Source organism: Chanodichthys erythropterus, chromosome 5 (genome assembly GCF_024489055.1).
Source record: "Chanodichthys erythropterus isolate Z2021 chromosome 5, ASM2448905v1, whole genome shotgun sequence".
NCBI classification, from domain to species: Eukaryota; Metazoa; Chordata; class Actinopteri; order Cypriniformes; family Xenocyprididae; genus Chanodichthys; species Chanodichthys erythropterus.
The window spans coordinates 1,220,360-1,797,075 of NC_090225.1; the positions used below are offsets into that span (position 1 = coordinate 1,220,360).

The 576,716-nt window shown below is 36.4% G+C and overlaps 13 protein-coding genes and 1 long non-coding RNA gene across 25 annotated transcripts in view; 5 read left to right on the forward strand and 9 right to left on the reverse strand.

Moving 5' to 3' along the window:
- acoxl (acyl-CoA oxidase-like) overlaps positions 1 to 138,810 on the reverse strand; it is a 145,984-nt gene extending 7,174 nt beyond the window's left edge. The window contains exons 1-20 of one of the 7 annotated variants that reach the window (XM_067385597.1): positions 138,624 to 138,657; positions 138,411 to 138,507; positions 137,809 to 137,859; positions 137,310 to 137,396; positions 137,024 to 137,110; positions 136,731 to 136,829; positions 133,021 to 133,135; positions 132,506 to 132,592; positions 132,344 to 132,416; positions 131,438 to 131,570; positions 131,025 to 131,059; positions 123,392 to 123,508; positions 118,943 to 119,096; positions 109,873 to 109,962; positions 100,443 to 100,552; positions 98,504 to 98,615; positions 95,686 to 95,773; positions 91,846 to 91,916; positions 80,339 to 80,440; positions 66,378 to 68,536 (exon numbers count right to left, since the gene is read on the reverse strand). In XM_067385597.1, coding sequence (XP_067241698.1) covers positions 68,360 to 68,536; positions 80,339 to 80,440; positions 91,846 to 91,916; positions 95,686 to 95,773; positions 98,504 to 98,615; positions 100,443 to 100,552; positions 109,873 to 109,962; positions 118,943 to 119,096; positions 123,392 to 123,508; positions 131,025 to 131,059; positions 131,438 to 131,570; positions 132,344 to 132,416; positions 132,506 to 132,592; positions 133,021 to 133,135; positions 136,731 to 136,829; positions 137,024 to 137,110; positions 137,310 to 137,327 — 1,668 coding nt within the window. In that variant the 5' untranslated portion in view covers positions 137,328 to 137,396; positions 137,809 to 137,859; positions 138,411 to 138,507; positions 138,624 to 138,657 and the 3' untranslated portion in view covers positions 66,378 to 68,359. Of the gene's footprint in view, positions 1 to 66,377; positions 68,537 to 80,338; positions 80,441 to 91,845; positions 91,917 to 95,685; positions 95,774 to 98,503; positions 98,616 to 100,442; positions 100,553 to 109,872; positions 109,963 to 118,942; positions 119,097 to 123,391; positions 123,509 to 131,024; positions 131,060 to 131,437; positions 131,571 to 132,343; positions 132,417 to 132,505; positions 132,593 to 133,020; positions 133,136 to 136,730; positions 136,830 to 137,023; positions 137,111 to 137,309; positions 137,397 to 137,808; positions 138,508 to 138,623 lie in introns of those variants that run through there. The other 6 variants (XR_010895179.1, XM_067385594.1, XM_067385593.1 and 3 more) reach the window with 6 other exon arrangements.
- On the reverse strand, positions 39,309 to 66,068 carry bcl2l11 (BCL2 like 11). Its single transcript, XM_067385600.1, has 4 exons — positions 65,751 to 66,068; positions 63,868 to 64,145; positions 59,578 to 59,711; positions 39,309 to 44,553 (listed from the first exon to the last, which is right to left on the reverse strand). The coding sequence occupies exons 1-4, from the start codon at positions 65,765 to 65,767 to the stop codon at positions 44,437 to 44,439; spliced, it is 546 nt and encodes a 181-aa protein (XP_067241701.1). The 5' UTR covers positions 65,768 to 66,068; the 3' UTR covers positions 39,309 to 44,436.
- Positions 138,811 to 145,758: 6,948 nt separating the features above from the next.
- Positions 145,759 to 166,612, forward strand: lhcgr (luteinizing hormone/choriogonadotropin receptor). Its single transcript, XM_067385602.1, has 11 exons — positions 145,759 to 145,913; positions 152,611 to 152,682; positions 155,272 to 155,346; positions 155,532 to 155,606; positions 156,194 to 156,268; positions 156,567 to 156,644; positions 158,277 to 158,345; positions 159,180 to 159,254; positions 161,283 to 161,468; positions 161,661 to 161,726; positions 164,104 to 166,612. The coding sequence occupies exons 1-11, from the start codon at positions 145,759 to 145,761 to the stop codon at positions 165,320 to 165,322; spliced, it is 2,145 nt and encodes a 714-aa protein (XP_067241703.1). The 3' UTR covers positions 165,323 to 166,612.
- Positions 166,613 to 168,548: 1,936 nt separating this feature from the next.
- mertka (c-mer proto-oncogene tyrosine kinase a) lies at positions 168,549 to 215,342 on the forward strand. The gene is made up of 19 exons (XM_067385601.1): positions 168,549 to 168,786; positions 178,522 to 178,879; positions 179,288 to 179,388; positions 179,475 to 179,645; positions 190,396 to 190,482; positions 192,198 to 192,313; positions 192,515 to 192,698; positions 193,854 to 193,999; positions 201,597 to 201,732; positions 203,229 to 203,370; positions 207,043 to 207,131; positions 207,211 to 207,306; positions 207,379 to 207,459; positions 208,674 to 208,766; positions 208,903 to 209,021; positions 209,120 to 209,229; positions 209,550 to 209,709; positions 209,838 to 209,974; positions 211,816 to 215,342. Exons 1-19 carry the CDS (start codon positions 168,687 to 168,689, stop codon positions 212,240 to 212,242), a joined length of 2,853 nt encoding a protein of 950 aa, XP_067241702.1. The 5' UTR covers positions 168,549 to 168,686; the 3' UTR covers positions 212,243 to 215,342.
- A 2,047-nt stretch (positions 215,343 to 217,389) lies between these two features.
- tmem87b (transmembrane protein 87B) lies at positions 217,390 to 234,743 on the forward strand. The gene is made up of 20 exons (XM_067385060.1): positions 217,390 to 217,543; positions 218,266 to 218,326; positions 219,555 to 219,646; positions 219,728 to 219,862; positions 220,736 to 220,792; positions 220,935 to 220,979; positions 221,082 to 221,175; positions 221,281 to 221,342; positions 223,980 to 224,163; positions 224,285 to 224,384; positions 224,459 to 224,552; positions 226,327 to 226,398; positions 229,729 to 229,837; positions 229,913 to 229,971; positions 230,056 to 230,159; positions 230,243 to 230,316; positions 230,427 to 230,497; positions 232,260 to 232,312; positions 232,420 to 232,450; positions 233,113 to 234,743. Exons 1-20 carry the CDS (start codon positions 217,406 to 217,408, stop codon positions 233,152 to 233,154), a joined length of 1,677 nt encoding a protein of 558 aa, XP_067241161.1. The 5' UTR covers positions 217,390 to 217,405; the 3' UTR covers positions 233,155 to 234,743.
- A 6,197-nt stretch (positions 234,744 to 240,940) lies between these two features.
- Positions 240,941 to 276,420, reverse strand: LOC137020296 (fibulin-7). The gene is made up of 8 exons (XM_067385605.1): positions 276,234 to 276,420; positions 274,271 to 274,433; positions 265,814 to 265,990; positions 256,159 to 256,284; positions 255,382 to 255,519; positions 251,720 to 251,857; positions 248,506 to 248,644; positions 240,941 to 244,220 (listed from the first exon to the last, which is right to left on the reverse strand). The coding sequence occupies exons 1-8, from the start codon at positions 276,303 to 276,305 to the stop codon at positions 243,845 to 243,847; spliced, it is 1,329 nt and encodes a 442-aa protein (XP_067241706.1). The 5' UTR covers positions 276,306 to 276,420; the 3' UTR covers positions 240,941 to 243,844.
- A 2,166-nt stretch (positions 276,421 to 278,586) lies between these two features.
- On the reverse strand, positions 278,587 to 281,456 carry zmp:0000001138 (uncharacterized protein LOC100002901 homolog). Its single transcript, XM_067385607.1, has 4 exons — positions 281,260 to 281,456; positions 279,262 to 279,537; positions 278,905 to 279,186; positions 278,587 to 278,819 (listed from the first exon to the last, which is right to left on the reverse strand). The coding sequence occupies exons 1-4, from the start codon at positions 281,339 to 281,341 to the stop codon at positions 278,698 to 278,700; spliced, it is 762 nt and encodes a 253-aa protein (XP_067241708.1). The 5' UTR covers positions 281,342 to 281,456; the 3' UTR covers positions 278,587 to 278,697.
- Positions 281,395 to 285,785, forward strand: zmp:0000001006 (uncharacterized protein LOC100002840 homolog). The gene is made up of 4 exons (XM_067385606.1): positions 281,395 to 281,596; positions 282,041 to 282,310; positions 283,730 to 284,002; positions 284,080 to 285,785. The coding sequence occupies exons 1-4, from the start codon at positions 281,545 to 281,547 to the stop codon at positions 284,271 to 284,273; spliced, it is 789 nt and encodes a 262-aa protein (XP_067241707.1). The 5' UTR covers positions 281,395 to 281,544; the 3' UTR covers positions 284,274 to 285,785.
- Positions 285,781 to 296,437, forward strand: LOC137020295 (zinc finger CCCH domain-containing protein 6). 2 transcript variants are annotated; one of them, XM_067385603.1, is made up of 12 exons: positions 285,781 to 286,194; positions 289,287 to 289,503; positions 289,596 to 289,718; positions 289,789 to 290,023; positions 290,142 to 290,275; positions 290,358 to 290,489; positions 290,601 to 290,714; positions 290,838 to 290,948; positions 291,566 to 291,783; positions 292,080 to 292,507; positions 292,614 to 292,787; positions 293,507 to 296,437. In XM_067385603.1, exons 1-12 carry the CDS (start codon positions 286,109 to 286,111, stop codon positions 294,967 to 294,969), a joined length of 3,435 nt encoding a protein of 1,144 aa, XP_067241704.1. In that variant the 5' UTR covers positions 285,781 to 286,108; the 3' UTR covers positions 294,970 to 296,437. The 2 variants fall into 2 exon arrangements, with proteins under 2 accessions (XP_067241704.1, XP_067241705.1); XM_067385604.1 differs by having other exon boundaries at positions 290,361 to 290,489.
- A 245-nt stretch (positions 296,438 to 296,682) lies between these two features.
- LOC137019915 (uncharacterized) lies at positions 296,683 to 297,448 on the reverse strand. Its single transcript, XR_010895132.1, has 3 exons — positions 297,304 to 297,448; positions 297,003 to 297,141; positions 296,683 to 296,859 (listed from the first exon to the last, which is right to left on the reverse strand). It is a non-coding gene; the product is annotated as an uncharacterized lncRNA (long non-coding RNA).
- Positions 297,449 to 305,203: 7,755 nt separating this feature from the next.
- On the reverse strand, positions 305,204 to 419,189 carry itga9 (integrin, alpha 9). The gene is made up of 28 exons (XM_067385608.1): positions 418,805 to 419,189; positions 416,220 to 416,347; positions 405,081 to 405,187; positions 399,321 to 399,444; positions 394,762 to 394,829; positions 391,265 to 391,394; positions 391,098 to 391,183; positions 390,948 to 391,010; positions 389,167 to 389,304; positions 388,667 to 388,772; positions 386,514 to 386,608; positions 383,060 to 383,150; positions 380,522 to 380,567; positions 380,242 to 380,396; positions 376,066 to 376,226; positions 334,023 to 334,175; positions 332,853 to 332,929; positions 331,322 to 331,469; positions 324,310 to 324,396; positions 324,134 to 324,213; positions 322,177 to 322,266; positions 321,093 to 321,201; positions 320,648 to 320,755; positions 315,529 to 315,654; positions 315,162 to 315,281; positions 314,973 to 315,068; positions 312,188 to 312,307; positions 305,204 to 308,183 (listed from the first exon to the last, which is right to left on the reverse strand). Exons 1-28 carry the CDS (start codon positions 418,990 to 418,992, stop codon positions 308,085 to 308,087), a joined length of 3,099 nt encoding a protein of 1,032 aa, XP_067241709.1. The 5' UTR covers positions 418,993 to 419,189; the 3' UTR covers positions 305,204 to 308,084.
- Positions 419,190 to 421,532: 2,343 nt separating this feature from the next.
- LOC137020444 (uncharacterized) lies at positions 421,533 to 424,367 on the reverse strand. The gene is made up of 5 exons (XM_067386033.1): positions 424,007 to 424,367; positions 423,612 to 423,908; positions 422,627 to 423,499; positions 422,275 to 422,520; positions 421,533 to 422,050 (listed from the first exon to the last, which is right to left on the reverse strand). The coding sequence occupies exons 1-5, from the start codon at positions 424,365 to 424,367 to the stop codon at positions 421,533 to 421,535; spliced, it is 2,295 nt and encodes a 764-aa protein (XP_067242134.1).
- A 240-nt stretch (positions 424,368 to 424,607) lies between these two features.
- golga4 (golgin A4) lies at positions 424,608 to 477,221 on the reverse strand. Of its 5 annotated transcripts, none has more exons than XM_067385610.1 (25): positions 477,034 to 477,221; positions 472,818 to 472,892; positions 469,447 to 469,548; positions 465,251 to 465,319; positions 463,126 to 463,440; positions 459,624 to 459,671; positions 459,414 to 459,470; positions 456,751 to 456,849; positions 456,541 to 456,682; positions 456,255 to 456,448; positions 452,764 to 452,847; positions 450,298 to 450,445; positions 450,037 to 450,215; positions 448,838 to 448,936; positions 448,568 to 448,723; positions 444,180 to 448,390; positions 443,926 to 444,047; positions 443,243 to 443,373; positions 442,702 to 442,788; positions 441,289 to 441,306; positions 440,750 to 440,818; positions 438,446 to 438,521; positions 433,475 to 433,572; positions 430,440 to 430,526; positions 424,608 to 429,584 (listed from the first exon to the last, which is right to left on the reverse strand). In XM_067385610.1, the coding sequence occupies exons 1-25, from the start codon at positions 477,100 to 477,102 to the stop codon at positions 429,570 to 429,572; spliced, it is 6,750 nt and encodes a 2,249-aa protein (XP_067241711.1). In that variant the 5' UTR covers positions 477,103 to 477,221; the 3' UTR covers positions 424,608 to 429,569. The 5 variants fall into 5 exon arrangements, with proteins under 5 accessions (XP_067241711.1, XP_067241710.1, XP_067241712.1 ...); XM_067385609.1 differs by having other exon boundaries at positions 456,255 to 456,451; XM_067385611.1 differs by lacking the exon at positions 459,414 to 459,470 and having other exon boundaries at positions 456,255 to 456,451.
- Positions 477,222 to 532,616: 55,395 nt separating this feature from the next.
- On the reverse strand, positions 532,617 to 574,977 carry kcnk12 (potassium channel, subfamily K, member 12). The gene is made up of 2 exons (XM_067385062.1): positions 574,638 to 574,977; positions 532,617 to 533,509 (listed from the first exon to the last, which is right to left on the reverse strand). Exons 1-2 carry the CDS (start codon positions 574,975 to 574,977, stop codon positions 532,617 to 532,619), a joined length of 1,233 nt encoding a protein of 410 aa, XP_067241163.1.
- Positions 574,978 to 576,716: the final 1,739 nt, after the last annotated feature.

Sequence of the window (576,716 nt, forward strand, 5' to 3'; positions counted from 1 at the left end):
GTGAAGCAAAGTAACTAAATCTCTCTTAACTATTTGATAAATTCATGTTTTCTCTTGATCATACGCATGTCCCGAAACATCAACCGCTATAAAACATGGAAAATGTTGTAATATTTTAAAAACTTGTACTAAATATAAAATGTTTGATTGTTCTTTTGTTAGATATCAGCCTGTTAGCATTGATTGAAAATATCTTCATTCAGTAAAAACGAATTTTTGTTTAAACTAAATGACTTTTTTGCTGACAAATTTTGTAATAAATGTCAAAATCAGTGTTAATTGATTATAAAAACCACATAATCTCATTGTTAACACTTAATAAAACTTCAAAATTAATTATATCTCCATAATGTTTTTAAAAACCTTATTCATCAATGACCCTAATGCAGGGTATTTTTATTATTTTATATCTTAGTATATTAATTTTATTTTTCAGCTCATTTGATGAAAAAGAAAACATTTAATGAGCTAAATCTATAGTTTTAGTATTAATTTGTATATATGCAACAGCCGATACTAATCAGCTTATTTAGAGAATCAATTCTGTGAGCAAAATTTCTGTCACAGCTCTACTTCATCCTTCTAATGGAAATGTTCCAGTTTACATAAAGGAAAGCCGTTTGAAAGCATTGTCATAATGAAAACGTTAAGTCATGGAGGGGTATTTACACGCTCCCTGCTGGTGCTAAACTCTGTTTGTGTTTCATGGTTGCATGAGGGACAGTTTGTTTGCGTTTCTACTTAATGAAACCGTTTGTACATCGGACTGTACAGTACCTGACTAACTGATATCAGCATTCGCACATAAGGTTATAATCGCCCCCAATTACCCCAGTGCAGATCTGGGCTTTTATTAGTCGGCGTTGTGGTCATTATCATGAGACGGCAGTCTGCCGTTTGTTTATTCTCACGTAGTTATGACACAAACGCAGTGACAGAGAGAGGAGTTTCTTGTCTGGGCCCTGATTGTGCCGCGGGCCAAAGGCTCCTTAGTGTTGCGCAGACGAGGGACACGCCCTGACATGTCGCTTCACCATAACTCTCCCAGCCCGCCGTTCTTTGTCCAGAGCTGTGTAAACAAAGCCTTGGAATCAGGTGCTGCTTCGCTGAGATTAAACCCGACGCGGATAAAACCTGTCGCCTTTGGCGCACTCGTCATATCGAGCACGTTTAACTTTATCCTGCTGCGTCACACGACAGAAAAATCACTTGTGTTTCTCCTAGGCATTAAATGGAGAGCTAATTTTGCCCCTTTTGTGAGGAAAAAAGGCCCAGTAATCTCACATGTGTCTCCTCTATGCTATTGGTTTAAGTAATTTAAAGGATTAGTTCACTTCAGAATTCAAATTTCCTGATAATTTCCTGATAACATAAGATGTTCATGTCTTTCTTTCTTCAGTTGAAAAGAAATGAAGGTTTTTGAGGAAATCATTCCAGGATTTTTCTCCATATAGGAGAAAAATCCAATGTCAAAGGTCCAAATGTCAGTTTCAGTGCAGCTTCAAAGAGCTCTACATGATCCCAGACGAGGAATAAGAGTCTAATCTAGAGAAACCATCAGACATTATCTAAAAAAAAATAAACATTTATATACTTTTTAACCACAAATGCTCATCTTGCACAACGTTGTGGTGTGTCACGCATTACGTAATCATGCTGGAAAGGTCACGCGTGACGTACGCTGAAAAAATCTAATTTTCTCCTCCAACTTATTTTTTTTTTTTTTTTTTTTTTTTTGAAAATGACTGATTGTTTCTCTAGATAAAACCCTTGAGTAAATTGTCAGGAAATTTTAATTCTGAAGTGAACTAATCCTTTAAGAAAAAATGCTATTTAAACTTAAATCAAGCTGACAATGTACACCAAACAGTTTTAGTTTTAGTTAGCGATAGAGAAGATGTGCTCAGATTTGCCAACACTTTCATCAAAGTCTCAATGAAAAGTCATAAATTTCTAAATGTACTCATAACATTTCTCATTCAATTGAAGATGAAAGCTGAAATGATTCACACTCTATTGATATCGAGCACTTTTTAAATTCCACCACAACATCAGCCTGCTGCAATACAGGACAGAAAAATCACAAACAAGAGCTCTTTAATGTGTTGAATAAAGACTTTAAATAGGACACTTTTGCCTCCTTTGTCTGTAATCTCACACCTCCTCTAGTTTCAAAAGAGATCTCAATCAAAAAGTCGACACGCCAATATGAAAAGACGTTCAAGATGAGTCAAATTCCAGGCCATGTGAAAGTAGTATTACTAATGAGATCTCTAAGTGTTTCTCCAGGGCAAATGGACACTTCTCTCAATCAAAAGGTCAACACTGAAGACTGAAGTCTCATTTTTAACCCAGAGAGACACTAACATCTCAGTTGTTTCTCCTGGATAGCAATGAGATTAAACCAAGAACATCCAGTTCTGATTCTTTCCCAAGAAAACGTCTTCTATGTGTTTTCGGAGAGATCTCAGTGTCTCCAACTGTGCTCAGATTTGCCAAGACATCAAAGTCTCAATGAAAAATCAGACATGATTAACTTCACCCAGCTGTCTGACAGGACAGAAACATCTCAAATGAGATCTCTTTTACGTCTCAATAGGGCATTAAATAGAGAGTGAAATGCCCTTTTGCCCTTTTTTTCTCATGCAAAAAAAGTCCCATCACACATATCTCCTCTAGTTTCAGAAGAAAATTCAATCAAATCAAATTTCAAGGCACATGAAAGCAAAATTACAAAAGAGGCCATGCTAATATCTCAAATAATAAAAATGAAAGCAATTGGTTCAGTCTCTCACTGTGTTTCAGGAGAGATATCTCAAACTGTGCCAAGATTTTAACGCTTCGTTTTTTCTTGGAATCCTCCCAAGACAAAATGATTCACATTTAAACCACATTCTGCACTTAATTTCATAAATATTGACTCGTTTTCATTTTAGGTTAAGTTCCTCATCCTCATCATGAGTCAGCCATTTACGTACAACAGCGATCACAGCGAGATTTCTTCCAAGCAGGACGTGTTCTTGGATCAACATCTTTTTGTTGGTCCTAGAACAACATTTGTGTCAAACAAAAAGTCTAAAGCCTGCTGATTTCACTATCAAAGAAATTTGATTGGCTGAAAAAAAAAATGCATTTTTATGTTGGTCTAATCAAAAGTCAGAGTTAAACCTGTTTTGTTCAGTTTGTCTAAAAGCAAATAATCCTCCCCATAGAAAAAAATTTAAATAAAAGAAAATTTAGCTAGACACCAGTGTTATTATCATTGAGATGCTGTAGTTGTTAATATTTTGATTAAATTCAACTGAATATTAGATAGAGTTTTAGTAAATATGTTGTATGTTTTTGTAACTTTAGTAGTATATGTCTATATAGTTTTTAATGTTTATTTCAGTTTTAGTTTGTTATTTTAGTACAAGTTAAACTAAACTAAAATGAAAAAGTTTCCTTTGCAACTAGCTGAAATAAAAACAAAGTTTTTACTGGCTGCAGAAATTACTAATTTTTCCAATGATTTTTTTTGATAGTACTGTACATTACAGAAGATAAGATGAATATTTTTAAAAGACTTCACAATTAACATTTTGAAGTTGTCTTCATTTATAGAAAGTGAACTAAATTATACGTTGACTAACAAAAATAGTTTTATCTTAAGCGAAAATTCTACTTATAGCTAATTTAGCTTTTGTTTATGGTGAAATTAAGTTGTAAAAGGGAATATATATATAACTTATTCTTGAGATAAAGGACAAAACATGTTTTAGAAGTTAGTTTTTATTATTTTATAATACATTATTTTGAAACTGATATATTTGTGGACAAAGTTCTCAGTTAATGAATCACATAAGGGAACAGGTTTTTCTGAAAATGTACATTTATTCACTTAGGAATTTAATATGTGTCCACTCCATCAGACGCATGAAAGCATGATATTTTAATTTGATCCATATCCATCCAACATCAGTGTAAAGTCTTCAATTATGTAATAATGGTGTTCAGTAAAGGAGCTAACATTGTTGACAAATACTGACAGAGTTGACAAATGCTGACAGTGTTGACACATACTGATGGTGTTGAAACATACTGACGGTGTTGACAAATGCTGACAGAGTTGACACATACTGACGGAGTTGAAACATACTGACGGTGTTGACAAATACTGACGGTGTTGAAACATACTGATGGTTTTGACAAATACTGACGGAGTTGACACATACTGACGGTGTTGAAACATACTGATGGTTTTGACAAATACTGACGGAGTTGAAACATACTGACAGAGTTGACAAATACTGACGGAGTTGAAACATACTGATGGTGTTGAAACATACTGACGGTGTTGACAAATGCTGACAGAGTTGACAAATACTGACGGTTTTGACAAATACTGACGGAGTTGAAACATACTGACGGAGTTGAAACATACTGACGGTTTTGACAAATACTGACGGATTTGAAACATACTGACGGTGTTGAAACATACTGACGGTGTTGACAAATGCTGACGGTGTTGACACATACTGATGGTGTTGACAAATACTGACGGAGTTGAAACATACTGACGGTGTTGACAAATGCTGACAGAGTTGACAAATACTGACGGTGTTGACAAATACTGACGGTGTTGACAAATGCTGACAGAGTTGACAAATACTGACGGTTTTGACAAATACTGACGGAGTTGAAACATACTGACGGAGTTGAAACATACTGACGGTGTTGAAACATACTGACAGTGTTGACAAATACTGACAGTGTTGACAAATACTGACGGTGTTGACACATACTGACGGTGTTGACACATACTGACGGTGTTGAAACATACTGACGGTTTTGACAAACACTGACGGAGTTGAAACATACTGACGGTGTTGACAAATGCTGACAGAGTTTACAAATACTGACAGAGTTGACAAATACTGACGGAGTTGAAACATACTGACGGTGTTGACAAATGCTGACAGAGTTGACAAATACTGACGGTGTTGACACATACTGATGGTGTTGAAACATACTGACGGTGTTGACAAATGCTGACAGAGTTGACAAATACTGACGGTTTTGACAAATACTGACGGAGTTGAAACATACTGACGGTTTTGACAAATACTGACGGAGTTGAAACATACTGACAGTGTTGAAACATACTGACGGTGTTGACAAATACTGACAGAGTTGACAAATACTGACGTGTTGACACATACTGACGGTGTTGAAACATACTGACGGTGTTGACAAATGCTGACAGAGTTTACAAATACTGACAGAGTTGACAAATACTGACGGAATTGACAAATACTGACAGAGTTGACAAATACTGACGGAGTTGAAACATACTGACGGTGTTGACAAATACTGGCGGAGTTGAAACATACTGACGGTGTTGACAAATGCTGACAGAGTTGACAAATACTGACGGTGTTGACACATACTGACGGTGTTAACATACTGACGGTTTTGACAAATACTGACGGAGTTGAAACATACTGACGGTGTTGACAAATACTGACAGAGTTGACAAATACTGACGGAGTTGAAACATACTGACGGTGTTGACACATACTGATGGTGTTGAAACATACTGATGGTGTTGACAAATACTGACGGAGTTGAAACATACTGACGGTGTTGACACATACTGATGGTGTTGAAACATACTGACGGTGTTGACAAATACTGACGGTTTTGACAAATACTGACGGAGTTGAAACATACTGACGGTTTTGACAAATACTGACGGAGTTGAAACATACTGACGGTGTTGAAACATACTGACGGTGTTGACAAATACTGACAGAGTTGACAAATACTGACGGTGTTGACACATACTGACGGTGTTGAAACATACTGACGGTGTTGACAAATACTGACGGTGTTGACACATACTGACGGTGTTGAAACATACTGACGGTTTTGACAAATACTGACGGAGTTGAAACATACTGACGGTGTTGACAAATGCTGACAGAGTTGACAAATACTGATGGAGTTGACACACACTGACAGAGTTGACACATACTGACGGTGTTGACAAATACTGACGGAGTTGACAAATACTGACGGTGTTGAAACATACTGACGGTGTTGACAAATACTGACGGAGTTGACAAATACTGACGGTGTTGAAACATACTGACGGTGTTGACAAATACTGACGGAGTTGACAAATACTGACGGAGTTGACAAATACTGACGGAGTTGAAACATACTGACGGTGTTGACAAATGCTGACAGAGTTGACAAATACTGACGGTGTTAACATACTGACGGTTTTGACAAATACTGACGGAGTTGAAACATACTGACGGTGTTGACAAATACTGACAGAGTTGACAAATACTGACGGAGTTGAAACATACTGACGGTGTTGACACATACTGATGGTGTTGAAACATACTGATGGTGTTGACAAATACTGACGGAGTTGAAACATACTGACGGTGTTGACACATACTGATGGTGTTGAAACATACTGACGGTGTTGACAAATACTGACGGTTTTGACAAATACTGACGGAGTTGAAACATACTGACGGTTTTGACAAATACTGACGGAGTTGAAACATACTGACGGTGTTGAAACATACTGACGGTGTTGACAAATACTGACAGAGTTGACAAATACTGACGGTGTTGACACATACTGACGGTGTTGAAACATACTGACGGTGTTGACAAATACTGACGGTGTTGACACATACTGACGGTGTTGAAACATACTGACGGTTTTGACAAATACTGACGGAGTTGAAACATACTGACGGTGTTGACAAATGCTGACAGAGTTGACAAATACTGATGGAGTTGACACACACTGACAGAGTTGACACATACTGACGGTGTTGACAAATACTGACGGAGTTGACAAATACTGACGGTGTTGAAACATACTGACGGTGTTGACAAATACTGACGGAGTTGACAAATACTGACGGTGTTGAAACATACTGACGGTGTTGACAAATACTGACGGAGTTGACAAATACTGACGGAGTTGAAACATACTGACGGTGTTGACAAATGCTGACAGAGTTGACAAATACTGATGGAGTTGACACACACTGACAGAGTTGACACATACTGACGGTGTTGACAAATACTGACGGAGTTGACAAACACTGACGGTGTTGAAACATACTGATGGTGTTGACAAATACTGACGGAGTTGACAAATACTGACAGAGTTGACACATACTGACGGTGTTGACAAATACTGAGGGAGTTGACAAATACTGACAGTTGACATACTGACGGAGTTGACAAATACTGACGGAGTTGACACATACTGACGGTGTTGACACATACTGACAGAGTTGACACATACTGACGGTGTTGACACATACTGACGGAGTTGACACATACTGACGGTGTTGACACATACTGACGGAGTTGACACATACTGACGGTGTTGACACATACTGACGGTGTTGACACATACTGACGGAGTTGACACATACTGACGGTGTTGACACATACTGACGGAGTTGACACATACTGACGGTGTTGACACATACTGACAGAGTTGACACATACTGACAGAGTTGACACATACTGACGGTGTTGACACATACTGACGGAGTTGACACATACTGACGGTGTTGACACATACTGACAGAGTTGACACATACTGACGGTGTTGACACATACTGACAGAGTTGACACACTGAGGGAGTTGACAAATACTGAGGGAGTTGACAAATACTGACGGAGTTGACAAATACTGACGGTGTTGAAACATACTGACGGTGTTGACAAATACTGACGGAGTTGACACATACTGACGGAGTTGACACATACTGACGGTGTTGACACATACTGACAGAGTTGACACATACTGACGGTGTTGACACATACTGACAGAGTTGACACATACTGACGGAGTTGACACATACTGACGGAGTTGACACATACTGACGGTGTTGACAAATACTGACGGTGTTGAAACATACTGACGGTGTTGACAAATACTGACGGAGTTGACAAATACTGACAGAGTTGACACATACTGAGGGAGTTGACACATACTGAGGGAGTTGACAAATACTGACGGAGTTGACAAATACTGACGGTGTTGAAACATACTGACGGTGTTGACAAATACTGACGGAGTTGACAAATACTGACAGAGTTGACACATACTGACGGTGTTGACAAATACTGATGGAGTTGACAAATACTGAGGGAGTTGACACATACTGAGGGAGTTGACAAATACTGACGGAGTTGACAAATACTGACGGTGTTGAAACATACTGACGGTGTTGACAAATACTGACGGAGTTGACAAATACTGACAGAGTTGACACATACTGACGGTGTTGACAAATACTGATGGAGTTGACAAATACTGACGGTGTTGACAAATACTGACAGTTGACATACTGACGGAGTTGACAAATACTAACGGAGTTGACAAATACTGACAGAGTTGACACATACTGACGGTGTTGACAAATACTGATGGAGTTGACAAATACTGACGGTGTTGACAAATACTGACAGTTGACATACTGACGGAGTTGACAAATACTAACGGAGTTGACACATACTGACGGTGTTGACAAATACTGATGGAGTTGACAAATACTGACGGTGTTGACAAATACTGACAGTTGACATACTGACGGTGTTGACAAATACTGACAGTTGACATACTGACGGAGTTGACAAATACTAACGGAGTTGACACATACTAACGGAGTTGACAAATACTGACGGAGTTGACACATACTAACGGAGTTGACACATACTGACGGAGTTGACAAATACTGACGGAGTTGACAATACCAAAAATACAGTATATGTAAATAGAATCATGAAACAACATCAGAAGAATTCCCCATATGCAAAAAACATATTAAATCACATTATATAGACTTCATGAGAGCACTTGTCAACCATCAGAGGAGTTGACGTCTGGCAGAGTTGACAAAACTGAATATTTTCCCACCTTGACCACAACTTTGCATTTTTTATGGAAAATATAATTCAAGACTTACTTTTTGTATTGTTTCATATCTTACAGATCTCTCTTTCAATTTACATAAATATTTTTGAATTTGTTGCAATTTTACATTGTGACCTCATGCTGAGGACAGGCTAAATTACAAGTATAGAGCATGCATTTAAATAATACTAACAAAATTATATAAAAATATTTATTTATTTTTAATGTGTGTGTAGGATATGTTTTGTCCCTCATCTCAAGAATCAGTGATATATAAATATATCGGCTTGTGAATATAGGAAATATATTGGTTAAGTTGGTCTTTATAATAAATGATCATTCTTCTGGCTTATGTATCGCCATCTCGACCCTGTTACTTCATTTTAATCTTGATTTCACTGTCTAATCATTGTTAGTGCTCATATCTGATTGCGCCAGATGATGTTTTGCTGTACTTTTGTTGTGCCTCGTCATCCTTCCACAGGCCCAGAGATTGTGTTGAGATCCAAAGGCCTGTAGGAGGAAGCCCGTGTTGCAGTGAACGGTTGGATCGTGACGATTGGGAGATATGCGATGCAGGCAGTCGAGTAAGGGAAGGGTTACTGATGCTGGTTTGGAAAAATAGTGCGTGATGTTCAGTTTCTGTTTTGTTCCAGACTGGTTGCGATGAGTCTAAAGGTGCAGCCTCCATCCATTGTTTTCCTAAGAACCGACGGGTCGTGAACAACAATCTCAGATCTGCACCAGACTGGAACAGCTGCACTCTCACTTCAGCTTTATCAGTACAGTATCACTGAATCAGTGATCGTAACATCCAGTGCAATTTTTATGTTACCAGTTCCCGAAGCTGTGACTTTAGTGTTGAGAGCAACAAGCTTTACCCGTATTTACTTGTTCGGGATTTTTAAAATAATAAAATAAAAATCAAGTCTTTCTTCAGAATTACATGAAAAAAAAGACTGTGTATTTGTTTTTGTCTTTTTTATTTTGTCTGTGCCTTTATGTGATTAAATGACCATGTCAGGGTATTTGTTTTTCAAAATCATGACATTGCTGGTGTCAGGCTCTACCCATATTTATCAAAAAATTATATATATAAATATATAATATCTTTAACCCCTAAACTGTGTCTATTAGGGGACAAGTCTCACATACCTAACGTTTCAAAGCGGGTATTTTCTGTTATTATGGTATGTATTACAACGGCAAGATTATTTTGAGACACTGGAAGACAGTGAAAGTCCCAGAATTGAAAGAGTGTTACAGAAAGGTCTCAAAATGAATAGACAGTCATTTTGTGTTTTGTCTTGTACTGTGTTTTATTTCATGATCAAAATGTGTCTGTAGATACCTGTAACCCTATATATATATATATATATATATATATATATATATATATATATATATATATATATATATATATATATATAAACAAACAAATATATACAAACATACATTTTTCATGTTTTTAAAAGAAGTCTCTTCTGCTCACCAAGGCTTCATTTATTTGATCTAAAATACAGCAAAAATTGAAATATTGTGAAATATTTTTAAAATTTAAAATAACTGTTTTTTATTTGAATATATTTTAAAATATAATTTATATCCAGTGATCAAAGCTGAATTTTCAGCATCATTACTCCAGTCTTCAGTGTCACATGATCCTTCAGAAATCATTCTAATATGATGATTTGATGCTCAAAAAACATTTATGATTATTTTCAATGTTGAAAACAGTTGTGTAAAACAAATTTCAGGATAATTTGATGAATAGAAAGTTCAAGAGAACAGCATTTATCTGAAATATAATGCTTTTGCAACATTATAAATGTCTTTACTGTCACTTTTGATCAATTTAATGTATCCTTGCTGAATAAAAGTATTCATTTCTTTCCAAAAAAATAAAATAAATAAATATTACCAACCCAAAACTTTTGAACTGTAGTGTATAATGTTACAAAAGCTTTCTATTTCAGATAAATGCTGTTCTTTTAAATTCTCTATTCATCAAATAATCCTGAAAAATAATTGTTTTCAACATTGATAATAATCAGAAATATTTCTTGAGCAGCAAATCATCATATTAGAATGATTTCTGAAGGATCATGTGAGTAATGATACATTACATTTTAATGTTTAATGTCTAAATTGTAAAAATATTACAGTTTTTGCTGTATTTTGGATCAAATAAATGGAGCCTTGGTGAGCAGAAGAGCATTAAAAACATTAAAAAATCATACCATCCAAAAAACTTTTGACCGGTACCGGTAAAATGACAGCGTTACAAGTTCCTACAGCTTTTTTAATCCTTCACACTATATTCAAGTGTTGCATTATATTTATACATTTCTTTCTCAGCACAACATAGTTTACGATTGCTCGATTTTTTTAAAAGGAGAAGCGAAATGTCAAAGTGTTGAAACATGGCGGCTCCTGTGAAATCAACCTGCTAACAGATTATGATGACTCACGCTACAGGACACTCGGACGGCGCCTGCCGGCATTTTACTAGTTTTACTTTACTGGCTCTAACATAATGCAGCCTACATTCACATGCACTGACCTTCTGTATATGAATTCCTCAAACTAGTGCTTGATCTTAACATTGTTCAATTCAAGATTAAAGACAAAATAACTGCATTAATGTCATTGCATCTTAATTTTAAACAGTATATTTGATTGTTTTTAGAACTAATTAGTGTGACGTAAGTGTCCTGATATTTTTTTGGGTCACTGTATAATCCTTTATTTCATGATAAACACTGAGAAATGTTTTTATTTATAACAGGCAGTGAAAGAGGAAGATTTGAGTTCATTGTGAACGAAGGCACGTCAGTAAAGGCACACGGTTCTCTCTCTGTCAGTAAGGGAGACATACGGAATATTCCGTAGAGATCTGACGGGAGAAGCTTCCTCTCTTACTGTGAGTTTCACCTGAGCTCTCTTTATACCTGCTTAAAATAACTCCGTCCAGCTCAGCCACACCTCATGACTCACCCGCGCGTGAGCCGCTCAATCCATGTATTTACATGTGCTGCAGTTTTTTGTGTTTGTTCTGATGGTTTATTCAGAGTCATAAAGCTTTTTTTAAAGTTAAATATTCAACAGTTCAATGACGTAACGGGGCATTTTTTTGTTCAAAGGCCTTAATAATAATAATAAAAAACAAATATATGACATCCAAAGTATGTAAGGCAGTGCAACTAGATCTCTTTTATTGAATCCAAAAGGTTTTAATTATATTTTCCTTCATATAAAGGTTTTTTGAAATGTCAAAAGGTCATTCGGTTTAATCGTTCATTAGTGATTAAAATATCTTAAAATGTAATAAATGTATGTATTTTTTATTCTGGCATGATTTTATATCATCATATATCAACATAGTGCAAAATGATATTAAAATTATGTGTAGAAGTCGTTGCTTTGTTATGAGAAAGAATGTCCGGAATTTCGTTGATGTCATTCGGAGTAACCAATATAAAGGGACCATTTTGGATCAATATCATGTGACAGGATGTGACATCATTCAGACACCTGCAAAGGACCACATGGTCGTGAAGCAAAGTAACTAAATCTCTCTTAACTATTTGATAAATTCATGTTTCAGGGTTCCTACACATTTTCCATTTCAAAATTCCATATTCAAATTTCCTCTTCTCTCTCCTTTTCTATGTTTTCTCTGCTTCATGTTTGATGGCTGTGATTTTTAAATTAGTGTTTGATTGTTGAAATAAAGTTTTGTATTTAGTATTCACGTCTCGGCCCTTCTCTTCTTAAAACCACGTACCTGTGTGACTTTTGTTGGGGATTAATCTACAAGTACTAATATATTCCCTGTTTAACAGGGTGGCATAGTGATTTAGTTTGTTTTCCTTTCTGACCATACCACTCGCTATATAGACGTAAATATTTAACGGTGCCCTAGAATCAAAAATTGAATTTACCTTGGCATAGTTGAATAACAAGAGTTCAGTACATGGAAAAGACATCAAATGTAATCAAATGTAAACATCCAAATAAATACTTTACTCACATGATCCGATCCATGCATGCAGTATGCATGACGAACATCTTGTAAAGATCCATTTGAGGGTTATATTAGCTGTGTAAACTTTGTTTATGCACTGTAATATAGTTGAGAGCTCGTGTGGCAGGGAGCGAGAGATTTAAAGGGGCCGCAGCCTGAATCGGTGCATATTTAATGATGCCCCAAAATAGGCAGTTAAAAAAGTAATTTAAAAAAATCTATGGGGTATTTTGAGCTGAAACTTCACAGACACATTCAGGGGACACCTTAGACTTATATTACATCTTGTAAAAACCTTTAATTTGTCTATTCATTCAATAAATTTACTTTATAGACATCCTTCTGTGATTTATCCATTCTGGTCAGTGTTTGCTCTGTTGTCGGTATTGGTTGTTGGTATCGAAGCATTTCTATACAGTAGCCTACGAGTACGAGTAGCCTACACAAGCGTGGTATTTTAGAAATTCATAACTTTATAAACATATCTGCAAAGTCAAGAGAGGTGAAAAAGGTGACGTGTAGGAACTAAATAGTTGTAGAGGGGTATGTTAACAAGCATTCTGAGCATTGACAAATTTCACAATTGAATGTGATTTTTATTCAGAAGCTTGCGATTTGATTTTGATTTGACTATCTTTGATTCAGTATTGATTAATTTGGGTACAATACATGGCAAATTTCCTCAAAGAAAAAAAATCTCTGTAAACTATACCGGGAACCACAGCTGGGTTAAAATTGATTTGTAATTACAATACATATCTTTAAAGGCAAAAATCTCAACTTCAACATACCAAACTTTACATTTTTAGTCTTATCTCTGGTTTTTACAGCATTTTATTCCTGAAAACATGATTTTTGTTTCTGGCTGTTGACTACTTTCTGATTAATGGAGTGATTTGTAAGCTACTTACACATTGGCTAAATTACACAAAAGGAAGTTTTTATAGTAACATTATGATAAATTTTTAATGACAATTAATTTTCTACTCTTTTTATTTAGGCCTACAAATTGAAATGGTGGCTGTCATAAATCAGATTTATACATTTAATATCGAAGCACATGTTTAGTATAAATACAGTGAATATAGCCTATAGAGCATATATTTAACAAAATGCTCCTCTCAAAGTTCATTTTTGTAGCTGAATAATGAATTTTTGAACATTGAACGGCTTTTCTGAGGTAGGCTAAATGTGACATTTATACAACCTTTCTGCGCTTGAAACACTGATTGATCGATTGCATGTGATACAGATTTCTGTAAGTTGTACTGTATCTTTCAACATACCTTCGGATGTTCAATTATGTTTATTTTGTTTAACTAGTAAAGCGGAAGAGATGGTTGGTTCACTTTTCCAGGCCTGGAAAATACTCAAATCAAATTCCATACTTTTCCATCTTGTAAAAAATGATAAAAGCAGTGTTAATTGATTATAAAAACCACATAATCTCATTGTCAACACTTAATAAAACTTCAAAATTAATTATATCTCCATTATGTTATTTTACACTTTTACAAACCTTATGTATAAATAAGATAAAACAAACAAATATGGCTAAAAAAATTAAAATAAATTAAAATAAAAAAATAACAAGTGCAAAAATAGTGCATTAAGATTTGCGAATTAATTTTAATGCTTGTATTTTAATACATATCTACTGGATAAATGCCTACTAAAAGTATTTAAAGTTATCTATTATATTTTCACTTAAGATTCTTTTGAAAATTCAGATGAATTTAATCACATTTTCATCACACTTTAATATATGTATGGACTTCCTACTAATAAATTAATGCATATTTAGATTTTGTAATGTGCATTTTTGTTGTGTTGGTTTTTGTGGGGTTGCATTTTGGTGTAAAAATCCTGTTATTTTAAATATTATTTTAAATCTTGTTATTTTAAATATGTTTTGATGTGTTTTCTGCAGCAATACTGTAAACACAATTTCAGGTTACCTGTTATGTTTTCTTCTTGAATTTAATTCATTTTTATAGCACTTTTTTATATTTTTTTTTTTTACAGGCATCTTATCTAGATTTTGTTCAATGTTCATTTCTGTTGTGGTGATTTTTGGGGTTGCATTAACTAGGACTGCAAAAAATAAATAAATATATATGTCAGCTAAACATCTTTAAATGTGGGCCAGCCTTAAGCACAACAATAAACAACCCACTTTACTAGCGAAAGGCAAGAGTAGTACGTTTAAACACCTTTTTCTCAGGGAGAAACCCTAAAAACCTTCTCTGCATTATAGCGTGTGCTCGCGCTGCTGCAGTAAATGGTAAAGAAGATGGTGTTGTGTGTAAATGTCCTCGGGCACGCTACTTCCTGAAGGGGATTTTTCAGGAGGGGTTGAGCTCAAGCGGGTGAAAAGGCCTATAGGATGACTAACTCACCCTGGAAAGTACACAGAACTCCTGGAGGCTGAGGGCCGGAACACAGGTGTGGCAGGAGGCGAACGTGCCGAGATGAGGAATGGGTTAGGATGGTGTTTACCCAATGAAGATACAGCTGGGGGAAAAAAGAGAGAGAAAAAAATCAGTGCATGGCACATGTGGACGCCTTTGGACAACTTCCTGAACTTTTATGAGGTTACACAGTTAGTTTTTGGTCAGCATGTATTATTAAAGGGTTCGTTCGGCCAAAAATGAAAATGATGGCAACAATTACTCACTCTCATGTCATTGCAAAACTGCATGATTTACTTTATTCTTACGGCAAGACACTAAAGGCAGAGAGTTGTTTTTTTTTTCATGCATGATTTTGGGCTATTTGGCTTTTCATAATTGGTTTAGACTAGTGAAAATAAAACATCCAAAATACACTTTTAAGTGTTTATTTTAAAGGACTGTAGATTTCAATTACAATACATATCTTTAAAGGCTGTCTTGCAAAATGAGTTTTGAAATCTCAACTTCAACATACCTAACTTTACATTATTAGTCTTATCTCCATTTTTACAGAGAGTTTTTACAGCATTTTATTCCTGAAAACATGCTTGCTGAAGCTCAAACGTGCTGCGTAACACGAGAATGAACCTCACTGGTTCTTGCTGAAGCTCAAACGTGATGCGTAACACGAGAATGAACCTCATTGGTTCTTGCTGAAGCTCAAACGTGCTGCGTAACACGAGAATGAACCTCACTGGTTCTTGCAGAAGCTCAAACGTGCTGCATAACATGAGAATGAACCTCATTGGTTCTTGTTGAAGCTCAAACGTGCTGCGTAACACCAGAATGAACCTCATTGGTTCTTGTTGAAGCTCAAACGTGCTGCGTAACACGAGAATGAACCTCATTGGTTCTTGTTGAAGCTCAAACGTGCTGCGTAACACGAGAATGAACCTCATTGGTTCTTGCTGAAGCTCAAACATGCCGCGTAACACAAGAATGAACCTCACTGGTTCTTGTTGAAGCTCAAACGTGCTGCGTAACACCAGAATGAACCTCATTGGTTCTTGCTGAAGCTCAAACGTGCTGTGTAACACGAGAATGAACCTCATTGGTTCTTGTTGAAGCTCAAACGTGCTGCGTAACACGAGAATGAACCTCATTGGTTCTTGCTGAAGCTCAAACGTGCTGCGTAACACGAGAATGAACCTCATTGGTTCTTGCTGAAGCTCAAACATGCCGCGTAACACAAGAATGAACCTCACTGGTTCTTGTTGAAGCTCAAACGTGATGCGTAACACGAGAATGAACCTCATTGGTTCTTGCAGAAGCTCAAACGTGCTGCGTAACACGAGAATGAACCTCATTGGTTCTTGTGAAGCTCAAACGTGCTGCGTAACACGAGAATGAACCTCATTGGTTCTTGTTGAAGCTCAAACGTGCTGCGTAACACGAGAATGAACCTCATTGGTTCTTGCTGAAGCTCAAACATGCCGCGTAACACAAGAATGAACCTCACTGGTTCTTGTTGAAGCTCAAACGTGATGCGTAACACGAGAATGAACCTCATTGGTTCTTGCAGAAGCTCAAACGTGCTGCGTAACACGAGAATGAACCTCATTGGTTCTTGTGAAGCTCAAACGTGATGCGTAACACGAGAATGAACCTCATTGGTTCTTGTTGAAGCTCAAACGTGCTGCGTAACACGAGAATGAACCTCATTGGTTCTTGCTGAAGCTCAAACATGCCGCGTAACACAAGAATGAACCTCACTGGTTCTTGTTGAAGCTCAAACGTGATGCGTAACACGAGAATGAACCTCATTGGTTCTTGCAGAAGCTCAAACGTGCTGCGTAACACGAGAATGAACCTCATTGGTTCTTGTGAAGCTCAAACGTGCTGCGTAACACGAGAATGAACCTCATTGGTTCTTGTTGAAGCTCAAACGTGATGCGTAACACGAGAATGAACCTCATTGGTTCTTGTTGAAGCTCAAACGTGCTGCGTAACACGAGAATGAACCTCATTGGTTCTTGTGAAGCTCAAACGTGCTGCGTAACACGAGAATGAACCTCATTGGTTCTTGTTGAAGCTCAAACGTGATGCGTAACACGAGAATGAACCTCATTGGTTCTTGCAGAAGCTCAAACGTGCTGCGTAACACGAGAATGAACCTCATTGGTTCTTGTGAAGCTCAAACGTGCTGCGTAACACGAGAATGAACCTCATTGGTTCTTGTGAAGCTCAAACGTGCTGCGTAACACAAGAATGAACCTCACTGGTTCTTGTTGAAGCTCAAACGTGATGCGTAACACGAGAATGAACCTCATTGGTTCTTGCAGAAGCTCAAACGTGCTGCGTAACACGAGAATGAACCTCATTGGTTCTTGTGAAGCTCAAACGTGCTGCGTAACATGAGAATGAACCTCATTGGTTCTTGCTGAAGCTCAAACATGCCGCGTAACACAAGAATGAACCTCACTGGTTCTTGTTGAAGCTCAAACGTGATGCGTAACACGAGAATGAACCTCATTGGTTCTTGCAGAAGCTCAAACGTGCTGCGTAACACGAGAATGAACCTCATTGGTTCTTGTTGAAGCTCAAACGTGCTGCGTAACACGAGAATGAACCTCACTGGTTCTTGCAGAAGCTCAAACGTGCTGCGTAACACGAGAATGAACCTCACTGGTTCTTGCAGAAGCTCAAACGTGATGCGTAACACGAGAATGAACCTCACTGGTTCTTGCAGAAGCTCAAACGTGATGCGTAACACGAGAATGAACCTCACTGGTTCTTGCAGAAGCTCAAACGTGCTGCGTAACACGAGAATGAACCTCACTGGTTCTTGCAGAAGCTCAAACGTGATGCGTAACACGAGAATGAACCTCATTGGTTCTTGTTGAAGCTCAAACGTGCTGCGTAACACCAGAATGAACCTCATTGGTTCTTGTTGAAGCTCAAACGTGCTGCGTAACACGAGAATGAACCTCACTGGTTCTTGCAGAAGCTCAAACGTGCTGCGTAACACGAGAATGAACCTCACTGGTTCTTGCAGAAGCTCAAACGTGCTGCGTAACACGAGAATGAACCTCACTGGTTCTTGCAGAAGCTCAAACGTGATGCGTAACACCAGAATGAACCTCACTGGTTCTTGCAGAAGCTCAAACGTGCTGCGTAACACGAGAATGAACCTCACTGGTTCTTGCTGAAGGTCAAATGTGATGCGTAACACGAGAATGAACCTCATTGGTTCTTGCTGAAGGTCAAATGTGATGCGTAACACGAGAATGAACCTCATTGGTTCTTGTGAAGCTCAAACGTGATGCATTACACCAGAATGAATCTCATTGGTTCTTTTGAAGCTCAAACGTGCTGCGTAACACGAGAATGAACCTCATTGGTTCTTGCTGAAGGTCAAATGTGATGCGTAACACGAGAATGAACCTCATTGGTTCTTGTGAAGCTCAAACGTGATGCGTTACACCAGAATGAATCTCATTGGTTCTTTTGAAGCTCAAACGTGCTGCGTAACACGAGAATGAACCTCATTGGTTCTTGCTGAAGGTCAAATGTGATGCGTAACACGAGAATGAACCTCATTGGTTCTTGCTGAAGGTCAAATGTGATGCGTAACACGAGAATGAATCTCATTGGTTCTTGCTGAAGGTCAAATGTGATGCGTAACACGAGAATGAACCTCATTGGTTCTTGCTGAAGGTCAAATGTGATGCGTAACACGAGAATGAATCTCATTGGTTCTTGCTGAAGGTCAAATGTGATGCGTAACACGAGAATGAACCTCATTGGTTCTTGTGAAACTCAAACGTGATGCGTTACACCAGAATGAATCTCATTGGTTCTTGTGAAGCTCAAACGTGCTGCGTAACACAAGAATGAACCTCATTGGTTCTTGCTGAAGGTCAAATGTGATGCGTAACACAAGAATGAACCTCATTGGTTCTTGCTGAAGGTCAAATGTGATGCGTAACACGAGAATGAACCTCATTGGTTCTTGCTGAAGGTCAAATGTGATGCGTAACACGAGAATGAACCTCATTGGTTCTTGCTGAAGGTCAAATGTGATGCGTAACACGAGAATGAACCTCACTGGTTCTTGTGAAGCTCAAACGTGCTGCGTAACACGAGAATGAATCTCATTGGTTCTTGCTGAAGGTCAAATGTGATGCGTAACACGAGAATGAACCTCATTGGTTCTTGTGAAGCTCAAACGTGCTGCGTAACACGAGAATGAATCTCATTGGTTCTTGCTTAAGGTCAAATGTGATGCGTAACACGAGAATGAATCTCATTGGTTCTTGCTGAAGGTCAAATGTGATGCGTAACACGAGAATGAACCTCACTGGTTCTTGCAGAAGCTCAAACGTGCTGCGTAACACGAGAATGAACCTCATTGGTTCTTGCTGAAGGTCAAATGTGATGCGTAACACGAGAATGAATCTCATTGGTTCTTGCTGAAGGTCAAATGTGATGCGTAACACGAGAATGAACCTCATTGGTTCTTGTGAAACTCAAACGTGATGCGTTACACCAGAATGAATCTCATTGGTTCTTGTGAAGCTCAAACGTGCTGCGTAACACGAGAATGAATCTCACTGGTTCTTGCTGAAGGTCAAATGTGATGCGTAACACAAGAATGAACCTCATTGGTTCTTGCTGAAGGTCAAATGTGATGCGTAACACAAGAATGAACCTCATTGGTTCTTGCTGAAGGTCAGATGTGATGCGTAACACGAGAATGAACCTCATTGGTTCTTGCTGAAGGTCAAATGTGATGCGTAACACGAGAATGAACCTCATTGGTTCTTGCTGAAGGTCAAATGTGATGCGTAACACGAGAATGAACCTCATTGGTTCTTGCTGAAGGTCAAATGTGATGCGTAACACGAGAATGAATCTCATTGGTTCTTGCTGAAGGTCAAATGTGATGCGTAACACGAGAATGAACTTCATTGGTTCTTGTGAAGCTCAAACGTGCTGCGTAACACCAGAATGAACCTCACTGGTTCTTGCAGAAGCTCAAACGTGCTGCGTAACACGAGAATGAATCTCATTGGTTCTTGCTGAAGGTCAAATGTGATGCGTTACACCAGAATGAATCTCATTGGTTCTTGTGAAGCTCAAACGTGCTGCGTAACACGAGAATGAACCTCATTGGTTCTTGCTGAAGGTCAAATGTGATGCGTAACACGAGAATGAACCTCATTGGTTCTTGCAGAAGCTCAAACGTGCTGCGTAACACGAGAATGAATCTCATTGGTTCTTGCTGAAGGTCAAATGTGATGCGTTACACCAGAATGAATCTCATTGGTTCTTGTGAAGCTCAAACGTGCTGCGTAACACGAGAATGAACCTCACTGGTTCTTGCTGAAGCTCAAATGTGATGCGTAACACGAGAATGAACCTCATTGGTTCTTGTGAAGCTCAAACGTGATGCCTAACACGAGAATGAACCTCATTGGTTCTTGTGAAGCTCAAACGTGATGCGTTACACCAGAATGAATCTCATTGGTTCTTGTGAAGCTCAAACGTGCTGCGTAACACGAGAATGAACCTCATTGGTTCTTGTGAAGCTCAAACGTGATGCCTAACACGAGAATGAACCTCATTGGTTCTTGTGAAGCTCAAACGTGATGCGTTACACCAGAATGAATCTCATTGGTTCTTGTGAAGCTCAAACGTGCTGTGTAACACGAGAATGAACCTCATTGGTTCTTGTGAAGCTCAAACGTGATGCGTAACACGAGAATGAACTTCATTGGTTCTTGTTGAAGCTCAAACGTGCTGCGTAACACCAGAATGAACCTCATTGATTCTTGTTGAAGGTCAAACGTGATGCATAACACGAGAATGAACCTCATTGGTTCTTGTTGAAGCTCAAACGTGCTGCGTAACACGAGAATGAACCTCATTGGTTCTTGTTGAAGGTCAAACGTGATGCGTAACACAAGAATGAATCTCATTGGTTCTTGTGAAGCTCAAACATGATGCGTAACACCAGAATGAATCTCATTGGTTCTTGTGAAGCTCAAACGTTATGCGTTACACCAGAATGAATCTCATTGGTTCTTGTGAAGCTCAAACATGATGCGTAACACCAGAATGAATCTCATTGGTTCTTGTGAAGCTCAAACATGATGCGTAACACCAGAATGAATCTCATTGATTCTTGTTGAAGGTCAAACATGATGTGTAACACCAGAATGATCCTCACTGATTCTTGTTGAAGGTCAAGCGTGATGCGTAACACGAGAATGAACCTCATTGGTTCTTGTGAAGCTCAAACGTGATGCGTTACACCAGAATGAACCTCATTGGTTCTTGTTGAAGCTCAAACGTGATGCGTAACACGAGAATGAACCTCACTGGTTCTTGAAGAAGGTCAACTTGATGCGTAACACGAGAATGAACCTCACTGGTTCTTGAAGAAGGTCAACTTGATGCGTAACACAGGTGTGGAACAACATGAGGGTGAGTAATTAATGACAGAATTTTCTTTTTTGTGGGTGAACTATCCCTTTAAGACAACAAAAGGAAAATGAATGCTCACTATTAATTGCCATGCAATATGAAATGAGTTGGTTTCAAGCTCAAAAAAGCACTGTACATGTATCTAAAGTGATACATTTTTGGGGTAAACTAATCTTCTGTTATATTTTTAGCAGAAGCTCCTACAGGTGGCATCTTGCAAACCGGCTGCAGAGCAAGATTTTCGGGGTAAAGAAGTCCAATAATGGTGATCAAAGCTGGGTGTTTATTCTTCTGAAGGAATTGGGTGACACACATTTTCCATGACTCTGGTGGCCAGCTCATGTGTTTGTCCTCCTTGCCCTCTATAGAGACACTCAGAAAGAGTCACTGCTGCCCCGGACCCCCCTTCCTGGAAACAGCTGCATGCTGAGAGAAAGACGGAGAAAAAAAAAGGGAAGGCAATAAAGTAGAGGGCTGGATGTATTTATTTGCTTGGTCTGGATTACCAGCAGCGCTAAGTTTCTCTTCCCACTAACACTTTACCACGAGAAGTCCCCGGTCAGAGTTAAGCTCGAGCGCACTACGGTAAATGCAACACTTCTTTGTGGCCCAATCGCATTCTACATTCAAACACTGATGCATGTAGTGTGTGCGTATTTATTTGTCCCATCTGTCTCTACACAAGGAAGTAAAACTGCAGAATATACTGCAGTGCTTCTGTTTGACTTTTTCAACGGCAGATACGGTCAGAGATATGGTGTGTTTATTCCATCAAACAACTAAATGAATCCCAGAGCAGACCTGCGAGTGCAGCTGCTTCATGAATTAAAGGTTGTTGTTTTTTTCAGATGTAAGCGTGTGAGGAAAGATAGATCAGAAGAAAAAAGAGACAGAGAAAAAAAGTGCTTTGCAATGCAGCGGTGCCTGATATTTTGGGGACTTTTGACATTTCGTATTCAAATGAAAAGATCAAAAAGATCAACATACAGTGGCCCCAAAAGCATTAGATGAAAAAATGTCAATGCATCTGTTTTGTTTACCTTGAACTTCACTTTTCTTCTTCGTTTTTGCTTAGTGATTTTTAATCAGCTGGCGTTTTGATTATTTTAGTAGACTTGTCTTTAACACAGCTGTCGTTGAGATACACAGCATTTAAACCATATTTTTGTTTGTTTTTGTTTTTTACTTAAAACTGAATGATTGTTTTTTTGTATGTAAAGTGTCATCTTTCTTGTAAGTAAACGCCATTTGTCTAAAATGATTTTAAATGTAACCAACTTTTGCTATTATGTTATAACAACCTCAAAATTATTTTGATTCATCCCTATCTTTTAAATATAAGCAAAAAAGCAGTTACACTAAAGCACTTTGAACAGAAGTAAATTGGGCAACATAAATGTTAAAATGCACACATTGAAAGTATAGCCACAAGACTTAAATGTTATGCATGTTAAACTGAGACTACAGTTATTAAGAATAAAGTGTAGTATTATGGCCAATATTTCCTCCTAATATTTCAGATCCTGTCATGAACACTTACAGCTGGGAAACCACAGTCACTTTCATATGATATGCACAAGGATACAAGAGAAGAACATTTTCATGGAAAATCTTCCCACAGGAATGACATCTGTGATGCATGACTAACAGTTGATGTTCCAACACTAAAAGGACAATTTAAGACACCTTACAGCCCAAATCCTGAAATCCGAAAAAAAAAATATGAGCTTCAAATTTATGCTTTTTAAACCTGTGAATTGAAAGACCCATTTAATTTTATTGTAAGTTCTGTAACTTATGTGATAGTTCACCCAAAAATGAAAATTTCGCCATCAATTACTCATCTTCACGTCATTCCAAAGCCATGAGACTTTTGTTCATCTTTGGAACACAACTGAAGATATTTTTAATGAAACCTGAGAGACTGAAAGTCTTCACTGAAAGTCTGTTCACCCAAAATTCTAATTCTTCAAAACATCCATAAAGAGATTATAAAATAAATCCATAGTCGAGCAGTTTAATCCAAGTCTTCTGCAGAGGCACAATCGCTTTATTTGACGCCCAGATTTAACAGACTTTTATTCACATTTTGGCAAACAGAAGCTCAAGCATGTTTGTTTGATCTAGCACATCAAGTGTGTACTGTTGAGCTTCTGTTTATGTTTGCTGATAAATATTTATATGTGAATAAAAGCCTATTCATTTTTGAGTGGACTGTCACTTTAAGCTGAGTTTTTGCTATTAAAAAAAACAAGAACTGAGTCAAAATTGTGTGTGGTATGGACATTTATGCTTTAAATGCTGTCAACAGCTTAATATGTATTAAATCAGAAACATTTCTCTACGCTAGATGATTTTAGGATGTAGATCAGCCTTAAGGCCCCAATATACTTCAAACGAAGAATGAACTTATGTGACGTCATTTCGCTACGAAGCTTGTTTCCACCAAGAAATAAAAATTAAAAAAAAGGATTCTCACTACATTTCTCGCAACTGCGAGTTATAAAATAGTCAGAATTGTGAGATATTGTCACAATTCTGACTTTATAACTCGTAATTCTGACTTTATATCATGCAATTCTGACTTTATATCTCGCAATTCTGACTTTATATCACACAATTCTGACTTTATATCTCGCAATTCTGACTTTATATCACGCAATTCTGACTTTATATCTCGCAATTCTGACTTTATATCACGCAATTCTGACTTTATATCTCGCAATTCTGACTTTATATCACGCAATTCTGACTTTATATCTCGCAATTCCGACTTTATATCATGCAATTCTGACTTTATATCTCGCAATTCCGACTTTATATCACACAATTCTGACTTTATATCTCGCAATTCTGACTTTATATCACGCAATTCTGACTTTATATCTCGCAATTCTGACTTTATATCACGCAATTCTGACTTTATATCTCACAATTCTGACTTTATATCTCGCAATTCCGACTTTATATCATGCAATTCTGACTTTATATCACGCAATTCTGACTTTATATCTCGCAATTCCGACTTTATATCACACAATTCTGACTTTATATCTCGCAATTCTGACTTTATATCACGCAATTCTGACTTTATAACACGCAATTCTGACTTTCTATCGTGCAATTCTGACTTTATATCTCTCAATTCTGACTTTATATCACACAATTCTGACTTTATATCTCGCAATTCTGACTTTATATCACGCAATTCTGACTTTATATCACGCAATTCTGACTTTATATCACACAATTCTGACTTTATATCTCGCAATTCTGACTTTATATCACGCAATTCTGACTTTATATCTCGCAATTCTGACTTTATATCTCGCAATTCTGACTTTATTTTACGCAATTCTGACTTTATATCTCGCAATTCTGACTTTATATCACGCAATTCTGACTTTATATCACGCAATTCCGACTTTATATCTCGCAATTCCGACTTTACATCACGCAATTCCGACTTTACATCTCGCAATTCTGACTTTATATCTCGCAATTCCGACTTTATATCTTGCAATTCCGACTTTATAACTCACAATTCTGACTTTATAACTCGCAATTCTGACTTTATAACTTGCAATGATGACTTTATAACACGCAATTCCGACTTTATAACATGCAATTCTGACTTTATATCTCGCAATTCCGTCTTTATATCTCGCAATTCCGACTTTATATCTGGCAATTCCGACTTTATAACTCGCAATTCTGACTTTATAACTCGAAATTCCGACTTTATATCTCGCAATTCCAACTTTATATCTTGCAATTCTGACTTTATATCTCGCAATTCTGACTTTATAACAAGCAATTCCGACTTTATAACTCGCAATTCTGACTTTATAACTCGCAATTCTGACTTTATAACTTGCAATTATGACTTTATAACACGCAATTCTGACTTTATAACATGCAATTCTGACTTTATAACTCGCAATTATGACTTTATAACTCGCCATTCCGACTTTATAACTCAGAATTCTGACTTTATATCTCGCAATTCCGACTTTATAACTCACAATTCTGACTTTATAACTTGCAATTATGACTTTATAACTCGCCATTCCGACTTTATATCTCGCAATTCCAACTTTATATCTTGCAATTCTGACTTTATAACACGCAATTCTGACTTTATATCTCGCAATTCCGACTTTATAACTCACAATTCTGACTTTATAACTTGCAATATCTTTGAAAAACTTTGATTTGATTGATTGCAATTGTGAGTTTATATCTCGCAATTACAAGAAAAAAAAGCTTTTTATTTTTTATTCCATGGCAGAAACAAGCTTCCATAGAAAACGCTCAGCACATATTTACATATTCGTATTCAATAATTTTTGGTTTGACTGTACATGTACTTTAACCATTAGTCCATCATCACCCTGATTAATGAATATCGTACAGCAAGTAGAACTAGTACAGCTGCATATTTATCCGATGAGCTGACACTTTCTCTTTCAGTCACACTTTCATTGTGAACACAATTACTCTGCTTTTATGACTTCTGCCCACTATCAAGGAAAATTCCTCATTTATCATTGGTTTAGGACCAGATGAATGTCAGTTTCTTTGTCTTAAGTCTACGTGACATGGAGGCTTACATGTAGATATTCACATTTGGAAGGTCTTTCAGAAGCTGCACTAATGCAACACCTTCTGCAAGTGACCTGTGACCTACTTCACTTCTCATAAAGCATAAAGATAGAGAACATGATGAACAACATACATGGAATGTCCTCACACAAACACTTCAGAATTCCCCCAACGTACCTCACATTTCCTTGTAACTCATTATTTGGATTTGTTTTACATAATCTATTTCAAAGATCTGTGCAGTGTATATTTATGTGCCCATCATATATATCTTAATTCACAAGATAAAGTATGAAACTAAATTCTTTTAAAAATGGAAATCACATTCGTTTTCCTTTCTCTCAGTAGCACAATTAAGTAAATGCATGGGTGAATTTGAAATAATTTCACTACTTTCATTTCTGTAATTTCTGTCTCAGTGTGCTGCACTTGTTTGTCATTTCAAAGAACTATTACAGGTGTTTCTCTCCATTTTTTTTCCTAATCAATATGTTTCAAATAGGGGGATATTGTCTAAATTTGTAATCGGTTCATATAGTTGTTTCCTGCACTGTAAAAACATATTTTCATGACTTGTTATCACAACATCAAATCAACTTAGAAATTAATGTGGTTCAGATAACATAATATTTTGTGTTTCTGTTGATTAAACTAATCGCTTTCATTATATTAACTCAAAATTGTAATTTCAATGAACTCAAAATTTTGAAAAACAATTCTACAGTGTGTCTTAATATAACTTTTCATCTTGTTTTGTAAAAATGTCCTTTAACAAAAGCCACTTCCTTAATGACCGTCCTCCAGGAAGTTACATTATTATGGAGGGGAAACAACACCAGTAAACAAAAGCAATGGATTTGATGAATTCTGTGATGTTTGTGGTATTATAAACCATTTAAAATATACTTGGAAAAAATGTGAACTTTAAAATTAATGTTCATTTAAAAAAAAAAAAAAAAAAGTCAGAATTTAAAAAAATACTTGTAATCCATTTTTTTGCATGCTTGTTTGTTTTAATTGTGTAAATAAAGCATAGAATATATCAAAGTAAGTAAAGAATAAAATAAAGCATAAGTGCCTATCTGATATACTTCCTTAAATATTCTCTTTATACAATCACACAAGCATATTAATATTTTAAAAAAGTTACAGAAGACCCGCCAGTGTCACAGTAATGGTTTTGAACTTGTTTTCGGTTCATACATTAACAAACGAATCACTATGCAGCATGTCACCCCTTAAAACCCGTACTGGCTGCTGCAAATCTGATGCAACTCCATCGCACGGCAGAGATGTTCGGCGCAGACCTCGAGGTGATTCAACCGCTGGCAACAAGTCAACAGAAACTCTTTATTATAAGCTCATAATGTCTCACTGTTTAACAGCACAGCATGCTCTGATTATTTACCACCAGAACAATAGTGCTCCAGAACACAGCATGCTCAGCATGTTCACCAGAGTCCAGTGACGTACAAGCTGGAGAAGATGCATGCCTGAATAGGTGTTTCTCTTCAACAATCACTTGCACATACCCAAGATTAATATTAGAAACGTCTGCTGGGACTCTGGTCTGGTGCGTCTCACAACTCTGGTTTTCACATTAGAAACCTGAGAGATGCTGGACTGGAAGTTTCTGACATTCGTTCATTTATTTTTGCTTTAGAATTCTCTGTTTAAGGACTACAGCAAATGGCTGGTAGGGACTACAACGAGTTTCTTCCCGGGTTTGTGACATCAATAAACCTAAAATTTACATAAACTCCGCCCTCAAGAACACACAACAAAGGGGGCGGGGCCATGTTGGGCTGCTTTAGAGAAGAGGAAGAGTTGTTGTAGTCGAGTGTTGTTGTCATGCCGTCATTTTACACCAAACGAGGGTCAATTCAACACAAAAGATGAACATGACGACACATGCTAGTGGATGAGTTGAATCAACTCCACAGCAACTACATCAATTTATCCACTAACCATTCAGAAACGTCTAAAAGTTGTAACTTCTTGAACAATGTAAGGCTGAATACTTTCCTCATTTTGGCTGCGTGAGATTCTCCAGCTTTGTTGTTGTTGAGCTGTTAAAGCTCCGCCCTCTTCTGGAAAGGGGGCGGGAGCAGCAGCTCATTTGCATTTAAAGGGACACACACAAAAGCGGTGTGTTTTTTTCTCACACCCAAATATGGGCAAATTTGACAAGCTATAATAAATGATCTGTGGGGGATTTTGAGCTGAAACTTCACAGACACATTCTGGAGACAACAGAGACTGATATTACATCTTACGTTACATACATCCCCCGTTGCCTGTTAGCATTTAAGCTCCACACTTTCACCACAATGGTAACCCCCCAAAACACTAACATAACTGAAACTTTTAAATAAATGTTTAAATAACATTAAACATTAACAAGTCTCTCAATTTTCTCATCTTGCTAAAAAATGCTTCATATAACATAATTTAGCCCCTTTGCAAAGCATGATGGGAATTGAAAGACCTGTTTAATTGATTGAAACGTGTTATTTCAAAATGAAAATATCAAGTTAAGTCACCGTTTAATATAAAGCAATCACATCTGAACTAGAAACCTATGAAAATAAATTGTTTAAATAAAGCGAACAGTATCAGAAAATCATTTTTTGAGTGTATGTTTGCTCTATGAGTTGGTGACTGGAAAGATTAGATTACTTATGAGCGCTGTTTAAAGCGGAAGGGTGTCATTTCTTCACCACTGGCATCAAGAAGCAGAACAGCACATTTTGTAAATGATTCTGCAGCAGTTCTTAATGTCACAAATTGTATGCTGTGAAATCTCTCCGACAGTAAGGAATACAGATGGAACAAAACAATATGCCGTTTAAATTTTTATCCGTTTTTTGCTCTGATGATGAATTTATTTCCACATCCTGACTGTGCTCTGATACTGGAGCACGTGCTTTTCCACCCGCATGCGGCCTGATGCAAACTCCTCCGGTGCAGAGCGCCGGTAATGGAAACTGCGACACAGGCTGCCACTTCAAACACATGCCAAGATAAAAGCCCTGACAGAAGAGCATCTTGGCTCAGTGTGTTTCTATATCTCATTCAGAACTATTGCAACAATCTCTCTCTCTCACACCAGATCCTCCTCAACCCTCACCACAATCTTCACGTAGATCACAGTCGCTTGATCAAACTTCAAAGTCAACAACTGAAACAACATCCCATTTCAGCTGACATCATCATGACGGCATGGGCGGGGAAAATAACCAAACACATTTCAACCACTTCCCTTCGTCCGAGCGGTGACCGCCACATGAAACGGAGATGGTGTAAAAACAGTGATGTTTTTCCTCCCATAACCCCATATTCCCAAATTAGCCTGGTTGGCACTTTAAAATAGGCACTTTGAGGAATATCAGAGAAGTTGCCGATGTGTTTGAGAAATTTGACTTCTGAAATGGTTCAAAAACTTGAGGAAACACATAATGTGGTTTGCTGAAGCTGTCGACATTAAATCAAAATTAAACAATGAAAAAAAAAGAAAGAAAATTCTTATTTTTTATGGAATATTGAAGTATTTATTCTAAATTATTTATATATTTTTTATTTATTTATTGGCAACACTTTAGTATAGGGAACACATATAAACTATTAACTATGACTTAACTCTCAATAAACTCCCAATTTACTGCTTTTTAATAATTAGTAAAGTAGTTATTAAGTTCAGGGTATGATTAAAAATGCAGAATAAGTTATTAATATGAGCTTTATAAGTACTAATAAATAGCCAATATGCATGCTAATAAGCAAGACGCTAAAATAAAGTGTTACCAATTCATTTTTGCGATCTTGAATCAGAATATCTTCCCCTCCCTCTTGCAGCATCTCTTCTCTGATGACGAGGGCGGAGCAACCTGTCACTCACATGAGATCCACCAATAGCAAACCACAACCATCCAATCAATTCCTCACATACAAAATCAAGCCCCGCCCTACATTTGTTCTTGTTTGAGAAGCCGTTGACTCGGATATACATCACAATAGAGAAGAAAAGACATATTTTGGTGGTATATCACTGAATATGTTGACGTGAAAGCAGACGCTGGAGATTAATGTTTTGTAAATAAAATGGTAAATTATGTTGTTTTCACTTCATAACATTGAGGTTAAAGGATTAGTTCACTTTCAAATGAAAATTAGCACTAGATTTACTCACCCTCAAGCCATCCTAGGTGTATCTGAAGAGTTTGGATCCAAAACGCAATAACTCCATTTTAATTATTTTGAGTAAAAAGGCATTTTCTTTACCAAGAAAGCGGCAAGATGAAAATCACTATTTTCTGTTTCAAACTTTCACATAGCATCTTTTGGATATAAAAACATTAAAAATTCAAATCTACATTTTGATTTTAAAAAGTTTATTATAAAAACGTATTATTTTTTCCCCAAAATGCAATACATTTTTTTTTCAAATTGCAATTAATCCATCAATATAAAGTTATTTTTCAAATTGAAAATGCACAAAGTAAGTTGATTCACATATATGACAGAGACTAAAATTTTCCAATATTTTACTAAAAATACATTCAGCCGTCGCTTCCAAAATGGTCATCTTGTTAATTTTATGAATTATTTGTCATTACCGATTAAAGAGTATCTGGCATCACCGCACGGTTAAATAAACACATTTGCCGAGTACATTGGTATTAAAAACAGCTTTTAAAAAAGCCTTTAATGTTTACAGTGCGTGGAATGGAGCGCTGTGATTGGTTGAGTGGATATATCGCGTTCTGCAGAAAAAGCAGTCGTGTTTTGGGAAGAAAGGGAGAAAACATGACAGAATAACAAGACAGATAAAAATTTAAATGAATTAATAAAATAAAATAAATTAATTAATAAACGACTTTTCAATACTGTCCAGATACAATACTGATTTTGGCGGAAACTACATTTTTTGAAAATGGCGTTTATCGCGTTTTGGAACCAAACTCTTCATATGTCTTTCTTCTTTCTGATGAACATAATCGAAGAAATATTAATAAATATCCTGACGCATCTGAGCTTTTTAATGGCAGTGAACGGGACCCATGAGTATGAGCTGAAAGTGCTTCCATCCACATACATCCATAATAAACATACTCCACACGGCTCCGGAGGGTTAATTAAAAAAAATCCTTAATTTCTTTTCCAATGAAGAAAGAAAGAGAAACATATTAGATGACATGGGGGAGAGTAAATGATCAGGAAATTTTCATTCTGAAGTGAACTAATCCTCAGGTGAGTCACATGATTACTTTAAAGCTGTCAAACCGTGTAAATTATTATTGTTAGAATTTGTTCTCAAATTGTTAATGTTAACAACATCAACATTGTGTGACTATGTATTTAGTGTGTATGTAGATTTCAATTTCTGTAGCCACTCCACAGCCCAACGTCTTTTGCTTTTGACTATGGCTGAATCTGTAGTTGTCACTGATGATTGTCATTTGGACCTTTCTGCATTACAATCTGCCATCAAAATGATAAGTTTAATTATCTCAGCTGCTGTGAGAAAAGGCTATAAATAATCTGTAGCCATATAGTCTACTAGCTGGGACTCCTTCTTTCTGTTTACAGACGTGATATAATGACGCAAAGACGAACAGTTGCATGCTCGAATTTCCCGCGGAAACCCACCAGTACCGATTTTATTATAAAACATTATTATAAGCTTACCATTGTAAATCGGGCTAAGGTAAGGAGACTGGTCATGTAATTGATTTTGGATCATTTTTAACCAAAAAAACAAAATAAGTTACGGACTGCAGCTTTAATGTTTTGTAAATAAAGTGATAAATTATGTTTTTTTGCACTAACAAAGCACTCGCGTCCCTTCATGGAATTAAGGTTAATCCACTAAAGTCACATGGTTTACTTTAATTGCTATCTTTCTGGGGCTTGAAAATGGTAGTTGCATAGCTATCAATGGAGGGACAGAAAGCTTTTTTCATTAAAAAGATTTTCATTTGTGTTAAAGGTGCCGTAGAATGTCTTTTTAAAAGATGTAATATAAGTCTAAGGTGTCCCCTAAATGTGTCTGTGAAGTTTCAGCTCAAAATACCCCATAGATTTTTTTTTTTTATTCATTTTTTTAACTGCCTATTTTGAGGCATCATTAACTATGCACTGATTCATGCTGCGGCCCCTTTAAATGCTCACGCTCCCCGCCCACGGAGCTCGCGACTATAAAACAGTGCATAAACAAAGTTCACACAGCTAATATAACCCTCAAAATGGATCTTTACAAAGTGTTCGTCATGCAGCATGTCAAATCGCATAAGTATGGTATTTATTTTGATGTTTACATTTGATTCTGAATGAGCTTGATAGTGCTCCATGGCTAAAGCTAACATTACTCACTGTTGGAGAGATTTATAAAGAATGAAGTTGTGTTTATGAATTATACAGACTGCAAGTGTTTAAAAATGAAAATTGCGACGGCTCTTGTCTCCGTGAATACAGTAATAAACGATGGTAACTTTAACCACATTTAACAGTACATTAGCAACATGCTAATAAAACATTTAGAAAGACAATTTACAAATATCACTAAAAATATCATGTTATCATGGATCATGTCAGTTATTATTGCTCCGTCTGCCATTTTTCGCTGTTGTTTTTGCTTGCTTACCTAGTCTGATGATTCAGCTGTGCACAGATCCAGACGTTAATACTGACTGCCCTTGTGTAATGCCTTGAACATGGGCTGGCATATGCAAATATTGGGGGCGTACATATTAATGATCCCGACTGTTACGTAACAGTCGTGTTATGTTGAGATTCACCTGTTCTTCTGAGGTCTTTTAAACAAATGAGATTTATATAAGGAGGAGGAAACAATGGAGTTTGAGACTCACTGTATGTCATTTCCATGTACTGAACTCTTGTTATTCAACTATGCCAAGGTAAATTCAATTTTTAATTCTAGGGCACCTTTAATTAAGTTTCTTGCAAAGCAATGCTGTGTAACATCAACAGCAAAAATCATTTTCAAGTACTTTATAGGTTCACATTTACTCAAAATAATTTAATAATTATATAAATTAGTAGATAATCTAGTAGTTAATCTATTTAAATTATGAAGAAAGTTTAATGCCTTGCAGTTCAAAACGCTTACTCTACATCTTACGTCTTCCGTATTCAATTTACGAAACAAGCGTAACTGACGCAACGCCAGTTCCGTTTTTTTCATAAGTTGAATATGGAAGGCGGTCTTGCAGAAGCTAGATATTTGACTTTATAACTTGTTAAATATGGATACACAAACGCATCACGTCGCTTCAGAAGGCCTTTGGAGTGGAGTACATTTATGATGGATGGATGCACTTTCTTGAGTTTCAAACAGGTGGTTTCTGTGCACTGCCATTATAAAGCTTAGGAGCAATAAATGTTTAATTTAACTCTGATTGTATTTATCTGAAAGAAGAAAGCCATGTACACCTATAGGATGGCTTGAGGGTGAGTAAATCATGGGGGAAAAAAGGCAGAATTGTTATTAATAAAAATGTAATTCTGAATTTTTCCTCAGAATTGTGACAGTTTATATGTGAATAAAAGCCTAAATTAAATCTGTTCTTTTCAGAAAATTTGTACCGCTAATATGGTTTAGTTTTACAATCTCTTTATAAACATTTTGAAGAAACAAAGTGATAGTTGTGTAGCTGTCATTGTCATCAAAAGTTGTTGTACCATGATATTAATGAAGTCGTCCTAAATAAAATGCTGCTGTTCGAGCATTTGCTGAATAAATTCTATATTTATTTATATTAAATACTACATTTTCTTTAAATAATCTTGTGGTTGTTTCGTGCCGTGGTCTCCATCAGATCAGGCTATATTGTAGACACTAAACACAATGTACCGAAGACAAAGATTTCTCCCAGGTGAGCTGATAAACATGCTGAGGTGATCGCACGATGGAAATTCTCAGTGTGAATGGAGTCAATAGAGGAAGACATTTGTCTGGGGTCTAAACCACAATATCCTGAATGTACAGCCCCTGTTTTGCACAAGGTTTAGCTGCGTACAGTCAAATACCAATAACACACAACACCTGTGAGTGTGTGCGCCCTTCCAGTAAAGTCTGTAAATTTCCTGAAAGACGTGGTTTCACATTGAAGGGAAACCAGCAATGAACAGCGGCTTGTTTGAGAACCGTGTAATGGTGATGAATTGAGTTTAAAACAGGGATACATGTCAAAGCAAACAGAATTTGCATTTGTTTGTATTGAGTTACATCACATTTGACAGATCAGACGGCCGCTAACAATGCAGATGAGTTCTCTGACATTCAAATGAAATGAAGTGTGGGACGTAATGTGAGTTTAAGAATTTGTTCTCAAACCCTGCTACAGTAAGTACTTCCTCATGCCGAAAGCATTAACAAAAAAATTAATAATAATTTAAAAAAAAAAAAACATTCATTCAATGTTTTGAGTTGGGAAAACACCTATTTAGTACATTTTTTATGTACTAAATTTTATACATTTTTTTAAAGCTAACTTAACATAAAACCAACAAAATGAAGTTGAAATTTCAGTATGTTTAATTGTTTGCATTTCTGAAACAATATGTTGAACGCCAAAGATGTAACCTTCCTAAACAGAGCGTTTGTTGAGGAAAATTAAATAAAAACTAAATAAGAATGAGTAAATGTCACTGAAACTAATGAACATTTTAGTTAAAAGCTTCTTGACATGGTAGTTTTTCTGCAATGTCGACCATGTTAGGCCATTAGAGACTACAGGTGGAAAGATTTATATGATTAAACATCCTCTGGTACGTATCAGAGAAGGATTTGGTGTGCTTGTACAGTGTTCCTATCAAATAAACTCGAAAATTAAGATAAACTAAACCAGATGCGTAATATTACATTGAAATTACACCAGTTTATACTTCAGATTTAACTTAAATTCAGTGCCTTGTGGTGGGGTTAGTTAAAACACTGGCTCAATTTACCCCACAACATTTGGCTCACTTTGCCCCATAGCTGCCATTTTAGGAAAAGCTAGCTAGCTTACAAATTCAGGATAATATTTAGCTAAATGACTTGCATGGTTTTATACGTTGCTAAATCACCAATATGCATCATAAATAGTTTTAGACCTGGACAAATTTGCTTACATCTGTTATGTTAAAATTTTACTTTTTACAGTAAATAAGCGACTTCCACTCCTCCCATGTGCTTCTCCTTTTCACAGACTGGCAGAAATGATGGGTGGTTTTAAAATATATGGTCACGTGACAATAAAATAGTACGGTTGTCAAATTACAGGGGGTGGGTCAACTTACCCACTGGCTCATCTTACCCCACTCTCCCCTAAAGGCAAAACAAAATGACTACCCATGGCTCCTGACCATACATTGAGGTCTTATGAAGTGAAACGATCAATCTGTGCAAGAAACTGAACATTATCAAAGTCCCTTTAAGACAAGTCATTTCACTCTGCGGCCATCTTTGAAACGCCTCTTGGGCATCCTGGGCAATGGGCATCATGCAATCTCTTTGAATGGGGAAACATCAAATTCTCCAAAACTGTTCGCCAACCTTACGATTACATTTCATATTTGAAATCACCAATGAAATCTAACAACAACCGGCTCATAAATTTAGTTTCTAAACGCTCGAATCATGACAAAAAAAACTATTTTTCAGGCTGGATCGAGCTAATGCGCATGCGCAGACCTAAATACGTGTCTCTTCTGAGGCGCGCGTCTGACTGTTTCTATAGAAACCGGTGATTCTAACGGCCGCTGAAGTGACTCGATGACTTTACCAGTCGGCGATTGGCTCTTATTTAGAAGGCGGGACGTATTCCGCCATATTGCGCGTTACACTTTCTCCCATTCAAAACAATACGAGTGACACGTCCTGTGTTATTCTATAGTCTTTGACATTATTTACAACATTACCTGTAATCCACAGCCTTGGCCAATGGTCATCGAGCGCGTTCACGAGCGAGCGCGAGCTTCCTGTCGCGTTATGACATATGTGCGCGAGAAAGAGATGTGTTTGTTAATATTTTTCGTCTGTAACGTGGAAATAAAACACTAGCAGGCTAAACTACTCTAGTGCTGAATGTGAGATAATATCTCTGTAAACAAACACAGCAGCTCACGTGTGAGTTTTCTCCCGCGCAAATGCGTCAGGAAGCTCGCGCTCCAGACTGTCGTGAACGCGCTCAGGACCGTTTACAGAGGCTGTGGATTAATTTGCAGGTAATAATGTTGTAAATAATGTTCAGTTCCTTGCACAGACCGATCGTTTCACTTCAGAAGACCTCATTGTATCGTAACTGGTATTAATTTTGTTTTGCCTGTATATGTTTTTTGACTCCCAAAGTACGTAGCCATTAATATCATGGTTTTAGTTAAAAAAAATCTTCTTTACTGAGGAAAAAAAAAAAAAAAGTCGCCTACATCTTGGATGTCCTGAGGGTGAGTAAATTAGCAGCAAATTTTCAATTTTGTGCGAAAATTGGAGAAATGTAATAATAATGTAATGTAATAATAATAATTATTATTTTGTATATTATTGAGCCATTCCACCGAATGGGTGCCATTTCTGTCCCCAGGACATTGTATGTATAAATATGCATGAAAATTAACTCTAAAATACATTTTATTATTAAGCAAAATGTCCTGAACATTACTTTAACTGCAAATTTAAAATATATCAATTAAAACATTATACTCAGAACACTAAAAATGTCCCCGCTATCTAAACCTAAACTTTATCATGAAATATAATCATTAAAATCTTTCAGAAATCGTATTATTTTTGCATTGTTGTGTGACTCCATATACCATCTATGCTAAACAAAAATAAATTTCATGAGAAATCCATAATATATTATATAAAATAGGTGAATACAAAGGAATTAATTAACATGCTTTTAAACATGCTTTTTTTATGGCACATGAGTTTTGGTAACAGGACTGAGAAAACATGCATTCATCTTCTGCTTAGAAACCTTGTAAAAAATTAAATAAATTTGCCTGAGATTGACCAGTACACATTTTGAATAGTTAAATATGTATAATATTGGATTCAGTGTTGAAAAAATATAAAAAATAAAGTTTAATTTTGAATAGTTTTAACAAGCAAATTTCACCCATTCGGTGGAATGGCCCATATTATAATTATATTGCTGATTATTATTTGTTTTAGGGCTGTCAAGTTAAATGTTGACATTATAATGTACATCTGATGATAAGCTGTGTCATTTTTTAATCTCATTTGCATAGGAATTTTCCCTCAAATCAAAGATCAATAAAGCGCAGCTTTTTATCAATCAATCTGTGCTGCAATATGTTTTGAACTTGCACATTTTGATTGGTTGGAAGTAACAAATGCAAAATGAATATATGACAAAATATATCATATTATGACATTAATGAGCCGTTTTATTCCCCCAGACTTTAGATCATGCCACAGCATGGCTAACTGAGTCATCATGGTAAGTTAGATGCAACTGTTAAACACTAAATAAATCCTTCCTCCTTAGGGCGCATGCAGTCATGTGACCACAACCTTAGAGGTGATTGGCTGAAACTATGGAATTATGTCAGAGTTTGTGCCAAGTTGTGGAAGGTACCGTACTTTCCATGTCCTGCTGAAGAGCATTGATAGGCTACTCATTTGGAGGAAGAGAGAGTTTCCAGATCTCACACAAACAAATAAAGGCTTTGTAAAATGTGTCGCAACTTTGACCAAGAGTTTTTCATGCATTTTTCATACCTAATCTGACCTGTAAATGACTTTCAATGATGTAACTCATTGAATGATGTCAGGTTTAATTGATGAATATTTGAAAATTACAATCGATTTGACAATTCATGACAAATTTCTTTGGCAAAACATTTTTACAGTGTACAGTAACAGTTAGAAGCATGCGCGTATTTTAAAATGAAAAAACTCAAATGTTGTCTATATATAATGAAAAATGCAGTTTTTGTTTTAAATAAGGAATCACCTTATATTGTCTGTGTTTTAATACTAAAGTTATATGTTTTTTCTTTACAGTATTCTAGATCTGTTTATTCATGTACATACAGATTCATTTATCATAGCATTACTGACTTAATTTTCCATTTCATTTAAAGTGTATTTATCTACTTATTTTGCTCTGCAAGAAGTGTATGGAAAATTTCAGTTTCTTGCATGTTTATAATGGATTCATTTTAGTTTGTTCTAAAATGACCTTATTTTCTCTCCCTGTGATTTACGTTTAATGTTGATCCATCTATATTTCTTGCAGGGCATCAATAAAATACTTTAAAATAAAATTGATGCTTATTAAAGGGGACCTTTAATGCCGCTTTCACAAAATGTAATATAAGATCCCCAGAATGTGTGTGAAGTTTCAGCTCAAAATCCCCCACAGATCATTTATTATAGCTTGTCAAATTTGCCCCTATTTGGGTGTGAGCAAAAACACGCCGTTTTTGTGTGTGTCCCTTTAAATGCAAATGAGCTGCTGCTCCCGCCCCCTTTCCAGAAGAGGGCGGAGCTTTAACAGCTCAACAACAACAAAGCTGGAGAATCTCACGCAGCCAAAATTTATGTAAATGGTTTTATGTAAATTGTAGGGTAAGTTATGTCACCAACCCGTGAAGAAGCTCGTTGTAGTCGCTACCAGCCGTTTGTTGTAGTCCTTAAAAAGTGATTTCTGTAAAAGAAAATATCTCCCTTTGCATTGAACTTTTGAGCGCGTAACTTTGCAGATGTTGTTTATGATCAGACAGCAACATCACACACTAAATAAAGTTGAAAATCATAATCAATCATCCCTTTAAAAAAGACTGAGTCTGTATTTAGAAAGTTGAAAAAAGCGGCTTTTATTTACAGCAGTATTGCACAAATTAGCACATAGAAAGTTCAGTGCAAAATACAAAAAGATGCATTTAACAGACAAAACAAACAAAAACAAAAATTGTCATTGTGCTACAAATGTACTGGGTCCTGGGTGGCGTCAGATCGGGTGATGCGGGTGTTCAGTGCAACAGGACTGAAAAGACTCAGTCAGAGGTCCAGTGGGAAATACACAGGTTGGCCTGAAATTCATGGATTTCCCTCAGAAAAAAAGGTTTGTTCTGGAATCAAAGGGTAAGCTGCTAGAGTCCTTCAGCAAAGGCAGAGAACGAAAACATGGAGCATGACACAACGCACAATGCCAGTAGCATTGAAAAACGAGGTCTTTGGTTTGAGTGGTAAACCTGGAACGGTAGACAATTGTCATTTTGGCAAAGAGAATCTATAAAACCGACATACAAACAAATGCATATGATAACACAGGGCCATGCGTCTTCCACACGTGGAATCTCTAACCGACGGATCTTATATATTTACTTCTTAAACTTTCAGCAATACCATTCAAGGTAGGTAGTCAACACATCAGTTCATATTTACTCAATTCTTTGCAATTATAAAACACAGTATTAAACCAACATACTTGACGACTCGTCCTGAGCCTTGTGCATTGTTTACTGGAATACTGGGACAATGGTGATAAAAGCAAAGCCAGGAAGAGAACCAATACACCGAAGTAAAGATGGAAGACTGGTTTGTTCAAGAAATCTACACAGGCGTATTTCCCTTAGTCCCTGAGGCTGGTTAAAGGTCAATTAGTCAAGCCAGTTTGTTAGAAGGGGGGTAAGGCTGGTGTTGAACAGTGTGCACTACTAGTGGACAAGGGCAGTTAACTATAAGGGTTGCAAATTCATTCCCAAGTTTGGTGTAATAAAAAAAAAAAAAAAACCTGCTCTATTGAGCAAGGCACTTTATTGCAGGTTTTTTCACATGTATGATCACTTTGGGATAAAGCTGTTTCCAACAGCAACTAACTAAATGATAAAATCCACATAAAACCCCTTGACCTAAACTAGATTCACAAAACTAGGCATAAGCACAATCTGTTGGAACATTAATGGAATCATTAAAATTTCACTTATGCTCTCATTTCCCATCTCTAATAAAGATCAAACAAGGATCAAACAAACCGAAATACCAAATGTTGAATATTTATGATGTTAAAATAACAAAGACGTCCATATTAGTTACACATACTCACTACCTGTGCCTGTCCAATGTGATTAATTTTTACTGGTATTCACTTACAAAAAATAATTCATATACTGTTCTAGTACCTGAAGGTGTTCGTAAGACCTTTTCACATGACTCTAAACAATGCCACACTTAACTTTGCATGAAAAGCATTGCAGACAAAGCACTGGCGAAGAGGAATAAAGTGAAAGTAAACAAGAGGTTTGACGTGCATTTGAGCCTATAATCGGAAAATGACAAGTAAAACGAATATTCACTGCTCAGTATGTTGTGTTGTATATGACACGAGATGATGAGAGCGGAAATTATTTGAAATTTGAATGTTTCATTATTGGTAAGGACTATGGAGCCCCACACATGACATGCAAGAAAAAAAAAGTAAATCGTGCACACAATTTAGCAAATCGCAGGAAGTAAATCGTGCACAGAATTTAGCAAATCGCGGGAATTAAATATTAAATCGTGCACAGAATTTAGCAAATCGTGGGAATGAAATAGTAAATCGTGCACAGAATTTAGCAAATCGCGGGAATTAACTAGAAAATCGTGCACACAATTTAGCAAATCGCAGGAAGTAAATCGTGCACACAATTTAGCAAATCGCGGGAATTAAATAGAAAATCGTGCACACAATTTAGCAAATCGCGGGAATTAAATATTAAATCGTGCACAGAATTTAGCAAATCGCGGGAATTAAATAGTAAATCGTGCACAGAATTTAGCAAATCGCGGGAATTAAATAGTAAATCGTGCACAGAATTTAGCAAATCGCGGGAATTAAATAGTAAATCGTGCACAGAATTTAGCAAATCGTGGGAATGAAATAGTAAATCGTGCACAGAATTTAGCAAATCGCGGGAATTAAATAGTAAATCGTGCACAGAATTTAGCAAATCGCGGGAATTAAATAGAAAATCGTGCACAGAATTTAGCAAATCGCGGGAATTAAATATTAAATCGTGCACAGAATTTAGCAAATCGTGGGAATGAAATAGTAAATCGTGCACAGAATTTAGCAAATCGCGGGAATTAACTAGAAAATCGTGCACACAATTTAGCAAATCGCAGGAAGTAAATCGTGCACACAATTTAGCAAATCGCGGGAATTAAATAGAAAATCGTGCACACAATTTAGCAAATCGCGGGAATTAAATAGTAAATCGTGCACAGAATTTAGCAAATCGTGGGAATGAAATAGTAAATTGTGCACAGAATTTAGCAAATCGTGGGAATGAAATAGTAAATCGTGCACAGAATTTAGCAAATCGCGGGAATTAATTAGTAAATCGTGCACAGAATTTAGCAAATCGCGGGAATTAAATAGAAAATGGTGCACAGAATTTAGCAAATCGCGGGAATTAAATAGTAAATCGTGCACAGAATTTAGCAAATCGTGGGAATGAAATAGTAAATCGTGCACAGAATTTAGCAAATCGTGGGAATGAAATAGTAAATCGTGCACAGAATTTAGCAAATCGCGGGAATTAACTAGAAAATCGTGCACACAATTTAGCAAATCGCAGGAAGTAAATCGTGCACACAATTTAGCAAATCGCGGGAATTAAATAGAAAATCGTGCACACAATTTAGCAAATCGCGGGAATTAAATATTAAATCGTGCACAGAATTTAGCAAATCGCGGGAATTAAATAGTAAATCGTGCACAGAATTTAGCAAATCGCGGGAATTAAATAGTAAATCGTGCACAGAATTTAGCAAATCGCGGGAATTAAATAGTAAATCGTGCACAGAATTTAGCAAATCGCGGGAATGAAATAGTAAATCGTGCACAGAATTTAGCAAATCGTGGGAATGAAATAGTAAATCGTGCACAGAATTTAGCAAATCGCGGGAATTAAATAGTAAATCGTGCACAGAATTTAGCAAATCGCGGGAATTAAATAGAAAATCGTGCACAGAATTTAGCAAATCGCGGGAATTAAATATTAAATCGTGCACAGAATTTAGCAAATCGTGGGAATGAAATAGTAAATCGTGCACAGAATTTAGCAAATCGCGGGAATTAACTAGAAAATCGTGCACACAATTTAGCAAATCGCAGGAAGTAAATCGTGCACACAATTTAGCAAATCGCGGGAATTAAATAGAAAATCGTGCACACAATTTAGCAAATCGCGGGAATTAAATAGTAAATCGTGCACAGAATTTAGCAAATCGTGGGAATGAAATAGTAAATTGTGCACAGAATTTAGCAAATCGTGGGAATGAAATAGTAAATCGTGCACAGAATTTAGCAAATCGCGGGAATTAATTAGTAAATCGTGCACAGAATTTAGCAAATCGCGGGAATTAAATAGAAAATGGTGCACAGAATTTAGCAAATCGCGGGAATTAAATAGAAAATGGTGCACAGAATTTAGCAAATCGCGGGAATTAAATAGAAAATGGTGCACAGAATTTAGCAAATCGCGGGAATTAAATAGTAAATCGTGCACAGAATTTAGCAAATCGTGGGAATGAAATAGTAAATCGTGCACACAATTTAGCAAATTGTAGGAATGAAATAGTAAATTGCACGCACAATTTAGCCAATCGTGGGAATGAAATACTAAATCATGTGCACAATTTTGCAAATCGAAGAAACAAAATTGTAAATTGTGTGCACAATTTAGAATATCGAGGGATTTTTTTTCCTACATGTCATGTGCTGAGCTCTGTAAGGACATATCAACAGGTATAACTCTATAGGTGCGGTTACATTAGCAAAATTTTGCAGGCAAAAAAGGTTTATTGTCTATTGTTAATAGTGTTGCTTACAGAGAAGTCACTTTCAGACCAAGCAGCTTTCTGTCAGTCGAAGCAGAGAATTTGCATGACTAACTTGAACATGAATGAAATCTGCACAGGTTTTCCGCTATCACACGAAACTCCCGAACATGTATTGAAATGACTGGATTTTGCCTGCGTAATTTTGTAGAGCAACGGTAAATGTAGCCGCACTTTAAGGTTGCGATCTCTTGGAAAATATTCATTATTTTTCTTTGTCATTTTTACTTGGCAGCCAAATTACAACTTATACTAGTGCTTTGTACTAGTTTTACATTTTATAATGTCCCCAAAGTTACAATGCTTGACCTGCGTTCAAGCTTTTTAAGAGTTCAGTTTTTTGTGAGATGTTGACATGAGTCATGTGAAAAGGCCTTTCATTATTTGGCTTGTATTTCCAACTCAGAAGCCAATGAAAGACTGGTGAAAGTTCATTCACCATGCAAACAGTTTTTGAAAGAACAGGTAAAATCTCTGTATATTGTTGATGTTTTTGGTCTCAAATCAACTTCATTTTCTGTCATGGGATTGTTATATTTCATCCAATCTGTATAGACTACACAAACCAAACGCAAGTGCAAACTTGGAGCCAATAAAAACACGCGAGGGACAGGCAGAACCAATAATGTCATCGCTTGACCGACTAACGTCCACGTTCATGAAATTATACACAAGATGTACAAATTAAATACAGTGGAAAATAAATATAAAAGCCATGAAGAAAAAAGACAGATAGGTGAAGACAAGAAAGGAGAGGCATGTCAAGGGCAAACAGGCAATGAAGAAGGCACGGTTTCCACACTCCGCATGGGGATCATACGGTGCAACGAAAACCTCCACAATTTTCACGTCAACACAGCATCTAATGGCTCAGCTTTCCATGTGAACGCAGGAAACTCTGCTGTGAGTCAGTCTATGGATGGCCGAGGGTTCCCAATCAATATATCCGTCCAGATCTGCACACATCCCGACAGGTCCAAAACTGTACGCCGAAACCCGGAGAGGTTGCGGATGAGCAGCACTGCTGTTTTCCCTTATTTATGTACAAATATACAGTCAAGAGAGGAGGATGCTACATGTTTGCTACACGTCTGCTGGGCATTCAATGTGTCAATCATCTTCTTCGCAGGAAAAACTGTACTAGACGTGCAATCACGTCATTCACCCACACGACGATGGGATGTTCGTTGGGAGCGTGCAGCTGGGCCGCGTTGTTCCCGCCTGGACCAGCCTGTTAGGATGAAAGAGAAACAAGGCATTTAAGTGAGAATCAGAGGTGTAATACATGTTTTCACAAAGAGACAAATTGCAAATCTATTATCTTATAATTTACTCATCCCCCATGTCATCCAAAATGTTCATGTCTTTCTTTCTTCAGTGGAAAAGAAATGAAGGCTTTTGAGGAAAACATTCCAGAAGGTCAAAATGTCAGTTTCAGTGCAGCTTCAAAGAGCTCTACATGATCCCAGACGAGGAATAAGAGTCTTATCTAGAGAAACCATCGGACATTTTCTAGAAAAAAAATAATAAAAAATAATAAAAAAAATTCTATACTTTTTAACCACAAATGCTTGTTCTTGCACTGCGGTGCAAAAAATGGCAGATGGTTTCTCTAGATAAGACTCTTATTCCTCGTCTGGGATCATGTAGAGCTCTTTGAAGCTGCACTGAAACTGACATTTGGACCTTCAACCCGTTGAACCCCAGTGAAGTCCACTATATGGAGAAAAATCCTGGAATGTTTTCCTCAGAAACCTTCATTTCTTTTCAACTGAAGAAAGAAAGACATGAGCATCTTGGATGACATGGGGCTGAGTAAACTATCAGGAAATTTTAATTCTAACATGAACTAATCCTTAAAAATTAATAAAAGTTGCTCAATTGTAAAGAGCAACACGTGTAAAAATCAAAGAGCTTATTTTCTGCAACAATCCAAAAGCCAATGGAAAAATCCTATTGGGTTTTTGTCGAGAAAACCAGGGTGAAGCAAACTGGGTTGGAAACTGTAGCACTCTATTGCATTTGTTGGTGCTTTGATGTTGCTTAAATGGCACAGATTTACAGATGCAACTCTAAATTTAGGTTTTAGCATGCTGGAAGCACAGTATACTAACTCTTAATGGTGCATCTATCCTGTAAATTCAACACATTTGGTAAATGCTAAAGGGGTTGAATTTAGATCTAAATGCTCACCGTTTACCTGACTAACTGACCCGTGCCCAACGTATAGTTACAGACACATGCATATTAGTGCACGTACACACATGTTGAAATCGTTCTGACTCATATCTGCTAATCTTTACAGTTAAGAGCCGCCCAGGTAAGTCCTTCAGCTTATACCGTGACACTGTGCACCATGTTGACACATAAAATACCATGTTGAGACCTTGATGCTTTGAGGGATTTACAGTATCTTTACAGTGGTGAGATCTACAACAAATGCAATACAGGAACTAGCAGCTGCCAGGTTATCCGGTGAGCTCCGTGTCTGTGAGATTTGGCAGCGGTCGACCTGAACCAGGTGGCCTCTTTTTGGCCTGCAGCTCTGCGCTTGCGTTCAGCCAGCGTGCTGAATGACTGCGATAAGCAGCAGGGGCATTTCCCCCAGGAGACTGGCAGGAACTCGTGAGGAAACACACTCTACAAGCCAGAAAAAAAGACGAGAAAAAAGCCTTTCCTGTAGAGAATGAAAAAAGGATGAAAAACAGCAGGCCTGGGCGTCCCCCTCACCTCCAGGATAAGAATCTACAGACCCATACTCTGAGATGGCAACAATCAACAGGCTGGGAGAATGTCCGTCATATTTCACCCCATAATCCCAAAGAAAAACATTCCAAATAAGTAAATTATTTGTATAAATACTGTATTATATTATTTGTATTATAATTATTAAACTTAAATTATTTATATAATATTGAAAAAATTTAAAATAAATTGTGTTCTAAATACAATAATATGTACAATAAGAAAGAATTCACAGAGTGATTTAAATACAAATTTAAAAAAAATGTATACATTAACATATTCAATTATATAAATCATATATATAATGCATTTAATATTAATATAAACTAACAAATTTTATTAATATCTTAATATTATTAAGGGATGCACCGATTGGCTGATACCGATAACCGATAATTCTTTATATTTGAAAGCTGATAACCGATATATTGGCCCATAAATTAAAATCAACATTTTTATATAACTTTTTGAGAGCCTGATTACAAAAACAAAAGTCTCACCATTAAAAGTCATGTCCGATACCGAGAAGCGATAATTCTTTATATCGGCCAAATTTTCTTATCGGGCCGATAATGATATTAAAATATGAACACATATCAACCAATACCGATATGGTGGCCGATATATTGTACATCCCTAATATTACTTTAAATATTTTATATATTTATTTTTAGAGATGCACAATAGAGATCAATATCGGTATCGGCCGATATTATTGTTCATTTTTAATGTCGTTTTTGGCCCGATAAGAAACTTTGGCCGATATATTAAAGCCGATAAATATGTGCACTGTTCACTATGATGGTTTTGAATTGCTTGAAATATGATTGAAAATTATTTCAAAAAGGGAAATACAGTAAGTGCAAGTCTGTAATATAAGCTACATAATATGATAATGAGAACTTTATAATTGTGTGTTTGTGACATGGCTTTTAATAGTGAGACTTCTGTTTTTGTAATTGGGCTTTCAAAAATTATACAAAAATTATGATTTAGATTTATAGGCCAATATATCGTTTATCGGCTTTCAAATTTAAAGAATTATCGGTTATCGGTATCGGCCAAAATTTACACATCAGTGCATCCCTATTTATTTTTATTATATTTATACAACAACATTTACAGTAATGGGAGTTAAGTGCTTTATTATTAATAAATAACTGTTAATATTTATGCATAATATTATTCCTTCTGGTTTTGTGATGAAATATGACCCGTGACATGTTTTTGACAGGTTTCATGAGATTCACTATCGCACACGCATACATTAAGCCGCTGGATCAAGGCAGGTGTGTGTTTATGAATACAATCAACCTGCAGCATGTGGTTTAAATCAGACCCTGTCATAAAACACTTTCTTTACAAACAAATGCAAAGACTAAAAAAAACACCTTTTAATTCAGTAAAAGCCCTGCCAAAAATCACAACGTGCCCAAGGAGGGATTGTGTATTCAGCCAGAGGAAACAGGTGAGGAGGAAGTGGACTGAAATGGAGGGAGATTTCACTCTGTGTCTATGTGTGTGTGGTTATACAAGAGAATCATGAGTCAGTGTGACTGTGGAGCTCAAACTCAATGTACTTCAAAGAGAAATGCTCGTTTCAAATGCTGCATATTTTCACATGACGTTCAACTTGAGCGTGACTCAATGCTAAACCATGTATCACTGCGATTCAATGACTTCCACAACAAAACAACTCCTGAGGTCACTGAGTTCAGTTGAAGCTAGTTGAAGGGGCATTTCAGAGAGGAAGCTGTACCGCATATTAAATCTGAAAGAATTTTAATCTGAAACACTACGCTTTCTGATAAGGGTTTTCTTAATGCCCATTGTCGATAAAGAGAGTAGAGCTGTCGTTGCACAATATAAGTTGTGCATATCAAGCGCACAGCTGTAGTGCGATTAACATGCATACTAGCTGAAAGAAGCCGAGCTACAATCCATCTACATTAATCTGGATACATTTTTTGTTTCAAAAGCTCTCTGTCCAAGTGCTGAAACATTGGAAAGCGCTTAAATCATCTTACTGTGCATACATAAAATATATTTAAAACTCACTGAGATACCAGACATAAAGTTCTAACGCTGTTCTTCTGGCACGTCATTTTATTAGCAAAATATCTCACCACTTACTGTTTGTATTTTCGAATACCTCCGGTTTCATTTGTATCCGCTTGGAAGAATATCTTTAAAAAGCTCAACTAAAATGGGATGAAAACACTGGATGGAAGGCCAAATGTGGGGAAAAGGATGCATTTTCAAATGTATCAATAAAAGCACTTACTTGACACTCAAAAATGACATATTACTGAATCAACCAATCAGAATTCAGAGTTACAACTTTCCATTTTAAAATTTGGAGGGTGATTTAATGCTTCTATTAACCCTTATGCTGCGTTCACACCGAACACGTCTGGGGCGTCTGATTTACATGTTAAGTCAATGTAAACGTGCGTCTAGACGTCCTGCGGCGCGAATTGAGCGTTCACGCGCCTGACGTGTCTGATGCGCGAATTGAGCGTCTGACGCACCGTGTTGAAAAATCTTAACTTAGGCGAAAATTCCCGGCGCGTTAACCAATCAGGGACTCTGTTTTGGTAGTAACGTGTTTATGACGTGTTCAGCGGTGGAGACCAGAGCAAAGATAACAGTCGCTGTGTGTGGCCACCCTGAGCTCTATGATGTGTCATCATATTTTTATCAGGACAGGAATAAAAAGGACCTTGACTGGAAGAGATTAAGCGAAGAAATTGGACAATCTGGTTTAGACATTGATACTAGCCTACCTGCTAGCTAGCAAAAGCCGGCCGGAATAACCGAGTTAAATTGCCACTACTGCTTTCCAACTGACGAGATGATGTGTTTATTCAGAGGATCTGTGCAGAAAGAGTTGGAAGCCCCTCGCATGACGCGAATTCTCGTCTGAACACACTTTGTTTAGATGCACGAATAGAGCGAATTTGATGCGCGTCTAAGGCGTTTAACTTCAAAATGTTCAAGCGTCCAACTAGCGTCTGACGCGAATTTGACGCCCAGATGCGTTCGGTGTGAATGCAGCATTAGACACGTAAAATCACACCAGCGTGATTAGAATGTTCAGTGCGTCACATGATCGACCGCTAAATTAAAATCAGCATTCACACTTCGGCTGGTGCAAAACCAGACTCAGACGTGTCTAAATTGTTCAGTTTTAAACAACAAAGTTTATTTTTCAGACATTAAAATTCAACCCAGTGACTGGGTTGTTTTGACCCAGCGGTTGGGTTAAATGTGGTCAAACTCAATGAATGGAGTTAAATGTGGACAAACCCAGTGAGTGGGTTGTTTTGACCAAGCGTTGGGTTAACAGTGGACAACCTCAGCAGTTGGGTTAAATGTGGACAAATCCAGTGAGTGGGTTATTTTAGCCCAGTGGTTGGGTTAAACTTGGACAAACCCAGTGATTGGGGTGTTTTGACCCCGTGTTTGGGTTTAATGTGGAAAAACCCAGTGAGTAGGTTGTTTTGACCCAGCGGTTGGGTTAAATTTCGACAAACCTAGTGATTGGGTTGTTTTAGCCCAGCGGTTGGGTTAAACTTGAAATAACCCAGCAATTGGGTTTTTTGACCCAGCAGTTGGGTTAAATGTGGACAAACCCAGTGAGAGGCTTGTTTTGACCCAGCGGTTGGGTTAAATTTGAACAAACCCAGCTGTTGGGTTAAATGTGGTCAAACTCAATGAATGGAGTTAAATGTGGACAAACCCAGTGAGTGGGTTGTTTTGACCAAGCATTGGGTTAACAGTGGACAACCCCAGCAGTTGGGTTAAATGTGGACAAACCCAGCAATTGGGTTGTCCTGACCCAGGGGTTAAATGATTGACCAACCTGCTGGGTAGTTTTATTTAACTCAACTATTGTTTAAAAATTACTATATGTCTGGCTTAAAATGAACCCCAAATATGTTAAAAATCAGACATTTATTAATAAACAATTTAATAAATGATTATTGTTTAATTATTATTAATTAATATTAATACATGTTAATTTATGAAACATATTAATAAATGTTAATTTCCAGCATACTTTTGGTTCATTTTAAGTAAGCAATACTGTAATTTTTAAACAATAGTTGAGTTAAATAAAACATTTAACCCAACCACTGGTTCAAATTGCTGGGTTTGTCCATTTTCAACCCAACTTGGGTTTCTTTAATCCAGCATTTTTTAGAGTGTATGTACTAGTGTTAGTATTTGTAAAATACTAATGTTGATGGAAGTGGCAATAATGATCCTTTCAAACATAATTTGACAATATGTTTTATTCAAATCAGATACACACTGTGCACACTGTCTGGGTTAAAAACAACCCAAGCTAGGTTAAATGTGGACAAACCCAGCAATTGGGTTGTTTTAACCCAGCAGTTGGGTTAAATGTTTGCCCAACCTGCTGGGTAGTTTTATTTAACCCAACTATTGTTTAAACATTATTATATTGCTCACTTAAAACTAACCCAAAGTATGTTGTTTGTTGTGACAAGCTTGATGTGTCAAAATGGAAACAACACAGTGATGTGTTCTAAAATAACACCTAAAATCTCACACCAATGGCTAGAACACTACAAACTTAAGTGTGAAAGGGTTAATTGGACACAGATATCGGAGGATATGATTATCTTAAAATAGCCAAATACCACCACGTTTATTGCTCTATCACTAGTTTACATAACCGTTCATGTGTTGTTATGAAAGAGCAGTTTTGCATGCATAACATGAGCGGGTCACGAAAAAGGCACTTGGTTGTGATGTGGTGAGTGCGTCTTCAAAACCAGCGTGACACTGAAGATCGAGTAAAATGACAGGGGCGCATCCCTCTAATCAAGCACAATTAGCTTATGCGCCGCTGCAGAAAAACACAGACTTATTTACTATTTCAACCTGGTTCGAGTCGACACAGATCAGCGCTCGTCTCCTCCATCTGGGATCAATTCATCACCGTTAGCTTTAATGACACAAAAGATGGTGTTTATCTAGTCTGCTATCTGTAGTGGGCGAACAGGGAGACCATACGAGAGTAAAAGAGTGGCATCCTTGACTCATCTCGCAGGGACAAAGGAGTCTGGCGTGGCAATAAACCCAGTGACCACATGCAAGAAAAACAGAGCTGCCACAACTCGACAAAGCCAGAGCGCAGCAAAACAATCCTCACAGACTGTAGCGAGCTGCTAATACACTCACAGATGGCTGGGCTGCTATAAAAACGAGTGTAATACAACACAAACGCATGTGCTTTCAGTTTACGTGGAGGAATAGCATGTGACAAACTCACGAAACAGAAAAACATGGAGAACAAAGAAACTACAACAAATTAGCTGCATGTCAGCCTGCAGTTTTACTGTCAAGTAGTATGATGGGATATATATATTTAGAAAATCAGCATATGCAATAAAAACAATAGGGAAAAGTGTAAACAGATGCAGAATCAATCACACCAATGACAATATTTAATAATATCTAATTAAAACTTTACAATAAGGTTCCATTTGTTAACAACATGAACAGCATTTATTTGATCTTAGTTCATGTTAATTTCAACATTTACTATTATATCTTTAAAATCAAACTTCTTTCTGTATTGACCTGAGATAACATGAACTAACAATGTATTTTTATTAACTAACTTTAACAAAGATTAATAAACACTGCAACAAATGTATTTCTCATTGTTAATTAAGAATGCACGATATATCGGCCACCATATCGGTATCGGCTGATATATGTTCATTTTTAATGTCATTATCGGCTTGATAAGAAAATTTGGCCAATGTATTAAAGCCGATAAATAATGTATTATTTGCTTCAGATGTGCACTGTTCACCATGATGGTTTTGAATTGCTTGAAATATGATTGAAAATCACTTCAGAAAGGAAAATACAGTGCAACCTACAACGCAAGTCTGTCATATAAGCTACATAAAATTATGATTTTGAGAACATTATAATTGTGTGTTTGGGACATGGCTTTTGTTTTTATAATCAGGCTCTCAAAAATTATATAAAAACTTTTTATATATCGGCCAATATATCAGTTTTAAAATATAAAGAATTATCGGTTATCGGTATCGGCCAAAATGTTCATATTGGTGCATCCCTATTGTTAATGTTAATTAACAATGTTAATTGCAAAATGTTACCAAATTTTATGATAAAAATCATATAAAAATGCATCTTCCTGGTCTTATTGTGATTGATTCCTCAGGGCACAATAATTCAAAGTGATTTTACATCATCCGAATTTCTAAAAATTGCATATAATTTGCATCCAAAAAAGTGTACTTTGGTGGTAAATTAAAAAATAAAACTCTGGAAAACAACATTTGCACAATATTTTTCATCCTCATCTAATTAAATATGATGTCAGTACCCCCAACAACGATAACTATAACAATAACTATAACTATATTAGCGTTCTGTTGCACTGCAGTTTTATCGTCTGCTGCTTTAAATGCTCGAGCTCTTTAAAATCAGGTGGATTATGATTGGCTTGGAAAGCTTGGCTTGGAAAAAGGGGCGGGGCAACCTGTCACTCACATGAGATCAACCAATAGCAAACCACAACTATACAATCAACTCCCCACAGACAAAATCAAGCTCCGCCCTACATTTGTTCTTGTTTGAGAAGTCGTTTCACTCAAATATGCGTCACAATAGAAAAGATTATCTCAACTTTTGTTCATGCCGAATTTAAGGGGTTAAGTTCACACAAAAATAAAAATTATCCCATGATTTACTCACCCTCAAGCCATCCTAGGTGTATATTACTATCTTCTTTCAAACGAACACAATCAAAGATATATAAAATATAAAAAATATTCTGGCTCTTCCAAGCTTTATAATGGGAGTGAATGGGGGCGAGATTTTGAAGCCCAAAAAAAATGCATCCATCCATCATAAATATAATCCAGGGGGTTAATAAAGACCTTCTGAAGAGAAGTGATGAGTTTTGGGAAGAAAAATATCCATATTTAAAACTTTATAAAGTAAAATAACTAGCTTCCGACAGACGACCGCATGCATACTGCTTGGTTCAAACAAATAAGGCTGGGTAACAAACTCAAGCTCCTCTTCTCTTATATCGAAATCCTGACATTTCTCTGTAAAACTTCTCGTTTTAGACTTCTAATTTGGTGTTTTGTTTTGCTCTATCCTCTGAGCTTCTGCGTTCATCATTACATCATGCATTGATTCAAGAGTTACTCTTCCATTGCAAATCGATGCGTACGGCCGTCTGCTGGAAGCTAGTTATTATAGTTAAGTTTTAAATATGGATATTTTTCTTACAAAAACCCATCGCTTCACTTCAGAAGGTCTTTATTAACCCCCTGGAGTCATATGAATTATATTTATGGTGCATTTTGTTTTGGCTTCAAAATCTCGCCCCACATTCACTCCCCTTATAAAGCTCGGAAGAGCCAGAATATTTTTAAATATATCTCTGATTGTGCCCATCTGAAAGAAGATAGTCATATACACCTAGAATGGCTTGAGGGTGAGTAAATCATGAGATAACTTTCATTTTTGTGTGAACTAACTCTTTAAGACCTTGGTGTGAGCAGGCTTTTTTTACCTCTACAATGATTCATTTCATGAGGGACGTTCGAGGTTCTGACTTACTGGTAGTCACTCAAACAGCAAGAACCCTCAGGGAGACAGTAAGTTTGCAGCATGCTCGGACATAAACGCATGCAATCATCTCCTGAGAGGTAGCCGCATGACTCAATAGAAACTTCATCAGCTACAATGCACTAGACTGTTCCATTTCTCCAGGGAAGAGGCCTGCAACAAAAGAGCATTGATGCAAAGAGCTGACAAAGGTCCGTCATGTGCGATTTTGCAGGGCGAGATGCAGACATTAGCAGGGCTGGAACAACAAGCGCGCTCTGTGGCCAGACATCTGCTCTGCATTAGAGCGGTGCTTACTAACAGAGTGCTAGCATGTCACACCAGCACTCCTCAATCGATGCTGGTGAACCGAGAGCCAACGCTGGAGAAGTGCTGAGGAGAGGGAGCGATCTGGAAACTGACTTTATAACACTGCACATCGAGGACAATTATAGGCTCTCCAACAAATCCCAGCTGAAGTTTCTGATTATGAGAGGAACGCTCATACGGGTTTCTTGCGCCGTTGCATTTAATAAACACGAATGCCAAAAGAGCTTTGATTGCTCACGTTTTCTTAATTTATTTTTTATTAGTGGCGTGCATCATTATTAATATTCCTCATACCTAGATTTGAATAAAGTCCTAACAGATAGTATTAGACCTCAAATCGTACTTCTTGAATAGAAAAGGTGTGATATTACTTTTCAAAGTGATTGACAAGACCTGTAAAATTAAATTAATACAACTTATATAACTCCATGGGCTGTTTACACTTGGTATTAAGATGCATTTTGATCACAAGTAGACGAGGGAGACATATTCCTGTTTAAATGCAAATGAGCTCCGCTTTCCAGAAGAGGGCGGAGCTTTAACAGCTCAACAACAACAAAGCTGGAGAATCTCACGCAGCCAAAATGAGGAAAGTGTTCAGCCTTACATTGTTCAAACCGGAGTCAACACTGATGGAGAGACTCAGGAAGAAGTTACAACTTTTAGACGTTTCTGAATGGTTAGTGGATAAATTGATGTAGTTGCTGTGGAGTTGATTCAACTCATCCACTAGCATGTGCCGTCATGTTCATCTTTTGTGTTGAATTGATCCTCGTTTGGTGTAAAATGACGGCATGACAACAACACTCGACTACAACAACTCTTCCTCTTCTCTAAAGCAGCCTGACATGGCCCCGCCCCCTTTGTTGTGTGTTCTCAGGGGCGGGGTTTATGTAAATTTGATTGTTTATGAGGTCACAAACCCAGAAAGAAGCTCGTTGTAGTCCTTAAAAAGCAATTTCTATAAAAGAAAATATCTCCCTTTGCATTGAACTTTGCGAGTCGTAACTTTGTAGATGTTGTTTATGATCAAACAGCAACATTACACACTAACTAAAGTTAAAAAAGTGAAATCATAATCAATGACCCTGCAATTTCCTTGAATCTAAAGTTTCAGAATATGGAAATACTGCAGTCATTCCAAAATCCGCTGTATAGAGGTCAAACAAAAACGCTCTAAATACACAAACAAACACACAGGAGCATCAAAACAAACTCCTGAAGTGACATCACAGACACATGAGAGGAGAAATAAACAAAAGCGTCGTGTCCAACCCCTCCATTTAGAGTGCTGGCAGGCCGGTTCCTCTCTGACCCTGACTGTGAGCGGCTCTCGCTAGGCCCGAGTGCGTCTCTATGGCGCTGAAGAGACTGACCCGCTGCATAATTAGAGCCCAGAGCTCAACCGCAGGGTAAACATAATGAAGCTGAGCTGTCCCAGACACATACAGCTCTGCCATGCAACCCTCCCTCTTTTTTCTTCTCTCTTTTCAGATGACCCCTCGGCCTATTAGAAACTCCACCAGGGCTATTAGTGTGAGTCTTAAACAGAAGTGGGCGGTTGTAGGGGGGGTTGGGATGAATTCTGCTCCTCCTGAGTCTTCTGAAACTCTGTTGTCACGCACATGGTCCTGTAATGTTAGGACTGCTTGTTGTGATTCATTAAATGCATCTCACATGCGAATGACCCTTTAATACTTTGCTTCAAGAGTTTGACATTCTTTTAACATCCAAAATTGCCAAAATCATCACCTGCTGTACTTCCAAGGCAACCTCAAGAGGACTTAAAATGCTTTAAAATAAGACAAACAAGCATTAAATGTGCTGTAAACAACTAAAAATCAAGACATTTCTTATTGATTCATTTTTTTCTTCTTTTAAGAACCTGAATTCATACTCTCTAAAAAAATGTTGGGTTAAAAACAACCCAAACTGGGTTGAAAATGGGTTGTTTTGACCCAGCGGTTGGGTTAAATGTTTGCCTAACGTGCTGGGTAGTTTTATTCAAAAATGACTATGTCTGGCTTAAAATGAACCCAAAATATGTTGGAAATTAAAAAATCCGACACATAATTACTAGAGGCAACAATAATAATCAAAAGGTGAACATTTATTATTAAGCAATTTAATAAATATTTATTGTTTTAATGAATTATTATTCATTAAATAATGTTCCTTTATTAAACATATTAATAAATGTTAATTTTTCCCAACATATTTTAAGTTCATTTTAAGCAAGCAAGATAGTAATTTTTAAACAAAAGTTGGGTTAAATAAAACATTTAACCCAACTACTGAGTTTGTCCATTTTCAACCCAACTTGGGTTGTTTTAACCCAGCATTTTTTAGAGTTTAGTAATTATGTGTCTGATTTTTAATTTCCAGTCTATTTTGGGCTCATTTTAAGCCAGACCATACAGTCATTTTTAAACAATAGTTGAGTTAAATAAAACTACCCAGCATGTTGGGCTAACATTTAACCCAACCACTGGGTCAAAACAACAAAAATCGCTGGGGTTATCCATTTTCAACCCAATTTGGGTTGTTCTTTTTCAGCCAAAATTAATTGTTTGCAAAATAATTTTTTTCAAGCCTAGAACCTCCTTTTTTGATAAAGGGCCTTCTAGGGTTCGACAACCTGATAAGGCAACAGGGTGTGTCTGGAGAGCCAGGCAAACATGACAAATCCAGCAACAATGAATCACTCCCGCACTTATGAATCAAGTGCACTTGTTTACAGTAAATGAGTCATTCTGCATTCTATAAGAACAGGCCTCTATCTCTCTGACGACATGAGATAGCTCTGGACTTCAAGTGAAGCTCGTTGTAGTTCCTACCAGCCGTTTGTTGTAGTCCTAAGAAAAGCAACTTCTGTAAAAGAAAATATCTCCCTTTGCATTGAACTTTGAGCATTTGAACATTGAAATCAAATCAACAACGCCTTTAAAAAAAAAAAAAAGTACCAACCCCAAACATTTGAATGGTATAGTGTATAAAAAAGTGGGTGTTGTTGCATACCTCTAAACAGCTAAAGCTTATTGTTAGACTTTTGTTCAAATGAAACCCAAAGTATGAGCAATAAATAGTTACTGTTGCCTTAACAAACACCACTAATAAATGTGGCGTTGAGCTGTTTATGAGCATGTCTGGACTCTTGCCTACAGGTATATCTTTCAAGAGCTCTCGCTCACTTAACAATGACTAAGGTAATTTTACGCAGCAATAATCACACAGTGATAGCCGGGGTAGATAAGGTTCTCTTTGCATACTGAGCTCACAGAGACGGCCTCAATCAAAACTCGACTACGAGAAGCTACTCATGCCAACTTAATATCCTCAAAGAAGTTTCAACAAGCCAAGTTGAGAGCATAAGGTCTGACTCAACATAATAAACACAAATACTACCAGACAGAACCTTGTCCAACTGGACGGCTGCCCAAACAGGAAGTATGACGCTGTATTGGAGTCAAAGAGGTGAAAGGCAATAACTCTCCAACGGAGGTATCAATTATCTCAGATTTATCCCCTACAAAAACACAATCTTATCAGAAGCAGTAACGTCACCAAACAGAGAAAACGTGTTTGCATGTTCATATAGATAATCAAAGGTGGACATTCTGTACTAGCGCGCCTATATTTGCATAAGGAATGCATAACACGACCTATAACATCGTAACATGAGTCAGCACTGTATAAACTTTAATGTCATATCTAACAAGGCCTTATCTATATTACCTCAGCAAATGTATTAATTGCTCATCAATGCATAGTAAACAAGGAAACTGTTTGCAATTTTTTCGTGTGCCGAATTTCAACAGGAATCTGTGCTTTTGAGAGTTTTGCGTGAGCGTGAAAGAGTTCCCCATGCAGATTTTACTCATGTTCAATTTGGTCATCCAAAATCGCCACGCTGACCAACAGAAAGCTACTTAATTTGAAGGTGACTTTTGTGTGAGCTGTGTAACGACAACAACAAAACAGGACAATCTCACGCACTGAAAGTCTGTTGTAGCGGACCACGTCTGAATGATAGACAAAACTTTACTGATGAAGTTTATTGTACATCACACAAAGGTTGAAGTGTCTGGAATATCACTGTAAGAGCTGAATAAAAACAAAGGGCGAATAAACTCTCTCTCTCCCTTGCATTATCAACAATATTTATATTTATATTAATCCAACAACAGAACACCAGGATTGCTTAAAAGACATTGTTGACGCTACTGCTCCTCGAGTGCGGAGAAAATGGCGGTACAACTCGCTGAGGGCGGAAACTATGGTAATGCAGGAATGTCAATCAGAGGCAGTGGGCGTGGCCTGAGCAGTGTGACATCACACTGCATGTCTAATGAGACTGCTTTGGTTTTAGTTTTGGTTACTGCTTTTTAAGACCAAGTAAAGAGCACTTATATATCAATCTGTTCTCTAAATGTAAATATCTAGGATTTGTATTAGCAATAGTTTGAAAATACAACTTCGAACAGATATCTACTGCATTTTAATTCATTTTACAAAAAAAGGAGCTTGAATACCACTAGATAGAATATGCACATATCTTTTATGGTACTTTCTGCAAAAAAAGTGCTGTTCTTCGTCAGTCTTTGTGTCTTGTTTTCCAGTGTAATTGTCTAAAGATTCTTAAATCAAGATGCATTTACTGGAGATGCAAAATGACATAAGATATGAAATCTTGAGTTCATGATTAAAACAAGAACAAATATTTGCCAATGGGCTCAGAAAAATCAGATATTTGTTCTTGTTTTAAGCATAAACTCACTTCATTTCAAGACTTCATTTTACATTTGCAAAGTAAATGGGTAACAGAGAACATGTATTCACTATTAACTACAACTTTTGCCTCAATTAACTAATTTACTGCTTATTAAGGTAGTTTTTGTAGCGTTTAAATGTAGGTATGGGGTAGGATTAAGGGATGTAGTCATGCAGAATAAGGCATTAATATGTGCTTTATAAGTACTAATAAACAACTAGCAACTAAAGTGAGAATTGAACCCTAAAATAAAGTGTTTCCAGTAAATGCATCAAAGAAGTTTAGATATTTGTATTGAAAACAGCAACATTTTATGCCATGACTATGAATTTACGACATTCTGCTCTGATTTAAGACCTTTTTAAGGCTTTAATTTGTGTAAGGGCAAATTAAGGCCCGCAGAAACCCAATGACATCAAAAAAAGACAAAGTGTGAACACCACATCACCCTTGATCCTCTACGAAGAACCTTGACTGGTGCTGGAGTGATGCAACATTAAGAAATAGAAGTTATTAAAGTAAAGCTCCCTTTACAGCGGTGGAGTAAACATTTCCCTCATTAAGGCCCTGACCTGCAGAGACTTGTGATACCGCTTTCGTATGCGCGCTCCTCTCAGCAACACCTGATTGAAACTCTGATATGAGAGGGGGCGGCTTCCAAACGCAAACTCAAACCGGCTCCCCTGGACAGCTGTTGCTCTAGCGAGTGAAAATATTTCATCATCGTCGCTTGATCCTATGGTGTCACACTATCACCTAAATGGTACTCACCCCATGACAGTACAGGCGGTTGAACTCGTCTCCGATGCGCCGCAGCTCCCGAGCGACTGCCATCTCTGGCCGCATGGCTCCAACAGGTGCTGCCATCTGCGCGTGCTGGTGGCTATGTCCGGCGAACCATACCTCTGAGAAAGACAACGAAAGTCGAGTTTAAGACACTCTAACAATACCAGAGCTCATTCAAACCTTAAATGAAAGGGATGGGCAATATATATGAACAAAAATTGATATTCAATATTCTCAATTTTTATATGTACACTAAAAAATGCAGGGTTAAAATCAACCCAAGTTGAGTTGAAAATGGACGAACCCAGTGATTGGGTTAAATGTTTGACCAACCTGCTGGGTAGTTTTACTTAACTCAACTATTGTTTAAAAAATACTATATGGCTGGGTTAAAATGAACCCAAAATTGGTTGGAAATGAACATTTATGAAGAAGTTTAAAGACAAAATGCTATAAACATCTAAAAATCAAGACATTTCTTATTTGAATTCAATTTTTTTTCTTCTTTCAAGAACCTGAATTCATACCCTCTAAAAAATGCTGGGTTAAAAACAACCCAAGCTGGGTTGAAAATGGTCAAACCCAGCAAATGGGTTGTTTTAACCCAGTGGTTGGGTTAAATGTTTGATCAACCTGCTGGGTAGTTTTACTTAACTCAATTATTGATTAAAAATTACTGTATTGCTTGCTTAAAATTAACCCAAAATGGAGGAAATGAACATTTAGTAATAAGTTTAAATAATACACATGTGTTAAATTGCTTATTAATAAATGTTCAACTTTTGATTATTATTGTTGCCTCTAGTAATTACGTGTCTGATTTTTCATTTCCAACTTATTTTGAGTTAATTTTAAGCCAGACATACAGTCATTTCTAAACAATAGTTGAGTAACATAAAACTACCCAGCAGGTTGATCTAACTGCTGGGTTAAAACAACCCAATCACTGGGTTTGTCCATTTTAAACCCAACTTTTTTTATTATTTAAAAATGATTTAAAAACTAAAACTAATAATGATAGGTCCCTTTTTTCTTAAAACAATGTCCAAAATAAAGCTAGGTCTAACACAGATGAATATGTTTTATTTTGTATTTAAAGTGATTTGCCATACAATAGGAATGATTTGCATCATGCAATTTCAAAGTAAGTACATTTAATTAAAGATTACAAAAACACAATTGAACTGTGCACAGAAGGTCACTTAAATAAGCTTAATTTCATGAACTGATTGCTTAGCATAGAGTAAATTCCACACCATGGAAAACGCAGCCAAACATCTCCTCTTGTACACTGCACGGCATCCTCTGATGCAAACAACCACCTCTGCAACCTCTGGTTTGGTTTTTCCACGGCTATTAGCATGATTTAATATTTACCAACGGTGTTAAATCGACACCTTCTGTCAGTGGTAAGACAGTAGCTGAGGTTATTATGAGGCTAAACACTAATATCACCCAAATTCTGCCTGAACTCAAATTGATCTCCCGCTATGACTCAAGCGAGAAGCTGTTTGACTGTTATTTCTCATGCTCAATCATATTAGGACCATTGGATACTCATTTCCTTTCACAACTCCGCTAGACCTGTTCGCGTTCAACCAGACAATATCTCAAATATCACTTTAAGTTTTAGTCAACACTTTCACCTCATTCTCTTGTGCCTTTACTACTCTCAAACAAGGACAAAATTTGATCTAATGTGGTCGAATGAAGGCATGCTCTGTTCTGGTTTTGTTTATCGACACATCTTTATGTATCTTTGGACCGAATATAACACGTCTGACCCACAGGAGGTCCATAAAAAAGGGCACAAAGTTCATAAGTGTAAATTCAAGACCTTGTGCCAACACAAGGTAGAGGAACTCTCCTGTCGAGCGAGCAACAGATGAGAGTCCTGATAAGTTATTGTTGTTTCTCTTCGCCATTAAGAGTGGCTACAGGAAGACAATTATCGCCATCTCATATCTCCTGGCTCTCAATAGGGAAAACAGAGATGGTTGGATCTCATGTCTAGCCTTCACAAAAGACAGGCTAGTCTATTTTGACTGCGTGCACTAAGGCTGATTCTCTGACTGGCTTCTTGAGGCCTCGCTGACAGTGAAGGTAAACAAGAAGACAACAGGCAAATCAGCTCACTCCATCAGAGGCATTATGAGAAGATGGGTCACACGCTGTGGTCATGTGTCTCAGGTGCATTGGGTTTGCAAGATGTTGTGAATGAACCGAGCAGGCCTCTTACAAACACATACACTCCTGGGCAAAATAATGGGCCAAGATTGTCTTAACCACAATTTATTGGTCAGGAAATTAGCAAAATTTAAGCAAATGCACTAGTGCTGTCTCAGAAAAACGTCAAAGACTGAATGAAGTTTTTGGCAGAATGGGGGAAGTTGTATTCTCTAAAAAACGCAGGGTTAAAAACAACCCAAGTTGGGTTGAAAATGGACAAACCCATGCAGCGAATGGGTTGTTTTGACCCGGCGGTTGGGTCAACATGCTGGGTAGTTTTATTTAACTTAACTATTGTTTAAAAATTACAGTATTACTTGCTTAATATGAACCCAAAATTGGTTGGAAATGAACATTTATGAAGAAGTTTGATGACAAACAGGCATTAAATATGCTAAAAATCAAGACATTTCTTATTTTAATTCAAATTTTTTCTTCTTTCAAGAACCTGAATTCATACCCTCTAAAAGACATAGGGTTAAAAACAACCCAAGTTGGGTTGAAAATGGACAAACCCATGCAGCGAATGGGTTGTTTTGACCCAGCGGTTGGGTCAACATGCTGGGTAGTTTTATTTAACTCAACTATTGTTTAAAAATGACTATATGTCTGGTTTAAAATGAACCTAAAATAGGTTGGAAATTAAAAATCAGACACATAATTACTAGAGGCAGCAATAATAATCAAAAGATTATTATTGTTTAATTATTATTTATTAAACTACACATTAATAACATATTAATAAATGTTCATTTCCAATCTATTTTGGGTTCATTTTAAGCGAGCAGTATAGTAATTTTTAAACAATAGTTGAGTTAAAATAAAACTGCCCAGCAGATTGGTCAAGCATTTAACCCAACTGATGGGTTTGTTCATTTTTAACCCAGCATTTTTAGAGTAAGAGCGGTTATAAAGACAACCAAGAAGTGGCTTAAGAACAAGTCCATGTTTTGGCCTTGGTTAGAGTCCAGATTTGAACTCTATAGCACATCTTTGGTCTCACATTAAACTCAGAAGTACTAGGAGACATTTTTCAACTACTAATGAAGCCAATAACACTGAGTGGAACAACAACACTGACTCTGTAAAAAGCTGTCTGCACGCTAGGGAAGCCTATGTGCTATCTTACTTTATCTACAGTATTTGTGCAATTCTTGCAATTTCCTGACCAGTGATTTGTGATTAAAATATTTGGCCCTTTTTTCACTCAGTAGTGTATAGACTTCACTTATTTACACTAACACACCCTCCTAATACAGTGAAAAATATGATCTTAACAGAAAGGAAATGCAGATTATTCCTTTTAAAGAAGCTGTCACAAAGATAAATTAGCCGACTTGGCTTCAGGCAGACATGTGCAGCTTCAAAATGAGAAGAACATGCTTCTGGAAGCGATTCTTAAGACAAGTGCACTGCCAAGCATCAAAACACTGCTTATCACTGTGCTAATGTAGAAAACTGAGAGCCAAGTTAAACACTTAAATGGATGAAATTCAAAAATAGTGAGTTGTGACCATATTAATATTTGTACGCACCTTCTTTACATACAATATCTGTGAGTGTTTATTGCAAGGGTTTTTCTTAAGCTTTACACCCACCACATTCAGACTTCCATCTTTTATTAACAAACATAAATAGTTTCTATGATGCTTTAACCAATTGAACTAATAAAGAAAATCTGATTTGTATAGGCTACCTATCCACAGGCCCCAAACCAAACAGCCCCTTGCCCTTGGGAATAAAGTCTTATTTTAGATGGCATTCAAATGATAATATTTCATAGTAATAATTGACTTTTCTAACTTCAAGCCCCATATATGATCAATAATCATAAATAATTAATAACTTCGTCAAAATATTAAAGACCGCGCGTGTATAAAGCTCAGTCACACCAGGGCGGGAAACTGAAAATTTGAAATAATCAAATTCCTAACGGACTAATCAACTGACTGAAAAAACCGTTATGATGGCTCGCTATATTCGTCGCGTCAGTGTTGTGTTTACACACCACAAAATTGTGCCTTTTTTTCGCCAGGGGGCTCTTACCATCATTTTGACCATCTTGCGCTTCGGAAATATTAGGCATTAGAGGGGAACCTGGCACAGAATCGCTGTCGACGGAAAAATAGCCACTAGAGGACCTGGAGAAAGTTCGGGACATCGGTGACCTCGACTGGTGACTATTCGACATGGAAATCCCTCCCCTTAACGGGTCCCCTTCGCTCGGCTGAGGGAAGGCGAAGTGCTCGGAGCCCGAGACACCTCCGCCACCGGTGCTCTCTTCGATTCCCTGCGAGGCCGGGCCATTGGCCAGCGTTTGCTCTCTGCAGAACAAACAAAACACTCGTTACAGTCTTTTGCAAGCGTTTCGAAGAGGAATTGTGTGGGTTGCTGTCAGGAGGGGGCTTGAATTTCCAGTCTATTTTCGTGGGGATTAACATGCGTTTGGAAACTCATCTGGCAGCGAACGCTTTAAAGTAACCCGGCGAAGTGCGTCACAAACGAGCTCCACTTTAACTTCCTATTTCTTCCTTATAGCAAAACAGCCTACATTTTGGGATAAAACTCTATAATGCGCGACGCGACCGCTTGAAATACACAATTGTTGCTACTTTCGAGCTCGCGCTGTAGCGGAATGTACACGCATTTCATCTTTCTTTGTTTCAAACTGGTCTAGAGAGGTTTATTATGACTGTCTTTTTAAAATGAAAACACATCCCTGTAGAGTTAACTCTGTAAACATTGTCAGTCACGCCGGCTTTGTACAAACAGCGAAGCAAGCAATGACAAAACAGCGACGAATAGCCTATAACAAAATACAAAACAAGCTAAAATAGCACAAATAATAGCCCTGTCATGCTGTTGTAGTGTCACCTACCGCTATATTTGTTCTCTCTGCACTTGTCAGTCACCTACCTTACAGTCTGTACAGTAGGCGCGCAGTTATAAACATGCGATCGCGATTTCATCGATTTTCGCTATTTCTTTCTTTGATTTCATTTGTCAGTGAGCTGCAAAGTCAGCATTTACTTACAGTAATGAATACTGTACAAGGTTTTTTTTTTTTTTAAGTTTCATTTGTCAGCGAGTCGCGATGCTCAATATTCAAGTAATCAGTATTGTACAAACGTGTTTTTTTCGCGATTTATATTTTTCGCGATTTCGGCGAAACAATATCGTGCGTATCAAAACAAAGTTTCCTATTAATAGGAGCGCGTCGACGCCTCCAAGTGTTCAGCCAAACAGACAATAGCTTGAACTTGTGCGACCGACAAGATTTACACGATCTTAAAAAAAAAAACAAAACAACAAAAAACAAAACGCGTTGCACGGCACGTTCCAAATCGCCATGGCTTCCAGCCGGGAACATTTCGAGTTCTATTTCGAAAGTAATGCGCGAATAAATATATATTTTACTCTCGAATGTAGGGTATCGAATATAAAGCTTCAACAACAACCGCGTGTTTCATCATATTTTGACTTATTTTAAATGGATAACGGCAAAGAAAACAGGTGCCTATCGTTATCCACTGCAAAACACATCTGAATTATTCACTCTGGTTAAATGTCAACACGGATAGTTCTCTGAGGGGAGTGGACTTCTCTACTACATCTCAACTTCTGTTGTTTTTGCGACATTGTTTAGCTGGACACTACGTAAATCGACCAGATAGCGCGCTTCTGAAGTTTAACTTTTTTTCCCTTCGCCGCCGCCGCGCGCAACTTAAGTGTTTTGCTTCGCTAGAACGCGAAGAATAATGATAAATAAACAAATTAATAACCTAATTTTACTTAACTATTTTTTGGCGTTTTAAATCACGGCCATAAAATGTTATATTATTAGCGTATAGTCCTTTAATGCAAAACAGCGCAAAAAAACGTTGCCTTAAAAAGCCGGCATACTGTACGATACTCCAGTATGAACTCACCTGGACGTGTCAGACATATCCGCTGAGGCATAAACGCGTTAGCGCATTATGTTAACGATGAAGACAACAAAACGAAGGGTCAATTTTCAAATATCCACAGATTTAAAAAAAAAAAAAAGTTGTAAAAAAAGAAAGAAGTACAATTCCAGTATCACACAATCGATGCCTCTAAAACTCTCGATGAATGTGCTTCCTTAGAGCAGCTGTCATGTCAGATCCTTGTCCACAGGATTGTTTTGGAGTGTGTCTTTTGTCTCTCTCGGTTCTTAAATGCACTTCCTCGCCGAGGCTCACTCTCGTGCGTCTCCTACGCAGATCAACTTGTTCTGATCTCTATTTACTGAAGTGAATACAACACAGTTGAGGCGGACTTAAAGCCACGCCCACCGGGGGAAGGGCTTGTAATGGTCAAGCCCATAGGGTTGAGATCTTTACAAAACCACACCATCTAGCTCCAAATGTACACAAACACTTTAGATTAAACTAGAACAAAAGCACTATAGTTCTTCTTTCACATGTGCTAGACTAGACTGTGGTATATCTCATGGTTGAATAATGTTTGATCACAAGTCACAAGAGAATCATGGTATTTTTCAAACAATGTAATATTGCATGCAATACGAGCTAGGTTTACTTAAGCCTTTGGTTTACATTTCATCCTGTTATTAATTTAACGATCCATTGTTTGACAATATTTCAACATGCAGCATTTACATAAAACACAAACAAAGACAACTAGGAAAACGATCCAGTGTTCCATCAGATTACATTGACAAGGAAACCTGGAAATGCAACAATTTATTTGCAAAACATGTTGCTCTGTGTGTGTGCAATGACTACATTAACGGATATGGACATTTATAAAATAATGACAGATTAAACATTAAAACTTGAATAAGATCATTTAGTTTGGACCAAACTACCAATTAACGGCAGTAGCATAAATAAATGAACATCCTTTTGAAGACTTATACCTAAACTAGAACCTTTTTTGGCTAAAATTGTAAACAAAGATAAAATTATGGCAGTTGATTATGGTATTAAAAACCACAGCAGCAGTAATATATTATCGTCTTTCTAATTAAACAAACATTTATTAATGTGTCCGACATTGTAGTGTGGTTTGCTCATTTGCATAAATATTCAATTACTGTGTGCCATGTGATGACTAATTACATTCAGAAAGTGTAAAACCGGCTCTTGGCACTGCTCACCTGTAAACTAAACCAGAATATTTCTTTATGCTCAGATCCAGACTATCAGAGCTACGCTGTAAGTGCAAGATGCTTTTGGGTTAAAAAACAACCCAAGCTGGGTTAAAAATGGATCAATCCAGCGATTGTGTTGTTTTGACCTAGCGGTTGGGATAAATTTGGACAAGCCCAGCAATTGTGTTAAATGTGAACAAACACAGTGAGTGGGTTGTTTAAGCCCAGCGATTGGGATGAATGTGGACAAACCCAGCGATTGAGTTGTTTTGGCCCAGCGGTTGGGATAAATTTGGACAAACCTAGCTATTGTGTTATATGTTAATAAACAGCGATTGGGTTAAATATGCACAAACCCAGTGATTGGGTTGTTTTGATCTAGCAGTTGAGTTAAATGGGGACAAACCCAGCGAATGGGTTGTTTTAGCCCAGCGGTTGGGTTAAATGTGGACAAACCCAGCAATGGGTTGTTTTAGCCCAGCGGTTGAGTTAAATGTGGACAAACCCAGCAATGGGTTGTTTTAGCCCAGCGGTTGAGTTAAATGTGGACAAACCCAGCAATGGGTTGTTTTAGCCCAGCGGTTGAGTTAAATGTGGACAAACCCAGTGGTTGGGTTAAATGTTTGCTCAACCTGCTGGGTAGTTTTATTTAAATATTAAAAATTACTATATTGCTCACATAAAATGAACCCAAAATATGTTGGAAATTAACATTTATAAATATGTTTAGTAAATATTTTTTTAGAAATAAGTTTAATAAATAATAATAAACATTTATTAAATTGCTTATTAATAAATGTTCACCTTTTGATTATTACTTTTGCCTCTAGTAATTATGTGTCTGATTTTTAATTTCCAACATATTTTGGGTTCATTTTAAACCAGACATACAGTCATTTTTAAACAAGAGTTGAGTTAAATAAAACTACCCAAGCAGATTGATCAAACATTTAACCCAACTGCTGGGTCAAAACAACCCAATCACTGAGTTTGTCCATACTTAACCCAACTTGGGTTGTTTTTAACCCAGCATTTTTAGAGTGTAGTTGTGATTCATATGTTTGGCTGGTGTTTATCCCTACTTTCCATTTTAAATAGAATACGCTAAAATCACAGAAGCATTTAAGAATTACAAAAACTGTATGAAAGACTCAATGTGCAACTCACATAACCGAAATTCCCTTCTTCATACACACACATTATTAAAAAGACAAGAAAAAGTAGTGTGGTAAAGGCCTTGGCCATTAGCAGAAAGTTCTACCATTCATCTTGGCACAAAGAATGATGAACTTTGCATTTGTCAGTCCTGTGCATTGACCAAAGCTGCTCCAAACCGACCCGCCCAGCTCCCTGAAATCACTCAATTGACTTCCACATCCTCATAAAGCCATGTTCACTCGCTCAGAGCTTCGACAGAGGCTGGGTGCTGCTGGGATACTGTGGCTTGGGGTAGAAGGCCCATTCTGCCCGAGGGTTCGCGACCCCAGCGATAGGAGCCTGGATGCAGCAGGACGGGATGTTGAAGTCATCGACCACCTTCAGCGCATCATCCTTCACTGATCTGCACAGCTCCAGAAGCTTCAAAACAAGCAGACCACAATCACATGAGTGTTAATGCAGCGATTACACAACAACATCATTATACAACTGGATGCTCTGACGAATGTGTGCGCCGCTTGCCCAATGAGAAACCGCCGACATAAAACGTAATAAATTGCACAATTTTTCATTCATATCTGTAAAACACAGACAGTGAGTGACATGTTGCAAAGGTTTGGGTTTGGGATTTGAACAAACCCCTTGTACCCTGAATATGATCAATAACAAACACAGCTACTGACATGTGACACCAGTGTAAACAAATAGAGAAAACTCTGAAGGTACCAGCAGAAAAATGACAAAAACTGTAAGACACTGCAAGTTATCATGGAACATTTAACCCTCACCATTACCCTCTCTATAACAGCGCCCTCTGGTGGATATTAATAATGCAGCACTGATAAACACACTTTTTAAAGGGATAGTTCACCCAAAAATGATCATTTACTCACACTCATGTTGTTCCAAACCTGTATGAATTTATTTCTTTTGTTGAACACAAAAGTCACAAAGTCACTGTCACTGTTTGGTTAAAAAAATTCTTCAAAATATCATCCTTTGAAAATAAGCAGATAAATAAAGGTTTGGTACAACTTGATGGGGGAGTAAATGATTATTTTTGGTTGAACAATCCCTTTAACTTCCATTTCCCATTGGCCATAAGCCACTACATCAGATGAGATTTGTATGTGGTACAGTATGAGTCATTCATGCGTGAGAACGCATTCAGACTGTCATGTCAGGGTCAAGAGGAACGAGCCGAGACTATTAAAAAAAATCACCCCAATGTGATAAAACAGAAATTACTCACTGTTTTGAGCAGAGCATGCTGGATCAGATGACAAACTGATGGTTCAAAACCAATGTGTTGCTGTGTTTACACTCTAAATGCTGGGTTAAAACAACCCAAGATGGGTTAGAGTTAGAGTTAAATGTTTGCCCAACCTGCTGGTCAGTTTTATTTAACTCAACTATTGATTAAAAACTACTATATGGTTGGCTTAAAATGAACCCAACATAATTACTAGAGACAACAATAGTAATCAGAAGGTGAACATTTATTAATAAGCAATTTAAAGGATTAGCTCACTTCAGAATGAACATTTCCTGATAATTTACTCATCCAAGATGTTCATGTCTTTCTTTCTTCAGAAGGTTTTTGAGGAAAACATTGCAGGATATTTCTCCATATAGTGGACTTCACTGGGGTTCAACGGGTTGAAGGTCCAAATGTCAGTTTCAGTGCAGCTTCAAAGAGCTCTACATGATCCCAGACGAGGAATAAGAGTCTTATCTAGAGAAACCATCGGACATTTTCTAAAAAATATATATATATACTTTTTAACCACAAATGCTCGTCTTGCACTGCTCTGTGAAGCTCCACGCATGACGTAATCATGTTGGAAAGATCACGCGTAGGTGGAAGTACCGTAGTAGGGCGAAAAACTCCATCTCATTTTCTCCTCCAACTTCAAAATCATCCAACATCATTTTACCTTTTTTTGTAAAGGGCGTATGACTTAGTCTTTGCACATTCTCTTTGTAAACATTGGATCGGTACTTCCGTGACCTTTCCAACATGATTACGTCATGCGTGGAGCATCACAGAGCAGTGCAAGATGAGCATTTGTGGTTAAAAAGTATATAATGTTTATTTTTTTAGATAATGAGCGATGGTTTCTCTAGATCAGACTCTTATTCCTCGTCTGGGATCATGTAGAGCTCTTTGAAACTGACATTTGGACCTTCAACCCGTTGAACCCCAGTGAAGTCCACTATATGGAGAAAAATCCTGGAATATTTTCCTCAAAAACCTTCATTTCTTTTCCACTGAAGAAAGAAAGATCTTGGAAGACATGGAGGTGAGTAAATTATTTGGAAAGTGAACTAATCCTTCAATAAATGTTTATTGTTGAATTATTATTCATTAAACATATTAATAAATATTGATTTCCAACATACTTTGGGTTCATTTTAAGCGAGCAATACAGTTATTTTTTAAAAATAGTTGAGTTAAATAAAACTACCCAGCAGGTTGGGTCAAACATTTAACCCAACCACTGGGTTTGTCCATTTTTAATGTTTTTTAACCCAGTATTTTTTTAAAAGAAGTCTCTTCTGCTTACAGAGGCTGCATTTATTTGATCAAAAATAGAGTAAAATCTGTTTTCCATGTGAATATATTGTAAAATGTAATTTATTCCTGTGATCAAAGCTGCATCATTACTCCAGTCTTCAGTGTCACATGATCACAAACTTTGTTTTTCATCATTATGATCTTTCAATTAAATAGTGTGATAAATAAAGAAATTATAAGTTACAATATCTAAAAATACAAACATTTCAACCTAGAATTTTGATGCAATAAAACTTTATCTGCAAACGGTCCATGTCATGATATCTCATTATTCAGAACAGAAGAATGATTCCGTTCCTTTCATTGCTTCATTCACGAGGTGTTGCACAGATATCCTGCGTGAGTCACAGAACCTGCTATTTTCTCCCACATCTCCTGACAAAGAGTTAATTTATCGTCCTGACATTTTGGCTCCTGATCAAGTCCTCCAGAGCTCAGATGAAAGACAAACGATCACAGCCTGTCAGTTTCCAGCAAAGCTCTACTTGTGTATTTTGACTTCTATAACCCTGTACTATGAAACCCCCTCATTGTTCTGTTTGAGAAACACTCGCTTATCTGTGCCACATTAACGCTTGAAATATGTTTGGACACGTCTTGCTCAATAGCCGTCTGTCCAAAGAGGAGTCTGAAACACGTCTGACCTCTCTCTTTCTCTCTTTCCAGCTCAGATGAAAAGAAAGTAGCTCTGTGAAGAGGTTACGTGCCCGACTGAAACAAACGGAGAGATAAGGAAAGTGTGTAAACAGAAAGAAAGGGAGACGAGTAAAGTTAAGTGCAATTTGATTGGCTTCTCAGCACACGGGATGAACAAAAATATATTTATTTTATAAGAGGACAGTTTTAAGTAATGAAGACCTGCGAATATTAACTTTATTCTTTGAAGATCTAAATAAAATTGATTTTGGCGTGAGATACACTACCGCAGAAAATGAAGATGTTCCGCCACTTTTCAAAAACAATGAGGGGCATGAGGGTACGGACGGAGGACAATAAACTCAGACGTGGCCTGGGGGAGATGTCATGTGTTAACACAACAAAATCAATGAGAGAGCTTGTGTCGAGATCAAGGTGATTAACCCTTGTGTGTCTATATGTTACATGTCATAAGAATTTGAAGCTTGGGTCTCATTTTCACCCTTGGCAGATTATTGTTGAAGTAAAAAAGTTTAAAAAGTGAAACCCAAAAAAAGTTATAGAGGTTTAAGTTTATAAAAATTATTTATGAACATTATTTTATATAAAATATATATTTTATGAAACATGGTGAACTCTCTGCTAGAAAATCAAAGCCATAAATCTAAATAAGGTTGATATCTCAAAAAATGAGCTTTCAGTAAGATTTTACCAAATTTTCCCCATTAGACGCCAGCAAAGCTCCGCTGGTACGCACAGTGGTTGGATTTGTGATTTGCATTAGTTTATCTCTCTCAAATATTACAAACACACACAATTTTTTATCACACACATATAAACCACACTCTGACATCCACACCAACACACCCACACAATTACAGCTGCATAATGGACTATATGCACGGGTTACTTCCTGGTTGTGGTTAAGCCAGCTCGGGCATTTCCGGTGAACTGTTCATTCTGTACATCGACACAAAATCATCAATGGTTGACTTTTTAATGTTGCATTCATATTTTAATGCAGTTATCACATTTTCCTAGTTTGCCAATAAACCAGTTTTATTGATTGCAATAAAGACGAAGCTATTGGGTCCGTTTAAAAACGCTGTGTCTGTAATTAAACATGTGCACATGCATTTTTTCCCCCAGCACTCCAAATGTTATTTTTAATGTGATGACCACAAATATTACTTGTTCATCCTTCTGAGACTGTCCTCATTGTAAAACCGGACATTTAAAAACTTAGGAAATTTAACAATTGATAGAAAACGCTTATTTAAAAATAAAAAAGACAATAATTACCACTTTAACCAGCAGGTGGCGGCAGAGGAGCATTTATTTGCGCATATATCAGCCATTTCCTCTAATCGTTTTTCACTTAGTTTTGGACTAAATATTAAATAACAGGTTTAAAAATAAATTTTTTCAATGTGAAGTATAAAATACTCACAAAATCTCATGAAAAACAAAAACTTTTCTTGTGAATGAATGACAGAAAGCGAGCGCCGCTCTCTCTTTATAATCACAGCAGCTGTCAATCAATGATTTCAGCACACTTGTGAAAACACACATTTTATTCAATTAATCTAAGTGCACAACAAATATATAATTTTTGAAGCTTTTTTTCCACATAAAAGTGTAAAACTGATGGTCGAATTGAATTTAGCTGAGGAGGAACACGTCTTTATTTATTTATTTTTAATGCTGTCTTATGTTTGAATAACTAAATTAATGCTATGGCTGACTATTTAAGTGACTATATTCTGATTATAAACTAAGTATTACACTACTGATGCTCAACACATCATGCATATAGTCCACCGTGCATATAGTCCAATTATCTCATTGGCTCTATAATATGCAGCAGCAGGAAACAAGAATAAAGCAAATATTTGCTTTATAGGCCAAATCTGAGAAAATGGCACCATCTGGTAAAAAATTGTAAATGTTTTAATTCTGAAGCAAACAGAATGAAAGCCTATTAACAAAGATCATTTTAATGTTAAATGGCCCTGGGGTTAAAAATTGCACATTTAATGGGTTTCATTTTTGTCCTTAAGGTCCTGAGAGGAACTATTTTGTGTCACTAGTGTAAAATAGATTTCTTAAAGGAAATGAGGGTGAAATAGTAAAATTCCTATAAAAATACACACATGTGCCAAAATGTATGCTGTTGGCATTAACACAGGTGAAATGATGAAAAGAAAAAAAACCCCGAAAAAGACAAAAATATCCACACAAGGGTTAAGGGGCCGTTTACAAGACACCTTTTAAACTAAAAACAGAAAACATTTTGTGTGTTTTGGATGTTCATTTACACGACAATGACATTTTGGGGGCCTGAAAATGTAAACTTTTGAAAATGGGTTTCAAAGTTAAAGTTTTTGAAAACGACACTGTTACCGTCTCTGTGTAAACAAGAATTTGTGAAAACGGTGACATCATGCACATACATGTATTCAGTCTATAGTGTTTCTTTACAAAGTGACATCGCCATCTACTGGCCTGGCAGCAGAATACAGCTTTTGTAATCTGCGGATCTGTGTGAACGGGGATCGTTTTGACAATGCTGTCGTCTGTGCGCGAAAAAAGTTTTCCACCTTTAGCACATCATTGTTGTGTAAAATAATCAGTGCGGAGCTAGGAAATCTCATGACTACAGTGTTACTTTAATGAAGCATGTGTAGGAACGGTTTTTGGTAACTCGTAAGGAAGTAAAATCACAAATGAAATCTTTTTAATGTCTCTGCTGTTTCTCCTAGACAGCAATGAGATTAAATGACAAGCAAATGGAGATTTTTTGCCTTTAAGTTTTCTGCTTTTCTCCTGAGAACAAGACCACAGTAATCTCACATGTGTCTCGTCTAGAGTTTTGGAAGTCTATAAAAGTCAGAGATCTCAATATGTACTCAAACATTTCTCATCACCCCGAATCATCTGAGCCAATTTGGTCAAGATCTTGTATTGTCATCCTGGAATATGGTCTTCCTACATGGTTGTTTAAGAAATAAAAAGTTACACACTCCATCAATTAGGGTTAGAAGAACTGTTGCCAAACATATAACATGCACATAATCACTGTAATAATGATCCAGTCATAGACTCTTAAAGACTCACTTTTTTAACTTTAGTTAGTGTGTTGCAGTTTGATCATAAAAAATATCTGCAAAGTTACGACACTCAAAGTTCAATGCAAAGGGAGATATTTTCTTTTACAGAAATCACTTTTTAAGAACTACAATGAGCTTCTTCCTGGGTTAGTGACATCACAAACCCTAAAATTTACATAAACCCCGCCTCTCGAGAACACACAACAAAGGGGGCGGGGCCATGTTGGGCTGCTTTAGAGAAGAGGAAGAGTTGTTGTAGTAGAGTGTTGTTGTCATGCCGTCATTTTACACCAAACGAGGGTCAATTCAACACAAAAGATGAACATGACGGCACATGCTAGTGGATGAGTTGAATCAACTCCACAGCAACTACATCAATTTATCCACTAACCATTCAGAAACGTCTAAAAGTTGTAACTTCTTCCTGAGTCTCTCCATCAGTGTCGGTTTGAACAATGTAAGGCTGAACACTTTCCTCATTTTGTCTGCGTGAGATTCTCCAGCTTTGTTGTTGTTGAGCTGTTAAAGCTCCGCCCTCTTCTGGAAAGGGGGCGGGAGCCGCAACTCATTTGCATTTAAAGGGACACACACAAAAACTGTGTTTTTGCTCACACCCAAATAGAGGCAAATTTGACAAGCTATAATAAATGATCTGTGGGGGATTTTGAGCTGAAACTTCACACACACATTCTGGGGATCTTATATTACATCTTGTGAAAGCGGCATTATATGTCCCCTTTAAGTATCTGCCTATTTAAATCCAAACAGCGACTTTTTTGTCAATGTTAAAAACAGTTGTGCCGCTTCATATTGTTGTGGAAACTTGAATGATGCACAATTTCTAACTTTATGAAGGAACAGCTTCTAAGCAACGACATTTACTAACTGATTAATATGGTCTTCACTTACTTTTTTGCACGTCCACAAAAATCCCCTCTAAACAGTTACCCATTACTCATAACACATTACATAAAGCTCACAATTAAAAATAAAACACAATCTCCAACACTGCCCCTCTGTGTTGGGGTGAATGTGTGTGTGTGTTTGTCTGTGCTCAGTGAAGCATGAGAGTCTGGCTCTAATGTTGACACATGTAATGATAGGAGAGTGTGTACAATAGGAGTCATTCTAAAGAGCTGGAGCCACACACAGAGAAATCACACGTACATGTGAGGATCTCATCCACAGATACTGTCCTCACAGCGCTCAGACCTCACACACACAGACTTACTCACTCAACAACACGCTCACGGACATTTCTTCTGCCTCACTCACTACCACACACACACAACTCACTAATTAGTGTCAAGTCAAGCACTATTACTGCTGCTCATACGCAGGTTAGTGACCTGAACAAACCCGTAACCTGAGTATTAAACTTCGGCACCAATTGCTGGCACCTCAAATCACTGTGAATTAAGTTGCACAAAATTGATCATATGAAATTGATTGGGACTCCAAAGTAAAGTGTCGTGAACATCTTTAGATCTGCAAGAGGCAATATTTTCTCTGAATAATGCGGCAGATAAAAGGGAGTCTCTCATGCACTGTCTTTGATGAAGAAGAAGACAAATTTCATATTGAGTGGCATTTTATCAGTATTTTAGGGGAAAAGTATCAAAAAGTTCAAAAGTTTGGGGTCAGCCAGATGTTTTAAAAAGAAATAATACTTATAGTCAATGAAGAAGCATTAAATTGATCAAAAGCAACAGTAAAGACAGTGTTGCAAAAAACAGGGGGGGGGGGGTGTATCACAGTTTCCACAAAAATATGAAACCGTTTTCAACATTGATAACAATCAGAAATGTTTCTTGAGCAGCAAGATTAGAATGATTTCTGAAGGATCATGTGACACTGAAGAATGGAGTAATGATGCTGAAAATTCAGCTTTGATCACAGGAATAAATTATATTTTAAAATATATTCAAATAGAAAACAGTTATTTTAAATTGTAATATTTCACAATTTTTACTGTAGTTTTGATCAAATAAATGCAGCCTTGATAAGCAGAAGAGTGTATATGTATAATGATTAATAATTGTAAATTGTAAAAAAGTAAATTTAGGATAAATTGCCTTTTGATTCAAGTACAACCTCATGTATAGTACTTTCTTTTTTATACATTCTAAAAAATCTTGGGTTGAACCTTTTGGATCATTATTTTTTTGTTAATTTTTCCAGTGTTTGGGTAGTTTTTGTGTTACTCAGATCCTGGGTCAGACGTAACAACCCAGTGTTTGGGTAGTTTTTGTGTTACTCAGATCCTGGGTCAGATGTAACAACCCAGTGTTTGGGTAGTTTTTGTGTTACTCAGATCCTGGGTCAGACGTAACAACCCAGTGTTTGGGTAGTTTTTGTGTTACTCAGATCCTGGGTCAGACGTAACAACCCAGTGTTTGGGTAGTTTTTGTGTTACTCAGATCCTGGGTCAGACGTAACAACCCAGTGTTTGGGTAGTTTTTGTGTTACTCAGATCCTGGGTCAGATGTAACAACCCAGTGTTTGGGTAGTTTTTGTGTTACTCAGATCCTGGGTCAGATGTAACAACCCAGTGTTTGGGTAGTTTTTGTGTTACTCAGATCCTGGGTCAGACGTAACAACCCAGCGTTTGGGTAGTTTTTGTGTTACTCAGATCCTGGGTCAGATGTAACAACCCAGTGTTTGGGTAGTTTTTGTGTTACTCAGATCCTGGGTCAGATGTAACAACCCAGTGTTTGGGTAGTTTTTGTGTTACTCAGATCCTGGGTCAGATGTAACAACCCAGTGTTTGGGTAGTTTTTGTGTTACTCAGATCCTGGGTCAGACGTAACAACCCAGTGTTTGGGTAGTTTTTGTGTTACTCAGATCCTGGGTCAGATGTAACAACCCAGTGTTTGGGTAGTTTTTGTGTTACTCAGATCCTGGGTCAGATGTAACAACCCAGTGTTTGGGTAGTTTTTGTGTTGCCCTGATCCTGGGTCAGATGTAACAACCCAGTGTTTGGGTAGTTTTTGTGTTACTCAGATCCTGGGTCAGACGTAACAACCCAGTGTTTGGGTAGTTTTTGTGTTACTCAGATCCTGGGTCAGATGTAACAACCCAGTGTTTGGGTAGTTTTTGTGTTACTCAGATCCTGGGTCAGATGTAACAACCCAGTGTTTGGGTAGTTTTTGTGTTACCCTGATCCTGGGTCAGACGTAACAACCCAGTGTTTGGGTAGTTTTTGTGTTGCCCTGATCCTGGGTCAGACGTAACAACCCAGTGTTTGGGTAGTTTTTGTGTTACCCTGATCCTGGGTCAGACGTAACAACCCAGCGTTTGGCTAGTTTTTGTGTTACTCAGATCCTGGGTCAGACGTAACAACCCAGTGTTTGTATTATAATAAAATGAATCAACCCATTATGATGGGTCAAATAAACAACCCAATTTGCTGGGTAAAATGAACCCAACATGTCTTCTGTCCTATATTGACCCAGCCCTTGGGTTGAAAACAACCCAAATTGGAATCCAATAACGTAATGAACAAGAAAAACCCCTTGAAACGATACAATCTTCAAAATACATTAAATTAACAGTGCTGTTTCTAAGGTAAGTACACTTTAAGTGCACGTACAATAAAATACAGTACAACCGATGTTATGGTTTGACTTCAGCAGCCATTGACTCTCAGATCAATAACAAAACGTAATGTCAATCAAAGCTCGCTGAGCCTGACATCATTTGCATGGCTTATTCCACGGCATGGAAAAAGAGACGATAGGCAAAGATGCTCACTCTTATCTGTCCAAAACATGTTTTCATCTAGTCTGAGGATAGATCCTTTCTTCAGCAACTCCCACTCAACTCACAATAGCGCAAATCTAAAGTGACTCCCAACACAGTCAACAAGTCACAAAGGAAAATGTTAATTGATGGTTGACGTAAGTTTGGAGTGCATTAACTATGTTAACAAATACAACATTTGATTTTAATGTGTAAGTAAATGTAGAAGTTAACATTAACTAAGATGCAGTACAAGTATTGTTCATTGTTAGCAACTAATAATGAAACGTTATTATAAAGTGTTACCGTATTTCTTGAGCACAACGTGTGACATTAAGATCTCAAATTCAAGAGGAGAGATGTGAGTGCTAAATTTGTGCAAAGTCTAGGAGAAGCTGCCGAAATCTCATTTGTGATTCCTATGTGCCTCCTTAAGAAAACCAGCAAACAGCAGCTAATTATAAACAAGCAATCGTGTTATTTTCGCCACGTCCGTCACATGATAAATTATCTTCAATAAGCCATTGAAAACATATAACAATAGTTCATATGAGCGCGCTGAAAGGAACCGTAAGCACATGCCTTCAGTCACGTGCGGCGGCCGCTGCAGTCGCTCCGGGAGAACAGAGGGGGTTGTTTGCACAGAGACAGCGGCTGTGTTGGGTTTGTTCGAGTGGTAAACATGCAGTAAAGCACCTGCTGACCGCATACTGACAGACCGGTGTCAACCTGTGTGGGAGAACCCGAATGAGGCCGCCTGGCTGTTTAATCACAGCTAATTGTGAACAACTGGTCACTTTATGTGTGTGTTTGAGGCGATCAATACCCCCGATGCTAATGTTCACATTCTGCCATTCTCTGTAAACACTGGCTGATGTGTAAAGGAGATCTAATCCGAAACAGCCTCAGATGGGCAGCAGAAAGCCTTTGCGCCTCTTAAACTGATTGATAGCCTGCTGATGCTCTCCTGATGTGGCTGATGGGCAACATTGTTCTTTTGAGAAATCAACTTTTTCTTGAGCTTTTGATATGTAAGAGGTCACTGAACTGAAAACTTCCTTGTTAAGTCTAATAAAAGCTTTTATTGACACCAACGAACGATTCGTCCACGAATGTGCCTATAGATAGGTGAAACTCCGCCTCCACAGAAGAAATCAACGCCTACTTCATCATTAGCCCCGCCCACTGGTGTGTTAGTGAGATGAGAAGAGCGATACAGGACTAAAATAGCATTACCTTTCAAAGCATCCTAATGCAGGAATATGATTATTTATTTTCAGTTGAGCTTTATTTATTTGTATTCGGTTCATTTCACTGTGGATTCTTTGGTAAATCAATCGCATTTCGGACTTTTACGATATGAACTCAACAGTAATGCAACAACATGTCAGTAACTGTGTTCATTCTAATGCCTGATCTGATATTAATGATTCATGTACAGTCACATGATCTTTGTCTGTGTGTCAGTAAATCAAACCAGTGACTGAACGCTCAACTTCACCTTGTTTCTCTTAGTGGGATGAAAATAATCTGCTATTTAAACAGTGATTAAATTATATATAGAAAACGATCAAAGAACGCTCCCTTAACAATCACTGGAGCTGTCAATCAAACAGAGCGAGTTTATTAGTGACTGAGTTCTGGACTCGCGCCAAAACTCACGTTTTATTCAACAAATCTCTTATTTACATGGCATTTGCACTGTTAGTTATGATGAAAGCATTCGTTAGTGTGCAGAAATTGATGATTTCACTGCTTTCATGAGCTCAACAACATGTCTGTGATCGACTACATGTTCATCACTGCAACCTTTCATGCCACAATCTCAATATAATCAACACTTTTCATGATTAGTTATCCTTGAGAGCTGTAATAGTAAAAACGTGCTAAAAGTTTTCGATGCAAAGATGTCAGCCAATCACAGCAGTGGGCGTTTACACTGAAGTCTCACAGAGACACGCCCCTTAAAACAGAGACTTCAAATCAGAGGATAAAATCAGTGCATATGATGACAATTTTTGATGTAAAAAGCATCCAAACATTATAAGTGCACCACAGGAAATGTTATAAAACAACGCAGTTCATGACTGCTCTAAGCAGCAAATCAGCATATTAGAATGATTTCTGAAGGATCATGTGACACTGAAGACTAAGTACCTGGTTGCGGATCTGTCGGCTGGTGCCGGGGGTCAGATAGTTGTGCTCCAGATACCACGCTCTCTCCTGGTACACCAGACTAGTGCCGTGAAGAAGGCAGAACTGTGAGAGAAACAGGAAGATATGCAATAGTGCAACAAAAAAAAGAGACATTAGTGACATCATTTAACACATAGACTTGATTTGCACATATATATCATGCATGTTTGGGTAACTCTTTACTTGAAGCTCTTGTATGTATAATGCATTATATCATTTCATAAATAAGTGTAACCAAAGTTAAAATGCATTACAATATTTGCATCTTTTATATTTCTGAAATTGTTTTTTTTTGTCATGTTTTAATGTATTATACTTTCTAAAGGTGTGACAATGAATAGATACGTATTATATCTGTGGTTACAATTATTCATGAGTTCTTACAATGCTTTATGTGCAATACAAGGAATTCTGGTAGGGACTACTATGAGCTTCTTCCCGGGTTAGTGACATCGCAAACCCTAACATTTACATAAACCCGCCCCCAAGAACACACAACAAAGGGGGCGGGGCCATGTTGGGCTGCTTTAGAGAAGAGGAAGAGTTGTTGTAGTCGAGTGTTGTTGTCATGCCGTCATTTTACACCAAACGAGGATCAATTCAACACAAAAGATGAACATGACGGCACATGCTAGTGGATGAGTTGAATCAACTCCACAGCAACTACATCAATTTATCCACTAACCATTCAGAAACGTCTAAAAGTTGTAACTTCTTCCTGAGTCTCTCCATCAGTGTCGACTCCGGTTTGAACAATGTAAGGCTGAACACTTTCCTCATTTTGGCTGCGTGAGATTCTCCATCTTTGTTGTTGTTGAGCTGTTAAAGCTCCGCCCTCTTCTGGAAAGGGGGCGGGGAGCAGCAGCTCATTTGCATTTAAAGGGACACACACAAAAATGTGTGTTTTTGCTCACACCCAAATAGGGGCAAATTTGACAAGCTATAATAAATGATCTGTGGGGGATTTTAAGCTGAAACTTCACAGACATAGTGGAGACACCAGAGACTTATATTACATTTTACATCTGGCAGAGAAACACTAGAAATGACAGAAAGAGCACATTTGAATGACATGAAAAGTGACCAACTACTGGCTAATTTATCTGCTCAAACAGTGAAATATGGTGCTTGGTTTGATTCCCAGGGAAAGCAACAAATGTGAACATTGAAATCAATGTAAGTTGCTTTAGATAAAAGCATCTGCCAAATGCATAAATGTATTGTAAACATTTTATAATTTCTAGAGGTACTTATAGGAGTAGTTCACCCAAAAATGAAAATTCATCATTTACTCACCCTCATGTCGTTCCAAACCTGTATGTCTGCTGAACACAAAAGAAGATATTTTGAAGAATGTGGGTAACCGAACAGTGAAGGGTGAGTAAATGTCATTTTTGTGTGAACTATCCCTTTAAATATAAAATCAAAAGCATATAATTCTGTTCTCAATATATAATTTACTTGCAACTAAGTGTGTCACACAAAACTCCTACACACGTTTCAAAAGCAGCTTTTCCACCGTCAGATCAAACCGTTGCTTAACCCTTCCATTCCATGACAATCCGGGGCTTATAATGGAGCTTTCTGGAATGTAATACATATGCATCAGTCTGGTTGGTAACGCAAGAGTAGATGGTATGAGATGTAAATAGTGTCTGCGTTATGGAGGATGCTCAGAATTTGTTATTTTTTAACTTGTGTTTGCTTCACTCAAACAGTGCACTCGGCAAGCTAAAGAGAGAAACTGGTAGCCAGGCAACAAACAAGTGACCAATCCAGAGTGGCGATATCACTACACGCATTCTTCCAGAATTCCTGGCCGAGAACTGTTTCCGAACTGAGCTCATGTGGAAATTTAACCCTTGTGCTGTGTTGAAAACCCTTGTCAAAAATGATGCAAATGCAAAAAAATTGCTTCTAAATCTCTCATTATACTACATAATCACCAAATATTGGATTCAATCTTTTTGTCAGCTTGTTTTCTTTCAATTTGGACAGATTTTTTTATTTATTTTTGGAACTGATTGATTTATCTGAGCTTATGTTCTTCAGTTTTTGAGTGAAAAAAAGCATTATTTGTGGATAATTTTGTCAGTTTTTACATAAAATATGAAATAAAAATTGCACTGTTTATCATACAAATGTGCTTTAATGTTTAACCAGGAAATTTGTTTTGAAATGCTTTTATTTTGTACAAAATGGCACAAATTCACACTTGTGGTTTTTTCTGACCGGCCTACAAAAATAACCTATCAATCACTCGTTACGCTATTTTATCACCAAATATCGGATTAAATCTTTTTGTCAACTTGTTTTCGTTCAGTTCAGACAGGTTTTGTATTTATTTTTTGAAAATGATTGATCATAAGCCTCATTGATCTGAGGATAAAGTTCATCTCTGTGAGAAAGAAAGCCTGTAATACTCAAAATAGTTCATGAACGTGTGTGTGTGTGTGTGTGTGTGTGTATCCACACATGCACAGATCCGAGGCCTTTCTTTTTGCTCGCCCACATGTACATATGTGAACATGAACATGATGAACGCTCCTGAACACTGACTGACTCCCTCATTCATCTTCAACAGATGGTCCTTTTTAACCAATATAAGCTCAGGCCTACAGTTTCAAAAATAAGTAGAAAACCTGTCCTAATTTAAAGAAAACAAGTTGACAAAAAGATTGAATCCTATATTTGGTGATAAAATAGCGTAACAAGTGATTTATAAGTTATTTTTCTGCAGATCGCTCATTTTTGACCATGAACACCAAGTGTGACTTTGTGCCATTTTGTAATAAATAAAAACAAAATAAAACCATTTCAAAATAAATTTTCTAGTTAAACACTAAAGCACATTTGTGTGATAAAAAGTCATCAAATATTTTTTGTACAATTTACAAATTTATCCACAAAAAACACTTTTTTCACTCAAAATCTGAGGTACATAAGCTCAGATAAAGGAGGTCTATGATTGATCAGTTTCAAAAATAAGTAGAAATCCTGTCCTAATTGAAAGAAAACAAGCTGACAAAAAGATTGAATCCTATATTTGGTGATAAAATAGCGTTAAGAGTGATTTATAAGTTATTTTTTGTAGGCTTTCTGTAGGCTGGTCATTATTAAATGTGATTTTGTGTAATTTTGTACAAAATAAAAGCATTTCAAAACAAATTTCCTGGTTAAACATTAAAGCACATTTGTGTGATAAACAGTGCAATTTATTATTTTCTTATTTTATGTAAAAATTGACAAAATTATCCACAAATGATGCTTTTTCTCACTCAAAAACTGAGGAACATAAGCTCAGATAAATCAATCAGTTCCAAAAATAAATACAAATCCTGTCCTAACTGAAAGAAAACAAGCTGACAAAAAGATTGAATCCAATATTTAGTGATTTATAAGTTATTTTTTGTAGGCTGGTCATTATTAAATGTGATTTTGTGTAATTTTGTACAAAATAAAAGCATTTCAAAACAAATTTCCTGGTTAAACATTAAAGCACACCAGTGTGATAAACATTGCAATTTTTAATTTTCATATTTTATGTAAAATTGACTAAATCATCCACAAATGATGCTTTTTCTCACTCAAAAACTGAGGAACATAAGCTCAGATAAATCAATCAGTTCCAAAAATAAATACAAATCCTGTCCTAACTGAAAGAAAACAAGCTGACAAAAAGATTGAATCCAATATTTAGTGATTTATAAGTTATTTTTTGTAGGCTGGTCATTATTAAATGTGATTTTGTGTAATTTTGTACAAAATAAAAGCATTTCAAAACAAATTTCCTGGTTAAACATTAAAGCACACCAGTGTGATAAACATTGCAATTTTTAATTTTCATATTTTATGTAAAATTGACTAAATCATCCACAAATGATGCTTTTTCTCACTCAAAAACTGAGGTACATAAGCTCAGATAAATCGATCAGTTCCAAAAATAATACAAATCCTGTCCTAACTGAAAGAAAACAAGCTGACAAAAAGATTGAATCCAATATTTGGTGATGATGTAGCATAATGACAGATTTAGAAGCAATTTTTTGTAAGCTGGTTGTTTTCGAGTGTTACAATGTACCCACAAAAAGTGATTGTTGTGAAGAAAAGTCAGTCAATTTGAGTCCAATGTGATGACATTTCAAGCTTTTTCGGGTACGGAAAAATCCTCTCCGGGTCAAAATAACCCGAGCACAGCATTCTTGCAACCATTAGGCCCGGTAACAGAGAAGCGATAATATAGTATGTTGTTGTGTGTAAAATTAGCCAATCACAATTTCAGCACGCTCTTACCATGCATCAGACCAGACAGTCCACGAGCGCTCTGTAGGCGTGCCGCCGTCTGAGAGCATTCAGAATTAGCACAATGCAAGGTCAAAAAATGTAAGTGGAAAGATGCTTGCTGACCCCTTTATGTTATTTATTTTCCATATCTAAAGGACCCTATAAGAGCTGTGGGCCTCTTCACAAGCGAGCAGCTTGAGTGAGTACAGGATGTCGTACAGAAGATGAAGGGGATGGAAAAACAGTAGTGGTACGAGCTAATATCTTCTCCTCAGAGGTGAGGTAGCAAGCAAACCACCCAGCTACTTCAAAGAGCTGGACAGGAAAAAACAGAGCATGCAAAGCAATCAGTACTGAAGCATGGACACTAAGAGGAATAATACAACCGAAAAGCAAACAGTGGTCAGCGTGTTTTTTGCACCGTACCATCTTAATGTCGGATCAAAGCAATATAGCAACAGTGGCGGCATTCGATGTCCCCTGTTCTGCTCTCTTCCTCATATGCAAACCAGAGAATCGATGGCTTATCGCAGAGCTATTAAGTTTCTTATCAGTCGATGCTGCTGAACAAGGGTTCGCCTGAGATGGAACTGCTTTGGGAACTGAAACCAAGCGCATCACGCACAATCATGAGACGACTGAATAGTATTTATTAAAAGACCCAAGAAATGATTTGACAGCGTAGTTTCCTTTCCTGTTTTCAAATAGGAAGTTGGGAGCAATAAATAGCCAATACTCTTTTAGTTACGTCACAGAAAAGGGCTCATGAATTGAGAAATTAACTTTTGATATGTGAGAGGTCATCGTACTATAAGAAGTTTCACAACTGAAAACTTCCTTGTTAGTCCAATAAAAGCTTTTATTGACACCAACGAATGGCTCGTCCACGAATGTGCCTATAGATAGGTGAAACTCCGCCCCCACAGAAGAAATCAACGCCTACTTCATCATTAGCCCCGCCCACTGGTGTGTTAGTGAGATGAGAAGAGCGATACAGGACTAAAATAACATTACCTTTCAAAGGATCCTAATGCAGGAATATGATTATTTATTTTCAGTTGAGTTTTATTTATTTGTATTCGGTTCATTTCACTGTGGATTCTTTGGTAAATCAATCGTATTTCGGACTTTTACGATATGAACTCGACAGTAATGCAACAACATGTCAGTAACTGTGTTCATTCTAATGCCTGATCTGATATTAATGATTCATGTACAGTCACATGATCTTTGTCTGTGTGTCAGTAAATCAAACCAGTGACTAAACGCTCAACTTCACCTTGTTTCTCTCAGTAGGATGAAAATAATCTGTTATTTAAACAGTGATTAAATTATATATAGAAAACGATCAAAGAACGCTCCCTTAACAATCGCTGGAGCTGTCAATCAAACAGAGCGAGTTTATTAGTGACTGAGTTCTGGACTCGCACCAAAACTCACGTTTTATTCAACAAATCTCTTATTTACATGGCATTTGCACTGTTAGTTATGATGAAAGCATTCGTTAGTGTGCAGAAATTGACGATTTCACTGCTTTCATGAGCTCAACAACATGTCTGTGATCGACTACATGTTCATCACTGCAACCTTTCATGCCACAATCTAAATATAATGATATAATGCAACATTTTATACCATTAGTAAACCTTGAGAGCTGTAATAGTAAAAACGTGCTAAAAGTTTTCGAGAGAGTAATATTTAGCTATTTCATATGCAAAGATGTCAGCCAATCACAGCAGTGGGCGTTTCCACTGAAGTCTCACAGAGACACGCCCCTTAAAACAGAGCGTTCAAATCAGAGGGCTAAGACGGTTTTATTTCTAAATTATGACCATTTTTTATGTAAAAAGCATACTAACATTATAAGTGCACACTGGAAAACATTAAAACGATTAATTAATTGGATCTAGATCTCTGGTAGTTGGAATGAATTAATTTTTCTGAGTAAATTTGTGTTTATGCTACAAATTATTATGATCCTCTAACTCAGTGTATCTCGTTGGTTGAACATAAATTCATTCAAAGTTGTCATAACTCAAAAAAATTAATGCAAACTGTTGCATTTTTTATGTTGTTGTTGAGCCAACACATTATGTGTGAGTGGGAAAAAGAGAATATGTGCTTTCTGTAGGTGATAAAACATCATTTTGTTGCAAAAAAACACTGAAATTATTTGTCGTTTTTGTTTACGTTGTTTCTTTTGCGATTGCCGGCTGTAAAGCCCTTTGAAATAATCATTGAGCGGAGTGATATGGACATTGTAATGCGGTCAAAACCTGCCTGGAACTACTTTAGCCAAACGTTTCCCTGAAAATAATTACACACCTTAGAACGCTCATCAACCAATCAGATTCAAGCATTCAACAGCCCCGTAGTGTAAGTTAAAATAATGCACACTGATGAAAAAACCTCACAGGAGCTCTGTCTTTAACAGTTTATAAGTGTAAATTTCCTTATGAAGAAAATGAATGAGGATTTTGCTCTTTAATCATTTGCACTCTTCCTAACAAAAGCTAGAGCAAACGCATTCGAGAAACACTGGATGTGAAATGCCAAAATGAGGTAGACTCACAGGTCCCATGACTGTGCTAATCGTAAGTTCAACAGAAGTCTGAAGAAACAGGTGGAAGTGAGGTTTTCCTGTTCCTCACTGGTGCGCTTTGTTTCTCGATCACAGGACTAGTGTGACAGCACACCTCATGACCTGCCAGGAACGAGGTCATTATCTGAGATTTATTAATGTTAGCTGCTCTCCAGAGGGCCTGACAGCTGCCGTCAGCAGGTCTCAGATCAGCGCGGTCGGTTCTGCTCCGGCGCTCAGCAGCTAATCTGATACTCATATGACTGCCGCACACATCCTGATAGCGCACGCCACATTTTTTAGCTGTGTCATATCAGTGCCAATTAAAGTTAAAGTGTGAATCTACTCAATGACTGATGTGATCTTTTAGCATTAAGCTTTGCCACAAAAACCTGAGATGACTAGTTCAAACAAAAATTACATTTCTGTCATCATTTACTCACCCTCATGTCACTGAAAACCTGCGTGACTGTGGAGCACATATGGAGAATGTTTATATACAAAGAAAGAGAGAGATTCAGGGTCCTTAAAGGGATAGTTCACACAAAAAAAAGTTTTTTTCCCATGATTTACTTGTATATGAGTACCTTCTTTCAGGCGAACACAATCAGAGATGTATTTAAAAATATCCAAGCTTTATAATGGGAGTGAATGGGGGGCGAGATTTTGAAGCCCAAAAAGATGTATCCATCCATCATAAATATAATCCATACGACTCCAGGGGGTTAATAAAGACCTTCTGAAGAGAAGTGATGGGTTTTTGTAAGAAAAATATCCATATTTATAACTTTTATTAACTATAATAAGGTCTTTTTATTAACTATCTATAAGGTCTTTATTAACCCTCTGGAGTCGTATGGATTATATTTATGATGAATAGATGCATTTTTTTGGGCTTCAAAATCCTCATTCATTTTCTTGATAAGGAAATTTACACTTATAAACTGTTAAAGACAGAGCTCCTGTGAGGTTTTTTCATCAGTGTGCATTATTTTAACTTACACTACGGGGCTGTTGAATGTTTGAATCTGATTGGTTGATGAGCGTTCTAAGGTGTGTAATTATTTTCAGGGAAACGTTTGACTAAAGTAGTTCCAGGCAGGTTTTGACCGCATTACAATGTCCATATCACTCCGCTCAATGATTATTTCAAAGGGCTTTACAGCCGGCAATCGCAAAAGAAACAACGACACTGACTAAGCAGATAAATATGGTAAACAAAAACGACAAATAATTTCCATGTTTTTTTGCAACAAAATTATGTTTTATTATGCACAGAAAGCACATATTCTCTTTCTCTCACTCATGCATATGCTCTAAAAAATAATTGTTTTTTATGTTTTTTAATTTTTTCAACAGTTTGCATTCATTTCTTTTGAGTTGAATGCATTTGAATTAATTTATGTTCAACCAACGAGCTACACTGAGTTAGAGGAACTTAATAATTTGTAGCATAAACACAAATTTTTAAGTTGATTGCTCTGAAACATTAAGTCACTCCAACTAGCATAGATCTAGGGCTGCAACTAACGATTATTTTGATAATCTATTAGTTGGCCGATTATTTCTCAGATTAATCCGAAAAAAAATCCTAATTTTAATCCTAACAATTAAAATCACAGTATCACATCCTACCCACTGTACTTCAAACACATGTGCCAGCTGAAAGCATACAGTGCTTAATTTATTACACTACCCGTCATAATTAAGAGAGAACACAAATATTTTAGGATTCTATCAAAACCTTGTTTGAAGCTAAAAATGGTATTGCCATTTATTAGGAAAATAACAAACCGAAATAGTTTCTAAATAATATTCACACATAATATATATATAAAAAACAACTTAATAACAATCTCTGTTCTTATTGACTGTAATTGGGCATCTGAAAAAAACAACTATGAAGTGTTTTACTTACTGTAAAACAGTAAAATCAAAAATTCATGGATAACAACAATAAATATATTGTAGCTTTAGAAGTACTGGTGGATTAACCATTAATTATTTTAGTAATCACCAATACTGAGAGTTTAGGACAGCTGTGGCACCTTACATTGGGTATCAGATGTCTAATAACTTTAGCACTGTAAATAGTGAATATCGTTTAAATCTCTACTCTACATTAAAAACGAAGTGAGTAATAAAGATGATTTTCATTATCGATTTCATCGAGTAGTTGTTGCAGACCTCCTCCATTCACTCCCATTATAAAGCTTGGAAGAGCCAGAATATTTTTAATACATCTCCGACTGTGTTCGTCTGAAAGAAGATAATCACCTAGATTGGCTTGAGGGTGAGTAAATCATGGGATAACTTTCATTTTTTGGGTGAACTTTCCCTTTAAAAGGACAAAAAACATGCAACTCATACAATATATTTCCTTTTCTGAAGCCGCATTATAGGTTTCTGTGAGAAACACATCAAATTTAACACATTATAAACTAACTCATACAAGTTTCCGACGTATATGGCAAAATTAAGACATTTTCATGTCACTTATTTGTAACAAATTTCACTCACATAATGCAACATTTGCAGGATATTCAATGAGAAAAGAGCTGTGAAGTTCACTGTGCACCTAAAACAGTTTCACAAGCAAAACCAGCGATTGTCTTTTTGTCTCTGTTTATGAAAACAATCTGCATTGAAGAACCCTTTTGCTTGCCCCTTTTTTCCACTTGCATCAAACAGTTTTCTTTTCTTTTTTGGATTCTGAAACTAACAGGGCATTGTTAGTTGGTTTCCGCGGGTGTTCTAAGTGGTTTCTGGGGCGTTGCTATGCCATTGCTAAGGTGTTGTAGGTCAGGGGTATTTAATTAAAGTTCCAAGAGGTCTGATCTCAAGATATTTCCTTCCCAGCGGATTTCTGGACAATACCTTTTAGGAATAGTTATATATTTCCATACAGTAGCACTTTGTAAAAGAACCAAAATAGTCATCAAAAAAAGCCAAAAAGAATTAATATTTCATCAGGTGAGCACAACTGGATATAAATATTAAAAGCTATTATTATGTTTACATTTAGATAACCATGTATGACATGTGGCTGATAAAAGGTTCAGGATTTTCCTTTTGGAGTCTGGACCATTTTGTTTAGAGGTGTGTAAATTTTAGCGGCATCTATTGGTGAGGTTTGCGAATTGCAACCAACGGCTCAGTTCGCCGCTCGCCCCTCCCTTTCGAAGCACAGAGAAGCTACGGTGGCTGACACAGGACAAAGACCGTCATCTGAGACAGCAGAGAGTAGATTGGCAATCAAACGTGCTCTGTAGAGCAGTTTGTCCATTTAGGGCTGCTGTAGAAACATGGCGGCGCAAAATGGCGACTTCGATGTAAGGGGATCCGCGGTTTATGTAGATAGAAATGACTCAATCTAAGGAAATAAAAACATAACGGTTCATTATGTACGGTCTTTATACATAGTTTTGGATCATATATTGCAATAGATCCTCCTAAATATTTAATCTTTAAAATAAGTATGTACTAAAATCAATCTAACAACATACATAATATTCAAAATGCTCTCATTATGAGCAAAAAACAAAGTTAACTCAAAGTTTTAATTGACTTTCCTTATATCTACAAATAATTTTCCCAATAATATTTATTATCAGGACGTTTTCTGAATAGGGAACGTTTTTGTTTTTTTTTTTCGATTAAAATTGGGTAAATGGTATTGTTTTGTAAAGGATTTAATTAATTAAAGGATTAAAAGCTATTTAAGGGAATGAAGAGAAGTAAAAGTAATTGTATTTGTCAACTAATCAAAAATATCTGCAAATAATATTTTATTTTAACGTATGCAAAACGTCTCTTGCATTGTCACATTCAGTTACGAACATGAATCATGCACAACAAACAGCGAAATCTGATTTAAAAACTTTTGTCTAGTATATCAAGAGTTGTCTAATATTAAACATTTACATGCTTATATTTTACCAGGCATTCTTTCACTTCTGATTGGCTGTTGCATTCAACAGAACATGTCTGTGATTGGCAAAAGCACGTTGTAAAAAGTAACCTTTGATGCAAAGGGTGAAAAAGCTGTAATATGTATGCACTTTTCACGATTAGGTAATTAAGCTCTATGAGAAAGACAAGGTAACAAAACATGCTGATTAATAATGTAGATGAAACAGAGGAAGCATGTTCTAGGGCGTTACCGTGTGGTTCCTAAGGTGTTCTAAGATGGTTGCAAAAAGTAAAAAGATGTGTGCGGGTTTAAGGGTGTGCTGTTTTGACCACCCAGAACACCAAAGGATTGTGCTGATGAGTTTTGCATGGGAAGCACCACTCACATTTTTTCTTGTAAAATATAAAATTACTTCATTATGCTGTCCCTTTCCACTAATTCACACAAACTGCATCAAAAGGGATGCAGCTTGTTCTGCAGCCTGCATTTTCCAAACACGTGGTCAAGAGCGGAATCCTCTGAAATCTCCCTGCGACGATGAAAAGCACAGCTTATTGTTTTTTGAGTGGGCACGAGGCTGTTGTTGCTTCTGAGAACTTTCCATTGGAACCGGCTGATGAGTCAAAAGATTAAAAAAAAAGAGTGTCATGTGCCGCGGCAGACAGAGCAGAGAGCGCGCTTCACACGTACCTTGGTGAGCAAGGCATGGTCCTCTTTGATATGGCACTCTTGAATGGCGAGAGCAAACTGCTCCAAGGTCACTGCAGAAACAAAATAAGATGTTATTAATGAGATGTATCAAAAAACTTTAAAGGGTTCCTTGAATATGATTTGACTTTTTTAACTTTAGTTAGTGTGTAATGTTGCTGTTTGATCATAAACAACATCTGCAAAGTTACGACGCTCAAAGTTCAATGCAAAGAGAGATATTTTCTTTTACAGAAATTTCTGCTTAAAGGATTAGTTCACTTTCAAATAAAATTTGCCTGATAATTTACTCTCCTCCATGTCATCCAAGATGTTCATGTCTTTCTTTCTTTTTTTTTGGTGGTTTTTGAGGAAATCATTCCAGGATTTTTCTCCATATAGTGGACTTCAATAGGCCCGAAACAGGTCCAAATGTCAGTTTCAATGCAGCTTCAAAGGACTTTAAACAACACCAGACGAGGAATAAGAGTCTTATCTAGCGAAATGATCGGCCAATTTCTAAAAAAAAAACATGTATACGGAAAAAACGAAACTGGTGCCGCGTTCGTTATGTAAGTTGAATAGGGAAGGCTTAGGACATACAGTGTAAGTGTTTTGAAGAATACGGAAAGCAGAAGCACGAGCAAGGAGATATTTTATCATATTTATTTATTTATTTTTATTAAATGTCCGATGGTTTCTCTAGATTAGACTCTTATTCCTCGTCTGGGATCATGTAGAGCTCTTTGAAGCTGCACTGAAACTGACATTTGGACCTTCAACCCGTTGAACCCCAGTGAAGTCCACTATATGGAGAAAAATCCTGGAATGATTTCCTTCATTTCTTTTCCACTGAAGAAAGAAAGACATGAACATCTTGGATGAGTAAATTATCAGGAAATTTTAATTTGAAAGTGGACTAATCCTTTAAGGACTACAATGAGCTTCTTCCCGTGTTAGTGACATCACAAACCCTGAAATTTACATAAACCCCGCCCCCGAGAACACGCAACAAAGGGGGCGGGGCCATGTTGGGCTGCTTTAGAGAATAGGAAGAGTTGTTGTAGTCGAGTGTTGTTGACATGCCGTCATTTTACACCAAACGAGGGTCAATTCAACACAAAAGATGAACATGACGGCACATGCTAGTGGATGAGTTGAATCAACTCCACAGCAACTACATCAATTTATCCACTAACCATTCAGAAACGTCTAAAAGTTGTAACTTCTTCCTGAGTCTCTCCATCAGTGTCGGTTTGAACAATGTAAGGCTGAACACTTTCCTCATTTTGGCTGCGTGAGATTCTCCGGCTTTGTTGTTGTTGAGCTGTTAAAGCTCCGCCCTCTTCTGGAAAGCGGGAGCAGCAGCTCATTTGCATTTAAAGGGACACACACAAAAACCAGGCCAAAAGAGGCAAATTTGACAAGCTATAATAAATGATCTGTGGGGGATTTTGAGCTGAAACTTCACACACATTCTGGGGATCTTATATTACATCTTGTCAAAGTGGCATTAAAGTGAAATTTAGTTTTTCAGACTATTTTTCACCGTCTGTGCCTTTAAGAAACACTCCTTTCACATGTGAAATGAGAAGCAGCGCTTTGATGCACCAAAGTCTGCTTTATATCCACTTGAAAGAGGAAAGATGAATATTTTAAATTCAGCTAATGTGAATTTTCCAACTAACAAACCGTACCAAAAAGGTGATGATAACTAAAAGGTGGGACTTTCAATCCTACAGCCACTTTATCGAGAATAAATGCTTATTCATCTGTTTGATCATTCATAATGGAGGAAGTCTTGAGTTTTGAAATTAACGGTACATCTCTTTTATCTCGAAATATGAAGTAAAATTTGATTGCTCATAATTTGAGCCGTTATATTTGCATGTTTTCTAATTGAAAGAGAATTGTTTTCCCCCCATGAATGGACGACAATGCTTGAATTTACAGCACATGTGACTCTTTATGTCTTTTTTCTGTGATCTGTGGCTGCTACTATGTGTTACAATCATATGTGTTAATTCAGTATTAATATCATAAATGAAAGCCCAGACTGAAACACTCGTATAAGGTGTGAATAAAAGCTGCTCATCTCAATGTTATCAGCCCCATCTGAGAGAAAATTAGCGCATGATCTCTCTGTGTGTATAAGTGTGTGGGAGGAGGGTGAGAGAATGGAAATTTGCTATCAGGGGAGGAAAATATATCTTGACACACACACACACACACACACACACACACACACAAACACACACACACACTGAGCATGTGGAAATACTCTAGAACATCAGACGCTCAGAATGCACAACACTTCTCTTGCTTATGAGTGTAAGAGTGAATCAGAAAGTCAAAGGGAAGTTGAACAGAGACTTTAATGATCAAAGACGTGTGGCGAGTTTATAATCTGCACGGGCACATGAATCAACTACTCTGAACCTCAAAATGTTTAAAAATGCACATGCACTGCACTGTTCTTGTTGTGTTTAAGACACATTTAAGTGTAAAATAATGAAAAATAGTGTTTGCAACAACATCCTCTCTGCAACAACAACAAAAAAGTTTTTTTTCTTAATGAGTTTTAAATTAGAAATTATTTTCCAGGACAAATATTTCAAAATACTTACATTTACGTCAAGCAACACTGCTTAAGATAAAAATGTGAGTTTGTTTATGTCTTATAAAATGTATTTGAATTAATTTAATAATTATATTTGTTTTAAAAAATACTATAAAAACATTGTTTTAATTAATTTAGAGAAATAGCTAGTCTCAAGGATTTTTAGACATTTCAACTGGAGAAAAAGACCAAAATACTCATTAAGAATAGGCTTTTTTGCAATGCTGGCATCCTAAGTTTATTAATGCATTTAGAAATGTCATTTAAGTTCAAGATAAAATCATCTGGCAGTTCCTGGCAAAGTTTTCTAAATATTTTTGAGGCTATGAACAAAATTACAGTAACCAAAGAGTGAAAAAAGGTATTTGGACACTTGAGTCACACTTAAAAATGTCATCTGCTAACCAATTTTCTCAGAACTAACTTCCCGTTTCTAAGCCATAACTAACTTTTCTGCAATGCTGGTCTTTTAGTCAAATGTTTAGCTTAATAAGTGTGCCTGAGCTGTTCTTCCTTGAAATAAATGATTCTTGGTTTCTTAACTAATGCAATGACATTCACACATTTGTTACTAGAGGATTAGTTCACTTCTGAAATAAAATTTCCTAATAATTTACTCACCCCCATGTCATCCAAGATGTTTATGGCTTTCTTTCTTCAGTGGAAAAGAAATTAAGGTTTTGAGGAAAAGGTTTTTCCTCCTAAGTCACACGTGACCTTTCCAACATGATTACGTCATGCGTGGAGCATCACAGAGCAGTGCAAGATGAGCATTTGTGGTTAAAAAGAATATAATTGTTTTTTTTTTTTTTATAAAATGGCCGATGGTTTCTCTAGATAAGACTCTTATTCCTCGTCTGGGATCATGTAGAGCTCTTTGAAACTAACATTTGGACCTTCAACCCGTTGAACCCCAGTGAAGTCCACTATATGGAGAAAAATCCTGGAATGTTTTCCTCAAAAACCTTCTGAAGAAAGAAAGACATGAACATCTTAGATGACATGGAGGTGAGTAAATTATCAGGAAATTTGAATTCAGAAGTGAACTAATCCTTTAAGTGTGGCTTCAGCATCCATGGGATCACTGTACACATGACATCCCGACATCTTTGAAAGTTTTTAATGAGATTGTGCATGTGAAAAAGTACATTCGCAGACATTCAAGCAAGCATAAGTAACGGATGAACTATAAATAATATAAATAAACTTCCCCTTTCTCTCACCTTTGTGTATGTGTGCCATTGCCAAAGTGGTCACGTGATGTAAACAAGAGTTCCAGGCCATAAAAAACTCATCTTTGTTTTTCTCTACCTGTTCAAGGGAATAAATAGCATTGAATACAATTTGTTACGATTTATAGTCTCTGGAAAACTAAGCAAATATATATATAGATGACTGGTGTTGCTTTTTAGTCCAATTAAATGCTCTCTAGAATAGCAAATAATGGCTGTGACGTATCAACTGTGTACTGACTAATTTATTTTCGCGGCCCAAAATGATTGAATTTGATTGAAAATGCATTTTTTGTGTTGATTTGCAGCAAAAAATTGGTGCTTAATTGCTGAAATCAGTTATAGTCTTGACCAATTAGAAATTCTCTTTCCTTTTAAAAAACTTTTCTATGTAACCTGATGTGTGTCGAAGTCCTGGTGCTCCATTCAGCAGGATCCTGGATGGATTTTGATTGGCTAATATAGCTTTTCCCCACTAAGGTTAACTGTTTTTGCCGAACAATTGCAGAGATAAAACAGAAATGCAAGATTTCACAAATAATGCATTCAATTCGCATTAATTCTTGCAATTGCAAGATTGTGAAATCCTGGAGGGTCTGTTTGAGGTGTCCGATTCAAACTTCCTGTTTCAAAAGAAAATAAGTCAACAAGTGTTTTTATAGGGTCTATAATATCAGGTATATTGAAGCGGTTTCTCAGAAATGATGATGACCCAGCTAAGAAGGTTCTGGAAAGGTTCTCTCAAAGTTATGAACAAACATTAGTTCACTTCAGAATTAAAATGTCCTGATAATTTACTCTCCTCCATGTCATCCAAGATGTTTTTATGTCTTCAGTGGAAAAGAAATGAAGGTTTTTGAGGAAATCATTCCAGGATGTTTCTCCATATAGTGGACTTCACTGGGGTTCAACGGGTTGAAGGTCCAAATGTCAGTTTCAGTGCAGCTTCAAAGAGCTCTACATGATCCCAGACGAGGAATAAGAGTCTCATCTAGAGAAACCATCGCTCATTTTCTAAAAATAAATAAACAATTATATACTTTTTAACCACAAATGCTCGTCTTGCACTGCTGAGATGCTCCACGCATGACGTAATCATGTTGGAAAGGTCACGTGACCTACACTCTAAAAAATGCTGGGTTAAAAACAACCCAAGTTGGGTTGAAAATGGACAAACCCAGCAATTGGGTTGTTTTAACCCAGCGGTTGGGTTAAAAGTTTGCCCGACCTGCTGGGTAGTTTTATTTAACTCAACTAATGTTTAAAAATTACTGTATTGCTTAATTAAAATTAACCCAAAATATGTTGGAAATGAACATTTATTAATGTTCAATGAATAATTATTAAACAATAAACATTTCTTAAAATGCTTACTAATAAATTTATATTAATAAACTATTATACTATTAAATTTATATTAATAAAATATTAAAGCTTATTAATAAACATTCACCTTTTGTCTATTATTGTTGTCTCTAATTGCATCTGGTTTTTAATTTCCCAACTATTTTGGGTTCATTTTAAGCTAGCCATATAGCAATTTTTAACCAATAGTTGGTTTAAATAAAACTACCCAGCAGGTTGGGCAAACATTTAACCCAACCGCTGGGTTAAAACAACCCAATTGCTGGGTTTGTCCATTTTCAACCCAACTTGGGTTGTTTTTAACCCAGCATTTTTTAGAGTGTAGGTGGAAGTACCACAGAAAAACTCATTTTCTCCTCCAACTTCAGACCATCCGACAACGTTGTTTTACCTTTTTTTTGCACGTTCGCTTTGTAAACATTGCATCGGTACTTCCACCTACATCACGCGTGACCTTTCCAACATGATTACGTCATGCGTGGAGCATCACAGAGCAGTGCAAAACGAGCATTTGTGGTTAAAAAGTATAGAATTTTATAAAATGGTCGATGGTTTCTCTAGATTAGACTCTTATTCCTCGTCTGGGATCATGTAGAGCTCTTTGAAGCTGCACTGAAACTGACATTTGGACCTTCACCATTCTGAAGTGAACTAATCCTTTAACTGAAACATTTTTAACGACTTCTTTATAGGGCTGGGACGATTCACCTATCTCTGATTCGATACTATCATGAAACTTGGGTGCCGATACGATATGTATTGCGATTTTTTTGTGTCTTTCTGAGTTTTATTTCAAAAGCAGTACTACATTCTCTTGAATAAATGATTCAATGACAAACACATTTGTCGCCACCTAGTGGCGAAAGAATGTAAACGATACAGTCGTTATTTGAAGCACCGTTTTCAAAAGGTGATAACTATTTTTACTGCTACCATAGACATCAGTGTTTATATCTGAACTATAAACATTTATCCCAGTACTTCTATGATCATTTGAACTATTGTATCACAGAAATAATGACCACCACAAATAAATAGCAATGTATGGGAAACACTTCAATTGACATTGCGATGCGTTTTGCTTTCTTTGAAGTGCTGGGTAGTCTCACATCGCTTTCTCTCGTCCGCTTGAACGGGATATTATGTCATGTGACGCGCATAGATAACGACAGGGTTGCCAGGTTTTTTACAACCAAACCCGCCCAATTGCTAAAATCACGTTTGGAACAATCGACAACAAAACAACAACAACAAAAGCAAAAAATATTGATTTAATTTATAATATTTATCATTCTATTGGCACTTAAAATATCTGTACTTCATAGCCAATAAATGTTTAATCAAAGCATTTCACAGCTACTCACAACTGCTATAGATCTCTTGTCACCCGCACTGCCTTAAAATAAGCAGCGGTTAAACACACGGAGGAAACAGAGCGACTGACCTTCGTGTAAAGTCGACTTGCTAGACTGCGCTGTAACACCCTTTCCCTGTAGCTCACCGCTTTCAGCAGGAACATTAGGTCTCCTACTTTGTCCATGCCGAAGCCAAGAACGCTAGATAAACAAGGAAATAGCCAACAGAAATACAGATTAACTCAGTCAAACAAAGAGATACTGTAAAAAATCACCAAACCACTATCAGAATCAGCTCTAGACAAATAAAAGCTGATTTTATTCAGCCTTTGACGGCTGACTGAAAATCTCTGCTTTGGTTAATATGTTATGAATAGCGGGCCTGAAAACCATTTTACACCTATCAAATTTTCCTCTTAGGTAAAATTGCTAAATTGGTGACCTAATTGTGAGTGTAAACACAACCGAGGGTAGACGGTTCCTTAGGGGTTAACCATCTGTGTGTGGCTTTTGATAGCTTTTTATATAAAAAATTTGCTTTTTTTCCAGGGTTTTTAAAAAAAAAAATATTATTAAACTGTGTTTTTATTAAAATGTGTCTGTCATTGTGTCCTAACCAGACCCGATGCCACGACATGAGATAAAAGGAATCTTTTTTTTATCCTAACTAGCCGCGATATGCGATTATATTTTAGAAAGTTTCAATTTTTCTGCGACGTCACAGTTGGAACAACAACACAAAGTATGATAATGATAATCTCAGGTGCTGTTTATGTGCTTTAGTTAATGTTAAAAGCATCTAATGTGAGTTTGAATATCATTTTGTGTGCCTTTTATAGCTGCACAATGGACAATCCACCTCAGATCTTCAAAATAAATGAAAGTAAACAAGAACGTTCAAACTGTCAAGTCATTGTGAACAAACAACTGACAAAGATTGTTTCAGTAACTCAATATGTATTTTAATAATGTCAAAATGGTGTAATATTCATGAATTTGATTATGTACTTATTCATCTTTGCAAGTGCCGGGAGCTTGCCGAGTGAGCCCGCCCACATGCTCTTCTGATTGGCCGTGATTTTTGATTGACTTTATCGTGTCTAATAGTCGCGTCCCGTCTGATGTAGACACTGGACAGACAAATTGCTTGTCACTGGAATCTTATCTCATCGCGTCTGGTTACGACACGGTGTAAAGATAAATAAAATCTATCTTAGCTAATGCTGTAATCTATATACAGGGAGCCCTTTTCTGTAAGGTTACAATTAACAACAGATCCCAAACTATTACATTCAGTTGCTATTTATTTTTAGTTATAATAATCAACACTCAAAAAACAAAAGAAAAAAAAAAAAAAAACATGTAAATTGCACATAAGGCAGGTTTTGCATTAACTTCTATAGCTAATTATACAAGACAGGTAACTTCATTTTTGAAATATAATAATGTAAACAGCGGCTTTCATAACTTGTTTTCATGACAAATTCAATTAAACATATATTAAATAATCAAGACATCACTAACAAGTAAATATAATGAATATATAAGCTGCATATATTGAGTGAAATGCTTCATTTCTCCAGTGAACTAACATGCTGTGGACACTAAATGACTTGCCTGAGGTAAATGTAATGCTATGCGAGATAATATTCTCAATCGGTTTTATTGATATCTTTCCACTGTTGAAACACTGGTTGAGAGATTACATGTAAACATACCAATCGATCATCTCTTCTTCTTCTGTGCTTTTTATGGTAGCAAACAACATTGCATTACTGCACGCCCCCTTCTGGATTGGAGTGTGGATCACCTGTGACCGACTGTATTCGCTGTGTGACTGCATGCACAGAATCATGATTTCCGTCTATCTATCTATCTATCTATCTATCTATCTATCTATCTATCTATCTATCTATCTATCTATCTATCTATCTATCTATCTATCTATCTATCTATCTATCTATCTATCTATCCATCCATCCATCCATCCATCCATCCATCCATCCATCCATCCATCGCACCTCTTACCTGGTTCTAAGGCTGTCTGACACTGAGCTGGTCCAGTTTCTAATCAGTCCCATCACCAAGTTGTTCCCCATCTGTTTGGTGTACTGGGTTAGCAGCTCTCGTACCACAACCTGCACACACACAACAACATAAGACTGAATTAAAGACAAGCTGAAGGGTAAAAAATCTGCTTAGGGATGTATAAGTAAAAAATATCACCCATGTGTCCTTGCAAAGTGCATTTAATTGGGCTTTTAACAGATGCATTAACACTAGCACTACCAGAATTCTATAACTACTAGAACTGCCAATAGCGGTCATTTTGACTGTTCATACCAGACAGCAGTGAATGTCATTTTTGTCATGTTATATTTACTTCAAAGCTTCTATGGTCATGTTTTATGAAAAATGTGGGGTAATTTAAGCATACATAATATAATATGTTTGTGATATTATTGTGTAAGAGCTACTAGACCTCCCACAAAAGTGCATGCCGCAATTTGCTTTCCGCAGTTTGCATCCGGCAAGCTGGAGATCAATGTTTTTCACCGCAGTTAAAATGTTGTTTTTGAAAGTCAAAATGTCAACAAATATAAAATGAAGCAGAATATTTCGTTAGATAAAAACATATTGTGAATTTTGGAAATGATTACATCTGTCTTTATTCAATACATTTTGACTTTTGGAGTTTACAATGCTTTAGCATTATCGGAAATGTTTGGACCACACGAATCGGAAACAATTTTATGCAGCCTCTAATGAAATCTAGAAAATCTTTTTTTACGAACCGGAATTATCTCTGAATCACTCTCAGAATCAGTGTCAGACGAACTGTCAAGAGACCAAGAGACATCGCTCTCTGCTCCTCCATCATCAATGTTCTCAAGCAAGGATAAAACCTCAGTGACAGTCATTTTCTTTCTTGTTGCCATTTTGACGGTAAAGCTAAGTTTTAGCTTAGCAAAAGCACACAAAACTGCCAGAGAAAGGTTGCTAGGCAACGGCTACGCACATCTTTAACGGCGGGAAAAAGCGCTGAGGAGATACAACGCCTGTAATATGTGCGGTCAAATTGACCGCTATGGCCATTCAAGGTAGAAATACTCAGAACTCTTTTGTGTTTTGTAATTTTAATAAAATAACAATGTTAAAATAAAATTTACATTAATTTAAGAAAAGTCATGGAACTGTAGTTATATGGGTTTTATTTCAACAAAGTTATTACATTGCAAATCTTTAAAACGGTCAAAATGACTGCCTTGGTAGTTCTAGTGTTAATATAATTTGTTTTTGCACTTAAGTATGTTCTTTTAAAGGGTACAAGATGTAATATAAGTCACCAGAATGTGTCTGTGAAGTTTCAGCTCCAAATCCCCCACAGATCATTTATTATAGCTTGTCAAATTCGCTCCTATTTGGGTGTGAGCAAAAACACATGCTTTGTGTGTGTCCCTTTAAATGCAAATGAGCTGCTGCTCCCCGCCCCCTTTCCAGAAGAGGGCGGAGCTTTAACAGCTCAACAACAACAAAGCTGGAGAATCTCACGCAGCCAAAATGAGGAAAGTGTTCAGCCTTACATTGTTCAAACCGGAGTCGACACTGATGGAGAGACTCAGGAAGAAGTTACAACTTTTAGAATGAAACTGGACGTTACTGTAACTCCTGTTGGCACCACCCGCTCTAAGTGGGACTTGAACCCGGGTCCACGACATGGGATGCTGGCACTCTAACAAGGAGGCTAAAGACCGCAGAGCTCTTATTATCTGGCCTCTGTTACATTATTCCACCCTGTCTTGAAAGGAGTCTCCTAAAGGTCAGAACGTCCCTACAGTCATTAGAGTTCCTCGAGGGATCCCACAATCAACAAAACATTGCTCTCTAAACAGCGTAAACTAAACGCATGACTCTAGAGAGTAAATGACTCATTGCGTCATAATCATTGTGTATGTTTCTGCCCTACATATGCCAAAACCTAAAATAACCTCATCTACTCCTACAGCATACTGTAAAACAATCTTCTCAAAGTAACTGAATTGGACACACTCTTTCAGGGCGCAGCCAAAACGTAACAGTGTGCCGGTCATGTGTATGAAATTTGGAGCTAAATGCTAATTTCCTTCATGACAGGTGACACTAAAATCTCTTAATAACTTCATTAGACTGAAGTCCTACGGAAAAGTCCCCACAACCGATCTGACAGCGGGAATGAGAAATAAAGAGAGGGTCTTGGTTTAAGTGGCTGGCAAAGCCTCTCACGGTTCTTGTGACTTTAGTTTAATCAATCCCAGCACCCTCTATTTTCACATGCCCCAATATGACCTTCAGCATTGGTTAATCATTTGTTGTTAGCCTAAAGCACTTAATCAAATCAGAGTCCTTACAAATTTAGTCAAAAACCTTTTGAATTATTCTTTGAAACAGCAAAACTGCATCATTACGATATTAAAGTAGTAGTCAAAGGCAGCAGGCTACATCTTAAAAAGAGAATTTAGTTATACATCCATGCTTTCTATGATTCAAAGTGGTCATATCATGAGGCATTTATTTGATTTGCAACATAAAAAGAGGTTGATGTACTTTGAATAATATACTGTAATTTTCACCGCTCAAAGCATGCGGTCCAAAAAAAGCATCTAGTGAAACTAAGCTGTGTAAATGTGCCATCAACTGCAACTTTCTGATTCAGATGCATTAACAAATGACTTCGCACATTTACGACATCTACTCTGTTCCTGGCTGTACATCACACTTATGTGATTTTTTTTTAACAATCACAACTTTGGCAAAGAGTGTCTCAAATAAAAAAAAAAACAACAGTCATGTCATTCTATACCTATGATTTTCTCTCAGATCGTAAAATACTAGCAATTCTGACTTTATGTCACGCAATTCCGACTTTATATCTCGCAATTCCGACTTTATATCTCGCAATTCCGACTTTATATCTCGCAATTCAGACTTTATATCTCGCAATTCCGACTTTATATCTCGCAATTCAGACTTTATATCTCGCAATTCAGACTTCATATCTCGCAATTCCGACAATTCCGACTTTATATCTCGCAATTCCGACTTTATATCTCGCAATTCCGACTTTATATCTCGCAATTCAGACTTTATATCTCGCAATTCCGACTTTATATCTCGCAATTCAGACTTTATATCTCGCAATTCCGACTTTATATCTCGCAATTCCGACTTTATATCTCGCAATTCAGACTTCATATCTCGCAATTCCGACAATTCCGACTTTATATCTCGCAATTCAGACTTTATATCTCGCAATTCCGACTTTATATCTCGCAATTCCGACTTTATATCTCGCAATTCAGACTTCATATCTCGCAATTCCGACAATTCCGACTTTATATCTCGCAATTCCGACTTTATATCTCGCAATTCCGACTTTATATCTCGCAATTCCGACTTTATATCTCGCAATTCAGACTTTATATCTCGCAATTCCGACTTTATATCTCGCAATTCCGACTTTATATCTCGCAATTCAGACTTCATATCTCGCAATTCCGACAATTCCGACTTTATATCTCGCAATTCCGACTTTATATCTCGCAATTCCGACTTTATATCTCGCAATTCCGACTTTATATCTCGCAATTCCGACTTTATATCTCGCAATTCCGACTTTATATCTCGCAATTCAGACTTTATATCTCGCAATTCCGACTTTATATCTCGCAATTCCGACTTTATATCTCGCAATTCCGACTTTATATCTCGCAATTCAGACTTCATATCTCGCAATTCCGACAATTCCGACTTTATATCTCGCAATTCCGACTTTATATCTCGCAATTCAGACTTCATATCTCGCAATTCCGACAATTCCGACTTTATATCTCGCAATTCTGACTTCATATCTCGCAATTCCGACAATTCCGACTTTATATCTCGCAATTCCGACTTTATATCTCGCAATTCCGACTTCATAACTCGCAATTCCGACTTTATATCTCGCAATTCCGACTTTATATCTCGCAATTCCGACTTTATATCTCGCAATTCCGACTTCATATCTCGCAATTCCGACTTCATAACTCGCAATTCCGACTTCATATCTCGCAATTCAGACTTCATATCTCGCAATTCAGACTTTATATCTCGCAATTCAGACTTTATATCTCGCAATTCAGACTTTATATCTCGCAATTCAGACTTTATATCTCGCAATTCAGACTTCATATCTCGCAATTCAGACTTTATATCTCGCAACTCAGACTTTATATCTCGCAATTCAGACTTTATATCTCGCAATTCAGACTTTATATCTCGCAATTCAGACTTTATATCTCGCAATTCAGACTTTATATCTCGCAATTCAGACTTTATATCTCGCAATTCAGACTTTATATCTCGCAATTCAGACTTCATATCTCGCAATTCAGACTTCATATCTCGCAATTCAGACTTTATATCTCGCAATTCAGACTTTATATCTCGCAATTCAGACTTTATATCTCGCAATTCAGACTTCATATCTCGCAATTCCGACAATTCCGACTTTATATCTCGCAATTCCGACTTTATATCTCGCAATTCCGACTTTATATCTCGCAATTCAGACTTTATATCTCGCAATTCCGACTTTATATCTCGCAATTCAGACTTTATATCTCGCAATTCCGACTTTATATCTCGCAATTCAGACTTTATATCTCGCAATTCAGACTTCATATCTCGCAATTCCGACAATTCCGACTTTATATCTCGCAATTCAGACTTTATATCTCGCAATTCCGACTTTATATCTCGCAATTCAGACTTCATATCTCGCAATTCCGACAATTCCGACTTTATATCTCGCAATTCCGACTTTATATCTCGCAATTCCGACTTTATATCTCGCAATTCCGACTTTATATCTCGCAATTCAGACTTTATATCTCGCAATTCCGACTTTATATCTCGCAATTCCGACTTTATATCTCGCAATTCAGACTTTATATCTCGCAATTCCGACTTTATATCTCGCAATTCAGACTTCATATCTCGCAATTCCAACAATTCCGACTTTATATCTCGCAATTCCGACTTTATATCTCGCAATTCAGACTTCATATCTCGCAATTCCGACAATTCCGACTTTATATCTCGCAATTCTGACTTCATATCTCGCAATTCCGACAATTCCGACTTTATATCTCGCAATTCCGACTTTATATCTCGCAATTCAGACTTCATATCTCGCAATTCCGACAATTCCGACTTTATATCTCGCAATTCTGACTTCATATCTCGCAATTCCGACAATTCCGACTTTATATCTCGCAATTCCGACTTTATATCTCGCAATTCCGACTTCATAACTCGCAATTCCGACTTTATATCTCGCAATTCCGACTTTATATCTCGCAATTCCGACTTTATATCTCGCAATTCCGACTTCATATCTCGCAATTCCGACTTCATAACTCGCAATTCCGACTTCATATCTCGCAATTCAGACTTCATATCTCGCAATTCAGACTTTATATCTCGCAATTCAGACTTTATATCTCGCAATTCAGACTTTATATCTCGCAATTCAGACTTCATATCTCGCAATTCAGACTTTATATCTCGCAACTCAGACTTTATATCTCGCAATTCAGACTTTATATCTCGCAATTCAGACTTTATATCTCGCAATTCAGACTTTATATCTCGCAATTCAGACTTTATATCTCGCAATTCAGACTTCATATCTCGCAATTCAGACTTCATATCTCGCAATTCAGACTTCATATCTCGCAATTCAGACTTCATATCTCGCAATTCAGACTTTATATCTCGCAATTCAGACTTTATATCTCGCAATTCAGACTTTATATCTCGCAATTCAGACTTTATATCTCGCAATTCAGACTTCATATCTCGCAATTCAGACTTTATATCTCGCAACTCAGACTTTATATCTCGCAATTCAGACTTTATATCTCGCAATTCAGACTTTATATCTCGCAATTCAGACTTTATATCTCGCAATTCAGACTTTATATCTCGCAATTCAGACTTTATATCTCGCAATTCAGACTTTATATCTCGCAATTCAGACTTCATATCTCGCAATTCAGACTTCATATCTCGCAATTCAGACTTTATATCTCGCAATTCAGACTTTATATCTCGCAATTCAGACTTTATATCTCGCAATTCAGACTTCATATCTCGCAATTCCGACAATTCCGACTTTATATCTCGCAATTCCGACTTTATATCTCGCAATTCCGACTTTATATCTCGCAATTCAGACTTTATATCTCGCAATTCCGACTTTATATCTCGCAATTCAGACTTTATATCTCGCAATTCCGACTTTATATCTCGCAATTCAGACTTTATATCTCGCAATTCAGACTTCATATCTCGCAATTCCGACAATTCCGACTTTATATCTCGCAATTCTGACTTCATATCTCGCAATTCCGACAATTCCGACTTTATATCTCGCAATTCCGACTTTATATCTCGCAATTCCGACTTCATAACTCGCAATTCCGACTTTATATCTCGCAATTCCGACTTTATATCTCGCAATTCCGACTTCATATCTCGCAATTCCGACTTCATATCTCGCAATTCCGACTTCATAACTCGCAATTCCGACTTCATATCTCGCAATTCAGACTTCATATCTCGCAATTCAGACTTTATATCTCGCAATTCAGACTTTATATCTCGCAATTCAGACTTTATATCTCGCAATTCAGACTTTATATCTCGCAATTCAGACTTCATATCTCGCAATTCAGACTTTATATCTCGCAACTCAGACTTTATATCTCGCAATTCAGACTTTATATCTCGCAATTCAGACTTTATATCTCGCAATTCAGACTTTATATCTCGCAATTCAGACTTTATATCTCGCAATTCAGACTTTATATCTCGCAATTCAGACTTCATATCTCGCAATTCAGACTTCATATCTCGCAATTCAGACTTCATATCTCGCAATTCAGACTTTATATCTCGCAATTCAGACTTTATATCTCGCAATTCAGACTTTATATCTCGCAATTCAGACTTCATATCTCGCAACTCTGACTTTATATCTCGCAATTCCGACTTTATATCTCGCAATTCCGACTTTATATCTCGCAACTCTGACTTTATATCTCGCAATTCAGACTTCATATCTCGTAATTCAGACTTCATATCTCGCAATTCAGACTTCATATCTCGCAACTCTGACTTTATATCTCGCAATTCAGACTTTATATCTCGCAACTCTGACTTTATATCTCGCAATTCTGACTTTATATCTCGCAATTCCGACTTTATATCTCGCAATTCCGACTTTATATCTCGCAATTCCGACTTCATATCTCGCAATTCCGACTTCATAACTCGCAATTCCGACTTCATATCTCGCAATTCAGACTTCATAACTCGCAATTCCGACTTTATATCTCGCAATTCCGACTTTATATCTCGCAATTCCGACTTTATATCTCGCAATTCCGACTTCATATCTCGCAATTCCGACTTCATAACTCGCAATTCCGACTTTATATCTCGCAATTCCGACTTTATATCTCGCAATTCCGACTTTATATCTCGCAATTCCGACTTCATATCTCGCAATTCCGACTTCATAACTCGCAATTCCGACTTCATATCTCGCAATTCAGACTTCATATCTCGCAATTCAGACTTTATATCTCGCAATTCAGACTTTATATCTCGCAATTCAGACTTTATATCTCGCAATTCAGACTTTATATCTCGCAATTCAGACTTCATATCTCGCAATTCAGACTTTATATCTCGCAACTCAGACTTTATATCTCGCAATTCAGACTTTATATCTCGCAATTCAGACTTTATATCTCGCAATTCAGACTTTATATCTCGCAATTCAGACTTTATATCTCGCAATTCAGACTTTATATCTCGCAATTCAGACTTCATATCTCGCAATTCAGACTTCATATCTCGCAATTCAGACTTCATATCTCGCAATTCAGACTTTATATCTCGCAATTCAGACTTTATATCTCGCAATTCAGACTTTATATCTCGCAATTCAGACTTCATATCTCGCAACTCTGACTTTATATCTCGCAATTCAGACTTTATATCTCGCAATTCCGACTTTATATCTCGCAACTCTGACTTTATATCTCGCAACTCTGACTTTATATCTCGCAATTCAGACTTCATATCTCGTAATTCAGACTTCATATCTCGCAATTCAGACTTCATATCTCGCAACTCTGACTTTATATCTCGCAATTCAGACTTTATATCTCGCAACTCTGACTTTATATCTCGCAATTCTGACTTTATATCTCGCAATTCTGACTTTATATCTCGCAATTCTGACTTTATATCTCGTAATTCTGACTTTATATCTCGTAATTCTGACTTTATATCTCGCAACTCTGACTATATCTCGCAATTCTGACTTTATATCTCGCAATTTTGACTTTATATCTGATAATTCTGACTTTATAACTCATAATTCTGACTTCATATTTTGCAATTCTGACTTATATCTCGTAATTTTGACTTTATAACTCGTAATTCTGACTTTATATTTTACAATTCAGACTTTATATCTCGCAACTCTGACTTTATATCTCGCAATTCAGACTTTATATCACACAATTAAAAGTTTATAACTTTTATTCAAAAAGTCTTTTTATTCAATGGTGGAAATACCAAGGATGTTATCAAGCAATTACAAACTAGGGGGACAAATGTGCATGGTAATAAACAAATTCTCAACTACTATTGTGAATATTATCCCTGGTTTTGACTCTAGTGTTGAAATGACAACATCATCAGCCTGTTTCCAAGGTTTCACTTGCATGACTTTATTTTGGTACTGAAGGGGATAATCTAATTTCAGCAGAAAATACATGTCTTTAGGCCTCGGCAAGCTGTGAATGCAGACGTTGTGAGTGAGTCTCTATGCATGTTATACGTGCATGTGTGTCATTTTATGTGTCTATAATCGATGTGGTGCTAATCAGAACCAGCATAAAATTAATCACAAAGCTGACTTAATTACCCCAGCAGTTATCTAATAACCAGCCCCCACACTACAGACACATTATTGCAGATTCGCATCAAAATGACCCCCTTTATTCTAATGCCTTCATAATCCACTTAATTCAATTTAGTTTGTGAGACACAGTTTATATTTTTAAAAGAATTGCCATTTGTCTAGTTTCCCCTCCAAGCGGTCATCGTGTAGATATCTCTGTGTTTTCTGTTTACACTGTCTTGTTTGTCTGAACATGGGTATTTAAATGTGATATTGCACTATATTAAGGGAATATCTTCAAAATAAGTAGGAAAACAAATAACAACCTTAAGGAAAAAGGCGGTAATAAACATGACCCTTGTGACCAAGTGTTTTGTCCCCTCAATACTTGCTGGCCAGTTCATTTCAGTGCATTTGTTGTGTGGTGTCATCTAGTTGCGTAGTGTTTATGAATACCTGAAGCATGACCATGTTGTCACCCTCAAATGTGACAAAGACGTCTGAATCACACTTCAAAGACGGAATACGGTTTTCCAACATAAAGCCCTGGGGAAAAATCAACCACAGTTTATGTTTAAATGTGGCTACAGGAAATAAAGCAAATCAAAATATACATAGATGTTATGACATACACTTAACATACCACCATACCACTTAAAGTTTTATATAATCATTGGAACAAAGTTTAGAGGGTTAAACACAGGGCTTAATCCAACAACTTTCAATGTACTTACTCAAACTCAAACCATAAAGGTGAATAGAAATTACTTTTTTTGCAGTCCCCCTTTTTTTTTTAATGACTGACACCTGAGAGTTATTAAAGGGATAGTTCACCCAAAAATGAAAATATTTTCATTAATTACTCACCCTCATGTCGTTCACTTTCGTTCATCTTCTGAGCACAAATGAAGATCTTTTTAATGAAATCTGAGAGCTTTCTGTCCCTCCATTGACAGTCTATGCAACTAACACTTTTTTTTTGTTCCAAAGATGAACGAAAGTCTCAAGGGTTTGAGGGTGAGTAATTAATGACAGAATTTTCATTTTTGGGTCAACTAACTTTCATTGGTGAAACAGACCAAAAACTATGGAAGCCTGTTTCTGCCATGAAATACAAAAGATAATTGCGACATTTTATCTCACAATTCTGACTTTTTTCTAAGAACTGTGAGATTTAAAGTAAGAATTGCAAAATATAAAGTCATAATTGCGTGAAATAAAGTCATAATTGCAAGTTATAAAGTCAGAATTGCGAGATATAAAGTCAGAATTGCGAGATATAAAGTCATAATTGCGTGAAATAAAGCCATAATTGCAAGTTATAAAGTCAGAATTGCGAGATATAAAGTCAGAATTGCGAGATATAAAGTAAGAATTACGAGATTTAAAGTCAGAATTACGAGATATGAAGTCAGAATTACAAGAAATAGTCAGAACTGCATGAAAAAGTCAGAATTGCTTGATATAAAGTCAGAATTGTAAAATATAAAGTCAGAATCATGAGTTATAAAGTCAGAATTGCAAGAAATAAAGTCAGAATTACGAGATATGAAGTCAGAATTGCAAAATATAAAGTCAGAATTGCAAAATATAAAGTCAGAATTATGAGTTATAGTCAAAATTGCGAGAAATAAAGTCAGAATTACATGAAAAAGTCAGAATTGTGAGTTATAAACTCAGAATTATCAGATATAAAGTCAAATTCCGAGTTATAAAGTCAGAGTTGCGAGATATAAAGTCAGAATTATGAAATGTAAAGTCAGAATTATGAGATATAAAGTCAGAATTATGAGATAAAGTCAGATTTGTGAGATATAAAGTCAAAATTGCGTGAAATAAAGTCAGAATTGTGTGATATAGTCAGAATTACGTGATATAAAGTCAAAATTCCGAGTTATAAAGTCAGAGTTGCGAGATATAAAGTCAGAATTGTGTGATATAAAGTCAGAATTGCAAAATATAGAGTCAGAATTACGAGATTTAAAGTCAGAATTGCGAGATATAAAGTCAGAATTGCGAGAAATAGTCAGAACTGCATGAAAAAGTCAGAATTGCTTGATATAAAGTCAGAATTGTAAAATATAAAGTCAGAATTATGAGTTATAAAGTCAGAATTACGAGATATAATGTCAGAATTGCAAAATATGAAGTCAGAATTGCGTGATATAAAGTCAGAATTGCAAAATATAAAATCAGAATTACGAGTTATAAAGTCAGAATTATCAGATATAAAGTCAAAATTGCGAGATATAAAGTCAGAGTTGTGAGATATAAAGTCAGAATTACGAGATATAAAGTCAGAATTACGAGATATAAAGTCAGAATTACGAGATATAAAGTCAGAGTTGTGAGATATAAAGTCAGAATTGTGAGATATAAAGTCAGAGTTGCGAGATATAAAGTCAGAGTTGCGAGATATAAAGTCAGAATTACGAAATATAAAGTCAGAATTACGAGATATAAAGTCAGAATTACGAGATATAAAGTCAGAATTACGAGATATAAAGTCAGAATTGTGAGATATAAAGTCAGAATTGCGAGATATAAAGTCAGAATTGCAAAATATGAAGTCAGAATTATGAGTTATAAAGTCAGAATTGCGAGATATAAAGTCAGAATTGTGAGATATAAAGTCAGAATTACGAGATATAAAGTCAGAATTGTGAGATATAAAGTCAGAATTGCGAGATATAAAGTCAGAATTACAAGATATAAAGTCAGAATCGCGAGATATAAAGTCAGAATCGTGCAATTTAAAGCCAGAATTGTGAGTTATAAACTTTTAATTGTGTGATATAAAGTCAGAATTGAGAGATATAAAGTCAGAATTACGAGTTATAAAGTCAGAATTGCAAAATATGAAGTCAGAATTGCAAAATATAAAGTCAGAATTATGAGTTATAAAGTCAGAATTGCGAGAAATAAAGTCAGAATTGCAAAATATAGAGTCAGAATTGTGAGAAATAAAGTCAGAATTACATGAAAAAGTCAGAATTGCGAGTTATAAAGTTAGAATTATCAAATATAAAGTCAAAATTGCGAGTTATAAAGTCAGAATTGCGAGATATAAAGTCAGAATTACGAGATATAAAGCAGGAATTGAGAGATATAAAGTCAGAGTTGCGAGATATAAAGTCAGAATTACAAGATATAAAGCAGGAATTGAGAGATATAAAGTCAGAGTTGCGAGATATAAAGTCAGAATGGCAAGAAATAAAGTCAGAATTACGAGTTATAAAGTCAGAATTACGAGATATAAAGTCAGAAATGCAAAATATGAAGTCAGAAATGCAAAATATAAAGTCAGAATTGCAAAATATAAAGTCGGAATTATGAGTTATAAAGTCAGAATTGCGAGAAATAAAGTCAGAATTACATGAAAAAGTCAGAATTGTGAGTTATAAAGTCAGAATTATCAGATATAAAGTCAGAATTGCAAAATATAAAGTCAGAATTGCAAAATATAAACTCAGAATTATGAGTTATAAAGTCAGAATTGCGTGATATAAAGTCAGAATCGTGCAATTTAAAGCCAGAATTGTGAGTTATAAAGTCAGAATTACGAGATATAAAGTCAGAATTGCGTGATATAAAGTCAGAATTACAAGATATAAAGTCAGAATTACAAGATTTAAAGTCAGAATTACGAGATATAAAGTCAGAATTACGAGCTTTAAAGTCAGAATTGCGAGAAATAGTCAGAACTGCATGAAAAAGTCAGAATTGCAAGATATACAGTCAGAATTGCATGAAAAAGTCAGAATTGCGTGATATAAAGTCAGAATTGCTTGATATAAAGTCAAAATTGTAAAATATAAGTCAGAATTATGAGTTACAAAGTCAGAATAGCAAGAAAAAAAGTCATAATTACGAGTTATAAAGTCAGAATTACGAGATATAAAGTCAGAATTGCAAAATATAAAGTCAGAATTACGAGATATAAAGTCAGAATTGCAAAATATAAAGTCAGAATTATGAGTTATAAAGTCAGAATTACATGAAAAAGTCAGAATTATCAGATATAAAGTCAGAATTGCGAGATATAAAGTCAGAATTGCGAGATATAAAGTCAGATTTACAAGATATAAAGTCAGAATCGCGAGATATAAAGTCAGAATCGCGTGATATAGTCAGAATTGCGAGATATAAAGTCAGAATTGTGCAATTTAAAGTCAGAATTACGAGATATAAAGTCAGAATTGCGAGATATAAAGTCAGAATTACAAGATATAAAGTCAAAATTGCGAGATATAAAGTCAGAATTACAAGATATAAAGTCATAATCGCGAGATATAAAGTCAGAATTGTGTGATATAAAATCAGAATCGCGTGATATAAAGTCAGAATTGTGCAATTTAAAGCCAGAATTGCGAGTTATAAACTTTTAATTGTGTGATGTAAAGTCAGAATTGCGAGATATAAAGTAAGAATTACGAGATATAAAGTCAGAATTGCGAGATATAAAGTCTGAATTGCGTGAAATAAAGTCAGAATTGTGTGATATAAAGTCAGAATTGTAAAATATAAAGTCAGAATTATGAGTTACAAAGTCAGAATTTCAAGAAATAAAGTCAGAATTACGAGTTATAAAGTCAGGATTATGAGATATAAAGTCAGAATTGCAAAATATGAAGTCAGAATTGCGTGATATAAAGTCAGAATTGCAAAATATAAAGTCAGAATTATGAGTTATAAAGTCAGAATTGCGAGAAATAAAGTCAGAATTACATGAAAAAGTCAGAATTGTAAAATATAAAGTCAGAATTATCAGATATAAAGTCAAAATTCCGAGTTATAAAGTCAGAGTTGCGAGATATAAAGTCAGAATTGCGAGATATAAAGTCAGAGTTGCGAGATATAGTCAGAATTACGAAATATAAAGTCAGAATTATGAGATATGAAGTCAGAATTACGAAATATAAAGTCAGAATTATGAGATATAAAGTCAGAGTTGTGAGATATAAAGTCAGAGTTGCTAGCCTTGGTGCCAGCCCGAACCCCGCCCACAACATTGTTTGGACGGGAAGTTCGGTCTGGACTCGATCCATTGTGGAGTAATTATGCTCTGCTTGCGCTTGGGGAGTTTGATTGACAAGCGATCTAACCAATCAGAACGCCGCATCTGCCATTTTGTCCAACAAAGCAGTCAGGAGTTAGAAGATTAACATCGGTGGAGTTAAACTTGAAAAATTGTGCACATTGACATCTTTCCGCGTTTGAAACAACATTCATTCTCATGTTCATTCATGTTTATTTGATGCTACAAATGGACTAGTATGAAGAGATGATCGGTTCACGAGCCTCTTGAGCTGAGGCGCTACAGCAATCTGTCACGATCATGGTCACAACACATTAAAGAGCCACAAAACGTTTTTTATTGTTTGAATTTTTTTATAACTACACAGTTTGAAAGCTGGGACTTTGTTTAATATCATAAGTAACCTGCTCTGTCTCGTCTGTCGATGTGTTGTCAGTTTCTTCTTTGCTCCGCGATGTGTTTTCCACTCTGTGTGGCGTGACAGCGCCACGGCATGTCGGACAAAGCAACAGTAACTAAGGGGGACGAGTCTTTGCAAAAAGTCAATTAGTTTACCACAATGATGGCTGTTGAAGAACTGAGATGTGTAGATTCCGCCATCGCGTCCGTTATAGAAGATATCCGCGATCAAGGCATTTGTCGATGGGAAAGATGTCTTTGCCGTCCTTCCTACGGGATTCGGCAAAAGTTTGATTTATCAGCTGGCCCCGATGGTCGCTAAGAAGAGTTCTGTTGACAACTATGCGTCGCTCAACATACGTCACTTACTCTGTAGCTCTGATTGGTTGTAGGTCTATCCAATTGAGGTCTTTCCTGGATCGGTTGAAATACGCCAATCAGAATTGCGAGTTATAAAGTCAGAATTGAGAGATATAAAGTCAGAATTGTGAGTTATAAAGTCAGAATTGAGAGATATAAAGTCAGAATTGTGAGTTATAAAGTCAGAATTGCGAGATATAAAGTCAGAGTTGCGAGATATAGTCAGAATTACGAAATATAAAGTCAGAATTATGAGATATAAAGTCAGAATTACGAGATATAAAGTCAGAATTACGAGATATAAAGTCAGAATTACGAGATAGAGGGCCCTATTTTAACGATCTAAACGCAAAGTGTAAAGCGCACGGCGCAGGTGCACTCAGGGCGTGTCCAAATCCACTTTTGCTATTTTAACGACGGAAAAACAGTCGGTGCGCCAGGCGCATTTTTGAAATGGGCTGTCCCTATTCTCTTAATGAGTAATGGGCGTAACGTTCAATAAACCAATCAGAGTGTCATCTCCCCTTCCCTTTAAGAGCGAGATGCACTCGCGCCATGGCGGATTGCTATTTACATGCCGGAATTTGTTGGCGGAAAAGCTGAACGCTTTTCAAGCGAAGAAACCGATCTGCTCGTGCGCAAAATCAAAGAGCGCTAGCAGATCATCTACGGGACAAGCAGGATATAACATTATATATATTATATAATTATATATTATATAACATATAACATTATAAAATACACTGACTTATTAAACACACCGATTCAACTGAGGAGTTCAACGAGTGATGTTTTGCTGAAATTACCTGTTAAGTGGTCAGTCAATCTTTCAGTCGTCTGCGTTGGATCTGCGCGCGATCAGTCAGTTAATATGTGTGTGTATTGGCAAGATTGTTCGATTAATTAGCCAGTTTCGTTCATCATTATAAGTAGTAATAGGCTGAATTGAAAATAGGTATCCTAATTCTAATACACACAATGACTATTCATCATTACATTTTTATATTTATGTAGCCTACACAATAATATTCTTTTACACTGTAATCCTTTTGTTTTTAACATTTGGCATATTTGTGTGATGCGTATCCCTGTGTGTAATAAGCAAAGTCAACGCGCACTGTGGACGCGCCCAGAGGTGCAGTTTCTACCAACGCGCTCTAACAAAAAATATTGCGCCATTGACTTTAGACTTTAGACCAGGTTTGAGTTGGTCTATGGCGCAGTCTATTTTCAGCTCCTTAAAATAGAAATGCGCCGGCAATGCTCCTGAACACACCTCTTTTTTAGACCAGCACACCCATGGGCGCACTAACTGGCGCGAATGCATTTACTAATTTAAGGACGTGGCGCTGAACGGGAAAACGCGACGCAAACTAGCAAACACACTTGCGCTGCGCCTTGCGTCGCATTGCGCCGGGTGTATTATAGGGCCCATAAAGTCAGAATTGCGTGATATAAAGTCAGAATTACAAGATATAAAGTCAGAATTACGAGATTTAAAGTCAGAATTACGAGAAATAGTCAGAACTGCATGAAAAAGTCAGAATTGCAAGATATAAAGTCAGAATTGCATGAAAAAGTCAGAATTGCATGATATAAAGTCAAAATTGCGTGATATAAAGTCAGAATTATGAGTTACAAAGTCAGAATTGCAAGAAATAAAGTCCTAATTACGAGTTATAAAGTCAGAATTACGAGATATAAAGTCCGAATTACGAGATATAAAGTCAGAATTGCAAAATATAAAGTCAGAATTATGAGTTAAAGTCAGAATTACATGAAAAAGTCAGAATTGTGAGTTATAAAGTCAGAATTATCAGATATAAAGTCAGAATTATGAGTTAAAGTCAGAATTACATGGAAAAGTCAGAATCGCGTGATATAAAGTCAGAATTGCAAGATATAAAGTCAGAATTGTGCAATTTAAAGCCAGAATTGCGAGTTATAATCTTTTTGTTTATAAAAATTTTGAGAAAAAAGTTAGAATTGTGAGATAAAAAGTCGCAATTACCTTTTTAATTTTTTTATTTAGTGGCAGAAACAAGTTTCCATAAAAAACAGACAAGATAGTGTATAAACTGCAAGTAATTTAATATTAACTTATTGTTTGTTAAACTGTTGTATAAAATGAAAATCATACAAGTGCTCATAGAGCACTAAAGTGTTCTAAATGGTTTTTAGGACATTAAAGGATTAGTTCACTTCAAAATTAAAATGGCCTGATAATTTACTCACCCCCATGTCATCCAAGATGTTTATGGGGATTTTTCTCCATATAGTGGACTTCACTGGGGTTCAACGGGTTGAAGGTCCAAATGTCAGTTTCAGTGCAGCTTCAAAGAGCTCTACATGATCCCAGACAAGGAATAAGAGTCTTATCTAGAGAAACCATTGGTTGCTTTCTAAAACAAATAATAATTATATACTTTTTAACCACAAATGCTCGTCTTGCACTGCTCTGTGATGCTCCACGCATGACGTAATCATGTTGGAAAGGTACCATGGTAGGGCGAAATCGTCTGACATAATTTATTTACCTTTATTTGTAAAGGGCGTTTGACTTAGTCTTTACACGTTCACTTTGTAAACACTGGATCGGTACTTCCGCCCACGTCACGCGTGACCTTTCCAACATGATTACGTCATATGTGGAGCATCTCAGAGCAGTGCAAGATAAGCATTTGTGGTTAAAAAGTATATAATGTTTATTTTTTAGAAAATGTCCGATGGTTTCTCTAGATGAGACTCTTATTCCTCGTCTGGGATCATGTAGAGCTCTTTGAAGCTGCACTGAAACTGACATTTGGACCTTCAACCCGTTGAACCCCAGTGAAGTCCACTATATGGAGAAAAATCCTGGAATGTTTTCCTCAGAAACCTTCATTTCTTTTTGACAGACATGAAGATCTTGGATGACATGGAGGAGAGTAAATTATCAGGAACTTTTAATTCAGAAGCGAACTAATCCTTTAATATGCAGTTGTTAGGGTGTTTTGGTGAGTTTCTTGAGCATTTCTAAGTGGACCCCAACTAGTCCAAAAGGTCTATAACCCCCTGCAAGGCAAAAATACTCTAGGGTTAACAGTGATGCTTACCTTAGTAAACACTAACTAATAAGGATGCAACTATTTGTATAGTGTCAATACAAAAAACATCTCATGTTTAACACAAGTTTTTTTACCTTGTGATTTGTGTTGCGTGAGATGAAAAATATATAAAGTCAAATGTGTGAAAAACAAAAAGGTACATTATCAGCTTGGTTAGTTATTATGGTACACCATCAGCCCTGTGGTTTCACACATTTTAAAAAGACATAAATGCTATTCACGCTACCTGCACGACAAACAGCACAGGCTGTTAAATCAATGAGATCTAACTGTGTGTTGATTACATCTGATATTTAAATTAATCATTTAAGAAAACAATACTTTATATAGAATACTTTTTGTCTTTACTAAGTCGTTTTAAATGGTCCTGTAATTGTCCAAGACTTCTAAATAATGTACATATAGTCATAATTATGAAAGCATAATGCATTTAAACATTTTATCACAGTATAGCATATGACACATGTCAGTGTGTTCTGCTCTAACACTGTCCACAAAACGTCAATGCAAGCAAGTTATTCTTTGACTCTTCAGGATGTTTGTATTTCACACCACAGGACAGTAGTATTTGTGTATATGTGTGTGTTTAGGTGCAAAGTGACACACACACACTCACACTCACCATGCCGCCAGTACACTCACGGCAGTCTTGCAGACACGTGAGGTTCTCCCACGTGCTGTAGGCTTTGAGTCCTGCGACGAGGGCTTGCAGAGCGCGATTGCTCTGAAGATCCTGACCCTGACACAACGCCTCATCCATCAAGCCTGCTGCGTATCTGAGAACAAACACAGGAAGAAATTAGTACTTTTATTCAGCAACGAAGCATTAAATTGATCAGTAAAGACATTTATAATGTTCTAAATCTTGATGTTCTTTTCTATTCTTCAAAGAATCCTGAAAATAAAATGTATCAGTTTTCAGTTTAATAAAAATGTTTCTTGAGCATCAAATCATCATATCAGAATGATTTCTGAAGGATCATGTGACACTGAAGACGCAGTAAAGATGCTGAAAATTTGATCACATGAATAAATTACACTTTACAGTATATTAAAGTTGACCTATTATACACTTTTCACAAGATGTAATATAAATCTCTGGTTTCCCCTAGAATGTGTCTGTGAAGTTTCAGCTTAAAATACCCCAACATACCTGCCTATTTTTGGGTGGGAGAAAAAAAACAGTTATTTGGTGTGTGTGCCTTTAAATGCAAATTAGCTCGTGATTAAAATACTACACTGAGACATAAACAATACAGGAAAAGCTCACACAGCAAATATAACTCTCAAAATGGATAATTTCAAACTGTTTGTGAAACTGTATATGAAACTAGATCATGAACAGAGATTTAGACATTCAGCTTCTGTGTTTTATAATAGAAAACAGTTATTTTAAATTACAATATTGCCGTTTTACTGTATTTTTGAACAAATAATTGCAGCCTTGATGAGCAGAAGTGACTTCTTTATCATTTTTCAATGATCAAAACATTGCAGAAATAGAATAGATATGTAATAGTCATTTAAAAGTCTCTTTCAGACTTTCACTGTACTGATTTTTTGACCATCAAATTTAGCTTTCTTTTATTTTCCAATAGAGAGCAGATGCGTCAGATAAATAATAATGAAATCTGCAGTGGTTTCTCAGAAGGAGGCATCTGAGTTCTTCTCTTCCTTTGATTCTTCTGCTGTGGTATTTCTCAGAATGTGCCACTGACCTGAATTACACAAAGACAGAGACCTCCAGTGGAGGCCAGTAAAACTGCTCTTTGTGCTGCCACTTTATGTTTATGTTTATGAACTGATAATATATGTACCTTCAGTGCAATGTAAATTTCCTTGGTATGCTGTACACAAAGGAAGATACTATCCCTTTAATGACCGTTTGCATTTAGATCCTCACCTTTTAAAAACCTTTAACACATCTTCATTGGTAATATTATTAGTTTCTTTACATTTATGCATTTAATAGACACTTTAATCCAAATTGTAAACATTCAACTATTTTGTCCAAAGATAGTTTAATTTTCCATTAACAGCTTTAATGTCACGAGAGGATCTTTGTAGTAGTATGCTGGAGTAAAGTTCATAAAATGTACATTGTTTCCCACTGGAATTTGCAAACATTTTGTTGCGTGTACCTCCTCCAGGGGGGAAATTTTGTACATTTTAAGGTTACTTTGAGAGCTCAAAACTGCGAATTTAAAGGGTTATTTCACCCAAGAATGAAACTAATGTCATTTATTACTCACCGTCATGCTGATTTCAAAACACTGCTTCAGGAAGCATCGGAGCGCTATCAATCAGTGTGTCGAATCAGCGGTTCAGAGTGCCAAAGTCGTGTGATTTCAGCGGTTTTGACGCGTGATCCGAATCATGATTCGACACAAAAGATTCATAACGCTCCGAAGCTTCCTGAAGCAGTGTTTTGAAATCGGCCATCACTAAATAAGTCGTAATTTTGTGTTTTTGGTGCACCAAAAATATTCTCATGGCTTTATAATATTAATATTAATTTCTTTACTTGCAAGAGATAAACCCTTGAGCTTTTATTTTGATCACCAGATCACCAGCTGATTGCATGTGCGCACTTCTCTTTAAAACACGCAGCACAAACAGACTTTATATATACTTAATCGCTGGAGGAGAATTTAATGCGGCAGCCACGCGCTGTTATCTGTGCGCGTAACCGTGCACACCTGAAACTTCACAAAGCGCGCAAACTCCGAATTAATATCTCTTTCGCGTCTCCTTGCACTTGCATGGACACATACACACAAAATGATGTTAAAATACCCATCTCTGCAGATATTCTTGTAAACACAGTCGGTTGTGTCTTAAGTGAATGCGGAGAGTTGAGAAAGTAATCGGATGCGTATCATTATTTTGGATCCGTGTGTGGGGTCTTAAAGTGACCGCAACTTATAAATAGCTGTTGTCTGTTATTGATGTTAAAGGGGTGGTTGATTATGATTTGACTTTTTTTACTTTAGTTAGTGTGTAATGTTGCTGTTTGATCATAAACAACATCTGTAAAGTTACGATGATCAAAGTTCAATGCAAAGAGAGATATTTTCTTTTACAGAAATCACTGTTTAAGGACTACAACGACCTTCTTTCTGGGTTGGTGACATCACAAACCCTAAAATTTACATAAACCCCACCCCCGAGAACACACAACAAAGGGGGCGGGGCCATGTTGGGCTGCTTTAGAGAAGAGGAAGAGTTGTTGTAGTCGAGTGTTGTTGTCATGCCGTCATTTTACACCAAACGAGGATCAATTCAACACAAAAGATGAACATGACGGCACATGCTAGTGGATGAGTTGAATCAACTCCACAGCAACTACATCAATTTATCCACTAACCATTCAGAAACGTCTAAAAGTTGTAACTTCTTCCTGAGTCTCTCCATCAGTGTCGGTTTGAACAATGTAAGGCTGAACACTTTCCTCATTTTGGCTGCGTGAGATTCTCCGGCTTTGTTGTTGTTGAGCTGTTAAAGCTCCGCCCTCTTCTGGAGCAGCAGCTCATTTGCATTTAAAGGGACACACACAAAAACGGCGTGTTTTTGCTCACACCCAAATAGGAGCGAATTTGACAAGCTATAATAAATGATCTGTGGGGGATTTTGAGCTGAAACTTCACACACACATTCTGGGGATCTTATATTAAATCTTGTGAAAGCGGCATTATAGGTCCCCTTTAATCAAACAACAAAACACAGCATTAACAAAGATTAATCTATTTTAAATTTTGAACATAGTGTTATTTTACATTTAAATCAATACTAAAAATCAATACTACAACATTTATAACTTTGTTATATTGTATTTACGCTTGTAATTAGTGTATTGACTGTTCACTGGCCTTTAATAATGTTTTAATTTATTAGTTAAGTTAGTAGTGTTTGCAGTGGTATCAGATTACTTAAAGTGAGTTTTAAATGGAAAGCAAAGTTACCTCCCAATTTACTTTTCTTGCTGATCTGAAAAATGATCCAATGATCCGTGACTCAAAAACCGTAATATGATCCAAACTGTGAGTTTTATGATCCGTTGAACCACTAATTCAAGGTACACATTTACATTTTATCAGTTCCTGCTTTTCCTGGGAAATGAACCCATGACCTCTACTGTTTGAGTATCAGGAAAGCTTCTTTAAAACAGGTCCTATTATGTTTTTCTTTCCATGTTCATATTTCTTTAGTGTGTAATGTTGCTGTTTGAGCATGAAAAAGGTCAGTGTCAGTGTCTCTGAACATCTTGAGTTTTCTTCACAATATTCCTCCTTTAAATAATTCATATGCAGAATAAAGGGGCGTGGCCTGGTTGAGTTAATTAGTAGTGTGTTGAAACTAACGGTTATGATAAGGGGCGGGACATTTCCCAAACACCAATCACAACACACTGCTCCAGCTGACCAATCAGAGCACATTGTGCTTTTCAGAAGGAGGGGCTTCATAGAGACAGGAGCGTTACTGACAGACTGGGAAAAGAGGAGCTGCAACAATGGAGAATATGAGGAAAATAATCAACATTCAAGCAGGAAATCCTGTTCTAGTACACAACAAAATGCTCAGATTACATTTGGTCCCTCTCTAAATAGTGTTAAAGCAACACTGAAGCAGACTTAAAGTTAATGAGATAATGAAATTATTAATTGTTATGATTGAACATTAGTGATGAACACCTGCTGTTAACAAGCAGAATCACTGAAGAGAAACACACATAACTACAACTGACTTCCAGCCACAGTCTCAGATGAAATCAACTGAAGATAAAAGACATTAAATCCTTCAGAATCTGATTAAACAAGTCCACAAACAGCATATTATCTCATTAACTTTAACTCTGCTTCAGTGTTATTTTAACTCTATGTAGAGAGGGATCATATGTTCTCTGAGCAGAGTTGATTTAACTCTGGGGATTTTGCTCTGTAGAGCCCAAAAACAACATCAAGACTTTAAAAAAGGGCATTATAGGTCCTCTTTAGAGTAAATTCCCTTTGAACAAAATCATGTGCTAAATTAATACTTAAAAAAGATCATATACAGTGGGAGGTAGATTAACCTTGTGGTGAAGGTGAGAGCGAGGGCAGCAGCCAGGTGTGGCATCAGTCTCAGATGCTGCGTCTGGTGCTCGATGATCTTCACCTCATCCTGGTCCTTCGGACCGAACTGTCTGCGACTGTGAAAGAGACATTACGCACATGTGATGGTGAAAAAGAGTTTCATTCTGCACACTTACACACATTACACAGCCAGAAACCTCTGACACACAATCACATACAAACCAAACCAGACACAGAGGGGTCGCAGCAAAGGGTCAGACATCCCACAACACACCTGGATGTCGGCAGAATCACCCGATAACCTTCCAGGTAACCCACTTCTCTAACCGCATGCTAATACTGAGCGCAGGCATTTGTGTGTGTGTGCAAGTGTGTCGACGAAGACATACTGTGGTGGACGTCTTGGTCTTGCGTCTGTATGTGTTTGTCTCTTTCTGCAGTACTGAAGTTGAGCTTTGTACACCTGTTACCCTTGAAGTACCACAAACTGTATCTCTACATCTAACATATGCAGGTGGCTTCCCCACAGAGCAGACGCGATGGGAGTGTGTGAGTGTGTGCGCGCGTATGTGTGGTTTTAAAGGTGAGAAGCCCACACAGAAATCCTATTGTGACTTGCATCATCTAAAGTTGAGTGCATTCTCTTATACAGGCCACTTTAAATTAAATAGACGCCTTTATGTACTTGTCCCCTGCTATGTAAAAGCAAATCCGGTTACTGATTCCATTGTAGAAACACTTGTCAGGTCAAATCAGATTATATAAAGCAGCTTCGGTGTAAAAGGGGTAGTTCACCTAAAAATGAAAATTCTGTCATCATTTCCTCTCCCTCAAGTTGTTCCAAACATGCATGAGAAGATATTTTAAATAATGTTTGTAACCAGACAGTTGACAGTCGACATTGACTTCCATAGTAGGAAAAAAATACTATGGAAGTCAATGGCTCAACCGTCAACTGTTAGATTACCAACGCTTTTGTGTTCAACAGAAGAAAGAAACTCATACAGGTTTGAAACAACATGAGGGGAGCAAATGATGACAGAATTTTTATTTCTGGGTGAACTATCCCTTTAATGTTGCAAAATCGACACAATTTTAGTGTAAAAGCATCTTTAAAAAGGCAATAGTGCCATTATTAAGCAATTTTGTTCAATTTTGGTTCAATTTAGCTTAAAGTTCTATAAATCAGTCAATAGTGTCATTATTCAGATGCTGCGAAGTTTGTCACCTTATGTATTCTGCAATCAAAAATGTCCAAAAGTAGGTAGTTATTAAGATCGAGTAATATCAAAGACTTTATATTTAGAAAGACGGTGCACTCGTATTATTATGAATGGGAGAAAGTGCAATATGCAATATGGTGGAATAAGACCCGCCTTCTAAAATAAGAGCCAATCGCCAATCTGTGAAGTCACTGCAGCGGCCGTTAGAAGCTCCGGTTCCTATAGAAACAGTCAGATACGCACAGGACTCCCCAAGAAAATGCAGATTTTTTCTCATGATTCGAGCGTTTAGAAACAAAATTTATGAGACAGTTGTTGTCAGATTTCATTGGTGATTTCAAATATGAAATTTAATTGAAAGCTTGCCCAACAGCTTAGGAGAATTTTCCCATTCAAAGAGATAAGCTGCACTTGAATGCATATTGTCTTTAGAATAGGGTGACCAGACGTCTCCACTTCCCGGTTTTTGGTGCTCCGTCCCTGACTGGAGCTGTCCCCGGAAATATCCCCATTTTACAACTCTTTAAAATTAACCCACAAATACATTGCAAAAAAGTCCGACCAGCATACAGCAGCCTGCTGGTTATATCGGAGCAATCGTGTAGTGATTATTTTCACCAACAGAGGGAGCTGTGCAGCCACACTAACTTGGTCGCGCATGCGCCACTACTTCATGAAAAACGTGAGAGCAGAGCGCCATTATCATCAGTTATCAAAAGAAGCATTGTTATCGTTTTTCAGCTTACAAGATAGTAACATACTAACTACTCATGTTAAATTAAAGTAACACTGTTATGTGTTTTATAACAGGGCCTCAACTGGGTGCGGGATTGTTTTGGACAACTGACCCTTCACAAAGACCCGACCCCTTAGTTACTGTGACAAATCGCTGTAGTGCCTCAGCTCAAGCGGCTCGTGAAACGATCATCTCTTCCTATTTGTTAATTAATAGCATCAAATAAACATGAATGAACATCAGAAGGAATGTTGTTTCAAACGCGGAAAGACGTCAGTACACACCATTTTTCAAGTTCAAGTCCACCGAGGTTAATCTACTAACTCCTGACTGCTTTGTCAGACAAAATGGCGGATTCGGCGTTATGATTGGTTAGATCGCTTGTCAATCAAACTCCCTGCAAAGGGTAAATTTTAAACGTCCACAGTCACAACGCAGCTATTTCCACACATGTTTTAACTAAATCACATGGTGGAGGTACACTCAGATATGAATAAATAAAAAAATAATAAAATAAAATAATAATAATACACTTGCAACTTACTTAGTGCTTAAAATGAGTCTAAAATGCAAAATAATAGTTAAAAATAGTAACAAGTTTAAAAAGTTGTAATGTGAAAATATTAAATTCATTAATAAATGTTAAAAATATTTGTTAAATGCTGTTTTATTTATATCATATTTATGTTGCTTTATTTTGTAATGTGATTTTTCAAAATAGTGTATAAATAGTTTTTTATTGTTGAATTGTATTACAACCAAAAATCGTAATAATAAAATTAAATCATAATAATTATTAATGTAAAATGTGGAACCCACATACAAAAATGTATTGTCCCTGTTTTTTAATTAATAGATAATAACAAATGAGATTTCTGTGATATTTTGACCACTTAAATAGGAAATGTCCCCAGTTTCTATTTCAGAAATCTGATCACCTTACTTTAGAACTAAACCCGTTTTTCACCAGAACACAGACCTTTACAGCAGCATCTCTGAACTATTTTGAACTACAATATTCTATAGTGTGACATATAGAAGACTGCGGAAGACACAGTGGAACCACATGAAGAAAAAGCACACTTGCATTTCCTGAAGACTTGATGAAATGCATAAGAGCGCCGTCTGCCATCTAAACAATTGTCCTTCATAACGATAAAGAGATAACAGCACTGTCTGTCAAAGCGTGAAATGCTACATATTTATAAGTCAGCATAATATGGCATTTACAACTCATTTTCCACATACTTCCTACTGGACATCCTGTTTTCAAATAGGATGTTATTCAGCAGAATCTTAATATAATTAAGTTATTTTAATATAATTATATAATCTGAATATAATTATTGATTAAAATTCTGCTGCATTACCTAAAAGCTATTTGCCTAATAAGCCGTATTTGTTATCGTTAACTATTATAATTTGAAATAAATATTAAATGAACACCTTAAACTAACTAAACTAAATATGTTTGAGTACTAAAATTACTAAAACTTAAATTTTTATATATATATTTATATAGATTTAATTTAACAAATAAAAATTACTAGAGATGCACTGATATATCGGCCAATAATCGGTATCGGCTAATAAAAGCAAATTTTCAGTTTATCGGGTATCGGCCTATAATAAAAACAGCCGATAATCAGGGCAAATATATCCTGTCAATCAACAGAGGGCAGGAAAATGCAATAAATTTGTGCTTTGTGTAAAGAAATCAGTTTGATATTCAATATTAATAGTAATTATCTTTACTAAAGTTAATAGTGTCATTACTAAATTATCTTCAGAATTTAGTTAATGTGTGTTAATATTAATTTGAGTAATGTGTTTATGTTTATAACTGATACCAGTTACTCTGAAACAAAGTGATGAAATGGAGAGAACAAAGATTTCATTAGCATTTCTTTAAAAATATAATGATAAATTATTAATTATAATGAAATTATTATTAATTTAAAAGAAAGTATGAAAGGCATAACTATCGGTATCGGCAGATATCACTCTGAATAATCGGATCGATCGGTATCGGTGGAGAAATTACTAATTAAAAATTAAAATGAATTATTTTAAAAATAAATTTAAGCTATATAGACATTTAAAAAAATAAATACAAAGACATGTACTAATGAATATTTCACAATAATACCGACCAGTCTAAATACTTTCATGTCACCTTTAAGAGACTGCATGTAGAAAGTACCAATCTCTGTAGAGCTGTTTCTCAAGTCTTATCTTTGTAGTTAACTTTCTGACTATTAAAAATAACCAATGGACAACCTGGTCTGCTTCTCCCAAACGAATCTACAAGCAACAGGAGTGTAGCTTGACCACCAGCTGTTTGATTGTTGTTGTTTCCCCTTCAGAAAGTGCAATGGTTTTGTGGCGTGTGTCGTAATAAAATAAACTCCAACCATGAAGAGGTGTGGTGGGCTGAGAGCTTCGAGCCTGATAACTGTGAGTGCGGTTTCTCTATCACACCTGGCGGGGCCTGAGCGCTTATACGTGTTTTGGTACCAAAGCCGTGGCTCTTTGTTCCTCCTCTGATATGTGTGCGTGTGCAGAGCTGTTTTGCAAATGGAAAACCTGCAACTATAGAAAGCAAACATTTCCTCTCTTTCTGTATTTTTTTCACTCTGGGGATGCCATCTTCAGAGACACCCTGCAGCCGCCCACGCAAACGCACGCTCACATGCACGCTCACACGCAGAAAGCCACATGTGAGGAAGACAGAGCTGCAGCAGCGGAGGCGCGGACCAGAGTATCCCTCTGAACTGGATGTTCTCTGTGGTGAGGAGAAACTCTCATGTTGTTTTCACTCATTTCTAGAGTTTGTTGTTTATTTGTCTCTCCCCCGAGACCACATAAATAGCTTCTGAAACTCATCGATGGAGTTTTGATGTCAGTTTTTGCGTTTGAAGGAGCGCTACACTAAAACACTGATAAATAATTACATGCACTCTAACCAAGTCCTGGGTTGAGCCTTTTAGGTCATTTTTCCAACGTTTGGGTAGTTTTTGAGTTACACAGATCCTGGGTCAGGCGTAACAACCCAGTGTTTGGGTAGCTTTTGTGTTACTCAGATCCTGGGTCAGGTGTAACAACCCAGTGTTTGGGTAGCTTTTGTGTTACTCAGATCCTGGGTCAGACGTAACAACCCAGTGTTTGGGTAGCTTTTGTGTTACTCAGATCCTGGGTCAGACGTAACAACCCAGTGTTTGGGTAGCTTTTGTGTTACTCAGATCCTGGGTCAGACGTAACAACCCAGTGTTTGGGTAGCTTTTGTGTTACTCAGATCCTGGGTCAGGTGTAACAACCCAGTGTTTGGGTAGCTTTTGTGTTACTCAGATCCTGGGTCAGGTGTAACAACCCAGTGTTTGGGTAGCTTTTGTGTTACACAGATCCTGGGTCAGACGTAACAACCCAGTGTTTGGGTAGTTTTTGTGTTACTCAGATCCTGGGTCAGGTGTAACAACCCAGTGTTTGGGTAGTTTTTGAGTTACACAGATCCTGGGTCAGATGTAACAACCCAGTGTTTGGGTAGCTTTTGTGTTACTCAGATCCTGGGTCAGACGTAACAACCCAGTGTTTGGGTAGCTTTTGTGTTACTCAGATCCTGGGTCAGGTGTAACAACCCAGTGTTTGGGTAGCTTTTGTGTTACACAGATCCTGGGTCAGACGTAACAACCCAGTGTTTGGGTAGCTTTTGTGTTACTCAGATCCTGGGTCAGACGTAACAACCCAGTGTTTGGGTAGCTTTTGTGTTACTCAGATCCTGGGTCAGACGTAACAACCCAGTGTTTGGGTAGCTTTTGTGTTACTCAGATCCTGGGTCAGACGTAACAACCCAGTATTTGGGTAGCTTTTGTGTTACTCAGATCCTGGGTCAGGTGTAACAACCCAGTGTTTGGGTAGTTTTTGTGTTACTCAGATCCTGGGTCAGGTGTAACAACCCAGTGTTTGGGTAGCTTTTGTGTTACACTGATCCTGGGTCAGACGTAACAACCCAGTGTTTGGGTAGCTTTTGTGTTACACAGATCCTGGGTCAGGTGTAACAACCCAGTGTTTGGGTAGTTTTTGTGTTATACAGATCCTGGGTCAGGTGTAACAACCCAGTGTTTGGGTAGTTTTTGTGTTACACAGATCCTGGGTCAGGTGTAACAACCCAGTGTTTGGGTAGTTGTTGTATTACTCAGATCCTGGGTCAGATGTAACAACCCAGTGTTTGGGTAGCTTTTGTGTTACTCAGATCCTGGGTCAGGTGTAACAACCCAGTGTTTGGGTAGCTTTTGTGTTACCCAGATCCTGGGTCAGGTGTAACAACCCAGTGTTTGGGTAGCTTTTGTGTTACCCAGACCATGGGTCAGACGTAACAACCCAGTGTTTGGGTAGCTTTTGTGTAACTCAGATCCTGGGTCAGACGTAACAACCCAGTGTTTGGGTAGCTTTTGTGTTACTCAGATCCTGGGTCAGGTGTAACAACCCAGTGTTTGGGTAGCTTTTGTGTTACACAGATCCTGGGTCAGGTGTAACAACCCAGTGTTTGGGTAGCTTTTGTGTTACACAGATCCTGGGTCAGGTGTAACAACCCAGTGTTTGGGTAGTTGTTGTATTACTCAGATCCTGGGTCAGATGTAACAACCCAGTGTTTGGGTAGTTTTTGTGTTAGTCAGATCCTGGGTCAGGTGTAACAACCCAGTGTTTGGGTAGTTTTTGTGTTACTCAGATCCTGGGTCAGGTGTAACAACCCAGTGTTTGAGTAGATTTTTGAGTTATTTATCACGGGTTTTTAGCACCCTCTTCAGGAGAGAGCAGTGCTGCTCCGTCCAATTGGTGAATGTCTTCGGTAAAATACAGGTTTGTGTACATTTTATTTTATCTAAAAAATGTTTTATTGCTCTGTATATCGATTAATTTTATGCAAAGCAACATACAGGGGTGCAATGTGAGTCACCTAAACGAGTGTCACGTCGGTCTTTTCACATGATGGAAATGCATAAAATTGTTTGATTTTATTCAAAAATATACAGAATATAAATACTTAAGATGTTAAATATGTTCTCAGAATTGTACACGGATTATTTATGGACAGGTTATGGAGTCAGTCACAGCATTTTTAGGCTACGAGTGAAACGCAGGAGTTGGTCTGAAGTTATCAGTTCCCCTGCCGAACGCGATTCATCTCCGGCACGAGATCCAGCGCCGTTACAGTGGAAAAAGGACAACAGAGACTGATCAATTACACTTGAATAACTTCTAAATGTTTATTTTTTACTCCTAATATTTGTTAAATGATCTTAAATGTAGGCAATATGTATTAAAAACTATATAAAATTTGATAAACTATAAAATATGATTGAAAATAAAGGAATTATCATGCAAACCACTGGTTGTGTGGAGTATTAAAAAAAGGTTTAGAGGATTTAAGTTAACCCATAAACATTAATTTATGTATGAAGTAAAAAAAATAAAAAAATCTACTATTTTAGTAAAAATGAATGAATCCATTATGCTGGGTTATATCAACAACCCAATTTGCTGGGTAAAATTACTCCAACATGTGTTCTGTCCTGTATTTATTCAGCCCTTGAGTTGAAAACAGGGAATTCTTTAAATCTACATTGCATTCACACACACACACACACACACACACACAGATTTTTAACATCCTACCTGTGACTGTAGCGAACTGCGATGACGAGCCCCAGCTGTACAGAAAACACAGATTTAGCACAATGTGTGAAGGTGATTTTTATGAAAACAAGTCAATAAGAAATGGTTGTGATAAGACAGTGATTTAAAATACTTTAAAATAAGACAAATCTTGCCTTGCAACTAACTGAAATAAATGTTGAAGTACTAAAAATAAAATTGAAAATATCAAAATAAAAGTGAATTAAAAATATGAATAAATGTTCAAAACAATATATAAATAGTACATTGTAGTATGCTTGAGAAATAATTGCATGTCTCCCTCTTGTGGTGAAGCTGAAGCATTACTGCCTCACACAGACAAGTTTGTGATGGTGCATGATATTCATGTTTACTGATGACAAACATGTCAGTTGTGTTAAATGTGAGAAAACCTTCATGGCTGCCATGGCCTGTACGGTGAGACCCAGGCGGGTGGGTGTCAGGGCAGCGAGCATTGCATTGAAGCGACTGCTTTTACTGAGGACAGGAGACGAGTACAAACCCTCAGCTGACACAGAACCAAACCTGCAAAACACAAATACAATAACCTGTGAGCTAATGAGATACACACATTCATTCAGTTCGAACTGTTGCAGACATTAAACACACACATGCATATTTATTTATTTTATTATTATTTTCATATATTCCTTGAGGTTCACTTATAGGGTCCTATCATTCACATGTGACGCCAGGCACGTGTTTTTTGCTAGTTTCAGCCTGATGCAGTTATCATTTTCACGTCCAACACCACGTTGTTTAAATAGCAAATGCACTCGTGCCCATCTGTTCACCCATGGGCATGCTGGTCTGAAAACGAGGTGTGTTCAGATGCACTGTTGGCGTGTTGCTATTTTGAGGAACTGAAAACGACTGCCAACAAAAACCTGCTCTAAAGTCAATGCCGCAGCATTTTTTTAATTATTATTTAAAGGGCGTGTTAGTAATATGTGCCTATAGGAAGGTGCACAATGTGTGTATACACACAGCACACAAACATGCCAAATATTACAAATAACTTGCAGGATGTTTTAATGCTACAAAGAACTCTTATATGTCAGATGATCAAGGCAAATTTGATTTCTCATGTCATGACCCCTTTAAATAAGCACTATTTGCATTATTCGATTTATATTGGCATCAAAGCATTTACATTATTTTTCCAGACATTCAGAATTAATGGATAAGGATTTTAAATAATTTTATGGCGATTATACTCATAACATTTGTGGACAATTAAATATTGCAGTTATATTTATGGTTCATGAAGCCTTATCTAATTCTGACCATTAACTCACTTTCCCAGCAGATTTTCCCGTGGTATCCGTACGTTATTAAATATCAAAATGCCATTGTCAACCCCATTCAGACCTGTGTAAAAACAAATATAAAGTAGAACAATCAAATCTGGAAAACATTATTCAGGAGGGCTGTACTGCAAAATAGCATCATTGTATTACCCTCCTTGTGCTTCATGTCGATGGTCGTCACCCCCGGCCACATGACTCCATTCAGATCACGGATCGGCACAATAAAACAGTGGGGACCTGAGACAGACACATGATTTGAAGTGTCATTCATATCCATAAAACAAAGTTTAATACTTAGTGAAAAGGGTTTGTTCAAATCACTAACTCTAAGTGATGCTTGCATAAGCAACTAATTATACAAACAGTTTGTTCTCATACTCACAGTTCATTTTCTTTATCAATACTGAAATTCAGGCTGATTCATTTTTAACACATCAACTGGTGCATACTTCATATCTCAACGGAACATTTTTATGCTCTTTCAAGCATTTTTAGATAACAAACAAACTGGTGAGCACCAAAATCTGCCACAAATGATTACAGACAAAGTTTAAATCAGTGTGGATGAATGTGTAAAAATAGACAAATGAATGTGCCAGACATTGTGTGGACAGGTTTATGATGATAATGTAATTGAGTATGATCAGTCATTGCATCGGTCTTACCCTGAGATTCTCCGTTTATAATGAGCTGAGCAAATACAGCAGCGTAGTTTCCTTTTAATGCGTTCCCGATGTACATTTTCTGAGCATCTTCGGAAGGTGTGTGAATAATAAACTCCTGCAAAATAACAATCAGAAACATTTAAAGGGGCTAGATGTAAGAATTTTCATGTACTGATCGCTTTTTTATTGCCAGTGTGTGAACAGCTTGTAATGAATCTTGGGCTTGGGATGTTTTACACAACAGCCTGTCTTCTGTTCTATGACACATTAAATAAATAATGTATAGTAATATTATATATGCTTTTTACCCTTTTTGGAGCTTGACGGTATAAATCGCCAGCCATATTTTATGACGCAAGTAGATGATGCCGCATTTTGGGTTAACTTTGCATTGCAATCACTATTGTACGGAAGCTTGTTTCTGCCACTCAATTACACTCACTTTTTATCTCACAATTTAAACTCGCAATTGTGAGTTGTAAAGTCAGAATTGAGAGAAAAAAGTCAGGATTGCAAGTTATAAAATCAGAATTGTGTTATATTTTTCTCGCAATTGCGAGTTTTTAATCACGTAATTCTGACTTTATATCGCACAATTCTGACTTTATAACTCACAATTCCGACTTTATAACTCTCAATTCCGACTTTATAACTCGCAATTCTGACTTTATAACTCGCAATTCTGACTTTATAACTCTCAATTATGACTTTATAACTCTCAATTCTGACTTTATAACTCTCAATTCTGACTTTATATCTCTCAATTCTGACTTTATAACTCTCAATTCTGACTTTATAACTCTCAATTCTGACTTTATAACTCTCAATTCTGACTTTATAACTCTCAATTCTGACTTTATAACTCTCAATTCTGACTTTATAACTCTCAATTCTGACTTTATATCTCTCAATTCTGACTTTATAACTCTCAATTCTGACTTTATAACTCTCAATTCTGACTTTATATCTCTCAATTCTGACTTTATAACTCACAATTCCGACTTTATAACTCTCAATTCTGACTTTATAACTCTCAATTCTGACTTTATATCTCTCAATTCTGACTTTATAACTCTCAATTCTGACTTTATAACTCTCAATTCTGACTTTATAACTCTCAATTCTGACTTTATATCTCTCAATTCTGACTTTATAACTCGCAATTCTGACTTTATAACTCTCAATTCTGACTTTATATCTCACAATTCTGACTTTATATCTCTCAATTCTGACTTTATAACTCTCAATTCTGACTTTATAACTCTCAATTCTGACTTTATATCTCTCAATTCTGACTTTATAACTCTCAATTCTGACTTTATAACTCTCAATTCTGACTTTATATCTCTCAATTCTGACTTTATAACTCTCAATTCTGACTTTATAACTCTCAATTCTGACTTTATATCTCTCAATTCTGACTTTATAACTCTCAATTCTGACTTTATATCTCTCAATTCTGACTTTATAACTCACAATTCCGACTTTATAACTCTCAATTCTGACTTTATAACTCTCAATTCTGACTTTATAACTCTCAATTCTGACTTTATATCTCTCAATTCTGACTTTATAACTCGCAATTCTGACTTTATAACTCTCAATTCTGACTTTATAACTCTCAATTCCGACTTTATATCTCTCAATTCTGACTTTATAACTCACAATTCCGACTTTATAACTCTCAATTCTGACTTTATAACTCTCAATTCTGACTTTATAACTCTCAATTCTGACTTTATAACTCTCAATTCTGACTTTATATCTCTCAATTCTGACTTTATATCTCTCAATTCTGACTTTATAACTCTCAATTCTGACTTTATAACTCTCAATTCTGACTTTATATCTCTCAATTCTGACTTTATAACTCTCAATTCCGACTTTATAACTCTCAATTCCGACTTTATAACTCTCAATTCCGACTTTATAACTCACAATTCCGACTTTATAACTCTCAATTCCGACTTTATAACTCTCAATTCTGACTTTATAACTCTCAATTCTGACTTTATAACTCTCAATTCTGACTTTATATCTCTCAATTCTGACTTTATATCTCTCAATTCTGACTTTATAACTCGCAATTCTGACTTTATAACTCGCAATTCCGACTTTATAACTCTCAATTCCGACTTTATAACTCTCAATTCTGACTTTATAACTCTCAATTCTGACTTTATATCTCTCAATTCTGACTTTATATCTCTCAATTCTGACTTTATAACTCACAATTCCGACTTTATAACTCTCAATTCTGACTTTATAACTCTCAATTCCGACTTTATAACTCGCAATTCTGACTTTATAACTCGCAATTCTGACTTTATAACTCGCAATTCTGACTTTATATCTCTCAATTCTGACTTTATAACTCGCAATTCTGACTTTATATCTCTCAATTCTGACTTTATATCTCTCAATTCCGACTTTATAACTCGCAATTCCGACTTTATAACTCTCAATTCCGACTTTATAACTCTCAATTCTGACTTTATAACTCTCAATTCTGACTTTATATCTCTCAATTCTGACTTTATATCTCTCAATTCTGACTTTATAACTCACAATTCCGACTTTATAACTCTCAATTCTGACTTTATAACTCTCAATTCCAACTTTATAACTCGCAATTCTGACTTTATAACTCGCAATTCTGACTTTATATCTAGCAATTCTGACTTTATAACTCGCAATTCTGACTTTATAACTCGCAATTCTGACTTTATATCTCTCAATTCTGACTTTATAACTCGCAATTCTGACTTTATATCTCTCAATTCTGACTTTATATCTCGCAATTCTGACTTTATATCTCTCAATTCTGACTTTATAACTCGCAATTCTGACTTTATAACTCGCAATTCTGACTTTATAACTCGCAATTCTGACTTTATATCTCTCAATTCTGACTTTATAACTCGCAATTCTGACTTTATAACTCGCAATTCTGACTTTATATCTCTCAATTCTGACTTTATATCTCACAATTCTGACTTTATATCTCGCAATTCTGACTTTATATCTCTCAATTCTGACTTTATATCTCTCAATTCTGACTTTATATCTCTCAATTCTGACTTTATAACTCGCAATTCTGACTTTGTATCTTGAAATTCCGACTTTATATCTCGCAATTCCGACTTTATATCTCACAATTCTGACTTTATAACTCACAATTCTGACTTTATATCTCTCAATTCCGACTTTATAACTCGCAGTTCTGACTTTATAACTCTCAATTCCGACTTTATAACTCACAATTCCGACTTTATATCTCGCAGTTCCAACTTTATAACTCACAATTCTGACTTTATATCGCAATTCTGACTTTATATCGCAATTCTGACTTTATATCTCGCAATCCCGACTTTATATCACGAAATTCCGACTTTATATCACGAAATTCCGACTTTATATCTCAATTCTGATTTTATAACTCGCAATCCTGACTTTATATCTCGCAATTCTGACTTTATATCGCAATTCTGACTTTATATCTCGCAATTCCGACTTTATAACTCGCAATTCTGACTTTATATTGCAATTCTGACTTTGTATCACGAAATTCTGACTTTATGTCACGCAATTCTTAGAAAAAAGTCAGAATTGTGAGATAAAAAGTCGTATTTCATTGCGGAAACAAGCTTCCATACTATTGAGCTCAGATCATCCTGTAGACAAAAGCATAAAGTAGACGTGGATATTACCTGTGTAGACTGATCGTATCGGGCCTCAGTGATAATGCCTCGAACGTTGCTACCGTGGCCCCTCTCAGTCATTGCAAACATCCCTGTAAACTGTAACTCCTGCAATTAAACAAAGAATCATATAGATGTTGCATTGACATTAAATCAATAACTACAGTCATTCTTGCAATAAACAAATAACACGTGCAAAACTGGGCCAAAAAGTGAGCAGGACTTTGACTCGCAAACATGTATGTATACATCTACTGAGCATGTTCAAAGTCTGGAGTGCACAGAATGTACTCATAACTTACTGATACGGGCAGATACCACTTCATCTTCTGCTCTGGACTGCCAAGATTATTGACAGCACCTCCGTACAGTCCACACACAACACCGAGCTGAGGGTTACAGCAAGCAGTGCGGTGTGACTATTCAAATGCACGACCATAGTGTGGAGTAAATGCAAATTTGTAGCATCATGCGTGCCAACACAACATGCAAATGTGCCTCAGAACAGCTAAAAACTGTCTAAACACCAAGCAAAGCTGTTAGAAATTGTGCAACTGGAATATAAGAATATAACACAAACTGACAAACCTTGACTCCGGTGGCCATGTCAGCAGAGCAGATGAGCTCAGTGATGCCAAAACTCTTGTTTATGAAGCCTATTTGATTCTCTTTTAGCTAAACAGAGGCAAATAAGATGCTTTTAAATGTGTGTCATTGACGAATAAGGTTTTTAAAAGTGTAAAAAAACATTATGGAGATATAATTAATTTTGAAGTTTTATTAAGTGTTAACAATGAGATTATGTGGTTTTTATAATCAATTAACACTGATTTTATCATTTTTTACAAGATGGACAAAATTTGTCACCCAAAAAGTCATTCTGTTTAACCAAAATTTCGTTTTTTCCGAATGACTCAATGCTAACAGGCTGATATCTATCAAAAGGACAATCAAACATTTTATATTTAGTACAAGTTTTTAAAATATTACAACATTTTCCATGTTTTATAGCGGTTGATGTTTCGGGACATGCGTATGATCAAGAGAAAACATGAATTTTTCAAATAGTTAAGAGAGAGTTAGTTACTTTGCTTCACGACCATGTGGTCCTTTGCAGGTGTCTGAATGATGTCACATCCTGTCACATGATATTGATCCAAAATGATCCCTTTATATTGGTTACTCCGAATGACATCAATGAAATTCATTTTTCCGGACATTCTTTCTCATGACAAAACAACGACTTCTACACATAATTTTAACACTATTTTGCACTATGATGATATATGATGATATAAAATCATGCCAGAATAAAAAATATATACATTTATTACATTTTAAGATATTTTAAATCACAAATGAACGAATGACCTTTTGACACTTCAAAATCTTTAAAATACCTTTATATGTAGCAAAATATAATGAAAACTTTTGGATTCAATAAAAGAGATCTACCTTACATACTTTGTATGTCATATCTTTGTTTTTTATTATTAATATTTAGGCCTTTAGACATGGTAGCATGGTAAAACCACATACTTTTACCATGGTAAATCCCTGTTTTAGGACATCTACCATGGTAACTAAAGAAGTTGAGCCTTTGAGTACAATGCAAAATGATTTTATATCATAGTACTATTGTTTTTACCAAATGACACGCTAACTTTACCATGGTAACACCAGGTGTACCTGATTCTGAAGGTGTTCTCTCATGAAAGGCAGTCTTAAGATGTGATAGAGTCTCTCTGCAGTCAGATCTCTGTTCTGATCCAGAGTCAGTTCATTACTGCATGAGAACATAACGAGCGCAAAAAGGATGTAAATCAACAAAATGTGCATAGCCTCCATCGGGCTGTGTTTCATTTTATTTACTCAAGCTAACTCCTGTGAATGAGTATTTACCTGCTGGACTGAAACAGTTCACACTTTGAAATCGCGTCCCGAAAAGCATCTTTAATCTCCCAGAATTCTCCGTCCAGATATCTGGCGAGGCTGCTGGTTTGTTTTTGATCCATGGATGATAACAACATGACTTGAGTTCCTCGTGTTTTTACTTTAACTGTAACTGTAACATTCCACTTCCGCGTTTGCATGATGTCACCGCGTTGCGCGGCAACCCAGCCAATACACTTTTTTATTATTAAAATATTAAAAGCATAACCCATAAAAATAAATAACTAAAGATGTGTAAGTAAGAGAAAGAGAAACGTTTATATAAAAGTGTATAACCTGACGAGCTCTTTTAGGGGACAAAGTATCGGTTATATATATTATATATATTAGTGGTGTTCTGAAATGAGGAGGCACATTTTTTTATTTATTTATGAAACGTTGACACATCTTCCTTGTTAAATGAACATTACTTTACATTACATCAAAAAATAAAAATAAAAAAACAAATACAATTCTATTTTGTAATTTCACAGTATTGTAATAAATGTTCTATTTATCAAAACCAAGTCAATCTCGTCAAGTTAGTGTTTTAAGCATTTCTACATTCCTTCCAAAATAATAACTGAAGGCAATAATAATTTAAACAATATATTGTTTGTGTGTATTGATGTTTTTCTTTTTAATAGTCAATTTAGGCTATTTTGAATCATCAGTCATGCTCCGTAAACACCATCTGTCATGGACACGAAGATGTATTTTTAATTTCAACATGCTGATTGCACTAAAAATCATGTTTTCAGTCTATTTCAAGTTTGATTTTGACGTGACATAAAGCAGTGATATCTAACTGTGTGATCTGTTTACTTACTTTTTAACCCTCAGGGGTCTGAGGTTTTTTGGGGCCCTGGAGAATTTTTGACATGCCCTGACATTTGTGCTTTTTTCAGTTGTTCATAAACATATTAATGGAAAAAAGTGTCATTACACTGTATTCAGCACAAATGTTCATATAAAACAATAGATAGATTAAAATTTTCTAAAACATCTTTGTTCAAGAAACACAGTATGTGTGGAGACATTAATCATCATGAATAATGGGTGATTCTAACCTGAGAAGACAAAAGAATCGCATAAAGAGCTCTAATGAGCTGCATAAATAATGAGCTCTTTCAGTCAGGTAGGCTGTGAAAAAATCATGTCTCAGCTCATCATGGTGTAAATCAAACATACAGAAAAAACTGCAATACTGTGAAATATTATTACAATTTAAAATAATGGTATTCTATTATATTCTTTAAAATGTAATGCATTTCTGTGATGCAAAGTGTCTGAACAGTTATGTTACCTCTATGGCATTTCATATAGGCTTTTAGCTTAAAAGCATGCGCATTTTGAGAAATATTGATGGATTTTCATATGTTTGTCATTTTTCTATACAGAGGAATAATATTTATTCAATATTTATTGTCTTCAGTATGAACACTGGATACTGTTTTCAATTCATACTTGCAGCCGGAGGGCGCTCTGTACACCTTTAGTCCACAAATCCATATAAAGAAGAAGAAGAACCAGGAACTAACTGCATGTCTTCTAGAGATCGCTAACCATGGCTTTAACATCCAGATAAACACTTTTCAAGACAATAAATACACGATTGAGACGATGAATGCATGCATTGCCTCAGAATTTGCCTCTGAATAGCGCTGGCTCCGTGGGCGTGGCCACATTAGCGGGTAATGAGCTGAATCTCGGACTTCTGATCATAAAGATTACTTAAACACAAAATGTTTGTTTTCGATTTGACTTACACAATTTAAAAACTGACATTTCAACGTTTTTTTTAGACATAAGTCTAATTTTTTTGTGATTAGTATTCACTAAGTTACAGTTCATTTTCTGAGAACTATCAGATTGGACTTCGTTCAGAGGCAGACGCGAGATCATGCATAATGTTTGTTTTCTTTATTTTGGAAAAAGCACAGCATTTTGTTTTTACTCTGAGTGTACACAAATAAAAGAAGATATTCCACAGATTAAAATGGTGTATAGCTCTTAATTGTATGTGCAACATTGACAGAGTATTTTGAGTCTCTTTCACACTGGTTAGAAAAAAAACGCAGTGGTCACGCCGGCGTCAAACTGACCTGCGGAACATGCACGTCAACAAGAGGTGGGATTTATCGCACAAACCAATCATATCCAATCATAACCAATTACATCCAATCATAGCGCGATGGAGACATTGCCTCCTCTCTCATGTGACTTTCCCCCATTCATTCTCAATTACCCCCCACAAAACCAACCGCACGCTGGGGGTCTGATGGTTTTCTATGAGAGCAAAGGGAGGCACGACTCCTGCTGTAACTTCGCCTGCGGGTGTCGCTGTTGGGCAGTGTTCTTTAAGAAAGACGAGTGACTTGCACTCTTTTTAATGTCATAATTCGTAATATTTGTGTTGTTTTATATGTAATATGGATTATTGTCTCATTCTGTTTTTTTTTGTTTTTTTGAGGAGGCACTGCCTCCCTTGCCTCCTCATAGGAAATGCCCATGATATCTATATATATATATATATATATATATATATATATATATATATATATATATATATATATATATATATATATATATATAATGTTTTTTATATAATAAACAAGTGGACAGTTAAACCATTTATATAGATTTTATTCATACAGTACAGCTCTACTGGATTTCATAACATCATCTCAAGGTTGGACTGCTCCTCACATCCTTATCAATGGAACAGCCAGGCGCCGGAGCAGACGCAGATAGACACAAGTAAACTATTGGCTGTTTAACACAGGTCATCATGGCCCTAGAAAATAACACTTACTGCATACAGTTTCTTTGGAGGTGATGACTTTCTGTCCAATTATAATCTCCAATATTCTTTCATACAGAATCAATCTATCTATCCATCTATCTATCTATCGATCAGCTCATTGATGCACGTGCGGAGCGAAGGCTGACCCGTGTGGTCCGATCCAACAGACGAGCTGCTGTAGCTCAAACTGCTCCAGAAGTTAATGCTGGTTCTGATAGAAAGGTGTCAGAATACACAGTGCATCATTTTGTTGCGTATGGAGCTGCAGACCAGTCAGGGTGATGCTGACCCCTGTCCACCGCTGAAAGAGCCAACAGTGGACATGTGAGCATCATGTTTTCTTTTACATCACATGGATGGCCGGGTGCATGTGCATCGCTTACAGGATGCACTATGGGAAGAAGGCAAGCCGCCGGAGGCAGTGTGATGCTTTGGGAATGTTCTGCAGGGAAACCTTGGGTTCTGCCATCCATGTGGATGTTACTTTGACACGTTCAGGAATAGTTTGAGGAGCACAACAACGAGTTTGAGGAGTTGACTTGTCCTCCAAATTCCCCAGATCTCAATCCAGTGGAGCATCTGTGGGATGTGCTGAACAAACAATTCCGATCCATGGAGGCTCCACCTCACAACTTACAGGACTTACAGGATCTGCTGCTAACATCTTGGTGCAGATCCCACAGCACACCTTCAGGGGTCTAGAGGAGTCCATACCTTGACAGATCAGGCTGTTTTGGCAGCAAAAGGGGACCAACACAATATTAGGAAGGTGGTTATAATGTTATGCCTGATCGAAGTATATCTGTCTGTCTGTCTCCTTTGACCAAACCCAAGTCCTTTGACCCTATGATTTTTATAACTGAACTCAACTGACTAAAGATGAAAATAAAATATCAAAGTGAAGCCCAAAAATGCAATCAGAAGATCGTGGAAGAAAGTGCTAAATTACCACAAAAAAAGGGTTTTAAAAATCACTGATGTTTCCATTTCCCGTTTGTAAGGTAGCCAAGACATCAAGCCTTGATTGTGTATTGTTAGGCTACTGTTAGCAGACGTGTACCGTTAGCTGAGACAAATATCTCAAATGTTTGGTCTTTGCTGAGACACATATTATTATTATTATTATTATTATTATTATTATTATTATTATTATTATTAGCCTATGCTCAAACATATTTACCCCATCGTCAGCTCTGCTAATGGTCAGCTACCGGCTAGCTTATAGCCAATAAGTAATTATTGTAAATACATCAATTTAGTTTAGGCCTATTTCATTTGATGCGAATGTGCGGCCGAAACAGCAATTTAAAATTCTAACTTTATGACACGCAATTGCGACTTTATATCATGCAGTTCTGGTTGTCAGAATTGGGAGATAAATTTTCAATTACTTTTTCTTTTCTTATTTTAATTAAGTGGCGGAAACAATTTCATATAGCGCCTCAGGCTCAGAATCAGGCATGAACCGATAATCTCTTCCTCTTTACTACTATTACAGCAGCACATAAACATGAATGAACATGGAGGAATGTTGAACGATAAAGAACAACTTGTGTCTCATGTAGCTAATGGATCAAGCATGTTTCAACCGGAAAGACGACAATAAAACAGCTTGAGCACGTCACGTAACCTCACATTTACCTCAGAAAAGCCCTGGATAGTTAGTTAGAAATAACCCTAGAAAATAGCATTTTGCTAAATATATGCAGCACTGTATATTCACTATATTTTGACTTAACCTGTTGGAGTTGTTTTTGTTAATGTTTTTAAATAAATCTGTCATGAAGTTATTACAGCCTGCAGTTTCGCTGCGAAATGTCCACTGAGCGGCGCTAAAAGCGTGTTCATTTTGTTATTTTTATTTTTGCCGGAGCAGATGGGTAAATGCGGTACGTTTTTATGACGTTGCTTTTTAGACGAATCGCCGCGGTTCTCGATTTGACATTTGCGCTCCGTTTCGTTTTAAAATAACGTCCCACGCTACGCCTAAACCTACCCGATGGCAAAAACAAAAGCGAACGTAACGTAAGAAGCATCCGCGATCGTGTACCGTTTTTCAGCTCGTTTAGATCTCTCTCTCTTTTTTCTTTTTTGTTTTGCCCCAGTCAGCCGCCTTTCACGGGATTCGTACCCAGGCAGGGGGGGGGGGGGGGGGGAAACGACTCCTCGTCCTAAGTCCAACTCCGTATCGGCCGATCTAACGAGCAAGTTTGGTTGCGGCCAAAAAAGCGAAACGCGTAGAGCCGGAAAGTCGTCAAAAACGTCTGTGAAACCGAGCCAAAGCGCTCATTGACGTTTTACCGGCCTCTAGCGTTCGTTTCTGTCGGAAACTGCAGCCAGACGTACGCGCCGGAACGTAATTTTGTGTCTCGCGAAAACTTGCCCACGGGTACGTCTCTCCCGTGAGACCAGGTTGACAATAAGGCTACCTATATTAAAATGTTTATAAAACTGCCTTTTGAAATGTTCTAGGCTGTTTTTTATTTTATTTGTTTTAAATGTTATGATTGTTGATTATTAAATACACTTTATTTAATAAATTGATTAACCAAATTTATTTTAGTTTTGCGTAAAGTTTTTGACTAAACTATTTTAATTTCTGTTTCTGTAAAACAAAAGGGGGGCAAGTATCGGTGTAACACTAACATTCATTAGCCTAAATTAATTAAGAAGTTTAATGTTAATACAATTACACACACACAAAAAAAATGTTATGTTCTAAAGGAACCTTGAAGAAATCTGCTATTGCTAAAAAAATTAAATCGGAGCAGAAGCACGTTTGGCTTCAAGTTCATAAAATTATTATTTTCCTTACAGGGGATTTACGATAACGAGAAACAGATGTGGTTTTAACGACATAATATAGAGTACAACGGGGCTAAAGGCACCTTTGGTATTATTTTCCTCTAAACCACTAGATGGCACAAAAGTTGTTTCCTAAACATCCGCTTTTCAATATGCATGTGCAAATTTGTCTGATCCTTGACGCGATCGCGGGCAGCAACGCAAAGTTGAGGTAGTTTGATCTAATATTTGATGTTTTTTTAAAATGTTGTTGATTTAAGTAGCAAATGAGAATCGATTACATTAATGTTTGTATTTTCGGACAAAGGTCTTCTTAATGATTTTCAGTTTTGTTCAAGGTAAATAAAGCAACAGTTTTTCAATAACGGAAGAATATGTAAAAGTATGGTATTTGGGGTAAAAAGCGCCGCTGATGTTGGGGCAAAAAGCACAATAATTAACATCATAATGAATAGCTGACTGACTTTTTAATTTTTTGACATTACATGGTTAGATTCACATAGAAAATATCTTATATCAAATTGGGTATACCCACATTTAATGAAACAACCATATTTAAAAATATTATATTTATCATATCATAATAAAATTTCATTCATTGTTACTACTTTAAATGATATTATGGTATCTCCTTCAATGCTTTCAGAATTTTACTTTTTAAAATAATTATGTTTCTGTATTTTTAAAATATATTTATATATATTAACATTTAATGACAGTATATTTATTGAACAAAAAATAATTATTTTATTTATCAAAATAAACAGAAAATAGTACAAACTTTGCTAATAGTTGATTCTTTCCAACAAGTATTAGCCTAGACATTATTAAAACATATAGCTAAAGTATTTGTATGAATACTGTTTCTTTTACCCCATGCGACCTCATACATTTATAAGATTTTTAAACAAAATTAACCACTTTTATGATTTATTTTCACTCAAAATCTGTTGCTTTATCAATGTTCAATACAAACATATATTTTTTCTGCAATCACTACACTTTGAGAGCACATTTTGTTCTTAAGGTGTGTCTTGTGCCCTATAGGCTATCTTGTTATAATCCCATAATTGAGTGGGAAAAAAATATTATGTATGTGGCAGCAATGCGCCACCGTAAATATTAAACATATATGTTGTAATGTTTATGTTTTTACGAGTTGTGTGTATATGTGTCATAGGTGTGTGTGTGTTTGATGAGCCTGACGGATACGCGCAGCTCGCTCATTGTTATTTCTGATATGACTCAAGAAGCGCAGATGTGAGCTCTTCTCCCAGACCAGACCCTGTGAAAGAACTGTGAACAAGTATATACTGACCTCTAAATCAATCGCTTTACGAACTCATTAAAAATGTAACCAACACGAGGAATCAGCAAAACGTTTATTTTCCTGTCCAGTCTCAAGCGCGCGCTCGATTTCCAGTCAGAAGATCTCGCGGCGAGAGGAAAGTGGATTTTTTACCAGTTTAAAGAAAGTGAAAACACTACGAGACAATGTGGAGACCTCTCCTGCTTCTCATCTGTCCTCTGCTGATGTCTTTCTGCGGTGGCGTTTGCTTCAAGTGTCCGGAGATCTGCAGATGTTCTGGGAAGAGCATCACCTGTAACAGCGCGACAGAGAGCATGAAGAGCAGAACTCACAGCAGACTGTAAGCTTCATCTCATCCTCTGATATACATGTTAAAGTGACACCAAACGGTCTGTTTGTCATTTGCATTAATTCACTAACTGGAGACCGAGATGGTAACCCATATGCGTGCATACAATTTCTAAATAAGTCTGGTTGGGGCAAGTTGTCACATATGCTTTTTTACAATTCATGAGCAAAAACAATGGATTCATATTTATGCACGGTTTACATTTTGCTGTTTCATGTGTTTTAAGTGTAATTGCATTTGTTTATTTTTTCATTCATTAGTTCATAAAGCATTCTAGATATGGATATGTTGAGGAAGACAGCTCTTTTACTTGAACATGAATTTATATCCCCAAAAAAGTCTCAAATCTGAATCAATAAAGAATGTTTTCATTATGACAACTTACCCCATAGTGTGACAACATGCCCCGTTGTGGTCAACATGTATTTAAATAAGCTATATATATATATATATATATATATATATATATATATATATATATATATATATATATATATATGCAAAAGCCTCTAAGTGCCTCTAAAAATGAGCATTTTTATCAAGCTTGTATGTTTATGTTCAGAAATTTCACTTTAATGGCAATGAAAAGGACCTATTATTTGCCATTAAAGTGAAATAACTGAACCTAAACATACAAGCTTGATAAAAATGCTCATTTTTAGAGGCACTTAGAGGCTTTTGCATCTGAAGTCTTCATATATATATATATATATATATATATATATATATATATATATATATATATATATATATATATATATAGTCAAGATTTTAAGATTTTAAGCCTCAGAAATGAACTTTGACATTCACTGTAGTAAAAAGCGTGACCCAATCAATCTCCCTTATTAACTAGAATTATTTATTATAATAAAAGCAGTGGCACATCAAGTACAGTGCATGATGTTCATTAGTATTCATTTAATTAATTAATTAATTATTATTCATACATGCTCTGATTAATAAGACTAATAGGGACTGTGTGAAATAGTCTGTCGGCGGTGATTCACTGTGAAAAACCTCTTGAATATCATGACCACATAAACCACACGCCACATCTCACACACCCAAATAGCTCAAGTTGCCAAGAAATCGCAATTATGTCATAATAATGTTTGCATTTTAGTACAGAATGTAATATAAGAAAAGAGGCCAACTCTAGAAAAACAAGCGCGGTATGTAGCCTAGCTAATTATGGCATCGCTCTTGAAGAGTAATTAGCTGATTTACTAATTGTAGGCTATTGTTAACGTAAGTTATCATGAGCATTGTAATGTTCAAAGCAGATGTATGTTGACCGGGAAGATTTTAAAACGAGTGTGTTCATTCATAAACCCTGTCGAAATACAAACCAGAAGATTCTGCATTCAATTTACTTTCTTCTTCTCATTGTCCATTTGGTGTTTGGACATCTAACAATTAACAAACAGCAACAGCCCATAATGTGCTTATCTGTGGCTCAGTTTCATAAATAACCATCCCAAATATAGTCTAAACACATATGTCCCATTCAGTTATCTGAATAGTAAATAATTACTTATCTATACCCATCTATTATCTGCAAAATGTACTAACAACAGCTCTGACTTTCAGTGTTTAGACATATTAGAGGGTTAGTTTAACCAAAAATGAAAATAATGTCATTAATTACTCTCCCTCATGCCGTTACACACCCGTAAGACCTTCGTTCATCTTCAGAACACAAATGAAGATATTTTTGATGAAATCCGATGGCTCAGTGAGGCCTGAGCAATGACATTTCCTCTCTCAAGATCCATTAATGTACTAAAAACATATTTAAATCAGGTCATGTGAGTACAGTGGTTCAATATTAATATTATAAAGAGACGAGAATATTTTTGGTGCGCCAAAAAAACAAAATAAGGACTTATTTAGTGATGTCCGATTTCAAAACACTTCTTCAGGAAGCTTCGGAGCGTTATGAATCAGCGGGTCGAATCAGCGGTTCAGAGTGCCAAAGTAACGCGATTTCAGCAGTTTTGACGCGCGATCCGAATCATGATTCGACACAAAAGATTCATAACGCTCCGAAGCTTCATGAAGCAGTGTTTTGAAATCGGACATCACTAAATAAAGCTTACAGGCTTCCATACGTCGACCACCCGCAGCGTCTTCTGGGAATTTTAATGGTTCGATTCTCTCAAGTCTGATTTGATCAAAGAATATCCACTAACAAGAAGCGACACTCAACAGAAGGTTCCATTGCAGCAGCAGCAGCCCTGCGTTTCCGCCATTCTGGGGTGAAAGCGAGTTGCAGTCCAGTGGTTTCTATAATATCAGCTGCTTTGTTAAAAGAAAAAAACATACATTAAAGCTGAAATCCAACCTGAATCATGACAACACAGAGTAAAATGCTATCACTAGTGATCATCAAATACTTTAACACACTTTGTGTTTAATTTTTTTCACAAAACCTTTGCTCTCTAGAAACCCAGTCAGTTTGGGTTAAAATTATTTAAAAGGCTTAAAAACACTGAATTATTACCAACATATGAAATTAAATTAAGGACATGCATCAGAAAAATTGGGGATGTTGGACAATATATATATATATATGAATATAACAGCTTGATTTTGCAGTGTTGTCTAATGTCAGTTAAAGCAAAAGTGTCTGTTAAAAGTGTGAATTATGGGATAGCGGACACAGCAATGCATCATGTATTATAAGATCATTATGTTTGTAGCGTGATCCATTAAAACGTACAAATATATATATTTCAATTCAGACCTATAGATATTATTATTATTACTCCACTAGGTCTGAAATATGGTTAGCTGCAAACATGATGATCTTAAATTTATTAATTATTAATTTACTATTAATGAATGTGCAAAGTTGCATAAAATGGAAATACTCATTAAAGTTACGTTACCTCAGATGGACGAATGGTTGGATTCCACAACTGCTAAAATAAAACCTATATAAGACAATACAACATTTACTGTAGGATTCATACAATTTACTGGTGACTTCATTTAAAAAACTGTTCTATTGCGCTTCTGATTTGGCAGTGAAATTCCCCGATTTTGGAAGAGTAAGATGTGAAGGATTCAATGGTCCAGTTAGTATTTTCACCCCATAATGGCGGCCGCGCTACCGGAGCGCCATCTAGTGGCTGTTACCCAAAAAAGTATCAGAAGTGTCGCCTCTTGGGTTCTATCCTCGATATCAAGAACACATCCGGATACTTTCATGCATCCTCTGTACTTGCGTTCTTGAGTATTGGAATTGAACTTCAATGGTTGATAATGACGTAGAATGAGAACACAAGGACGCAAGATCGCTGAAGAACGCATATTGAGAAACAGCCATAGTCTTCAATATTGTCCTTTCAGGACTGTCAAATACAGATGCAAGACATCATATCACTCTTATAAGTATCAGTGTGCTGATTATATGTCAATGGATAAGAAACTATATACTGTATATATATATATATATATATATATATATATATATATATATATATATATATATATATATATATACATTTTATTTAGTGCATTTTGAATAAACATTGAAAAACAGGTACAGCGCTGTCACTGGGGCAAAAATGAAAAGCTAATAAGTACGGGGTAAGTAAGTAGGATGTTTGGACTTGTAGGGTCATTTAAAACAATTATCCCCTTTGGCACTACTCTTTTGCAAATAATAAAACTATTTTCAGGCTGTTTCAGTGGATGCAAAATGACTCCTTTAATGGAAAGGTTCCTATTTCCGATTATTATTTAGAGTTGCAATTTCTCCCATTCAGTTTTGTAGCTCCAGCCAGCGTGTTAGAAAGATCACAATAACCTGTTGGTTTCTTTAGGCTCTGAATACCCTGTTAGCAGCTGTTAGTTCTGCTACGGAGCAGTTGTGATGCAATATTCGCTTCTCATTATAGTCCTGCTTACGCATGACACCAAAAAAGCAATGGGGGAGTTGTTGACATGTGACAAGCTTGAGAAAAGTCCTATTCGAAATAGACAGGTCAAGTAGTTTTGTCTGACTGACGGGTCTCTTGATTCGGCTTGCCATCGCGCCCGCTGAGCTGAGCGTGTTAAAAGAGTCTGGTGAATGTCCTTGAGGCCTTGAAATCATCTTCTTCCTCTACTGAAACCTTGAGCCCTGATAAGAGTGCAATCAAGGACATGAGATAAATGAATAATGTCCTTAAAAATAAGGAAAAGCATTCGGAACTGTAATCACCCTCCTACTTACGTACAAAAAAACTTTTTTTGTTAGTTGTTTATGTTTCTAAATCCACTTGTCCAGTTATGAGGCAAATATAAGTGACACAGTTTTGGATGCAACATCTGTAATTATTTGTACAGTGGATCCAAAGACACACACACACACACACACAAAAATGTCATTATACTAGTTAAAATAATCGAGATTTTCACATTTTAAAAAATAATAATATTTTATTTTTAGCTATAATATTAATTATTAATTAAAATTATTTTAATTAATTACAATAAGCCTGAAAATAATAATAATAATACTGCTGTGTTAAATGTTGGGTTAAATATGGACAATCCCAACAGTTGAGTTACATTTTTGACCAACTTGCTGATTTATTTAACTCAACTATTGTTTAAAAATGGGCAAAATAGGTTGGAAATTAAAAATCAGACACATAATTACTAGAAGCAACAATAATAATTAAAAGGTGAACATTTATTAATAAGCAATTTAATAAATGTTTATTTTTTGTGTTTTATTTTTTAGTTTGCCCAAAGTGGGTAACTCTTGTTTACAAATGACTGTATTGCTCGCTTAACCCAAAATATGTTGGAAATGAACATTTATTAATACGTTTAATGAATAATAATTAAACACTCTAAAAAATGCTGGGTTAAAAACAACCCAAGTTGGGTTGAAAATGGACAAACCCAGCGGTTGGGTTAAATGTTTGCCCAACCTGCTGGGTAGTTTTATTTAACTCAACTAATGTTTAAAAATTACTGTATTGCTTAATTAAAATTAACCCAAAATATGTTGGAAATGAACATTTATTAAATTGCTTATTAATAAATTTATATTAATAAACTATTAAACTATTAAATTTATATTAATAAAATATTAAAGCTTATTAATAAACATTCACCTTTTGTCTATTATTGTTGCCTCTAATTGCATCTGGTTTTTAATTTCCCAACTATTTTGGGTTCATTTTAAGCTAGCCATATAGCAATTTTTAAACAATAGTTGGTTTAAATAAAACTACCCAGCAGGTTGAGCAAATATTTAACCCAACCGCTGGGTTAAAACAACCCAATCGCTGGGTTTGTCCATTTTCAACCCAACTTGGGTTGTTTTTAACCCAGCATTTTTTAGAGTGAACATTTATTAAATTGCTTATTAATACATGTTCACTTTTTGATTGTTATTGTTGCCTCTAGTAATTATGTGTCTGATTTTTAATGCCCAACATATTTTGGGTTCATTTTAAGCCAGACATATAGTCATTTTTAAACAATAGTTGAGTTAAATAAAACTACCCAGCATGTTGGTCAAACATTTAACCCAATTGCTTTTCAACCCAACTTGGGTTGTTTTTAAACCAGCATTTTTAGAGTGTAGGGTAAGATCCTTCCTTTGAAAATACCATTAAATATCAAAACAAATAGCATTTAATGATAAGCATTCTTTTCAGGATATAAATAAATGTCATTACTTTTTTAGCATGCAAACATGCTTTGAGCCTTCTGTATGTACTAATTTCTAGTAGCTTACACAAGCCCACTTTGATAATCCATGACGTGAGCTCAGCACAACAGAGGCTAGGAAACACGACAGCCTCCACTCCAACCCACCGAGAGGCTTCACGAGCGCTAACAAGAGTCGGGCGGTTACTCCTCACATCATTAGACCTGCACTGTAAGAGATGAACCAAGCGGTACTTCACAATTACAAACTCTGAGAGCACTGTGACCTTCTCTCAAAAACAAAACTAAGTGATAATTATCCAAGTGCAAAGGTTCCAAAATCTTAAATTAAACACGGCCTGGGCATGTTAGACATAATGTGATGTAATTACTTGCAATTTGCATGGTCATTTTTAGCAGTGCATTGGAAAATTTGATTGCTGTTTTGACAACTAGGGTGAAATTAATCTTATTAGTTAAATATTTAATTGCTGCAAATACTGTCTGTCAGACAAGGACACAAAACCTTCTTATTCATATTTAAAAAGCCCATGAAATGGACTAACACAACTTGAATATGGAAAACTATTTTTTCTTTTTAAAGGGGATCTATAATGCTCCTTTCACAAGATGTAATATCAGTCTCTGATGTCTCCAGAATGTGTGTGTGAAGTTTCAGCTCAAAATCCCCCACAGATCATTTATTATAGCTTGTCAAATTTGCCTCTATTTGGGTGTGAGCAAAAACACGCCGTTTTTGTGTGTGTCCCTTTAAATGCAAATGAGCTCCGCTTTACAGAAGAGGGCGGAGCTTTAACAGCTCAACAACAACAAAGCTGGAGAATCTCACGCAAATCTGACGTAAATCTTCCTTATCAAACATTTTAAGCATTACAAGATATGCATCTGTTCAAGCTCCCTTTATTTTGTTTAGGATCAAGGGTTTATTCATATTTATTCACATTGTGACTTAGCGAACACCAATAATTAATGTGAAATTACTATTAATTCATCCTGTGCATCTCAATTTCAGAGTTCTGAACTACATCACACTGAGAACCATCAGCAGTCGCAGTTTCGATCGCCTGAAAGGAGTAAAAACAATGTGAGTAGTCATTGTTTTTAAAACTTGACATCAGATAACCAGATGTTTTGCATGGCTGCTGAAGAGAAACACCATCCATCATCACTCCCCTCCGAGCCAACAGGCTCATCTCCACATCATGTGATCTGGGAAGAAAATCTTTGATGTTCACTCCCTTTTTCAGAGTCAAAGGAGCTTTCAATGCCAATTTTTCCCTGTAGCTCTTTGAAAAAGCTCAGGACATCCACATTAGGAGGAACAGTCTGAACGCTTGCACAGAATAGATTATTCTTTGACCGAATAGCGAGCATTAAGAGGAGCAGTATTTTGTCAATGCCAGTTTTAATATCACACAATATCAAGAATCTTTCTCTGATTGAATTTCTGTGTCAAAAAGAAGCATTTCTTTCCATAGGAATGGCCTCAAAAAAGGTGTTGTGTTATATGACCATCTTTGAAACGCCTCTCGGGTATGCAAGTGCAGCTTCTATCTCTCTGAATGGGGAAACATCAGATTCTCCAAAGCTGTTCGCCAAGCTTTCGATTAAATTTCATATTTGAAATCACCAATGAAATCTGTCTCATAAATTATGTTTCTAAACGCTCAAATCATGACAAAAAATCAGCATTTTTCCGGCTGGATCAAGCTAATGCTATGTAAGCGTCTATAAGAAGCGCGCGTCTGACTGTTTCTATGGGAACCGGAGCTTCTAATGGCAGCTGTAGTGATGCAATGACTTTACCAATCAGCGATTGGCTTTTATTTAGAAAGTGGGACATGCTGCCTTCACGTGCTTTCAGAATTATTGTAAATACGAGTTTCATAGGTATAAATTGCACATGAACACCCTCCCATTTTGAAACTTGAATGCGATGAGCTCGTATTCACGACTTAAGAAGTGGGAATTATCAAATTTCCGATAGCATGTGAAGGCAGCATTATTCAGGGATATTGTGCGTTGCACTTTCTCCCATTCATAACAATACGAGTCCACCGTCTTTCTGTATATAAAGTTTTTGTGTGGGCTTTTTTGAAACACCCGGCATTTATTAGAGTGTACATAAAAAAAAAAACATATTGTAACTAACCTTTATAAATCTAAAATGTAAAACTTTACAATGAAAGCACAACATGAATTAGATTGTCGAATGCAAAAGATGCAATGCAATTAGATATGTTTAAATAAATTAACATAATAGAGATAATGAAAATGTAGATATTGCTTTTCGCAATTTATGTGAACATTTTATGAGCGTGAAATATGTCTAATAAATAACAGAATAGACGAGAATTCCAGACAATTAGCAGGAGGTTTTTGTTCTCTCATTCAAGACAATGCCATTTCATTAAAGGTGCCCTAGAACGCTCTTCCCAAGATGAAATATAAGTCTAATGTGTCTGTGAAGTTTCAGCTCAAAATACCCCATAGATTTTTAAAAAAGATTTAACTGCCTATTTTGGGGCATCATTAAATATGCACCGATTCAGGCTGCGGCCCCTTTAAATCTCGCGCTCCCTGCCCCCCTGAGCTCTCGACTATAATACAGTGCATAAACAAAGTTCACACAGCTAATATAACCCTCAAATGGATCTTTACAAAGTGTTCGTCATGCATACTGCATGCATGCGTCGGATCATGTGAGTAAAGTATTTATTTGGATGTTTACATTTGATTCTGAACGAGTTTGATAGCGCTCCATGGCTAAAGCTAACATTACACACTGTTGGAGAGATTTATAAAGAATGAAGTTGTGTTTATGAATTATACAGACTGCAAGTGTTTAATAATGAAAATAGCGACGGCTCTTGTCTCCGTGAATACAGTAAGAAACGATGGTAACTTTAACCACATTTAACAGTACATTAGCAACATGCTAATAAAACATTTAGAAAGACAATTTACAAATATCACTAAAAATATCATGATATCATGGATCATGTCAGTTATTATTGCTCCATCTGCCATTTTTCGCTGTTGTTCTTGCTTGCTTACCTAGTCTGATGATTCAGCTGTGCACAGATCCAGACGTTCTGCCCTTGTCTAATGCCTTGAACATGGGCAAATATTGGGGGCGTATATATTAATGATCCCGACTGTTACGTAACAGTCAGTGTTATGTTGAGATTCGCCTGTTCTTCAGAGGTCTTTTAAACAAATGAGATTTATATAAGAAGGATGAAACTCTTGTTATTCAACTATGCCAAGGTAAATTCAATTTTTGATTCTAGGGCACCTTTAAAATTCATAGATATTTGTACGTCAAACATGATTATGATTGTAATCTTGTTCAAAAGTTTGTCAGTATGATTTAAAAAAACAAAATTAATACTTTAATTCAGCAAGCATGCATTAAATTAATCAAATGTGACAGTAAAAACATTGTATAACATTAATACAACATTAATAATATTAAGAAATGTTGATATTGTAGGCTACGTTTCAAATTATATTAAAAAATGTGCATGTAGCCTACTTTACACCTTAGGCTTCATCCATCCAAGTTTCTGATTGTGCACGATTCAATTATTCGATTTTATGAGCACAAATAAATGCAATAAATGGTGTACTTTACCTCTCATTTTCATACACCTGTTGTTGTTTCACCCAGAGAAATCGCCCAGAGCATATCATTGGAAACCATAGAGACAGAAGCCTTCAACAGCCTTCTGAATGTATCAGAAATGTAAGAAACCACTCAAAAAACAATGATTCATGGGTAATTGACTTAATTTGCGTGTCTGTCTTAATGACTGTATTTAATTACTGTCCGTAATTATAACCGACTGGAACAGAATCTTCTCTGACAGAGTCTTTTCATAGTAATGTGTCATTTGTTTGTGATTTCTCATGCAAGAATTTGTGTCGCAGCTCAATCCAGAACACACGGAGTCTCGTTCACATCCACCTGCGGGCGTTCAACCACCTTCCCAAGCTGAGATATCTGTAAGCAGCACATTCATCTCTGTTTTCCTACAGCAATTACATTTTCACGCGTGACCTTTCCAACATGATTACGTAATGCGTGGAGCATCACAGAGCAGTGCAAGACAAGAATTTGTGGTTAAAAAGTATAGAATTTTTTATTTTTTTTTAGAAAGCAATCAATCATTTCTCCAGATTAGACTCTTATTCCTCGTCTGGGATCATGTAGAGCTCTTTGAAGCTGCACTGAAACTGACATTTGGACCTTCAACCCGTTGAACCCCAGTGAAGTCCACTATATGGAGAAAAATCCTGGAAAGTTTTCCTCGACCGAAGAAAGAAAGACATAAACAATTTTGATGAGTAAATTATCAGGAAATTTTAATTCTGAAGTGAACTAATCCTTCAATTTTAAAAGCTAATACTGTGAACTTATTCCATTTGCATCCACATAATATTAAATTAAACTATAAATGTACTTAGCGTATCTGAAACTTTATTAAATTGCATAACGAGGTCGGGAGCTGATTGAGACGCACCTGCGTTTTGTTGGTTACATATTCTTGCACAGGTCAAGACCCAATTCCTTTTGCTTTGTATTTCTACAGGAGCATTTCCAACACGGGCATAAGTGTATTCCCTGACCTGACCTCCATCTTCTCCCTGGAGCTCTATTTCATACTGTGAGTTTACCCTGCAGATTCATCTGTTTGAGAGATGGTGTGAGTGAGAAAAAATGATGGAAAGTAATAGTGAAGCTATAATGCGGGCACGCTACCATCCGTTATCCTTCTGAAGCTGACAGAAAATGTAGTGCTATGAAATAGACAGACTCTTTCAGAGACCTATGAGTCAGAACAGTGGATAAGAAAAGCACAGGTGGATTAAATTAGGTGACTAATGTGTTTTTGCCAAGAGTTTTGTTTTTACAGCAATGAGGCATATTGTTTAAAATACTAAAGTAATTTTGTTCTTTTTCAGGGATATTTGTGATAACCTCAACCTGCGTTCGGTCCCACCAAATGCTTTCAGTGGAATGATGAGTGAATTCACCACAATGTTAGTATCTCACACTATGGCATCTTGTGATTTTTCAGGGCTGTAAAAAATAAAATGGCTCTAACTTGTGAACGGAATGAGATATTTGCACCAAATTTGGCACAACTATGTAAGAGCTCATTCTGTGGTCGTGTGAAAAAGGATGTGGCGCCTGGCCACTTGGTGGCGCTATAACAGGAAAAAAAAACATGAAAACGGCTAGAACTACTTCATGTCATTGCCAATGAAGTTCGAGCACCTATTAGACAAGGTTAATAGAGGCCAATCGGAACGAAACTCTGCGGGCATATTCGACTCATGGTCTTAGAGGTCTGTGAGAATTTTGAAAGAAATCGGCCACTAGGTGGCGTTAGCAAGTTTTACGCCTCTGTAATCACATGGTGTTTCACACATACAAAATATTCACATCATTTGATAGATCTCTTCATACTGAACAACTTTGTCTCAAGAACCAGTGCTGTCAATCAAATGGCTCATTAAATATTCGCAATTATGTAAAAAACCTACTTTTGCTAACTAGTCTTGTTTTCGCTCAATCTGAATAAAACCAAATGCAGAACAATTCTCTTGACTCTCTAGGTTAATAGTTGTCAAAAAAAAAGTTGAACTTTATCCTTTGGGTAGCTATGACAGGGTAATTTAGAAAAGGGGCGTGGTCAAGTGCTCACAAAATTCTATAACTCCTAAACGAAAACTCAGAACTTCACGAAAATTGGTGAGAAGATGCAGCATATGACTCTAAAGAAGCAAGCCAACTTTTATGGAGATCGGAATATAGGTGGTGCTATAACTGTTAAAAAGCTTTAAAAACCATATATTTCCTATGGTAAACTGCCTGTATTTGCTGTAAATGGTCTTTTCCATCTATGATTGAGATGCTTACCGGCTTACTAAATGAAACATAACACCTTTATTGGCTTAAAGGCCTAAAAATGATTGAACCCTGATAATTGCTGCTCGCAGCTATATTTTATATAGTTATTGTCTCCTTTTCGTCAGTCGTTGACAAAAGCTAAGACAAAAATGATTCATCAACTATTTTCCACCTTCTATTTGACCCTAAGAAATAAAAGGTCTCTTTGCCTAGATGATTTAAAGCCACTGTCGCTGTGCAACTCTTATTTGTGAGCTTTTGGATCAAGTACGCTGTGTCATCTTTTAATCACAGCCACCCTTTTCATCACCATTGTGACAGATCCATAAAACAATCGCTCCTCAATCTATTAAGATCAGAATGAAACGATCAGGGATATGTTCTTGCTTGAAATGATCTTTTAGTTTCAATAAATGCTCTTTTTGGACGAACTCCCTTTATAACAAAACAAGGAATATTTTATTAATGCACAAAAGCAAGAAAGAGCTGAATCAGTTGTATGGGGTTACAGGCCTGATAGTCAGATGATAATGCTGTTAATCAGATCTTTGCTTAGTCTATGTAAGTGTACAAGACACGCAACCTTCAATCTCTGTATCTGTATGCAAACAAGATAGCACAGCCTTTAATCACAAACACTTCCTTTGTATATATAACCGGCAACCAAAAAAATTTGAAATAATATTCAATACATCTGAGGTAAATACCAAAGTATTTGTCTGCTAATAAACGTTTCTCTCTCTATTTTTTTTTTTCAGGAATCTCTTTAACAATGGATTTCAAGAAATAGAAAGCCATGCCTTTAATGGAACTATAATCGATAAACTGTAAATATTGACAAATTATTAACACACTAATCTCTATTCAATTCTGCCTTAAAGGGTTAGTTCACCCAAAAATGAAAATTCAGTCATTAATTTCTCACCCTCATTTCGTTCCACACCCGTAAGACCTTCGTTCATCTTCAGAACACAAATTAAGATAATTTTGATGAAATCCAATTTCCTCTCTCAAGATCCATTAATGTACTAAAAACATATTTAAATCAGTTCATGTGAGTACAGTGGTTCAATATTAATATTATAAAGCCACGAGAATATTTTTGGTGCGGCAAAAAAAAAACAAAATAGCGACTTATGTAGTGATGGCCGATTCCAAAACACTGCTTCAGGAAGCTTCGGAGCGTTATGAATCAGCGTGTCGAATCAGCAGTTCAGAGCACCAAAGTCATGTGATTTCAGCAGTTTGACACGCGGTCTGAATCATGATTCGACACAAAAGATTCATAACGCTCCGAAGCTTCCTGTTTTGAAATCGGCCATCACTAAATAAGTCGTTATTTTGTTTTTTTGGTGCTCCAAAAATATTCTTGTGGCTTTATAATATTAATATTGAACCACTGTACTCACATGAACTGATTTAAATATGTTTTTAGTACATTAATGGATCTTGAGAGAGGAAATGTCATTGCTCAGGCCTCACTGAGCCATCGGATTTCATCAAAAATATCTTCATTTGTGTTCTGAAGATGAATGAAGGTCTTACGGGTGTGGAACGACATGAGGGAGAGTAATAAATGACAGAATTTTCATTTTTGTGTGAACTAACCCTTCAATTATGTATCTGCTGTATAATTATGATGTAATCTGTTTGTTTTTCAGAGTATTAAAGAACAACAAAGATCTGCGTTTGATACATGAAGACGCTTTCAAAAATGCATTTGGCCCGACTTCGCTGTAAGTGATCACACAATGAAATACTGCTGCCTTTCTCGTGCAAATTCTGGCTCTTTATTTGACTGTGAATGGCTCATTTCACGGGTCATCTTCTCTGGACTGAGCGCTTTCTGTCGAGTCTTATCAGATGTCAGTGTGAATGACCAAAGCTGGGATGCATTAGACTAGAGCTTTACCACACCCGCCTAGCTTTAAAGAAAACTTGAAGACCTTGATTGGCAGGTTCAGGTGTGATTGATTGCAGTACGAACCTAAGACTTGAGGAGCACGATTGAGCACCTACCAGGGGTGTGTCCAATTCACAAAGTATGCACTCCGGGAGAGTACATAGGGTACTCAAAGTGTCATGACATGATAAAATCAAATTTGAGTTTCAGTCTGTCCTTGGTCTAGCTTTGTTTATGTTACGTGATGTTTGTCGTTTGCTTTCCTGGTGATTTTCTGTTTCTTGTTCAGATTACTCCATTAAAAGTTCTTGAAGATATCTCCTTCATCATGTGTTTGAATACTGCAACCCCAGCGTGACACATATAAGGGCATTTTCTGTTTTTATTCTGGATACATGTTGAATTTGTAACAGCATACTAGCATGCTACTCTTTATATTCCTGCCATAGAAAGATTTGGTGAAAATGGTGTGCGGTTCCAAATCCAGCAACACCCTCCATCCAAATGTACACACTATCCATCCTACACTGTATGTTAGATTAGCATAAGAGTAGTATGCTGAAAACAGTGTGCCAGAAATCCCTGGAAGATCTACTATTTATGGTAGATTTTCAAAGTGTGGATCCGCAGTTGATATTACCCACAACCCATTGTACTTTGGAGGATGATTGAGTTAAGAACTACAAACACAAATAAAAGGAACTACAAACATGGCAGATATTTGTTAGGCCGACGGTTATGATGAGACGCCGTTCGAGTTATTAATAATCAATATCTAACCTGATGAAATTTTTTTATTTAATGTTTTTTTTTTTATAGTAGATAGATATCTTAAGATCATAGATAGATAAATAGATAGATAGCATGATTTAATGTGTTGTTAGCATGATTAGCATGTTGCTAGCACGTTACCAACATGATTAGCACATTGCTAGCATGATTAGCATGACTTAACATTTTGCTAACATGATTTGCACAATGCTAGCATGTTGCTGACATGATTAACATGCTGCTAGCATTTTGCTAACATGATTACCACATTAATAACATTTTGGTAACATGCCGCATTTTACACATAGCTAGCATGTTGACAACATGATTAGCACATTACTAGCATGGTTAGCATGATTTAACATTCTGCTAGCATTTTGCTATCATGATTACCACATAAATCATATTAGCAAAATGTTATTAAACACGTTGGCATGTTGTCAACATGATTAGCATGTTGTTAGCATTATTTTGCCTGTTTTGCTAACATGATTATCACATTGCTAGCATGTTGGTAGCCACATTTTACACATTGTAGACACATTAGCCAACATGATTAGCACATTACTAGCATGGTTAACATGATTTCGCATTTTTTGCTAACATGATTTGCACAATGCTAGCATGTTGTTGACATGATCAGCACAATGTTAGCATTTGTTAGCATGAATTACCACATTGCTAGCATGATTTAGCACATTGCTAGCATCTTGTCAGCATTATTAGCTTGTTACTAGAATGCTTCTAATATGATTACCATGTTGCTAGCATTATTTAACATTATTAACATATTGCTAACATAAGCACATTGCATGTAGCATGTTGTTAGCATGATTAGCATTTTACTAGCATGATTTAGCCTGTTAACAATTGATAACATTTTGATAGCATAATTAAGATGTTTCTAGCATATATTGCTAACCATGTTGTTAGCATTATTAGCACACTGCTAACATGCCCCGCCCTACATTTGTTCTTTTTTCCGAAGCCGTTTCACTCAGATATACGTCACAATAGGGAAGAAAAGACAATTACAACTTCCGTTTCATGCTGACTTTAATGCAGCATTTCACCCTCTGTTGTTCACCAGGGATGTTTCGTCAACAGCACTGGAGACGCTGCCCTCTCATGGTCTGGAGTCTGTGTTGATGCTGGTGGCTCGTTCAGCGTTCGCTCTGAAGAGACTGCCTCCACTGAAGGGACTGAGGAGCCTGAGAGATGCACAGCTCACGTATCCCAGCCACTGCTGCGCTCTCCTTAGCTGGGACTCCTACAGGTCAACACATCAAACACACCAATCAGTTTATGTGCCATAGTCGAATAAAATATTCCTCTCATTATATTTATTGCCATTTTGAATAAGAGCATCACTAGCATTTCTCCCTCCAATAAGAGAACTTGACATTTATTTTTTGATATTATGATTCACTGCTTAATTCAATGCCTTTATTTTCTCGTTCTCATATAGGGAGGGTTCTGTTATTGCTGCCCTGAGGAATGGATCATACTGTGGTGACAACAGCCCTCTGGATAAGTACGTTTTGTTAGTCTGGTGTAGTATTGACACGTTTTGTTCTATTGTTGTACCTCTAAATGAATAAAAACTCCTAAGCTATTATACAAACTTAACCTTTCTAATTTTACTCTCATTGATATAATATCATAGTTTTTATTAATATTTAGATTTTTATTTTTATTTTAAAGTTTTAGTAATTATGTTTTGTTTTTGCCATTTTTAGTTTTTTTTTAAATGTCTGTATAGTTTTTATGCATCTTTAGTTTGAGTTATAATTATTTAGTTAATTATTTCATTTTTAGTTAGTTAAACTAAACAAAAATAAGACGTTTCTTTGGCATAAAGAATACAAAAAGCTTAAGCTTAATTTTATATATATAATATTTTTTCTTTTTTTCTTTTCAGTTCAGGTATATTTCAGTTCATGTTTTTTTGTATATATCAGTCAAAGCCATTTCAAGCTTTCTATTTTTGTTCGTTTGGCAGATACTTTGCCAAAGCAATGGAGCAAAACACAATGCTATTGATCTTTTCTGTTATTAAGAGAGGTATAAATATAATGTTTTTCAGTGTTGGGGAAAGTTACTTTTAAAGGTAATGCGGTACAATATTGTGTTACTCCCTAAAAAAGTAACTAACTGCGTTACAGTTACATTTGTTGAAAAGTACATTTTATGGAAAGTAATGCATTATATTGCTTTTGTGTAACTTTTTCTCACCTGGGCTGGGGTCGATTGTTGTTTTTTAACAACAACAACAACAAAAAATGTTTTTGTAGCATGTTGCTAGCATGTTCCTTATATGGTTACCATGTTGGTAACATGATTTAACACATTATTAGCATATGGTTAACATGATTAGCACAATGTTAACATGTCGCTAGCATGAATTAGCACATTGGTAACATGTTGCTAGCATTATTACCATATTAACATGATTAGCACAATGTTAGCATGTTGCTGGCGTGATTTTGCACATTGCTAGCATGTTGACAGTGTTATTAGCATGTTTGCTGGAATGTTGCTTTTATGATTACCATGTTGTTAACATGATTTAACACATTATTTGCATATTATTAACATGATTAGCACAATGATAACATGTTGCTAGCAAGAATTAGCATTTTTTGCTAGCATGTTGCTTGCATTTTGCTAATATGATTACCATGTTGTTACTATGACTTAACATTAACATATTGCTAACATGATTAGCACATTGTATGTAGCATGTTGTTATCATGATTAGCACATTGATAACATGTTGACAACATAATTTTGCATGTTGCTAACATTTTGCTAACATGGTAAACACAATGCTAGCATGTTGCTAGCATGAATAAGCACATTGCTAATGTGTTTTGCTAACATGATTAACATGTTGTTAGCATGATTAGCACGCTGCTAGCATTTTTTGCTAGCATGTCCCGCCCAACGTTTGTTCTTGTTCAAGAAGCCTTTTTCACTCCGATATACATCACAATAGGGAAGAAAATACTACAGCAACTTTTTTATTTAACAAAAAAAATTCTGTTTTTGGCAAATGTTAAGGCCCTTTCACACCAAAAGTGAAATGAATAATCCTCAGGCTGAAGGAAATGTGTATTTATGCATGTACAGTAGAGGGCGCAGCTCAAAGTTAATTATTTGAAAAAGTAACTTAGATATTTTGTTGTAAATTGAAAAAGTAATGCGTTACTTTACTAGTTATTTGAAAAAGTAATCCAATTAAGTTACCCCCAATACTGAAGTTTATTATATTCCATGTAACATTTTTAATGTTTTTCGTTGTCGTTAACGATAACCCCATGTATATATAACTATATGACTGTGACGAGCAGGGCGGGCGAGAGCTGTGAGGGAGCGGCGCGAGTGGTAACTAGCATCAGCTGTGCTTTGCACCGGTCTCGAATATCTCTCACGGAGGAGCTCCGGAAGCATAAAAGGGGAGTGACGACAGTGAAGGATGAGAGACGACCAGGCCTGGACTTTACTTTATGTTTTATTAGAAGGAGGCGGGAACCGGCAAACGTTAAACACACTTACATATAAAATATATATAAAAAATATATACAATATATAAAATAAACAAATGCAAAATGAAAATAAATGCTAGCAAACCCTCACGGACTTCTGCCTGTCACACAAACATAATAAAACATAAAGTAAAGTCCAGGCCTGGTCCTCTCTCGTCCTTCACTGTCATCGCTCCCCTTTTATGCTTCCGGAGATTCGAGACCGGTGCAGCTGACGCTCTTTACCACTCACGCGACCCGCCTTGCGCCGTTCCCTCACGGCTCTCGCCCGCCCTGCTTGTCACAATTACTTATGCAAAGCATTGTGTAATATTTTTCACAATACTGTGGTTTGAACAATTTTCTCCATGTGTCCTTTCTCAGTCCATCTGAGATGGATGATTCTCTAATACTGGATGGTCCTCTTGCTCCTGACATCGTTGGATCCACATCAGCCGAAGACCCTTTTGGAAGTGTGGTGGAGTTCCAATACCCAGAGCTAGACCTGTGTCAGCGCCAACCAGCCCTGCAGTGCAGCCCCAAGGCTGACGCGTTCAACCCCTGCGAGGACATCACCGGCTTCGGGTTCTTGCGGGTGGCCATTTGGTTCATCAACGTCTTTGCCATCGCCGGCAACCTGACGGTACTGCTTGTGATATTTACAAGCCGCTGCAAACTTACCGTCCCAAGATTCCTCATGTGCCACCTGGCCTTCGCCGACCTCTGCATCGGCTTGTATCTCCTTATGATCGCCACCGTGGACCTCAGGACACGCGGACACTATAGCGAGCATGCTATTGAGTGGCAAACGGGAGCGGGATGTGGCATTGCTGGGTTTCTGGCTGTATTCGGTGGCGAGTTGTCCATCTACACACTGTCCACTATCACCGTCGAGCGCTGGCACACGATCACACACGCTCTCCGGCTGGGACGCCGTCTGGGATTGAGCCACGCTTCTGCGATAATGGTCGCCGGATGGCTGCTCTGTCTCGCGCTGGCGCTGCTGCCCTTAATCGGCGTCAGCAGCTACAGCAAGGTCAGCATGTGTCTGCCGATGGACATCGAGACGCCTTTATCCCAAGCCTACATTATACTGCTGCTGCTTTTCAACGTTGGTGCTTTCCTGGTCATTTGCGGCTGTTACGTGTGCATCTACATGGCCGTCCGCAACCCAGAGTTCCCGGGACGCGCCGCCGACGCCAAGATCGCCAAGCGCATGGCCGTGCTGATCTTCACCGACTTCCTGTGCATGGCGCCCATCTCGTTTTTCGCCATCTCCGCCGCCTTCAAAGTCCCGCTCATCACGGTGACCAACTCAAAGATCCTCCTGGTGTTCTTCTACCCTATCAACTCGTGCGCCAACCCGTTCCTGTATGCCATCTTCACCAGGGCCTTCAGGAAAGATGCATGCATCCTGCTGAGCTCCATGGGCTGCTGTGAGAGCGAAGCCAACTTGTATCGAATGAAGACGTACTGCTCGGACAACATCAACCGAAGCAAAAGCAGCTCAGGCTCCAAAGCGAACTCCAAACCCCCTCGTGCCATCATGTGGATGTCCAGCTTTCCTCATCTAACACCTCGACCGCAGATGCAACGGGTCTAGGGAAACAGAGACATTCAGACTCGTCTAATTTCTTGGTGTTCTGCCCTTGAACTTTAATGAATCTTATCTAAGAGACTCTGGGAAGATGGTGCCATTGCAACTCATTTTCACTCTTATCTCTCAATGCATTGACTTATAGTTCAGAAGACGGTCTTTTGAGAGAGAATGTAGCACCCAATATGGCTATTGCTAATGGGTAAATGCACCAAAAAGCAGAAAGCCACTTTATGTCACAATTTCTACATGATCTTTCATTTTCACAGATATTGACTGTGAGGTGGGAACACTCTAAAAATGCTGGGTTAAAAACAACCCAAGTTGGGTTAAATATGGATAAACCTAGCGTTTGGGTTGTTTTGAGTTTTATTGATCTCAACTATTGTTTAAAAAACACTATATGGAACATATAATGAAAGTCTGACTTTTTCCGTGTGTAAAGTGCTATAATCGGGCCCTCGGTGCATCTGCCAAACCAGAAAACGTGAAAAAGGAAAACCCAGTAACTTTGTTTTGGCCTTTCTCTACAAGCATGTGAAAATACGAGCCGCTCAGATTTCGCTCCCCTTGTGACGTAGGAAGTGGATCTTATTATAATATCACCGCCCCTTAATCTGCACGTTTCCACCCACGGCGCTGCCATTTTGTTTTCGCAAGTGACATCGGTGTACCAGTTCTAACGCCATGGCAAAAGTTTGAACAAAGCATGTTAACTGTTCTGTCGTTGGCTGCAAAGACGAGCACCGAACGCTATTTAGAGTCTCGCTAGCTTGGATAGCCTGAAAGTTGACCCTGACAAGATCGATTGATAAAAAAGGAGCGTTTCTGTCCAATATTTTTGAAAAGATATTAGACCATTCACAGCATTTGATAGCAATTATAAACATTAGTCTGGTGTGTATGGCTCTGTTTGACAAACAGGTGGACTATGTATAGTGGGCGTCCATACGGGTTTTGCACAAAAGATGAACATGACGGCACATGCTAGTGGATGAGTTGAATCAACTCCACAGCAACTACATCAATTTATCCACTAACCATTCAGAAACGTCTAAAAGTTGTAACTTCTTCCTGAGTCTCTCCATCAGTGTCGACTCCGGTTTGAACAATGTAAGGCTGAACACTTTCCTCATTTTGGCTGCGTGAGATTCTCCAGCTTTGTTGTTGTTGAGCTGTTAAAGCTCCGCCCTCTTCTGGAAAGCAGAGCTCATTTGCATTTAAAGGGACAGCACAAATAGGGGCAAAATTTGACAAGCTATAATAAATGATCTGTGGGGGATTTTGAGCTGAAACTTCGCACACACATTCTGGAGACACCAGAGACTGATATTACATCTTGTGAAAGAGGCATTATAGATCCCCTTTAAAATATACCCAAAATAGTTTGGAAAAAATCAGACACATAATTACTAGAGGCAACAATAAAAATCAAAAGGTGAATATTTATTAATAAGCAATTTAATCAATGTTTTATTATTATTTAATTATTATTTATTTAACTTATTAATCAATGTTTATTAATTAAACATATTAATACATGTTAATTTCCAACCTATTTTGAGCAATATAGTAAATTTTAAACAATAGTTGAGTTAAATAAAATTACATTTATTAATATGTTTAATTAATAATAATAATTAAACAATAAACATTTATTAAATTGCTTATTAATAAATGTTCACCTTTTGATTGTTATTGTTGCCTCTAGTAATATGTGTCTGATTTTTAATTCCCAACATAATTTGGGTTCATTTTAAGCCAGACATACAGTCATTTTTAAAAAAATAGTTGAGTTAAATAAAACTGCTTTTAAATGGTTAAATGTTTGCCCAACCTGCTGGGTCAAAACAACCCAATTGCTGGGTTTGTCCTTTTTTAACCCAACTTGGTTTCCTTTCCAATGCTTGACTCTAATTTTTTTTTTTTTAGAGTGAAGCATCAGTCTTGTCATTTTCAATGCATTTTAGCCTTTTGGTGTCAGAATTCAACCTGATTACTGTTTTGCATAATTGCTGTAAAATAGTTTAATTTCTTAATGTAAGGCTTTTTAATGTGGAAAAGAGTTTCCTTATTTAATTTATATAACTTAAGTTTCTATCACTGATGTTTGAAGAACATATCCCAGAGCTGTTGTTTTACACAATGGAAGACCGCCACCTTGTGGACAAATCCAGTTATTGTTTTGAAAAGATTACAAATGAAGGTCGTTTTTTTTATTTTTATTATTATTATCATTACCATGTAGTATTTGAAGTCTAATAAAATTAAAGCAAAATTTAATTGCAGTCTTTTATTATGTACTTTAATTTCTAGTCGAACCCATATAGTAGCCTATATTTGACTCTAGTTTAGTAGGCTAGTCAAATTTGATAGTTTTTAGTTTTTCAGATTTTTATGTATATAGCGCACTGATTTTTTATATGGTTTCAAAGTAGTTTCACAGAAAATATATAATATATAACAAAAAATATGAATTTGTGAGAAGCTTTTTTTATTATTAAAATATTAACAAAAGTATTACAAATTTACAAAACAAAATGGCATACAATTTACATTCAAAGGCATCAATGTTAAGAGGGGCTTAGACTTAACAAAACTTAAATTTTAATCCATCTATATTAATAAATAAATATTAAATACAGGGGATAAATTAAAAACATTATAACAAATTATATATATTTTTTTCAATAAATCTAACAAAATTCCAGCTTTTTTATTTTTTGTTTTTAACAAGGTTTTTGAGTTTTGTCTAAAATAATAAACAGGGTTTACAGTATTTAAAAAAAAAAATGCTAACAAAAATGAGGTATTAATCAAAAAAACATATTTTTTACCATCTTCTTCATAGTTTCCATATTTAATATCTATAAAGGACAGGTTCAAATCAACCATATTTCCCTCTTTTAACCATAATTGCACTTTTTCCCAGAAGACACTAGAATATTTGCAAGCAAAACAAATATGCTCTGTATTATCTGGAGAAGAATTACAAAATTTACATAATATCATTTCAAAGTTAAATCTAAGCTTTATAAACTCCCCAGAAGGATAAATATCATATAAGATTTTAAAGTGAGTTTCTGTAATTTTGGGTTGAACTGGAAATTTTAAATAGGAGGTTCTGAATGAATTTGTGAGGAGCGCGCATCCCAACCTGCTGGTGTGACGTCATGCAAGGGACCGAGTTCCCTCATCGAGAGCGCGCGTGGAGTCAGCTGCATTCGTCACGGAGAGACGCACATTCCTTCGTGAGTTAAATGAACCCGAGAAAATAGAAAAGAAGATGTTATTTGATCTGCACATACTCTGCTTCGTGTGTGTATTCGCCTGACACATTTACACGAGAGGGAAAAGAAAAGAAAGCGTTATGGGGTTTCTTCTAGGCAGAAGTTTCTCAGCGATGTTGCGCTTTTTGGCTCCGCTGCTCGTCGGATTGTTTTCACAGTCACTCACAGTGACAACAACTGGTAAGATTTGTGCTTTCCTTAAAGTTACTGTGCAGGATCTAAAAGCAACTGATTCAACATCCCTAAAAAGGTTATTGTTCAGAAAGTCTTCATGAAACTTGTGCATGGGATGAGATTTGAAAAATGGTATTTTGCTTTGTTTGTGTCATATGGAATCGATTTACGCGCAGGATATTTAGGTGTAATAAAGTTTTAACACACAAAAAAGTGTTTTTCTACACCAAACCTTGTTTGTTGTAGTTGCTACGTATACAGAACCAAATTAAATATTGAAGCAAGTAATAATCTAAAACTTATTGACATTATTATTAATATGGCATATTTTCAGACATCTCAGACAGTGATATTCTTTCAAAACAGATATAAAATTTTTGGATTTTAGAGGATTACTGAACCACAGGAATTATTTCTGTAAGAGCTTGTTATACAGTATAGTTGAATTTTTTTCCCTTAAAATATCAAAAATAAAAACTTAATGACAAAACCAAAAGTTTATTTTATGAATAGGTTTGATAAACTGACAAACATTATCATTCATATACAACACTCTAAAAAATGCTGGGTTGAAAATGGACAAACACAGATGTTTTAACCCTGCGATTGGGTTGTTTTAACCCTGTGATTGGGTTGTTTTAACACAGTGATTGGGTTGTTTTAACACAGTGATTGGGTTGTTTTAACCCTGCGATTGGGTTGTTTTTAACACAGCGATTGGGTTGTTTTAATCCTGCGATTGGGTTGTTTTAATCCTGCGATTGGGTTGTTTTAATCCTGCGATTGGGTTGTTTTAACCCTGCGATTGGGTTGTTTTAACCCTGCGATTGGGTTGTTTTAACCCTGCGATTGGATTGTTTTAATGCAGTGATTGGGTTGTTTTAACACAGTGATTGGGTTGTTTTAACACAGTGATTGGGTTGTTTTAACCCTGCGATTGGGTTGTTTTAATCCTGCGATTGGGTTGTTTTAACCCTGCGATTGGGTTGTTTTAACGCAGCGATTGGGTTGTTTTAACGCAGCGATTGGGTTGTTTTAACGCAGCGATTGGGTTGTTTTAACACAGCGATTGGGTTGTTTTAACCCTGCGATTGGGTTGTTTTAACACAGTGATTGGGTTGTTTTAACACAGTGATTGGGTTGTGGGCAATTCCACGCAAAGGTCATCTTTACCATGAAAAAAAAAAGTTTTAACCAAAAGAACAAAACCCTTTTTAAATTGTCCATTTAGGTCTGTAATATACTGTATTAATGTGCTCTAACAGAAATTTTAAGAAAATTGCCTTGTTTATCCACAATATATGTGGTAAGCAACAATGCTTAAATTAAATTTTCAACCAACCATATTTCATGCTTTCAAAAAAGGGATCAAAGACCCCATTTTTTAAACTTTATTTTAGCAGTAAGCATTGTGTAGAAAGATGGAGGCATGCCTGAGAAATAAATACACTCATTTAGTCATAACAGCACTGCCTGATGAATTTATAAGAGCTAGAATAAAGAGGTCAGGACGCTTCAGAACTCTGTCACGTCCGTAACGTTTTAAAGATTAAGTTTATGTCATATAACAATTATAAATGCAAATAACTTGAAACTTTATATGCAAAGCTAAATTATGTTTATGCTTATTAGGATCAACAATTCATTTCACTACGTTGCTCTGAACAACCATAATAAGCGTTACGGACGTGACCGTTACGGACGCTTCATATTAAATCCTATGAGTTTGCTTCTTTATATTGCTATCATCTGTTTCAGGCTTACCATATCAGAACATATCCAATAATCGCAATACTCTTTGTGCTTTGTTAGTTTTAATATGAAAAAGGTTTAACTTTCAAATTCAGTCGATTTTATAACAAAATTTAAACAATAGATGTCGCTCTTTAATAGCCTACGGCGCGTGACAGATTAGCTACTGCAGCGCCTGTAAGCGGCGGATCAGGTGCACATGAACCGATCTTCTCTTCCTCTTGCCAGAGAACGAAATATGAACATCAAAAGGTAGGCCTATATGATACAGTACAACTTATAGAAGAGCATTGTGTCTCATAGGACACTTCCCTCGAGAATTGGGATGTCGCGTTACCGGTTGGTTAAAAATGAATAGCCTAGCCTATATTGATCACAATCCGCGCGATCAAGCTGACAAAATGAAAATAATAAGATTGCAATAATTTTGACTTGAAATAAAGTTTGATCATTTTGACTCAAGACTCCGCTTTAAACTCTGAAAACTAGACGAAAAACCGTGTGGTCATTTAGACACAAAACATAAAACTGACATGATTGCGATTGGCAATAGTGTCAATCGGTTCACCTGACTGTGGGGAAAACATGCGATTTTAAACTGCTTTATGATAAACATAAATATTTGTCAATGTATTTTAGCAAGCAGTTCTGTAAGAAGGAAAATCATGGTCTCTAAATTGATTCTTGAACAACGCACATGCTGGTCAACATGAGAAATAGGTCTAATCCATAACCTTTTGCACTACAGAGTATAACGTTACATTTGTATAAAGTTTAGTAAAAACTTGATAAATTGTGGAGTCTTACCATACTGGTATCCCAGATTTCAGTATTTGGTGGTTTAAATGCTTGCTTGAGGTCTCTGTGAAAGTTTTAAAGCAGTTTTAAACCAAGTCTTTTGTGCCGCTTTCAGACCGGTCACATCCGTAACGGAAAACTGTCACATCCGTAACATTGTTTTTTCCTCATTAATGCGAACATGAAAAATTAAATAAAATTATTATTTTATGCTCTGTGGAGAGCCAACCCTTCTTCATTCAGTGGGCAGTATTACTTTTGGTTTGCTCAATGTAATTCACAGAATTCTTAAAAAATATGTTGTCACCCAAATCTTAGTGACTTTTTTTGTCACGTCCGTAACGCTGTATATTTCCCTCATCTAAAATATAAAACAGTTGAATAGACTGACATTTTTCTAATGTCTGGACTCCTTTAGTAAGGGATTATGAATATATAAATAGACGGTTCAATATGTTACTATTAAATGCATTCTTTGAGCGTTTATATTTCAAGTTTTGACTCCAAATGTCACGTCCATAACGCTGGAATTGCCCTTGTTTTAACCCTGTGATTGGGTTGTTTTAACCCTGCGATTGGGTTGTTTTAACCCTGCGATTGGGTTGTTTTAACCCTGCGATTGGGTTGTTTTAACACAGTGATTGGGTTGTTTTAACCCTGCGATTGGGTTGTTTTAACGCAGTGATTGGGTTGTTTTAACGCAGTGATTGGGTTGTTTTAACGCATTGATTGGGTTGTTTTAACGCAGAGATTGGGTTGTTTTAACGCAGAGATTGGGTTGTTTTAACGCAGAGATTGGGTTGTTTTAACGCAGAGATTGGGTTGTTTTAACACAGTGATTGGGTTGTTTTAACCCTGCGATTGGGTTGTTTTTAACACAGCGATTGGGTTGTTTTTAACACAGCGATTGGGTTGTTTTAATCCTGCGATTGGGTTGTTTTAATCCTGCGATTGGGTTGTTTTAATCCTGCGATCGGGTTGTTTTAACCCTGCGATTGGGTTGTTTTAACCCTGCGATTGGGTTGTTTTAACCCTGCGATTGGATTGTTTTAATGCAGTGATTGGGTTGTTTTAACCCTGTGATTGGGTTGTTTTAATCCTGCGATTGGGTTGTTTTAACCCTGCGATTGGGTTGTTTTAATGCAGTGATTGGTTTGTTTTAACGCAGCGATTGGGTTGTTTTAACACAGCGATTGGGTTGTTTTAACACAGCGATTGGGTTGTTTTAACACAGCGATTGGGTTGTTTTAACACAGCGATTGGGTTGTTTTAACACAGCGATTGGGTTGTTTTAACCCTGCGATTGGGTTGTTTTAACTCTGCGATTGGGTTGTTTTAACCCTGCGATTGGGTTGTTTTAACCCTGCGATTGGGTTGTTTTAACCCTGCGATTGGGTTGTTTTAACCCTGCGATTGGGTTGTTTTAATGCAGTGATTGGGTTGTTTTAATCCTGCGATTGGGTTGTTTTAACGCAGCGATTGGGTTGTTTTAACCCTGCGATTGGGTTGTTTTAATGGAGCGAATGGGGTTGTTTTAACCCTGCGATTGGGTTGTTTTAACCCTGCGATTGGGTTGTTTTAACACAGCGATTGGGTTGTTTTAACCCTGCGATTGGGTTGTTTTAACCCTGCGATTGGGTTGTTTTAATGGAGCGAATGGGGTTGTTTTAACCCTGCGATTGGGTTGTTTTAACCCTGCGATTGGGTTGTTTTAACACAGCGATTGGGTTGTTTTAACCCTGCGATTGGGTTGTTTTAACCCTGCGATTGGGTTGTTTTAATCCTGTGATTGGGTTGTTTTAACACAGCGATTGGGTTGTTTTAACACAGCGATTGGGTTGTTTTAACCCTGCGATTGGGTTGTTTTAATGCAGTGATTGGGTTGTTTTAACGCAGTGATTGGGTTGTTTTAACGCAGCGATTGGGTTGTTTTAACGCAGCGATTGGGTTGTTTTAATCCTGCGATTGGGTTGTTTTAACCCTGCGATTGGGTTGTTTTAACCCTGCGATTGGGTTGTTTTAACCCTGCGATTGGGTTGTTTTAACCCTGCGATTGGGTTGTTTTAACGCAGTGATTGGGTTGTTTTAACGCATTGATTGGGTTGTTTTAACGCAGAGATTGGGTTGTTTTAACGCAGAGATTGGGTTGTTTTAACGCAGAGATTGGGTTGTTTTAACCCTGCGATTGGGTTGTTTTAACCCTGCGATTGGGTTGTTTTAACACAGCGAATGAGTTGTTTTAACCCTGCGATTGGGTTGTTTTAACCCTGCGATTGGGTTGTTTTAACCCTGCGATTGGGTTGTTTTAACACAGCGAATGAGTTGTTTTAACCCTGCGATTGGGTTGTTTTAACCCTGCGATTGGGTTGTTTTAATGCAGTGATTGGGTTGTTTTAATCCTGCGATTGGGTTGTTTTAACCCTGCGATTGGGTTGTTTTAACCCTGCGATTGGGTTGTTTTAATGCAGTGATTGGGTTGTTTTAATCCTGCGATTGGGTTGTTTTAACCCTGCGATTGGGTTGTTTTAACCCTGCGATTGGGTTGTTTTAATGCAGTGATTGGGTTGTTTTAATCCTGCGATTGGGTTGTTTTAACCCTGCGATTGGGTTGTTTTAATGCAGCGATTGGATTGTTTTAACACAGCGATTGGGTTGTTTTAGCCCTGCGATTGGGTTGTTTTAACCCTGCGATTGGGTTGTTTTAACACAGCGAATGGGGTTGTTTTAACCCTGCGATTGGGTTGTTTTAACACAGTGATTGGGTTGTTTTAACCCTGCGATTGGGTTGTTTTAACCCTGCGATTGGGTTGTTTTAACTCTGCGATTGGGTTGTTTTAATGCAGTGATTGGATTGTTTTAATGCAGTGATTGGGTTGTTTTAACCCTGCGATTGGGTTGTTTTAACACAGCGAATGAGTTGTTTTAACCCTGCGATTGGGTTGTTTTAACCCTGCGATTGGGTTGTTTTAATGCAGTGATTGGGTTGTTTTAATCCTGCGATTGGGTTGTTTTAACCCTGCGATTGGGTTGTTTTAATGCAGTGATTGGGTTGTTTTAATGCAGTGATTGGGTTGTTTTAATCCTGCGATTGGGTTGTTTTAACCCTGCGATTGGGTTGTTTTAACCCTGCGATTGGGTTGTTTTAATGCAGTGATTGGGTTGTTTTAATCCTGCGATTGGGTTGTTTTAACCCTGCGATTGGGTTGTTTTAATGCAGTGATTGGGTTGTTTTAATGCAGTGATTGGGTTGTTTTAACCCTGCGATTGGGTTGTTTTAACCCTGCGATTGGGTTGTTTTAACACAGCGAATGGGGTTGTTTTAACCCTGCGATTGGGTTGTTTTAACACAGTGATTGGGTTGTTTTAACCCTGCGATTGGGTTGTTTTAACCCTGCGATTGGGTTGTTTTAACCCTGCGATTGGGTTGTTTTAACTCTGCGATTGGGTTTTTTTAATGCAGTGATTGGATTGTTTTAATGCAGTGATTGGGTTGTTTTAACTCTGCGATTGGGTTGTTTTAATGCAGTGATTGGATTGTTTTAATGCAGTGATTGGATTGTTTTAATGCAGTGATTGGGTTGTTTTAACCCTGCGATTGGGTTGTTTTAACACAGCGAATGAGTTGTTTTAACCCTGCGATTGGGTTGTTTTAACCCTGCGATTGGGTTGTTTTAACCCTGCGATTGGGTTGTTTTAACCCTGCGATTGGGTTGTTTTAACCCTGCGATTGGGTTGTTTTAACACAGCGATTGGGTTGTTTTAACACAGCGATTGGGTTGTTTTAACACAGCGATTGGGTTGTTTTAACCCTGCGATTGGGTTGTTTTAACCCTGCGATTGGGTTGTTTTAACCCTGCGATTGGGTTGTTTTAACCCTGCGATTGGGTTGTTTTAACCCTGCGAATGGGTTGTTTTAACCCTGCGATTGGGTTGTTTTAACCCTGCGATTGGGTTGTTTTAACCCTGCGATTGGGTTGTTTTAACCCTGCGATTGGGTTGTTTTAACCCTGCGATTGGGTTGTTTTAACCCTGCGATTGGGTTGTTTTAACCCTGCGATTGGGTTGTTTTAACCCTGCGATTGGGTTGTTTTAACCCTGCGATTGGGTTGTTTTAACCCTGCGATTGGGTTGTTTTAACCCTGCGATTGGGTTGTTTTAACCCTGCGATTGGGTTGTTTTAACCCTGCGATTGGGTTGTTTTAACCCTGCGATTGGGTTGTTTTAACCCTGCGATTGGGTTGTTTTAACCCTGCGATTGGGTTGTTTTAACCCTGCGATTGGGTTGTTTTAACCCTGCGATTGGGTTGTTTTAACCCTGCGATTGGGTTGTTTTAACACAGCGAATGAGTTGTTTTAACACAGCGATTGGGTTGTTTTAACACAGCGAATGAGTTGTTTTAACCCTGCGATTGGGTTGTTTTAACACAGCGAATGGGTTGTTTTCACCCTGCGATTGGGTTGTTTTAACACAGCGAATGAGTTGTTTTCACCCTGCGATTGGGTTGTTTTAACACAGCGAATGAGTTGTTTTAACACAGCGATTGGGTTTTAACACAGCGATTGGGTTGTTTTAACCCTGCGATTGGGTTGTTTTAATGCAGCAAATGGGGTTGTTTTAACACAGCGAATGAGTTGTTTTAACCCTGCGATTGGGTTGTTTTAACACTGCGATTGGGTTGTTTTAACACAGCGAATGAGTTGTTTTAACCCTGTGATTGGGTTGTTTTAACACAGCAAATGAGTTGTTTTAACACAGCGATTGGGTTGTTTTAACCCTGCGATTGGGTTGTTTTAACCCTGCGATTGGGTTGTTTTAACACAGCGATTGGGTTGTTTTAACCCAGCGATTGGGTTGTTTTAACCCTGCGATTGGGTTGTTTTAACCCAGTTATTGGGTTAAATGTTTGCCCAACCTGCTGGGTAGTTTTATTTAACTCAGCTATTTAAAAATGACTGTATTGTGTGCTTAAAATGAACCCAAAGTATATTGGAAATTAACATTTATTAAGATATTTAATAAACAAACATTTATGAATAAGTTTAATGGATAATAATTAAATAATAAACATTTATTAAATTGCCTATAAATAAATGTTTACCTTTTGATTATTATTGTTGCCTCTAGTATAGTAATTATATGTCTGATAACATATAGTAACTATATATATATATATATATATATATATATATATATATATATATATATATATATATATATATATATATATATATATATATATATTAGTCATTAATCAATAGTTGGGTTAAATAAAACTGCCCAGCTGGTTGGGCAAACAGTTAACCCAACCGCTGGGTTTGTCCAGCATTTTTTAGAGTGAAACGGTAGCAGAACATTTGGGCATTTATTAAAAAGATTATAACACAGGCAAGTAAATGTAGTTTGAAGTATGATTTTTATAATATAGAAATCTATATTTATTAAAAAATAAACTTTTCATGCTTGATTATGTATCTGAAATCTCATCAGTTTGGAGAAATCCCATCAAGATTTGGAATTTCCTATAAAACCTGAACCAGTTTATAATATTCTCTAATAAACAAGTGGAAGTGCTTAGTGTTAAAATTTAATTACTAGTGCATTAGTTTCATTCTAGCTCTTGTAACTTGGCAGAGTTGAATGACAAACAAAATAGATTTCTATCACGAAAGCATTAGCTAATCTACACAGCAACCAATCATTTAATTGTGCACAGGAATTGTGCAATACAAGTTGAATGTAGTTTCATGAATCATGTTGTAATAGTATATATATGAGTCTCTCTCAATAAGAGCTGTGTACGTTTCCTTTGATAACAGATTCCTTTAGAGAAAGAATTTCCCTTTTGCTCCTGGAGAACCGGATGCTGGTTTCCCACTGCATTTCTGAAGCAGTGCCAGCTCTGAGTCACTCAATAGAATAAATGTAAATAACAAGGATTTTCCTTGCTGTACATCATATATCATGGAACTGAATGATTACATATGGGTCATTGACAAATAAGGTTTTTAAAAGTGTAAAAAAATAATGGAGATATTAATTTTTGAAGTTTTATTAAGTGTTAACAATGAGATTATGTGGTTTTTATAACCAATTAACACTGATTTTGACATTTTTTACAAGATGGACAAAATTTGTCACCCAAAAAGTCATTCGGTTTCACCAAAATTTCAGTTTTACCGAATGATGATATTTTCAATCAATGCTAACAGGCTGATATCTATCAAAAGAACAATCAAACATTTTATATTTAGTACAAGTTTTTAAAATATTACAACATTTTCCATGTTTTATAGCGGTTGATGTTTCGGGACATGCGTATGATCAAGAGAAAACATGAATTTATCAAATAGTTAAGAGAGAGTTAGTTACTTTGCTTCACGACCATGTGGTCCTTTGCAGGTGTCTGAATGATGTCACATCCTGTCACATGATATTGACCACATGACTTGATCCAAAATGGTCCCTTTATATTGGTTACTCTGAATGACATCAATGAAATTCATTTTTCCGGACATTCTTTCTCATAACAAAGCAACGACTTCTACACATAATTTTAATATCATTTTGCACTATGTTGATATATGATGATATAAAATCATGCCAGAATAAAAAATATATACATTTATTACATTTTAAGATATTTTAAATCACAAATGAACGGTTAAACTGACTTTTTGACACTTCAAAATCTTTAAAATATCTTTATATGAAGCAAAATATAATTAAAACCTTTTGGATTCAATAAAAGAGATCTAGTTGTACTACCTTACATACTTTGGATGTCATATCTTTGTTTTTTATTTTTATTATTAAGGCCTTTGGACAAAAAATGGCCCGTCATGTCATCGACCCATATACGTATTTGCTTTATAATTCAAAAGATGCGTGGTAATACCATGGTCAAGTCGCCTTTATTTAAACAGCACTTTATGCAATCTAGATTGTTTCAAAGCAGCTTTACAGTGATAAACAAGATCAAAACAGAATTCAAATAAATAAAAACAGCGGCAAGCGTCCTGCAAGCATTTGAACTAATAGAAAAATGTTAACTTTTATATATAGAAAAAATAGATTGCGCTAGATATAATATTAGAAGCTAGATTAATAAACAAAATATTTATTAATACATTTAAATATAAGCGTATTTAGTTTCAGTAAATATTGACGAAACCTCTGATCTCCTCAAACAGCTGCCAGTTGGAAACATCCTCTCGCTGTCGTCCACCATGGAGGTTCACCTCATTGGATGAGACAGGGCCGTTCTTTCCGTCCAACGCAAGCATCGGAGCCGGTGATTGTCCCAGCACGAGCCTCCAGTGTACACCTCTCACAGGAGGAGATCCAGAAGCTGCGCTTCAAACCCACAGTGGGCACAATCCAGCGGTCAGAGGGGTCAGAGGTCACATTTAATTGCTCAATAGACATCAATAATGTGAGCCAGGCTCAGGACCTGAATATTCTGTGGTATAAGAATGGTAAAGAAATCCCTGATGGCATGCAGACGCACATCTACATACTTCGGACTTACATGTTGCTGTCCAGTATTAGGTAAGATGACGTAGTTACAACTCAAAGTTACAACCAATATCTGTCTGATTATGTTTGGAGATAACTGGCATTGGCAGGTTAACAAATGTTCTTGAGTTAGTCAACTAATGGCTTTGTCTTTGGATAATTGTGAATTTGAATGTTGCATTGGTTATAATGTAATCTTTCAAATTAATACATGTAAATAAAGTCTTATTGTTTGTTTAAGTTCAGCAATATTATGCATGTCGCAATTGCAATAGCCTATGCATAAAATATCTGCACTATATTAGTTATCAGCCAGCTTTCTCTTTGGAAAAAGTCAACTACCAAGGGTAAAAATTCATGCAACACGTTTTTTTGGGACTCCAAAGCTGTCAATTTGTTTTGTAAAAAATGTATTTATTTCCTTTTGACATCATCTTTCAGCATTAAAAGTGTCCAGAGAGCAGATGCTGGAGAATATCACTGCAGGCTTAGTGTCAGTAACAAGATCATTGAGTCAAATCCCATCATTTTAGAGGTGGAAGGTAAGCAAACCTGCAACCCGGCGACACAGACATTTGCTTATGCATTTTAGACGTTTGATGTTTTTGCACATTCTACTCAAATCCAGGTCTGCCGACCTTCACGGTACACCCGAGCAACGTGAACATCACGAGAAACACTCCTTTCAGGTTGACCTGTGAGGCGGTCGGTCCCCCGAACCCTGTAACTATTAAGTGGCTTCGAAACGGCGAGAGATTCGAAGAAGGCAACGAGTCTTCCAGCACCATCACTGTTGAAGGTGAGAACATGTGGGCTTGTCCTCAGCACTGTTTCTTTAATTTAGCTGTACATTGAAATGCTTTAGTTTTTACAAAGGGGGGATATGTAGGAATTTTCATATATAAATATGTTTTTATTGCCAATGTGTAACAAAACTTAAAAAACGAGACCTTCCCTGACTTCCTTGGTCGTCTATGAAAGCATTTAGACTTATTTTTATGTGATGGATGTTATGGGACGTTTTTTCCAGGAAAATCAAAAAGATTATGCGCGTTTATGCGCGGTCCTTCGTTATAACAATAGCTTAGAGATGGAGTTCGCTAACGTAAACAAACACGCAGCACAAACTAAAATAAAAGTTTGATGTTTCACAGTAACAATGTTTATTTTAAACAATGTTTTGTTAATTTGGAACGATTCAACGAGGTCAACATCAATGACACATTAAATAAATGCTTATACAATGTTCGGGATAAAGCCGAAAGAGTCATTAATGTCATTGTGCCGTGCAAAGACAAGGGATTAATTAAAATTATAGTCTCACACAGACAGATCTATATAGTCTCAAATAGGGATTAATCGCGATTCATCGTTTGCAAAATAAAAGTCTGTGTTTACGTAATATATGTGTGTGTTCTGTGTATAATAATTATGTATATATAAATACACACACATACATGTATAAATTTCAGAAATATAAATATTTGTATATAATTTATATTACATATAAATATAAATATTTTATATATATAAATATAGCATTTTTCTTAAATAAATACATTTATGTGTCTGTAATTTATATGTACATAATTTTTATACACAGAACACACACATATATTACGTAAACACAGACTTTTATTTTGTAAACTCATCCCTAGTCTCAAATATATACTTTATAATCCAATTATCAGAATTTTACATACGTAACATAATTTAAATGACCTCTCTGTCAACATGTATTGCAGGGCTGGTGCAAACATATCCGCATCTCCGCTGTCATTTTTGTTGGGTTTATTTTGTTATTGAGAGGAAAGCGCGCAGCATATATTTACATAATCATCTAAACGTCGCTCTCATCAGAGTGGATGGTGTCCGAACATTCATTAACATTTATAATACCGCAACTGTATTTCAAACTTCTTTTTACTTCTAAGCGAAGAACGAAAAAGAACTTTGGTGTATCGAGTATCGAAATAAATGTGGCTGCAGTACACTTAACGGCCACTGGTGTCACTAATAACGACGGTTTCTGAATTCTACATGCAGCCCCTTTAACAGTTTGTTGTCAGTATACAGTAGCAGAGAATCAAAGGTGAAATCAAGCAGAAAAAAAACTGAATTCAGAAAGAATGGAAGGTTACAGTAACAGATTCACATGATTATGTTTTAGAGAATTGGAAGTTCTAACACAAGGTTGTACTTTCCTAAGTGCCTGTTGACTTTAAAAGATCTTTGATTAGGCCTTACAACAAAAACATGACAAACTGTTCCTCTGGTCAATCAGGACATCCTTATTACAAGAAAACACCACTGAAACTTTGAACAACAGGAAACAATAGAAACTAAACTTAGATTTCAATTGTTGAGTAAAGATTGACACATGTTGTTGGGGCAGAAAAATAAAAAGTCATTCTAAGGGTTGCCTTTTTTAAGCATCTTTAATGGCATTGCACAAAAAATAGATTTTGACTAAAGTATTTTAAGCTTAAGTTTATCTAATGAATGTTTTTTGTTTTAGTCAACAATAGCAACACTGCATTTATTTCAATAGCACTCTGCAGCACCAGTAATCTGAACTCTACAGCTCTTATCCACTTACTTTCCAAACTGTTGATGTCATAAAACTTCTTAAATCTATTTTTATCGCCTAGCTTTCTATAGTGATTGTAATTTCCAGTTTTCCTCTAAAGTAATCTGTTGCACATTCCAAGCCGGGTCAAGTCCCCTGGCTAAGATCATTTTCTGCAGTTATGGAAAAAGTGCATAAAACAGATATTGTGAAACTAACAGAGCTTGCAGCGAGCTGCTAAAAAGCTTGTAAGTTTAGTGTCTGCTAACAATTCTATGCATTTGGAATCATAAAAACTATTTAGAGGTGAACTTTGAGAGGGAAAAACTACATGCAAAATCTGTGTGTTTTTTACTGTAGGGCAGTAGGATAAAATCTACTGATGACACGGTGTTTACTCTGATAATTGAGCACTGATGAGAACCACATGACTGCAGTGATTTTCTTTTTTGATCATATCAAGTGGTATAATTGAATCTGTTCCAGTTTTGATTGAGTCACCTATAATTAGACCTCTGAATACTTTTTAACATGATTTTCATTGACTCATCCCACACCACCCAGAAGCTCTAGCATCACCCAGAATACCTTTATATTATACTCTAGGGTTCTTGACTCAATTTTTAAGAACTATTTATGCCATAAAGAGAAATGTCTTAAAGTCAAACTCTGGAGGAACACTGTCCAAAACAGCTGCCTGGAAGTTTCTAGCAAACCTGAAGACCTTGATTATCTGGTTCAGGACGGTGGCCCTCCAGGAACTGAGTTTGACACCCCTGCCTTAAATGATTGCAAAATATTTTCACGTTTAACTGGTTATTTACATTTTTTTTTTCTACTGATAAAGTATGTTTACGTGCTGTTTTATAAAAATAAATAAATTAAAAATGAGTTAAAACAAAGCTATTTCATTAAAACTGAATCTCCTAAAAGGTTCTATATATAAAGCGCCTGATGGGACTTTATTAAAGGGGACATAACATGAAAATCTGACTTTTTCCGTGTTTAAGTGCTATAATCGGGTGCATCTACCAACCCAGAAAACATGAAAAAGGACAACCCTGTAACTTTGTTTTGGCAAGCCTTTCTCTGCAAGCATGTGAAAAACGAGCACAGAACACTATTTAGAGTCTCGTTAGCTTGGATAGATGAACATGACGGCATATGCTAGTGGATGAGTTGAATCAACTCCACAGCAACTACATCAATTTATCCACTAACCATTCAGAAACGTCTAAAAGTTGTAACTTCTTCCTGAGTCTCTCCATCAGTGTCGACTCCGGTTTGAACAATGTAAGGATGAACACTTTCCTCATTTTGGCTGCGTGAGATTCTCCAGCTTTGTTGTTGTTGAGCTGTTAAAGCTCCGCCCTCTTCTGGAAAGCGGAGTTCATTTGCATTTAAAGGGACACACACAAAGCATGTGTTTTGCTCACACCCAAATAGGGGCAAATTTGACGAGCTATAATAAATGATCTGTGGGGGATTTTGAGCTGAAACTTCACACACACATTCTGGAGACTTATATTATATCTTGTGAAAGGGGCATTATAGGCTTTAAGGCTTTTTAAAGAACCTTTTCTTCTAATGGTTTAGCATGGCAGCAGTGAGTTTTGTAGGGAAAAACACCACTCATGGTTTCAGAAAATGCTTAAATGTTTTTGTGGTTAATCTCCTATGTAATCAGTTTCTTGGCAACAAGCGTAAACCTGAGTTATTGTGAAAGCAGGAGTTTTATGGTTAAAGTTTATTGTGCTATAGTGCTGATATTACACACACAAAAGCCTCATTCAGGGGCCCCGGCGTTCCCATAGGGAGCTTTGTAAAGGACGGACCGATCAAACTTTAGGTGGCTGGAGACGAGACATGTGCTCTTTAAAATAAAGACGTTTTAATGGTTATTTGCAGCACTATATGTTGTCTTATTTTAGTTGTACATACAGGTAATGTTATTTATGTTTTTTTTTTTAAGTTGTGATAGTCTTTTCTTCCATATTGTGACATATTTCCGGGTCAATCATGAACGATTCCTTCATTTTGAAGAAATCACAGTTTGTCTGAGGACTGATGATGTTGTGATTGACACAATGAACTGCACTGCTTGTTATTCATATGGAAAACATATAATGTAAAACATAGTTACATAGCTGGTAAAATATTTACACTAAATATAATATATATTTGAGCAATTGGCAGTGTTTTTGCAATTCAGTTGCAATTTCGGACCCTTAGTGTGGGACAGAAGGGCTGCTGTATATCTAGGTCATAAATAAGTTTAAAATGGCTTTTTATCTGGCTCTGAATCTGAAAGTTGATTCATTTCAATTCAGTTTGTAGATCTTGTTTGAAGATCAATTCAGTTTGAAGATCAGATCAGATACGCCCATTTCTTTGTTTAAAAAGTGCATGTTTTATCTCTCCTTTACAAGACAAAAAGACTCTAAGATTGCAGTAAAAATACATTGCGGTCCACTTCCTTCAAAGTGCATTATTACTGGAATTGATTCAAACAATGTGAACACAGAAACTCTCATTCTCTTTCCATGTTGAACTCGGGCTCACTGTCCTTCTCCACACAATGGATGCATTACGTAATGCGCACACAAACACTTTCTTTCTCTCTCTGGATGCTGTGATGTGCGTTTCCATTAAGAGGGAACTAGTTAGAGCTAGATATGACAGTTTCCCATGTGAGGACTAGCCAATAATTACTGCTCAATTTACAAAATGTCCACACAAATGCTGAGTTCGGTAAAGCCATTATGAAACTGCGAACGTGCTTAATCATTCAGAACATGTTATACACTGGCTACACTTGTGTTTAGATGCACTTGCATGCTCAATGCAAACTCAAAACTTGACATTTAAATATAAAAAAGATGCATCACTTCCTTCCAATAACAAATCAACTAGACAACAGATTTCATATACCAAACTTATCCCTGCCTATTCAAAAACTGAAATAAATGGATAGTTGCAAGGGTGTTGCTATTATATTTTGGGAGGATTAATGATTTTTAGAAGATGTAAATAAAATGAAGATGATTGGAATACGTTTTACAAAAACATGCTGTTTCACTCATATTAGTACTTATGAATTTCATATTTAAAGGCATATTATGTAAAATGTTCTCATTAAAATATCCAAGCACAGTTATATATTTTGTTCAGTTGTGTACTTGCATTATCCCAAAAATTGCAGCCTCTGCAATTCGATAATCTGATAAGCCATGATCCGATTACAGTTTGATTTTGATTAATTTAGCAGCCCTAGTTGCTGGGATGTTGTTCAGCAGTTTAAATAGATAATACCATGCTATTTACTTGGTTTTTCAAGCATAGTTGCCGATTTACATTTCTGCTGGTGGATGCCCACACACAAAACAAAATATGGAAGCTTGTTTCTGCCATGAAATAAAAAAACTTCTGACTTTTTTCTCACAATTGTGTGATATAAACTCACAACTGTAAGATATAAAGTCAGAATTGCGAGATATAAAGCCAGAATTTCGAGATATAAAGTCAGAATTGCGAGATATAAAGTCAGAATTGCCTGATATAAAGTCAGAATTGCCTGATATAAAGTCAGAATTGCCTGATATAAAGTCAGAATTGCAAGATTTAAAGTCAGAATTGCGAGATTTAAAGTCAGAATTGCAAGATTTAAAGTCAGAATTGCCTGATATAAAGTCAGAATTGCAAGATTTAAAGTCAGAATTGCGAGATATAAAGTCAGAATTGCCTGATATAAAGTCAGAATTGCCTGATATAAAGTCAGAATTGCAAGATTTAAAGTCAGAATTGTGAGATATAAAGCCAGAATTGCGAGATATAAAGCCAGAATTGCGAGATATAAAGTCAGAATTGCGAGATATAAAGCCAGAATGGCGAGATATAAAGCCAGAATTGTGAGATATAAAGCCAGAATTGCCTGATATAAAGTCAGAATTGCGAGTTATAAAGTCAGAATTGCGAGATATAAAGTCAGAATTGTGAGATATAAAGCCAGAATTGCGAGATATAAAGCCAGAATTGCGAGATATAAAGCCAGAATTGCGAGATATAAAGCCAGAATTGCGAGATATAAAGCCAGAATTGCGAGATATAAAGCCAGAATTGCGAGATATAAAGCCAGAATTGCGAGATATAAAGCCAGAATTGCGAGATATAAAGTCAGAATTGCCTGATATAAAGTCAGAATTGCGAGATATAAAGTCAGAATTGCGAGATATAAAGTCAGAATTGCCTGATATAAAGTCAGAATTGCAAGATTTAAAGTCAGAATTGCGAGATATAAAGTCAGAATTGCCTGATATAAAGTCAGAATTGCGAGATATAAAGTCAGAATTGCCTGATATAAAGTCAGAATTGCGAGATATAAAGTCAGAATTGCGAGATATAAAGTCAGAATTGCCTGATATAAAGTCAGAATTGCGAGATATAAAGCCAGAATTGAGAGATATAAAGTCAGAATTGCGAGATATAAAGTCAGAATTGCCTGATATAAAGTCAGAATTGCGAGATATAAAGTCAGAATTGCGAGATATAAAGTCAGAATTGCCTGATATAAAGTCAGAATTGCGAGATATAAAGTCAGAATTGCGAGATATAAAGTCAGAATTGCGAGATATAAAGTCAGAATTGCGAGATATAAAGTCAGAATTGCCTGATATAAAGTCAGAATTGTGAGATATAAAGTCAGAATTGCCTGATATAAAGTCAGAATTGCGAGATATAAAGTCAGAATTGCCTGATATAAAGTCAGAATTGCGAGATATAAAGTCAGAATTGCCTGATATAAAGTCAGAATTGCGAGATATAAAGTCAGAATTGCGAGATATAAAGTCAGAATTGCCTGATATAAAGTCAGAATTGCGAGATATAAAGTCAGAATTGAGAGATATAAAGTCAGAATTGAGAGATATAAAGTCAGAATTGCGAGATATAAAGTCAGAATTGCCTGATATAAAGTCAGAATTGCGAGATATAAAGTCAGAATTGCGAGATATAAAGTCAGAATTGCCTGATATAAAGTCAGAATTGCGAGATATAAAGTCAGAATTGCGAGATATAAAGTCAGAATTGCGAGATATAAAGTCAGAATTGCGAGATATAAAGTCAGAATTGCGAGATATAAAGCCAGAATTGCGAGATATAAAGTCAGAATTGCGAGATTTAAAGTCAGAATTACTTAATAAATTCAGAATTGCAATTCTGACTTTATTACTCTAAATTGTGAGAAAAAGTCAGAATTATAAGATAAAAAGTCGCAATAACCTTTTTTTATTTAGTGGCGGAAACAAGCTTCCATAACAAATGCCCATTCTCATAAATCAGTAATTAAAGGTGCAGTAGTGATCTGGGAAATGCTATCGTTAGCCTGCTAGCATTGAAAGCATACGATCCCACCCTTCCTGCAAATCGCCGTCCAAAGCCACGCCTCCTCCAAAACACCACACACATAATGCACTCTAGATATTTGTCATTAAAATAACGTTATAGAAACTGCCTCAATTGAACTATAAAACACTGCAATCCATTTATATAATATCTCGTATTTTTCCGTGGGTGCTCAACCATTTCAGTGGGAGCTCGAGGTACTTTGAATATGTTGGAATTACCATGGTACATGCCCAAAAAACTTCTTGTACTCTTTTGTTAGTGTTGTTGTAGTAGACCCTGTCGAGAGTGATCTCAGATTCTGCTGGATCCGAATGCAGAGCCTGCTAGCATGGCTGTTTTCCAAACCCAATAATTACAGGCCGTCAGAAATGTAGCGTATACTTTATGGCACCCGGACGACTTGCAATCTGTTCAGCCTACTTGCATGTCTTTTTTGTAACCAAAAGTCAGTTTCTTTTTAAAGCTATGACTTTTGCAAATGGCCTGAATTTAGTCAGTTAGATTTATGAAAAGAAGTTTGGAGAGACTCCATGTGTATACTTTATTCAGTCATTTTTCTGATGAACTAAAGCTAAAAATATGAACTTGACTTCACAAAATGTTTGTCCTCATATCTGGCATTTGATTTAGCTGACAATGAGTCCATTTGCTTTTCAAAAACATACTCATCGCAATTAGTTCGTTTCAAACATGTGGTTTGTACGTCACTTGGGCTTTTTTAAACTAAATCTTCTCTGGGTAAGATCAAGAAAAAGGTTAAACATCTGACTGTTTATTGTCTTCTTGAAAGAGGTCTACCTCAAAAATAATTAGTGCCAGTTGGTTTTAGCAAATTAGGTATAATTTAGGAATACTGGAGCATTTATATTCAAGAAACCTTGCTTTTCCAAGTCCAGAATGAACCCATAATCATACAGTGAATTAAATACTGACATCTATTATTTAAATTTGCATTTTTTTTTTTCCAGACGGGAATTTCAATAGCATAGTTCAGTCACTGTGGCGCTTGAAAACGGAGGCACGATCTGTCCCACTGACAGTCAGAGATAGACACGTTTGATACTAAGAAACATGTCAACAACAAAACAAGCAGCTTCCTGTCAGCTCCAATGGAGGAAGCAATGTGTCCTTTGTGACCGAGTCTCTGGGTATGGGCAGAAATGCACTCGCACAAAAGGGATATTATGGTTGGGCTTGTGTCAGAGTGGGACTGGAGTGTTGGCGTGGAGTGGCACTGAAAGACTCGTACTGTGAGGCGGTGAAAGTTACGCAGTCCTGCATGTGCTCAAACTCACGATTGATGCAAACCTTGGTGTTGATTGTATGTCACCTGGAGACTCACATCACTTTTATTTTTGTTTTGACCACCATTAGTGGCACCAAATGGATTTAATATGATCTGTTTAGCATTTTTGAAAAAAATAAATAAAAATAAATAATAATATAAAAAATATAAAAAATAAATTAAGTGATGCTTAATTGTGCAAAACTCACAGCCAAGATTATAGACTGCTGTGGATCGTTTCCAGATCAGTTTCTAAATTTGTTGAACGACATTTATAAGGTCTACATTCATGTAATTCGACGTCAACTAAGTCGCTGATGACGTCATTAATCAACAAATAAGCCTGAACCTCGAGCTGAGACTCGAATGGGGGTTGCCTTGTGCACAGCTATGGCATATGACAATGCTGCCCACTAGGCTATTGTCCTACATAACAGCTTATTTTTGATATGATATGAATGCATTATGGGGCGTTCACATCAGATGTGAGTTGCGTGAATAAATCGCGCTATTCGTGCGTAGTTGGACGCTTAAACATTTAGAGTTTACTTGCTTCATTTGCACATGAAATTCACTACACAACAGATGTGTCCCTCACACTCTTCCACTTCTTTCTGCACTCTTCCTCTGAATAAACACATTACCATCAGCGGGAAAGTAGTTTTAAAATATGGCGAATAAGCTCAATTTACTGGCTTGTAGTGTCAATATGTTTATATATATATATATATATATATATATATATATATATATATATATATATATATATATATATATATATATATATATATATATATAGCTCAAATTGAGTAAAAAGCATTTTTTACAACTTACTGCGTGAGATTCTACAGCTTTGTTGTTGTTGAGCAATTGTAGCGCGAGCTGTTATCGGGCGTTCACACCAGATGCGACTTGCGCGAATAAATTGCACATAGTTGGAGGCTTGAACATTTTGAGTTTACTCTCTTCATTCGCACGTGAAATTTAAATATGTGTCCCTCAGACTCTTCCACTTCTTTCTGCACACTTCCTCTGAATAAACACATCAACTCATCAGCAGGAAAGTAGTTGTAAAATACGGCGAATAAGCTCAATTTGCCGGCTTTAGCTAGCTTATAGTCTCAATATGTATATATATATAGCTCAAATTGAGTAAAGAGCTTTATTTTTACAACTTACCAGATTCTTCGACCTCCTTACTCACTTTCTTCCAAGCAAGATCCTTTTTATTCCTGTTTCTATAAAAGTATGAAGATGTATCGTACAGCTCTGGGTATCCACATACAGCTACGATGATTGTTTCGGATTTTCATTGTTGTTTCAGATTTCTGCCTCTGCTTGCTACGTCGTAATCAAGTCACTACTAGAGCAAGCTCCGGATTGGTTAACGCGGTGCGAATATTTGCCAAAGTTTGGATTTTTCAACTTGCGTGATTCACGCGTTACGCGCGTCAAGCGCCTGAAGCACTAAATTCACGCCGCCTCATTTGCACGAATCACGCCGCAGGATGTCTATCGCGTCTTTGCATTGATTTAACATGTAAATCACTCGCGCTTACCACTTCATTCGCGTCTGGTGTGGGTTTTAGTTACTAAGAAATATGCTAGAACTTTTCAGTTTCTATGCTATTTTATTGATAAATCACAGACAATACATTTCTGCGCTATGGAATGATTTGTGTGATGTGTGTTATACTGTCTGTATGTGTGTGCGTTACACTTCAGCATATATTCGTGTAGATGGGCGATTAACTAGCTGTTTAAAATGTGCATTCTCCCGATTAATTTTGAGCATCCAGATTGTATAATCAAACATATCTTGCATAGCGCTCTCGATATTTTACTGTTGGAAACATAGCGTAAAAGTAGACTTCAAAGATATCTTTACCTGTTGCGCCCTCTATAGGACATGACCAGCAGCTAGTCAATGTCAAGCTTAAAGCGTCATGGCAGTGTTAAAGTCGACTAGTCTGTGCAACCGCTAATTTCTATGTGTGTTATGTACAGTGTTGAGGATAATGCATTACTAGTAACTTGAGTTATGTAATCAGATTAATTCTTCAAGTAACTAGTAAAGTAACGCATTAATTTTTCAATTTGCAACAAAATATCTAAGTTACCTTTCCAAATAAATAACGCAATCGTACTGACCTCAAACATTTGATTATTGTACAATTCTTAAAACCATGAGTAGTAATAATAGTTAGTAAGCACCACTGATTGTCCCAAACAGGCTCCCATCTTCATATTAACATAAGAGTGAAAATGATAGAATTGTTTTCTTCTCTGCAGGTGTTGATGCTCCCACACAGTTCAGCTGTGAAGCTCACAACGAGAAGGGCCTCACAGTGTCCAGAGAAGCTCACATCAATATCAAAGGTAAAGCCAACAGGGTGCTGAACCCGAGAACAGGGTTATATTCATGTTAGGAATACTTGACAATGTGCCATTGAATTATTATAAAAACACTGCACACCTTGTGTAGGACTCATTTCTTACGCATCTCATCCCAAGTCTTCATTGATAATTCCAAAATTAGTAACGGAGGCTTTAGCTGTTGATAGCAGACTATAGCGAAACTGTAAGTTTATCTGCTTCAAGAACAGCAGCGTAATTACCTCGCTAGTGAGAAATGTCATGTTGCTAAACTCAAAAGTTGTTAAACTATTTTACTACTACAATCGCCAGAGCAGCGCTGACAACGTTTCTGTGCGAGTGCGTCGGTACTGTATGTGTGAGTGGGAGAAAAAGAGTATGTGCTTTCCGTACATAATACAATGTAATTTTGTGGCAAAAGCATGGAAATAATTTGTTGTTTTTATCCTATTGTTTACCATATTTATTTGATTGGTCAGTGTCGTTGCTGTTGTCGGACCTTTGAAATAACTTGAATAATTTGTGATATGGAACTGTAATGTGGTCAAGACCTGACTGGTTTTCCTTTAGAATGTTCGTCAACCAATCAGATTCAAGCATTCAGCAGCCCTGTAGTATAAATACTATTATAGTATAATTTATATGCTGTAGTATTTTTAGATTTTAGTGTTCATTTTAGTTACGTTTTAGGTATTTTGTAATGTGTTTATTCGTTTTTTTATGTTTTAGTTTTAGCTATTTCTTACTTCAACTTGAACTTATATTACTACAATAGTAGTAGGCAGCATTTTTTATTTTAATTTTTTAAGTTTAAGTTCTTCATCTAATATTTATATTTCATTGTATTTCAGCTTTATTTAAATTAACAGAAGTGATTTTTAATAGTTAACATTTAAGGATTAGTTCACTTGATAATTTACTCACTTCCATGTCATCCAAGATGTTCATGTCTTTCTTTCTTCAGTTGAAAAGAAATGACGTTTTTTGATGAAAACATTCCAGGATTTTTCTCCATATAGTGGACTTCACTGGGGTTCAATGGGTTGAAGGTCCAAATGTCAGTTTCAGTGCAAAAGAGCTCTACATGATCCCAGACGAGGAATAAGAGTCTAATCTAGAGAAACCATCTGACATTTTCTAAAAAATAACATTTATATACTTTTTAACCACAAATGTTCATCTTGCACTGCTCTGTGATGCTCCACGCATTACGTAATCATGTTGGAAAGGTCACACGTGACATAGGCAGAAGTACCGATCCAGTGTTTACAAAGCGAACGTGCAAAAAAAGGTAAAGAACAAAAAAAGGAAAAACGTTGTCGGACGGTTTGAAGTTGGAGGAGAAAGGTGACCTTTCCAACATGATTACGTCATGCGTGGAGCATCACAGAGCAGTGCAAGACGAGCATTTGTGGTTAAAAAGTATATAAATGTTATTTTTTAGTAAATGTCCGATGGTTTCTCTAGATAAGACTCTTATTCCTCGTCTGGGATCATGTAGAGCTCTTTGAAGCTGCACTGAAACTGACATTTGGACCTTCAACCCGTTGAACCCCAGTGAAGTCCACTATATGGAGAAAAATCCTGCAATGATTTCCTCAAAAACCTCCATTTCTTTCCACTGAAGAAAGAAAGACATGAACATCTTGGATGACATGGTGATATTTGTAATATTTTGTAATATGGCTCTAATTTTTGCTTGAATAATGTTTTTCCAGAGCTTCCTGACAAAGTGTCAAAGGTCACAGTAGTAAAACGCGAGGCCAACAAACTCCTCTTGAGCTGGACTCCGGGACACGATGGCTTCTCTCCTCTCAGCACGTGCTACATCACGGTAAGAGGGACAAAATGAATGAACATTATCAAGGTTATTGTGTTGAAATGAATCCTCTGAGGAACATAGTGTTCAGTTCAGTGTCATCTCTTTTTTTCTGTGATATTTTCCATCCATTTTAACTCACGCCAGGTTGAAATTTTAGTTCTGCTCACCGCTGAAAGCTTCGATTCAGAGGATGTTGTTCATCATCTGTTGTAGGTTCGAGAGCTCGGCCGTGAGCCGGGGAGTCCTACTGCCGTACAAAGTACACCAGTGCCTCCGTTCCAGTATGAAATCAGCAACCTCAAAGCCATGACCTGGTACAACATGAGTGTGTCCTGCACCAATGAGATCGGGCCGTCACCGCCCAGCGCTTGGGTCCAGAGCAACACCACAGAGGGCGGTGAGTCAGATCCCTGGAGCAACTTCCTGGATTATGTGTGAATGCAAAAACAGGATACACTACCGTTTGACAGACGGCAACTTCTTATGTGCACCATTTATTTGATCAATACAGTAAAAACTGTAATATTGTGAATTTGAAGTAACATTTACAATTTTAATATACTTATTCCTGTGATCAAAGCTGAATTTTCAGCATCACTGTCACATGATCCTTCAGAAATCATTCTAATATGATGATTTGCTGCTCAAGAAACATTTCAGATTTTTACTATTTTTACTGTCTTTACTGACCAATTTAATGTAGAGCTGCATGATTCTGGATGAATTGAGAATCACAAATTTTTGTTTAAAAGAGATCATGATTCTGAATACACAACTGTACAAAACACTATATTTATAAAATATTTAATATGAATTACTTTTTTAAAAATCGGATTGAGTGGATGATTCAATGACTCACTCATAAAGACTCCACTTGTTTCATTACTGGATGAATCAGCGCTTTATAATGCAGAATAATGAGCATATCTCACAATTCTGTTTTTCCTTCTAAGAATTGTGAGATAAAAACTTGGATTTGGGAGAAAAAAGTCAGAATTGTGGGATATAATCTCGAAATTAACTTTTGTTATTCTTTTATTCCGTGGCATAATATGTCCCCTTTAAAGATTGATATGCTACTTTGTACTTTCAATTTTTATTATTTTATTTTCAAATAACAAGTAAAAAATGGTGTTATAATCACATCTGTAATATTTCCAAGTAGTGCACACTGGAAAAAGATGATGTGGTTAAATGCCATATGAGGATACCATTTTGCTAATAAGAGAGAGACGAGAAGAGATTTCCTGTAGTATGTAATTCAGTCTTTCATATCCAAGGGTTTTCCAAATGGGAGTGACCTGTAAGTTAGAAATGCTTTTCCTGTGGGGTGTGTCCATAAAGGATTTCCTGTGTTCCTAAAAGATCAGTGAAGAATATTTTTAGTCGCTGATAAGCATTTGTTATACCGTACTGTAATACGATCTGAAATTGGTTTAATGCTTTTTTGTTGGATTCAAAGTAGTGCTTTTGTTTGTGTTTGGTCACAGTTTTGCATGTTGCTCAAGAGATGATTTATCTGAAATGAGTGTAATTTTATTTTTATTGTCAGTTCCATTGGAGGCCCCCCAAAACTTGACTGTTCATGTGAACAATTCCATGATGATGATCCGATGGGAAGCTCCGCCCCCTGACAAGTTGAATGGAATCTTGCAAAGATATGATGTCATTATTAAACACGGGACACATTCAAACAAGGTTAGTGATTGTCAATTGTTTTGTGTATTAACAAAACTGAATTTACTAAATTCTGTCAATGCCTCTGTTTTTATTTAGAACTCAGCTGAAATTCTCTATAATCCCAAAGAAACTGCTGAATTTGTTAAATGATTGTTTTAAGATTCTCTCAAAGAATATGTTTGATATTGAAACTTTTTTATTCACTGTAAATATTTTAGGTTTTAAACAGTAATGAGTATATAAAGGTAACTGGTCTATTTTTATTCACTTTTTGTGCAGTTCACTTAAAAAACATTTTTATTAGTATAAATGTTCATCTTAATATAAAACTGTATGCTTAATTATTCTTGCACAATAAGTATTGCTGTTTTACTAAAGATTTTCTTAGACTTTTAGCTGGTGAAAATATTCACATAATTTCTAATTTACTCTGTGTTTACTTTGCTACAACCAGGGTTATTAACATTAATTAACTAAAAACATAAAAAAAAAGACTTAAAATAAACATTAACTGAAATAAAGTAAATTTAATTTTTTTTTAATTTTATTTTATTTCAGGATTTCTCATTTTCATTTAGTTTAAGTTGAATTACTAAAATAAAACTAAATAAAATAACATTTTAAACGTAATAACTTTAGACATATTTACAAAAAATAAAAATGTTTTACAAAAATTAAAACAGAAAATATAAAAAATAATATTAATTACAAATATTAGCTATAATAGTATATCATTAATACTAAAATAACAACTGAGTTACAACTGAAGTAAACATCCACACATCTGTTCTGTTTAAAACCCCCTAAATACACTTTATGGCATCTTGATATCCTGTACATAACCAATTATTTTTAGTACTCAGTTTATCTACTTCCCCCAAGTTGCCCAGAGCGGCGTTTTGGTCCGTATTGCTCTGAAGACATGAAATTTTCACCAGCTGTGAGGAAATTGGCTAGAGCTGTTAAAATAAAACGGCTGTTCGTGTTTCTAAGATGAAAGTCTGAGATCATTCATTTTTAGTTTCCTTCAGCATGCCAGCCTGCTTGACTTCAGCTGTGTTATTGAATGCCCCTTAAGCGAATGTCTTCATTATGATGTTTCGCCTTTATCATTGCAGATCAGTTTGCAATGTGTGATATTTGCCAGTTTTAAAGTCGGCATGAAACAGTGAAACGCTTTGCAAACAAGAACAAATGTAGGGCGGGACTTGATTTTGTCTGGGGAATTGATTGGATGGTTGTGGTTTCCTATTGGTGGATCTCATGTGAGTGACGGGTTGCCCCGCCCTCATCATCAGAGAAGAGAAGAGATGTTGCAAGAGGGAGGAGAAGATATTCTGATTCAAGATTACGAAAAAAACATGTGCACTGATAAATCATTTATTATAAATAATGCGATATTCCATACAAAAATTAACAATGGCCAATTTTGATTTCATGGTGAGAATTCAAAGGAAGCTTGTTTCCGCCATAAAATAAAAAATGAAATAAAAAAGAATTGCGAGTTATAATGTTGGAATTGTAAGATATAAAGTCAGAAATGTGAGTTTTAAAGTCGAAAATGCGAGTTATAAAGTCGGAATTGCGAGTTATCAAGTTGGAATTGCGAGTTATAAAGTCGGAATTACGTAATATAAAGTCGGAATTGTAAGATATAAAGTCAGATTTGCGAGTTATCAAGTTGGAATTGCGAGTTATAAAGTCGTAATTACGTGATATAAAGTCGGAATTGTAAGATATAAAGTCAGATTTGCGAGTTATCAAGTTGGAATTGCGAGTTATAAAGTCGGAATTACGTAATATAAAGTTGGAATTGTAAGATATAAAGTCAGATTTGCGAGTTATCAAGTTGGAATTGCGAGTTATAAAGTCGTAATTACGTGATATAAAGTCAAAATTGTGAGTTATAAAGTCGAAATTGTGAGTTATAAAGTCAGAATTGTAAGATATAAAGTCAGAATTGCAAGTTATGAAGTTGGAATTGTAAGATAAAAAGTCAGAATTGTGAGTTATAAAGTCAGAATTGTAAGATATAAAGTCAGAATTGCGAGTTATCAAGTTGGAATTGCGAGTTATAAAGTCTTAATTACGTGATATAAAGTCAAAATTGTGAGTTATAAAGTGGGAATTGTGAGTTATAAAGTCAGAATTGTAAGATATAAAGTCAGAATTGCGAGTTATAAAGTTGGAATTGCAAGATAAAAAGTCAGAATTGCAAGTTATAAAGTCGGAATTGCGTGACAAAGTCAGAATTGCAAGTTATAAAGTTGGAATTGCGTGACAAAGTCAGAATTGTGAGTTATAAAGTTGGAATTGTGAGTTATAAAGTTGGAATTGTGAGTTATAAAGTTGGAATTGTGAGTTATAAAGTCGGAATTGTGAGATATAAAAACAGAAATGCGAGATATAAAGTCGGAATTGCGAGACGGTCAGAATTGAGAGATAAAAAGTTGCAATTACCTTTTTTATTATTATTATTTAGTATTATTTATTTAGAAACAAGCTTCCACAGAATTTACCGCATTTTAACAAAACATACTTTAAACACAAATTAGGATGCAAGTGCCACTAGAATAAATAGTTTTCGAAGTAAAGTGTGTAAAGTCAAGTATCATGTGTAAAGCACTGGCAATTTCATGCATTTCTTTCTTTGAAAATTGTATTTGTTCAACTGTTTATTTGCATCTTTGTTCTTATGTTTAATGACAAAGATAAACTAACAAAAATAACTATATTATATAGTATATAAAAGAATTGGAGGAAAGATGCATTGACAAACACTTTATAATCAAATCGTGATGGAATTGTGAGGCAAGTGAAGATTCGCACCTCTAATAGCTGCACTTGTTTAGTTGCGAAGTCATTAGTAAGTCTTGAGCATGATCACTGTTAAAATAACCTGAGGATGTTCCTGTAGTCTGTCACCTCTGAATGCCCTGTGTGGCCAGTGACTGATCATATGGGAGTGGTTTATAAACAGCATGGCATTTATTTCTCTTCTGGCATAATGGCGTACTTCCTTTTTCTGTGCAAGTCACAGGAAACTGACAGTGTGTGGAGAAGTCATTTGTTATTGTCTGTATGCCGTGACTCACAGTGGAATTCATGACGACACATCAATAGCTGCGATCAACAGTCTGTTGTATTCTATAGCCGTGACTGATCTCTGTGATCCATTACTGTGATCTGTGTGAAAACAACAGTAACTGGAAGTGAGTGTCATGCTTTTACACTCACAGCTGGCCTTGGACCGTCACCTGTTGCTCTCCCTCAACAAAATGACCTTGTAATTCATCGAGCAACAATTGCTCATGGACTAAAGTGAATTAAAAGGGTTTTTTTTGGCAAACACTTTATCACAGCACAAGTGTTTGATCACTAAAACCTGTCAAGAGCTTGGTGTTATTTTAGTATTATTTATATATTATTATAGTTTTTATTGATAGTTTGAATTTTTATAAATATAAACATTTTTTATTTTAATTTTAGTTCCTTTTTTATTTTGTTATTTTTATATATTTTTATTTTACTATTTAGGTTTAATTTATTTTTATTTAAGTTTTAGTTTTTATTTGTTTCCAGTTAGAAAATTTTGTGCTTCAGTGTATTTTAGGCAACAGTTATATATATAATATGAATAATATATATATATATATATATATATATATATATATATATATATATATATATATATATATATATATATATATATATATATATATATATATATATATATATATATAATATATGATTTTCATTTAGTTTAAGTTTTTCATTTCATATTTTTATTTTATTTTATTTTAGCTTTATTTCAATTAACAAAAATGTTTTTAATAGTTTTATTTTGGTGCAGGGTCATATTTCACACAAAAAATAAATAAATAAAAATAATAAAAAAATAAATAAAAATAAATAAAAAAAAAAAATTCATAATGACTATTTTTTACATTGTAACCATTATTTTCATACATTATATTTTAATTTATTTTATTTTTTATTTGAATTCATTTTTTCAATTTATTTTTAGAAGTTCCTTTAATGCCTTCATCATGACATTTATGCCTACTTCCATAAAATAATGTAGCTGGTGGCAATTCTTATGCAGATACTGTAATATTTAAATTAATATTTAAATAACAAAATCATTGCATCACAGGTAGATTTCCAAATATAGCTGCGAGCAGCAGTTATCAGGTTCAAGCTCTTTAAGGCTTATAAGCATGTGTAAAAGGTATAATGTTTTAATTAGCAAGCCTGTAACCAACTCAAACATAGATGGAAAAGACCATTTACAGCCAATACAGGCAATTTACCAAAGGAAATATATGGTTTTTAAAGCTTTTTAATGGTTATCAAGGTTGAGCCAAAAACCTTGGACTGGTTCGCCAAAGTTGGTTTTTGAAATGATCTCAAATATTTAGATTCGATGGACAGCGTTGGTCCTAGAGGCAAAGTTGCTCCGAAGGAGGAGTTGTTTCGAATTTCTCACAGGCCTCTAGGGCCGTGATTCAAACAAGCTCTTTCCAATCGGCCTCCGTTAACCTTATCTGATAGTTACTCAAAATTCATTGGCCGATGGTGGACATGTTTTTTGAGATACGTCAATGTCCTCGTAGACAATCAGACAAAGACACTGCATGCCAATTTTCAAGTCAATCAAACTAAAGGTGAAGTAGTTATAGCCATTTCCATGTTTTTTGTCCTGTTATAGCGCCACCAAGTGGCCAATCGCCACATCCTTTTTCACGCAACCACAATATGAGCTCTTACACAGGTGTGCCAAGTTTGATGAAAATACTTCATTCCATTATAGCCATGTTTGTGTGTTATAGCCATTTTAGTAACAGTGGCTCCAACCACTTCGAAAGTTTTGGCGACCCTTAGGGACCGTGAATGTAAATATCAACTTTTTTTTATAATTATTGACAGGCAGACTCTGGAAAATCTCACTGCACTGGTTTGGTTCAGATCAGGTCAAAAACTTAGGAATAGTTTGCAAAAGTAAGTTTTCCAAAAAATCCAAAATACCCCAAAATGTCGCTGATGAAGCAGTTATGAGCCATTTCGTGCTTTTCTCTGCTGTAGCTCCCCCGTCAGGCCAATTGGGGCGAGCATTGGTGACGTTGTAGACGGTGTGAGTACTACCAGCCCTCAATGTTTCAAGTCTCTACGACTTACGGTTTGGTCTGCAGGATCACTTTTAGTGGAGAATGCTGATCCTTGGAAATTTTAACAATTACAATAGAGTTTCAGAGCTACGCACTTGTCTTTAACCCCTAAAGATAGTAGCTGGGAATATGCATTGATTGTTAAACTCTTGAAGAAGTCCAAATAAATGCGCACTACAGATCTTTAGATGATTGAGAGGGTACTGTGTTGCAGGAGGTCAGTGTCTGGAGAGTGTGTAAGAATTAGAGTTGGCATGTTTGAGAAACATGTTGTTTTAAGCTTAGGTTGAATATAACTGCTGAGTTGGCTTTTCTGACCGTAATCCGAGGGTTCCTTCAACAAATGGAGGGCAAGGATTGAAAAACTTCAGGACCAGTAAAAAACAGGAAGCTATTATGTGAGCTAGACGAGCAGAAGTGGCTTATCACTGTGGCTGGGCAGGATTTGGGGTTTATTTTTCTTTCTAGCATGTGTTGATTCTCATGCAGGAATGGTTTAGGAGATAAACATGCAAGTATTACAATATTTAATAATTAAGATAATCAAGTTCATCCTAACACACCTGGAGGAGATGCAGATTTATGGTTTTAAAACCATAAACCACTTACATTCAGAAATGAATTACATGCACCCTAAATACCCTAAACTGGCCAAAAACTTCTCAGGGCCCCTAGAATGACTCACTTCTTGTTTCAAGAACAGCAGATGCAGTTTTTCACGAATGACACCATGTGAAGACTCACTGTCTCAGTTTAAGTGTAAGTGTCAGCATGTCTGATATATTGGAAACAGAAGTGACAACTTTACGCAACCAGCACATGGATGTCACATGCGTCTCTGTGTTAACCTGAACCTCCCTGTGTCCTCATGCTCACCACTCGTGAATCAACAAAAAACAGCTTCTCTCTTTGTTTTGACACTGTTGAGGTTTTTCTTTTTTGCAATGATAAACTATATTTCCATAATAATAAAAAAGAGGAAAGATTTGGGCTCTACTAGAATAGTTTCTCAAGCTTGAATATTCAATAAACATACTTCTCAGCCTGTCAGTAACGCTCTGTTGGCCCTGTCCCAAATGGCACACTTTATATGCACTTTCGGACTTGTGGACTTGTGTCCGTCAATTCCATGAGAACGACCCAGTTGTCATTTTAGGTTTCAGAAGGGTGCTCATGAGCGCCCCCTTTGCGGTCGATATGCGCCCACGATGCACTTTTGCCGAGCCCGCACTGAAGCGTGCTCCACAGCAGACTTCTTCCTGACAGTCATAGCGCCGTTATGTTAAGTGTTTAGTGTACCGTTTGGGACAGCGCCGTTTAGTTCCTGTTTCGATGAAGCCCCTCCTTCTGAAAAGCACAATGTGCTCTGATTGGTTGGCTGGACCAGTGAGTTGTGATTGGGAAATGTCCCGCCCCTTACCATAACCAATGTTGGGAAAAGTTACTTTTAAAAGTAATGCATTACAATATTGCGTTACTCCCTAAAAAAGTAACTAATTGCATTACTTAGTTACTTTTTATGGAAAGTAATGCGTTACATTTATTTTTTTTTTTGCTTTACTATTCCTTATCTGAGCTATTTGTTGGTGTTTTTTTTTTAATAACAACAAAAAAAAGTTCTATTTTTTCAAATGCTAAAGGTTTATTTCACCCAAAAATTATTTTTCAACCCAAAAAAGTAACTCAGATATTTTGTTGCAAATTTAAAATTAATGTTACTTGAAAAAAGTAATCTGATTACGTAACTCGCATTACTTGTTACTGACCAAAATCGCGAACAGGGTTGCCAGGTTTTCCCAACAAAACCCGCTCAATTTATACTCAAAACTAGCCCAATTGTATTACAGGGGGCCTTCCACAGTAAAATTCACATTTTTGGTAGGGTTCTCCTGGTAAAATTTGCATTCCAGAGGCTAAATATCATGTTATTTGGGGTCAATTCAACCGGCAGACATGAAAAACAACCTTGACAACAGTGTAAAAGTAGCCTAATTCTGCGGGAAAACTGCAGACTTGGCAACACTGACTGCGAGTTTCAGCACACTACTAACTAACTCAACCAGGCCCGCCCCCTTTTTTACATATACTTGGGCAGGAATTATTTAAATGAGTAATATTGTGATACGTTCATTCCTGGAAAAAACTCAAGACTACAGTGGAGTTGTTTTAAGGAGTTCAGAAACCGTGCGCACTGAAATAGAGAAGAACTCCCATTAGAGGGACTTTGGAAACCTTTTTTATGCTCAAACAGCAACATTACACATTAAAGAAAGATGAATATGTTAAAAAGCATAATAGGACCTGTTTAAGACCCATACTATACCTGCTTGGACCTGCATGGAGATTCAGACTTGTCTATGCTAAAGACTTTTGACAATACAATGATGTAAAAAAAAAATCTAATTTTGTTCTAATGGTAAATGTGTGTGAATATGTGTGTGTTTCAGATTCACAGTATCACCACAGAGGCCGCAGTGACCCTGCAGGTGTTCAACATCACATACAGTGTGGAGGTCGTGGCCTGCACGCAGAGCGGCTGTGGGACCAAAAGTTTGCGCCACTGGCTCTTTGTACCAGAAACTGGTGAGCAGATGCAAGAACATTCCTCTGGGTTTTACCATTAATGAAATATTGCAATGCTGTGGCACTGCAAGAATAAAAAAAGTTAGTGATGTTTACCTGTCTGTGAAGCATTTGGTCTTTTGCTTTGTTTTGTTTGTCTTGATGCTTTCGGGAATACTAGTCAAACCATTAATTAAGTGTCCCACGTAACAATCGTAACAGTCTTTTCAACCACTCGGTATCATTATTTCTGTTCGAATAATTCAAATTATCACAGAAGTACTGGGATAAATGTTTATAGTTTGAATATAAACACTGATTTCTACAGTAGCGATCAAGTAAAGATGTATTATTACATCGTTACACCAGTAGGTGGCGACAAGCGTGACTGTTAAAAATGTATTTGTCATTGAATCATTCACTCGAGATTCATTTAAAACCACTGATTCATTTATTAATGAAACAAGTGAGTCATTGAATCATTCATTCAAATAAATTATATTATAAAAATATTTTTTTAAATAGACTGCAGCAATTAAAATTTGTCAGAGCCTCGAGGTAATTACATGTTATTTTGTTAAGTTGTCCATTCAGAATCGGGGCAGGATCGTGATTTTTATTTTTAAAGAAAAATCTTGATTCTCATTTTATCCAGAATCATGCATGTTTATTTATTTATAATATATTATTTCAACTTAATTTCAATTGTATTTGATTTGTATAATATTTATTTGTTTATTTAGGAGGTCTTGTGAATGTAAAAAAAAAATACCAATTTTTTTATTATTATTATTATTTCTATTAAATTAATTTATTATATTTTAGTTTGATATTTTTTTTTATTTAATATTTTGTATTTTTAGGGGATTTTATGGTACTAAATTATATTTACGCTGTAGTTATAATCCATTTGTTCACTTTTTGAGCATAGAAAATGAAATTTCGAACATAAACTGTCATAAATGTTGAATGTGTTAGAGCACAAACTTAATTTTCATCTCTTCAAAGAGGACACTTGACAGATTATTGCTGAGGTGAAAAAAGTTTTTAAAAAGTTACCTTAAACAAGTTACAGAATTTTATGAAAAATGCACAAAAATACTATTTTCAATTTTTATATGAAATGTATATTTTCACACACATGTTTTACTGTAAAACTGCAAGAAAATCAAAGCCATAAATCTAAACAAGTTGTACTCCAATTTTGAGCTTGATATCTCAAAAAATGAGCTTTCAGTAAGATTTTGTTTGGCCGCAGTACCAAACGGTTCCACTAGATGAAATTCATCCTCCGTAAAATGTTTTGGTCAAAAATGACCGAAGAATACCAGAAGGTTAAGTACTTACCAGCCTATAAATGTAGTCCATGTCAATTCTAATGAAATCCCATTAGTGAGATAATATTAATACTAATATATTGTGTGTAACAATGAGGGTGTTTAGCATTCTTGAAAGTACATATGCCAGTGTTATTGTTTATGCTGTTGTTTATACACGCACATGTGTTTCGCTTTCAGAATCGCCCGAATCTCCATCCTCGACGCCAGTTTCCAACCGTTCCGACTCGGTGTACATTGTGCTTGGAGTGGTTTGCGGGTTCTGTCTGTTGATGATGGTCATATTTGGCATGGTGTGGTTGCGCAGTAACTCTTTTTTGCTGTAAGTTTCTTTTTTTGTCATTTCTTCTTTTTTTTCACAGTCAAAATGTATTCAAGTAAACCAGTGGGATTTTGATTTCAAGTTCCTGTTCCTCAATCATTACTGCATGTTTTTCCAAAGAAAAACAACTTTGCTTTTCATCTGACGTCATAATATTAGCATCATAATAAAGTACGGAAGCTTGTTTCTGTCATGGAATAAAACATAAAAAAGGTGACATAAAAAAAGCTCACAATTGTGAGTTTATGTCCCTCTCAAATTTCTGAGAAAAAAGTCAGAATTGTGAGGTATAAACTCGCATATTAAGGGTTTTTTTTTCTCTCAGAATTGCGAAAAGTCTCACCTTTTTTTCGATTTCTTTGGGTTGCAAATGTTATTTAATTTACTTCACTTTTCACTGTCCGAATGCATTGTTTTACTGAGGCATTTCACAATCATTTAGTACTTTGTCTCTGTATTTCATTGCTGTAATTGTTGTTAAATCTCAGTGATTTTCAGATGCCTTTTCATTCTAAGAATGAAAAACAAGAGCTATTTTAGGAACCAGAGTATGTTCATCTTAATGTACTTGGGACAAGAAATTGAAGGCTTCAGGATAGAAAAGTAGGGGGAAGGTTGCAGTGCTTGGTCTGTAAAAACAGCACGTCTTCTTAGTAAAACAAAATTAGGGAGTACAGAGTTGGCCAAAGCAGTGCTTCAAATTAGCTCTGGTTGCTTGCGAGTGAGACTAACAACAACATCCCGTTTTCATCATTATCTGGATTCCTTGAACAGCCTCTGGCTGACTTTACCTATATTGTGCTGTGGGGGTTGTGGAAGCTCTGGGTTAAAGATCCACAAAGTTACTAACCAGAAGTTAACAGTTCGAGGACCTTTTTCAGGACTCCAGACTGCATCTAAAATTATAATTATGGAAGCTTGTTTTTTTTTTTTAAATAAAAAAAGGTAATTGCAACTTTTTATCTCACAATTCTGACTTTTTTTTTTTTTCAGAATTGCAAATTATAAAGTTAGAATTGTGAGATATAAAGTCAGACCGAATAGGGGTAGCACACTTCTCCAAGAAGTAGGCATGTGACGGTATCAAATTTTCATGTTGCGATTAATTGCTGAAGCTTTTATCACGGTATACGTTATTATCACGATATTGAAATAAGTTGCAAAAAAAGTGTTGTCATAGTATAACTGGTTTAAGAACTTTTTTTGTAATAAAAATAACTCTGAATGTTTAAATACAATAATACAATACACAAAAAAATATATATAAAGTCAAATTTTCAAACAGATTAAAGTGCAAAAGAATTAGGCCATAAAGAACAACAGGAAACACTTTACAATGAGGTCTCATTATTTAATGCATTAACTAAAGATTGAGCAATAGCTACATTTGTTACAGAAAGTGTTATTTTTTGTTAATGTTAGTTTAGAAACACAACTGATCATTGTTAGTTTTATCTCAGGTCCATTAAATAAGTTCTTTTGATTTTAGTAATGTTATTAAACAGTAACTAAGAACTTAACATTAACTAAGAATAATTTGCTTTATAAGTATTTTTCATCGTCACTCCATGGATTAACATGTTATCTAATGAAGCTGCATGTCTTCAAGTTTTACTGAACAATAACAAATAATCAGAACATTTCTAATCATTCGGCATGTTGTAGTCCAGATTAAAATATATGTTTGAGGCATTTTAAAAACCTCACCAGCGCAGTTGCTTTGTTTCCGGGGTTTCTGGGGTAACCGCTGCATTTCTGCTGTTCCATCAGCGCCCTCTGCTGTCAGAGAGTGAACGCGCTCTTTCATTCAGCGCGTCTCCTTCACTCGTTCTGCCATGTGCTTCTCGTGCACGTTGGGCTTGTTTACATCTGACAACATCTCACTTCATTCGCGCGTGAAATTCACAACAGATGCGAATTCGCGTCATGGGAATAGTCAGCAGGAAATAAGTTGTAAAATACAGCGAATAAGCTCAATTTACCAGCTTTAGCTAGCTTATAGTCTCAATATGTATATATATATATAGCTCAAATTGAGTAAAGACCGTTTTTTACAACTTACCAGATTGTCCGACCTCCTCACTCACTTTCTTCCAAGCAAGATCCTTTTTATTCCGTTTCTATAAAAGTACGACGATGTATCGTACAGCGACGATGATTTTGTCCTCCATTGTTGTTTCGGATTTCTGCATCCGCTCGCTACGTCGTAATCGCGTCACTACTAGAGCAAGCTCCTGATTGGTTAACGCAGCACGAATATTTGCTAAAGTTCTGATTTTTCAACTCGCGTGATTTGCGTGAATCACGTTACGCGCATCAAACGCCCGAAATGCTCAATTTGCGCAAATCACGCCGCAGGATGTCTATCGCATCTTTGCATTGACTTAATGGGGCGTTCACACCAGACGCGACTTACGAAAATAAATCACGCTATTCGCGCATAGTTGGACGCTTGAACATTTTGAGTTTACTCGCTTCATTCACACATGAAATTCACTTCACAACAGACGCAAATTCACGTCATGAGAGGGGCTTCTGCCAGGCGGCTCCAGTCTCGTTTCTGCACACGTCATCTGAATAAACACATCAACTCGTCAGTGGGAAAGTAGTTGTTAAATACAGCGAATAAGCTCAATTTGCTGGCTTTAGCTAGCTTGTAGTCTCTATGTCTGTATGTATGTATGTATGTGTATATGTATGCGGCACAAATATTCGCCAAAGTTCAGATTTTTCAACTCGTGCGTTTCGCGCAAAATCACACGTTAAGCGCGTCAAACGTCCGAAACACTCCACTCACGCGAATCGCGTCATTTGCGCTGCTGGATGTCTATTCGCGTCTTTGCATCGACTTAACATGTAAATCACTCGCACTCAACGCTTCATTTGCATCTGGTGTGAACGCACCAGAGAACTCCAAAAGTGGGCAGTACCTCCAACAGGGGCGGAGTCTCCACATGCAAAGACCTTCGCTGATTTGCATTTCAAAATAAAAGTTCATAAATTAAACACAGTTTCTCCACTGAAACCTGACGAAGTGTCTGTCCCTGCAGCGCGAACTGGCCTGTACATGCAACGATTATAATTACATTTAGGCAATATTGCAATTAAACTTTACCTCACACAAACACAATATGTGATATAATAAGCTCTATAATTGCTGTAAAATGTGGCATATGCTGATTTTAAGTCGCAATAAACATTTTAATCGCATCTGTTCCACTCTGACCAAACGTCGTCAGTGTCTAGTTAAAGGTAAACATTCATAATTATGTTTTGTTGTAATAATTAATATTCTTCCCACTTCAGGGTATTTCTGTTTTTAAAAGGAGGTAAAATAATGAAACTAGGAAGAAATGCTTCAGTTTACCACTAAAGTGCATTTAATTTCTATTGCACTTTAGGACCCAGTGGCTTTCTAGTCATTTTTGCTACTCTTGCTGAAAAGACAGTACAGGAAGACCAAGGGGTTTCTGCTAGTCAGCTGTATCAACAGATTTAATGTCAGCTTTTCAGCCTAAAACTTCATGAAATCCTAAATATCGAGTATTACAGTTAGTAATATGTAATATGTTATGGGAAAATGTACAAATTGTAAGTAAATGAATGATTTTTGTTTGTGTTCTGTGTGGTCATCGTGTTTATGTATAAATATATCACTGGCGCCCTCTACAGGTGTTTGTTTGGTGCTGATGACAAAATCACTCCTAACGTCGAGTTTAGACCTCAGAGATCCTACAACCGCTCAGCCATTGAAATCACACGTATGTCATACATTATTAAAAAAAAAAATTCTTCCCCCTCAAAAATTATAGATCATAAAGCATTCCTTCTTTGTTTTAGTTGCCAGTCTGGGCATTAGCAGCGAGCTTCAGGCCAAACTCCAGGACGTGATGATCTTAAGGAACTTGCTGTCCATCGGTAAAGTCCTCGGAGAAGGTGAGGACGCGGCCTTGTCTTGTGTTGTAGCTCATGTCAGATGGGTTTAATGACCTAACGTCTCTTCTTTAGGTGAGTTTGGATCTGTGATGGAGGGGTATCTCAGACAGCCTGATGGAGCCTCTGAAAAAGTTGCTGTGAAGACCATGAAATGTAAGTTTTTAATTTCAAAATGTAAATTATTTTAGTTTGCATATTTTAGATTAAGATTATGAAGGTGGATTTTTAAGTATTTCATTTAAAATTAGTTATATTTTTTTTTAAAAAGCATTGCATTTACTTAGTATTATTATTATTATTATTATTATTAATACACATATTTATGTTTTACACATTTAAAGTTATTTTGGAAAAAAGTATACATTTTATTATTATTACTATGCTTATATTTCGATTTATTAAATTGTAAAACTATTTTTTCATGTATTAATTATTAATGTAATTATTTAAAACAGTTGTTAAATATTTTATTTTTATTTGAAAATGTATTGCATTTATAATTATAAGTATTTATTTATTTATTTATTTATTTATATTAAAGTTTTACATAACTTATTTAATTTTTTTTACATTTTTAATTATTATTTGAAAATTTGAAATTATTTGATTAATTATTAATTATTTGAAATTTTAAAAAGTATTGCATTATTATTATTATTATTATTAATAATAATAATAATAATAATTTAAATTATTTTGAAAAAGTATTGCATTTATAACATTTTTATTTATATATTTATTTTTATCCAATTATAAAAAGTATCAGATTTTTATTTATTGTTATTATTACAAATATTTAAGTTTAACATAATTTCTTTGAAATTATTTTGAAAACATATTACTTTATTTATTTATTATTATTTGAAAATATTTTGAAAAAGTATTGCATTTATAATTATTATTACTATTTATTTATTTTATTAAATTTTAAAAAGTATTATTTTTATTTGTTATTATTAAAAATATTTTTATTAAGTTTTACATGATTTATTTAAAATTATTTTGAAAAAGTATTACATTTATTATTAAAATAATAATCTTATTTTATTTTATTTATTAATTATTATTATTAATTTTTTTTTTTATTCCAGGAAAAAAAGTTTATATAGTTTATAAGTTTATAAGTAGTTTTATTTTATTATTGCATGTGTTAATTTTTTACTGTTTTCATTATTTCCATATTTGCACCCAAAGATTTTGTTTTTTAGTTTGTTTTTCATTTTTTTCCATTTTTAACTAATCTTACAGCTATAGATCTTTACAATGGTCTGCAAAAGCGTATGTTTTATGTGATATCTGTATAGACTGGCCAAGAAGTGAATATAATAAAATATATGAAATAAAGCATTAATTTCTGCATCTTTCAGTGGATAACTTCTCCCAGAGAGAGATTGAAGAGTTTCTGAATGAAGCTGCTTGCATGAAGGATTTTCACCATCCTAACGTCATCAGACTCTTGGGTAAGAAACATGCCTGACACCTGCATTACTGAACACACTAGAAATAATTAATAATTATAAGTGTGTTAAATCCATAATATGTTCAGGACAATGATCTCAAAGCATATCCCTCATTCATGTTGATTTGTTCACGCAGGTGTTTGTTTAGAAGTGGGCACGGGACACTTTCCTAAACCAATGGTCGTGCTCCCCTTCATGAAGTACGGAGATTTGCATAGTTTCCTCCTTCGCTCACGTCTCGGGGAAGATCCTGTGGTAAGATGCCAAATAAGCAGCATTACTATTTGTCTGCATGCATGAGCCAAACTGTGAGGTTATCACGGGTCTAACAGGAAGGTGTGTTGCATTTCCAGTTTCTCCCTACACAGATGCTCCTGAAGTTCATGATTGACATCGCTCTGGGAATGGAGTATCTCAGCAACAGAAACTTCCTACACCGGGACCTGGCAACACGCAACTGCATGTATGTGTCCTGAACATCAGAAATGTTTCTTGAGCAGCAAATCAGCATATTAGAATGATTTCTGACACTGAAGACTGGAGTAATGATGCTGAAAATTCAGCTTTGATCACAGGAATAAATTATAGTTTATTATATATTCACATAAAAAACACTTATTTTAAATTGTAAAAATATTTCACAATTTTTACTGTATTTTTTTAATTAAATTAAATTAATCTTATGTATTTGAATGGCAGTGTAAAAGGCTTGAATGGATTATATTACTGTTAATTTGAAGTCTCAATGTTTGTTTCAGTAAATTGACATTTTTATTTCATCAGGTTGCGTGACGACTTGAGCGTGTGTGTTGCTGATTTTGGCCTGTCGAAGAAAATCTACAGCGGTGACTATTACAGACAGGGCCGGATAGCCAAGATGCCTGTCAAATGGATCGCAGTCGAAAGCCTTGCTGACCGAGTCTTCACAGTGAAAAGTGATGTGGTAAGAACGATTCATCAGAGGTTTTCTGCTGTTCTTTGGTGCAGGATATGGCACTGACTTCATCATTGATGATCTTTAGACCATAGTCAGGGATTTTGGTGTTTATTATCTGTTATTGTCTTGTTTAGTGGGCATTTGGAGTGACCATGTGGGAAATAGCCACTCGAGGCATGACCCCATACCCTGGAGTACAAAACCATGAGATTTACGATTATCTCCTTGATGGAAACCGACTGAAACAACCGAACGACTGTCTTGATGAACTGTGAGTTTTAAAAATGTGTCTTTCAATATGTTTGCGTGTGGCCAAATCTTTTATCCAGTCCAAAATTGACCTTATTTACTTTTGTTTTAATATGCATTTCTTGCCGCACATCTTATTGTGTATAATTCATCAGTACATTGTTCTAAAAGACAATAAAAGTTGGTGATTTATCAAAATATAACAACTTTCTGCACCAGAAACAACTTTGCTTGCATTCTTTCTTTTATGCATTTTGCTTCTCTTTTATGCTTTTTCAGATATCACCTTTCATGCGGTGTGTAATATAGCTGTTTGTGAATGTAAAAGGTCTGCAAAGTTTTAAAGATCAAAGTGTACGACAACAAGTTATTGTCTCCTAATAGAAAGAAGCGAATCGTCAGTCACTGTAAGATGTAATATAAGATCCCCAGAATGTGTGTGTGAAGTTTCAGCTCAAAATCCCCCACAGATCATTTATTATAGCTTGTCAAATTTGCCCTTATTTGGGTGTGAGCAAAAACACGCTGCTTTTGTGTGTGTCCCTTTAAATGCAAATGAGCTGCTGCTCCCCGCCCCTTTCCAGAAGAAGGCGGAGCTTTAATGGTGCGTTCACACCAGACGTGAATGAAGCATTAAGCGCGAGTGATTTACATGTTAAGTCAATGCAAAGATGCAATAGACATCCTGCAGCGCGATTTGCGCTAATGACGCGACGCGAATCGGGCGTTTGACGCACGTAACGCTTGATTTGTGTGAAAAATCGGAACTTTGGCGAATATTTGCGTCGCGAATATTCGCCAATCGGAGCTTTCCCTACGTAGTAGTGACGTGATTACGACGCAGCGAGCGGAGGCAGAAATACAAAAACAGTAATGGAGGACAAAATCATTGTAGCTGTACGATACATCTTCGTACTTTATAGAAACAGGAATAATAAGGATCTTGCTGGAAGAAAGTGAGTGAGGAGGTCGAAGAATCTGTAAAAAATGCTCTTTACTCAATTTGAACTATATATATATATATATATACATATTGAGACTATAAGCTTGCTAAAGCCGGTAAATTGAGCTTATTCGCCGTATTTTACAACTACTTTCCTGCTGATGAGTTGGTGTGTTTATTCAGAGGAAGTGTGCAGAAAGAAGTGGAAGAGTCTGAAGCTCCTCCCATGACGCAAATTTGCATCTGTTGTGAATTTCACGTGCGAATGAAGCGAGTAAACGTTCAAAATGTTCAAGCGTCCAACTAAGCGCGAATAGCGTGATTTATTCGCGCAAAACGCCCCATAACAGCTCGAGCTTCGGTTGCTCAACAACAACAAAGCTGGAGAATCTCACGCAGCCAAAATGAGGAAAGTGTTCAGCCTTACATTGTTCAAACCGGAGTCGACACTGATGGAGAGACTCAGGAAGAAGTTACAACTTTTAGACGTTTCTGAATGGTTAGTGGATAAATTGATGTAGTTGCTGTGGAGTTGATTCAACTCATCCACTAGCATGTGCCGTCATGTTCATCTTTTGTGTTGAATTGACCCTCGTTTGGTGTAAAATGACGGCATGACAACAACACTCGACTACAACAACTCTTCCTCTTCTCTAAAGCAGCCCAACATGGCCCCGCCCCCTTTGTTGTGTGTCCTCGGGGGCGGGGTTTATGTAAAAAAAAAATGTTTTGTGATGTCACCAACACAGAAAGAAGCTCTGTAATTCCTGCCAGTGATTTCTGTAAAAGAAAATATCTCTCTTTGCATTGAACTTTGAGCGTCGTAACTTTGCAGATGTTGTTTATGATCAAACAGCAACATTACACACTAACTAAAGTTAAAAAAGTGAAACTAATTCTCATCACATGTGGTGTTTCAGGTACGATATCATGTTCAGCTGCTGGAGCGCAGATCCGGTGGACCGACCCGACTTCACACAGGTTAGGAAGAGGCTGGAGAATCTGGCAGGGAAACTTCCCGCGGTGTCCAACAGGAGAGACATCATCTACATAAACACCAGCTTCCCTGAGGAGGAAGAGCAGTTACCCGGCATGACGGCGGAGGGCCCCGTCCTGACATCCTCGCCCTCCTGCAGTCGCCAAACCACGGACACGTCAGTAGTGACGGCGGACGTTCACGAGAGCACAGACGCGGAGGACGACCGTTACGTTGTTGTCATATCCTCTGGGGACCATGGGGCGAGAACTGCTGTTGATACGCCACTATTGAGTCACGGACTCTTTGAACAGGACGGTGGCGAAACGGTGACGCAGCAAACATCTAGTGACACGACACGTTTGCTCTGATGGAGAGTTGCATGATGGGAATTTGACCATATACACTTACGCCAAACTCACACCATTGTTTGAGTAAATGTCATTGTGATGGACGCTCAAACATACAGATCAATGTTTTGAAAGCACCACAGAGACGCTGTTACACTTTACAGAGGAATCAACACATGAATGCTTTAATTAGAGTCTGTATTAGTGCTGTCAAACGATTGATCGCATCCAAAATAAGTTTGTTTATATGATATACAGTTGCAAGAAAAAGTATGTGAACCACTTGCAGAATCTGTGAAAATGTGCAAAATTTTAACAAAATAAGAGGGATCATAAAAAATGCATGTTATTTTTTGTTTAGTACTGTCCTGAGTAAGATATTTCACATAAAAGATGTTTACATTTAGTTCACAAGACAAAACAATAGCTGAATTTATTAAAATAACCCCATTCATAAGTGTGTGAAGCATTGATTCTCAATACTGTGTGTGGTCACCTGATGATCCACGACTGTTTGTGTGTTGTGTGATGGTTGTTCATGAGTCTCTTGTTTGTCCTGAGCAGTTAAACTGAGCTCTGTTCTTCAGAAAAACATCTTTTATGTAAAATATCTTACTCAGGACAGTACTAAATAAAAAAATAACATGCATTTTGTATTATCTCTCTTATTTTGTTAAAATTATTAACATTTTCACAGATTCGGCAAGTGGTTCACATACTTTTTCTTGCAACTGTATGTGTGTGTAGGGTGTATATGTATTATGTATATATAAATACAAACACATGCATGTATATATTTAACAAAAATATTACATTAAAACATTTATATTTATATATTATATAAATATACATGTAAATAGTTCTTAAATAAATACATGTATTTGATTGTATTTATATATGCATAATAAATATACACCGTACACACACACACACACACATGGATGCGATTAATCTTTTGACAGCACTAGTATTAAGTTACAAGAAAATATTTTGATTTCAAAAAAGTTACACACGTTACAGCAAAGCATGCAATAAATTGGATTTCTCTTTATACAAACCATCTCTAAACCACATCTGTATGATTTATATCCACCTTATTCCTGACGAGCCAACTGCGTTTTGAATTATGGGTGGCACTTCCGGTTTGGGGAACTTCCATTCAAAAAGACTGAAACGAATCATTTAAATTCATACATAAAGCTTAGTATCTGTCAGTTCGACAGATTGAGCATGTTTTATTTTCACACCCTTTTCACAGGTTTCTCGAAGCGGAAGTCGTCTTAGTTTGGTAAAATTCTATGGTGGTAAATGAGAGAATACTTTATATATTTTTTATATATTTTTAAGAAAAACCCAACAGTATTTTCGCAACTAATTTGAAAAGGCAATACAATAATATGTATAGTGTTATAAATGTACATAAAAAAAAATGAAAATATAAAAAACTTTACAAGCTTTACAATGTGGATGACCGTTAAAACGCGTCCATAAGGTACGATTGGTATTTAACGTGACGTCATAACAATAACTTTTCAGTCGCTGCAGTCTTTTCCTTGTGATTATTTTAATTTTTCCTTAGCGTTCCGCTGTAATAGTATGAAAAAGGACAACATATACTGCACATCTGTGGTCTGGATACATCCCATTAATAATTCTCTGGAATACACGAAGAATCTCTCGTTTTTCCCCTCAAATCCTCACGTCTCTTTCCAGGTTTGTTTTCACAGTTAAATACAACTTATTATCTGTCAAAATGCAGAAATCACTTTGAAGTAATGTCACGCAGTGCTGAAGTTGGAACATTTTTGGTAAAGGCAATGTAGGCTATGTTACATATAATACAGATTTATATTACTAACCAAATCTCTTTAAGACAAGTCATGAAAAATAAAATAAAAAAGACAAGTCATTTCATTCGGCGGCCACCTTAGAAACGCCTCTCGGACATCCCAAGTGCAGCTCCATCTCTGAATGGGGAAACATCAAATTCTCCAAAGCTGTTCGCCAAGTTTTCGATTAAAATTCATATTTGAAATCACCAATGAAATCTGACTGATTTGTACCCATTGTACCCATTTTTAAACGTATTTGTTTACAGCTTAACGGAAGTTACACCCATAATTCGCGCAAAGCGTCATTTTTGTCCTCTTTTTTTAATTAATACTTTTTTTCAGCAAGGAAACATTAAATTGATCAAAAGTGACAAAGACATTTATAATGTTATAAAAGATTTCTATTTCAAATAAATGTTGTTCTTTTGAACTTTCTATTCATGAAAGAATCCTGAAAAAATTTATGTTTTCAACACTGATAATAAATGTTTCTTGAGCATCATATAAGAAATGTTTCTGAAGGATCATGTGACACTGAAGACTGGAGTAATGATGCTGAAAATTCAGCTTTGATCACAGGAATAAATTACACTTTACTGTATATTAAATCGATAAACAGTTATTTTAAATTGAAATAATATTTCAGATTTTCTACTGTATTTTTGATCAAATCAATGCAGCCTTGGTGAGCAGAAGATTTATTTTTTTCAGAATCCTTAAAAAACATTTGAACAGTAGTGTACATTATGTCAGTAGCTATTGTAACCAATGTCCAATTTTGTCTCTTGCAAAATGACAAATTGAGTGCAGTGGACAAAGACAGTCTTTCACATTTCAATAGTGAAGAAAGCTACATGGTGTTGTCTTAGCCTTAATGCATGTTAATGCACAGACCTCAAAACTGTGATGCTACAAATGTTATATAAAAGTTGTGTATTTTTCAGAAGTGAAGACGAGACTGTTTTGTTTTGTAATGTATTTGTCTTCAAAAGTGTTATAAAATTAAGCTACATTGTGATTTTAAGCTTTTTGTGAACTTTTCTGCATAGAATCCTATTTGTATATTAGAAATGCATTTTGTAAATATGAAGGACAAGCTATATATGTAGTGGTTTTTTTTTTTACATTTTAACTTAGTTAAACTGACATGAAGAAAATCAATGGGAGAAATGTTCAAATGTTGTGTGAAGTCATTACTGTACCTTTAGATTGAGGTACAGTACAATATCTATGTTTATTTGAGATTGTGTGCAATTTATTACTGTCATTATGAACAATATCTTATTAAATACTGCTAACAAAATGACTTTTGCTTTGAGATTCTGTATGAATTTTTTTGGGCTATGTTTTTACTTCAATGAATAGTTTTTATGTAGCCATAAATGTTAAAGGAACGCTCCACTTTTTTTGAAAATAGGCTCATTTTCCAACTCCCCTAGAGTTAAACAGTTGAGTTTTACCGTTTTCGAATCCATTCAGCCGATCTCTGGGTCTGGCGGTACCACTTTTAGCATAGCTTAGCATAGTTCATTGAATCGGATTAGACCGTTAGCATCTAGCACAAAAATGATATTACGCAGCGGCTGTTTGCACTGGGAGCGTGCCTTGCAACCATGGAGACATTTGTGAGAGGCGCTGCATAATATCATTGCGCCTGCTGCATCCGTGGTACGCCAGCAAAGTTACTTGATTATTACGCTGGAATGAGAGTATAGTTCCTAGCCATATCGACCTTGAAAATCACAACTTTTCATTTTCCGTTGGTCTTAGTACACGATGTAACTACAGAAGAGTCAAGTTTGAAATAGGAAAAATATTGAAACTTTTTGGTTATTTTTGAGCGAGATGCTAACGGTCTAATCAGATTCAATGAACTATGCTAAGCTATGCTAAAAGTGGTACCGCCAAACCCGGAGATCGGCTGAATGGATTCGAAAACAGTAAAACTCAACTGTTTCACTCTAGGGGAGTTGGAAAATTAGCCTATTTTCAAAAAAATGGAGTGTTCCTTTAAGTAACTAATAGCAAAGACTATAGAATAACACAAGACTCATATTGTTTTGAATAGGAGAAAGTGCAATATGGTGGAATAAGTCCTGCCTTCTAAATAAGAGCCAATCGCCGACTGGTAAAGTCACACGTCACTGCAGCGGCCATTAGAAGCTCTTGTTCCTATAGAAACAGTCAGACGCGCGCCTCCGAAATATGAAATTCAATCGAAAGCTTGGCGAACAGCTTTAGAGAATTTAATGTTTCCCCATTCAAAGAGAGAATGCAGAGAGGCGTTTCAAAGATGGCCGCCAGGTGAAATGACTCTTATAGGGACTTTGCTAATAGTCTGAATGAGCCATTTAATAATATTTATCTACCATTAATATGAGTAGCTGTCACTCAGAAACGTTCACTTCTGAATTTCAGTGTGAATACCACTTAAAATCTGTTGTTTACTGTGAGTTTATCAATCAAAATGTTAGTATCACAAAAGATTAAAGTCCCCCTGTAGTCAATCATTTTATCCCTTAAAAGAACACCAAAATGACATTTAAACGTTTTTTTCCTGTGAAAAAAAGCTTGAACATAACTCTACACCGTTGCCTTATTTATTATACGCGGATATATGCATATGCAAATTAGCCCCGCCTCCACTCACTCACACGAGCTCAGACATCCACTCGGTCAACTTACTGAGCTAAAAGTTGCAATGTCGGACACATAACAATAATTAATATGATTAGCCTTTTGCTTGACTACGTTATCAAACAGCTAATAATGTGTTGTTAATTACACATAACCTTCTCTTGAGACTCCTGCTTCAGATCGGTCATAGTTAATGATATGCTAAAGCCCGGCCACACGTTGACGTGATTGGTTACAAGGTAGTTTGTGGTGTAAGAAACACCAGCGATCTTTAAATCACTGCAGTTTTAAAGAGAAAATACTCAGCAATGGTGTTGACTAATGAATTTGCACATGGTTTGTCTTAGCACATTAAAAACACCATATAGACATATAAACAACATTAAAAACTTGATTTTACTACCAATACATTGGTTAAACTATGGTTAATTTGTGGTTACCATACAATTTTTGTTTTATTTGTAGTAAATCCATGGTTAATTTTCGTAAGCGTTATTATTAATGTGTTAAAAATAGCTGAAATATTAATAAATGTAGGCGAACATGCAAAAAAGGGTTTATGAGAAGATTTGTATTTATTTATTTATCGGTTTATGAGAAGATTAAGGAAATTTAGTTTGTTTTGTGACGTTTGAATGAATCCGTGACGTGGCACGCGCACGCACAGGTGCGAGTGTCCGCGCGAGGGGGGCGCGAGCGTCTCTGGTCAGTAAACATGGCCGTCAGAAGCTGCCGGTGGATACGGAACAGAAGCCCTTTTCTCTATTTTATCCCATTTCTATTCATCACCGCATCATTAAATGGAGTTAACGCCGCTCCAGAGATGGGCATGTGGACTATTACAGTGCTTAATGTGAGAGTGGATAACATTTTTGGATTATAAATGGATGAGAATGAGCGAAGCGACCAATGCTAACAGCTAGTATTGGATAACGGGGCATCTTTAGTTTATGGATTATACAATGTTTTCACGTTACTGTTATTAAGACAACCCCTAGAAATTAGAATTAAACGTTATGAGACTGTCGGAGTCATTCAGATTATGAAATACTGCTAAATTGTTGAAGTATAAAGCTGCTGTGTTTATATAGAGAGTAACACTAGCTCAGTGATACATAACACAGATCTCCAAAACATGATATTGTGTCATTTTTTACTAATTTAATTGGCATTAATGGCCAATTTGAGAGATGATATTGAACAATGCTGTCATGATCATATGATTGTATTTGTTGGTTCTCATGTAGCTGCAATTATGTATGTATATATATATATATATATATATATATATATATATATATATATATATATATATATACAGTTATAAATAGAGCCTTTAACTGCAAACTGAGGTTTTTACTTTTTTAGTGTGACGCTGTCGCCTTTGATTGTCCATATGATCTGTGTAAAGTTTGTGACAAGGTTTTATCAAATATTTAAAGACATGTCTAATTTTTCCACGAAGGTTTCCAGTGGCTGCCACTGTAAGACAATGTCGCACCAGTTTAATTCACTTTCTCTGAAAGAAACTATATTTTGCACATTGCATGTTTGACTTAATATTCTCTCTTCTAGACATCAAGACCTTTACTGTTAAGAAAATCCATGTATAAGGACACTGACATTCAAATGAGAGGTATCTGATATGGTTATTTATTTGTTTTGAAGCTTAGTAAACCAAACATTAACGGTCTTCGTTTGTGGGCTACACAACAATATGTAATTTTGTAACAATATAATATATTTTTTGAAAACCAATGTAATTTTGCGCTGTTTATTAATGTTTTTACTTAAAGGGTTAGTTCATCCAAAAATGAAAATGTCATTAATTTCTCACCCTCATGCCGTTCCACACCCGTAAGAACTTCGTTAATCTTCATAACACAAATTAAGATATTTTTGATGAAATCTGATGGCTCAGTGAAGCCTGCATAGCCAGCAATGACATTTCCTCTCTCAAGATCCATTAATGTACTAAAAACATATTTAAATCAGTTCATGTGAGTACAGTGGTTCAATATTAATATTATAAAGCCATGAGAATATTTTTGGTGCGCCAAAAAACAAAATAACGACTTAGTGTAATTTAGTGATGGCCGATTTCAAAACACTGCTTCAGGAAGCTTTGGAGCGTTATGAATCAGTGTGTCAGTGTGTCAGAACTTTGACAAAGTAATTTTTATTGTCACAATTGTGATTTTATAATATTTAGATATGAATCCAGCTGAAAAAAACTTGTGAAAAGAGTCTTTCAGTGAGTCAAATAGCAAATAGCGGAGTTCTGCTGCCATCTACTGGACAAAGTGATCATTTTTTACTTTTAAAACTGCATTTTCCAAAAGAAGGGCAAAAATCCATTTCAATTTCTAAACCATGTCAATTTATCCATGTTATCCCCATGAATGAAAGTTAGAAATGTGGGTCTTATAAAGTTAATTTTACATAAAAAGCTGTTTTTGTATAAAAACCTATACAAAAAAGATGCAGTTATTTATTTATATAAATTTAAAAGATATAAACTCTCCAAAAAGTGCACAAATGTTAAGTGCAAACATTAATACACAGAGTAAAATTACATTTAAAAAACAACAACAATTTTTTTGTTACAAAATTAGATTTTGTTGCCTGGGGTCTCTGGAGACCCCAAAGACCATGAGTGCGACTTTTTTTTTTTTACACTAACATAAAAACAAGATATCATTCTTTTATTTGTAGATCTAAAAAGTGTACAAAGTCTCATGCCATTTGGACAAAGAAAACATTTTTTTTTATTTTAGCAAACATCATTTGCGGGTCAAAAAGACCCCGAAGACCATGATTGATATGAACTGCGCAGTGACTTAAGGTCTTTATTCTCCTTGCAGTGGCATCATTTGGTTGCCCAGAGGAAGTGACTTTCACCATTCAGTGGTTTTTAAAGCATTACCCATGTCACAACGAGTACAACAATATTGAAGTGAGTGGCACCTGTAAGTCCGTTCAGCAGCTGTGTGTGATGTTCTTCCTCTGTTGATCGTTCGTTTGTTTGCTCGCTCAGGAAATGTATGAGAAGACGCCGCTGAGTCGAGGGAAGAGTATGGACCCGAACCCTCTCGGACCCGGAGAGTACATTCAGCACAGATACAGGGAACTGTCCTGCCGCAGTGACATGCACATCTTCCCCATGTTCAATGTACGTTTGCAACACTTCTTTATATTTTCAGTTTTCATTTTAGTGATTTTGTCACTTATTTATTATTTTAAATATTTCTATATAGCTTCAATATATTTTTAATGTTAACGAACAATGATCAATACTTCTACAGCATTTATTAATGTTAATCTCAACATTTAATAACCCATTTTTAAAATCATTATTTAATGCACTGTGAACTAATATGAACATAAGAACATTTTTTTTTATCTAACATTAATAAATGCTGTAAAAATATATTGCTAATTATTTGTAAACAAATCTTAACACATTAGACATTGCAAACGATTATCATTTTTTTTTTCAGTTTTAGTAATTTTAGTACTTCAGGAAATATTTTTCATTTATATTTCTTTTTTATTTATTTTAATTTACAATTTTGATAGTTTTAGTTTTAGTTAGCAACAACAACACTGGTCTGAGACATATTTTACTATAAACATTTTTACACAAAAAGACATTTTTTTATTATGCATTGGTATTAATATGTTAGTATAAATAAACAGTGTGTATATATATATATATATATATAAATATATTTGCATTGTGACTATTTTCATGACAAGCACATTTTATAAGCACATAAAATACTACAATGTGATAGAAATCTCATTTTCACATTCGCAATATCCGGACACAGTGATAAAAAAATTAAAACCAGCATTAATTAAAGGCAGTTCAACAAATATGATGTAATAGCTCACAATAATGTCATATGAGTCTTGTTTACTATGTCTTTTAACTTCCTCATCCTGACAATCAGCTGACATTAATCTTTATTTCATAATTGCATGTTAAGAGATTAAATGTATCTTGCTTTTTTAATGTTGTCTATTACATATTTATCTGCAGAAATCAAAAGCAGAACCAAAAACAGTGAAACCGGCTGCGGTGGAAGGCGAGTTACAGGTACAGGTTTTGACCTGCTTCAAAAGCTTGATTGTACTCCAAACATCTAATATATATATTTATATATTATATATGTATATGTATACACACACACACACACACACACACATATATAATTTATTTATTTATTATTTAATATAAGGGAGGCAGTTTCACAAGTTCTCCTGTTGCTGAGGCTGAAGCAAAGGTAAGACATTCTTGGACAAAATATATGGAGTATTTGCCAATTTGGCAACAGTAAAAGATTGAGGATTTGTTACGTAATGGCACATAACTTCTTTGTTGAAAGGAAAATGTGATTGCTACGACCTGGAGGGATGGGCCGTACCTGCTGGTGGTGTCAATCCATCCAAGCAAACAAGATGTCAACTGGAATTTAACCTGTAGGCCTCATCTGCTCTTATCAGAGATGCCTGAATATTTAGCGGTTTAAAAAGGTGTTTGTGTGATCTTATCTCATTGCTTCTTATCTAAATTGTGTGTTTCAGTCAGTGTTATGATGAAGGGAACACACGGCTTTCTCTCCGTCACCGAATGGCCTCTCATGATCGTAAGTAGTTCAGTTGCTCATCGGCTTTGTGTCATTTGTTTATTTGTGCTACATGATCACTGTTATAATACAATATATAAAATATGCAGTATTATAATAAAATATAGACTAGTTTAAAAGTTTGAAGTTGATAAGATTTTTAAAATATTTTTGAAAGAAATCTCTTCTGCTCACCAAGACTGTATTTATTCAGCAATACAGTAAAAACAGTAATATTGTGAAAATATTATTGTAACTTAAAATATACCTGTTTTCTGAGCAAATATATTTTTAAATTTCCTATGATCAAAGCTGTATTTTCAGCATCGTTACTGCAGTCTTCAGTGTCACATGATCCTACAGAAATCATTCTGATATGATGATTTGCTGCTCAAGAAACATTTATGATTATTATCAATGTTGAAAACAGTTTCATATTTTTGTGGAAACTGATCCTTTTTTTTAAAGGTGCCCTCGAATGAAAAATTGAATTTACCTCGGCATAGTTGAATAACAAGAGTTCAGTACATGGAAATGACATACAGTGAGTCTCAAACTCCATTGTTTCCTCCTTCTTATATAAATCTCATTTGTTTAAAAGACCTCCAAAGAACAGGCGAATCTCAACATAACACCGACTGTTACGTAACAGTTGCGATCATTAATATGTACGCCCCCAATATTTGCATATGCCAGCCCATGATCCCAACATTATAAAAGGCATTAGACAAGGGCAGCCAGTATTAACGTCTGGATCTGTGCACAGCTGAATCATCAGACTAGGTAAGCAAGCAAGAACAACAGCGAAAAATGGCAGATGGAGCAATAATAACTGACATGATCCATGATTTCATGATATTTTTAGTCTTTCTAAATGTTTCATTAGCATGTTGCTAATGTACTGTTAAATGTGGTTAAAGTTACCATCGTTTCTTACTGTATTCACGGAGACAAGAGCTGTCGCTATTTTCATTTTTAAACACTTGCAGTCTGTATAATTCATAAACACAACTTCATTCTTTATAAATCTCTCCAACAGTGTAGCTTTAGCCGTTAGCCACGGAGCACAGCCTCAAATTCATTCTAAATCAAATATAAACAATACTCACATAATCCGACGCATGCATGACGAACACTTTGTAAAGATCCATTTGAGGGTTATATTAGCTGTATAAACTTTGTTTATGCACTGTTCAAGGCAAGCGCGAGCTCCGTGGGCGTGGAGCACGAGAATTAAAGGGCCAGTATCCCTGAATCAGCTCATTTATAATGATTCCCCAAAATAGGCAGTTAAAAAAATGAATTAAAAAAAATCTATGGGGTATTTTGATCTGAAACTTCACAAACACATTCAGGGGACACCTTAGACTTATATTACATCTTTTAAAAAAAAGTTCTAGGGCACCTTTTTATTATTCAGATTATTTGATTAATAGAATTTTTTTTATATATATATATATATATATATATATTTTATATTTTATATATATATATATATATATATATATATATATATATTTTATATTTTATATATATATATATATATATATATATATATATATATATATATACTGAAAATGTCTTTATTCTCCTCGCATCCTTGCTGAATAAAAGTCTTAATTTCTTAAAAAAAAAATCTTGCTGACCTCAAACATTTGAACAGCAATGTAATGTATTATTAAAAGTTAGTAAAACCCTAGAAAGCCCTATTAAACTTGTCCTGCCCTATTTGTGCTGTGAAAATGAGTGACACATTAAATCCTGTCTGGTTGAGAAGAGATGTGCTTTTACTTTTCTAAGTGGACACTTTTAATCTGTCAGATGTTAAAATCTTAATCTTAAGGTCTTAAAGGGGACCTTTAATGCCGCTTTCATAAGATGTAATGTAAGATCCCCAGAATGTGTGTGAAGTTTCAGCTCAAAATCCCCCACAGATCATTTATTATAGCTTGACAAATTTGCCCCTATTTGGGTGTGAGCAAAAACAAGCCGCTTTTGTGTGTGTCCCTTTAAATGCAAATGAGCTGCTGCTCCCGCCCCCTTTCCAGAAGAGGGCGGAGCTTTAACAGCTCAACAACAACAAAGCTGGAGAATCTCACGCAGCCAAAATGAGGAAAGTGTTCAGCCTTACATTGTTCAAACCGGAGTCGACACTGATGGAGAGACTCAGGAAGAAGTTACAACTTTTAGACGTTTCTGAATGGTTAGTGGATAAATTGATGTAGTTGCTGTGGAGTTGATTCAACTCATCCACTAGCATGTGCCGTCATGTTCATCTTTTGTGTTGAATTGACCCTCGTTTGGTGTAAAATGACGGCATGACAACAACACTCGACTACAACAACTCTTCCTCTTCTCTAAAGCAGCCCAACATGGCCCCACCCCCTTTGTTGCGTGTTCTCGGGGGCGGGGTTTATGTAAATGTTAGGGTTTGTGATGTCACTAACCCAGGAAGAAGCTCATTGTAGTCCTTGAACAATGATTTCTGTAAAAGAAAATATCTCTCTTTGCATTGAACTTTGAGCGTCGTAACTTTGCAGATGTTGTTTATGATCAAACAGCAACATTACACACTAACTAAAGTTAAAAAAGTCAAATCATAATCAACCACCCCTTTAAATTAATGAGGAATAACACATTTCTCTCTCTCTTCTTCAGTTCTACATGGTGATGTGTATGGTGTACATTTTGTACGCTCTGCTCTGGTTCTTCTGGTCGTCCTGCTACTGGAAAGACCTGCTGAGGATCCAGTTCTGGATTGCAGGAGTCATATTTTTGGGCATGATAGAGAAGGCCGTCTTCTGTGCTGAATATCAGAACACTAACAACGTGGGATCTGCATGTTAGTCAGAACACATGCTATTTTTCTTTCAAATCAATGACACCAAGATCGATATTTTTACTGAAAAACAGGCTTCTAGTTGAATGTCATTATAGTTAATATTATAAACTCTTCTCTCCAGCTCAGGGTCTGCTGATCTTTGCTGAGCTCATCTCCGCTCTGAAGAGGACTTTGGCCCGTTTGCTCGTCATCATCGTCAGTCTGGGCTACGGCATTGTCAAGTGAGTGATGAAAGCATTGATTGGCAGGTTTCAGGATGATTAAGTGGTTTAAGATGATATTTTTGTGTCCTCAGACCGCGTTTAGGCACCGTCATGCACAGAGTGGTGGGTCTGGGCGTGCTTTACTTCACATTCGCTGCAATTGAGGGCGTTCTGAGGATCACTGGGGTAAAGCTGACATCCTAAGGCATTTTAAACCATTCACAGTTCCCCATTTTATTCTTATGCAACTGCATAATTTAAACATTGAGACGTCATTAGAGCTTTAGAGATGTTTATTGTTGTGAATAATGAATGTTGATCTGTAAGGGTCGAGATAATGGACCAGCCCTCATCACTTACGTTATAGTAGCTGTGTTTGATTCTTCGGCCATCTGGTTCATATCCTTCCGATGGGCTTATCAAACCTGTTAGATTATGAAGACTTCATTTGATAACAGGGTAACACTTTACAGTGAGGTTTCATTTGTTAAAGGTATAGTTCACCCAAAAACTATTTACTCGCCCTCAAGACATTCTAGGTGACTATCTTCCTTCAGATGAACACAATCAGAGATATATTTAAAAATATTCTGGCTCTTCCAAGCTTTATAATGGAGGGCGAGATTTTGAAGCCCGAAAAAATGCATCATAAATATAATTCATACGACTCCAGGGGGTTAATAAAGGCCTTCTGAAGAGAAGCGATGGGTTTTTGTAAGAAAAATAAGAATTTTTAACCCCCTGGAGTCGTATGGATTATATTTATGATGGATGGATGCATTTTTTGGGCTTCAAAATCTCACCCCCCATTATAAAGCTTGGAAGAGCCTGAATATTTTTAAATATATCTCTGATTATGTTCATCTGAAGGAAGATAGTCACCTAGGATGTATTAAGTCTTGAGGGTGAGTAAATCATGGTATAATTTTCATTTTTGGGTGAACTATACCTTTAACATTAGTTCTGTACATTAGTTAACATGAACCAACAATAATTCTACGTGTCAAATTTGGTTATGTCATCTAACATGAACAATAAAAATTATATTTTTACTAACTAACATACATAAACAAAGATGAATAAGTGCTTTAAAAAAATATTTTGCTCATTGTTAGTTCACGTTAGCATATGCATTAACTAACATTAAAACTGAGACCTTATTGCAAAGTGTCACCGATAAGCTAATCGTGTTTTATATAACTTATTCTGTCATTATTTCTTACATACAATAATCATGTAGTTGACCAGGAGTATGTTAAAGGGTTAGTTCACCCAAAAATGAAAATAATGTCATTTATTACTCACCCTCATGTCGTTCTAAGACCTTCGTTCATCTTCAGAACACAAAATTAAGATATTTTTGATGAAATCCGATGACTCAGTGAGGCCTGAGCAATGACATTTCCTCTCTCAAGATCCATTAATGTACTAAAAACATATTTAAATCAGTTCATGTGAGTACAGTGGTTCAATATTAATATTATAAAGCCACGAGAATATTTTTGTGCGCCAAAAAAACAAAATAAAGACTTATTTAGTGATGGCCGATTTCAAAACACTGCTTCAGGAAGCTTCATAGCGTTATGAATCAGTGTATCGAATCATGATTCGGATCGCGTGTCAAACTGCTGAAATCACGTGACTTTGGCACTTAATATTGAACCACTGTACTCACATGAACTGATTTAAATATGTTTTTAGTACATTAATGGATCTTGAGAGAGGAAATGTCATTGCTCAGGCCTCACTGAGCCATCGGATTTCATCAAAAATATCTTAATTTGTGTTCTGAAGATTAATGAAGGTCTTACGGGTGTGGAACGACATGAGGGAGAGTAATAAATTACATTATTTTAATTTATGGGTGAACTAACCCTTTAATTTCAGTGTGATTTTAGTTTTCACGTTGTATTGACCCATTCCTACTGTTACCTGTTCCTCATTTTCCCGCCTCTCTCAGGCTAAAGACTCTGACCTGGCCCTGCTAGCCAACATTCCCCTGGCTCTGCTTGACTCCTCTCTGTGTTGGTGGATATCCTTTTGGGGAGCCGTGTTTGCGTTTTTGCCCCTGCACATCAATTACACCGTGTCCTAACCAGACGTGATGCGATACGATTGCAGCGACAAACACAGACGCGACGCGACTATGAGGCGTGACGATGTCAATCAATGTCAATCTTGTTTCCTTTCATTTATTTTGAAGATCTGAGGTGAATTGTCCATTGTCGCTTTCAGTACGGCTATAAAAGACACACAAAATGATATTCAAACTCACATTAGGCGCTTTTAACATCAAATAAAGCACATAAACAGCACCTGAGATTATCATTAGCATACTTTGTGTTGTTCTTCTAACTGCGACGTCACAGAAAAACAGAAATAGTTTCTAAAATAGTCATCGCTTGTCGCATCTGGTTAGGACACGGTGAGCTGTAGCGGCCATATTTATTCCTGCATGATGCCATATGCCTTTCTTACCAAACACAATGCTAAAAAGAATAATCTGTTTTATTTTCAGCATAATGTCTATTCATGTGTGGCATGCTTATGATACATGTCCATAATGGAAGCTGGTGTATTTTAGCACTGCAAAGTACTACAGTTCAGAAGTTTGGGGTCAGTTCGATTTACATTTCATTTTTTATAGAAATTAATACTTTTATTCAGCAAGGGTGCGTTAAATTGATCAGATGCGACGGTAAATAATGTTACAAAATATTTCAATTTCAAATAAATGTTGTTCTTTTGAACTTTCTATTCATCAAAGAATCCTGAAAAATGATCTTTCCGCAATTATGAATATAAGGCAGCCCTTCTGTTTTCAACACTGAGAATAATAAGAAATGTGTTTTATTAGTACATTTTGTAATATATTCAAATAGAACACTATGGAGCCCCTAAAGGGACCTTTGCAAAAATAAAAAATATACAGACTCTCATTTTCTTCATAATTTTAATCATTAGATCTTTATTAATTCATCCATACTGTAATTTCCTTCATAATTTTGAGCTTATAGATATTTATTAATTCATCCATACTGTAATTTTCTTCATAATTTTGAGCTTATAGATATTTATTAATTCATCCATACTGTAATTTTCTTCATAATTTTGAGCTTATAGATATTTATTAATTCATCCATACTGTAATTTTCTTCATAATTTTGAGCTTATAGATATTTATTAATTCATCCATACTGTAATTTTCTTCATAATTTTGAGCTTATAGATATTTATTAATTCATCCATACTGTAATTTTCTTCATAATTTTGAGCTTATAGATATTTATTAATTCATCCATACTGTAATTTTCTTCATAATTTTGAGCTTATAGATATTTATTAATTCATCCATACTGTAATTTTCTTCATAATTTCAATCATTAGATCTTTATTAATTCATCCATACTGTAATTTTCTTCATAATTTTGAGCTTATAGATATTTATTAATTCATCCATACTGTAATTTTCTTCATAATTTCAATCATTAGATCTTTATTAATTCATCCATACTGTAATTTTCTTCATAATTTTGAGCTTATAGATATTTATTAATTCATCCATACTGTAATTTTCTTCATAATTTCAATCATTAGATCTTTATTAATTCATCCATACTGTAATTTTCTTCATAATTTTGAGCTTATAGATATTTATTAATTCATCCATACTGTAATTTTCTTTATAATTTTAAGCTTATAGATATTTATTAATTCATCCATACTGTAATTTTCTTCATAATTTTGAGCTTATAGATATTTATTAATTCATCCATACTGTAATTTTCTTCATAATTTTAAGCTTATAGATATTTATTAATTCATCCATACTGTAATTTTCTTCATAATTTTAAGCTTATAGATATTTATTAATTCATCCATACTGTAATTTTCTTCATAATTTAAATCATTAGATCTTTATTAATTCATCCATACTGTAATTTTCTTCATAATTTTAAGCTTATAGATATTTATTAATTCATCCATACTGTAATTTTCTTTATAATTTTAAGCTTATAGATATTTATTAATTCATCCATACTGTAATTTTCTTTATAATTTTAAGCTTATAGATATTTATTAATTCATCCATACTGTAATTTTCTTCATAATTTTGAGCTTATAGATATTTATTAATTCATCCATACTGTAATTTTCTTCATAATTTCAATCATTAGATCTTTATTAATTCATCCATACTGTAATTTTCTTCATAATTTCAATCATTAGATCTTTATTAATTCATCCATACTGTAATTTTCTTCATAATTTTGAGCTTATAGATATTTATTAATTCATCCATACTGTAATTTTCTTCATAATTTTGAGCTTATAGATATTTATTAATTCATCCATACTGTAATTTTCTTGATAATTTTAAGCTTATAGATATTTATTAATTCATCCATACTGTAATTTTCTTCATAATTTCAATCATTAGATCTTTATTAATTCATCCATACTGTAATTTTCTTTATAATTTTGAGCTTATAGATATTTATTAATTCATCCATACTGTAATTTTCTTCATAATTTCAATCATTAGATCTTTATTAATTCATCCATACTGTAATTTTCTTCATAATTTTGAGCTTATAGATATTTATTAATTCATCCATACTGTAATTTTCTTCATAATTTTGAGCTTATAGATATTTATTAATTCATCCATACTGTAATTTTCTTCATAATTTTGAGCTTATAGATATTTATTAATTCATCCATACTGTAATTTTCTTCATAATTTTAAGCTTATAGATATTTATTAATTCATCCATACTGTAATTTTCTTCATAATTTTGAGCTTATAGATATTTATTAATTCATCCATACTGTAATTTTCTTCATAATTTTAATCATTAGATCTTTATTAATTCATCCATCCTGTAATTTTCTTCATAATTTTAATCAATAGATATTTATTCATTCATCCATACTCTCGCTTTCTTCACAGGCAGTGATGCATAAAAATGTTTTATGTCATGTTTTATGACCCCAAATATTTGAACGATAGTCTATCTTAATATTAAATAGTAAACCAAAACATAGTATTTAATTATTATTAAATGTATCATAAATAATATGCATATTATAATATAAAAAATAAATCCAATATAACACTTTTGTAGCCAGCAGAAGTGCTTGCATTCACTCAATTGTGTAGAGTATGTTTATGTGCATGTTATACTTATGAAACAGTTGCAATAACATTATTTTATTCTAGTGTATTGAGGTTACATGCTCATTTTTTTCCTCTGTGATAATTGACGGCATGCCACAAGTTATGCACAAAAATATAATATTTTTAATAACAACCTATTTTTTTGTTCCTGTAAGCCTCATTTCCTTGACTCTATCTCACATATTTGTCAGTCTGGCACAAACCATTAAGACTCTAAAACTCAGAAGAAACCCAGTGAAGTTGTCTTTGTACAGACACTTCACCAACACGCTCATCTTTGCTGTTCTCGGTGAGTATAAGGCATGATGCATCACTGAATAGAGCCAAAAAATAAGGGTGATTTATTATTTGTGGTGTGTTTCAGCCTCCATCATTTTCATGGTTTGGACAACAAAGAAGTTTCGGTTATCAGACTGCCAGGCGGTGAGTATCTGAACTACTCAGTATCTACTCAGATTGGAGCAGATCCAGAACACCTGACACTGTCTCTTGTGTGTTTATGAGCAGGACTGGATGGAGCTGTGGGTGGATGACGCTTTCTGGAGATTCCTCTTCTCCATCATTCTCCTAGTCATCATGTTTCTGTGGAGGCCGTCCGCCAACAACCAAAGGCAAGCGCACTGATATCGTCTTCCTGTTCCAAATCCAAGTCTTCTGCCTTGCTAAAAGCAGCATCCATGTGATCTGTGTGCAGGTATGCGTTCACGCCACTCATTGATGACTCGGATGATGAGGAGATTGAAGAGTTTCTGGTGTCTGCAAATATTGGTCAGTAAGACTTTTTTGTCTATATGTCTAGAGGTTTTCGCATTGCACTGTATGAAAATGGTGTTAAATGAAAAGTGTGGGTTAATTAATATGCGTTCTTTCATCTTCAGCTGATGGGATAAAGTTGAGGGCAGCTAAGACAGAATCCAATGGAACGGTGAAGCCTGCAACAGCTAATCCGGTCAGTGTTAATATGCAAATCAACTGTCCCATATAGTTATAACATATATATATATACACAAGGGCTGTCAATCAATTAAAAATTTTAATCTAATTAATTATATACTCTGTGATTAATTAATCTAAATTAATCGCATACATAATTTTTGCTGTGAAAGTGTTAAATATTTCAATTCAAATGAATCAATGCAGGGTTTTTCCTGGGTCAAAAATGGTCTTCGGTGGTGACACACATGGTCATCCACACAAACAGTAAAAAGTGCCCTACCCACGTGATCTGTGAGCCCGATACTGACAATAAAGTACCCGTCACTCTCACTGTAATTCTTTCTTGTGATTTTATAGCTTTGTAAGAGAAGAAGCTTTTTTGCTAAACTTGAAAAGTATTAAAAAGTAGCATTTAGAAGTTATATTAAAGGGATAGTTCACTCAAAAATGAAAATTTGATGTTTATCTGCTTACCCCCAGTGCATCCAAGATGTAGGTGACTTTTTTTCTTCAGTCGAACGCAAATTATGATTTTTAACTGCAACCGCTGCCGTCTGTCAGTCAAATAATAGCAGTAGATGGGAACTTCAACTATAACAGTAAATAAAACTTGCTTAGACAAATCAAAATTAAACCCTGCGGCTCGTGACGACACATTGATGTCCTAAGACACGAAACGATCGGTTTGTGCGAGAAACCGAACATTATTTATATAATTTTTACCTCTAATACACCACTATGTCCAACTTCGTTCAGCTTCCTGCTAGTGAGGTCAAAAAACGCGTTCTGGTGACGGAAGTGATGTCTCGCCCATATACTTCAATGAGCGCGATCTGACCTCACTAGCCGGAAGCTGAACGAAGTTGGACATAGTGGTGTATTAGAGGTAAAAAAATTATATAAATAATGTTCGGTTTCTCGCACAAACCGATCGTTTCGTGTCTTAGGACATCATTGTGCCGTCACGAGCCGCAGGGTTTAATTTGGATTTGTCTATGGAAGTTTTTTCGACTCTTATTGTTCAAGTTCCCATCTACTGCTATTATGTGACTGACAGACGGCAGCGGTTGCAGTTAAAAATCATAATTTGCGTTCAACTGAAGAAAAAAGTAATCTACATCTTGGATGCCCTGGGGGTAAGCAGATAAACATCACATTTTCATTTTTGGGTGAACTATCCCTTTAACTAATAATATAATTTTCTTCCATGTACAATTGAATGCATCAGCTAACAACAACTTGTTTTGTTCTGGTTTCACCTCAGTCCAGTCTAAACTAACTGATTTTATAGGTAGGCCTAATTTACTACACATTGTCATTTAAATAACCTGAAAATATTGTGGATTATTAAGGCTAATTTTACTAACCACTCTTGCTAAATGGGGTAAGCACACTTATGTTCTCATTTCAGAGTTGTTCGAGTAAATGATTCATTATAGACCGTGTGGACAGATCAGTTGTTGTCATGATTCATTAAAATGAATCTGTTCAAATGAGTCATTAGGTCGCGAATCGGACATCAGCGGACGTTGATGCGTTGCGTGCGAATCGCGTCTGTTATTAGGACATCGCAAAAGATTTGTCAACACAGAAAACACTGGATAGGATTTTCTTTTTGTTTACTGAAAGTGTGGTTTATGTCAGCTGTAAAAGCGCATATATATTATTTATTTGTTTATTATAGGTCATTTATATTTGAGACACATTTTTAGATACAATAATATATCATTTAAATATATAATAATGCAACATAATTAAATATTTGATTGTTTCAGGATGAAGACTTAAAGTGGGTGGAGGAGAATATTCCTACCTCTCTTTCTGATGTGTAAGTCATTTTGTGTTTTACAAACATACATACATACTTCATACGCCCTCTGCTGTCTTCAAGAAAAACAACTTCCTGTCAATTATTCATGTCTCTCTTAATTTCAGAGCTCTTCCTGTCCTTCTCGACTCAGATGAGGTATGTAAAGTCTTTTTGTGATAAGGGATAAAGTGGAGTAGACAAAATGAGTGCCATTACGATTGCAAATGCATATGTTAAGATTTGTTGCATTAATTTTCATTTAATGACACAGATCAGGTATTATTGATGGAAATTAATGCTATTGTACATTGAATAGAAATATCGGATGTGTGCATTAAAGGATTAGTTCACTTCAGAATTAAAATGTCCTGATTTGTCCTTTCTTCAGTGGAAAAGAAATGAAGGTTTTTGAGGAAAACATTTCAGGATTTTTCTCCATATAGTGGACTTCACTGGTACTTCCGCCTACGTCACGCGTGATCTTTCCAACATGATTACGTAATGCGTGGAGCATCACAGAGCAGTGCAAGATGAACATTTGTGGTTAAAAAGTATATAAATGTTATTTTTTATAGAAAATGGCCGATGGTTTCTCTAGATCAGACTCTTATTCCTCGTCTGGGATCATGTAGAGCTCTTTGAAGCTGCACTGAAACTGACATTTTGAACCCGTTGAACCCCAGTGAAGTCCACTATATGGAGAAAAATCCTGGAATGTTTTCCTCAAAAAACTTAATTTCTTTTCAACAGAAGAAAGAAAGACATTTGTGTCACATTTACATATAAATTTGATGAACTAATGCATGATTTTCACACAGGAGATCATGACCACCAAGTACGAGATGTCTAAAATGGAGTGAGGTTAAGAATGTAAACCTCCAGTTTATAAGAACCGCTGTTCCTATAACTGGCATCTGACCCTCTGAGCCACAGACTCCGACCGCTTTCTTCCTTTGGTCTGATTGGTTGGCGGATTTTGGGTGCATTGAAGGAATCGTGCTGAAGGGGTGGACGCATTCTAGATGATCTAGACGCCGTACTACCTGAACTTTATGTGAGGTGATACCTCGTTTTTGTCCTGAACTCTTCAAACGTCCAGAAGACTTTAAAGTCTGTATAAAGAGATCACGGTCTATGTTTCTAAACTGTCGTGACTGTCGACTAATCATATGCAGCGATAATGTGTTATTCTTGTTTTGTGTGAGCGTCATTTGATCGTGAAAAACATTGATAAGGAACTTCAAGCGTCTTCTGTTTCTTTGGCTGTATATAAAGTGTTATTTCAAAAATGTTGTCTTTAATTTCAGCACATGATGTGAATATTAGAATGTCTGTCAGTGTGTCGGATTTGTATTTGTGCAGGGAGTTATTTAAATGCGCAGAATGATTCTTCATTTTTCATAAATGTTCTGAATAATTTTATGAAGTTTATTGTTTATTGTTTATTAGTTTATTGTTTTGCACAGTGCCCAGTTCAACTTTTCACCCGGAAATCGAAATTCTTTTTATTCGCCCTCAAGTCGTTCCAAACCTACACACAAAAGAGGAAATTTTATGACTTGTGCATGATATACCAAGTCTTCTGAAATCACATGATAGCATTGTGTGAGGAACAAAGCAAAATTTACACAATTATAGGCCAAAAACCTCCGTCTTTGCCGCGTTCTCTTACAATCTTAATGCTTCTGTGAATAAGATTTGAAAGCAGTCAATAACATATTTTTGTCTGTTTCTCATACTAACTTTTGTATGAGTTGGAATATAGCACAAGAGTGTACTTTTTGCAGTTTTATGATGAATTTTTGCTGCAGAATTTGCATTTCATGAAAGAAATATTGGGTTTGAAAGAACATGAATTTGTCACTTTTGGGTGAAATATTTCATTTAAATGCATTCGTTTTTTCTTGTCTTATTTGAGGAAAAGCGTATGCCTCTTCGATCAATGTGTAGATGCTTACTGAAGCCTTAACACACTTCTGTTCTTGAGTTTTGTTCTGCAGTATCACGGTAAAATTGCCTTTATTCGGCCCTGGTCTCGGTTGGACTTTCTGTCTGCTGAACAGAACGTGCTTTACCTTGCTGATCAACGGGATGACTGTTAAACTGTCTTTTTATTTACTTTGTATGTCCTTGAGACGAAACGAAATATGTGAAATAACTTCTGAATTGTGTATATTATAAAGCGCACTTTAAGTGATGGTGTTTTGTTTTGGTCATGGGATGCGGTGATGCGCTTGATTTATCTGTATGATGCTGACCTTGTCCTTCATGTGCTACTGTTTTGTTTGCTTCATAAAATTGTTTGCTAACAATCAGGAGGCTCCTCAAATTATTCAAAGAGCACACTTGGAGTCCCGTAGAGCTCAGGTCCTGTCTGTTTTCTGTCTACATGCATGTTTATACATATTTCATACTGTACACGTTAAACAGGTTGAAATAAAGACACTTTATTACAGTCAAATCGTGAGTTCGGAGGCGTCGAGTTGTTTCATCATTATGATTTTTAAGATGATAGTTTCTATTCATTTTGTCTGTTCTATGAAAGATAAAAGGGTAAATAGAGGTCATTGGCCAAAAAAAATTTGCTATTTATAGCTTCTCAGAAAATGACCTCTGTCATTAATTACTCACCCTCATGTCGTTCCACACCTGTAAGACCTTTGTTAATCTTTGGAATGCAAATTAAGATATTTTTGATGAAATCTGATGGAGTGTTATGAATCAATGTGTCGAATCAGCGGTTCAGAGCGCCAAAGTCACCTGATTTCAGCAGTTTGACACGCGATCCGAATCATGATTCGACACACTGATTCATAACGCTCCGAAGCTTCCTGAAGCAGTGTTTTGAAATCAGCCATCAGTAAATAAGTCGGTTTTTTTTTGGCGCACCAAAAATATTCTCTTCTCTTTATAATATTAATATTGAACCACTGTACTCACATGAACTGATTTAAATATGTTTTAAGTACATTAATGGATCTTGAGAGAGGAAATGTCATTGCTCAGGCCTCACTGAGTCATCGGATTTCATCAAAAATATCTTAGTTCTGAAGATGAATGAAGGTCTTACGGGTGTGGAACGACATGAGGGAGAGTAATTAATGACAGAATTTTAACTTTTGGGTGAACTAACCCTTTAACAATGGCAGCAGAAAAAGACAATCATTTTTATGGTGCTTTTTTGTCATTTTTTCCCCCTATTCACTTTTATTATTTGAAAAGAGAAGCGTGAAGATCCTTATCCTTTTTCATTCGAAGAAATAAGTCATTGTTTTGGAACGACATTAAATGCAGGTGCGCATGCGTGGTAAAAATAAACGATGCGCAGCAGAAACCGAGGGAATTGCACTTTCGCGTGAAACATTTTTGAGGACAGGGACACATTTACTTACTGGAGTACGATTTTTCTCCATCTCTGGTAAGATAGCAATCAAATTTAATAAGTAGCAAATAAACATGAGAAGGAATGTTGTTTCAAACGCGGAAAGACGTAAACCATTTTTCTAGTTCAAGTCCACCGAGGTTGCTTTGTCAGACAAAATGACAGATTCAGCATTATGATTGGTTAGATCGCTTGTCAATCAAACTCCATTTTAAGTATTTATATTCTGTATATTTTTAAATAAAACCATAACATTTTATGCAGGCGTTTCCATCCAGTGCAAAAAACGACACGACACTCGTTTAGATCATAGACATATAATAAACACTAGACGCCCTATTGGCCGCTTTGGACTGTTGCTGCGATACGTCAACGAGTCCACCATATTGTGCGGGGCAAGACTGCGCTGTTAACAAACACAAGTAAACGGATGAGCTGCGTTTTTTCTGGATAAAAACAAAAATAACGTTTACATTTATCAACCAATTTCAGTGGTTTATAATGTACGTGGTGTACAAAAAGTTCTAGTTACTTAAGATCTCTATAGTTAGACATATAAAATATTTATTTTAATAAGAAATAGTCAAAGCTCAGGCTTGTCATGTATTTGACTGCTTTATTCTTGCATAAGAATTGTGAAAACGCCCATACTAAGATATAATTTAATTTTCACATTAAATTAAATAAAGTTTTCTTATTGTAAAAAAGGAATTTTCTGTCTTTAACGCAATTTTAGCTTTTTTTGAGCTTAGAATTGACCACCATTGATAAAATTAAACAAATCATCAAATACGAATCACACGGGCTGCTTTCTGTCTTTTTATAGCACTAAAATGATACAGATATTTACAGAAAGATACTCCAAAAACATACAACAACAAAGATATCTGATGGATCCTTTATGGTAATACATACGATGGTACAACTACAGTGCAATGCAAATAAAGAAATTGAGAATAGTAAATAGTTTGTTATACACAATAAGAAATAGTTTATGTAGTATATAATATTGTCAATAAACAAACAGTATACAGCAAATAAAATAGTAATGAATAGAACATTTATAAAATAGTATAAGTACAATAATATAATATCATAATAATATATTGATAATAGCATATAGTATAATAATACTATAATAATAGCAATATAATATGTAGTATCATTTACAGAATATAGACAATAATAACATCATAACTATAATAGATTGATAATAATAGTGGTATAATAATAATAATCGCAAATACAATGTAATATCAATTGCAGAATAATATAGACAATAATAAAAATAGTAAATTAAATAGTGACTACAATAATAATAATAATATAGTATTGGTATAATAATAATAATAACAAAAGGCTATATATTTTCCATCAGTCTCTTGGAAATGGTGAGAACAGTCCACTGACAGGCTCTCCTCAGCTTTCCTTGAGGCTATAGCCCTGGTTGCAATGGGCTGAAAAAGAAATAAAAATATAAACAAATCACCATTTAATGGCAAACTTTTAAATAATGTAGATGAGTCGGTAAACTTCCCTTCTAGCTACTTCTCAACTCGTTGTCTTTGTGAAACCTTAAATGTGTGAAAAGCTAACTAACCTAAGGGTTAGATTAAGATTAACAAAATATCAGTCACCTAGCCGTAACGAGTACTTGTCATAAAAGTCGGTTTTAATAAAATAGAGATGCATATTTAAACTTTAGTTTATAAAATAACATAAGCTAAAACTATATTAGAAATCATGTAAACTCACGTCTCAACTTTCACAGCTAACTAGTGACAACGCTAGCTATTTTAGTCTGACTGGCTCCGGTGGCCAGCTACTATCAATTATATAATGAAAATACAACCAGAAACAAATGTTAAGTCTTACCTGTGAAAGGTTATTCCCTGAGACCGGTTTTCAGTTGTGCAGCGATTTGTACAGCCCCAAGCAGCACACGAAGCAGGCATTTTTCTCAGTTCCAGTTATGAGCGTTATGGGAACGTTGCCCCGCACAACATGGCGGCGCCGTTGACGTACGGTCCAGCGGCCAATGGGGCGTCTAGTGTTTATTATATGTCTATGGTTTAGATGACTCACATCGCGACCGTGTATGTTGCTTTGCATAAAATTAAACAATATAAAAAAATAACGAATTTTTCGATAAAATAAAACATGCACAAACCTGTATTTTACCGAAGACATGCACCAATTTGACGGAGCTGCACTGTTCTCTCCTGAAGAGGGCGCTAAAATCCTGCGATAAATAACTCAAAAATATACCCAAACACTTTGTTATTACATCTGACCCAGGATCTGGGTAACACAAAAACAGCCCAAACACTGGAAACATAACCCCAAAATATGACTCAAAAGGCTCAACCCAGGACTTGGGTTAAAAAAAAAAAAAAAAAAAAAAAAGTGCAGGTGCTCCATTGAGAACCAGACCAAAAAAGTTATGTGCACCCCTAATTATATGTTTTAAATATAGCCTATTATTATCATCATCATCCTCATCTATATTTTCAGTGTAGCCACAAGGGGGCATCCTTAACCAAATAATATGTACAGCACTTCTTCATACATACACAATGGATTATAATACTGTTAATTTCTGTATGATTTAAATGTTCAAAACTGCCCCAAAACTTGTAATTTGAGGAATTTAAATCAATTTTCCCATAATGCTAGTAGCATAAGTATTTATAAATAGAATTATCTTTTCATTTTAATCCATTTGCTTATCTCAAATAGCATACTTCTATAAATGCAGCATTATATTTTTGTTGTTGTTTATTTAAAATTAAGGGTGAAACAGACATAAAGCTTTTTCTCCCCTAAGAACGACCACAATAAGAGTCTTTCAGCTAATCCGTGAACTTTGAGTCTTAAATCAAGCAACATGACAAACAAACATGACCAGAACTAAACATAGTAATGATAACCATCTACTTTTCCAATGGCAAACACATGTGGTTTTACTGAAGCATGACTTTTTCCTCCATTTATTTTGTATTCCAGTTCAAAATAATGACTAATTTACAAAAACACACATGCACAACTCAAACTCTCAAACACCTGAGCACCAGGTGGAATTACTGTCATATTATTATAGTTCATTGAGTTCCTCACACAAAGCTACTGTATCATATCAATTCAAAAGACTAAGTATATTATGCACAGGTCGTGTGGGTTGTTTTTACAGGGCCATAAAGCCTCTGGTCAATTTATGGAAAAAAACCCAGAATGAACGTTCCTCATCAGTTTTCCACAGAAGGAAGACGTTCATTCGGGTTTTGGAACGACACGAGGGTGAGTAAATGATTCCTTTCATTTAAATGTTTGCTTATCTCTTCTTCCCTCAAATTGTCCATGTTTATTGCTGCAGTGGAAGTTAAATTATGACTTTGGCTCTTCAGTTTTCTCCGGCAAATCTTTTTTGAAAGCTTCAGAGTGGGCCGTTCGACCGATAGTAGAGATGTTTCACAATAATTATGCCAGCATTTTACAGTTGAAGTGCATTGTCATTTAAAAACGGGGACCGGCCGCCCTGAACATGTGCTTCTGGAAGCTTGTGGTTCTTTTGATCTTCTTATTGCAAGTTAAAACACACACACACACACACACACACACACAGAAAGGGGTGGGTGACCACATGTGGTCAACATTACTTTCCTTTTCTCTTTCTAGCAAACACGTAATTGAAAAACACATCGAGGACTCTTTAATTTCCTGATTGTTATTGTCCCTGGCATTCCTCTAATTTTTAAGGTCATCTTATGGAATTTCATATTTTATTTCGGGGAGAATTACTAGCAAATTGGTCTTTTCGATATTCGTTTAAACCAAAATATGATATTGTTTCTATCCTGAAGTGAGTTTGGGGTCAGTAATTACATTTTTAATGTTTTTGAAAGAAGTCTTGTTTGTATTTATTTAATCAAAAATACAGTAAAATTGTGAAATATTATTTCAGTTTAAAATAAGTGTTTTCTATGTGAATATATAGTAAAGTGTAATTTATATCCAGTGATCAATGCTGAATTTACTTGATTAAAAATACAGTAAAAACAGTAAAAATGTGAAATATTATTTAGATTTAAAATAAGTATTTTCTATGTGAATATATAGTAAAGTGTAAAAACTGTTGAAAACAGTTGTGCTGCTTCATATTTTTATGGAAAACTGTGATAAATCTTATTTTAAGTATTATTTAATGAATAGAAAGCTCATGAGAACAGCATTTTTTTTTAAATAGAATCTTTTCTAACATTATAAATGTCTTCACTGCCACTTTTGATCAATTTAATGCATTCTTTCTGAATAAAAGTATTAATTTCTTTTAAAAAAAAGTAGTGACCCCAAATTAATTGTTAATTTGCAGATCGTTCTGTGGAAGAAACCAGAGAAAGACGTCAAAACACAGAAAAATGAATTTCTGACTTTAATTAAGAAACGTTCAACGTGTGCAAGACAGAGAAATAAAACACAATAATGTGTGAAATAGCCATTGATTTCAATATTAGATACCAATCTTGATATACACTAGCATGAGCAGCAATATATCATACTCGAATGCATAATTTTGAGATTTTGTTGATCTTATTATAAAACATCCAACAAACAAAAAGGAACAATTATTAAAAACAGGCAATTTTTCATGTAGGTAGATGCTAAGAAGTTCATTTCAGTCAGTTTAAACCTCATTGACTGACAGCAGTGGATATTTACAAGCTGAAATTAACTTTACTAAAGCCAAAGAAGGTAATTAAAACAAGTTCTGTTCATCAGGTTAGCTGATTTTGTGTCTGTCTTTAGACTTTCATTCTTTTCCTTACTGATTGATCTAACCAATCATAAAGCTCTTTCTTTTTCTTCTACATGTGTGTAATACACTTTACTGTGCTGTTTTTCCACTTTCATCAACCTTTATTTCTTAACACATAAAAACCCCTGTACACAGTAAAATCCCCAGAGTTAAATCAACTCATCTCAGAGTACATTTGGTCCCTCTAAATAGTGTTAAAGTAACACTGAAGCAGAGTTAATGAGATAATTAAGCAATTAATTAAGTGATGATTGAACATTAATGATGAACACCTGCTGTTAACAAGCAGAATCACTGAAGAAAAGAGAAACACAGTGATTCTGCTTGTTAACAGCAGGTGTTCATCATTAATGTTCAATCATCACTTAATTAATTGCTTAATTATCTCATTAACTCTGCTTCAGTGTTATTTCAACATTATGTCGAGAGGGACCAAATGTACTCTAAGTTTTATTTTTGCTGTGTACGTTTCATGTTTGGCCATTACTGTATTCTTGAATCATATGTGAAGTGTGTAATTTTTGTGAAAGAGTTTCTTTCTTCTGTTCAACACAAAAGTCGGCCTGTAGTCAACAATTCTATCCCTTAAAACTCATCTTTGATCACCAAAATTACCTCCTTTGAAAAAAATCTTAATGCCTTAAAATAGCTTGAATGTAAATCTACACCATAGACTGTAAAAAAAAAAAATATGGGCGTAGGTTTCTGAAGAGCATTTTTGAAGCCTGAAGTGGGCGGAGCTGGTCATCGCCATCTTGGCAGCGAGTGTCACTCCTGGATAACTGAAAATGGGCAAAGAGGCGGGTCGTGGGTGGAGCTAAGGTGCCTGGTTGCTGAAACCACGCCCACTTAGCGCAATGTGATCAAGTTAGCTCAGGTTTAGGAGCTATCTATCTTAGATACTATCTAAAATATTAATAAAGATAACAAATTATACATAATTTTAAAGGTTTTGGGCCCTATTTTAGCGATCTAAACGCAAAGTGTAAAGCGCACGGCGCAGGTGCACTCAGGGCGTGTCCAAATCCACTTTTGCTATTTTAAAGACGGAAAAACGGTCCGTGCGCCGGGGCGCATTTTTGAAATGGGTTGTCCCTATTCTCTTAATGAGTAATGGGTGTAACGTTCAATAAACCAATCAGAGTGTCATCTCCCATTCCCTTTAAGAGCGAGATGCACTCGCGCCATGGCGGATTGCTATTTACATGGTGGAATTTGTTGGCGGAAAAGCTGAACGCTTTTCAAGCGAAGAAACCGATCTGCTCGTGCGCAAAGTTAAACGTTTAGTTAGAAAGTAAACAAAGTTACATTTTTATATTTATGTAGCCTACACAATAATATTCTTTTACACTGTAATCCTTTTGTTTTTAATATTTGGCATGTTTATGTGATGCGCATCCCTGTGTGTAATAAGCAAAGTCGACGCGCCCAGAGGTGCAGTTGCCACTGACTTTAGACTTTAGACCAGGTTTGAGTTGGTCTATGGCGCAGTCTATTTTCAGCTCCTTAAAATAGAAATGCGCCGGCAATGCGGCTGAACACACCTCTTTTTTAGACCAGCACACCCATGGGCGCACTAACTGGCGCAAATGCATTTACTAATTTAAGGACGTGCCGCTGAACGGGAAAACGCAAACGGCGCCGGACGCAAACTAGCAAACACACTTGCGTCGCATTGCGCCGGGTGTATTATAGGGCCCTTACTGTCAATCTGCGGTGTCTGTTTTATAATATAGATGCTCCAGCAACAGTAATATTGTAATTTGTGTCGGGTGTGCAAAAGACAACATGCAAAATCAAAACGGGACTTCATTTGTAATGAAATATCGATCACTGGAAAAACATCCAACAGCACTTTTTGTCCACAAAAGCATTAAATCCATGAAATATTGATATATTATCCATTGTTTGCATCATATTTCTTCTAAACGATCTGCTCTCCATCATCGTTCTTCAAGAAATTATGCAATCTGAGCAGCGTTTATGCTGCAAAACTGATTGGACTCTCTCGACCATTAACCACACAGCAAGACATATTGTTTGATAATTGTATGAAATAATCCCGAAAAAGCACAAACACGGCAGAGATGCCAAGTTCAGCGGCTGGAATTAGCTGAGGCGACCGACAGCAGACAACGGCTAGTAGTGACAGAAGCGGCAATCCACCTGTCACTCAAGTGGCCACGCCCTTAATTATGCAAAACTTTAAGGCTTAAAATAATTTAAACGGATGAGTTTTAAAAAAATTCACCCTCCTCACAGTTGTCATGAAGGGCAAAATTAGCTATATAGACCAAAACCACTTTTTGTACCAGGCTGTAAACATGTTTTTTTCTGCTGTAAAGTTGGGCATTTTAACATGGGATTGACTCCCTTTTGGAGCCTGTCTCTAGCGGCCAGTCGATTAATTGCAGATTAAGTCACTTCCGTGTTGGATTTCAAGAGAGGTTATTGCTTGCTCTACACCCTTGCTTCATTTATTATATGCGGATCTATGAATATGCTAATTAGCCCCGCCTCCAATCACTCGCACAAGCTCAGAGATCCGCTCAGTCAACTTACTGAGGTAAATGCTGCACAACGCTATCGCTTTTACACATAACGTTAATTAATACGATTAGCCTTTTGCTTGGCTAAGTTATCAAACAGCTAATTGTGTTGCTAAAGTTCATCATAACGTCATAAGATACATCTATACTGCTAAATCTACGCGATTTTTCATATCAGCAGAAAAATATACTGGGATAACCTGACTCCCTGTTTCTGATCGGTCATAGTTAATCATATGCTAAACTCCGCCCCCACATTGACGTGATTGGTTACATGGTAGTTTGTGATGTCAGAAACACCAGCGATCAGGGTTTGAGAATGTGGTTCACTGCAGTTTTAAGCAGAAAATACTCAGCAATGATGAATTTCACACATGGTTCGTCTTAAAGCATATTAAAAACACCGGACAGACATATAAACGATATTAAAAACTTGATTTTCACCACAGGGAGATGTTGGTAATCAAACAGTTGACGGAAGTCATTGACGTCTTTAGTAGGAAAATAAATACTATGGATGTTAACATTCCTTAAAATATCTTCTTGTGTGTTCAACAGAAGACAGAAACTCATACAGGTTTGGAACAACATGAGAGGGAGTGAATGATGACAGGATTTTCATTTTTCTATAGTTATTAACTTAATTTCACTTCCATATGAGCGTGACTTTCCACTGCACTTTCCATCATTTTTGCGCCATCCCAACATCAAAACCCGGGCCGCCTCTGAGAACAACTCTATCATTCAGCTTTAGCAATATGGAAAACATTCTTTCCTCTTTAAGTCTAAACATTCATACAGCCTCTTCAGAACTCGTAGGGTGAGATCAGAAGGTGGACCCGTGCCAGGTGTTTGGCTTGGAAGGTGCGGTCGGCGTACTCGGACATCTCCACCTCCACGCTGAGCTCCTGTGGGCCTCGCATGGGCTGGACGAGGATCAGCTCTCCGGTCTGACGGTCCGAGCGCTGCATCACGAACATGCTCCGGGCGTCACCTCCGCCTGCGATGCCAAAGCGGAGGCTGTCCGGACCCGGCCGACCCGGAGCGGTTGCGGTGGCCATGCGGAACAGGGTGGCCGGGGTGCGCAGGTTGGACGGCAGAGACAGGTAGTGGTAAGAAATGGTCTTTGCTGCAAGCGGACAGGAGCGGCTCTCCATCGGACAGGGATTCCTTTCACACTGGCTGCGGTGGAGGGCAGAACACTTCACCTCATTAATCTTGTTTGAAATACTACAGATCTGTTCCAGAACCTGCTTTAGTGAGAACTGTACTAGCGAATATCTCATTTCACATTTTTAAGATGAAAAGTAAACCACATTTTAATATTTATATACTAATAATGATGAAAGACAAGTGATTTTATAATGAAATACAGTATTTGTGATTTATGTTGCTTGCAAAATAATCTGTCAAAATATATGTGCACTTTTAAATATGAAATCCCATTTCCACCACATAAGAAAATAAATCGTGCTTTAGTAAATCATAATTATGACAGAAATATTGACTTTTAGTTTTCAACTCATAATTCTGAGAAAAAACATGACATACTTAGTCATTGAGATAAAACTGAAATTGACAAAGTCAAAATTATTAGATAAAAAGTCAAAATTGGAATAATTACACCATAAAGACAAAATTATTACAAAACTGTCTGACTGTCAAAATTGTGACTTTTATCTCATGATTATAATTGAGATAAAAATTGAAATGCTAATTTTTATTTTTTTCAGTCTCATTGATGTCATAATTCTAAATTTTTCCTCATAATTATGACTTTATCTCATTATTATAACTTCGTATGTCATAATTATGATAAAATTGAAATATTAATTTTATTTTTGTCTCATAATTGATTATAATTTCAACTATTGATCATAATTGTAACTTTTCCTCATAATTATGACTTGGTATGTTATAATTTAAACTTTTATCTCATTATGACTTTATATGTCATAGTTATAGTTATGAGATAAAAATAGAAATGTAAATTTTTATTTTTGTCTCATAACTGACATCATCATTTTAACTTTTTCCTCATAATTATGACTTTTTATCTCATTATTATGACTTAGTATGTCAAAATTATAATTATGAGATAAAAATCAAAATGTTCATTTTATTTTGTCTCATTATTGATGTAATGATTTTAACTTTCTCCTCATAATTATGACTTTTTATCTCATTATTATGACTTAGTAATAGTATGACATAAATTTGACTTTTTATGTACTTTTCCTGAGAATATCGACTTTTTAATCTTATACGGAGCCCCAAAGGGGACATGGTGGTGGAAAAAAATATGAGATGGGAGGATAATATGTTGGTGCTTTGGCGTTCTCTCGCAAATGTTTTGTGTTCCCTCGCAAAAACAAAAAAGTTTATCAGGGGAACGCAAACATTTTGTGAATGAACGCAAAACATTTGCAAGAGAACGCAAAAGCATGGACAAATAATTTTTCCTCCCATCTCATATTTTTTTTTTTTTCACTATGTCCCTTTAAGGCCTCTGTATAATTATAATTTATGCATAATTGTTTTCTTATGTGACAAAAATAGAATGGAAATGGGAAAAAAACCTTCATGCTTTCAGATGGTGTAGTTACCAGTATCCACCAGCAGAGGCGAACTAGATCACGCTAAACCCTGCCTTTTTGAAAAAAATACTTCCAGTACCTGCTTAAAAGGTAGGCAGACCTATACCAGCAATCATCTGCTTGATATAGAGTTTCTTTTCAGTATTGATATATTAAAGATGGACAACATCTTAACATGAACTATGCCACAGTTATGACTGCAGATATTTCTGGTGCTGTTACTGAATAGCATGCATGCCTAAAAGCTTCAAGGTTTAGTGACTCACAGATCACAAAGGGCCCATTCACAGCTTAAAAAAAACATCTTACATAATAAACAAGCATAAAAGTGTCATGCAAGAAAAACAAATGATTGTAACCCACTTAAATTACACTTGCCACCGCAAGTGGCGAGTGATTTAGAGGAGGCATTAGTGGCCCCCAGTGCTGTGAGGGACTCCAGGAGTGTTTGCTATGGAAACACAAGCTCCCGTTTGGAACTAATTAATATTAACACTACAAATTACCATAAAATCATTCAATCTGAGGTGTAGCATAAAGATTACATAATAAAAATGTTGCATGTACTAAAACTCTCCGTCATTTATTTATTTTGCCAAACGACTGTAATTTTCTTCAAATCTGTGCCAGTTATCGAGGGTTTGGGGTAAGCGAGTCCACAACAGCGTTGGCACCTTCGCTCTGTTCTTATGCATCATCATCATTGTTCCGCGTTCTTATTGGTTGCTGAAAAATGGGGGATTTAACGTGCAGGGAAAGCTGTCCGCGAATTGCTGTTGCTGCCAGATCTCCATCATTGAAAATCACATTGTATTTGATACAAAACTAACTAGACTAAATCAAATGAAAAAGGGTATAACACTTTATTTTAAGGTGACATAGTTACACGTTACTGCATGTACTTACTATAGTAATAATATTGATTCCTTGGCTCGAAACCGTTCAATTGCAACATATGTCGCCATTTTCCGTCATGAAAATGTTCCTGCCAATTTCATTTTCCAAAAAACATACTTTTTTGAGCTCATCTTAGGCCGTTGTTCCAATTTTCACGAAAATTTAACTAGATCATCTTCAGACCATGGCGACGAAAAGTTATGGAATTCAAGTCGATTCGTCAAACCGTTTTCAAATAAATTGCGAACAAATTTTACGTAGAGCTTGCGAAAATAGACGTAAGGATGTATCTCTTCAATGCTTTATCATATTCAGACCAAACTTGGTCCATGTCATCACAAGCATGACCTGAGGAAATATGCAAGGTTTTGGCACAGCGCCACCTACTGGTCCGGAGATATGACAAATAGTTATTTTTGCTTATAACTTCTGAACGGTTTATCCAAAAAATCATGAAAAAAGGGCTATCGTTAGATTCAGGGTGGCATGCCGAGTCGAATGATATCCAATTTTCACATATCTGCAATTTTGAATTTTGTAGTAAAATTTTATGAACAGATTAGTGTATCGTTACGAAACTCAGTATGGACCATCAGCACGATGTCCTGAAGCAATCTGAGAAGTTTCAAACCAGCATCACCTAGTGGTAAAATCAAATATTATAACTTTGGGTGTGGTGAACTTATTTTCCCTTGTCGAGTCCAACGATACCAAACATGCTAGGTTTTGCTTTAAGGTTTGTGCGTGGTGATTTAGCGTTAAAACAACTTTCGCCAATATCTTCAAAACCGAGATGAAACCACTGTAGGAAATTCGGAAACATAGATCGTTGGCTATACGCTAATGGCCAAATGTCAAAATATTGATAGTTAGTGGCAAAAAAATGCTAACAAAGTTGTCCATTGGTCATTTTTTATGTACTCATAGATATAAATGTCTATAACTCCAAAACAAAATGAGATATTTTCACCAAATTTGACATTGACCATGACCAATTAAATCATTATTATTGACTGTATTTATGATTTTTCATCTATTTTGCCTAAAATGATCTTAACCTACTCTGAGGACACATAAAAAAAAATGGTGGGATTATGCCTCTTGGTGGCGCTATAGTAGAACAAAACATGAAATTGCCATTAACTAAAATAGAGTATTTTGATATAAAATGCTATACTTTACGAACGCATTAGTGTACCACCGTATGTGCCATTAGCACCATGCCCTGAAGGTACTCAAAACGTTTTGAGACAGCGCCACCTTGTGGTCAAAAGTTATAATTTCTTTAAAAGCATACTTTTTCTAACTCCTTCAAGACTGTTGGTCCAATTTTTACCAAAATCGAATTGTATCATCTTCAGACTGTGTTGGCAAAAAGTTATAAATTTCGTGTCGATAGACAAAGCCGTTTTCGTATACCACAGCAACGAAGTTGAGGCATGATGCCAAAATGACTCATGAGGCTGTATCTCTGCAATGCTTTGACATATTGACACCAAACTTTGCGAGTGTCATTTGTCTCCTCACTCTGACCATACCACAAAAACCAGTTAAACCAGTAAATCTTTATTAATGACTGTATTTATGATTTTTGATCTATTTTTGATCTCAATAGGTCTTTAATTGCTCATTGTTGCAGTTGGTCTGTTGCTCCCAGCCAAGTTGGCATGATTTGTTATGCCTTCTTTGTGCTTGGCCCCCGTAATTGCTGCTTGCAGCTATATTGTTAAACTTATTTTTTAATTCTTAATTAAAAAATACTTCTGTCATACAATAAAATCGACACCTGCCATGGTTTCTTATTTATCATCTCTGATATAGATCCGTGTCTTTGAGTGTGTCCTGAGCCAATACGCCACTTTAAAGAAGTCACCGCTCACCACTGGTTCCACTTGAGTTAGTATGCTTCAAAGTAGGCAGTGACAGTCAGGCAGCTCACTAGGTTGCTTTAGTGTGTGCATATGCTCACTCACAAAGGTGACGTCTTGACGTAGCTGACGTTGCCGTGCGAGCGCGGACACTCGGGGTTAACACACTGGAAACCTCCTCCGGTGTTGATACAGGTGGTGCCACGGCTACAGTTGTGCTGTTGTGTAAGACATTCATCCACATCTGGAGCACCCGGAGGGAAGGGAGACATTAGATTCAGAGAGGAATAATAGAGTGAAAGAGAGAAGAATTGAGGAAAATAGTGAGTTGGAAATGTTGGCTACATGCGGGACTGCAGGTTTGGACTGTAAATTTGATTTGCGTACAGTTCTGTGATCGCAGACTGTTCCTGGCAGGATTTCTGAGTGAAATCATCTTGTAACACAGCGTCACCCGTGTTGAAATACTAAAGCTACACGCCACTTGATATACATGATCCTTTCAATGACTTGTCTGGATTACAAAGAATCCTGAAAAAATCTGAAGCAGCACAACTGTTTTCAACATTGATAATAATCAGAAATTTTTTTTTTTTTTTTGAGCATCAAATCAGCATATTAGAATTATTTCTGAAGGATCATGTGACACTGAATGGAGCTTTGATCACAGGAATAAATTACATTTCATGTAGATTTTTTTATTTATATCTTCACATAGAAATCGAAAAGTTATTTTAAATTGTAATAATATTTCACAATATTACTTTTTTCTGTATTTTTATCACATAAATGCAGCTTTGGTGAGCAAAAAAGTGAATATTATAGTATATAGTGAATATTATAGAATGTTATAGTGAATATTATTTGTGTATATATATATAAGGGATAAGGGTCATTCTACAGAATAAGTCAGAGTTGAAAATAATGTAGTTTTCCACAAATTTTTTATGTATACAAATTGTATAATATCCAATGTAAGGCAGTTAATTCTCATATTGTATTTCCAGAAAGCTTTGGAATATTTTTCCTCTCCCCAAATTTGTCACTACCGAAACACAATAATAAATAATTAAATAAGAAGAATCACATTGACCTATTAAGATTATGTTTACATCTACCTTGTTAATACATTTTTTGCTTTTTTTTTTCACAGGTAAATCAATAATAATTACAATTTTAACAATATTTCAAGTGTAATTTATGAAATTTGTTGTATTTTGAATCCAATCATAAAGTTTATCACACTGATTTCAAAGTGAAGGATTCTTTAGTTTGAACCAAACACTATAATAACATCTTAGTTGATCATTCAGCTTTATCTTTGACAAAACATCCCATGTTTCGGTCGTGACAGTAATGTGTTGGTAGTGACACATCACATGACACAATTTAACTCACATACTAAAACATTAAAATACTACTGATTCGCAACTGTACTAAAATTGTGTTTATTTCCCCCAAATAAATGATTCTATGTTCCTTTTGTCACTACCGAAACAATGATGTCACTACCGAAACTTTACGTCATGTTTCGGTAGTGACAATTTTAGATATTTTTGAGCCGCTCAAAGATGATAATCAGCACATGGTTATCTAACAGAGTTCTGAACAGTTGTACACACATAAAAACTAAATTTAATCAAATAACACCCAAAAAAGGTTTGCTTAATTGCAGAAAAAAGGTGTTTGTAGTGACGTTCCTTAAAGCTCCACACAGATTTTCAGGCTTCTGAACACATTTAACTCTGCTGTTAATCTGCTGTGAAAGAGGAGTATTTCCTGATCAGAAATGTAGAAGTGTGTTAAAATCAGTCTCAAACACACACTGTTTCGGTAGTGACAAAAAAGTAAGAAAACTTAAAATTTCATGATTTACAAAAAAATATATAAAATACATTTTTTTAAAAAAGATCTTTTTAAAAACAATGATGGAAAAAATTGCAAAAATTATGTCAATATTTGGGGTTAGGGTTCGGGACAGCCACTTTCCAATTGAAAGTACCCAATAAATGATGATTTTATATATATTAATCTTACTGATATTTTAAATATTATTGTGGGATTCAATAGATAATAGAAGGATTTTCATTATTTTTTGTAAATATTTGAGTACAAACTCCTGTTATCAAACCAATGTTTTTGCTGGACAATGAAACGCTATGTTAGAAATATATTATGTTATATAAACCATCATTTATATAACATAAATTTGCACTAAATAAAATCCAAAATTGACTATTGAAGACAACTGCTTTATTCACTATTAAGTTGATATTTATATATATGATATTTTTAGCAGTGACACTGCTTCTGAAAAGTAGTTATTTATTCTTATTTATTTTCTCACTGCCGACACACTCTAAAAAATGCTGGGTTAAAAACAACCCAAGTTGGGTTGAAAATGGACAAACCCAGCAATTGGGTTGTTTTAACCCAGCGGTTGGGTTAAATGTTTGCCCAACCTGCTGGGTATTTTTATTTAACTCAACTGTTGTTTAAAAATGACTGTATTGCTTAATTAAAATTAACCCAAAGTATGTTGGAAATGAACATTTATTAATGTTCAATGAATAATTATTAAACAATAAACATTTATTAAATTGCTTATTAATACATTTATATTAATAAACTATTAAATGTATATTAATAAAATATTAAAGCTTATTAATAAACATTCACCTTTTGTCTATTATTGTTGTCTCTAATTGCATCTGGTTTTTAATTTCCCAACTATTTTGGGTTCATTTTAAGCTAGCCATATAGCAATTTTTAAATAACAGTTGGTTTAAATAAAACTACCCAGCAGGTTGGGCAAACATTTAACCCAACCACTGGGTTAAAATAACCCAATCGCTGGGTTTGTCCATTTTCAACCCAACTTGGGTTGTTTTTAACCCAGCGTTTTTTAGAGTGCACAGACCCAAGAGCTGAAATCGTTTGCAGGATTGATTCATATCAAGCCACTGGAAGACCAGCCAGAAGAAGTCCCTCACCTTTGCTCTCCAAACGTTCATCAACCCACCAGCCAAAAACTCAAACGATTTCCCTCCACATCCTCACTATTTGTCTTCATCTAGCTTCATTTACCCCTGGAGGTCTTTGTGAGGTGTCCAAATGACTTTTACAGAGTATGTCCTGCCTGTTGCATTTTCAGATTCAGATTCAAATAGAGAACACACACCGGTTTGGAACGACATGTGGGTGAGTAAATAATGACAGAATGTTTCTGTTTCCTTTGGTCCTGTGGTGACATCAGGCTGTAAAACACTTCTAATCTGAACTGTTACTTTGAAGTGCATGTTTAAAACAACTCGCTCACCCTCACAGCTTCTTCCATCAGCGAGCAGCTTGTATCCGGTGGGACAGGAGCAGTGGTACGATCCCGGGACGTTTACACAGGCATGGCCACACAGAGGCCCTCCACGGTCAGCCTTATACACCTCACATTCATTCACATCTGGGCACATGAACACATCATAACTCAACATGTGATTAAAGGTGTGGATTTGACAGAAAGGGAACCAGACAATAAATAAATAAAATGCTACAGGCACAGCTTATGGAAAATGTGCTTTTTTTACTTCTATGATTGCAGAAAAATATATATGTTTTTATTGAACATTGATGGAGCAGCAAATTTTGTGGGAAAATAAATCATAAAAGCGGTTTGTTTTGTTTAAAAATAATACAAATGTATGAAGTGGCACATTTCGGGGTAAAATGCTCACAGATATTATAATAATATTTTCAAAGCAATAGTAAAAAAAAAAAAAAAGATTTATTTTCATTCAATAAATATACAGTCATTAAAATGTTCTTTTTAAAAATACATGAATAAAAATTATTCTGAAAGCTATCCGGTAATAATTTAATTTTGCTTTACGGTAGTAGCAATGTGATAAAATATACTTTATGATATGATATGATTGAAATTATATATTTTAAATATGCTGGTTTCATTATAAATTATATGGTGATTATCTATAAGGTGGACACCAAAATGAATAAATAATATCGACCATCTGAATCAAACCATTTCATGTCAACAAATGGAAAATCAACCCAATGTTTAATATCAGGTCAGTTATTGTGTAAAAAGCACTTTTTACTTTACACTTACATTTTTGATTTAAATACCTAGAACAAAACTGAAAATCATTAACAAGACCTTTTCTCATCAATATATTCAGTTATTTTATCGAAAGGTGTGGTGAGTTTGAGAACAAAACCAAATACACAAACTCTTGATAAAAAAGCTGATACATTAAATCATAAAAATCTGAAATTAAAATAAATAATTTTGAAATAAAAACAATCAAAATAAAAAACTTAGTAAACAGGTTATTGTATTTGTTTACCTGCATGTCACGTGACCATTAATCAACATTAGAAATCTCAGGGGGACAAATAATATGGGGTTCAGCTGACAAAAAAATCTAGCATTAATTAGAAAGTTGCTATCATGATTTAACATGTTATTACCATTTTCTAACATTAATTAACATGTTGCTAGCATGATTTAACATGCTATTATCATTTTGTAGCATTGATTAGCATGTTGCTAGCATGATTTGCTATTAATTTCTAGCATTGATTAGCAAGTTGCTAACATGTTTTAGCATGTTGCTAGCATTATTTGCTATTATTTTCTAGCATTGATTAACAAGTTGCTAGCATGTTTTAGCATGTTACTAGCATGATTTGCTATTATTTTCTAGCATTGATTAGCAAGTTGCTAGCATTTTTTAACATGTTACTAGCATTATTTAACATGTTGTTATCATTTTCTAACAATAATTAGCATGTTGCTATCATGTTTTAGCACGTTGATAAAATTATTTACCATGTTATTATTTTCTAGCATTAATTAGCAAGTTGCTATCATGTTTTAACATGTTATTATCATTTTCTAGCATTGATTAGCATGTTGCTAGCATGATTTGCTATTATTTTCTAGCATTGATTAGCAAGTTGCAAGCATATTTTATCATGTTACTAACACGATTTGCTATTATTTTCTAGCATTGATTAGCAAGTTGCTAGCATATTTTAACATGTTTGCTAACATTATTTAACATGTTATTATCATTTTCTAGCATTAATTAGCAAGTTGCTAGCATTTTTTAACATGTTATTAACATGGTAATCAATGCTAGAAAATAATAGCAAATCAAGTTTGCTAGCATATTTTAACATGTTACTAACATGATTTGTTATTATTTTCTAGCATTGATTAACGATTTGCTAGCATGTTTTAGCATGTTACTAGCATGATTTGCTATTATTTTCTAGCATTGATTAGCAAATGGCTAGCATATTTTAACATGTTGCTAGCATGATATAACATGTTATTATGATTTTCTAGCATTAATTAGCAATTTGCTAGCATGTTTTAGCATGTTGCTAGCATTATTTGCTATTATTTTCTAGCATTGATTACCAATTTGCTAGCATGTTTTAGCATGTTACTAGCATGTTTTAGCATGTTACTAGCATGATTTGCTATCATTTTCTAGCATTGATTAGCATGTTGATAGCATGATTTTCTATTATTTTCTAGCATTGATTAACAAGTTGCTAGCATATTTGAACATGTTACTAGCATGATTTGCTATTATTTTCTAGCATTGATTAGCAATTTGCTAGCATATTTTAACATGTTGCTAGCATGATTTAACATGTTATTATAATTTTCTAACATTGATTAGCATGTTTCTAGCATGATTTGCTATTATTTTCTAGCATTGATTAGCAAATTACTAGCATGTTTTAGCATTTTACTAGCATGATTTACTATTATTTTGTAGCATTGATTAGCAAGTTGCTAGCATTTTTTAACATGTTACTAGCATTATTTAACATGTTATCATTTTCTAACAATAATTGGCATGTTGCTATCATGTTTTAGCATGTTGATAAAATTATTTACCATGTTATTATTTTCTAGCATTAATTAGCAAGTTGCCATCATGTTTTAACATGTTATTATCATTTTCTAGCATTGATTAGCATGTTGCTAGCATGATTTGCTATTATTTTCTAGCATTGATTAGCAAGTTGCAAGCATATTTTAACATGTTACTAACACGATTTGCTATTATTTTCTAGCATTGATTAGCAATTTGCTAGCATATTTTAACATGTTTGCTAACATTATTTAACATGTTATTATCATTTTCTAGCATTAATTAGCAAGTTGCTAGCATTTTTTAACATGTTATTAACATGATTTGCTATTATTTTCTAGCATTGATTACCAAGTTTGCTAGCATGTTTTAGCATGTTACTAGCATGATTTGCTATTATTTTCTAGCATTGATTAGCAAATGGCTAGCATATTTTAACATGTTGCTAGCATGATTTAACATGTTATTATGATTTTCTAGCATTAATTAGCAATTTGCTAGCATGTTTTAGCATGTTGCTAGCATTATTTGCTATTATTTTCTAGCATTGATTACCAATTTGCTAGCATGTTTTAGCATGTTACTAGCATGTTTTAGCATGTTAATAGCATGATTTGCTATTATTTTCTAACATTGATTAGCAAATGGTTAGCATATTTTAACATGTTGATAGCATTATTTAACATGTTATCATTTTCTAGCATTGATTAGCATGTTGATAGCATGATTTGCTATTATTTTCTAGCATTGATTAGCAATTTGCTAGCATATTTTAACATGTTGCTAGCATGATTTAACATGTTATTATCATTTTCTAACATTGATTAGCATGTTTCTAGCATGATTTGCTATTATTTTCTAGCATTGATTAGCAAGTTTGCTAGCATGTTTTAGCATGTTACTAGCATGATTTGCTATTATTTTCTAGCATTGATTAGCAAGTTGCGAACACGTTTCTGGTTTTGAGCTAGTTTTGAGTAGCAACTGGCTGGGATTTGTTGTGACAACCTGGCAACCCTGAAGAGAGTGACAATCCTTGTATGTGGAAGTTTGATGCTATGAATCTTGGACCTACCCTGACAGATGCTGTTGTCGGAGGTGCCGCTCATGTGGAAGCCAGCGTCACAGCTGCAGTGCTGGGCTCGGTCAACTTTCGCACAGCGAGGCTTGCGGCTGAAGGCCGGGTCATTCATGACACTCCACTCCGGAGGGGCTGAGACCGAGAGAGAGAGGGGGAGGAAATGGAAAAGAGAAGGTTTAACCTCCCACGAACACACAGAACCGCATATAAGGCAATGAAGACAAACATTCACATGCATGCTTTCATTTATGGACCGGAACACAGCTTAAAGGTGAAGTGTGTAATTACTGCTACAGGTCCATTTGAAATAGAAAAACTATTTTTTTATTTTTACATTTTCTGAGGAAAATGTGAGTTTTGCACATACAAAAGTCGCCACCTAGTGGGCAATGTTGGGGGTAAACTGTGCATTATGTAATTAGATTACTTTTTTGATGTAATGAGTAAAGTAGATACATTTCACATTAATATTTGAGTTACTTTTGAAAAAAAAGTAATGCACAATTTCTTGTTTAATGAATCTGCTTAAACATTCTTCTAAACTATTTTTCTCTTCTCCAGTTATGTAGTCACAGTTCATGCGTGCACGGGAACAGATAAATAGTTCAAGAGTAACAAAATTACTTTTGACTTTCAATAGAAAGAGTTGTACAGAAGGTAACATAACATATGTAATGTTAAGAGAACTTTTATATGGCATACATGGCTCAGACCCCCCCCCCCCCCATCTGTCAATGACACATATATAGAATAGATTAAAGAAAGACAGACCTGTCTGCGTCTGGTATTGACAGTGACTCCCGCTCCAGTTGTGTGGACAGGTGCACTTGTACTGGTTAAGAGCCTCCACACAGGTGCCGCCGTTCTGACACGGGTTACTGGAGCACACGCTCACATCTGTGTGAAAGACAACAGCCTTATGCTGAGGAACAGGTCACCAGGTCGTCACCTTTATTTCTAGAATAGAAATTGTTTTAAAGCTGCTTAATGCAGTTATGAGAATGGGTAAATATACTCGTATGAAAATAATTTCACAATGCAAAAAAAGTTGACTTTGGGGTAAAATACAGGTGCTGGTCATATAATTAGAATATCGTGAAAACGTTCATTTTTTTATTGTAAATTATTTAAAAAAATGAAACTTTCATTTATACTAGATTTCCTACATGTAAAGTAAAACATTTCAAAAGTTTTTTTTTTTTTTTTTTTTTTTTTAATTTGTTGATTAGAGCTAATGAAAGTCCAAAATCCAGTATCTCAAAATATGAGAATATTTACATTTGAGTTTAATTAAATGAGCATCCCTACAGTATAAATTCCAGGTATCTCTTGTTCTTTGAAACCACACTAATGGGGAAGACTGCTGACTTGGCAGTGGTCCAGGAGACAATCATTGACACCCTCCACAAAGAGAGTAAGTCACAGAAGGTCATTACTGAATGTGGTGGCTGTTTACAGAGTGATGTATCAAAGCATATTGAATGCAAAGTTGACTAGAAGGAAGAAATTGGGTAGGCAAAGGTGCATAAGCAACAGGCATGACCACAAGCTTGAGAATACTGTCAAGTAAAGCCAATTCAGACACTTGGGAGAGCTTCACAATGAGTCGAATGAAGCCGGAGTCAGCGCATCAAGAGCCACCACACTCTGACATCCTCAGTAAAAGGAGTACCAAGCCACTTCTGAAACAGAAACAACGTCAGAAGCATCTTACCTGGGCTAAGGAGAAAAATAACTGGACAGTGAACAGTGGTCGAAAGTCCTCTTTTAAAAAAAGTAAATTTTGCATTTCATGTTGAAATCATGGTCCCAGAGTGTGAAGGAAGACTGGAGAGGGACAGAATCCAAGCTGCTTGAAGTCAAGTGTGACGTTTCTGAAGTTAGTAATTATTTGGGGGGCCGTGACGTCTGCTGATGTTAGTCCATAGTGTTTTATCAAGTGCAAAGTCAATGCAGCCATCTTCCAGGAGATTTTGGAGCACTTTATGCTTCCATCTGCTCACAAGCTTTATGGAGATGCTGATTTCCTTTTCCAGCAGGACTTCAGCACCTGCCCACAGTGCAAAAACCACTTCCAAGTGGTTTGCTGACCATGATATTACGTTGTTTTATTGGCCAGCCAACATGCCTGACCCCTGAATCTATGGGATATTTTCAACAGAAAGATGAGAAACAGTCGATCCAACAATATACAGATGATCTGAAGGCTCAATAGTGCCTCAGCAGTGCCACAGGCTGATCACTTCCATGCCACACTTCACTGATGTTGTAATTTTTGCTAGGAGCAAGTCATTTGCTGTATTATGTGCTGCCGACCAAGTGTTGAGTGTACAAATGAACATACTTTAAAGAGCTTGAACTTTTCTGTTTTGAAAATCCATTTTATGATTGATCTTAGGAAATATTCTAAAATTTTGAGATACTGGATTTTGGACTTTCATGAGCTGTACGCTCTAATCATCAAAAAAAAAAAAAAAAAAAAAAAAAACCTTTTGAAATGTTTTACTTTACATGTAGGGAATCTAGAATATATGAAAGTTTCATTTTTCATTTTTATTTTTTTTTTATTTTAACTTTTTCACGATATTCTAATTATATGACCAGCACCTGTACATCCCAAACATTTTTGGTTTCATGAGAATTATCCTGAATGGCCGTGTTTTGTAAAGCCACTCAATCTGGAATAATGTCTTTTATCATGGATTTGCACTCCTAATTAAGGCAGAATGAAAGAAATACTTGAAATGTCCCAGATTCTTATCTCCGTGTCTGTACAGAACTGAGGATTATGTGTCCATGGAAAACACCTGAATTGTTGAAGGAATTGAACGAGCCCACATTCTTCCCTGTTTCCTGTACAGAATGGCACAGTAAAATGAAACCGATCTCCTGGAATGTTAACAACGGAGTGGCGAAACGGTCAGAGGAGGGAGAGTTGAGCGTCCCATTTAACCTGCGGTTCGCTCACATGGCGTCTGTCACATTCACCCTGTTTGCATCCCTAATCGTAAACGGTTGAGAGGTCGGTTAGGTTTACAACGCTTCTGTGCCACACAACATCTGTCCACAGCAGCTGCGGGCGGCAGACTTCCATCTGCTCTAGATGGGAATTTACTGCCGTTGCTGTAAATATCAGTGATGGACAGTGAGAGCAAGCTTGTGAAGCATTAACACATGTTCACCAAAGATGAGGAGATTGAGCTACACATGCTAGAGCAGAGATCCCTGAAGAGCTGATGCAATGATGCTTGAAACCACTTTCTTTTGATATGATCTGTGGTTATTTCTAATAAAAGAGTATTGATGTAATGCTGCGGTCAAGAATCTGGTTTAGATGATTTCAAAAATTCTTTTCATTCTTTTCTTTTCAAAGTCTTGCACTTTCAGGACTTAAAAGAAGATGTGAAGCAGTGTTTATATAATTTATATTTATATAATATATTATTAATTCAGTTTTAATTTTTAGTCATTTTGTTATAGTATGTGCCAGTCACCGTGATTTTGCAAAGTAAGACATTTTTGTTGATCCTGGAACAACATATCAATCAATCAATCAATCAGATATGAGGGACAAGTTTAATGTTTATGTAAAGTTTAGGCTTGCAACCAGGGTTAGGTGCTTCTACATCAATGCTATTCACCTATCTTTCCCCTCTGATTTTAGGGATAAGTTATGGGTAGGATTAGGTTTAGGGGTAGGAATAGGGTTAAGACTAAATGGGTTAGGGTTAAATTTTCAGACTGGAATGTTGTTCCAGGAACATGTCTTACTTGGCAAAATCACGATGACCAGTATGTGCCAATGTCTTTTTTAATAATTTTTAAAGTTATACCTTTAGGCCCGGTTTCACAGACAGGGCTTAGCCTAAGCGAGGATTAGACCTTAGTTCAGTTAAGATATTTAAGTTTCTTTTATAAATGTACACTAAAAAATATCATTACTGGTGTGCATCTTGAGACAAAACAATGTCACTGATATTTTAAGATATGTCAGTACGAGTTGCTTTCAGTTAAAACAGCTCAAACATGCATTTTAGACAAGGATTAGCTAAAGCCTTGTCTGTGATACCAGGGGTTAATGTATTTTTATTTAAGTTTTAGTCATTTTATGACTTCAACTTCAACTTATTTCATTTCAGGTTCCAAGGCGACATTTATATTTTTATTTAAGTTTTTCATCTAATATTTATATTTTATTTTGTCTTTATTTCTAATTAAATTAAACAAACTAATAAAATAAATCACATTTATAATAAAATTGTAAAAAATAAATAATTTTTTTTAATAGTTTTAACACTAATGTGAAGACTGTATTTTTTCAAAGCCAACATAAATTCCCATATTTATACATTTTTATATATATAATATATATATATATATATATATATTATATATATATACTGTATATCACAGGAAAATACTGAGAATACGGATGTTGTGCTTAATTGTTATAAAAATGTCACAATGTAAAGTTTAATTAAATACAAAAACAAGAAGATTTGGAATAAAAATTGAGAATATTTTAGCACCATTAACCCTCTCATGCTCTTCGTGTGTCGGTCAAAAAATTACCAAATTTTTTTATTTCAACGAAATTAATGTGCTATGTTTTATGCTTATGTTTTTAGGAGATTTTATGGTACTAAATTATATTTACGCTGTAATTATAATCCATTTATTTTCTTTTTGAGCATAGACCTGAAAATGAAATTTCACTGAAACTTAAACTGTCATAAATTTTGAATGCTTTAGACTTAATTTTAATCTCTTTTCAAAGACAATGTGGCAAATTATTGCTAAAGTGATTTTTTTTTTTAAAGTGCAAAAAAGTTACAGATTTCGCATTTATTGTTAAGAAAAATTAAAATCAAAGCCATAAATCTAAACAAGTTTGTGATATCTCAAAAAATTAGCTTTCAGTAAGATTTTATTTGGCCGCAGTACCAAACATTTCCACTAGGTGAAATTTGTTGAATTCCAATTCACTCATTTTTGACCACGAGGAACATAAGTGTGACTATTTTTTTCAGGATCATTTAACCTTTTCAAATCATGTCCATGATTTTTTGAGTTCACATAGTAAGTACCAAAACCTTTAACAAGTTTCATATCATTCCAATGAAGTAAAAGATTCTAAAAAAAAACAAAACATAATTTTTTTTCTGTCAAAAATGACCAAAGAACACCAGAGGGTTAATTTTGGTTAAGGTTATTTGCTTTGTAACATTTTTCATGAAAATTAAACATTCTCATTACCATCTGGACCCTTTCCTTTTGTGTGTGTGTGTGTTTGTAATTTTCATTATTTCTCTATGTAAAAAACATTTTCCCACAAATTCTTTCGATATGATACGGAACTCTCAGTGTGAAAAGAAGTCCACTCCAGTTCCTCAAAATTTCAGTTGAACATCAAACACAAGGACATTTAAGCAGAAAGACACTGAAAGTCAATGAGAAAAAGGAGGTTTGAAATCTAGTTTTGACTTTCCAGCCAAAGGAATTTTTCATCAACAACAGTGCTCACGATCCTTCTCCTGTTTATTTTCTTTCCCAGGAGGCTTAAGCACGAGAATTTGCAGATGTAAAAGGTTCACTTCAGTCCCCAAACTATTTCAAAACTCCTCATGAACATACTTATGTTTTTTCATCCAGTCCGAGAGGTTCTTTCGGAAGCAGAACTCTCAAAATAGACTCACTTACACCCACCTGCAGAAATATAGACATTACACTGTCTGTGCTGCCTTCCAAACACACGCCCCTTTCAAACACACTGCGGCACGCACGTCCCGTCCCACTGTACCACTTGGAATGTCCCGAATGCAGCCAGCAGCGATATTAAAGGAAGTCATCAATAGCATGCTTAGCATAGTTGCGTGCTATCGGAGCATGGGCCGCTTAATGAGATGTGTGCATGAGCTTAACCTCTGCCCACTGAGACTACACAAAAACACAGACTGCCGGTCTAAAGCTGGATACGTCTATTCATTCGTTATTAAGAATATTTACTCATTTTAGAGTTATAGTAAAATATAATGTGTCCCAATCAACCAGACTACAGTAATGAGAACGGGGGTGATATGCTTAATTGTTATAAAAAAATTGTCTCGATGCAAACAATTTTAAAATTGTTTGATTTAATTATTGTTTAAATAAAAAATTTTCATGACGATTAAGCATAAATTCTTATGAGGCATCTGGACCTTTTTTATTTTGTATGTGAAAACATTTTTTTTATTTACAGTATTTATTATTAGATGCTCAAGCGTGTAGCGCTGAAACTTTATTTTAATTGTTAAATTTTCCAATGATCAGCATTCTCCCCTAAAAGTGACCAGGCAGAACAAACCGTAAGTCGAAGAGACTTAAAACTGTTTCCAACATCTCCATCGGCCTGATGGGGGCGCTACAGCTACAGCAACCATTAGGCTCAAGTGTCTTATATTAATGGAATCCTTGACTCAAGATGGACACAAGGGCAGATGACGGACAAAACTCTACTTTTGCGAACTAGTCCTAAGTTTTTGACCCGATCGGAACTAAACCAGTCCAGCGAGATTCTCCGGAGTCTGATTGTCAATAATTATCATAAAAAAGTTGCAATTTCGATTCATGGTTGGTTCCTAAGGGCCGAAACACACCGATCAGACGCCGACGAACTAGTGGCGATGAAAGCAGACTGCGGGGTTGGCTACGTCACGCGACTCTGTAAGAAGAAATGCCTTTCCGTACCAGCAGGTGGCAGTAGCTGAACAGCCAATCAGAATAATCAGATGGCCCGACGCCGATTCGACATGTTGACACAAAAAAATCATGGACATGATTTGAAAAGGTTAAATGGTCCTGAAAAAAATAGTCACACTTATGCTCCTCGCTGTCAAAAATGAGTGGAATTCAACAAATCTCATCTAGTGGAAACGTTTGGTACTGCGGCCAAACAAAATCTTACTGAAAGCTCATTTTTTGAGATATCAACCTCAAATTTGGAACACAACTTATTTAGATTTATGGCTTTGATTTTCATAACAATAAATGCAAATTTATGTAACTTTTTTGCACTTTAAAAAAAAAATCACTTTCGCAATAATTTGCCACGTTGTCTTTGAAAAGAGATTAAAATTAAGTCCAAAGCATTCAAAATTTATGACAGTTTAAGTTAGAAATTTCATTTTCAGGTCAATGAAAAAAAAGCCGACGAGGAACAACTTCAGCCTAAAGTGCGGAACACACTGAGAAAACTTGGTCGCCTGACAAACAAAAAAAAGTGGCCGGAGCCACTTTTACGAAAATGGCTATAACTCGTAAACGGAATTAGATATTTTCACCAAACTCAGCACACCTATGTAAGAGCTCATTCTGTGGTCGTGTGAAAAAGGACACAGCGACTAGCCACTTGGTGGTGCTATAACAGGAAAAAACAGGAAAATGGCTACTACTTCACAGTCATTGAAGAAATTGGCCACCGGGGGCAGCCTTCACATTTTTCACATGTTTAAATGATTGTGTAGCACATGATTTTTTGCACATGCCCACGAAATTCATAGCACATGGTAGAACTCCTCATTCTGAGCAACTTGCCACAAGGACCGCCGCTGTCGAACTAGTCCTTGGTTTTTGGCTCAACCTCGATAACTGTTAAAAAGCTTTAGAAACCATATATTTCCTATAGTAAACTGCTTGTATTGGTTGTAAATGGTCTTTCCATCTTTGATTGAGATGCTTACAGGCTTGCAAACATTATACCTTTTTATGCATGTGCTTAAAGGCCTTAAAGTGCTTGAACCCTGATAATTGCTGCTCGCAGCTATATATTTATTTAATTTTATCACTTTAATGTAAAACTATTTTATTTCAAGGTAACATTTCTAATTTTCAAACTTATATATTTGAAGATATATACACACCCTATATAGGGTGAATTCAGGTTGATTGGGACACTTTTCCCAGTCATCTCAATGCCACAATGTCTTAATCGACCAGAGTACAGTAATGAGAATGGAGGTGATATAATTAATTGTTATAAAAAATTATTTCACAATGCAAACAAGTTTAAAATTTAATTATTGTTTAATTTATTGTCTTTCAAAGACCCGCCTCCTTCATGCGGAGCAAAGACAATGCGTCGACAGACAAGACAGTGAAGGTTAATTTCGATATGAAACAAACTCTCAAATTTCAAATACTGTAATTTTTAAAGAAATCTAAACAATAAATACCATTTTGTGGCTCTTTAATGTGTCGCTGTAGCGCCTCAGCTCAAGCGGCTCGTGAACCGATCATCTTTTCCTACTAGTTTATTTATAGCATCAAATAAACATGAATGAACATCAGAAGGTATGTTGTTTTAAATGTGGAAAGATGTTTGAAACAACATACAATTTTTCAGGTTCAAGTCCACCGACGTAATCAGCTAACTCCCCTAACTGCCTTGTCGGACATAATGGCGGATTCGGCATTATGATTGGTTAGATCGCCTGTCAATCAAACTCCCTGCGAAGGGTCAATTATTTAACGTTTTTAACGACAATTAAGCACAAATTCTCATTAGGCACCTGGACCTGTTTTATTTACATTATTTATTTATTTATTTATTTATTTTTACCCATACTATCTGCTTCATCCATTTAAAAATGCATTAAAATAATTCAAATTTAGTATCACTTTAGTTTTAGTTTATAAGAAATATGCAGATACAATTCGTGTTAGTAACACTTTACAATAAGTTCCCATTTTAATGCATTAACTAACAATGAGCAATACATTTGTTACAGTATTTGTTCATCTTTGGTTAATTAAAATATTAATACTAATGGAATCTTATTGTAAAGTGTTAATTTTATGTTTAAGAAGGCTTTAGGTCAAACACTGCAGCTGAAACTTGACCTATGAATCTGGATCTTTTTACACTACCCCGACCAGCTAAGTTGAAGCCGAAGCATGAAGGCATCGAGACGCACCATGGACAGGAATGCAAGTACAGGTGTTTTACTGCGTTTCGGGACACTTAATGCTTCTTTAACGAGCGCTTCATTCAGTGCAGCTCAGGGCCGAAGAATGCCTCTCTTTCTTTACCCACTCCTTATCTGTGTCCGTGTGTGTAGTGCTCGTTTTGCTAGCTGTGGTGTTCACAGTCAGTTTCTTTCACAAGCACAGGTATTCAGCCACTATCTCAGTAGTGTCACTCTCAATGGGATTTCAGATTACCCAGCTCACAATACAACAATAAAATGTGTGTCTTTGTCCAGGAATTCTGCTCAATAACACAGATATAGTTACATGGTGCATAGCTGTTACATAGCAGAGAATGTGTCATGATGATGATTTTTGAGTTTGAGTTTCAGCAATGTGGGGATCTTCAACCTTTTTTTTGTTAAAATCAAGGATTCTGGGTAGTTTATATTATCATAGATTAATATAATTTATACAACAGTTCTTTCTGGTTCTCGAATCTGATTGGCTGAGAGCCGTTTAATATTCTAATGATAACAGCACTCCTATCTTTTCACCGTTTGTATCATTCCGTTTGAAGTGACTGTCATGGCAGCCAAGCAAATTTTTTAGGCAAGAATTTAGTTGTTTAGACCTGAAATATGTGATTCATATTTAATCACAGCGCCTATTTTACAATTTGTTTTCAGAAAATGCGAGCTCCAGGCCGTCAGCGGCCGTTCAGTGCTCGAGTACCCGCCGAGAACAGCTTTATTTTATCTATGGGGATTTGCAGCTGGCTCTAATAGTGGTTAAACATGAGATATAATTCATTTTGGGTACATAAAACGTGCAATCTTTGGTATTTGGTATTTGGTATTGAGAAAGGGTCCATTAGTGCGTAAAATGGATTGAGTGAAAGTTACATTAATACGCCATTAGATGGCGGTAATTCACTTTACGAGTAATTGAGTCAGTAACAAGAGACTTTTAAATTGAAAGCCTTGATCAAAATCATTGTTACTATTTCAGAGCAACTACTTTAACAATGTTGCTGTGGGTTGTTTTTCATGTCCGCGGGTTGAAGCGACCCAAAATAACATGATATTTAGCCACTGGAATGTGAATTTTACCAAGGGAACCCCACCAAAAATGTGGATTTTATCCCCCAGAATGCAATTTTTACCAGGGGATCCCCTGAAATGCAATTGGACTAGTTTTTGGCTAATTTTGAGTAGCAATCGGGCAGGTTTTGTAGTGAAAACCTGGCAACCCTGGTCAAACTGTCAACTTGAGATTTGAATCCATGACGGAAGGAAGAAGTTCTGCACAAAAGACACTCCGTTGTTATTTCTTATTTATTTACACACTCGTGCCGTCTAACTGTGGTATAAATGCAATATCACACTCATAGCCGTGTGATATGGCTGTATATCAGCACGGTGTGATTACCTATGGTTCCATGATTAACAGTGTATGATGCATAGACTTTTTGACCCACCTTTACAGACGGCGCTGACTCCGCTCCAGGTACCGTTCTCCTGGCACACGCGTGTCCCTGTCCCCATCAAGCGATATCCCTGAGAACATGTGAAATGGACCTCATGACCCACCAGGTTTTTTGAGCCAAACTTCCTGCCGTGGGCCGGAGCCACCAGAGGTGGGCATGAGAACTGGGCTAGAGATGAAAGGACAGGAGAAAGAGACATGAAGAGAGGGGGATGTGGAGGAGGAATGTTGAATTATTTTGCCTGAAGCAGGCACATGTTACCGAATGTGGGAACCGTCATGGGAAAAGATGCATGGGAAATGCCTCATTTCATACAGACAGCTTGCGAATACGTGAACAATACCACATGGACCATGCAGCAAAACAAGAGCTGGTGCTTGTATGTTGTTTATGCCTCACTGAAGAATGAAATCAAAGATGACTCTTAAAAAAAGTTGGTCTTATTGTGCACAATTCATGCACAAATAGAAGAAGGAAAAAAGGTTGTTTTTGTACATTACAATGCTATAACTTACTTCTGAAATAACTTCAAATCATCAAAGCCAGGGTTATTATAGTTAACTAATAGTAAACTAATATGAAGTTAGAATAACACTGATCTCAAACATGGTATCATTTAAAGGCACAATATGTATGATTTTTGCATTAAAATATCCAAAAACCACTAGCACAGTGTTATATATTTTGTTCAATTGTGCACTTACATTTTCCCAAATGTTTCCAACAATGTTTAAATGTTAATCAGTGTAACTGTCCATGTTATTGCGTTGCCTGCTAATGACGTCACATCCGCGTTACCCTTGATTTCCGGTCCAACTTTTGTAAAAACCATGGAAACACCAAAGATGCTTTAATATAATATGCATTTTATTAGAGCAACTGTTTGGATATCTTTATCGACAGAAAACAGTGCTGCATTACCCCACAATTTTAATTCGTCAAATAAAGTGACCTGTGTGAGTAGTAATTCAGCACTCACGGCTGTTTCATTAGAATGAAATAAAACAATGTGAATTTATGTGATCCAATGTAACTGTAACAAAGTTCAAGTTTATGGAAGAATGTGCCGGACGTTAAACATAACTTTAATTACTTAAACAACAAGAGAAAAGGAGCAGCAGCGGCTTACTGCGGTTATATAAACGTAATAAAAACAACAAGGTAAAATGTCCCGACTTTCAGCCGCGCACTGCTTAACGTTAATAAACCTTTCATACACAAGCTCAACCATGAACATGATTTCTGCCTGCGTCCCGTCGGATTGCAACTCCCATGATTCCACACTCATTGCACGGCGTCATCAAGCTACGTCTTTGTTTTGAATAAGTGACCTCTAGTGGCGAATATATTACATATTGTGCCTTTAAAAAAACATGTTAATACCCTTTTGCATTTTCCGTAAATTCAAAGTCACATTTAAAATTGTAAATGCTATTTTTTATGTAAAATGTCAAAGGATTTATTAAAAAAAACATTTGAATAAAAACAATATAAAAAAATCCAAGTAACAGTGAGCAAGTTTTTAGAAGAGATTGTTTTCAGTCAAATTGAGGAAAATATGGAAGCTTTTTCCACCACTAAATGAAAAAAATAAAAAAGGGAATTGCGACTTTTTATCTCACAATTATGACTTTTTCTCATAATTGCGAGATGTAAACTCACAAGTGCATGATATAAAAGTCAGAATTGTGTGATATAAAGTCTGAATTATGTGATGGTCCAAATTGCGTGTTATAAAAGTCAGAATTGCCAGATATAAAGTCAGAATTGCGTGATATAAAGTCAGAATTGCGAGTTATAAAGTCAGAATTGCATGATATAAAGTCAGAATTGCGAGTTATAAAGTCAGAATTGCGAGTTATAAAGTCAGAATTGCGTGATATAAAGTCAGAATTGCATGATATAAAGTCAGAATTGCGCAATATAAAAGTCAGAATTGCGCGATATAAAAGTCAGAATTGCGTGATATAAAGTCAGAATTGCGCAATATAAAAGTCAGAATTGCGCGATATAAAAGTCAGAATTGCGTGATATAAAGTCAGAATTGCGAGTTATAAAGTCAGAATTGCGAGTTATAAAGTCAGAATTGCGAGTTATAAAGTCAGAATTGCGAGTTATAAAGTCAGAATTGCGTGATATAAAGTCAGAATTGCGAGATATAAAGTCAGAATTGCGCAATATAAAGTCAGAATTGTGAGATATAAAGTCAGAATTGCGAGATATAAAGTGAGAATTGCGAGATATAAAGTGAGAATTGCGAGATATAAAGTCAGAATTGCGAGATATAAAGTCAGAATTGCGAGATATAAAATCAGAATTGCGAGATATAAAGTCAGAATTGCGTGATATAAAGTCAGAATTGAGTGATATAAAGTCAGAATTGCGAGATATAAAGTCAGAATTGCGTGATATAAAGTCAGAATTGAGTGATATAAAGTCAGAATTGCGAGTTATAAAGTCAGAATTGCGAGATATAAAGTCAGAATTGTGAGATATAAAGTCAGAATTGCGCGATATAAAGTCAGAATTGCGAGATATAAAGTCAGAATTGCGAAATATAAAGTCAGAATTGCGAGTCATAAAGTCAGAATTGCGAGATATAAAGTCAGAATTGTGAGATGTAAAGTCAGAATTGCGCGATATAAAGTCAGAATTGTGAGATATAAAGTCAGAATTGCGAGATATAATGTCAGAATTGCGAGTTATAAAGTCAGAATTGCGAGATATAAAGTCAGAATTGTGAGATATAAAGTAATAATTACGAGATATAAAGTCAGAATTGTGAGATATAAAGTCAGAATTGCGAGTTATAAAGTCAGAATTGCGCGATATAAAGTCAGAATTGCGACATATAAAGTCAGAATTGCGAGATATAAAGTCAGAATTGCGAGATATAAAGTCAGAATTGTGCGATATAAAGTCAGAATTGCGAGATATAAAGTCAGAATTGCGAGTTATAAAGTCAGAATTGCGAGATATAAAGTCAGAATTGCGAGTTATGAAGTCAGAATTGCGCGATATAAAGTCAGAATTACGAGATATAAAGTCAGAATTGCGAGATATAAAGTCAGAATTGCGCAATATAAAGTCAGAATTGTGAGATATAAAGTCAGAATTGCGAGATATAAAGTGAGAATTGCGAGATATAAAGTCAGAATTGCGAGATATAAAGTCAGAATTGCGAGATATAAAATCAGAATTGCGAGATATAAAATCAGAATTGCGAGATATAAAGTCAGAATTGCGAGATATAAAGTCAGAATTGCGAGATATAAAGTGAGAATTGCGAGATATAAAATCAGAATTGCGAGATATAAAGTCAGAATTGCGAGATATAAAGTCAGAATTGTGAGATATAAAGTCAGAATTGTGAGATATAAAGTCAGAATTGCGAGATATAAAGTGAGAATTGCGAGATATAAAGTGAGAATTGCGAGATATAAAGTCAGAATTGCGAGATATAAAGTCAGAATTGCGAGATATAAAATCAGAATTGCGAGATATAAAGTCAGAATTGTGAGATATAAAGTCAGAATTGCGAGATATAAAGTGAGAATTGCGAGATATAAAGTGAGAATTGCGAGAAATAATTCAGAATTGCGAGATATAAAGTGAGAATTGCGAGATATAAAGTCAGAATTGCGAGATATAAAGTCAGAATTGCGCAATATAAAGTCAGAATTGTGAGATATAAAGTCAGAATTGCGAGATATAAAGTGAGAATTGCGAGATATAAAGTGAGAATTGCGAGATATAAAGTCAGAATTGCGAGATATAAAGTCAGAATTGCGAGATATAAAGTCAGAATTGCGAGTTATGAAGTCAGAATTGCGCGATATAAAGTCAGAATTACGAGATATAAAGTCAGAATTGCGAGATATAAAGTCAGAATTGCGCGATATAAAGTCAGAATTGTGAGATATAAAGTCAGAATTGCGAGATATAAAGTGAGAATTGCGAGATATAAAGTGAGAATTGCGAGATATAAAGTCAGAATTGCGAGATATAAAGTCAGAATTGCGAGATATAAAATCAGAATTGCGAGATATAAAGTCAGAATTGCGAGATATAAAGTCAGAATTGCGAGATATAAAGTGAGAATTGCGAGATATAAAATCAGAATTGCGAGATATAAAGTCAGAATTGTGAGATATAAAGTCAGAATTGCGAGATATAAAGTGAGAATTGCGAGATATAAAGTGAGAATTGCGAGATATAAAGTCAGAATTGCGAGATATAAAGTGAGAATTGCGAGATATAAAGTCAGAATTGCGAGATATAAAGTCAGAATTGCGAGATATAAAATCAGAATTGCGAGATATAAAGTCAGAATTGCGAGATATAAAGTCAGAATTGCGAGATATAAAGTGAGAATTGCGAGATATAAAGTCAGAATTGCGAGATATAAAGTCAGAATTGCGAGATATAAAGTGAGAATTGCGAGATATAAAGTGAGAATTGCGAGATATAAAGTCAGAATTGCGAGATATAAAGTCAGAATTGCGAGATATAAAATCAGAATTGCGAGATATAAAGTCAGAATTGCGAGATATAAAGTCAGAATTGCGAGATATAAAGTGAGAATTGCGAGATATAAAATCAGAATTGCGAGATATAAAGTCAGAATTGTGAGATATAAAGTCAGAATTGCGAGATATAAAGTGAGAATTGCGAGATATAAAGTGAGAATTGCGAGATATAAAGTCAGAATTGCGAGATATAAAGTGAGAATTGCGAGATATAAAGTCAGAATTGCGAGATATAAAGTGAGAATTGCGAGATATAAAGTGAGAATTGCGAGATATAAAGTCAGAATTGCGAGATATAAAGTCAGAATTGCGAGATATAAAATCAGAATTGCGAGATATAAAGTGAGAATTGCGAGATATAAAGTCAGAATTGCGAGATATAAAGTGAGAATTGCGAGATATAAAGTCAGAATTGCGAGATATAAAGTCAGAATTGCGAGATATAAAATCAGAATTGCGAGATATAAAGTCAGAATTGCGAGATATAAAGTCAGAATTGCGAGATATAAAGTGAGAATTGCGAGATATAAAGTCAGAATTGCGAGATATAAAGTCAGAATTGCGAGATATAAAGTGAGAATTGCGAGATATAAAGTGAGAATTGCGAGATATAAAGTCAGAATTGCGAGATATAAAGTCAGAATTGCGAGATATAAAATCAGAATTGCGAGATATAAAGTCAGAATTGCGAGATATAAAGTCAGAATTGCGAGATATAAAGTGAGAATTGCGAGATATAAAATCAGAATTGCGAGATATAAAGTCAGAATTGTGAGATATAAAGTCAGAATTGCGAGATATAAAGTGAGAATTGCGAGATATAAAGTGAGAATTGCGAGATATAAAGTGAGAATTGCGAGATATAAAGTCAGAATTGCGAGATATAAAGTCAGAATTGCGAGATATAAAGTCAGAATTGCGAGATATAAAGTGAGAATTGCGAGATATAAAATCAGAATTGCGAGATATAAAGTCAGAATTGTGAGATATAAAGTCAGAATTGCGAGATATAAAGTGAGAATTGCGAGATATAAAGTGAGAATTGCGAGATATAAAGTGAGAATTGCGAGATATAAAGTGAGAATTGCGAGATATAAAGTCAGAATTGCGAGATATAAAGTCAGAATTGCGAGATATAAAGTGAGAATTGCGAGATATAAAGTGAGAATTGCGAGATATAAAGTCAGAATTGCGAGATATAAAATCAGAATTGCGAGATATAAAGTCAGAATTGCGAGATATAAAATCAGAATTGCGAGATATAAAGTCAGAATTGCGAGATATAAAGTCAGAATTGCGAGATATAAAGTCAGAATTGCGAGATATAAAGTCAGAATTGAGTGATATAAAGTCAGAATTGCGAGATATAAAGTCAGAATTGCGTGATATAAAGTCAGAATTGAGTGATATAAAGTCAGAATTGCGAGATATAAAGTCAGAATTGAGTGATATAAAGTCAGAATTGCGAGATATAAAGTCAGAATTGAGTGATATAAAGTCAGAATTGAGTGATATAAAGTCAGAATTGCGAGATATAAAGTCAGAATTGCGTGATATAAAGTCAGAATTGAGTGATATAAAGTCAGAATTGCGAGATATAAAGTCAGAATTGAGTGATATAAAGTCAGAATTGCGAGATATAAAGACTTTATAACGCATAATTCTGACTATATCTCACATTAATGACTTTAGGCCTATATCTCGCAATTCTGAGAAAAAAAGCCATAATTGTGAGATAAAAAGGTGCAATTACCTTTTTAATTTTTTATTTCATGGCGGAAACAAGATTCCATAGAAAAATGCACAATCCTGTCACATCAGTGCTTCAATGTAGAAGATGATCAGTAGTTTGTCACAGAATCTACTTCATTTTGTCCTGTCAAGCAATGGCTGCTACAAACGCCAAAGTAATTCTCAATCATGCCTGCCGCCAACCCCGGTTCATGAAATGTGCATCAGCGAGGGCCAAATGACACAGCCACACATCCGACCCATTCACATCATCCGCGGAGTACTGAGTGCAATCGAGACCTTGGACTCCTTTCCAAACCTGAAGAACCAGCCAGACCACTCATTTGAAGGAAGGAAGTCATTTCATGCTTATAAAATACAAATAGATTCCGAGAGATCTTGGATTTGTTGGAATTCTGCTGCATTTATTAGGATTAATAAATCGTCAATGCAAGAATTGCTATCCAAAAACATTTTTTTTTTTATTGAATGAATACTTTTATCGCCAACTAACACAAACTCTTTCATTCAAAAAACACATTTTTGCAGAGTGCAAATACATGGGGAAATGTTTGACTGAAGACCCTTCAGTGCAACTCATTCATTTTCCTGATTAAAAGAAATGATTCCAATAAAAGGCTTTAGTCAGAAAACAGATTTAAATCTGAAGTGCGTCATTTTTTCTATGGTAATATATTTTTTCAAAACCCAGAAGACTAATTCACCCCTGGTTCCCTTGACATTTTCCTATGGGGTTTTCCAATTTATGGGTAAAATAAGGTCTGTGGTAAACATAACTTGATGATACTTGAATGTTTCCATTATAACATGAATTCCACCATATCGAAAACACAAATTTTGAAGCTGTTATGTTTGTTTCTAGATAACAATGTTTGGGGTGTGAGTGTGTGCAGTTTACGTTGTAGAACAAAAAGTTCAAGTACTGTATAATGTTTACCACAAGCTTCATTTACTCATAACTTGAAAACCCCCATTATAAAACCGAACTGGAAAATCTAAAGGGAACCAGTGGTGAATTAGTCTTCCGAGTTGCAAATGAAAGTGAAGATGTAAGTCTGTTCAACAGGTTTGATGTTCCAGGGCATGTTTAATGTTCAAATTTTTAAAACCTTATACGTTTTTTTTTTTTTTTGTGCACTGGAAATGCATGTTTTAAGTAGAATTATTAATGCTGAAGTACATAAATTTATACCATTCAGAAACGTCTAAAACTTCTTCCTGAGTCTCTCCATCAGTGTCGGTTTGAACAATGTAAGGCTGAACACTTTCCTCATTTTGGCTGCGTGAGATTCTCCAGCTTTGTTGTTGTTGAGCTGTTAAAGCTCCGCCCTCTTCTGGAAAGCGGAGCTCATTTACATTTAAAGGGACACACACAAAAATGGCATGTTTTTGCTCACACTCAAATAGGGGCAATTGAAGTAATTTAGTACTTCAGTTTAAAAGGGGACCCATAATGCTCTTATAATGCCCCTTTTACAAGATGTAATATAAGTCTCCAGAATGTGTGTGTGAAGTTTCAGCTCAAAATCCCCCACAGATCATTTATTATCGCTTGTCAAATTTGCAAAAATGCACCGTTTTTGTGTGTGTCCCTTTAAATGCAAATGAGCTCCGCTTTCCAGAAGAGGGCGGAGCTTTAACAGCTCAACAACAACAAAGCTGGAGAATCTCACGCAGACAAAATGATGAATGTGTTCAGCCTTACATTGTTCAAACCGGAGTCGACACTGATGGAGAGACTCAGGAAGAAGTTACAACTTTTAGACGTTTCTGAATGGTTAGTGGATAAATTGATGTAGTTGCTGTGGAGTTGATTCAACTCATCCACTAGCATGTGCCGTCATGTTCATCTTTTGTGTTGAATTGACCCTCGTTTGGTGTAAAATGACGGCATGACAACAACACTCGACTACAACAACTCTTCCTCTTCTCCCCCTTTGTTGCGTGTCCTCGGGGGCGGGGTTTATGTAAATTTCAGGGTTTGTGATGTCACTAACCCTGGAAGAATCTCGTTTTAGTCCCTACCAGCCGTTTGTTGTAGTCCTTAAAAATCACTTTGAGCGTCGTAACTTTGCAGATGTTGACAGCAACATTACACACTACACTTCAGAAATAATTGTTTCACAGACATAACGAGATGTGTTACGGCACAGCATACTGTACTTACATGAGGACTGGTCTGCTTGTGGGAACTTGGACACTGAGTTTTGAAGGTTGGTGAGCTTGGATTTCATAATCCGAAGCCCTTCGGTGAATCGGATCTCCTGTCCTTTAAGAAACTTATCCATTTGACGCAGGATGCCCATCACTCGGTGCTTATCCATACAACCCTGAGGCACAAAAGTGCACGAGTTAAGCAACCATCCGAGCACCTGGTTACAATTTGATGGCAAGCAGTTATCCCTAAATTACAGAACAGAAGCTCATATGCAGGAGATATTGCACATCTAAAACGATCCCACTAAACGTTAGCTTTGTATGGAAATGAAAAAATGGCACATATGAATTATCAAGGCCAGATGTTGTGGGTGATGTCATGGGGACTCCTGTGGGGCATGACATGAAAGCTCAGGCCAGTCGGCGTGCCAGCACACAACCAAGTTCCCTTAGAAACATAAATATTACTCCAGCCACAATTTATCAGAAGCGATGTTGTCCCAGATGCATTTGGACCGTGTGTTCGGTCAGTGGGCAACCTCTAAGGTCCTCTCCAGGAGCCACATGTAAGCGTCTAATACTCTCTTTTTCTCCTCAGCAGCTTGATGGCAGTTATTCAAAAAGCTGTTAGGCAGATGTCTCTACGACCTCTGTCCAAAAGGCTGGTCTCCTGTATGTTATTCATGGCAGTTAAATACAGCCTCGTTAGAGGAGAGAGGAAATGTATTGGCTTTAAATCTCACTAAGCATTTGCCATGGTAAATAAAGACAGTGCTAATCTGGATCAAGCACAAAACTGCATCTGACATGTTTAATGATTTGTCTCCTACTGGCTCACACTTAAAATGTCTGAATGTCACTGCATTCGATTAGATAACGAAACTAAAAAAGCGAGTGGGATTTATTGTGAAGGTAAAATCAACTCAGTTTGATAAACGACAAATCTCATTAATTACACTTGAAATATTGTTAAAATTGTAATTATTATTGATTTACTTGTGAAAACTTTTTTTAAAAATAGCAAAAAATATATATATACAAGGTAGATGTAAACAAAATCTTCTTTATTCTTATTAAATTATTTATGATTGTGTTTCGATTTTGGATAGAGGAAAAATATTCCAAAACTTCCTGAAAATACATTATAAGAATTAACTGCACAATTACTATGTGTACTTTGTGTTTTTTTTTTTTTTCATGACATTGTTATATTGTTCAAAATGATGTAAACTACACCTGTGGTTCCCTTACTAGGACACTTGAAAAGTAATGTCTTCATACATGCACTAAAAATCACATTTCAAGACTTTGATCAGAATTTGAGCACTTGATTTATGTTCTTGTTTTTAAGTGTCCAAATGCTTTTATTTTTGAAAACTAAAATATCATGCAATATGCATTCAGATAAATGTGCATATAGCCTATATATGTCTTGTCTACTTTTTTAGTAACATTACTCATATAATATATATACAATACTTTATCTCCTATACTGGCTCACACTTAAAATGTCATTGAATTAGATTAGATAACAAAACTTCTAAGCAAGTAGGATTTATTGTGAAGATAAAATCAACTTTGTTATATTGTTCAAAATGATGTGAACTACACCTGTGTTCCCTTACTAGGACACTTGAGAAGCAGGGTGACTTTCACTAAAAATCACATTTTAAGACTTTGATCAGAATTTGAGCACAGATTTTTTTGTTTATGTTCTTGCTTTTAAGAGTACAAATGCTGTAAATTAACATTGTTATTGTTGATAACTAAAATATCATGCAATATGTATTCAGATAGATAAATGTTCATACAGTAGCCTATATATGCCTTGTCAAATGTTTGTGATTGAGATTGATTTCGCTTTTAGCAACATTACTTAATAATATAATTGATTATATTACGATATCTTAATATAAATATTATAAAAATACGAATTATTATTAATTTAAGCTTATAAAGTAGCCTATACTTACTTGCGCCGCATCATTGCAGTTGTACAGTGATAAGACGTTCAGCAGGAGAAAAACTGTGTATGATAAATTCATCCTCCTGTATCCGAGTCTCTGTAAAAGTGCAGAATTGTCTTCTTGTGTTGTTGTTTTTAATCCTCAAGTGTTTTTACACTTCCAAACTGTGCAGTCTGATAGTCACTGAAACAAGCCTGAGAGGAAATGTTTGATAAACGGTTGCAGAAGTTAGTAAAGATGCTCCTGTGCTCCTCATGAAGACTCCACTGAGCGCCTGTCTGATTCGCGATTTGTTCTTTCGGATCGATTCTTTGAAATGACTCGGTTGAAACGAATCGCTAAACGTGGATTCCTCTGTGAGCGCAGCATCTATGCATCTATAATAGTGCATAATACAAGCATAAAACTTATGTATTATCTCCTAAATGTTCTAAATTTTGTGAAGTTGAATTTATTGAAAGACAAGAGAGAAGGATCTACTGTAGTACCATGTCAGATTTTTGGGGTTTTGCTGCCACCGGGTGTTCAGGGTGGGTATTGCAAAGTAAATATAGAATATTATTATTTATTTATTTATTTTTTATGACTAAAGGACACTAAAATATGTCAACACTGATTTACAGAATTAAATATTAAATAAAATAGTTGAATGATCTTCTGATGGATTAGATTACAATTGCAATTGCATCTGGGCCATTGTACAGAATTGGTCAAGCTGCTGTCCCACAACCATAAAACACATTTAAAAAGCATTTAAGTATTCAAATCTTAGATTTTTACTAAGATCCTTCTATTATCTATTGAATCCCATATTAATATTTAAAATATCAGTAAGATTAATATATATAAAATCATCATTTATTGGGTACTTTCAATCGGGAGGTGTCTGTCCCGAACCCTAACCCCTAAATTTCAACTTGTGAAAATGATATTGAAATAATTTTTGTATTTTTTTTTCCATTGTTGTTTTTAAAGATATATTTGAGTTAAGTTTTTTTTTGTTGTTGTTAGTATTTTAATGTTTTAGTATGAGAGTTAAATTGTGTCATGTGATGTGTCACTACCAACACGTCACGACCGAAACATGGGATGATTTGTCAAAAATAAAGTATATTGAATGATTAGCTCAGATGTTATTATAGTGTTTGATTCAAACTAATGAATCCTTCACTTTGAAATCAGTGTGATAAACTTCATGACTTTTACAAAGAAAGATTGAATTCAAAATACAACAAATCTCATAAATTACATCTGAAATATTGTTAAAATTGTAATTGTTATTGATTTATTTGTGAAAACTTTTTAATAAAATAGCAAAAAATATATTTACAAGGAACATGTAAACAAAATCTTAATAGGTCAATGTAACCCTTCATATTAAATTATGTATTATTGTGTTTCAGTAGTGACAAATTTGGGGAGAGGAAAAATATTCCTATGAGAATTAACTGCACAGTTACTAGAAATGTGTACTTTGGATATTACGTGGGAAAGACATTTTTTTAAAGACATTTCCAACTCTCTGACTTTGAGACAATTCTGTAAAATAGCGTATATTAACCAGAAAGTTTACATATGCATATAAAAGTTCGGAAACATTACTATTTTTAACGTTTTTGTTTTTGCTCATCAAGCCTGCATTTATCTGATCAAAAATACAGAAAAAACAATAATATTGTGAAATATTATTACAATTTAAATAATGGTTTTCTATTTTAATATACTTTAAAATATATTTTTTCTGTAATGCAAAGCTGTGATTTTCAGCATCAGTTCTCCAGTCTTCAGTGTCACATGATCCTTCAGAAATCATTCTGATATGCTGATTTTATACTCAGTTATTATCAATGTTGGAAACATTGTTGCTTAATTTTTTTTTTTTTTGGAAACTGTGATACTTTTTTCAGGATTCAATGATAAATATATAATCAAAAAGAACAGCATTTATTCAAAATATCTTCAATATCTAACAATATAAATATTTACTATCACTTTTTATCAATTTTGTACATCATTGCTGAAAACAAGTATTAATTTCTTCCAAAAAAAGAAAGAAAGAAAAATATTGTTACATAAGATTTAATTTAAATAAATACTGCTCTTTTTTTTTTTTTTTTTTTTTTTTTTTTTTACTTTTTATTCATCAAAGAATCCTTAAAAAGTATCATGTTATAAAAAATAATAAGCAGCACAACATTTGGAATAAATCATCATATCAGAATGATTTCTGAAGGATCATGTGACACTGAAGACTGGAGTAATGATGCTGAACATTCACATGAATAAATTATATTTTAAAGTACATTATAATAGAAAACCATTCTTTTAAATTGTAATAATATTTTACAATATTACTGTATTTTTGATCAAATAAATGCAGGCTTAATGAGCATAAGAGACTCTTTCAAAAACATCATAAATAGTAATGTTTCCAAACTTTTGAATGGTACTGCAGTTTTTCACAGCATCATTACAACAGAGAACGCAGTTTTCTTCTTAAAATCAGGACAGATGTCATGATGCCCAACAGGATCCCGAGAGGTAATGAACAAGCCCAGTAGAGATGTGACGTGGGTGCTGAAAATTCAGGCCCTCGAGAAAAGAGCAATGCATTACTTTTTTAAATGCAATTTATATTTCATCATTTCAAAAATAGAAAAAAAGGGAATAAACTCACTCCACGTTTTAATTTTGGGTTCATCCATACTGCTGTGTCTCACTTCACACGTATACTCGTCTCCAGTCCGCGGGGTGATAGTCGTGTACTTGTACACTCTGAAGGTCCAGTCTTTGCTATATATTAAGTCAGAAGTCTCTACCTTCACAATAGACTTACGGCCATTTAGAAACAAGTTTATTTCAATGTCACCAGGGTAAAACCCAGTGACATAGCAGTAAAGGACATTTGCTTTTCCTTCTTCCCCAGGAAACTCAGTATACACACTGACTGAAGGGCGCACTGTGGACAAACAGTAAGTGACAGAGATTAACTGGTAAATGCAAAACAGAAGCAAAGTACTTGTAAGTGATTTACCCAGAAGTGGCTTTGATGAGTTTGTTTCCTCTTTGAGTTTCTCCAGGTATTCAGCTTGTCGATAGAATCCCTTTGTCACCTCACCCAGGCAGAAAATGCTGTCGCGCTTCTCTAACACTGAAAACCCTGCGCTTGCACTGGGACGTAGGGCAAATGTTTTATTTTCCTGGTCAAAGTATGCAAATATGCTGTCATTCACCAGAACAACGACTGCCTGATCCATGGACCCGTTTCCCATCATGCGAGTATATGCCAGGACATTTACTGTATAGTAGTCTGAAAATAAAAGAGTAATGATATGGAATAGGTCATTTATTTTTTATTAAAAAAAAATTAAGAGCAAGGAGATAAGCAAAAAAACATGTTTTGCAGATTTAATTCATGTTCTTAATGACAATAATTTAATGTAACAACAACTTAAATCAAGATAAATGATGAAGATGAAGGCCACGTCCTGACTGGATGACAGGAGGAGCTGGGGATGGAGGAGGGTAATCATGCTGCCTTCATGTGATATCGGAAATTTCCTACTTCCTACTTCTGTAGTCGTGTTTACGAGCTCGTTGCATTCAAGTGCTTTGTTGTCAGAAAGAACATGAACCATGAAGGACAGCAGGTTTACTCTTGCCTATTCTTGTCTTCACCCACATTGGACAATTTTAAATCTAGCCTAAAGACTCATTTATTTTGTTTAGCTTATGATGATGATAATTATATAAGGCATTTTGAGTGGTTTATGGTCTATCTTGCATGTTTTATATTTTATCTTATGTATTAGTTTTATTATCTTTCATCTTTTGTGTAAAATCGTACAGCACTTTGGTACAACACACGTTGTTTTTAAATGTGCTTTATAAATAAATGTGAACTTGAACTATTAAGTGGGAAAATCTTATTAAAGCCAAAATTATATAATATATGTAAATATGCACTGCTTTCACGACAAGACAAGGTGATGTAGCGCTTGTGGAAAAAACTAATAAAGAATACCACTCACAGCAGCTATCAATCTCCCCTCGCCATGTTTGAAATTCGCAGCCCGCCCATCCTGGGAAGTTGTGTATCAAAATTATCCCCAAACTTCCCAGTGGAAATCTCAGATTTAAATCAACTCTGCTCAGAGTACATATGGTCCCTCTCTATATAATGTTAAAATAACACTGAAGCAGAGTTAAAGTTAATGAGAGAATTAAGCAATTAATTAAGTAATGATTGAACATTAATGATGAACACCTGCTGTTAACAAGCAGAATCACTGAAGAAAAGAGAAACACAAGAACTATTTTAAGAATTATTAGGGTCAAGAGCCCAACTAAATCAAACCCTGACCACCATGATGGTGACATACTTTTTGACCAATAATACAAAAACATCTAAACCTCTGTTAATTTTCAATAAAACATCTTTAGATTTGTGACAGAAATAAAGTCAATCTGGTTAGTAATAAATGAAATTGAGAGATTTAATGTATTTTATCTTCAGTTGATTTAATCTAAGGCTGTGACTGAAGTCAGTTGTAGTTCTTGTGTTTCTCTTTTCTTCAGTGATTCTGCTTGTTAACAGCAGGTGTTCATCACTAATGTTCAATCATCACTTAATTAATTGCTTAATTATCTCATTAATGTTAACTCTGCTTCAGTGTTACTTTTACACTATTTAGAGAGGGACCAAATGTACTCTGATATGAGTTGATTTAACTGTGTAAACTGCTGATAATAGATGTGTTTGGCTTGAAGCGGCATTGAACAGAACTAACTAGCAGATTTCTAAAAAAAAAAAAAAAAAAATTACCTGTACTCAGACATGGTATAAGAAAATAATTATCACTTTTTAGTTCATTTCTATACATTTTTTCTGAAAATCTTTGATTTTTCAATTTTGACTCAAATTTGAGATTGAACATGTTAGACATATAATCATTTTTTAAAAACGTATTGAATACAAATATTGCGTAGTATAAAAGTGAAAAGTGAAAGAAAACATTATGAATTTTTTTACCTGTCCACATTGTGATGATCTGTGGATACAGCAGAAGAGTTAACACAGACGCTCGGAGAGTTAATATTTTGCTATTTGCCATTTAAAGACTCGTCTTTAACAATCTAAACAACGATAATGCTGTTGTTCTGTCTATAAAGGCTGGCCCTATGTTTCACACTGGTTTTCCGCTACTGCATACACTTTCACTTTGTGTTTCCTGTGGTATCATTTTAGAGGATTGACAAATTTAGTTTTTTGCTTTCACATTTTAAATAATGCAGACGTGGACTGTGCCCGAACAAAATGCTTGCTTTTCTCCTCATTGTGACTTTTCATGAAATCATCCTTGGTGCAGGTAGGACTGTCCTTAGAGGATTACCCTTTAGCAATATATTTTATAGATGTGTTATGTAAATAAAGCACAAATTACTTGCTCTTGTAGCATCTGTTTTAAAGGGTATTTTAGTTGTCAATATAGGCTACTGCACTGTGCAGAAATAAAATACAGGACTAAACTTTATTTAGATGTTGAATTTGAATTCATGTGTAATGCATTTTTCGAAGGGAAGTAAACAAAGCTAAATAAATCTGAGGATGATGACATCTGGTGGCCAGTAGGTTTTATAGCAGCATACATATGTTTGAACCTTGTGGTCCATCAGATGTATAATTCCTCCAAATATGATGTCAGAAGGATTAAACCATTATATTAGAACCGTTTCATACCACTATCAATGTTTTGTGCATATTTCCATTTGAAATAATTGACATTAATGTTACATTAATTGTTTTCCTTTAGAAGAACATGCATACCAGCAGTTCATTGAGTGTGCATTCAACAGTCAAGGGCAAGTAGACCATACATGGAACTATGGGTATGATGGAAAAGACATCATGCATGTGGATTTGGAGAAGAAAGCTGTGATTGCTACCAGTGAACCTGGTAAAATGTTAGAAGAAGAGAGAAAACATATAGAGTACATTAAGAGGAAAGAAGAAAAACTAAAGATGGTGTGCTCCGCTGTGAAAACTGTCTTCCTAAAGTCCAACAATTCTCTATCAAGAGCAGGTAAATTTAAATAAAGCAACCCTCATGGCAGCTTTTGGAATATATATTCTCTCTCTCTCTCTCTCTCTCTCTCTCTCTCTCTCTCTCTCTCTCTCTCTCTCTCTCTCTCTATATATATATATATATATATATATATAAATATACAGTACAGTCCAAAAGTTTGGAACCACTAAGATTTTTAATGTTTTTAAAAGAAGTTTTGTCTGCTCACCAAGACTACATTTATTTAATTAAAAATACAGTAAAAAACAGTAATATTGTGAAATATTATTACAATTTAAAATAACTGTTTTCTATTTAAATATATTTGACAAAGTAATTTATTCCTGTGATGTAAAGCTGAATTTTCAGCATCATTACTCCAGTCTTCAGTGTCACATGATCCTTCAGAAATCATTCTGATATGATGATTTGCTGCTCAAGAAACATTTATGATTATTTTCAATGTTGAAAACAGTTGTGTACTTTTTTTTTCAGGATTCCTTGATGAATAGAAAGTTCAAAAGAACAGCATTTATCTGAAATACAAAGCTTCTGTAGCTTTATACACTACCGTTCAAAAGTTTGGGGTCAGTAAGAATATTTATTTTTATTTTTTTGAAAAGAAATTAAAGAAATTAATACTTTTATTCAGCAAGGATGCATTAAATCAATCAAAAGTGGCAGTAAAGACATTTATAATGTTACAAAAGATTAGATTTCAGATAAACACTGTTGTTTTGAACTTTCTATTCATCAAATAATCCTGAAAAAAAATATTGCACACAAATATTTTGTACAATTGTACACATTAAATGTTTCTTGAGCAGCAGATCAGCATATTAGAATGATTTCTGAAGGATCATGTGACTGAAGACTGGAGTAATGATGCTGAAAATTCAGCTTTACATCACAGGAATAAATTACTTTGTCAAATATATTCAAATAGAAAACAGTTATTTTAAATTGTAGTAATATTTCACAATATTACTGTTTTTACTGTATTTTTAATTAAATAAATGTAGTCTTGGTGAGCAGACGAAACTTCTTTTAAAAACATTAAAAATCTTAGTGGTTCCAAACTTTTGGACTGTACTATATATATATATATGACTTTATATATATTAGGGATGCACCGATATGAAAATTTTGACCGATACCGATAACTGATAATTCTTTATGTTTGAAAACCGATAACCGATACAGTGGCTGATAAATCTTAATTTAAATATAATTTTTGAGATCTTGATTACAAAAACAAGTGTCTCAGCTGAAGGAAATAATCCATTATTTATCGGCTTGAATGTATCGGCCAAATTTCGTATGGGGCCGATAACTATAACATTAAAAATGAACATATATTGGCCGATACTGATATTGTGGACGATATATCCCTAAATTATGTGTAAACTATTACTTGTTTTTTCTTCTTCAATGTAGCAAAACCATCAGTGCTTTTATCTGCTGGAGGAGAACAGGATCAGAAATATATTAAATGTGTAGTGCATGGCTTCTATCCAAATGTCATCCGAGTGCGTTGGACCCAAAAAGGAAGGCCGGTCTATTTTGGTGTATCAAGTACTGGAATACTCCCTCACAGTGATGGCACATTTCAGATGACCTCCTATCTTAGCCTTATTAACATGAACGCTGACGGGGTTACCTGTGAGATTGAGCACCTAAGCCTTGATGGGATATTGAAGAAACCCTATGGTGAGGGACTCATAATTCATATGAGCATAGTGATAGATTATATGTGAAAACTCAAGTGACTTGTCTCTTTGTTTCAGAGGAGAAATCACACATCACAGAATACGTACTTTGGGCAGCGGTTGCCTTTTCCCTCGGATTTGCATTGCCGGTGTTCCCAACTGTAATATTTATACGGATAAGGAAACAAACAACAGAACCACCAGAGGACACAAGTGACGGATCAAAAGCATCTTTATCTTTGAATTTAATGAATATGTCTCAGGAAACATAAAATGTGTGACCCTGGACCACAAAACCAGTCATAAGTCGCACAGGTATATTTGTAGCAATACAATTGTATGCTTCAAAATTATTCATTTTTCTTTTATGCCAAAAATCATTAGGATATTAAGTAAAGATCATGTTTCATGAAGATATTTTGTAAATTTCCTACCGTAAATGTATCAAAAAAAATATTTTTGTGAGTGGATATGCATTGCTAGGGACTTCATTTGGACAACTTTAAAGGCGATTTTCCGAATATTTAGATTTTTTTGCATCCTCAGATTCCAGATTTTTAAATACAAACCATACATCAATACAAATTATGTATAAATCTTAATAATAATAATAAAAAAGACCATTTTGACTGGTTTTGTGGTCCAGGGTCACATATGTAAGATGACTGTGACTCCAAACCAGTTATATTATTATTTTGACCTCAGACAATTTTCAATTTTCATGTGTATAATTCTATAGAATTGAATCACAAGCATAGTATAAACATAATTTCTGTATCTCTATAGGCAAAAGTTTATGCAAGAAATTTTAAATACTTGTTGATCGCTGCTTAACAAGTTTATTAATGTAGTGTAACTTTATTGTAGCTAGAACTAGTTTATTTTGCATACATACTTCATAATGTTGTAATTATGGAATTAGCCATCATATATTTACACACAATAAACAGGTTATTTATGGCAAAAGCTGTATATAGTACTTTAGTAGGCTATTGCCTTTGGAATATATGTGACCCTGGACCACAAAACCAGTCATACAGTAAGATGCACGGTATATTTGTAGCAATAGCCAACAATACATTATATGTGTCAAAATGATTGATTTTTCTTTTATGCCAAAAATCATTAGGATATTAAGTAAATATCATGTTCCATGGAGATATTTAGTACATTTCCTACCATAAATATATCAAAATGCATTTTTGTGAGTGGATATGCATTGCTAAGGACTACTTTAAATATGATTTTCTCAATATTTAGATTTTTTGCACCCTCATATTCCAGATTTTCAGTATATTTGCCTATCATAACAAACCGTACATCAATAGAAAGCTTATTTATTCAGATTTCAGATGATGCATAAATCCCAATTTCAAAAAACTGACTGTTTTTCTGGTCCAGGCTCACATATTATAATATTTTTAGCCTTTGTCTTGTTTAATTTTTGCTACATCTAATGATTTTCACCTCACACAGTCGTATTAAATATGAAGTCTTTAAATTTATGTATTTATATGTTTCCTTGTTTATTAAAGTATATTTGAATGCTTTAGATTGAGTATAAATAGTGCGTCATCCTAACATGTACGCTGAGCAAAATGATTGGCATCTTCAACAACCAATAGATCAACCAGAAAATGACTCTCGCGCTTAGGCGCCAGCGCTTCAACCAATAGTAGAGCGAGACAATGCAGCTCGCGACGGCGGAGAGACAAGTGATTGGCTCCGATCGCAAAACTGGGCGGGACCACAAGCTTCTGCAAGATCCTCGCAGCCATTTTCACGAGAAAGTGTTGCGGGCGCCATGTCTGTGGAAGATCCCGAAAAAGCCTTCGATTGTAAACACAATATTCTGCGTCTGCAGTCTCGCACCAGGTCATCTGTGAAACCGCCGGGGACATAAACAAAGCTGAGGGTATCAAAGCTGTGTTGAGACAGCGTTAAACATGAGACCGGATATAATGTCTGTTAAGCGTCTCATGTGTTGTTGAGACGTGTAAACCGTGAGTTTTTCTCCAGACTGTCAGTATATCAAACCTTCAGCCAACGAGTGACTGATGCTCCTCACTCTGGTTGCGGAGAAGGGCCAGTTGCGTTACCAACCATCATGGCTTTTGTGAGCCTCTTCTCCAGTCCCCCAAGCCCCGTACTTGACAAAAACATGACAGACTGTGAGCTGACAGGGGAAGAAAGGTCGAGTAAACATGTTCTTATCTGCAAATGCTTCACTGTGCAGGTTCATGTGTGTGAATGTGAATCTTTTGGCACCTTTCTTGTTTTTTTTTCATCGTTTTCGTTTATGGACAGGCCTTTCAGTTTCCCCCAGTTCACTTAGTAGTAGTGCTCATATTTTCCTGCATGCACTTTCATTTTAATATCTGTTACAGAGGAAAGCAAGTGACACTGCTCATCTTTGCCAGTTTTCATCGCTTTCCCCACTTGTTTTGCGCTCTTATATAGCTGATTTTGAGGTTTTTGTAGAAGGCTGGATATTATTACAGTAACGTTAAGTCGTTTCAAGGCTGTTGAAAATATATGTAAATAGATGCGTGTGGTGCCCCGCCCACTCACGTTCCATCGGAACGCCCCGCCCACCTGGGAAAGGAAAACATGTCTGGTTAGGGATTCGTGACAGGACTGTGTTGTAAGCCATGTTGAGCTGTTGTAATTGTCAACCAGGTCAGGTTGGCACGAGTCTGTCATAAGTTTATAACTTTACATGAAAATTGACCCAGTTTATTTAACGCATTCCTGGATTCATCATCACAGTGTTTATAACATATTTTGTCAAATGTCATTGTCAGAAATGAAGTTCATTGAAACATTCACATCCCAATTGGCTTTAATCCAATTAGAGTTCGCTGATCCATCCATGTTGCAATGGGCGAGGAAAGTTTTTACCCCAAAAAATTATTTTCTTTAATGCATTCCTTGTCTTATTTAGCACAATTCATCATCATAATGTTTATAACATTTTGTCAAAAGTTGTCATATTTCATTGTCAGAAATTAAGTTCATTGAAACATTCACATCCCAATTGGCTTTAATCCAATTAGAGTTCGCTGATTCATCCATGTTGCAATGGGCGAGGAAAGTTTTTACCCCAAAAAATTATTTTCTTTAATGCATTCCTTGTCTTATTTAGCACAATTCATCATCATAATGTTTATAACATTTTGTCAAAAGTTGTCATATTTCATTGTCAGAAATTAAGTTCATTGAAACATTCACATCCCAATTGGCTTTAATCCATTTAGAGTTCGCTGATCCATCCATGTTGCAATGGGCGAGGAAAGTTTTTAACCAAAAAATTATTTCCTTTAATGCATTCCTGGATTCATCATCATAATGTTTATAACATATTTTATCCATATTTGTCAAATTTCATTGTCAGAAATGAAGTTCATTGAAACATTCACATCCCAAGTGGTTTTAATCCAATTAGAGTTCGCTGATCTGTTCCATCCATGTTGCAATGGGCAAGGAAAGTTTTTACCCAATAATTATTTTCTTTAATGCATTCCTGGTCTTATTTCGCACAATTAATCATCATAATGTTTATAACACCTTTTGTCAAAATTCATTGTCAGAAATGAAGTTCATTGAAACATTCACATCCCAATTGGCTTTAATCCAATTAGAGTTCGCTGATCTATCCATGTTGCAATGGGCGAGGAAAGTTTTACCTAAAAATTATTTTATTTCATGCATTCCTTGTCTTGATTCATTATCATGATTGTTATAGCACAACACACTATGTGTTTTCCCGTTTTTATCAAATGTTATTATCAAATGCCCCCATTTTTAAATATCTAGGGCGTTTTTTTTGTCCTGATTCCTAAATAATTTCTGACCCTGTTTCGGTTGCATTTAAATCTCATTAATATAGTTGCACTTCAGTTGGCCAACAGTGATAAAGCATGCATTATTGAATAAAAAGATTGCTGGCTTGGCCTTGACGACATCCACGTGCAAAAAAGTCTCATTGCAACTCCAAACCATGCCAGCTGCTTTTCAGATCACTTTTACAGCACCTTGTATCTCTGTGTATGCATCTAAATTTAGCCATGAGTTCAATGGTCATATGTTTAATATTGAAGAAGTGCAGTGTGTTTTAAATACTGTAATCATTATTGAGTTTTGCATCCATTTCCACTTGTTTTTGCCCTCCAAGTTCAACACAGACGACCCAAGTTTGTCATCAAACCACTAATCTCACATACATAGTGACCACATCCTCCCATTTACAAACATTTTCTCACTGTGTGTTTCTAAACACACTAAAGTTGCATGTTCCATTCTAAGTCACTGTATGTAAAGCCCATTTATTTAGCTTTGTTTAACCCAGACATGTAAAATTCCCATAGAACTTGGTTTCTTTCTACAGTTTCATGGCCTTCTTTATCTAAAACTGAGACTTTCAGAGTCTCAGTGTTATTGTGTCCTTGTTCTCACTCGCTGAGAAACTGTTGGGAATTTGACAACTGGCAAAACAAACATTCACGTCCATTTTGGTTTTGATCCAATAAGAGTTCTCCATTCATGTTGCATTGGGAAATTGAGAGGAAAGTTTATGCCCCATGATTATGTGACTCTAGAATTACCCAAAAGATTTATTTATTTTTAAACGTATCCAAAAAAGACAACAAAAAATTGTATTGTTCGTATCCAGCATATGATTTTTTGTAGTTTTATATGTACTTAAGAAAATGTTGTTTGCCCATGTAAAACTCGACAACACAATACTATGGTGTTGTGGGTGTTTGCCAGTGCATTGCTATGCAGTTTCTAGGATGGTTGCTTGAGCATTGTGGGTGGATGCTTTTTGGCCCAATTCTTTAATACTTCATAACAAACTCCTAACTCTTCAGTATGAGCTATTTTAGTAGATCTGTCATGAGTGTTTGGCATGGTAATGGGTATGACAATGTTGTATGTATGACACACTGCTGTGAGCAAGTAAGAGATGCTGCTGCTGTACAATATGGCGTACATGAATAACCCATAGCAGATCTATACAGGTGGAGCTGGGGAAGGTGGAGGGTTTCTGAAGCGCTGTACATTGCTAAGGCAATGCTATCAAAGTATTTGAAGGTCCAGCATGCAAGCTCATTAGCTACTGATACAGCAGGAACCACTATGAGCAGGTTGAGTTAAAGGACTTATTAGCCTGTGCCATCTAGAGTTTCATGACAGAACTTTGTATTGTTGCTTGCCTTATCAAATACCATTGATTACTACTGACTCATTTTGCATGCTCACATATGTTTGTTTTGGTCTTACAGGGAGGATGGTGAATTGGAGGACGGAGAAATAGATGATGAAGGCATAAGCATAGAAGAAGTGAAGGAAACTAAGGAAGAGTCTGAAGAGGCAGAGAAAGACAAAGATAAGGAAAAAGAGAGAGAAAAAGATGACAAGTCGCACCGGCATTCCCGAAAGCGACACAGGAAAATTAAAGAAAAGCGTCGTTCGAAGAGAAGGAGACGAGACCGACAAAAGGTAATCTATCATTGTGGGGGTTTTTTTTGGCAAATGTCGATTGTTTTTACCTTTTCTTATATGCTTTTTTTCCCAATGTTTTTCCAATTCAGCATCACTCTCCATCTAGTGGCTCTAGCTCGGACAGCTATGACTCAGATCACGAGCGTCTAGACAGACCTAAGAGCAAAAAGAGCAAAGGAACATATCGTGACCATGACGGAGAGTTGGCACAGGTGAGTTCAGGGTTTTGGGTACTGTTTAAAATTTCACTTAATTAATTTCCCTTTCTATCCATGATTCTAGCGGGAAAATGAACCCATTAAACCGAGATCAATGCAGCACAAGAACAGCGATTTGGACAAATACAGTGACTACAGTGAAGAAAAGTATGACTATGATGACGAGGACGATTTCTCAGAGGAGTTGTCTAAATACAAACATGCTAAAGAGTCATCTGGGCATGGCAGAGGAGGGCCACCTAAAGACCAGGCCAAGAGACCAATTATGAAGGGACAACAAAAACAACAACAGCAGCAGTGTATGTTTGTTTACTTCGAAATATTAAAGAGGTCTGCATTGAAGGCCCAACAATCTTACATTTAATGTGGCTTATTCTTATTCTGTGTGGTTAACTTTTTCTTTTACTTGTTGTATAGTTGGTGGGCAGCGTGGTAGAGGTCGTGGTGCCATTGGCAGGGGACGAGGAATGCCCAACAAAAATAAGAAACAAAAGGGCAAGAACTGGGGCAGAGGGCGTGGACGAGGAGGAGAGCAGGGTGGAGGAGACGGGGTAAGAATTTCTCATTTTTGATTGGACCATCACCAGTATGATCTCAGGGCACTCATGTTTACTGTCTTCATTGTTCTTATAGCAGGAATCTAAAGGTCCGCCCAGTTTCCAGAAGAAGCGTCCAATCATGAGCCAGGAATTCATTAATCAACATACGGTTGAACACAATGGGAGGCACATTTGTAAATATTTCCTTGAGGGTCGATGCATCAAAGTAAGCTTATTACAAAACTATAATACAAATACATCACACAAACATTTCATTTTATTAATATTTTAATAATTATTAATATTTTAATAATCTTTTATTCAAATTGCTTCACAGGGGGACCAGTGCAAATTTGAACATGATAATGTTGTTCCAGAGAAGAAGAAAGAACTCTGCAAGTTTTATGTGCAGGGATACTGTACCAAAGGAGATATCTGTATATACATGCACAATATCCTTTCTAAACATCTCTTGGAAGAGTTTTTTATAGATTAACTGTGAGAGATAATCTTTACATGTCTTTAGCGTTTTCTCTTGTATTTACCTTGTTTTGGACCTTGACCTTTAAGTGTAAGTGAGTATCCTTGCAAGTTCTTTCACACCGGAGCAAAGTGTTATCAAGGAGACAACTGCAAGTTTTCCCATGAGCCTTTAACCGATGTAACCAAGGAACTTTTGGACAAGGTATGGGCTAACTTGTGACTTAACATTCAGTTTCTGTACAAATACTTGCACTTAAATACTTGCATATTTAAAGTACACTGATTCCTAAGAATTTTAACGGTAAGTAATATGATCAGCGTTTTGCTTGACTACGTTATCAAACAGCTAATAATGTGTTGCTAATGTTACACAAACCATATTCCCGTTCTTCATCTCAGAGTCGGACCACCAGTTAGTTTGTGACATCACAGACTTCAGCGATTTTTGGGGTTTGAGACTCTTTTTCCACTGCAGTGATAGGGAGAAAATACTCAGCAATGGTGTTGACTTATGAATTTGCACATGGTTTGTCTTAAAGTATATTAAAAGCACCACATAGACATATAAACAACATTAAAAGCTTGATTTTAAACACAAGGGGACTTTAAGAACTAGTCTGACCAATGAGGGGTAAAAAGTCTTACTTTTCAGGTACTTAGACCAATCTACTTTATGTAACTGACAGAGAACAATTAGATGACTAACTTGCAAGAGTAGTCCAAGCAATTTATGCCACCAACCAACAATATGTGCAAATTTTCCATTCTTGGAAATATTTTATGTCATATTCAATGAATAAAGCATGTTGCACATTTTAGATCCTAAATACAGATGAGGAAACTGTCAATGAAGATGAAATGGAGTTAGAAGATCTGAGAAAACAAGGAATTGCCCCACTGCCTAAACCTCCTCCCGGAGTTGGTTTGTTACCCACCCCTGGTCCTGGAAGTCCCCCGGATGGAGGCAAGAAGATCCCCTCTCTGTTTGAGATCAAAGTTCAGCCTACTGTGGACTTGGCACAGAAGATTGCTCTAAGGTACTATTGGCATTTATTGACGGATTCCTCTTAACTCTGTTTACACCCAGAATATTTGGTCAAGTTTACATTTAGTCTGTGATATAACCAGCCTTAGCATTGCCATTTAGCTTTTTTTCATACTCTTATTCATCAGCCATAAAGTCATAATGAATAGTGGATTCCCACCTATTTTTTGCAAGTCAAACTGCTTTGTTGGCATGCATATTCAAAATGATAGAAGCTTACAAACATTTTCCCCCCAATAGCCCAAATGAGTTTCACTGAAATACTGTCATCATATCTTGCTATTGCAGGCCCAATTTCTACAACAGTACATCTCCCCCTGCTGGACAGTTTCAAGGTGGTCCACAGTTTGGCAGTAGCCCTGAGGATATGCAGGCTGGAAATATGATGTCTTCTCCACCCAATCCTTCCCATCCCCCTCATCCAGGTTCCATAAGGAGCCCTCCCCTTCCGTTCACAGGTCCAGGAATGCCCCAAAGCCCTCCAGGCCAACCTCCACCCCAAGGCTTTGGTCAGTGCTCTCCAATGCCTCCTCCAGGTCAGCCTCCTGCTTTCCACGGCAACATGCAGCACATGAACCATCCTCCAGTGAATCAGCAGGGGGCTCCATTTCAACCTGTGCCTGACATGCAAATGAAAATGCCTTTCCAAAGCATGGGCCAGATGCCCTCTGAGTTCTTCAAGAATTTGTTTAGCAGCCAGTCTCTGGCCCAAGGGGGTAGGTCTTCATTTAGCATTAAAAAGTTTGCTTCCATTAATAGATGCTTCTAAAGCTTAAAATACAAGACTAGTATTGATGCCCTTTTTCTCTGTTGTACCAACAGATGACGGGCCCATCCAGGACTCCCAGCCACATGGTAACACTGATTCCAGTGGGATGCAGGACTTCCTTCCAGCTGTACAGAAGGTTTTGCTTTTACATCTAAACCAAAACAAGCAAGACTCTGACTCTCACAGGGACGAAGGACCAGGGTCTGCACCTCCCAACAGAGAGAAAGGTTAGAGAAGGATGTCAAACTTTTTGAAACAGTATTGCTTTAACCTTGAGCAATAGCGTGCTGTAGGAATGAGTCCCGGGAATGGGGAAAAAGTTAGTTTTTTGTCCTGAAATCAATGGGTTTTTGGTTAAATGTCTGAAATAAGGTCTGTGGTTAACACAAGCTCTGGATAATTTCACGTTTTATTATATGACAAAATACATCAGTAATACCCCACTTGTGATGTTTTAAAAAAGTTTTTATGTGTCTTGAAAAAGTAAGTTGCTAACAAGTGGCTAAATGGGACTACAGAGATTGTCGGGGACGTTAAACATCATCATGACCATAGGCGTAATTTACAGGTGGGACATGTTCCCACCACTTTTTGCCAGGGTCAATGTTGTCCCCACCACTTTTTGAAACATCTCGTGGCACAGATGCATCTAATACAAAATAAACATCTCCAGTTGATTAGCAATTTGTTCATTTGTGTTAAATAAGAGGCGATCTGGCTCTGGGAGTGTTCATTGCCGCTGTCAGTGGCGCTCTTGGCACTCGTGCACACTGTGCTTTCTTCACACAGATGAGCGCTTCAATCTGTTGCTTAATGCTGTTGCGGAGACTCTGTTTATACAGTCAAACCAGTGTTGGATAGTAATAAACTAGCAAAGATGGTTTAAAATATGAGTTCTTGGTTCCGGTTTAAAAGCTCATATTCTAATATAATTTCTGTTTATTAGATGAAACCCCTAATTGGTACTCCAGTGATGAGGAAGAGGGCAGTGGTGTAACAGCCATCCTTAATTCTCTAAAGAAGCAGAATGAAATGCTGAAAAACCAGCCTATCATGGCACCAGCCGACCCTAGACTCCAGAAGGAGCGATCTTTGCCCGGCGATCCTCGAGTAAAAGCTGACCCACGTCAGCGACCCCCAGATCCCAGGAAAGACACTGGAGATGGTGTCGGGGATCCCAGGCTTGCCAGAGACCCACGCAAGATGAAACCTATGGATGCTTCCAAACCTGATCCTCATCGCCACCAAAACCCCTCCACGTCCCACAAACCGCCCGCTGGAGAGGATGATGAGGAGTTTGAGAGAGAGCTAAGGGAAAGAGCAGCCTTGATCCCATTGGATCCCAGTCCTGGAGCCACGCTTCGAGACCCTCGCTGTCAGATCAAGCAGTTCAGTCACATCCGGGTGGATATTCTCCTCCAGCGTCCGGCCTTTGCTCAAACTGTGGTGTGGGCTCCAGAGGACCTCATTCCTTCGTTGGTTCCCAAACAGGAGCACTCCATAAACCTTCCGCTCCCACCTTTAATAGCAGATGCTCAACTAAACCGTAGCCTTTCCTCCCCACCAGATCACCCTCCATCAGCAACTCTGTCTCCTCCTGATCCACGTCTCGCAGCTGCCCGCTTCAAGGAGGGTGTTGGTCGACTCGGCAGCCCTCCTGGTAGGACAGTAGATTCTCGCCACCACCCTCCGGACAAGCCCTTGGACCCACGTACTCACAAGACTCTTGATCCCAGAATCAGCCGATCTGGCAGCCTGGACTCCAAGCTACCAGGTGTGAGGGAGAGTCCGTCTGGAGGAGGAGATCCACGGCTACAGCGTGGATCCTCAAACCAATCTGTTGCCGCTTCCGCTAAGCCCGATTCGGAGAAGTTGCCCCCATATGCTCCCCGTCTGGCATCTTCCATAGGTGCGGGTCTTGAGAGCCCAACCACGCTGTTAGGCGGGATCAGTTTATATGATCCCCGCAATCACAGCTTACTTTCCCCGAAACGTGAAAGCGAGGACCACCCTAAAAAGCCGAGTATCCTAAAGCCTTCTGTGAAGCTCCAAAGCTCCCCACCACAGGGAACAGAGATGGAAAAAGATGAAAAAAGTCCAGTTGATGACTCTGAGAACAACACAAGTGGCTGTACGCCAAACCCTCCTCCTCCTGTGCCTACCGTAATGCCAGCGTCTCCGTGCTCGCCAGTCCGGGTGGCAGCTCCCGCTGTGCACAACTTGCCCATCCAGGCACTAGCAGGACTGATACGGCCTGCTTACACTGACCCACGGCAGAACAGACCTGTGGGCTCTGCCGGTGGGACTCCGCAAGAGGATGAGGAGGACAAAGACAGTAAGAAGAAAGACAGGCCCCTGAGGGATGTCTTTAAAACCTTTGACCCTACAGCCTCTCCGTTCTGTCAGTAAACACACTTACACTGAATATAGCTCATGTATACTGTATCTGTACATCTGTTCTTTGTATTCACCCTGCATGTATATGAAGCTTTTCTATTTATTTATATTTGTTTGTACATATATTCTCCACTGCTGCATCATGGTCTAAGCAGAGATATTTTTCTTTTGGCCCTTGTGCATTCATTAGACTGACTTTATTTGCTCAAGAGGCATTTTAAGTAAAAATGATATCTGGTATATTGACACTTTGGTAAGCAGAGTGTAATATCAGTGATACCATGGTTCTGTCGCTAGAGAAGGTTAAAAGGGATGTGTGGCTTATAGTATTCATATTTGTAGTACTGTGTAATACATAAATCTATTAAAAATATACATTTTTGCTAAATTCCCACAGTATTTATCACATTACTACATAGAAAGCATATATAAACACTGTAATATAGCAGGACTTCTATGTCTCATTTATCTCAAATGTGCTTTTCCATCAAAGTTGGCAGTTGTGATTTTGGTGAGGAATATGGTTAACGTATGAGGTTCCTTTCAGAGAATCTCTATTGTAAATGGTTTCTTTTTTAACACGAGGCATTTTTCATCTTTTTTTATTGTCATTGTTTTATTTTTGTGTGTGTGTGTAGATAATTTTATTGTATTTGTTTATGTATTTTTTTCCACAAAAAATGCTGAATTGCTTTTGTGTTCTTTTACCATTAACTGAAATGCTAGTAAGGGAATTTAAACACAGCAGTCACTTTCCTCTTTTTTTTTTTTAAATTCATTGTCTAAAATAAAAATGAATTGTGATTCTGATGCCAGTGTTGACTTCAGTCATTGTTGAAGCCTTCTGCTTAATGCATTTTATTTGTTTTGCTTTACTTTATAATTACTTTTGAGATAGAAATTAAAAATGTTTATTTAGAGACCATGAAATAAAAATGCTCAGTGCAAAAACAAAATGGTTTCAAGGTACAAATTGCACACCTTCTCTTATTTCTAAATCATTTACCATGCTTCTAATACTTAGTCTATCTCCAAAAATGTGTGATTCAGACTTATAATATTAAAAATTAGGCAATGTTGAAAAAGAACATAAAAAAGGACAGAGTGTAAGATTCAAATCCTCAAAATTACTGAATGCATATATACCAATCAGGCATAACATTATGAGCAATGACAGGTGAATTATGCCTGATTGGTGTGTGTGTGTGTGTGTATATATATATATATATTCCTCAACATATTTTTTTCCATTTATAGATTTCATATGTATATATTTAGTACATTAGGAATGCAAGTTCATATTTTTTGTATTTATGTCCTTTTTCTGTGCTTAATTTTATATGTCTGAACGTATACATGTATAAGAAATTATGTTGAAGTATTGCAGTAAATGATTTATAAATGTGATCAGGCATGCAATTTCGACTATAATGTGATATTGAAAATGTTTTATCTTTGCATTTGTGCACATTTTGGACAAGCAGTGCCCATGTATTAGTGTTATTTTTATGGCCTCTGAATAAATATTTTTGAAAATTTGTCATGAAGCACGTGTGTAGTCTCTTGTGCTTTTTTAACATTGGTGTGGAAGGCTAAAAAAAAGATAAATGAATGTGATATCTCATTCACTGTGTCTCACTAACAATAACAGAAAAAAACCAAAAGTCAGGCAAAAATTAAGACCCTTTATTTTGTGTTTACTCATTTGTAATTATCTAACACGTTGATGGGTGGAGCGAGGCTGGGAGCCGCCGAATGCTGGGAGGTCCTACGTAGGCCCAAATCATCAGTTTCAGGGTTGAGCTGTTCTTGAGCTCGGTGGATAAGGAGACTCTTTTTCCACTGGAAACAGAACGCTGCTGCTCTCGCTGCTTCAGAGTTTGGCTCAGGTTGTTTCAAACCCTGTAAAATAAGAAAGCCATTTAAAATTGAAGTTGATCAGGCCAAATAGCATACAAGAGAAGATAGACACCAGTACTTTTTACTCATTCCCTGGTGTTATGCATCAGGCTTATTTGGAGGAAATCTTTTTCAATTTCTCTTACCCTGATGCAAGCAGTCTCTGCAGCTCTTACTCCTTGGATAACTGTCTGGAGTAGATTCTGTGCGTTCTTCACCAGGATCTCGTCTGATGATTTGCACCCAGGAGTAACTGCATTAACACTGGGGAGACACCATGCACCCCTTGGGTCACATGAGATTTTTGCATGTTTAATTTATTGGTTATATTGTCGTTTGCACAAGATTGAATGTGTCAGTGATGGGTTAGGGTTAAGGAAGAAGAAAGACCTTCAATCAGAATTGATGGGAGTCAGTGAGATAAATATGCTATTGATTATCTCTCACCTAGAAATTATGGTAAGTTGGTTGGAAATTGTAAGAATCTGCTCTGCAATAACACAGAGCTCATCTGTACAATGCTTGTCCAAACAGTGGTCCGCTATGACACGCACAAACTGGGTGATCGATTGGCCACTTGAGATGAGATCTTTTGCAGATGTTACAAAAGCATCTTTAGTCTACAGGTGAAACAAACTTGTGTCAATATGGGAACATTACCTTTGTACAAAACAAAACTTTAAAAGTTTCTGACCTGGATTGGCCCTTTCTTCTTTAGGTACTGGGCCATGTGATAGAGTTTATCTGCCATTTCTTTCGTCACCTTGACAATCTGGTTACCCTTGTCATCCCACTTCTCAGTCTCCCGTTTCAGAAAGAGAGACGTGTAAGAGAGAGTTGTATCTACTAAAGTGAACACAGGACGTCTTGGGCTCCTCTGGGATGTCTCCTCCTGGGGTAGATAAATGATATTTTACATCGCTTGGTCTAAAATGATGTCCATTCATCTAAGATAATATGATTCTTCAACAATTTTCTTACCTTATTTGGTTCCTGATTGGACACATCTAGGACACTGGTACTCGGTGGTTTGCTCTTAATAGGACCTTGAGTACTTGTGGATATAGGATGTGGTGTTGCCTTTTGTATGAAACTTATTGGAGTCTGGGACTTAACAAATCCACTAGACTCTTTGCCCTGCAAGGCACACTTGATCTGTTCCTTTGTGACCTCAAGAATTCCATCTACTTTACTAAGTTCTTCAACAAGGTAATGTGCCTTTGCTGGCCAGCACTGTGACTGAATATCAAGAGTGAGAGTGTCTCCGAGAGATTGCGTCTCTACTATTAATCTGGCTCTACTCACAATGTCTGACATCTGAAATGTCAAGTGGTCATTGATGGATCTCAGATTGGACCTTTCCTTTGGGTCTCTAATGAAGTTGAAACAGTCCTGGATGGACTCTGTGGCGCTTTTAACATTCTGCATAAGCAATTCTGCAGCACTTTCAAATTGCACTAGTTTATCTTCAGTTTCCATGTCACTATCTTTTGCTTGGAAAGAGCATGCCAAAGCAATTGTATTTTGAATGGCTGTCTGATAATCGTGGTTAACTTTGCTCAAAAGACAAGACAGTGCTTTCATTTTAATCTGAAGCTGTCTTTGAAGCAGCTCTGACTTTGCCAGAATCAGGACACTTGAGAGGGACACCGAACTAACTCCTTCAGCAGCCTGTAGGTAGGAGTCCGTAAGAGTATTCACGTCTTCTTGTAGCTCTCCTAGACGTTTTACTTTATAGCTGTCTCGACAGTTCAGAGAAGACAATCTTGCGGCTTCTTGTATACGAAGCGAGTTCTCGGACATTGCTGCCAACCATTTCTTGGGTGTCATTTGATGTGTAATTAGGTGCCCCTTACCATCAGTTGTAGCTGTTCCCAACATCTTATCCAATGAGTTCAACAGGACTTGGACAGACAAGGCCCAAAGCATGCAGAGACCATCAAGCTCATCAGTTCGAGTTGGTCTTGAACCCACTATGTCCGTGAGATTCTTGGTGTTGGTTTGAGCTTTTTGGAGCTTGCTCTGCAAAGACCCTATACTCTCATGACACCCACCGATCAACTTTATATCTGCTGATATCACAAGTTGCACAGCATCTGCACATAAACACATGACCTCGGTGAGTTCCTGTGTGATGGACTCCAGCATATTTGGTACATAGTTTTGGAACATGGAGTATACAGCATGGTACCACATCCCAGCCACTGGCAGCAGAATCTTACGGGCATTTTTTATGAGGTCAGAGAATTGCGTACTGTGCTTATAAATGCTATCTGTACCCCTGGCTGAACTCATGGCTGTTTCCTGCGCTGTCTGAACTAGCAAGGGTGTCAAGGACACAAGTTTGGACCGCAGACTTTCCATTTCCTCATTATCAGCTGTGTCTATGACACTGGTGGCTTCTCTTGTAGCTTGGGCATAGCTGTTTGAGAGTCCTAGAACTCCAGTGCAAGCCATGTTGAGTGCTTCTACATCTTTACCTTTGGTCATGCAGACAACTTCACACAAAAGAGGCAACAACTCCAAATTATGGAGCTGTACAACCACTTTAGATTCCACAACAGGTGCAATCCATGCTTCTTCTGTGATTGGCACATTATGATCTATTATTGTTTGAACTGCCTGATTCTCCAAACCATCTTCAAGCTGACATGGAATTTCTTCACTAGTGGAACTTCGCACTGAAGACTCTGTTTTATCAGAATCTGCAGTTAATCTTTCATGTTCTGAAATGGGCATAGCACATGGTACAGTACCAGCAGACTGGCGCGCCCCCTCTCGCAGTGGGCTGAGAAGATGTGGATGCTGCAAACCATCAAGTCCTTCACGTAGAATTTCAAAGTGTTTCAAAGCTGTTGAGACACTAGTAGAAAACAATGAGAAAGCCTCATTGCTAAGACTGGTATGAGAATATATATCAGTGACACAGCTTGTTACCTCAGCAGCAGATCCTTCCGCTTGCTTTATCAGAACCAGGAGTCCATTACGGTAGATTGGATTGTCACTCTTACTGACATGCCTTCTCACAAGCTGGATTACCAAGCTCATATGCCCAATGAGTAAGCTTGCCTGTTTTGTGAGAAACTGTGCATCCTCATCTTTATGTGCCTCAATGCACCCCTTGAAGCTGCTCTCCATCTCGTGCAAAGCAAGACAGACAAAGTCCTTCACATTTATAATGCTACTACAAGCATGCAAGAGCTGCTCCATCTCCTCTAACCATCTCTGATGCATCTCTTTTAGTTTTTCCAGAGCTTCACTTGAATGCACCTTGTCTTCCTCAAAATTTTGAACAAGTGCTGCAATTGCTTGTTTCAATCTCATAATGCATCCCCTTGAGTTCTCTACACCCTCAAGACTTTTTTCATTAAACGCTAAAGCTGAGATGAAGCCTGCCACCTCTGATATTTTGTCAGCATGAGCCCTGAAGGATTCCAATTGCACCCGAAGTGTTTCCACATCCAACTCATCATCTTGTTCATCCTGGAAACTATAGCTTACGCTGTGCACCAATTGTTCCAAGGGAGTTGAATTTGTGACAAATATGTTCATTACTTGCAACTGGGTGGCTTTTACCACAGCATCTTCAAGTTTGTGGATTTGCTCCAATAGGGAAGCACATGATTTTGCAAGCTGTTGATCATCACAGCATTTCATTTGTTGTGACATCTCTGACCAATGCTGGAGAACTTGCTTAGAGTGTGCTGCAACCTCAAACTGAATATCCCTCCGAGAGGTGTTTGCTACCGCCATGCTGTAGAACACCAGGTCACGAACCATAACATCAAAACCACCATCTTTAACAGAAGCAGGATCAGACAGCAGTCTTAGTATCTTGTTCTGTATTTCAGTGTAGTATCCACATGAACCAGTGGCAGATGGTTCACAGTTGCTCTTAAGTGTGGTTATGATGTCATTTACAGTTGAATCCACCTGGTTTAGGATGTACTGCTTTGCACCCTGGGCCTCCTCGCTGTGTGGATGTTTGATGGTCGTGTACATGGCAGTGTGCAGCATGGAAACACATTTTTTCAGGGTTTCTAGAGAGGCCCTCAAATGCTCTTGCTGTTTTCCGTCACGCAGTTCCTGAATTCTTTCCACCACTAAGTTGTGAAGAAGCAGCATTGCCTTAGAGTATACTTTAAATGCTTTCAATAAAGACGAGATGTTCGCCGCTGCTCCTACTTGAGAAAGACACTGCAAAAGCCAGTCAGCGGCTGCTGTGATCTTCCTTATAGTTGCATCATCTTCAACTAGAAGGATCTATAGTCCAAAAACAAATGGAATTGGGGGCATTTCAATCATGTAAGCCAATCGTGTCTAGATGGTAAAACATTTTCTGCAAAACTTAAAAGATTTGATATTTCGGACCCACTTTATATTAAGTGGCCTTAACTACTGTGTACTTACATTTAAATTAATCATTTGATACAATGCACTTATTGTGTACATACATGTTTTTACATTGTACTTATATTTTAAAAACACCTGCATGTAATTACATCTGTAATTAATTTCTGTAATTACATTTATAATTACACTGTTGACCCATCCCTTACACCTTAACCCACCCTTAAGCCTACCCATACCACCAAACCTGTCCCTAACCTTACCCGTATCACACCTCAATAGCAGCAAATGTGTTTTGCGATTCAATATGAACCCAATAAGTACATTGTACTTAGTTTTTGATGTAAGTACATAGTAGTTAAGGCCACCTAATATAAAGTGGGACCGATATTTCTAACAAGGTCATGTTTAAGGGTTAGGGTTAGATTTAGGGGTAGGGTTGTTTGTTAGCTAAACAAGGGCTGTGTCCAAAATCGCCCCCATACCCTCATTCCCTACATTAGTCCACTAATATAATTCACTTGAGGGAGTGTGTGAATTCGGAATTGTGAATTTTGCACAGTTAATGCTTACTGTTCAATAATTGTTTGAAACTTGGCAAACTGGCAGCTCCAGTAGTAATGGAAAGATTTATATTGAACTCTGTCATGGATAAACCTTAATTAAACAATTTGATAATCAATTAAAAAGGAATTTCTACCTGTATGATATTACGCTGTAGCCACATTGGACCAGCGGTTTGGAAAATAGATGGATGATTCAGATGCGGGCGCCATCTTCTGTAAAGACGTGGAATTAATTCAGCACACGACTCTCACAGTGCATTATGGGTATTCTCTAGCTGTTGAGCGTACATCGGTTGTACACCCGTTATTGTGGTGCATTGTGGGATTGAATGAGTGCACTCAACCGTCCCCTCAAAAAGTGCCCTATTTAAGGGTATGGGGGTGATTTCGAACACAGCAAAGTCTTCAGGATTACTAGAATGTTACTGGCAATTGAGAGTGATCAAGAGTAGAGCTTAACTCTGCTGTGGACAAAAGAAAGTGAACACTGACGGCCAGAGCTGATAAAAGCCTACACACAGTACATTTGATAAATAACACATCCCATAACTCTGCATACAGTTATTTTTCTTTACAGCACAAAAGATGCATTACCTTGACCACACCTAACAGCACGTTTTGAGTGGCTTCAATAAGTTCTTCTCTGTGATCTATGACCTCTGGTTGTATGCTGAGCTTTTGGGTGGCCAGGAGAACGTGTTGGCCTGAAACAGTCAGGGATTCCACAAGTGGATCCATCTCCATTTTCAGGATCTCATCTTCAGTATCTGCCACTAGCCTGCATGCAAGGATATGAGGTGTAACGTGAATATCAGTCCTCTGTGGAGCCAGTATACCACGGTGCAAAAAAGTAACATGGTATATAACTTGTTTATTGTTAGTAAATCAAACCAGTGACTAAATATCAACTTGACATTGTTTCTCTTAGTAGGATGAAAATATTTTTTATAGTTATTTAAAATGATTAAATTATATATAGAAGGCGATCAAAGAACGCTCCTTTTACAATCACTGGAGCTGTCAATCAAACTGCGAGTGTTCTGGACTTAGAATCTACGAATCTCTTATATACCTTGTGTTTGTATTGTTAGTTATGATGAAAGCATTCGTTAGTTTGCAGAAATCGAGTTACAATGACGAGATCACTGCTTGCATGCACTCAGTCAGCTACATGTTCATCACTGCAACCTTTCATGCCACGATCTAAATATAATGTCATAGATCTAAATGTAATGCTTTAATCAACACTTTTCACGATTAGTTAACCTTGAGAATTGTAATAGTAAAAACGTGTTAAAAGCTTTCGAGAGAGTAATACTTTGCTATTTACATATGCAAAGATATATTTTAGTTCTTCACAAGTTCTTCACAAGTCATACATAAACGCATAATTATCTGTGCATTAGTTAAGCATGAATTAATGCATATTAGTGCACCCGTATTGTAAAGTGATGCCGATTTAAGTTATATTATCACATTATATAAACAATAACGAGAACCTGTTGGCAGTTTTAACTGTTCAAGTGGAAGATTGCCTGAGGGAAATGTGTAGTTTTTGTAATGTAAATATTTATATGCTTCACCTTCTGCCCTGTCAGGAAGAAATGCATACAACTGACCTTGTTGCTACAGCTGCCATGTTTTTGGATGCTTTGGCCACCGCTTTAGCTGCAGCTTCCAGCCGGATGAATTCGTCCAGTTCAGTCTCGCTCCCGCACAGCAGGATGAGGTGACACAGGTGAGTGGACAGAGGGGCCACCACCTGCTCTATTGAGCTTGTTTTTATCAAGCCATCCTCCAGTATAGATGTCATTCCTCTAGCTCAAGAAATAAGCACTTTTACTGAATACCTGTCAATCTATGTAGATGCATTACTATGTGCTACTCTGAGATTGGGATGTCAGGTCAAACAATGTCAGATACTGACATTTACAGAATAAAATCCTGATGTTTGATATAAGCAGGTGAAGTTGTTCTTTGCTTATGGATATATTTAAAATAAACATACCTGGTGGTGTAGTAGCTCGATGCAAGAGCTCTGCCTGTCACACAATGAATGAGCTAATGAATAATGCAATGCAGCACTGTTTGTTTGGCTCTCAGATGTCGCATGGTAACCAAAGTAATTAGTTACAAAGTGAGATAAAGAGCTAATGCAATTGTATAATAACCAGTGACATCAAAACAATATATAAATTCAGAATATTAAAACTAATGTCCATGTCAAAAAAACTCAAAAATTTGAAGCTTGGGAGCACAGACTTCAGTTTGGTCTCATTTTAAAGAAGACCCTTGGCAGATTATTGTTGATTATAGTTATAAAGTTATAGAGGTTTATGGAAATGATTTATGAACATTATTTTATATAAAATATATATTTGTGACCCATGCTGGCAAAATGAGTAAATTTGAGAAAAATCAAGGTAAAATTTTCAGAAGGTTCCAAAACAAAATCACCTACCAACCAAATGTTAAAATCTCATAATACCCCCAAATTTGGCACAAACCAGGTCAAAATGCATATCTGTCGGAAAAATATATATATATTATTTTTTCCCCCCATGATTCCACAATTTTTAGATTAACATTAATGAAACAGACGGCCTATACATTAATACCCACTGTATGTAATATGTCACACATCAGATGTTTTCCCCAACAGTTAACCAAACATTCACTCAAGACATAACAGATAATGTTTGCGTGAATAATCGGCAAGACAGATTTTTTGAAACACTATAGTTTTCATGGACAGGAAAGGTACTCCTCTCAGAAAATGTACAAATAAAGATACTTTTAGATGTTTAATTGCTATTTGGAGCATTGGGATCACTAGATGAGGGCTTAATTAACTCATTTTCTCACTTCTTTTGCCCATAGCTCGGAATTAACCTGTGAGCATTCTGACTCATTTTGCCAGCACGGGTCACATTTTGTGAAACATGTTGAACTCTAAAACTGCAAGAAAATCAAAGCCATTAATCTGAACAAGTTGTGTTTCAAATTTGTGGTTGATATCTCAAAAAATGAGCTTTCAGTAAGATTTTGTTTGGGCGCAGGACCACATTTTTTCCATTAGATGCCAGCAAAGCTCCACTGGTACACGGTGATTGGATTTGTGATTTGCATTAGTTTTCCTCTCTCAAATATTACACACAATTCTTTTATTACACACATAAACCACTCTCAGATATCCACACCAACACACCCACACAATTATAGCTCCATAATTTATCTAATTGGCTCTATAATATGAAGAAGCAGAAAACAAGAATAAAGCGAACATTTGCTTTATAGGCCAAACCTGAGAAAATGACACCATCTGGTAAAAAAAATAGTAAAAATTTTAATTTCGAAGCCAACAGAATGAAAACCTATTAACAAAGACTGCTTCATTTTATAGTTAAATGGCCCTGGGGTTAAAAATTGCACATTTTATGGGGTTCATTTTTTTCCTTAAGGCCCTGAGAGGAACTATTTTGTGTTACTAGTGTAAAATAGATTTATTAAAGGAAATGGGAGTGAAATAGTAAAATTCCTATAAAAATACACACATGTGCCAAAATGTATGTAGTTAACACAGGTGAAATGATCAAAAAATCAAAACTGAAAAAGACAAAAATGTCCATAAGGTCACACAAGATTTAAGAAAAATGTAATACTGTATCCCAGAATACAATGCATCTCCATCAATTTCCAGTGTGAACGAACCATTGCTAAAAGCCGTCATTTTAAACAAAATAGGCCTAAAATCCAAAAGAACCACATTTTTAAACTAACCTGACACCACCTGCTAAATTCAAACTACTCAAACATATTACTTGTTGAAGCATTTCATTATATAATGAATTTGGTCACAGTAGACATTGAACACTGCAGTAAAGTGTAAACTGCTTGTTTTACACTAGAGGGCCTCAGCGCTACAAGAAACACTGAATATTTTGGGTGGCACCGAAAAAAACAGACGAAACATCTGTTTGTGATTTTTAATTTTAAAATGGCAGTTTCAGTAGATAAATATACAGCTTGAGCTTGTACAACAAACATATTTCTCAATACATCTATAAAACTGAAATTCAGTGACAGTAGTTTATTCCAAAATGCTCAAAATAGGTGATAATGGCAACAACACTCACAGTTATGATACACACTTACAATGTCAAGTATGTGTCTCTCTGAAACACACCTATGCAAGAACGTTGGGCCGGGCATGAAATGCAGACGTGTTTTTGCCATGCCAGTGGTGATATTAAGATATATATTTTTGGAAAATCTTCTAGAGATCATCTAACATCCAACTGCAAAGCTTTAGATCATTTGACAAACATCAAATAAATGGTTACTTTCGAATCAACCCTCTAAAATGAGAGGGAAATGAATAAAACATTTTAAAATGTCGTTCTCTGAGCGGTTAATGGATGTGAAGTCTGACAGCGAACGGCTCGTGTAAAGGGCTGCGCTCTGACAAGTCTAAAATGTTGACTTTAAACAAGCTGTTCCCATAAGCTCCAAAGTACGAGTTTGTGCCCAGTGATGAAGTACTGCACATTCCCATCTATTTTTAGGCCATTACACACTGCAGGTTCAACACGGTTAAAACCTGTGCCTATGAAGTCTGAGCGTCAAAAAACGTACTCTATGGTGTTAGGTTTACTGGAGAGGAATAACGCAGAACATGCTGTAATATCTGCCAATAATTGGCAGAGTTAAGTGTTTTTTTTACTTGCAGTAGAATTCATGAGATCTTAAGTCAACCAATTGCAACATTTGTGAGGAAAAAGGATTCAAAGAGGAGAATTTGCAGGGTAACGTAATGTAGGAAATCATTCCAGGATTTTTCTCCATATAGTGGACTTCACTGGGGTTCAACGGGTTGAAGGTCCAAATGTCAGTTTCAAAGAGCTCTACATGATCCCAGACGAGGAATAAGAGTCTTATCTAGAGAAACCATCGGCCATTTTCTTAAATACAACTGTATATGCTTTATAAACACAAATGCTCGTCTTGCACTGCGCCACGCATGACGTAATCATGTTGGAAAGGTCACGCGTGACATAGGTGGAAGTACCGATCCAGTGTTTACAAAGTGAACTTGCAAAGACTAAGTTAAGGTAAATCTACAGTTTTTTGCCCTAGCTTTTTGCTGTGACCTTTCCAACATGATTACGTCATGCATGAAGCATGCAAGATAAGCATTTGTGGTTAAAAAGTATATAAATGTTTATTTTTTGTCTGATGGTTTCTCTAGATAAGACTCTTATTCCTCGTCTGGGATCATGTAGAGCTCTTTGAAACTGACATTTGGACCTTCAACCCGTTGAACCCCAGTGAAGTCCACTATATGGAGAAAAATCCAACGTTTTCCTCAAAAACCTTCTGAAGAAAGAAAGACATGAACATCTTGGATGACATGGAGGTGAGTAAACTATAAGGAAATTTTAATTCTGACATGAACTAATCCTTAAAACACTGATTAGATCGTGAAAAGAATTTGACAAGTGGTTGGAAAATAAGACAGAAAAAGAAAGTTTTATATATTTTGGTGAAAGAATCTTTTCATGCATCTTTCAGTGGGGTCAATATCCAGTGCAGTACAAACAATGCTCTAAGCTGTGAATTTCACATATAATGAACAAAACGTGTTTGAGCTGAGAACGTATATGCTTTTCTCTTTCTGTTTTTAGCACAACCGGACTGAAACGAACAACTCGAGTCGTTGCATATTTGGGATAACAGTTCACCTCCTCCGTCATTGTTGTTTGTTCGTGACATTTAGTAGCTCGAGAGGAAGGACACTTTGTATTCTCTGTAAATGAAAACTTGAGGGGATGAAGAGATCCAATCCATCTTCAAGGTCTGTGCATCAGAACACTGTGAAGGAATAACTTCAACTCTTTGGCGTGTGTCAGTCATCAGTGCTTTAAAAACAACTCTTGAAGCTCTCTTCTATACAGTATGGAATACATTTTATAAAAAATAGATTTTTGCTTTTCAACAGCGCCCTGAGGGTTGAAATCGTCTGCTAGTATTGACACGATATCCACATTCCGTTTCAGGAAGTCTCTCTTTCCGTCTCTTCAGGCAAGAGGCCTGTCCCATTGGGATCAATGGAATTCCACTGCGAGTCTTTTCTGGCAGGCCACACGGTCACCTCGAACGTCAGCTAGATCGCCATCAATGAAAAAAAGTGTCAAACCTCCGAAAAATCTGGAGAATATTCTTTTCTTCCACATATGGAAGGCTGGAGGGTTTTAGGAGAGAGCCGTGATGAAGGTAGCAGCTTATTGGATTTTCTGAACCCAATCCAAGCTCTCATTGGCTCTTCTGGACCCAATCCCAGCTTTCGTCGCTGTCATTCCTGTTCTTTTCCGCCTCTATGATCTCTCTGTAATGCCTCCTGAAGAATCCCATCTGCAAAACACAAAAACAATTGCAGTGTGTCTGCATTCAGGGTGGACAGATGTACGGACAAAATACACTCATTTCGCAAGAAAAACCCATCTGATCATGCAAAATATACCACCTTTAGAATGATTTCTGAAGGATCATGTGACACTGAAAACTGGAGTAATGCTGCTGAAAATTCAGCTTTGGAATAAATTACACTTTACTATATATTCACATAGAAAACAGTTATATTTAATTGTAATAATATTTTACAATTTTACTGTATTTTTGATCAAATAAATGCAGCCTTGATGAGCAGAAGCGACTTATTTTAAAAACATTAAAAATATTACTGACCCCCTACTGAGATCAGATACACCCGAACACAATCCTGACGTATGGAGAAGGAAATATGTATTTAATCAAATTAAAATGAGTCTATGAAAATACAGCACATTTTTAAGGTCTTGACCCAACATAAGATTTCATTATGACTGATGATTATCGAACTGTTATCATATCATATAGGTATCCAAAAATATTTATACATCCTATAAATTTACATTCAGCAATGGTATTAGGTGTCATTAATGCCTGGATTGAATGTTTACACAAGAATATTTTGATATTCTAATAAAATTTGAGCTACAGCAGAAAGAAAGATTTTCAATGAATAACAAATGTTTCATTTTGTTCCTCACATAAAGCCATAATATGCTTATGATCGGTGTGTTTGTATATATATATATATATATACATATATATATACATACAGTGCTTCCCGCAGGTTTGAAATATACTTGCGGTGGTAGCCGGATGAAAAATCCTCCTATTACCCATGGCACAAAAATGGTGTGATTTTTAACAGTAATTTTATTTATTGAAATTAATTTTAATTTTAATTACATAGCATATTACATTTAATTACATACTAATATTATGCATTGTAAATTATGCAAAATTACAGCATTTAAATGGTTCACATTTTCCTAGTTTCTCCTTGCTGTCATATAGTGTCTCTCTCAGTGAATGGGACACAGATTTTACTAGTAAAATTTAAATAATGAATAATATATGTGTCAAATAATGTTCTTAGTCTTTTCTTCCTGTGGGTGAGACTATAATAATTTACTATGAATTAAATGGAAATCAAATTAAATACAATTTATTGTGTAACCAAAATACCAATAATGCCCAAAAGAAAAAGAAAAAACTTAGAGTGTGACTTTTAATTATAAACAAGCCCGAAATACACCAGGACTCTTATTTTGAAATGTCTGTACTATTGCAGGCTGATCCTTCAGATTCTTACAATCGTCTAAAACATTTTATATAAAGGCCATGAAGTAGACATTGTAATAATTCATCAGCTTGAGTTCATTAGCAATCGCTTGGCATAAATCTGCGCTTTTCATTGATTGAGAATCACTTTGAAGCAGTCTGAAGCGCTGTTGGGCAAGCTTGTAGAATGCGCAACAGCGCCCCCTTCTGATGCACACATAATGAGCAGGTACGAAACGACTAGTTAATCGATCGCGGATGGTTTTATTATATTGGGCGGATATAAATGTATAAGAGGATAAAAATAATAAAAGCAAAAATGTGTCTCCATATACTTGGGCGGCCGTTAATATACCTGGGCAGCCCACCCAAGTAAAGTCTATTTGTGGGAAGCACTGTATATATATATATAGTGGAATATGGTGGTTTTCATTATATGGAAAACTTTGAGTTTCTCAAAAGAAAGAAATTCAAGAATTCTGAATGAGTAAATGATGTCATTTTTGGGTGAATTCTCCCTTTGTGAAGTTCGAGCCAATGGACCGAGTGGGAGTCAGATAAATCGTGGGATGGGCGACACAGATAGCACTACTGTAAAAAACGGTGTCAGCGCAGGAAATGTCCTGTTCCTCTTCCTGTGACTCAACAGGTTTGTCTTTGTTTGAATGCGGTTTATTGATTCAGACTTCGGCTCACTCCAGGCATTTCCTGAAGCTGGAGTAGCTGGACATGTGCAGCTCTTGTTGAGGAGGTTTATTTTGGCAGATCTCGGATTTGGGGGGGAAAGTATCCCTACACCAACATTCCAGGATTTGCTCCAGTATTCCCACTGGAAAGTAATGGAGTGGAAAAGAAAAGAAGGGCTTGTTTGAGAAGCCTTGAAATCTGTTCGATTCACTTTTATGTGTACGAGTAAATTATTGTCAGCGCTGTGTTTTGTTCACTTTACGGTCGGTCTAAAGCTCTCTATTGACCCCTCAGGCCAAGAAAAACAACAGTAGTGTGTGAATGAGGGTTTATGGGACATGTGACCTTCTACAAGACTCCCGCAAAGTGAGGTACAAAGACCATCAATGCACTAAATATTCATGCATCATTTCATGACGTACTAATGAATTATCTAAGAACTGTTAGCAAAGCACAGTTCATCCACATCCGCTTTCCTGTGCCTTTTTTGACAGAGGATATTAAAAGCAGCGCGGTGCTAATTTAACTGTAATGGGACGCTGCACATGAGCAGGTGGTTCTGCTCTTTCAATACACCGTGACCTGATGGGTCACATTCTCTGCCGACATTTACTCCGCGAGAGCTGAACTGCTGTCTAACAGGAACCATTTCAGGCTTTAGATTTGTACTAGGTTTCATGTGAAAAGACGAAGTGAACATGACAAGCAAACATGCTCATCTGGACGTCTCTGTGTGATGGACCAATGAGGGAGGAAACCGAGCAGAAAGTCTGATGTTCATGTACATGTTTCACCATTGTTGATTCTGGAGTAATGTTTCTATCAAAGTCACTGAACTCTTTCCCTGCCATTGACGGAACTTTCCGACTTTCCGTGTTTTTTTAGGGGGCGCTATTACACATCTTCTGAAAGAGTACAGAATCTCCAGATCAAAACACAGGCGAAGAACAAGCAGAAACAAGCAATCAAAGTATTGCTTATGCATGTCTTTAGGAAAACGTGATTTTCTCAGCTTTTTGTTCAAAAATTTGATGATTAAAAAAGTCTGCATGAAGATAAAATAAAACAGGTTTTTTACTGTTTCAAAGCAGAGGCTCTGCTTTTCTTTGTTTACGAGTAAACTCCACAGCGGAAACTACCTTGAAATTTAGGGTTCTATGAAATGAGTTAAATTTTTTCCCAAATTTTGCATTTTTTTGTTTTATTTTTTTCTGGATTGTGTGTTTTATGATTTAATACAAGTTCATAAAACTTACAGTACCTGTCAAAAGTTTGGAAACATTACATCTCTTCTGCTCACCGAGGTTGCATTTATTTGATCAAAAATACAGTAAAAACTGCAGTATTGTGAAATATTATTATAAATTAAAATAAATGTTTTCTATTTGAATATGTTTTAAATAAACTGAAGACTGGAGTAATGATGCTGAAATTCAGCTTTACTTCACAGGAATAAATTACATTTTTTTTCCAAAATGATTAAAATAGAAAACAATTATTTTAGATTTTATGAATTTTTCGATTAAATAAATGCAGCCTTGGTGAGCAGTAGAGACTTCTTTTCCAATCTACTTTTAAAATGAATAATAAGAATAACACAATGTAATATTTTCTTAATAAAAAATATTAGTATTATAACTTTACTGACAACTTGATGAAATTATGATATAATGATATATTAGTATTGTATAAAAACTGCACTTTTAAAAGTAATAATAATAATATTGATAAAAAAATAATAACAATGTAATGTTAATAATAATAATACTTTAAAAACTACATTTTATTATACAATAGAAATGTGTGCACAACAGAAATTTATGCATCATCTGAAAGCTGAATAAATAAGCTTTCCATTGATCTGTGGTCTGTTATGATATAAATATATATTGAAAATCTGGAATCTGAGGGTGCAAAAAAATCTAAATATTGACAAAATCATCTTTAAAGTAGATCAAATGAAGTCCTTAGCATTGCATATCCACTCACAAAAATTCATTTTTATATATATTTACGGTTGGTAATTTACAAAATATCTCTTCACTTAATATGTGAGGTACCTTCCAGAGCAGCACAGCCAGCAGCAGGAAGATGAGGATCCCAACCAGCAGGCTGATGGCGATGATCCATCCCACCACGTAACCCCTGGGCTCCTGACTGTGAAGGGCCTCGAACACCAGCTGCAGAGACGGTGAACATAGATGTGAACACACAACATTCAGCAGAGCCTGAGTTAAATAAATCGTCATTTCTCAGAGGAACCAGAGACCTGATATTACAGACTGCAAGAATCAGTGTGTCATTTCCTGGATGTTATAATGTCTGTGCTGAGTCTACAGTATATTGGGCATTGACTCAATCAAAGGGAAATGAGATTTCAAGTCAACAAATCAATCAAACACACATCTGTGAGGGGTTACATTAATCCGGATGATTGTAGAATGTCAGTAAGAGATCATTTGTTTACAACTGGACTTCAGCATTCATTATCAATATTTGAGGTCTGTCTTAGATGATCTATCCTAAATAACACTCAGTTTTTATATGTGTTTTATGGCATCCGTATTTGCTGACTGTTAAATGTGGAAGAAGTTCACCTCTGAACACCATAAAGTACTGCCACAAAAACACAGCGAGGGCAACAGTTCCCTCAGTGGATCTGGCTGTAAATGTTGCATGAAAAGCTAGCAGAAAATCCCAGTCTGGAGCGAGATGCCAGCCCAGATAAATCTCGCTTCAGTTTCTGGACACAATTTCACTCCTTGAATATGAGGACCGAAATAAAATACCGCAGTTCACAGCCTGCAGTCAAGTAAAACCACAAATGAGATCTCGTTCATATCTCAGTTTGTTTCTTCTATCAGTAATGAGATGCAAATGAAGACGTTTGAAGAAGTCTCCTGCTCTTCTAGTGTTTCAGAAGAGATCTTAACAACTCTGTGCTCAGATTTACTAAGATACCAGTTGGGTTTTTTTATAGCATTATTTACTTACTTTTATAGTATTTTATATTTGTAATTAGCTTTAATTTTTATATTATATTAATTATATATTTATATTTTTAAAAAATATATATTTAATTTAATCATTACTTTTTAAAATTATTATTATTTTATTTTTTCAGTTTTCATTTTAATTTTTTTTTACATTTTAGTAAATTTATGTGCTTGTGTTATTTTTATTATTTTTTTTTACATTTCCATTTAGCTTTATTTTTATTTCAGTATTAGCTTCAGTATTTTTATTACTTTAACCTAAACTTAGTTAGTTGCCAAGGCAACATTTCTAATTTTTTCGAATTTTAAAATTCTAATTTTTTTCTAAATTTCTATTTTTTTTTATTTTATGTTTTTCATATAATATTTATATTTTAAATTTATTCCTGCTTTATTTTAATTACCAAAAACTAGTTTGCTTTTTTTAAAATGCTTTTTAAGGACTACAACAAACGGCTGGTAGGGACTACAACAAGCTTCTTTCCGGGTTGGTGACATCACAAACCCTAAAATTTACATAAACCCCGCCCCCAAGAACATGTAACAATGGGGGCGAGGCCATGTTGGCTGAACACCGTCACTAACAATCCTCATTTTGGCTGCGTGAGATTCTCCAGCTTTGTTATTGTTGAGCTGTTAAAGCTCCGCCCTCTTCTGGAAAGGGGGCGGGAGCAGCAGCTCATTTGCATTTAAAGGGACACACACAAAAATGGCGTGTTTTTGCTCACACCCAAATAGGGGCAAATTTGACAAGCTATAATAAATGATCTGAGCTGAAACTTCACACACACATTGCTTAGACTTATATTACATCTAGTAAAAGGAGTATAATAGGTCTCCTTTAAGATCAAATGATCTTCATTTTATAACTCAATATTCTTACTGTAGTATTAGACTCATTCCGGTACAGTATATTTTTTTTCCTTATCTTTTAGGAGCTTCTGAGGTGAAGTCCTGAGCTATGAAAGAGCACTAATATCATCCTCTGGGCGCCGTCTTTGGAATAAACATTACTATGTTATATCTATTCTTGACTAACAATGCAAACTGAAGGATAAGATATAAATATCACACTAAATATATCTAAAGCATTTGTTGAGTTCAGCTGACGGAGTCACGGCTAAAGTAAAGATACAGTAGCATATAAAGGTTTGGCGCTCACAATCGGTCTGTCATTTCCAATATGTCAAGGCGGCTGTGAACATGATGGGAACTGAAACATGCTAGAAGACTGTGTGGGATTAATGCTTATACATGTACATGGGCAATGCAATTTCTAAATGAGAGATGCATGTCCGTCATTTGCCCGAGGGACTGTCTTGTGCAACTTAATAACAGATTGCTCTGGGACCGATGCATTTCCTAAGTGCCGAGGGTAAAAGGGGCGCAGACCCATTAAACCGCCCTATTAGGAATTGGCCTGGTTGAAACCAGGTCAGAAACCCAATCAGCTGAGTGAGACACAACACTTCCACTGACACACCGTCCCATACTCCTCCAATCAATCAGCACGCCGAGGTCTGCAGTATTAGTGGCGACTGTTCTTGAGCACAGCTGTAGAGTAAAAAAAGCCTCCTGCTCCCTTATGAACAGCAAACTCGACCCAGATCTCAGCGGCTACTAAGAGTCCATGAGCTCAGAATCATGCAAACGGACAATTTAATTCTCTTCCGTGCATCAGGGGTCCTGATCGATTTCAAAGACAATAATCATACCGGTTTCAATCACACAATGAAAACCACCAGCGTGTCAGCGTAAGTCTGAGTGTAGTTTACAGTAATGGTACAAATATGCTTGGTAAGAAATGCCTGGCTGTTGGATTGGATTATTCATCCATTTGATCACTTACAGAAATTTCCTCGGGAAGCCCGGCGGAGACCTCCACGGCCCTGTCGTCCAGCTGGACGTGACCTCGTGTCACAAACTGGATCACAGAGGAGCTGTCCTGCAAACCATACACAAAGACAGACACATTCACAGACAGGCACAAAAAACATGACATTACGATATCTTTTACATTATGAGGCCAGTTCCTCACCCTCTGCAGTATTTCAGTGTTCAGTAGTATTTGCACATCTATACTTATGGCCTCTTCTTTAGCCTGAGATCCCAGACTGCAGGAAATAGTTTGACATGCTCTGCCAGGCCGGTCACAGTCCTGTTGACACAGTATGCCATCAAAGATTCACCCGTTCAGCACAAAAAATGAGGAGAGCGTTTTGGGGGCAATAAATGCTGTGATCCACTGCACTAATGCATATGCTTTAACATAAAGGACCGTCAAACAACATTAAATATGCAAATATGGCTTATTTCCAAGCACTAAATGCATTTGGATGGCATTTTCACAGAGTGAGGCTTATTTATTTATTTTTTAACTATTCTCAATAAGTCCTGTGTCATACCAGAACTTTTCTGCCGGATTTGGTGAAGAAGGCAAAAATGGTGTGGAAGATGCTCTCCTTGTCCTGTGGGATTGTGCAAGGTTTGGGGTTCCTGTGCCACGTGCAGTTCCCTCGACCGTCTGATACCTGCAGACAAACAGAAAACAAGATCAGGTTCATTGAGGGCACTCCTCAAACTCAATGTTATTTTAGTATCATTGATCTGCTACTGTAGCGCTTAACGAATTTGTTTTTATTTTTATAAATTTCATATTCAATTAAAGTTTTAGGTATTTCTTGTTACGTTTTTTGGATTTTTATTACTTTTATTTCAGTTTTAGATATTTTAGTACTTCGAGTTTAACTAACAAAACAAAAGAAATATTGCCATGGCAACTATCTGAATTAAAATGTTTAGGTATTTACATAACATTTATTTTAAGTAATGAAAGTGTTTTTTATGGTTTTAGTTTACTATAATAACCCTGTTTATGGAAGCTTGTTTCTGCCACTGAATAAAAAAGGTAATTGCCACTTTTTATCTCACAATTCTGACTTTTTTTCTAAAAAATTATGTGATATAAACTCGCAATTGCATGTTATAAAGTCAGAATTGCAATATAAACTTGCAATTCTAAGAAGAAAAGCCAGTCTTTTTTCCTCAGAATTTGGACTCAAAATTAAGAAAAAAGTCAGAATTGAGAAAAAAGTTAAAATTGGGTGATATAAACTAGCAATTGCGAAAAAAATCAATTACGAAACAAAATCACAATTGCAAAAAAAAAGTCAGAATTGCGAGAAAGTCAGAATTACAATAAAAAAGTCATTGCGAGAAAAAAATCAGAATTGAGAGAAAAAAGTCAGAATTGTGAGATAAAAACTCGCAATTGCAAAAAAATCAATTACGATATAAAATCACAATTGTGAGAAAAAAGTCAGAATTTAGAATAAAGTTAAAATTGGGAGATATAAACTAGCAACTGCGAAAAAAGTCAATTACAAAACAAAATTGCAATTGCAAAAAAAAGTCAGAATTGCGAGAAAATTCAGAAATGAGAGAAAAAGTCAGAATTGCGAGGAAAAATTCATAAATGAGAGAAAAATTCAGATTTGCGAGATATAAACTCATAATTGCGAGAAAGTCAGAATTACAATAAAAAAGTCATTATTGCGAGAAAAAAATCAGAATTGCGAGAAAAAAGTCAGAATTGTGAGATAAAAACTCGCAATTGCAAAAAAGTAAACTACGATATAAAATCACAATTGTGAGAAAAAAGTCAGAATTTAAAGAAAAGTCAGAATTGAGAAAAAAGTTAAAATTGGGAGATATAAACTAGCAACTGTGAAAAAAGTCAATTACGAAATAAAATTGCAAATGCAAAAAAAAGTCAGAATTGCGAGAAAATTCATAAATGAGAGAAAAAGTCAGAATTGCGAGGAAAAATTCATAAATGAGAGAAAAAGTCAGAATTGCGAGGAAAAAGTCAGAATTGCGAGAAAGTCAGAATTACAATAAAAAAGTAATTATTGCGAGAAAAAAATTCTGAATTGCGAGAAAAATGTCAGAATTTAAAGAAAAGTCAGAATTGCGAGAAAAAGTCAGAATTGTGAGATAAAAACTTGCAATTGCAAAAAAGTCAATTACAATATAAAATCACAATTGTGAGAAAAAAGTCAGAATTGCGAGAAAAATGTCAGAATTGCAAGAAAAAGTCAGAATTGTGAGATATAAAGTCCCAATTATCTTTCTTCTTTTTATTATTCCGTGGCAGAAAACAGCTTACAGTTTACTGATTACAGTTCCGTCAGAAGCTTAAACACATTTGTTTACTCCACCGTACTTGTTTACTGTTGAATTTCTACTGTCATCTTCAATAGAATATGTTCATAAACATTTCAAAATGTCCATTTACATTTTAAATCAAATTCTTTTTATTTGCAAAATGCCAATGGTTGGGTGGGATTATTGAAAGGTGACGCGCTGACATTATAATTCATCCAGTGAGCTCAGACCTGCGATGTAATTCATATAACGAAAGGAAGTTCTCTCCCCGTGGGAGTTCGGAAGCCTTTTGCTGACAGCGCGTCCCATCTGGAGTGATTGTCCCGCAGCCCCTTCCACCCCTCTGGCCCCGGGGAACACTTCACCTCTTCCTTTAATTCGCATCATTTCCAGTCAGACCTCCATAGAGTAAAGCATCTAAAGACCTCGCATTGTCTTCTCCCAAGACAAAGGAAAGGATCTCTGCCTGTTTCACGTGTGACTTTACGAGCCCACTAAACTGTGTCATTCATTCATGGGCTGATTTCACTACAGTACTGTTTCAAAATCTACTGACTTGCATCCCTAGACAGTACTCATTTGAAAAACTCATTGGTGACATTTGTGCAAAATATTGCTTCTTGCACATTTACGACACTTTCGAAGTAAAATGTACCTGTAGCGTTGGGTATCGCAAGTGCAAAACTGTACCAGGTGAGCTACAGAACAATGACTTCATCATACATATGCAGCAGATTATGTGATGCAAACATCAAAAAAAGTTTACAAATCATGATAAAAGTGTTGTAAGGTCATAGCAGTAAGAAACTATGCAGAAATACACAGGTTTGGAATAACTTGAGTGTGAATAAATGATGACAGAATGTTCATATTTGGGTGAACTATCCCTTTGAAGTGGGTCAAATTGACCCGAACACAAAAGCAGTATGTTAAAGTATGTTTTTGGCTTTGGAAGGCAGCAGACGACTTTAGGCAGCTCTAGGTTTTGGAACAAAGCTTTGTCACGTAACCCTCTCTAATTTAAGACATCTCCTCAGCGTCGAGGGATCAGCCCAAGCTGTTGATGTAAAAATGCCCCATATGTTTTGTGAGCAGTGGAATTCCTCCACGTGTGCATTTTTAATTAGGCCGATGTTTGTGCTGTCCTTGTGGGTGCCTGGGAACATCCGCTCCTCTTTGAGTCGGGTTACCCGGCATTGCCACTGTGCTACAGGTTAGTCCGGGTGAACAGAAGCTTTTCCCCAAGTGTCCCATTCCACCCTTTCGTGCAAGCCATCTAATCCCCTCGTAAGTGATTCCATATGGGGCGTACAGGGTGGGATACAAACCTCCCCCATCCTCCCATTCACAGTCAACAGGTTGATCCCTGGCCTGATCTAGTACTATGGCCGCTGTAAGGGTTAAATCAACAATGAATGCTGTGCTGGTCTTGAGTTTCTACCCTCGATATGAAGCTTATTGTGAGTCTAACTTAAGCACAATCCACGGCAGCCCAGTAAACCCTGTCTCTCACCTCTGAATTAACTATAAGCCTGTGGATGTTGACCTCACTAAACTCTCTCGGCCCTCCGCACTGTATGTGAAAAGAACATAATCAACACTCTGCCCTGTTTCTATAGATTCAACAGATAAAAAGCCTGACTCTGTATATTTAGCTGAAAAATCAAAACATGCAACAATTGTGGCATTTATGAAGTACTTTATAAGGTAAATATAGTACATGTAATCTTATACTTAACCTTAAGTAGAAACAATGTTTTACACATAATATAAGTAAGGCATAATTGACAATGGACCATTGAATTATTGAAAATTTATATATAGACATAATGAACTCTGATTTAAAAATAACATGGCAAAATGATATATGTAATGCACAACTGATGATGGGGCCATGAAATTATGGCAGTTTTCAATCGTCTGTTTTCATTAATTAAGCGGCTTGGTTTACAATAAATGCTGCTCTACATGAACTTATCTCTGCACACACTGTGAGTTTGGGTCGCTTAACATATTTTGGAACGTAAAGTGCCAATCATCTTCCCATACTTGTAAAAAGAAGTGCTAATAAACCTCCTTTTGTCAACAAAAGAGAAGCATAGTTTTCTGCCAAAATAAAGGCACATTTTATACTTGCACTGTAAAATAAATATTATTTTACAAATATATATAAATATAAATTATAAAAAATAAATATAAATATATATTTTTTTCTTAAATACATTTTTTTTACTTAATGCATATTAATATTTCTTATTTTGTTTCATATTCTTATTTAAAAATAATAATAATAATTACTATATAATTTTCTTATAGTCATATTGTTATATAATCACAACATTTCAGACTAAATTGTGTAGCCCTACAAATTAGCACAGCAAACCTAGAGAAAGAAAGAAAGAAAGAAAGAAAGAAAGAAAGAAAGAAAGAAAGAAAGAAAGAAAGAAAGAAAGAAAGAAAGAAAGATGGACAGGTGGATGGATGGATGGATGGATGGATGGGTGGGTGGTTGGTTGGATGGATGGTTGGATTGATGGATGAATGATTGATGGATGGATGGATGGATGGATGATTAGTTGGATGGATGAATGATTGATGGATGGATGATTGGTTGGTTGGATAGTTGGATGGATGGATGGTTGGAATGATGGATGGATTGATGGATGGATGGATGATTGGTTGGATGGATGGATGGTTGAATTGATGGATGCATGGATGATAGATGGATGGTTGGATTGATGGATGGATGGGTGGGTGGATTGGATGGATGGTTGGATTGATGGATGGATGGATGGAAAGATGGATGATTGATGGATGGATTAATGGATGAATGATTGATGGATGGATGGATGGATGATTGGTTGGATGGTTGAATTGATGGATGCATGGATGATAGATGGATGGTTGGATTGATGGATGGATTGATAGAGTGATGATGATGATGGATGGATTAATGGGTGATTGATGGATGGATGGTTGGATTGATAGATGGATGGTTGGATTGATGGATGGATTGATAGAGTGATGATGATGGATGGATTAATGGGTGATTGATGGATGGAGAGATGGATGATGGATGGACAGATGGATGGTTGGATGGATGGATGGATTGCTGGATGGATGGATTGAATGACTGATGGATGGATGGATGGATGGATGGATGGATTGATTGAATGATTGATGGATGGATTTAGAAGCTTAAAATATCATGGTGAACTGACAATGAAATTATTCAAACCCTCTGAGACTTGGTCAACCAATCAAAAATGGTGAAGCACAAAATCCCTAGGAAGAACAGCTTACAGCACTGAAAATGAAGTCTAGCTAAATAAACAAGCATCAGTGGCAGGAACTCACTTGTGTGTCAATGATATGGAACATATCTGGTCCGTTACCAGCCAGTCGGTTGGGTATCCTGATGTCCATCGAGGAGCCAGGAAGTCTGCTGGGCCCATTGTTTATCACCTACACAAACAGCACATGGGAAACGGATTTATACCGGGATCTATGCTCAGCACAAACACTAACTTCTAATAACTCACAGCAAACAATACACTTCACATTCATTTAAAGCACATTATAATGCAGTCTGGTTCTGGACTGGTCAAATGTGACATTGCATAATGATAATATTTGTATTTGCATGATAGTAATTGGACCCTTTTCATATTTCCAGGGTTTTCAGAAGCAGCTGTCATCATAGTTGGGTTCTGATCACTTTATTTTTTGATAATGACCGGCTGATTGTACATTAAAGTCAGAAAAAAGTCTCATCTGAACAGCATATGGACATGCGGGATACCTGAAAGGTGAAGTTGAGCGGCTGAAAGCTGCACTCCATGTCTTCCAGCTGAAGGAAGCGTGATCGGTCGACTGAGTTTCCATACACAAAAGACGTAGGGTTGACCACACTGCAGAGACAGCCACACAGTTACTATGGCAATCCTTCATTGTGCTATATTATTATGTCTTTCACATAAAGAGGACCTATCATGCACTTTTACAGTCTTAGTTTTGTTTTTTGGGGTCTATTAGAACAGGTTTTCATGCTTGAATGTTCATTATATTCCCCTTATTCTCTTAAACATGTAAAAAAGCATCATACAACCCCTTTAATGTGATTCATTTTGATGGTAGCTTTGAGCTTATAATATTATGCAAGTGTGCTGCTGTCAGAATGACTTTATTTTGGTTAAACACTGCAGCGTTTATAGTTCAGACACCTGGAGGATACTCCATCGCATAGGATTGTCGATATGTACTAAATGCAATCTCTTTATTCCTAAACTGATTACAGAAACCTTCTAATACATATGTAGTTAACTTGCTAAATGACACAAAACAGACTTTGATCTGGTTTTACGTCTAACCTCCGGAGCTCATGTTTATATTCTGACGTGTAGTCTCTGGCGCACTCTTCTAAAACATTACAGGGAGGACGTTCTCATTATCAGGCTGTACATCTCGCTGTAGAACATGTTGTGTATTTAAGCCTCATTCATCTCTGTGAAACAAGCCTGTGAGTTTGAAATACTCCAGCGTCGCACAGAAACAGGAGCCAAAAAAGTAATGTGCACATAAGAACTAAATACTAAATACATACATCTCTGGTGTTATCAGATGTCTGGCGGTGTGATGGACTACAAAGCTACCAAAAACAATGAACAGAAAACTCTTATATCATGTGATTCTTCTCATTGAAACACCAAAGGAGATGTTTGGTCTCATGCATTCAATGAAAGTGCTTATATTTTTGGGCAGAGTTATCATCCGGCCTCAGAATATGGTGCACAAGTCATATAGACACATATTTGGTTTGACAATCCACAGAAGAAGGAAGGACATCATGAGGGTGAATAAATAATGACAGGTAATGTAAATCTTACCCTGTGATTGCTGTGTCCACCTCATGTACCAGCGGTATGGACAACTGCAGTGTGTTGTCATGTAGCGTGCTATCATGCTCTGGATTGGCACTAAGAAAAAAAGAACAATAATGTTGAAAAAAGACACTTAATTTTAAATTTATTAAGTCATTAGTAGGGCTTCCCTACTAGAGCTTTAGTCGACCAAAATTGTATTAGTCGCTTAGTTGCAGGTTAACAAAAAATGCACAGAAAGTGGCAAAGTCACGCAGATCATTAACAGCTGGACATCCAAGCGCTCAAATGGCTTATCATCTGAAACATGAAAGTAGTAGCAACTTTACATGTCCGCTCGCTTTAACGTTAACCTAGAAATATGTGGGCTATTCAAGTGTTTGTGCGGAGTGTGAAAGCTGAATAGTAGCGCGTTTACATGGAGGCGCCGGCGCGATCACTTGCACTTAAAATACTCAATTTTTGGTCATACAGATAAGAGATCTTTTGAATTTGTGAAGAGTCTACTTTTATTTGTGTGCACTCACAATAACAACAAAATGTTTTGCTTTTGTAAAATGTGACCACAAAACCAGTCATAAGTCGCATGGGAATATTTGTAGCAATAACCAACAATACATTATATGGGTTAAAATTACTGATTTTTCTTTTATGACAAAAATCATTAGGATATTAAGTGAAGATCATGTTCCATGAAGATATTTTGTACATTTCCTACCGTAAATATATCAAAAATGTATTTTTGTGAATGGATATGCATTGCTAAGGGCTTCATTTGGCCAACTTTAAAGACGATTTTCTCAATATTTAGATTTTTTTGCACCATCAGATTCCAGATTTTCAAATTTTGTCCTATTCTAACAAACCATACTTTAATGGAAAGCTTATTTATTATATGATTATATATGATGTATAAATCTCAATTTCAAAATAATTATCCTTATGACATGTTATGTTTTTGTGGTCCAGGGTCACAAATAATGAATCCAAACGGTGCGATTTCTGCTGTCTCTCTGTGTGAACTTGCCTTACTTTTAAATTAACCAATTCAAATGGAAAACAAATATTCTCAGGTTATGTAATCCGTATGAGAGGTACACTTGTTTATCAGTTAATTATTAAAATCTTAAAGCAATCTCCTTACTGTTTTTCCCCAACGCATTCATAATCATTACATTACTGTCAGTAATTATTCAGCAAGGATGCATTAAATTGACCAAAAGTGACGGTAAAGACATTTATAATGTTACAAAAGATTTCTATTTCAAATAAATGCTGTTCTTTTGCACTTTCTATTCATCAAAGATTTCTGAAAATAAATGATAATAAAAAAAATAAGCAGCATAATCATAAATGTTTCTTGAGCAGCAAATCCTCATATTAGAATAATTTATGAAGGATCATGTGACACTGAAGACTGATGCTGAAAATTCAGCTTTAAATTGTAACATATATTCAAACTGTTATTTTAATTTTTAATAATATTTCACAAAATTACTTTTTTTTACTGTATTTTGATTAAATAAATGGAGCATTGATGAGTATAAGAAACATTAAACTGTAACCAAATGTTAAACAGTTGCATTGGTACTGACATGCATGGTTATGCATACAGTGTATAACTGATAAAGCCAACACTGTAAGATGGTCAAATGTGCATTATGAAAGTTTTATTTGCCTCACAGAGAGCTAGTCTTTACCACATAGTGTGTAATGCATATCTCTGAGCAAAGAAAACACATCTGGCAAGCATTAGATTAATATCACGACTTCATTATTAAACAAAACCACTTCATTTCTCACAAAATAGCCAAACCGGGAAAAGTCCAAATGTCTAATCTATCTAGTTGTTTCAAATATAAACATTGTGACATTCCCTAATGTGAACTGATGATGTGAACCATGTGTATTTAAATCACAGAAATAAACCTTTTAAAGGAGGGAAAGTGCATTAAATGCTCACCTTCTAGCATGTACTAAAAACAGCAGTGTCTCATTTTCACCAGATAGATGACTCGTGTCGAACAGCACAGATAGATGGTACTGAGAAAAGGATAAAACTACAAGGTTAAATGGAATTGCACTATAATTAACACGATCACTTAGTAAATCATTAAACTGACACTCCTGTCATACTACCTTGGTTTGTGCCCTCATGAAAGGAAATCCAATGCTGCACTTGAGGAAGTCCAGCTCTACCAGCATACAGGAAATGCCCTTCTCTTCCTGGAGCCGAATCAGACAGAGAAAACACCACATGACAGTGAGAATAACCAGTCAAACGCTTCAAAAGCTGTAGTAATTTGTAGAGACCCCAGCAGAAAGTTTCACCAACCGCAGTGCCTATGCTTAAAAAACATCTAAAAGAAACCCAAGAAATCACTGATTGCTAGGCAACTGTTCAGAAGGCCTGCAAATGGTTCACCGTTGAGAAAAATAAACTCTCGCAAGCTGGATTCAAAATGCATTACAATTTTGTTTAGATCTCCAATATAGTTGTGCAGAAAGACAGTTGGAAGAGAAAATAATAAATTTTTTCTCAATTTGGAGCAGTGCAAACCACAGACATGTCGACTAGATTTCAGACAAGTTTACTTTTTTTTTGCAGCATCTGCATGTGAATTTAAGCTGTATAATGACAGTTTGTCTTCTATGGAGATGCTTTACAGCTGAAATTGAATTTGTTTCTAATGAGTTTTACAACATTAAAGCGATAGTTCACCCAAAAATGAAAATTATCCCATGATTTGAGACCAGTTCACACCAAGAACGATAACGGTCTGTTTATTCTAAGCTCACGTGCTGCGGTTTCAAAGTGTGCACAACATGTTTTTGCTGTTCTTGTTGCATTTACACATCTTTAACCAGCAGATGTCCTCAGCATGCTATATTTTGAGTGAATAGCTAGTGTAATCGATCTAATCTAACAGTGAATTTAGCTGACAGAATCATATAGTGGAATAACAACAACGCATAGACTTTTTCACTGCAACTTCAGAGTAAGCAAGACCATGTTGTCGAAACTACTAGAAGTAATTTTATGTTACACTGTTTGCTAGCCTGGCATAATGATCTCATCGCTATTATATTTAATAAAGTTTTAAATATGGATATTATCCCATATCGCTTTGCTTCAGAAGGTCTTTATTAACCCCCTGAAGTCGTATGGATTATATTTATGATGGATGGATGCATTTTTTTGGGCTTCCAAATCTCGCCCCCATTCACTCCCATTATAAAGCTTTGAAGTGCCAGAATATTTTTTTAAATATATCTCTGATTGTGTTTGTCTGAAAGAATACAGTCATATACACCTAGGATGGCTTGAGGGTGAGTAAATCATGGGATCATTTTCATTTTTGGGTGAACTATCCCTTTAATACTTCTATCTACCTGATTATTAACATTTTAAGATTCTTTGAAACAATCTGTACTGCATAAAGTGCTATATAAATAAATGTGACTTGACGAACTCATAAGTAGCTGTGCTCTCACATGCATTGAACACTTGGAGAATGGTAACAGGGACAATTGCCAGTGAGAGTTGAGAGCTTTTCTAAACACAGCAGAGCAGCACCGGCTGGTTTGTGTAAACAGCTGAGATTGGACCCCGTGAGGAGTGAGCGTTCCTAGAGCGAGAGTTCACGAAGCTGTCATTTTACAGAGCTGAGAGCATAAAAAACAACCAAGCTCCTTCAGGAATCTATCAGAGCCGCTGATAAACCAGAAGGTTGGAACAATGCAGAGGATGAGCGCTTAACTCTGGGATCTTCAGTTCCACGTGAGGTCTTGCACGTGTTCCCCATTCTTGAGTTTATATTTGGAGCTATTCTTAGCGAGGTTGCAGCAATAACAAGAACTGCTGCCGGAGAAAATACATCAATAAATAGTCAAAAGTAGATGAGTGGGGGTGCAGGACAGCCTGGGACTCTTTGCAAAACTCATTTTTCATGCACTTGGCAGCTCTCCGGGGAAGAGTTTGAGGCTTTGGCCTCACGTTTTGCACTCGTTTGGAGCGTTTGCGCTAACGCCCTGGTTTCCCCAGCTTTGAGTATCGCTACAGCAGGGCACCTCAACTGGCGGCCTGCGGACTAAATGTGGCCCGTTAATCATTTCTGAGTTCAAGAGCGCTCAGTGGTGCACAATTTGCGGTCTGTGGTCCATATCCGCACCAGATCATGCATTATTAAATTTTTTGTCTGCAGTTCAGCTACCCTAGTTCTACTTAGGCACAGATATTCAAATGTGTCTGATACAATCTGATGAAACTACCATTCAAAAGTTTGGAGTCAGTAAGTGTGGTGAAAATCAAGTTTTTAATGTTGTTTATATGTCTATGTGGTGTTTTTAATATGCTTTAAGACAAACCATGTGCAAATTCATAAGTCAACACCATTGCTGAGTATTTTCTCCTTTAAACTGCAGTGAAAAAAGGTGTTTCTGATGTCACAAACTACCAATCACGTCAAAGTGTGATCGTCGAAGGGGCTAATTTGCATATTAATAGAATCGTGTATACTAAATGATGCAAGGGTGTCGAGATACATTCAAGCTATTTTAAGGCATGATTTTTTTTTTCAAAGAAAAAACATTTAAATATGAATATAATATAATCTTGAAAAATAAAATGCATGACAATTTCCTCAAAAATAAAAGTAATAATAATCAGAAATGTTTCTTGAGCAGCAAATCAGCATATTAGAATGATTTCTGAAGGATCATGTGACACTGAAGACTGGAGTAATGATGCTTTGATCACAGGAATAAATTACACTTTACTATATATTCACATAGAAAACAGCTGTTTTAAATTGTAATAATATTTCACAATATTACTGTATTTTTTACTGCAGTCTTGCTGCATTTACATAGGAGACTTCTTAAAAAAAATATTACCGCCCCCAAACTTTTGAATGTTAGTGTATAAGAAAATTGTGAATTTTTACATTACATTTTATTAGGGCTGGGACAATACATCGAAGCATTGCGAATCGAGAAATGATTCTGGATCAATTCTGATATTTCGTGATTCTCTCTCGACTCGATTGTGAGCTTAGTTTCCGTACTCTGCTTCCTTCCAATTCCTTACTCGCACCACCTGAACCTTCTATAAAATAATAATTCATAAAGTTCATAAGGTTGAAGTGAAGTACAGGGGTGTTTGCAGTGGGCTGTTTACATTAATCTTGCGTCATAAAAGCATTCGGAGGTGCAAATACATTGTCAGACTCAGTCGAACGCACGAGTGCTCTTCTTCGTGAGCATTTGAAATACAGCCTAGAGCAGCATCTGCTGTTAAAAACTAATCTCAGAATTGATTTGCGATGCATTTGGAAAATATCAGAAATTATCGCGATGCATTGATAGCATTGCCCCAGCCCTACAGTTTATCAAATCCTATTTGATTTGTTGGAAATCTAAGCCAGAAAGGACTTTAAAGGCGACCTTAACAAATACCTGATTACATTCATGTTAACAAACATCAAGTGTGTTCAGTTGAATATATCAGATATTAGATTGATAATGTTCTGTCCCTCTTTTTATTTACATAATATGGCCCTTGAACCAAAGTGGTATAAGATCCCTTACGTACGATATGTGGCAAGAATCGTTCAACATTATTTATTCAGTCGTCTCCCTCTTGCTCAGCACTTTTTCTGCAGTCTGGCCCCAGTGAGGAGACGTACCCTTTGTCTTCATCAAGTGGACTTAAATAAGCAACCCTCTGACACAATGTCTTCTAAAGCACTAACAGGAAAATCCCAGGACAACTTGAGTTCAAAAATGACCTCTATTTCCTAAACTGCAAAGCATCGCCAAATAAACTGTTGGTGATCCTACAGAGAAGGGCAAAGAAGAAGAGAAGGTACTGGTGAGAGACATAAAATGTCATTTTACTCTATTATTTTAAATCTAAATCTGTCCAGTGTTTTGTCACTTCTGTTTTAGTAATTTTATTCCACCATGGCCTACAGGAAGAAAAGAGGTGTGTTTATTAATTCACTACTCTCTGGTTTGTTATTAAACTGAAACATCAACAAATCTCAAATGATGTATGTATTGGCTGCGTCTCTTTAAAATAAACTTCATATCCAGCCAGGTTGTTTCACTCTTTCTCTCTGCCTCGTCGTTTAGCGCTTCAGTAACCCTAAAATAAATCAAACTGTTTCCAAGACACCAATTTGAAGGTCTTCGCTTCACCTGCCGTAATCTAATAAAAGGACAATCCACCGTTTATCTAATTACAGTGAGTGTTTCTCTTCGCAAGAGGGGCCCCGGGGCCACCTGAATGAGGCGATAGAGCTTCTGAAACCAATTCACTGCTGCAGATGGTTTGGGTTGCAAGACAAACACAGGGTCAACAGGACCTACTATAAAACAAGAGGCGAGCGCAAGTTCACACTCGGCATGACGGAAAGCTGAAGTGGCCTGAGGGAGACGTTCTGGCCTGACCTCCGCCGCGTGTAGACGGGTCACATCAACACAGACGGCTTCTCGCGGCGTTGGGGTAATTAGAGGGGTCCTGCTGTACGTACAGTACTAGAACAGCAAACAAAGTGCGGCCACTGTGTCTTCTCACAATACACTTCCATCTGGAGCCCCGCATACATGCTATTCAACAGTCATGACCAATTACTCACTGCAAAAAGATTATCAAAATGAAATTTAACACTGTAAATCAATGTTAAGAGCTCCATCTGTGTCAAAACACAAGGATATAGAGAGTGAAATATGAGCAATTTAAAAACAAATGTATGTTAGAATTAATTTAGAAGGATTTTGGAATGCAGAAGGAGAAGAAAACAGCCATTAAGTGGTCAAGCACAAAGGAGGCCACAATAAGTCATGCCACCATGGCTGGGAGCATCAGACCAACTGCAACAATGAGCAATTAAAGGCATATTAAGATGATTCTTGGCAAAATGCCTGAGAAATCATAAATACAGTCAATTGTGAAGATTTAATGTTTTATGACTTTTGACCAATAGGTGGCGCTGTGACCAAATGGATATGGTGTGGTCAGAGTGAGGTGAAAATGACACATGCAAAGTTTGGTGTCAATATGCCAAAGCATTGCAGAGATACAGCTTCAAGAGTCATTTCGGCGGCATGTCTCAAATTCGTTGCTGCGGTATACAAAAAAAAAAAATTGTCTATCGTCACGAAATCCCTAATTGTTTGTCAGCACAGTCTGAAGATGATACGATTCGATTTTGATGAAACTCGGACAAACGGTCTAGGAGACGTTAGAAAAAGTAGGTTTTTAAAGAAAACCAAAATGGCGGACAGGAAGTTTGGTTGATTATGGCAAAATTGGTATCAATGTTCTTGACATGACCTAAGGAATCTATAAAGATGAGTTTCATTACAATACACTAAATTAATTAAAAGTTATTAGCATTTTTGTAAATTTCATTATAACTTTTGGCCACAAGGTGGAGAGAAGCTCACACATACCAAGTTTCGTAAATAATACACTAATGCGTTTATAAAATACAGCATTTTATGACAAAATTAAAAATCGTCGACGACCAAAATGGCTGATATGGGAAAATTCGACTCGGCATGACGCTCCAAATCTAACAAGACTTTTTATGATTTTTGGGCAAACCATTCAGAAGTTATCAGCAAAAATAGCCATTTCTGTATCTCGAGACCACTAGGTGGCACTGTGCAGAAACGCAGCATGTTATGTGCTTGTGATGACATGTACCAAGTTTGGTCAAAATACGATAAAGAGTCTTACGTCTATTTTTGCAAGCATTACGTAAAATTTGTTCACGCGAAAACGGTTAGACACATCAATGTGAATTCCACAACTTTTTGGTCTGAAGATCATCTGGTTAAATTTTTGTGAAAATCAGAGCAACGGCCAAATGTTTTTAGCGAAGGGATCAGAGGAAAAAGTAATTTTTGTTTCTAGCCCCTACGGTTCAAAAGTTATTAGCATAAACGTGAGTGAAATTTGGATAGGTGGTGGCGCTACAGCGATTGAGATAAAGACTCAAAATTTGCTATAGTAACATTTCAGACTGTCCTCTATCAGTGTGCCAAATTTCATAAATTTCCCACAAGCGGTTCTATGGCTGCCATAGACTTCCAGAGCGGAAGAAGAAAAGTGAATGAAGACAGATACTCTCAAACCTCAAAAAGGGCAAATAAACAACAAATTTGTTATATGCTTTTACTTTGGAAAAAAGCAGCATGATTTAAAAAAAATATTTTTATCATTTAGCATTTATTTAAATAAAATTAAACATTTATTTTCATTTTTAAGTTTTTTAAAAAAAATCAGTAAATCAATAAACCTAGAAAAGTTCACAATTAGGAAACACATGTCCAAATATACATACAATCCCTTAAAATTCAAGAACAACCATTAAAATGTGCAATTCTGCTGCTTCATTACCCTCTTGAGACGGTTGAGGTCATGAAAGAGGTCCGTTTAGCAATCTTAAAGAGTCTCTCAAATAATTGTCAATCTGAAGGAGGAAATGTTCTTGCTCATGCTACAGATAACCACAGAATGCTTTTCAGCAGAGGAAACAGACGTTGAGGGAGCTGTAACAGATTTCAGTGTGAGACGGGTTCTAGAAGCCTGAGATAACGATAAACTGACCAGCTGTTAATGCTCTCATCAGTAACCGTGCGCTTCCTCCCGTTTCCACAACTTCCTCTGCTGACCGAATGCATAATCTACACTCTTTTTTTCCATTCTGTCCTTTAAATCGTGGATATGATGACCACATTTTAAAAAGAAGATTCAAACTTGTCACATTTTCCATTTAACCTATTTGTCAGTATTTGGCACCGAGTTCGTGGCACACCCATGGTGTGTATTACAAACAAGAATGGCAAGAGCTCTGCAAACTTCAAACTTCAGTCTAACTGGCTGGCTTTACTCAATCTTCAGTAGGCTGGGAAACAAATTGGTACCAGTACTGAGGAACTCACTGAACTACAAGTTTGCAAAGCTCTTAGCAATTAATCTTTGAAAAATATTGGGGAATTTAGTTTGAAGCAATTGGAAGTGAAGCAGTTGTTCCTGTTGGGTGGTTCTTGGTAAGAATAAGCTGCAAACTGGACCAGACTGTAAGTCAATGGTTGAAATTCTGGTTTGGAGAAACTAATGGCAATACGTCAGACTTACTCTTTGTAAGAAGTTGATGTAGTGAACCTCTCTGGAGAAGTTGAAGTAGATGTTGGTGTCATAGGCGTCATCTCCAGCATTAGAGATGGTTAAATTTAATGACACATTTCTCACTCCACCAAGAGCCAGATGAGAACTGATGTAACGCCTGAGAAATGAAAGAAACAAAAACACAAGTCAGACAAGGACAATCTCAGGAAATCTGTTTTAAAATATTTCTGGGTCATACTGTACTTCACCCTAAACTCAAAAGAAATGAGAAATTAAATTTTGCATTTAAGAAAAAAAACAATTAAGCTTATTTTCATACAATTAATACCGTGACAATATTTTCTTTACAATTTTATCTGCAACTTCTCATGACCGTACTGTGAAAAGAATTATTGCATTATTACTTTAAGTATTTACTGTATATACTGTATCACTGTAGTGTATAATACATAAAAAATGAGAAATTAAATTTTGCACTATTTTAGTACAATTAATATTTTTTTGCATTGTGACAATATTTTCTTAATTTTATCTGCAAATTCTCAGTACTGTGTTGTGTAAAGACATATTTTAATACATATAAGTAGTATTTTTTGTAATGCATTTGTGTTTTTGATGATTTAGTAATTAACATTTTTTGCATTGTGACTATATTTTCATGACAATTAAGCACATTTTATTTGCAAATTCTAATGAATTAATTGTTAAAATAATTATTTTATTATTTTAACCTTTAATCTAATATATATATATATATATATATATATATATATATATATATATATATATATATATATATATATATATAAATAATATTACTGTATTTCTATGTTAATGGTTTAAATAAAAAAATATAAATATATATAGTATATTACTGTATATTACTGTATTTCTATGTTAATGTTTTAAATAAAAAAAACTATTACTGTAATGAGAATCTAATGAGAACCACAGTAAAAATTATTTTAAACTTTTTTCTTTTGTCAAACCATCTTAGATTCACTAATATTTTGTGATTCTGTTGATTAAACTAATCTCTTACTTTTAATTACCTCAAATTTTTTGTTTCACTGAACTTCAATAAACTTTCAATGAAAGTTAAAACAACAAATCAGTTTTTACAATGTAATAATAATAAAAAAGAAAAAAATGTGTGAATGTATTTCAATAATGAAAATATTGTAATGGTAAAAAATCATAAAATAGGTCCTAAAATAGACTTTGTTTTCCTTATACCCAAATATATATCCGATACATAGAGCAATGCCCGTTTTGTAGTCATTACAGTAAAATATGTTTTCAATCACTAGCTCTAGTACATACAGTAAATAGTGAATCACTATCTGCTCTTTATACAGTGAAGGTTTAACCAGGTCCAGATCATTCAGAACCAGACTGCAGGACCGTCTAATGAATGACGTCATGGGCCGGTGAGAGCCAAGCGCGTGTCCACACCCAGACCGACTCAACCCTAATGACGTAAACCAACTGAAACGAGCTGCTGCGCAGGACCTCGAGAGGAGAAGACCAGGGGCTTTACCCAGAAAGCAGCAGTTTCCCATGAAGCCTCAGGTCAGCGGCACAGTCCTCTGACAGACAGTTCTTCTCAAACCACGTCTGTGAAGAATCAAACAGAGCACAGGATGTTTATACAACTTAACTGTCAGTATAACCCGAGAAGGAAAGCAAATACTAGAGGGTGCTGTTGTGCAAGACTTCACGACGGCCTGCAAAGCTCTAGTATTCGAGTAGCGGTTTCAAGCGTAGTGCACAAGAAAGTGCTGTGTGTTTGTGTTGGATGGTTTCTGACATCAACACCTTTGCGCTAGCGCTACAGACAAACTGGTGGACGCAGTTACTAATAGCCTCAGATTCCATCATAATGGATTCCTGACATGCTGAAAGATGCCAGCGCCTTGTTTCCTCAAGCTCAGAGGGAAAGGCATGTCAGCCAACAGGAGGGTGGGTTATGAAGTGGGCTGTTGGCAAATAAATTAATCAATCTTCCACATTCCACTCACAAAGAGTCAACAGCCATTATTGAGCGCTAACTAAAACCACATTTATAACTAGAAAAGAGGGTAATTTCTGGCATTTGGAGCTGATGGGTGATGCCAACGGCAAATGAGTACAAGGTGAGTAACAGAGTCTTAGAGTAACAGAGTAAATTAGAATAATCTACTATATAAAATCATATATAAAAGGATTCAAGAATCTAAGGAGATGACTCCCGTGGAAATAAGTCAACCACATCCAAAGTTATAAGCATGTAAATAATGTTTTTCACCACTAGGTGGCACTGGTCTGAATCCTTTTTGGGGCGTCATGCCGATGACCCATGCCGAGTTTCATAATATTATGTTGATGCGTTTGTAAAATATAGCATTTTACTACAAAATTCAAAATGGATGACGCCCGAATTGGCTGATGAAAAAATGTATATCATCGACTTCACATGAAGTTACATTTTTGGCCTTTTAATTCCTTTATTGGATAGATAGGACAGTACAGATCAGACAGAAAAGCATGGGGAATGGGATCGGCACAGGACCTCAAGCCGAGACTCGAACTCGGGTCGCCGGAGGTGCAGTTGTGCTACTGTACATGTCGACGCTCTGCCCACAAGGCTATCGGCACTGACATTAATTCCTAAATGTTGTCTTGATCTTCAGTGTTATCCTGTTTTGAATTGATTCTGAAGGATTCAAACCTCGTTCTTTGCGGCGATCTTCTCTCCTTTTTTCCAGCGTAGAATAGGAGTCAGAGAGGGAAGGTCACGGTCCTGATATCCATCCACGACGTGTTTTCCTAAACTGTACGCTGCCTCAAACACGATGGCGGCAAACACATCCTTCACTTCTTTCTGTTGAAAAGCACAAAAATGGGAAAATGTGACAAACAATAATAAAACACCTTCAAATCTTTAAAAAGCTGAAATGTGTCAGTATCACTGATTTACTATTAAAGTTTTTGTATATATTTTCAATTATTTCACAATTCTGAATTTATAACTCGCAATTCTGACTTTATATCTCGCAATTCTGACTTTATAACTCGCAATTCTGACTTTATATCTCGCAATTCTGACTTTATATCTCGCAATTCTGACTTTATATCTCGCAATTCTGACTTTATAACTCGCAATTCTGACTTTATAACTCGCAATTCTGACTTTATATCTCGCAATTCTGACTTTATATCTCGCAATTCTGACTTTATATCTCGCAATTCTGACTTTATAACTCGCAATTCTGACTTTATAACTCGCAATTCTGACTTTATATCTCGCAATTCTGACTTTATAACTCGCAATTCTGACTTTATATCTCGCAATTCTGACTTTATAACTCGCAATTCTGACTTTATAACTCGCAATTCTGACTTTATAACTCGCAATTCTGACTTTATATCTCGCAATTCTGACTTTATATCTCGCAATTCTGACTTTATATCTCGCAATTCTGACTTTATATTGCGCAATTCTGACTTTATATCACGCAATTCTGATTTTATATCACGCAATTCTGACTTTATATCGCGCAATTCTGACTTTATATCACGCAATTCTGACTTTATATCTCGCAATTCTGACTTTATATCACGCAATTCTGACTTTATATCACACAATTCTGACTTTATAACTCGCAATTCTGACTTTATAACTCGCAATTCTGACTTTATATCACACAATTCTGACTTTATAACTCGCAATTCTGACTTTATATCTCACAATTCTGACTTTAAATCTCGCAATTCTGACATTATAACTCGCAATTCTGACTTTATAACTCGCAATTCTGACTTTATAACTAGCAATTCTGACATTATAACTCGCAATTCTGACTTTATATCACGCAATTCTGACTATATCACGCAATTCTGACTTTATATCTCGCAATTCTGACTTTATATCACGCAATTCTGACTTTATATCACGCAATTTTGACTTTATATCACTCAATTCTGACATTAGAACTGGCAATTCTGACTTTATATCACGCAATTCTGACTTTATATCTCGCAATTCTGACTTTATATTGCGCAATTCTGACTTTATATCACGCAATTCTGACTTTATATCTCGCAATTCTGACTTTATATCTCGCAATTCTGACTTTATATTGCGCAATTCTGACTTTATATCTCGCAATTCTGACTTTATATTGCGCAATTCTGACTTTATATCACGCAATTCTGACTTTATATCTCGCAATTCTGACTTTATATCTCGCAATTCTGACTTTATATTGCGCAATTCTGACTTTATATCTCGCAATTCTGACTTTATATCACGCAATTCTGACTTTATATCACACAATTCTGACTTTATAACTCGCAATTCTGACTTTATATCACACAATTCTGACTTTATAACTCGCAATTCTGACTTTATATCTCACAATTCTGACTTTAAATCTCGCAATTCTGACATTATAACTCGCAATTCTGACATTATAACTCGCAATTCTGACTTTATATCACGCAATTCTGACTTTATATCACTCAATTCTGACATTATAACTCGCAATTCTGACTTTATATCTCGCAATTCTGACTTTATATCTCGCAATTCTGACTTTATATCACACAATTCTGACTTTATAACTCGCAATTCTGACTTTATATCACGCAATTCTGACTGTATATCTCACAATTCTGACTTTATATCACGCAATTCTGACTTTATATCTCACAATTCTGACTTTATATCACGCAATTCTGACTTTATATCTCACAATTCTGACTTTATATCACGCAATTCTGACTGTATATCTCACAATTCTGACTTTATATCACGCAATTCTGACTGTATATCTCACAATTCTGACTTTATATCACGCAATTCTGACTGTATATCTCACAATTCTGACTTTATATCACGCAATTCTGACTGTATATCTCACAATTCTGACTTTATATCACGCAATTCTGACTTTATAACTCGCAATTCTGACTTTATCTCGTAATTCTGACATTATAACTCGCAATTCTGACTTTATATCTCGCAATTCTGACTTTATATCACGCAATTATGACTTTAGAACTCGCAATTCTGACTTTATTTCACGCAATTCTGACTTTATATCATGCAATTCTGACTTTATATCACGCAATTCTGACTTTATATCGCGCAATTCTGACTTTATATCACGCAATTCTGACTTTATATCTCGCAATTCTGACTTTATATCACGCAATTCTGACTTTATATCACACAATTCTGACTTTATAACTCGCAATTCTGACTTTATAACTCGCAATTCTGACTTTATATCACACAATTCTGACTTTATAACTCGCAATTCTGACTTTATATCTCACAATTCTGACTTTAAATCTCGCAATTCTGACATTATAACTCGCAATTCTGACTTTATAACTCGCAATTCTGACTTTATAACTAGCAATTCTGACATTATAACTCGCAATTCTGACTTTATATCACGCAATTCTGACTATATCACGCAATTCTGACTTTATATCTCGCAATTCTGACTTTATATCACGCAATTCTGACTTTATATCACGCAATTTTGACTTTATATCACTCAATTCTGACATTAGAACTGGCAATTCTGACTTTATATCACGCAATTCTGACTTTATATCTCGCAATTCTGACTTTATATTGCGCAATTCTGACTTTATATCACGCAATTCTGACTTTATATCTCGCAATTCTGACTTTATATCTCGCAATTCTGACTTTATATTGCGCAATTCTGACTTTATATCTCGCAATTCTGACTTTATATTGCGCAATTCTGACTTTATATCACGCAATTCTGACTTTATATCTCGCAATTCTGACTTTATATCTCGCAATTCTGACTTTATATTGCGCAATTCTGACTTTATATCTCGCAATTCTGACTTTATATCACGCAATTCTGACTTTATATCACACAATTCTGACTTTATAACTCGCAATTCTGACTTTATATCACACAATTCTGACTTTATAACTCGCAATTCTGACTTTATATCTCACAATTCTGACTTTAAATCTCGCAATTCTGACATTATAACTCGCAATTCTGACATTATAACTCGCAATTCTGACTTTATATCACGCAATTCTGACTTTATATCACTCAATTCTGACATTAGAACTCGCAATTCTGACTTTATATCTCGCAATTCTGACTTTATATCTCGCAATTCTGACTTTATATCACACAATTCTGACTTTATAACTCGCAATTCTGACTTTATATCACGCAATTCTGACTGTATATCTCACAATTCTGACTTTATATCACGCAATTCTGACTTTATATCTCACAATTCTGACTTTATATCACGCAATTCTGACTTTATATCTCACAATTCTGACTTTATATCACGCAATTCTGACTGTATATCTCACAATTCTGACTTTATATCACGCAATTCTGACTGTATATCTCACAATTCTGACTTTATATCACGCAATTCTGACTGTATATCTCACAATTCTGACTTTATATCACGCAATTCTGACTGTATATCTCACAATTCTGACTTTATATCACGCAATTCTGACTTTATAACTCGCAATTCTGACTTTATCTCGTAATTCTGACATTATAACTCGCAATTCTGACTTTATATCTCGCAATTCTGACTTTATATCACGCAATTATGACTTTAGAACTCGCAATTCTGACTTTATTTCACGCAATTCTGACTTTATATCATGCAATTCTGACTTTATATCACGCAATTTTGACTTTAGAACTCGCAATTCTGACTTTATTTCACGCAATTCTGACTTTATATCTCGCAATTCTGACTTTATATCACGCAATTTTGACTTTAGAACTCGCAATTCTGACTTTATTTCACGCAATTCTGACTTTATATCATGCAATTCTGACTTTATATCACGCAATTCTGACTTTAGAACTCGCAATTCTGACTTTATCTCGTAATTCTGACATTGTAACTCGCAATTCTGACTTTATATCTCGCAATTCTGACTTTATATCACGCAATTATGACTTTATATCACGCAATTTTGACTTTAGAACTCGCAATTCTGACTTTATTTCACGCAATTCTGACTTTATATCATGCAATTCTGACTTTATATCACGCAATTCTGACTTTATAACTCGCAATTCTGACTTTATCTCGTAATTCTGACATTATAACTCGCAATTCTGACTTTATATCTCGCAATTCTGACTTTATATCACGCAATTATGACTTTATATCACGCAATTTTGACTTTAGAACTCGCAATTCTGACTTTATTTCACGCAATTCTGACTTTATATCATGCAATTCTGACTTTATATCACGCAATTCTGACTTTATAACTCGCAATTCTGACTTTATCTCGTAATTCTGACATTGTAACTCGCAATTCTGACTTTATATCTCGCAATTCTGACTTTATATCACGCAATTATGACTTTATATCACGCAATTTTGACTTTAGAACTCGCAATTCTGACTTTATTTCACGCAATTCTGACTTTATATCATGCAATTCTGACTTTATATCACGCAATTCTGACTTTAGAACTCGCAATTCTGACTTTATATCTCACAATTCTGACTTTATAACTCACACAATTCTGACTTTAGAACTCGCAATTCTGACTTTATTTCACGCAATTCTGACTTTATATCACGCAATTCTGACTTTAGAACTCGCAATTCTGACTTTATAACTCGCAATTCTGACTTAATAACTCGCAATTCTGACTTTATAACTCGCAATTCTGACTTTATAACTCGCAATTCTGACTTTATTTCACGCAATTCTGACTTTATTTCACGCAATTCTGACTTTATATCACGCAATTTTGACTTTATATCACGCAATTCTGACTTTAGACAGCACATCACAGCCACTAATGTTTCAAAATAAAAGCACAGACTGATAAAAGTTTAGATGAATGTCCCACATGACAAGTATCTCACCCAATCGGTGGCTGTGTAACTGGCTTTGCACGGGCTAAAATCTTATTTGCGGTGAAAAGCTTTATAGCCAAAGCTCTTTGCAAAGCTCCTCGAAGCTCTTGTTGGCTCAGTCAAGTGAACTGAGCGCCATTAAAGAGCCACCAAAAGCTATCAGATGAACATTTGGAAAAAGCTGGCACTGCCCTGCCCCAACACACTTCATCTTCCCTTATTTTGGCAATATGAGCCGCAGCCCAAGGAGTGTTTCCTTTGGCACACGACTTGGAAACAGTCGAACGAAAGACTGAACAGGATCAAACTTCGACATCCTTGTTAGAGGACACTAAGGAGGGAGGGACATGGGAAAAGTAGACCTCTCCTGTGCCCTCTTCTCCTCCCTTGACTATTAAACATCACTCAAGCCTGTGAAGAGGCTTGATTGCTCTGGCTTTCATCTATACCACCAGGATAGAAGAGCAAACTGTGCTTACTAAGCACCCCTTAACTTCTTTCTTTCGTCCCGTGAGTTTTATCACATGGTTTCTGTTTGTCCACCCACCCATCCTCTTCCTCAGCGGCACTGAATCAGTCCGATGTTTTAACACATCATGATAAAATAGATAGCGCATATCCTGTCCTGGTGTCCAGCGAACCTGGACCCTCACATGCTGATAGAGATACTACAGGAAAGAGAGGAGTGGTGGCTGACCAGACAGGTTTTAGCCTCCACTATAGACTTATTTACACCATCAAACAGGGCGTATGTGTTTATTACAGATGACAGAATTAAGACAATATTTGAATTACAGGAATAGTTCACACAAATATGAAAATTCTGTGTTCATTCAACCCATTTTAAACCCGTATGACTTGTTTGCTGAACTATCATTTCAATAACATTTAAGAATTTACCAATAAAACACACCAAAAATTTATCCCATATTGTTTCGTAGCTCAAAATTGAAATTGGCTGTTCCTTCAAAGAGAAAAAAAGAGAGACAAAAACAGTGACAGTTAAAAAGTAAAAAATACCTTACTGTGGACCTTACTAAATGTGTTATTAAAATGAAAACTGAAAATATATAACTAAACCCTAATAAAAAATGTTATATATTGACTGTAACTGACCAAAAAACTTAGAAATTCAGCTGTATTTATCAATGATTATGTAGAATCAACACTAGATTAACCATTTAATCACCTGAGCCTCCACATTCATCAGCTGAGGGCCTCTCATGTACCCTTTGGCCTCCAGAGAGAGAGGGAGGGTTTTGTTACAGTAATATGCTAGAGTCGTAAAATGGACAACATAAGGCCCAGTGTTGTGTAAAGAGCTGCTGCTCTTCTCAGGTCCCAGCTGGGATTAAAGCAGTACGTATCAAATGGGCCTTGTGATCTGTCCGACCAATGACCCCCACTCAGGGGAGCAGTAAAGATCTGGGGTCTGACATCCAGACTTCAGGAACAGTCTATGTGTCATTTTCATTGGGACATAGAGCATGAATGACCTCTTGTTCTATCATGTATGATAATCAATGTTCTATAGTAAAAAATAATCTCCAGTCCAATAGCGATGTGGAGTTTTAAGTTTATTTTCAAACAGTCCAACTTATCTGGACTGATCAGAACCTGTCTGGTCTGGTTTGCTCACTTAGATGGATCCCTGATTTTAGTGATGCTTGTGGGCAACTATGTACTAGTCGTGTAAGTTCAGTTCCCATCAACCTAAACAGGTAAAGGATGAAAATTCCAAAAATATTTGCCAAGATTTAATTTTTATTCACAATTAACCCTCTGGTGCTCTTCGCGTGTTGGTCAAAAAATATTTTTATGAAATATTTTAATATTTTGTATTTTCAGGAGATTTTATGGTAATAAATTATATTTGTGCTTTAGTTATAATCCATTTATTCACTTTTTGAACATAGACCTGAAAATTAAATTTCCAAATTAAACTGTCATAAATTTTGAGTGCTTTAGAGCACAAACTCTGACTTTAATTTCAATAAGATCTCTTTTCAAAGACGACACTTGGCAAATTATTGTTGAAGTGAAAAAAGTTAACTAATCAAAAGTTTATTGTTATGAAAAATACACAAAAATACTATTTACAATTTTTAAATGAAGTATATATTTTTTAAAACAGCAAGAAAATCAAAGCCATAAAACTAAACAAGTTATGTTCCAAATTTGAGGTTGATATCTCAAAAAATGAGCTTTCAGTAAGATTTTGTTTGGTTGCAGTACCAACAATTACCACTATATGAAACTTGTCTCCCATTTATTTCCAATGAGCTAATTTTAAGTTTTGGTCAAAAATGACAGAAGAGCGCCATAATTCAACAATTTAGCACAACAAACATATATTATTGTACTTATAAGTAACTTTGCAACTACATATCAGCTAATTCTCATTAGAGTATTAGCAAAGTGTCTGCTTAATATCTGCTAACACTTTATTTTGATGCTCCAGATCTATAAGTAACTATAAGTATGTCAACTTATTCTACTAACCCGAACCCAACAGTCTACTAATGCTCAAAGAGTTAGTTGACAAAGTTATAAAGTTACTTATAGTTACTTATAGTTAGTAGAGTGTCTAAAGTGGACCATCGACATAAAGTGTAACAAACAAACAAACAAAAAGTAAATAAATATATATATATAGTAGGAGAGTAGAAGACGGACCGTCTTCCCACTCCAGTAAAGTTGCCACTGCAAACCGGAAAACCACACGAAGGAGACACAACAGGAACAAGCACCTCCTGCACATAAGGAAGTAGTAGAGGTCATATCTGAACCTTGACCCGGGCTCTTACTAGCTTTTATCATCATTATTAATGTCCCCTTTTGCCTTCTGCTTCCTCCTTTCCCAGCCTCCCCAAACTCCATCCTTTGCTCCATTATAAACTGTATTTTTAGCGCAGAAGAAAGCAGGCCTCAGGGCCGACCTCATGCCTTTAATCGGGTGGGTGGTATCTGAAGGGACCCGAACAACTGTTCCTTACATGCCGCTGACACACATTGACACATCTGAGCCAAGCAGGTCAGTCAGTCGCCACAGGGCTTCTTTGTACAAGACGAATGGCTGAAGTGTCGTCTGTTTCCTTACATTGTTTCCATTTGGCACAGTAAAGGCTTTCACGGAAAGAGACGGCACTACAGAATGGCTTCCCACAGGCGGCTTCACAAGTCACAATAGCCGTTTTTTACGACAGCAATAAAGCGAAACTATCAAAAGCAATGGTCACACTTCAGTCAAAAGTGTTCATGTTGTATATTAGTAATCATTCAACGCTACTGAAAACTAGAATGAATAATAAATATCTGGTTTCTGCATCAGTACGTGCTGTCATCTTGCCAAACCAAGCACCAATGTAATAAACATCAAATGCATAATGGGTAATTATTTGGGGGAGCTGCTAGTAATTAGTGGTGTTTTGATATACATTTCTTATATAACCATTCAACCATTTGATACATACCAAGTGGCACATAAAAGTGTCACCAAACAAGCATAGATAGACTCTAAGAGACGGTGTTTGTAGGTTGTGTTACTGAATGTAATTTGACGCTGTCATTCAGCACTCTTGTAGTAAAGTATGATTAAAAAACCTCTATAGCCGCGAGTGCAGGAAATACAGTGTCTAATTTATGCAAGGTTGGATGCCGTCCATTCCCAAACTCACCCGAGCAATAATCTCTCATCTGAGGATCATTGAGTCTGACCTCACGCTTTTGAACTTGGAGACAGTGGAGAAAAATAGTGCTGATTGAATGATAAGAGCTTGTTTAGAGTTTCACACAAAGTCATCTTGATGATCATCAGAAAAAATAAATGTGTCATTATAAGTGGAGAATCTTAATCTTGTTCTAAATAAAATTTATTAGGAGTCTTGAGTGAAAAGCTTCTAAACACTAGGGGTGTGATGAGATCTTGTGCCACGAGATCTCACAAGATTAAAAAGTGATGAGATTTCTCGTCGAGGTGAAAAGCTGTCTCGTGTGAGGGTGAAATTAGGATAGAATATGCCACCGCAACGTTTACATTACGCCTCTACTGTCGTTTTGCTTTTTATAGGAATAAAAAACATTTAACGAGCTGCAGAGTCGTACGTAGTGCAGCAGGAATAAGAGTTCACTGATCACGTGAGGAGATGACTGACGAGACCATGGCGGACGATCAGTGGCGGTTCTACATTGAAATACACCCTGGGCGAGACCCCTTTCGAGCAAAATATGAGTATAAGTTATCAGAACTTAAATAAATATACACTATATTAATATGCCAAAAATATATACAATCAGATATATAAAAAGTAACAAAAGCAGAGAGCAACAATATTATTATCAACAAAAAATATTAAGAATATTATACAAATAAAATATGTATTATAACATTATGAAATGTGCATTGTTTGGAAGAAAGTCGAGGTGTGTGACTGACTTTAGCCTATTATTAATTATATTACTGGGCTGCGTTCCAGTTCGGTTTAGACACGCTCTCGCGAACTTCCCTACACACTTCCCCTCGGGGGAATCCCTGCCGCCATTTTGAAGTGCGTTCCACTTTGTGAAGTGGACGAGGGAAGTTTATATGGACAGACCCTCGCTCCCTCGATTTTGACTGAGGGAGCGATTCTACTTCATATGTACACTTCAGGCAGCTCCATAACCCACAATGCAACACAATTGTGATGTCACCGCATATCGCGTTTATTTTACCCCACCACAAACAACTCTATGATATATTAATTATTTTTTAAACATTTAAAACAAACATATATACATATAGAATGCTGTATTAAACAATTTTGTAAGGGGAAAAAATAAATAATAAATCAGCTCCATTGCGGATTCCAAGTGATCAAGGGCTTAGGACAGGGATGGACAACTCCGGTCCTGGAGGGCCAGTGTCCTGCAGAGTTTATCTCCATCCCTGATAAAAACTCACTTGCCTATAACTTTCTACTAATCCTAAAGACCTTGATTAGCTGGTTCAGGTGTGTTTGATTAGGGTTGGAGCTAAACTCTGCTGGATACTGGCCCTCCAGGACCGGAGTTGTCCATCCCTGGCTTAGGATGTTCCAGTTCAGCCCATACAAAGGTTCCGCCAGAAGTGGGCACTCGTGCAACGTAAGCAATGATGTACATCCGAGTCAACGAGACCGAGTGAAGTTAGCGAGGGAAGGGCATTTAAAAACCGAACTGGAACGCAGCCTTGTACCCCCCCGCCCTGTACGTTCCATTTGAGAGAGACCCAGAGGTGAAATGTCGCCCGCGCCTCTCGCCCCACCCCCTTTTACACTTCTCTCACAACACACAGCTTCTGTGCATGGTACATTTTCAGCAAGCAGGGGCGCCGGCAGCAGCAGGGAGCGCCAATTTGCCAATACCACACACAGTGAAATTATATAAATGATGAAAAACCGCCTCGCGACGCAGATTTATTTATTTATTTATTTTTAATCTGCTCGTGCTGCCGCCCCCAATGTGTCACGAAAAAATGACGCCCCGGGCGGCTGCCCGGTTCGCCCGTGCCTAAAACCGCTACTGCGGACGATTTGTTGCGCAACAGAGTCTAAAAGCTTCTGACAAATGTCTTATCTTGTAGATTGCGCACTCAGCATCGCCGCTCCCTATTCACAGAGTATGCGCGATTGTGAAAGCGAAAGTAAAACGCGAATTCAATACCCCACATTTTGAAAGCGGCTCCCTGATGCATGCAAAAATCTCCAAATACGAAAGCTATCATAGGCTGGGCTGTGTTTATGTAACCATCTCTCAGCTCTGTATCATGATTGAAGAAAAATTTGGTCTATATTTGAATATTGAGAGAGTACTTTGATTATTGTTTGCACTTAATAAGACTAAGAGAAAACTGTGTTATTTATATTTATACAACAGTTCTGTCTGGTTCTCGAATCTGATTGGCTGATAGCCATGCGATATTTCAGTGATAACAGCACTCCTACTGCCTTTTCACCGTTTGTATCACTCCGCTTGAAGTGACCGTCTTGGCGGCCGATCAAATCAACCGTAATTTTTACAAATACTACTTCTTGTACCACGAACTGTAGTTTTAATAGTTTTTTAGGCGAGAATGTAGTTGTTTAGACCTGAAATATGTGACTCATATGTAATAACAGCGCCTATTTTACAATTTGTTTTGACGTTTTCGGAGATGCGATCTCAAGTGCGACAGCGGCCGTTCAGTGATTCTGTAACCGCCGAGAACAGCTTCATCTCGGCCAGTGCCTCGGGGATTTGCCGCTGGCTCTTATAGTGGTTAAACATGAGACATAATTCAATTTACATAGAACGGGCAATCTTTGGTCTTATTAATCTATTATTTGTTACAGAGCAAGTCGAATTGTGCTATATTAAATTTGATAATAATAAACGTTACGTTACATATAGCACATTGACTACAACTAGACGGGACATACCAGACTTTTCTCTGCTTCAAATATGTAAAACATTAAACTTTATAAACATATGTTTTTTTGAGTAAAGAAAACGCTTTACATTTTTTTTTCAAACATCAGATCTTTTATTTACCTTTGCATTGCAGAGATGTCCAAACTGCGTGCGCACTTCATTCACGAGGTGAGGCGGATTAATGAGGCTTGATTGACAGTTTGAGGATCCAATGGAGTTAGTAGGTTTTGTCACAAGCTCTTTAGAATCCTTTTCATTCGTTAAATATTTGTAAAACCCACATACCAGCGTAAATGGTGACCTTTTTTTTTGTTTGTTTTTTAATAACTAGTGCTTCATGTTTGACTGAACTGTACAATTGTGCTTATATGTTGTTCAATAAATATTATTTTATATAAATATGTCCATTAAGTAATATGGATTGAGTGAACATTACATTAATACGCCATTAGATGGCGGCAACACTTTACAGGAGAATTAGTCAGGGAGTCACAAGAGACTTTTAAATTGAAAGGAACTTTTTCAAAAGGAAGTTGTTTTAGCGCTGTGGTGTTATGGATGGAAAATACCCAAAGCTGAAAAAAAAAGACAAATACAAAGATCACTTACCTCAGCGGACATTCAAACGGACTTGTTTAAAGGATGTAATATTATGGACATCGACTTGATGAATGAATGTAATGCAATATACCAGACACAGGTAATAGCTACTCTCTCTCTCTCTCTAATACTGTAGAAAATTCAATGTGTTTCAATGAAGCGACTCAACGTTCCTTCGTTACTAGTTCTAAAGTGACATTTTAGAGTTAGCAACGGAGGCTTGGTTTAACTGACAACTTGAGTTTTGAAACGTTCCTTCGTTACTAGTTCTGAAGTGACGTTTTAGAATTAGTAACGGAGGCTTGGTCCAACTATCAAATTGAGATTTGAATCTGTGGCGGAAGGAAGTAGTGCTGCACAAAAGAGGGTTTTAAAGACACTCCATTGTTGTTCTTATTTATTTACACACTTGTGCCGTCGAACTGTTGTATAAACGCAATATCACACTTGTAGCCGTGCTGATATGGCTGTATATCAGCACGCTGTGATTACCTACGGCACTCGGCCTGCGGCCTCGTGCCTACGGACGAATCACAGTGTGCTGATATACAGCCATATCGCACGGCTACAAGTGTGATATTGCGTTTATAAGTGTAAAGTGTGTAAGTGTGTAAATAAATAAGAACAACAATGGAGTGTCTTTAAAACCCTCTTTTGTGCAGCACTACTGATATACAGCCATATCGCATGGCTACTCGTGTGATATTGCTCATATATAACAACAAGTCTTAAAATCTTAAGCAATTTTACTTCTAATTTAAAGTATTCTTGTTTTAAAGAGTTTCAGATATTTATAGTTGGAAAGCAAAAAAATCTTTGTGGAATTTAAAAAGGTTCTCCAATGACATCAGGCAGACATTTGACAGACTTCAAATCTATGGGCAGAAACAGGGAGTCTGATATCATGCAATGCACTTAAGAATGTAATTTGTATTTAATGGCTTAAGTTCTTAAGTTATGTGCCAATATGAGAAGATTTGCAGAACCAGAGGCTTTGATACAGAAAAGTTGTCAGTTTATCTTTAAGATAAGAAGGGCGGCTGAACTCAACTCCGTTCTGTTCTTCAGGGAAGGCAGAAGGGATGATATCATCTGAACAGCGGTGATCGTGATTGGCTGAGAAGATCTGAGCTGCCCGCGCTCACGTGGCTTCCACCAGATCGTTCCAAGAGTTATTAAATACATGCACACACAGTGCACAAACCGGGCTTTATCGAGATCAAGACCCCCGAAGCTAAACTCACAGTTCCTGCTATTAATTTATGCTCTGCTCTAGGATTCCCTTTTAAGGCCAGATGCATGCATGACGTGTATTTAGAGTTATGCTAAAAATATGAACTTCAGAAATACATGTACTTCAATTCCAAAAACATCACTATTACTATTGCTCATATTTGAAAAACTATTAAACTTCAGTATGCGATCTATCCCACATTATTTGTTCAACAGACAATGCAATCACACAATGATGCATTAAAAACCACTAAGAACAATTTAGCAACTCCATAATAATACATGATAGTCTTGCACATGTACATGACTAATATTCTTTGAAAAAAGTAATACAGTTAGGGCCAAGCACCGAAGGCACATATTGTATCCGTTGGCATTTTTGTTGTTCTTCTTCAGCTTTGGAAGTCTATAGCAGCCGAAAAAAACTGCTTGTGGGAAAGTTATGAAATTTGGCACACAGATAGAGGATAGTCTGAACTGTCACAATAGCAAATTTGGAGTCTCTAACTCAATCCCTCTAGCGCCACCAACTGTCCAAATTTGCACTCACATTTATGCTAATAACATATGAACCGTAAGGGCTAGAAACAAAATTCTTTTCTACATACTTTTTCGAACTCCTCAAAGGTTGTTTTTCTGATTTTTAAGAAAATTTAAGTCGAATTGTCAAACCATTTTCAAAAAACGTGCAAACGAATTTTACGTAGCGCTTGCGAAAATAGAAGTAAGGCTCTATCTCTTCAACGCTTTATAGTATTCAGACCAAACTTGGTCCATGTCATCACAAGCATGTCCTGAGGATACATGCTGTGTTTCGGTGCAGCGCCACCTACTGGTCCGGAGATACAAAAATTGGCTATTTTTGCTTAACTTCGAGATTTGGGGCATCATGCCATGTCGAATGATATCCAATTTTCCCATAGCGGAATTTGTAGTAAAATGCTGTCTTTTACGATCGCATCAACATATCATTACGAAACTCAGTATGAGTCATCAGCACGATGCCCTGAAGGAGTCTGAGAAGTTTCAGACCAGTGCCACCTAGTGGTAAACTCAAATATTCACATGATTATCACTTTGGATGTGGTTTACTTATTTTAAGGGGACATCTCCTTAGATTCCTGAATCCTCGCAGATTCCAACAATACCAAACATGCTAGGTTTTACCTTATGATGAGATGCAAGAAACCATCATAAGAAAATCGAATGTCAAAATTTTGATAGTAAGCAGCAAAACAACAAACAATCAAAGTCAGGTGTGAGTAATTTTTTTTGTGTTCAAAACAAACGTCTATAACTCCTAAACGAAATTAGATATTTTCACCAAATTTGGCATGCTTATGTATGGGGGTACTCTGAGGACACACACAAAAAGCAGTGGCACTGCACCACTTGGTGGCACTATAATTGATCAAAACATGAAATTGGTTCTAACTACAGTACCGTTGGTCTGATTGACTTCAAAATTGACATGCAGTGTCTTTGTCTCCAAATGTCTTTATTTACTCAATTTTGCAGTTGTTCTGCTGCTAGCTTTCTTGTTTCCTTCTGTTGTGCTTGCAGCTAAATTTATCTTTATTTTTATTTACCAAAGTTGCTATCCATGCTAAAACATTACTATGACCCAAGGTTATCATGTAACCTTCATTTTCCACAGCCATTTCATTTCTTGCAAGTGATGAATGAAACCTGAAGTACTTGTATAAAAGCCCTCGTATATTTCATTCATACTCACAGGACCCATCTGAACATGATCGCCCCATTGGATACTTCCAGAAGGTGAGCTATAGTACAACAACATCAAATCCTCTAGTAATATTGTCCCAGACAGACATTGTTCAAGACAACAACATCCCATATGGAACCAATTATAAGATACAGAAAAAAGGAACAATATTCAGGGCATGAAAATTAATAACTGTGAGTAAGTACAATTCATGCCACCTGAAATAATCATGTTTATGCGCTGCATGTGTTTGCAAATGAGATTAACTTATTAGAGTGTCAGAACAAACATATTTAGGCATGTTCCACTTTAGGTTGCATAGTTCAGGTTAAATCACTTAATCCGTGCAAAACTACAAATTAACATGAAAGATTCATCAATATCACCAGAACAAGTTCTCTGGAGCTGAGCAGGTGAATCTGCATTTGATTCTTGCATTAAAAACCGGAATGAACCGGACATGAACCGAGTAAAGCCTGAGTGTGGAAATATTTCTCAGATCTCCATCCAAAGTCCACGAGCTCATCTGAAACGGATGATAAATCACAGACACTCATTCCTAAAGTGTTAGTCCATGTACAGAAATGCCTTATTTCATAAACAAATCAAACTAGCAGCTCTCCAACAGCTGTGAAATGGGCCAAAGAAAAGAAACTTGACGATGTTGAACAGATTATAATTGTACTGTATGGAGAGAGACATGATGTGGTTTAGTTCAGTGCTTCTCAAATGGTGTGTCACAACAACCCATAAATGTGTCACAGGTCTGTTCTGATACAGGCAGTAGTGAAAAACAATGCTTCTAGATATATAAATACGCATAGATGGTCACAGTGTTAAGGGCCGTTCACACTGAGAACAATAACTAAAAAGATAACTATAACGATAACTATATTAGCGCCCACACCAGCAGACGATTACAAGACACTGAGTTTTGTCCTCAAGCTCTTTAAAGCAGGATTGATTCTGACTGGCTGAAATTGTTTATATTGTTCATCAGCTGGACAAAATCGTTCTGAAAGACCTATATCTTTACCCATAAATGAACAAGAGTTTCGGGTCTCTTAAAAGAGAAAGCACTGCCTAGTTTCACAATATGTGTCTGCTTGATGCAATTTTTGTTACTCATTTGCTCTGTTCCAAAACCTAGTAAGCAGCGTTGCTAACTGAATATATAAAACACATTCACACACATTAAATGCATAACCAAAATTTTGGTTTAGATTCTGGGATTAGAAGTCTTAGAAAGCACCATAATTACAGTTTTGGAACAAACCTGGAACAAAGTTGGGAGTGTGACTATGATGCCTTCATATGCTGTCTTAGGCAAACTTACTAGGTTTCTGAACATCGCTTTTCTCTTGAAATGTTTAGATACAATTTAAGCTTGTTTGCCCAAACTGCAGGAGTTATCACAGGGACAAATAGTTTCCGAGCCTCTCTATTAACCCCCCTGAGAACTGCTGAAATTTTCCCATGAGAATGATGATGGTTAACACACACTGGAGTGAGAGCATGTGGGACGCCTATCACTTCAGCTGGCTGGAAACTTATTCCATCTGTGGTTAGTATGCAGAACCCCTCCACACTAACTGCTGTTCCCTTACTGTACGCTATACAGCACACACAACACCCACAATGCACTTCTAGCTAATTGATAACACACTATATATTCACTGTATTTGAAGAATAGACACAGAATATGCACCAATACACACTTCAAACAGTTGTATGCTACATGACTGTCACATGAACTTGCATAAACAAAAACTTTGCATAACGCACAGTATACATACTGCAGACAAAAGTACAGTATGAAAGAAATAATATAATACACAATGTATTGAAGAAATCAATTACAGTGAACTTTTATGGTATATAATGTAAAAGGTATTTAGCATGTGACCCTCAGTTGAAAACACAGCTGGGATTTATAAAGCTGGAATGGAGGTGCCATGCTCCCGTGGCGTAAACGGGCACATGGAAAACATTTTCTCTCTGAACAATGGAGAAAAAAAAACATAAAATTGATCCTCCAGCACTAAGGTATAGAAGCTTGTTTCCGCCACTAAATTAAAAAATAAAAATGGTAAAATACTGATGTTTTTTTCTCAGAATTGCGAGTTATAAAGTCAGAATTTTGAGATATAAACTCGCAATTCTGACTTCATAACTCACAATTCTGACTTTATTAATTCTGGCTTTATAACCCGCAATTCTGACTTTATTAATTCTGGCTTTATAACCCGCAATTCTGACTTTATTAATTCTGACGTTATAACCCGCAATTCTGACTTTATTAATTCTGACGTTATAACCCGCAATTCTGACTTTATTAATTCTGGCTTTATAACCCGCAATTCTGACTTTATTAATTCTGGCTTTATAACCCGCAATTCTGACTTTATTAATTCTGACGTTATAACCCGCAATTCTGACTTTATTAATTCTGACTTTATAACCCGCAATTCTGACTTTATTAATTCTGGCTTTATAACCCGCAATTCTGACTTTATTAATTCTGGCTTTATAACCCGCAATTCTGACTTTATTAATTCTGACGTTATAACCCGCAATTCTGACTTTATTAATTCAGACTTTCACAATTCTGACTTTATATATCACAATTCTTACTTTCTCAATTCTGACTTTATTAATTCAGACTTTATAACCCGCAATTCTGACTTTATTAATTCAGACTTTATAACCCGCAATTCTGACTTTATTAATTCTGGCTTTATAACCCGCAATTCTGACTTTATTAATTCTGACGTTATAACCCGCAATTCTGACTTTATTAATTCAGACTTTCACAATTCTGACTTTATATATCACAATTCTGACTTTCTCAATTCTGACTTTATAACCCACAATTCTGACTTTATTAATTCAGACTTTATAACCCGCAATTCTGACTTTATTAATTCTGACTTTATAACCCGCAATTCTGACTTTATTAATTCTGACTTTATAACCCGCAATTCTGAATTAATAAGACGCAATTATGACTTTCTCAATTCTGACTTTATTAATTCTGACTTTATAACCCGCAATTCTGACTTTATATCTCGCAATTCTGACTTTATTAATTCTGACTTTCACAATTCTGACTTTATAATTGTAACTGCAATTGTAAATTTATATCTTGCAATTCTGAGAAAAAAAAGTCAGAATTGAGAGATAAAAATTCACAATTACCTTATTTTATTTTTATTTCATGGCGGAAACAAGTTTCCATACTAAGGAACATCTATCAACAAATTAAGGGGTGAATCTCACAAAACCTGTCAGGAATTAAGTTTGACCTCAAAATAAAACAAACAAACAAACAAAAAAAATCGTTTTGCATACAAATAAAAATAAAGCCTGTTTAAATAATAATAAAAACAATGCCAAGCCTTCCTCTAGCTCAAAAAACACCAAGGTCATCGGTTCGATTCTCTGATCAAATGTGTACCCTGAATGAAATGCAAGTCACTTTGGATAAAAGTATCTGCCAAATGCATAAATAAAGCCAAAATTTTTAGGGGTGTCAACATGATTTAGCATGATTAAACATGCTAAAAAATGGCCAAATAGTTAATCATGTCCTTTGACCCATTCCAGACTGACAAACTCTGTTGTAAAATAAAATTGAGATCACGTGATTGGTCAATTTTCAATTATTTGAAAATAAAACAAAGAATATATAGTGACATCTAAAGACACATTTGGTCTATTCAATGTTTTCATCTACCACAATAAAAGTAATGTCTTTGAATTATCTTCTTTTGGGTGATTTTCTCAATACCTTACTTTATAAAGTTTTAAATATGATTTTAAATATAAGATTTTTTTTTTTTTTTTTTTTTTTTTTTTTACAAAAACCCATCGCTTCTCCTCAGAAGGCCTTTATTAACCCCCTGGAGCCGTATGGATTATATTTATGATGGACTACCATTATAAAGCTTGGAAGAGCCAGAATATTTTTAAATATATCTCCGATTGTGTTCGTCTGAAAGAAGATAGTCATATACACCTAGAATGGCTTGAGGGTGAGTAAATCATGGGATAATTTTCATTTTTGGGTGAACTATACCTTGATTATATGACAATTATTTAAATTGCAGTTAATGTAATTTATTTGACTAAAACTAAAGTCATAGTCCGTTTTTTGCATTATTTGTTTTTCATGACAGTTAAGCACATTCTCCACAAATTTTCATTACTGTAGTAAATAAATAAATAATGTTGTAATGTAATAATAATAAAACACTTTACTATCTGAAAAACATGCTTCATTCTATTTATTTTAGATTTTTCTCTTGATTTTGTGGTGAAGTGAACTGCACATGCTCTTGACAGGTTTTGTGCAAAAAACAAAAGACTTGTTATTAGAATAAGAACAAAGCATTCATCAAATGCTTACGGAGAAATCAGGCCAAGATACACACACCCTCTTAACACTTCACCAAAAATGAAACTGCCTGGAAATCTTTCCACTGTGCAAAAATACACTGGTATTTAGCAGGACATCCAGCAGTGTCTTTTCATTTGGAAGAGCAACAGAACTCAATCCCTTTGGCCTTGACATGTACAGTAATATTTCCATCGCTTTATACGTCCTCTCTGCTGTTATCTGTCGACATAAATGCCTGGAATAACTGATATGCCCTTAAGATGTACTCACTTAGTGAGCAGGTGGGTCATGTCAAGGGTAAGTGTAGGGAGAGCCAACAAAATCCTTTACTCCTGCTACTCATTCCCAGAATTCCAAGCCATTCCGCCTTCAATCATCCGGCCCGCTCTCTGCTCCCGCTCACAGCAGTCACCTTATCTGGCTGAAAACGGAGCACTCCTGTGAAGGTCCCACTAGCACTATACGCACCCGGGGAAGCACAAGTCATGAAGAGTGGAATGGGATTAGTTCCTTTTAGGGAAGTGTAATGTGAGTTAGGGATGCTGGCTGGTGAATATGGCTTCCATCATAAAGTTATTCCCCCAAAACCAGTTAACCACTATAAGAATATATTCACTATAGCTAGTGAAGCTATTGGTTAATTTACAGTTGTTTCACTGGTGCACAAGTATTTAAAGGGGACGTATCATGAAAATCTGAATTTTTCTGTGTTTAAGTGCTATAATCAGGTCCGTAACTTTGTTTTGGTAAGTCTTTCTCTGCAAGCATTTGAAAAAACGAGACACTCGGATTTTGCTCCCCTAGTGACGTAGGAAGGGGATCTCATTATAATATTACCGCCCCTTAATCTGCACGTTTCCACCCATGGTTCAGGCAGCTCCACTGACAATCCTTATTTTGGCTGCGTGAGATTCTCCAGCTTTGTTGTTGTTGAGCTGTTAAAGCTCCGCCCTCTTCTGGAAAGGGGGTGGGAGCAGCAGCTCATTTGCATTTAAAGGGACACACACAAAAACGGCGTGTTTTTGCTCACACCCAAATAGAGGCAATTTTAACAAGCTATAATAAATGATCTGTGGGGGATTTTGAGCTGAAACTTCACAGACACCTTCTGGGGACACCAGAGACGTATATTACATTTTGTAAAAGGAGCATTATAGATCCGCTTTAATAAATAATTTACTACTTTTAGTATCGGATCGGTACTCGGTATCGGCCAATAGTACTAAATCCATCCCAAGTAACAGAGGCAAAAAAGGTGGATCGGAGCATCCCTAACCTAAATATTCTTAAATAAAGATACATTTACTTGAGAAGCAAAATTACTTAAGATATTAACTGTTGTTTTCTGAAAGAATGAACAAAATAATGCTTAGTTTACGAGTTTATGCTTAAAACAATAAAACATTGGGGTCAGAAAAATAAATTTTATTTAAAGGCGAAACAAGTTTATTTTTCTGACCCCACTGGCAGATTTAAAAAAAAAAAATTTGTTTTAAGCATAAAGTCATCTAATTTTTCTCAACAAAACACTTATTATCTTAAGTCATTTTGCTTCTCTGGTAAGTGTATCTTGATTTAAGGATATTTAGATATTGTACTGAAAAACAAGACAAAATATAGCTGCGAGCAGCGATGGCGGGCCCAAGCCCGGTGGCACCGCCACCCCGGTGGCTTCAGGGCAACTGTGCACAGCGGGCAATAGGCACTTAAAACGGTTAAACATCAAAGGACTATATCAAATTCACTCCACATTTACTGCACTACAAGGTGCCGTTATAGAGCCCCTCCTCCCTGCCCATTTTCAAAGGATTACATGTGCCAAGTTTTAACATTATTCTGATGAATTTTGAAGCAAATCAGGTAAAAATAAGAGGGTGATCTCAATGTATGCTGAAAGTGACACATTTTCTGCTTCCAGTTGGTGGCGCTATGACTTTGAATCACAATAGTCAAATCCATGTGATCAGCCTTGTACAACGAAGACTAAGCCAAAGTTTCATCAAAATCAATTAATGTATGCAGAAGTTATAACACTTTGTTTCCCTTTTCTTGCCATAAATTCGTTGCCTCGCCACGGCCAAACCGTTTGAGATATCCAAAATCCGTTTGCAATTAAACAACTTCAATGTGTTAGCAACAAGTTAAAAAAAGCTTGGTGTAAATTGGATAAACCCTGTAGGAGTAGTAGTATAAAATTCATAGCCTGTTTTTTCAAAAAATTAACATTCAAACCAAAATAGCTGACTTCCTGTTGGTCGGAGCTAATGAATGTAAATTAGAAAATTGTCCGGCTTGATGAGAATAATATGTGTACCGAGTTTGGTGACTGTAGGAAAAACTAACCCCCCCACTTTTGTCAAAAGGTGGCGCTACTGAGCCCCTCCACCACGCCCATTTCTATGGCTTTGTCCATGTCTACTGGTTGACAATATTGATGTGTGTGTCGAGTTTCATGCAATTTGAAGCATGTTAAGAGCCTCAAAAACACTCAAGAATATTATTACAGTTTGACCTGTTGCCATGGCAACAATATTTCAAATATCAAAAATCCTGTCATAGGTCTACATCTGCTGTGTATTGACATTACACTGATGAAGTTTGAAGCAAATCTGGTAAAAATAAGAGGGTGATCTCAAAGCATTTTAAAAGTGATACACTTCTTGCTGCCATTTGGTGGCGCTATAACTTTGACTCACAATAGTTACATCCATGTGATCAGACTACTACAACCAACACACTCCTGAAGTTTCATAAACATCAATCAATGTATGCAGAAGTTATAACACATTTCCTGTTTCCCTTTTCTCGCCATAAATTCGTTGCCTCGCCACGGCCAAACCGTTTGAGATATCCAAAATCCGTTTGCAATTAAACAACTTCAATGTGTTCGCAACAAGTTAAAAAAAGCTTGGTGTAAATTGGATAAACCCTGTAGGAGTAGTAGTATAAAATTCATAGCCTGTTTTTTCAAAAAATTAACATTCAAACCAAAATAGCTGACTTCCTGTTGGTCGGAGCTAATGAATGTAAATTAGAAAATTGTCCGGCTTGATGAGAATAATATGTGTACTGAGTTTGGTGACTGTAGGAAAAACTAACCCCCCCACTTTTGTCAAAAGGTGGCGCTACTGAGCCCCTCCACCACGCCCATTTCTATGGCTTTGTCCATGTCTACTGGTTGACAATATTGATGTGTGTGTCGAGTTTCATGCAATTTGAAGCATGTTAAGAGCCTCAAAAACACTCAAGAATATTATTACAGTTTGACCTGTTGCCATGGCAACAATATTTCAAATATCAAAAATCCTGTCATAGGTCTACATCTGCTGTGTATTGACATTACACTGATGAAGTTTGAAGCAAATCAGGTAAAAATAAGAGGGTGATCTCAAAACATTTCAAAAAGTGATACACTTCCTGCTGCCAGTTGGTGGCGCTATAACTTTGACTCACAATAGTCACATCCATGTGATCAGACTCCTATAACGAACACACTCGTGAAGTTTCATAAAGATCAATATATGTATTAAGACGTTATAACACATTTCCTGTTTCCTTTTTCTCGCCATAAATTCGTTGCCTCGCCACGGCCAAACCGTTCGAGATATCAAAAATCCCCTGGCAATTTTTAATCATCAGAGTCTTGACTTCATGCTGACCGAGTTTGGTGGCGATCGGATTAATCGTCTAGGAGGAGTATATCAAATTCCAGAGCATGCGTTTTTCAAACAACCCTTAATAGCTGACTTCCTGTTGGCGTGGCGATTAACTTAGAGCGCGAAAGTTGTTCGGCCCGATGAGGTCTATATGTGTACCGAGTTTCATACTAATACGTGCAAGCATGTTTAATATATGGACCAAATTTTCAGACTTTTTTCAAGGGGGCGCTGTCGAGCCCCCCTGCCACGCCCGGGTACCAGCCTCTCCGGCGTCCTAATGGCCGCGGATTCCAATGTGTGTGCCAATTTTCAAGAGTTTTTGAGCATGTTAAGGCCCCCAAAAAGCCCCGGAAGACGGAAAAAAAAAAAAAAAAATAATAATAATCCTTAGAAGAACAAGAGGGCCCTGCGCGAATTTTCGCTTGGGCCCTAAAAATACTAAAGAAAATACCCCCTTTTTTTGCTGTGAAGGGGATTAGATCGTATCCGTATGACTTAATGGCAGTAGTTATCTACAATGCATTTATCAAAACGGACAGGAGCCTAAAATAATTTATGTTTCCGCTTTTGCCAGAGATTTGAGGTTTGCTCTCAGTTCTATCAAGAAAAACGCAGGAGTATCAACAACAAAAGATGTTACAGGACGAGGGATGGGCTTCCAGTTTTCATTTACATGCAATTTATAATAAAACCCTATATCCTATCTTTAAAAAATAACATGGGAAACTACACGTCATGCTCCTACAAAAATAAAAAAGCAATTAGAATCTAGTGATCATCTAGGAATAAGAAATTTGCTTTGCATTTTTATACAATATTGTGAGAGAAATTGTTGACTGAAATATCAATGCATAACTTCAGATGTCCAGTGAAAGTTTACAGATGCATGTTTTCTGTTCAACACCAGAGATTCTATTAGTTTTATCTCTCTGTACGATCCTGCTGAAGCAGCTCAGTGAACGTCAGCTCCATCCTGAACGGTCAGGACGGCAGCGACAGATGCTTCCTCTGTCTGATGAGATCAGGGCTCATAAAACTGGTCCACTTTTACCGTACAGTTATTCTGGGTCTATTGTTCTAATCGGTGCAGCCTGGATACAATCTCTAAATCTACAGAGCGTGGGCTGAGGGACGCTTCAGCTCTTGTAAAATAAACTGCTGTACGTGTATATGTTTGAGCACCACGCACCGAAGGCAGTCCCCCACGCCAATAGGAAAACAGATACAATTCCAACAACAACCAGGGTGTGGATGAGGTTGACCGAGTCACTGGTGTGACTGTTGTTTAACGTTCACTAGAGAGAAGTCAGGTGTTAAACACCACACATAACAGCATGTCATCCGGCCATATAAATAAAACTCTCTAAAGTTCTGTGATGACATCTCGTGCCAAGAGACAAAATTTTGATGAGATTTCTCATCGAGGTGAAAAACATCTTGTGAAATTGCCATGACGGAGTGTGAGGGTGAAATCAGGATAGAATATGCCACCGCTACGTTTACATTTCACCTCCACTGTCATTTTGGTTTTTATAGAAATAGCATTTAACGAGCTGCAGAGTCGTATGTAGTGCAGCAGGAATCAGAATTCACTGATCACCTGACGAGTACGTGACGAGATGACTGACGAGACCATGGCGGAGGATTTGTTGCACAACAGAGCCTACAAGCGTCTGACAAATGTCTTAGCTTGCAGAATAAGCGCTCAGCATTGCCACTCCCTATACAGAGTATGCGAAATCGAAAGTGAAAGTAAAACGCAAACACAATTTCAATTCCCCACATTTTGAAAGCGGCTCCCTGATGCATGCAAATATCTCCTAATATGAAAGCTATCTCAGGCTGGGCTGTACAGTTGTAACCATCTCTTAGCTCTGTATCATGATTGAAGAAAAATTTGGTCTATATTTGCACTTTGAATATTAAAAGAGTACTTTGATTATGGTTGCACTTACTGTTTGCAATTGATGCGACTAAGAGAATTTTTTTTATTTATACTGTTTTGATTTCTGTGATCAATTTGTTGAAAGGAGTTCAGTTAGGAGGTCAAAAGTTGTAGAAGCTCAAAAATCATGTACAGTTCTAGGTCTGAAGAGACTCATGTGAAATCATACAGAAGAGAAGCCAGTCAGCTGAGTTTGAGGCAAAACCTTTTACAGTGCTTGAGTATTGTTGTCTTTTACTGTATATAATAATTAATACTCAGAAAGTAGAACATTCATTACAAGATGATTAGTTAAAACATTTCAAATGCACATGCAGACTATTTTTATAGTCATATATTTCATCACTGAGGTTTTCTTAAAAATACTGTGTAAAAATCTCTTTCTTGTGAACTCAGTCTTGTATTTATATGTTTACTCATAGAAAGTCTGTATAAATTTATGACATAATGAATTTACATCAAATATAATCTGGGGTTTTCCCAATAAAAAATTGTGCAATCTGAAATTTCACATCACCATATGCAGTAGGTCAAACGAGTAAAGGAAGATCACTGGCCTGTTAAAACAATCACTCAGCTGTACAACACAACAATCCAGCACCATGCTGTCCACTTTCCCTGAATTCAGCAAGCAACTAAGTAGATGCTTGGCTACTTCATATGAAGTTTCCTCCCATTTCGACTGTTTCAGAGTTCTTTCCACAACATTTATTGTCGGTATTGTGGGTTTCTTGCATTTTAATATTTTTCCGTCACCATGTTTTATAAATAGGTGCTGGAGTCATGAGCGTGTTTAATGGGAGACAGCTGGATATGATTACCTTCCTGCCGTGCGGATTTATTGTATCAGCTTTCTTGGCCGGGTGTAAATGAAGCCCGAGGAATGGCATTGGAGGAATTGCAGTGTTATGCGGGACTGTTATATGTGGCAACACAAAGCTGGTAGTGTGGCAAGCGGCCTAGTCCTCTCACTGGGTCAGTACTATGAATACCATCAAATCAGTACTGAAGGATCTGACACAGTATGTGTGTATGAGAAATACTATCAGTGTTGTGTGACACTTAGCTACAGTGGCTGAGAGAACTGCAACTGAACAAAATGCTTGCAAATAGAAAAAGCACCAGTAAATTAAGAAAACCATCCGTTTGATAACACATGCTGCAAATACTCATAACGCAACCAAAGAAACACACTGCAAATACTCACAACGCAACCAAAGAAACACACTGCAAATACTCACAACGCAACCAAAGAAACACACTGCAAATACTCACAACGCGACCAAAGAAACACACTGCAAATACTCACAACGCGACCAAAGAAACACGTTGCAAATACTCACAACGCGACCAAAGAAACACGTTGCAAATACTCACAACGCAACCAAAGAAACACGTTGCAAATACTCAAAACGCAACCAAAGAAACACACTGCAAATACTCACAACGCGACCAAAGAAACACGTTGCAAATACTCACAACGCGACCAAAGAAACACGTTGCAAATACTCACAACGCAACCAAAGAAACACGTTGCAAATACTCACAACGCAACCAAAGAAACACACTGCAAATACTCACAACGCGACCAAAGAAACACGTTGCAAATACTCACAACGCGACCAAAGAAACACGTTGCAAATACTCACAACGCAACCAAAGAAACACACTGCAAATACTCACAACGCGACCAAAGAAACACGTTGCAAATACTCACAACGCAACCAAAGAAACACACTGCAAATACTCACAACGCGACCAAAGAAACACGTTGCAAATACTCACAACGCAACCAAAGAAACAAACTGCAAATACTCACAACGCAACCAAAGAAACAAACTGCAAATACTCACAACGCAACCAAAGAAACAAACTGCAAATACTCACAATGCAACCAAAGAAACAAAATGCAAATACTCACAACGCAACCAAAGAAACAAACTGCAAATACTCACAACGCAACCAAAGAAACAAACTGCAAATACTCACAACGCAACCAAAGAAACAAACTGCAAATACTCACAACGTAACCAAAGAAACAAACTGCAAATACTCACAACGCAACCAAAGAAACACAATGCAAATACTCACAACGCAACCAAAGAAACACGCTGCAAATACTCACAACGCAACCAAAGAAACAAACTGCAAATACTCACAACGCAACCAAAGAAACAAACTGCAAATACAACGCAACCAAAGAAACAAACTGCAAATACTCACAACGCAACCAAAGAAACACAATGCAAATACTCACAACGCAACCAAAGAAACAAACTGCAAATACTCACAACGCAACCAAAGAAACACAATGCAAATACTCACAACGCAACCAAAGAAACAAACTGCAAATACTCACAACGCAACCAAAGAAACAAACTGCAAATACTCACAACGCAACCAAAGAAACAAACTGCAAATACTCACAACGCAACCAAAGAAACAAACTGCAAATACTCACAACGCAACCAAAGAAACACAATGCAAATACTCACAACACAACCAAAGAAATACACTGCAAATACTCACAACACAACCAAAGAAACACACTGCAAATACTCACAACGCAACCAAAGAAACACAATGCAAATACTCACAACACAACCAAAGAAATACACTGCAAATACTCACAACACAACCAAAGAAACACACTGCAAATACTCACAACGCAACCAAAGAAACAAAATGCAAATACTCACAACGCAACCAAAGAAACACAATGCAAATACTCACAACGCAACCAAAGAAACAAACTGCAAATACTCACAACGCAACCAAAGAAACAAACTGCAAATACTCACAACGCAACCAAAGAAACAAACTGCAAATACTCACAACGCAACCAAAGAAACAAAATGCAAATACTCACAACGCAACCAAAGAAACACAATGCAAATACTCACAACGCAACCAAAGAAACAAACTGCAAATACTCACAACGCAACCAAAGAAACAAACTGCAAATACTCACAACGCAACCAAAGAAACAAACTGCAAATACTCACAACGCAACCAAAGAAACACAATGCAAATACTCACAACACAACCAAAGAAATACACTGCAAATACTCACAACACAACCAAAGAAACACAATGCAAATACTCACAACATAACCAAAGAAATACACTGCAAATACTCACAACACAACCAAAGAAACACACTGCAAATACTCACAACGCGACCAAAGAAACAAACTGCAAATACTCACAACACAACCAAAGAAATACACTGCAAATACTCACAACATAACCAAAGAAATACACTGCAAATACTCACAACACAACCAAAGAAACACACTGCAAATACTCACAACGCGACCAAAGAAACAAACTGCAAATACTCACAACATAACCAAAGAAATACACTGCAAATACTCACAACACAACCAAAGAAATACACTGCAAATACTCACAACACAACCAAAGAAACACACTGCAAATACTCATAACGCAACCAAAGAAACACACTGCAAATACTCACAACACAACCAAAGAAACAAACTGCAAATACTCACAACACAACCAAAGAAACAAACTGCAAATACTCACAACACAACCAAAGAAATACACTGCAAATACTCACAACACAACCAAAGAAACACACTGCAAATACTCACAACGCAACCAAAGAAACACACTGCAAATATTCACAACGCAACCAAAGAAACAAATTGCAAATACTCACAACGCAACCAAAGAAACAAACTGCAAATACTCATAACGCAACCAAAGAAACACACTGCAAATACTCATAACGCAACCAAAGAAACACACTGCAAATACTCACAACGCAACCAAAGAAACACACTGCAAATACTCACAACGCAACCAAAGAAACACGTTGCAAATACTCACAACGCAACCAAAGAAACACAATGCAAATACTCACAACGCAACCAAAGAAACAAACTGCAAATACTCACAACGCAACCAAAGAAACAAACTGCAAATACTCACAACGCAACCAAAGAAACAAACTGCAAATACTCACAATGCAACCAAAGAAACACGCTGCAAATACTCACAACGCAACCAAAGAAACACACTGCAAATACTCACAACGCGACCAAAGAAACACACTGCAAATACTCACAACGCAACCAAAGAAACACGCTGTAAATACTCACAACACAACCAAAGAAACAAACTGCAAATACTCACAACACAACCAAAGAAATACACTGCAAATACTCACAACACAACCAAAGAAACACACTGCAAATACTCACAACGCAACCAAAGAAACACACTGCAAATATTCACAACGCAACCAAAGAAACAAATTGCAAATACTCACAACGCAACCAAAGAAACAAACTGCAAATACTCATAACGCAACCAAAGAAACACACTGCAAATACTCATAACGCAACCAAAGAAACACACTGCAAATACTCACAACGCGACCAAAGAAACACAATGCAAATACTCACAACGCAACCAAAGAAACACGCTGTAAATACTCACAACGCAACCAAAGAAACACACTGCAAATACTCATAACGCGACCAAAGAAACAAACTGCAAATACTCACAACACAACCAAAGAAACAAACTGCAAATACTCACAACATAACCAAAGAAACAAACTGCAAATACTCACAACGCGACCAAAGAAACAAACTGCAAATACTCACAACATAACCAAAGAAATAAACTGCAAATACTCACAACTCAACCTAAGAAACACACTGCAAATACTCGCAACTCAACCTAAGAAACACACTACAAATACTCACAACGCAACCAAAGAAATACACTTCAAATACTCACAACGCAACCAAAGAAACAAACTGCAAATACTCACAACACAACCAAAGAAACAAACTGCAAATACTCACAACATAACCAAAGAAACAAACTGCAAATACTCACAACGCGACCAAAGAAACAAACTGCAAATACTCACAACATAACCAAAGAAATAAACTGCAAATACTCACAACTCAACCTAAGAAACACACTGCAAATACTCGCAACTCAACCTAAGAAACACACTACAAATACTCACAACGCAACCTAAGAAATACAATGCAAATACTCACAACACAACCAAAGAAACACACAGCAAATACTCACAATGCAACCAAAGAAACAATCTGCAAATACTCATAACGCAACCAAAGAAATACACTGCAAATACTCACAACACAACCAAAGAAACACACTGCAAATACTCACAACACAACCAAAGAAATAAACTGCAAATACTCACAACGCAACCAAAGAAACACACTGCAAATACTCACAACACAACCAAAGAAACACACTGCAAATACTCACAACGCAACCAAAGAAACACACTGCAAATACTCACAACGCAACCAAAGAAACACACTGCAAATACTCATAACTCGACCAAAGAAACAAACTGCAAATACTCACAACACAACCAAAGAAACACACTGCAAATACTCATAACGCAACCAAAGAAACAAACTGCAAATACTCACAACACAACCAAATACAGAAACACACTGCATACTTATAACGCAACCAAAGAAACACACTGCAAATACTCACAACATAACCAAAGAAACACACTGCAAATACTCACAATGCAACCAAAGAAACACACTGCAAATACTCACAACATAACCAAAGAAACACACTGCAAATACTAACAACATAACCAAAGAAACACACTGCAAATACTCACAACATAACCAAAGAAACACACTGCAAATACTCACAACATAACCAAAGAAACACACTGCAAATACTCACAATGCAACCAAAGAAATACACTGCAAATACTCATAACGCGACCAAAGAAACAAACTGCATATACTCACAACGCAACCAAAGAAACACACTGCAAATACTCATAACGCCACCAAATACAGAAACACACTGCAAATACTCACAATGTAATCAAATACAGACCAAATACAGAAACACGCCATCACTGTTTTTTACTGTACTTTTGATCAAATAAATGCACCCTTCGTGAGCAGAAGAATCATAATGACCCCAAACTGTTGAACAGTAGTGTAAATATCATTCAACACTGAAAGATATTAATTAAACACTGAAAGATATTAATAAAACAGATCATTTTAATTCAAATATATGTGTGAGTGTGTGCTTAAAGTATCACATCATTATCATAGCAACATGCTTATTTCAGACTCTATTAGAATCAATAATCAGTCACTTTTGAGGTTCAATTTGAATTAGGATTATGCCTAAAACAGCTGCCTGAGATTATGCCACAACTTCACAAGCAGTATATGTAACTTACTTCCAAGTTTCTCCATCGCAATGCCAGTACAGTATAAACTGGAGTGTTGAGAGCTTAACTGTGTCAGAGTTGTATACTAAGCACTTTAAAATGGACAGTGTTTGATATGCTGTTGATTACAATCCTCACTTGCTCCCACAGTGCGCTCTTTACATTGCCACAGATGTCACATACATCAGTAAAGCCTGTGCAGGATTTGAGGTATTTATCTAAACACGGTAAGGAGAACTATGAGAGACATGCCATACAACATCCAAACAACTAATCTGACAGCCTTTAGCTTCTCCGTAGAGCGTGTGCTACAAATCCCAAGCCTATCTCATGTGTGACCGTGACTAATGGGTTTGCTATCGCTGAACGAGTGATATCTATGGCACAAGATGATGGAATGTAAATGCATATGTGATAAATGATCCTAAGCTATTTATATACACTTGTTATGAGGAAAAAACTGAATCAATATGAGGTGACAATCATGTGACAATATATACAGAGGCCGATTTATTGCACTGGGATTCAGGATGACCCACATCTAGTCATTCTGCCATTTCCTTTCTACTAGAGAAAACAGTGTGTGTGGCCGCCACAATAACACAGGAAATAGATCTGTCCCTCGCATCTGGTTCTGCTCATTTGAGTGTTGATTCCTCTAATGCCTCATCCTTCAGCATGGACATTTAAACCTGCCCTGATCCCTGGATGCAATACGGAAAATCCACCCAAGCAGTTTTTCGACCCATTGTGCATGGAGTGCCAAGACGAAAACCATTGGATTGCGAAAATGACATGAGATGATGAAGTGAATGTTTATAGCATGAGGGTGGCAATGGTAAGACAAGAAACCAGCTGAATCTTCCACTCAACTCCAAAAGTTCATCCACAAACTCTAACATCCATCATAATCAAAAAATGTTGAAAAATTATAATGCTTGCTCTCAGGTGCTAGAGCACCACATACGCAGTTTATCTAGCTAAAAATAACCAAGCAAAGAACATCTGGCAGTCTGGTATGATATTCCATAAACTGTGCCAATAGAAACATGTTTAAAACGATCAACATGAATCTGTTACGTAATGCCAGTGGAGAGAAATTATAACTAGACTATTTACTAGAATTTTGAGAAGCCCTTGTAGATGCTTGTTTCCTTTGGCTACATGCAGGGGTTTTACAAAGTTTTTCTAACCTCAGCGTGCACAGGAATTCTTGTGTCAAACCAACCACAAAAACCTTTGGAAAAGCAGAATATGTTCGATTCAATGTATGCCCTGCAGTTCAAAATATCATCTAATTAAATCACAACTAATTCTGGATTGTGCTGCGATGCACATCAATAAACAGGAAATTGTGTAGGCTGTGTCTGTTTGGGGGAATAATAGAATAAAGATAAACAAAATTCTATTATTACAGTTCAACATATCTACTTCTTTTAAGCTAGTCTTATACATAATATAAATATTATAATATATAATAAAATAAATCAGGATATTGCTTTTGTCTTTTTTATTCAACAAAACATACAGTGTTTGAGAGCAAAAAATTATTATATTGTAATTGCAAATAAAAAGTCTTCTTAAAGCTGTTTTAATTACAAAAATAAAGTAATTAATAGCAAACTGGTTGCGGTGTGAGTAATGAGAAAGTTGCAAACAATGACAGCAGAACAGAAAATGAATTTGTGTGTACGTGATGAAAACTGTACAAAGAAAAACAATGATTTAATGGATAGTTTTGCTATCAATTAAGTTATTTTTACAATTAAAAACTGGTTATACCTTTTAAGCCTAGTAGTGAATGTTCTATGAGCAATAAGTCCTGTGAAAATAAGTCAACCACATCCAAGGTTATAAGCATGTATACCGAGTTTCGTAATGATACGTTCATGCGTTCCTTAAATACAGCATTTTACTACAAAATTAAAGTGGCCAATGCCCAAAATGGCCGATATAGGAATATTGGGTATCATTCGACTTGGCAAAAAATCTTGGCACTTTTACGATTTTTGGACAAAACGACAAAACAGTCCTTTTTCGTAACTCCGGACCAGTAGGTGGCGCTGTGCTGAAACGCAGCAGGTAACTTCAGGTCATGCTTGTGATGATATGGACCAAGTTTGATTGGAATACAATTAAGTGTTTAGGAGATACAGCCTTACATCTATTTTCACAAGCGCTATGCAAAATTTGTTCGCATGTTTTCGAAAACGGTTTGACAAATCAACTTGAATTCCACAAATTTTTGTCGCCATGGTCTAAAGATGATCTGGTTAAATTTTTGTGAAAATCAGAGCGACGGCCTAGGAGGAGTTCGAAAAAGTAGTTTTTTCTGAAAATTAAAAATGGCGGAAAAATTTAATGACAGAAAATGACGTCATAGGGTCCAATCAAATCGTCTTGAGCCAAGGAATCAGAGGAAAAATTGTTGTTTTTGCGGTGTGAGTAATGAGAAAGTCAGAACAGAAAGCAAATTTGTGTGTGCGTGATGAAAACTGCACAAAGAAATACAAAGATGTACTTGCACTGCAAAGAGTTTTGCTAACAATTATGTTAAAGATAGTAGTGAATGTTTTATGAGCAGTAGGATAATCTCTCTATCTTTTTTATTATGTTATAAGAAAGATCCATATTCATTTGCACAGTCAAGCAGAGCCGAAGCACAACCAAAACAATGTTCTTCCTCAAAATGCATACAGTTGTTTTAACCACTAGAGGGCCAAAAGCTACATCATGTACCTTTAAATGCTTTTAACACGCATTGTTCTACTGCAAACATTAATATTCATAGTATAGTAGTTATGCTAAATAAGAAAAGATTCAAATAATATCCAAAGAAAATATTCACATTTTTTAAACCAAATCAGTCTTTTATCAGCACATAAAAACAAAACGGACTATGATTGGACACTTTATATCTCTGTCAGAGGTATTCACGCAACTGAATCCTAATGACCCAGTCATGTGGTGATGAATAAGAGTTCAATAAAGATTTAAAAGACAATCAAATGCCAAGTCCAATTTCGAGGTCTATTTCACGAAACTTGTGTGAACATCAACAACAACAAAAAAAAGCAAGATCTGCCAATGCAAATATCACATTCAACTAACCTAAATCAGCAGGTATTTACTTAGAAACCAAGGTTAACAAAAAAAAAAAAAAAAAAACTAGGCAGATATCTCTTAAATCAAGATAAAGGTTCATCCAAATGTTCTCCTGCAATATATAGTGAACTGAGTCTGAATGGGCTCACGTACTGAAACCAGCTCAATGTCACTGGGGGTCAGAGCAAGAGCTCAGTTGACACAACACCAGCTCCCCGGCCCGCTGTGACGTTACGTTACTCACCATAGAAGGCTACAGTGTTTTCACCGTATGAGAGCTAGTGAAGGCTCCCTCCAGAGAACCCGGCGGAGAGCCAGCTGCTTTCCATTAGCATACCTCAGCTAGTGAGTGGGGGTCCTGGCTTCATGCGGGGAGACACTAACACCCGGATAAATGAGAGGAGAGCCGTGCAGACCTAGCCCTCGGGACAGCAGCCAAATCACGCTTGATGACGGGGGATTTGTGCAGCTTTAAACTCACCGACTGAACAAACACACTCATGTTTTGGAACATATTTGAGTGTTGTTTGACAAACCGAGGCTTATAATTATGGGAATTCATTGTAGAGTGAATCAGTACATTTTTATCTGCATCATTTTGGATTGACTATTTATAGTAAAGTAATTTTTAAAAGAAATTAATACTTTTCACCATTCAGCAAGGATGCATTAAATTGATCAAAAGTGACAGTAAAGACATTTATAATGCAAGAAAGATTTCTATTTCAAATAAATGATGTGCTTTTGAACTTTCTATTCGAAAAATCCTGAATCCTGAAAAAAATTTATCACAGTTTCAAATAAATATGAAGCGGCGCAACGGTTTTCAACTTGTAATAATATTTTACAATTTAAATTATTATTTTTTTTTTACTGTATTTTAATGAAATAAATGCTGCTTTGGTAAGCATACAGAGATTTTTTTCAGAAACTGCTGCAAGGAAGCTAGCAGCAGACCAACAATGTCATAATGGACTAAGATAGCAACTGAAACAAAAACACTGCAAGTCAATCAGACCAACAGTACTGTAGTTAGAGTTAATTTCAAGGTTTGTCCAATTATAGCACCAACAAGTGGCGCAGTCCCACCAATTTTTTTGTGTGTCCTCAGAGTGCCCCCATACATAAGCGTGCCAAATTGGGAGAAAATATCTCATTTCGTTTAGAAGTTATAGACATTTATATGTATGAACATATAAAAAATTCCTATGTCTCGAACGGTTTCGAAGATATTCGCAAATGTTGTTTAAACACTAATTTAAGGTGAAACCTAGCATGTTTGGTATTGTTGGACTCTGCAAGGATTCAGGAATTCAAGGAGATGACTCCCATGAAAATAAGTTAACCACATCCAAAGTTATAAGCATGTAAATAATTATTTTCACCACTAGGTGGCGTTGGTCTGAAACTTCTCAGACTCCTTCAAGGCATTGTGCCGATGACCCATACTGAGTTTCGTAATACGTTCATGCATTCCTAAAATACAGCATTTTACTAAAAAATTCAATCCGATATGGGGAAAACTGGATAAAATTCGACTTGGCATGATGCCCCAAATCTAGTGAGACCACCACTAATTTTTGGAGAAAAAACGACAAAATAGCCATTTTTCATATCTCTGGACCAGTAGGTGGCACTGTGCCTAAAAGCAGCATGTAACCTCAGGTCATGCTTGTGATGACATGGACCAAGTTTGGTCTGAATACGATAAAGTGTTAAGGCGTCTATTTTTGCAAACGCTACATAAAATTTGTTTGCATGTTTTTTGAAAACAGTTTGACTAATCAATTTGAATTCTGCAACTTTTTGTCGGCATGGTCTGAAGATGATCTGTTTCAATTTTAGTGAAAATGGGAGCAATGGCCTAGGAGTAGTTAGAAAAAGTAGTTTTTTTGTAAAAATTCAAAATGGTGGGAAAATTCTCGTGATGAAATAATGACGTCATAGGGTGCAATCGAATCATATTGAGCCACAGGATCAGAGGATTGAGTTAGAGACTCCAAATTTGCTATGGTGACAGTTCAGACTGTCCTCTATCAGTGTGCCAAATTTGATAACTTTCCTGCAAGCAGGTCTATGGGCTGACATAGACTTCCAGAGTGGAAGAAAAAGAAGAAGAACGCCAACAGATACAATAGGTGCCTTCAGTACTTGGGCCCTAAAAATCTTAAAGACCTCAAACGTTTGAACCGTGTAACTCCTTTGAGCTTCTATACCACCAGTGCATATAAAAACGGCCTGACCATATCCATAATATAACTCCACTAAAGCCATGCCTGGCATGATCAGTTTAAACAATCTTAAGACACGTCATAGGCACAGATACTTTTCTTACACAAACTTTAAACAGAGCAGCCCTGCTAATGCAAACACTCCTCACAAGTGCACAAAGAACACAGTGCAATAAAAGTACATCTCACTTACATATGGCTGACAGGTTCATTCAAAGCTGGACAAGGTCAATTTACTTCAGACTCAGATGAAAGTGTTTACTATAATTATACTCTTGCTATGTATCCTATGTACTTTATGAATTTGTATTAAATTCCAGTGTAATTAGTAGAGAAATTCAATATTTGATTAGATTTACATGTTCTGAAGAAAACGTGAGTGGTGTTTGCCCATGCAAAACTTGTCGTCATAATGGGATGAGATAAACACACTAAAGTTTAACATGAGCAGTAGTAGTAGGGCCTTAGAAAGCACTACCAAATACCAGAAAATAACAGAGGAGATAAGAGTTTTCTCCACATGGAACTAATAAATAGTCTTCCAGGATGGAAACCCTTGTAAACCCTTCTTTGTGGGGCATTCAGACTGTAATTTAAGTGAGATACAGAACTTTCCCCACTGACAGACAGGATTCATGTCAAATCTACCGAAACAAGTGTGGCCTTCAAGACAAATCTGTCTCTTTACATTAGATGAAGGCTGTTTATGCTGCTTGATCCATTAAGGATCACCCAGTGAGATGGCATGGTGATCCTCATGCCCACCCAGAACACAAGGACAAGTTCTCACAATTCTCACTCATTAACCAGCCATTAAAACAGATATACCTCTATCTGTGATCCCCTAGTCCAAAACAGCTTCTTCAAAACATTTAAAACATAAAATAAACTATGCTGACTCATTAGACTATAAGTGAAAAATCTGCAATAAACAAGCAGCTCTCTATGGTTGTTTTGGGCCTTGGGAAGAGATGTACGGTGTACACACACAATGACAGATGCTGCAACAAATCTGCAGTGTCTACAAACAAGATGAATTATTAAGATGCAGCACAGCTACATTAATGTATATTTATTAGTATTATTTATTAGCTACTACAAGGTGACATCACAAACCCCAAATTTACATAAACCCGCCCCCGAGAACACACAATAAAGGGGGCGGTGCCATGTTGGGCTGCTTTAGAGAAGAGGAAGAGTTGTTGTAGTCGAGTGTTGTTGTCATGCCGTCATTTTACACCAAACGAGGGTCAATTCAACACAAAAGATGAACATGACGGCACATGCTAGTGGATGAGTTGAATCAACTCCACAGCAACTACATCAATTTATCCACTAACCATTCAGAAACGTCTAAAAGTTGTATCTTCTTCCTGAGTCTCTCCATCAGTGTCGACTCCGGTTTGAACTAGGGGTCGAACGATTATCGGCGCCGATATTAAACATTTTTATTGTTATCGGCATCGGCCATTTTCAAAACCGATTTGCCGATGAAACCATTTTATTTTGAAATGCGCGATCTGGCACTGATCCAGCCACCTCAGTCAGAGCGCACCGCTCTGTGGCCTAGACTAAGCCCCGCCCATCGTCCGTCTGATTTGTTGGGAATCACGAGCTTGGCCAATCAATATGGCTGGCGCGGCTGGAAAATGTTCCGCTCACACCGAAAGCACAGGAGCTGCTTCAGTGATCATCATCACACATCAATAAGTTATCTCTCGAAGGTAAGAATGCAGTAAACATTCCTGAAGTTGCAATAAATCACTACACTGAAGTTGCAAAACACCTAAATATAATCGATTTATGATGACAAGCCCCGTTCAGTTATTATACTGTGAATTCCCGGTCAATGTCCGTCATTGCAGTGATATGCTTTAACGCATCATCACATCAGTGCTGAGATAGTGAAACTAAAACCTACTTTTCTCACCATTCGGCCAACTTAACGTTATATTGTGAATAAATTATCAACACGAATTAATTCACTCACGTCTGCTGCGGGTTTTTTTTTTTTGTGTTGTTCACATAGCTTCACTAAACAGCGTCCGTTCCGTTAGGGCTCTTAGTAAAAAAATTGCGCATATTTGGAGAAATATTGCTATATTCTAACATGATTGCAAAATAATTTATCATACAGATTCAGAATTACCAATATGCAATTTTGAAGAGCTGAAAGGGCATCAAGCGCGAGCTCTGACGCGACGCAAGCTCCCTATTCCTAATTTAGTTATCTCCGCGGCCGCGCTCTCTCATTTGACTAATAACCCTCTGCTTAGATTACATTTATTTCCCATTATTTGTTCATTTGTTGCTGTTTAAATTTGCTTTAAGTTTTACTTTGTTTATAGAATGCTGCTAATGGATGCTCCCAGCACTTTTTATGTTTGTTGTTATTATTAATATTAATGTTGTTATTATGAACAGTTCTCAGAATTAAAGATGTGTTAAAATAATTTTACTTTGTCAGAGGCCTTTTTATTCTTTATTTTGACATTAATTTTCATTTTTACACTAGACACATATCGGTTCAAAATATCGGTTATCGGTCTCCTTGATCTGTAATAATCGGTATCAGCATCGGCCCTGAAAAATGCATATCGGTCGATCCCTAGTTTGAACAATGTAAGGCTGAAAACTTTCCTCATTTTGGCTGCGTGAGATTCTCCAGCTTTGTTGTTGTTGAGCTGTTAAAGCTCCGCCCTCTTCTGAAAAGGGGGCGGGAGCAGCAGCTCATTTGCATTTAAAGGGACACACACAAAAGCAGCGTGTTTTTGCTCACACCCAAATAAGGGCAAATTTGACAAGCTATAATAAATGATCTGTGGGGGATTTTGAGCTGAAACTTCACAGACACATTCTGGGGATCTTATATTACATCTTGTGAAACGGGGCATAATAGGTCCCCTTTAAGACTAGGTCAGCAAACTCTATAGTCCCAGACTGAATGTTCTTGGTTAAAGCATATTTGTATCATGCGCTGTTTCATTTCAGGAGCATGGTAAGGGGCAAAACTTTCCTGTAAGAAGATTCCCTATGGAGAAGTGGCCTGCAGTGACTCATAAAGCAGCGCCAGTGAAATTTACAGGCTATGTGTGGGCGTCCTAGTTAGAGCTGGATCTCCACGGCCGCGACGCCCTGAGGATACTGACGCTGTGTGTAGCGACTGAACGCTGTGATAGCAGCCAATTACCAGCAGACAGACAACAAGAGGCTAACTGTGCGGTCACAATGACGACTGTCTCTCGGCCGACTCGCGAAACAAGGTCTCTCATTAAGTACTCTGCATTTCAAAGGTAGTTGTTTGTCACCTGATGGTGGGCATTTCATTTTGATAGCGAGACTTTATTATAGGACAATTCTCCTTTGAATAAAACCACACAAGCTCCTTCATGATTTAATCAGAGATTTAACCTCGGCACCAAAGACATGGATATGTCTGAAGTCTTTTGAAGGCAAGATTGCAGTAAATAGCAACACAATTTGGTCGTTTCCTCACACAGATCTATCGTATAGCTTCAGAATACAGCACAAGTGTGCACTTTCAAGTTTTTACAAGCTTGACAGTCAAAATTGCCATAGTAACTCTTTAATGTCCAGGACAGGTGTGAAATCACAGTTTTCAATTTCGCATTGGAAACATAGCTTGTTTCATCCTCCAACCAGCAATAAAAACCAACAAAAACAACTATTTTGACGCAATTACAGAAACACGCACATGGACATATTTGGTGCATGTTGATAGAGTGAAATAAAGTTCAGCACAACATGGCTTGACCTTCAGCGCAGGGCTGTTTGCAGCACAGGTCATGGGAGAGAAAAGACACCGGGTCAGTCGAGGACAAGTGCAAACAACATCACATGGACCAGCATGAATTCTGCTACATCCATTTCATGTAGTCAACATGTTTTTACTTTCATAATGTCATGTATTTCCCGGTAAAACAGCACATTCTATAATAAAGAAAGTAGACTGGGACTTGATTTTATCCATTAGGAAGTGAGCCTTACATATCATAATTTACTAAATTAACATTAATCGCCGTTAAAATGTCCTCTCTAACTATTGGTGAGGTTCCAGGAAGGATAATCAAGTGAACCTTCAAGCTGCTTCAGTCCAATAAATGTTCATCTTGAAATATTACTAACAACATAGGCATCTTCCTAATATTGTCTTGCTCAACTGGATTGAGATCTGGGGAATTTGGAGGTCAAGTCAACACCTCAAACTCGTTGTTGTGCTCCTCAAACCATTCCTGAACCATTTTTGCTTTGTGTCAGGAACATTATCCTGCTGAAAGAGGCCACAGCCACCAGGGAATACTGTTTCCATGAAAGTGTGTACATGGTCTCAACAATGTTAGGTAGGTGGTACGTGTCAAAGTAACATCCACATGGATGGCAGGACCCAAGGTTTCCCAGCAGAACATTCCCAAAGCATCACACTGCCTCCGCCGGCTTGCCTTCTTCCTATAGTGCATCCTGGTGCCATGTGTTCTCCAGGTAAGAGTTGGCGCTGTTGGCGTTTTCAGCGGTGGACAGGGGTCAGCATGGGCACCCTGACTGGCCATACACAACAAACTGTGATGCACTGTGTATTCTCACACCTTTCTATCAGAACCAGCATTAACTTCTGGAGCAATTTGAGCTACAGTCGCTCGTCTGGTGGATCGAACCACATGGGCCAGCCTTCGCTCCCCACATGCATCAATGAGCCTCGGCCGCCCATGACCCTGTCGCCGGTTCACCACTGTTCCTTCCTTGGAGCACTTTTGATAGATACTGACCACTGCAGACCGGGAACACCCACAAGAGCTGCAGTCTTGGAGATGCTCTGACCCAGCTCAAATCGCTCAAATCCTTACGCTTGCCCATTTTTCCTGCTTCTCACACATCAACTTTGAGGACAAAATGTTCACTTGCTGCCGAATATATCCACCCACTAACAGGAGCCGTGATGAAGAGATGATCAGTGTTATTCACTTTACCTGTCAGTGCTCATGATGTCATGCCTGATTGGTGTATTAGTTATTCTTATGATTACTTGAGAAAAATCAGTAAAGATTTCACAGCAAAAAGACACAAGCTGAAGCGATTTGACTACTGGTTATTAACTTTTGATGAAAGATTACAAAGACAAATTTCATTTGTTGGGATAACATGGATGAATAATGCACAAAAAGACCAGGAATGTACATTGCAGAAGAAAATTTTGACTACAGGACAAATCCCTGGAGTCTGAACATGTGGAACATGAGGTATGCTGGGATATCTTTGAGGAAAACTCACCCTTACAAAGGATGTGTACTGATGGCACTGCTGTCGGTTGATCTCCAGGCTGAAAAGCTGACTTACAGCACCTGTCTGCTCAACGCCGTTTCCAAAATACACCCGGGCCGGCAGACTTTTGTGTCTCTTCTCTGCATCTGCTGTTAGATTGTACAGCAAGTCTGAGGAGAAAAATAGACACCCGCATTTCTGTAAGACAACAGTGTAAACATCTCTCAGACACGGCCTGTGTTTAAACTCTCACGATCACACACATTCCAGGGCCACTTTAGATTTAAAAACAAAGTCAAATAAGACGTCAAGTTCTCACTGTCAAAGTTGTGGAAATGAGAGTACAAGAACATTTCTGGGGCCACGTCCAAGAGTTAAATGTTTTGGATTAATTTATGGAAGTCTTGAGAAAACAGCAAAGACATGAAGAAAAATATGGTTCAAATTATACTGATGAACCTCATGAAGAAAAGTTGGGGTCATAAAAAAAAAAATAAATAAAAAAAAAAAAAATAAATAAATAAATAAAATAAAATAAAATAAAATAAAATAAAATAATAAAATAAAATAAAATAAAATAAAAATTTAGATGAAATAAAGTAATTTACAGTGACACAAATAAGCACAATTTTCTCTCCAAATTCTCATTACTGTTATATAGTGATTTTTTTTTAATCAACACATTCAATTTATCACAACAAATAAATTATTATGTGTACTTAAAATTATACTATACAATTCAAATAACACACACACACACACACAATATATATATATATATATATATATATATATATATATATATATATATATATATATATATATATATATATATACACACACATACACACTACCAGTCAAAAGTTTGGAAACATTACTATTTTTAATGTTTTTGAACGAAGTCTCTTATGCTCATTAAGGCTGCATTTATTTCATAATAAATACAGAAAAAACAATAATATTGTGAAATATTATTACAATTTAAAGTTATGGTTTTCTATTTTAAGAAATATGGTTTTCTATTTTTTCAAAATATAATTCATTTCTGTGATGCAAAGCTGAATTTTCAGCATCATTACTCCAGTCTTCAGTGTCACATGATCCTTCAGAAATCATTGTAATATGATGATTTATTATCAATGTTGGAAACAGTTGTGCTGCTTAATATTATTTTATAATCTGTGATACTTTTCAGGATTCTTTGATGAATAAAAAGTTAAAAAATATCAGCATTTATTTAAAATAGAAATCTTTTGACCCCATCTTCAAAAGTTTGCGGTCAGTAATTTTTTTTCTTTCTTTTTTTTTTTTTTTGAAAGAAATGAATACTTTTATTCAGCACAGATGTGTTAAATTGATAAAAAGTGATAGTAAAGATTTATATTGTTAGAAAAGATTATATTTTGAATAAATGCTGTTCTTTTTAACCTTTTATTCACCAATGAATCCTGAAAAAAGTATCACAGGTTCCAAAAAAATATTAAGCAGCACAACTGTTTCCAACATTGATAATAACTTCAAATTACTACTATCAAATCAGCATATTAGAATGATTTCTGAAGGATCATGTGACACTGAAGACTCGAGTAATGATGCTAAAAATTTAGCTTTGCATTACAGAAATAAATTATATTTTAAAGTATATTAAAATATAAAACCATAATTTTAAATTGTAATAATATTTCACAATATTACTGTTTTTTCTGTATTTATTATGAAATAAATGCAGCCTTAATGAGCAGAAGAGTCTTTGTTCAAAAACATTAAAAATAGTAATGTTTCCAAACTTTTGACTGGTAGTGTATATATATTTCACATTACAATAATGAGATTTTTTTTGCATTAAAGAAATGAGAATTGAGAGAAATTGTGCTGAATTGTCACCAAAAAACTCTAGAAAAACTCTTAAAGTAATTTTCAGGTGCAAAATATTACTACTTTTTTTCTTTTTGTTTTAGGATGAAATACGGTCCAGACATCTCTTGGTGAGATTCATCCATCTACACCTACAGGCTTTTCCAAAACCCAGAAATTGATCAAAAACGCAGAACCCTTGGACACAACCCCAGAAATAGCTGCTTTCTTTCCACTGACTGTAGGATCCTGATGAATTTCATGACAGTTTTTGTGATGAGGTCAAATGTGTAATTGCAGGACCCTTGCTCCAGTACTGACGGCAAGAGCTATTATTTCTCAGCTAGTCTCACAGGGTGTTACTCTAATGGAAGCAGGAAGTGGCTCCTGGACCAATGCAGGGGATTGTTCTTTGAATACATCCAGCTGTGAGCGCACCATGAGCTCACTCCGGCCTACAGAACCAGGGCGTAACCCAAAACACAAGGTGCACTTTCCAATGCGACTGCCATGTGGAGCTAACACTAGTGCACTGTACTTCCCAGAAACGTCCCATTATGTAACAACCCTTTATATACTCCATCTCCCATAAGGCCACACCCACTCAGCAAGCAGTGGCCACACCCAAAGGGTGAGCAAGAGGTCATTCTCATTGAAGCCCATAGCTGTATGGTGTCCGTCTTGTCAAGTTAAGCAAACACATGCGGTCAGGCTCAATGAGTCACGTAACAAAAATAAAGTTAACAAAATATCAGAAATAAAACAACTAGATTCAATGAAAAAGAAGCCTTTTTCTGAGCTGTATTTGTATTTGTAAAACTGTATTTGGTGATATTAGTAACATTATGTGAGAGCCATAGTGGTGAATTCCTGTATTTGAATCATTTCGTATCTAACATTGGATTATATTTCATAATATTCTATTCTAGGTCTGTCTGCGTGTTGATAGAGTGAAATAAAGTTCAGCACAACAGGCAATGACCTCCAGTTCAGGGCTGATTGCAGCACAGGTCATGAGAGATAAAAGACACTGGGTCAGTTAAAAACCAGAGTTATCAAGAGTATCTAGTTATGGGTTTAGTATGTAAAATAAAATAAAAATAATAACAGTTAAATAAAATATTAAATAATAAAAACAAATAAAAATATAGCTGCAAGCAGCATGGGGTCAAGCCGAATAAGAAATATTTGTCGACATCTGTGATCATGAGGTTAGGCTAAAGCTGTTCAAATTACATCTGTTAAAGCACTTATAACATAATAACATGGTTTATAACTTCTGAGCAGTAGGTGGCGCTGTGACGAAACTCTGCATGCATCTTCAAGTCATGCCTGTGATGACATGTACCAAGTTTCGTGTCAATACACAAAACTTTTGCAAAGATACAGCTACATCATTTTGGTGTGTTTGCAGTCAAATTTGTTAACGTAGTATACAACAACATTTGGTCTTGTCTGTAGATGCTACATACCAAATTTCGTACAAATCAGACAAATTCTGTTGGAAGAGTTTTGTAGGAAAAAAAAAAGGTTTTGAATAAAATTCAATATGGTGGACAGTAAGTATGGTAGAGTATGGCAAATTTGGTATCGTAGGACATAAGCCAACAAATCTAATGATGTAAGTTAAATGACAATATGTTGAATTTTTCATGTTATAAGCATTTTCATCAATTTCATTATATCTCCTTACCACTAGGGGGCAGTGACCTAAAACTTTACAAGTCCTCTCAGAACATGGCCTCGATGAATCGCCCTCGTTAAGTTTCGTAATGATACGAAATTCAAAAGTTATTAGCAAAAAAAAATTTTTTCCTATCTCCGCACCAGTAGATGGCGCTGTGACGATACTGTGCATGTAGCCCTGTAATGACATATACCAACTTTTGTGTCAATACACCAAATCAATGCGAAGATACAGCATCAAATCAATTTTTGCGTGCTCGCCATCAAATTGTGAGTAGATGCTACACACCAAATTTTGTGCAAATTGGACAAACCCTCTAGGAGGAGTCTGAAAAAGTAATTTTTCCCGGAAAATTAAAAATGACGAAAAATTTTCATGATGCAAAAATTACTTCAATTGTATCAGCATGAACCATGGAATCAGAGGAAAGTTTTTTTTTTTTCTAGGACTTATGCATCAAAACTTATGAGCATATGAGAATCTTTGAACTGTTGGTGGCGCTAGAGGGTTTGATGTAGAGATGGTGACATTGAAGCAGTTGAGAAATTAATAAAAAATGCTGTAAAATAAAATAAAAGTTCCAAAAAAACAAAAACAAACACTGAACCAAAAACATTCCCAAAAACTAATATGTAGTGACTCACCTATGTGGCCAGGTACATGTTTTCCTCGAAAGCTCATGCAGATGGTGACATTGAAGCAGTTGAGATGCTGTGGGCCCTCATGACACTGCGGTACTGTGATGTTTATTGAGATAGGCAAAAATATGGAGACATCCACAGAGATCACCGGCCTGGATCTGTCACATGCAACAGCAAAGAAAGGTTAAAGCTAGACCAGAATGGATAAGATGATTCTCAGAGAACACTAATTAGGAATTAATGTAATTACAAGCTTTTGCTGTATCAGTAGTGCACGACTTACCTTAATAAAACCACACTGTCAGCCATGAACGCCCCTATCGTCACATCTGATATGGATGAAAACAAACAAACAAAAATGTTTTTCTGGAATGTTAGGAATGATTTAGTGTTTAAAAAACTGATAGAAACCTCATGATGCTACGCTGTTAAAAAAGACTGCATCTTTAATATAAATGTATACATTTAAGGTCTTAATATACACACTTTATGGGCTGATAAGTTTGAGGTTCTGACCCGATGATAAGATGTTGTACAATTCAGTGCTGTTTATTAAAATTAAAACTATTAAAAAATTTAATCTCTGAGATACTGAGAAATATAAATATCAGACGAAAAACTTAAAATTGTTAAAATTGCAGAACTGATAAAAATGATAGAAAATTCTTAAAACTTAAGCTAAAGTTGAAATAAAAACGGAAAATATAAAAATAAATATAGCTGTGAGCAGACATTAAGCACATGCGTAAAAAGGTAAAATGTTTTATTTAGCAAGCATGTAACCATCTCGAACATAGATGGAAAAGACCATTTACAAGCAATTTACCATAGGAAATATATGGTTTTAAAGTTTTTTTAACAGTTATAGCGCCACCTATGGTCCGATCTCCATAAAATTTTGCATGGTTATTAATGATGTTATGTCACATATGCTCACCAATTTTTGTGAAGTTCTGAGTTTTTATATATGATTTATAGGCTTTTGAGTGCATTTTGCCACTCCCATTTTCTAAATGACCCTTTTATAGCTACCTAAAGGGTAAAGTTAAACATTTTTTTGATAATTATTGAGTCCAGAGAACTGTCCTGCACTGGTTTGGTTCTGATCGGGTGAAAAACCTAGGACTAGTTCGCAAAAATTTTATTTGATTGACAGCAGTAGTTTTTGAGGCAAAGTTGTTTAGAATGTGGAAATCTATCAAATGTTATGAATATTGTGTGTATGAGTGTAAACACGTGATTACAAAGGCATAAAAATTCGTTAGCGCCATCTAGAGGCCAATTTCTTTCAAAATTCTTACAGACCTCTAGGACCATGAGTCGAACATGCCCACCAAGTTTAGTTCCGATTGGCCTCTGATAACCTTGTCTAAAAGGTGCTCAAAATTCATTGGCTGATGGCGGCCATGTTTTTCGAGATACGCTAGTGTCCTCATAAACAATCATGGCTCCTTGGACCAAAGCAATGCATGCCAATTTTCAAGTCAATCAGACTAACGGTTGCGTAGTCATAGCTGTTTTCATGTTTTTTTTCATGTTATAGCGCCCCCAAGTGTCCAATCACCACATTTTTTTCACTGTGACCACAGATTGAGCCGATACACATGTGTACCAAGTTTAGTGAAAATATCTCATTCCGTTCAAGAGTTATAGCCATTTTAGTGGCCCCACCCATTTCAAAGGTTTTGGCGGTCCTTAGCGACCGTGAATCAAAATTTAAACTTTTTTTTGATAACTTTTGATATTAAGTCTCCAGAGAACATTTCTGCACTGGTTTGGTTCTGATCTGGCGAAAAACTAGGACTAGTTCCCATTAGTTTTGGACAAAATTCAAAATGGCGAAAAATGTTTCCAGACGCAAATGAAATATACGGAGATATACGTTTTGTTTTTGATCGCTGTAGCGCCACCTATTGGCCAATCGGGGTCATACCTTGTCAGTCTCTCCCCAAATTGAGGCATATCATCAGGTTTCAAGTCTCTATGCCTTACAGTTTGGTCTTCACGATCAGTTTTACAGCGGAAGAAAAATAAAAATCCTTACAATTACAATACGAGCTTGAACCCCTGAAAAGCTCAAAATATGAATAAATAATGGCATACAAAAAAAAATGTTTCTGACAGCAAAGGGTTATGATTGGTCACCACTAATTAGTAAACTCTAATGTAAAGCAGCATTTTCTCTTCACGTGTTGTACAGGCTAGCTGCTATACAGTATATAACACACAAGTGTTTCTTCTTTTAATAAAAGATGAAGCATTCTTTGTTGATTTTCTCGTCCGTCTCTGTTTAATCAATGTGGAATGCTGTAAACAAAATGCTTGCTGGCCACAGCACTATGAGCTCGGCCGAGCAGACAGAACGTGTCAAAAAACGGTTAAGAAAATTAAGCAAACACTTAATCTACATTCCTTGGATTAGCGCAGCATGGAACGTTCTCCATCATATCATTAATCCTGTCTTACACCAGATTCTTCTGTGGATGAGAAAAAAGATACATTTGACTATTTTACAGCTGCTTTCACATCATAAGCCCAATCGCTTTGGACAAATCACATGACTTGACAAATCAATCATGTCATGAGTTACACATTGAGTTTTAATACTTAGAGGTTTGCAGAATGGAATAAACTCACTGAAGGTCGGCAAAAATGTTACATGTTTCCCATCTTTACGCAGAGATCGCAAAAAGCCAGTGTAAGTGGTCTGGCACCCGTCGTGGTTTCTCACTGAATGCGGTTGGTTTTGATCTAGTTAATTCGGAACATTCTCAATGTTCATTCGAGCAGAACTAGCCAAGTGTCTAAAGTAAAGCCAAACCTGGATATCCGTTTCCATCCATGTCCACATTGCCGGAAATTGACTGGCCGAACATTTGGAGGGTGGGGTTGATGCTTCGCCCAGACAATTTCTGCATACGATCAAGGTGAGAGAGAAAATCACATAAACCAATCATCAGTATTAACACGCACACAGAAAAAAACATTAAAGGGGTCATGAATTGAGAAATCAACTTTTCCTTGAGCTTTTGATATATAAGAGGTCATCGTACTATACAAATATCTTCTAAGTTTCAGAACTGAAATCCAGTGAACGACTGATCCTGGAATGTGCCTACAGATAGGTGAAACTCCGCCTCCACAGAAGATATCAACGCCTACTTCATCATTGCAGCGCTAGCCCCGCCCACTGGTGTGTTAGTGAGATGAGGAGGAGAGAAGAGTGATACAGGACTTAAATAAACCTTTCGAAGGATCCTAATGCAGGAATATGGTTATTTATTTTCATCAATGTGAATGTCTCAGTTGAGCTTTTTTTATTTGTATTCGGTTCATTTCACTGTGGATTCTTTGGTAAATCAATCGCATTTCAGATTTTTACGATATGGACTCGACAGCAGTGATGGGAATAACGGTGTTGTAAATAAACGCCGTTACTAACGCCGTTACTTTTTTCAGTAACGAGTAATCAAACCAATTACTTTTTCTCCAATTACAACGCTGTTACCGTTACTGGCAAAAAAAATGCAGCGTTACTATAATTGAGCTCACTGAAGCGGTTTTCATCCGAGTAGGCTCTCAGCCATAGGACCTGCAACGTTTTTTCTCTGGTGTGTGTTGGGGTTAGTCATACTCAAATCTAATTTTAAACTGATAATAATGTTCGATGCTCTGTGTGTGTGTCTATGAGCATGCGAGCTGAGCGCGAGCTCAAACCAGAATACCCTTTGTGACATGCTGGATCGAAAAAATGGGAAATAAGTTGTTCTAGTCGACTAGTAGCTATTCATTTAAGCCATTAGTTGACTAATCACATTTATATTAATTTAATTTCTTAAATACTGGAGAGAATAAACCATAATAATGAGCGTTTATGTAATAGGCACTCAAGCGCTTGCCATAAAGAACCGGCAAAAGTAATAATTATGAATGTGACCAAAACAGCAAGGAGACATTTTAATTGTTTATTAATAAAGTAATGTTTTCTGAATCAGTGTCGGCTGCAAAGATGAAGCTGACATTGCTGACTCTCTTCATCTCCGGATACTGGACGCGCCTAGAGAGAAAATGCACATTTCATTCGGATTAGGCTACATAATCAGAGTAGCCTATTTCTTTTCGTTTTTAGATATTTCAAGCTTTCTATAGATATATTTCTCATGTCTGCGAGGCAAGCAGACGCTGAGTTTCAGTTCTGTAGCCTGTAAGAATCGCTCCAGTTCACGCGCCAGTGATCGCGCCCGCGCCTGCCATGACTCTGCTATATTTGCTTCTTATATATTAAATCCAGGCAATTGATTGATGAAACATTGATTAAAATTAAGATACAATTTTTACAAAACGAAATTCACTTTAAAGAGAGGCTTTCTACAAAACAAAACTTAATGAAGTGGTCAAAATTATGTCTGACCCACTCCATGTCTCCTGATATATTGCACATCTTATGATGCATCTTACTCATGGTGTTCACTTTTCATAATCAAGTAAATGAATTTAAAACATAACATAGGACTATTTAAACATAAATATGAAACTACATTTTCTTTAATGGCTACCAACACGTATTGTACAGTACAGAGAAATTTCATGTCGCGAGGAAGAGCGGATCATGAGTCACGAGTCGGATCAAGAATAATTTATTAGACTTATATTTAATATTGGGGGCATTCAAGTTATTTGACATATTTAAAAAAAATAATAAAGTAACGCAATAGTTACTTTTCCTGGTAATTAGTTTTATTTATAATGATGTAACTCAGTTACTAACTCCGTTACTATTTGTGAAAAGTAATAAGTAACTATAACTAATTACTTTTTTAAAGTAACGTGCCCAACACTGCTCGACAGTAATGCAACAACATGTCAGTAACTGTGTTCATTCTAATGCCTGATCTGATATTTTCAAGAGAGTAATACTTAGCTATTTCATATGCAAACATGTCAGCCAATCACAGCAGTGGGCGTTTACACTCAAGTCTCACAGCAGACACGCCCTTAAAAAAGAGACTTCAAATCAGAGGCTAAAATCAGTGTAGGAAAAATGCCTTTTATTTCTGAATTATGACCATTTTCTATGTAAAAAGCATACTAACGTTATAAGTGCACCCCAAGAAACATTATAAAACAACGCAGTTCATGACCCCTTTAATAAAACATCCAGAGATTTCAAAATGCCATGTAGTTCTACACATTCCCTTTCCCTTGTGTGTTCAGTTATTAAATATTTTGGCTAATTTGATTTATTCTTTCAGCTATCCATATCCGTGTAACACTCTCAGCTCCATTTAAGGCATTTTTCCTCAAAATCAGCCAGTAGATTTCATCTGGACCTACTAGTAGCCTATCAATCAAACTGTAAACTGCATGGGCTATTAGGTTTCTCAATAAAACAAGTGACGCATTGCCAACTAAATCAATCTATCAGATTCATTTTAAAACAGTCACCAATCAAGCTCAACAGAACCATAAATAAATGAAAAAACTAAACGAAATGGTTACTGTTGAAAGCTGACAAAATAAAAATAAAATGCTAAAATAATATAAAAAAATAAAATGCTAAAATAAGATAAAAAATAAAATGCTAAAATAAGACAAAAAAATATAATGCTAAAATAAGATAAAAAATAAAATGCTAAAATAATATAAAAAATAAAATGCTAAAACTAGATAAAAAATAAAATGCTAAAATAAGACAAAAAAATTAAATGTTAAAATAAGACAAAAATATAAAATGCTAAAATAAAATAAAAAATAAAATTCTGAAATAAGATAAAAAAAAATAAAATGCTAAAATAAGACAAAAATAAAATGCTAAAATAAGATAAAAATAAAATGATAAAATAAGATAAAAATAAAATTATAAAATAAGATAAAAAATAAAATTATAAAATAGATAAAAAAATGAAATGATAAAATAAGATAAAAAATAAAATTATAAAATAAGATAAAGAATAAAATGATAAAATAAAACAGAAAATAAAATGATAAAATAAGATAAAGAATAAAATGCTAAAATAAGATAAAAATAAAATGATAAAATAAGATAAAGAATAAAATGATAAAATAAGATAGAAAATAAAATGATAAAATATGATAAAAAATAAAATGATAAAATAGATAAAAAAATAAAATAATAGAATAAAAAAAATCAAACAAAAAACTAAACTAAAATAAAACAAATAAAATAAAGCAAAAAACTAAAAATATAGATACTAATTTTTAATAAGAAATACAAACAGTTGACCAAATCACTTGAGCAGAATGGGGTTGATTACCATTGAGTACTTGTTAACTATTCCTGTGGCATCACCATGATAGATGTAAACAGCTCCTCCATAGTCGTCCTCTTTAGGGGCTCCAATCGCAACATCTACAGAACAAAAGACGAGAAGAAGTCAATGAGAAAGATGGAAACAAGGGAGAAACAGAGAGCACACACTGTACGATATTTACCACGATTCTGTCATCTAAATTTCAGAGATTTCAAAACATTTCTTTTGTCGTAGGGCAAACGCTACCATTTGAGTTTCACGTCTCATTGATGATGTAAGATCATGGTACATAAATTGATCACAATATAGAGTTGTTGTAGAGTCTGCCTTGGCTTTTACTCAAGATCTTATTGGGGTCATTACGTACAGTCTGACAAGCAACAATCGTAAATGTTAGAAGAAGAAAAAAAAACAGAATAAAGTGCAGCCGGCTTTAGAGAGCCTGCCAGAGACCTAGGACTGGAATAGAAATGCTAGAAGTGGATTTGTGTGTGTCAGGACCCCAATAAATTACTGTTTGCTTTAAGCCCATCTCTGTTAGAGAGACGCTCTGCTAAGTCACTTAATGGACACTTACGTGTTTTTGAGAGCCTGTAAAGGTCTGTGAAACTTCAGGGGGTTGAAACTGTCATAAAAAAGCCCTTGTGCATGAACAACAGCAGTGCACATTTGACTACCACATATTTTAAATGTGCTGAGCTTCAAAAAATGATTCTGCAAACACTAAATCTGAAGCACCAGCCATTAATATCTATATTCATAACCTGAGATGTTTCTGACACTTGAGACTGAGACAATTTACTGGCTTATTTACATGCAAAACCTTTATATAATTAGCGTTCAGGGGTTGATTTGGGGTTGGTACGATTTTTTAATGTTTTTGAAAGATGTCTATTAAGCTCTCCAAGGCTGCATTTATTTGATCAAAAATAGAGTAAAATTTTGAAAAATTATTACAATTCAAAATAACAGTTTTCTATGTGAATATATTTTAAACTGTAATTTATATCCAGTGATCAAAGCTGAATTTTCAGCATCATTACTCCAGTCTTCAGTGTCACATGATCCTTCAGAAATCATTCTAATATGATAATTTGCTGCATTTGCTATATTATATTAAAATAAAAAATATTTTTAAATTATTTTAATCTTTAAATTATTTCATTTATTTTATTATGTTTTATGTTGTAATATTATATATCAAAATAAATAATTTTAATTTTTTAATTATTTAATTTAATTTTATTATGTTTTATTGTTTTATTATATTATATTAAATTAAAATAAATAATTTTAATTTTTAATTATTTTATTTTATTATTTTTTATTTTGTCTTATTATATTATATTATATTATATTATATTATATTATATTAATTATATTATATTATATTATATTATATTATATTATATTATATTATATTATATTATATTATATTATATTATATTATATTATATTATATTATATTATATTATATTATATTAATTTATTCCTGTGATCAAAGCTGAATTTTCAGCATCATTACTCCAGTCTTAAGTGTCACATGATCCTTCAGAAATCATTCTAATATGATGATTTGCTGCTCAAGAAACATTTCTGATTATTATCAATTTTGAAAACAGTTGTGGGAACCGTAAAGGGTTTTATTTTTTAGTATAGAAATTTCCAAAGAACAGCATTTATTTGCAATAGAAATCTTTATTAGGGTACAGACCCCCTGTTTTTCACATGCTGATGTACATTTATAACCAATAAGAGGCAGGTCAAATGGAAACAGGTTAACCTCATATAATCTCTGGTGGTTACAGCCTCCTAAAGGACATTTACTACCACACTGACCCCTGAACAGTTAATCAGCTAATCACACATGTGTACAGTTTTTACTAGGACGCTTGATTGTTTAAATCAGACTCTTGTTTTAAAGTGCTGCCAACCCCCTCGCCATCCCACACCGGAAAGATTCACTTCCTGTTTAATCCGACACATCTGTCTCCACTTCTCAGATATTCCTCCTCAGGCCATTTGAATGACCTTCATCAGCTCTAATTTCTTACCATCTCATTTCCACATGAATGGATGTGTTTGGTCTTTTTAGAAGCTCATTCACTGCTCTGATGTGTAATCATTTTGAGCTCAAGCAGACTTTGGACACTGACCTTGATAGCCATCGTCATCAATGTCCCCAAGAGACGCGATACACTCTCCAAAATGAGCATTGTACGCATTGTCACCGTTCAATACCGCAACTTCCTCCATTACTCCCTAAACAAACAGGAAGAAAAAAACATTATGTTCAAAACATTTGTCAAGTCGCATAAAGATATTTACCTTAAGCACAATGCAACTTTTTTCACAAGATGTAATATAAGTCTCCAGAATGTGTGTGTGAAGTTTCAGCTCAAAATCCCCCACAGATCATTTATTATAGCTTGTCAAATTTGCCCCTATTTGGGTGTGTCCCTTTTTGTGTGTGTCCCTTTAAATGCAAATGAGCTTGCCAGAACAAAGTTACTGGGTTGTCCTTTTTTAGGTTTTCTGGGTTGGTAGATGCACCGGGGACCCGATTATATCATATAAACTTTAAAGGCATTGTTTAAAGTGTTGTGTATGACAAATATTGTAAACACATGCTGTATGTAAGGCATAGTGAACTCACATTACCACTGCTGAGGTAAACAGAAACCTGGCCTTCATCCCGGATCTCGCTGTGCATGGGTGCTCCGACCAGCAAGTCTGACAGTCCGTCTGCGTTTAGGTCAACTGCACACAATGAGGAGCCAAAGTAAGAGCCCATCTGAAACCAAGCCGAGCCAAGAGCAAACGGGTCAGGTTAACAAAGCCATGCACAAAGGCATAAGATGCATTACCTCATACTAGTGTTTTCTTTGAAAGAAACGATTTAGCTACGCTGCCCCATATTTGAACATACTGTACATGAAGATATATGGTTTTATATACATACAGACATCTGGTTTTCCACTTTTTGTGCTTTTTCTTACACAAAACTTGAGATATAGAGCATGAGTATGTGGTTTTTGTTGAGTATAATATTTGATACATCAGGCTTTCATGGCTAATATAGTATGATATAGTAAAGCTCATTCTTGAGCAGGAAAAACAACGTAATTTTATACAGAGGCCCAAACTAAGCAAAAATATGCAATTTGGTGCAGATGCTAGTATGAAATGATGAACGTATAATCAAGAGAGATTGCTTCATGCCAATAGGTGAATATAACAATATAAAAGTTACGTTTACTAAGATTTTACAGCAAAAAGACGACCACGAGCTGAAGGTGGACATTTACAATTATACTAAAAGACCAGAAGGCATGTAGTAGATTTGATTTTAACTAAAGTTTTGATCTTATTGATAATTTAGAGGCATAAGAAATTTGCATATGGGTCAATGACGTGACGGGTCTTTTTTTTTTTTGTCCAAAGGCCTTAATAATAATAATAATAAACAGAGATATGACATCCAAAGTATGTTAGGTAGTACAACTAGATCTCTTTTATTGAATCCAAAATGTTTTAATTATATTTTGCTTCATATAAAGCTATTTTAAAGTGTCATTCGGTTCATTTGTGATTAAAATATCTTAAAATGCAATAAATGTATATATTTTTTTATTCTGGCATGATTTTATATCATCATATATCAACATAGTGCAAAATGATATTAAAATTATGTGTAGAAGTCGTTACTTTGTTATGAGAAAGTATGTCCGGAAAAATGAATTTCATTGATGTCATTCGGAGTAACCAATATAAAGATAATTTTGGATCAAGTCATGTGGTCAGTATCATGTGACAGGATGTGACATCATTCAGACACCTGCAAAGGACCACATGGTCGTGAAGCAAAGTAACTAAATCTCTCTTAACTATTTGATAAATTCATGTTTTCTCTTGATCATACGCATGTCCCGAAACATCAACCGCTATAAAACATGGAAAATGTTGTAATATTTTAAAAACTTGTACTAAATACTAAATGTTTGATTGTTCTTTTGTTAGATATCAGCCTGTTAGCATTGATTGAAAATATCGTCATTCGGTAAAACCGAAATTTTGGTTAAACCAAATGACTTTTTTTGGTGACAAATTTTGACCATCTTGTAATAAATGACAAAATCTGTGTTAATTGATTATAAAAACCACATAATCTCCTTGTTAACACTTAATAAAACTTAAAAATTAATTATATCATGATTATGTTTTTTTACACTTGTTCGTCAATGATCCATATAAAACATAGGCTTTAAAGAGTTAATGGGATTTTTATGATGCTTTTTGTCCTTTTAGGATCTCGACAGCCCCTGATAAAAACATGCATTTAAAACACTGTGTTCTTTAAAAAGCTATGAATGATTAAAAAAAAACATTTGACATTTGGAAATATAAATCATAAGAAAACCAGAACATTATACTCACCATTTTCCCTGAGGCTTGAAAGGTCTTCACAAGAGACGTTCCCTCAATTCTGAAGATGTAAACCTAAAATATGAATGACAGTGTGGTTTTATAATGTCAAAGTTGGTGTAATGTAAACAGAACCTGGAAGCAATGATGCAAACCACCCACTTTTCCACCACCACTGTCTTGAGGAGCACCAGCTGCCACATCTATGGTTTTTGGAGAGGAAAAGTGACCAGCGGTCACAGCATACCCTAAAAAACACAAATCAGTGATGGACTGTGATCTACAGCACGCAATAGTGAAGTAGTTATTAACATCCAAGCAGGAATTACCGAGGTAACTGTATCTTTGAGGGCTCAGGTCGTCTTGATTAAGGTTGTAGTGAGTATTGGATGTCACGTTAAACACTTTGACTGTTCCGGTCCAGTAGTAAGAACCAGGTGCACCCATGACAACCAGCTCCTAGAAATCAATATAAAAACCAATGGAGATCCATTCAAAAAGACACCAAGTTTTCAACAGGCTTGAACAGCTGAAAAAAGTTACATTTTAAATTATAGTATCTGTTGGTGAGGCTTTGGTCAACCGAAAGCCACAAACCATGTTGTACTATCTGCTGGTAACCCAACCGTGAGCTGAAAGGGCAGCTGTCGTTCTCCGCTTTGATCACTCAATGGACTTTAAGCTGGAGGAGAACTCAAGCCTTTGAACTGTTTTAATTGCTCCACATTGTCACACTTCAAATAAGATGTCGTTTTATTTTACGTGACCGCCGCAATGGAGGGTAAGCTGCAAACATCTCATTCTGTTTCTCCATAGAGAAATTTATTTTTTGGGATACTGTATCAATGTTTCAGGACAGATCTACAATGTAAGGTTAAGCAATGACATATTATGACATAATAAAAGTTTAATTCATGAAAAAATCCTAAAAAGAAATCGAACAATTAGAAAATTCAGTGTTTTTGTACTCTAAATATTAATCTAAAATTTTTTATTTATTTATTGTATATACTTTCATTTTTATTAATAATATAATATAATGTTTTATTATATTATATAATATTATATTGTTTTATTCTATTTATTTTAATATAATGTTTTATTTTATTTATTTTATTATGTTTTATTTTGTTTTATTATATTATACTATATTATATTGTATTTATTTTTATAATATAAAATAATAAAATAAAACATAATATATTATATAATATAATAAAACAAAATAAAAACATAATAAAATAATTAAAAAATTAAAATTATTTATTTTAATATAATATAACAACATTAAACATAATAAAACAATTTAAAATTATTTATTTTAATATAATATAATAAAACAACAATAAAATTAAATTAAATAATTTAAAAATGTTTTTATTTTAATATAATATAATAAAACATAATAAAACAAAAAATAAAATAATTTAATTTAATTATTTAAAATTAAAATTATTTATTTTGATATAATATAACAACACAAAACAAAATAAAACATAAAATAAAATATTATATTTTATTACTTTATATAATATAATATAATAAAACAATGAAACAACAAAATAAAACAGTATAATATAATATAATTTAACATAATATTTTAGCAAATGTGGCAAGTCAGCATATTAGAATGATTTCTGAAGGATCATGTGACACTGAAGACTGGAGTAATGATGCTGAAAATACAGCTTTGATCACAGGAATAAATTACACTTTACTATATATTCACATAGAAAACAGCTATTTTTCAAATTGTAATAATATTTCACAATATTACTGTTTTTACTGTGTTTTTGATCAAATACCTGCAGCCTTGGTGAACATTAGAGAAATCTTTCAAAAAACATAAATCTTACAGACCCCCACTTTTGAACAGTAGTGTAATTTCTTGAAATAAGACAATTGATTTATATTGTTTAATTGTCAATGCTTAGTGAAAAATCTCTATGAAGAAAATGAAATGGAAAAATACTTGTGGAACCAAAGCCACTGAACAAGTTGTGCTCCAATCGACATATATATTTTAAAAAATGCACAATTTGGCATAAATGTTCAGCTTGGTGGAAAAAAAACATTTTCCCTTTTTCCGACATCCATTATCTCTGAGGATGCAAATAAAAAAGCTTGGGCACATGGAATATCCCTCAAGTGACAGAAGAAACGGGGTTTTTACGTAGTTGTTTTGAGTTCCATCAAGCCACAAATGGACGTTCTTCACTGCTTTTTCCATTTCACAACGCCTGACTGCTAAAAAACACACAAAAGCTATTTGACTGGGTCAGTCCTGCCAAACATGTAAAAACACCACCTCCAGCTGAGCCGACAGCATACAATCAAGGAGTTTTTAGACATCTGTTTTAGCCACTTAAGGTCACTAAAGACATTCTTCCAAATGATAAAGTGCCATTACCACCCAAACTACAAAGCAGCCAATGCAGATGCCATTCTTCTATGGGTCAAGCCTTTTGGATTCCTCTCTGTGACTATCCAACGCTGATCTGGTCGGCTTTAAGGTGTCAAGACAAACAAGAGCTCTGTTCCAAAACCTAGTGAACTACCATTTCTCAGCCATCTCTTAAAATACACAGTCTGATAAATGAAAAACACCTCAGTAATCAGAACCTCCATGGAGTTTAGTTTCCAGTCATATTTCGTTTCAGAAAAACAAAGTGAAAAGGGTCAGAGAGTGAGTGATGATATTGATGAACGGTTGGGCATCACATCTGTCAGCCTGTGTTCTCATATCTGTTCCAGTGCCTGGATTGCACGTTAACAGGCTGGCTGCACTTCATACAAAACACTGAAACGGTCAATGTGCAAAAAGAGGGGCAAGTGGACAAACAACGCGCAGCCTTCATGCAAACGTGTGTATTGCACACGAACGGTTTGGATTCTGTTCAAATTCTTGCAGGGATCTTTTAAACAGAGGCTAACGGGCCTGTCAAGCCAAGGACTGGAATTAATTCAACCTTCCTCTTAAAGGGACAGTTCACACACACAAAAAAAAGTAAATTCTTTCATCATGTACTTATATGAATTTCTTTCTTTAAAGGATTAGTTCACCCCCATGTCATCCAAGATGTCTTTCTTTCATCAGTCGAAAAGAAATGAAGGTTTTTGAGGAAAACATTCCAGAATTTTTCTCCATATAGTGGACTTCACTGGGGTTCAACGGGTTGAAGGTCCAAATGTCAGTTTCAGTGCAGCTTCAAAGAGCTCTACATGATCCCAGACGAGGAATAAGAGTCTTATCTAGAGAAACTATCGGGCATTTTCTAAAAAAAATAAAATAAAAATGATATACTTATTGTTAACCACAAATGCTCGTCTTGCACTGCTCTGTGATGCTCCATGCATGACGTAATCATGTTGGAAAGGTCATGCGTGATGTAGGCGGAAGTACCGATACAGTGTTTAAAAGTCAAACGCCTTTACAAAACATTGTAATGTCGGATGATTTTGAAGATGGAGTGGTACTTTCCAGCGTGATTACATAATGCATGGCGTATCTCAGACCAGTGCAAGATGAGCATTTGTGGTTCAATGTATGAAAACAAGAACAATTTTATAGAACAATTTTTGATATTGATATCCACAAATGGAAAAGAACAGATTGGAAAGTCTGCTAAACATCATCATTGGTGTTCCAAGGAAGAAAGAACATCATACAGGTTTGGAATGACATCTTTGGGTGAACTATCCCTTTAAAACCCTGGAGATTGACTATATCACACGCACTCTGTTATATGTCTGTGTTCATATGTGTAATCAAAGACTTGAGCAGCACACATGTGAAAACACGTAACAAGCTCGTACTTATACCGACCTCAGTGAAAACGCCTGCGATCCCGGCTTGGCACGAGCCATGTTCTTCCCCATAGGTCTTCTTATGGTCTGTGAGAGTGAGTAGGGGGAGAGAGAGAGAGGAAGGAAAAAAACAACAGACCACAAATGATTTCGCTGTGAGCCTGAGCCAGCATTTACTGGAGTTCTTCCGACATTCCATATGGAGTTAGTCAAAGTCCCAACTCCATCCAAGAGGAATCTGGGGGCCGAGAGACAGACTGAGAACGACCTAACAGCACCGCGTTCAACAAAAGCTCACACTCTGGAGGGCTTTGAGAAAGGGGGGATTGCTGTGCTCTCCGGTTACAGAAAATATTGGGCTTGGATCTCCCTATAATGCACTGCACACACATAGAAGGCCCCCAATACCAACTCATTGGAGTCAGGAAAAGATATGGAAGGAAATAAATAACTCAGGAGCTGAACACGGAAACAAATTCAGATCAAGAATCTGTGCACCCTCCCTCGCTTTTTCCAAAGCAAATCAAAACATCTTGTAAAATACGAGGAATCCTACTGGGATGATGAAATTTAATGCTGATGGTGGTGCTGAATTTAATATACTACAATAACATGTGTCAAATGTATAATATGTGATGGGGGGAGTGATAAACAGTGAGTGCAAGCCAGTTCTGATATTGACAGCCGGTGATTGGCACCCTTAAAGAAACACTCCAGGTTCAATACAAGTTCATTTCTGTGGCATGCTGCCGATTAAGATAGAAAAAAATGCTGACTCGTTTCTCAGGATATAAAAATAAGGAAAATTGGGTTTCACAGTAATGCACTTGAAATTCTGTGGGATAAAGCACTGCACTGGAATGAAAATGAAAATATATGCCATTTTGAAAGTCTATGACTAAGAACTGTGCCCTTTTGTGGGCTATTCAAGTGTTTGTGCGGAGTGTGAAAGCTGAATAACAGCTCGCTTACTGCATGACGGCTAACATGGAGGCGCCGGCGCGATCACTTGCACTTAAAATACTCTGTCACTTTTGGTCATACAGATAAGAGTAATACATCCTTTGAATATGTGAAGAGTATCATTTTATTTGTGTGCATTCACAATAACAACAAAATGTTGTGCTTTTGTAAAATAATGAAACCAAGTCAGCATTGTCGACTTAATCTCTGCAACCGAAAATAGAGAAAATACTAATTTATCAATAAGCAAGCAATTTTGGATTTATTTTTTTAGCCAGCAATATATTAATATAGTAAAAGGCATGTTTTTGCTCACCCCCAAATAGGGGCAAATTTGTGGGGTATTTTAAGCTGAAACTTGACCAGACCAGATACTTATATTACATCATGTGAAATATGGGGAAATATGAGGGCATAATAGGTGCCTTTTAACCCAACCTGCTGAGTTTGTCCATATTTTACCCAGCTTGGGTTGTTTTTAACCCAGCATTTTTTAGAGTGCAATTCAGGGTTCATGCAAACTTTTGGGAGTGAAATTCAAGCACTTTTCAAGGACTTTTTAAAGGACTTTTTCACACTTTTTCCAGCACTTAAAATCTCTAAATATGATCCAATTTTAATGTTATTTTTAATGTGATGACTTGTAAAACTAAAAGTTTAAAGATGAAGGAACACTTTGTGGCAAACAAACCTTTATTTAAAAATACATTAAATTACCAGTATAACCAGTAGGTTGCGGCAGAGGAGCACTTATTTGGCTTTTTAGCCATTTCCACTTCCTAATATATGGGGAAAAGTAGGGAAAAGTCTCATGAAAAACAAAAACTTTACTTCAAATTGTGACTGAATTACACAGAAAGCAAATAAAGAGACTCATTTTATAATCATTGAAGCTGTCGGTCAGTTCATTATGGTATATTTAATAACAGTAGAATATTTTTCCCTAAAAAATGTGTTTTTTGCATGTTACTGTTATGAATAAAAGTTAATTTTATCTACATCTCAGTTCAAGCTCAGTGCTTTACTGTCAAATTTTTGATTAATAAACGTGTAATATTATTAGTAACTGCACTTATTAATGCAAAACAATAGTAATATGATTAAATTACCTTTATAATTAAAGCGCCCAGGGCCACCTTCTGTAGATCTCAAATGTTAGTCTGCAGCCCTGATAATATTATGCCACAAATTCAGGTAAATCTGATAAAGTGATGAAACCTGAACATTTCTTTGGTCATGGTATCATGGTATTATTTTTTTTGGATTTGGTACCATGGTGACATCATGGTTTTTTGGCCATAATGTTTGCTGAATAAAGTCTAAACCATCCCTTAGCTTGATGTGTAAAAAGTCAAATATTTAATCTGCATAACCCTGAATGTGTCCTCCAAATTCCCAGGTGCTGCGCCCTGCCTGACAGGTCATATTTCTCTCCACCAGAGTCTGGAAGTGTGCTGCTTCTTTATGATTCTGGAGGTGCCAGCGCTCTGATGCCAGACAACATCACTCTGAGGTTTTGGAGGAAGTTCAGGGCGCCATAACTCATTGTGAAGCCCGTTGAGAACACGTGCCACAATAAACAGTGTCATCTTTCCAACTTGTTCTGAGGGTTCAAGGCTCGGACTTGGCCATCGCTTCTGTAGCCTGCTTTAGTTGGGTGTTCTAGTATGATGAAGACCAGAACTTCTCCAAGTCCCACGCTCACGACACAATATACAATGTCATACATATCCAAGATTCAATATACACTGCAACATCACAACTGAACCACAATTTCAACTGGCATGTGAAGTAAATAAGCAAGATGAGTTTTCAATCTCTCTCACGCGGTTCATTTCACTTTAGTCCATTATGGTGCCTCATGGAAGCAGCTCTAACCACACCGAGAAACAGCAGTTTCAGCTCATTTAGATGACCTGCTTCTATATTAATTGGACTGTGGTGCAATCATGGTAACACTTGGGGTTTGAGGTTTGCTCAAATTACTAGCTTTAAGTAATATTCATAATAGTAACAGCGATGTTTGCTTTAGCAATTACCACTAACATTGCGTAATAACAGGAAGATCCCCATCAATGATCCTGATAAGCACTTTAGATCACTTGATTTAGAGACTTGATACTACTGATACACTGAATGTAACTTTGAAATCGCTGGTACATTTAAGAGGCAAGTGTTAAAGGCACACTATGTAATTTCTGCCACTAGAGGTCGCTTATTCAAAACAAAGGTGTAGCTTGAGATTGAACTGAGATTGAGTGTGGAATCATGGGAGATGTTGTCTTAACCTCGCAGCCGGTGAAAAAGAATCGGGATGGGACTCGGGCAGAAATCATGTTCATGGATGAGATTATTAACGTTACTGTAGTGTGAAGCAGAGCAGGACGAGGATCGAGGCCGCTGGAGCATTTGCTAATGAGACGAGCGTGACACAATAAATGCTGGATGGCTTGTGTTGATAAATGGCATGCAATTCATTTTAAAACATTGTATGATGGAGAAAATGCTATATTACTGTTACTAAAAATAAAGCTGCATCTGATTACAAAATAGTGTTTTTCTCTGAGGCATGGTGAGAACATGCAGTCGTGGAAAAATCAAGAAAACAAGATAATTTTTTAGTTAAATGCAAGTTAAATGCAAGTTAAATGCAAGTTAAATGCAAGCGATCGCGCCAGCGCCTCCATATCATGCAGTAAGTGCCTATTGTCAAATATTTGAATGTGTTTTGTTGTTTATTATGTCAACTGATCTATAACACGCGATGTGCCAGCGTCAACGCCAGCCAAAGTGCGAAAGCACATTTGAATTTAGCAGTGAACGTTCTGATCTTACCGGTGTTGTTATACACTTCAAATTGTTCAAATTGATCGCCTTTCATATTTTGAATTTTATGGACATTCTAACTGAATTCTATAGGCTATTCATGCAGTGAGTTGATGCCCTGCATCATATTCATCAACAGTCAACTGAATGAATAGCAGATGACCTATGTAGGTCTGGGGCGGGGCAAGTGTGTTAAATGCAATAAAAAATGTTATGCTTTATTTTTTTCCATAATTAATTAATCTAATTAATGCGTTAAACTCCTAGCCCTAGTAAGTACACAAGTCAACAAAATATATAACATTGTTCTAGTGGTTTTGGGATATTTTAGTCCAAAATAATCTTACATATTGTGCCTTTAACTAAAGCTAAAACTATAAAAAAATATTTTTGTTAACTGAAATAAAGCTGAAATAAAATTAAATATAAATATTAGATGAAAAGCTTAAACTTAAAAAATTTCAAAGAAAATGAGAAACGGTTCCTTGGCGACTACATGAATAATTAAATAAGTTCAAGTAGAAAGTATTGAATTAATTTCTAGAAATAAAAATAAATTAAAGCTAAACTAAAATATTAAAAACTAATATAACTGACAAAAGCACATAAAAAAATAAATTAAGGCTAAAATAGAATTTAAAAAAACAACAGTAAGTAATAAAACTGGCAAAAGTACATAAAATGTGAAACTGAAATGAAAACTGACAATAAAAAAAAATAAATAATAATAATCTAATTACATAAATAATACTATTAAGGAAAGTTGAAGTGGTAGAGAGCGAGTCGTACCTTCATAACACGGTATGAGAGGCTGTGATTTGCCCTGCAGAGTGGCTGGGATGATGGAGCAGTATCCGTGTGGAAGAATATATTCCGATTCATAATATATATTCTTCCAGCGGTGAGCGCAGGCCTGCAGACAATGAAAGAACAAGATGAGGGATGACAGATGATGACTATAGACGTTAGTCAGGGTAAACTGAATATTTAATTTGACATGAAACACAGGTACAAGTACAGCCCATTGACCAGACTCTATCCCTTACAGTTCCATTTACATCTAATTAAATATATTGTCTACCATGACTAGGGTGTGTATATATAGCACGCACATCAGATCTGAAATTGCATCATCATCATCATGGTAATTGCACCAAGAAACAAACAGGATACACAGACAAAGCTTCTTCTTTGTCTTCTTTCCAGTGCCAAATTTATTTCTGAGACAAAACCAGAACACAGAGCCAAGCCTGGCCACGGCTGTGGATCTAATATGTGCACTGAGAGGGGGTTGTTGGTTTTAGAAAGCTGAGCATCTTCATTCAAACATCTCTGATCTCTGGAACAACAGAAGCGCTCAAGGCCGTGAAGCCAGCCAGAGAACAGAGAGACTCTGAGAGAGAACAGACAAAGAGAAGGCAAAAAGGTCATAGACAGAGGACACTAAAGTAGCTGCATTTCCTGAAGGAAATGCCTGAAGGAAGTTCTTGCGAGGCAGAATTGTGTTAAAGTTTTGTGGGCTGTTACAGAAACCCTAATAATCCATGCAATAATTTTTTTTTAGTATATTCCTCATGATTCTTTTTTTTTTTTTATGGTGATCTTGACTTAATTATCTCATGGGAAAAAAACTAGGGTCACACAAATGTATTTATATAGTAAATTTCAAAGTAAAAACACAAACACATACATGCATATAGATATATAAATGCTGCCCTGGTGAGCATAAGAAACTTCTTTCTTTTATGTTTTATGAAACGTCTTTTTTATGCTTTAAATGCAAATGAGCTGCTGCTCCCGCCCCTTTCCAGAAGAGGGCGGAGCTTTAACAGCTCAACAACAACAAAGCTGGAGAATCTCACGCAGCCAAAATGAGGAAAGTGTTCAGCCTTACATTGTTCAAACCGGAGTCGACACTGATGGAGAGACTCAGGAAGAAGTTACAACTTTTAGACGTTTCTGAATGGTTAGTGGATAAATTGATGTAGTTGCTGTGGAGTTGATTCAACTCATCCACTAGCATGTGCCGTCATGTTCATCTTTTGTGCAAATCCAGCATTGAATTGACCATTGTTTAATGCTGATCACCAACTGGGGTTTTGTTTGAGTACAATAGACATTTATTTAGTAATAATACCCTCGAACATGCATTACTTTATTCGTTGTTCCACTTTTTCGTTGTTTCTGAATGGTCAGTGGATAAATTTATGTAGTTGTTGTGGAGTTGATTCAACTCAATTATGTGCCGTCATGTTAATCTTTTGTTAAAATTACACATTTTCACAGATTATGCAAGTGGTTCACAAACTTTCAAGCAGCACTGTATGCGCCTGCCACGGGCAACAGTATTAACAGTAACAATATTTTAGACAAAATTGGGTTACACTTTATTTTACAGTGCCGTAGTTACATTTTAATTACTCAAAGAAGTACTGAGAATTATTAATTAACTACATGTACTTACAATAGAGTTACAGTTAGGGTTAGGGTATGGTTTAGGGTTAGTTACTTGTAATTACGCATAATTTACTGTTATTACTATAGTAAGTACATGTACTAACATGTAACTACGGCACTGTAAAATAAAGTGTTACCCAAAATTGGCCGATTGGATGGCAATACTGTTTTCAGACCTCAAATACATAAAATATTACCCATTATAGACATGGTTTTTAAAGTAAAGAGTAAAGGAAACACTGTACAGTATTTACTGAAACAACCAGCTCTTTATTTACCCTTGTAAGTTCACAAGTACCTTTGTCTCCCCATAAAAACACTTTTTCATTGGATCTATGCAAATCCCATAGGTGACCTATTTTGATCTCAAAAAGGTGAGTTCTCACTGAAAGGTAAGGAGTTTGCATCTATGAAAGTTAAAAAAGTGAAATTATAATCAACCACCACTTTAATATAAATATATGTTATATTAAACACTATTTCCTAACCAGATGCGATGTGACACGATTCTGACAACAAACAATTCGTCTGTCCACACCAGACGCAACACTACTATAAGACGTGATCAAGTCAATCAAAAACCTCAGAAGAACACGTGGACGGGCTCTCTCTGCAAGCTCCCGCCACTCACAACGAAATGGATAAGTACACTCAAATTCAAGAATATTACACCATTTTAACACTAACATTAAAAATGCATACTGAGTTACTGAAACAATCTTTGTCATAGAATACACTTGTCTGTTCACAATGAGTTGACAGTCTTGAATGTTCTTGTTTCATTTAGTTTATTATGAAGATCTGAGGTGAATTATTGCTTTCAGTATGGCTATAAAAGACACAAAATGATATTCAAACTCACATTAGATGCTTTTAACTTAAAATGCAGCACATAAACAGCACCTGAGATGATCATTATCATACTTTGTGTTGTTGTTCCAGCCGCAAATGATCGTAATTAGGACAAAAACTCTGATTACAATGGAAAAAATACCTTTTATCATGTGTCGCAGTGTCACATCTGGTTAGGACACGGTGTTAGGGCTCTTTCTTCGATTCTTAGTAAGTAAGTTGTCACATCAGAGCTGATTTTCTGCTGTCATGACACACATCTTGCTTTCTAAAATGGTCATTAATATTCATGTCAGTAGCACAAACTGTTCACACTGGAAAGTCTAATATTGGTGTTTGCATGAGAAACAGAAACATACTTGTCTTAACAAACACCACTGACTAAAACAAGCCATGCAAACAGAATTCTGCTTTCAACAACATCAATACAGTCCCATATAACCATATGCCACAAACTTTCCTTTCCCTATTTTATTTAGAGTCGAATCCCTCAGCTCAGGATTGTGGACTGGAGAAACCAAATTCCCTCCAAAGCACAGTTCAGCTTCCTGTTTCTCCATGCTGGAACTGGCTTAACAGCTCTTACACAGTCCATTGAGATAAACAACCGAGTTAAAGATATTACAGATTCATACAAATGCTCACACATAATGTCAGATGACTATCTGGCAGTAGTTTGTTGTGTTGAGAAACACTGCTAGTCTGTTTGACTGTGTCAGAGCCTAAAGCAGTTTGCTCTACTGTGCTGGCACGCTTCCACTATCATCTAAACTTAAAAATTTGATAACCATCTCAGCTGAACGTCAATAAAACAGCCTCAGCCTTTCAAATGACAACCAAAGGAACAAATTCCAACATATTCCCTGGCAGCCGCCACTGGGAAACACACAGAACAGACGTAATGAAACACGTAATGCTTAACTAAATCAGGAACGAGTCTGAGTTTGCTTTTTCTCCTCAGAGACTCTGAGTCACTGTGGATCATCATGTTTCTGCTCATGCTTGGAGATGATTGGCTGAGTGAAGGACGCCACTTCTGCCCAACAGCTCTCTTACATGAATTAAGTGTAAACGTGACTCCCTTCAAATGCAGTTATTTGTTGCAGTGGGACACACACTGTAAACACATGCATCTATAAAGAACCTGTCGAAGTGCTTTCAGGTTATAAGTAAAATATGTTTTGTATGCACACAGCTTTCATTGCAAAGTACATTTGACTATTAGTGATCAAATGTTTGGAGTAGGTAAGACCAAAGTCCCTTTAAGACAAGCCATTTCACTCGGAGGCCATCTTTGAAACGCCTCTCGGGCGTGCAGCTGAATGGGAAAACATCAAATTCTCCAAAGCTGTTTGATTAAATTTCATATTTGAAATCACCAATGAAATCTGACAACAACTGTGTCATAAATTTTTCTAAACACTTCAATCATGACAAAAAATTGCACTTTTCAGGCTGGATCAAGCAAGCATTCCACACAAGTCCTGAAAAGTGGAGCCAAAGCGTCTCGATCGCCCCCAGGTTGTTGGTCCTAGTATAGGTCATAAACCCCGCCCTCTCCATGTAATGTAATGGGGCGTGAGACAAACTAAACAATTCAATTACACTTCAGATATTTTTTTCCAAAGATGTTCTGTTTCTGGCATTTTATGTAGTTTTTATCATGCTGATGTAAGTACAAGTGTTCGTTTTTTAAAAAACATTTGGTTTTAGTTAGTTATTTGATGCTATAAAAACGAGGGTATGACATCATGATTGACAGTTTCTCTGAGTGAAGTAGTCACTAACTTTTTTCGGGATTTTCGGTAAGAGCTTTAACTTCTTTAACTGTGGTAAAATACACTAAAACAAAGTTTCAGCTCTAAAATCTGATTGAAATGAGCTACGCCACGTCTGTGGTTGTTTTGCCACATCTCCTGCCAATTAAAAACATTTATACAGCCTTGATTGTGTTGGTGTCTCTCTTGCACGGGGTTCTCCTGAATGCCCATATGTTTAATCCGGTCCTGACTTGTAAATACTAATCTACCCACCAAATTACCATCATTACAGCTACCAATATAACATGTCATCTCTCCCTCAACCTCTTTGATTTGAACATATCAGTGTCCTTTCCTCTGTCAGACCACCCTGATCCTGTCTTCCTGTAAGACGCCCATCAGAACCCCATGACAGGGTGATGCAGTTAAGACGCAACAAGGAGTTTGACCTCGAATCGGACCACCACGACACAACTCAAGCCTGAGGAAACCTAGAAACCCCGCAGAGACTGGTGCTGACGTCCGGTTAGAGCATCTATTCTAGAGCTCCAGTTTGTCATCATGATAAAACGGCCTTCACTTCAAACGCTTTCTCTTGATGTACGGAACAGCTGGAGTTTAACAATGCGGTCGTCGTGAAAGATATTTGTAACAATGATGGTTTCAGTTTCTGCCCATGTTTTACAAGTCGATGTGGTTTGCATTAAACAACTGCTGAGAAGGTTGAAAATTCAGTCGTTGAAGGTTGTAAAGAAAAAAAAGTGGAACAACGAATAAAGTAATGTGTGTTTGAGGGTATTATTACTAAATAAATGTCTGTTGTACTCAAACAAAACCCCAGTTGGTGATCAGCATCAAACAATGGTCAATTCAATGCTGGATTTGCACAAAAGATTAACATGACGGCATATTTTTGAGTTGAATCAACTCCACAGCAACTACATCAATTTATCCACTAACCATTCAGAAACGTCTAAAAGTTGTAACTTCTTCCTGAGTCTCTCCATCAGTGTCGGTTTGAACAATGTAAGGCTGAACACTTTCCTCATTTTGGCTGCGTGAGATTCTCCAGCTTTGTTGTTGTTGAGCTGTTAAAGCTCCGCCCTCTTCTGGAAAGGGGGCGGGAGCAGCAGCTCATTTGCATGTGAATGTGATTGTATTTAGGCTTCAAAATTCATAAACGTTGTGTAAAGTATAAAAATGAAAGTATGAAAAGATGTGTGAAGAATATATTGTTGAACAAAATGTATCAGAACCATTAACTATTTTTTTGGTCACAGAGCTCATTTTCTGAAATGATGCAAAAGCCAATGGAAAAACCTATTGGCTTTTTGTCGAGGGAACCAGGGTGATGATAACTGTCTGGTTGGCCTACAAAAAACTGTCATCCCTGCATTGCTTCAAACACAACTCATCCAATCAGAATTTAAAGTCACAGTTGAAAAACTTTGCTTGTTTTTTGTGTTTAAACGCAACATACCAAAATTTTGCCGTTGGTTTTGTCCTGTCGAGCCAGACTGACCCCCATCCACTCGTTGCTCCTGTCGCCTTGACACGTCTTCCCGCAGGACTCCTTCTGCTTATTTCCTAGAGTAGAGAATGAGAACGTTACTGTAGCCAACAGAGAAACAAGCATCTCTGTCTGCAAAGAGAAACACAATAAAAACCAGGCTGAGACCAGTCAGCCTGAAACAAAAGTCAGGGACAGTTTAATATGCAGACAATACTGCAACAAACGGAACAAAAGAGTTTGTGTTAGTAAGATAAGTACAACACAAAATATTTGAAATGTGAAACTTCAAATATGAATATGTAAAGTGTATGAACTCATTCCAACGCTCATAATGCCGTTGGGCAACTGCTCTACTTGGGAATCATAAAGTCTAGACATTATATTTCATGAAAACGTAAGCAAACACATCATCTCTATTGACCAAATCAAGCTCCAGTCTCACAACACGTTTCAATAACTATCAATGTTGTCAATGTTGCAAAGTTCATCAATTGTCATAAAGTCAGAATTGTGAGATATATTAAGTTAGAATTGTGAGATATATTAAGTCAGAATTGTGAGTTATAAAGTCAGAATTGCGAGTTATAAAGTCAGAATTGCGTGATATATTAAGTCAGAATTGTGAGATATATTAAGTCAGAATTGCGTTATATAAAGTCAGAATTGTGAGATATATTAAGTCAGAATTGCGTTATATAAAGTCAGAATTGTGAGATATAAAGTCAGAATTGCGAGATATAAAGTCAGAATTGAGTTATAAAGTCAGAATTGCGAGTTATAAAGTCAGAATTGTGAGTTATAAAGTCAGAATTGCGAGATATAAAGTCAGAATTGTGAGTTATAAAGTCAGAATTGCGAGATATAAAGTCAGAATTGTGAGATATAAAGTCAGAATTGTGAGTTATAAAGTCAGAATTGCGAGTTAAAAAGTCAGAATTGCGAGTTATAAAGTCAGAATTGCGAGTTATAAAGTCAGAATTGCGTGATATAAAGTCAGAATTGCGTGATATATTAAGTCAGAATTGAGTGATATACAGTCAGAATTGCGTGATATATTAAGTCAGAATTGTGAGTTATAAAGTCAGAATTGCGAGTTATAAAGTCAGAATTGCGTGATATATTAAGTCAGAATTGTGAGATATATTAAGTCAGAATTGCGTTATATAAAGTCAGAATTGTGAGATATATTAAGTCAGAATTGCGTTATATAAAGTCAGAATTGCGTGATATAAAGTCAGAATTGCGAGATATAAAGTCAGAATTGAGTTATAAAGTCAGAATTGCGAGTTATAAAGTCGGAATTGTGAGTTATAAAGTCAGAATTGCGAGTTATAAAGTCAGAATTGCGTGATATATTAAGTCAGAATTGCGAGATATAAAGTCAGAATTGCGTGATATATTAAGTCAGAATTGTGAGATATAAAGTCAGAATTGCGAGATATAAAGTCAGAATTGAGTTATAAAGTCAGAATTGCGAGTTATAAAGTCGGAATTGTGAGTTATAAAGTCAGAATTGCGAGTTATAAAGTCAGAATTGCGTGATATATTAAGTCAGAATTGCGAGATATAAAGTCAGAATTGCGTGATATATTAAGTCAGAATTGTGAGATATAAAGTCAGAATTGCGAGATATAAAGTCAGAATTGCGAGATATAAAGTCAGAATTGCGAGATATAAAGTCAGAATTGAGTTATAAAGTCAGAATTGCGTGATATATTAAGTCAGAATTGCGAGATATAAAGTCAGAATTGAGTTATAAAGTCAGAATTGCGAGATATAAAGTCAGAATTGCGAGATATAAAGTCAGAATTGAGTTATAAAGTCAGAATTGTGAGATATTAAGTCAGAATTGCGAGTTATAAAGTCAGAATTGAGTTATAAAGTCAGAATTGTGAGATATAAAGTCAGAATTGCGAGATATAAAGTCAGAATTGAGTTATAAAGTCAGAATTGCGTGATATATTAAGTCAGAATTGCGAGATATAAAGTCAGAATTGAGTTATAAAGTCAGAATTGCGAGATATAAAGTCAGAATTGCGAGATATAAAGTCAGAATTGCGAAAAATAAAGTCAGAATTGTGAGATATATTAAGTCATAATTGCGAGATATAAAGTCAGAATTGAGTTATAAAGTCAGAATTGCGAGATATAAAGTCAACATTGAGTTATAAAGTCAGAATTGTGAGATATTAAGTCAGAATTGCGAGTTATAAAGTCAGAATTGCGAGATATAAAGTCAACATTGAGTTATAAAGTCAGAATTGTGAGATATTAAGTCAGAATTGCGAGTTATAAAGTCAGAATTGAGTTATAAAGTCAGAATTGAGATATAAAGTCAGAATTGCGTGATATATTAAGTCAGAATTGCGAGATATAAAGTCAGAATTGAGTTATAAAGTCAGAATTGCGAGATATAAAGTCAGAATTGAGTTATAAAGTCAGAATTGCGAGTTATAAAGTCAGAATTGCGAGTTATAAAGTCAGAATTGCGTGATATATTAAGTCAGAATTGTGAGATATATTAAGTCAGAATTGCGTTATATAAAGTCAGAATTGTGAGATATATTAAGTCAGAATTGCGTTATATAAAGTCAGAATTGCGTGATATAAAGTCAGAATTGCGAGATATAAAGTCAGAATTGAGTTATAAAGTCAGAATTGCGAGTTATAAAGTCAGAATTGTGAGTTATAAAGTCAGAATTGTGAGTTATAAAGTCAGAATTGCGAGTTATAAAGTCAGAATTGCGTGATATATTAAGTCAGAATTGCGAGATATAAAGTCAGAATTGCGTGATATATTAAGTCAGAATTGTGAGATATAAAGTCAGAATTGCGAGATATAAAGTCAGAATTGCGAGATATAAAGTCAGAATTGAGTTATAAAGTCAGAATTGCGTGATATATTAAGTCAGAATTGCGAGATATAAAGTCAGAATTGAGTTATAAAGTCAGAATTGCGAGATATAAAGTCAGAATTGCGAGATATAAAGTCAGAATTGTGAGATATTAAGTCAGAATTGCGAGTTATAAAGTCAGAATTGAGTTATAAAGTCAGAATTGTGAGATATAAAGTCAGAATTGCGAGATATAAAGTCAGAATTGCGAGATATAAAGTCAGAATTGAGTTATAAAGTCAGAATTGCGTGATATATTAAGTCAGAATTGCGAGATATAAAGTCAGAATTGAGTTATAAAGTCAGAATTGCGAGATATAAAGTCAGAATTGCGAGATATAAAGTCAGAATTGCGAGATATAAAGTCAGAATTGCGAAAAATAAAGTCAGAATTGTGAGATATATTAAGTCAGAATTGCGAGATATAAAGTCAGAATTGAGTTATAAAGTCAGAATTGCGAGATATAAAGTCAACATTGAGTTATAAAGTCAGAATTGTGAGATATTAAGTCAGAATTGCGAGTTATAAAGTCAGAATTGCGAGATATAAAGTCAACATTGAGTTATAAAGTCAGAATTGTGAGATATTAAGTCAGAATTGCGAGTTATAAAGTCAGAATTGAGTTATAAAGTCAGAATTGCGAAAAATAAAGTCAGAATTGTGAGATATATTAAGTCAGAATTGCGAGATATAAACAATTCCATCTTATAGTGTCCAGTTATGAGGGAAAAAAGACTGACATTTTTTTTTCTCAGAATTGCGAGTTTATATCACGTAATTCTGACTTTATAAGACACAATTGCAAGTTTATATCATGCAGTTCTGAGAAAAAAGTCAGAATTGTGGGATAAAATGCGGAATCAAGCTTCCATAGGAAACGCATCACAGTCTGTTAACTAAAACATAAGGCTTTAAAAAAAAAAAGGGAAAAAAAGCATGATAATTGTTAGAAAATGTTAGAATTAAAAATGACAAAACTAATGCTGGTGACCTCGGAAAATATGAAGCTTCTTGAATCAGACACGTTCTATTTTGAGTTTTGTTAGTGTACAAAAAATGGAGGATTTATGAGCACAGGCGTGTTATTCCTGCAGGGAGTTTATCTAAGCATAAGGGTCGACTTTAATGTTTATATATGAGCGTTGAACTACAGCGGCCCTCTGAGGGGCAAACTGTGATTGTCCACAGGAGGAAGAGTGATGGCTCCCGAGACTGCGGCTGTTTTCTTTGGCTCTGGTTATTTTCTCTTCCTTCTCAGTAGACTGACAGCATCAACTTAGAGACATGCAGACTTAGACTGTGAAATGCCCAATTGAACTCGGATGTCTGTTCAACTCCCACCCAGTTTTGGTATAAATAAATGAAGCAATGCATAACCAAAAAAACTTCACACCAGCCCAAAACCTAGTGAGCAGTTTTGCAGTCTACTACCAAACTTTACTGTAAAAAATACGGTAGCATCATTTTAGGTTTTACAGATTTAACTTAAATTTACAGTAAGATGTATTTCATTAACTAGTAGATAATATGTTAATATATCAACCTATTAAAGTACTAATATTTGTTTTGTGCCTTTATAATACACTAAAAACCACCAAACACGAGGAGGACGTTTTATGATGGATGGATGCACTTTTTTGGGCTTCAAAAACTCATCCTCCATTCACTCCATTATAACGGATATTTTTAATATAACTCTGATTGTGTTCGGCTGAAAGAAGATGGTCATTTACACCTAGGATGGCTTGAGGGTGAGTAAATTATGGGATAATTTTCATTTTTGGATGAACTATACCTTTAATGAGCAAAAATAAAATGCATAGCACACACAATATCTTTATTAGATTTTTATCAATATTTCCAAATAGTTCAATAGTTTGGTGTTGGTAAGATTTTTTAACTGTTTTTGTCTCTTATCTTCACCAAGGCTGCATTAATTTGATTAAAATAGTTGTTTCTATTTGAATATATTTTAAACTGTAATTTATTCCTGTGATCAAAACTGTATTTTCAGCACCAGTCTTCAGTGTCACATGATCCTTCAGAAATCATTCTAATACTATGATTTACTGCTCAAGAAACATTTATGATCACTTTCAGTGTTGAAAATAGCAGATTTTTGTGGAAACTGTGATGCACTTTTTACATCTTTAATGAATAGAAAGTTCAAAAGAACAGCATTTATTTGAAACAGAACATTATTAACTGTCACTTTTGATCACTTTAATGAATCCTTGCTGAATAAAACATACTTATAAAAAAACAAAAATTTTGAACAGTAATGTATATTAGACCATGGTTCATAAGCTAGTCTTTTAACAGCTATTACACGAGATCTGTCAGGAAACAACCTTTTACCTCCTAAACAGCAGCTTGTCAAAGGTGGGACAAATGGTTCTAATCACATCTCGTTTGAAGTTAATGCTTTTGCCCCTAAAGCCACGAAGCATCCAAAGCACACAAAGACGAGCGCCAGATCTCAAGTTAGGGAAATACAAACTGTCAAAAACCAAGATGAAGTTTGCTCGGGATATGGGCGAAACATTATTTTCAGCAATTAGCCATCCAAAAAACACTACTCATCGAACACGGATATATTTCACGGGGTCAAACCGCAAGAAGAATTCCCTTCTAAAAACCTTGGCCATCACTTCAAATGAGGAGGCGCGAGGAATGTTCCTCAGACTATAAACATCTCATCAAATCACCGACCCTGGTTCCCCCGGCCATCTCCGTAACAGACGTGTTTGTTTTCTCATCAGTGTGGGTCCTGAGCGCCGCGTCTTCTGGTTGTGAACCGCTCAGCGAGGGGATGGCCTTCCAGGATGAGATCTGGGAGCGCGCAGTGACAGAGCGAGAGGTCAGAGTGTGCTGGACAGTTATCTGATAACTGAAAGAAAACAAATGCGCATGCTATCTCCACTTTGATCTTCACTTTTAACAACTTATGTGGCATGCTTTGTCTAGATAAATAGCTGTATTCTGTACGTTTGACTCGTCTACGATCATTTTCTTCCAAATATGATAATTTTGAGCTTCCGATACTTGGACATTTCCAATCTGGCAACACTGATTTGCATCTATGATGCCTTTAAATGGTGTCTACTATAGTCATCTCATTAGGTTTTCAGAACTATTCTTACAGCACACAGTAAACTGTACAATACCTCATTCAGTACAATAAACCCTCATCACACAGACGATTAGCTGACTCTATTACTCTAAATAAAGACAGTGATTGCTCTTCCTGAATACGTCTTTGAATGTGCTCTGTGTTGCTCAGAAGGAAACATCATAATTACTGTATTTGATGAAGCTAATAGACATTCTAGAAAGTGGAGAATTACTTCCCATAACAACTGAGGACAGTGGGAACACGTTTCACTTTACCAGTAATGAACTTCAATGAATGCTATAAAACACGGCTAAAGAATTGCACAAAATATGCTTGCAATTATCAAGATCAAGACCATTTCGTAACCAATAAACAGTTTTGTGTCTCCAAGCAGATGAGTAAATGTCTAGTCATGGCCCTGCGATATCGTCTGACCAAGAGTCACAAAACATTCTTCATAAATTGACAACAGACATTCACAATGAACCTTTAACAAGGTTTAAAGAAATAGTTCACTAAAAAATCTGCCATAATTTATTCACCCTCATGTCATCTTCCGTGAAACATGCAATGGCAATTTATTTATATAGCACAATTAAATACAACCTACATTGTCCAATGTGCTTTACAATAGCTAAAAACACAGAAAAACACAAAAAGTAAAAAAAAAAAAATTTGCTAAAAAAATACCAAAAAATAGACTAGAATTAGTGCATAAAAATGAGTCAGTTCAGTCAGTGTAGATTCAGTTCTGTTCAGTAACTGTGTAATGTTTAGGAGAATGTTTTTGTTCCACAGAAGACATAAAGTCACATAAGCTAAGAATGCATGAGGTCGAGCAATTTTTTTTTTAGGTAACAATTCCTTTAAAGTTGACCTTAGGGCTGGGCGATATGGCAGAACGATTGACCGATTCACGATTTCGATTTTTTTTTTTTACTGTTTAACTAGTCAACTTACAAACTTTACTACAATATGATTTAAAGGGGCTATATGTAGGAATGACACCCAGTGGTTGAAATAGGTACTGCAGTCCAAATTCAAAATATTGTTTGCCCCACCCCCTCGTTCAAAGACGCGGGTGGCCAGCTTGAGCACGCAACCAGAGTGAGCGCAATTGACAATGAAAGCTGAGGAGACTTACACACTGTAAGCTGATGAGTTGATTTATCTGTGTTCTAATATGCTGTCGTTCATAGAGATTTTTAGATGGATGCAGAGGCTTTTTAGGTCAGGTAGAATCTGCCATTCTCTAACCCAGTTTTCCGCCAACTGGCAACCTGTGATGTCGAAATACTATTGGATAATCTGGCAGCACATGGTTTCTCACAGACCAAAACAAAGACAGACATTCCGATGCGGAACGCACATTTCAAAGTAGAATGTCTGGCTGTAGAATTGTTTTTCTGAGAAACAAGTAGGTGAACTTAGCATGTTTCCTAAATATCTGCATACATATTGGGGTATTTTTATGCTTTATTAAAGTAAAATCTTACATATAGCCCCTTTAAGTAACATTCTCTTTATTAACAATCTGGTGCACCACATATGAAGTGATCAACATGGTGTAATGTAAAACAATTTGTTAAATATCTTTGTAGAAATATGCCTGAAATATGAAGGCAAATATTGTACAAACTTATCTTAAACACATCCTATATATTCAGAAATTATATAAAATAAGTAATAGCCAAAAAGTAATAGCAATAATAATAGCAAAAGTAATAGGCTATTATTAACAGCAAATGCTTTGTAAAAACAGCAGCAGATTTCAGCTTGTCACCATCATGCAAACATGAAATGTCAAACAGGTTTACAGGTTTTTGCATTCTATTGCGCTATTTGTCCTCTTGTTTTTATGTTTGGTGGACATGTTTAGATGTTGCACTTGTGTCTCGCGTCTTTTGCAGTGTCTCGCCCAGGAAACGGCATTCTAAAAAGACAGCGGTCAAAAAAAAAAAAAAAAAAGCTCAACTCATGTTTAATAACTTTGCCTTTTTTCTCATTCCACTGCATGCATCTAATTTTTATAACGCATTTCTGAATGAACAGCCGCTTAAGAATAGTGATGTGTTTTACGTTCATAGAGCGTCACATGAGAGCGGTTAATCAGGCGCGCCGGCGCCATCATGAGGTCGGATCATTTTCTTCTCCAATTGTAACGCTTGCTAACATTTTTATCCAAAATCGTGATTTCTCGATTTTAAAAAATAATAAAATCGAGGAAAGACATTAAATTCGAATTAATCTGAAAAATCGCCCTAGTTGACCTATGATGTTTTTTAACAGGTTCATCTTTCTTTAGTGTGTAATGTTGCTGTTTGAGCAAGAAAAAGGTCTACAAAGTCCCTCCTGCAGGAGTTCTTCTCTATATCAGTGTCAGTGTTTCTGAAACGCCTCCATCTTGAGTTTTCTTCACAATATTCCTAATTTAAATAATTAATATGCAGAATAAAGGGGCGGGGCCTGGTTAAGTTAGTTAGTAGTGTGTTGAAAGTGGCGGTTATGGTAAGAGGCAATCAGCAAACACAACACACTGCTCCAGCCGACCAATCAGAGCACAGAGCTTTTCAGAAGGAGGGGCTTCATAGGAACAGGAGCGTTACTGACAGACTGGGAAGAGAGGAGCTGCAACAATGGAGAATATGAGGAAAATAATCAACATTCAAGCATGAAAACCTGTTTTAGTAGAGCCCAAAAACTTAATAGGTCCACTTTAGAGAAGCTGACACTAGTTTCCCTCATTTCAGTAGTGATATTTCTCGAGGGGGGCCTCTGATACCATATGATTCATGTAAACTCAAAGCTGGGGCCCCAGGCCTATGGCTCGCCTCATTTGCTCATGTGCGTTCTGTCAGTAAGACCCAGCGTAAGCAGGAGTGTGCGCATTAAAGCCACATAAACCGCTCTCATCTCTCCACCACAAGAAAAGAACTCACAGAGCTTCAAGAGATTTCTACACATTGGATCCTTGGCATGGCCGCTCGGAAAATATTAGCCAAACCATTCATCATTTCTATCAAAATACTTCAGGAGCCAGACTGAAAATGCTACAGCCTGATTTCACATAATGTTCAAAAGGGAAAAGCTTTTAAAATACTGCTGTCCATCACATAAACAAGCTCATAGTATGATGCATGTTTGCAAAAGGAAAAGTGTAAATCTATCGCTATCAGTGCAGAAAACATCTGTAAGACTAACACGGGTAGTGCGAAAACAACAGCCCTGTTTTTGATTATATCTGTGAAAAGTTATTAAAGTGATGAAAACAAGGCTGCTAAAACATCCGCCCAGGCAGGTTTTCAAATATTGACCGGTCCAAATTCCATGTTTAACTTCATGAGTGATTTCAGCGGCATAACGGTTTGGGTAAAACTACCCATGTAAAACAGTGATTTGACTGCACAGATGGCATCTTCTAACTGCTTTTCATTCGAGCTGGTGCAGCCAAACATCAAGCACACTTCACACTCACACAGAAACACCGTTTCACTTCCCTTATTTCAAGTGCCAAAGCAGCCTCTTATATCCTCTTACACACATTCTTCAATAAGTATAAGTCAAATTTATTTGTATCATTCTTTTTTTAATGACGCATGTTGTTTCAAAGCAGCTTTACAGAAAATCATGATGTTAATGATCATAATATCTTAATATCTATATAATAATATCTATGTTAATATATTATAGACACATTTATACACAATAATATAATTTACATTTTGTGACGATACAAGCAATCAAGCATTTGAGATGAACATGGTTTGTGTAACATTAGCAACACATTATTAACTGTTTGATAATGTAGTCAAGCAAAGGGATAATTATATTAATTAATGTTATGTGTCTGATGTTGTAAAGAGCGACAACATTGTGCAGTCTTTACTTCAGGAAGTTGACCGAGTGGATCTCTGAGCTTGTGCGAGTGAGTGGAGGCGGGGCTAATTAGCATATTCATAGATCCGCGTATACTAAATGAAGCAAGGGTGTCGAGTTACATTCAAGCTATTTTAAGGCGTGTTTAAATATATCATTTTGGTGATCAAAGATGAGTTATTAAATGAAAGACTACAGGGAATCTTTAATGACAAAAAAAAAAGTCTTTTATTTGAATGAAAATCACAAAATGCTTATCATTTAACTAATCTAGGGCTGTCACTAACGATTGCTTTGGTAATCGAGTAATTGGTCGATTATTTTGACAATTAATTAAGTAATTGGATATTTTTTGTGGTAACAAAAAGTGAATATCCTTAAAAATGACTTGCACATAACAACAAAGCAATAATAATTTGTTTACATCAAAAGCAAGTAATTTTATGGTTTTATTGAACAATGTTAAAAATCTCATTCAGTTTATGTACTGTAATGTATGTAATGTTCTGTAACAAATGCCTGCAGAGGGCGCCAACAAGGGTGATTGTTGTTGTTACACTTTACAGCAGATCAAATCCTTGTTTAATATTGTCCAAACAACATTTAATTCAAATATCCACTTAAATCTTTAATATTTGGCCACTTCTTTATGATAGAATTGCTACAGCCACTGTAATTTCTTGATGGCATGATAGCACTATGCTACGCTGTATTATGATTATGATTATGAAGTCCCCCTGTAAATCAATAATTTTATCCCTTAAAACTCATCTTTGATCACTGAAATATGCATGCAAAAATATACACAAATTATATGTCTTCATGCCTTAAAACACCTTGAATGTAACTCTACACCTTGCTTCATTTAGTATACGCAGATCTATGAATATGCTAATTAGCCCCGCCTCCACTCACCCGCATGGGCTCAGAGATCCACTCGATCAACTTCCTTAGATAATTAATATGATTAGCCTTTTGCTTGATTATGTTATCAAACAGCTAATAATGTGTTGCTAATGTCACACGACTCCCTAGCTTCAGAGCGGTCTAATGAATATGAATTATATAAATTACCATATGCAGTAAAGGACAGAACAATACAATGCAAGCACTACTACGGCATATTAATACCTGATTTTTGTTTTTTCGTGACTGTATTCTGCTGATGTTTGATATCAGTGTGAAACTGAGATGTTTGTGCAATGATGTGAGATACACACCTCTGCCGAGGTCCATCTCAGTGCAGCGTTGCTCTGGGTTGTTGCGGATTCGGCACTTGTACAAGGCTCCGGGTGACTCAACTGAACTACTGTAAGAGGAGTTTGCTCTGGGAGCCCCAACCACAATCCTACAAACATCAGGAGGAGAAACACATACAGTTTTTAGTCATTGTAAAAGGGAAAAAATAAAACTAATATTCTTTGTAGGTCTGTTTTTGTCTGTAAGTGTCATGCATGAATAATAAGGATGCCTAATAAGTGAATTAGGACTGGAGGTGGTTTCGTCTTGTCATACTGTCATGGTTTGGCTCTATAATTCAGTGATGTAAGCACTACATCATTATCTCCACTAAAGCAAAAAGCAATTATTCGGGCGCTGGCCAGTGTTTCCCTTTAACATTTAGGACAGATCTTGGAAGAAAGACTTAACATCTGTCCAGTCACAAGAGAATTAAAAAATAATTGCATGTTTGAAATGTATTGACTCAGGGCAAACATGCAAAGTGCTTTGGGTCATTGACGAAAAAGGTTTTTAAAAGTGTAAACAAACTTTTGAAAGTTTTATTAAGTGTTAACAATGAGATTATGTGGTTTTTATAATCAATTAACACTGCTTTGTCATTTATTCCAAGATGGACAAAATTTGTCACCAAAAAAGTCTTTTGGTTTAACCAAAATTTTGGTTATACCGAATGAAGATATTTTCAATCAATGCTAACAGGCTGATATCTAACAAAAGGACAATCAAATATTTTATATTTAGTACAAGTTTTTAAAATATTACAACATTTTCCATGTTTTATAGCGGTTGATGTTTCGGGACATGCGTATGATCAAGAGAAAACATGAATTTATCAAATAGTTAAGAGAGATTTAGTTACTTTGCTTCATGACCATGTGGTCCTTTGAAGGTGTCTGAATGATGTCACATCCTGTCACATGATATTGACCGCATGACTTGATCCAAAATGGTCCCTTTATATTGGTTACTCCGAATGACATCAATGAAATTCATTTTTCCGGACATTCTTTCTCATAACAAAGCAATGACTTCTACACATAATTTTAATATCATTTTGCACTATGATGATATATGATGATATAAAATCATGCCAGTATAAAAAAATATATACATTTATTACATTTTAAGATATTTTAATCACAAATGAACGGTTGGAAGGTTAAACGAATGACTTTTTGACACTTCAAAATCTTTAAAATACCTTTATGTGAAGGAAAATATAATTAAAACCTTTTGGATTAAATAAAACAGATCTTGTTGTCATATTTTTGTTTTTTATTATTATTATTTTTAAGGCCTTTGGACAAAAATATGACCCGTCACTCATTGACCCCTTTACAGTGCTCATGCTAAAGAATGTAATGTACTTAAGTGTGATTATTTTGTAGTGCTGCTTGTAATCAAGAATAAATAATATATTAGACAACAAAACATCAAGCCAAGTGTCATTCTCCCTCAAATGCATCATTTTTGCTCAGTGACCCAGTTATGAAAGTAATTTTACTGATGAAATCGATTCAAATCACTACATCACCTAATGTAATAAAATTCACACATTTTAAATATGACTTAAAAGGGATAAAAAAAAAAAAGAGTAAATTCTGTCATCATTTCCTCACCCCCAGGTTGTTCCAAACCTATAAGAGTTTCTTTCTCCCGCTGAACACTAAAGAAGATATTTTAAAGAATGTAGGTAACCAAACAGTTGATGGTCCCTATTTAGTCAATGGGGTTCATCACCTGTTTGGTTACAACATTCTTCAAAATATCTTCTTTAGTGTTCAGCAGAAGAAAGAAATTAATACAGGTTTGGAACAACCTGATGAAGAGTAAATGATGATAACATTTTCATTTATGGGTTAACTTTGTCCAAATAATTTTTTGGCGCCGCCGTGACAATCCAAAAACCAATAAAGCAAAATAAACAAAACTGTATACATAAAACGTAAATGATTTGGCGCTAAAACGACGCTAACGAACATAATTAGCATAATCATAACAACGGAAGACCGCCAAAAAGTTATTTCTCAATTGTATTACAGATTTATTTAACACAAAACTTTGTTTAAAATGTCTTTAAGCTGGTTTACATTTGACATAATGATACTGATCGACTTTTCATACAACAAACGGCTGTTAAGTAGGCATAAATGTAGTTTATTAATATAATATTATCGTTAAGAATATTTCCAACCGTTTTTAGAAGTTAGAAATAGCGGTTATTTTTACCTGGCGCGAAAGATGAAGACATTTGCCTGAGGAGGTATCCATGGCAACCGAAGAGCGCTCGAGCGCTTCCGTTAGGAAAATAACGGAAAATCACGTAAGTACTGTTATTATTTATTATAGGCCTACTTAATTATACATTACAAACTTTAACATTTTGTGTCTTTATTAACCTCTTTAAGACAGCTGACCTTTGGCTTACTGTTGAATTAGGGTTGCGAGAGACAAACCTAAACAGAAGTTCAGTTAAAAACGTCGAACGACTTTAAAAATTATCGTACAAAATACTAATAACTGATTGTTTACATGTGTATTCTGTCTCTGATCATGAACTCACCAGCGTGTGTTGTCATGGACGTGCTCCAGGACTGAATATCCAAAAAACGTCGCATCTGGTCCCCGAAACACCACAGGATGTTTCAAGTCAATGTTAAAGGAATAAGCCAAGGAAACAAAACACAAATACACAAAAACATCCAAAGCGCTTCTTTTCCGTGTAGAAAGTTCCGTCATTCTGTTTCGCATCCTCAGTGCTGAAGTCAATTTGATGAGAACTTTATAAAAAGCAATTAAATCTGTCTATAGAGTCTCAAAATTAAAGAAAAAAACTACATTTAAACTGCTAAAGAAGATTTAAGTTTGTGAATCGGAGTTTGGGGTTAGAACAGCGACTCATCGCATGGCTCGTCCCTTCTGCTGCTGAATCTGTTGCTTCTCTAGAGTTTCTCCTGGCGTTAATAGAGCTGCGCGCGAGCTGACGCGCACGAGCATCACATTTCACATTAAAGCAGCAGAGCGCGCGGCGCTGCGTCCCCCTGCCGACAGCCATCAGTAGTTTTGCATGCTGTTGCTGCATAGGCTTAATGCCATAACCATATAACATATTACATATAAAAAAGAACATTTGCTCATTCTCAGGAACAAATCTGAATGCTCATACTAAAAACACTGGTCACTGATTCTTGAGATAAGGGACAAAACATGTTTTAGAAGTTAGTATTTAATAATAATACTTACTTTTTAAACTGATGCATTTGTAGTATGTCTCGGCTAATGAACCATGTAAGAGAACCGTTTTTTCTGAAAATGTTTTTTATTCACTTCGGAACTTAATTTGTGTCAACTCAATCAGACGCATTAAAAAGCATGATATATCTGATCCATCCAATAACCGTGTAAAGTCTTCAATTATGTTAGAATAATGTTCAGGAAAGGAGCAAAGTAAAAAAAAAAAAAAAAAAAAAAAAAAAAAAAATATATATATATATATTATATATATATATATATATATATATATATATATATATATATATATATATATATATATATATGGGACACGTCCCCACCACTTTTCACCAAGGTCGATATATTGTCCCTACCACTTTTTGAAACATCTTGCGGCATGGTTGTACCTAATACACACGGAACATCTCCAGTTGACTAGCAAAGCATTCATTTTTTAAATAAGAGGTGAACTAGCGCTGGAAAGTGTTGTTTTTGATGTTGCCGCTGTTATCGGCATGCAACTGTGCTCGCTTGGCGCTCGTACACAGTCCACACGTAAGAGCGCTTTATCGCTGAACGCAGGATTTAATAGAGGGTATGCACGTGACGTCATCGTAGACCGTTACGGCTGCGGTCACGTCCACTGAGTGGTACAAAGATTGAGCGGCAGCATTGGTTTTTAGCGTGAATGCCGCGAAAAACACACAAAACACATCCAAAACGGGAAAGAGCCTTGTGATTGACTGAACAAATAGCTTTGACACAAAACCCTTAGAAGACTGCCGAAAGCTACAGAAAAAAAGCAAACGGATCGCTGCAATTCACAGAAACAACTGGACTCCAGGCAGAGAAACATGGATTTGTAGTTATCATTTTGTCAAATTGTTGGATTTTGAGGTAAAATCATACCGTATTGTATTGTTATATTGTGTTGACAACTCATCAAATAAATATTGACTATCTTATATTCTGCATAATTTGGTGTTTTTAAATAAACACTGACAAAAAAAAAATTATATAGGGCTGGACAATATGACGATATAACATTGATATAAGTGAACCTACCTATATTGTGGTTATATAAAATATTTACAGGCAGATTTGCTTTATGTGTCTCCCCGGCGTCGAAATCAGGCACATATAAATGTCAGGAAACACGACTCCTGGCTGCATGTCAATATCCATGGATTAGGTTTATTTGACAAGTTGTAAGAAACACATTCAGTTCCAACCTTTAGAGTAATTCGTTTGTTTTTTGTTCGTTTTCGCAGTTTCCCCTATTAAATCCAGTCATGCAGCAGGTTCTTTTGCCACTCAGTCCAGCTGAGGGAGCGCGCTTTCGGCGGGAAAGTGACGTGGATGCATACCCTCTATAAGGGAGGGGTCGGTGAACTTAAAAAATGGTGTGTACTGATGTTAAAGGGATAGTTCACCCAAAAAATGAAAATTTGATGTTTATCTGCTTACCCCCAGCACATCCAAGATGTAGGTGACTTTGTTTCTTCAGTAGAACACAAATGATGATTTTTAACTCCAAACGTTGCCGTCTTCCAGTCAAATAATGCTAGTGGATGGGAACTTCTACTATAAGAGTAAATAAAACTTGCATAAACAAGTCCAAATTAAACCCTGCGGCTGGTGACGACACATTGATGTCCTAAGACACGAAACGATCGGTTTGTGCGATAAACCGAAAAGTATTTATATCATTTTTTTTAACTCTAATACACCACTATGTCCAACCACGTTACTGACGGAGTTGACATACTGACGGAGTTGACATACTGACGGTGTTGACATACTGACGGTGTTGACAAACACTGACCAAGTTGACAAATACTGACGTAGCTGACAAATGCAGATTGAGTTGACAATTACAGACAGAGTTTACAAAAACACTGACAGTGTTGACAAATACTGACGGTGTTGACAAAGGGAATTGACAAATACCAACGGTTTAACAAATACCGATGGAGTTAACAAATACTGACGTAGCTGACAAATACAGATTGAGTTGACAATTACAGACAGAGTTGACAAATACTGATGGAGTTGACACATTAACGGTGCTGACAAATACTGACATAGTTGACACATACTGACAGTTGACAAATACTGACCAAGTTGACAAATACTGACAGAGTTGAGTTGACACATATTGACGTGTTGACAAATACTGACGGAATACTGACGGTGTTGACAAATACTGACGGAATACTGACGGAGTTGACAAATACTGACGGAATACTGACGGAATACTGACGGAGTTGAAAAATACTGACGGAGTTGACAAATACTGACGGAATACTGACGGAGTTGAGTTGACACATACTGACGGTGTTGACAAAAACTGACGGAATACTGACGGAGTTGACAAATACTGACGGAGTTGAGTTGACACATACTGACAGAGTTGACAAATACTGACGGAATACTGCCGGAATACTGACGGAGTTGACAAATACTGCCGGAATACTGACGGAGTTGACAAATACTGACGGAATACTGACGGAGTTGACAAATATTGACGGAGTTGAGTTGACACGTACCGAAGGTGTTGACAAATACTGACGGAATACTGACGGAGTTGACAAATACTGACGGAGTTGAGTTGACACGTACTGACGGTGTTGACAAACTGACGGAATACTGACGGAGTTGACAAATACTGACGGAATACTGACGGTGTTGACAAATACTGACGGAATACTGACGGAGTTGACAAATACTGACGGAGTTGACAAATACTGACGGAATACTGACGGAGTTGACAAATATTGACGGAGTTGAGTTGACACGTACCGAAGGTGTTGACAAATACTGACGGAATACTGACGGAGTTGACAAATACTGACGGAGTTGAGTTGACACGTACTGACGGTGTTGACAAACTGACGGAATACTGACGGAGTTGACAAATACTGACGGAGTTGAGTTGACACATACTGACGGTGTTGACAAATACTGACGGAATACTGACGGAGTTGACAAATACTGACGGAATACTGACGGAGTTGAGTTGACACATACTGACGGTGTTGACAAATACTGACGGAATACTGACGGAGTTGACAAATACTGACGGAATACTGACGGAGTTGACAAATACTGACGGAATACTGACAGAGTTGACAAATACTGACGGAATACTGACGGTGTTGACAAATACTGACGGAGTTGAGTTGACACGTACTGACGGTGTTGACAAATACTGACGGAATACTGACGGAGTTGACAAATACTGACGGAATACTGACGGTGTTGACAAATACTGACGGAGTTGAGTTGACACGTACTGACGGTGTTGACAAATACTGATGGAGTACTGACGGAGTTGACAAATACTGTCGGAGTTGAGTTGACACATACTGACGGTGTTGACAAATACTGACGGAATACTGACGGAGTTGACAAATACTGACGGAATACTGACGGAGTTGACAAATACTGACGGAATACTGACGGTGTTGACAAATACTGACGGAGTTGAGTTGACACGTACTGACGGTGTTGACAAATACTGATGGAGTACTGACGGAGTTGACAAATACTGACGGAGTTGAGTTGACACATACTGACGGTGTTGACAAATACTGACGGAATACTGACGGAATACTGACGGAGTTGACAAATACTGACGGAATACTGACGGAGTTGACAAATACTGACGGAATACTGACGGTGTTGACAAATACTGACGGAGTTGAGTTGACACGTACTGACGGTGTTGACAAATACTGACGGAGTTGAGTTGACACGTACTGACGGTGTTGACAAATACTGACGGAGTTGAGTTGACACGTACTGAAGGTGTTGACAAATACTGATGGAGTACTGACGGAGTTGACAAATACTGACGGAATACTGACGGAGTTGACAAATACTGACGGAATACTGACGGAATACTGACGGAGTTGACAAATACTGACGGAATACTGACGGAGTTGAGTTGACACATACTGACGGTGTTGACAAATACTGACGGAATACTGACGGAGTTGACAAATACTGACGGAGTTGACAAATACTGACGGAGTTGACAAATACTGACGGAGTTGACAAATACTGACGGAATACTGACGGAGTTGACAAATACTGACGGTGTTGACAAATACTGACGGAGTTGAGTTGACACGTACTGACGGTGTTGACAAATACTGATGGAGTACTGACGGAGTTGACAAATACTGAAGGAATACTGACGGAGTTGACAAATACTGACGGAGTTGAGTTGACACTTACTGACGGTGTTGACAAATACTGACGGAATACTGACGGAGTTGACAAATACTGACGGAGTTGAGTTGACACGTACTGAAGGTGTTGAAAAATACTGATGGAGTACTGACGGAGTTGACAAATACTGACGGAGTTGAGTTGACACATACTGACGGTGTTGACAAATACTGACGGAATAATGACGGAGTTGACAAATACTGACGGAGTTGAGTTGACACATACTGACGGTGTTGACAAATACTGACGGAATAATGACTGAGTTGACAAATACTGACGGAGTTGAGTTGACACATACTGACGGTGTTGACAAATACTGACGGAATACTGACGGTGTTGACAAATACTGACGGAATACTGATGGAATACTGACGGAGTTGACAAATACTGGCGGAGTTGAGTTGACACATACTGACGGTGTTGACAAATACTGACGGTGTTGACAAATACTGACGGAATACTGACGGAGTTGACAAATACTGACGGAATACTGACGGTGTTGACAAATACTGACAGAGTTGAGTTGACACGTACTGACGGTGTTGACAAATACTGATGGAGTACTGACGGAGTTGACAAATACTGACGGAGATGAGTTGACACGTACTGACGGTGTTGACAAATACTGATGGAGTACTGACGGAGTTGAGTTGACACATTAACGGTGTTGACAAATACTGACCGAGTTGATAAACACTGACGGAGCTGACACATACTGATCGAGTTGACAAATGGAATTGACAAATACCAACAGAGTTGACAAAAACTGATGGAGTTGACAAAAAGGTCCAGCTGGGGCCAAATATACAGTATATGTAAATAGAATCTTGAATCAACATTAGAAGAATTCCCCATATGCAAAAAACATTAAATCACACAGACTTTTTGAGAGCACTTGTCAACCATCAGACATAAAACCTGACAGTTAATGATGGCCATGACATTGCCTGATTTATTCAGTATTATAAAAAATCCTGTAATGCAAAATGAAGACACAACTTTGATAGGCATTTTTTCATGAAAAATATTATTCAAGATTAACTTTTTGTATTGTTTCATATATTACAGATCTCTGCCTTTCAATTAAAATTTATATTTTTGAATTTGTTGCATTTTTAAACACTTTTTTTTGGCAATTTTACATTGTGACCTCATGCTGAGGACAGGTTAAATTACATGTATTTTCCAAGTATAGAGCATGTATTTAAATAATACTAACAAAATTATTTAAAAATAAAAGCAATGAATGTCCTGGATATCCAGATTTCCTTTAGATGTAAATTAAGTATTTTTTTACATTGATGAATTTATTTATTTTTAACATAAAGAGGGCTTTTGTGTGTAGGACATGTTTTGTCAAGTCAAGTCAAGTCAAATTTATTTATATAGCGCTTTTACAATTTGTAATTGTTTCAAAGCAGCTTTACATATTAGAAGCACAGAAAAAAGGGAAGTGGTTAAAACTGTACAAACAATCGTGGTAATATGTAACATATACAAGATGGTGCTACATTAAGCCAATGTCGGCTGACTTCCAGGGGTGGAAAAAAACCCCTAGGAGAAAAACCCAGCGTGCTAGCACTGGGAAAAAAGTCCTAGGAGGGAAAAAACCCCTTGGAAGATATATATATGTAAATGTATATGGAGATCAAAATCTGAATTGTACATTTTTATTATAGAGATTAAAAATAGATTATATATAAATATATGTAAGCGGATACGGGGATTAAAAATCTGAATTATAGATGCAGCCAGAATTGGATCTTTAGGCCCATTTTCTCCTGGGCTACGTTGTAGTCAGGTCCAGACGCAGGTTCTCCATCTGATCTGGATACGGCCTGGATCCAGCACCCGGCAAACCTCAGGATAAGCAGAGAGACAGATATTAGCGTAGATGCCATTCTTATTCTGATGTACAGGTATATCTAGTGTTATAGGAAATGTTCTCGGTTCCGGCCGACCTAATTATTGCAGCGTAACAATCCTTTAACGGATTTGAAAAATGTTAATGTATTGATCATGTGTTATGTGTATGCAAGAGCAAAGAGATGTGTTTTTAGTCTAGATTTAAACTGACAGAGTGTGTCTGCTTCCCGAACAATGCTAGGAAGATTGTTCCAGAGTTTAGGTGCTAAATAGGAAAAGGATCTGCCGCCTTCAGTTGATTTTGATATTCTGGGTATTATCAACTGGCCTAAATTCTGAGATCGCAATAAACGTGAAGGACTATAATGCATTAAGAGCTCACTTAGGTACTGGGGAGCTAAACCATTTAGAGCTTTATAAGTAAGTAGCAAGATTTTAAAATCTATACGATGTTTAATAGGGAGCCAATGTAATGTTGACAGAACTGGGCTAATATGGTCATACTTTCTGGTTCTAGTAAGAACTCTAGCTGCCGCATTTTGGACCAACTGTAGTTTGTTTAAAAGCCGAGCAGAACAACCACCCAGTAGAGCGTTACAATAATCTAGTCTTGAGGTCATGAATGCATGAACCAACTGTTCCGCATTTGTCATTGAGAGCATATGTCGTAATTTAGATATATTTTTTAGATGGAAGAAGGCGGTTTTACAGATACTAGAAACATGACTTTCAAATGAAAGATTGGTATCAAAGAGCGCACCCAGGTTCCTAACTGAGGACGAAGGTTTAATGGAGCACCCGTCAAGTGTTAGAGAGTATTCAAGGTTTTTTCGTGAAGAAGTTTTTGGTCCAAAGATTAGGAAATCAGTTTTTTCTGAATTTAATAATAAGAAATTTCTTGTCATCCAGTTTTTAATGTCAGCTATGCATTCTGTTAGTTTTGTGAATTTGTAGGTTTCGTCAGGGCGCGAGGAAATATAGAGCTGAGTATCGTCAGCGTAGCAGTGAAAACTAACACCATGCTTCCTAATTATCTCTCCTAAGGGCAGCATGTACAGAGTGAAAAGCAACGGTCCTAATACTGAGCCTTGTGGTACCCCATATTTAACCTGTGATCGATACGACATCTCTTCATTAACTACCACAGACTGATAACGGTCAGATAAGTACGATTTGAACCATGCCAAAGCAATTCCACTAATGCCAATATAGTTTTCAAGTCTTTTTAAAAGAATGTTATGATCGATAGTGTCAAAAGCAGCACTGAGATCTAATAACACTAATAGAGAAATACAGCCACGATCGGATGATAGGAGTAGATCGTTTGTAACTCTAACGAGAGCAGTCTCAGTACTATGGTATGGTCTAAATCCTGACTGGAAATCCTCACAGATTCCATTTCTTTCTAAAAAGGAACACAGTTGTGTTGAAACTGCCTTTTCTAGTATCCTTGACAGAAAAGGTAGATTCGAGATTGGCCTGTAATTTACTAAATCTCTCGGATCTAGTTGAGGTTTTTTAATAAGAGGTTTGATAATAGCCTGCTTAAAGGTTTTTGGCACGTGTCCTAGTGTTAAAGATGAATTAATTATATCAAGAAGTGGACCTACGACCTCTGGAAGCATTTCTTTCAGTAGTTTAGTCGGCATTGGGTCTAACATACATGTCGTTGATTTTGATGATTTGACAAGTTTAGATAATTCTTCCTCTCCTATAGCGGCGAATGATTCTAGTTTTACCTCAGGGACACTACAGTGCACTGTCTGAAGAGAAACTGTAGACGGTTGCATGTTTATAATTTTCTCTCTAATAGAAGTTCTAAAGAAGTTCATAAAGTCATTACTGCTGTGCTCTATGGAAACGTCAGCAGTTGAATCTCTGTTTCTAGTTAATTTAGCCACTGTGTCAAATAAATACCTAGGATTATGTTTGTTTTCTATTAAGAGATTTGAAAAATAAGTAGATCTAGCATTTCTTATGGCTGTTCTGTACTCAATCATTTTTTCTTTCCACGAAAGGCGAAAAACTTCTAGTTTTGTTTTCTTCCAACTACGTTCAGCTTTTCTAACAGCTCGTTTTAGAGCCCGAGTGTGCTCATCATACCACGGCGTTGGATTAGTTTCCTTAATCTTCTTTAGACGTAAAGGAGCGACCGCATCTAATGTGCTGGAAAAGAGAGAGCCAATAATTTCTGTTGCAGCATCGAGTTCTTCTAAGTTGTCAGGTATACTAAGGCGATGAAACTGCTCGGGGAGATTATTTATAAAGCAATCTTTAGTGGCAGACGTGATTGTTCTATAATATTTATGGCTGGGTGGTGGTTTTGTAGCCTTGGCTAATTGTATTATACACGAGACTAAATAATGATCTGATATATCATCGCTCTGCTGTAGAATTTCAACAGCATCAATATCTATTCCATGCGACAGTATTAGATCTAGGGTATGATTACGACAATGAGTGGGTCCTGACACGTGTTGTTTAACTCCAATAGAGTTTAAAATATCTGCAAATGCCAATCCAAATGCGTCTTTATTATTATCTACATGGATATTAAAATCACCAACAAAAAGGACTTTATCCGCAGCCAGTACTAACTCTGATAGAAACTCAGCAAATTCTTTGATAAAGTCAGTATGGTGCCCTGGTGGCCTGTATACAGTAGCCAGCACAAATGTCAACTTACATAATGTTACATAAAGCACCATCACTTCAAAGGAATTATATTTGAAATTCTTTTGAATGATTCTGAATATATTACTATAAATTACAGCAACACCTCCCCCTTTGCCTTTCTGTCGAGGATTGTGTCGATAATCATAACCTTGAGGACTAGATTCATTTAAAGTAATGTAATCATCTGGTTTTAGCCAGGTTTCTGTCAAACACAGCAAGTCTAGTTTATTGTCTGTGATAATTTCATTTACAATAAGTGCTTTTGAAGAAATAGATCTAATATTCAGTAACCCAAGCTTTATCATTTGTTTATCTGATTTATCTGTGATTTTCATTTTTTGAACATCAATTAAATTTTTACCCTTAAAAGGTTTTGGAAGTTTTTTGTATTTACTAGTTCGAGGTACAGACACAGTCTCTATGTGATAATATCTAGGTGAAAGTGTTTCTATGTGCTGTTTTGTCCATTTTCTCAAAAATCAGTGACATAATTTTTTACAATAATACATTTACAGGGACCCTGTAAATGTCATGGTGATATTCCATGCACATTTAGACAACAGTGATTATAAATTTTACAGTAAGAACAAAGACGATGGTTACCTTCTGTATGCAAAACAAAGAGCATTAGAATGTAGTGTAAATAAAACTTTATTAGCAGTCTTAAAATGTATTAACCACCTCAAAGTGCCCTATGACAGAGATTTATAGCTCTTTTTCATCAATGATTATTTACAATATGAAGCATGGTTCTAATTAGTCAGTTTCCCCGAAAATACAGTATTAAGTTACAAAAACAAACAAACAAAAAAAGCATAGTAAACAATCTGCATACTATGAGCCTGTGTCTCTATATTGTACATGTGCTGTGCAGATCATTAAAGGGTAATTTCATCTTACCTTAAAACAGAAAAAAGGAAGAATACAAACAAAGTGATTCGGAATCAAACTGAAACTTACAATCAAACTTATTGCACAAGTCTTCAAATCATACAAATGCAGCTTTAAAAAAAAGACAGTCTAATCTAAAAAACAAAATGAAAAATAGAAAGCAAGAAAAATCCATGTAATAAATTATTTTCTGGCAAACTACAAATTTAAGAATATCCTTTAAATTTTCTCTCAGTTTCTTGATCTAACCTAGTTCCCTTGTACCAGTAACCGTACGCACACACACACACACACACATAGCTCTCTCTCACACACACACATATAGATAAGTAGGCCGGGCTCTTTCATGTCAGTAGCATCCGTCAGCAGCAGCAGCAGGAGAATCGGTGGTTTTGTCAGGCAGGTTCAGGCACAGTTCTGGATCCACCTTACCGGAGCCAAGGCTGTAAAACACACAGATGGGGAACAGAAGCACGGTTACTTCAACTATTTGCTGCAGGGACATGCATTAAAATTAACAGCCAAAAACTACAACTCAGAGCACAGGAAAAAAATGTGATTTCAAATAAATGCTGTTCTTTTGAACTCTCTATTCATAAAAACATCCTGAAAAAAATATATAACAGTGTCTACAAAAATATTAAGCAGTGATAAATAAATTTCTTGAGCAGCAAATCAGCATATTAGAATGATTTCTGAAGGACCATGTGACACTTAAGCCTGGAGTAATGATGCTGAAAATTCAGCTTTGATCACAGAAATAAATTACAGTTTACTATACATTTACATAAAAGACAGCTATTTTAAATTCTAAAAAGATTTCACAATTTTTGATCAAATAAATGCAGCCTTGTTGAACCTAAGAGATTTCATTCAAAAATATCAACTCTTTTGAATGGCAGTGTAAACTAAAGACTATTGGCTATTAACATTTGTTACAGAACTATAACTTCCTGAGCAAGTGGTTTCACAAGAAGCAAAAAAAGACTAAATAGCTGGAGAAGTTTCCTGATATAATGATACTATATCAATTTAATGGAACACTGGAAAGGAAACACTGCAGAAACCTGATAACAAACCATAAAGTATTCGATAAGAAACACATATGTGCTTCATTTAGCATTTGATCAGCTCCCCTTCTGCACATGACCCAACCGTGAGGAGCTGCACATGCAGACAGAACATCAGTGCACACATCTGGGATACCTGTTTCACTCTGTTTGTTAACATATGGAGGGTTACGGAGCGTCTTTGAAGGTTACTCACAGATGTTTCTGCACACTAAACACATAGCTCACCATCACACGGGAATCCTCACGCTCCAGAACCTTCTGCGCCTGGTCCGGAGGAAACTTCAGCATGGATGTTATGACTTTGGCCATTGTCTGAAGAAACAAAATGCAATCAAATCAGCATCTAACAATACAATGTGTTAAATAGAAGCAAGAAATGACAGCTTAAAATGATTTTATTTGTTCATCAGTCATGTTACCCATTTTTTTTTTCTTATCCTGTCTTTATGTAACTAAATGTATGGAAGCTTGTTTCCGCCACTGAATAAAAAAAAAAAAAATGGTAATTGCGATTTTTTAATCACACAATTGTGACTTTTTCCTCAGAATTGCGATATAAACTCTTAATTGCGCGATATTAAGACAGAATTGTGTGATATAGTCAGAATTGCAAGAAAAAAAAATGTATTGCATTAAAATTAAAAAAGTCATAATTGCGAGTTTATGTCTCGCTATATTGAGTTTATAATATGCAATTGATGCAATTATATCTTGCAATTGTGACTTTCTCCTCGGAATTCTGACTTTTTTCCTCAGAATAGGACTTTATAAATCGCAATTGCGAGTTTATATCGCACAATTCTGAAAAAAGTAGTCAAAATTGCGAGAAAAAGTCAGAATTGCGAGAAAAAAAGAATTGCAAATTTATATCTCACAATAGTGAGGTTATAATGTGCAATTGTGACTTTTCTTGCAATTGTGACTTTATATCTCGCAATTCTGACTTTTTACAGAATCGCTAGTTATAAACTTGAAATTGTGAGGAAAAAAGTCTGAATTTGTGAGACAAAAAGTCGCAATTACTTTTTAAATTTTTTTATTCAGTGGCAGAAACAAGCTTCCATAAAATGAGCCCTGTATTAGAGGATTGGGTTAACCGTTTAATAGGAAAACCACGTGAAGCTTTTATATAAACTGGGCCGAAAAAACAAGGAAAATCACACACATTATCAACTTGCAAAACCGTAAAAAATTTCTTTATTGGCAACGTTTCGATCGTATGATCTTCATCAGGCATCCTTATAAACCGGGCCTAAAATTAACATTTCGCCAAACACCAAATGCGATGGCCAGTAACATTATTATGAATTCTAACAATGCAATGTTGTGAGAATGTGAACGTAAACAAACGTGAACGATACTCCGGACAATTGCCAATTTAAATTTTGTCGCACAATGCTGTATTTTACGAACGCATGAATGTATAATTACGAAACTCAGTATGAGTCATCGACACAATGCCCTGAAGGAGTCTGAGAAGTTTCGGATCAGCGCCAACTAGTGGTGAAAAAAATTATTTACATGCTTATAACTTTGAATGTGGTTGACTTATTTTTATTTTCATCGCCTTAGATTCCTGAATCCTTGCCGATTCCAACGATACCAAACATACTTGGTTTTTCCTTATGGTTTGTGCAATGTTGCGATTTAACGTTTAAACAACATTCACCAATATCATCAAAACCGTTAGTCCGATCGAGACGAAACCACTGTAGGTCATTTACTAAATGCTAATGGCCAAATGTCAAAATGAAATGAGATATTTCCACCAAATTTAACACGCTTATGTATGGGGGCAGTCCGAGGACACACAAAAGAGGTGGCACTACACCACTTGGTGGCGCTCTAACTACTGTATCGTTGGTCTGATTGACTTCAAAATTGCAGTGTCTTTGTCTCAGTTGCTATCATAGTTCATTATGACATTGTTGGTCTGCTGCTAGCTTCCTTGTTTGCTTCTGTTGTGCTTGGCCCCTTAATTGCTGCTTGCAGCTATATTATATTTTAGTTTTAGTTTTATTCATTTTAGTACTTAAGTCAGCTTTATTTCAGTTAAAAGCTATATTTATAATTTCAGTTTTGGTTAACAGTAACAACATTGCCGCCCATCTTTAACGGAGCTGCTGCTCCTCACTGTTCTGTGAGCAATTACATCTCGCAAAGACAAAAAGCTCATTATCTGCAGCCTGCTGGGTAATCAGCCCTAGATAGATCTGCCAGTGTTCATGTGCCCATATACAGCGCTAATCAGAACCAGCACAGCAGTTTACCCCGAGCAACTCTCTTAAAATGGCAGGCGTTACTGGGTCATGTGATGAGAATAAGCTACTGGGTCGGCCGCCGGACATCCTCTCTGACAGGGAGGCCTGTTGTGATGTCATAAGGACCCGACTGTTTATTAGCAACGAGGGGGAATCCTGCTGGCTTTAGGGCGACATCATTGGAGCTGTTAATTAGTCCTGGCTAAACGGACAACATTCGCTCATTAGGGTCCCGCTAAATGGACACGAAATTATGCTGTTGGGAGTTTTCATGGGAATGAATCATTTTATAGGCTTCCATCCGGACTCCCCGTCACACTTATTTACTGCATCCTTCCTATAACAAATGGCATTATTATGTTGTGGAAAACTTTGTACATTGTGGGAAAGAACAATATGATAAAATGTAAGTTTTACAACACGGCAGTAAAATGGGTCACCCTACATATGCAGTAGCTACATTTTCTTGCCCCCATTATATGCATTATGATACATATTATTTGATATTACCACAAATTCAAACAATGGTTAAAAATTATTACAATGGATTCTGAAACTTTACAGTCTTTATTAATATTTTAAATCAGATTTTATTTAGATACTTTTCATTTTTTGTTTAGGTTTTTCTAATGTGTTTTTTTAATATTGTATTATTTTATTTCCATTTTTTTTTAGCAATCTTAGCACTTTTTTTTAATTTATCCATTTCAGTTAGTTGCCAAGGCAGCATTTTTAATTTTAATTAAAAAGTATTTCATTTAAAATTTATATTTATTTTAGCTTCATTTCAATGAACAAAAATAATTTTTAATAGTTTTAGTTAACAATAACACTGATCCTCATGCAAGCAAACTCAATCCCTAACTTTACCTAATATAACTTTAGTTAATATAAAATACTAGTAATATTAATAAAAAAGCTAATATTTAAAAAAAAAAAAAATTAGTCTTCCCCCAAACGACATAATCATAAATTGTAAAAATAACCCCCAAAATCTACCTTTGTCTCTCTTCCCATCATGTACTCAAACATGACCTTCCTGAGGTACTCGTATTCGGTGGGCTCGGAGAAAGGGTCGCCGCTGTTGTGTGACATATCTGTAGGGACAAACAAATGACAGATTCATTATAATCTGTATCTATGAGTACTAGAGACTTTAAGCTCAGTGTTAAATGAAACAGTCACTGTTTTTTAAAGCACGGCCTAAACAAAAACCTTATTCAGTCAAGATCTGCTGAACACTGCTCCGTCAGGCCCATAATTAAAAACAGAGCAGCCAGATGACGAACTTATAAACCCTCAACACCAACCAGCATTATAACAGTTGAACCAACAGAGTCAGAGAGAAAAGAGAATGTTAATAATGGGGTAATACATGTTCGGATAAAAAAATGTGTGCGTTGCAACTAGCAAATGCAACTTTTACATTAAAAACTTGTTTGCCTTGATTCTAGGATGTTAATCTTTCAGAACCTGCACTGGTGATTGAGGACAATTTTCCTCTGCTTTGACATCAATAAGATAAGCATGCATTCATACACTTAATACATTCATTAAACACACACCAGCGACCTTTGCATGGCAATAATCAGTCCGTAAATCAGAGCGCTAGACGCGCCTCACTTCCAGTCGCAGTAGTTAAGGCTGCCAGCTCGCAGCAACACTGGAAACACCATAATGACAGCATTGTGGTTAAATACAAGAAGCTTTGGCTCAATCTAGGTGGGGGCCTTTCCGTTTTCCACCCTGCTTTTAATGGATAAGAAGTGAGAGCAGAAACGTAACAGGAGACGTTGAGACCGTGAATGAACAAAAACTAACTTGATCTATTTAAAAAAAAAAAAAAAAGCATGTCATAAAGCCAGTGATGGGTGGGCCGGTTTCTGTGCTGTTGATACCATGGAAAACATGATGTAAAATACCTATGAGAACACCACAACTTTAGAATCGCATGTCAGTACATCCTCCACGCCTAACTTTAAAAAACATTTTTATTTTGAATGGTAGTGTATGTTTTTGCTAAATAGAAAGTACAGTAATATATTACAAGTAACTTGAGTTACGCAAGTTTTCAAGTAACTAGTAAAGTAATGCATTACTTTTAAAGGGGACCTATAATGCTCCTATCACAAGATGTAATATAAGTCCATAGAATGTGTCTGTGAAGTTTCAGTTGAAAATCCCCCACAGATCAATAATTATAGCTTGTCAAATTTGCCCCTATTTGGGTTTGAGCAAAAACACACAGTTTTTGTGTGTGTCCCTTTAAATGCAAATGAGCTGCTGCTCCAGAAGAGGGCGGAGCTTTAACAGCTCAACAACAACAAAGCTGGAGAATCTCACGCAGCCAAAATGAGGAAAGTGTTCAGCCTTACATTGTTCAAACCGGAGTCGACACTGATGGAGAGACTCAGGAAGAAGTTACAACTTTTAGACGTTTCTGAATGGTTAGTGGATAAATTGATGTAGTTGCTGTGGAGTTGATTCAACTCATCCACTAGCATGTGCCGTCATGTTCATCTTTTGTGTTGAATTGACCCTCGTTTGGTGTAAAATGACGGTATGTCAACAACACTCGACTACAACAACTCTTCCTCTTCTCTAAAGCAGCCCAACATGGCCGAGAACACGCAACAAAGGGGGCGGGGTTTATGTAAATTTTAGGGTTTGTGATGTCACTAACCCAGGAAGAAGCTCATTGTAGTCCTTAAAAAGCGATTTCTGTAAAAGAAAATATCTCTCTTTGCATTGAACTTTGAGCGTCGTAACTTTGCAGATGTTGTTTATGATCAAACAGCAACACACTAACTAAAGTCAGTATTGAATAAAAACGATTTTTTTATTCCTCAAAATGAATAAAAACGGTGAAATGCAATCTCAGAATATTGCACAAAATGTGCAATAATTAAATATATTAAAATAAACAAATATACTTTATGTATTTAATTTCACTTTATTAACCAATGTCTTTGCTGCTGGCCATCGATGATCCAATTCAACCATACTAATAAGTAATAAGCAAAAATGTTCTCAGCATGAAGCTTATTTATTTCACTTTTGGCCTTTACATTTGCCAAAAATAGTAACAAGTAATATAACACATTACTTTCCTTAAAAATGTAAGTAACACAATTATTTACTTTTTTAGGGAGTAACACAATGTTGTAATGCATTACTTTCCCCAACACTAATCGTAAACATTCGAAGCACCCCAGATGTGCAGTAAATCTTCAGTAACGTCTCACAGCAGTGATGTAAGGATTAAGCAATTAGCTTTTGACTGAAACTGAGTTATTTTGAAATATGCATTACAGTATCGAGCAATGCACAAAGAGCGCAGTAGGTACAGCGATCTGTTTGTATTACGACAGCCTTCTTGCCTCATTAAACCTGTGAATGACTGGCAATTAGCAGAAGGAGCCGTGTGTCCCTCTGGAAAGTCCATTTACCCAGTGCTGAAGACACTGGGGTCGTCCAGGAACAGACAGTGTGACAGAGAGAGCTGGAGCTCAAGGTGCCGCTGAAACCTAAACAGGCCTTTGATCAGAAAGCATGGAGAAATGAGGGGCTAATAAATAACCCGACCTGTCTGACTGACCTCAGGACAGCCCAGCTGGGCCAACAGGGACGAAACACGAGCCACGTCGGTCTCATCTCCAAAACAACACTATCTGAACTATACAGAGGGCCTGGTTTACGGCAACAGTTAACACATGCTTAAACTGTTGACTGGATAATAAACAAAATACATCAGTAATATAGAAACCAAGAAATAGTGCACAAAAACAAAAACGCGGACCATAAATGATTTTAGTACGGGTAGTTTCTGGTCCATTTCTGACTATTGAGCGTTTATGGGAGGGCGAAGCAGTCAGGAGGTCAAACAGACTCCATAAACTACTGTCCCTTTAATGTAGAGGCCACACAGATAAGATGAAGGATAAATGGACAAGGTTTGTTTGTGTATAAAGTTTAAGGGGAACGGTTTGTTTAGTTGCATTTCAAAGACGAAGATGTCTTCAAAGGAAACCCTCATTTGGGAATTTATTTAGGATATTTAATGTGGTTTATGAGGAGAGATGATGACTTGAGCCCTATTAAAAGCTAGTAAGGCACCTACTTTCGAAGACAGCTTTGTAAGGCTTCATAGACACTCCCAAAATGAAGACGACTTCTTTGGGACAAATACAACAATTTGTGTTTATTTTGCAGATAAAGTAACTGCAGAAAGCTTTACAAAAATTCAGAATTCTGATTCATTCATGAAGATGTTGAGAGAAAGCGTTGATTGGGGTTTTTTATTATTATTGTTTTTGAAAGAAGTTTCTGCTCACCAAGGCTGCATTTATTTGATCAAAAATACAGTAAAAATTGTGAAATATTATTACAATTAAATATATTTTTGAATATATTGTGAAATGTAATTTATTCCTGTGATCAAATCTGAATTTTCAGCATCATTACTCCAGTCTTCAGTGTCACATGATCCTTCAGAAATCATTCTAATATGATGATTTTCTGCTCAAGAAATTATTAATGATTATTATTAATGTTGAAAACGGTTGTGCTGCTACATTTTCTTGTGAAAACCATTCTACTTTTTTCAGGATTCTTTGATGAATACAGAATATAACATTTACTTGAAAATTTTTATAAATGTCTTTATCACTTTTCAGCAATTTAAATGGGTCCTTGATTATGATTATGAGTGCTTTTTTAACTTTAGTTAGTGTGTAATATTGCTGTTTGATCATAAACAACATCTGCAAAGTTATGACGCTCAAAGAGATATCTTTTTACAGAAATCACTTTTTACAGACTACAACAAGTGGCTGGTAGGGACTACAACGAGCTTCTTCCCTGGGTTGGTGACATCACAAACCCAAATTTACATAAACCCCGCCCCTGATACCACGTAAGGCTGAACACAGTTACTGACAATCCTCATTTTGTCTGCGTGAGATTCTCCATCTTTGTTGTTGTTGAGCTGTTAAAGCTCCGCCCTCTTCTGGAAAGGGGGCGGGAGCAGCAGCTCATTTGCATTTAAAGGGACACACAAAAACTGTGTGTTTTTGCTCACACCCAAATAGGGGCAAATTTGACAAGCTATAATAAATGATCTGTGGGGGATTTTGAGCTGAAACTTCACACATTCTGTGTACTTATCTTGTGAAAGGGGCATAAAAGGTCCCCTTTAATGTGTCCTTGCTGAACAAAAGTATTAATTTCTTTAAATAAAATTCACTGACCCCAAATATATTTTTAGACAACATGAGTCAGTGTTCACAATGCATTTAAAGGAAATGTGAATAGCTGTAACTTATAGTTTACCATTTAATTTTTGTCTTTAAATTAAGTCTACATTTCCTCAGTTTTGTTTCCAAAACCCATATGTAACACAAAAGGTGTTATTTTGGTAACTCTGCGTTTGCCCAAACAACGCGAGTATAAAAGAAGCTGCAGATCTTTGAGACGACAGTCTGAATCTGGGGTCATTCGTGGGAACTGAGGAGAAACACAGTCTGTGAAAACCATTAGATTCAGAGATGAGCTCTTTATTACACCAGCAGGGAAGGGCTGTGGAGGGGCAGATTTCTCTAAAACACCGGCCTCTAGTTGCCCATATGTTTCAGGTCTGCATATGTGCGTGATTGATGGCGGGGTGTTAAAGCGCGGCTCTCCTGCGGTGACTGATCGCTCTGAGCTATTGAGAATGAAGCTGGTTTGTCTGCCAAGGGTCAGTGTGCCACATCATTCATTAACCTCTGGGAGTTGCAGGAGATACTTGACAAGCATTTTACAGTCACTAGGCGGCTAATACCCCCAAAATTCATATTACAAACAGATAAATAAAACAGTAAATGACATCTGGATGACAGCTGGCTTTAGAAACATTGTTCTGCTTGCCCCCAGCTATATGATATTGCATTCAAAAACCATCTTTATAGAAAAATGTTTACGATTATTTACCTCTATATGTGGTTCCCAGGTGAGTCACCACTGCATTTTTATGGGAGCGTCTTATTTTGTCTTCCAGAGCATGAATCTGAAAATAAATAGTTATTGAAAATAAAAAGTGAACTTAAGCCGGTGTCTATATTTGTATAAAAGGTTTTAGAAATGATTAGTAATGATACACTAATCCGTATAAATTTGAGGTAACACTTAATTTAGGGTCTAATTCTCACTATTAACTAGTTGCTTATTAGTATGCATATTACTAGGATATTAGCTGTTTATTACTACTTATAAAGCAGAAATTAATGCTTTTTGTGCATGACCATATTTTACATCCCTTAATCCTAGCCCATACCTAAACTTAATTAATAACTATCTTACTAACTATTAACCCTTTGAGCCTCAAGTGTATTTTTTGTACTATCTACTGCAATGTGTCAAAAACATCATACAGCTCAGATAATCATGTGTCATATGTCATTTGAAAGGTCTCATGGAGTAGAATACAAAAAGCATAACTGTGGCTGGGTTGACTAAACTTGAGCAAATTTTTGTACGTGAAGCCCCGCAAGACCCATATGTAAATATTATACGTATACGGCATTTATATCAGGTTTTAACTTCATGAAACATGCTTCGACTGTGGAAAACTGCACATCATTACAGCAGATTATCACGATTAAAATGAGTCCAAATTCAACATAATCCAATGCGTCGATCAGGAGATATTCCTCACAGACACACAAAACACAACAGGCGCTAACTAAAATCAAATGCGTTTATAACTTCATGAAACATGCATAGATCGTACAAAATGGCACATCATTACTTACAGCGGATGATTCTGATTGAAATGCGTCCAAAATGAAAATAATCCCTTGTGTCGATCAGGAGATATTCCTCATGGAGGAACGATTTTAGAAATGCCCATTAGGGGGCGTCAAGGGCTAAACAAAAAGGCTACCTTTTGATTATTTTATGCTATCACCACAAAATCTGATCCAGATGCAGCTCACATGTAGGGGAGCTTCACCCAAAATTGCCATCCTACTTTATTTCCTTCCTAAGTTATTGCATGTCAAATAAGAAAGATATGTAAAATTAGAATTAAAAAAATAAAATAATAATAATATATTTAATATATTAAAAAAATATATATATAAATATATTTTTTAGATAATTTCTCATCATAAGAATGTCCAAATATAATTTTTTATTTTTTTTTTTTATCTAAAAATATTAAGCATTTTCTATCAAACGATACATACCTTTTGACTCTCCTTGCTACAATTTTTGGAGTTATGAGTGTATGTCATTTAAAGCATTAAAGGGTTAATAAGCAGTAATTAATTAGGAATTTATAGAGGCAAAAGTCATAGTTAATAGTTAGTTAATGATGAGAACTGGACCCTAAACTAAAATGTGACCAAATTTGAAAATGCTGTTTCCGTGTGGACTGTGAAAACTGAGATATTTGAAAACAATGACGCATGTTTGTTTAGTCATGTGATGCATATTGTACCCGGTATATCCCAGCTATGTGCTATTCACTTTCTCAGTGTTGCTAAAGATAAATTTTACTTTGTACAACCTTCATATTACATTCCTGAAAAGATGACAATTGCTGTCCTGTGTCAAAACATGACTTAAACGAACTAAACAAGTAACAATAATACGTTTTTATTATATTTTATGCATGCGCAGTTAGATGATTTAAGAATTTTTTTTGGAAAACGCTTTATGAAAATGTTGTTTTCAAATGCATCTATAATAATGTAGACGTAGCCTTAAAATTAGTAATTTTTTGGAGACACTTCCCTACACTAGTCCTCAAATTAACAACAACCTATGGCCCAGGGTGAAGTCGAGTTATGTCCAGTCAGTGTTTTCTTCTCCTCGTGTGAGTTTGCATTCGTGTGGGGTGAGAGAAACAGCATGAGCGCTGCTGTAACTGTTTGTAAAGTTGAAATAAGAGTAAACAGATGTTCGGTGTAATGAATCTAATCTCTTTTCGGTTTTACACAGCTGATGGGGTGCAGGAGCTCTGGGAATGTGACGGGTTGCTTAACACTCCTCTCTTTGCCTTCGACATTGTCTTTGTGTGCTAAACACTTCTTAGGCCTAAAACATACTCTGTGCCGGTCAGTTTTCTCACGCAGGTCAACTACTGTCATGGCAAAGCAAGAGAATCCTGCTGAGCAAGCTAGTTAAAATTTGTTGTTAAACTGCCAACAATGTTTACAGCTAGCTACATGAAAAATAACACATCCAGTTTAGCGATACAGACACCCACCCTGCTAAACTCTCTTCACTTACCCTGACATGGTATTCCTGCTCTTTTAGCCTGGCCTCGCTCAACATGGTTGTCTTTTCTGCAAGCTGAACCTGATTGGACAAAGAGAAAAAGAGTAGAAGTCAAATATGCAAACAAATAAGAGCAACACTATTCATAAGTTTGGAGTTGGAAAGATTTTTTTAATGTTTCTGATCAAAAATACAGTAAAAAACGTAATATTGTGATATATTTTTACAATCAAAAGCTGAATTTTCAGCATCATTACTCCAGTCTTCAGTGTCACATGATCCTTCAGAAATCATTCTGATATGATGATTTGATGCTCAAGAAATATTTATGATTATCATCAATGTTGAAAAGTTCAGAAAGTTCAGAAGAGCAGCATTAATTTGAAACAGAAATCTTTTATAACATTATAAATGTCTTTACTGTCAATTTTGATAAATTTAATGCATCGTTGCGTCATCATCCTAAAAAAAGTAGGCATTTTAAATGTTATCATAAAGTGTTCTGGTTTTAAAGGAACACAATCAGACAAATAGATGAAAATAAAACCTACCTTTAACTCATCAAGACCCTGAAACACACAAAACAAAAAATAATCAGCAGGTCACATGACTGCCTCATTACACATAAATATTAACAATCAGTTGTAAATATATTTTTTGGTGTTTGCCCACAGAAAACTTGTGACATCAGACTGCAAAAATGCAGCATGGGCTCCAGAACACACAAGGACCACTTTATCCTGAACAAGACTCAACTTTTTGCCTCTTTCCAAGCATGCACTGCTCGCCTGAGAGCGCACTATGGCATAAATCTAACAGCTCAGGATGCTCTCTGAGGGGTTAATTGAGAACAGAGACGGTCCGTTTAAGAGCGCTTTCTCAGGGATACATTCCAAACCTTTTCAGGAAATTCATTCCTATGGCCTATTCTGGAGTGAAACAATTACACTGCAACTCAGAGCATGCGAATGAAGTCTTTTAAAAATATATTCTGTGAATATATCTGTGAATATATAACACTGACTCATGTTGTCTTCTGAGTTTTTGTCCTAACTAGTCACGACGGCGACACGTGATGATTATATTTTACAAACAGTTTTTTATTTTTCTGCGACGTCGTTGCTGGCAATGATCATCTCAGGTGCTGTTTTTGTGCTTTATTTAATGTTTAAAGCACCTAATGTAAGTTTGAATATCATTTTGTGTTTCTTTTATAGCCGTACTGAAAGCATCAATGGACAATTCACCTCAGATCTTCAAAAGAAATAAAACGAAACAAGAACATGTCAAGCGAGAGAGCCCGCCCATGTGTTCTTGTGATAGGCTGTGATTTTTGATTGACTTTATCGCATCACATAGTCGTGTCTGGTTAGGACATGGTGTATGACTGTAGACTTGCCAAAGCTTGTTAAATTTGCCCCTATTCACGCTGTTTTTGTGTGTGTCCCTTTAAATGCAAATGAGCTGCTGCTCCCCGCCCCCTTTCCAGAAGAGGGCGGAGCTTTAACAGCTCAAAAACAACAAAGCGGGAGAATCTCACGCAGCCAAAATGACGAAAGTTTTCAGCCTTACATTGTTCAAACCGGAGTCGACACTGATGGAAAGACTCAGGAAGAAGTTACGACTTTTAGACGTTTCTGAATGGTTAGTGGATAAATTGATGTAGTTGCTGTGGAGTTGATTCAACTCATCCACTAGCATGTGCCGTCATGTTCATCTTTTGTGCAAAACCCATATGGACGCCCACTATACATAGACTATACATAGTCCTTTTTCAGGTTTTCTGGGTTGGTAGATGCACCAGGGACCCGATTATAGCACTTAAACATGGAAAAAGTCTGATTTTCATGATGTAAAGTAACATTTAGTTAAAAGCGGCATCTCTCATTTTAATGTATATCCATACAAAATCCAAAAACAAGTAACTCCCTGCGATACATGGTGTGTAAACTCTGAGGCTGTACCTGTGGGCCGCTGAGACTCCTCTGCTGTAGCTCCTCTAACTCCTTCTGCACCTCCCACACGCGGTCGCCCATCTCCACCTCACGACTCTACAGGAAGACCAAACTCTGAGCAAAGGTGCAATTTCTGTCTGAATCATTTTACAATGCTGTCTTGTCATATTGTATTAATTTTCAGGTAATAAACTTGGGTCTTAAAATGCATGGGTAAACAATTAGATCTATAAGATGTGGAAATAATCCAATCACAAATAGTTAGCATACTTCTCTGCCAGGATGGATGTAAGCAGCATAAGGTCTACATCATTCTCTACAGCTCTAGGGGGAGTCTGAGGTGCTAGTTGACTGAGGTAAGTGTTTCCTGATGATATACAAACTTTCAGCTGAAACCTGAACTTACTGACTTTATGTGGTGGAATTTAGCAAAAGCAATAACCTCCTCACAAAATTCTTCCTGTGCGAGTATCTTTCTATAAAGTATTATCTGGAGCACCTGTCTCACAATTAAAAACAAAAGCCACAATTTCACTTTATTTTGCTGTACCTGAAGGACATCTTCATAACGCTGAACCGTTCTGTTTAGCTCTTCCTCCTTCTGAGCGATTATTTTCTGAAGCTGATTGACTTCATCCCGATGGCTATTTATAATCTCAGCTTCAACACCTTGAGCTTTCTCTGTGTGGAAATAATAAAGAGGAAAGTACAGTAAAGAATGTTACCATCACTGAATGTAAAACACTCATTTCCAGACTGGATGGATCAAATGTCAGGATTGAAAACGCATGGTAAATCAATTATGAATTTTATATCTCGCAGACGCCAGTAAATCAGCAAATGTGACCAACTATGAAAACACAGTTTGTTCATGATGTCCACAATGCTTTCCAAGACTACCGGTACTTGGTTTTGTTCAGTATTTTTAACAATATTTTTGTTTTACTCCAAGAAATACTCCACTTTAAAATGAAAATTCCAAAATTCACTTCCTCACATCATTCCAAAAAAAAAACATAAAATTGTCCATCAAACAGAAAAGATGTCAGGCAGAATGTTCACAAATTTTCACTTTTGGGTGAGCTATTACAAAATATTTAAATAACCTGCCCCTTTAAATATTTAAATTACCATATTCATATAGCATGATATTTGCATCTTACCACAAGGTTCTTTAAAGAAAAGTATTACCATGGTAGCATGAGCAATAAATGGTACTTTTGCCCCTCTTACCAATGGTCTCCTTCACAGAACCTTCCAGTTCCTTTTCCTTCAGGGCCATTTGGGTGTTGAACTCCCTCATTAACTGCTTAAGAGAAGAGTTGTGTCTCATTTCCATATCTTCCATTTCAAGCCTATTAAAACAAAGATCACCAACCATATGAACCCTGGGAACAACGATGTAGCAGAAAATATGCATCCTTACATCAAGGAGAAACAAAGTACTCCCCACCGGTTTCTAAAAGAAAATGTCACATAAATCTTACTTGAGCTTCTTCTCGTTTTCCTCAGCCATCTCCTTTTTCAGGAAATCCAGCTCCTTCTCATGCTCTTTCCTTAGAGACCGAAGGTCTTTTTGTAGTCTGGTGTAATCTTTGTGGAGCTTCTGCTTCTCATTCTCAGCCTCTACCAGTTTTCTCTGAAGATCATTCTCTGAGGTGTTTGCATTGTTGATTAGGCACTCACTATCAGTCTCCCCGTTCCCTTGAGGTGAACTCTGTTGTGCTTTTAGCTGATTATCTTTCTCTTCTAGCCTCTGCTGTAAATCTTGGAGCTTCTCCTCGTATTCCTTCACCAACAAGTCCTTCTGACTTGTCCATTCGTCTTGGTCCCTGGCAGTATCCTTGCTTTCCTTGGCCACTAACATTGCAGGCTCCATTCCTAATCTACTAGAGGTCATTTGCACTTCAGAAACATGGTCATTCTCTACTTCATCAATCCGTTTCTCCTTTATCTGTTCTTGAAGATCCAGGCATGTCTGTTGAAGCTCTTGCACTCGAGCTGTCTGTTCGAGCAGGTCTTCTTTAAGGCGATTTACCTCGGTTTGGTAGTTTGTAATCTGTTCATTAGATTCCAAAAGTTTGGTCTCAAGCTCCTTGAGTCTGGAAGAAGTTTCTCTTGCAGCAAAAGCAGATTGCTCCTCCTTTGCAGATTCGTCTTTATGAAGAACAGCAAGCTTCTCTTCATACATATCTTTTAAGTTTTGCAGAGAGGCCCGTCTTTCCTCATTTTCTTTCTGCTGCAATTCTTGTAGATGTTTTGCATGCTCTTCTTTTAATTTTATGGTGGCCTCCTCCATTGTCTTCTCAATTTCCTCTAGAGACTTTATCCGTTCTTCTTTTTCAGTCTGGGTTTGCTTGATGCCATCCAACTGTATCTGCAGGTCTTTAATAGCCTGCTCCTTTTCCTCGATTTGTGAAGTCAGCTGTTCTTTCTGTTGCAATTCTTGTAGATGTTTTGCATGCCCTTCCTTTAATTTTGCGGTGGCCTCCTCCATTGTCTTCTCAATTTCCTCTAAAGACTTTATCCGTTCTTCTTTTTCAGTCTGGGTTTGCTTGATACCATCCAACTGCATCTGCAGGTCTTTAATAGCCTGATCCTTTTCCTCGATTTGTGAAGTCAACTGTTTACGAATCATGCCAATCTTCTGCTCTGCCTTCTTCTTCAACTCAGCTACTTTACCAGCCGTCTCGGAGGACGCCTTTTCCTGGGCTGCCTTCACCGCCTCTTCTTTTGCCCTCAGAATCTCTGCCTTCTCCCTCTTAAAGTCGTTCCTCTCGGATTCTAGTTCCTGCTTGGCTGTTTCAGCTTCTTTCTTTAAAGACTGAAGACTTTCCTCAGTTCGCTGAATTAGGGCGCCATTTTGAGAGCTTTGTTCTTGAGCTTCCTGCACTTGTTTCATCAACTCCATCTTTTCACTCTCCCTAATGGTAAGGTGCTGCTGCAAATCAGCTGCAAGCTGTTCTCGCTCTTTTGTCCGCAATTCCAGCTGCTCCTCCAGATCGCAAACTTTCTTTGAACAGATTTCCAACTCTGAGGTCAAGGCATGAACCCTCTGATCTTTCTCACTAAGTGCCTGGTCCATCTCAGACTTACTAATGGAGTGATTGTCAACACTGGCAGTGAGCATCTCAAGTTGTCCGTCCTTCTCCGCAATCTGCCTCTCCATGTCCGCAACTTTATCTTGAAGAGACTTAACAGTGCTGTGACTCTGACTGAACTTCTTTTTCAGCTCAGAGAACTTATTCCTGAGTGAGTCTACCTGCTCTTGAAGCGAGGTCTTTTCTTTTTCTAGCCTTTCCACCTTCTCCCCCATTTGGCATATCACCCTCTCCTTGTCCTCATTGTGCTGCTGATTCAGCAGAGATATGGCTTCCTCTTTTTCAGTTATGCTACTTGATAACTGGGTCTTCAAGTCATTTATGACAGATTCTAGATTGCTGATTTGCAAAACATTTGTTTTGAGATTTTCTGATACGCTTTTGTTCTCCTCGCGAAGTTGCTCAATGTTAAGGTCTTTCTCAGAAAGTACTTGGGAGCGATTCTCCGCATCAGTTTGTAGAGACTCCATTTCGGTTTGTAAGGCTTTAAGAGTCTCTGAACTTGCACTAAACTGAAGAGTTACCTCATCAAGAGAGCTCTTTAGATTATGGTTTTCATCCAAAGTCTGCTGAAGTTCTTTCTCTAAAGTGCTGATTCTGTTGTCCTTTGTCATGATACTATTTTTTAGATATGTTACCTTATTCTGATTACCGATAACCCGGTTTTGTAACTCCCTAACTCGTTCCTCAACTTTATTACACAGCCCAACAGAGAAACCATCTAACTTATCCTGGGCTTCCTGACAACATTGTTCAAACTCCTTCGTGATGGTACACAATTGTGTCTGGAATTCTTTTTCTTTATTTTTAAGTTCAGCCATTTTTTCTGCAAGGGTCCTTTGGAGATCTTCGCCCTCTTTACACTTGGATGTTTCAAGCAAACTCAACTTTTGCTGGGTGTTTATCAACTCTTCAGATATGCCCTGCAATTTCTCCTTACTAGTTTCCTCAGCCTTTCTCAGTTCATCCTGCAGAAGATTTTGTTCATTCAATGCCTGGTTTAGATTCTTCTCCATGGTTTCAACTTGCCTTTTAAGTATACCTTCCCCTTCAGACAAACTTTCCACCTTGCTTGCTGCTTCCCTGAGCTCGGTCTGTAGTTTCTGCACAGTGGTTTCCCTCATGGCAAGCTCCTCCCTGAGGTTCTGGATGTCTTTCGTGATCTGTTCCTTTTCTTCCCTGCTGGCCGAAAGCAGCTGAGAAATATCCTCCAACTCCTGGGCTTTCTCTTGCAAAGACTGGGCATGTTTTTCTTGCATCTCCTCCTCATGCTGGTTGAGTTTCTCCTGCCAATGGCGGACAAGGTCTTCCAGCTCCTGTTTATGGGTAACCTGAAGCTTACCCAAGCGCTCCTTGTGATTGGCCTCCAAATCAGACATGGCGGTGCTGAGGCCCTCAGAGCTTGCTTGTGCCACCTCAAGGATCTTCTCCTTCAGTTGCTGGTCTTTCAGTTCTAACTCTTGAACTGTCTTAGATAACTCTGCTTTGGCATTCTCCTCTTGATCCTGAAGCTGCTTCTTCAACTTGTCCTGTGCTTCTTTGGCTTTCTGCTTGAATTTCTCCATTTTGTTTTCCTGGGATTTCAGTTTGCAATCCATGTCTTTCCTAATGTTCTCAAGTTTCTTCTCGTGAGAACTCTTCTGTTCATCCAGCTGCTTCCTCAACCGGTTTTGCTCCTCTTGCATTGTTTTGCAGGTTGCAGAATGCAAATTCTCAGTTTCAGTTAGGTCCCTCTTGACTTGCTCCATCTTCTGCATTAGTTCCTGAAGTTCATTCGTCTTCTGTTCAAGACACACTCCTTTCTCCTGACAATCATTACACACTGCCTCAAGGGTTTGCTCAAGATCTTTCACTTGATTCTTGGTTTGATGGAGTTCTCCTGTAAGGGTGCTAATCTGAGATCTTGATTCCTCAAGGGCCTCTTTATTCGACTGTGCCCTGAGACGAAGTTCCTCCAACCGAGCATTTCCATCTGCTTGCAAAGTCTTTTCCCTCAGCATATGTTCCTCTAGTGCTTTTTCCTTCTTCTCCAAAAGAGTCTTCAGCTGATTTATTTCTTCTTTCAGCATTTTCTCCACCATTGCAAATGACTGTTGACTCTGTATCGCAGCTTCAATCTCAGCTTGATATTTTGCTTGTTCTTCCTTGAGTCTTTCCTCAAACTCTTGTCTTGAGGTTTCACTGCTGGCCTCCACAGAGGCCAGCCTCTCTTCTAACTGTTGTCTACTATTCAGTACTTCACTGAGATCAGAAGACAGGGTCTCAATCTCTGTCTGTTTGTCACTCAGTTTATCAAGCATCTTTTTGTTCATGTCTTCCACATGGGAATGGAACTGTTCCTCCTTGTCTTTCAGAATAGATTCAATCTCTGCTTTGTGTTTCTTTATGAGCTCTTCCATAACATCATCACGCTGCTGGTTGAGGTCTTTCATTTGCTCTGTCTTTTTTCTTTCAAGTTCTTGCTTATGTGCCTCTTCTAGAGCAGCTATTTCAGCCTCATGTTTCTTTCTCAGCCCTTCCATTTGCACAGGGAGTTCATCCGACTTGGTGTAATCCTTCTCTGAGCTACCGAGGCAACTCTCAAGTTCTTGAATTCTCTGTAAAACAGAAAAACCCAAACACTTTAAGGAATGTACAATGCAAAAACATGGCATTGCTTTCATTCACAATCTCATTCATGCTGACTCTGTAGTTATATGGCTTAATTTGGCCATCCAACTACAATAAGGATATCCTGTTGATATATCCTCAGATAAAATGGCACATAAACTCACCGTTCTGGCAGACTCCAACTCTAGCTGTAGTTCCTTGGCTTTGTTCTCCCCCTCAGACTGAACTGCAGCTTTCTGCAGCTCTGCTTCCTCCAGAGCGAGAGATGCCTGCTGTTCTCTTTCCTGTGCCGACTGCAACAGCTCCTCACGACACTGCTCCTGAGGTAAACACAGAGCATTAGTGCAAATAGCTTGGGAAACTCCTACATCTAAATAGCTAATATTTAAATGAACCGACCGCAGGTTACCACAGAAATGAAAACCAGGGCATACCACTGCCTGTTTGATCTGGGCACTCAGTTCCTGTTCTTTGTTAGCCATAGCCTCTGAGTGTAACCGCTCCATTTCTGCTATCCGATCCTCGGTGGACTTCTGAAACGAATGAAATGTGGCAAAATGTTAACCTTTTGTCAAGTTTGATGGACAATTTAAAAAAACTCTAATGTGCACAATGCAAAACTCTCTTCCTAGTCCATCTATTCTAGACTATGTATTGAAACTATGCTACAGTAGTTGCACAAACAGGCTAAAGGTCAGAGAGGATGGGGAATATAAAATATTCCCACATGAAACCTTTCTAAAAAAATATATATTGATGCAATTTATGGTGAAAAAAAAATTATAAATGACCACTGACTTTGAAAAGAACAATTATAATAATAAAAATTTAATAAAATGGTTGATGATCCCACATTGCATGAATTCACATTTAAACACTTTTAAATTTTCTCATGAATGAAAGTCAATGGGTTCACCATAAGAATTTAAAAAAAATCTCAGTTGACTAGTCCCCAAAGCATCATGATTTGGTGAAATAATCAACAGACTCAAAATGTCACTCTTCAATGAATTATTGGCAAGCGAAACCGAGACATACAGTATTTGTCTTTGTTATGGCATGGATTATGGTCCTGATGAATGAAACAGAACTGAACTCAAATGAAGCCCTATCTCGGATACATGCAAAAAAAGAATGGTGGGCTGTAAATGTGGCATCAATTTGGTCAAATTTGATTTACTATTACCATTTAGTTAATGAAATATGCTCCAATACACAAAGGAAGAGACCAAAGGTGTGCATATCTATAAAAACGCACAGCCTTCGTGGGAACTTTGCAGTCCTGGACATTAAAACACTCATCCAGACAGTGGATTGATGGCTTTTCCAGGCAAAATAACTTTAAACAGGTCGAGTACAAATGAGGACAGAGAAGGCAAAAGGAACATAAAATGCAAACAAAATGGTTTGAATCCTGTATGACTGTATTCTTGATGCTAGTGTTTCCTCATCTCAAACAATACAACCTCATGACACATTGCATGATTGCAATATTGAAGTTTATAGTTTTTTGTTACACAAACCATCAAAATGTAGTCCCCTTTTTCATAACTAACAAAACAATTAGTTTTTGTCTTCTTCTGAAACTCCCCCTTAACAAACACTCTTTTAATAAGTGATCAAGCATGCACACCTTCATAATGGTGACCACTTCTTGTTTGACCCTGGTCAGCTCCTGTTGCAGGCTTCTCCTCTCTTCCTCACCGGCCTTCTCCACCTGCTTCACCTGCTCCTCCATGCTCACCTGTAGCTGTCGGCGTGCCTCCTCCGCCCGCTGGGCCACACCCAGGGCTCTCTCCAGCTCTTCAAACGCTGGGAATGAATGACATAAAGTGCAGTTAGGTCAAGCAGAAATAAAGGTAGGGAAACAGAGAGAGGAGATAGTCTCACTCACCTGCTTTCTCTGATTTCTCTTTCTGTTCCTGCAGCTCGTCTTTCTGTGCGAGGGTCTGCTGGAGTCTGGAGCGTAGCTGAGCGATCTCATCTTCCTTCATCTCCAACGTCTCGTGCATCTGACGCTTCGTTTCAGCAATGACCATTCCCTGCAGAATAATGCCGTAGGTGAGTATTAAAAGGTACAAATTAAATGTACTCAGTCAATAAAGACTACATTTTGTTCTGATCCTCATGCAAAGTTCATATGACTTCAGTGGGGCTGGTGATTTCCATGCAAAATGACACAACTCAAATGTACAATATTGCAGGTAGTTACTTATTTTAGTATAGCACAAACCAAACCAAGATCCTCCCCCTCTACAGCAGGTTCTGTGCTCAGTTTGAGGACGCGCCTCTAATCGTTTCTGACGTATGTTTGCATTCTTTCACATTCCATACAGTGACCCAAGAGGAAATCATCTCTATCCTGTAGGGTGAGGGTCAAATGCTAAACACAACATGACTGATTTGATCACAACTCAGTAGCAGGCAGACAGCTCTCCATATTTCACATGAATTCAAACTAGATGACATCTCAAAGACTATTTCTTGATCACAGGATGCAAAATAAACACTTAAACTTGATATTTTCATATATTATATAATATTATTATTATTGAAAAATGTTATTTATATATTCATATAAATATTATAGAAATAATATACATCTATATACATATAGAAAATATTTTATTATTTTTCAAGAATAATTTTTGTGTGTTATATATTATATATATATTTGTGTGTGTGTGTGTGTGTGTGTGTGTGTGTGTGTGTGTGTGTGTGTGTGTGTGTGTGTGTGTGTGTGTGAGAATAATAACATCTCATTGCCTTAAATCTGTTTTATTTAATTATATATATATATATATATATATATATATATATATATATATATATATATATATTTTAATATGCATGTATATTTAAATAATATTCATGTATATTTATAGAAATATATGCACATGTAATATATTTTATAAATAAAGTAATATTATTTTTAGAAATAATATATTTTTATTTAAAATAATGCAAGATACAATTTCTCATTTGTTATATTATATATTTTTAAGAATTTAATTTATACATTCATATAAATATTACAGAAATAATATAAATTACACTATACTTACAGAAAATATATTATATTTTCAAGAATATTATATTTTGTAATAACATTTAGTAAATACATTTTATTGATATTTAATATATTATTTAAATAATATTCATGTGTATATTTATATAAATATATACACATGTAATATATTTGATATATAAAGTAAAATTATTTTAAAAAATAATCTTTTTATTTATAAAAATGCAGTATATTTATTTAATACTGCAGGATACAATTTTTTCAATTTTTTTCATGTACAAATGTAGTTTATATATTCATATAAATATTATAGAAATAATATACATCTATATACATATAGAAAATATTTCCTTATATTTCAAAAATATATAATATATAATAACATATTTTGAGATGAAATATATTGATATTTAATATATTATTTAAATATTCATATGTATGTGTATAGATATTTATATAAATATGTAATATATTTGATATATAAAGAAAAATTACTTTGTATTTAAAATACTGCAGGATACAATTTTTTCAATTTTTTTCATGTACAAATGTAGTTTATATATTCATATAAATATTATAGAAATAATATACATCTATATACATATAGAAAATATTTCCTTATATTTCAAAAATATATAATATATAATAACATATTTTGAGATGAAATATATTGATATTTAATATATTATTTAAATATTCATATGTATGTGTATAGATATTTATATAAATATGTAATATATTTGATATATAAAGTAAAATTACTTTGTATTTAAAATACTGCAGGATACAATTTTTTCATGTTCATATAAATATTATAGAAATAATATTTTCTGTATGTATATAGATGTATATTTCCTTATATTTCAAAAATATATAATATATAATAACATATTTTGAGATATTTAAATATATACACATGTAATCTATTTTATAGATAAAGTAATAATATAATATTAAAAAATAATATATTTTTATTTAAAATAATGCAAGATACAATTTCATTGCCTGTAAAAATGATTGGTCATTCCACCCACCATTGGCAGGTGAGCCAAAAAGTTCATTTTGGACCCTGCTTAATCCCCGTCCTAAAATAATAAGCAAGAGGATATATCCAGGCTAATGTTTATATGCAAACGTGACAAAGTGAGTGTCCCACAGGAAATATGTTTTGCGATCATTTTAAAAATCCTTCCTGGGATAATTCATCTTTGTCTTTCACTAATGGAATCTTCTGCTCATGCTGGCTCACAAACAGTCCTGTGGCAGACGCACAACATAGTTGAACCCTTCTGAGGAGTAAAACGAAGCGTGTCCTGTTAACATCTCGCTCACCTTGTCCTGCTCCAGCTGCTCGATGAGGTTCTTGGCGTCTCCCAGCTGTGTGATCAGCTTCGTCTTCTCTGTAGTGTGGAGTTCCTGGTAAACAGACAATGATGAGTGTGTGATGAAGGATCTTAATACATTATTCTCAGAATAATAATCAACACTTATTGAGCATCTGTCATAAAGACCCCAGAGCCAGCTGGTCTAGACAACCTGGATTAGAGTCACTTGGAAACGCACAGCTGGAACCGTACTGACCTGAAACTTTGCTTTCCAGAATGTGAAAAAAAAAAGGTTTGGTTGAATGTCAAGGGAAATTTTTCAGAACTCTTTGCAGGTCCAATAAGTCTGGCTACACAAAATGGTATCAGCAACCATACAGTTATGATACTCGCTGGGGTCCTTAACGTGCTCCAAAACATGTCAGAATCGTCAGCCAATAGGGCTGGGTCGAAGCTGGTACCCAGGCATGGCAGGAGGGCTCAACAGTGCCCCCTTGAACGGTCCATTTAACAAACATGCTTGCATATATTATTATGACACTCGGAACACATATAAATCTCATTGGGCCAAACAACTTTCATGCTCTAAGTCAGCTATTATGGGTTGTTTGAACAATTGAGGATGTTAAAATCGGCAGTGGATTTTTGATATCTCGAATGGTTTGGCCGTGGCGAGGCAACAAACTTATGCCTATACTTCTGTATACTTTGATTTTGATGAAACTTCAGCTATGTGTTTGTTGTACCGAACGAAGGCCGATCACATGGGACAATGTGGCTATTGCGAGTCAAAGTTATAGCGCCACCAACTGGCAGAAGGAAGTGTGTCACTTTCCAAATGCTTCGAAATCCCCCTCTTATATTTACCCGATTTGCAGAATCAGAACAATGTCAAAACATGACAGATGTAAACCTGTGAAAGATTTCTTGATATCTTAAACACTGTTGCCATGGCAATGCATCAAACTGTGTCATTTTTTCAGGTGTTTCTAAGGCTCTTAGCATGCTTCAAATTGCATGAAACTCGACCCACACACACATCAGAACTGTCAGTCAGGATACATGGGCAGAGCCTTTGAAATGGGCATGGCGGAGGAGCTCAGTAGCGCCACCTTTTGAAAAAGTAGGGGGGTCAGTTTTACCTACAGTCACCAAAATCTGAACATATATTCTTCTCATCGAGGTGGACAACTTTATAATTTACAGTCATTAGCTCCGACAAACAGGATGTCAGCTATTTTGGTTTGAATTTTTTTTTTTTCAAATCAGGCTCAGAAGTTGCCTTTACATTCACCCAGTTTAAATGCATATTGCCTGTCATGCACAGCCTCAGGAGTGGCAGTGGCGTCAGGGCTCGTCATCGCTGCTTGCAGTTATATTATCATATTTTCTGTTTTTTTTAAGACCAGGTGATTCAATTGAAACAGCAAACAAGGAGCTGTGGATAATTTTCAATGTCTCCGCAGGCTGCGCTGAACTCCAGCCACAGATAAACACACGTGCACCAAACCAGCCCAAATCCACATCACAGGAGCCCTTGGAGTCTTCGCACTAGACTGCCAATCAAACCTAAATTACAGCCCAGGACAGCAGCCAGTGGTTGTGGCGGCGTCACCTCTAACGCAGAACGGCACTCTGTTAGGGAATGGCCTACTTCCTTGGTCACTTCCTGTTTTCTTGCTGGTTTCCCTGAACTAGAGAATTTGACACTTATTTTTGTTGTGTATAGACCTGAAGGTAGAGACCTCAGAACACCACAGCAACCAACAAGTAACATCTTAGCATCGTGTTTTGCATGGACAAGCACCACTTAAACTGTCTTCAGTTTTATCCTACTTAAATTTAACTTCAGTGTTTCACATAAATCTGAAATGATTTAGTGGTCAAGCAATGCAAAGGAGAGTAAATCATTGAGATCAGTGTCAGCTGGTGTGTTTTAGTGTGAGTGAGTGTGACAGTGGGTTCGGAGAGGCTGTAATGTGTGTCCATACGCTGTTTGAGGCAGGGAGGGGTGGGCTGTTAACCTCTGCTCTCACTGTCCCCGCTGAGCACTGTTCCCACACACAGCACACACGCATCACATCCACAGGAAACATACTCATGGCGCTCCACCCGCTACCTCTCCATTACACACACACACACACACACACACACAAGCAGATTGAGGGCAACATCCACATCACTACACACAGGACCAAACACGCTTCCAAAGGCAGGACCATGAATTAATGATGTATAAAAAATAAACCATGCATAAATAAAACTTGAAAACAAAAATCCAAAAAAAAAAAAAATCCAAAAAAAAAAAAAAAAATGAAATATATATATATATATATATAAAATCAAAAATCATATATTATATATATATATATATATATAAATAATATATGATTTTTGATTTTATATATATATATATATATATATATATATATATATATATATATATATATATACATATATATATACATATACATATACATATACATATACATATATATATATATATATATATATATATATATATAAATAAAATAAACCATACATGAATGAAAAAATAAACCATGTAAGAATAAAATATAAAAAATAAAATAAACCTATGTATGAAAAAATAAATAAACCATGCATAAATAAAACTTGAAAAAAGAAATCTAAATTAAATAAAAAAAATTATATATAAAAAAAATCAAAAATTAAATATATATAGATATATAATATTTATATGATATTAAATATTTAAATAAATATTTTAAAAAACATAATTCAAAAATAAAATCATAATCAAAATATTTAAAAATAAATAATTTTTTTTAATTAAATAAAAATATAACAAAATTATATAAAAAATAAAATAAAGCATGTAAGAATAAAATATAAAAAATAAATAAAATAAATCATGCATGAATAAAATAAAATGAAGATTTTTTCAAATAAACCATTTATGAATAAAAACCCCCCCAAAAATTGTAATAAATAAAAAAAATTGTAATAATAAAATATCAAATTAAATTATATATATATATATATATATATATATATATATATATATATATATATATATATATATAATAAACCATACATGAATGAAAAAATAAACCATGTAAGAATAAAATATAAAAAATAAACCCATGTATGAAAACAAAAATATATATATAAACAATGTATGAAAAAATAAAAAAATAAACCATGTATAAATAAAATAAAAAATAAATCCATGTATGAATAAATAAATAAATAAATAAATAAATAAATAAATAAATAAATAAAATGCATCATGTACAAATAAAATAAAAAGTGCAAAATAAAATAAAAAGGATATGATATAAAATAAAACAAAGTGACCGCTGAATAATCACCTTTCAGTTGCCAGTCCAGGTCTTTAACCACTAAGTGACAGATATAGAACAACTAATAAATCCCTGACCAAACTCAATGAAGCAAAACATTGACGTGCAAAAACTAGATGTTCTTCAGTTTTTGTGTCACTTAGTTTTTCTATACCTTCATTTTCTCCAGCTCTTGCAGCCTCTCCTGCAGCTGCTGCTGTAAAACCTCGTTCTCGCTGCCCAGCTGAGCGGAGCGCTCTTTACTAGAGCGAATCATCTCTTTACATCTCTGCAGGAGACTCTCTTGCCTTTTGATTCGCTTCTGGAGCAACTCGAGGTCCACCGTGCCACCTGGCTCTCCACTGCCCTCTGCTGGACACACACACACAAGACAAACAAACTGGTTAAAGACAGTTTTGTGTAGAAACATGTTACGTGTGCACTGGAGAGCCTGCACACACCTGTGTTAAGTGTTGAGCTGTCGTCTTTCGAGGGGCTCTGAATGTCAGAGGTCGCGTCAACCGCATCCATGGACTGAGAGGTCTCAGCTTCTGATGATACCATACCTCCAGACTCCTGCAGTCGCTTCTTCAAGAGAGACACCTGAAGACAAACAGATTCAGTATCACCTCTGTTAACATGGGAAATGGGCAAAACAAAATAACACGTACTTGAGTCTGAAGCACAGTGATCATCTGGTCCTTCTCCTCGAGAGCAGCGTCAAACTCCTCCTGTAGGTGTTTCTTGGTCTGCTGGTCCATCTGGAGCTCCTGAAGAGGAGATATGAGGCTCAACATCATATCAAGAGTATTTTGACTGAGTTTTAGAGCAGCTTCCTACTGCTCTAAAATGCTACTGGCATTTTTGCTACCGAGTTTAAATGATCTCATACTTGGGAACTGTGACACAATCCAGATGCAAAACTGGCGGTTTAAGCCAGTAAAAGCACACTAAATCATTTCAGTATAGAAAAAATAAATATTTTAACTGTTTTCTATGTGAATGTATTGTAAAATATAATTTATTCCTGTGATCAAAGCTGAATTTTAAGCATCATTACTCCAGTCTTCAGTGTCACATGATCCTTCAGAAATCATTTTAATATACTGATTTACTGCTCAAGAAACATTTCTGATTAATATAAATGTTGAAAACAGTTATAAAAGCAGCTTCATATTTTTGTGGAAACTGACATTTTTTTTCAGGATTCTTTGATTAATAGAAAGTTCAAAAGAACAGCATTTATTTGAAATAGAATTTTATTTGTAACATTAGAAAGGTCTTTACCATCACTTTTGATCAATTTAATGTATACATGCTAAATAAAAGTATTAATATTTTTCAAAAAAAGTAGTGTATATTAAATATTTGATATATTATGCCTAATCCTACAGAAGCTTGTTTCCGCCATGAAATAAAAAATGAAAAAGGTAATTGCGACTTTTTATCCCAATTGCAAGATATCAACTCACAATTGTGAGATAATCATATATAAAGTCAGAATTGCGAGATATAAAGTCAGAATTGCGTGATATAAAGTCAGAATTGCGTGATATAAAGTCAGAATTGCCTGATATAAAGTCAGAATTGCGTGATATAAAGTCAGAATTGCGTGATATAAAGTCAGAATTGCGTGATATAAAGTCAGAATTGCGTGATATAAAGTCAGAATTGCGTGATATAAAGTCAGAATTGCGTGATATAAAGTCAGAATTGCGAGATATGAAGTCAGAATTGAGAGATATGAAGTCAGAATTGCGTGATATAAAGTCAGAATTGCGTGATATAAAGTCAGAATTGCGTGATATAAAGTCAGAATTGCGTGATATAAAGTCAGAATTGCGTGATATAAAGTCAGAATTGTGTGATATAAAGTCAGAATTGAGAGATATAAAGTCAGAATTGCGTGATATAAAGTCAGAATTGCGTGATATAAAGTCAGAATTGCGTGATATAAAGTCAGAATTGCGTGATATAAAGTCAGAATTGCGTGATATAAAGTCAGAATTGTGTGATATAAAGTCAGAATTGAGAGATATAAAGTCTGAATTGCGTGATATAAAGTCAGAATTGCGTGATATAAAGTCAGAATTGAGAGATATAAAGTCAGAATTGCGTGATATAAAGTCAGAATTGAGAGATATAAAGTCAGAATTGCGTGATATAAAGTCAGAATTGCGTGATATAAAGTCAGAATTGCGTGATATAAAGTCAGAATTGCGTGATATAAAGTCAGAATTGCGTGATATAAAGTCAGAATTGCGTGATATAAAGTCAGAATTGCGTGATATAAAGTCAGAATTGCGTGATATAAAGTCAGAATTGCGTGATATAAAGTCAGAATTGAGAGATATAAAGTCAGAATTGCGTGATATAAAGTCAGAATTGCGTGATATAAAGTCAGAATTGCGTGATATAAAGTCAGAATTGCGTGATATAAAGTCAGAATTGCGTGATATAAAGTCAGAATTGCGTGATATAAAGTCAGAATTGTGTGATATAAAGTCAGAATTGAGAGATATAAAGTCAGAATTGCGTGATATAAAGTCAGAATTGCGTGATATAAAGTCAGAATTGCGTGATATAAAGTCAGAATTGCGTGATATAAAGTCAGAATTGCGTGATATAAAGTCAGAATTGTGTGATATAAAGTCAGAATTGAGAGATATAAAGTCTGAATTGCGTGATATAAAGTCAGAATTGCGTGATATAAAGTCAGAATTGTGTGATATAAAGTCAGAATTGAGAGATATAAAGTCTGAATTGCGTGATATAAAGTCAGAATTGTGTGATATAAAGTCAGAATTGAGAGATATAAAGTCAGAATTGCGTGATATAAAGTCAGAATTGCGTGATATAAAGTCAGAATTGCGTGATATAAAGTCAGAATTGCGTGATATAAAGTCAGAATTGTGTGATATAAAGTCAGAATTGAGAGATATAAAGTCAGAATTGCGAGTTATAAAGTCAGAATTGAGAGATATAAAGTCAGAATTGCCAGATATACAGTCGCAATTACCTTTTTTAATTTTTTTATTTAGTGGTGGAAACAAGCTTCCATATATAATCCCATTATATGGAAGCTTTATATTCCATATAAAGCTTCCATATAATGGTTCCAATCAAAACCAGACAGCCAAAATCATGAAATGTCTCTGAAACATGCAGACGTTAGCTGCATTGCAAATGCCGTTTCATGCTGCCTTTAAGCACACAGTGTGAAGTGAGGAGTAATAGAGATATCAGAGGTGGGAAAACATTGACGGTAGAGCCTGTGATGAAGAATTGATGTGTGTGCCAGATGAACAGAGGCAGTGAACAGCGTGAGACGAACCTCCCTGAGCTCTCCTATTCTTCTCAGGGCTTTATCTTGACTCTGGCTGAGGATGGCCTGAGAGACACACAGACAGAGATGAATGACAGACTAATATTGGTGCCAAACCTCACAGCAACTCATTAAAGGAAAAACATTAGGAAAACATCCCTTGAGCTGCAAGGAAACTACAGTCATTTATTCTACTGCATCGGCTGAATATGAAATTACCTGAGTTTTCTCTTTATCCCGCTGTACGGTTCTGTAGGCTGTTACCAACTGAGAGAAGAAAAAAGAGAAAGAATGTATCAGTCGAGTAATAATGATCATTTTTTTATTCTATTTTATTAAAATGTACTTGAAAAATTCTTTTTTTAAAAGCTTATTTAAGCGTTTTTGGCAAATTAAAAATTACATTGCAAAGGCAATATGGCATCAAACATGCCTGACCACTTCCTAAGGTGGCTTGAGTATGGAAGCTTGTTTCTGCCACTAAATAATAATAAAAAAAAAAAAAAAAAAAAAAAAAAATAAAAAAAATCACAATTCTGACTTTTTTTCTCTGAATACCAACATTTAAACTCAATTGCGAGTTATAAAGTCAGAATTGTGAGATATAGTCGCAATTCTGACTTTTTTGTGCAAGTTATTACACAATTCTGACTTTATATCTAGCGATTCTAACTATATCTCGATTCTGACTATATCTCGATTATAAAGTCAGAATCGCGAGATATACAGTCAGAATCACGAGATATAAAGTCAGAATCGCGATAGTCAGAATTGCGAGATATAAAGTCAGAATCGTGATAGTCAGAATCGCGAGATATAAAGTCAGAATCGCGAGATATAAAGTCAGAATCGCGAGATATATAGTCAGAATCACGAGATATAAAGTCAGAATCGCGAGTTATAAAGTCAGAATCGCGAGTTATAAAGTCAGAATCGCGAGTTATAAAGTCAGAATCGCGAGTTATAAAGTCAGAATCGCGATATTCAGAATTGCGAGATATAAAGTCAGAATCGTGATAGTCAGAATCGCGAGATATAAAGTCAGAATCGTGAGATATAAAGTCAGAATCGCGAGTTATAAAGTCAGAATCGCGAGTTATAAAGTCAGAATCGCGAGATATAAAGTCAGAATCGCGAGATATAAAGTCAGAATCGCGAGATATATAGTCAGAATCGCGAGTTATAAAGTCAGAATCGCGAGTTATAAAGTCAGAATCGCGAGTTATAAAGTCAGAATCGCGAGTTATAAAGTCAGAATCGCGAGTTATAAAGTCAGAATCGCGATATTCAGAATCGCGAGTTATAAAGTCAGAATCGCAAGTTATAAAGTCAGAATCGCGAGTTATAAAGTCAGAATTGCGAGTTATATAGTCAGAATCGCGATAGTCAGAATCGCGAGATATAAAGTCAGAATCGCGATAGTCAGAATTGCGAGTTATATAGTCAGAATCGCGAGTTATATAGTCAGAATCGCGAGATATAAAGCCAGAATCGCAAGTTATAAAGTCTGAATCTCGATATTCAGAATCGCCAGTTATAAAGTCAGAATCGCAAGTTATAAAGTCTGAATCTCGATATTCAGAATCGCCAGTTATAAAGCCAGAATCGCAAGTTATATAGTCAGAATCATGATATTCAGAATCACGAGTTATAAAGTCAGAATCGCGAGTCAGAATTGCAAGTTATAAAGTCAGAATCGCAAGTTATATAGTCAGAATCGCGATATTCAGAATCATGAGTTATAAAGTCAGAATCGCGAGTTATAAAGTCAGAATCGCGAGTTATATAGACAGAATCGCAAGTTATAAAGTCAGAATCGCGAGTTATAAAGTCAGAATTGCGAGTTATAAAGTCAGAATTGCGAGTTATATAGTCAGAATCGCGAGTTAAAAAGTCAGAATCGCGATATTCAGAATCATGAGTTATAAAGTCAGAATCGCGAGTTATAAAGTCAGAATCGCGAGTTATATAGACAGAATCGCAAGTTATAAAGTCAGAATCGCGAGTTATAAAGTCAGAATCGCGAGTTATAAAGTCAGAATTGCGAGTTATATAGTCAGAATCGCGAGTTAAAAAGTCAGAATCGCGATATTCAGAATCGCGAGTTATAAAGTCAGAATCGCGAGTCAGAATCGCGATAGTCAGAATCGCGAGATATAAAGTCAGAATCGCGATAGTCAGAATTGCGAGTTATATAGTCAGAATCGCAAGTTATAAAGTCTGAATCTCGATATTCAGAATCGCCAGTTATAAAGTCAGAATCGCAAGTTATAAAGTCTGAATCTCGATATTCAGAATCGCCAGTTATAAAGCCAGAATCGCAAGTTATATAGTCAGAATCGCGATATTCAGAATCACGAGTTATAAAGTCAGAATCGCGAGTTATAAAGTCAGAATCGCGAGTTATAAAGTCAGAATCGCGAGTTATAAAGTCAGAATCTCGATATTCAGAATCGCGAGTTATAAAGTCAGAATTGCGAGTTATATAGTCAGAATCGCGAGTTAAAAAGTCAGAATCGCGAGTTATAAAGTCAGAATCGCCATATTCAGAATCGCGAGTTATCAAGTCAGAATCGCGAGTCAGAATCGCGATAGTCAGAATCGCGAGATATAAAGTCAGAATCACGAGATATAGTCAGAATCGCAAGTTATAAAGTCTGAATCTCGATATTCAGAATCGCGAGTTATAATGTCAGAATCGCCAGAAATAAAGTCAGAATCGCCAGTTATATAGTCAGAATCGCCAGTTATATAGTCAGAATCGCGAGTTATGCGAGTTATAAAGTCAGAATCGCCAGTTATAAACTCGCAATTACCTTTTTTATTTTTAATTCATGGCAGAAACAAGCTTCCATATACTTGAGTGACTGGATCAGTGTAAATAAATACCAGTGTAACCGTTAATAATCCACACACTGTCAGCGCAGTACATTATCTCAGATATCTGTTCAACGGAGGCAGCACTGATGTGTCGTGTTTAGCATGCATAGTCTGTACTAGAGGGCTGAGCTCGTCTTGAACAAAACCGACTTGTTCAAATAATCTCTTAATGAGAGCTTAACCATATGCAACGCATGTTCATGCCGCAAAGTTTATTGATCTATTACTCCGCTATTATCTCGGGACACATCCTACAGCAGAGGAAATGCGGGGATTACAAATGAGCCAAAGAGCTTTCCTTGAAACATGAAACCTACTCAACATGATGGTTTGTGCTTTAATTTGCATTTAACCTAATGCATCAGGAATGGGAAAGCCTCAGATTTGGATATGGGTTGGTACCAGGCCAATAAATCAGCAAATATTTGGCCATTTTTATTGCAACTCGCCAACGGTTTATTCAAATACCTAATGTGCAATACTAATATAATATAATATAATATAATATAATATAATATAATATAATATAATATAATATAATATAATATAATATAATATAATATAATATAATATAATATAATATAATATAATATAATATATATATATATATATATATATATTATATATATATAAGTAAAATAGTAATCTGAAGTATTATATCAGACTTCTAATCAGAAGTAATATATATGAAGTAATAAGTAATATAAGAAGTAATATAATATGTAATCTGAAACACTACCCTAGAAAAACCCCTCTAAAATGATCATAATTGGATCTGATCACAGATCATCTGACCACGAGCGATTGGATCACCAGAAATGTTTACACCAGAGTCGCTCACCTCTGAGTATTTCCCTCTGTAATTGCCGAGGCTTCTCTCCACCCTGTGCAGGCGGTTTAAGAGCTGCTCTTTGGACAGACCCTCGACGCTGCCGGGCGAGTCTTCCGCCTCGCTCTCGATGTCTGACGGAGGGTCGTACGACTGGGCGTCATTCTCTCCGATGAGAGTGAGGGATTCTCTGGAGGAGCTTCTAGCCAGACTGTCCCGTGAGCCGGAGCGGAAGAGCCCTTCACCACGACCCGAACCCCGGAGCAAAGACTCCACGGAAGACACCTTCTGCTGCAGCTTCTGGGCCAGAGACTGAGGCTCCTCTTTCTAGAGGACAATAAATACTTTGAGTATACAACCATTTCAGACCCTATTTAAGAACAAAGATTCAAACTTTAATCAGGCCTATTACTCAAAAATGACAATGAAATACCTAGTCATGAAAATGTTTTACTCCAACTGAAATTCAATGACAATTATACAACAATGGTACTCCACCAAAACATTTAAAATGTGAAGTGCTAAAAAAGGGAGATGCATTGCCTGTGATATATACAGTAATGTGCAAAAGTCATGCTTTACAAAAATATTTGTTTTAAGACCTATGCATTTTGCTTTTATGACTTTCACACAGTGCCGTTCATAAGTTTGAGACTTTTATGCTCACCAAGTTATTTGATTAGAAATACAGTAAAAGTAATATTGTGAAATATTATTACTATTTAAAATAGTTGTTTTCTATGTGAAAATATAGTAAAATGAAATGTATTCTTGTGATCAAAGCTGAATTTTCAGCATCATTACTCCAGTCTTCAGTGTCACATGATCCTTCAGAAATCATTCTGATATGCTGATTTGCTGCTCAAGAAACATTTTGACCACAGATGTGCTGCTTCATATTTTTGTGGAAACCATGATACTTTTATTTCAGTATTCTTTGATTAATAAAAAGTTAAGAAAACCAGCATTTACTTGGAATAGAAAACTTTTGTAACATTATAAATAGGTATGCACCGATATGAAAATGTTGGCCGATACCAATATTTCTTTAAATTTGAAAGCCGATAACTAGGGCTGGGCGATGTATCGAATGCTTTTGTCACGCGCATTTCTTCAGTAAAGCCGGTTCCCTGATTGCCGCTAAATCGCCATCACCTGCTTTCAAATGAAGCGGCATTTAATAGACAGAACCGTAGTTCACTGATAAGACACGCAATATCGCGTTCAATATCGACGGCGATACATATCGATATTGAACGCGATATTGCGTGTCTTATCAGTGAACTACGGCTCTGTCTATTAAATGCCGCTTCATTCACCGATATATTGGCCAGTAAATCTAAATCCAAATTTTTTAGATACATTTTGAGAGCCTGAATACTAAAACAAAAGTCTCGCCATTAAAAGCCATGTCGATACCAATAACCGGTAATTCTTTATATTTGAAACCCGATAACCAGTATATTGGCCAAAAAATCTAAATCCAAAATTTATATAAATTTTGAGAGCCTGATTACTAAAATAAGTCTCACCAATAAAAGCCATGTCCGATACCGATAATTCTTTATATTTGAAACCTGATAACCAATATATTGGCCAATAAATCTAAATCCAAAAGTTTTAGATACATTTTGAGAGCCTGATTACTAAAGCAAAAGTCTCCCCATTAAAAGCCATGTCCGATACCAATAACCAATAATTCTTTATATTCAAAAAAAGCAGATAACAGATATATTGGCCAATAAATCTGAATCCAATATTTTTATTTCTAATTTCAAAACCATCATGGTGAACAGTGTCTCAGCTGGAAAAAAAATAATCCATTATTTATCAGCTTTAATATATTGGCCAAATTTTCTTATCGGGCCGATAATGACAACGTTAAAATTAACATCAGCCGATACCGATATATAGTGGATGATATATCATGCATCCCTAATTATAAAAGTCTTTACTGTCACTTTTGATCAATTTAATGCATCCTTGCTGAATAAAAGTAATCATTTCTTTCATTAATAATGACTATGCCATCAAACTTGTTTCAGAAAATTCTGCAAAAAACACTGAATAGTTTTGGTGCTTCAAATCAGTTCCTGAATGTTACACAATAAAGCACATTAACTATACTGTCACTTGCCTGAGGAGAAGCGATTCCATCCCCATTCACACTGCCTCTCGGAGAGCTGCCGGCTGCTTTAGCAATGCTCTGCATCAGAACAGAACCAACAAACATTAGTGAAAGAGTGTCTCGGCGGTCAACTTTAGGCCCGGTTGGTTAGTATTCCTCCAGCCATCGTGCTGCACCTCGATTACTCTGGGAGCAATATTAGTTTTTGCTACGAGAAATGCAGGGGCTTCTGGTTACACCCACCCTAACCTCATGCAACTCAGAGAGGAACACAGGGGTTAAATACAAACATAGACAGCATAACTACTGCGTTAAACAAACAAAGGAGTTAAACACAGCAGGACTACACTAGCAGCTTTGTCAAGGGCAAACAGTCCAAACACACTAGAGGAGCTGGTTACTGAGAGCGTGTGCATTTGGCATTGTGGAGTTCTGCAGGAGTTAGACGGCCACAGTGTTCTCCCTGAGGTAGATGAAAGAAGTCATGGGTAATTTTACTCCGTTTATGTTCATGGACATGAGAATGTATCAGAACACAAATCTAGTCCTATTGTAATTCAAAATTGTATGGATGCTTGTTTCCACCACTAAATAAATAGATAAAAAAGGTAACTGCAAGTTTACATCTCACAATTCTGACTTTTTTTTCCCTCAGAATTCTGACTTTATATCACACAATTCTGACTTTATATCTCGTAATTCTGACTTTATAATGAGCAATTCTGACTTTATAATGAGCAATTCTGACTTTATAATGAGCAATTCTGACTTTATAATGAGCAATTCTGACTTTCTATCTCGCAATACTGACTTTCTATCTCGCAATTCTGACTTTCTATCTCGCAATTCTGACTTTCTATCTCGCAATTCTGACTTTCTATCTCGCAATTCTGACTTTCTATCTCGCAATTCTGACTTTCTATCTCGCAATTCTGACTTTCTATCTCGCAATTCTGACTTTCTATCTCGCAATTCTGACTTTCTATCTCGCAATTCTGACTTTCTATCTCGCAATTCTGACTTTATATCTCGCAATTCTGACTTTATATCTCGCAATTCTGACTTTATATCTCGCAATTCTGACTTTATATCTCGCAATTCTGACTTTATATCTCGCAATTCTGACTTTATATCTCGCAATTCTGACTTTAAATCATGCAATTCTAACTCGCAATTCTGACTTTCTATCTCGCAATTCTGACTTTCTATCTCGCAATTCTGACTTTCTATCTCGCAATTCTGACTTTCTATCTCGCAATTCTGACTTTCTATCTCGCAATTCTGACTTTCTATCTCGCAATTCTGACTTTCTATCTCGCAATTCTGACTTTCTATCTCGCAATTCTGACTTTCTATCTCGCAATTCTGACTTTCTATCTCGCAATTCTGACTTTCTATCTCGCAATTCTGACTTTCTATCTCGCAATTCTGACTTTCTATCTCGCAATTCTGACTTTCTATCTCGCAATTCTGACTTTATATCTCGCAATTCTGACTTTATATCTCGCAATTCTGACTTTATATCTCGCAATTCTGGCTTTATAACTCGCATTTCTGACTTTATATCACGCAATTCTGACCATCATGCAATTCTGACTTTATAATGAGCAATTCTGACTTTATATCATGCAATTCTGACTTTATATCTCGCAATTCTGACTTTATATCATGCAATTCTGACTTTATATCATGCAATTCTGACTTTATATCATGCAATTCTGACTTTATATCATGCAATTCTGACTTTATATCACGCAATTCTGACTTTATAACTCACAATTCTGACTATCATCCAATTCTGACTTTATAATGAGCAAATCTAACTTTATATCAGGCAATTCTGACTTCATATTGCACAATTCTGCTTTATTTAAAGCAATTCTGACTTTATATCACACAATTGTGAGGTTTAAAGTTTAAATCTCACAATTCTGAGAAAAAAGTCAGAATTGTCAGATAAAAAGTCGCAATTACTTTTTACATTTTTTTTAGTGGCGGAAACAAGCTTCCATAGAATTGAATGCTTTTTAATATGAATTGATTAAAAATAAAATCTAAAGCTGCACGCACAATGTATAACAATGCCAACATCAAAGTTTAATTTGTGTGCAAACAAGAACCTGCTGTTTAAGGCCCAATCAGTGTTGTCCCAGTTTCAGCTAAGATGCATATCATATAATCTGACATAAAATATAGCAAGATTTCATAAAATTAGAAAAAAATAAATGCATTTAAAATTGATGCATAAAGTCATAAAAATATGAAAAATGTACCAAAGTCCAGACCTCGGTGACCTCAAAAAGATGGGTTTAAATACTGGAAATGGCATTTTGCTGCAGGTCAAATGTCAAAGCTAGTCATATTTAAAATCAACAACTGAAGCTCACTTTCTGTTTGCTGTAGAGAAGACAATCCCTACACACTTCAGGCCAAAAGTAATAAAGCACAGCATTATCAGACATTTTTCATTTTGATAACCAAGGACACTCAAACCACAAGTGTCCTTCAGAACATTTACACAAGTCAGTTTAGCAATAAACACTTCCAGTTTACTGAGAGAGGACCTAAACACATTTGCATATAGCAATGACGGTCAGGGAGACTTTGACTATGTAATGTCACATTATAAACACAGCACCAGCAGTATATTTATGCCGTTATCATCGCAACTGTCTATAATATTGCTGTACAGTATCAATTCAAAGCCAAATTAATGAACAATACTACAAATAGCAGCATCAGAAATTAACACAATATTTGTCCCCAGAATTAATTTGCAGGGCATTTTAACCTTTATTACAGCATTTTTTTTTTTCTAATCATATAAAAAAAACAGTTTGTTGCAAAGCTGAAGGGAAAATGTTTCAGGGTCAATCGAGATGTATATAGCCAATTTTGTGCAGATACAAAGCATATTTATTTAATGAAAGCATACCCTTAAACATTCATATACATCCCATTATGCTGAAAAACACAATTAATCCCACTTTACACATCTGAATGTCCTTGTAAATGTCATATATCCATTGTATAATCCTTTAGTCCATTTCTAACTAATGGGCAAGATAAAGTGACCAATAATACACCAGATCACATGAGCAGTGTGTTTGATCTGATTGGCGGTGCTGTATGTCAGCTGATGTGTGTGTAATGTGCTCAGGTGCATGTGAAGGGATTATCTGTATCTAGAGGTAATGAGCAAATCCTTCTGTCAGAGCTGAGCCTCTACCTTCTCTACAAACACTATAAAGCCCTCTGTATACTTCGTCTTTTTCACAGTCTAACGCAAAGTACACTTCATTTGACTCATGCAGGTTTTGTTCGACTACCTTGTGAATCGACGCCCCCAGGGCAAATCAACTAATTATTGCAAAAAAATTAAATGTGCATGTGCGTGTACAGTACGTGCAAACTCTTCTGATGGCGAAATTCGCATCTTGCGCACTGTACATGGACCATTGTGTATGCGTAAAAAGCGAAGTATACTTTGGGCTTAACTGTACTGGAAAAAGTAAATAGGCCTTACTGTAAAACCTAAGTAATTAAGATTAAGAAAAAAACATTTTATATTATATTACTTAACCAAGTAACATAACCATTAGATCCCCCTTGTGTCAGTTTCAAAATAAAAAAAACAATGTAAATAAAGTGTGCACTGGGAAATGTTGACGCAAGTCATGCGAAAGGACCTTCAGTATTCCAAGTTTAGAGGCACAAAACCTTTAAACCAAGAATCTGAAGTTTTTGCCTAATTAATTTCACAGGGAAATCACAAGAAATCTCAGGGAACAGCAAGGGAACATTCATCATTGTATAACCGAGGGGAATCTATGAGGATACTACTTCGGGAAAGGGACAGGGAATCCATGGCCAATTTCTAACACTAAGGGAATAACATTCATTCCTGGAGACTGCAAATTAGAGGAACCATTCCGAGGTACAAAAAAAAAAAAAACAACGGAGAAAAGCAACTGCCATCCTACAAATCAGGCCTAACGAGGAACGCAAGATATTAGATGCAGGGGTTAGGAGCGAGATGCCTTTGAGTTATGCAGAGCGGCTAGTGAAATGGTCAAAGCTGCAAGCAGGTGTTACTCGGCCTCCTCTAGCCCATAACCTCCAAAGGCATCGCAGAGGGACGAGGAGGGTTTGTTGTATTTCTCGAGGGGTGAGGAAAAGGAGGCGATGTGTGAGGACAGACTCACCGCACTGGGCACCTGGGCCGCTTTGGGTCGTTTCGAGTGGTCCAGAGCAAAGATAGTATACTCAGAGAGAAAAGCAGGTTCTGCTATCATCCCAGCCAGCAGCTGAACGACCCCCCCATACGAGTCAATGCATTAATGACAGGACCGAGGAGTGAAGAGCAATGAGAAAACAACACAATGAGTGAAACGACAGAAAAATAGTCAGAGGATGAGAGAATGACATCTGTGGAAACAGAAAGAGAATTGAGACAGCGGATCCACACTCAGGCTGCAGACTTACACTGTTTGATGTCACTACCAAAGCTGATTTTGTGTGTAGAGTTCATGATTGGCATCAAAGCATGATGTGTCATTAGTAGAGACATCAAAAAGGCAATTCTAGCCGTCATGGCACAGAAGAAATTAGGGCTCAAAAATAAGGATGGGTCAGTGAGTTGACATAGCTGTGTTGTCACTTTATCTTACAGTTTTTGTGTTTCTACCGTGTCAAATTTTGGTGAATTAAATATGACACCAATGCAAAGTTTTGACTTTAGTATGGAAGCTTGTTTCCACCATTATATAAAAAAAATAAAGGTAAATGCAACTTTTTCTCTAACAATACTGACTTTTTCTCACAATTGTGAGTTATAAAGTCAGAATTGCGAGATATAAAGTCAGAATTGCCTGATATAAAGTCGGAATTGTAAGATATAAAGTCGGAATTGCAAGATATAAAGTCAGAATTGCGAGATATAAAGTCAGAATTGCCTGATATAAAGTCAGAATTGCCTGATATAAAGTCAGAATTGTAAGATATAAAGTCAGAATTACCTGATATAAAGTCAGAAATGTGAGATATAAAGTCGGAATTGTGAGATATAAAGTCAGAATTACCTGATATAAAGTCAGAATTGTAAGATATAAAGTCAGAATTGTAAGATATAAAGTCAGAATTGTAAGATATAAAGTCAGAATTGTAAGATATAAAGTCAGAATTACCTGATATAAAGTCGGAATTGTGAGATATAAAGTCGGAATTGTGAGATATAAAGTCAGAATTACCTGATAAAAAGTCAGAATTGCCTGATATAAAGTCGGAATTGCCTGATATAAAGTCGGAATTGTGAGATATAAAGTCAGAATTGTGAGATATAAAGTCAGAATTGCCTGATAAAAAGTCAGAATTGCCTGATATAAAGTCAGAATTGCGAGATATAAAGTCAGAATTGCCTGATAAAAAGTCAGAATTGCGAGATATAAAGTCAGAATTGCCTGATATAAAGTCGGAATTGCCTGATATAAAGTCAGAATTGCCAGATATAAAGTCGGAATTGCGTGATATAAAGTCGGAATTGCCTGATATAAAGTCGGAATTGTAAGATATAAAGTCAGAATTGTAAGATATAAAGTCAGAATTGCAAGATATAAAGTCAGAATTGCAAGATATAAAGTCAGAATTGCAAGATATAAAGTCAGAATTGTAAGATATAAAGTCAGAATTGTAAGATATAAAGTCAGAATTACCTGATATAAAGTCAGAAATGTGAGATATAAAGTCAGAATTGCCTGATATAAAGTCGGAATTGTGAGATATAAAGTCGGAATTGTGAGATATAAAGTCGGAATTGTGAGATATAAAGTCGGAATTGTGAGATATAAAGTCGGAATTACCTGATATAAAGTCAGAATTGTAAGATATAAAGTCAGAATTACCTGATATAAAGTCAGAAATGTGAGATATAAAGTCGGAATTGTGAGATATAAAGTCAGAATTACCTGATATAAAGTCAGAATTGTAAGATATAAAGTCAGAATTGTAAGATATAAAGTCAGAATTGTAAGATATAAAGTCAGAATTGTAAGATATAAAGTCAGAATTACCTGATATAAAGTCAGAAATGTGAGATATAAAGTCGGAATTGTGAGATATAAAGTCAGAATTGCCTGATATAAAGTCAGAATTGCGAGATATAAAGTCAGAATTGCGAGATATAAAGTCGGAATTGCGAGATATAAAGTCGGAATTGCGAGATATAAACTCAATTCTGAGAAAAATTCTGATTTTTTAACTCGCAATTCTGACTTTCTCACAATTGTGAGATATAAAGTCGCAATTACCTTTTCTATTTCATGGCAGAAACAAGCTTCCATACTTTAGTGATAGCCTTGGACTCAGACCTCTAAAATTTATTTTTCATTAAAACATAAAATCATAACAATGTAATATAATAAAAATAGAATATAATAAAATGCATAATAATATAAAATATATATTATAAATGTATACAAATCTTTATAAATACTAGTAGTATGTATTATTTATAAATCTTGATTAATATATTTTTATGTTATCATATAAAATGAAATATTATATAAAGTTTTTAAATTTAAATATACCGAATATATAAAAATTCTGACAGACATCAATTTAGGTTTTTGTAAATATCAATTGTGGCAGGGCCAGTGATAATGTTGCCAATTCTAGTAAAAAACTAAGCAAAAGTAATCCTTATTGTTGAGCCCTGGAAATGCTGAAATGATGTGGAATTCATTCTGAGATATGGTGGAAATTTCAAAAAGAAATACAAACAGAAAATGTGAGAGACAAAAGTGCAATCAAAACCTCGGCTCACGGGTCAGTAAACGGTTCACCCGCAATGGTGACACACTTCATTCTATTTGAGCTGTGATTCATAAAAGAGGACAAAAACATCAATAAAACAAAAAAATAGTAACTCGATTTAGGCTACTTTGGTGAAATTCCCAAAGATAAACAAAGAAGAGTGTCTTAAAGTCCATTACTATTTCCTAAGGCATATTCATAAGTCATTATTTACCATGTTTGTTTAAAGATTCATGCTTCAAAGGGGGTCTAATGTCACAGTCCAGAAATGACAAAACTGAACTATTATTAGCCTGCATTAGTACAATAATAGCATGTCATGTGTTACCAACCAGCTGGAGATTATTAAACTGATTTTATATCTCTGCAAAACAAGAGATAGATCATTTAACTTAACCAGCATTTTAATTCACAGATTATTAAATCTATATTTAGACTCTTAAGTGACGCTTAATATTACAATTTCAAACCAAGTAAATATTTGAATTCTAGTATGGGACACGTTGCATATTCCCACACCTCTGACAAACACCAAAACTCAATGGAAGTAAAACAATTAGCAGATCTGACCCGAAGGCATTTATTAAATGTATTGTGTCTGAAATCTTGTGAAAAGCTTGTGTTATTGTGTATTCTTATTCATAACGGTTCAGATATTCTATGCAGAAGAGTTAAAGGGCATATCTGGGACATGGAAGCAGCTGCTGCTCATTTACATGCACTCAAGACCAATGAGAAGAAGGCCCGTTTTAGTTTGTCTGCGTACCTCTCTGTCGTTGGGGGAGGCCGAGGCATCCTGATGCAGGAAAGGGGGTTGAGCACGCCTCTCTCCTGAACTCACCTGCCGGACACAGACATGCGTGTTATACATCAAGACACAATAATCGCATTAGAGTCAGTGGAAACTACTGCTCAAGTCACCATCAGATCAAAATCGACAGTGGAATATTACATTATTTATTATAAATGATTTATCCATGCACATCATAATTTTTGTTTAATTCATGTGCCTTGTAATCTTGAATCAAAATAACTTTCCCTCCCTCTTGCAGCATCCTTCTCTGATGATGAGGGCGGGGCAACCTGTCATTCACATAAGATCCACCAATAGCAAACCACAACCATCCAATCAAGCCCTGCCCTACATTTGTTCTTGTTTGCAAAGCAGTTTCCCTCGGATATTTGTCACAATAGAGAAAAAAAATCTATCACAGCTTCCGGTTCATGCTGAATTTAACCATGTTTTACTGTACTGATTTCAACTAGAGGCCAAACACAAAAGAAATGTCATATTTAAATAGTAAAAACACAAAATTAAGTTCTGCAAAAAAAAAATATTTTAAGGGACAGAGACATATTCATTATTGTTCCCCCTCAAATATTCATTATTGTACAGAAGAAAAACTATAATATGCAATGAAAATCCTCCTGCCATGGAAATTTACATTTTCTGTTCAAGTGTAACCATACCATGGTAGTATTGTGGTATTAAAAACATATTTTAGTATGAAAATTAACCATGGTTTTATTATAGTAGTTTTGGCAGATTGATAACCATTTGTATAACCACAGTTTGATTACAAATACCATGGTTAAACTTAGTGTTTCAGAACCATGGTTAATTTGTGGTTACCATTGTTTAAGTATAATAACCATGTTTTTTGTTTGTTTGTTTGTTTTGTAGTAAAACCATGGTTAACTTTCATAAATAGTACTTTTTTGTATGTACATATAATATCATAGTATTATGCATAGTCATTAAATAAAATAAAATATACTTATAGTCAGTTAAAATATAATTACTATACATTATTATCACTGCATTTTCTGTTTAAGTTAAAGGTGCAATATGTAACATTTTCACAGTAAAATATCCAAAAACCACTAGGCCAGTGTTATATATTTTGTTCACTTGAGTACTTACAACATCCCAAATGTTTGCAACTATTTGTAAATCGTGAGAAAATTTTAATTTTATCCAAGGCTCCGGGACGTGTGAGGAGTCGCCTGTCAATTGCGTCATATCCGCGTTACCCTCGGTTTGCGCTTTTATTTTGTAGAAACTATGGAAACACCAAAGACGCTTTAATATTTACATGTTTTAATAGACAAGGGAACAACTGTTTTGATATATTTATGGACAGAAAACGAATTATTGTTATATAGCTCAACACGTTTAGTCTTATTGTTTAAATCTAATTTTCTTGATTTTATTTTTGCGAGTACCATGCTTTACCATGCCTCAGAGAAAAACACTATTTTGTGAAGTAGCTAACATAGCATAATCAGATGCAGCTTTATTTTTAGTAACAGTAATACAGCATTTTCTCCATCATACGTTTTAAAATGAATTGCATGACATTTATCAACACAAGCTGCAAACGCACAGAGTAACGTTATAACATCATTTTCAACACACTCAAATGTATCTAATATGATAAACAGAGCTGCGTTACCTCTTACTCATGACCGGAAAAGCGGAAGCGGCGCCGGCGACTGTGTCATAATAAAAGTCCCGCTGCTCGTGAGGCGTGTGTTGATCAATCGCTCCAGCTCCTCGTTAATAATAACGTTAATAATCTCATCCATGAACATGATTACTTCCCGAGTCCTATGCCAATTCTATTCCACCGTCCGTTGAGATGGAGACCACATGTCCCAAGATTCTGCGCTCAAACTTGGCGTCATCAAGCTACGCCTTTGTTTTGAAAAGGCCCCTAGCGGATATAAATCTTACATATTGCACCTTTAAAAATACTACCATGATTGTGCACTTCACAATATAACTTGTACAGTTTCACAACAGCAGATTAATATGAATTACATTTTTCAAATTACAACAGGCTGGTTTTATATTTAGGTTTAAATGCGATTAATTGTTAGAAAAATCCTACAAATACAAATGAACAGTGTAAAATAGGTTTCAATTTCATTATGAAACATGACATAAATAGATATAAATGGGTTAAAATATGACACAGACATATCTTTTTATTATTTTATAATTTTTATTTATATATATTTACATTACATATATTTTATCTATAACACATTTGCTTAATAATTAAACCAAACTGAAGTAGATGTTTAACCTTTCAATAACACGTCTGTTTAGGGAAACTTGTGTCTGGTTAACAGGTCGGGTTGGTTTGTGGTTCATTATAGGATTAGTTCACTTATAAATTAAAATTTCCTGATAATTTCCTCACCCCCATGTCATCCAAGATGTTTGTCTTTCTTTCTTCAGTGGAAATGAAATGAAATGAAGGTTTTTGAGGAAAACATTCCAGGATTTTTCTCCATATAGTGGACTTCACTGGGGTTCAACGGGTTGAAGGTCCAAATGTCAGTTTCAGTGCAGCTTCAAAGAGCTCTACATGATCCCAGACGAGGAATAAGAGTCTTATCTAGAGCAGGGGTATCCAAACTTTTTTAAAAGGGCGCCAGATTCGATGTTGTGGACACATCTGGGGGCCGGTTCCTTTTCTATTTTTATATATTATATAATGCACATTTAATACACAAACAATATCTATAAAACAACCTCGTTTTTAAAAGGTGAAATTTAAATATTATTACTGAGTTAGAACTCTGTTCTTATTTAAATTAAAAGTACTCTAATTAGATCACTGTAGGTTAAACCACACATGGCACCTCACTACATGGTAAAAAGTAAAAAATATTGTTTCTATATATCTAGAATGGCTTTCAGGTATTTGGTCTAAACACATTTAATACAAATACGAATGCACAAAACTGCAAGTTTATAACAAAAATAGTCTGTAATATGGCCTTACTGGCATTTAAGTCTACATTAAAAATGAAATAAAATCAGATATTAACCTACATTTCTGACAATATAGCACAGTTACACTTTTAGTTTTACCACAGTAAATCCATGGTAAATGTTGGTTGAAAAATATTCTAACTGGATCAGCTCAATGTTTCTCCTGATTTGCACGTTAGTGTTTTTGATTATGTCAGTGCTGTTTCATCTGGCTTTAAACTGAATTAAATCACAGAGAGATTTGCAGCTGAAGGGGTCAAAAGTTTGAACTAAATTGTCATATACAATATGCTATTGCAAGTATATAACAATTAGTTCATACTTTGACCTGTGGAGGGCAGTAATACACTGCCGGAATTCAAATAGAGAAGAAGAGAGCTAGTTCAAGATGAGCATTTATGGTTAAAACGTATATAATTTTTTTTTTTTTTTTTTTAAATGAGTGATGGTTTCTCTAGATAAGACTCTCATTCCTCGTCTGGGATCATGTAGAGCTCTTTGAAGCTGCACTGAAACTGACATTTGGACCGTCAACACGTTGAACCCCAGTGAAGTCCACTATATGGAGAAAAATCCTGGAATGTTTTCCTTCATTTCTTTTCCACTGAAGAAAGAAAGACATGAACATCTTGGATGACATGGAGGTGAGTAAATTATCAGGAAATTTGAATTTGAAAGTGAACTAATCCTTTAAGTAGCTGACAGACCAACACCCAAAGTCCAAAAACGACTGATCTAATGACAAACCTTCAGATGGGCTCTAAAATCTCTTATATTAACTACATGACTTATCTCAATATCATGGTAAATACACAAAAAGTACAGGTAAACATCCTGACACCCATTTTCAACAACATACCAAAAAAGTACCAAGATACTACCATGACATGTACCACAATAGTACCATGGTATTCTTAGAAGTACCATGAAAATACCATAGTACATGAATTTCAGTACCATAGTATTATTTGAAATACCATGTTAATACCATGATGCTTCAATTCTAATTTTGGTACCGTTTTGTCAGTGTATAACAAACCCGCTAGTTTATTAGTTATTTAAAGAGCTTACACTGTAATTTAAATCTATAACACACGGTAATGAGTGTGTTAGAAGACATCCTTGTAGTATATACTTGATGTTGTGTTTTGTTTTGTTAGCATACATGCTACATGAGCAAAGAAAGTGCACTGACCTGCGCCTGCGCGCTGCTCCGCTGAGGCGACTGCTCCTCTATCACCTTCTGCTTCAGCTTCTTAAACATCACTCCATGCGATAATTGTCACGTCAGGAAAGGTTTTACTGTCCGATTACCAGTGTAAGAAACTTGATGTATGTGTGGATGAGAGCAGTGCGCAGATGCAGCTGACGTGGAGGAAAAGTGAACAGCTACGGGTACACGAGAGGCTCAGAAAGGACGATTATGAGTTATTGAACTCGCATATTTCAATGTCACTGAACTCAAATATACTTTAATTGTATTTTGTATTTATGTGTTACTGCAGGGTATTTTCAAGGATACCATGGTAGTATTGTGGTACTAAAAGCACATTTTAGTATGAAAATTAAACATTTATTATAGTAAAAGTGTAGTAAGCATGTTTTTGTTTTTGTTTTTTTGTTGTTTGGCGGATTGATTTGCATTTGTATAACCACAGTTTTATTACAAATACCATGGTTTAACTTAGTGTGTCAAAACCATGGTTAATTAACTACAATAACCATGTTTTTTGGGTGTAAAAGTAAGTACCTTTATGTATGTAGATACAATGTCATAAAATTATGCATATTTATTAAATAAAAATACTATACTTATAGTCAATTAAAACATACAATTATTATAATAATTTTAACTTACATTTAGATTTCTGAAGAAGTCTTGTGATCAAAATATAATAAAATGTTAATAAAATAATGATAATTATATGATTTAGAATTTAAAAGGCAGATTTTTCTGACTTTTTTATGTTATTGAAGACATTATTACACTCATTCGATGTACAAATCTTGTTAAAATTTCAATGTTATTTTATTAGTTTATTATATTTTATTAACCTTTTTACAAGTATTTAGCATCAAATGTTGTTTCAACATTGAAACAACATTATTTCAACTTCAACAAAAAAGCGTTTCATATGAAAATAAGCAAATTAAATTAATCCTCTTAGCAAAATAAAAGTGTATTTTGTATTATTTTGTATGAATGGTTTTGTTTTTTATTGTGTTTTTGTCTTACAGCATGAACAGATTGAAACTGCAGGAGATTTAACCTTAAATACACACTTTGTATGATCAAAAATAACCTTTTAACTGTCTTTAATTATTTTCCAATGTCTTTGCTATAGATATAAGAGTCTGGCCTTGTTCTTGTCATTCTTTATGTACTCAGATCTGCTCTTCTACACATCTCAGGGGTCAAATGTCACAGCGAACTAACTCGGCTCTGGGCTCTGTGATCAAACCCCAGAAGGGAAGTTACTGAGTTTTACTCATCATTACGCTCCAGGTTTCTCCAAAGGGACTGTCGCTGTACAAACTGCATTGTATAATTCACTTCAGATAACAAGTATCCACCTAATGAGCCATAAATATTTGATTACAGTGGGTTGTACGATTGAAAACAACACATTATTTATGGATGAGATGTCTAGGTAATGTATATTCACACATGATGTGTTCAGTGCGTCACTGTTTATTGTGCTTTAATGCATTAGTTTTGCTCTCCATTTGATATATTGCTGTCTAGGAGAAACAATTGAGGTAATAAAGAGACATAACTGTGATTTTTCTTTCTTTTTAGCTCAGGATTCAGTGTTGCACATAATCTTGATAGGCTCTAGAGGGCGCTCATTGTAACTGTATTAAAGCCGTAGTGTTTTTGATCAAGTGGGAAGACAATAATAGAACATCACTAGTATTAAATATTGTAGTGAAGTTGCCCCTCAATGTCTCTAGTGATATACAGTATAAACCTTTCGTGCAATATCAATTTGATATACATATTTTTCACATTTAAATACAGACTTACTTCATAGCACTTATTCTAGATTTGTATTATTTTTTGTAAATGTCCGTGCTTCTATGAAGCCTGGAAGCATCTGTTTTCAAACCAAATTTCTTTTGTGCATGAGTCAGTGAAAATTTTTCTGATTCTGAGGTTGGTTATGGTTCTGTCTTACATTACAAGAAAACATCCCAGTAATACTTGTTCCAAAAATACAGGTGAGTAATGTGTTTTGCATTGATAAACTGAGCTTGATTAGTCATACTGAGGCAGATAATGCCATAAGCGTCAGTGTGGAGATCTCTGGCAGCATCATGAGCGATCAATGCTCAGCAGCAGGTTTCTGCCAGGTTGCAGGTCTGTGTGCATCCTTCATCCTACTAATGTCACTGCTGGCTGAATACAGAAAACAATCCATCAGTGTCTCAGGTTACTACGTTCAGAACGCTGTATCCAGGAATACAAGCTTAAAATCCTGTATAATGTGGTTATTTTCTATGTATCAGATGTTATGACAACACATTATCATGTTATAGTTTTTAGGTTTTCATTTTAATTATAAGTATTTTTTGTAGCACGTTATGGAAGTTGAAAGCTGTTGAAAGAGAATCTAAACAATCTGAATATGCCAACTTAGTAAAACATGTATGGTTAGGATTTCTACCCTACCTAACGTTAACTTTGTACAGAGCCCCGCACATGACATGCAGGGAAAAAATAGTAAATCACGCGCACGATTGACTGTTTCATTCCTTCGATTTACTATTTCTTTCTTTTGATTTGCTAAATCTTGCTCATGATTAACTATTTCGTTCCCTCCATTTGCTAAATGGTGCGCATGAATTACTATTTTGTTCCCTCGATCGATTTACTAAATCGTGCGCACGATTTACTATTTTGTTCCCTCGATCGATTTACTAAATCGTGCGCACGATTTACTATTTTGTTCCCTCGATCGATTTACTAAAATTGTGCGCACGATTTACTTTTTCATTCCCTCGATTGATTTACTAAATTGTGCGCACGATTTACTATTTTGTTCCCTCGATCGATTTATTAAATTGTGCGCACGATTTACTATTTTGTTCCCTCGATCGATTTACTAAATCGTGCGCACGATTTACTATTACGTTCCCTCGATCGATTTACTAAATTGTACGCAAGATTTACTATTTTGTTCCCTCGATCGATTTACTAAATTGTGCGCACGATTTACTATTTTGTTCCCTCGATCGATTTACTAAATCGTGCGCACGATTTACTATTTTGTTCCCTCGATCGATTTACTAAATCGTGCGCACGATTTACTATTTTGTTCCCTCGATCGATTTACTAAATTGTGCGCACGATTTACTATTTCATTCCCTCGATCGATTTATTAAATTGTGTGCACAATTTACTATTTTGTTCCCTCGATCAATTTACTAAATCGTGCGCACGATTTACTATTACGTTCCCTCGATCGATTTACTAAATTGTGTGCACGATTTACTATTTTGTTCCCTCGATCGATTTACTAAATTGTACGCACGATTTACTATTTTGTTCCCTCGATCGATTTACTAAATTGTGCGCACGATTTACTATTTTATTCCCTCGATCGATTTACTAAATTGTACGCACGATTTACTATTTTGTTCCCTCGATCGATTTACTAAATTGTGCGCACGATTTACTATTTTGTTCCCTCGATCGATTTACTAAATCGTGCGCACGATTTACTATTTTGTTCCCTCGATCGATTTACTAAATCGTGCGCACGATTTACTATTTTGTTCCCTCGATCGATTTACTAAATTGTGCGCACGATTTACTATTTCATTCCCTCGATCGATTTATTAAATTGTGCGCACAATTTACTATTTTGTTCCCTCGATCGATTTACTAAATCGTGCGCACGATTTACGATTACGTTCCCTCGATCGATTTACTAAATTGTGTGCACGATTTACTATTTTGTTCCCTCGATCGATTTACTAAATTGTACGCACGATTTACTATTTTGTTCCCTCGATCGATTTACTAAATCGTGCGCACAATTTACTATTTTAAATCGTGCGCACAATTTACTATTTTGTTCCCTCGATCGATTTACTAAATTGTGCGCATGATTTAATATTTCGTTCTCTCGATTTACTAAATTGTGCACATGATTTACTATTTTGTTCCCTCGATCGATTTACTAAATCGTGCACATGATTTAGGCTACTATTTCATTTTTATCGATTTGATAAATCGTGGGCATGATTTACTATTTCATTCCCTCAACTCGTGCACATGATTTACTATTTTGTTCCCTCGATCGATTTACTAAATCGTGGGCATGATTTACTATTTCGTTCCCTCAACTCGTGCACATGATTTACTATTTTGTTCCCTCGATCGATTTACTAAATCGTGCACATGATTTAGGCTACTATTTCATTTTCTCGATTTGATAAATTGTGCGCACGATTTACTGTTTTGTTCCCTCGATCGATTTACTAAATTGTTCACGATTTAATATTTCGTTCTCTCCATTTGCTAAATTGTGCGCATGATTTAGGCTACTATTTCTTTCTCTCAATTTCCTAAATCACGCACACGATTCCAAAATCAAGGAAACAAATTAGTAAATCGTGCACACGATTTAGCCTACTATTTTTTTCCAGCATGTCATGTGTGGGGCTCCCTAAACTTTACCTTAACCAAAACATGAAAATGAATTAACCTCCATAAAAAATAAAAACAATATAATTTGGCCTTGTATCGGACATTTTATTTTAAATATCTTTATTGGTATTTAACAAGACAATAATGATACATTCAATGAAAATAAAAGATTACAGATTGTCTCATTTTGAACCCTTCCAAAACCCTCCGACCCTCCAAAATCTAAATGCAATAAGAGAATCTGAGGAAAAGAATGAGCAATGCGATTGAACCATGACACAAGCCAGCCTCAAACTCATGTCTCCATGTGTCATGTACATTAACTGCACATCAGCTTTGCTTAATTCAACCCTCTATCCAAATCCTAATTCGACCCTTTATATTCAAAGAATGAAAGCACCATGCCAAATAACATCCATCTTCAGGAAACCGCAGGGCATCAAGCCTCTTCTCTGCAGATATATAGGCTACTGTACATGATGTGATTTCTGTGAGAGACGTGCTGTTTAAGCCTCACTGAGCCTCGTCATGTGACCTCAGACCTTCTCTGAGGTGCCACAGCTGTGTTATTGGTTCTTGTAAAACCTCTTGCTCTGGGTCTAATAACACACAGATTCATTAAATCATTTTTCCTGCAGATTTGTGTCAGAAATCTGATAAATGCAGCATTTACAGGCAGATTACAAAGGTGGGACAGCATCTAAATGCAGCAAGGATACAGCCAATAAATGTCATATATATATATATATATATATATATATATATATATATATATATATATATATATATATATATATATATATATATAATTATATGCCCAGTTATATACAGTGCAAATTCAGTTTTGTTAACCCAGCCACATTCTAGCCACAATGAAATGATGCAAAAAAAAAAGTGTATTTTACATTTGAATGACCTGCCTAATCCAGCACCATCAGCAGGTTTCGTGACACTCATGACAGACGTCAGCGGCTGCATCTCACAAGCAAAAAGTCGAACATTCATGAACTTTTTTTGACATTCTCCCCATGCTATCAATCCCACAAACCCCAGCGCGAGCCTCCCATAGAGAATGAATTGGAAGCGTCTGCTCTTCTCCGCACCAGTGGACGCGCAGTTTTTTATCTGGAAGCAAAAACACTTTAATTTCTTTCTCTCCTTTTAAAACAGATCCTGCGTTTGTCCTCAAGGATACGGCCTTTCACATTATTCATTGTTTTCATCACCTTCTCTTCTGCGGCCATGAAATATTCATCCAATACAAAGTGTCAGTTTCAGCAGGGAAAAGCTCGAGCGAGCTGCGAGGTGACTCGTTATTCTGAGGTGAATCGATCGTCCCGCTGTCATGCGGATGTTCCCGTGGTGACTGCCACTGCATATGGAGAGAAAACAGGCCAGAAGCACACTGAGAATCTTTTGTTACTTACTAAAGCAAGTTTATGCTCAGGGTTAGTGATAAACCCCAAACCCAAATATGACAGCTATGAGCCTGAGCGCATTTGACTCTTTTTTTAGCATAGCAACACTCTAGCAGTCACTGAGAACATCTTAGTAACTGCATAGCAACGCCCTAGCAACCACCTACCATTATAATGGCAATTTTTGCGTGAGCACCACTTTTACTTTAGGGTTAATAAGTTTATTATACTGTATGTTGCAGGTTATTGATCTGTTCAGCGCTTATGTTATTTAACTTGAGATGAGGAATTATTCAAATTATAATAAACTGAATTTCAAAACTTTAAGAAAACTTGGAATTCGATTTGGATATGAAAAAATTGAATAATAGAATAAGTATAAAATATGTGGTTTAAATGGAGATTTTATATGGAAATAAAGACCCAAATAGATACACTGTAAAAATGATTTTTCAAAGTTTGCAAAGATTTTGCATAAAACATTTTTTTTTTTTTTTGTTTTTTAAATTAAGATGTTTAAAGGGGACCTATAATTTTATAAAGTGTTTGAACACAGACTCTAAAAAATGCTGGGTTAAAAACAATCCATGTTGGGTAAATATGGACAAATCCAGTGATTGGGTTGTTTTGACCCAGCGAATGGGTTGAATGTTTGAACAACCTGCTAGTTTTATTTAACTCAGCTATTGTTTAAAAATTACTGTATGTCTGGCTTAAAATGAACTCAACATATGTTGGAGATTAAAAATCAGACACATAATTACTAGAGGAAACAATAATAATCAAAAGGTTAGTATTTATTAATAAGCAACTTAATAAATGATTATTATTTAATTATTATTCATTAAACTTATTAATAATTTTTCATTTATTAAACATATTATTCATTTCAATTTCCAACGTATTTTGGGTTCATTTTAAGCAATCAGTACAGTCATTTTTAAACAATAGTTGAGTTAAATAAAACTACCCAGCTGGGCAAACATTTAACCCAACTTGGGTTGTTTTTAACCCAGCATTGATGTGTGTCCACAGTGTGTGTAAACAACCAGCCTATAATGGTAAAAACGTGCTCCTTTTTTATATAATCCCCATATAGTCTTTCCAAAGGAGTGGTTCCAGATTTCCCCCTACTCTTATGTAAGCCCCGCCCACGGCTGCTGACAGACTCCGCCCTATTGGCTTAGCTCCTCCCTTGAGTGAGCTGTACACATTCTGCCACGTCTATCTCATCACCAGAGCATCTAACAGCAACATTCAAGTAAGAAATATATTCTTATTAAAGCTACTAAAGTTATTCAGTCAAAAGCAGTGAGTGATTTTCTGTTTTTCTTTTTGTTGTTTAGTTCATATAAACAGCATATACAGCAGTAGGGACTGTATATTACACTGCTTTCACTTTAATACACAGATCTAATACACACATGTGATTTCTTTCCCTGCTGTTTACGTTCACAGACATAAGAGACTGTGTTTATGTGAACTTTGTGTGTATTTGACAGTTTAAGTGCAATAAGAGAAATCAGTTTAATACTCACATGAGCATGGCTGTGATAGAGATGATAATCAAAACCAAACAGATGTTTTAGTTTTTAGCAGAGTAGGCATGAGCTGTACAGGCTCCGCCTTCATCTGGAAAGCAGGGCGGGGAGCAGCAGCAGCTCATTTGCATTTAAAGTCACATGCATTTTTTCCTTTCACTCAAAAATAGGAATTTATTACATTACGATCTGTGGGGTATTTTGAGCTGAATCTTCACAGACACATTCTGGAGACTCCATAGACTTATATTACATCTTGTAAAAATTAAAAAGGGGCATAATAGGGGCATAATAGTTATTGAAGTATGCTTCACAAGAAAATACTATTTTCACTTCAAATATTCATGTTTCAGTGTGTTACTTAAAACTATTTGTGAAATTTACTGTGTGAAAAAGTAAATCCTACACCATTTTTTTTTCTTCAGTGTAGCTAATATGAGTTGTTTATGAATAAATGGTAAACTCTCACTGAAAAAGTGATCCATGCTTTCCGCTGGCTTCTCAAGCTCTAATTTTACACAGAATATCTTTAAACACCTACACGCTCTCATTCTCTTCAGCCCCGGAATGAGGAAAGGTTCTTAGCTAGCATGAGCATTTTTCCTCCATTGAGTCAGAGATGTGCGGGAGACTCCAGAGGGATGGGAGAAATGAGTGATGGTTTACAGCAGAAACAAGAGTTCCTTCTTTACCCTCTGCAACCCATCCAGACCTGCATTGCACAACCGCATTAGACATTCGAAAAATACTCGTCTCCTCATGCATCTGCAATGCAAAATCATTTTCATATGAAAACATTTTAGTCTGGCGTATTAGAGCACTGGACTTGAGGTAATTTTGTAATTACAGACATTTTAACAGTTACATTTTGTGGGTTGTAAAGGAAGTGAACCTTCAGAAAATATTGTTCATCAATGTTTTCTTTTAATATGAAGTAGGGATGCACGACATATCAGCCACCGTATCATATTGTCTGATATATGTTCATTTTTAATATTATCGCTATCGGCCCTATAAAAAAATTTGTCCGATATATTAAATCCGATAAATAATTAATTATTTCCTCAAGCTGAGACACTTCAGATGTGCACTGTTCACCATGATGGTTTTGAATTGCTTGAAATATGATTGAAAATCACTTCAGAAAGGAAAATACAGTAAGTGCAACATGTCTGTTATATAAGATTATATAAGATTATATAAGATTGTCATATAAAATTATATAAAATTATGATGAGAACGTTATAATTGTGTGTTTGGGACATGGATTCTAATTTAAAAAATTATATAAAAATTTGGATTTAGATTTATCAGCCAATATATTGGTTATCGGCTTTCAAATATAAAGAATTATCGGTATCGGCCAAAATGTTCATATCGGTGCATCCTTAATATGAAGTTTGCAATTTTAGTCCAAATGCAGATTAAACATTATTATTTATTAAACAATGAATTTGTCTTTAATTAAAAATAAATAAAAAAATTTAAAATACCTAAAATACCTAAAATACTAATATATATATATATATATATATATATATATATATATATATATATATATATATATATATATATATATATATATATATATACATACATATAGGTATTTCATTGTTTAATTAATTTAATTATTTCATTTAATAAAATGTAATAATTTATATTAAAATTGTTTACAATATATATATACAATTTAGCATTTTAAGTTTTTATATATACACACTGTATTTATATCCTGTTTATGCTTAAAGCTAACAATATATTTAACATAAACATTTTTAGACAACAAATTGTAATACTTTATCTTGTTTTAAGGATGTTTAGATGTTTGTTAGTTTTTTTACTGGAAAAGACAAAGACAAATTAAGAACTTGATTTGGAAAAAGCATCAGAGGCAGGTCTAATTTTTAATTCATGACTGCATTCAATAAAGTTATTATATATGCACAATTTCAATTAGAAAAATGCACACTTTATTTCAAAGTGCCTAAAGTACACAGTGTAAATTCAATACACAGATTTTAACCCAGACACAGTGAAATTCTGAAAACTTAAGCACTAAATCACATTTTGTTTATTCCATATTGTTGTATATTTTAAGCAGTCAAAGCCTTTTCATTGTAATATGGGACAGTTGCATGGCAACACTATAGTAACACCATAAATTAACTCCTCTGTATCTCAACAAGTCCCTCTGAAAGATGCATGATGGGTCACGCGTTGACCACTATGCTTGAATCAGAGGCTGGATATATTGTTGCCTTAATTCACCCCGTCCTCCACACACACACACACACACACACACACACACACACACACACAAACACACACCAGCCATTATCATAATAAAAAGCCTTTTAGAGCTGACCTATGGCAAGCTCTCATGCATAATAAGGTGCTCAGGAAGAACAGAGCGGGTGAGTTTTTCATACGCAAGAAGAGATTTGCATTAGAGGAATAAAAACAAGCACGCTCTTGCCAAAGCTATTGTTATCTGAGACCTTTCACAAAGTATCTCTTTTCCAGTGGTAGCTTTATTATTGCTGTAAATGTGAAATGGATATATTTATGCTTTAATTGATTATTTTAAATGGGTGGTTGATTATGATTTGACTTTTTTAACTTTAGTTAGTGTGTAATGTTGCTGTTTGACGTTGTAGTGTTTTTACGACGCTCAAAGTTCAATGCAAAGGGAGATATTTTCTTTTACAGAAATTGCTTTTTTAAGAACTACAACTACAATGAGTTTCTTCTCGGGTTGATGACATCACAAACCCCAAATTTACATAAACCCCGCCCCCGAGAACACACAACAAAGGGGGCGGGGCCATGTTGGGCTGCTTTAGAGAAGAGGAAGAGTTGTTGTAGTCGAGTGTTGTTGTCATGCCGTCATTTTACACCAAACGAGGGTCAATTCAACACAAAAGATGAACATGACGGCACATGCTAGTGGATGAGTTGAATCAACTCCACAGCAACTACATCAATTTATCCACTAACCATTCAGAAACGTCTAAAAGTTGTAACTTCTTCCTGAGTCTCTCCATCAGTGTCGGTTTGAACAATGTAAGGCTGAACACTTTCCTCATTTTGGCTGCGTGAGATTCTCCAGCTTTGTTGTTGTTGAGCTGTTAAAGCTCCGCCCTCTTCTGGAAAGGGGGCGGGAGCAGCAGCTCATTTGCATTTAAAGGGACACACACAAAAACGGCGTGTTTTTGCTCACACCCAAATAGGGGCAAATTTGACAAGCGATAATAAATGATCTGTGGGGGATTTTGAGCTGAAACTTCACACACACATTCTGGGCATAACAGGTCCCCTTTAAAAGAATAATTTATTAATTAATTTTCACATGTTTATAATGGTAAATCAGAATACTTTCAAAATACTTTCAATACTAGCACGTCTTCTCATTAAAGCATTAACACACGCTGATCAATACCTGCTTCATGCCTCTCACCGCCCACCAGAGTTTCAATTAGACGCGCTGAGACAGAAACTACACCTCATGTGCTGAAATAAAGTCCATCTGCTTTTGATGAAACTCCACAGATCGACTACAACAACAGATTAATGAGAATCTTAAGATCTACTAAAATGTAAGAAGTAATTTTGCACATACTAATGCTTGTGAAAAGCTTTTGAATCTGATAAGCAATTAAACAGTCAGTCATAATTGCAAGCTTAAAGTCTGAGGGGTATTCAAATGAGATTTTAAAATACGTTCTCTAATATTTAACATTCAGTGTCACTTATAAATCATTACTATTTTGTCTTTGTGGAGTGTAACTACATGAGGCACTTTTAAACACGTATCTGTTGGATTAAAAGGGATAGTTCACCCAAAAATGACAATTTGCAATTTCTTTGATGCTGAAGCAGCAGCACTAACATTTCTTTTTTCTTTACTTCATATCCAGTGTTTGCTTTTATATTAAAAGAATGAGGTGGATAGACCAGAAGATGCATGAGCATAATAGTCACAAATATTACACTAACGAAGGACTGGAACTTGTAAGTAATGAACAAACACATCCATCAGCACATTCAGGCACAGCTGAAACATTTGATTTGATTAATGAGAACACTGGGATCCAAGAAAATGGTTTAATTCCTAATATAACAGAAAGCTAAACTAGATATTCTTTTGAAAATGCAAGTGCTGCAAAATCATGTAGATTATGCAGCTACTAAGGTGTTTATTAGTTGATTGCTGTGGTTTTCTTGCTCGTTATTTATTAGTAAAAAGAGTTCACCCCCTTGATATGCTTGCCTTAGGCCAAACATAATTAATTAATAAATAAATAACAGATATCACCATACTTCCCAGATTATTCTTTTTTTTTTTTTAAATGTTAGGTTTAAATATGCAATTAAGGCATTGTCTAATTAAATATGCATTAATTTGCATAATTTTGCAGAACAGAAATCTAAACATTGGCTAAAGCCAGATTTAAACATTTTTACAGGAGAGTTTTAGATTTCTTTTTATCCTTCCATCAATCAGAAAATACTGTCAACAGCCAGAAACAAATACCTTTTTAACCATGTAACCCCAAATAACCCAAAATCTCAAAACTAGCCAGTGCATGAAAAAACTGTTTTACCTGTAGTGTCTTGCCTACAAAAACAACACTTAGTATACGGCTTGTACATGCATACAGTGAGATGGCATGTGAGAAGGTTCTTTGTAAAGCAAATACACAGCTGAAAACAGACCTGAGTATTATGCTTGTTCAAAAGGGTATAGAACAATAAAAGTCAATGTTATGACTCTGCTGTCACTCAAAACAACACCAGAGTAACTCGACCGATGAAAAACTCTAAGTAAGAAATGAAACAAAGGGATTCTCTTCTTCGCTGACCAGGAATAAAAACTCTGCAGTGCTTGTGTTTGTTTATGTGTCTCTACACCTTGTGACAAATGCGGTTTGTTTTCAGTGGCCTGCGGCACAAAAGCCCCATGAGTTCTCAGCAATATGTCACACAGACTTCATCTCGACGAGCTGAAGACTGAAGGTGGTGAACATTATATGATGGACAAGAAAGCAGGAAAATTCTGGGAACACAGATTTTACTGTTGGAAAACACTTCTCAAAAGACATTACACATAATGACATACTATTTATCTGTGATCTTCTGGTCTCTAGATACTCCTTGTCTGGGGGATATTTTTCCCCAGCTGTTTTAACGATAGTGAGGGAGCAATTTTAATAAAATTAAGGCCGTTAAGCACTTAGGCAAAAAGATATTACGTGTTATTTAGCAAGCCTGTAACCACTTAAAAGAAGGAAAATACCATTTACAGCCAATTACCATTGAAAACATATGGGTTTTAAAGTTTTTTAACAGTTATAGCGCCACCTACAGTCCGATCTCCATGAAATTTTGCATGCTTGTTTAGAATCATATTCTGCACGTGCTCACCAATTTTCACAAAGTTCCAAGTTTTTGTTTAGGAGTTTTAGGCTTTTGGGAGCTCTTGGCCACGCCCTTTTTCTAAATGACCCAGTTATAGCTACCCAAAGGGTAAACTTTTTTTTTGACAATTATTGACCTAGAAAGTCCAGAGAATTGTACTGCACTGGTTTTATTCAGATTGAGTGAAAAACCAAGGACTAATTATCAAAACTAGGTTTTTTACATAATCATGAATATTTAATGATTGATATGAGTTGATTGATAGCAGTGGTGCATGAGGTTCACTATGAAATTCTTGTTCAGAATGAGGAGATCTAACAAATTCTATGGATATTGTATGTATGTGTGAAACACCATGTGATTACAGAGGCATAAAACTCATTAGCGCCACCTAGTGACCGATTTCTTCCAAAATTCTCACAGACCTCCAGGGCCATGCAAATGCAGTTTCTTTTCAGTGGCCTGCGGCACAAAAGCCCCATGAGCCAAACATGCCCATTGAGTTTCATTCTGATTGGCCTCCGTTAACCTTGTCTAATAGGTCCTCAAACTTCAATGGCCGATTGCGGACATGTTTTTCAAGATACGCCAATATCCTCTTAGACAATCATGGCAATTTGGACCAAGACACTGCATGCCAATTTTCAAGTCAATCGGACTAATGTTGGCTGGCTATAGCTATTTTCATGTTTTTTTCCTGTTATAGCGCCACCAAGTGGCCAATCACCATGATTTTTATCACATGACCAAAAATCGTGCCCATACACAGGTGTTCCAAGTTTGGTGAAAATATCTCATTCCATTCACGAGTTATAGCCATTTTGGGCCCCGCCCACTTTGAACATTTTAACGACCGTGAATTGAAATTTCTCCAGAGAATCTCACTGCACTGATTTGGTTCTGATCGGGCCAAAGACCTAGGACTAGTTCGCAAAAGAGGGTTTTTCAAAAAATCCAAAATACCCCCAAATTTCAGAGATTCCAAAGATATAAGACACTTGAGTCTACGCCAAACGGTTCAGGAGTTAAGAGCCATTTCGTACTTTCCTTCACTGTAGCGCCCCCGTCAGGTCGATTGGGGTGAGCATTGGTGACGTTGTAGACAGTGTGAGAACTACCAGCCCTCAAAGTTTCAAGTCTCTATGACTTACGGTTTGGTCTGCAGGATCACTATTAGTAGAGAATGCTGATCCTTGGAAATTTTAACAATTAGAACAGAGTTTCAGAGCTACGCACTTGAGCCAAAGTAGTAAAATAATATATATATATATATATATATATATATTAAATAAAACACAAACAAAATCTCAACAAAATTACTAAAACTTATAAACTAAAAACTATAATAGTATATCAATGATACTAAAATAACGCAGGCTGGGAAATTGGAAATGTTTGACCCCGGTGTGGATTAATGCTCATTTGATTTAATTGTGGCTAATTAAATGAGCAGGTTATATTTAATCATCATGCTGCAGGAGATGAAGTCCACACTTCCTACTACTGAAGCAGAGCAGATTAGAGTGAAGAGGAATCCTGGGAAATAAATAATGTTGTGCAGTAATAATTCATTATTTCAGGCTTCTGATGTTGGTCATGCAGCCTATATCTGAGACGCAAACTTATGCACAATATATGATGAAAAGATGCTGTAAAGCATTCTGTCACCTCACACAAATGAATTATTCTTGCTTTATCTCATGAGTTAATGAAAGGCTAAAGGGTCTCTTCATCATACGGTATCAACCACAGGCATGCATGCAAAATTAACCCTATAAAGCTTGATATTAGACATTTCTAAGGCCTCTAAATTATCTAAAACTCTGCTGAAAAACTCACACACAATCTACTATAGTTTATACTTCTTAACAAGTAAAAGGTCTTTAAATGTAAAAACATCCCCCTTCAGCTCCAATTTTTCAGCTAGAAAAATCATCAAATATGATCAACAGGTTTATTTGTTCATCTCTCAGTCATCATTGTATTGCATTACATTATATGTTTTAAACTACAGAGCTTTGATCATAAAACTAAGCATCTTAATGAAACATATTTTTCTCATTGAGTACTCATATCATACTATATGGGCCATAAAAGCTTAAAATGCAAGATTTCAGGTTATGCTATAGGTTAAATATTGATGGAATAACTGTTCCATTTTCATATATCAGGTTAATGTATAATGCATTTAATATTTCTCCATATTATTGTTGAATATGTTTTGCAATAAAACATCATCATAATTAGTTCTGTATGACCTTTCTGCACCCTCTCCTGACCTTCTGAATTAAATGGGTCAATTTGTCTGTTGTGCCTACAAGTAAATGTAAGCAGCAATGTGAACTGAGAAGCAGGAATGACATGCTTTTGGATCCACTAGTTCACACTGATCCAAAGTTTTGAGGAAACATTCCAGGATTTTTCTCCATATAGTGGACTTCACTGGGGTTCAACGAGGTCCAAATGTCAGTTTCAGTGCAGCTTCAAAGAGCTCTACATGATCCCAGACGAGGAATAAGAGTCTAATCTAGAGAAACCATCGGACATTTTCTAAAAAAATTAAATGTATATACTTTTTAACCACAAATGCTTGTCTTGCACTGCTCTGTGATGCTCCACGCATGACGTATATGCGTGACGTAGGCGGAAGTACCGAATGACTACATCTCATTTTCTCCTCCAACTTCAAAATCATCCAACATCATTGTTTTGCATCGCTTTGTAAACACTGGATCGGTACTTCCGCCTATGTCACGTGTGACCTTTCCAACATGATTACGTCATGCGTGGCACATCGCAGAGTACAAGCACTTGTGGTTAAAAAGTATATAAATGTTTATTTTTTGTCTGATGGTTTCTCTAGATAAGACTCTTATTCCTCGTCTGGGATCATGTAGAGCTCTTTGAAGCTGCACTGAAACTGACATTTGGACCTTCAACCCGTTGAACCCCAGTGAAGTCCACTATATGGAGAAAAATCCTGGAATGATTTCTTAATAAAACATAATTTCTTTTCGACTGAAGAAAGAAAGACATGAACATCTTGGATGACATGGGGGTAAATGATCAGGAAATCTGAATTCTGAAGTGAACTAATCCTTTAAGAGGTTCAGATCAGACTGAAATGATGAGAGATATTGTTGAAAATGAACTTGAGCTGCTGGATTTTCCTCAGAAGGATCTGCAGAGACACAAGACTGCACATCACATTTTATTGTTAGATCTTCCGCTGTAATAGTACCACACAATCACCATAGTACCGTAATATTTCAATTAGTCAATGACTCGTCCTCAGCTACACAAACACATCACATCTGGTTAAGCTTACATGACAAACAAGAAGGGTGAGTGATGCTATCCTTTGACCTTTTCTCACGCATGTTTAATGTCATGATTGGATCTGAAGGATTCTGTCATCTGTCAGCATCACTCACTCTCATCTGTCAGTGATGGATGAAGCAGTAGCATTACAGTCCTTCTCTTAGTCCTCGCTCCGCTGTGGAGAGAAGTCTGTATATGTGCATCTTTATTGCTTAAAATCCAATAAATGTTTCCAGAGGCTCCAAAAGGCTTCTTTTTTATTGTACTTCCGAATAATGGCCAAGGCAAAACAAAAACAAGATGAAGAAATAACTCTTTCTAGTGCATAAGGGCATTGACAACATCACTGGTGCTACAAATGTGTTTCCCCTCATTCCAGAAAGAGAAAGATTTGTGTCAGTGTATGGAAATGAAAAGTCATCCTATGTGCTGTCAAAAACAGAAAAGATGGAGATTAAAAAGCAGAAAGCACTATAGAGAAAATGCAGAAATGAAACAGAGATATCATCTGCATTCAGCTCATCTTCACTGGAGGGAAATGCCTTTCACAGAGGAATTGTTTCCCAAACCAATTTAAATTATGAGCAGCTTGACAAGATAAAGTTTAAATTAGTTAAAGTACTCAACTTCACTACAAGTCACTAACAAAAACTTGCAAACAACTTCCAAGGGCACCCTAGCAACCACCCGGAACACCTTAACAACTGCATAGCAACACCCCTGCAATTGCCCAGAGCACCTTAGCAACCACACAGAACACCATAGCAAGTGCATAGCAACACCCAAGCAATGCAGCTGAGCTTCACTACAAGTTACTAACAAAGATAGCAAACAGCATCCCAGGACATACACAAAACAACGACCAAGATCACACCAGCATCCATCCATAACCCCTGGCAACCACACAGCAACACCCTAGCAACTAAACAGAAAACTATAGCAAAGCAATAGTCACTAAAAAAAATAGCAAACAACATTCCAGGATACCCTAGCAACCACTCAAAACAACCTAGCAACTGCATAGCAACACCCTAGCAACCACCCAGAATACCATAGCAACAGCATAACAATACCCTAACAAGCTGTTGAAGTAGTTAGCTTCACTACAATTTAGTAACGAAAAGCAGTAAGCAACATCCCAGAACACCCTAGTAATCGCATAGCAACACACTAGCAACCACTGAGAACACCATAGCAACTGCATAGCAACACCCTAGCTAGCAGCTGAAGTAGTTAACTTAACTAAAAATTAATAACGAACAGTAGCAAGGAACAACTTTTAACACAGAAGCAATGACACAGAACACACTAGCATCTACTTAGCAACCACACAGAACACCCCAGCAACCATATAGAAACACTCTAGTAACCACACAGAACTCCCAATCAACTGCATAGCAACACCTTAGCTAAACAGTAACTTTAAAACAAGTTACTTCAAAACAAAAAAATTAAAAAAAAAAAAAAAAAAAAAAAGTAACTTCAAAACAAGTTACTAACAAAAAAAAGCAAACAACATCCCAGAACACCCAAACAACTGCAAAGCAAAACCCTAAAAAAACCACCCATAACACCCTAACAACTGCATAGCAACACCCTTGTAATTACCCAGAGCACCTTAGCAACTGCCTAACAACCACTCGGAACACCATAGCAACTGCATAGTAACACCCTAGCAGTGCAGCTGAGCTTCACTGCAAGTTACTAACAAAGAGTAGCAAACAGCATCCCAGAACATCCACATAGCAACAATCTAGCAACGACCAAGAACACAACTGCCACCACTCATAACGCAACACCCTACCAACCACCCAGAACACCCTAACAACTGCATAGCAACACCATTGCAACTACCCAGAAAACCTTAGCAACTGCCCATCAACCTCCCAGAACACCTTAGCAACATCCAATCTTTCTGTCTGATAGAACAGCCTTAAAACCTTTACATTTTTAAAGTTTTTAAAACAACTTCAAACTCTCTCAGCTCTTTCTCTCTAGGCTTTTTCAAGCCAATATCTAAGTTCATCTCAACAAGCTTTTTAATCTAGTTTACACTGCTGTTTTTACCATATTTGCAGTGTTTTGTGCTGTACATTAGCGAATGGTGCTGTACAGCATGTGTCTGGACAGCAGCACATGTGTTCACTCATTTGCTCCTGTTGTTTTGCACTAAACGTTCCATCTGGGATCAATAAAGCATCTGTCTGATGGACTCTTGCCAGAAACATGTTTTGGTGAAGAGATATTTGCAAATGTTTTCACCATTATTATCAAATAACTAGTCACACTGAAATGGACTGAGAAAGACCAAGTTATCCCATATACACACACACACACACACACACTGTGAAAACTAATCATTATTCTACAGAAATAACTTGGTCAGTGTGCGGCTCATCACTGGTTTCAGGTGTTAAGGGCACACATGAACAGTAACCACAACCTGTCATGTGTGCTGACAGCAGGACACCAATCAGCCAGGAGACCTGAAAATCACATCCAGCACATACATAATCATTACACACATCATATCCTGATTTCTCTCCAGCCACTGACCTAGAATAGCTCATCAGCCAATCAGATCAGGCTATTTTTCCCACTGACCAGGACCAATGGTCAGGCTAAATGATGACGGGTCACTCTCAGGAAACACTCCCAATTGTGCACTGTGTGTCGTAATGACCTACTACTATTATTATCAGGGTAGCGGAGGTAGTGATGTTATTTAAAGTGACAGTACGCCCAAAAATGAATATTCTGTCATTATTGTCTCATCCTAATGACATTCCAGAACTGTATGACTTTGAGAAATGCCTCAGTGTTTTGTTTTTGTCCATGCAATGGAAGTCAATGGGTTCCAAAGTTGTTTCCTCTGTTTCACAGAGGAAAGAAAGTATTTACTGAAATTGCATAATCAAGTTATTTAAATCAATTATTTAATGAATCACCTAATATGAATTACCAAATTAGTGCTGTCAAATCAATTGGGATTAATCACGCCTCTTGAATAGATTATTTGCGATTAATCATATCTCTCAGATCGATTAATTGCAGTTAGTCACATCTCGAGTCGATTAATTATGATTAATCACATCTCTCATATTGATTGATTGATTGCTGTTAATCACACCTCTTGAGTCGATTAACTGTGATTAGTCACAATCCTCAAATTGGTTAATTGTGATTAATCTCACCTCTCAAATCGCCTAATAGTGATTAATCACATCTCTCAAATTACTTAATTTCGATTAATCACATCTCTCAAATGACTTAATTGTGATTACGTGCACCTCTCAAATTGCTTAATTGTGATTAATCACATCTCTCAAATCGATTAATTGTGATAAATCGCATCTCGCAAATTACTTAATTGCGATTAATCACATCTCTCAAATCGATTGATTGTGATTAATGGAATCTCTCAAATTGGTTGATTGTAATTAGTCACACCTCTCAAATTGCCTAATTGTGATTAATCACATCTCTCAAATCAATTAATTGCGATTAATCGCATCTCTCAAATTACTTAATTGTGATTATGTGCACCTCTCAAATTGCTTAATTGTGATTAATCACATCTCTCAAATCGATTAATTGTGATTGATCGCATCTCTCAAATTACTTAATTGTAATTAATGACATCTCTCAAATCGATTGTGATTAATCACATCTCTCAAATTGGTTGATTGTGATTAATCGCACCTCTCAAATCGCCTAATTGTGATTAATCACATCTCTCAAATTGCTTAATTGAGATTAATCACATCTCTCAAATCGATTAATTGTGATTGTGTCACGTAAAATCACAGAAACGAAACGGCAAGATCCATTTGCAGTAATTTAATGGGGTAATCCAAAGCGTAAATCCAGAAACAGGCAAGGGTCAAAATCCACAGTAACAGTCCGAACACAAAACAAGAAAAACACAAAGAAAACCAAAACAGAGAAATCAGGAACATTCGTGAAGACACCATAACAAAGGCAGAGACAAAGCAGGTATAAATAGACAGACACTAATGACCAAATACACAACAGCTGGGTGCAATGATGAGTGGTGATTAGTCCGGGAAGTGTGTATGGGGAATGTAGTCCATGAGGCAGGTGGAAATGACAGTCCGGGACGGAGTGCCCTCTACTGGCTAAAGGGCACTCTCACAGGTGATCGTGACAGATTGATCGCATCTCTCAAATTACTTAATTTCAACTAATGACATCTCTCAAATCGATTGTGATTAATCACATCTCTCAAATTATTTAATTGTGATTAATCACATCTCTCAAATTACTTAATTGTGATTATGTGCACCTCTCAAATCGATTAATTGTGATTAATCACGTCTCTTAAATTACTTAATTGTGATTAATCACATCTCTCAAATTGCTTAATTGTGATTACATGCATCTCTCAAAATGCTTAATTGTAATTAATCGCATCTCTCAAATCACCAAATTTTGTGATTAATCACATCTCTTAAATTACTTAATTGTGATTAATCACATCTCTCTAATTACTTAATTGTGATTAATCACATCTCGCAAATAGATTAATTGTGATAAATCACATATCTCATATTGATTAATTGCTGTAAATCACACCTCTTGAGTCGATTAATTGTGATTAATCACATCTCTCAAATCACCTAATTGTGATTAATCGCATCTCTCGAATTACTTAATTGTGATTATGTGCACCTCTCAAATTACTAAATTGTTATTAATCACATCTCTCAAATCGATTAATTGTGATTAATCACATCTCTCAAATCGATTAATTGTGATTGATCGCATCTCTCAAATTACTTAATTGTGATTACGTGCACCTCTCAAATCGATTAATTGTGATTAATCACATTTCTTAAATTACTTAATTGTGATTAATAACATCTCTCAAATTACTTAATTGTGATTAATAACATCTCTCAAATTACTTAATTGTGATTAATCGCATCTCTCAAACTGATTCATTGTGATTATGCGCACCTCTCAAATTGTTTAATTGTGATTAATTGCACCTCTCAAATCGATTAATTGTGATTAATCACACTTCTCAAATCGATTAATTGCAATTAATCACACCTCTTGAATTGGCTGAATTCGATTAATCACATCTCACAAATGGGTTAATTTCAATCACACCTCTCAAAATGCTTAATTGTGATTAATCGTATCTCTCAAATCGATTAATTGAGATTGATCGCATCTCTCAAATTACTTAATTGTAATTAATGACATCTCTCAAATCGATTGTGATTAATCACATCTCTCAAATTGGCTGATTGTGATTAATCGCACCTCTCAAATCGCCTAATTGTGATTAATCACATCTCTCAAATTGCTTAATTGAGATTAATCACATCTCTCAAATCGATTAATTGTGATTGTGTCACGTAAAATCACAGAAACGAAACGGCAAGATCCATTTGCAGTAATTTAATGGGGTAATCCAAAGCGTAAATCCAGAAACAGGCAAGGGTCAAAATCCACAGTAACAGTCCGAACACAAAACAAGAAAAACACAAAGAAAACCAAAACAGAGAAATCAGGAACATTCGTGAAGACACCATAACAAAGGCAGAGACAAAGCAGGTATAAATAGACAGACACTAATGACCAAATACACAACAGCTGGGTGCAATGATGAGTGGTGATTAGTCCGGGAAGTGTGTATGGGGAATGTAGTCCATGAGGCAGGTGGAAATGACAGTCCGGGACGGAGTGCCCTCTACTGGCTAAAGGGCACTCTCACAGGTGATCGTGACAGATTGATCGCATCTCTCAAATTACTTAATTTCAACTAATGACATCTCTCAAATCGATTGTGATTAATCACGTCCCTTAAATTACTTAATTGTGATTAATCACATCTCTCAAATTGCTTAATTGTGATTACATGCATCTCTCAAAATGCTTAATTGTAATTAATCGCATCTCTCAAATCACCAAATTTTGTGATTAATCACATCTCTTAAATTACTTAATTGTGATTAATCACATCTCTCTAATTACTTAATTGTGATTAATCACATCTCGCAAATAGATTAATTGTGATAAATCACATATCTCATATTGATTAATTGCTGTAAATCACACCTCTTGAGTCGATTAATTGTGATTAATCACATCTCTCAAATCACCTAATTGTGATTAATCGCATCTCTCGAATTACTTAATTGTGATTATGTGCACCTCTCAAATTACTTAATTGTTATTAATCACATCTCTCAAATCGATTAATTGTGATTAATCACATCTCTCAAATCGATTAATTGTGATTGATCGCATCTCTCAAATTACTTAATTCTCAAATCGATTGTGATTAATCACATCTCTCAAATTACTTAATCGTGATTACGTGCACCTCTCAAATCGATTAATTGTGATTAATCACATTTCTCAAATTACTTAATTGTGATTAATAACATCTCTCAAATTACTTAATTGTGATTAATCGCATCTCTCAAACAGATTCATTGTGATTATGCGCACCTCTCAAATTGTTTAATTGTGATTAATTGCACCTCTCAAATCGATTAATTGTGATTAATCACACTTCTCAAATCGATTAATTGCAATTAATCACACCTTTTGAATTGGCTGAATTCGATTAATCACATCTCACAAATGGGTTAATTTCAATCACACCTCTCAAAATGCTTAATTGTGATTAATCGTATCTCTCAAATCGATTAATTGCAATTAATCACATCTCTCAAATTGATTCATTTTGATTAATCACATCTCTCTAATTACTTAATTGTGATTATGTGCACCTCTCAAATCGATTAATTGTGATTAATCACATCTCTCAAATCACCAAATTTTGTGATTAATCACATCTCTTAAATTACTTAATTGTGATTAATCACATCTCTCTAATTACTTAATTGTGATTAATCACATCTCGCAAATAGATTAATTGTGATAAATCACATATCTCATATTGATTAATTGCTGTAAATCACACCTCTTGAGTCGATTAATTGTGATTAATCACATCTCTCAAATCACCTAATTGTGATTAATCGCATCTCTCGAATTACTTAATTGTGATTATGTGCACCTCTCAAATTACTTAATTGTTATTAATCACATCTCTCAAATCGATTAATTGTGATTAATCACATCTCTCAAATCGATTAATTGAGATTGATCGCATCTCTCAAAATGCTTAATTGTAATTAATCGCATCTCTCAAATCACCAAATTTTGTGATTAATCACATCTCTTAAATTACTTAATTGTGATTAATCACATCTCTCTAATTACTTAATTGTGATTAATCACATCTCGCAAATAGATTAATTGTGATAAATCACATATCTCATATTGATTAATTGCTGTAAATCACACCTCTTGAGTCGATTAATTGTGATTAATCACATCTCTCAAATCACCTAATTGTGATTAATCGCATCTCTCGAATTACTTAATTGTGATTATGTGCACCTCTCAAATTACTTAATTGTTATTAATCACATCTCTCAAATCGATTAATTGTGATTAATCACATCTCTCAAATCGATTAATTGAGATTGATCGCATCTCTCAAATTACTTAATTGTAATTAATGACATCTCTCAAATCGATTGTGATTAATCACATCTCTCAAATTGGTTGATTGTGATTAATCGCACCTCTCAAATCGCCTAATTGTGATTAATCACATCTCTCAAATTGCTTAATTGTGATTAATCACATCTCTCAAATCGATTAATTGTGATAAATCGCATCTCGCAAATTACTTAATTGCGATTAATCACATCTCTCAAATCGATTGATTGTGATTAATGGAATCTCTCAAATTGGTTGATTGTAATTAGTCACACCTCTCAAATTGCCTAATTGTGATTAATCACATCTCTCAAATCAATTAATTGCGATTAATCGCATCTCTCAAATTACTTAATTGTGATTATGTGCACCTCTCAAATTGCTTAATTGTGATTAATCACATCTCTCAAATCGATTAATTGTGATTGATCGCATCTCTCAAATTACTTAATTGTAATTAATGACATCTCTCAAATCGATTGTGATTAATCACATCTCTCAAATTGGTTGATTGTGATTAATCGCACCTCTCAAATCGCCTAATTGTGATTAATCACATCTCTCAAATTGCTTAATTGAGATTAATCACATCTCTCAAATCGATTAATTGTGATTGTGTCACGTAAAATCACAGAAACGAAACGGCAAGATCCATTTGCAGTAATTTAATGGGGTAATCCAAAGCGTAAATCCAGAAACAGGCAAGGGTCAAAATCCACAGTAACAGTCCGAACACAAAACAAGAAAAACACAAAGAAAACCAAAACAGAGAAATCAGGAACATTCGTGAAGACACCATAACAAAGGCAGAGACAAAGCAGGTATAAATAGACAGACACTAATGACCAAATACACAACAGCTGGGTGCAATGATGAGTGGTGATTAGTCCGGGAAGTGTGTATGGGGAATGTAGTCCATGAGGCAGGTGGAAATGACAGTCCGGGACGGAGTGCCCTCTACTGGCTAAAGGGCACTCTCACAGGTGATCGTGACAGATTGATCGCATCTCTCAAATTACTTAATTTCAACTAATGACATCTCTCAAATCGATTGTGATTAATCACATCTCTCAAATTATTTAATTGTGACTAATCACATCTCTCAAATTACTTAATTGTGATTATGTGCACCTCTCAAATCGATTAATTGTGATTAATCACGTCTCTTAAATTACTTAATTGTGATTAATCACATCTCTCAAATTGCTTAATTGTGATTACATGCATCTCTCAAAATGCTTAATTGTAATTAATCGCATCTCTCAAATCACCAAATTTTGTGATTAATCACATCTCTTAAATTACTTAATTGTGATTAATCACATCTCTCTAATTACTTAATTGTGATTAATCACATCTCGCAAATAGATTAATTGTGATAAATCACATATCTCATATTGATTAATTGCTGTAAATCACACCTCTTGAGTCGATTAATTGTGATTAATCACATCTCTCAAATCACCTAATTGTGATTAATCGCATCTCTCGAATTACTTAATTGTGATTATGTGCACCTCTCAAATTACTTAATTGTTATTAATCACATCTCTCAAATCGATTAATTGTGATTAATCACATCTCTCAAATCGATTAATTGTGATTGATCGCATCTCTCAAATTACTTAATTGTGATTACGTGCACCTCTCAAATCGATTAATTGTGATTAATCACATTTCTCAAATTACTTAATTGTGATTAATAACATCTCTCAAATTACTTAATTGTGATTAATAACATCTCTCAAATTACTTAATTGTGATTAATCGCATCTCTCAAACTGATTCATTGTGATTATGCGCACCTCTCAAATTGTTTAATTGTGATTAATTGCACCTCTCAAATCGATTAATTGTGATTAATCACACTTCTCAAATCGATTAATTGCAATTAATCACACCTCTTGAATTGGCTGAATTCGATTAATCACATCTCACAAATGGGTTAATTTCAATCACACCTCTCAAAATGCTTAATTGTGATTAATCGTATCTCTCAAATCGATTAATTGAGATTGATCGCATCTCTCAAATTACTTAATTGTAATTAATGACATCTCTCAAATCGATTGTGATTAATCACATCTCTCAAATTGGTTGATTGTGATTAATCGCACCTCTCAAATCGCCTAATTGTGATTAATCACATCTCTCAAATTGCTTAATTGAGATTAATCACATCTCTCAAATCGATTAATTGTGATTGTGTCACGTAAAATCACAGAAACGAAACGGCAAGATCCATTTGCAGTAATTTAATGGGGTAATCCAAAGCGTAAATCCAGAAACAGGCAAGGGTCAAAATCCACAGTAACAGTCCGAACACAAAACAAGAAAAACACAAAGAAAACCAAAACAGAGAAATCAGGAACATTCGTGAAGACACCATAACAAAGGCAGAGACAAAGCAGTTATAAATAGACAGACACTAATGACCAAATACACAACAGCTGGGTGCAATGATGAGTGGTGATTAGTCCGGGAAGTGTGTATGGGGAATGTAGTCCATGAGGCAGGTGGAAATGACAGTCCGGGACGGAGTGCCCTCTACTGGCTAAAGGGCACTCTCACAGGTGATCGTGACAGATTGATCGCATCTCTCAAATTACTTAATTTCAACTAATGACATCTCTCAAATCGATTGTGATTAATCACATCTCTCAAATTATTTAATTGTGATTAATCACATCTCTCAAATTACTTAATTGTGATTACGTGCACCTCTCAAATCGATTAATTGTGATTAATCACGTCCCTTAAATTACTTAATTGTGATTAATCACATCTCTCAAATTGCTTAATTGTGATTACATGCATCTCTCAAAATGCTTAATTGTAATTAATCGCATCTCTCAAATCACCAAATTTTGTGATTAATCACATCTCTTAAATTACTTAATTGTGATTAATCACATCTCTCTAATTACTTAATTGTGATTAATCACATCTCGCAAATAGATTAATTGTGATAAATCACATATCTCATATTGATTAATTGCTGTAAATCACACCTCTTGAGTCGATTAATTGTGATTAATCACATCTCTCAAATCACCTAATTGTGATTAATCGCATCTCTCGAATTACTTAATTGTGATTATGTGCACCTCTCAAATTACTTAATTGTTATTAATCACATCTCTCAAATCGATTAATTGTGATTAATCACATCTCTCAAATCGATTAATTGTGATTGATCGCATCTCTCAAATTACTTAATTGTGATTACGTGCACCTCTCAAATCGATTAATTGTGATTAATCACATTTCTCAAATTACTTAATTGTGATTAATAACATCTCTCAAATTACTTAATTGTGATTAATAACATCTCTCAAATTACTTAATTGTGATTAATCGCATCTCTCAAACTGATTCATTGTGATTATGCGCACCTCTCAAATTGTTTAATTGTGATTAATTGCACCTCTCAAATCGATTAATTGTGATTAATCACACTTCTCAAATCGATTAATTGCAATTAATCACACCTCTTGAATTGGCTGAATTCGATTAATCACATCTCACAAATGGGTTAATTTCAATCACACCTCTCAAAATGCTTAATTGTGATTAATCGCATCTCTCAAATCGATTAATTGAGATTGATCGCATCTCTCAAATTACTTAATTGTAATTAATGACATCTCTCAAATCGATTGTGATTAATCACATCTCTCAAATTGGTTGATTGTGATTAATCGCACCTCTCAAATCGCCTAATTGTGATTAATCACATCTCTCAAATTGCTTAATTGAGATTAATCACATCTCTCAAATCGATTAATTGTGATTGTGTCACGTAAAATCACAGAAACGAAACGGCAAGATCCATTTGCAGTAATTTAATGGGGTAATCCAAAGCGTAAATCCAGAAACAGGCAAGGGTCAAAATCCACAGTAACAGTCCGAACACAAAACAAGAAAAACACAAAGAAAACCAAAACAGAGAAATCAGGAACATTCGTGAAGACACCATAACAAAGGCAGAGACAAAGCAGTTATAAATAGACAGACACTAATGACCAAATACACAACAGCTGGGTGCAATGATGAGTGGTGATTAGTCCGGGAAGTGTGTATGGGGAATGTAGTCCATGAGGCAGGTGGAAATGACAGTCCGGGACGGAGTGCCCTCTACTGGCTAAAGGGCACTCTCACAGGTGATCGTGACAGATTGATCGCATCTCTCAAATTACTTAATTTCAACTAATGACATCTCTCAAATCGATTGTGATTAATCACATCTCTCAAATTATTTAATTGTGATTAATCACATCTCTCAAATTACTTAATTGTGATTACGTGCACCTCTCAAATCGATTAATTGTGATTAATCACGTCCCTTAAATTACTTAATTGTGATTAATCACATCTCTCAAATTGCTTAATTGTGATTACATGCATCTCTCAAAATGCTTAATTGTAATTAATCGCATCTCTCAAATCACCAAATTTTGTGATTAATCACATCTCTTAAATTACTTAATTGTGATTAATCACATCTCTCTAATTACTTAATTGTGATTAATCACATCTCGCAAATAGATTAATTGTGATAAATCACATATCTCATATTGATTAATTGCTGTAAATCACACCTCTTGAGTCGATTAATTGTGATTAATCACATCTCTCAAATCACCTAATTGTGATTAATCGCATCTCTCGAATTACTTAATTGTGATTATGTGCACCTCTCAAATTACTTAATTGTTATTAATCACATCTCTCAAATCGATTAATTGTGATTAATCACATCTCTCAAATCGATTAATTGTGATTGATCGCATCTCTCAAATTACTTAATTCTCAAATCGATTGTGATTAATCACATCTCTCAAATTACTTAATTGTGATTACGTGCACCTCTCAAATCGATTAATTGTGATTAATCACATTTCTCAAATTACTTAATTGTGATTAATAACATCTCTCAAATTACTTAATTGTGATTAATCGCATCTCTCAAACAGATTCATTGTGATTATGCGCACCTCTCAAATTGTTTAATTGTGATTAATTGCACCTCTCAAATCGATTAATTGTGATTAATCACACTTCTCAAATCGATTAATTGCAATTAATCACACCTTTTGAATTGGCTGAATTCGATTAATCACATCTCACAAATGGGTTAATTTCAATCACACCTCTCAAAATGCTTAATTGTGATTAATCGTATCTCTCAAATCGATTAATTGCAATTAATCACATCTCTCAAATTGATTCATTTTGATTAATCACATCTCTCTAATTACTTAATTGTGATTATGTGCACCTCTCAAATCGATTAATTGTGATTAATCACATCTCTCAAATAGATTAATTGTGATTAATCACATCTCAAATTACAAACCAGGGAGACATTTTTTTTTTTTGGGGGGGGGGGGGGGGGCGAGTGCTTCTCAGGGACCTACAGTAAAGTGTGAAAAGTGAGTATTATTTGGCTGGTCATGTAGATCAACAGCAGCACCTTTAAACTAAATATAATCTTCACTTCTCTGTTTAAAACCTTTAGCTTTGTTTGTAAATATGTTTTCAGTTTGAAAACCTCAAGTAATATTCCTTGAAATATAATAAATTTTTTTGGCATCTTGGGTTTTTCCATTCTTCAGAACCTTAAAGGTTCAGCCATTGACAAATTGACTGACATGAGTTTCCATCACTTAAACTCTACATTTCTCATCTTTGTATTTTCTTTTTTTTTTCCTCCTAAAGAGAGCACAACATGCCTCACCAGAAAGATTTGCATTTGTTTGATGGATGGCCTGTGTTTCGGCAAAGCGATGTTCTTCTGTGCACACCAGCCTCGGGCGCAGCACATTAGGACGGAGCGGGAGTTGATGAACTGTGTATGAATATGCATGCGCAGTCAGGATGCCACAGCAGCTGCACATAAACAACATTTGCCAAGCGTTGAGGATAGCAGATATTCCTCTCGATGTCCTGCAGCACGAGGTGAGGTGGGTTCATGTGTGTACAGAGAGAGATGGGAAAAGGCCAGTGAGCAACACCTGATTTGCAGTATGCTTTTTTGACACTGGAATTTGTGTTTCCTCAATGCTGATTTGTTTAGTGATAAATTCATACATCAGCACACGCTTTATATAAGACTTGAGAACTAAATTACAAATCAGCTCAGGAATCGGCCATTTATGATAAAGCACAACCTAGTGAGTAAATGATTTACATTTATGGATGAATTACAAAATAAATGCAAAAAAAAAAAAACATTTCAGAAAGTAACTAAAACTAAATCCAAAGCAATGTAATTTGAAAATAGTACTAAATTTTGAAAAAAAAACTGAGCATTGAAAACGAGCATGTAGCTGATTTCACTGAGCTGAAGCTCTCACTGAAAGTGCTTGAATGGCTGTAATGCAGTCTCGTCTCGGGGAATTAAAGAAGCGTTTCTGTCTGATAGCGACTATTAACTCTACTCAACAGATTTTACACATGAGTGGAGAAGCTGGCTGTCCGAAGGGACAAGGAAAGCGTGTGTGTGTGTGTGAAGAGGGAATTACCATACAGATTGGCTCTTTCAATGTTCCATTATGCGCTCAGGTTTCATTATCATGGCAGGTTCGGCTGTGAAAGGAAACAAATGCCAAACATACATTAAATGACACAGACATTAAATCCACAAAATACGCAGAGTAAAGTAGGTTAAATTTGCAATTATTCTGATTTCATGAGTTTGCATTCATAACATTTCATTTCATTTAATTCATCTCCAGCAGCCACATTTATCTCATTCTTCAGGCCTATCTGTCTGAACATTGCATGATTGTATTTATAGACTTCTCAGTTTATAATGGGACACTACAGTATAAATTCCCATCGAAACAGAAATGCTGACACCGCATGATCTGACTGTACTTTTGGCTCATTGTCACAGAACATTTCTGGTGTGGTACAGTGTTGTGCTTAACCCTATAATGTCTTGGGTTATGAAACAGATGATAGTCCTTCAAATTACTGTATCTGTCTGTAAAGACTACTAGATAGATTAATACAGTCAAACCAAAAATTAATCAGACATTTTTGATATTTTTTTACTAGTGGGTTCAGGACACTATAGTTCATTTATGTAAGTGAGGATAGCAAAATAAAGTAAACTGTGACACATTATACCCATATTATACCCTTCATACAGTGGACTACCAGTAAAATTGATAAAAAATTAATAAAAAAATTATTCAGACACTTTGTCCAGACCATGTTTTGATTAAGTGTTATCTGAATTTTAATCTGACACAGTTGAACTCTGAGATCTTGTCATAGTTTATTACCATTTTTTTAAACTATAGTGAATTAATGAATGAAATGTTCAAGGTGTCTGAATAAATGTTGGTTTGACTGTAGATAGATAGATAGATAGATAGATAGATAGATAGATAGATAGATAGATAGATAGATAGATAGATAGATAGATAGATAGATAGATAGATAGATAGATAGATAGATAGATAGATAGATAGATAGATAGATAGATTAAAACAAAGGAAAGGAAAAATAAATATTTCTTTAAGTTTAATTAATTATTAATGAAATAAATAAATAAACGAAAAACAGAAGGAATGTAAAAATAAATATTTATTTAAAGAAAGAAAGACACACACACACACATGCACATATAGTCAAAAAGAAAATCAAAGGAAAATAAATATTTCTTTAAATAAATTTAAACAAAGAAAAAGACAACAAAGGAAAGGAAAAATAAATATGTCTTTAGTTTTAAATAATTATTAATTCATTAATTAATACATTTAAAAAAAGAAAAGGTCCAAAAAGGAAAGGAAAAACAAACATAACATACATATATATATATATATATATATAAAATTTAGAAATAAGAAATACATAAACATATGGAAATAAAATGCAATGGCTTGTTTTATTGCATATTTGAGGTGCATTTTTGAGTCAGACCTGTAAAGGATGGACCGGTTTCCCTATATATAATTTTAAAAAATAATAAAATGAAACAAAGAAAAAGTATAAAGGGAAAAACATTTCTGAAATTTTAATAATATAAATAAATAAATGAAACTAAGAAAAAATCTAAAATAAAGAGAAAATTTGAAATTTAAATAAACATTTTAATTAAACTAAAAAATAAATGCATTTAATGTCATCATGCCAAACCTTCCTGTTTTAATAAGAAATACATAAACATATGAAAATAAAATGCAATGGCTTGTTTTAATGCATATCTGAGGTGCATTTTTGAGTCAGACCTGTATGGATGGACCGGTTTGCCTCTTCTCGTGCTTCATCAGCAATAATCAGTGATCAGGTGTTCGTCGCCTCCTGCCCTTCTCTGCTTCCTCCAGTTCTGTGATAATTTGGCAAGCAGCTGTTCAGGAAGCGGCTTCATCAATCAGTATTTAGCAGCACTTTTTTGCCCTGTCCTGCATCGACTTTCCCATTAGCTCTTCGGTGGGTGTTGGCAGGGGACATACATTATCTGTTGGGTAAACCAAGTTCTGCTATCATCACCATTAGCCTGTTGAGGACATCTAACTCTCTTCACACGTAGAGCTTTTTATTTGATATGCAAAGCCGCTAACGTGTGGAAAACCTGATGAGAATGAGCTGACAGCTCTCTGTGAGGAGGATCATGCTAATTGACGTGCTGCGAAGTGTGCAGCATCTGCAAAAGAGACACTTAATGGTGCAGACGGTGTGGACTGCTCTGAAGTTTCTCCATATTTAGACTTTTTTCTGCTCTTTTGAATGTGTGCAGGCCAGGTCCTAATTAACCACTAATACTTAATCAATACAGCAATTAGATCGCTTTAGCAAAACTGAGACATTTTATGGAATGGTTGCCTTTTCATTTTTGGAGAAATACCCAAGTAGATTTCTGTAAGACTTCAAACTTCCTATTAGATAAAGAAAGTGCTAATAGTTTGCATTGTGCCATCTCAAGATAAATGATTAAATATGATGGCATATTCTGAACTTAAAACAGGTGAAACATTTTAAACCAAAATACCTGCTATTCTTGCTGTTATCAAAGTTATGACCTATTATTATAGCTTGAGTCAAACAAATGATTTTTATAGACAAAAGAGCAGTCGAAAAATAAAATTTTCTGTTAACTTTTTTTCTTTTTATCTCACAATTCTGACTTTTTTTTTAATTGCCTGATATAAAGTCAGAATTGCGAGTTATAAAGTCAGAATTGAGTGATATAAAGTCAGAATTACAAGATGTAAAGTCAGACTTGCGTAATATAAAGTCAGAATTGTGTGATATAAAGTCAGAATTACATGATATAAAGTCAGAATTGTGAGATATAACGTCAGAATTGCGTGATACAAAGTCAGAATTACATGATATAAAGTCAGAATTACAAGATATAAAGTCAGACTTGCATGATATAAAGTCAGACTTGTGTGATGTAGTCAGAATTACATGATATAAAGTCAGAATTACAAGATATAAAGTCAGACTTGTGTGATATAAAGTCAGAATTACATGATATAAAGTCAGACTTGCGTGATATAAAGTCAGAATTACATGATATAAAGTCAGAATTACAAGATATAAAGTCAGACTTGTGTGATATAAAGTCAGAATTACATGATATAAAGTCAGACTTGCGTGATATAAAGTCAGAATTACAAGATATAAAGTCAGACTTGTGTGATATAAAGTCAGAATTACATGATATAAAGTCAGACTTGCGTGATATAAAGTCAGAATTACAAGATATAAAGTCAGACTTGTGTGATATAAAGTCAGAATTACATGATATAAAGTCAGACTTGCGTGATATAAAGTCAGAATTACAAGATATAAAGTCAGACTTGTGTGATATAACGTCAGAATTGCGTGATACAAAGTCAGAATTACATGATATAAAGTCAGAATTACAAGATATAAAGTCAGACTTGCATGATATAAAGTCAGACTTGTGTGATGTAGTCAGAATTACATGATATAAAGTCAGAATTACAAGATATAAAGTCAGACTTGTGTGATATAAAGTCAGAATTACATGATATAAAGTCAGACTTGCGTGATATAAAGTCAGAATTACATGATATAAAGTCAGAATTACAAGATATAAAGTCAGACTTGTGTGATATAAAGTCAGAATTACATGATATAAAGTCAGACTTGCGTGATATAAAGTCAGAATTACAAGATATAAAGTCAGACTTGTGTGATATAAAGTCAGAATTACATGATATAAAGTCAGACTTGCGTGATATAAAGTCAGAATTACAAGATATAAAGTCAGACTTGTGTGATATAAAGTCAGAATTACATGATATAAAGTCAGACTTGCGTGATATAAAGTCAGAATTACAAGATATAAAGTCAGACTTGTGTGATATAAAGTCAGAATTACATGATATAAAGTCGTATTTATCTTTTAATTAGTTTTATTCCGTGGCAGAAACAAGCTTCCATATTGACCCAATCTCACGAGAAAATGCAACTATTTTACGAGGTGGCAATTTTGTATGAATTTGTACGATTTGATTTGTACAAAAACGCACTGTAGTATATTGAGTTAAATACATAAACCCAGGAATAAGCACTGTTGGCCACTCGGGGTTAGACATTTGGTTGGCCAGTGAATTGTCAAAAGAGACACCTGTGTTAACAGAGTTCGTGATGCAGTGATTGCACAGTAAAAACTAAAAGAAGAACTGCCCATCGTTGTCCTGACTTTTATTTGTGTTATTCGAACAAACACAACAGTTGGCGACGAGGATTTTACGGATCGTTTGGAAGCGTTTTCTCCTAGTTTTTTTTTACGGATGGGCGTTTTTTTTCCCGGGGGGAAAAGCGAAAAAGAGAGAGGAACCCAGACTCACGAAGACTGAGGGGTAGATTCAGCGCGAAATAGTAAGTGAAAGCAGAAAGATGGCAGGATATATTGGAAAGATTGATGCATTTGACAATGCTACGGACGATTGGACTTTGTACTGTGAACGAATCGAGCAGTATTTCAAAGCTAATGACATTGATAATGACAAGAGGGTGTCAGTGTTGTTGAGTGCGATAGGAGGGAAAGCTTATGCACTACTAAGAAGCCTCACTGCTCCCACAAAGCCTGCCGATCTTAGTTTTGACAACATTGTGAAAGTAATGCAAGAGCATCTAGCGCCAAAACCGCTGCTCATTGCAGAACGATTCAGATTTCATAAACGGAATCAGAACGACGGAGAGTCAATCGCGGTTTATGTCGCCGAATTAAAGAAGTTGTCAGAACACTGTCAGTTTGGGGATGGACTGAATGACGCGCTGAGAGATCGTCTAGTCTGTGGCATTTCACAAGAGAGTATACAGAAGAGACTGCTCTCTGAGGCAGATCTAACATTCAAACGTGCGGTTGAAATTGCTGTCGCCATGGAAACGGCTGCCAGAGACGCAGTCGAGCTGCGATCAGGAGTAAAAGTGTCTGTAAATAAGCTGGCCACTGCAGGTAAACCTAAGACCGTGCAGAAAGTTGAACAGTGTTACCGTTGTGATCGGGGTGGACACAAAGCAAATCAGTGCAGGTTCAAAACTGAAATATGCAGAAAGTGCAATGAAATGGGTCACATACAAAGAGCATGTCGATCTGATGTACAATACAGTGATAAGGAGAGACGGTACAAGACTCAGAAAAAGAAAAGTAGGAATGTGCATGTTGTCGCTGAAAACTCAGATGAAGAAAGTGATAAAGGGTTGGCGAATTTAGAAATCTACAGCCTGAAAAGTGACTTGAAACAAGCAATCTGGCTTACACCTCAATTGAATGGACAGCCAGTTAGAATGGAATTGGACACAGGTTCCGCCGTTTCAGTGATGTCACAGTGCGAGTTTGAAAAACATTTCAAGATGGCTAAGTTAAAGCCATCGCCTGTCAAACTGAAAACATATACTGGTGAGCCCATAATTCCCCTAGGAGTGATGCCTGTGACTGTAAAGTACAATAATCAACAGAGAGAGTTGGATCTGTACATAGTACGAACAGAAGGACCAGCACTTTGGGGACGTGACTGGTTGAGAAAGTTGCAGTTGGACTGGAAATCCATAAAAAATCTGCAAATCACAGTCCCTGCGTCACCTAGCACGCAAAAGAAACTGGAAAAAGTGCTGGATGGGGCTTCAGCAGTGTTTCAATTGGGAATAGGAACTCTGAAAAATATCAAGGGGAATATAACCTTGGATGAGAACGCTGTTCCAAAGTTTTACAAAGCAAGGCCTGTTCCCTATGCTATTCGCCAGAAATTGGAAACTGAACTGGATCGGTTGGAAGCTGAAGGAATACTTTCAAAAGTTGACTGGAGTCCCTGGGCCACTCCTGTTGTTCCTGTCGCGAAGAAAGACGGAACTGTAAGATTGTGCGGGGATTTTAAAGTCTCAGTCAACCCTGTATTGCAGGCAGAACAATATCCACTACCGAGAATAGAGGATATTTTTGCTACACTCTCAGGAGGTCAGCTTTTTAGCAAAATAGACTTGGCGGAAGCATATTTACAAATGGAAATGGAGGAGGACTCAAAAGTGTTCTTGACGATTAATACTCACAAGGGCTTGTACCGCTATAATAGGCTTGTTTTCGGTGTCGCCTCAGCACCGGCCTTATGGCAAAAGGCTATGGATCAGGTACTTCAGGGTTGCCCTGGTACCCAATGCTACCTCGATGACATCATTGTCACAGGTGATAGTGACAGTAGTCACTTGGAGAACTTAGCACGAGTCTTGAAGAGATTGGAAGAGTATGGGCTGCGTGCAAGACGTGATAAGTGTGAGTTTTTCAAGGAAACAATCACATATTGTGGGCACAAAATCGATGCAAATGGTCTGCACAAGTGTCATGACAAGCTAAAAGCTGTTGCAGAAGCTCCACAACCGAAAGATGTCTCGCAATTAAGGTCATTCCTTGGATTTATCAATTACTACAACAGATTTTTGCCAAATCTAGCCACTGTTCTCCATCCTTTAAATGCCTTGTTGCAAGCAGGAAAGAAATGGATGTGGTCAAAGCAATGCATGCAAGCTTTTCAGGAAGCAAAGAAACTGGTGATGTCAGATACAGTTCTGACTCATTTTGACCCTCACAAACCATTAAGGTTAGCCTGTGATGCCTCACCATATGGAATCGGAGCGGTGTTGTCACATGTGATGGCTGATGGAATGGAGCGCCCCATAGCTTTTGCGTCACGCTCCCTTACTGCTGCAGAGAAGAACTACGCACAGATCGACAGGGAAGCTTTGAGCCTGGTATGGGGTGTGAAACGATTCAATCAGTATCTGTATGGAAACAAGTTCACCTTGGTTACAGACCATCAGCCGCTGGTTTCCATCTTCAGTCCTCAGAAAGGAGTTCCACTGACAGCAGCAGCACGGATGCAAAGGTGGGCATTGTTTCTGGGAGGACATAGATACCAGATTGAATTCAAAAGAACGCACAAACATGCTAACGCTGACGGGCTATCACGCCTACCATTGGATGGGTGTGATTCAAAGACAGAAAATGTAAGCACACCTTTGGATGTTTTTACAATTGCTCAGCTTGAGAGTTCTCCTGTTACAGACGAAATGATTCGGAGAGAAACCAGGAGAGATCCTGCATTGTCCCAGGTATATTCAGCTATACTGTCTGGCTGGAATGCAGAGCAGAAGCTTCGATTCACACAGTTCTATCAGCGCCGTGATGAACTCACTCTAGATGGTGGTTGCATCATGTGGGGTTTAAGGGTTGTTGTACCACCTAAGTTGCGAACTCGAGTCTTGGAGGAGCTCCACGTTGGACATCTTGGAGTGGTAAAGATGAAGTCACTTGCAAGAAGTTTTGTATGGTGGCCCGGTATAGATCAGCAGATCGAGCAGCTCGCCATGCACTGTTCAGGATGTCAATATGTGCAAAAGATGCCAAGACCTGCCCCGCTACATCCTTGGGAATGGCCTGCATTACCGTGGCAAAGGATCCATGTTGATTTTGCGGGTCCTTTCATGGGCACTACATTTCTGGTTGTTGTTGATGCATGTTCAAAGTGGCCAGAAGTGTTCAGCATGACCTCCACAACTGCCACCCAAACTGTGATGGTTCTGAGAGAACTTTTCGCAAGGACTGGTGTACCAGAACAGCTGGTGAGTGACAATGGTCCTCAGTTTATATCTGAGGAGTTCCAGATCTTCCTAAGGAACAATGGTGTCAAGCATGTGACCTCAGCGCCCTACCACCCAGCTACTAATGGCTTAGCTGAGAGATTTGTGCAAAGCTTGAAGAATTCACTGCGAGCCATGACACATGAGAAGCTCACACTAAGCCAGAAGCTTCACAATTTCTTGTTTGCATATCGAAATGCAACTCATGTCACCACAAATCGAACACCTGCCATGTTGTTCCTTGGTAGACCCTTACGTTCAAGGCTAGACTTGCTGAAACCCAATTTGAGGAGAACCGTACATGACAGACAGATAAAACAATCACAAGGGGGAGGAGAAAGAAGAGAGTTAGAAGTTGGTGAGAGTGTGCTAGCTAGGAACTACAGAGGAGATCACAAATGGACACCTGCAAAGGTCAAGGAACGAACAGGACCACTCTCATATACAGTTGAGATTGCACCAGATACCATCTGGAGACGGCACATTGATCAGTTGAGAAGATCAAATGTTTCTCTGGATAGTGGTTCTGTCAGTGTTCCATTCAGCTCTACTGATACTGTTACTAGTGAAAGTGATGCAACAACACCTCAAGATGGCACTGTATCTTCCAGTGAAGCACCACAAACACCAATTCCGACCTGTGAAGAGAAACGTTACCCTACCCGTATACGGAAGCCACCAACCCGTCTTGATTTATAGAAGAGACAGAGAGAAAAAAAAAAAGGAAAAAACTTTGAATGGGACATTATAGTCATAAGTAGCAGTTTATTTCTTTTGTATGTGGAATGTTTTGTTACAGGTGAAAATGTTTTTTTTTTTAGATTTTCTTATCTAAGGGGGGAGGAAGTGTAGTATATTGAGTTAAATACATAAACCCAGGAATAAGCACTGTTGGCCACTCGGGGTTAGACATTTGGTTGGCCAGTGAATTGTCAAAAGAGACACCTGTGTTAACAGAGTTCGTGATGCAGTGATTGCACAGTAAAAACTAAAAGAAGAACTGCCCATCGTTGTCCTGACTTTTATTTGTGTTATTCGAACAAACACAACACGCACGTTTTTTAAAAGGGACTCATTATGAAGGACCACCCCTAACCCCGCCCCTAAACTTACCCGTCACTGGGGTTTAAACAGATTTTAAATAATTACAAACTGTTGTGAGATTGTGTTGGATCTGTTATACTAAACAAATCTTGTCCAGCACCAAAAATGACTGCTCATCTAAAGACAGAAATGATGTCACTTCCTCGTCATCGTTTAATTTAAAATGAAATTTTGAGATAAATAAGTGGTTTGGCAGGGTGAATCAAAGTTCAGAGACACTGATCCAGCTTTAATAAAATACATGATTTACATTGATTAATAAGAAAAGTTGGTGTTAATACTGTTTTTAGTATAAAAATATTTTAAATACATCTTAATAAATTACTTATAATATTAATTAAAAATTTAATTAATATAGATACATTATTTAATAGCTTATATAACTAGCTATTAAAAAAACAAACATTTTTAATAGAGTTTTGTGTAAAATGCTAAAGGATTTTTCTCCTGTTTTATCAACTAATAGATGAAAAAATGATTTCTACTAAAAGATGATAAAATGAATCAGTCAGTATGAATAATAGTAATAACAGACAAACTGGCCACCAGTTATCTCAAAACACATTATGTGGAAGTACATTTTCCCGCCTCTGTGTTTTGGACTGGACTGATAATGTACTACTCAAATATATTTTTAATGTCTATGTGGCAGTTTTTGCTATTTCGAATTGTTCAGTAAATGCTTGTTATTCTTTCCTCCCTGAAGCACAAGCTCCAACAAAAAATCTGCCCAATAAAACCTCATTTTGCTCCGGCGCTCGCATGAGTTGTGACACTTTCAGCATGATAATAGCTAAAAACACTATTGTGTTTCCATCGCCGGTATATTGGCTCTGAAGCGGCGTTTTCACCTGAATGAGGAGCCGAGACTGTGTTTGAACATAGATAAATGCCAGTTTAAATTTACATGCTTAAATTGTGCAGTGTTGTATAGTGCATATGAGGAATATTTGTCTAACAACACTTGGTTGACCAGCTTCACCAGTTAATTTTGGCACCAAACCAGCTTTAAAGTCCTCTTGCTGATGAACTTTTGTTCTGATTTATGACTGCCAATGATTTAATACTGTAATTGGACTAAGAAAAGTGAAAACTAACAGAAAAAGCAGCCAACACGAGCTGCCAATCAACATGATAGTGAGAGTGGATGAAGACGCTGGTCAGCTACTTGTTTAATTGTTTTTAATAAAAGATACTGAGTGCTGGGAAAAATAGTTCAGTCCTCCTGTGAGGGCAGAGAGTGAGTTTCTGAAAGTTAATACCCAGAAAATGCATGTTTTCAATATCCTGTGTGGTCAGCGATTGTCAGAAGGCTAGTGCAGTGATAAAGCTGATGTCTGCACCAGCCATAGCTAATAAAATTAGCGCTGACACAGTTGTTTTTGCGGCTGACGTTATTGCATACGCATTTGTTGGAGTTTCCTTTTCAGATGCAAATTTATGGGAGGAGAGTATTTAAATGAATCACGCAAGGTGATTTACTAAGGTTTGAGCTACTCAATTTACTGGTATTTGTGCCATTATTTACCACCCAAAAAAACACGCCTTAAACTAGATGCTAATTTGCTCTGCTCTTGGTAGATTGCGTTGGTCATTAAGGAAATGATCCGGCTGTGTCTGTGTTCTTTAATTTGCGCGCCACTTTGCCACTTTTATGCGCTTGCGCTCTCAAGTTAATTTGCTCTGTTTAGTAAATCTGGCCCTATAAGTCTTCTGAAGCAATTATTTCAGTTTTTTATTAATTTTATTAAGTATTACTTAAGTATTGCTTTAAATAGGTCATTTCATGAAAAACAAATTTTCCTTTATCCTTTGAACAGGTCACTGTTCTACGTAAACGTACTGTAATTTAAAAGAAAAATCCAACTATGACCAAAATTACCAACTACTGAAATTAAGCTTCAAAAACAGCTCGTTCTGAAAACCAAGACACATAAAACAAATGAACACCCTCATTTACATGACTGCACATGACTTTGGGGTCAGTCAAAGCCAAAAAAGTCAAGTTATTTTTAACACATGCACTGGTATCACTGAATAAATTATAAATGAAATATAGATTAATCCTTATTAAAGCTACAATTTTAACTTTGTTCTTTGATGAACATTAATGACACACATCACAGCAACTGGTTTATTAGGCTGCTGTCACTTTAAGAGCTTCCGCTGCCGAACATGACACAGATCTCATTTTCTCACTCTTTAAGTTCATTTAAGGCATTATTTAACTCATTTAAGATTGCTCTTATGAGGATACTTCACAAAATGGGCATTTTGTCATAATTCTGTGTGTTATTGTTTGTTTAAGCGCAAAAAAGAACTCAATACTGGCGCGCGTCTTTCTGTGTGTGTCACATGACACGACATTCACAGACAGCATGTTCTCTTTTGTCTTGTGGTGCTTGAATAGTTTAAAAACATCTGTGTGAATAATAGCGTGATCGTATAATGTAACGCTAATCAATGCATTATGATGGAAAAAAACGGATGCTGCGTTAAATATTTTTAATGCATTAAACTAAAAAATTAATCGCATGTGTTAACATGCTTTTGACAGCACTAATCACTATGTACATTTTCATTTGGTGATCATTTGGCACTATGTATATTTCAGACATCTTTGAAAGTAAAAGTTCATCAAAGCTTTTAGAGTGCGCTAACATGTTCCTGTGCACAGCCATACAGCCAATTATTTCATCCAACCATACATTTTTCTCTTGCTTGCAATTACTAGTTTTATTTTAATTACAGTTCTGTGACAACACAGAGTTGTGCATTTCATTACAGTAATGATGTTTGTTAGCCTGATGTAAGCAGATGTTATGTCAGTTTAATGCAAGCCCACAAAAGACCTATTGACTAGTAGGCCGTGATTATTCCGGTTGTGTAGGACTGATTGTGATTCGCTCTGGGCTAGTCAACACTCTTCAGCCTCTCAGCTTGTTTCTGTGCGCGAGGATCACGGCCTCAGCTAGTGTAGAAAAACAATTTGTTCAGTGGTGACGGGAGGCTGGAGAGAAAACACCTCTTCACTTTGAATGAGCATCAGCATGAAGACTGAGCCGAGTAGACGCGTGCTGGTGAACACACAAAACACCCCAATGCATGATGTTTTCTGACATGCCATTGCACACTAGACAAGAGACCTCGGGAAAAAAGGAAAGTTGCATTTTTCCTCCGTGAGAACTGCTGAATAGGTAACATGAGCTCTGTTTCCAAATCTGACAGCCACTGCAAAAAACAACACAAGGACAGTATTTTCATGTTTGGGTGACATATTTCTTTTAAGAGGACCTATAATGCCCCTTTCACAAGATGTAATATAAGATCCCCAGAATGTGTGTGAAGTTTCAGCTCAAAATCCCCCACAGATCATTTATTATAGCTTGTCAAATTTGCCCCTATTTGGTTGCGAGCAAAAACACACCGTTTTGTGTGTGTCCCTTTAAATGCAAATGAGTTGCTGCTCCCCGCCCCCTTTCCAGAAGAGGGCGGAGCTTTAACAGCTCAACAACAACAAAGCTGGAGAATCTCACGCAGTCAAAATGAGGAAAGTGTTCAGCCTTACATTGTTCAAACCGGAGTCGACACTGATGGAGAGACTCAGGAAGAAGTTACAACTTTTAGACGTTTCTGAATGGTTAGTGGATAAATTGATGTAGTTGCTGTGGAGTTGATTCAACTCATCCACTAGCATGTGCCGTCATGTTCATCTTTTGTGCAAAACCCATTTGGACGCACACCAGGCTAACGTTTATGATTGATATCAAATGCTGTGAATGGTCTAAGATTTTTCCCAAAATATCGCTCGGACAGAAACGTTCCTTTTTTAGCAATCCAGCTTGCCAGGGTCACCTTGCACGCTATCCAAGCTATTAAGACTCTAAATAGTGTTCAGCACTTGTCTGTGCAGCCAACAACAGAACAGAGAAAAGCTTACTGGGTTGTCCTTTTTCACATTTTCTGGGTTGGTAGATGGACCCGATTATAGCACTTAAACATGGAAAAGTCAGATTTTCATGATATGTCCTCTTTAAAATGCCGCCTAGGTAGGCAGCTCAGCTATTTTGTTGTCTTGCACAGTTTAGTTGGTGAAAAGCTGAAATAAATGTCACAGATCAACTTCAACAATGCAAGCAACAGATGGCAACATGTGCAATTACTCGCCTCCGTTAGCTGTGTCATAAAAGGTATGAGGGGGAAAAAAGACAGAGAAATTCTTAGAATAGATTTTAATTTTGTATATGCATGACTCATTAGATATCATCTTTTTAAAATAATTATAAAAGTACAATCATCGTTATAAATGTGCAACTTGCAACCAGAAGTAATTTGCATACAGTAAATCAATGGTACACCACGATGCAGGCAACATGGAACAGGTCTAAGACTCAAATGAAGACTTATGAGGACTGATAATCAGGTAAACCAGGTCTAGATTACTGAAAAGTGTAACAATAAATCACTGGAAATCTTCACACCACACAAATTACTGAAGTGGCCGCCTAATGATTTTTGCAGGAAATAGATTGTTTCCTCAACCAATTCCTGAACTACAACTATACTAGAATTTGATTTAAATACATAGGCAATAGTGTGATAGCCGATAGTGTGAAAATTTGAATCATATGTATATTAGAGATGCACCGATATATCGGGCAATAATATAAATATTAGAGATGCACAAATATATATCGGCCAATAATATATATTAGACATGCACCAATATATTGGCCAATAATATAAATATTAGAGATGCACTGATATATCAGGCAATAATATATATATTAGAGATGGACCGATATATCGGCCAATAATATATGTTAGAGATGCACCGATATATCAGCCAATAAAATAAATATTAGAGATGCACCGATATATATCGGCCAATAATATAAATATTAGAGATGCACTGATATATCAGGCAATAATATATATATTAGAGATGCACCGATATATATCGGCCAATAATATATATATTAGAGATGCACCAATATATCGGCCAATATTATATATTAGAGATGCACCGATATATCGGCCAATAATATATATTAGAGATGCACCAATATATATCGGCCAATTATATATATATTACATGCACCAATATATCGGCCAATAATATATATTAGAGATGCACCGATATATCGGCCAATAATATATGTTAGAGATGCACCGATATATCGGCCAATTAAATAAATATTAGAGATGCACCAATATATATCAGTCAATAAAATAAATATTAGAGATGCACCAATATATATCAGTCAATAAAATAAATATTAGAGATGCACCAATATATATCAGTCAATAATATAAATATTAGAGATGCACCGATATATCGGCCAATAATATATGTTAGAGATGCACCGATATATCGGCCAATAATATATGTATTAGAGATGCACTGATATATCAGACAATAAAATAAATATTAGAGATGCACCGATATATATCGGCCAATAATATATATATTAGAGATGCACCAATATATCGGCCAATATTATATATTAGAGATGCACCGATATATCAGCCAATAAAATAAATATTAGAGATGCACCGATATATATCGGCCAATAATATATATATTAGAGATGCACCAATATATCGGCCAATATTATATATTAGAGATGCACCGATATATCGGCCAATAATATATATTAGAGATGCACCAATATATATCGGCCAATAATATATATTAGAGATGCACTGATATATCGGACAATAATATATATTAGAGATGCACTGATATATCGGACAATAATATATGTTAGAGATGCACCGATATATCAGCCAATAAAATAAATATTAGAGATGCACCGATATATATCGGCCAATAATATATATATTAGAGATGCACCAATATATCAGCCAATATTATATATTAGAGATGCACCGATATATCGGCCAATAATATATATTAGAGATGCACCAATATATATCGGCCAATAATATATATTAGAGATGCACTGATATATCGGCCAATAATATATATTAGAGATGCACTGATATATCGGCCAATAATATATATTAGAGATGCACTGATATATCGGCCAATAATATATATTAGAGATGCACTGATATATCGGCCAATAATATATGTTAGAGATGCACCGATATATCGGCCAATAAAATAAATATTAGAGATGCACCGATATATATCAGTCAATAAAATAAATATTAGAGATGCACCAATATATATCAGTCAATAATATAAATATTAGAGATGCACCGATATATCGGCCAATAATATAAATATTAGAGACGCACCAATACATCGGCCAATAATATATATTAGAGATGCACCGATTTATCGGCCAAATAATATATGTACTAGAGATGCACCGATATATCGGCCAATAATATATGTTAGAAATGCATCAATATATAGGCCAATATTTTATATGTTAGAGATGCACCGATATATCGGCCAATAATCAGTGTCTGTATCGCTGTCTGTATCTGATATCACTCTGAATAATCGGCTATTGTATCCGTGGACAAAGGTGCATTTCTAATATATATATCCCTATTTACAATTAACTAATGTTCCTATTGTGAATGATTCATAAGTGCATGTTATTCCAGTAAAAAAAAAAAATCTTCCACAAAAACATCAAAATGTGATAATTTGCTTTGTTTTATTTTTCACCCTGTAATATCGAGGCATTTTCACCATCCAATAAATTTCTAATAGATAAATCAAGATCAACCTGTTTCATGTTTCATTTACAAATGTCATGGAATTATAAAAATAAATAGGTTTTGAATGTCATTCCATCTTGACTTTAACCTTCAGTTAAATTTCAACTATTGAATTATATATGAATCTAATCAGATGGTTACTTTACATGCAAATTTCTGCAAAAACACAGGAAAGAAAGAGAAAGAAAGAGAAATAAAGAGAACAGAAGAGATAGATCGAGTAGGCGAACACCTATTCTGCTCTGCTCTTCTTGCATACTGATAAGGGATCTTTCTTAAAATAAAATGATGAAAATTCAGGTCAACAGTTAAATAGTCTGAGTCACACTCATCATCACAATTAAAAAATCTGATATGCAGTTCCATCTTTTCATTGTACACTGCAAAATACTGTCTGAATCTGCAATCTCAGTGCTTCTATAGAATGAATAACTAAAATTTTGTACTTTATTAATCACCTGCCATCTCCTGGTATAAGATACATTCATATTCCAACAGCAAGAGATGCTTTAAGACTAAAATAATGCTACAGTAAATTCAACATGTGAATGATGATAGGACTTAATTGCCATATTGTTTAATATTTATTAATATTTCTGAATACTTAACCTTAACTAATTGTTCTAGTTGTCACAAATAATGTAAAAAAGGAATGGAACCATTGTTATAATTATCTGTAACTAATTAAACACTTTTTGCAACAATGAATTGACAAATTCATGTTAACTTCAACTTAGTTAAATACAAAATCATCATACATTGAGATAGCAAATAAAAATACTGGATGGCTAAAACTCTACTGAGCATGTGCAAAATAACTTTCAATAACAATCATTTTACTTTGTGAGTGTGAGTGAATAAATTCAGTATAAACACATACAGAAATTTCACGTCATTCTCTGATGTGGGTGATGTCTTTTTCATGCATTTACCAAAACAATTTTCAGCAGAAAAAAGTTGTAATCTAAACCTGGTTTCCACCATATACATATTGCTGTTGAAAACACAAAGGCGAAACATGATGGATAGGGTAATTTAGTCCCTTTTATAGGCTACAAAATAAATAAATAAATAGATAGATAGATACATAAATACAACTGTGAAATTCCCAGATCTCCCAATCCTGGGGAAAATGGAGGACTTCAGTTCAGTTAGATCCATTGCAATCAATGGAGATACATTTTGCAAAATGCAAAAGATTTACTGTACAGAGTACGTCAGATCTACATTATAGTTACATGGTTGAGGAACAAAATAAGGCAGTTGATATCGAGCCATGCATGCATTTTAAGAGTCTTAAATACATTTATTTTAAATATTTCAAGGTTTGTGGAGACATTTCCTTCACAAGCTCAAACCAAGACTTGTTTTGAGTTGCATTTCCATTGCATTGTTCGTATCTCAAACTCTCTCTTGCAATTGATATGTTCAGTTCATGATGTCACGAGCAGTTTTCTACAAATCTGATGTAAAATTTGTAGGTCTTCATTAGGGGTCAGCGGTATGACTGTATAAGGTTTATTGTTGTTAACTAAAACTAAAACAATAAAAAAAAAAAAAAAAAAAACATTTTTGTTACAAAATGACTAAAAATTTAACTAATTAAAATTAAAACTTCAAATATAAAATAAAAGATAATAATTTTAATAAAAACTATAGTAGTATATATATATATATATATATATATTATATATATATATATATATATATATATATATATATATATATATATATATATACACACACACAGTGAGGAAAATAAGTATTTGAACACCCTGCTATTTTGCAAGTTCTCCCACTTAGAAATCATGGAAGGGTCTGAAATTGTCATCGTAGGTGCATATCCACTGTGAGAGACAATCTAAAAAAAAAATCCAGAAATCACAATGTATGATTTTTTAACTATTTATTTGTATGATACAGCTGCAAATAAGTATTTGAACACCTGAGAAAATCAATGTTAATATTTGGTACAGTAGCCTTTGTTTGCAATTACAGAGGTCAAACGTTTCCTGTAGTTTTTCACCAGGTTTGCACACACTGCAGGAGGGATTTTGGCCCACTCCTCCACACAGATCTTCTCTAGATCAGTCAGATTTCTGGCCTGTCGCTGAGAAACACGGAGTTTGAGCTCCCTCCAAAGATTCTCTATTGGGTTTAGGTCTGGAGACTGGCTAGGCCATGCCAGAACCTTGATATGCTTCTTACAGAGCCACTCCTTGGTTATCCTGGCTGTGTGCTTCGGGTCATTGTCATGTTGGAAGACCCAGCCTCGACCCATCTTCAATGCTCTAACTGAGGGAAAGAGGTTGTTCCCCAAAATCTCGCAATACATGGCCCCGGTCATCCTCTCCTTAATACAGTGCAGTCGTCCTGTCCCATGTGCAGAAAAACACCCCCAAAGCATGATGCTACCACCCCCATGCTTCACAGTAGGGATGGTGTTCTTGGGATGGTACTCATCATTCTTCTTCCTCCAAACACGTTTAGTGGAATTATGACCAAAAAGTTCTATTTTGGTCTCATCTGACCACATGACTTTCTCCCAAGATCATCCAAATGGTCATTGGTAAACTTAAAACGGGCCTGGACATGTGCTGGTTTAAGCAGGGGAACCTTCCGTGCCATGCATGATTTCAAACCATGACGTCTTAAGTGTATTACAAACAGTAACCTTGGAAACGGTGATCCCAGCTCTTTTCAGGTCATTGACCAGCTCCTCCCGTGTAGTTCTGGGCTGATTTCTCACCTTTCTTAGGATCATTGAGACCCCACGAGGTGACATCTTACATTGAGCCCCAGTCAGAGGGAGATTGACAGTCATGTTTAGCTTCTTCCATTTTCTAATGATTGCTCCAACAGTGGACCTTTTTTCACCAAGCTGCTTGGCAATTTCCCCATAGCCCTTTCCAGCCTTGTGGAGGTGTACAATTTTGTCTCTAGTGTCTTTGGACAGCTCTTTAGTCTTGGCCATGTTAGTAGTTGGATTCTTACTGATTGTATGGGATGGACAGGTGTCTTTATGCAGCTAACGACCTCAAACAGGTGCATCTAATTTAGGATAATAAATGGAGTGGAGGTGGACATTTTAAAGGCAGACTAACAGTCTTTGAGGGTCAGAATTCTAGCTGATAGACAGGTGTTCAAATACTTATTTGCAGCTGTATCATACAAATAAATAGTTAAAAAATCATACATGGTCATTTCTGGATTATTTTTTTTTAGATTATGTCTCTCACAGTGGACATGCACCTACGATGACAATTTCAGACCCCTCCATAATTTCTAAGTGGGAGAACTTGCAAAATAGCAGGGTGTTCAAATACTTATTTTCCTCACTGTATATATATATATATATATATATACAGTATACTATAGAAGCTTGTTTCTGCCACTAAATAAAACAATTAAAAAGGTAATTTTGACTTTTTATCTCACAATTCTCTTTTTTTTTCTCAGAATTGCATGATATTAAATTAAAATGATGTCTTATAGTCAGAATTATGAGATCTAAAGTCAGAATTATGAGTTATAAAGTCAGAATTGTGTCTTATAGCCAGAAGTATGAGATATAAAGTCAGAATTATGAGTTATAAAGTCAGAATTGTGTCTTATAGTCAAAATTATGAGATATAAAGTCAGAATTATGAGATATAAAGTCAGAATTATGAGTTATAAAGTCAGAATTGTGTCTTATAGTCAGAATTATGAGATATAAAGTCAGAATTGTGTCTTATAGTCAAAATTATGAGATATAAAGTCAGAATTATGAGATATAAAGTCAGAATTGTGTCTTATAGTCAAAATTATGAGATATAAAGTCAGAATTATGAGATATAAAGTCAGAATTATGAGATATAAAGTCAGAATTGTGTCTTATAGTCAGAATTATGAGATATAAAGTCAGAATTGTGTCTTATAGTCAGAATTATGAGATATAAAGTCAGAATTATGAGATATAAAGTCAGAATTGTGTCTTATAGTCAGAATTATGAGATATAAAGTCAGAATTATGAGATATAAAGTCAGAATTGTGTCTTATAGTCAGAATTATGAGATATAAAGTCAGAATTGTGTCTTATAGTCAGAATTATGAGATATAAAGTCAGAATTATGAGATATAAAGTCAGAATTATGAGATATAAAGTCAGAATTGTGTCTTATAGTCAGAATTATGAGATATAAAGTCAGAATTATGAGATATAAAGTCAGAATTATGAGATATAAAGTCAGAATTATGAGATATAAAGTCAGAATTGTGTCTTATAGTCAGAATTATGAGATATAAAGTCAGAATTATGAGATATAAAGTCAGAATTATGATATATAAAGTCAGAATTGTCTTATAGTCAGAATTATGAGATATAAAGTCAGAATTATGAGATATAAAGTCAGAATTGTGTCTTATAGTGAGAATTATGAGATATAAAGTCAGAATTGTGTCTTATAGTGAGAATTATGATATAAAGACAGAATTGTGTCTTATAGTGAGAATTATGAGATATGAAGTCAGAATTATGAGTTATAAAGTCAGAGTGAGATATAAACTCGCACTTCTCTTTTTTCTTCTTCTTTCCCTCACAATTGGACATTATAACATGCAATTGACTTTATATCAGCAACTGTGAGATACAAAAAAGTCACATTTACCTTTTTTATTTTTATTTAGTGGTGTAAACAAGCTTCTCTAGTATACATTATGCTTATTATGTTTAAAAAAAAAAACAGTTTGACCACCTTAAAATGCTGGTAACTGGTTTATTGCTGATGTAAGATAGTTTTGGACCAGCTAATGACCACGTTAGATGAGCTAGAATCCAGTCACCAGTTTAAGCTGGATTTTACATGAGATAAAATTGAACCTGTAATGTAAGTAAAACAAATTTGAAACAATTTTAGTTGTCTTTCATGATATACACCGCTACATAAACTCATTATATGACATATAATTTTGTTCATACCACCCACCCCTAGTCTTCATCACATTTCAAGCACATTTAATCAAGTCATTTGTTCCTACCAAGTACACCAACACTGCCAGATGTAATACATATTTGTATATAAAAATAGACCTATAAGAGATACAAGTGGCTCTCGTATGGCTTTACCATAGTAGCATGCAAAAAACTACATCAGAAGATTGAACTACCTGAGGTTATTATAAGCAAGAGCCGCAATCGTCAAGTCATTCCTCACAGTTTCCCTTTGCAATATGCAAAAAGAATCAGAAATTGTTCTGCTCGACTGCACTGCGCTATTTACATTGACGTTTGAGTTACATACAGGTAGATTCATGATAAGAGTATAGGCAGAGAGAGTGAACTGTGCTGGAGTGTGTGTTTTTGTGCATTTGAGTGTTGTGAAAGCAGACATGAGACAGCTAATGTGAGAGAGCTGAGCAGAGATAGTATAGATCACCTGGAGATACTACATCTGTGCTGATGCCTGATCAGACCTGAGGGACTGTGTTTCCCTCGCTTCTCCTGTCTTTCTCCCTCATCAACTCTTCACTAGCATATGTTTCTGCCTGCTGCATACACCAATGCTGCATGACAGCTCATTTAACATCTATTGCAATTCATCAACCGCGTCTTTTATATTACTTTTATGTGCTTGTTTTATTAAAGCAGTTTGATTTATCATTTGGGGAACGGGGGAGTTGGCACTGGCAGATTTGCAGCAAGAAAGCAACCGGAAGTCATTCATTTTCAATGAGAGTTGGTGATTTGCAATGCAACAAAATTAATTAGAGTTCAACTTGATGCAACAGAGCAGTAATGATCTGGATGTGTCAAAAATACACATTATGAAGGTAAATGAGCTTATATTGAGTGTGTTTACATGCACAACAAAATAATAATATGTAATAATCACCAATAATCTGCTTATTAAAAAAAATGTTTTAGGAGTTTGTGCAAATCATTAAACTGCCAACACTCAGTGTGAAAGTCTCATTTAACTGATGCACTATTAAAAAGCAAAGCCAATTGGAATAAGTATGTTAATGAGTGCATTTACATGCATGATCTTCTTTTAGGGGTCACACTTGGCTCCTTCGCGGCCAAAAGTGACAAAGCCTTGAAATGTAACTTTTTTGTTTTTCAGGAAAACCAATGTAACATATTTTTGTCCAGTAATATTTTTTGATCATTATTTAAAGATTTGAGAGAATTTTATGATACTATGCAATATTTATATAATTTTTGCTAGCTATTTTTCCCCATTGAAAATAATAAGTTTTTAATAAAAAAAAAATTCTAATATATACATATATATATATATATATATATATATATATATATATATATATATATATATATATATATATATATATATATTTTTTTTTTTTTTTTTTTTTTTTTATTATTTTTATTTAAGCAGCATTCCATGTTAAAATAGAGACAAGGCATTTAAAATCCAATTTTTTGAAGGTAGATTAGTGCCATCTGGTGGGAGTAAAAAAAAGAAAAACTTATGTAATGCCTTGTAGTGTAACCACTAGATTCCTATATAGTTCTATATAAAGTGGCTTATAAATTCTCCAGTGGTTTTTAGACATAAATACTTATTTTTTTTAAGCTGTTTGGATTTATACTTAGACATTCTCAAAGACTACTTTTGTCAAAGTTTGTTTGAAATGTTGATTTGAAGTGTCAGTTTTTGCATTAATTCTACTACACTCAAACCTGAACACAAATGTACACACAACATCAAAATACAATAAAAATGTAAGAAAAATTAACAAATATGTATTATCACAGCTTAATAAATTTAGATCTGATCTGATTTTAACACGTTATTTGAGTCTTTTGGCTCAATTTTACCATGTTGTTAGGGCCACACCAGTTCATTTCCTATGTCAGTCATTTTTGACCACGAAGGAGCCAAGTGTGATTATTTTTATTTTTGACCCTTTAACATATCCGAATCATGTCCATGATTTTTTTGTGTGTTCACAAATCTAATGCGACAAAAGCCACCAAGTTTCATCCCATTCCGATGAAGCAAAAAAAATTAAAAAATCAAAACGTAAAATGTTTCTGCTGTTTTTGACCGAAGAGGACCACAACTTAACGTGTTCTTTTAACTTGGAAGTGGTTAAAGCAAAACTGATTTATACCAATTACACCCATTCCACTTCACATGTAAACACACATACCAGCGTTTTGTTGCTTTACTTAGTTTGTGCATGTGTTGTTTACATTTTGATGCCAAGAATGAAGAAAATCATTTCAGAAACTCATGCAAATTTCATGAAAATCTCATTAAGCTCACGTGGTCTGTTTTTTTGAGCACAATCAGTGTAGGATTGTGCATGTAAACACATTCATTGTTATATAAGAATAGAACTTCCTCTATTGAAAACCAGGCTTCCAAACTATATGTCAAGGGCAGGTGTAGCAAACACCATCTAAGCTGACTTTTCCTTACTCTACAGACGGTGTTAATAAGATGATAGAGGAGGGGTTGAGGGCACTAACGTTTGGTCGGAGAGATGATTGCTCTGAGCTCCGCTGGAAGTCTAGTTCTGTGCTGATAGATGGTTCATACTCTCTCTCAGGGCTTTTTCACTTTATTCTCCTTCACTCTGTCTCACTCCATCTCTTCAGCTCCTCCCCTCTTCTCTTTGGGGAACAACAGAGTTTGGCTTTGAAGTTCCTCTGCTCAGCTCATTGGTGCATCTCATCATGTTAAAACCCTCAGCTGAATTTTTCAAACAGTGGCATGAGATCCCTATTGACAGGAACACAGATTTGAAGGGGTACAGTAAATGCACTCACTTATACAGTACAAATTCACAACCTCCCAACCCCTAATCTGCATACTGTAAAGTTGCCATTTGCAAATACAGAAATAAGCTTTTGCTTTACATTTCCCTTTGACTAATACTAGGCCATCCTCAATAGTACTTTAGATACAATTGGTGCATGAACAAACTGTACATAACAAGTGAGCCTGTGTTATTTTGAGACATTGAGATGTCTTACTACACACTCAAAAGTAAAGACTTTCCATTGAGCAGTGAAGTACATGCTTTTAGTGGGATGCAGCCCCAAACTAAGTAAAATGTAATATGTTTGCAATGGAGATGATGCATAGTTGTAAATCGAGTGTGCTATCCAAATGGAGTAAAAAGAATGCTACTTCTACTTATTTGAGATTTGAAAAGCTCAACTCAGCTCCTATAAATAGCCACTGGTAGAATAGTCAAGCCTAACTTCAGAGAGTTTGTTCAGGTTTAGTTAATGTAATACAGTACTGTCTAGAATTCTAGAAAACTTGATAATCAGGGTTTGTTGGGGTTGATTACTTAAATATGCAAAGTCACTTATGGTGCGTGCAAGTCCTCCAGGGAAAGTCGTATTTACGAGTTGGGAAATTGTAATTACGATGTCAGGTGCATTCAAATAACTTTAGTCGGAGCATGATGGCCTTTTCTGCATAAAATGTAACAATATTTTTATCTACAAAATGATAAAGAATGTGATTTGGGTGTGTTTTCACTTTTTATGATTTTATTCAATTTATTAAAGATAATATAAGTCTCTGGTGTCCCCAGAATGTGTCTGTGAAGTTTCAGCTCAAAATACCCCACAGATCATTTATTATATCTTGTCAAATTTGACCCTATTTGGGTGTGAGCAAAAACACACAATTTTTGTGTGTGTCCCTTTAAATGCAAATGAGTTGCTGCTCCCCGCCCCCTTTCCAGAGGAGGGCGGAGCTTTAACAGCTTGCGCTTCGGTTGCTCAACAACAACAAAGCTGGAGAATCTCACGCAGACAAAATGAGGAAAGTGTTCAGCCTTACATTGTTCAAACCGGAGTCGACACTGATGGAGAGACTCAGGAAGAAGTTACAACTTTTAGATGTTTCTGAATGGTTAGTGGATAAATTGATGTAGTTGCTGTGGAGTTGATTCAACTCATCCACTAGCATGTGCCGTCATGTTCATCTTTTGTGCAAAACCCATTTGGACGCACACCAGGCTAACGTTTATGATTGCTATCAAATGCTGTGAATGGTCTAATATTTTCCCCAAAATATTGCTCGGACAGAAACGCTCCTTTTTTAGCAATCGATCTTGTCAGGGTCAACTTTCAGGCTATCCAAGCTAACGAGACTCTAAATAGCATTCAGTGCTCGTCTGTGCAGCCAACGACAGAACAGTTAGCATGCTTTGCTCGAACTTTTGCCATGGCGTTAGAACTGGTACACCGATGTCACTTGCAAAAACAAAATGGTGGCGCCGTGGGTGGAAACATGCAGATTAAGGGGCGGTAATATTATAATAAGATCCTCTTCCTACGTCACCAGTGGAGCGAAATCTGAGCGGCTCGTATTTTCACATGCTTGCAAGGAAGGCTTGCCAAAACAAAGTTACTGGGTTGTCCTTTTTAATGTTTTCTGGGTTGGTAGATGCACAGGGGACCTGATTATAGCACTTAAACATGGAAAAAGTCAGATTTTCATGATATGTCCCCTTTAAGGTGCAGTAAACTGATTTATTATATGTCCTATAATAATTGTACAATAATATTGGTAAATGGTATTTTACTAAATGGTATTTTGTACATGCAACTTATTTTTATTGTGAAAGAAATGTCATTAATTTGAACAAATCCACTTTAATACAGACGCTGCATCCATTGCGTCCGACATGTTTTCTCACGACGTTCATGTGCATTTAACTCGTAAATACGATCTTTCTAACATGATTTGAATGCACCATTACTTCCTAGTATGCGTTCTTAGTCCAAAAATCCTAATGGACATCCTAAACAGTTCATGCATGTCATGCTGTTCTACACAAGCTCAAGACAGGGTCGGCAAATTTAAACTAAATCATCCCAAATCCAAACCGTGTTACTTCCAGAGAGATTTGGAGAGGTTGTACTCCCTTTTTGAGATGCTTACCCTGGTTAGTCAAAGGTTACCTCTACCTAGAGTCACTGGTTTCTGCTAATCGGTTGTTCATTATGCCAAGAGCACCGACTCCACCAGAAAAGCCGTTTTGCCGTGAGCTTCCGCACACCGTTCTGGGATATCCGTTTGCTGACTCCGAGAGCTGTTTCTGCATAATGGCCAATGAGATTTTATTGGATCCAGTCAGGTCCCGCATGGAGATCATCTCACCCGAGAGCCTGCGGCCCTCTGTGTCGCTATCGCAAGGTCCGTCCGAGTCCGGCGTTTGCCCGAATCGTCCCCGTCGGAGGCGCGAGCCGGGCCTGATGGCATTGCGTCGTCCCAAGAAAGCGTTCGCTTTGTTGCAGCGCTGGCAGCACAAGCAACTCATTTTCCCCAACATCCAGTTGAGGACCTGCTTGATAACGATGGAGATGACGTTGAAGAGAGAGTAGATGCAACACACTCCAGCCAAGATGAAGAGAAAGTTGGCCAACCGGTAAAAGCTTTGGTAGCCATACGCAGCACTCTGACTGCTCACCAAATCCCCGAAACCAATTGTGCTGAAGGTGACGAAACAAAAATAGAGCGAGTCCAAGTACGCCCAACCCTCTACTGGAGTGTACATGGCCGATGCGCAGCAGGAAATCACGATGGCCGATAAACCCAGAATGAGCATCACGTGGTACACCGAGGGCTTCCAACCAGGCAGCGTACTGGCTGCGAAGTCCTGGCAGATTCCCGGCGGCAGGAGGCCGCTGGTCCTCAAACGCCGCAGACGCACAGCCTTCATCACCACAGCCAGCAGGGTAATGATGCGCTCCAGAAAGAGGTTGAAGAACAGGATGGTGGCCGCACAACCTAACAGACCGTAGAATATCAAGAAGATCTTTCCAGCTACTGTCACAGGGGTGGTCATCCCGAATCCTGCAGAGAAGATCAAAAGAGCTCATTACTATGTGTACACTCTTATAAAAGAAGGTACAAAAGCTGTCACTGGGGTGGTCACCTTATGGACATTTTTGCCTTCAGTTTTGTTTTTTGATCATTTTGCCTGTGTTAATGTTATTTTTATAGGAATTTTACTATTTCACCCCAATTTCCTTAAATAAATCTATTTTACACCAGTAACACAAAATAGTTCCTCTCAGCACCTTAGTCACGCCGGCGATACCACCTCGTTTTTTTCTTACCAGTGTGAAAGAGACTCAAAATACTCCGTCAATGTTGCACATACAATTAAGAGCTATACACCATTTTAATCTGCTGAATATCTTCTTTTATTTGTGTACACTCAGAGTAAAAACACAATGTTGTGTTTTTTGAAAAATAAAGAAAACTAACATGATGCATGATCTCGCGTCTGCCTCTGAACGAAGTCCAATCTGATAGTTCTCAGAAAATGAACTGTAACTTAGTGAATACTAATCACAAAAAAATTAGACTTATGTCTAAAGAAACGTTGAAATGTCAGGTTTTAAATCGTGTAAGTCAAATTGAAAACAAAAATTCTCTGTTTATGTAATCTGTATTAAAAGAGAGCCATGTCAGAAGTCCGTGATTCAGCTCATTATCCACTAATGTGGCCACGCCCACGAAGCCAGCGCTAAAGTCAATACATGCATTCATCGTCTCAATCGTGTATTTATTGTCTTTAAAAGTGTTGGATGTTATAGCAATCACTGGTCTCTGTTAGTTCCTGGAATGTCACATGGTGTCTGTTCTTCTTTAGGAGGCATTTGTGGACTAAATGTGCACAGAGCACCCTACGGCTGCAAGTATGAATTGAAAACACAGTATCCAGCGCTCACAGTGATGACAATAAATATTGAATAAATATTACTTCTCTGTATAGAAAATTTATATAAACATATGAGAATCCATCAATATTTCTTCAAATGTGCATGCTTTTAAGATAAAAGCCTATATGAAATGCCATAGAGGTAACATAATTGTTCAGACACTTTGCATCACAGAAATACATTATATTTTAAAGTATATAACAGAATACCATTATTTTGAAATTGTAATAATATTTCACAGTATTGCTGTTTTTTCTGTATGTTTAATATACACCATGATGAGCTTGAGACATGATCACAGAGGGTTTTTTCACAGCCTGCCTGACTGAAAGACCTCATTAATATGCAGGTCATTACAGCTCATTATGCGATTCTTTTGTCTTCTCAGGTGTAAATCACCCATTATTCATGATGATTCCTCACATATTATCATAGCCTAGTTTGTGCTGAATACAGTGTAATGACACTTTTGTCATTTATATGTTTATGAACAACTGAAAAAAGCACAAATGTCAGGGCATGTCAAAACTTTTCCACGGCCCCGAAAATCCTCAGACCCCTGAGGGTTAAGGACAAAAATGTCCCCATTGAAAATGCAATTTTTAACCCCAGAGCCATTTAACTATAAAATGAAGCAGTCTTTGTTAATAGGCTTTCATTCTGCTGGCTTCAAAATTAAATTTTTTACCAGATGGTGCCATTTTCTCAGGTTTGGCCTATAAAGCAAATATTCACTTTATTCCCGTTTTTTGCTTCTGCATATTATAGATCCATTTGTATAAATCATGGAGCTATAATTGTGTGGGTGTGTTGGTGTGTATGTCAGAGTACGGTTTATGTGTGTTAAATTGTGTGTGTGTAAAATTTGAGAGAGAAAAAAATTGCTGGCGTCTAAAGGGGAAAATGTGGTACTGCACCCAAACAAAATGTTACTGAAAGCTAATTTTTTGAGAAATCAGCCTCAAATTTGGAACACAACTTAATTAGATTTATGGCTTTGATTTTCTAGCAAATTTAGAGTTCAACATGTTTCATAAAAGATATATTTTATATAAAATACTATTCATACATACTTTTCATAAACTTAAACCTCTATAACTTTTTTTTGCAGTAATCTGCCAAGGATCTTCTTTAAAATGAGACCAAACGTAAGTCTGTGCTCCCAAACCAAAGAGCAACATGGTGTTGGCCCAGATCCGGCCCACATCTGCTACATATGGATTCCACACGGGCCAGATGTGGGCCGGATCTGAGCAGAAACTATGTCACATTATGACATTTTTGTCACCTATGTGTAACTGTTTTAATAGACACACAAGGGTTGAAAAAAAAGCTACTAATATGTACCATTTAGGATCTAATATGCATCCTTTAGGATTAAATAAAGAGGGGGACACTTAATCTTCAACAATATTATTGATCTGACTGCACTGACACTATTGGATGAGAACTGAACTGAGCTGGCTGGATGATGACATCACTGTTCCCATTCAGTCGGTCACGTTCGACGTACGTCGGACAGACCGACGAATAGGAATCTCGCTAGAGAGGCCAATCTACTTCGAGTGTAACTAAACGAGCCAATGCACATTGGCATGCAATCATATGCATCAGCTGCTCGCCTCGCAGCGCGGGTATATAATGAGCAGCAGGTGCGTTGCATCTTCAGCTTTTCGCTTCGGAGCCGAACGGTGTTTGTTCCTGTTCTCTGCAAGCGAGTGTCTGCTAGAAGACGAGTCAAGCTTTTGGTTGAACTTCTCTTTTTTTCCGAGTGCGGGCGAACAGCACAGCAGCGGGGTCGACGTCCTCTCTTTTTCTGTTTCGTTTGCCGTTTTTGAGCAAATAGCTGTTTGACAGCGTCAGAAGGCTGTTCTCACGGCCGGTACGGTGCGCTTTTGAGCGCTGAAAAGCCGTTTTACGGCTGGTAAGAGTGAGCGCCTTCAAAGAGAGAGAAAGCACATGACAGGCTGCACACAATCCCTGTCTGTGTTGCGGTGGCCGTTCCCCTGCGTGCTTCAGCACTTCTAAAAGAGTAAAGTCCCTGAAAGAGCTTACACAAGTAGATTCGCGTCTTTTTAAAGACGACATCCTACTTGTGTTTCTGGATGCGATCGTTCCTGTCCTCACTGACGGCCACGATCACCGTTTCGCATGTCTGGGCGCGTGCTGAAATGATGTTCGTGGGTGTTCATGTTTTCATATGAGAACATGATCACGTCGACACGCCGGTCGTGACTCTTCTTTCTCCGGGAAGCTTGAGTCCCCTCTGTTGTTGGCCAGCTGCCGCTTGTGTGTAAAAGCACAGCCGCGGCTCTGCCCGACACTCTGGGAGACCGCGGAGATCAGCGAGAGCAAACCTCTCGCTCCTCTGCGTGTCGTGTGCCGTCGAGCTGCCGGGCTGCAGCGCGGGTTGTCACGGCAACCCAGCGCTCGCTCGGCGCTCTAGATGCGCGGTTCCCTTGCGTAATCTCCATTGTAGCGCCCTCTCTGGTGCACCAGAAGAGGTCTACTTTGCTGATATGGCTTGGGTGACATGAGGTTGAGGGGTTCCTTCGGGGAACCAACCCCCTAGGGCCCCTCCCTCTCTAGCGCATTGCAAGCTGTGCAGTTTCTGGATTGGATTGCTGGTCCTTTTCATAGGGGAACCTAGCATTTCATTCAGAGCTCCAGCTGAGGGACAGACGTCGATTGCAGCATCGGAGAGAGTGCTGTTATGCTCTAGAAATGAGGGTGACGCTGCCCACTGTAATGGTGTGTGCTTATGCTGACTCAGATTCAGAGTTTACAGCCATGCTTTCCTGGGTCTTCCAGATGTGCATGGAAAACTTGGCAGTATGGGGGTATATTGGTGCCATAAATATGGAATGCCAAAGGTGCCAATCTGCATAAGTTTTCCTCTCTCACTACCCTCTTGGATGGGGTGGCTGTACACAGACCACACCCACCCTGCATGTGAGGCCAAGGCACTCTTTTTGCATGAGGGTAGTTCTGTGCTGGGGTTGAGCTGCGCTTGTTGACTAACCGTGATCAAAGTCACGGCGCAGGCCCTCAGCCAGACGATGTCCACCTCCGTGGTCCAGAAGTGCCCCCTGGCTTACCTTGTGAGGTGTGAGAGGTTGTCAAGCTAAATGCTTTCTCATTGCTCCCATCTTACGAGGTGGCCTTTCGGTGACACTGTCGAGGACTGAGCCCAGCGGTTCTCCTCAGTTAGTAGCGGATAGGGGAGCTTCCCATGACAAACCATTGAGTTCCTCTTGGGCCGCCCCTCAGTCTGCTCGTCGCCAAGGGTGTCGTCCCCTGCAAGAAACTCCGGCCCAGCAGGCTCTGCTGTATCCATTGCGGGGAGATGACGCCTCCCGTCTCTGCAGCTGTTTAACTGGTTGGTGAGAATCACCCCTGAGACGGGCGACCCAGAGATGGGTGGGGCTGCTCTTCCACCCCTGGAGGAGGGCCAGGTGGTAAATCCTTTATTGGGTTTGTTTCTGTTCCGCCACTGACCCAAGAGGCAGCGGTACCCAAATTTTAAAGAGCAGTTCCTCCATTTCCAGGTCTGAAGAGGGTTTGGAGAGCAGTGGGAGGAGAAAAACCTCACCACTCTCATCCCCCTCTTCTGTCGCCAGCGGACAGCAGCGAGCAGCGGGCAGCCAAAGCCTCGACTGCTCCCTCTGTCCATCCGTGGAGCCAGGTAAGTGTTGCCTAGCACACTGTGACGCCGCTTCGGGCCGCCTCACAAAGAGAGCCCCCGAGCCGCGTCCCTGTGTTCCACCTCGCTGCCCTGCTGCGGGTACACCGGTGGTCCCTTTGGTCCTGCTTGTACGGTCTCTGCGAGCCGGGTTAGCGCTCCCCAGTCCGTCTCGCTGGCTCCTTCGGACCATCAGGGTCGGCTTTGCGATTCAGTTCGCCCGGCTTCCCCCCCCAAGTTCAGGGACGTCCTCTTCACTACAGTGAAAGATGCCGATGCCCCTGTCCTGCGTGCGGAGATCGCAGTCCTACTGGCGAAGGACGCGATAGAGCCGGTCCCTCCAGCCGATTTGAGGTCGGGGTTCTACAGCCCCTACTTCATTGTACCCAGGAAAAGCGGCGGGTTACGACCGATCTTGGACCTGCGAGTTTTGAATCGGAGCCTCCACAAGCTACCATTCAAAATGCTCACGCAGAAAACGCATTTTCGAGTGCATCCGTCCCCGAGATTGGTTTGCAGCGATTGACCTGAAGGACGCGTACTTCCATGTTTCAATTCTTCCGCGACACAGGCCATTCCTGAGATTCGCGTTCGAAGGTTGAGCATATCAGTACAGAGTCCTACCCTTCGGGCTGGCCCTGTCTCCCCGCGTCTTCACGAAAGTCGTGGAGGGAGCCCTTGTTCCCATGAGAGAACGGGGTGTTCGCATTCTCAACTATCTCGACGACTGGCTCATTCTAGCACAGTCCCGGGATCAGTTGTGCAAACACAGGGATTTGGTGCTCAGACACCTCAGCCAGTTGGGGCTTCAGGTCAACTGGGAAAAGAGCAAACTCGCCCCGGTGCAGAGGATCTCTTTTCTCGGTATGGAGTTGGATTCGGTCGAGCAGATAGCACGCCTCACAGAGGAACGTGCTCGGTCAGTGTTGAACTGCCTGAATACATTCAATGGCAGGACAGCGGTCCCACTGAAGTTCTTTCAGAGGCTCCTGGGGCATATGGCGGCTGCTGCGGCTGTAACACCGCTCGGTCTGCTTCATATGAGACCGCTTCAGCACTGGCTTCATGGCCGAGTCCCGAGATGGGCGTGGCAGCGCGGCACATTCCGGGTGCCAATCACTCAGGAGTGCCGCCGAACCTTCAGTCCGTGGTCGGACCCCTTGTTTCTTCGGGCAGGAGTGCCCCTAGAATAGGTGTCCCGGCATGCTGTGGTGTTCACAGATGCTTCTGCCACCGGCTGGGGTGCCACGTAATACGGGCATGCAGTCTCAGGGGTTTGGACGGGACCCCATCTGCATTGGCACATCAATTGCCTCGAGTTGCTGGCAGTACGCCTTGCTCTGAGCCGCCTCAAAGGCCTGCTTCAGGGCAAGCATGTACTGGTCCGTATGGACAACACTGCGACCGTTGCGTACATCAACCGTCAAGGTGGTCTACGCTCCCGTCGCATGTCACAACTCGCCCGCCATCTCCTCCTGTGGAGTCGGAAGCATCTGAGGTCGCTTCGCGCCATTCATGTCTCCGGTGTGCTCAACCGTGTGGCCGACGAGCTATCACGAGCTGCGCTGCCAGGAGAGTGGCGACTCCACCCCCAGGTGGTTCAGCTGATCTGGAGAGAATTCGGAAAGGCTCAGGTAGACCTGTTTGCCTCACCAGAAACCTCCCACTGCCAGTTGTTTTACTCTCTGACCGAGGGGACACTCGGGACAGATGCACTGGCTCACAGCTGGCCCCGGGGCCTGCGCAAATATGCGTTTCCCCCAGTGAGCCTACTTGCACAGACCCTGTGCAAAGTCAGGGAGGACGAGGAGCAGGTCTTGTTAGTTGCGCCTTACTGGCCCAACCGGACCTGGTTCCCAGAACTCTCACTCCTCGCGACAGCCCCTCCCTGGCCCATCCCTCTGAGGAAAGACCTTCTTTCTCAGAGACGGGGCACTCTTTGGCACCCGCGTCCAGACCTCTGGAAACTCCATGTCTGGTCCCTTGGACGGGATGCGGAGGTTCTAGGTGACTTACCCCCTGAGGTACTTAACACCATCACTTCGGCACGTGCACGGTCTACGAGACGTGCTTACGCCTCCAAAGTGGAACCTGTTCGTCGAGTGGTGCTCTTCTCGCCGGGAAGACCCCGAAGATGCTCGATCAGAGTCGTGCTTTCCTTCTTGCAGTAGGGTTGGAGCGTAGGCTGTCCCCCTCCACCCTCAAAAGTCCATACTGCTGCTATATCCGCTTACCACGACCACTTAGATGGCAAATCTGTTGGTCAGCACGACCTGGTCATCAGGTTCCTTAGGGGGCGAGACGGTTAAATCCTTCTCGTCCCCTCTCCATACCCTCTTGGGACCTCACTCTGGTGCTGAGAGCACTTCAGATTGCTCCCTTTGAGCCTTTGCTGTCAGTAGACTTAAAGATTCTGTCTATGAAGACTTTGCTGCTGGTGGCATTGGCCTCCATCAAGAGGGTAGGGGACCTGCAGTCATTTTCGGTCGACGAATCGTGCCTGGAGTTCGGGCCGGGTGATAGCCACGTGGTACTAAGACCCCGGCCTGGCTATGTGCCCAAGGTTCCTACCAGTCCCTTCAGGGACCAGGTGGTGAGCCTGCAAGCGCTGCCCTCGGAGGAGGCAGACCCAGCCCTGGCTTTACTCTGTCCAGTCCGCGCTTTGCGACTGTACATAGACAGAACCTAAAGCCTCAGGACCTCAGACCAGCTCTTGTCTGTTATGGAGGCCAGCAGAAGGGAAAGGCTGTCTCCAAGCAGAGGATGGCCCACTGGATAGTGGATGCCATCGCCCTGGCTTACCAAGCTCAGGGTGTGCCCTGCCCGCTCAGGTTGCATGCTCACTCCACGAGAGGTGTCGCATCCTCCTGGGCGCTGGCTCGTGGCGCCTCGCTGACAGACATTTGTAGAGCTGCGGGCTGGGCGACACCTAACACGTTCGCTAGATACTATAGCCTTCGTGTCGAGCCGGTCTCCTCCCATGTTCTCGCCACAGGTCAGAGGCACGGAGAGGCCCCGGCTTAGTGTCGGCTTGCTGCGCTACATGCGCTTCTTTTCTCCAGAGAGTCCCTACAAGGCAGACCCTGTCGAGTCCTCCGATATCCCTTCGGCAGCCGACGTGGCGGAGGCGTCTGGCGCCAGGCCTATACTCCGTTGTATCCTTGAGAACCGGGTTTAGGCTGGGTTCCATATGTGTGACCCTACGGGGATCCCATATGGTTGGTTCCACGGTTGCTCCTAAACGAAGCCCGTGTCTTTCCCTCTGGGAGAACCTACCCTTCATCGGGTTGGAGTCACCCCAGCTCTTCCATATGTAGCACAGCCCTACAGGGTTAGTCCATATGTACTTCTCCACATAACTCCTTCGGGGAAGGATGTGGCTTCCGCAGCGTTCCTTTCCCAGCGAAGGGTACGCTTTCCCCAGCGTTATCCAATAGTCTCACTGAATGGGGGTTGCGGAACAGCAGTGATCGACTCTCTCTGTGTTAGCCCTGTCCCACCATCCTCAGGCCAGGGGGGTCAGGAGGCTTGCAACAGAGCGATGGAAGGGGCCAGCTCCAGTGGCGCTGTGGTAGGGATTCCTATTCGTCGGTCTGTCCGACGTACGTCGAAACGTGACCGACTGAATGGGAACGTCTCGGTTACAAAGGTAACCCTCGTTCCCTGAAGGAGGGAACGGAGACGTACGTCCCGTCGCCACAGTCGCTGTAACCCGCTGATGCTGCCGCCTATCCGGTTCGGCTCCTCAGCGAAAACCTGAAGATGCAACGCACCTGCTGCTCATTATATACCCGCGCTGCGAGGCGAGCAGCTGATGCATATGATTGCATGCCAATGTGCATTGGCTCGTTTAGTTACACTCGAAGTAGATTGGCCTCTCTAGCGAGATTCCTATTCGTCGGTCTGTCCGACGTACGTCTCCGTTCCCTCCTTCAGGGAACGAGGGTTACCTTTGTAACCGAGACGTTTTCTGCAGAGCTGCTTTATAGATGAAGTGAGCTAATTTAATAGATGATCTCTACAACAGAACTGAATCCACACTGAACTGACTTTACACTATTTTCTTTAAGAGCTGCTGTACAGCCAGAATGATCTCTGTTTGCATCATTGAATTGTTATTTTCCTGTTTATCACTGTAAAGCTGCTTTAAAACAAAGAAGAGACATTAAAATTTTACAATACATGGTAGTTGCATGCCTTTAATTTATGCAGATTTTTAAAAACCAACAGTTTTACACTAGGTTTTACTACTGAATTGTGAGAATGTAGCAGTTTTGTGAGATTCTCCCATACATGGTGAACAGTATTATATTAATATTCATAAATATAAGGTTATGAGTCAGCTGAATGCTCTCAGAAGAGGTCTTCTGTTCGGGTGAAGGTTGCAGAATCATTCTACACTGTAACTCAGTAACTGCTGGGTAAAAAAAATTGCTGATATTCCCAAAATTTGATTATTCCAATAAAGACTGACCTTCAGCAACGCTGCCACATATACGTACATCACAGTGATTAAACTATAGCTCGTCTTTGACAGGTAGCTGGAATTGATTTAGAGGGCTATATATTAAAAGAGGATGTTTTCTAAAGGATTGCATCTGGAACACATCAGCGTAGAGAGTCTTCTGAATAATTAAAAAATCCCTAGGAGAAAAAGGCAAAGCCCTAACACTTTTGTCACTTAAACTGATTAAAGCGAGAGAAAGTGAAAGAGAAAGAGCACAATGAACTCCAACTCCAGAAAGAAATAGATGTGCCAGCAAGGCTGCAAAAGAGTGTGATTATAGCATAGTAGAGTCACATTCTGTTAAATTCTCTTAATGCAAGTCAATGAGTACTATCACGTACAACGAAATATATCAGTAACGTGACGGGTCATTTCTTTTTGTCCAAAGGCCTTTATAATAATAAAACAAAGATATGACATCCAAAGTGTGTAAGGTAGTACAACTAAATCTCTTTTATTGAATCCAAAAGGTTTTAATTATATTTTGCTACATGGTTCTACAAAGATTTTGAAGTGTCCTTCAGTTTAACCGTCCAACCATTCATTTGTGATTAAAATATCTTAAAATGTAATAAATATATATATTTTTATTCTGGCATGATTTTATATCATCATATATCATCATAGTGCAAAATTATATTAAAATTATGTGTAGAAGTCGTTGCTTTGTTATGAGAAAGATTGTCCGGAAAAATGAATTTCATTGATGTCATTCGGAGTAACCAATATAAAGGGACCATTTTGGATCAAGTCATGCGGTCAATATCATGTGACAGGATGTGACATCATTCAGACACCTGCAAAGGACCACATGGCCATGAAGCAAAGTAACTAAATCGCTCTTAACTATTTGATAAATTCATGTTTTCACTTGATATTTGATTGTCCTTTTGTTAGCTAGCTAGATATCAGCCTGTTAGCATTGTTTGAAAATATCATCATTCGGTAAAAACGAAATTTTGGTTAAACTAAATGACTTTTTTGGTGACAAATTTTGTCTGTCCTGTAATAAAAATGACAAAATCAGTGTAAATTGATTATAAAAACCACATAATCTCATTGTTAACACTTAATAAAACTTCAAAATTAACTATATCTCCATATATATATATATATATATATATATATTTATATATATATATATTTTTTTTTTTTTTTTTTTACACTTTAAAAAACCTTATTCATCAATGACCCATATATTGCACCTGTTTACCAAGGAGACAGTCTTAGTGAAGAGCTTGAGATGAAATATGAGAAAAGGTAAATGGAAAATACATTATCATTAAACCACAAAAATTAATAATATCAAAAAGTTTGAAATTATTACTTCATTAGGTGCATATAATGCAGTCTAGTGTTATATCAAATATCACTGAGATACTATTATAGTTTTTATTAATAGTTTACTTTTTTATATTTTCCATTTTAATTTTAAAGTTAAAGTAATTTAACTAATGTTGTTTTGTTTTTGCCATTTTATTAGTTTTTTTTTTTTTTTTTTTAAATGTCAATATAATTTGTATTCATTTTTATTTACATCAAGTTAAATTAAATGAATATGAGAAATGTTTCCTTGGCAACTAACTGAATTATTCTTATTTTTTAAAATACTTTATTTTATTTCAGTTAATTTTACAAACCAAAATTATAACAAATATGTTGCAAAAACATTTATTTTTAGTGAACAACAACTTTGAATCAGCCTTAGCAAGTCAAAGGGACTTTATGCAATTTTATTCAAAAAAATTTTACAATGAAAAAAATCACAGAGTATATAAGCTGTTGGACATTGTTAGATAAAAAAAAAAAAAAAAGAAAGCACATGAAACACCGCATGATGCATTGTGGACCGTTAGATAACACTTTAGTCTCAGGAGGCACTGAAACATTATCGCTGTCTAGGAAACAACTGCACGTACTTCAATTCAGCCTCATACACACAACAAAAAATAATGACAACACTGAGCAGAGGACAACAGCAGATCCCGAAAATAGCCCATTCGCTCTGGACACGGCACAATCAAGCTTGGGTCTTTATAAAAGGGAAACGCGAACAGGATCAAATCTAGCCTCTTGGCCGTTCATCTCTAATTAATTAACCCTACTCGTTTTTCCACTGGCCTGGAGAGTGCTCTTGTTAAGAGGGCATTGAGGTTCTGTCTGCCAAGGGCTGCCCAGCTCTCCTTCATTAAAATCTCAGTTACCTCCGTCCCCGATGCATCGATTCTGTGTGCTGTTTCAGAGCCAACACTTCAGACTGGATCTCAAGAGACTTTAGAAACAGAGGCAAACACACCCAAAATAACCTGCAGGACTTTACAAACACTCCATCGCCATTGTGGAGAATTACAACTCAACACTCATATCTGCTGCGTTCTGCTTAAGCGTGTGCAATAATTGTTTGATATTCAGCATAAAACATGCAAACAATCTGGAAACAATCCGCCACGCTGAAGAAACTCCAGATGCATTTTTTTTTTTTTTTGCTAAGGCACGTTTATGAAAGCTGAACTTAAATGTCCTAATTGAACTAAGGCCTAATTCTGAAAATGGGCCTAAATGTTGCATGCAAAAAATGTTATCAGAATACACAGCTAATTTTGAATGGCCTTCAATGGACAAAGATGCTCTTAGCATGGGCTAACTGGACAATACTATCCAGCAAAACCTTGAACTTTTGAATATATTACTCATTTGCAAGTGAAACGGGTATTTACGTTTACATTTATGCATTTGGCAGATGCTTTTATCCAAAGTAACTTTCTGGTATATTGCAATCAATGTATATATTTTATGCATTATACATGCATTCGCTAATAAAATGTACACTGAATGCAATGTAAGTCGCTTTAGATAAAAGAACAGGACCAATTTATTGCATATAGTGTGACAACATGCCCCGTTATACAGTCAATGTGTTCAACATACTCTGTTCAATAATTGTGGAAATGTTCAATAGCTTTTCTTTTATTTTTTTGTAGCCAAAAGTTCAAGATGTATCTATATAGAAATTGACTTTCAAAAATAAACCTATGCCTAGTCATCACCGAAACGTCATCATTGTTTTTTATTTCAAAGAAATGAACACAATTTTTGTACAGTTATGCAAATCATTAGTATTTTAGTATGTTTTATGTGAGTTAAATTGTGTCATGTGATGTGGTCACTACCAACACATTACTGTCACGACCGAAACATGGGATGTTTTGTCAAAAAATTAAGTATATTGAATGATCAGCTAAGATGTTATTATAGTGTTTGGTTCAATGTTTATTCAAACTAATGAATCCTTCACTTTGAAATCAGTTTGATAAACTTTATGACTTTTACAAAGAAAGATTGGATTCAAAATACAACAAATCTCATAAATTACACTTTAAATATTATTAAAATTGTAATTGTTATTGATTTATCTGTGAAAACTTTTTTTAAAATAGCAAAAAATATGTTTAGATATATTTAGTTAGATGTAAACAAAATCTTAATAGGTCAATGTGACCCTTCTTATTAAATTATTTATTATTGTGTTTTGGTAGTGACAAATTTGAGGAAAAATATTCCAAAACTTTCTGAAAATACAATATGAGAATTAACTGCACAATTACTAGAAATGTGTACCTTGGATAATATACAATTTGTATACATACAAATTTTGTGGTAAATACTTTTTTTTTTTCAAGACATTTCCAACTCTGTAACCAATTCTGTAGAATGTCCCTTATATATAAAAAGATACCATATATAGTTTAAGAATACTGAAAAAAATAACTATCCAGAAATAGTACTGGCAAATAAAACAAAATATTTAAAAACATTATTAACACCATAAATGTATTTTAGTTAATCTCAATACACAACAAATACTTCAGAACAGAACAGGAATGAAAAATATATCACTCATTATACAAACCCGATTCCAAAAAAGTTGGGACACTGTACAAATTGTGAATAAAAAAAAGGAATGCAATAATTTACAAATCTCATAAACTTATATTTTATTCACAATATAATATATATAACAAATCAAATGTTGAAAGTGAGACATTTTGAAATGTCATGCCAAATATTGGCTCATTTTGGATTTCATGAGAGCTACACATTCCAAAAAAGTTGGGACAAGTAGCAATAAGAGGCCGGAAAAGTTAAATGTACATAACAGAAACAGCTGGAGGACCAATTTGCAACTTATTAGGTCAATTGGCAACATGATTGGGTATAAAAAGAGCCTCTCAGAGTGGCAGTGTCTCTCAGAAGTCAAGATGGGTAGAGGATCACCAATTCCCCCAATGCTGCGGTGAAAAATAGTGGAGCAATATCAGAAAGGAGTTTCTCAGAGAAAAATTGCAAAGAGTTTGAAGTTATCATCATCTACAGTGCATAATATCATCCAAAGATTCAGAGAATCTGGAACAATCTCTGTGCGTAAGGGTCAAGGCCGGAAAACCATACTGGATGCCCGTGATCTTCGGGCCCTTAGACGGCACTGCATCACATACAGGAATGCTACTGTAATGGAAATCACAACATGGGCTCAGGAATACTTCCAGAAAACATTGTCATTAACACAATCCACCGTGCCATTCGCCGTTGCCGGCTAAAACTCTACAGGTCAAAAAAGAAGCCATATCTAAACATGATCCAGAAGCGCAGGCGTTTTCTCTGGGCCAAGGCTCATTTAAAATGGACTGTGGCAAAGTGGAAAACTGTTCTGTGGTCAGACGAATCAAAATTTGAAGTTCTTTTTGGAAAACTGGGACGCCATGTCATCCGGATAGTTGTTATCATCGCTCAGTTCAGAAGCCTGCATCTCTGATGGTATGGGGTTGCATGAGTGCGTGTGGCATGGGCAGCTTACACATCTGGAAAGGCACCATCAATGCTGAAAGGTATATCCAAGTTCTAGAACAACATATGCTCCCATCCAGACATCGTCTCTTTCAGGGAAGACTTTGCATTTTCCAACATGACAATGCCAGACCACATACTGCATCAATTACAACATCATGGCTGCGTAGAAGAAGGATCCGGGTACTGAAATGGCCAGCCTGCAGTCCAGATCTTTCACCCATAGAAAACATTTGGCGCATCATAAAGAGGAAGATGCGACAAAGAAGACCTAAGACAGTTGAACAACTAGAAGCCTGTATTAGACAAGAATGGGACAACATTCCTATTCCTAAACTTGAGCAACTTGTCTCCTCAGTCCCCAGACGTTTGCAGACTGTTATAAAAAGAAGAGGGGATGCCACACAGTGCTAAACATGGCCTTGTCCCAACTTTTTTGAGATGTGTTGATGCCATGAAATTTAAAATCAACTTATTTTCCCTTAAAATGATACATTTTCTCAGTTTAAACATTTGATATGTCGTCTATGTTGTATTCTGAATAAAATATTGAAATTTGAGACTTCCACATCATTGCATTCAGTTTGTATTCACAATTTGTACAGTGTCCCAACTTTTTTGGAATTGGGTTTGTAAACAACATGTATTATAAACGCCAAGTCTAAACTACCATCATGTATACAAATAAACTTAGGCTCATGTTCCTCTCTCATTTGGCACCAATCCAAATGTTTTGTGCTTTGCACATGTTTTGTGTGCTTGTCGTTAATTGCATTTCAAGTTGCTTTGAAATAATATAAGTCACAGCATGTTTCAGATGATAAAAAACCGACTTATATCCTGTAAAATATGATAGACATCATGTCTTTTTCCTGGCCTATACAGTATGTTACAGTTTCTGTGTTAGTATGTCATGCAGCAAGTCAATTTGCTCTTAAGAAATTAATAGCATATGAGCGCATGACTGCGACAGATGGTTTTAGCTCGTTTCCAAACACAATGCAGCGTGCAGAAATCTTTGCCTCACAATATGCCAGCACAGTCTAGCTATTTAGCACCTCTGAAAAAAACATATACACACCCAGCAAGCACATAAAAACATCATTGTTCGCGTTAACAGTACTAATGTCACCAATCTGGCATTTCTCTGCCCATTTCAGTAGCCCTGCTGTCTTCAGGGATCAAGCCAGATACATAAAATACAGAGATGATGAGGAGGGATGGTATTTTTTTCCCTGTGGAAATCATTAGTCACCGGCTGGAGTGCAGGGGGTCTGCGGAGAACGGGTTCAGGGTGTGATGGGAAGGAGAAGCTGAGTAAGAAGTATCTGGCTCTCTCTCTTCACTACACTACCATCTGCCCATCACTCGCCCTGGTACACATCATGCGTCTGATTATTTATGGGTACACAAACACACTATGCCTGAACAGAACCTTGCACTCTTAAAAATAAAGGTCCCAAAAGGTTTTTTTTTTTTACAGTAATGCCATAAAGCAGGCATCCTCAAATAGGGGGCCGTGTTTCCGGACCCTGACTTGGTTCCAACCGGATCGTGAGACATAATGACAACAGTAGCAGCCTTTTTCTACAGTTTAAAGTGAGCAGGGTCGTTTATGGTTATGATCCACTAACATTTTTATCTGTCATACATATATGACTCTGAGGTATTTTTTTATCTACATTTAGCATTATTAATCAGCATGTTAAAGGGGACCTATTATGCCCCTTTTCACAAGATGTAATATAAGATCCCCAGAATGTGTCTGTGATGTTTCAGCTCAAAATACCCCACAGATCATTTATTATAGCTTGTCAAATTTGCCCCTATTTGGGTGTGAGCAAAAACACGCCGTTTTTGTGTGTGTCCCTTTAAATGCAAATGAGCTGCTGCTCCCGCCCCCTTTCCAGAAGAGGGCGGGGCTTTAACAGCTCAACAACAACAAAGCTGGAGAATCTCACGCAGCCAAAATGAGGAAAGTGTTCAGCCTTACATTGTTCAAACCGACACTGATGGAGCGACTCAGGAAGAAGTTACAACTTTTAGACGTTTCTGAATGGTTAGTGGATAAATTGATGTAGTTGCTGTGGAGTTGATTCAACTCATCCACTAGCATGTGCCGTCATGTTCATCTTTTGTGTTGAATTGACCCTCGTTTGTGAAGCAGTCCGGCGTAAAATGACGGCATATATTTTAACATACTATATATTTGATAATATTTAAAGGTCTTTACTGTAAAATAGTATTTACAGTATGTTAAAGTGTTTGTGCTAGTACGTCATGCAGCACGTCAACATGCTCTTAAGAAATTAATAGCTATCCAACTTTTTGCTGTGCTAGCAGACTGAAAAATACCCTGCAAGGAAGCATATTTAATATTTATTGATTTTGCACAATAAAGTGTAGGAGTTCATATGGTAACTTGCCATATGTAAGCCATCAGATCAATACTCGCAACTGTGAATTCAGTCTGTCTTTTCATACATGAAATTGTCAATAAAAGCATTTCCGTACTGTTGACAACATAACATGGACTTGCAGTTATTTCTGCACTGATTTACACAGAGAGAGCAAAGGTCTGGATGGGACATGTGCTGCACAGGTTTGGCTCTATCGTATTTTCATTGGCTGTAGCTTTTGCTTGTCAGAGACGGTTGGGTAAATTTCAAAGTAGTTCGAAATGTATCGATTTATAAATAGTTGCATTGTGTTTTTCTAGTGTGTATACGCTGTCTATCACAGTCATGAAACATGAAACACGGACAAGCTTCAGACTTGTAGTGTGCGCTTGGTTTAACTACACTGAAGGGGGGAATCTTTACAAATATAAAGTATTTTTGCAATCAAGAAGTATTTATCTCTCAAAAATACAATGGATATCTCTTTTAAGGTGACATCTTGCTCACAGAATCTCATTGGTCTAAAATCACACTCATGTAGCTGTATGTAAAATGACACTAAATAGAACATAAACCAATAAACATTCTACCATTTTTTAAAGCATTCATCTATAAAATAGAAGAGCTAAAAAGCCTGAGAAGAGGTCATGAACTGAGAAATCAACTTTTCCTTGAGCTTTTGATATATAAGAGGTCATCGTACTATAAGAATATCCTATAAGTTTCAGAACTGAAAACGTCCTTGTTAGTCCAATAAAAGCTTTTATTGGACATCAATGAATGACTGATCCTGAAATGTGCCTATAGATAGGTGAAACTCCGCCTCCACAGAAGAAATCAACGCCTACTTCATCATTAGCCCCGCCCACTGGTGTGTGAGTGAGATGAGGAGGAGAGAAGAGCGATACAGGACTAAAATAACATTACCTTTCAAAGGATCCTAATGCAGGAATATGATTATTTATTTTCAGTTGAGTTTTATTTATTTGTATTCGGTTCATTTCACTGTGGATTCTTTGGTAAATCAATCACATTTCAGACTTTTACGATATGAACTCGACAGTAATGCAACAACATGTCAGTAACTGTGTTCATTCTAATGCCTGATCTGATATTAATGATTCATGTACAGTCACATGATCTTTGTGTGTGTGTCAGTAAATCAAACCAGTGACTAAACGCTCAACTTCACCTTGTTTCTCTTAGTAGGATGAAAATAATCTGTTATTTAAACAGTGATTAAATTATATATAGAAAGTGATCAAAGAACGCTCCCTTAACAATCGCTGGAGCTGTCAATCAAACAGAGCGAGTTTATTAGTGACTGAGTTCTGGACTCGCGCCAAAACTCACGTTTTATTCAACAAATCTCTTATTTACATGGCATTTGCACTGTTAGTTATGATGAAAGCATTCGTCAGTGTGCAGAAATTGATGAGATCACTGATTTCATGAGCTCAACAACATGTCTGTGATCGACTACAATGATCATCACTGCAACCTTTCATGCCACAATCTCAATATAATGCCATAGATCTAAATGTAATGCTATAATCAACACTTTTCATGATTAGTTAACCTTGAGAGCTGTAATAGTAAAAACATGCTAAAAGTTTTTGAGAGAGTAATATTTAGTTATTTCATATGCAAAGATATCAGCCAATCACAGCAGTGGGCGTTTACACTGAAGTCTCACAGCAGACACGCCCCTTAAAACAGAGCGTTCAAATCAGAGGATAAAATCAGGTTAGGAAAAATGCCTTTTATTTCTGAATTATTTTGATGGTCAGACATTCTGTTGACTAAAAGTAACATTTCAACAGAATCTCAACATAAAGTGTTACCCAGATTTCTGTAAGCTTCATTTAATTATAGACAACTTTTCAGGATTCCCTTTCCGAAGTGTATGCGGAAACTGCTTAAATGGCTCTTTGTGCTGTGTTAGAATGGGAGAGCTCATACTGTGTTCAAACATGGTTGTTCACACAGCCTTTGAATGGAAAAGCTCACCTGCACCCCAACGAGAGCGTACAGAGAGACGGTTTTTGAACTGAGGAATTCATACAGAGTTCGAACATTCGCTGGGCCCCATTCAAAGCTTAACAAATGGAGATGCTGCATTAGAAAGGAGGTTCAGACTGCATTTGAACAAAAGCTCAGTGTGCAATTGAAAACCTGTCAGAGTCTGAGTTAAACAGCAGAATCAAATGTGCATTGGTCACAATTAGGCTCTGTTGTGAAAGTTGACTGTACAGTTTTATTTGTATTAATTTATCTGCACTGTTGCTGAAAAACAACAATAAAACTTATCAAAAAGTGCTTCACTTTTAGTCATTTTTTCGAGGTGACATTCTTGTGCGACAAAACTACAATTCCCATCATTCTCCGGCAGGACAAGAAAAGAAGATACCACTGGAATGGCTGCGGAAAAGAAGAAAACAATGACACTGTAGCTTTATGACTGTAACGACAACATAAATACTATAACTGCTTAACAAATGGAGATCCTTCTTGAGTATTAGATACTGCCCTGGTCATGTGGCCTGAACACAGTCTGGTTTGTTTGAGTGTCTGTCAGTATTTAATTTTACACACAACAGTACAGAGGCGAGCTCAACGTCTCGCCGTTCCTCCTATTGATTTATTGTGGAGAAACTGAGCAGTGCTGTCGCTCCCTCTGCATTTATTTCCTTATCGACTCAGACTTGTGTTCACAGTTTGCCGCAGACACTTTACAGTTGTTTGTGCAGTATGCAGTGAGAGGATTACTCAAGTCTATGACATATTTCTATACATCATTAAAGAAAGGCTGGCTGAGACAGCATTTATCTTAGCTGGAGAAGTTATGAGTCTCAGAGTCACTGCAAAGGTTCATGTCCCTAGTGCATACACTTCAAAACAGAGTCGAATCACCATTTTGTGATTTAGGGCTTTTTACAAAAAGCTCCAGATTGTCTTGTATAATGCACAAATATAGTAGGTTATGCACGTATTTTATGCATTTAGTCTGCATACTAAATAGTAAAAGTAGTGCACTGTAAAAATCGACTTCTTATGCTTTAATCATTCTTTTTGAAATCTTATTCCGGTAAAATATTTAAAAATTCTTGAAACAAGATAAGATTTTTCAGAGAAATTTATTTGAGCATAAACAACATCTGCAAAGTTATGATGATCAAAGTTCAATGCAAAGGGAGCTATTTCTTTTACAAAAATCGCTTTTTATGGACTACAACAAACAGCTGTTAGGAACTACAATTAACTTCTTCCCGGGTTGGTGACATCACAAAACCTAAAATTTAAATAAACCCCGCCCCCGAGAGCACACAACAAAGGGGGCGGGGCCATTTTGGGCTGCTTTAGAGAAGAGGAAGAGTTGTTGTAGTCGAGTGTTGTTGACATGCCGTCATTTTACACCAAACGAGGGTCAATTCAACACAAAAGATGAACATGACGGCACATGCTAGTGGATGAGTTGAATCAACTCCACAGCAACTACATCAATTTATCCACTAACCATTCAGAAACGTCTAAAAGTTGTAACTTCCTCCTGAGTCTCTCCATCAGTGTCGACTCCGGTTTGAACAATGTAAGGTTGAACACTTTCCTCATTTTGGCTGCGTGAGATTGTCCTGTTTTGTTGTTGAGCTGTTAAAGCCCCGCCCTCTTCTGGAAAGGGGGCGGGGAGCAGCAGCTCATTTGCATTTAAAGGGACACACACAAAAACAGCGCACACATTATACTTAACAAAAGACATACAGTTTTTTACTATGAGAGTTTCTCAATGAATTTCTGTCTGCATTGTTTTCCAGCACTATGAGTGGGATGCAGAGCCTGTTAAAAATTCAAGCAATGCCTTGCAGACCTGGTTCTCTGCGCAATTGCATTTTGTGAGAGTAATCCATTCCTGTCTGCTTGGCATTTTTTATATAAAAACTGCTGTTTAAACAAAGACACAGTAAAACTGCACAAAGCATATCACTTTCCCCGAGCAAACACACCTGCCCCTCTGGGTGTTTTCTAAAGACTGAACAAAAGCACTTATATCTACATAAAATCTTTTATATGACCCAATGAGCACAGCATACAAAACACATCATGCGTTAGAGAGGCAATTACAGTCATTCATACTCTGATAGCGCTCATGACACACTCCGAAAATTCCGCTCTTTCCCAGTAGGAGTGGATACAGCACTCGATATACGACACTGTTCATAAATTAAGAAGAGGCGGAGATATTTTGCAGGCGTTAGCACAGAGACATGGTTGAGTTAACGTGAAAGTGAAACAGAGAGAGGGAGAGTCCGGAAAAGGTCAAAGCTAATGGCTAATAGCACACATATAGTTCTTGCATTTAAGAAAAATGTGTCTATCCATCACCAGTTAATTCATAATAGAGATAACCACTGACCCTTTCAGATGATGTCATGGTGGTGCATTTGACTTTCAGAATTGTTCTTAGGACATCTTAAGCTTATCCTGGCGGAGATTCTCCCACTAAGACAAGAAGAGAGGACCAAGACCAAACACATTCATCTGAAGTGGTTGAGATCTCAATAATAGAAAAGCATGCACTGTAGAAACTAATAAGTTGGCAGGACTCAAAAAACTTGGTAATCAGTTGCATCAAATTTTGATAATTGCAGTTTAATTGAAATAATGACTAAGCTAACTCATACATTTTGATTGGATTAACATTGTATTAATGAAAATATTAGCTGCTAGCTAATAATAGCATACTTGCTTGTGCTAATATAACCAGCAAAGAGACTATACATTTGCATATACACAGCATGCTGAAAACATTACACTAATAATCCGATTGTAATCATACCAGTTGCACAGGTGAAATGGATGTTAATTGGAATGAATCCGATTTAAATTTAATTTGGATTGAAAAGGAGCGTTCACACCAAGAACAGTAACTATAAAGATAACGATAAAGATATAGTTCTAAAAATTGTTCTAAACATACAAGAATAGCACAGTCCACACCACATCTATAACGATATAGAAAAACAATGTGGTTGGGTTCACTTTCAGAACAATTATTTCCAGCTGTTGAACGATAAAACACTGGCAGCCAATCAGAATCCATTCTAATTTAAGGGCTCGCGCATTTAAATTGGCAGATGACACTGAGAAGTTAATCGCAGAGGTCCAGAAAAATCCACCACTGTTTGACAAGTCACCCTTTACTCTTAAGAAAATGGATATATGGAAAACAATCGGTCATACCCTCGGAATAAATGGTGAGAAGTATTAACAATTATGCCAGGCTAGCAAACAGTGTAACATAAAATTACCTCAGGGATCCAGCGCTAGTTTCGAAACATTGTCTTTCTTGCAGTGAAAAGACTATGCATTGTTTTTTTTCCACTATATTGATTTTGTCAGCTAAATTCACTGTTAGATGAAATCGATTACACTAGCTATCCTATGGAGTCAAATTAATGCCTTAAAGTTTTGCACAAAAATAAAGTTTTGTAAAACACAAAAAAGAATTGAGCTATAAAAAAATGTTTTGCAAACAAAAATAAAGAATTGCAAAGGAAAATAAAATATTGAGTGGAAAAAAAATAAGTTTTGCAAACAAAAATAATAAATTGCAAAATAAAATAAAGTAGTGCAAAAATAAAAATATAATCAATTACAAAAATCAATGACAGCTGTAATGCTATTTTATCTTTGCCACATATTTTTCATGCTCAAACCTACAAAATCATTTGCAACGCTCATTTTATTCTGCGTTTCAGTCAAGTGTGCGCTCACGATACCGGTTTTCTTTTGCGCTGCACTGTTCTGTGCGGATCTCTTTATGGCACTGGTTCGACGTGGGGGTGGAGTCAAGAAACGGGGGCACGCCCCCGCGAAACACGTCATCGGCAGGAGACGCAGATCGCAACAGAACAGGGCAGCGTTTCCCAAAAGCATCATAAGCTTTTGGAAACCAGTGGAGCTACGATCAACTTAGGCTTACGATGCTTTTGGGAAACGCTACCCAGATCAGATCAAGCATAGAGACAGAGCGCATTTATTATAATCTGGAAACCACGCCCACCGGGGGAAAAACAACCCAACAGTCTCCATTGACTTTGTATTGCGTGAGGCTGCCTTCTTGTCTTTTCTGACTCATTACAATAAACAGAACAATGCCTAAAAGCTGCTGTGTGACAAGGTGTACAGCTAACAAGCTAAAAAAAAAACAGAAATACGTTTTTATAAGCAGTCGACCCCAAAAAACGAATGTTTAAGGACACAAAAGTGGATACAGGCAGTGAGACAGAGCGCAACGGGTCATATTACTATAAGAAATGCATTGGAGGGGGTCGTAATCGGTGACAACATATGCTAAACAAACCAACAAAAACAAACCATGCATTATTTTTCACCATGTCAAAGAATTATTTCACCTGTCGCCGATTACGTTCCCTTCCAATGTATTTCGCGGGGGCGTGCCCCCGTTTCTTGACTCCACCCCCACGTCAAACCAGTGCCATAAAGAGATCCGCACAGAACAGTGCAGCGCAAAAGAAAACCGGTATCGTGAGTGCACGCTTGACTGAAACGCAGAATAAAATGAGCGTTACAAATGATTTTGAGCATGAAAATTATGTGGCAAAGATAAAATAGCATTACAGTTGTCATTGATTTTTGTAATTGATTATATTTTTTTTTCCGCTCAATATTTTATTTTCCTTTGCAATTCTTTATTTTTGTTTGCAAAACATTTTTTTATAGCTCAATTCTTTTTTGTGTTTTGCAAAACTTTATTTTTGTGCAAAACTTTAAGGCATTAATTTGACTCCATACTATCCACACAAAACATAGCATGCTGAGGACATCTGCTGGTCAAAGCCTGTAAATGCAACAAGAACAGCAAAAAAATGCTGTACACACTTTAAAAACCGCATCACATGAGTTTAGAATAAACAGACTGCTATCGTTCATTGTTGTGGACGCAAATATAGTTATCGTTCTTGGTGTGAACGGGTCTTAAGGGGATGTTTAAAAGTTTTCCAATCCATTCGATCGGACATGTAAACACTTGATCGGATTGAAAACCGAAACTGGAATGTTCTGTGCAAGTGCAATGACGCAGAAAATGGAGTCTCTCAGCAACAAAAGCGTGAGCTGTTAAAGCTCCGCCCTCTTCTGGAAAGGGGGCGGGAGCAGCAGCTCATTTGCATTTAAAGGGACACACACAAAAACTGCGTGTTTTTGCTCACACCCAAATGGGGCAAATTTGAGAAGCTATAATAAATGATCTGTGGGGGATTTTGAGCTGAAACTTCACAGGGGTATAATAGTGTTTTTCTGTTAGGTGAACTTTCAGTGATTTTTGAGTGAAATGAAGTCCTTTCATTTGGTTCATTTCACTGTTCGGGTTTACAGTTGCACAGAAAGACATAATCTATCACCATTGATACTGTGAGTTTCAAACTAAAATTCACATTATCTTAGAATAGGAATAATAACTAAAATATCTAAGAGATTTAATGCCTTTAACTTCACAAACTTTAGCAAATCCAAGGACTAGCTCTTTTTCAAATGTGCTAGTAGGCCCTACCTTTTAAATACAAGTTTTCCTGGACAAAAGTGCAAAAAAAGTATTTTGTTTGCCATAAGTATCAGACGATCAGATGGCCAGTAACTGGGCTGCGACGGGTCCACAGGTCTGCCAGCTGAGACTAACTTTGCACAGACTAGATACAATAGCTCTTTGATTCTGTGAAGCACAGGCATCTAAATTTACACCGGCACATGGGAGGGAACACCACGTCAGTTATATGAAGAGTAATGCTGATGCACTGCAGAGTTCTCAAGCTGAATCTCCTGACAGTTTTAAATTTGATGAAAAGATGCTCGAAGTTTCAATAATGCTCAGAAGTGCAGGATCTGCAAAGCTCCTGACCGCTTTAGTAATGACCCTGTACTATATTACAGAAACAGGGCAAGTGCAGCCTGGAAATACTGTGCTCTTACCATTAATTCAGAGATTTATTTTTAACAGGAAAATCCACTTAGGTGAATATTGCAAAAGCAAGCAATCATCCAGCACGCACACATGCACAAAAAACACTTTTAGAAGTGATAAACTGTAAAGACAAGGTCATACAGGTTAATCAAGGCACTAAACCTCAGTATAATAGTGTAGATTGTGTTTCTTCAGATGTTTAGTGACTGAGCTACAACTTTAAAAGTTCTTTTGAGTGCTAGTTTTCCTGGAAACGAAATTACTCACCCTTATTCCAATATGCATGACAATATATGTAAAAAATGCTGGGTTAATAACAACCCAAGTTGGGTTAAAAATGGACAAACCCAGCGACTGGGTTTAATGTTTGACCAACCTGCTGGGTAGTTTTATTAAACTCAGCCATTGTTTAAAATGACTGTATTGCTTGCTTAAAATGTACCCGAAATATGTTGGAAATTAACATTTATTAATATGTTTAATAAGTTTGATGAATAATAATTAAACAATAAACATTTTTTAAATTGCTTATTAATAAATGTTCACCTTTTGATTATTACTGTTGCCTCTAGGAATTATGTGTCTGATTTTTAATTTTCAACCTATTTAGGGTTCCTTTTAAGCCAATAAAACAATAGTTGGGTTAAATAAAACTACCCAGCAGGTTAACCTAACTGCTGGGTCAAAACAACCCAAATGCTGGGTTTGTCCATATTTAACCCATATTTAATATCATTTTTGAATATTTTCTTATTTTCTTTATTAAAAATAAACTCTTCTCCAAGCTGATATGTGATGGGAAAAAGGAGAAGAATGAGTTCGCTTGCACCAAAAGTCCCTACACTCTAAAAAATGCTGGGTTAAAAACAACCCAAGTTGGGTTGAAAATGGACAAACCCAGCAATTGGGTTGTTTTAACCCAGCGGTAGGGTTAAATGTTTGCCCAACCTGCTGGGTAGTTTTATTTAACTCAACTATTGTTTAAAAATTACTGTATTGCTTAATTAAAATTAACCCAAAGTATGTTGGAAATTAACATTTATTAATGTTCAATGAATAATTATTAAACAATGAACATTTATTAAATTGCTTATTAATACATTTATATTGATAAACTATTAAATTATATTAATAAAATATTAAAGCTTATTAATAAACATTCACCTTTTGTGTATTATTGTTGTCTCTAATTGCATCTGGTTTTTAATTTCCCAACTATTTTGGGCTCATTTTAAGCTAGCCATATAGCAAATACTCTCCACACCACTGCTCCTGTTATAAGTAGGATTTCTTTTTGTAGTTTCATCTGGCTCAATCAGACGATGTGGGTGAAGTTAGTGTAAACAGCCTCTGCTAACAAAGCAGGCTATTTGCACGGTGTAAACAGACATTACTTTTCTGAGTGAACTCTCCCTTTAATGATGGATTGTTGGCTTGCCACTCAGAATATTAGTTCTGTGTAAAAATGCATCTGTTCTGACCTTTCTGATCAAACTAGTATCAGCATACTGATGAGATTTGTGTTTCTGCTTTAGTCTGAAAAGTAATAATTCAGGCAAAAAGTATGCACATTTGGCGAGAGACATTTATGAGACTATATTGTGGTCTGTGGGTAATGCTGTGACAGTAACAAATCTGTGGTTTTACTTAAAACAATTGCTGTCATCTACATATATGCTGTGCTGTGTGTGATTTATTCTCTGTGAGCGGGTGGGTTTGTGTATGCAGACGCCATCCTCAGATGGGAACACTCCGCATTGAGATTTATTTACAGTCTTTGTGTGTTTGCCAGAGCAGATCACGTACATGGATCAAGGGCAACCGCGGGGTGACCGAGAGGATGCAGGGCAGAGATAAATGTACAAATGGGACAGGCATTTGTTACTGACACTGATTTGTGACTGCGTGGGTGTTTGTGTCGATCTGCACTGGTCTGTGTGTGCATGCATGTATACAAAAGATGTTAGACTGAAAAAAATATAAGTTTTGTTCACTGGAAACCAATCAGTTTAGCGTTCACATTCATTGTTTACAAGATTATATATATATATATATATATCAACCTTTGACATTTCTTTAATCAGGTTCTGTCCCGTTACATATTATTCAGTATCTGTGCTAAATACACACTGGTGAGAACAGCACACACACCTTTTATGTGGCTACACGCCCTCTTCCATTTTTAACTTTGACATTTTCCAGCCCTCTGTTTTTACACAGCGACCCATGAGATCAGAGAGAAAGAGAGAGAGAGTGAATGAGGGACTGAGAGAGACAGAAAGCAAGACACTGACAACAGAATGAGAGAGAAGGTGCTGCTCTCTCCTCCAGGATATCTGATGATAAGCAGAACTATAAATGTCCATCAAGAGTCTCGGCTATGCTCAGAATACCATACTACTAGTACTATTTTTACAACAGAGCAAAACTAAGAGGAAAGCTGCATTGCACAAGGCAATGTGATGAATAGAGTGCTACACGGATGCCGTATATTTGTAGGCCAACCCGGAAGTTAGCATCACCATGGTTCCCTTGCCAATAGGATTTTTCCAGAATATTGCAGAACATAAGGTCTGCAACCAACAGAAGTTTCTTACGCATTTTGTTCATCAAAATAATCTTCAAAAATGAATACAAGTTTTTAAAGCTGGCAAAAGGTTTAAAATGTACTTGTTGGAAAGTCTGAATTAGAATAGTTTGCAAGTGTGTGATTATAAACCCAATGAGGCTGTTAAAGCAAACAAGTGCGTAGATGAGTTTATTTGTCCAGAGTAATGACGTTTAGATGCCATAACATGGATTTTTTTAAAGTATTATTTTATTTTAATAGGTTTCTTGAGGTTCACTTGTAATGTTAATAAAGTTTGTTGCATGAAAAAACTACCCAAACACTGGGTTGTTACATCTGACCCAGGATCTGTGTAACACAAAAAGTACCCAAACACTGGGTTGTTACAACTGACCTGGGATCTGGGTAACAAAAACTACCCAAAACACTGGGTTGTTACAACTGACCTGGGATCTGGGTAACACAAAAACTACCCAAACACTGGGTTGTTACGTCTGACCCAGGATCTGTGTAACACAAAAAGTACCCAAACACTGGGTTGTTACGTCTGACCCAGGATCTGTGTAACACAAAAACTACCCAAAACACTGGGTTGTTACAACTGACCTGGGATCTAGGTAACACAAAAACTACCCAAACACTGGGTTGTTACGACTGACCTGGGATCTGGGTAACACAAAAACTACCCAAACACTGGGTTGTTACGACTGACCTAAGATCTGTGTAACACAAAAACTACCCAAAACACTGGGTTGTTACAACTGACCTGGGATCTGGGTAACACAAAAACTACCCAAACACTGGGTTGTTACGACTGACCTGGGATCTGTGTAACACAAAAACTACCCAAACACTGGGTTGTTACGTCTGACCCAGGATCTGTGTAACACAAAAACTACCCAAACACTGGGTTGTTACGACTGACCTGGGATCTGGGTAACACAAAAACTACCCAAACACTGGTTGATACATCTGACCCAGGATCTGTGTAACACAAAAAGTACCCAAACACTGGGTTGTTACAACTGACCTGGGATCTAGGTAACACAAAAACTACCCAAACACTGGGTTGTTACGACTGACCAGGGATCTGGGTAACACAAAAACTACCCAAACACTGGTTGATACATCTGACCCAGGATCTGTGTAACACAAAAAGTACCCAAACACTGGGTTGTTACAACTGACCTGGGATCTAGGTAACACAAAAACTACCCAAACACTGGGTTGTTACGACTGACCTGGGATCTGGGTAACACAAAAACTACCCAAACACTGGGTTGTTACGTCTGACCCAGGATCTGTGTAACACAAAAACTACCCAAACACTGGGTTGTTACGACTGACCCAGGATCTGGGTAACACAAAAACTACCCAAACACTGGGTTGTTACGTCTGACCCAGGATCTGTGTAACACAAAAAGTACCCAAACACTGGGTTGTTACAACTGACCTGGGATCTAGGTAACACAAAAACTACCCAAACACTGGGTTGTTACGACTGACCTGGGATCTGTGTAACACAAAAACTACCCAAACACTGGGTTGTTACGTCTGACCCAGGATCTGTGTAACACAAAAACTACCCAAAACACTGGGTTGTTACAACTGACCTGGGATCTGGGTAACACAAAAACTACCCAAACACTGGGTTGTTACGTCTGACCCAGGATCTGTGTAACACAAAAAGTACCCAAACACTGGGTTGTTACAACTGACCTGGGATCTAGGTAACACAAAAACTACCCAAACACTGGGTTGTTACGACTGACCAGGGATCTGGGTAACACAAAAACTACCCAAACACTGGTTGATACATCTGACCCAGGATCTGTGTAACACAAAAAGTACCCAAACACTGGGTTGTTACAACTGACCTGGGATCTAGGTAACACAAAAACTACCCAAACACTGGGTTGTTACGACTGACCTGGGATCTGGGTAACACAAAAACTACCCAAACACTGGGTTGTTACGTCTGACCCAGGATCTGTGTAACACAAAAACTACCCAAACACTGGGTTGTTACGACTGACCCAGGATCTGGGTAACACAAAAACTACCCAAACACTGGGTTGTTACAACTGACCTGGGATCTGGGTAACACAAAAACTACCCAAACACTGGGTTGTTACGACTGACCCAGGATCTGGGTAACACAAAAACTACTCAAACACTGGTTGATACATCTGACCCAGGATCTGTGTAACACAAAAAGTACCCAAACACTGGGTTGTTACAACTGACCTGGGATCTAGGTAACACAAAAACTACCCAAACACTGGGTTGTTACGACTGACCAGGGATCTGGGTAACACAAAAACTACCCAAACACTGGGTTGTTACGACTGACCCAGGATCTGGGTAACACAAAAACTACCCAAACACTGGGTTGTTACAACTGACCTGGGATCTGGGTAACACAAAAACTACCCAAACACTGGGTTGTTACGACTGACCCAGGATCTGGGTAACACAAAAACTACCCAAACACTGGTTGATACATCTGACCCAGGATCTGTGTAACACAAAAAGTACCCAAACACTGGGTTGTTACAACTGACCTGGGATCTAGGTAACACAAAAACTACCCAAACACTGGGTTGTTACGACTGACCTGGGATCTGGGTAACACAAAAACTACCCAAACACTGGTTGATACATCTGACCCAGGATTTGAGTAACACAAAAGCTACCCAAACACTGGGTTGTTACGACTGACCCAGGATCTGGGTAACACAAAAACTACCCAAACACTGGGTTGTTACAACTGACCTGGGATCTGGGTAACACAAAAACTACCCAAACACTGGGTTGTTACGACTGACCCAGGATCTGGGTAACACAAAAACTACCCAAACACTGGTTGATACATCTGACCCAGGATCTGTGTAACACAAAAAGTACCCAAACACTGGGTTGTTACAACTGACCTGGGATCTAGGTAACACAAAAACTACCCAAACACTGGGTTGTTACGACTGACCAGGGATCTGGGTAACACAAAAACTACCCAAACACTGGGTTGTTACGACTGACCCAGGATCTGGGTAACACAAAAACTACCCAAACACTGGGTTGTTACAACTGACCTGGGATCTGGGTAACACAAAAACTACCCAAACACTGGGTTGTTACGACTGACCCAGGATCTGGGTAACACAAAAACTACCCAAACACTGGTTGATACATCTGACCCAGGATCTGTGTAACACAAAAAGTACCCAAACACTGGGTTGTTACAACTGACCTGGGATCTAGGTAACACAAAAACTACCCAAACACTGGGTTGTTACGACTGACCTGGGATCTGGGTAACACAAAAACTACCCAAACACTGGTTGATACATCTGACCCAGGATCTGAGTAACACAAAAGCTACCCAAACACTGGGTTGTTACGACTGACCCAGGATCTGGGTAACACAAAAACTACCCAAACACTGGGTTGTTACAACTGACCTGGGATCTGGGTAACACAAAAACTACCCAAACACTGGGTTGTTACGACTGACCCAGGATCTGGGTAACACAAAAACTACCCAAACACTGGTTGATACATCTGACCCAGGATCTGTGTAACACAAAAAGTACCCAAACACTGGGTTGTTACAACTGACCTGGGATCTTGGTAACACAAAAACTACCCAAACACTGGGTTGTTACGACTGACCAGGGATCTGGGTAACACAAAAACTACCCAAACACTGGGTTGTTACGACTGACCCAGGATCTGGGTAACACAAAAACTACCCAAACACTGGGTTGTTACAACTGACCTGGGATCTGGGTAACACAAAAACTACCCAAACACTGGGTTGTTACGACTGACCCAGGATCTGGGTAACACAAAAACTACCCAAACACTGGTTGATACATCTGACCCAGGATCTGTGTAACACAAAAAGTACCCAAACACTGGGTTGTTACAACTGACCTGGGATCTAGGTAACACAAAAACTACCCAAACACTGGGTTGTTACGACTGACCTGGGATCTGGGTAACACAAAAACTACCCAAACACTGGGTTAATAACACAAAAATATCAACCCAGGAGATTTTTTAGAGTGTAGGAAACAGTATCAATGGTCACTCGTGTGCTTAATTGTCATAAAAACACAGACTTAATTTTCTTTATGCAAAAATATCCTTTTTGAGTTTGGGGTTAAAAAAAAACAACCAAGACATGTTACAAGCTTACAGAATACAGTAAGCAGAACACTACTATCTATTTTCAGCACTGCATTGTATAAAGAAAGCTTGGTTAACCACATTGCTCCTTCTGAATGAAACACTGCTTTTCATTGACCCAGATGATGTTTTACTGCATAATGATGGCGAATCAATGTATCATAATTCCCTGATCTGTAACATGAAGTGTTTTTCATGAGTGAAGTCCATCAGTGCAAACAGAGTGTAATGGAATACAATGAAATCAAAGGAGAGAGAGGATAAGAGGGACAGGGAAGAGAGGGAATCATTCCTCTGCATTAGCAGAGCAGGTTATATTGATAGATGAGTGTGAAGAGAAAGAGAACATCACTGAGGAGACAATGATGCATGATCCAATCAAAGCACGCGGCTCACTGTGGTGTAACCGGAGCCAACTGCACTGATTACTACGCGAGGAGGGAAGACACGGGAGAAAGACGGAGTGCTGCAATGGGAATCCCCCAGGTTTACTGCCTGCAGTAGACACTACTGTCTCTTTGATAGACGTCAACAAGCTTTAAAGGAATAGTTCACACCAAAAAAAACCCAATATAAAGCCATTACTTACTCACACAATCAAAAAAATAATATTTAGGCCTGAATTTAAGATTCAACAGCCCAGCATAAATACAACAGAACAAAGATATTTATGAAATAAACAGTGCACTCAAATAAATGCTGGGTTAAAAACAACCCAAGCTGGGTTGAAAATGGACAAACCTAGCGGTTGGGCAGTTTTATTTAACTCAGCTATTGTTTAAAAATGACTATATGGCTGGATTAAAATGAACCCAAAAAAGGCTGGAAATTAAAAATCAGACACATAATTACTAGAGGCAACAATAATAATCAAAAGGTGAACATTTATTAATAAAAAATTTAATAAATGTTTATTTAATTATTATTCATTTCATTATTAAAACATATTTGGGTTCATTTTAAGCAAGCAATGCAGTAATTTTTAATCAATAGTTGAGTTACAAAAAACTACACAGGTTGGGCAAACATTTAACCAAATCGCTGTTAAAACATTTTTTAGAGTGTTTAACAGTATAGTTTTCAGGTACAGAAATTAAATAAAGTAATAAAATGTAAGGTAACACTGCTGTATAAATTAAATATATATTAATCCTTATTAAAGTTGCAAAAGTTATTTAGTAAAGAGCAGTGAGCATTTTATTTCTTTATTTCTTTCATGTTTGATTAACATTAATGACAGACTTTAGCGGGTTTATTAGGCTGCTGTCACTTTAAGGGATCCATTTCGTGTGAATTTTTCAGTTCAAGCGCAAGAAGACGTGAAAGAGAACTCAATTCAGTATTCAGTCTGAGATATGGCTTTCTGCGTGCGTGCTTTGGATGTGTGCACACAAAACTTCTCACACTTCTTGCACTTTAATATTTAAATTGGCGAGGCTTAAAAACACGTGCAAATGATAAACTTTGGTGAAGATGCAGCACTGGCCCGATCGGGACAGTGACAATTCTGTCAATTGTCCCGAGTGTTGTTCACACTAGCACTGAACAATATATTTTGTACATTTCATTTTGTTTTAGTATGCATTTTATTTTTTTACTCAGAGAAATACGTTGGATTATGCAACAAATACATGTGTGCATCTCTACATATTATGATATATATATATATTCTTACAAGACAACAATACCAAGTAATACCGGACAAGACGGGATGAAATCCATCCTAAAACCCTCAAGTAACACAGAGGAAGGAGAAACTGTGAAAATCTCAAACACGCCTCTGCTTGTGGGACTCCCAGGCGTGTCTTCTCCCGAGAGTCTCTAGAAATCAGTCTCAGTTCAGACAGGCGTGTAATAGGCTGAGCTCACATGATTGCTGTATGTATTCTGCATCCTCCAACCAAACCCAATAGATCATCACAGAGGTCAAAAGGAGGAAATGGCCAGATCCAGACTCATTTAAAACTGCTTAATCAACTCATTTTGAGCTTTTTGCCCATGTGCCTTTTCAGAGTCTGATAAAATGTTCCAACATTGTATCAGGCCAGAAACTGTTCCCATAGGGAATAAAAATCACAAATGAGATCTTCCTTATTCTTTATATCTCAATTGCTCCCACATGGCAGTACGATTAAGTGGAGAGCTTCAGCAAAAGTGGAGACTCAGATGTTTGAGAAAATGATTCTTGCATGTGTTTCAGAAGAGATCTCCCAAACTGCGCTCTTTTACCAAGATACCGAAAGTCTGCAATCAAACAAATCTCACTATTCTGCCAAGCTGCTATCCACATCATTTTATAGCTATATTCTTACTTTGTGCCAGCATTCGACTCATTTCTATTTTATTTTAGGAAAAAATATTGATGCACAAAATGAAATGCTCCATTCTGTCTCCTAAGCAAGTCTCCAAGAGGAGCCAGCAAAGCCAAGATTTATATACACTGCAGTCGCCTCCACACGCTGATAATTCATCATTCAGACAGTCATCTAAAACATTATTAACACAGAACTGTAATGTTCATTTGCCAAAAACAACAATACAAATCACTTGATTCATTTGTGTCTACTTTTTTTTTCTCCTAAGCAGGGTTGCCAGGTTTTCACAACAAAACCCACCCAATCGCTACTCAAAACTATCCCAAAACTAGCCCAATCGCATTTCAGAGTAAAAATCGCATTTCAGGGGGTAAAATCCGCATTTTTGGCAGGGTTCCCCTGGTAAAATTTGCATTCCAGGGGCTAACAATCATGTTATTTGGGGTCACTTCAACCCGCGGGCATGAAAAGCAACCCTCAGTGTAAAAGTAGTCCAATTCCATGGGAAAACTGCAGACTTGGCAACACTGCTCCTAAGGAATTGTAGGAGAAACATAAGAGACAAATTTGATACGAGAATGAAACTAACCCTTTCATTATCATGCTGTTCTCAAAACGAAACACAATAAACATCTTACAAACTGGGATCCAGTGTAAAAATGGAAAAAGCAATTATAAAACATAAGATTAAACTGAATAAATAAATAAAATTTTGATTAAAATAAATTAAACATACAACACTAATTATTATTTTATAATATTACAACATTTATTATAAATAATTTATCTGTGCACATCATTATTGTTTTAAATACATGTTCCTAACAATCATTAATCCAAATAACTTCTTGTCCCTCTTGCAACATCTCTTCTCTTCTCTGATGACGAGGGCGGGGCAACCTGTCACTCACATGAGATCCACCAATAGCAAACCACCACCATCCAATCAATTCCCCAGAGACAAAATCAAGCCCCGCCCTACATTTGTTCTTGTTATATACGTACATCACAATATAGGGAACAAAAGTTGATTGCAATTTCCATTTCATGTCGACTAAATAAATAAATAATATCTAAACTAAATATTTTGCAAATAATATTTATAATATTCATTTTTTTTTTACTTTATAAACTGGTATAAAATGAAAGAAAAATGTATAAAATTTTAGGATGGGGGTCTCTCTCGCACAAGGATAGTCATATTTGGGTGTCTGTGGCATCTGAAAGATTGAAAACCCCTGTACTAGACTAAACGTGACATCTAACGCTATCTCATGACTAATTTGTACGTATAGGTGGCCAATACGTACGTTCTCACTCGTACAAATTCATACGATTTGTCTAAACCCCAGAGACGAGTAGGTTTATGGGCGGGGTTAGGGGTAGGTAATTTGTACGAATTCATTCGAATTTGAAACTTGTAAAATACGTACGATTTGGCAAAAAACATACGAGTTAGCTTTTCAAAGCTTCAAATCATTTGATTCGAAAAATGATTCACTGTTTCGAAGCATTCTGCTGGTCAGAACAGTGAAAATGCCACAACAACATGCATAAAAACACCTTTTACAAACCCATTGCATGTTTTATTGAAAGTAAAATATATCAAATGCAACTAACTAATCATCTAATAAGATTAGACATGACATATCTGTATAATATGTGTTCTTTTATCAATTCTCAGGGCTTGTTTTGTTTGTTCCATGGATGGCTCAGCTAAACAGGCCAATAAGAGACTATATTATTTATTTTAATTGTACTAATGTCTAAAACTATCACGTAAAAAAAACACATGTTCAATGGTTTGCCACTAGGGGGCGATCTCAGTTAATCCTCATGATGATTAATGGATTCACAGAGATCGCCCCCCAGTGGCGAACCATTGAAATTTAACGTTTCGAAAAAGTTATGTCTTAACGAAGCCTCGTTTACTGAAATCACGTGACTTTGGCATGATATACGCTCCGAACCACTGAATCGAAACTTCATGAAACATTGTTTCAAAATCCCCCATCACTAGTACGTAATTTCGTACGAATTAGCCACCGCGTAAAAAATTGCCGTGAGATCGGGTTGTGACATCTAATTATCCAGCTCCGCATACAGTCATAAAGGCTGTTTAGTTGGTGTCTCCTAAATGAAATGAATGAAAAAGTTAAACAAAAGTAAGGTTTATAATTGATAAACAGTTGTTCTATTAATAGTAGCAGACGTGTTCATGCGTGAATTGTCAGTTGTTATTGTCTGGGCACTAATGAAGCTCTCCTGTCTTGCTGACATGAGTGATGAGTGATGGTTGCAGCCTGCAGAAACGTCTCCAGAGCTCTGCATCAGTTTCTAACAACTGAGAACATGTTACCAACCGTCTGTCTTACACAAAGTTTCCTCTCACCCTGAGCTGAAGCTGCTCTGATACTTAAATTTTGCATGAAGACTAAAATACTTCTGCTCACAACCACGAACCGAAATAGAATAAATAGGTCAAATAAAGCACTCTGTGACTTTCATTCTGTCTAAATGAAATTGTGCATCTTAAAGTTTGTGTTTATCAATCAACATGCATCTTTTTTGTGGTGCACGAAAGTTATAAACATTATTTGAGATACAACATTTCCAGTGAAAGTACATTCATTCTGCCTCTGCACATTTGTATGTTCACCAACGTTCAAACGTTCAGTGCGTTTCCTATTTATTTATTTGTTACCACAGCATCACTATATGCCACTAATTTGTATCCTGAGTATGTTTTCCAACAAACACAATAACTAATAATTCAGATTATCATTATCATTTGAGAAATAACTGATTGAATCAATGATGCATCTGTGAATCAATTTTGTCCCCTATAAAAATAGTCTGATTGTGACTCACTGTGTGTGAAATGGCAGAGGGTTTGGCTTAGATGAGGAGGAAGTGTTTGCGCCGTCCCTAGAAAACCCCCATCATGACAAAGCCCGAGCACCTCTCATTCAATGACTTTGAAGCTCTTCTGGTGGAGGGAGGTATATAGAGACTTCACACTGAGATGAAAGGAAGATGGAGACTGAGATGGAAGTACAATGCACAAAACACACATTAATTTAAGCTTAGTTGCTAAATAAAGTACACTTGCTAGACTGCGCTGCTTTTCAGAAGTCCTGCAGAGCACGTACATCGAACAGTCCAGTTTCGTTTTACATGCGGCCAGTTAATCTGAAATAGTAGTTATGATAAAGACTTTGTTTTAAAAGGGTCATGAACTGCATTATTTTATTATTTTATAATGTTTTCTGGGGTGCACTTATAATGTTAGTATGATTGATTTTGATATCAAAAATGGTCATAATTTAGAAATAAAAGGCATTTTTCCTACCCTGATTTGAACACTCTGTTTTAAGGGGCATGTCTGCTGTGATTGGCTGACATATGAAATAGCTAAGTATTACTCTCTCGAACATTTAGATCTATGGCATTATATTTAGATTGTGGCATGAAAGGTTGCAGTGATGAACATGTAGTCGATCACAGACATGTTGTTGATCACATGAAAGCAGTGATCTCATCAATTTCTGCACACTGACGAATGCTTTCATCATAACTAACAGTGCAAATGCCATGTAAATAAGAGATTTATTGATTCTAACTCGTGCTGTTTGATTGACAGCTCCAGTGATTGTTAAGGGAGCGTTCTTTGATCGCTTTCTATATATAATTTAATCACCGTTTAAATAACAGATTATTTTCATCCTACTGAGAGAAACAATGTGAAGTTGAGCGTTTAGTCACTGGTTTGATTTACTGACAATAAACGATTTTGAGACAAAAACATCTTACTGTACTTGAATCATTATATATCAGAAATCACTGGTCACTGGTGATTTAGGTTACACATGTACACATAATCTGTACATAATTCAATTTTTTTTACTCACATAAGTGTGTTGAGCCGTTCCTGTTGGATCCAATATATAAGGCACTGCATCATTTTTTAATTTCAGGCTCTCTGCAAATTCAATGCAGTTACTGTGTTTTTCCACAACCTGGCACTGAACAGCATTTTGCGCTTTTTAAAGGCAAGTTTATCACTTAGTTTCTTGATCCAGTGTAAGTGTATGTAAGTATCTATAGCCTGGGACGCATCAAGCTGACTTCACAAAACTAGCAGCGGTGTTGTCTCCTCGCGTCGGCTGCGTCTGCACTTGAACACAGAGCACAGGCAACAGACAAATGCAAACAAGCCTGTGCATTCTGTGCCTGCGTGTAAGGAATTAACTGTTTATATCAGCAGATATCAATAGTCTCCATTTGTCATTCAAAAGGTGAAAGTATATGATATACAGATATACGAAACGTAAACAAAGCAGCGCTTGCTTACCATTTTGAATATCAGTTATGTTGATAACTTTCTTCATTTTAAAGGATTAGTTCAGTTCAGAATTAAAATTTCCTGATAATTTACTGTCATCCAATATGTTCATGTCTTTCTTTCTCAGTCAAAAAGAAAGTTTTTGAGGAAAACATTCCAGGATTTTTCTCCACATAGTGGACTTCACTGGGGTTCAACGGGTTGAAGGTCCAAATGTCAGTTTCAGTGCAGCTTCAAAGAGCTCTACATGATCCCAGACGAGGAATAAGAGTCTAATCTAGAGGAACCATTTTATAAAAAAATAAAAATGTATATACTTTTTAATCACAAATGCTCATCTTGCACTGCTCTGTGATGCTCCACGTATGATGTAATCATGTTGGAAAGGTCAAGGAAATCGAACAAAGTGAAAGTGCAAAGACTAAGTCTTAAGTTTTAAAACAACTATGTTGGACAATTTTGAAGTTGGAGGAGAAAATGAGTTTTTCGCCCTACCGCGGTACTTCCGCCTACGTGTGACCTTTCCAACATGATTACGTCATACGTGGAGCATCACAAAGCAGTGCAAGACGAGAATTTGTGGTTAAAAAGTATATAAATGTTATTTTTTATAGAAAATGTCCGATGGTTTCTCTAGATGAGACTCTTATTCCTCGTCTGGGATCATGTAGAGCTCTTTGAAACTGACATTTGGACCTTCAACCCGTTGAACCCCAGTGAAGTCCACTATATGGAGAAAAATCCTGGAATGTTTTCCTCAAAAACCTTCATTTCTTTTCAACAGAAGAAAGAAAGACATGAACATCTTGGATGACATGAGGGCGAGTAAATTATCAGGAAATTTTAATTCTGAAGTGAACTAATCCTTTAAGCGGCTCATGTTGTTATGAAAATATTCACATTTTGGAATGAGGTGGATAACATAACATTAGACCAGCCTTACACTTGACTTACTTTCATCACTTTAACATTTATTCTTGTGCACTGACTGAACATCCAATCAGTGTTTCCACTCTCAAAGCCCAACGTCGCCTTGATGAGTATCTTTTTGATGCAACAAACCTGCAAACTTTGGTAAATCCAGTGATTAGTTTTTCCTCAACATTGCTCATTTTATCAACATGGTCAATAAAGCCAGCCAATCTGATTCGAACTTCCAATTTTACTAGCTACATTCTGCCTTTAGAACAAATGGTGCAACCAAAGAGTAAGTTACAAACTAGCTAGTAGCCTCTAGTGTTGACTTTACGTTCCAATTTAATTAAGAACATACAAATGTCTCGTGCAACCCTAACCCAATCCTGATGGTTTTGAGGTAGTGGAAATAACAAGAATATATGAGGAGGATAGCATTTAAGCCTGAACGAGAATGGCTACACCACATTCGCTTCAGTTTTCATCTGCGAAGGCGACTACTGATTGTCCGTATGCAAGGTTGCATGAAGCATGCAGTGACAGTACTGCTGAATACATTACTCTGAGTTGAAAGAACTACAAAGTGCATGGCTATTGATTATTCACTGCAGATAGAAAGTGTAAAACAGGAGCCAAGGGCTGTAGGAAGCAAATACACAATAACTAGGGGGCTGCCTCGAAGGGGTACTTGCTCTTTAGTGACCTATAACAGGGTAAATGTTATCCAGGACATGTGGGCATCAGCACATTTGGTTTTTGGGACATGAGCCCCACAGCAAACCGCAAGCCTGAGGGTTGGTCCTGAATGCAGAAGTCCAGCAGGGAGTTGGCTTGGCCGCACACCTCCTCGCAGCCTGGTACCCGTGAGAGTGTCAACACTAGAGGGTGTTTATTGGTCTTCAGAGGACTTATGCTGGGGAAATGCCAATGGAAAAGTGAAGTCTCTGCAGAGAGCAAAGAAATGTTGTCTTGGCAAGGCAAAAGCCCGCTGTGAGATTCTACGAAAGGTCATGGGGTCAAGTAAGGTGCCAGAGGCTGTTGCTGCCAAATTAAAAGTAGCACTTGCTGTACTATTTTCTATTTATGTGTCTTGTAGTTCTATTCTATTTATAAAGTGTTAAGGTCCGTTCATGCAAGGATGATAGAAGACATTGTTTTAAAGGATTAGTTCACTTCAGAATTAAAATTTCCTGATAATGTCATCCAAGACGTTCATGTCTTTCTTTCTTCAGTTGAAAAGAAATGGAGGTTTTTGAGGAAAACATTCCAGGATCACTGGGATTCAAGGGGTTGAAGGTCCAAATGTCAGTTTCAGTGCAAAAGAGCTCTACATGATCCCAGACGAGGAATAAGAGTCTCATCTAGAGAAACCATCGGCCATTTTCTTTAAAAAAATAACAATTTATATACTTTTTAACCACAAATGCTCATCTTGCATGCTCTGCGATGCGCCACGCATTACATAATCATGTTGGAAAGGTCATGGAAATCGAACAAAATGAACGTGCAAAGACTAAGTCAAATGGCCTTTTAAAACAATGATATTGGATGAGGAGGAAAAAATGAGAGTTTTTCGCCCTACCGCGGTACTTCTGACTACGTCACGCGTGACCTTTCCAACATGATTACGTAATGCGTGGCACATCACAGAGCAGTGCAAGACGAGCATTTGTGGTTAAAAAGTATATAGATTTCATTTTTTTTTTAGAAAATGGCAGACGGTTTCTCTAGATAAGTCTCTTATTCCTCGTCTGGGATCATGAGCTCTTTGAAGCTGCACTGAGACTGACATTTGGACCTGTTGGTCCCCATTGAAGTCCACTATACGGACAAAAATCCTGGAATGTTTTCCTCAAAAACCTCAATTTCTTTTCGACTGAAAAAAGAAAGATATAAATGTCGTGGATGACATGGAGGTGAGTAAATTATCAGGAAATTTTTATTCTGAAGTGAACTAACCACAACTATGACACTGGAAAAAATTGTTTTTGAAAAAAAACATTGACAGCCAATCAGAATCCATCCTGCTCTAGCATTAATATTGCATTTGATTTGGTGAAAAAAAAAAGAGTATTCCTTTAAACAGTAAATATGTGCAAACAACTAGTTCACTAGTTCACCACTAGCTGATAGTTCAAATATTCTTCCTCATGCTTTTCCTGTTCTCAAGTCTTTTCCACACAATGAAAGCGGACAGTGATGTACACTGCCAAGCTCAAAAGAGAAAAACAAAAGCACCATGAACATAATCCTTATCCTAAATCTAAAGTAAGCAAGTTACAGATTGAAAACCATTATTAATATACCTCACATTTAATTTGGCCCAATAACCGATTGTGACACAACAAGTTTGAATATGTGATTTGAAATCTATGGTGACAAATAAGTCCATTGTAATTTTATAATCAATAGAATAAGCCATTTGAATTGGGAACAACTGAAATCTTTTTCTAATCGCCCAAGAAGATTAATTTTTTTAGCAGAAAACCATGCATTTGGTGACTTACCTATAGTGGACACCACTGTCCCAACAAAATAAAACGCCCCAGTAAAATCCCATCTGGGTCGAAGAGCATCGACCCGAACTCCAGCAGCAATCGCAGCCTCGTACTCTTTCAGGAAGGAGCTCAGATCCTGCAAACTGATATTGAACGTGTCGCTAAAGTTCAGGAGGGTCCGGTTCCAGCGCCCATGCGCTCGCAGCTCGGACGGGCTCTCGATGGCGGAAAAGACCGCAGCGCCGCACAGCAGGTACACGATGATGAGCACGGCGAGCAGCAGAAAGCGCCCATTGTCTTCGTTAATGTGAAGGGAGCGGCAGCCCTGCAGTCGCAGCGCCGGCATCATCCAGATTTCAGCACCACCGGCGCAGTGGACCAATGCAATGACATGGATCCTCTAGAGCTGCTTCTCGAAGACACTCCAAGACCTCCTAAGATAACGTTAGTGACGGGGAAAATACGTATCAAACACGCCAGATAAGTTTTAGAAAAGAAAAAGCCTTAATTTAAGACGCTTACCAGCTTAATTTATCCATTTGCCATTGTTTCAATGACACGAATCCTCTCGCGCTCCTGCTTTAGGACGCTCCAGTCTTCTAGGATATTGCACAAATTTGTATTAAACAAGTTTTGAACTTTGCAAGTCTTTCTTCTGTTTAAGAAAAATACTATATTTGGCATGCATTAAATAAAATGCATAATGTGCCTGTCCAAGGATTCTTTAAGGTAAATTTCCATCAAATACACCACTTGTGGATCCAGATTTAGTTGGTTAAATAACTACACTCACCCTCGTGCTCATTAAAGTAGTTCTCCCCGTCTCCATCCCATGGGTTGTTTATCCACATAAATCCATCTATAAAGTGTTCAGTTGCAGGCTAAAATCCTCAGCCGATGAAATTCCAAGACTCCTTGGTTTTAATGCAGGGATGCAGCAGTGTGTTCTCCTGCTTTTTCCATGATGCGGATGAAGCATCCAGCTCATCCTTTGGGTCGCTGCGCAAAATCTCTCGTCTGGTGAATCACATTAATTTATGCTTCAGTGAAGGACACAGCGGGCTAAATGCAAATAAAGACATTTAGCGACCATATGAGGGGGATTTCTTGCACTTTTTTGTGAGGCAGATCTGAGATCAGGTCTATTCGCTGTGGGATGTTTGAAGCCCGCAGTCCTAATGAGGCTGATCTGCTTCAGATCAAATCTGTGCGCACTAGAGTAATACTATGGTGATTTACTCTACAGTCATAGGCTACTGTGGACAGCTATAGTGCTTGTTACTTTAGGTTTAACAAAGTTAGATTAAATCTGCAGTCAGTGAACGTTTGAAATATACATAAAACATTTTTTCTTTAAAAGGCAGATGTTTAGGCTACGTCCCCTTATCGCTATAGCAAGAAAAATACTATATTTTTTCACGTTATTTGACACATAAGGTTATCTTCTACTTCGAGTGTCTTTTAGAAGGATATAAAAATCCCCTTCATTCCGTTTTAATGCTTGAATTCAAACAACAAGCAATCTTTTTTTAATCTTATTTCATCTTTGTTTTTCCTGAAGACGTTGAATTGAAGAGCGCGCGCTGCACTTTTTCCCGCTCTTTTCCGACAAACCGCCAAAAACATCTATGATGAGGTAAAAATTGTCGACAATAACGCGATAATGATAAATGTTGATTCCATTCTTCAGTAAGTCCAAGTCGCGCCCCTTGCGCGCGTTGCTTTGCCACAGACTCCGCACAAACCACGAGGAAGCGATGCGGCACGCGCTACTACAACTGCCGCGCGTCCTATAGAGCTGCTCGAGCGCACTGTAAGAGGTGGGTCTGTTATTTCTGACAATTAATCGATGGCATAATTACCTGTGACCAGCATCGCCACTGCCAAGTGTGACTCCCAAGACAGTAATAGATGAGTCTGACTGCAATGAAATGTTTAAAATCCAAAGCATTTCATGCAATAACTGCAAGATAATCATCTTTCCTGAAATTTCAAGTAATACAGGGTAAAGTAACGATTTACTGATTAATCCATCTACTTAAAGGAATTGTGCACTCATATAAGAATCATTGGTAACACTTTAGTTTA

Bases quoted from the DNA above. Each gene is read 5' to 3' on its own strand.
- bcl2l11 (XM_067385600.1), bottom strand. The intron at 59,712-63,867 runs GTAAGAGCCCCC...TGTCTTTCTCAG, and splicing joins GCAAGATGGTCAAAATGATG to AGGTATGGTTCGCCGGACAT. The intron at 44,554-59,577 runs GTGAGTACCATT...TCATCCTAACAG, and splicing joins ACCGCCTGTACTGTCATGGG to GCTGGTCCAGGCGGGAACAA.
- lhcgr (XM_067385602.1), top strand. From the start codon at position 145,759: ATGTGGAGACCTCTCCTGCTTCTCATCTGTCCTCTGCTGATGTCTTTC. The intron at 155,347-155,531 runs GTAAGAAACCAC...TTTGTGTCGCAG, and splicing joins CTTCTGAATGTATCAGAAAT to CTCAATCCAGAACACACGGA. The intron at 158,346-159,179 runs GTAAATATTGAC...TTTGTTTTTCAG, and splicing joins GGAACTATAATCGATAAACT to AGTATTAAAGAACAACAAAG.
- mertka (XM_067385601.1), top strand. From the start codon at position 168,687: ATGGGGTTTCTTCTAGGCAGAAGTTTCTCAGCGATGTTGCGCTTTTTG. The intron at 190,483-192,197 runs GTAAAGCCAACA...ATGTTTTTCCAG, and splicing joins AGCTCACATCAATATCAAAG to AGCTTCCTGACAAAGTGTCA. The intron at 192,699-193,853 runs GTGAGTCAGATC...TTTTATTGTCAG, and splicing joins GAGCAACACCACAGAGGGCG to TTCCATTGGAGGCCCCCCAA.
- tmem87b (XM_067385060.1), top strand. From the start codon at position 217,406: ATGGCCGTCAGAAGCTGCCGGTGGATACGGAACAGAAGCCCTTTTCTC. The intron at 220,793-220,934 runs GTACAGGTTTTG...ATTTAATATAAG, and splicing joins CGGTGGAAGGCGAGTTACAG to GGAGGCAGTTTCACAAGTTC. The intron at 230,160-230,242 runs GCAAGCGCACTG...ATCTGTGTGCAG, and splicing joins CCGTCCGCCAACAACCAAAG to GTATGCGTTCACGCCACTCA.
- LOC137020296 (XM_067385605.1), bottom strand. From the start codon at position 276,305: ATGAATTTATCATACACAGTTTTTCTCCTGCTGAACGTCTTATCACTG. The intron at 251,858-255,381 runs GTAGGTCCAAGA...TCATGTGCCCAG, and splicing joins CGACAACAGCATCTGTCAGG to ATGTGAATGAATGTGAGGTG. The intron at 244,221-248,505 runs GTGAGTGAGCAT...CCTCCACCGCAG, and splicing joins TACGTCAAGACGTCACCTTT to CCAGTGTGAAAGGAATCCCT.
- zmp:0000001138 (XM_067385607.1), bottom strand. From the start codon at position 281,341: ATGGCAAATAGCAAAATATTAACTCTCCGAGCGTCTGTGTTAACTCTT. The intron at 279,187-279,261 runs GTAAATCACTTA...GTTTGTCCACAG, and splicing joins CTCATCAAAGCCACTTCTGG to TGCGCCCTTCAGTCAGTGTG. The intron at 278,820-278,904 runs GTGAGTTTATTC...TCTTTTCTCGAG, and splicing joins ACCCAAAATTAAAACGTGGA to GGCCTGAATTTTCAGCACCC.
- zmp:0000001006 (XM_067385606.1), top strand. From the start codon at position 281,545: ATGCTTGCTTTTCTCCTCATTGTGACTTTTCATGAAATCATCCTTGGT. The intron at 281,597-282,040 runs GTAGGACTGTCC...GTTTTCCTTTAG, and splicing joins TGAAATCATCCTTGGTGCAG to AAGAACATGCATACCAGCAG. The intron at 282,311-283,729 runs GTAAATTTAAAT...TCTTCAATGTAG, and splicing joins CAATTCTCTATCAAGAGCAG to CAAAACCATCAGTGCTTTTA.
- LOC137020295 (XM_067385603.1), top strand. From the start codon at position 286,109: ATGGCTTTTGTGAGCCTCTTCTCCAGTCCCCCAAGCCCCGTACTTGAC. The intron at 291,784-292,079 runs GTACTATTGGCA...TTGCTATTGCAG, and splicing joins GCACAGAAGATTGCTCTAAG to GCCCAATTTCTACAACAGTA. The intron at 292,788-293,506 runs GTTAGAGAAGGA...TCTGTTTATTAG, and splicing joins ACCTCCCAACAGAGAGAAAG to ATGAAACCCCTAATTGGTAC.
- itga9 (XM_067385608.1), bottom strand. From the start codon at position 418,992: ATGCGAAACAGAATGACGGAACTTTCTACACGGAAAAGAAGCGCTTTG. The intron at 391,184-391,264 runs GTAATTCCTGCT...TGTGTTTTTTAG, and splicing joins TCAAAGATACAGTTACCTCG to GGTATGCTGTGACCGCTGGT. The intron at 388,773-389,166 runs GTGAGTTCACTA...CTGTTTGTTTAG, and splicing joins TTTACCTCAGCAGTGGTAAT to GGAGTAATGGAGGAAGTTGC.
- LOC137020444 (XM_067386033.1), bottom strand. From the start codon at position 424,367: ATGTGTCAACTCAACTCCGTCAGTACTCCATCAGTATTTGTCAACACC. The intron at 422,521-422,626 runs GTCAGTATTCCG...GTATTCCGTCAG, and splicing joins CGTCAGTATTTGTCAACACC to TATTTGTCAACACCGTCAGT. The intron at 422,051-422,274 runs GTACGTGTCAAC...CAACTCCGTCAG, and splicing joins AGTATTTGTCAACACCTTCG to TATTCCGTCAGTATTTGTCA.
- golga4 (XM_067385609.1), bottom strand. From the start codon at position 477,102: ATGTTTAAGAAGCTGAAGCAGAAGGTGATAGAGGAGCAGTCGCCTCAG. The intron at 465,320-469,446 runs GTGAGTCTGTCC...GTTCTGATGCAG, and splicing joins CGGCCCAGGTGCCCAGTGCG to AGCATTGCTAAAGCAGCCGG. The intron at 438,522-440,749 runs GTAAGTGAAGAG...ATTTATTTTCAG, and splicing joins AGCAGGAATACCATGTCAGG to ATTCATGCTCTGGAAGACAA.
- kcnk12 (XM_067385062.1), bottom strand. From the start codon at position 574,977: ATGATGCCGGCGCTGCGACTGCAGGGCTGCCGCTCCCTTCACATTAAC. The intron at 533,510-574,637 runs GTAAGTCACCAA...TCTTCTCTGCAG, and splicing joins GACAGTGGTGTCCACTATAG to GATTCGGGATGACCACCCCT.